Below are 461,837 nucleotides of genomic sequence, written 5' to 3'. Positions count from 1 at the left end.
TGCTGTAAAATTACCCCATACATATAACTTGTAAATAAAAAGCTATTAAAAAATTTTTTTAAAAAAAGAAAGAAAGAAAAGCGTATCCTATCCAAACTTTCATCATAAAGGAACAGAATCACTTTTTACACTCTTCCCCAGAGGTTCAGTTGGGAATTCTCCTCCAACTAGCTTTAAAATAATACATCAAATAGAATTCTGGAGCAGTATAACCAACAAAAGATTGAAGTGAGACATTTTTATAGTCCAGACAAATTTAGGAGATTGGAAGGGAAAATGTGTGGATTAAGTCAGAAGACAACTTAACAATTATTGGTCTCACCAAAAGTCATAATTGAAAAAAAAAAAAAGAGTCTAGGCATCATAAAATAAAGAAAAACTTCAAGATATTTTTAAGAGAGCAAAATAGAAATAATCCACTGGTTACTTTCTCAAAATAATCCCAAAATGAAAACTCCCCAGGAATATGAGAGCCAAATCCCAGACTTTCTAGGAAATGGAGAAAATATTGTGATCAACCAATAAGAATCTATGCAAATATCACAGAACCTCAGTCAGGATCACATAAAATACAGCAGCAGTTGCCATAATAAGATCATAATCTTGGATCATAATGGATCATAAGTCTTGGACTATTATATTTTGGCAGGCAAAGGAGCTAGTATTACAACCAAGAAAAACTTAATCAGCAAAATTGAATATAATCCAAAAGAAGAAAAAAAAAGATATTTAATATAATACTACTAGCTATTTCTGATAAAAAAAAAAAGACCAAAACTTAATAGAAACACAAGATTCAAGAGGATCACAAAAAGGTAAAATTTTAGATGAAAAATCATGAGGAAATCCATATGGTTAAACTGTTTATATTCCCAAATGGGAATGACACTTGTAACCCCAGAGAACTTTATCATTATTAGTGCAGTTAGAACTAGTCTACTTAGACAGAAAACATAGATATGAGTCCATTTTGTTGTGATGATCTTCAAAGAAAAATATAAAACTAAGAAAAAGAGTTGTTCTGAGAGAAGGGAGAAGTTCTGGAAAGAAAGATTGGGGGAAATTATCTTACACAAAATGGGCATACAAGGAAGAGTTTTTATAATAAAGGGAGAAATGAGGGGATGGCAGAGTGGTCAATTCTTAAACCTCACTCTCATTTGCTCTGGTTAAATGAGAAAAGAATATGTGTGTGTGTGTGTGTGTGTGTGTGTGTGTGTGTAATTATACACAAATTATATGTAACATATATAAGACATATACACATATTTATATATTGCTATTTTGCTGATATCTAAATAAAATGAATGAATATTTACAAAAAAACATAAATTGTCCAGATTAGTAGAAGAAATAGAATATTTAAACCTTTTTTTTTTTTTTTCCTGATGCACTTGGAGTTAAGTGACTTGCCCATGGTCACACAGCTAGGAAGTGTTAAGGGTCTGAGACCAGATTTTAACTCAGGTCTTCCTGACTTCAGGGCTGGTTCTCTCTCCCTGCACCACCCTGCTCCTTAAACCTATTTTAGAAAGAAAAAAAGTGAACAAGTTATAAATGAGCTCCCTAGCAAAAATTCTTCAGGGCCTAGCTGATTTAAAAGAGAATTCCACCTAATATTAAGAGAACAATTACTTCAAATACTATGCAATCTGTTTTTTAAAAAACAGGTAAAGAAGGACTAGTACAAATTACTTTTTTGACACAAACATAATTTTTATACTTAAACCAGAGAGAGCAAAAAGAGGGAAAGAAAACCATGAACCAATTTTCCTAACTAACATTAATGTAGAAATTTTAAATAAAATGTTCTTGTTACTATTCAATTATGTCTGATTTTTTATAATCCCTTTTGGAATTTCCTTGGCAAAGATACTGGAATGATTTGTTCTTTCCTTCTCCAGTTCATTTTACAGATGAGAAAACTGAGGCAAATAGGGTTCAGTGATTTGCCCAGAATCACACAGCTAATAAGTGTCTGAAATTAGAAATTAGTGTCTGAATTGAAGAAGATTAATCTTTCTGATTCTAGGCCCAACACTTTATCCATTGTGTCACCAAGTTGCTCAAATAAAATACTAGCAAGATTAGAGCAATACATCACAAAGATCATATGCTATGTAACCAAGTGGGATTTATATCAGGAATGAAGAATTGACTCAATATTAGGAAAACTGTAAAAATAATTAACAAAAACAACATAAATCATATGATTATTTCAAAAGGTGCAGAAGAAAGCTCTTGACAAAAAATAAGTCATTCCCATTGAAAACAGTAGAAAAACATAGGAATAAATGAAGCTTTTCTTAAAATAAATAGCATCTACCTAAAATCAAGAATAAGCATTATTTCTGGTTATGATGCACTAGAATATTCCTATTTTTTAATCACCAAAAGTTATCACCTGAAAACATTTTAAAATATTGTATATATTACTATAAATAAACACATTTCTGACCTCACTAAGAGGTATCAATCCCAAAACTTAGAGAAGTAAAAAAACCAAAAAAAAAATTAAATTAATGTTTATATATAGAGGGCTTGCCCACTATATGACAGTCAAGTAAGTTCCTCCCATGCTATGTGATCACCTGATCACATATAAATTTCTTAGACTAGTGTGTTTTCTTTATTCTTTTCCTCACTGATGTGACCTGTTTGCACACTAGCTAATTAAAAGATTTTATTTCCCCTGAGTTAACTTTCAAAAGATAGATTGATTCACAGGCAGTCTCAGAAAGGTATATGAACAGTCGTGCTATGTTGCTCTTGGACATTAAAAAAGATCCATGAATATTATTGTTAGGTAAGAAATGACCAGCAGAATGATTTCAGAAAAACCTGGAGAGACTTACATGAACTGATGCTGAGTGAAATTAGCAGGACCAGGAGATCATTATATACTTCAAAAACAATACTGTATGATGATCAATTCTGATGGACCTGGCCATCCTCAGCAATGAGATGAACCAAATCATTTCCAATAGAGCAATAATGAATTGAACCAGCTACACCCAGTGAAAGAACTCTGGGAGATGACTAAGAACCATTACATAGAATTCCCAATTCCTATATTTTTGTCCATCTGCATTTTTGATTTCCTTCACAGGCTAATTGTACAATATTTCAAAGTCTGATCTTTTTGTACAGCAAAATAACTGTTAGGACATGTATACTTATATTGTATTTAATTTATACTTTAACAAATTTAACATGTATTGGTCAACCTGCCATGGGGGGAAGATGGGAGGAAGGAGGGGAAAAATTGGAACAAAAGGTTTGGCAATTGTCAATGCTTTAAAATTACCCATGCATATAACTTGTATATAAAAAGCTATTAAAAATAAGTAAATAAATAAAGATAGCCAATCTTTTAGCAAAAAGAAAAAGAAAAAAAAAAGAAAAGTCCATGGATTATACAGTCTCTGTTAGACATCATATGTATCCGGGGAAAATGCAAATGTGAACAGAGAAAAAGAATCACAATGAAAGAGCAATGAAAAGGTTTTGGACCTAGAGGACAGAAGGTAGGAAAAGGGTTAATGAAGTTTATATTTACCTGGAACTGTGCTGTCCAACACTGACAGAACAAGAAACCAAATGTTCCAAGGGGAAACTTGGACCCATTTCTTCAACATGCTCACAGTTTATGTGGTCTGTAAGGATCTAAAGAAAAGGTGTGGATCACTTCAGAAAGGGGAGGAGAATTTTCATGATTATTTAAGAGATTCTACAAGTTCATTGGAATGGAGGGCAGGAGGGCAATTAAATGGAAAAGTCTCAACAACAAAAACAACAATAACAAAAAAAAGGTAACACTGTTAACAATAATTATTTCAAATATGGGTGTTACCTAATGGCGCCTAAGATCAAGTAGTTTTTTGAGGGGTTCTGAGGTCAGTCACACTTGCTCTAAACTCTTATTTAGGAAAACTGTTCCCACCAAAGTAGGGGCTGAACTCTATCTAATTTTACATTTATATATATATATATATATACATATATATATCAAGATAATTCCTTGATATAAAATTCAGTTTATTGGAAACATTTGGTCAATGAAAATAGAACTATTGATAGATGGGCTTTCAGGGGAGAGATTGTTGAAAGAGTTGGCCTTTTCTTAAGATTTCCTTCAGCTTGGGCCTTCCCTCTGTAGCCTGTAGAATTAATAATTTCCTTGTTATTCCTACCTCCTGTGCCACAGTTCAGTACTCCCTTTGATCTGTGCTTGCTTCGAACTCTTGATTCTAAATGTTCAGATGTTTTTCCTCTCCAATTCTTAAATGGCATCTCCCTTTTATACAAATTGCTTAGGGTATCACCTAGTATCTTCCAAAATGACTTTGATTAGTTCAAGGAAGTTTATAAACTCTATTTTCACTCAATTCTAATTGTTTAATTCAATAGAAAAAGTGTTTTCATCTAACTAAAGTACCACAGCCAAATGGTATAGTTTCATGCTCACTTTTATAGTTTTAATAACTAAGATTTTTCATTGCCCAGTTGCTTGCAGGGTAGCTGTTTTAAAAAAGAAAGAAAGGAAGGAAGGAAGGAAGGAAAGAAAAAAGGAAGGAAGGAAGGAAAGAAAGAAGGAAGGAAGGAAGGAAGGAAGGAAGGAAGGAAGGAAGGAAGGAAGGAAGGAAGGAAGGAAGGAAGGAAGGAAGGAAGGAAGGAAGGAAGGAAGGAAGGAGGAAATAGGTTTAGTAAGGCATGAAATGATGCTTAAGTATCTACAACATTTCCTTCTACAATACCTCAGTTACACAGGCTCATCCTGGGTAGTGAACCTAATTTAGTCCCTAGACTTTACTGAATTAAACCCCTAATGTTTTTCTGGCTCCCCCTTTCCATCTTAACCCCTAGGGAAAAATTCTGTTTCCTACTATGTTCAGCCAATGGTAATAATTAAAATAATGCTAATAATATTTCAACAGCAAATAATATTCAAATGCAGGAAAAATAAAAAAAGTAACAGCATAACAATAATAAAATGTATGTTTTTAGTTGAGATAAAGGTTATAATTTTTCAAAAGAAAAAATTACTAAGAAAATAAGGGAAAAATAAACAGTACAAAACAGCCAAGTTGTAGAAACATTTGTCTAGAAATTCTACCTATAATTTACTGTCTAGCCAAAGACTAGCTTGGTTGCTAGAAGGTAAAGGACATATTAGCCTTTTCCTTTTTCCTTGACTGGATTAGATCCTGGGAGCTATTTTTGTTGTTTTTTTTTTTTCACTAAAAAACTGATCTTTAAAAAAATTAAAAAAAAAAAAAAAACTGATCACTCTCCTGAAAATTTCCTATGATGGAGCAGTGCATGTTCTCTGCCTGGTAAGTATGCCAAAAAACACCAGAAAAAAATGAAATTCAGACTACATACAAGGCTTATTATTGTCTGCCCCAGAAATATTTATTGAATTATATTTTTATGGCCATGTGAGGCCTCAAGGATTGAAGATACAAGGTATTATAAATTTTCCAGGTGCTTCTGGGAAGTTTGTAGCTTACTTTGGGCTCCTAAACTTAATTTCATATCAATTTTTGTGTACTGTGAAGCATCAGCTTTCTCAGATACAGTAAGAAAGATGGTTTCCCAGCTCTGACTTTTATGCAAATTATAAGTACCATTTCTGATGTATATTAGTGACATTTCCTTATTTAACAAATATAATCAAGGGATCACCTATCCAGTGGCTCTGTTTAGAGGATAGAGCTTGTCTAAAGCTGGGTTCTTTCCAGTGTCACATGTACCCCTTCTACTGGCACATTTGCCCTGGTTCTTTTCAGTGGACCCTTTAATAAAATACATGAGTGACAAGAGAATTTTGGTTGTGTTCCACATGTTCTTACCTTCCTCACCCCCCATTGGGAAAGCTTTTTCAGGGAACAGTGGCCACTAAGCCAGAAAGAGCTGTCCTGTCAGTAGTTATAAAGAGTTACTCTTGTTATCTTGATTCGTAACATCACTTGCTCTACCATTTAGTGATTTCTCTTCTTTGACTCCCTTAAACATGTACCTTGGAACTTCTCATGAGCAGTGGGGGAGCTTCAAACTTATGCCATGGCTTCATCAATTTGAATCTGAGTTCATGCATCTGCCAGTTTTTTTTTTCTGCTTTATATTTTTCTCTGCTTATAGAAGACCAGTCAGTAAACATACAAATTATTAAGAATTTAACATGTATTAGTTCCTGGGCTAAGTGTTAGGCAGATATAGGATGTTGTGATATGGGAGCTACTTGCCAGTGGCTGCTGGAGGTCTAACTCAGACCTGTAGAATGGCTCTCTTCATGTGAGAGGATGAGGATGAGGATGAGGATGAGGATGAGGATGAGGATGAGGATGAGGATGAGGATGAGGATGAGGATGAGGATGAGGATGAGGATGAGGATGAGGAGATTGAGAAGCAGTTGTATTGTCTGACCTCTCTCCTCTTCCCCTTGCTTCCAATTTATTTCATTCCCAATCCACAAGCAACACCTGTGTCAGTAAAGGCTGCCTTCTGCCTTGCAACTCCTTCAGATATTATGATCCACAGCTGTGGAGGCTCTTGGAGAATTGACCTGCCCCTTCACTTAGGCATGATCCTTAACAATAGGAAGGAAAAAAAATAGTCAGTACCCTTAGGGAACTCCTATTCTAATGAGGAGATAATAATTAAACAATTACATACAAACAAGTTTTATTCAGTTAATTTGAAAATTAATCTTATAGAATAGTTAGAAGGACTGAGAAAGTTCTTTAGAAAGAGGGATTTCATCAGTCAAATGGAAGCCCCAGGGAAGGTAGTAAGTGGAGATGAGGAAGGAGAAAATTTCAGTAATGGAGAAGAGCTACTGAAAAGGTCTGAAGTTGGGCAATATTGGTGTCTTGTGAGAGGAACTACAAGTAGGGTAATGTTGTTGTTCAGTCGTGTCTGACTTTTTGTGACCCTATAGAGAGTACATAAAGAAGACAAGAGTATAAGAAAACTGGAAACATAAGAAAGAGCCAGGTTATAGAGGGTTTTAAAAGCCAGAAATTTATAAGACACTCTATTTAAATACTTATCATAAAAAAATTAGAAAATGATGGTAATGTAAGATCCACTGTCCAGGACATTACAGGCTACATTCTTAATTTTTACCATCACTTTTGTATGACCTCAGAGTCATGGAATTGATGATAAGGTCAGTGTGACTGTCCTTGGGGTCCAATATGACCTCCTTTCTTAATACCTTCTAAAACTGGATCAGAAGAATTTAACTTCTTCATTACTAATGCTGCATTCTCTTTGCTAGTACAGCAAACATAGTAATGGCCATTTAATTCCTCATTATTGCACAAGGTAGTTCTGCTATTATGATGATTGCTTAAAGGAAGTATTCTTGCTTTAAGCTTTCATTCCCTCCAGTGCTTTGGTCCTCTACCTCTCCAAGGAGAATAGAATTGTGCACTGCATTATCTTGAGTTCTGTGATGCTGTTCTGCTTTTCTTCTGACTCATATTCTAGAAGGGCTGAGCTCTGTGACTTATACTAACCCTGAAACTCAGGAGTACCTTTTTAACTTGGACATTGTTGACAATAGTTCTCTGTATTTATAAAGCTCTGATAACATCAGGTGCATGAGAGTCACGTACCAAGCCCTCATTCAACACTGCAGTGTAATTTCTCCCACATTCTTAGGATCCACACTGCTGATCTGTGTCAGTTTCTGCACACTTTGTTCTATCCCAAGGAGGAACTTCTCAGATTTTTCTTCTTTGCATTGTATTAATATTAGAGATAAAATTAGCATAAGGGTTTCTTAATATGCCCCTCTCTAACATCTCAGCTAAAATCTGAATACATTTCTGCCAAGTGGTATCTGTCCTTGTCTCTATAAGGTTATTCACTGTCACTTCAACTTTCTCTCTTAGGTTGTCTGTCAGTTTCATTATTTTGTCTGGCTCAGGGGTTTTCCTGGAATACCCAGGCATATTCTTGCCTGCCCAAACCAAGCCTCTCAGGATAACTCTCCTGGGGCACAGTTCATCTCTAATTTATTTGTGACATTCAATCTCTTTGTAAGAATGTCCCTTTTGATTAAAAGGTCTTCTACCTCTTTAAATAATTCTTCATCCTCAGAAGATAGACAAATCTGAGATTCCTAGAAATGACTCCCTTCTATCAATTCTTCAAGTATATTTCCATAGTTAAATTTCTCAGGCAGGATTAGAAGAACTTCCTGGATTGTTTCACCTACCTTATTATCAATAGCTTTAATAATTTATTTCCAGTTCTTTCATTTTATGCCCAATAGCTTTACAATGTCCTCATTCTTAAAAGTTTGATCTTAATATTAAAAACTATCAGGTTATATCTGCTAGTCACTCTATATTGGGCTTGCCTCTCTTTTCCCTCTACATTATTTCACTTGATGATCTCGTTAGCTCCTATTAATTATTACCTCTATGCCAATGATTCTCATTTCTACATATTCTGTCCTAACCTTTCTACTGATCTCCAATTTTGCATTTCCAACTGCCTTTAGACATCTTGAATTGGATATTCAATAAACATCTTAAAATCAATATGTCCAAAATTGAACTCATTTTTCTCCCTAAACTCTGTCCATTATTTTTAGAGCACCATCATCTTCCTAGACCCCCTAGCTTGAAACTTAGGTGATATATTCAACTCTTCATTAGTACTCCCTTATCTGATTTGTTGCATTAGCATCTCACCTTTATAACATCTCTCAAATATACTTCCTCTTCTCTTCTGATACTGTCATCATCTGATGGATCCTTACAATACACGTCTGATCTAATGAATGGATTGTTGATTGTCTACCTACCTTAACAGACTCCTAACTCCAATCCATTCTCCATTCAGCTGCTAAATTCCTAAAGCAAAACTCTGACTGTGCCATGTCCATACTAAATTCCAAAGGCTTCTATAACCCTCCAGGATCAAATACAAAATCCTCTGGCATACAAAGCCCTTCACAACCTTTTTTTCTTTTCTGTCTTTTTTATCTTTCTTCCATATACTCTGGAATTCAGCAACACTGATCTTTTTGCTGACCTTTATCATAGATTTTTTTTGACCCAGTGATACTGACCTTCTGGATATTCCACAAAGAAGATATTCTCTCTTTTTGCACCAAAAGTTCTCTCTGTCTGTCCCATGCCTAGATCCTTTTTCTCCTGGCTTCTCTGCCTCCCTTGAAGTTCCAATGAAAGTCCATCTTCCACAAGGAAGCATTTTAATGATCTTAACTAGTCCTTATTTGTTTTACCCTGTATATAACTTGTTTGTACATATTTCCTTTTCTTCATTTGTTTCTGCCCCATTAGAATCTTGAGTTCTTTTTAATCCCTAGTGTTTAGCACATGATATGGCACATAGTAGGTGCTTAATAAATGTTTATCAACTGTCTACAATGGTTCTTATAAAATAAAAAGTTAGAATTCTCAATGGACATTCAATTTAAAAAATAAGACTTTGGGATTAAAGGTAAAATTTTAAGATCTGGAAAACTATGGACTGCTCATGAGGCAAAATACATTAAAACAGGACACACACCCACACATATTTTTTGAGAAGCCAGCAGAAACACAGTACCTTGCAAAAATAAGTGACCAGAAACCATATTCCTATGAATGAAGCTCCCACAGGTAGCAAGGGGAGTATCAAGTGTGGCTTTCAAGGAGGCAAATCTGGCATCTCCTCCCTCTATATTTCTCTAAGGGTAACTTTGGTTCCTGCCAAAGAAGTAGGAGGTTGGGGACAGATACTTGGCCATTCTACTTTCCTCAGAGAGAAAGGTTAAGAGGCTAGAATTGTAACTTTAAGATTAAAACTAAACTTCTGATTGCTAGTGGAGTCCCAATTTTTATATCCAAAACTAAATCCCTTTTCCCAGCAGAAGCCAGTTTCACAATGAACAAACACATCAAATAGCAAAGAAACCCATTTATCCATATTGATAGCAAAACAGAAACTAGAGAAAATATAGTTATGAGTCATACCAGGCAATACAGATTGAAGGAGCTCTCCCATTGAGAGCAAGATAACTAAGCTCAATCAACAGTAAGCCTCAAATATTTTTCAAGAGAAAATTTCATATTGTCTTTAGTATAGCAAGCTGGGGATAGGAACATGATAGAGATTGACAGCTCCTCTTATGGTTGACTCTTTCCCAGATTCTTTTTTTTTTCCCCTTCAATGAGGGTGGCCTCTTGCATACTCTCTCTTAAAACTGGAAGCCAGAAGAACCCAAAGATACTGAAGAGACCAGATGTTTTTTCTCCTGCAGTGCCCTGCAGTCAGGAAGAACTACTTTCTGTGATTATATCACCTAAGCAAGAGAACAGAGTATTCACTCCTCTTCTATTTCTCTTTCCCTTATTCCCCCACCTCCCAAATATTTTAATATTTTTTGTAATTTCTTAATTGGATTAAGATGTGGTTTAATGAACTAAATGCTAAGAGTAATCATTGACTGCCAACTTGGAATAAGGTCTCATTTGGAAAGTCCTAGGGTTCTATTTCTTTTCTATTTCTGGCCTTGTGCTATTAAAAACTGTATCATTTATAGTTAAATCATAATATAAGCAAAATTCTTATCAAATGTACAAATGACACAGATGGGAGGGACTGCTAACAACTAGAGTAATGATTTAAATAATATTTTATTGACAACTAATCCAAATAAATGAAGTTTATTAGGTATAAGTTTACAATTTGAGCTAAAAAAAACCAACTTCAAAAGGACAAGATGAGAGAAACTTGTCCAGGGAGAAGTTTGTGAACAGATAGTTTTACTGGAAATTTGGAAAACTCAATGTGAATTAACAGTGTTATAGAACAGTCAAGAAAACTAATTTAATTTTAAATTAAGATTATGAGAAACAGTACTCAGCACTAGAAAAGTGATATTTTTGTTACACTCTGTTCTTGTCAGACCACAATTTGGGTATCTTGTTCTTTTCTGGGTATTATATTTTAAGAAAGGTATTGATAAACTTGAATGTGTCCAGAGGAAGGGAGCCATGATAATGAAGGCAATAAAATCATGCCATATATTCCTATGAATTTATAGGAATATATCAATTAAAAACTTGGGACACAGTCTAGATAAATATTTAAAGTACTATTATATGAAAAGATTAACTAGTCTTAGTATCTGAATTAAAACTCAAGTTTTATGAGGCCTCATTTTTTCTACTTAACTACAATATGTTTCATAAACAATGTGTCCATAAATACAATGTAGAGAAAAAAAAATCAATGTGCAATTGAGTTTAAAACAGAAATTTTCTAAGGAAGCTTATCAATAATTGACTTTATATCAGTTACCTTTTCTAGATCCCTTCATTATCCAGGAAATTGTAATTAATCCACTGCTAAACACTACCAAAAAGAAAAGCAGAGATGCAAACAAGATTTCAGTTATTAAAAAGATGCATTTTCCATCTCATTTTAATTTTATAAAATTACGATCAGTTACACTGAAAAGAAATGCAAATTGAAATGAAGATCACCTTAAGAAGATAGGAAAATATTTCAAATGGAAAGATATTTATAGAAGTTTGGCAAAGTAATAAAAAATACTAATTGACAGTGATTTCTCATTGTCTTTCTTATAGCTCCATAATTAGGGAGCTTTAGGAATGCAGTTAATCTTTAAGGAAATATCCAAGAGTAAAGAGAACTCTAGAGTTGTAAATGTTAATTATTGGCATTGTCTAAGAACATGTTTGTAAGAATGAATAATCTGCAAAACTATTGAAGAAAATAGGAGATTCATGTTTAGTAAGGAAGAAGTACAACATTCTATAGTGATTAGTGATATTGCCTAATAGATCAACTTTTTGCCCCCTGACTCAGATCATTATTCTTATATTTGCCTAATTCTCTATGTGTATCAGAACTATGCAGGATAGACAGTATGAATGACTTCACATAATCACACATATCTACACATTCGATATTTCATAAACAACATATTAATTATATCCTTTTAAATGTGTATGTATAGAAGTTTTACATACTTGAGATACAGATCCAAGTTCAAAGCAATTAAAGCAACTAAACAATTATATTATTTTACAACACTTTGATAAATTAAAGATTAACCTTAAAGGTAATTATATCAAAGAAGATAAAAGAACAAAATATTGATTGCTACTTTAAGAAACATAATGAGTAAGTACTAAATTATTTTATTATACAAATATATATATTATACAAAAAATGTATATTTTTTATTCAAACTATTACATTGAAGATGTATGTTGACATATCTAACTGAATTGGATAATTTTAACAAAAAATTAACAAGAAGGAATATGTAAATACATATAGAAGGATGGAAAAATTAGATGTGAAAGCCCTTTGGCTTTTTTTGAATGAGAATATTAAGGAATACACATACTCCTTAGCATCCTGTATTATTTTGCAAAAAGATCATGGGCCAAATTCTCTCTTATTTTGTATTATAGTTAAACACTATAATTTATTATAGTATTTTAATATTGTTAAATACTATAATATAAATGTATATGCATTTCTGGCATATGTCTCTAACTACAAGCTTGATAATAACTACAGACTGGTGGCAGGGTTTTTTTTTTTTTTTTCAACTTTGTATCTGCTCTGTCACTTACCAAAGGCTTTATATACTGCATGCATGTAATCAATATTTGTTTAATTCAATATAATTCAATAAATTCAATATAATATAATTCAATATAATTTGTTTAAATCAATATAATTCAATATAGTGATTATAAAACTGAATTTATATTTTAATTTAAAAATATTTGCACTGTGAATTTGATGAATATCAACCAATCAACCATCAACATTTTCATGTACAAAGAACAGAAAAAGGATTTATCATTCATGGAATGTTAGGATCTTCCTAACCCAATCCTTGAAAAGAGGTGGACTGGCAAATAGGAAGAGGTCAATGCCCTACTGTGAGACATAGGAGTACTTAGGCTTGAGGAGAAGAAAATTCCCAGATAAACAGGAACTCTTGAGCAAAACACAGGTTTCCTTGTGCCAGGTAAAAAAATTCTGACTATAAACCCTCTGAAATTCCTTCTAACTCTGAGGTTTTTTTTCTCTCCAGTATAACTGCTTTTTAAAGTACAATTCATTTTTAATAAGCAGCATAGCTTTGGAAGTAACATGTATTTGTTATATATTTTTAAAAGGAAGCTGTATATAATAGAGATTATACTTGTGCAATCCTCTTTTCTGTTCCTTGGATATGAAATATATATGATCTTGTTTATTAATGTTTATCAAATTCAGAGTAGTAAAAAATATATATTTTTGAAAACCTACAATTTTTAATACCTAGAACTAGAATATCATTATAGAAATAATGAGGGTGGAGTAGAGTTGATCCTTGGTAGCTGGGAGTGGCACTATCTGGAGAAAGCTTGAATTTTACAATCCAAACTATTAGTTCTTAATTCAACTTTTTGTTATCTTTTTTTATTACAGTCCCACCCTTTGTTGAGGCCTCTGGTTGAATTTCTGCTCAAATTCCTTGCACTGACAAAACCATAATAACCCTATTAAAAAACCTATCTGTACTCCCTTTCCTTGCCATAACTCCATATGGAATGTAGCCTACTATTAGTAGAATAATAAAATCCTTGCCTCTTGATTTGGAGATGGTCCACAAAACCTACACATTTTTTGGAGACATCTCATGAAACCAGTCTGTAATCACAATATATTTCTGGGTTCCAAGACTCCCGTGTCCCTATGGACAATGACAACTATGGAAGGACAATGAGAGACAAGCATGATATAGAAGGAGCACTGGACTTGAGTGTCAAGAAAATTTAGATGCAAATTTTTAGATACTTATTAGCTATGTTACACTAGGTAAATCTCTTAAACTCTCTAGGTCTCCATAAAATGAGGTAGTTGGATTCAGTAGCCTCTTATAACTCTTTTGACTTCAAATTTAAGCTCAATAAGAGACAAAATGCCGTACCAAGAACTCCACTGACTTTGCTGACAAATCCAGGTAAAGATTTTATTTTATGTTCTTGCAAAGAGCAGGTGTCTAAGCCAGCTTTAGAATCAATGTCTTTTTATATCCTATTACCAAAAACACAAGTCCTTCTCCTAATTCCATATTGACTAGTACTACAGAGATTACTGCCTATCTAGATGCTTAATTCCCCCAATATGTGAATCCAGATCCCTGATTATATTTCCCCTTAGTGGTCACTTTATGTGGGCATAGTTCAGTTCCTCCCATGATTCCCAATTGGCTAGATACTACAGAAGTTATAATTTCTATGTAGAGTCTAATTAGCCCATGTGAATCTAAATCCCCAGCCCTGATTACATCTCATAACACGTTTCTTATTCTAGTTTATGGCTTCCCTCCATAAGTTTTGTAACTTTTGATTCTTAAGGTTTCATTTCTTAGGTTTCAGTTTTGTTTTTCTGAATTAATTTAAATTTTGTAACTCTATGGAAACTAAACACTCATCCCATTTTCACAGATCTTATGTCCTTATACTGTAGAAGTAACTATGTAAAGATGTTTAATGAAGTAGGATGTGGGAAATTTCATAAATATTAAGCCAAATATTAAACCTATGGATGCATTTGAACATATGCAGTTTAAAAATGACAATTTATTTTTAAAAATAAAATATTTACCAAAATATCTTTGTCATCTGAATAAGGATTCATTTAGGTACTATACAGCTATAATAATTCATGAGGAATAAAAATGAGATAGTAATTAATTTATTTTATTTATCACTTGGATAGAGATTTTTAATTCATACAACATAAGCCAGTAACTATGCTGAATAATATTTGCTGTGTTTAAAATTTAATCTAATCTAAATACTTGATATCCATTTAATTATAATTTCCCTTTAAACATAGTAATCCAATGATACTTTTCTTTCCTAATTACAACAATATCAGTTGGTAAGTCTATAGGATATCTCATGGGAAAATTATTTATCACAATTGAAAAGACTATTAGGAATCTATATATTTTGAATTCCTTTCCATAGTTTATTTCCCCTTCCTTAAACTTTAAGGAATTTCGAGGAAGAAAAAAATAATAATAAGTAAATACTTGGAACTACTAAACTGTCTACACTTCTGATTTCTAAATTACTTATTACCTTATCTTCTTATGCCTCAGCTTCTCCACTGATTAAAAATAAAATAAAACTGCCTCTTTTAAGAATATTTTTCTTTTTTTTTTTTTTTTTTTTTTTGGCAAAAGATTTAGGACTCATAGAAATATGCTCACAAAAGAGTATAAATTACTTGATGGAAATTTCTTCTTAGTATATCCACTTCTCAAATATTTCACATGTATATTGCTTTTTTTCCTAATCACAATTGGTTAATGTAGTTCTTTTGAACAAATCTCAGAAGTCAGCCTCCCCAGAGATTTAATCATTTTTTGCATGATTGCTTCTTTTAAGAATTTCATTTAACTTAATGAGTTAAAAAGAAATGAATATCATATCAAGTAAGTTAGGCTCACTCTTATCAGATTCTTTTAAGAGTAAAACCATCAGCACTATCACTTACTAACTGCAATGTCTATGCAAATGAAATAAAAATTTATAGTAGGATTTGCCTTAATTTTTGGAAAGGGAATTTTGTACAAATAGGAACAACCAGTATTACTCTAATCATTTACTGCTTATTTTCTGCTTTTAAACTAGTTTTACAATCATTATCAATTATTTTAATATAAATTGACAAAAATTCTCTCCTTCCTTTTATTCATTACATTTTAGAGCTAGAGCTTATCTCCCTTATTAAACTGTCTTCTAAAACTTCCCCAGAAAAGAAATAGATGCAGGGATGATTAATGAGTGGAATCTCTGGGGAGAAAGACTCAATAAAGCTAAAAGGAAAAATAGATAATGTACAAATAGTGCATTTCTTTTTTTGACTCAATGGATAGAGCATTGGCCAAGAGTTGCAAAGCCTTGAATTCAAATCCAGCCTCAGCCATTTAGTTGTTATGTGATCCTAGGCAATTCACTTTAATCTCTTTCTGCTTCAGCTTCCTCTTTTGCAAAATGGGGATAATAATAGCACTCATGTCCAGTGTTGTTGTGAGAAGTAAATGAAAAAAAAAAAATTGTAAAAACTGTTTTGCAAACTGTAAAACATTATATAAATAGTAGCTATTATTTTTTCTTTAAATGGCAGAATACAGATATTCTAAACATGATTTTGATTATTTTTACATTCCTTTCACATGAGCCAGAATATGTACAATGATTAGTTCACAATTTATTAAAATTCCTATTTCAGATAATCCTGTAACTAAAATATAGATTCTTCAAATTCCTCATATTCTTTACAAATAATTTTGAAATAGGACCTAAAATTAATTGTTCAGTAACATGATTCATATGGATTACTGGGAACTCACTTTATTCAATATAAAATAATTTATATCTGAGAAGTAATAAAGAACATGTCAGTAGCTGCAATAATCAGTATTGGTTTAAATTATTTTAAAAATGTGGTCCGAGCAAAATTTTTAAAAAGACAATAGTGCATTCTCTATCCATTTTGTAGAACAATTGAAGATAGCATCATAAATTTCTTCACTGCCCTTGGGAAGAGATATCAAAGGTGTTATTTGCCGGAATGGATTTTGCTGGTGTGTGGTTCAGAAATGGTGAGGGGGTCACCATTTAATAAAAATGCTGAAGAGATCTCTAGAAGCAAAGCAAAGTTTATTATACATTCTCTGGGCATCCCACCCATTGAGCAGACAATTGAAGGGAGGAAACCCCATGGGGGGGGGGGGGGCAGGGTTAACACTTTTAATCCCTAAAGCAAATACTTCCTCCCACCACTGACCCTCATCCTTATAGGCTGAGGATCTTACCTTCTAAACTTGGGAACTACCCAAGAAATTGAACTTGACCAATAAGTACATAGTTGCCCATATTTGACTGAAACAGAAAGACACTGATGTCATGGAAGGGGACTTAAGTATACCCTTGACTCAATGCTTAAAGTCCTTCAGGCCTACTCAAACTCTGAAGCAGATGAAGCCTTACTCGATTTTCACAACTGTCTTCAAAGATCTCACCTCATCTCATTCACTGGCAAGAATTAATAATAATAGTTTGATCCAACTCAAGCAAGACTATCCATTTATGCTTCTGCTTTATAGTTAGTTATTTTAATGTTTTCAAAGTCGATGTTTAATGGAGGCAAGTATTCTCTTAGGATACATAGAATGGTCAATACATTAAAAAACAAACAAGAAAATAGAAAAAAACCCTAATGAAGTCCGTGGTACCTCTCACTCAGTAATGAGGAGGAATCAACCCCAGGAAGAATTCCTATGGTTTTTGGAATGTTTTATAACTTCTGGAAAGGTTGTCGTGTCTCTTATTTCTTCCATCATAAACTGAATACATAAACTAATACTATTCTTGTAACTCAACAATTACTGCTAAAGAGATGTTTATCATAAATCATTTGACCTACAAATGATCAGTTCAAAAAGAAAGTTGAATAAGACCAGGTGAAGTTTTCTTTAAAAAGTCTATGAGATAGAGTGGGTCAGACCTTAGGCCCAAGTTGCAGGCAGTCACATGATCTCTAGGCCTAGAGTTCTCTAGGGCAAGAAAGGTCAGATCCTAGGTCAGCTTCCGAAGTGACAGGAAGTGACCTGACCCACAGGAAGCAGACAACATGGGTGCCCATTGGTCAATGATGGTGACTTCCTTTTAGTCTATCCAATGAAAAGACTTGGGTCTTTTGCTATTTAATCAGTTTTACTATTTCCGGCTTGTCAGATCTGGCACATGTTAGGAGCTGAGATGCTACGTTTGCCATTTATAGGCTATATTTGCCATAGGTAAGGACTAACCATTTTGTCTGGGTTGTGGGACTATGCCTGGGATACAAATTATACAGAACTCTCAATAGAAATGATTGACGGATTTCACAATTTAGGAATGAGAGTGGAATCTGTCTTTTTAAATGTTTTAAACTGATCTGATGCCCTCCTGACAATTAGCATCATAAAGAATTGACATGTCTTAATGACTCCAAAACAAGTCCCCAAAAAGGCAACTCTTATCTCAACTTTCTTTGTCTTTTTCTAGTGGCAGAAAAATCACCTAAAAAATGCAATCCCCCCAGGCTACACTGAAGATAAACTGAATTCTGAGGACAGACTTCAGTGGAAAGTAGAGGAGGTCCAAATTCAGATAACCCAACTGGAGTACTAAAAAGGTAGTTACTTGCAATTGTCTTCAAGATATAATTCTTAGGGATATCTAGAACATTTATTTTGTTCTCTCCTCACTGAATGATCACAGATAATTTGCTCTCTAATTGTTAAGGAGTAAGTAAGTGATCTTATGATATATAACTACCACTTCTAAAGATATGACCTTTTAGTGATACACGCCAGAAACATAGACACTAATCTGGCTTTTCTACCTGTGCACAACTCACTATCTAATTCAACATCATCATCCTGATGACTATACCAGTTTGTCTGAACTAGATCTGACTCACATTCTTTGGTAATTTAGTTTTAATATTATAATGAAATGAGATATTTCTATTGTCTATTCAATAGTCAATAAAAAAGGCATGCCCATAGATTTGATGGAGATGAAAAATACTGGATCAACTTAAAACTTTTAAAAAGATAGCTTCCACTGTCATTCCTAAATTGTCAAAGCCTTCCAAGACTTCCACTGAGATCTCTGTATAGTTCAGATACCAGGAATATGCTTACATCCCAGACTTATTTATGGCAAATATAGTATGTAAATAATAATACATGATAATAATCAATAAAAAATAGTCATAACAGGAAGACACTCACAAAGGATATTAAGGATATCCTAAGTTCTTTCAACTAAGCAAAACCTCCATGCTTGTACATATAGTTAGATTAGAGAACTAATTATAACTAGAGAACTTCCCTAGAGAACAGACTCTTTTTTTTGTCTCTTTCTGTATCTTTGGAACTTAGCACAGTACAGGTGTTTAATGAATGTCTACTGGCTGACTGACCGAGTTATATAGTGTGCTTCAACAGTTATCAAGGATCAGAGCAATTTGCAATAATGTCATGCCTTTATTTTTGTACTGGGATGGCCAGGACAATGTCAAGAATCTTTGGTCTCAGAGTCCTGAGGATGGTTTTTATGGGAACAGAGAATTAGTATATTGCTCTCTACACAACATGTAAAAGAATGAGTAAAATAAATAAATAAATAAATAAATCTGTTAATCATTTAAATAAATGTACTCTATTCAAATTTATTCAATTTATCAAACATTTATTAAATGTCCCCCACTCCATTGTGTGCAGTACTTTTTATCACTGGGGAGTACAATGACTGGTATGAAACAGAATAAGTATAACTATCAGGGAACTTAAAATATAATTTGGAATGGAAATGATATTAAAAATGATTATGATATAAGGAAAAATAAGATAAGTACAAAAGAGAATACCAAGAAAAATAATTGATATTTAAAGAAGGAAAGCTCATTTTCCTCTTGAGTATGTTAGGAAAGTCATTATGAAGTATGTAGTTTCTGAATTGGGTCCTGAATAAACAGAGGTTCTTCAATAGATAGAGGCTATATGTAGGTAAAATATGTCAAACAAATTGGGAAGGGAGAGAGTCAATGTGAACAGGATATAGGAAAGAAGGAATTTAGTTTAAAAAAAACAATAGTTTCAATCAGAATATTTAAAATCTAGAATATAAATCCCTCAAGTCTAGAGGAGTATTTTGTTTTTGTTTTTGTTTTCCTGGTATTTAACATAGTTCCCTGCACACATTAAAAGCTTAATGTTTGTTGAATTTAACTGAATTGTAGAGGGCCTTGAATAATGCAATCAGTATTTTATGTTGTAAACAATATGCTTTAATAACATGCAAATATTTCTGAGTAAAGGAATGGCAATCAGAATGATGTGATTCTGCAACTGTTTGAAGGTATAAGCATCAAATGTTACTGAGAAGTTAAACAGGATTAGTTGTTAACCATCCGACAACCACTGGACTTAGTAGAGTATGCTTTTCTTTTGGTAGGTGGAGCTTCCATAGAAGCTTATTCCCCTTCAGAAGCATGGTTTTTCCTTATTAAGTTTTTTTTTTCCCCTTTCTAAGATTCTTTCTAAATATTTTTCCTTTATACCTCACTCCACTTCCTTTTGTGGGAACATAAGTGTCTATTAAACCACCAAACTCCTGGAAACTTCAGGAAATTCTGCGTGCACTAAGTACCATGGCAGCTAGCAAAAAAAGAAAGTAAAAAGCACATTGCTGCTATTTCCTCATAGCCTGCTTTTCTTTTTAACATGAAAATACTGACCTTAGTTTCATTTGAGGCATGCTGAATGTAACATCAACTTTTTCCATTTTGCTCAAACAGTTCTAAATTTGCTCTGAGCCTTGGTCAGCTTCCATTGAAAAGATAGTCTCCTGTCTCTAAATATAGCATGGTCTTTCCGTCTTCTTCATCTTTCAGTTTCCTATTCCAATTGTCCTTGTACATGCAATTATGGAATATTTTCTTTCCCTTAGTCTCCTTTTTATCAAGCACAATCCAGATCCCTCATCCACAAACCAAGAAAATGTCTATCAGATTTAAGTAACTTTTGAATAGAGTAATTCAGATTCACAGCTTCTTCAATCCCTATGAGAACAACAACATTTGGGACATAGTTAAGAAAAGATGATTTGATGACTGATTAATTTTAATTTCGTGCATGGATTCCTACACAAGTACAGTTCAAAACAAAACTGGTACATCTTACTTGAGGTTGAGCCCTACTGTTCACATCCTGAGGGAAGTCGGATCTCTTACAGTATTTCTATTTTCTTTTAGTCTAGCTACATAAACTGGAACTTTAAGTACTTTCCATATTGAACTTGCCATTCTATAGATGGATCTTTTTAGTCTGAAAGATTCATAGTATTCTGAACGTCTCAGAAAGTAGTAAATAAAAGCATTCTTTAAAAGACTAAAAGTCAGAAACCAGAAAAAGTTATAATATGCTATATAATTTTAACCATCATAATTATTAGTTGCCGTTATTGTTCTTATTTCTCTTAACATTACAAATTCAAAGTTATTAATTGATGACTGAAGTCAGGAGGAAATATAAGATTTGAGGAAGAATCATTTCTATCTTTATGCTTTTTGCTTTCACAATACTTGTATGTTTCTTTTAAAAACATTCTTAAACATCCTGCTAGAGTTCAAAATCCACAGGGGCCTCTACTTCATTAGGTATTGATTTCATTTTTCTTTAGACTTATAAAATTTATTCATAAATACCTTGATCTACTTAGCTGATCTAGGAGCCAATATTCTCTTCTGTTATTAGTAACTTCCCTATAGGTTTATCTACTTAAGCTCAAGGTTTTTAACTGATTTTCTTCCTTTTGAGAAGCTTGATAATTTCACTTTCTGTCTTGAATTTCTCCATAGCTCACTTTCTGACCCCTTCCCCTTTGATGATTGTTTCCCTGAGGGCTGGATCTCAAAGCTGTCTCAGCTTTCTCCCACACGGGGAAATTCATACTTTACAACTTTGGTCTCTGCCACTAATGACTTTTAGGGACTCACTTGGGTGCTAGGCTATTTTCCTCAAGAGCCTTTCCTCAGGCTTTATGGAATGCCATATAGTCACAGATACATGTCCTGCTCACTTCCCTCTGCTCCTCAGTTCTCTGGAAAGAACAGAATCCTGACACACTGCTCTTCCAACAAGGACTTTTGCCTTTTGGTTTTCTAAGAGGATAAGAATGTGGGAAAGAGAAATTAAATTAGAATTTAATTCTGTTTCAAGCCTGTGGGTTGGTTTGTGGCATCTTACCAGAGCATGATGACTGGTAGAGATAGGGATGTTGAAGGAGTCATTAGGAGTTAGTGGTTAACTTTCTTTGCTTCTAGTTTATCTGATTGTTACTTTGTTAGAATTCTTGGCAATAGTGTGAAAATAAATGTTTAACAAGCAGCTCTTCATATACACATTTAACATATATGTATATATATGTACATATATATATATAATTTTAAAGTTTGGTATGCATTATTGACATTTTCTTCATAACTTTTAAAAGTCTAGATAATCAACAAGTCAAGACCTGATTTGTAGCATTTGCCATTTTCTAAGGTGTAAATGCTCACACTGGAAATTTAACAACTGGCTCTTATGAGACATATAAGCTGACCACCACATCAATAGTTCATGGTATCCTAAACCACAAAGGCAGTTAAAATAGTTTTTTCTCTTTCATGTAATTATTATTTTTTAGAAGTTGTAGGGAATGGAAAGAATGTCTTGTTTTTAATCTTGTGGGACCATGACCTCATAGATTATTTCTCATGTTGACATTCTCATGTATATCAAGTTAAAACTTTGTACTTGGGGCAGCTAGGTGACACAGTGGATAGAGCACCATCCCTGAAGTCAAGAGGACCTGAGTTCAAATCTGACCTCAGACACTTAACACTTCCTAGCTGTGTGATGTCAGTTAACCCCAATTGCCTCAGGGGAAAAAAAAAAAAAAACCCAGCACCACATTTTGTACTTGTTCTCTATGCTGCCATTTTAACTCGTGCCAGGTGCATTTAGGTGAGATTGTAAAATCTAAAAGAGTTTTGGCAAAACTTTGGTTATGTATCAACAGATTTAGCACATCTGTTAATTGGCTATTTCAGATGGTGAAAAAAATTGCTGTTTTATAGGCATGACAAAAAAAAGGGGAATTAATTTATTGTTGGGTTGTTTCATCATACCCCATTTGTTGTTTCTTTAACCTAAAAACAGATCTAAAAACTATTCCCTCAAAGGAAGAGAAACATTGGCATTCAGCAATATTAGTTTTTATTTGATTAATGCAAATGGATACAAAGAATTTAAAAGAAATTCTTTTATTTAAATAACCCTGATGTCAGAAACAATAAAGATCTTTGGAGGTTTAAAAAAAAAATCACCAAATCACAAAATCTAAGCATTGCTGACTAATTTGTCAGTGAATAAGAATTGTTTCTACCACATACCACATACAGTCCTATGTTTGCTTGGAAAACCTGTTTACTTTACTTTGGTTAGATTTAATTTCAGTCTTTTCATTGAGCACAGATTTGCTTTTCCAATATCTATACATTTATACTAGTTCTCTCTGGAACAAAACAGAACATAACTCCTCACAAGTTTTTAATTTGAAGACAATTACAAAATTCTCCATAAATTCTTCTTCTGGTTAAATTTCTTCATTTCTTCATATGATAGGATTTTCAGCTCTTTCAACCATCCTTCCAGCTTGCCTTGCTTTGGAGTCTGTTTAGTTTATCAAGATCTTTTCTAAAATGTGGTATCTATAGCTAAACATAATATGTCAGGTGAAGTCTATCCAAATGACTATCATTTCCTTTATTCTGGACATTGTGCATTCTTTAATTACCATAGTAGAGTATTTGGATTTTTGTTCCATATCACTGTTAACTCATATTGAGTTTATAGACCATTAAAACTTGGATTTCATTTTCAAAATTATTGCTATCCAAATATGTTGCTTTCATTCTGTGGTCATTAAGCTGATTATTGAAATCAAATAAAAATGTTAGAATAGGACAAAGATTTCTTCCTATTAAATTTCATCTTATTCATTGTAACCTATCTACTTATATTTTTGTTATCAAATGTATTAGCAATTTCTCCAAGTTCTGTATTGTCTTAAAATTTGAATAGTGAGTCATCTATACCTTCATCTAAGTTCTAAAAATGTTGAAGAGTATAAGATTCCTGAGATGCTTTATTAGAACTCTACCTCCAAGTTGACATTGACTCTATATTATTTATTAAGCCATGCTGACTTTTAGTGACTACTGTTTTCTGTGTGTTCACAGTACATATTCTTGAAAATATGTTCTAGAACTTTATTTTGCTAGGCTTATAAGTCAAACTCAGTGTCTTGTAGTTTGAGACTCTAATCTCTTCCCATTTTTAAAATTGGGACATCTGTTCTTTTTCAGTTCTACAATGCTTTTGTCATTCTGCCCAATTTTTTAAAGATCACTAGCTGTAGTTTAGTAATCAAACTGATTTGCCCTTTGAATATTATTAAATGTAGTTCAATTAGGTATAGTGACTTGAACTAACTGAGAACAAATAGATACTAACCCATGTTATTTTGAGTTTCCACTGTGCTAACAATTTTAATTCTAAGATCTTTTGGCTCATCATCTCAACTCAGGAACCTTGGAATGATATATATCTGAAACAGTCTAAGAAATACAAAGGAAGATATCATACTTATTCATAGCACATGGCTCATGGGATTATAGTTTTAGAGCTGGAGGGACCCTAAAAGTCATTAACTCTACCAAATGAGAAAACTGGAACTGAGAGAGGTTAAGTGACTTGTGTAAAGTCACTCAGCTAACTAGTGCCTAGGATAGTATTTAAATCAATATCTTTCTGACAATATCACAGAATAATGTTTTAATATTTGAAGTACATGAAACCTTCATATTAGAACTGAGTGATCAATAATCTTGAGAAAATCTTCAAATTCCAATATAAGTGTTAAGGTGTGAGAAATGAGGGTTGAGAGATACCATAACAGCAATGGGATCCCCTTGGCCGGGAACAGGGAAAGAATTTGCAAACCCCAATGAATACAGGCTTGAGGTTTATGGCAAGAATGGATTTCTTTTTTGCCTGCTGTTAGGAATTAGCAGAGATGAATTAACAAGCCTTTGATTAATTGAGGAGTTGACCATGCCCTAGGCTGAGATTTCCAATTGAATGAGATTACTTTTCTGGGAGTTTCCCCTATAGAAAGGTAGACCTCCTCTCAGTGTTTGAGGGAGGGTTTGAGACTGTTGAGGACACAGTTTACATCAGGGCCTTTCCAACCCTTTCCCCCAAAGATTAAAGGGGACACAGTTTATATCATAAGTACTTCTTTACTTGAGGTCACTTTTAAAAATATTTTGGAATCTTGCTGCTTATATGGCTGTATGAAATTAACTGAATGAAGATACTCTCATGGGATTATAGCCTTAAAACTGTACTTGAATTATGACTTGAGACTTTATAATAACAGGTAGAGCTGTAGCTAAAAAGTTGCAGGTGTTTGTCTCCTATTTCCCACCACCTCTTAATTAGCATTTAAATATTTCTTTTAAAGATAATGATGGTTTTGAATTATCTTCTCTAGGATATCTGCTTATATAGAAGTTCTCTAGGGAAAGGTAAATTAAGAGTTTGTTATTATTGACTTGAGTTCTTTTGTTTCTGGATTAGATTTCCCCAATTACAAGGTAAGCCTGGACTCCCCCAAACAATGAGAAAAAAGGCCAGCCTGGAGGGATGGGGGCTTTTGGGCTTCTGCATTCAGGCTATTTAATCTGGTGTTTTGCAGTTTATGTTTTGCACTTCTTTCCCGACAAACACCTTGTCAGATGGAAGACACCCTTTCTCACTAGATAATAATAAATCCCTTTATGTTTTTTCTTACTCTGAGTCTCTGATTGTTTTTGTGGACAATACTGTTCCACACATGGCTATTTACCTTCACTTAGTGTCAAGCCAAAACAAGTAAAGATGCACTGTGTTAAATATTGAGAATTCAAATGAAAAAATATAGTCCCTGCTGTAAAGTACCTCAGAGTTTAATGAGAAAGAAAATAGATTTTTAAAAGTGTGCAAAGAAATATAAAGGAAAAATTGGAGGTAATCTCATAGAGATGGCCTTATACAGATCAATGGACTTTAGCTGAGCCTTGAAAGAAGCCAAGATAGTGGGTGGTGGTGAGAAGTGGGAAAAGGTGAAGGGGAAGAGGTTTTTGCTTGTAGTTTTGTCTATTTTTTTCTCCTCACCACCTGCCTAAACTTTCTGCTTCCCTTCATGGTTCTAGAGAACATGACCTTCCTGTTTGCCAATTACATTCATCTCTTGATAATATTCCTTCAGTCTTTTAATGTTAACTCCAAAATAAAATGAAGGTAAAGACTTCTCTAGTCTTCTCTTTTATCCCTTCATTATTCCACTTTTCCTTGAATTCCCTTCTCTGCTTTCTTCAGTAATTCCCAATTAGAATCTCTGCTCATAACCATCCATTTTCCTTGGATCAGACACACTTTGTTTTCCTCAGCTTCTCACAGAAAAAAGGTCAAGGAATTCATGAAATGATATAGCTGCAAAATATTTAGGACTGCCTCTGTTCCAATCAATAACTTCTTAATTGACCTCTATATGGATTTATTGTTCCCCTCATGTGAGGAAACTGTGACTATAGGTAGACAATGGACCTATGTTTTCTCTATGATGTCAGAGTGCATCAAAGTCTCTACCTGAGCAAAGGGACTAAAGGCTTACTCTTTATATAGATGTCTGAGGAAACATGTCTATTTTTCTCTACTTTATAATACATAGTCCTTTCCATCGACATTGTGGTTTATCAGAACAGGTTGAATACTTCTCCTAGTTGTTTTATTTTTATTAGGGATTCAGTCCAATAGCTTTCCCTTTGGAGAAACATATAAAAAACAAGTAAACTTGGAATCTAAAACTGGATTGATCCAAGCTCCCTATCCAGCATTTGAAAGACCCTGTTTTCTTCTCTTCCTGAAACTTTTACTGGTGAGATATGTATTGAGAACAAGGCTGTGAAAGATGTAGGGAGAGGTGGGTTGGGAGGGTTCCTTTGTTTCCTAAAAGATCCAGCATTTAGCACCAACCTGAGATGCTTAATAGATGCTTTTTGACTGAATGACTGAAGAGTTCTGGGAAAAATGTTACATAACATTTTCCCCAATTGTTACCGAAAAGGCAGAAAAAAAGAGCTAGAGGTCAAAGAATTTTGTATTGGGGGTGGGAGAGACCTAATTGGGAAAGGCAATGTTTAAGTTTTCCCAGTAACAAATATTCACAGATTCTAATTTCCTAAATATGGAAAGAAAGTTTCTTTCATCTTATTGTTTTCTATGCAAACCTAGGCCAGAGGACCGCTGAATTGATACCTACAAAGAAAGCATAGAATTTGGGAAGCCAGAGGACTTTAAGAAGGATAATTTTGAGGAAAACTAGATAAAGGAAGAAAAAGGAAAAGTCATCCAGTCAGCATGAGAAAGTAAGGATGATCATTTAATCAAGTTGCCATTAGGCCAACCTGATCATTTTTTTGGGGGGGTAAAAATACATACATGTATGCACATGTATGTTTTTATGTGTATATACATATGTATATTTTGTTGTTGTTAAGGAAAAATCTCCAGCAGACCAATGGAAAGAAGAAAGTCAACATTACCAAATGGTGAGAGCTATACTTTCTGCCATTTCAAATGGTCCCCCCCTTATATTTTCCCTTGTTCTCAGTCTATATTCTTGTGAATTTCATGGACCCTCTATTCATTGTGGCTCCTTTCATCTGATCATAGTCTTATTTAGGTGGATCTTGGAAGCAGTGGGAAAAAGCACTTGTCTAAGAATCTGAAGTCCTGAGTTTGGGTCCCACTTTTGCCACTTCCTAATTATGTGACCTTGGGGCAGTCATAGTCTCCCAGAGCATCAATCTTTGTTTTTGTTTTTGTTTTTTCATCTGACAAATGGTGATAATAATGCTACCATACCTATAAGAATCTGGTGAGATTATATATGTAAAATAATGTGAAAACAATAAATTCTTGCAGAAATATCATGCATTATTCTTAGGTTTCTCCCGTGCCTTCCACAGTTACCCTTCACAAGATTAGGGAATATGTCCTTTCTATTGCTCAAATAGTCTCTTCATTAGCAGGCCAAGTCCAGCTACCTCGAAAAGGCCTTCATTCCCATTCTAATAAGGTGATGTCACCACGGCCTCCATACCAGACTGAATCAGTAAAGGAAGAAGATCCCCATTCCAAGCTTACACTGATGCCCTGTGTCAACCACAATGTCAAAAGCAAGTTCTTTCCCCATCCTGAACAAATGACCACAGCTACATCCTCTTCAAACCTCAAACCTCAGACCAGAGATACATTATCACCGCCAGCTGAGCACCGGGAAATGACTGTGTCATTACCACAACTTGATCACTCTGCCACAGCCAAACCATCATTTCCCAAAACCTTACACAAAACCATACTTTCACCCCTAAAACACGCTCACTACAAAGACAGTACAACTTCTATGTCTTTAACCAACCTCAAATATCGGCGAACTTTTTTTCATGATTCAGACACTTCAGCTGAGCCATCTCGTGCCGAAAAACTTCCAAAGGTTCCACTAACCCCAAATAATCTATGTAATAGTCAACAACATTCTAACCACCAGACTGAGGCCTCCTTAAATCGTGGCCAACGGCTCAAGAATCCATCACATCCTGATGGTCAGAACAATACTAGAATAAATCTGGACTATAAGAAGAGGGCCATACCTGTATCTTCCTCGTATTCCAAATTTGAAACTAAGACGGCAGCTTTACAATTACCGTGCCATAGTCATCCTACTAAAGCTTCAAAGAGCCTAACAGTCTACCAAAAGACTAAGTCTCCCCCTTCACAGTGCCAAAATCACCAGCTCAAAGTTCAACCCTTACCAAGAACAACCTGTAGTCTCAAGACCAGAGTTAAGCCATTGTCAAGTCCTAATCACTGGGCAAGAGATACAATTGTTCCACCACCATGTCCCATGTATGGTTCCACAGCAATGGTCATGCAATGCACAGAATCCAATAACTCAGAAAGGACTAGGGCTGAGCCAACAGACCCTGACCATGTGTCTATCCCTAGCCAGTATAATCAACCTTCCTATATACTTTCATCTGAACCTTCATCTCTTCCTGAATTGTCCCTACAGGATGCTGATTATGAGGTTGAGGAGACATCTACATCTTTATCAAATTCTGAGCAAGATGCTGTATTTTATATTGATCCTGAGCATCAAGTTGAAACTAGACATGATTATAACCCAAAGATGATAGTTTCATCATCAGATTCAGTAAAATCAGTTTTGTTTCCATTATGTTCCAACCAGTGGACTAAAATTGCATCTGACCCTGACCAACTTACTTCAACTTTGCAAGATCCCGATCTCAAATCTGAGAATGCTGTAAACCAAGAAGAATGTGTTGAAATTACACCTCATTTGAATCAAGATTATAGGATCAATTCTTCAAGTGCCTTGAGATACCAAGAAGAGACTTTTATGGAGGCTAATCAGCAAGCCTACCCTTTACCACCTATAAAAGAAAGAGTAAAAGCTAAACTGAAATTAGACCAGCAAGTTGAACTTCAAAAGAGCTGTTATGAACAGGCCAAATATGAATCAAGACGCAAACACTGGGGTGAAATTCCACTGGCCCCAGAACAACAGGACCAGACTTTATCAGCCCAAGGCCATCAGCTGGAGGTTACATCAGACCCTTACCAAGGGACCACAACTCTAATTAGCCACGGATATAAGACTGAGGCTCAATTAGGCCATGACCATTTGTCAGGAGTTAAAATAACCCCCAAAACTATATCTCCTCTAGGTAGACACCATTTAGGAAAAGATCCAGTGGATCTTAAAACTCAAGCTACATCTCTATCAGACTCTGGTTTAGATTACAAATCTTCCTATGCTGAACTCAAAGCTACAGCTACAATAGGTCATCCCCATTCTGAGAAGACTCTAGTAAACTCCAGATTTCCAGTTATACCTGATCAGGGTCGAAAGTACTCATTTAATGAGGATGCAGTTGAATCTTTGCCTAATACCTATTACCACACCAATGCAATACAAAAACTGAAGTCTCCATGGTGTTTCAGATATATCAAACCATATACCGTTGAAGGTGGATCTATTCCTGATAGAATTGTTAACAAGATCGTCCTTTCTATCCCCCATGAGAAAATTAAAAATGACATGCAAAAGATTCTTCTACAGCAGATAAAAAGATTCTCTACTTCTCAGAATGGCCAGAGCTTATCATCAAATTATAATGTTTGTTTACTTTGTGCCTCCTGGATCCCACATGGCTGTTTCCATATTAACGAAATGAAATATCATTGTAGAGCACAATTAGTGGCCACTCCAGTACCTCTTCCTAGTTCTAAGGTGAAGATAGGTATTAAATTTGCTCTTAAAATTCCTAAACAGCCTTCTTCCACATTTTGCCTAACTTTGCCCCATTATGATGTGCCTGGCCCATCAAAGCCATTGCGTCCTTTTCCATCACCTTCCTACTTAACCACTACTCCATTTGAATCACCCATTGATCACTGGAAGGCTTCAGTGGCCCCTTGGCCTGACTACAAATATGGCAAAGATCATTACTTAACTGGGAGACAAGCGCCTAGAAGTCAGCCGACATTCCTAGGGAAAGTGTTTGAACTGAGAAATGCCATCAGAGAAGAAAAGGCAAGATGTTCTGGGGGAGTATTTAAATCTCTATTAGAGAAATTTCAAAGAAAGAGAAGAGCATATTAAAAAGACCATAATTCTCTTCAAAAACGATTGATCCCCTGTATACATTCAAAAATGTGTGTGTGTGTCTCACATGTTATTGTTTATATTCAGCTATTGAGCCTGATTTTTTATGAGTTCAGGATGGATCATAGATCTAAAACTGGAAGGGATTTCAAAGGTCAGCTAGTCTAACCCCTTTTCCTTTTAAGGATGAGGAAATTGAAGTCAATTCCAGTTAAGAGACCTGCCCAACATCATACAGGTATGATGATTGGCATAATTTGAATAGAGTTCCTCAGATTCTAGAGTCACTGTACCATATTGTCTATATTTAAACTATGTCCTATCCCAAGAATTCTATGATATCTCATCCCCTTTTCAACATTTTTTATCCTCTAGACTTACAGATGTAATGATATTTCATAGAATAGGAAGGAAATCTTACTTTTCTTTTTCTACATCTACACCTTAATTTTCAAAAAATACAATGTATATACCATGTGTGTGATTCTCCTTCCTTTTTTATAGTCAATATTCAATTAAATTAACATTTATTAAGCACCTACAATGTACCAGGCATTGATTAGCATCTGGGAATGCAAAGGCAGAAATGAACTAGTCTTGTCTTCAAGGAACTCTTACACTCTACTGAAGGGAACAAATAAGCACACAGATAAATAAATATAAGATATATTTTTAAAAATTTGAGTATTCATAATTAGGGGAATCAGGAAAAGTTTTTTGGGAAAAAATGACAATTGAATAAAACATAGAAGGGATCTGTGGGTTCTGAAAGGCAGAGGTAAGTAAGGTCAGAGAGCTTTGCTGCCATAGGGAAATTATAGTCTGTGCAAATGCATGAAGATAGTAGATGGAATGTCTCATATGAATACAAGCAAGTAGAGTAATTTAGCTGAAATACAGAGTGCATGAAGATAAGTAACATGTAATCTATTTGGACAAAAGTGTTTTGGAGACATATTAGAAGCATAAAATATCAGAAATTTACATTTCATCCTAGAATATAAATAACAGAATTAGCAAGCTAACTCTCTATAGTATGAGTTGAAGAGGAGCAAGACTTTAGGATGGGAGAACAATTAAAAGTTAATGACTAAGTGAGAGACAATGAGAACTTGAAGTAAAATAGTTGTGGTGTAAGTACAGAGAAGGTGAAAGTTTTTAAGTTGTGAACCTGGTGACCAGAAGGATGAAGATTCTTCTAATATAAATAATAAGAGAATTAGAAGGGTTTAGGAATAAAGCTAACAAGTTCTCTGTTAGACACATGTAACTTGAGATATTTATCAGGCAGAGAGGGTGGTACACTAGAGCTCAAGAGAAAGGTCAAGGATATAAGGTTGTTTGCATAAAGCTAACATTTGAACCTATAGGAATAGATGATAGATCATCTAGAGTATATAAAGAGAAGATAAGAATGACATGAATGATAATCCTGAAATGAAATGGAGGATAAGTCTGACAGGAGTGATGAGAACCAGGACATAGCAGTGCCAAGAGATTCCATGATATATAGAAGGATGGATTGATTATGTGTCATAAGCTGCAGAAATCAAAAAAGATGTGAGACAATCTATCGAAATACACAACAAAGATATTGTTAATAATTTCAGAGAAATTAGTTACCATTGAATGATAGAATATAAGGAACTGAGAAGAAAGAAAGTGGAAATAAACGAACAAAGCTTTTTTTTTTAAATTATCAGTCATGAAAAGGGAGAGAAATATAGGACACTATCTTGAGAAGATGGTGGAGTTAAGTAAAAAGACATTTTTTGTGGACAGGAGAATTAAGTGCCAGTAGAGGAAAAGTGATTGCTAGTAATGGATGAATATGACCACCATCCAAACTCCCCAGGAAGGGGGGAGATGGGATCAGGTAATAAAGGGACTGGCTTAAATGAGGAGAGATACCTCTTCCCCTAAGATAGGAATCAAGAAGTAGAGAAAGTAACCGAGATCAATTGATATGCAGAATTGGAGAGAAAAGCGGACTCATGAAGATTAGCCTCAATTTTTCTAAGTTTGAGGTGAGATTCTGTCCTAAATGAGAGATAAAGGGACTGTATCTCTCAAGTGGGGTGGTATAGGTCAACTGATAGAAATATATTCTATTTTTAGCAATATCCATAGGGATTTGAAGGGGATTTGGGAGGATGATTTTCTTCCTTTTTTAAATTTTTATTTTTTTATTATAGCTTTTTATTTACAAGATATATGCATGGGTAATTTTTCAGCACTGACCCTTGCAAAAACCTTCTCCTCCAACTTTTCCCCTCTTTCCCCCCACCTTCTCCCCCAGATGGCAGGTAGACCAATACATGTTAAACATGTTAAAGTATATGTTAAATACAACATATATATATATATATATATACATACACACATCCATACAGTTATTTTGCTGCACAAGAAGAATCAGACTTTGAAATAATGTCAAATTAACCTGTGAAGGAAATCAAAAATGCAGGCAGACAGAAACAGGGGGATTGGAAATGCTATGTAGTGGTTCATACTCATTTCCCAGAGTTCTTTCACTGGGTGTAGCTGGTTCTATTCATTATTGAACAAATGGAAATGATTTGGTTCATCTCATTGTTGAAGAGAGCCACGTTCATTAGAACAGATCATCATATAGTATTGTTGTTGAACTATATAATTATTTCCTGGTCCTCATTTCACTCAGCATCAGTTCATGTAAGTCTCTGAAATTCTCCTCCTAGCCATTTCTTACAGAACAATAATATTCCATAACATTTATATACCACAATTTATTCAGCCATTCTCCCATTGAAGGGCATCCACTCAGTTTCCAGTTTCTAGCCACTATGAAAAGGAATGTCACAAACATTTTGGCATATACAGATCCCTTTCCCTTCTTTATGATCTCTTTGGGATATAAGCCCAGTAGTAACACTGCTGGATCAAAGGGTATGCACAGTTTGATAACTTTTTGAGCACAGTACAACTAGACCACCTTCATTTGATTTTTTTTTTCATTAGTTCTCTTGAAAGTCTTGACTTTTTGTTCTTCCAGATGAATTTTGTTGTTATTTTTTCTAGGTCATTAAAATAGTTTTTTGGGAGTCTGATTGGTATAGCACTAAATAAATAGATTAGTTTAGGTAGTGTTGTCATTTTTATTATATTTGCTCGACCTATCCAAGAGCACTTAATATTTTTCCAATTGGTTAGATTGGACTTTATTTGTGTGGAAAGGTTTTTGTAGTTTTGCTCATATAGTCCCTGACTTTCCCTTGGCAGATACATTCCCAAATATTTTATATCAGCAGTTACTTTAAATGGAATTTCTCTTTGTAACTCTTAAGTGATGGATTTTGTTAGTGATATAAAAAAATGCTGATGACTTATGTGGGTTTATTTTGTATCCTGAAACTTTGCTAAAGGTGTGGATTATTTCTAATAGCTTTTTAGTAGAATCTCTGGGGTTCTCTAAGTATACCATCATATCATCTGCAAAGAGTGATAATTTGGTTTCCTCATTACCTACTCTAATTCCTTTAATCTCTTTCTCCACTTTTATTGCCAAAGCTAGCATTTCTAATACAATATTGAATAGTAATGGTGATAATGGACAATCTTGTTTCACTCCTGAGCTTATTGGGGATGGTTCCAGTTTATCCCCATTATATATGATGCTTACTGGTGGTTTTAAATAGATGCTACTGATTATTTTAAGGAAAAGTCCATTTATTCCTATACTCTCAAGTGTTTTTAATGGGAATGGATGTTGGATTTTATCAAATGCCTTTTCTGCATCTATTGAGATGATTATATGGTTTTTGTTAATTTGGTTATTGATATAGTCAATTATGCTAATAGTTTTCCTAATATTGAACCAGCCCTACATTCCTGGTATAAATCCTACTTGGTCATGGTGTATTATACTGGAGATAATTTTCTGTAATCTCTTTGCTAATATTTTATTTAAGATTTTAGCATCAATAGTCATTAGGGAGATTGGTCTATAATTTTCTTTCTCTGTTTTCAACCTATCTGGTTTAGGTATCAGTAACATGTCTGTGTCATAAAAGGAATTTGATAAGACTCCTTCATTCCTTATTTTTTCAAATAGGTTATATAACATTGGAATTAATTGTTCTTTAAATGTTTGGTAGAATTCACATGTAAATCCATCTGGTCCTGGGGATTTTTTCTTAGGGAGTTGATTAATAGTTTTTTTTTTTAATTTCTCTTTCTAAAATGGGACTGTTTAAGCAATTTACTTCCTCCTCTGTTAATCTGGGAAGCCTATATTTTTGAAGGTAGTCATCCATTTCACTTAGGTTATCAAATTTATTGGCATAAAGTTGGACAAAGTAATTCCTAATTATTGCTCTAATTTCCTCTTCATTGGTGGAAAGTTCTCCATTTTCATTTTTAAGACTAACAACTTGATTTTCCTCTATCCTTTTTCTAATCAGATTTACCAAAGGTTTATCTATTTTATTGGTTTTTTCATAAAACCAACTCTTAGTTTTATTTAATTCAATAGTTTTTTTTTTTTACTTTCAATATTATTAATTTCCCCTTTTAATTTTAGAATTTCAAGTTTAGTATTTGATTGGGGGTTTTTAATTTGCTCTTTTTCTAGCTTTTTAAGTTGTAAGCCCAATTCATGGATCTTCTCTTTATGTTTTCAAGTAAGCCTCTAAAGATATAAAATTTCCACTTATTACAGCTTTGGCTGCATCCCACAAATTTTGGTATATTGTCTCATTGTTGTCATTTTCTTGAATGAAATTATGTGTCTATGATTTGCTGTTTCACCCATTCATTCTTTAGGATGAGATTATTTAGTTTCCAATTACTTTTTGGTCTATTTACCCCTAACTTTTTGTTGAACATAGTTTTTATTGCATTATGATCTGAAAAGAATGCATTTACTATTTCTGTCTTTCTGCATTTAATTTTGAGATCTTTATGTCCTCCTAACATATGCTCAATTTTTGTATAGGTTCCATGAACTGCTGAGAAGAAAGGTACTCCTTTCTGTCTTCATTTAGTTTTCTCCAAAGAGCTATCATACCTAACTTTTCTAATTCTATTTACCTCTTTAACTTCTTTCTTATTTGTTTTGTGGTTTGATTTATCTAATTCTGAGAGTGCAAGGTTGAGATCTCCCACTATTATAATTTTGCTATCTATTTCTTCTTGCAACTCTCTTAACTTCTCCTTTAGGAAGTTAGATGCTACATCACTTGGTGCATATATGTTTAGTATTGATATTGCTTCATTGTCTATGTTACCCTTTAGCAAGACATAGTTTCCTTCCTTATCTCTTTTAATTAGATCAATTTTTGCTTTTGCTTGATCTGAGATAAATTTGGCTACTCCTATTTTTTTGACTTCACCTGAAGCATAATAGATTCTGCTCCAGGGAGTATGTATCTCCTTGTTTTAAATGTGTTTCCTGTAAATAACATATTGTAGGGTTCTGGCTTTTGATCCAGTCTGCTATTCGCTTCTGCTTTATGGGAGAGTTCATCCCATTCATATTTATGGTTAAAATTACTAATTCTATATTTCTTGCCATCTTATTATCCCCAGAATATGCTTTTCTTTTTCTTACTCTCCATTACCCCTCTCCCCAGTATTAAACTTATGGGCACCACTTGCCTCATGCAGCTCTCCTTCTTTAGAATCCTTCCCACCCCCTTTGAGTCCTTTCCCCTTTCTTATACCTGTCCCTTATTACTCTTTTATTTTCCCCTTTTCCTCTCTCATTTTTTAATGACGTGAGAGAAGTTTCTCTGTAAACCAAATATTTTTTTTTTCTTTGAGCCAAATCTGATGAGAGTAAGATTCACACAATCTTCCTCCCCTTCCTAAATTCCCTCAGGTATTATAGGTTTCCTTTGCTTCTTCATGGGATGTAGTTTCCCTCTTTTTATCTCCCCTTTTCCCTTTTTCTGATGCCATCCCCTTTTCACTTCTACTTCCCTTTTTTATAAATTATATCAGTAAAATCAAATTATACACACTCTTTATGTATGACTATAACAGAAATACAGCTCTCAAGATTTCTTTTTATCTTTTTATGCTTCTCTTGAGTCCTGTAATTGCAGGTCAAATTGTTTGTTTAGCTCAATTTTCAATGAGGCTTTAAAAGCCATTAAAGCCTCTTTGTCTTTAAACAGTCAAGTGGCATAGTGGTTAGAGCTGTCAGGCCTAGAGTCAGAGAGATCAGAATTCAAAGCCAGTCTCAGAATATTGATCTAGCTTATTGATATTTGATAAGACCCTTAACCTCTGCCTCAGTTTCTTATCTATAAAATGGGGATAATAATAGTGCCTCCCTCCCAGGGTTTTTTGAAGATAGAGTATTTGTGAATACCAAGGTTTTTTTATTTAGAAACAAATGGAATTCACCTGTTTCATTAAATGTCCATCTTCTTCCCTGGAAGAAAATGCTCAACTTAGCTGGGTAGTTTATTCTTGGCTGCATTACAAGTTCTTTTGCCTTTCAGAATATTAGATTCCAGGCCCTTCGATCCTTTAATGTGGAAGCAGCTAGATACTGAGTGATCCTTATTGTGGCTCCTCGATATTTGAATTTTTTTTCTGGCTGCTTGTAATATTTTTTCCTTTGTCTGATATTTCTGAAATTTAGCCACAATATTTCTTGGAGTTTTTATTTTAGGGTCTCTTTCAGAAGGTGATGAATTCTTTCAATTTTACCTCCTGATTATATTACATCTGGGAAGTTCTCTTTGATGATTTCTTGTAAATAGTGTAGGATCTTTTTTTCATCATAATTTTCAGGAAGTCCAATAATCCTCCGATTCTCCCTCCTAGATCTATTTTCTAGGTATGTTGTTTTTCCAAGTAGATATTTAACATTTTTTTCTATTTTTTCATTTTTTTGATTTTGTTTGACTAATTCTTGATGTCTCAATGAATCATTCATTTCTATTTGTTCAATTCTGATTTTTAATGAGTTATTTTCTTTATTAGCTTTTTTTTTTTTTTTTTTACTTCTTTTTGTATACGTCCAATTGAGTTTTTAAATGAGTTGTTTTGCTCTATGGAATTTTTTTCCATTTCACTAATTTTTTTTAACTGAGTTATTTTCTTTTTCCAATTCACAAATCCTACTTTCCTGGGAGTTCTTTATCTTTTCCAATTCACAAGTCCTATTTTCTTGGGAGTTCTTTATATTTTCCAATTTACATTTCAGGAAGTTGTTTTCTTTTTCCACTTTATCAAAATTTTCTTTTGTTGAGTTATATGTCTTTTCTGTACTCTCTTGGAGAACCTCCTCTTTTCTTTCCCCACTTTTCTTCTAGATCTTTTATAATTTCTTTTAAGATCTTTTATAATTTCTTCCAGGAGAGCCTTGTGTGATGAGGACCAGGTTACATCCCCCATTGGGGTTTTGTCTGGAGACTGTCTGCTGTTATTCTCTTTGGGGTTGAAAACCTGCTCTCTTTTTGTATAGATGCTATCAATGGTTAGCGTTTGCTTGGCTTTTTTACTCATTTTTTAAAAGCCCTTATGGTATACCTTCAGGGCAAGGAGGTTACCAGCTTCCTCTACAGACCAAAGATAGATAGATGGAAAGTAGCTGTCCTGCAAATGGGCTTTAAAGAGCGGCCAAACAGCAGAAGTGTCTCTGTCCTGGGAAGCATGGGCACACTGTGAAAGTTCTACTGCCCAGGGAAGAACCCCACCCCCACCCCCAGCTGTGCAGAATTGTGGCTGCCCTAGGCAGAACCCCTCCCATCTCAACCCTCCCCACCACTGCAGAAGTGTGACTGCTCCAGGCAAAAGCCCCGTGCTGCAAAATGCAACTGCACAGCTGTGCTGTGGTCTGTATTGAGTCACTTCCAGTGCTGGGTGGGTGTAGCCAGATTCTGTTCAATTCTGGCTTTTTTTTTGGAGTACACTCTACTTTTGGCATTTGTGTAATTTCTCTGCTGATCTACTGCTTTGCTACTAAAGCAGAGCAGCCAACCTGTGATAGAGTCCTCCCTGAAAAATCTTCACCTGCAGAGACCACCCCCACCCCTGTCCACTCAGTATGCTAGCCTCTGATTTTACCTCCCTGCCTTCTCTGGCCTGTTCCCACCAATCAGGCAGATTATTTGCAATCTTCCAGATTATCTTTGGCTGGTAATTCACTGTACTCCCAATATTTGTAGATTTTACCAGTCAAGCACTATTTCTGAGGCTGAATTTGGTAATTAGTAGTGAGGGTAGAAGGGGAGCTTAAAATGATGCATGTGTCTTCTCTGTCATCTTGGCTCCACCCCTTGGGAGGTTGATTTTATATGAGTACAGACAATACATGGATTATCACGCTTCACTTCTGACTCTGATCAATCAAGGAAACTGTGAGAAGAAGAAAGATATCCAAAAGAAACTACTGGAAGATGTCAGGAACTGAACCAGTATAGTGATGACCAGGAGAAGAAGAAACTGTCCATATCACAAACTACTGGCTTGAACACTGATCCAACATTGTCTGATGCCAGGATCTAGCTGAAAGGGGTGGAGCAATAATCTATAACTCCTGGGAAGGGTAGCAAGAGAATTTTTTGTCTGGGTTAATGTTATCTGACTGTCCCACCTTCTCTGATCTTTGGAATCCTTGCATCTTCTAGTAAAGACACTTGTTCCCTTTCTGCCTATCAAAATATTCAGTACATTTGTATAATGGGAACCTTTGTCAATGACGGCATAGTGCCATTCTCAACTTTGCTTCCTATATAGAGACTTGTTGAGCCTACTTCTATGCTTGTGTAATGAGAGTCTTGATCTTTGAACATGTTTGAAAAATATGAGGAAAGACTACTGAAGGTATTAGATGGGCTGGGTTCTACTGGTTTAAAGCTATTTATTAGTAAATATCAGTTCTATTAAATTCTCATCAAATATGTAAGCAAAGAAATATCTTGCAGATAAGAGTACAGATCATGAGAACACAATATTCATTAGCTGGCCATGTCCAAAGTATAAGCATAAACAAGACTTTTCTAAAACATATACAACTGCACTATAATAGTGTGTCTAATCTTACTGGAAACAAAGGTCAGAAAGTAGAATAACATTTTTGAATGGTGAGAGAGGTAGTCTAGTCCTAGCCCATTCTTGTAAAGATTTTTGAATCTATCATATCCCAGATTTTGGAGGATATTATATCCTAGAAACCACACTCTCACTACCCCAATGCAATAGGGAATAATATATTATTCAGCATTATGTCTAAGAAAATAGTACTTTACAGATCATAAAAAAGGGAAAAGGATTCACATGTGCAAAAATGTTTATAGCATCCCTTTTTATAGTGGCAAGGAACTGGAAACTGAGTGAATGCCTATCAATTGGAGAATGGCTGAATAAGTTATGGTATATGAATGTCATGGAATATTATTTTTCTATAAGAAATGATCAGCAGGATGATTTCAGAAAGGTCTGAAGAGACTTACATGAACTGATGCTGAGTGAAGTGAGTAGAATCAGAACATTGTACATGGCGAGATTATGTGATGGACAATTCTAATGGATATGGTTCTTTTCAACAGCAAAGTGGTTCAGGCCAGTCCCAATAATCTTGGAGAGAGCCATCTGCATCCAGACAGAGGAGTGTGGGAACTGAGTGGATCACAACATAGTATTTTCACTCTTTTTGTTGTTGTTTGCTTGCTTTCGGTTTTCTTTCTTATTTTTTCCTTTTTTTAATCTGATTTTTCTTATGCAGCATGATAATTGTGGAAATATGTATAGAAGAATTGCACATGTTTAATATATATTACTTTACTTTGCTATCTAGGGGAGAGGGTGAAGGGAAAGGAGGAAGAAAAAAAGTAGAACATAAAGTTTTCCAAGAGTGAATGTTGAAAACTATGCATATGCTTTGAAAATAAAAAAAATATTTCATAAAAATAAAATACAAGCATAAAAAATAAAAATAAAAATTCAAAATGCTTTTTAAAAAAAGAAAAGAAAATAGCACTTTACTTTGTTCTGCCATAGAGTGTTCACATGGGTGGATGGCAGTTACATCAAGCACCTACTATTTTTTGGATCCAAGAGAATGGGGCATCAATACCAGACCTTTCGTAGGACAAATCTTTGCATATTCTTTTTACCTTTGATCTATTATCAGGTGTAAAAGCATCATCCACTATGCATTTTTTACATATTACCTGAAAAAACCTACAACCATGTCACCTTCCCCTCTTTAAGTATAACTTCCAAAAGGTCTAACTATAAAAAAAAAAAAAAACATGGGTGGGTATCTTTTGTGTGTATATTATCCTATACAATATTGGGTGAGGTTAGGGAACAAGTACAGAGTATGAGTTCAGTAAAAATGATAGAGACCCAATAATCAGCTATCTACCAATGCAACTATTCACCTTTTGCCCAAATTCTATTTGCTAGTGTTTGGAGGGGGAAAAAAGACTGACAGCAGTTTCCATCTTCACTTGCTCCTAATAAATGGATGCTGTAACAAACTGCTACTTTCTCTACCCTATTATCTTTCAATTCTCCTTCTTTTTGCCTAAGTCATTTTTATCTTCAACCCAAATTCTATTTTATTTTCTTTTTTTACCCTTTCTCTATACAAATTTGTTTAGTTTCACAACAAAGTTGACACATCATTCTCTAGACATTCATACCAAGCTAAACTTCAATTCCAGGATTATCTCCATTGTAAGTTTGTAATTCTCCCATTTTCATAATGCTAAAAACACTAGAGGAAGATAGATAAAACTGTCCACATTAATGTCCGTTACAAATTAATGTTATTTAATATCAATTGAATCTTCACTGTCTCATGACAATCCAGGTTTTTTTTCCCTTTGATGACTGAAAATTCCCAAAGAGGCTGCTCTGAAGTTTTTTATCTTTCAAATCATCTTTCAAGTATGTAATCAAAGGACCTTTCTTGTTCTTTTACTGCAAAAATCCAGTCTATTCTCTTTGAGTTTATTCTTTCTCTTTACTTATCAAGACTTCTTTATATTACGCCCCATTCTCTCTTCCTTTGCTCCAGTCTCTGAGGAAGGGATTACCCTTATACCATGACTTTCACTGCACTGTTCTCTTGGATCTCCTCCTAAAATTTTTGATTCTAACACTCTTGACAAAAATTTCTTCTGTCTGTAACATGAATTTCATCTCTGCTATCTCTCTGGAGCTTGATCCTTTTTATTATTTCATTTCTTTCTCATCTTCATCTTCTCATTTATTGGCTACTTATCTATTTCATGCATAATCCATTCTCTTCCACTTTTCCTTCAGTTGCTCCTGCCATCATTTTAATCTATTATTCTATATTTTCCTTCCCTATTACAGCCAAATTTCTAAGAAAAGTCATCTAAACTCACAGTTTCCATCTCCTCATCTCCCACTCACTTCTCAGTTCCATGCAACTTGTCTTTCTCCATCATTACTAATGATCTTTTTAACACTTCAGTCTAAAAATTTTTTTCTGAGGTTTCAAACAACTTGAATGCTCAATAGATAGATATTCCCCTTTCTTGGCTTTTATGACACTGCTTTCATATGTTTTTCTGTCTCTATATTTAGTGATCTGATCTACTCCCATGAATCCAATTATCTCTAAGTCAAATAGTTCCATTAGAATCATTCTCCAATTGATAAAGGGTATGAACAGGCAGTTTTCCAATGAAGAAATCAAAACAATTTACAGTCATATGAAAATTTCTCTAAATCATTATTGATTAAAGCAATACAAATTAAAACAAGCTAGAGATAATGTTTTATACCTATCAGATTGGCTAAAATGATTAAATGTGAAAGCAACAAATGTTAGAGGGGATGTGGAAAAAATTGGGGCATTCATTAATTCACTGTGGATGGAATTGTAAACTGATCCAATCTTTTTTTTTCCTCAATAGTATTTTATTTTCCCAAATTCATGTAAAGATAGTTTTCATTCATATTTGTAGGACTTTGTGTTCCACATTTTTCTCCCTTCCTCTCTTACTCCGCCCTTCCCCAAGATAGCAAGTAATCTGATATAGGTTAAACATATGCAATCCTTTAAAATATATTTCCATATTTGTCATGATCCAAACATTTTTTAAAGAAGTCTGAAATTATGGTCAAAGAGTTATCAAGTTACCTATACTCTTTGACTCAGCAAGACCAGTATTAGTTCTCTTTCCAAAGATGATTGGGGGGGAGGGGAAGAATCTATATGTTCTAAAATATTTATAGCTGCTCTCTTTGTGATGGCAAAAAAACTGGAAGTTGTGAGGATATCCATAATTGGGGAGATGTGAACAAATTATGGTATATAAATGTGATAGAAGACTCTTGTGCCAAAAAAAAAAGGATTTCATTGATTATAGAAAAGCTTGCACAAAATAAAGAACAAGAGAATACTGTATACAGTAATAGTAACAGTGTTTTAAGAACAACTTTGAGCAATTGTCATTTTAACTGTTATGAATACCCCAATTAATTACAAAGTATCTATGAAGAAGATGCTATTTGCATCCAGAGAAAGAATTGACAAATAGAAGTATGTTTAGAATCATTATATATTTAAAGGAATAGCATAGGAAGTTGTACATACAGATTTGCAGTTTTATGTCATCTTTTTTCTATTCTACTGTGTTATGGAAATACTCGCATTATTTCTCAAGTTTAGAATAAAATAAATTTAATTTAAAAAAATTTGGAACTATGTCTAACAAATTTACTAAAATATTCATACTCTCTGACTCACGTTTAACACTTATAGCCCTAGACTTCTAAAAACAAATTTAAAGGAAGAGTAAGAAAAGCTTTTAAGTACAGAAATATTTATAACAGCTTTTTGTAGTAGCCTGAAATTGAAATTTACAAAGATGTCCTCCTATTGGAGAATGGCTAATCAAACTGAGGCATATGAATGACATGTAATATAATTATGTTATAAGAAATGATAAAATGTACAAGTTCAGAGAAAACTTGGAAAATTTTTATGAAATGATGCAAAGTGATAAAAAGTAAAAGAATATATATCGATAACATTATAAAGAAAAACAACTTTCTACTCCAATAGCATGCCATGAAATGAGTCCAAAAGAATGAATATGAAATATACCATTCACCTACTGACAGATGATGAACTTATATACAGAGAAAGAGATTTTAAATATGGCTCATAGTCATGTATGGAAGATTTGTTTTTCAGTTTTAAAAAATTAAATTTAAATTTAAAAATATTTTAAAATCCATTCCCCAACCACCTCATTTATTTCTCTCCAAAATCACCTTCCCCTTTCTTCCTTTTACTCTAACCCTACTCCTTGACTTGACCAGAGTAATCTCTCACTGAAACTGAGTTCTATTTCAAACCCAAGATAGTATACCACCCTTTTTGCCTACATCTTTTGAAGCACAAAGTGACACAATAGCACTGTCTATAGAGGGCTCAGTCAATTTATTTAGTTTGAAGCATGGATCTCCATGGCACTGGAAAGAGGAAGAGAGACTGTGGTGTCAGATTGCATTTGTTGCAAGTTTATGTGTTGATTGTTTAATGCAGCTTTGCTCCCATAATGATAGAGGGATAAGTGTGCTAAATAAGCATGAGAATTAGGCATAAGTTCATGAGTTACTCTCTTTTGGATCCCTGATGTCTCAGAAGATGGAGGCAGATGAAGTTGTTTTATTTCTGGTGCATATTTTCCTTTTTAGAGAATTTTGAGAAGTTATGAGTATCATAAAAAATATATAATATTCATCTTGGTTACATGACCTGAAAAACCTTCTGGAATTATTTTAAATGTGATCTCCCTAAAAGTTCTTGTTGGGTTTTGTTGGTTTTATATAGGCGTGCTGATGATTTATGTAGATTTATCCTACATCCTTGAACAATACAGAAGTTACAATATTCCAATTAATTTAGAGTTTGTTAACACCATCATATCATTTCCAGAAAGTGGTATTTTTTGTTTTTTTATATGCTCATTCCCTCAATTTCTTTTTTTGTTTGTTTGTTTTATGTTACAGTTAGTATTCCCAGCACTATGTTAAATAGTAGTAGTTATAATAGGCATATTTATTTTATCCCTGATCATATTGGAAAAATGTTTACTCTTGGAGAAAGAGTATATATTATACCAAGTATAGGTCCATTTATTTCTGATTTCTAAAGATCCTGTTAAAAGATTCTGTTAGACATGGGTGTTGGATTTTGTCAAAAGTCTTTTCAGTATCAATATAATTATGTAATTTTTATTGCTTGTTAGGATGGATAGAGCACTAGTTCTGGAGTCAGGAGAACCTGAGTTCAAATTTAACTTCAGAAATTTACTAGCTCTCTGATCACCTCAGGCAAGTCACTTTATCCTATTTCTTTCTATTCCTTACCTGTTATATGAGCTGGAAAAGGAAATGCAAACCACTCTAGCAGCTTTGCTAAGAAAACTCCAAATGGTGTAATAGAGAGTTGGACATGACTAAAAAACAATTCAATAACAACAAATTAATGCAATTTATTGTTATAATCTTCCTTATGTTAAATCAGCTCTGTATTATTGCTATAAACCCATCCTGGTCAAAAATATATAATCTTTCTACTATGTTTTTGTAGTTTAGTTACTAACATTTTATTTAAATTGTTATGTCAATGTTCCTTTAGCATGGTGTCCCATCATTTTCTTTCCCTACTTTGTCTCTTCCTGAAGTATTTGTGTAGATCACATTTATACTATAGAAAAAAAAAAACTGGAAGAAAGGATACCTTCTTTTCTTACTATTACAAATAGTTATTATAATATTTAAATTGCTACTGGATGCTTAATAGAATTTCTTTGGGAATCTATTTGGATGTAAAGGTTCTTTTTTCTTCCTTTGAGAGTTCCTTCATGGTTTGTTCAATTTCTTTTTCTGAAATTGGACTATTTAAAGTATATTTCTTTTGTTAATCTGGAATATTTTATGTTGGTGTGAGCATTCAATTGTTTCCTCTAAGTCATAATTTTTTCTAGAATGCAAATGGGAAAAATTATTTCTGGTAATTTTCTTTTTTCTCCTTTAATTATGAGTTCTGGCTTTTCATTTTTTAATGAACAATTTGATTTTCCTCTTTTTCTTTTTCCATAAAGTTGGTTATCTGGGACAGCTAGGTGGCACAGTGGATAGGATGTCAGTCCTTGAGTCAAGAAGAGAAATCTGACCTCAAAGATTTATTAGTTTTATAATCCTGGGCAAGACATCCAGCCTTGTTTGCCTCCATTCCCTCATCTGTAATATGAGCTAGAGAAGGAAATGACAAACCACTCTAATATCTTTGCAAGAAACAATGAACTGAGAAAGAGTTAGAAGTGGACACAACTGAAAAATAATTAAACGAGAAAAAGATGTCTATTTCTATGTACTATTTCTTTAGTAACTTAATTAAGTTAATGTAATTAATTAATGGTTTTCTTTTTATGATTTTCACCTCTTTTTTCATTTTTATAATTTCTACTTTGTTATTTACCTGGGAATTTTTTATTTATTCAAATCTTTTTAAATACCATGCTCAATTTTTAAAATTCTTATTTCTCTCTTCTGTTGATGAAAGCACTTAGAGACTGGCACTTCCTACCTTCTCCTCCCAGATTTTCTTTAGTTGGATTGTATATGTTTTGTTATAATTTTTCATTAGTTATTTTCTTTGTGAATTTTTTATTTTTATAATTTATTCTTTTATCAATAGTTTTTATTATGTTACGTTAAGAATCATGAATAGTCTCCAATTACTCTTTGTTAGGATGTTATTTTATTGCATTATAATCAGTTAATGATTTATTTAACAGTTTCTTTTTTCTACATTTTTCAGAAAAATCTTTATTGCCCAATGCATGTACAAGTTTCCTAAAGGTGTTACATGTAAAGAAAGGTATGTAAATTCCTCTCTATAATCATTCAGTAATGGCCAAAAATCTATCATCTCTAATTTTTCTAAAATTATTTTTAGGTCTTTAAATTTGTTCTTCTTTACATTGGTCTAATTCTGACCAAGAAAACTATAATTTCTCCACTACAACCCAACTTTATTCTTTCTCTCTCTCTCATATTAGATTATTTTTTCCTTTAAATAGTATATATGCTAATTTATCATGTACATATATATTTGATATTATTATCAATTTACTACCTATGGTTCTTTTAAGTATAATGTAATTTTATGCTTACCTCTTTTTATCTTATTTCTATGTATTGTAGTTTTATATGAAATCATCATTGCTACTCCTACATTTTTAATTCAGTTGAAGTACAATAGATTTTGCTCTTGCTCCTCATTTTTACATGTTTGTGTTTCAAGTATGTTTCTTGTGAAGATTGTCAAGATTCTACTTTCTAATTCAATTTGCTGTCTTCCATTTTACAGATGAGTTGTTCTTATTCTTGTTCATGGTTATGAATGTTAATTGTTTATTTCTTTCCATTCTGTTCTCTTGTACTTTTTCCTTCTCTTTCATCATATTTCCTCTTTTATAAATAAGAAGAAATTGGTAGAAGAGAGGATATTTCCCTGGCATCTATGATAAGTGAAAGTTGCTATGTTCTTCCTATTTTAATTCTTCTTGCCTGACTTCTCAATCCCAAATTTTTCTTTTTTATTTCTTTCCTTTTAACCCCATCACCAATATTTGAGAGTGTTTTCTTATGACCATTCCCCTTTCTGTCACACTTGAGTTTAATGCATTTCTATACCAACATCTCTGTGCTTGTATGTGTAGAAGAGAGGATAATGGGTTGTATAATTATGTTCAGTCCTTCTTTATCTGCTAACTGCACATAGTAGATAGAGGAGCAGGCCTGGAGTCAGGAAAGCCTGAGTCCAATTCTACCCTCAGTTATACTAGCTTTGTGGCCCTGGGCAACCCTCTCAACTCTAGCAAGCCTTGGTTTTCTTATTTCTAAAATGAGCTGGAGAAGGAAATGTCAAATCACTTCAGTCTTTTGGCAAACAATACCCTTAACGGGGTTCATGAAGAGCTGGACATAATTGAATAACAATTAAAAAATGTATTTTTTGTCTGATTTAGATGGAAGTGAGAGCATGGGATGCCTTTTCATCTTATCCTTTCCTTCATGGCTATGTGCTCTAGCTAATCACTTATGCTATAGTGATTTTCTCTTTTTTATTCCTCTTTTCTTCCCTAGTATAGTTTCCTGTCCCTCTCATTTTTGTCTTTTCCTAAGATCACTAAAATAGGAAAAAATTATCCCCAGACCTTCTGACACTTAAATGCATTAGGGTTCTTAAAAGATGTTATTTCTTATTCTCACGTATTCTCTTTTAATTAGACAGATAATATTCACCTTTATATCTCCTTATTAAGATGTACTATCCTCACACATTCTCTTTAAATTAAATATATGACTGGATTACTTGCTGTCTAAAAGAAGGAGAGGGAAGAAAAGGGAGAAAAAAATTGAAACAAAAGGTTTTGCAAGGGTGAATATCTATGCACATATTTTGAAAATAAAAAGCTAGAAAATTTTTTTAAATGCTATCCATCTCCAGAGAAAGAACCGATGGAGTATGAATTCAGATCAAAGCATACTATTTTTTATTTTCTTTTTTCTTGCCTTTTTATTTTTTGCCTGTGTTCTCTTTCAGAACACAACTAATATGGAAACATGTTTTGCATGACTACACATGTAAAATCTATACCAATTGCTTGTTGTCTTAGGAAGGAGAGAATTCAAAGCTAAAAATTTTTTTAAATTAAAAAAATTATTTTATATATAACTTGAAATATAAAAATCTAAAAATCAATTAATTATATGTTTGCCTTTTTACGTTTCTTTTACTATTTGTATTTTTGTTTCTAAATCTAATCCTTCTAGTATAATCTAATTCTTAATATTTTTTTTTCTGAGGCAATTGGGATTAAGTGAGTTGCTCAGGGTCACACAGCTAGAAAGTATTAAGAGTGTTTGAGATCAGATTTGAACTCAGGTTCTCCTGACTTCGGGATGGTACTCTATCTGCTGTGCCACCTAACTGCCCCTAATTCTTAATCTTTTCATCAAGAATGATTAGAAATTCTCTATTCCATTTCAGTTTTTTTTTTCCTCTGTAGGAGTATAATTAGTGTTATAGCAGTCCATCCAAACATGACTTTTGTGCAGTGTCTTTTAGCATTTAATCTAAGGCTTATTTATTAATTAATTTAAATGTATTGTTACCTATTATCAGAGCTAAAAAAGGTAGAGGTGATTTTCACCCCACCTTTATAATATATTATTTCTCTTAGTGGTTAAAGACAAGGGGGGAGTCTTTTCTTTGATTGTCCTTCCCAAAGACAAAAAAAGGAAACCCATAGTACTGACTATTTATATGAAAATAGAGGCTTATTCTAAAGTGGCAACTGTTACTTATCTCTAATAATTTAGACAACTTGGGCAAACAACTGACAAATGCTGTCACCTTCCTTGGAATGACAGAAAGCTTTTGTTTTCCATCTGGAGACCTGAGAATGAGAAATATAAGGCAATGGGCATGGGGTGGGGGCAGGGAACTCAGGATGAGATGCTTCCATCAGATGATGAAGGTATTAGCATCTAGTTTGGGTCTTTGGTTGCCTATCAGAATAGAGGATCTAGATAATGTGATGGGAAACCAATGTGTCCATACTGGAGTTCATTTTCCTTTGTCACAATGGTACACGATGGTACAGGGCAGTAGGCTGAGGTACCTAGTTCTAAAAGATGGATGTGAGAGCAGTGTATCAAGGTTCCCAGTAAGAATATTCCTTTAAGTATGATGTATGGATCTATGTCTGGTACTTTGACTATAGGCACAAAGCAATATTGGTGGGTTACTAGACTTAGGACCCAGTCTTTCACTAGAGTTAAAGGGTTCTCTTTTCACTAAAAAAAAGACTGGTTTTTTGTTGGATGCGGTGAAAAGTTTCTAGGTGGTTAGGACAGAACTTTTAAAACCTATTGCTGAACAGACAATATATTACTCAATGCTTTGTTGTAGTGTAATCTTATTTATTAATTAAAGATATATTTGGCCGTATCAGTCTTGTATGGTGTTTTTCTATTCACTGTGTTCTTAATGTGTGAGAGTTACAGAGGAAACATCATCTATAGTATCAAAGATTTACTGCTAGAAGAGACTTTAGGGGTCAGTTCCTTAATTTTAATTTGAGAAAACTGAAGCAAAGAGAGAATTAAGTGATTTGCCTTGACTCAGACAGATAATAAGTATCTGAGGGTTACTCAATAATAAATGAAATCAAGTTCTCCTGACTCTTAGTCCAATGGTCTCTATTACAATACCTAACTGCTTTAAATTCAACTTCATACAAATATTAGCTGTACTATTTTATAAGAATTGAATTTCATTTTTCCAATGTAGTTTCATTCTAATATTCACTCAATAGTAAATAATTATGCCTATGAATCTACAGAGTGTGCCTGTGAATCTACAGAGTGCTGGAATTTTTATTACAATTTACTTTGTAAAGTACATATCTATGTAGAGATATTAGTAGACAGAGGAGAACAAAACATCTGATATTAAATTTCTTTAAAGCTTTATAGAAACTATAATAATATCTGTTTTTAATTTTAATACATCCTAAATATTAGTCAATTATTTTAAATGAATGTTGCCTCTGGGTGTATTAACTCTCTGGTTGGCAAGGAAATTAAGGTTTACTAGTCCAAATATTTATAGCATATTTTGATCCTTTATTCCTTAGGAAATAGCTATATGCTGAATACAATATATCTTCTTTATTTTTGGCTTCATTTTTCAATGTCAATGTTGTTTAAATAGGTCAGGTTGAAATAAGATCAAATACATGAAGTATCTTCTCACTTTTATTGTCTTTTCTGTTTTTACCTCAATTAGATTTTTCCTTGCAATTCAGAACTTAAGACACAGAATTTTTTTTAAAGGGAAGGGGGGAACAAAAAGAGAAAAAAATCAGCAAAACTGCTCAATACATTAAAAAAACTAATATTGTTTAATTCACAGGTAGACTACATTCTATATAAAGAAGTTAGGATAGTGTCTTCTCATATCTTTTCCTTAAGGGAAAACTTGTCCTTCATAATTTCAAAAAATAAAGGTTTCATTAATTTGTAGGTGTTTTTTCCAGTTTACATTGTTTTACTCAACATTTATACTATTTTTCTGGTTCTGTTTACATAATTTAAAAAAATAAAGATTTGATTGATTTGTAGGTGTTCTTTCAATTTACATTGTCTTAGTCATCATATATACTGTTTTCCTGGCTCTGTTTATTTCATTTTGCTTCAATTCATCTAGGTAAGTCCATGCTTCTCTATATTTATCATGTTCATCATCATTTGCAGCCTAGTGATAATTCATAATATTCATGTAACACAGTTTATTTAACCATTTCCCAGTTGACAGTAATCTACTGTTTCTAATTCTTGGCTATTGCAGAAAGTGTTCATACAAATATCTTTCTAACTACTACTTAGTGGAATTTTTAAGTCAAAGATTTGGATATATTATAGTCACAATATATATGGATATATTTGCCTAAATCTAAATACTTTCCAGAATGATAATACAAATTATCATTTCCAACAACAATGTATTTGATCTACTTACATTTTGTCATCTTTGCCAATTATCTAGATATGAAGTGAAACCTCAGGGTAACTTTGATTTCTCTTATTGGTCATGCTTTGAAGTATTCTTTCATAAGGTTGCTAATAGGTTGCAATTTTTCCTTTGAGAAGAAAAGAAGAAAACAAGCACTTATTAATAAGCACATACTATGTGCCAGGCATTACATAGTAAGTACTTACAGATTTTATTTCATTTGTTCCTCACAACCTTGGAAGGTAGGTATTATCATCATACCCATTTTATAGTTGAAAAAATGAAGGCAGACAGACATTAAATGATTTGTCCAGGGTCACACAACTAGCAAGTACCTGAGGAAGGATTAAAAATCAAATTTTCTTGCTCTTGGCCCAGCATTCTACCAGTTATATTATCTAAATGCCTGCTGCTTGTTCATATTTTTGTTTTGTTCCACTCTATTAGGGTATATATTTACTATCAAATTCTTATCAGTGATATTTCATAAAAAGATGTTTCCTTCCTTTCCCTTCCCTTCTTATCTAAGATCTGTTGATATGTTGTTACTTTTTTAAGTCAATTCCATGTAATGAATATATATTTTTGGTAACTGATTCATTCCTATTTTGGGTAAAGAACTCACCATTTGAATGGTATATGATATGCTTATATATGATAAAGCTGGAAATGACTACACATGCATAATCTAAATCAAATTAATAGCTTTAACAAGGAGGGGGGGAAGCAAAGATAGGATAATAATTCTTCCTGTTTAGATTTATTTAGTATTTCTCTGTATTCTAACAAAGAGTCAATTTATAGGAGTGCTCTGAAGACTGAGAAATATGTACATTATTTACTGGTGCTATTCAGAAGGATCCATATGTCTTTTAAATAAATCTTGGTTCACTCTTGTTCAGAATTCTCCAATCATTTGTTTAAGATTAACTTTTTGTTTATTAGTTTTTTCCAACTCTGAGAGACTAACATCAAAGTTTCTCCTCCTATTCTTGGATCATTGTCTATGTCAATTTTGGCAATTCAGTTCATTTTCCTTTATTATTTTTATGCTATTCCATTGATATTTGTTTACTGATAATTATTTTTTAAGCAAAATGTTATTTCATTTTTTTTTACCTCTTTTCATATTGTTATTTTTTGTCTGATTATTTTGAATAGTAAATTTTGTTCTAATCCCTAATTCTGATTCTAGGTAGGTTTTTGCTTCTTAGATGTGATTCTTGTAAGCAAAAGATTATGGGCTTTTGTTTTCTTATCCCTTGTCATGCTTTCATCTTATTGGGTTGTTTAATCCATTCCTATTTAAAATTATTAGAATTTGTTTGCATTTTATTTCATTTATGTCTTTAATATCTTCTTAATTAGACTTTTTTGTTTTTCCTTTTCCCCTTTTAAGCTATTACATTGATGCTACAATTAGATTTATTTAATCAAACAATGCAACCCCATTTCCTACTGGCTATCTTTCTCTTTTTGCTCCCCGTCCCTCCCCAGAAATAACAAGTTCTTTCTTCCAGTTTAGGAGTAGACATGAAGACTGCCAATGTCCTTTGAGCATTTTGAAGAGAAAAAAGACATCATTCCCATAACTCCAATATTTATGAAGGCTTCAAATAAATGAAGCTTTTTCTGCATGAGCTGGATTCACATAAAGTAAGTATTTCTTACTAAAACAATAAAGTTCTGGAGTACAACACAGACTACAAGGCTTGGCCTTTGAGGAAAGAATTATGGCAATGGGCTATGGACTGCCTGCACATGATATACCTGCTCTTCTGCGCTGGGCTGCCCCAGCTCCTGCATTTTCTACTGCCCACTTTCCTTTGTCTTTTCCCACAACTCAACAGTCATTATTGGTCTACCTGTTTTTCCTTTCCCCACCATCACTAGGCCACATTTGCTCAACTGGCCTAAAGCCACCTGGAGTATACATCTGTATTCACAGTTACTGGGAACTATGTCTATATCTGCTGCTCCCTGGCCAGCACCCCAAAGTTTGTGTCCTTTCCTGGCAAGACCAAAGGGGTCTAAGTATGTCCCTGCTTCCTGCCCCAGCAGGATCCACTGCTATTCCCTTGTTTCAGTTGTTAGGACTTGAGCTCTTCTTCTCTATTCTGAAACACTTTAAATTATGGACCACTGCCAGAATCTAATTCTACCTCTCCTTCCTTTTCCCCCATGGCAGACCTGTCTGCTTTCTGTAGAGAGGGTTGCAGGATCTGTATTGCCATTTTCTTCCTGTATTCTGAAGGAGTACTGAATGCTACTACTTGTGCAGAATGACTCTGCCCTCCTGTGTTGGGATCTGGTGCTTGCTGTAGAGTTTGGTTGTCCAGGCTGGTCTACTACAATTGAGATCAGAAATTACATCAGGCAACTCCAAAAGATTCTGACTGATCATCACAGGATTTGAATTTCCTTCCTGTCAGTGGTCATCCTCTTTAATAGGGGGAATTCCTCTTCCTTCTAATCAGCCCCTACTAAGGGACCTAAGAACTCCTTATAGCTCATACGCAACAGATAGCCACTAAGACTAGGAATGCATATTTTCAGATTGCCCATTTATACTCAGGGAAAGCCTTGGGGATGCAAAAAAGAGGCAAAAGACAGTCCTTACCCTCAAAGAGTTCATAATTTAAAAGGTAAAATAATATGCAAATATTTATATCATGACCATTTCCCTTCCCCTGCCCTCCTAAACTGCATCCACTCTCTCTTTTATCCCCTTTCTCAATATACCCTCACCATTATACTCCTTCCTCTCCCACTCCCTTATCCCCCCTTCCTCTAGCTTGACTGATCCCCAAGAATCCTGCATGTTCACGCATGAAGAGTGGTAGGCAGGGAGTGAAAGGGAAGAATAAAAAGTCAGTCCATTTGATCAATGTATTCGGGAAAGATGTGCAATATGTAAGATCCATAAACCTTTCACTTTTAGAAAAGGAAAAGGAAAAAATGTCACCAGGACAAGATATTTGTGGTTGGAGACAAATATTCTAAGAACTTTCTGATTACTACAGCTTTGCTCACTGTGAAAACACATCTAATCTCAGAATATTCAGAGGGCAAGATACTTGTGGCAGGAGACTATCTGAGAACATTCGGATTACTACAGGCTTGTTCTTCATGGAAATTCATCTAATCTTAATATTAAGAAAAAAAATATAGTTGTAGTACAAATCATAGTATTTGATAACTATCAGTTGCCTCAAAGTTGGTTTCTTTGTTTTTTTTTTTTAAGATTTTTACTTTCAAAACATATGCACGGATAATTTTTCAATATTGACCCTTGCCTAGTCTTGTGTTTCAGATTTTCCCCTCCTTTCCCCCACCTCCTCCCCTAGATGGCAAGCAATAATATATGTTATATATGTTAAAATATATGTTAAATCCAATATGTATAAACATATTTATACAATTATCTTGCTGCACAAGAAGAATCAAATAAAAAAGGAAAGCAAATGAGAAAGAAAACAAAATGCAAACAAACAACAACAAAAAGAGTAAGAATGTTATGTTGTGATCCACACTCAGTTCCCATAATCCTCTCTCTGGGCATAAATGGCTCTCTTCATCACAAGATCATTGGAACTGTTTCAATCATCTCATTGTTGGAAAGAGTCATATTCATCAGAATTGATCATCATATAATCGATGTTGCCATGTACACTGATCTCCTGGTTCTGTTCATTTCACTCAGCATCAGTTCATGTAAGTCTCTTCAAGCCTCTCTGAAATCATCCTGCTGGTTGTTTCTTACAGAACAATAGTATTCCATAACATTCATATAACATAATTTATTCAGTTATTCTCCAATTGGTAGGCATTCATTCAATTTCCAGTTTCTAGTCACTACAAAAAGGGCTGCCACAAACATTCTTGCACATACAGGTCCCTTTCCCTTCCTTAATATCTCTTTGGGATATAAGCCCAATAGAAACACTGCACAGTTTGATAACTTTTTGAGCATAGTTCCAAATTGCTCTCCAGCCAGAATGGTTGGATCTGTTCACAGTTCTATCTGGGACACAGTTAAGTGTCCCAGTTTTCCCACATCCCCTCCAACATTCATCATTATCTTTTCCTGCTCAGACTTGGTTTCTACAAAAGCTAATATTTTTGAGAAAATTCAGACATCTCATCTTGATCATCCTCTGCGAGAAATAAAACTAAACTGAGGCACAAAATAACAAGAAACTAAATAGACTAATCCCAAAGAATAATCAAGACAAACAAATCACAGAAACAGTCAATAATTTCATTGAAGAGAATTATAACAATGAGACAACACACCAAAATTTATGGGATGATATATCTGTAAAATTTATATCTCTAAATGCTCAAATCATTAAAATAGAGGAAAAGCAAATTGGGCACACAACTAAAAAAAATAAAAAGATCAAATTAGAAATTACCAATTAAACACTAATTTGGAAATCTAGAAAATCAAAGGAGAAATTGATAAAATTGAATGTAAGAAAACCATTGAACCAATAAATAAAATTAGAATTTCTAAATGCTCACATCAATAAAACAGAGAAAAAGCTGATCAATGAATTGGGCATACAAGTAAAAAAGTAAAAAGAACAAATTAGAAATCCCCAATTAAATATTGATTTGGAAATCTAGAAAATCAAAAGAGAAACTGATAAAATTGAATGTTAGAAAACCTTTGAACCAATAAATAAAACGAGGAGTTAGTTTTATGGGAAAAAAAACAATAAATTAGTTAAACTATTAATTTAATTTTTTTTAGAAAAGAAAACCAAATTACCAGTTTAAAAATGTAAACAATGAATTTATTACTAAGGAAGAGAAAATTAAAGCAATTATTAGAAGCTATTTTACCTAAATATATGCCAATGAATGTGACAATCTAAATACAATGAATGTTTACAAAAATATAAATTGACTATGATACCTAAATCCCTATCTTAGAAAAAGAAATTGAGCAAACCATGAGTGAGCTCCCTAATGGCTTATTTGATAACCTGTAACCACCTTCTTCAATTGCAAGTTTTGGTAATGTTACATTTGGTTAAACAGGAATAGGTCCCTAGGAGATAATAAAACTCTGATGGAGCTGGTAGCAGACCAGACCTAACACTCACCAGATCCAATGGCTTTGTTTTTGTAAGGTATGTCCCACTTGAACCATGGAGTCTAATAATAGCATTATACTTTGTCCAATCATCATAAGAGAAGGGAGCTAACGAAGAGAGGATTGTGGATAATAATTCAGAGATTAAATGACACCATACTCTCAAGTAAAGAAGCAAATTTTAAGCTTCTTTGAGTCTCTTATCTATAAATGATGCTGAATTTCTAGAGTTAAAAGACAGAAACACCATGTACCAAAGAATGATACTATTTTTTACATGGGAACAATGAATCCAAATCTTTTTCTCCAACTTGATGGCATTCAGAATGGTCAGCAGTACTTGGAATGGCCCTTCTCGAGCAGTCTGAATCCTGCTAGTCTGCTAAAAGATTTTGATATACATTTTGTCTCCTGGGAATAAATCATGAAGTAATAAGTCCAAAAAACCTGCTCACACATTCCTACCTTGTGGAGTTTGTGTAATCTGGCTTGTAACTCCTGTATGTGGGAAGCAACAGAGGTATCCCCTCTTAGTAATGATGTATATAGTAGGGAAAGGAGTTATACTTGAATAGGGAGGGGTCCAAAAAACATTTCAAAAGGCAATATATGTAGTTCTCTCCTTGTTCTATACAGATAGACTACTGCCAAGAATAGAACATCAGGCTGTTTCAAAGATTCTCAGTACAAAATTTGCTAATCGTGATTTTAAGTTACTTATTCATATATTCAATTTGGCCTGAGCTTTATGAATGATAAGGACTGTAAAATTTTGGAGTCATCCCTGGATAGGAATAAATTTTGAAGGAGAAAGAATCAGTGAAGTGGGGGATACCCTTGTCAGAATTGATGCATGCTGGTGGCCAAAGTAAGGAACAATCTCTCAAGACTATTTTAGCAACAAATGTAGTGGTGGTACAAGAGCCAGGAAAAACCTCTACCCCCTGTGTGAGCTGGTCAACAATAACAAGGAAAATTTAATAATATCTAGACTTAATCACATAGATGAAATGAATTTGTAAAGGTTTAAAAGGTGTGGAAGTAAGAGGGCACCTACCATAAGCTTTGATTATAAACCTGGCAGGTAGGGCAAGAGGCACACATATGGGAGGCTATGTTGCTGACATCTGGGATATTCCCCAAAATTCTGATCCAATCAATAATCCCTTGAGAACATAAATAGCCTGGGGGAGGAATGGTTTATTCTCCCTTGATACCATTAATTTGTTTTGTCTTAAACTTTTGCTTACATTTCTCTACTTCAGTCACCATAGGAAAGAGCTTGTTAGTATCACCAGAAAGTAAAAAGTTAAAAATATATGCAGAGGCTTCCAGGCAGCAAGCTTAACATAGCATTAGCACACTCATTCCCATTTGAGACAGGATCAGTTCCTCCTGCATGGGCAGAACAGTGAGCAATAGCCAGGGTAGAGGGAAATTTCAGGGTAGACAGGCGATCCTTAATGAATTCTGCATTTGCAGTGACTTTGCCAGCAGAGGTCAAAAATTCCCTTTGCAACCAAAGCATTCCAAAAATGTGGCAGACATCAAATGCATATCTTAAATCTATATAAATAGTGACACTTTTTCCCTTGGCTAGGTGATATGTCTGAGTGAGATCCTCCAGCTCAATATCCCAAGAACTAAGATTGGAGGGCATAGAAGCTGTCCAGATCATGTCACAGTCAGAGATGACAGCACTGTTTGTGGGGTGGGTTTCTCATAAAAAAAAAAGACCCATTAGAGTAGAAAACAAAGTCAGAGTTCTCTAAAGATATGTCACAGAGATCATCACAGAGTTTTTCAGCCATGTCCACTCCAGAGGCACAGTCCTACAAAGATTTTTTCCAGGAATGGCAAATCAGGGAGCAATGTTGCAGGATTAAGGATTGTAGAATGTTTTAGGGTAATATTCTCATTTCCTAGCAAAGTCACTTCATATTTAGAGAGTATTTGATCTGAAAAGGACTGTGTCTAGTGATGGAGTCAACTTCATGGGGGCACTGAACTATTAAAGGGGAACCCAGAACCAGATCAGAAACTTTCTCCCCCAGGATGGCAGTGGCAGCCACAGCCTGGAGGCAGGGTAGTGCTCTAGCAGCTACTGCAGCAAACTGAGCAGAATAATAAGCTCCTTGATGCAGGACAGGTTCTAACCTGTAATGGCTGAGTTAGAACTGTAGCAGCTACATGTACAATAAGAATGAAGCATTTACTGTGATCTGGGAGTCCCAATGCAGGTGCTGATAACTGGACCCATTTCAGCTCTATTATAGCTGAGAGATGTTGAGAATCCAGCTGTGAAAGTTCAGGAACAGAATTTTTGATCAGAGACACAAGAGAATTGATAATCTCTTCAAAAGAGGATTGCCTGCAAAATTCTGCTGCTCCTAGGATGGCCTTCAGCTGCCTCTTAGAGGAAGGGGAAGAAAGTTATTGAAAAGCTTGAATGTACTTAGGAGAAAAACAATTAATTCCCAGCAGCTGAAACAAAACCCAAATTTTCTACCTTTGGAAGGTACCACTGTACTTTTGACTTAGAGATTTTGTAATCTCTTTGGTAAAGCTCTAGCAATAGATGGCACCTATCCTAGTAAATCTCTGTATCTGTGGTGCTAGGAGCAGGTTGTCTGCCTATTGAACTACTTTAAAAGTGATGGAGGGCAAGCACTGTTGTAAAATCTGAGAAAATAGGAGGGGGGTTCTCTACATACCTTTGAAATAACCAAGTACATGTCTATTATTGCCAGGTAAAGAAAGAAATGCTGATAATGTGGATGTATAGGTATGAAGAAAATATGTAGAACAGAGGTCTTACCACTATGAAACAAATTGCTCCACAAAAGATTAAAAAGATGATAGTGGCAGGTTGCCTGAGTATGACAAAAAATTAACTGCATGCAGATCTTGAAAAAGACAAAAAAAAAAGTTTGCCATCTGGACCTAGCTTTTTTTGTTTGTTTGTTTGTTTGTTTTTTAAAGAGGGAAACTGGATGTATTATAAGAGAAATGGCAAAGAATAAAATTGCCCATATGTATTAAAGTATATTTAGTTTATCTAGACAAAGGATACTATAAATTAATTTTATTGAAGAGCAGGTAAGAAGCCCCATGTTGGAATATGAAGTGGCCCAAAGGGAGTAAGGAATATCAGAGGGGATTTCAAAAATATTCCATACCATTTTCTGAGTTTTTGGAAATAGAGAATGAATGGAGGGAGTTATGTAGTAGGAACATAGTGCCATTGGGAAAACATCTCATTTTTCTTCTTTCTCCAAGTTTTTCAAAATCTGCATAGGTAAAAATGATTTAGACCTAGTGGGAACTGAATTGGAGGCAACAATCATGTCATTCCAACACTCAATGCAGATGAACTGGTCTTGTTACTCTTATATATGAGACTGAATATTTGTAGGTAAATCAAAGCCTCAAAATACTGACCTCTTAGTTGACACAGTTCCCTTCTCTGACCCCTCTGACACAGAATACTCTTGCTTAAGAATTATCAGAATTCTTGTTGGAGCTTGAACAATGATCTAATAGTTATTCTCACACCTATAGACAAGAAGGGTAGCTAGTTTTGTTAATAAATAAAGCATTTGGCTTGGAATCAGGAAGACTCATCTTCTTGACTTAAAATCCATCCTTAGGCAATTATTTGCTGTGTGACCACAAGCAAGCCTCTGAACTCTTTTTGTCCCAGTTTTCTTGCTTGTCAGATGAGTTGGAGAAGGAAATGGCACACCATTCTGGTATCTTTGCCAGGAAATCTTCACATAGGTAATGAAAAGTCAGTCAGGACTGAAAGGAATAATCAACAACCACAATAGACATAAAATGCACCACTATTTCTGTACATCTCATCTGTTCTTTCATTACTTTTCCCAAAACTCTCAAAGATAAAGAGGATCACACCTGGCAGAGAAATGGAGGCACTAGTCATGTAATTGTTATTTCAGTGTTAAAAGGCCACCCTTGTTCCCAAATATGGAAATAAATTCTTGCAACCAACTTGTTGGTCTGGGACGCCCAAAATCTCAATAAATTCAGCTCTCATCTGAATTGGATTCCTCCTTTGATCTCCCAAATAAATGTGCTAAAAAGAAATGTTATCTCCATAAGTGGAGATATATCAAAAATGCATACATTCTCACTTGAGAAATGTACCTGTATGACCTTTTTGTTTCAGTTACTTTATCTGTAAAATGAGTTGGAGAAGGAAATGGCAAACTCAGTCAATATCTTTGCCATGAAAACCTCAAATGAGTCAAAAAGAATTGGTCATGACTTAAAAAAAAAGATCAACAATAGATACGAAATGTGCTGCTGCATCTATGTATCTTATCTCTCTTTTTCTTTTTTAAAAATTTATATATATGTGTATATATATATATATATATACATATATATATATAAATATATAAAATAGCTTTTTATTAACAAGATATATACATGGGTAATTTTTCAGCATTAACCCTTGCAAAACCTTCTGTTCCAACTTTTCCCCTCCTTCCCCCCAATGCCCTTCCCCAGATGGCAGGTATACCAATACATGTTAAATATGTTAAAGTATATGTTAAATACAATACATGTATCTATATCCATACAATTATTTTGCTGCACAAGAAGAATTGGACTTTGAAATAATGTAAAATTAACCTGAGAAGGAAAACAAAAATGCAAGCAGACAGAAACAGAGGGATTGGAAATGCTATGTAGTAGTTTACACTCAGTTCTCAGAATTCTTTCACTGGGTGTATGTAGCTAGTTTTATTTATTATTGAACAAATGGAACTGATTTGGTTCATCTCATTGTTGAAGATTATCTCTCTTTTTCCTGACTTTTTTTTTCAGAATTCTCAAAGGTAGAGAAGATTAGACTTAGAGGAAAGAGAATTGGAGGGAAGAGTCATGTCATTCCGGTATTCAATGTAAACAGGCTGCTCCCCTAAATATGAGAATGATGATTACCACTTCATAATACAGTTTGAGACCTAGTACATTTAGGCCACATTATTTGTTTTCATTAATTTCCTTGACATTCTTGACATTTTGTAATTCCAGATAAATTTTGTTATTTTTTCTTGATCTATAAAACTTTCTTTCGGTAGTTTTATTAGTATGACACTCAGTAAGTAAATTAATTTAAGGAGAATTGTCATTTTTATTACATTGCTTTGGCCTAGCTGAAAGAAATTTATATTTTTTTTCCAGTCGTTTTGATCTATTTGTGTGAAAAATATTTTGTAATTGTGTTCATACACTTCCTGGGTTTGTCTAGGCAGGTAGACTCCCAAGTACTTTATATTGTTTATAGTTATTTTAAATATGATTTCTCTTTCTATCTCTTGCTGTTGGGCTTTACTGATCATATATAGAAGTACTGATGATTTATGAGGGTGTATTTTATATGATGAAACTTTGCTAAATTTGATAATTATTTCAACTAGGTTTGTAGTTGATTCTCTAGGATTCTTTAAGGAGACCACCATATCATTGGCAAAAGTGATAGCTTTGTTTCCTCATTACTTATTTGAATTCCTTTAATTTATTTTTATTCTCTTATTACTAGAGCTAACATTTCTACTACAACACTGAATAATTGTGGTAATAATTGCTTCACCCCTGATCTTATTGTGAAGGTTTCTACCTTATCCCCATTGTAGATAATAGTTGCTTATGCTTTTATAGTGATACCACTTATTTTTAAAAGGCTCCATTTGTTTCTATGCTCTCATAGGAATTTTTTTCAACACAAATTGGTGTCATATTTTGTCAAAAGCCATTTTTGCATCTATTAAAATAATTGTTATTTTTCGTTATTTGTTATTGTTAGTTTTCCTAATATTAAACTAATTCTGCATTCCTCATATAAAACCTACCTGGTCATACCCTATCATCCTTGTGATATATTGCTGAAGTCTCCAGTATTTTATTTAGTTTTGTTTTGCATCAATATTCATTAGAACAATTGGTCTATGGTTCCCTTTTTCTCTTTTAGTTCTTCCTGAGTTAGATATCAGCACCATATTTGTGTCATAAAAGGAATTTAGGAAGACTCCTTCTACAACTATTTTTCTAAATAGTTCATATAGTATAGGAATTAATTGTTTAAATGCTTGGTAGAATTTAGTTATAAACCCATCCTATTTTGGGGATTTTTTTTCTTAGGGAATTCATTGATGGCTTGTTCAATTTCTTTTTTTAAGGTGGATTTGCTTACGTATTTTGTTCCTTCTGTTAATTTGGGCATTTTTTAAAAAGTAAATATTCACCAATTTTGCTTAGATTTTCAGATTTATTGGCAAATAACTAGCAAAATAGTTCACACTAATTGCTTTAAGTTCCTCTTCATTGGAATTGAATCCATCCTTTTCATTTTTAATCCTGGCAATTTGGTTTTCTTCTTCATTTTTAAAAATCAAATTAATCATTTACTTATCTATTTTATTGGTTCTTCCCCTAATAAAATCAGCTCTTGGCTTTATGTATTAGTTCAATAATTTTCTTCCTTTTAATTTAATTAATCTCACTTTTGGTTTTCAGAATTTCCAATTTGGTGTTTATTTGGGGATTTTAAATTTGCTCTTTAAATTTGTCCAACAGTTTATTGATATAAGAGTTTAGGGATATAAATTTCTCAAGTACTTTGGCTACATTCCATAAAATTTGTCATGTTGTCTCATTTTTTTTATTCTCTTTAATGAAATTACTGATTATTTCTATAATTTGTTCTTTTACCCACTTATTCTTTAGGATTAGATCATTTAATTTACAATTTTTAATGCATCTTTCCACTGCTCTTTATTGTATATAATTTTATTGCATTATAATGTGAAAAAGATCATATTTAATGCATTTATTACTTCTGCCTTTCTACATTTGATGGTGAAGTTTTCAATTTTTGAGTAGGTGTCATGTATAGCTGAGAAAAAGGAATATTGTTTTCTATCCCCATTCAATTTTTTTCCTAAAATCTATCATATTTAATGTTTCTAAAAGTCTATTAACTTCCTTAATGTTCACATTCATTTTGTAGTTAAATTTGTCTAGTTCTGAAAGGGGAAAGTTGAGATCCCCCACTAGTATAGATGTATTGTTTATTTCCTCTGGTAATTCATTTAATTTCTTTAAAAATTTGGATGCTACATCATTTAGTACATATATGTTTTATATTGAAATCACTTCTTTGTCAAATCTATGGTACCTTTTCATAAGATGTAGTTTCCTTTCTTATCTCTTTTAAATCTGTCTAACTTTGCTTTTACTTTTGCCTTAGACCATGATTGCTACCCCTGTTTTATTTATTTATTTTCTTACTTCATTGGGAGCATAATAGGTTCTTCAGTCCTAATTCTATATGTATGTCTCTCTGCTTCAAATGTGTTTCTTGTTAACAATATATTATAAGGTTGATTTTCAATCCACTCTGATATCTGCTTCTATTTTATGGGTGAGTTCATCACATTCACATTCAGAGTTATGATTATTGTGAATTTCTCTCCATCCTATTTTTATTCCTTTTTATCCTTTTCTTTTTCCATTTACCCTGTGTCTTCTCACCAGTGTTTTGCTTCTGATCATCACCTCCCCCAATCTGCTCTCCCTTCTGTCAGAAACCCACTACCCTTTCATTAATCCTCCCCTCCTACTTCTCTATCAGGTAAAATAGTTTTACATAACCAGCTAATTGAATATGTTATTCTCTTATTGAGACGCCCACTGTCCCTGTCCCCACATTTTCCCCTTCATTGTAATAGATCTTTTGTGTCTCTTCATGTGAAACAATTAACCACATTCTTATTCTTTCTTCCTTCTATTGCCAGTGCACTCCTCTTACTCCTTAAAATTTTTTTTTATTAATTTGGATATCATCCCATCAAAGTCAACTCTGTCTATGTATATGCTTCCTAAATGCCCTAATAGTAATACAATTATTTTTCTTAATTTAGTCGTTTATTACTCCCCCATTTCATGTGAAAACAATTTTAACATTCTTTTTTTCAAATTTTGAGTTCTAAATTTTCTCTATCTCCCTTCCCTTCCTACCTCTTTGAAAATGCAAACAATTTGATAAAAGGTATACATGTGTATTCAAGCAAAACACATTTCCATGGAAGTCATGTTGTGGAAAAAAAAACATATTAAAAAAAAAAAACCAAAGAAAAATAAAATAAAGAAAAAATATGCTTCAATCAGCATCCAAATTCCACTAGTTATTTCTCTATACAGACCTTTCATAATAAATCCTTCAGAATTCTCTTGGGTACAGCTAAATTATTCAAGTTAATCTTCATACAAAATTGCTATTATTGTGTATACTGTTTGGCTGGCTCTGCTCATTTCACTTTGCATCAGTTCACGTAAATTTAGTTTTTTTCTGAGATAATCCTGTTCATCATTTCTCATAGCATAATAGTATTCTATCACAATCATATTCAACAACTAATTCAGCCATTCCCCACTTGATGAACATCTTCTCAATTTCCAATTCTTTGCCACCAGTGAAAGAGCTACTATAAATATGTTTGTATATAGAGGTCCTTGACCCTTTTATTTTTTATCTTTTGGAGATACAGACTTAATAGAGGTATTGCTTGGTTAAAGGGTAGACATATTTAACCCTTGGGACATATTTCCAAATTGCTGTCCAGAATCAATATGAAACTCACGAACAGTGTTTTACTTAATTTTCTCACATCCCTTTCATTTTTGTCATTTTTCTAACAGGTGTGGGGTGGTGCCTCAGAGTTGTTTTAATTTGTGTTTCTCTAATGAATAATGATTGGGAACATTTTTCTCATTTATTGATAGTTTAGATTATTTTATCTGAAAATTGCCGGTTCAGATCCTTTTGACCATTTATCAGTTGGGGAATAACTCTTGTTTCTATAAATTCTATATATTTAAGAAATGAGGTCTTTAAAAGAGAAACTTGCTGCAATTTTTTTCACAATAATGATTACTAACTATATATATTTCCTTCCATCTTAATTGCCCTGTTTATGATACTCCATCCCTCCTTTTATCCAGTACATTTTCAAGAATGATTTGCTTTTGACTTTGACCTTCCCAACTTGCCCTGCCTTCTCTTATCTCTCCCCTCCTACCTTCCTGCATGGGAAGGTAGATTTGTACACCCAAGTGTATATGTTATTCCTTTTGAGCCACTTCTGATGAGGACAATATTCATTTACTCCCCCTATACTTTCCCATTTCCCCCTCCACTGTAAAATCTCTCATGCTTCTTTTATCTCAGATAAGCACTGTCCCAAGCTTTTGTTGCCCTGCTGGTACTGCACAGAGTTATAGGTTCTTAGTCATTCACCTGGTGCTAAACCATGGCACAACACCAAAATAGCCAGACCATTCCTTTCTCTGTTGCTCTGCTGGAGCACCAGACCCAGTATGTGCCATGGGTCAGGGCTTTGATTGCTTGCCTACTATGTTCATCCCAATAAATCAATCACTGACCTGTGTTGGAGTTCAGGGCCTCTACTGGCTTTTGCAGGGTTTGGTTTGTTAGTTTTTGCTCAGGCACTGCTGCCCTAACCTGTGTTCTACTTTTGTCCAAATGAGACAGATCTTTTCTACTGATTTTCTAAGTTACCTTGGGCTAGAAAATTGTTTTTATTATTTTTATGGTTGTCTGAGAGAGTTTGGGAGAGTTCAATGTCTTTTTCTGCCATTTATGTGCATGTTCTTTGACTTAAAATGTAGGCTGAAACATGCATTATTTATTAGTTCAATGTGGAAATCTATTTTACTTGAATGCATATTTTTGTAAATGCTTTATTTCTCTAGTTTTTTCTTCAGTAGGTGGGAGGAAGTGGGGAAGGAAAATAAATGTGTCATTGAAAAATAAAAGAAAATGAAAAAAAAGAAGAAAACTTTATAAAAGAAGGTGAAACAATGGATTTTCTTAAAGGATGTTTAGAAAAAGTTGTAAAAATTTTTTAAAAACTAACAAAATATATTTGAAGAGGAAAGAAAAGTAGATTTTACTTATTTACTTAAATGAGAGAAAAAAGTGTAATGATTAGAGAACTAGATGTAAGAAAGTTATTAATAAATTAAGTAAAACTGTTTAACTAGTGAGATCAATGACAAATTGAAGAGGACAGGAATTTGACAATGAGAGGAATAAAGCCTATCAGAATAGAGTTGTCTTAAAGTAGATTAAGAAATTATGAGCATCAGATTTTAGAAAAACCTGTCAAGATTTACATGAACTGATGCAAAATGAAATAAGCAGAAAGAGAAGATTAAATACAGTAACAGAAATACTATATTAAGATCAACTGTAAATAACTTAGCTATTTTCAGCAATATGATAATCTAAGACAATTCTAAAGGACTCACAAATAAAAATGCTATTCACAAGGTAGCTAGTTGGTGTAGTGGATAGCTCACCAGCCCTGAAGTTGGGAGGATCTGAGTTCAAATCTGCCCTCAGACATGTAATACTTCCTGACTGTGTAATCCCGGGCAAGTCACTTAACCCCAATTGTCTCAGGGAGGGGGGAGAAGGGAAGGGGAAATACTGTCCACCTCTAAAAAAAAAACTGAAGTTATCTGAATGCAGATCAAACCATGTTTCTTTTTTATTCTATTTTTCTTTATTTCTGTCTTATCTTTCATAACACAGTTAATATAGAAATGTGTTCTGCATAATTGCCCACATATAATCTATATACTTCTTAATGGGTAGGGAGAGAATTTGAAACCATATTTAAAAAAAAAAGTAAAATTGTTTTTACATGTATTTGGAAATACTTTTTAAAAAAACTTAAAAATATGAAACTCTCAAGAATCAACTAAAAATGTAATTGAAGCAACCTACAAGATCAGCAAAGTTGCTGAATATAAAATAAACCCATACAGATTAAGAGAATTTCTATATATTTACCAGGAAAATCTAGCATGAAGAAATAGAAAAATTCAATTTAAAATAAGTATCATCATCATTTCAGCTGTGACTGACTCTTCATGACCCCATTTAGGTTTTCTTAGCAAAAATACTAGAGTGGTTTGCTATTTCATTATCCATTCATTTTATAGATGAGGAAACTGTTGTAAACAGGGTTGGGTGATTTGTTGAGCATCAAACAGGTAATAAGTATCTGAGGCCAGATTTGCTTAAATCTTCCTAGTGCTTAATTCATGTGGCACTTAACTGCCCCTAAAATAAGTATAGAGAATATAAAATACTTGAAATTCTACCTGTCAAGACACATATCCTGGAACCATAAGAACACAACTACATAGACCTAAATAATTGGAAAAATATTAATTGTTCATAGGGAGACCAACCCAATACCAAAAAATGATACTACATAAATTACTTATGTAGGCAATACCAAGTAAGTTACCAAAGGATTAGTTAATAGAACTAGGGAAAAAAAAATCACAATAGAACAAAAGTTCAAGAATAACAAAGGAATGAAAAAAAGTGGGAAGAAAGGAAATCTAGAAGCACCACATCTCAAACTATTCTTCAAAACTGTAAACATCAAAACACTTTAGTACTAGGTTAAAAAATAGGAATATTTTACATACATGATACACAGATGTAAATAGCCTAATGTTTGATAAACCCAAAGATCCCAGCTTTTGGAACAAGCACTCACTATAAGACAAAAATTTTTGGAAAACTTGAAAATACTATGACAGTAACTAGATATGGACCAATATCTCATAGCACACACCAAGACAAGCTGAAAAGGGGTACATGATTGAAACATAAAGGATGACATCACAAACGAATTACAGGCATTAACTGTCAGATCTGTGGATAGAGGAAGAGGTCAAGACCAAAAAAAATAAAAAAGACAGATAAAAAGACAAGGTAAAAATTGATATTTTTATTGAACAAAATTTAAAATATTCCATAAATAAAATTAATTCATCTAAAACTGGAAGAAAGAGGGATGAAATTGGGGGAAATCTTTGCATAATTTTTTTCTGATAAAGGTTTCATTTCTCAAATATGTATAGAATAGAGCCAAATTTATAAGAATTAAGAACTATTTCCCAAATGATAAATGGCCAAGTGATATGAACATGTAATTTTTATAGGAAGAAATCAAAGCTATGAATAGTCATATGAAAATATACTCTCAATCACTGATAATTAGAGAAATGCAAACTAAAACAACTCTGGCATACCACCTCATCCTTAAGAATTTGCAAAGTCAGCAAAAAAGGAAAATTAAAAAATGCTGAAGGGGCTATGGGGAAAAAATTGGTATATGAACATATTATTTGTGGAGCTATGAATTGGTACAACCATTGTGGAAAATGAGAAACTATTTCAATAAAAATATTTAATTGTTTGTACCTTTTGACCCAGTGATAACCCTATTAGGGTCATTCTCCAAAGACAAATAAATGAAAGATGAAAAGGAGGATGGGGAGTAGCTAAATATATGAGGCTTTTGGATTTCAGCATCTACATTACTGTAATACCAGAGGATACTAATTAGTCCCCACTGGGATCCCCAGGAATCCACCCCAGTTTTCATAGAAGATTTAGTAGGGAAGACCACCAAGGGAAGCCATATCATGCTCAAGTGGAGAAGGAAAGAAATAAACCTTTATTAAATACTTACTATATGCCAGGTATTGAGCTGAGAGTTTTACAAATATCTCATTTAATCCTTACAACAATACTGGAAAGCAGGCACAATTTTACAATTGGGAAAAATGATTTTGAGAGATATCAGGCCACACAATTCGTGGTTATCTGAGATTGGATTTGAATTCCAGTCTTCCTGACTATTAATAATTAGTAATTACAGCTAACATTTCCATAGTACTTTGTACCTAGTATTGTGCTAAGCACTTTGCATTTATTATCTCATTTTGTCGTTATATCCCTGGGAAGTAGGTGCTATTATTATCCCTATTTTACAGATGAAGAAACTAAAATAACAAATGGTAAATGACTTACCCAGATTATACAGTCTTGTAAGTGGCTGAAACCAGATTTCTAAGTCCATGACCATATCATTCCCCTATTCAATACTCTCTAGAGGCTCCTCTAAAATAAAATAGTAACTCCTCTGTTCAGTTTTTAAAGTCCTTCATAACCTAGCATCGTTCTAGTTTTTCATTATCACTGATTATTACTCTCTCTCCTGAATTCCAAAAGCCAGAAACTGGTCTTTGTTCTGGTCCTTACACATCACACTTCATTCATCAATACCACCACCAGCACAAAGGATCTTACCTATAAGAGCCTGGGTTTTGACTAATTTTATCTTGCCTGGTTCATTGAAAGTTCCTACCTCAATTAACAAACATTTATTTAATGCTTGCTATGTATCAGACAATGTGTTAAGTACTGAGGATACAAAAAGAAGTGGGGGAGCCCATATTCTCAAGGAGTTAAGAATCTATAATGGGGTAGACAACATGCAAATATACACAAGGCAAGGTATGTACAGGACAAATAGGAAATAATTAATCAAGGGAAGGCATGAGAATTAAGGTGTATGGAGAAAGGCTTTCAGTAAGAGATGGCATTTTAGTGGGGCTTAAAGGAAGTCAGGAAAACGAATAATCAGATTGGCAAAGGGAAATCATTCCAGGTATAGGACTCAGAGAAAATGTCTGGAAGAAATGAATTATCTCATTTCTGATATAGCCAGAAGACCAGTGTCATTGTATTGAATAGTATATGTACAGAAGTAAGGTATAAGAACACTAGAAAGTAGGAGTGGATTAGGTTACAAAGGACTTTGGATCCAAAGAAAGCATTTTATATTTGATCCTAGAGGTACTATGGAATTTATTGAGTAGGGACATGTTATGATAGAACTTATACATTAGGAAAATCATCTCAGTAGCTAAATGGAGGATAGATCAGAGTAGGGAGAGATGAGACAGACACAACACAGTAGGCTATTGCAAAAATCTAGGACTGAGGTTATAAATGCCTGCACTAGAGCACAGGTGATTTTAGAGATGGGGGGAAATATTCAAAAGATGCTGCAAAAGTAAAATCAATAAGCCTTGGCAACAGATCCAACATAGGAGTGTGGGGTGGAGAGAAAGAAAGTGGGTCCAGGATGATTCCCAGATGGCAAGCTTGAGGGACTGGGGGAATGGTACTGACCTCTATAGTAATAGGAAAGTAAGAGATGGGGATGGTTTTAGGGAAAGATAATTAATTTCTTGTGATGGAGAGAACCATTTACATCTAGAGAGGGGATTTGGGGGACCAAACATACATCACATAGTATTTTCACCTTTTTTGTTATCTGCTGCTTGCTTGGGTTTTTTCCCCTCTCTTTTTTTTTTTTTTTTATTTGATTTTTCTTGTGCAGCATGATAAATGTGGAAATATGTTTAGAAGAATTGCCCATGATTAACCTATATTGGATTACTTGCTGTCTGGGGAGAAGGGAGGTACAGAAAGAGAAAAATATGGAACTCAAGGTTTTGCAAGAGTGAATGTTGAAAATTATCTTTGCATGTATTTTGAAAAAAATTTTTTTAAAGATAATTAGTTTCATGATGGCACCATCCTAGGAAGGGAAAGGAACTCCTGATCTTATGAATTCTTAGATCTGGACTCCAGGAAAACTGCCTCGATAACCATGAATTACTTTGAGATATAGTCTTTATTGATTTCACTCAATCCTTCCATATTTTTTCCCTCATGCAGAGTGTCTAAGGCTTCAAGGTTCCTGTTTCCTAGGATAGTTCCATATACCCCAAAGAAATGATTCAGAAAATGTCTAAAAATTAATGATTTAATAGTCCTACTTACCTGCAAAAGACAATTTTTTTATCAGAAAGGATTTGAGGTAGCAAGAGGATGGAATTGTTGGCAGAATTATGATTTCTAACAATACAACTCAGGTGAAAATACCCAACTGGTGAATGCAGATTTTCCTAGGACAAATGCTGAAGATTCCTTAGCTGACTTGATGTCTAAACTGAGTTCCTGGGTGAAAAGAAAGGAAAAAGCAGCCCCTAAGTAAGGGCATCTAAATGTACAAAGGTATTATAGGTTGGGTAACTGAGTGAGTACTATCTCAGTATAAATTCAGGCTTATGAGCTTTCTTTCAGGGAGAAAAACAACCTTACCAGAAATGACTGGCACATGATGGGGATTAGGAATTGTGCCCAACAAGTCGGTACTGTAGCCCTTACATTCATGATGTTATTTCTCATCACTGTTGTCACTTTGCATTTGGAGATCCAGTGTGGATTGCCCTTAATGTCAATCATACTACTAGAACTACATTTAACTCAGAAAAACTTTAAATTGTTTGTTGTTTTATTTTTCTTTTATTTCCACTAATCTCCCCCTCCAATGTTCTCTATGCCAGAACTATCTATTTCCTGAGGCTGGAGAGTTATTGAGTAATTGTCTAAAGGCAATTTAAGTAGGGGAAAATCCCATGGCAATTTATATCTAGCCATCAAGGGGTAAGATGTGATATGAATAACATTTATTTCATCTAGGCTAGGCTAATTTCTCCTTAAAGGGATGGCAAAATCATCTGTTAGACTTGATTGATCTGAAGGACTAAGGTTCAAACTGTTGATATAGTTTCCTGATCACAAGTCTATGAAAAATCAGTGCTCCTCAGGTTTGACAAGAATCCCCACTGCCATGCAAGTCAACACATCTCTCAGAGTGTTTACTGTCTCATTTACAAATGCAGAGGCATATAAAGCAGCAGTCATCAAAACCCTCTAGGACTGTTTTAAAAAAAAAATAAATCAATAGAACACACCAGACAAGAGAAAATCAGAAACAATTGATCTCAATAACCCACTATTTAACAAAGTAGAAAACATATATTACCTAGGGAAAAACTCCTTATTTGATAAGCAACTGCTCAGAAAACCATAAAGCAATCTGAAAGAAATTAAGCTTAAACTAAGACCTTACATTACACTCCACAATATATTCATATCTATATAAACTGATCCAGAGTGAAATAAGCAAAGTCAAGAAAATATAAACAGTAATATTGCTATTATATAAACAGTAATATAAATAGTAACTACAATAACGTAAATGGAAAGAACGACCACAGCTATAAACACACACACACACACACACACACACACACACAAATAAAAAGTGAATATAATAAAATTATACAGATCAAGCATGATTCAAGTGAATATCTATAAGTATATGCAGAATAAATATGAATAAATACCATATGGATTCTCCATTGAATCAACCAAGCATGCTTGGATTCTATATGTAGGCCTCAAGCTAACTTTCCAGATTATACTCTATTTCCCCACTTTACTTTTTTACTTCATGATTTAGTCAACCTGACTATGTCTCCTATCTTTATACTTTTGCCCTGGTTGTGCCACCATATCTGAAATATTCTGCTTCCTTTTCTCCACTTCTTAAAATCCGTCTCTTACTTCAAGACTCATCTCAAGTGTTATCTTCTAGATGAAGTCTTTCCTGATCTTCCTAATACCACTGTCCTCCCAATATACTACCTTGTATTTAACTACCTTGCAAAATGTATTTGTATTTATCTTCTTGATACTTATTATAAATATGTATATATAGCACATATTATTCATATGCTTCTATAAATGCTTATTATCTTTCATTAAAATGTAAGCACTTTGAAGGTAGAACTGTTTTATTCTTTATATTTGTATCCCTAGCACCCTGCTTAGTGTCTGTCACATGTCACATAGTAGGAACTCACTAAATGCTTGATTAATTTATAGATTGTAAATCAATCCATATATATTTTTTAAATGAATAAAATGTTGGATAGAGAACATAGAGCAAGTTTTAGAACCTTATGAAGAAAAGTGCCAATAGTCTATATATTTTCATTATTAAATAATTTCTATTCTTAGGAGGAAAATTAAATTTCATAGAATCTGAGGAAAAAGTAGATACAATATATGAAAAGAGCTAATATTTGTGGAATACCTGAGCATTCACAATGAGGAAATTCATTGAATTCTGAGTTTTGTGAAATTATAATTACTAAGCTAAGTTATAAAGAAGAGAATGTATTCTCCTTCATTCTTTACAGAGGTAGGGGACCTTTGGGTAAAGCATGGTAGATAATATTGGTCTTAGTTCATATGCTTGCTAGTTTTGCTGAACAATTTTCCCAAGTCTTTTTTATTCTTTTTTATTTTTTTTAAGCAAGGAATAAGTTTCTAGGAGAAGGATTGGGTAATTAAAGTGATATGAAAACAAAAGACCCATAAAAATTTTTTTAAGGAAGGAATTAATTGGAAATATACTAAAATTTTGGTTTTATTCTCTTCTAAATTAAATCCACTATAACCAAAAGGAGAGTGATTTAAGAATTCACAAAGGTAAAACTACAGAAATCAAGAAAGTATCATCAAGTCTATGATATACAGGTCCCTGGCAAGCCACTGAGTTAGTCAGCACACATATATAACAAATCTATTTTGAAAATAGATTGCACCTGAACAGTGACCTCAGTCCAGAATCAAACAGAAGGAAAAAGGTGGACTGGGATTACATTTGGAAAATAATGCAGCACATTTAATGATTCCAAGCTACTCCCTGAAATGAAAATTCTTACTAATGCCAACATTCTCTCTGTAGTGCTATATAGTTGCAAATCACATAACACTAGAATCTCTGAAGAATCAATAGAGAGATATATGAGAAGCATAAAGAGACTGCATCATTACATACAAGATTTAGTCAGCAGGAGGCATGAGAAAGCAAGGCAGGCTGAGCAGCCAGAGTACTAGGAGAGGAATAGGGAGAGGCATGGTTTTCTTTTAGCTCTTTTCTTCTTTCTTAAAGGGAAGGGATTTTTTTTTCAGTCTTACCCCACCAAGAAAGGTTACTCATTCATGTCTCATCTCTCATAGCTTGCCGTCCTCATTTATTCATGATTTATTTCTCGGAACAACAACTGAATCCTGAATGCACTAACCTTGTAAAGTCCAATAATTTTCTCTCCCATTTGCCCTAACTGCTTCAGATTCTAGACCAGCTACTTCTGATCAAACTCTTCTGCTTTCTAATATTATGAATATTCTCTTCATTCTCCCTATTTGCCAGCTTCACATAATGCACACTTGCAGCTAGGCATCTCTGCAAACCTCCAGAGATTTATATTAAGTAAATGTGGCATATAGGTGGAGAAAAATCACACAACCCTTTTGACTGGGTATATTACATATTTATATTACACAATCTCAACTGGACCCCTGCTGCTACTACACAATCACATTACACTTCCCTTATCAACTCAATATCCCATTCTCCACAGGGGCTCTTCCAACCCTTTTTATCTTTTTTTTAAACCTCTGTGGTTGTCTCTTCTTTGATCCTCTCAGCTTAGATCCTTGTGTATGATGGGAGTCAGAGTTTGAGAATATGACTCCACAATTTATGTAAACTACCTTTAATGTAAACTACACAAACAAAACAAAAGAAAAAACTCCAAGTATTCCATGGGAAAACTTGCATATGATCTTGAGCCATATCTGGTACTCTGCCTTCTTTGTTCTATTTCTATATAATATCTTACTTGGCCTAGTTCTAGTTGTAGTTCTAGTTCTGTTCACCTACCACTAAGAGCTAGTCTTAAGAGTAAATTCCAAGGTTCTGATAAAGGCCTCATTTCCAAAATATATAGAGAATTGACTCTAATTTATAAGAAATCAAAGCCATTCTCCAATTGATAAATGGTCAAGGATATGAACAGACAATTCTCAGGCAAAGAAATTGAAACTATTTCTAGCCAAATGAAAAGATGCTCCAAGTCATTATTAATCAGAGAAATACAAATTAAGACAACTCTGAGATACCACTACACACCTCTCAGATTGGCTAGAATGACAGGGAAAGGTAATGCGGAATGTTGGAGGGGATGTGGGAAAACAGGGACACTGATACATTGTTGGTGGAATTGTGAACACATCCAGCCATTCTGGAGAGCAATTTGGAACTATGCTCAAAAAGTTATCAAACTGTGCATGCCCTTTGATCCAGCAATGTTACTACTGGGCTTATACCCCAAAGAGATACTAAAGAAGGGAAAGGGACCTGTATTGCCAAAATGTTTGTGGCAGCCCTGTTTGTAGTGGCTAGAAGTTGGAAAATGAATGGATGCCCATCAATTGGAGAATGGCTGAGTAAATTGTGGTATATGAATGTTATGGAATATTATTGTTCTGTAAGGAATGACCATCAGGATGAATACAGAGAGGACTGGCGAGACTTACATGAACTGATGCTAAGTGAAATGAGCAGAACCAGGAGATCATTATATACCTCAACAACGATACTGTTTGAGGATGTATTTTAATGGAAGTGGATCTCTTCGATAAAGAGAGCTAATTCAGTTTCAATTGATCAAGGATGGACAGAAGCAGCTACACCCAAAGGAAGAACACTGGGAGATGAATATAAACTGCTTGCATTTTTGTTTTTCTTCCCGGGTTATTTCTACCTTCTGAATCCAATTCTCCCTGAGCAACAAGAAAACTGTTTGGTTCTGCACACATATATTGTATCTAGGATATACTGTAACTATTCAACATGTAAAGGACCTCTTGCCATCTGGGGGAGGGGGTGGAGGGAGGGAGGTGAAAAATAGGAACAGAAATGAGTGCAAGGGATAATGCTGTAAAAAATTACCCTGGCATGGGTTCTATCAATAAAAACTTATTTTAAAAAAATAAATAAAAAAAGAATAAATTCCCCCAATCAACTCTAATAATCTATACACACACACACACACACACACACACACACACACACACACACAACACTATGCTAACATGATCTAGTGTGGTTTTCTTTGCTATCTCAGTACTTTTCCATTATGGTGGAACTATTTTTTGGATGGTTTGTTCTAACAACTGGCACAAAATAGTCTGCAATTTTACAAACGATGTAATTTGGATAGTACAGATTCGTGTCCTTACACCTTGACCCATATTTTACAGAAAAAAGGGATCATATTTTGTAAACTCCTTCTCCATTCTTCTTCATCTCCCAGCACTCAGATGCCTTCTGTCATTATTTTATCCTTCATCCCATCTCTCATGAAGAAGTGGCCTTATTCCCTTTCAAGGCTAACCCTTTTACCTGTTCAAGAAATCCAATTCTATCTCATTTCCTCCAACAGATTGTCCCTTGTAATCCCTATTCTATCACTTATTTTTCAATCTCTCACTCTCTACTGGTTCATTACTACCTACAAACATGTCAATATCTTCTCCATCCTGAAAAAATCCTCCCTTAATCCTTTCATCCCTGCTATCACCCTGTATCTCTTTTGCCTTTTGCAGTTAAACTTCTTGAAAAGGCCATCCATAATAGATGCTTCCATTTTTTCTCCTCTCATGCTTTTCTTAACTCCTTGTAATCTGGTTTCTAATCTTATCAGTTCACTGAAATTCCTCTTTCAAAAGTTACCATTGATATCTTAGTTGTCAAATTCAATGGCTTTTTTTCGATCTTCATTTTCCTTAACCTCTTTGCAATCTTTGACACTACTGACAACTCTCCTCTTGATACTCATTTCTCTTTAGATATTTGGAGCACTACTCTCCACTATAGCTCCTTCTTAGTCTCCACTGCTAGATTTTCATTTGTGTTCTTCAGGGTTCTTTCCTGGGTCCTCTTCTCTTCTCCCTTTATACTATTTCATTTAGTAATTCATCAACACCCATGTATTTAATTATCATCTTAATATACATCTCCCATGTATTTAATTATAGCTATCAAATCTACCTATCCTGAACCAAACTCTGAGCTAATCAACCATGCTTCTCCAACTGTCTTTCAGATATCTGAATTGCATGGCCAGTAGACATCTTAAACTAAATGTGTCCAAAACAAAATTCATATTGTTTTGAATGAATCCAGGAGTCATCCTGGATTCTTGGCTATTTCTTACTCTATCAATATTTAGCAGGTTGGAGTTTAAAACTGAAGAATTTAAAATCATTTATTTATTAATTCATATAAAACTAATAGTAAATCCATTACATTAATATAAATAACATTTTGTCAGCTTTGCCAACTCTGATGGTATGACCTGAAATGGTAGTTATTTTAATTTTCATTTCTCAAATTATTAGTGATTTGAAACATTTTTTTCCTATTGCTATTTATACTTTAAATTTCTTCTTAGGGAAATTCCCTATTAGCCATTTATCAACTAGGAAGTGGCTCTTAGTTTTACAAATCTTAATCAGTTTCATATATTTTTTAAAATGAAACTTTGATCAAAGAAACTCATGACAAAGATTTTCTGCTACCTACAATTCTAATTTGAGCTTCACTGATTTCATTTGTGCAAAAACTTCTTCATTTTATGCAGTCAAAATTGTCAATTTTCCTTCCCATGAACCTCTTTAACTATTTGGTCATGAACTCTTCCCTTTCATAGATCAAACCGTTAATATTTTTCTGGCCCTTTTTATTTGTTTATGATATATCAGATGGTTACCAATAGATGAGATTTTAAAGTTTGTGTTTTTTTTTAAATAGGCTACTTTGCTCATGTTTCAGTATAATGTGTACATAATTATTCCATTGATCACCTTAGTTTTTACCTACTTTGTTGTATAGTTTAAAATCTGGCATTAGTAGACCTCTTTCATCCCCACTTTTTTTCTCACTTATTCTTTTAATTTTTTTTGTACTTTCAGATGAATTTTGTCATTTTCTTTTAGCTCTAGAACTTAATCCTTAGGTTTGATTGGTATGATATTGAATAAGTAAATTAATTTATGTAATATTGTCATTTTTATTATTATTAACTTAGGCTACTCATGAACAATTAACTTTTCTCCTATTATTGAGATTTATCTTTGTGTAAAGTTTTTTTATAATTGTGTTCATAGACTTTTTGTGTATTCTTCTTGGAAGGAAGACTCAAGCATTTTAAATGATTTGTAGTTATTTTAAATGCAATTTCTATTTCTATTTCTTCTTGCTGGATTTTGTTGATAATAGAGAAGAAAATGCATATGATGCATGTGCATTTACTTTATATCCTGAGATTCTGCAAAAGTTGTCCATTGTTTCAGTTATTTTTTCAGTTGACTTTCTAGAATTTTCTCATTAAATGATTTTATCATCTCAAAATGAGATAAATTTGTTTCCTCTTTGACTATGTTTATTCTCTCAATTTCAATTCTACCACTATATGAAACAGTAATAATGATAATGGACATCCTCATCATGAGCAAATATTTTATTTCTGTTATATAAAATACTAGCTGCTAGCTGTAGATAGCTAATACTCATTATGTTAAGGATATTATTATAATTATATTATTATAACTTATTATTAGCATAATTTCATATTATTCTTATGCTTTCTATTTTTAAAAATAGGATTGGATGCTGTATCTTGTCAAGTTTTTTCTGTATTTATTGATATAATCATATTATGGTTATAGTTTTCCAAATATTTTGAAAACTGTATTCTTGCTAAAAAATACAGTCTAGTCATAATGTATAATAAATACATAATGTATTTGTGATATGTGGCTGTTCTTCCCTAGCTAAGATTTTATTTTATATCAGTCCTCACTAAGATACTGAACTATAATTTTCTTTCTGTAATTTGACCCTCCCTGGTTTAGTTATCAAGAGTACATTTGCATCATGGAAAGAATGTCAGGAACTCCTCTTGTCTATTTCTTTTCAAATTGTTTATATTATATTGCTACCTAGCCTTAATCACTGAATGGGTACAGTCTCAGTCAAACCGATTCCCTTTGAAGACCTTACTTTAAAAAGATCAATGTGTCCCATTTCATTTAGGGTCATCTCTAGTCACCTTGATTTCTATCTTAGCTCTGGAGGGGAAAGTGAGGCAGGTGACCTTTCCAGCCCTCCTTCACTTAAATCCAATTCACTTGTATGTCATGGCAATACCTCCCTAATGGCATGGTCCTCTCAGAGAATTAAGGACAAACAACAGCATATGTTATATTGGAATTAATTGTTCTTTGAATATTTGACTGAATTCATTGAAAATAAATTTTGATCTGTTTCCTATCCTAATTCCACCTTGAAAATTCACTTATAGTTTGTCCAACTTTTTTCTAAGATTGTTTAAATTCTTTCATTCTTATGTTGATCCAGATAGTTTATGCTTTTAAAAATATTTACCCATTTCTTTTAGCTTTGTTTGACATATAAGTGGGAGAATAAAGTGCCTAATATTCTCAATATTTTCTTTTATTATTCTTTGTTGGTTGTGAATTCACCCTTTTCATTTTTCTACCCTTAACTGTTTTATTTTTTTCCTTTTAAATCAAATTAATTAATGGTTTATTTATTTTGTTCTATATTTTTCATACAAACAGCTCCCAATTTTATTTACAAATTTAATGAGGTTTTTTTCAATCTTATTCATCTCTTCTTTGATTTTCAGGATTTCTAGTTTGGTATTTAATTGCAAGTTTGAAATTTGTAGATTTTAACACTTTGTTTTTTTTTTTTAATTTTTAGTTATATGCTTACATTGTTGATATCTACTTCCTCTCTCTTTTACTGATGAAAATTTCCCATAGGACTACTTTATCTGCATTTCAGAAAATTTGATTGTTTTCTTGTTTCTATCATTATCTTTAATTTTCTTTGATCCAATCATTTTTAGAATCTCATTTAAAATTAATTTTTAATCTTTGCTTTAAAGGCCCCTTATTTTTATTGCATTATGTTTTTATTAAACTGTTATTAAAATGTGTTTAATATTTTAAGTTTCTTCACTTGTTTGAAAGGTTGTTAATGATTTAATCCATGGTCATTTTTTGTGAAGGTTCTATACAAAGCTAGGAACAGGTATACAGTTTTCCACTCTACTCAATAATATCCAAAGATCAATCTCAACTAACTTTTCTAAAATTCTATATAATTTTTTCATATTTTTGGTTAGATTTATTTAGATGTAAGAAGGATAAACTGACATTCCTTACAATAGTTTTGCTGTTTTCTGTGCAATTCATTTACTTATTCCCTTAAAAATTTAGATATTATACTATTTGTTGAATATGTGGTGAGTATTTTTAGTAAGTCATTATTTATGGCATTATTCAGTAAAATGCTGTTTTACTATTTATCTCTCTTAATTAGGTATATTTTTGCTGTTGCTTTGCCTGAGATCATAATTATTATCTCAGTGAAATAAAAGGAGTGAATTTATCACATGTGAGTATGACATCTTTTCACATAATTGGGAAAGTAATTTCTAATAAAAAATAAAAATCAGGTAGTAAGTTCTGGTAATAGTTTTTAGTAGAAGGATTCCTGCTGTTGGAGTCGGAGGACCTAACTTCAAATTATGGTTGTCTTATTACCTACTTGATCTTGGGAAAATTTACTTAACTTCCTTGGGCCTCAGAGCATAAATGGGTTTAAAGGAAGCAGCTACAGGGAATCAATGCAGTTTTAGATTGGGCACAAATATATTGAGAGTACTATTCTTCCTATTGCTGACTGAAAGGTATTAAAAGGCAGGAATGTGAACATAACTAATAATGACTTCTTTGCTTGGCTTTTGTTCTTACTCAGATTCATTTGAATGTCTGTCTGAAAAGGATTTTGGGAGTGAAGCTAGCTTTGTGGCTAGATAAGATAGATAGATAATAGATATAATTATTATAGATAGATGGATGGATGGATAATACATAAATAAATAGATAAATAGATAGATAGATAATAGAAAAGTAGATAATCACAAAATAGATTTTGATGGAATTGTCTTTAGCTCTTGCCTTGTATCCTGCCCTGTGGAAAATTTTTTCAGCAACAATGGAAATTTTGCCAAAGACTGGTTTTGGGGGCTGGAGCAAATGTAACTGATTTTGTTTACCAAAATCTTTGAAACATGTATCATGAGCCAAACCTACTGCACCTGGCTGGGTGCATCTTGTTTTTCTATTCCTTGTGTCTAACTGCCCACTTAAGAACTCATTCAACCCATGACACCTCAACCAGAAATTTGTATAAATATAAGACCCTTAGGCTAACTTACTATTGGTCCTTAAAGACTAAGCACAGCTGACTGTTTGCAAAAAAAAAAAAAAAAAAAAAATCTGACTTTTTTGAGAACTGACTTGCTCTCTGAAATTCTTTTCTCATAAGACCCTGATTGATCCTGAATGAAACTCATCATTTTCTGGGGAATAATTCCCCACAAGAGATTAAAAGAAAATTTCAAAGAAATAATTACTTTCAGAAAAAGATGTTTTGGACAAGAGAGAGCTGAACTAATAAACTTAATCTCAATCAAGGTTACTTTTCTTTGCCCTTAGCAGGTATCTTGAGAATCAATCCCTCAAAGTTTTTTAACTTCTATCATGGACTTTTTCTTTGAATGTCTAACCTCTTCTACTATCACCATCACCACTTAGCAAATCTAATCATTTTCAAGTCTACCTCACCACCTTTCTAATCGGTCCCTTTTTTTCCCACTCATATTCTATTCTTATATACCTGATTGTATCTTATGTAACTTCTTCCCTGTATTATTGCAATCATCTTCCAATTGGTCTTTCTGTATTCAGTCTCTTACTTCTTCAGTACATAAAACTGCAAAATTGACATTCTTAAAAAGCAGCTTTCCCATGTAATTTCTCTACTGAAAAAGTTCAAGGGCTCAAAATGTGCTCTAGGAAAAAAAATGCATACTTTTGGTGGAGGAATAGAGGAGGCAATATTTAACCACTTTCACTGCAAGCTGATCAAGAATCTGCCTTTCTCCACATCTCATCCCTCACACTCCATATTCTAGTGGAGGTGCTGTCCTCTGAACATGACATGCCAACTCCTACCTTTTTGTGTCATTGTATTTCTCCCAGGTTTCTTCAAGACTTAGCTAAATCACTGGCTTTCCTGATTTTCCTCTATACCTCCTCCAACCCACAGCCATAAAAAGTATTACTTTATAATTATTTTATAGTTTTATATATATTAGTTATTCCCTTCTTATTTTTCCTTCATATAATATAAGGGAAGGGATTTTTAAAATATTTTCTTTGCTTAGTAGATAGATGGTACCTAATAAAATATGTATTGAATTGAATAGATTATTATGTTCAAAGTTAACGTTTACAAACTATTTCAAAATTTATTATTAGCACTTTCTGCCACTTTTCTGTTATTCTACAATAGTTACTGCAGAATTGGAAGAGGACTTGGAGTTATTTCTATTTTTCTTCATTTCATAGGGTGCCATAGAATAAAAGATAATGATCAAAATACATTCTTTCAGTAAGAAAAAAGTAATTGTTACTCTCTCAAATTTTTTTTGGAATTATAAAAGGCATTTTCTTAGATGGCATGACATTTTAAGCAAAATTATTGACAGCTTGATATCAACTTGCTTGTACTTTGCCATAGCAGTCACAACTTCCTAATATTTAATATCCTTGTTTTCCTAATTGCTTTTCTCATTCTGTTTCTTATGAAACATTAAATAGCAATGTTGATATTAACTTATAATAAAATATTGCAATAGGGGCTAAAGGAACAGAAGTAATCTATTTTCCTTGCCTACTTCACAGAAATAAGACATTATACAAGATTTATCCATTGAGTAACAAAATATTTCAGCCTCCAGCACTGCAAAAATCAGAACATATGGACTCTTTATTAATTAATGAAACACAGTTGACCATCTTCATCTCCATAAACATTTTTTTCCTAATGGGATAATGCTGTTTACCCCCAAATTCTAATTACTTTAGCACTATAATTCAATTAGTATTATTGGTTCTCTAGGGCTTTAGCTGACATTAATACAAGGTTTTTTAAAAACTATAGTAAATTCCAGTTAATCTTTTTCTGCAGTTGCAGAAAAGATGCAATTACTCTCTGAAGCTAACCTTTGGGTTTATAACATTCTAAAATGGAACAGATCTAAAATGTACTTCTGTTCAAATTTTCATATTCATTATATCTTACCAAATATGAAACTAAAGCCAAATCACATGTATTTTATTACAATTTGTCATATTTCTACATAATATTGAATCAGATGAAAAGTAAAAAGCTTTTCTAGATTTCCATGTATCTTTTTATTATTCTTAAAAGTTCAGTCATATTTATTATAACTTCTTGAGTATAGTTCAAATTAATTTCAGATATTTGCTGAAATTGTTTTGATTAAAATAACAATGTCCCAAATTTGCATTCCAAATTAGTGATAATAAAGTTTTTAAAGCTTTCAGAAATAACATAGAAAATTAAAATTTTGAAAGGCTCCTTATAGTGAACTTTCTAAACTACATCTTAATTTTTAAAGGAAATTGGTTCTCTATTGATTTCAGTGAATCTAATTTGAATCTTATTAGCATCTTTTCTGGTTTTTCTTTGTTTGTTTGTTTTTTTGCCTACAAAAATAACACAATTCCATTAAAGTACAAAACACATATCTCACTGTGGCATAGGAATTATTTGGAACACATGTTCCATATGAAATCCATGTTTCATATGGAATATATGTTTTGGTAGGTCCTGAGGTTTTGAGTATGGATCATGTGAGAAATTATGCAGTTACTTTCCAAAGATCATGTTTAAGAGTTGCTCATCACCCATATGGCTGCAGATTGATAATTTTTTTTCTTGATGAGTAATTATCAAAACACCTATTATATGCTAAATGATGGGGATACAAGTACAAAGAATTAAATAATTTATATTCACAAGGATCTTATATTCTAATGGCACAGACAATTGTGTGTATATAGATGCATATATGACATAAAATAAATGAATATTCCTTTTACTTATAAATTGTATAAATAAAATAAATAATAATAAATAATATAATTATAATATAATACCATTATATAAATAATATACAAAATTCAATAAAAAGGTAGTTTTTGAGCAAGCGTCCTTTTAGTTGTATGATCAAGAAAGGCTTTAATTAGAAATCAGCATTATGCTGTTTCTTTAGAGAGAACAAGCCAAGATACCAATGTGATTAAAAGTAAACTTATTTATTAATTGTTTTAAAAGAAAAGAGAAGCTCTTAGAGGCAGAGGTAAGAAAGGAGTGAACTCTAGACAAAGGAACAGAAATATGTGATGGAATGTTGTGTGAGGGACACTGAAGAATGAGAATCATGTCCAATGAAACTGAAAAGATAAGTTGGGGCTAGTTACAAAGATCTATTAACTAAAGAGTTTACTAGGGGTGATGAAAAGCCACTGGAATTGATTGAATAGGAGCATTACATGGTCAAATCTGTGCTTAAAGATTACTTTGGGATCAGTGTGTAAAATGTGCTCGAGTGGCAAGAGCCTGGAAGTAGAAAAAGTATTGGAAAACTCTTATACTAATCTAGGTTAGTGGTGGTATGCACCTGAACTAATATGATGGCTCTGAGTTGAAAGAAGGACTCAGATGTATTGTGAAGAGATAAATTACAACATTTAGCAACTAAAAAAATATACAGATGAGGGAAAGTCCAAGATAATTCTGTGATTCTCTGATCCTACCCAATTCATGGTTTAATCTGTGAACAATGCTTACAAACACCCAACCCAAAAAGTTTAACCAGTCCTGGGCTTCTTACATATTATTTAAAGGGAGATCTAATATAGAGCCCAAATGTTGACTCTGTCACCAATAATACACTTCTAGAGAAATGGGAACATGGCCAGACATTTTGTAAACTACATGACTATCTTTCATAATCTATTACACTCCAAATCTATTGAGGGATTAGGATATTTTAGGCACTATCCAAAAGAACAACTGTAAAACTAAATCTAACACAATTTCCATGAGAAAGAGAGGGGAAAACATATGGCCATAGAAAAAATTCTTAGTTCAATAAAAAACTTACAAATTCAGTATCAATCGAGAACTGATTTAACAAGAAAAACTGCTCGCTTCCTAAAAATAATGAAATAAATCATAACAGAATTATTTGAAATAATTAGGATACATACAACCAATCTTGGAAAAAAAAGGTAGAACTGTATTATAAAATGATATCTGTCCCAGACTGTTGGAATCTTTACAAAGTAGTAACTTATTAGAGTTGATAGAGACAATAATTATCTAATTTAGCATGGTTCAGTATGATTGATCTGATCTTACAAGGAGATGTTATGGGCCAGGACTTGAAACAAGGTACTAAGTGGAACTGATAGAAACAATGCTTGTGTTCACACCTTTAGAGAGCTCATAGAAGCAAGAAGCTCTCAGGTCCACAGAGCACTCTGGGAGGAAACCCACAAGCCCACTCTCGGAGGTGGAATCAGATTCATTCCAACTTTCACCATGGTACTGGCTGGAGATATTTGGAAGAAAAGAAGCCAAAGCTGGCAGAGGCAAAACATTAGCAATGAAAGCTCTCGGAACCAAGGAAAGAGATAAGAAATAAACATTTGGATTTTATCAGCTGGCTGTATTTGGAGTGATTATTACTCTGAACTGAAACTGAGGCTGCCTCCAGAAAACCTCCCCAAGAAACCTGCTCCCAGAGAGAACCATCACATTATACAAAAGAAGAAGAACACCACACCAGACCATGAAGTAGTCTAAAAGGGATAGAGAAACCATAGAGACATTTCATCCCATAAGGAAGATCTGAGAGGACAAAATTTAATCAAAATAATTTAAAAATTAAAATGTAATATTAAATAAAAAATGAAAAATGTTTCATATCACTAAAGAAAGGAAAACAAAAATAGTTCTAGAGTATCACTTCATATCTACAAAATTAGCAGACATAAAAAAAATGAAATTAATAAATGTTGGATAGCCTGGGAAAACAGGCACACTAAAACACTATTGGGGCTATGAGTTGGTCCACCTATTCTTCATGTCATTTTGGAATTATGTAAGAAAAGCTACTACATTGTTTATACTTTTTAACCTAATGGTCCCAATATTAAGCACGCATCCTAAGATAGTAAATGGCAGAAAAAAAGATCCCAGGTATAACAAAATATTTTTAGTATGGTTTTTTGGTAGGAGAAAAAACTGGAAACAAGAGAGTCCATTGACTCAATAATACCTAGATTAATTATGGCATATTGAGAGTAGGTATGATATAGCTAAAAGTGTACAAGACTTAAATCTTAAAACTTATAATAAGGAAAGGCTGGGTTCATATTTTGCCTTTTATCAGTTATGCGACCATAGGCAAAATCTCAAGTTCCTCAATTGAAAAAGAAGTGTTAGACTTAATGACCGTTTTATGTCCCTTTTATGATACCCTAACACTATCTAAATGTAATGAAATATTTGTATACTGTTAATGAATATGAACCAATATGAAGAACTCAGAATCATGAGGAAAAGTATGCCAACTGATGAAGAAAGTAGAACAAGAAATTAAATATACATTAAGTTTAAAATAATAATTAGTAAATAATGACAATTGAACTCAGATCAAATGAGTTAAATTAATCAACAAGTATGTCTTAAATATCCATTAGATATCAGCCAGACTAATATATAGTGGAAAGAAAGCTGTCTTTGGAGCTAGAAAAAAAACAAATTCAAAATCTCTAATTAAATACCAAACTAGAAATGCTGAAAACCAAAGATGAGATTAATAAAATTTAGAATAAGAAAACTATTGAGCTAATAAATAATACTGGGGACTAGTTTTATGGGGGTGGGGGGGAACCAACAATAGCAAGACAGATAAACCATAGGTTAATTTCATTATTAAAAAGAAAGAAGAAAAACAAATTGCCAGCATCAAATGTATGTTGGTGAAATATTCTAAAAGGATAAAAGGAAAAGGACCTTTGATTATAGATAGATAGAGATACAGACACATATACAATATACATAAATATATGCATACATACATATGTGTCCATATATAAATATATATGTATACATATATACACACACGTTTCAATTCTCAAAAAGATCAAAGAATTACACCCAATGGGTATAAAAAAGCATATACCACTAAAATTGACAATTTAAACAAATAAAAGAATATTTACAAGAGTAAAAACTTCCCAGACTAAAAGAACATTAAATAAAGAATTTAAGTAAACCTTTCTTAGATAAATTTAACAAGCCATAAATGAATTCCCAAAGGGAGAAAAACCCTAGGAGGACAAGATGGATTTATAAATAAACTCTATCAAACACTCAAAGAACATTTACTTTCAATATTCCATTAGGTATTTCCAAAAGGAAAAAAAGAAATATTACCAAATTCCTTGGTATAAATATTGTTTTCATCCTTAAGTCAAAGAAAGAGTCAAAATCATTAAAATAAGAGATAATAAGTCAAATAAAATGTTTGCATAGAGACAACAGAAATATATTCAAAAAGATCATGCCATATGACAAGGTAAGATTTAAGCCAGAAATTCAGGATTATTTTAATATATTAGAAAAATAGCCAATATGAAGGATCACATTAATAAGAAGAAATAAGAAGCATATGAGTATAACAATAAATACAAATATTTTAAACAAATACTATATGAATTTCAGTTAAAAACTTTAGAAAATACAGGAACAAGTGACATTTTCTCAATATGGTTAATAGTAGCTAATTAAAACCAAGCTACAGCATTTTGTGTATAAGCATTAAGCTACAAAGTTTTCCAGTGAGATCAGGAGTAAAGAAAGGATATATTATCATTGCTATTTGATATAGTACCAACAATATTAGTTATAGCTTTGACAAGGAAAAAGAAATTGAGAGAATAAAAATATGCAAAAAGGAAAGCACTTTTTGAAGATGAAATAACATTTTATTTTGGTAAAACTCTAGCTAATTAATTAAGATTAACTGAAAAAATAGCTATAACAAAGGTGAACTATATTTTTAAATCCCCACAAATCTTCAGTATTTCTATTACCAACAAAATTGAGCATGAAGAGACATAAACAGAAATCTATATAAAATGGAAAAAAAGCAACAGAATATATAACATAACAGAGATTCTACCTATCAGTGCTCATACAGGAACTATATGAATAAAGCAACAAAACACTATGCAGAAATAGATGTACCTAAATTACCATTAGAATAATGATTACTCATTGTTAGGATTAGCTAGTTTAAAAAATAGCAATACTACCTAAATTAACACATTAACTAAGTCCCATACCAAAAGATCACTTTTTTCAATAATAAGATAATTTTAAAAATCTGGAGAACAAAAAGATCACAATATTTAATAAATGATTTAGAAAAGTTGTTTTAAAAAGTGAGCCTACAAGAACCAGATTTCAAATTATAATTCAAAGCGGTAACCCTAAAAATGATTTGACACAATTTTTTAAAAAGTTCATGACTGGGACAAATTAAATACACAACATACAGAATCAAAAATTAAACAATACTATCTGATCATCCCAAAGGCCCTAAAATTTCACTCTTCGACAAAGCATTAATGCCACAATTTTCCCACATTATTTTCTTTTCATCTTTTGTCATTTTAGTCAATATGATGGGTGAGAATATGGTACCTCAAAAATTTTTTAAATTTGTATTTCTCTAATTAATAGTGATTTAAAGGATTTTTTCCCTTCTGACTATAGATAGCTATGATTTCTTTCTCTGAAGACTACCTGTTCATATTTTTTGACTGTTACTAATTGGGAATAACTAATATACTCATAAATTAGACTCAGTTTTCAATATATTTAAGAAATGAGACCTTTATCAAAGATACTTGCTATTAAAATTTTCTTCCGTTTTTCTGCTTTCTAATCTTGACTATATTGATTTTCTTTGTTTAAAATCTTTTTAATTTAGCATAACCAAAGTTATGCATTCTACATCCTGTAATGCTTTATATCTCTTTTTTCATCATAATTTCTTCTTTTGTCCATAAAATTGACATGTTCACATAACTTGCTTATGGTATCACTGTTTATGTTTATGCCTATAAAGTACATTTTGACTTTATCTTAGTATATGGTGAGATATATTGGCTTATACATAGTTTCTAACTGCTTTCCACTTTTCCCAGTAGTTTTTGTCAAATAGTGAATTCTTGTCCTAAAAGTTTTGATATTTGAGTTTATCAAAGTCTAGACTGCTATGGTTATTTACTATTCTGGATTGTGTATTTAATCTATTCCATTGATTCATCACTCTATTTGTTAGATAATGTCGAACTGTTTTGATGATTACCATTTTATAATATAGTCAGATATTACTAAACTACACTCCTTTACATTTTTTCCCCTGGAATCACTTGATATTCTTGGACTTTCATTCTTACAGATGAATTTTGTTATATTTCTAGCTGTATAAAAATAAATTTTGGTAGTTTGATTGGTATAGCACTGACAAATTAACTTAGAATTGTCATTTTTATTTTATTGGGTCAGTAAACATATGAGCAATCAATTTTTTTTGCAATTGTTCAAGTATGAGTTTATTTAATTTTATTGAAAGGCAATTGAGGTTAAGTGACTTCCCCAGGGTCATTCAACTAATAAGGACTGTGTCTGAGATTGGACTGGAGCTCTATCCATTGTGCCAACTAGTTGCCACTAGGTGTGACTTTATCTATATAAAATCTCTGTTGTAATTGTGTCCATGTAGCATCTGAGTTTATTTTGGCAGGTAGATTCCCAAGTACTTTATATTGTCTATATTTATTTTAAATGGAATTTCTCTTTCTATCTCTTCCTCCTAGGTTTTGTTGGTAACATAGACATACTGATGATTTCTGTGGGTTTATTTTACATCTTAAAACTAAGTTGAACTTGTTAATTATTTCACATAGTTTTTAAAACTTATTCTCTTAAGTATACTGTTATATCATCTACAAAGAGTGAGGTTTTTTCCTTATTGCCTATTCTAATTCTTCCATTTTTTCTTCTCTTATTGCTATGGTTAATATTTTTAATATAACATTGAATAATAATAGTGATAATGGGCATCCTTTTTCATCTCTGATTGTATTGTGGAGGTTTCTAACTTATCTCATTATAGATAGATAATGCTTGATGATGGTTTCAGATTGATAGTATTTATCATTTTTATGGAAAACTCCATTTATTCCTATGTTTTCTAATGTTTTTAATAGGAATTATTGCTATATTTTCTCAAAAGCTTTTTTCTACCTCTACTGATATAGACACATGCTTTTTGTTTTTTGTTATTGATATGATAGAAGTTTCCCTAATTTTTTTTTTTTATTTTTGCTAAGGCAATTGGGTTAAGTGACTTGCCCAGAGTCACACAGCTAGGAGTGTTAAATGAACTCAAGTCCTCCTGACTTCGGCGCTGGTGCTCTATTCACTGTGCCACCTGGGCGCAAGCAACTAAAAATTGAGTGGATGTCCATAGTTGGGGGATGGCTGAATAAGTTGTGGTATATGAATGTTGAATATGAATATGAATATGAATATTATTGTTCTAAAAGAAAGGATCAGCAAAATGATTTCAGAGAGGACTGGAGAGACTTACATGAACTGATGTTAAGTGAAATGAGAAGATCTAAAAGAATATTGTACACAGTAACAAGATTACATGATGATCAATTCTGATGGAGATGGCTCTTTTCAACAATGGGGTGATTCGGGCCAATCCAGTAAACTTATTATCTGCATCCAGAGAGAAAAGTATGGGGATTCAATGTGGCTCACAATATAGTATTTTCACCTTTTTTGTTGTTCTTTGCTTGCTTTTTGTTTTCTGTATCATTTTTCCTCCTTTTTGGTATGATTTTTCTTGAGTAGTATGATAGATGTAGAAATATGTATAGAAGAATTGTATATGTTTAACATATGTGGGATTATTTGCTGTCTAGGGGAGGGAGGAGAGAAGGGAGGGAGAAAAATCTGGAACACAAGGTTTTGCATAGGTGAATATTGAAAATTATCTTTGCATATATTTTGAAAATAAAAAGCTTATTACTTAAAAATGAATTTGTATACTATAATATTTGGTACATAAATGTCTAGTACTGATGTTACTTCATTATCTATTATACTTGTTTTTTAGCAAAATTTTCCCTGTTTTTCTCTTTTAATTAGATCTATTAGATCTATTTTTGTTTTTGCTTTGTCTGAGATCAAGATTGCTACAACTGTTTTTTTTTTTAATTTCAACTGAAGCATAATAAACTGTTCCATTCCCTTACCTTTACTCTATGTGTGTCTTTCTATTTCAAATGTGTTTCTTATAAACAACATACTGTTGATTTCTAGTTTTAATCCACTAGGTTATGCACTTGCTTTAAGGGTGAGTTCATCTCATTCATATTCCCAGTTTTGCTTACTATTTTTCTCTCTATTCCATATCCCCCATTTATCCCTCCTTATCCCTTTTTTCCCTTTCTCCCTTTCTCCCTCTCTCTCTCTCTCCCTCTCTCCTTCCTTCCCTCCCTATTTCCCTCCCCCTCAATTAATACAACTCTCTGTCTCTCTCTGTCTCTGTCTCTGTCTGTCTCTTTCTCTCCCCGCCCCCCTCCCTGTGTCTCTTTCCTTTCACTCTACTCCTACTCAAAATGTTTTGCTTCTGACCATCACCTCACCCAATCCAACCCTTCTCTCTATCAGCTTTCCCTAGTATTATCTGCCTCTCCTCCTACTTCCCTGTAGCATAAGATAGATTTCTATACCCAATGGAGTATGTCTTATTCCAATTATAGCCAATTACAGTGAGAGGAAGATTTAAGTGTTCCCCAACTTCCCCATTTCCTCCTTAATTCTAAAAAGTTTTCCTTTCATGCCTCTGCTATTTAAGAAAATGAACCTCATTTTACTTCTCCATTTATTTCCCTTTCTCCCAGTCCATCCCTTTTTCTCACCCCTTTGTTTCAAGTGACATTCTATTTTAAATCTATTCTATTTTCTTAACTTTTATCACATTCATATTCAAAATTTCATTAATTATGTGTGTGTGTGTATATATATATATATATATATATATATATATATATATATATATATATATATATATATATATATATAATATTCCATTCCTTTTTTTGTCTCTTTGGTTTCTACTCCTTTTTTATAAATAAAGAAAACAAACATCCCTTTGTTTTCCTTATGACTAATTCATCCCTGATTCTACCTTCACTATCTTCTCTCATCTCCTCCCTTTCGAAACCCTTTTATTTCCCTGTTAAGTCAATTATATGTATATAACAAACATCAACCATTTACTTATATTCTATGTTCTTTTGACTAGGTCAGATGAAACTGAAGTTCCAGGGTCACCCAATTTTCCTCCTTCTTTCTTTAATACAGTACTCATTTTCTCCTGCCTTGCTTTTCTTCCTTTAGAATATTCAGAACATCAAATTTTGGAGAGATTGTCAGAAAATAGGCACACTGCCGCATATCAGCCAAGATGTGAATTAATAGAGCTATTTTTGAAAGTAATTTGGTACTATACCCTCAAAGTTACTAAACTATCTCCTTTGGCCCAACTACACCTCTACTTTGTCTGTATCCCAAAAGGCTTTGAAAAAGAGGAAAGAAACACAGAAGAATAAAAATAGTTATAGCAGCTCTATTTTATAATAGACAAAAACTAAAGAGTATAGAGGTGCTACTTGGGAACGGTTAAACAAAATGTGATGAAATATTAATGTACCATAAGAAATGATGAAATGGACAATTTCAAAGAAAAGCAGGAAGAATTCTGAAATAATAGAGTTTACCAACAGAAGAGAATAATTTATACAGTGATAACAAGTCTGGAGACTTGGAAATGAATTGAAACAGTCCATCTACCTCCTGCTAGACAAGTGATTGCTTTAAAATGCAGAATGAAACATACATTTTTGGACATAGACAATGTGGAAATGTATTTGCTGAACTATGAATATTCATAATAAAGGGTTTCTTTTTGTTTTATTATTAAATGGTAGGGCAATGAAAGGGAGGAATGGATACTAAATGTAAAAGAAAAAAGGAAGGAAGGAAGGCAGGAAGGAAGGAAGAAAGGAAGGAAGGGAGGAAGGGAGGAAGGTAGAGAGGGAGGGAGGGAGGGAGGGAAAGGAAGAGAGGGAGAAAAAGGAAGGAAGGTGAGAGAAGAATTTAAGAAAATATACTCCATTTTACCTCTTCATTTTCCTTTCTTCCACTCCATCCCTTTTTCTCACTCTTTTGTTTCAAGATTCTGCTTTTAATTTTCTTCAGTTTTATCACAGTCACATTCAAAGTTGTATTAATTGTATATTTTTATATTTTATTCTTTCATTATCTCTTTGATTTCTATTCTTTATAAAGAAGAAAGGAAAGAACAGAGAAAGAAGAGGGGGGGTACAAAAGGTCGAGAAAGGGGGAGAAGAATAGAGGAAGATATTCAAAATGGCTTCCACCACCCACCACAAACCTTGTCCCAATCCTTGAAAACACACACACACACATGAATGGCTAGGAAAAATAAAATGTATTTTATGTCTAAAAAACAAAAATGATTATCAGAATATATGAAAATCAATACCAGGATGTTTTTTCTTATTTAACTCAGCACCTGCTGATGCAGTAGGCAGAGTGCTAGGTCCTGGAATCAAGAAGACAAGGAGTCCAGAAGAACTGGGTTCAAATCTGGCCTAAAGAATTTACTAGCTATGTGACACTGGGCATGCCATTTCACCTCTATTTGTCTGTTTCCTCTACTATAAAATGGAGTAAAAGTGGCATTTACCTTACAGAATTGTGAGAATCAAATGAGATATTTGCTTTTTTTAAAAAAAGTACTTAGCACAGTGCCTGGCTCATGATAGTACTATATAAGTCTCATTCCTTTAACTCATTCTTTGACACCCTGATGGCATTAGGTTACTGAAAGAACACATATTATCTTTTTTGTTTGAATAGATCTTTATCTTTGTATAGTTCCCTTTTATGATTATCTTGACTTCTGTTTGTATTTCGGAATTTTTTTCTCAACTCTAGAATTTTCATAAAGAACATATGGAAGTTCTATATTTCCTTAAATATTCATATCTATCCCACCTCTCTCCCATACCCTTCCTTTTCTACTCTAGACATTACATTCAGTTTTCCTGGATGATTATTTTTCGCTATAAGTCCATATTATTAGCCTTTTGGAATACCAAATTCTAAGCCCTGTTGGCAGCTACCAAATTTTCTGGAATTGTGAAATTAATTGAAAATTGATACTCCATTTTATTGTCTTATTTATTATTGATTGAGAATTTTATCCAATCACTATTATCAGTACTTATGGATTAGAGTTAGATTTAATTGTAAATTCATTAGTATTAAGTTTTATAAAAATTTTATTTTCCCATTTTTCTGGGCTACAGTTGGTTTCAATCTACTTGGAAAGGATGAGGAAGGATGATTCTGTGTGGTCATAAAAAGTTCTTCCTGGTCATAAATCTAGCACTGCATTTTTATGTTGTAGGGAACTGCTTAACATGGGACACTTTCTCTCCCTCCTCTGTTTCATGCTGTTTACTTTAAAAAACAACAACAACAGTGTAATAAATACTTCACATCATATTCAAAACTACCCTCCTTTTCTGTGATTCCTTCTAATTTTTCTTTTGTTTTGTGCTTCATATATTTTGTTCTCCCTCCCTCCCCACTTTGTCCTAGAGAAGGCTGTCATTAGACACAAATATTTGTGTATATAAATATATGTATATACATATATGTGTATATATGTATGTGTGTGTGTCTAAACCATACTATATCTACTTCTATTTATCATTTCTTTCTTTAGAGGTAGATTTCATCTTCCTTCATAAGTTCCTTGTAATTGACTTGAATATTTCTAATACTCAAAATGACTTAGTCGTTCAAAGTTGTTCTTAGAGCAATATTACTGTTTTGTATACAGATTCTCAAGGTGTGTGTACCATATTGCCATATTGTGTACAGATTTTGCTCATTTCACTCTTCATTATTTCATGCAGATCTTTCCATGTTTTTATAAAATCTACCAGCTCATCATTTTTTATAGCACAGTAGCAATTCATCAGAATCATCGACTAGAAGTTGTTTAGCCATTCCATAATTGATTGGTATCCCTACACTTTCTAGTTCTTTACCACCACAAAGAGAGCTGTTATCAATATTTTATAACATATATGTTCTTTTCTTCTTTCTTTAATCAGCTTGGGAAACATCTAATAATAAATAGTACTGCTAGATCAGAGTATATACACAGTATTATAACTCTTTAGGCATAATTCCAAATTGCTTTCCAAAATGGTTGGATCAATTCACAGTTCCACTAACAATGAGCAGTTTTTCCATATTGCCCCTCCAGTATTTGTTACTTTCCCCTTTTATCGTTTTAGACAATTTGATAGGCATAAGATTTCTCAAAGTTGTTTTAATTTGCAATTCTCCAATCAATAATGATTTAGGATATTTTTTTCATATGACTATATATGGATTTGTATCTTCATTGAAAAACTGCATGTTCATATCTTTTGACTATCAATTGGGGAATGATTCATTCTTATAAATTTGACAAAGTTCTTTTTATTGTTTTATTTTTTCAGGCTATACATATATATTAACTTTTAAAATATATATTTCTTTTTGAATCATATTGAAAAACAAAAAATCAGAACAAAAGGGGAAAAAAACTGCAGGAGAGAAGAAAATAAAATTGAAAAAGAAGTGAATACAGCATGTGTTGATTTACATTCAATCTCCAAAATTCTCTTTCTGGATGCAGAGTTTATCCAAAGTTTATTGGATTGCCTTGAATATGATTTTGATCCAAAGATCTTTATATATTTGAAATTTATCTGAAAAATTATTTTTAAAATTCCCACACACATCTTCTTTGTCATCATCTTTGTCAAAGGCCTTACTCTTATGTAGTTAGAATTGTATATTGTAGGTACCTCTTCATTTTCCTTTCTTCCACTCCATCCCTTTTTCTCACTCTTTTGTTTCAAGATTCTGCTTTTAATTTTCTTCAGTTTTATCACAGTCACATTCAAAGTTGTATTAATTGTATATTTTTATATTTTATTCTTTCATTATCTCTTTGATTTCTATTCTTTATAAAGAAGGAAGGAAAGAACAGAGAAAGAAGAGAGAGAGAGATGGGGGGGGTACAAAAGGTCGAGAAAGAGGGAGAAGAATAGAGGAAGATATTCAAAATGGCTCCGACCACCCACCACAAACCCTGTCCCAATCCTTGAAAACACACACACACATGAATGGCTAGGAAAAATAAAATGTACTTTATATATCTACAAACATCTATTTTCTGCTTTCCTTCTAATTGGTCTTGTACAAAATTTTTAATTTTGTACAATTTTTTAATTTAATGTAATCAAAATTATTCATTTTACTTCTCACAATATTTTCTCTCTTGTTTATTAATAAATCTGATAAATGATATGTTTCCACTTTCTTTTTATTTTCTTATGATATTGTCCTTTAAATCTAGGTCATGTATCCATTTTGACCTTATATTGGTAAATTGTGTAAGTTAGTGGTCTACAGCCAGTTTTTGCCAGACTGCTTTCTTCCTTTCCCAACTATTTTACTAAATAATGAATTTTAATGCCCACGGCTTAACTCTTTCAAACTATAATCACTTTCTGTTGTGTTTATATATCTGCTTTGATCCAATGATTTACCTTTATATTTCTTTTTTCTTTTTTTGCAAGACAATTAAGGTTTGACTTGCCCAGGGTCACATAGCTAGTGTCAAATGTCTGAGGACAAATTTGAACTCAGGTCCTCCCAACTTCAAGGAAGGTACTCTTATTTACTGTGCCACCTTGCTGCCCCTATTTTTCTAATTCTTATCCATTATCAGATTGTTTTGATAATTTTTGCCTTATAATATAGTTTGAGATTTAGTACTACTAAACCTTCTTCCTTTACATTCCCCTCCCAAATACTTAATTCCTTTAATATTATTGATTTTTTGTTCTTCCAAATGAATTTTAATGTTTTTTCTAGCTCAGTGAAATAATTTTTGCTAATTTAAATGGGATTGCACTGAATACATTGATTATGTCTTCATAAAATTCTGCCAGTCAAATTTACAATAAATTTGTCATATTTATCATATTTGTCATATTTATCATATTGGCTCTGTCTACCCATGAACAATTACTATTTCTCTAATTATTTAAATCTGACTTGATTGGTCTAAAAGTATTTTATCATTATATTCATGTAGGTCCTAGATTTGTTTTGGTAAGTATACTCCCAGATATTTAATACTATCTATAATTATTTTAAATGCAGCATCTCTTCTTGAAGGGTTCTGTTGGTGACACATAAAAATACTAATGATTTGTGTGGGTTTATTTTAAAACTTGTTACTTTGCTAAAAATTATTGACTTTCAACTTTTGAGTTGTATCTTCAGGATCTTCCAAGAATATTATTATTATCATCTACAAAAACAGAAATAGCCTTATTACTTTATTACCAATTGTTATTCCTTCCATTTCTTTTTCTTCTCTTATTGCTATTGCTAGCATTTGTAATATAATATTGAACAATAATGGTGACAATTGGCATCTTTGTCTCACTCCGGATATTCTTGGGGAGGGTTCTAGCTTATCCCCATTACATAAATGTAGGATTTTCTGGAGAATGTTGAACAATTTTGTGTTTTCCCTATTTTCATGGACCTTGGAGATCTCCTCATGTGATTTAGACCAAATGTGAGCCCACCTTTACCTCTGATTATAGGCCAATTAATATATTAGTTTAATTTTCATCACAGAACAGTTTTTAAAATCAATCTTTTCATATCTATAAAAAGGCTGCTCTGGCTGTCAAAGGTATATCCCTAGACACTGAGAAGCATGGACTCTCATTTTATTGTCAATTGCTAGCCTTGCTAATAAATTGTGCCTCAGATTCATTTGTGACAGGATCCTACTTATATATCTTTGGTAACCTAATACTTTTTTCTTCTTTTTCTTTGATCTGGAATCTCTAGAATCTATGATATTCTTATTCTATATAATCTATATATTCTTTAATGTTCCCAAGAGTTTTCATTTTGGGATTTCTTTTATAAGATGACTGGTAGAATCTTTGACCTTTGGTATTGAGCAATCTGAAAATTTTTCATTCATAATTTCTTAAATTATAATAATAAATTTTTTTAGTTTTGGTCATGACTCAAGTAGTCATTTTAAATTATCTTTTGTTTGAATGTTCTCTATCTTAAGTTTCTTATATTATAAGACAACTTATATTTTCTATATTGTTCTGATTTTCTATCTTTGTTTTAATATTTCTTATTCTTTCATACAACGATTAACTTCTGACTGGTATATTCTAATCTTTAGAGAATCTGTTACTTAGGTGAGATTTTGCACTATGCTGTTAATTTTCCTTCTAATTTTTTCATCCTTGTGAAATAGGGATAGATTTAGGTCCCTGATGTATCCTCATGTGGCCTTCAGATAAATTATGAGCAGTGATATGCTGGAGTCAGCTTCTATGAGCTCATAAGAGTCAATTGTTAAGTTTTCAGTATGTGTGAATGACATGATTATTCTCAGCAATACAATATTCCAAAACAATTCTAAAGGACTTAATGATGAAAAATGTGCTATCTATCTCCAGAGAAAGAACTAATGGAGTCTGAATGCAGATTGAAGCATAGTGCTTTTTAAACTTACTTTTTCATAGCATTTTTGGGGTCTGTTTTCTTTTGAAACATGGCCAATATGGAAATATATTTTGCATAATAGCACATGTATAGACAATATTAAATTACCTGCTTTTTCACAAAAGGGAAGGGGATTTTTTTAATGTAATTGGAAAAAATATTTTCAATATGATCACATATAAATCAGAAATCAGTAAACACTAAAATCAAGGCTTGATTTATTATTTTGTTGATTTATATAGACTTACTATGATAGAGAAAATGTTAATAACAGATTAAACTTAAAAATGTACTGTGCCTATACTTTTTTTTCTTTTGATGGGCCAGTTGTTAAACATTTGCCCTTATACCCCCATTTAGTGTTCTCTTCTCTAAAATATAATATTCTCTGTGAGCAGGTTTCTTGGGGAGATTCTGGAGGCAGCCTTAGTTTCAACCCTGAGTAATAATCATCTCAAATGCAGCCAGGAGTTAAAATCCAGTACTTTATTGTCACTTCCAAAATAGCCTGGTTAGTTTTCTTAGAGGCCTATCTCTTCCCTTGGTTCTAAGAGCTCCTGTTGCTAGTCCTTTGCCTCTTCTAGCTTCAACCTCTCTTCTTCTGAATCCCAAGCCTCCAGCCCACACAAAGGTGATATATATGGAATGAATTGACTCCTCCTCCCAGAGTGGGATTGTGGGTTCTCTGTGACTTGTAAATCTCCTTCACTGAATCCTGACTTGTGAATCTCCTGTACTCTCTAGTTGACTTATGGGCTTCTGACATGTGAATCTCCTCGACTTGTGAATCTCCTGACTGAATCCTGACTTGTAAATCTCCCGGAATGTCTATCAATTCCAGTGACTTAGCACCTTGTAAGAATCATAACACCCCCAGACATTATAGTGGTTTTTACAATTCTTTCTCATGCTTGTTGACTTCTGGATTGATAGACAGAATAGAGGAACTTGGTATTTTTATCTTTAGTTTTCTTGATCAGTTTTCTAACTGATGCCATTTTAAACATTTGCTAACTGGCCCAGTTTCTAAAGAAGAAATGCAAGCTATAAAGAGCCTTATGAAATGTACCAAATCACAACTAATGATAAATCATAATTAATCTGAATTTCTATGTCACTTCATATTGGCAAAGATAACAAAAAGGGAAAATCATAATTATTCATGGGGCTAATGAAGAGGGTAAGAGAAAGAAATAAACAATGGAGAAATGGATATAAAATATTTTATAATGCAATTTTTAAACTCTGAAATATATGTGATAATTTAACTCTTAGAAAAATGTTTCCCTACAAACAGCCTTCATCCTGTTTAAATTCTAGAATTATGATCTTAAAGCTGGAGAAGAGCCCAGCTCCTCAAGGTTATAATCCAAAATTATTTCCCACAACACATCAGACAAATGTTCACCAAACTTTGGATTGAAGACCTCTAGTGAGCAAGAATCCACTATACTGATGACCCATTCCATTTTGATTCGCTCTAATTATTAGGAAATTTTCTTTAACATCTAGCTAAACAACTGTCAGGTTCTGTTTTAAGTACTTTCTAGATATTAACTATCATTTAATTCTCATATGTTGGTACTATTACTATTCCTTATGTTTTAGATAATGAAACTAAAAAAAAGACATTGAATGATTTGCCCAGAGTCACATAGCTAGAAAGCGTCTGAGACTAGATTTTGGCAAGGAAGACAATATGTATATATGAGATTATATATATATGTATATATATATATATATATATATACACACACACATGTATGTAAATGAGGTCATTGGCAATTAATAACATATACAGACAGCATTTCAGTTAAATGATAAAAGTTGAAAATGAAATTGAAAAGGTTTAGAAGAAAGTGAGAGGAATGGAAATGGAGTCAGAAAGTATAAACAGCTTTTCAAGAAGTTTGGCTGAGAAAGGAATGAGGGATAAGGATTTAGTAAGGATTTGATAAGGACATGGGAGAAAAGGGAATATTTGAAGGACATGTTTTCAGATAGCCCTTGAAGCAATAAAAAAAGAGATTGCAGATTTATTATAGTTGGTGTGTTAGAGAAGCTTTGAAGGAGAAGAATAAAGGATAAATGTCGAGGGCCTAGCTTTGGGAAGGAGAAGGTCCTCCTCTTCACAAAGGGTAAATAATAAGGGATGATATAAAGAGCTATAAGGGGAGAAGAAGGAGCTCAATTTTCTCAGTAAAATTTCTGGCAAGGACTTCAGTTAGGTGTTTTAAGGGAGGTGGTGCTTTGGGAGATGGGAGGAGAATAAGTTTGGAACAACCATTGGGGAGACTGGGATAGGGAATCAATTAGGAAGGAGTAGGATTACCTTGATGAACTAGTGTACAGTTGAGATAAATCTAGTTAATCTAAACCACTGTAAAATTCTACAATGGAATGATAACTTGTTCCCATGGTAAGTATCATTTCTATTGCAACATTCAAACTCTTTGTTGATCAAAATCTGACACAAAACAGCAATTCTTGTTGCATTCTCTATTCTTTAAAAGATAAATTTATCATTAACATTAATCACAAATTTGGCAAGTGCTCTTTTTCAGTGGGGAAAGCTACAGAAATATACAGATAACTTATTCCCTATTACAAATATACTATATCTTCACACTAGGTTTGTAGTCTGTTTCTCAGACTATTCATTTAATTCCTTCTTCTGTTCAAGTATTCTGCCCTTATATATAGATGACCATATTTCTTCTGTTTCTTCCCCTACTGAGATTTTCCATTGTGTTTCTTTTTTGCTTTCCTAGATTTTTTTATATATAACTTTTGAATAGAGTATACTCTCCTGGAGTAATATTGAAGTTATGAATATCATTTCACCAAATCCGAGAGATCCCTCTGGGATCAAATTACCTTCAAATTGTTATGACCTATTTAGCCACTTCTATTCTACTCTCCCGGGGATTGGAAGAAAGGGGAATATCTGAGATTATAGAAGTCTAATCACTCCCTAATATGGTTGGGAATTTACCATATTCATGATTATAACCAATAAAGATTAAGATTGATGTGAATGGTAAAAGGAACAACACAATCGTTTCCTTCTTTCCAGTATTCTTTTACTTGATTCCCCTTTAAATACTAGGGCAGCCAAGCAGCACAGGGGATAGAACAGGCTTTGAATCAGGAGGAGTTGAATTCAAATCTAACTTCAGAAACTTTCTAGCTATATGACCCTGGTTGAGTTACTTAACCCTGTTTGCCTCAATTTCCTCATCTACAAAATGGGCTGGAGAAGGAAATGGCAAACAACTTCAGGATCTTTGCCAAGAAAACCCCAAATAGGGTCACAAAGAGTTGAATACATCTGAAATGAGTGAACAACAAAAGCCATTTTCTTCCTGTATGTCTAGAACAAGGTGAGCTATATAGCATAATACTACATGGTCAGAACAAAAATAAATGCAGATTAAAAAATGTACATGTTTATAAATGAAATGTTAAAAAGGTCAGTAAAAAGCAAATTGTACCAAAGTAAGGAAACAGTTATAATCATACTTTTTTAAAATTTATGAACCAATACAAGCTTTTCTATAACACAGTAGAATTTTTAAAAAGGTTAATTACATATGAAACTTCAAATATATTATATACCATTTGGTATTCCTTTTAAATATTTAGTAAAGTTGTCATATTAATTTCTTTCCTCCCCCTTATTTTCTCCTCCTCCCACTCTAAAGATGGCTACTATTAGGCACAAATGTGTAGATGTGTGTGTGTATGTGTATATTCATATATATGTATCTTCTTAATACACAATGCTACTCTAACATTCATATATATTTTTACATATGTGTGTATGTATACATGTATATACACATATATATGTAAATATTTCTATTGTATACTTCTTTTTATCAGTTCTTTTTTTAGATAGAGATAGTATCTTCCTTAATAGATTTGTGTTTATAAAGGTCATAATGCCTTAGTTGCTCAAAGTTGTTTTAAAAACAGTATTGCTATTATTGTATACAAAGTTCTCTTGGTTCTGCTCATTTTACTTTTCATAATTTCATATAAATCTATTATAGTAAAAAAACTCACAATTTTTTATAATACAATAGTATTCCACTATAGTCATATACCACATATTGCTCAGCCATTCTCCAACTGACATGCATTCCTGCAATTTCCAGTTCTTTGCCATCACAAATAGAACTTAGAACATATAGGTTCTTTTCTTTTTTCCTTAATTATCTTTCAAAATAGACTTCATGGTAGTATTGCTGAGGAAAAGGGTACAGGAAGTTTAATGCTATTCTGATTAAATCACCAAATTCATCATACTAAATTAGAAAAAAAAAAGTAATAAAATTCATTGGGAAGAACTAAAAAGTCAAGAATATCAAAGGAACTTATGAGAAAAACATGAAAAAGAAGAACATTTAGCAGTATTGAATTTTAAAGTATATTATATACAGAATCAGCTGATATCTAGAAGAAATAGTTATCCTAAGATTTTGGATAAGGGAAGGGTATACTTGTGGATAAATTCCTGATTATTCTCCAGAAAGAATGGATTGTTTCAACTCTACCAACAGTGAATTAGTGTAGTATAAGCCAAGATGCCATGAGAAGCCACTTGGGCCAGGAAAAGATGTTGCCCAGAAAGCTAGTAACTTGAGGGAGACCTTTTGGAGAAATGCAATCTAAATATCACTGATAGTCACTGTTTATTTATTAGCAGAAAAGAAAGGGGGGACCAAGATTGTAGAAGAAAATGTCAGCACACACTTGAATCAAGGCCTTGGTAGTTGGGCACATAACAAAAGGGGAAAAGAAAAAAAAAAAAAACTAACAAACTAAAACAGTATACTCTTCCCTTATATCAGCTGATTCTGTATGTGTGTGTATGTGTATATATATATATATATAGTATATAATTTAAAATCTGATAATGCTAAATGTTCTTTTTCATGTTTTTCTCATAAGTTTCTTTGATATTCTTGACTTTTTGTTCTTCCCAATGAATTCTGTTACTTTTTTTTCTAATTTAATATGATGAATTTGGTGATTTAATCAGAATAGCATTAAATATGTAAATTTGAGGTTGAATTGTTATTTTTATTATATTGATTTTGCCTATTCATTGAAAAATAAGTATTTCTATATTTAAATTTTATTTTATTTGTATAAAAAGTTTTTTTCTTAATAATTTTGTTCATATAGTTTCTAGTTTGTTTTGTTAGGTGTATTCCCAGGTATTTTTATGCTGTGTAGGTATTTTAAGTGGGGAATCTCTTACTATCATTTCTTGCAGGGTTTTGTTTGGGATATATAGAAATGCTGATAATTTATGTGTATTTACTTTATATCCCATTACTTTGCTAAAATTGTTTCAACTAACTTTTTAGTTGTATCTTTGTGATTTTCCAAATATTTTCAAAGACCATAATCTTGGAACATTATATTTCGAAGAGCAAAGGAATTGATATTGTGACCAAGAATAATTTTCCAGAAAAGCGAAGTATAATCCTAAATGAAAAATGAATGAAATATAATGAAGTGAAAGATGTTCAGTTATTTAAAAAAAAGACTTGAATTCAGTGGAAAATTTTATACATAAGATCTAGAAAATGACATATAAAGAAAAAAAGGCTAATTATAAAAGACTCATTAAGGACAAACTGTTAACTTCCTATATATGAAAATATTATTATGATATTTGTAGCAGTAAACAGTCACGTCTTTACTAAAGTAGTTTGAAAGAAAGATTGGGCTTGAGTTGAATACTATGGGGTGATTCTAAATAGTAAAATTGTATAGTAAAAGGTACACAGATGCAATTATCTCAAATAGGATGTGAATGGAAGAACTGACATTCATACTTTCTTGAAGTCAGATGCTCAGTCTTGTCTTCTTTCTGTGTCCCTTTGTTTTGTCTTTCTGTCTCTCTCAGAAGCCCTGTTGGCTGTTTCAAATGATTGATCGGCCAGACTTTCCACTTTAACATAACTATTCAGAGTGCTTGGTTTGATATACCTATTCAAAGTAATTGGTTTGACATACCTATTAAAAGTGGTTGGACTTAGCTATTTAATTTAAACCTCCCACTTTTTTCATCCAAGTTGTTCATATCTCTATGATTGTCATAAAGATTGTCATGCAATATCTTAATGCAGAAAAAACAAAAACTGAATCATAATCAGAAATACAAATAATTAGATCAGTCCATTTGGAATGTTTTTATCATTGATCTCTCCCTATACTTTCTGAGCATTTACCTCCCTTTAATTCTCCTAGCTAATTTTCCCTTTGGCTGAAATAAAACACTGTTCTTAAAATTCTTATGTACTGTTGTGATTATATCAGTCACTGACTAAAAAGGCTTCCATTCCCTACTTGATAACTTATGAATTGCTCAATTTGATATCCAAGTTTCTCTATAATATAATCCCAACCTAACTTCCCAATCCTGTCTTATAAAGTTTATTCTTATTCTTATGTTTTTCACAAATACAGTGTTTTAATCAAACCTGGTAACTCATTGTTCCTCAATAACATCCCACCTTCTTTCCCTTCTGTGCTTTTGTTCAGGTTGTCCCCATATGTAGAAGGGAAATTATAAGAGTTATAAGATATAACCAGGACTTTTTTTTAAGTTAAACAACTCAAATTGTGTCTGTGGTCAGAAAATGAAATATAATTTTTTATTGAATTGGAGGGGGAAAGAGGCTACCTCAATATGCCATCTTGTATTACTTTTGTTTAAGAAATTATTTTTGGTTATCAAACTGTGCACACTCTTTGATCCAGCAGTGTTACTACTGGGCTTATACCCCAAAGAGATACTAAAGAAGGGAAAGGGACCTGTACGTGCCAAAATGTTTGTGGCAACCCTGTTTGTAGTTGCCAGAAACTGGAAACTGAGTGGATGCTCATCAATTGGAGAATGGCTGAATAAATTGTTATATGAATATTATGGAATATCATTGTTCAGTAAGAAATGGCCAACGGGATGATTTCAGAAAGGCCTGGAGAGACTTACACGAGCTGATGCTGACTGAAACGACCAGGGCCAGGAGATCATTATATACTTCAACAACAATACTATATGATGGTCAGTTCTGATGGATGTGGCCCTCTTCAGCAATGAGATGAACCAAATCAGGTCCAATAGAACAGTAATGAACTGAACCAGCTACACCCAGCGAAAGACTTCTGGGAGATGACTAAGAACTATTACATAGAATTCCCAATCCCTCTATTTTTGCCTGCCTGCATTTTTGATTTTCTTCACAGGCTAATTGTACAATATTTCAGAGTATGATTCTTTTTGTACAGCAAAATAATGGTTTGGACATGTATACTTATTTTGTATTTAATTTATACTTTAACATATTTAGCATGTATTGATTATCCTGCCATCTAGGGGTGGGGATGGAGGGAAGGAGGGGAAAAATTGGGATGAAAGATTTGGCAATTATCAATGCTGTAAAATTACCCATGCTATAACTTCTAAATAAAAAGCTATTAAAAATTAAAAAAAAAAAAAGAGAGAGAGAGAGCAGTTGTCTTTATTTTACCATATTGGTTTCACTTCCCATGCATCTTTTTATGCATTCAGTTGGCTATGTTATTATTTTGCAAAATATTTTAAAATTTTCTATATTGTTGAATATATTTTTGTTTAATATTGTATTTTACATATCTCCTTAGTAGATTAAAAATATTTGAAGTCAAATGTTGAGACTAATTTATAGTTTAGTGTCTGTCATTGTGTTTTCAATAAATAAAGCATATATTAACTATTTAATAAATGCATCTTTCCCTTTAAAAAAAAAGAAACTACTTTTGCTATCTAGGTGATAAACTCTGGCTATGCTGCTAAAAGATTCTAAGTGCTGTTAGCACCCTCTAAATTTAGTACGAAAACCCCAGGCATCCCATCTTAGCTATGTTTTTTTTTTTTTCCCTGCCATTCCTACCTATTAAAATCTTTCCTTCAAAACTCTCCTGAAGTGGCTTTTCTGATAATATTCCAGATAAGACTGATTTTTCCTTTCTCATATCCTTGAGGGAGAGTTTTTTGTCCTATATTTTGTTTTTAACATTCCAATTCATATGATAGTTATTTGTAAATACGTCTTATATATGCTACAAAATAGTGAGAACATAGCTAAATTTTAGTTAAATTTCATGTGTTTGGAATCTGTTGGAATCCTTACTAGCTGCTAACTAATTAGAGTTGATCTAATCTTACAAGAAGATTTTGGCCAGAACCTGAAAGAAGGTACTAAGTAGAACTAATTAATACAAGGCTTGTGTTCACACCTTTACTCATTGGAGTTACAAGTATGCCAGCTTCACAAAGTAAACTTTCTAACTTCAAGGGAGTCCACACCTCCCTTAAAGCTCTTTGGGCCAGAGAGCACTATGGGAGAAAACCCATAATCCCATTCTCTCAGAAGATTCACATATAAGGTGAGACAGCCATTCCAGAATACATTTTTTTCCACTTGGCTGGCTGGTGGCAGAGAAGAGCTTTCAGAGGATAAAGCTACGAGTGAGAGTTCAGTGGACAACCAGATTCATCTTCATCTCAGACCACTGTAGTTGGTGGCTGGGCTCCCCAGAAGGAGACAAGAGAGACATTCCATCTCTGTGTTGGTTGGAGGCTGAAGAAAGCAGAGGCAGAGGCTAAAGGACAGAACCTTTGGATTTGGAGATATTCGGAGGGCTCTAAGCCTCTAAGCCCTGTGTTTTGAGAAGAACAAGAACTCCAACATTTGAACTCATAACATTTGGCGCCCAACGTGGGGCCCAAGGACCCTACTTTCACTGAAGAAGTCTCCAGTGACCAGGAACTGAGTGAGTACAACCTTTTTTGGCTGAAATGGGACAGATCCTAGGTAAAGATTTTCCATCCCCCACCCCAACCCCACACACCCCAGCCCCACCCAGGAGTGGTGCTATAGAAAGCCTGCTTAAGCTGATAGAAGATCAAGGGCTACTTGTAACTTGGGGACAGGCAGCTAGACTTCTGGCTACATTAAAACGCACCTCCCCTTGGTTCTTAGAGGAAGAGCAAATCTCTCTAAAAAACTGGGCATTGGTTGGTCAACAGATCTCCGCATATAACAATGAAAACGGTCCTCGTTCAGTTTCCATTGAAGTATTCTTTTTATACAATACGATACAGTTGGCCTTAAAATACCGTACTAGTTCTAGGAGAAAAGGAAAAAAACTCTAGGAATAGCCAAAGGGGAAAGCCTGAGATAAAGGAGGAAGACAAAGAACAGATTAATGGCCATATCCCCACAGGGCAGGGAGACTTAAGTGAGGCTCAAGGGCGGGGTGAATCTGAGGCAGCTTCATCCCCACCTGAGGAGCCGGTAATTGACTCTCCTCCATCAACTCCACCCTCCGGGAAGGAGGGAGGAGGGGTAGTGGGGGGGGCAGTGACAGCACCAGCACCTCCCCCCAGCATCCAGCACCTCCCCCCCAGCATTCAGCCCCTCCCCCCCAGCATCCAGCTGCTCCTATGAGTAGATTGCAAAAGGGACTAATTAAGGCCAGAGAAGAAAGGAAAAATGTATCAGAATTTCAACACCACATTTTTCCTGTAATTCAACAGTTTAATTCTTCAGGTCAAGAAAGTAGAAGATACTCACCTTTTGATATAGAAATCCTCAAAGACCTGAAAAAAGCTTGCACTCTTTATGGGGCTACATCAGCTTATGTTAAGATGCTATTACAAAATTTGTCTTTTGAAATCTTGACCCCTAATGACTGGAAATCTATAGCAAGAATATGCCTAGAACCTGGACAGAACTACTTGTGGCTTTTTGAATATAGTGAGCTCTGTAGGATACAAGCCCAACAAAATAGTCAAAGTGGAGTTCATACTGCAATCACCTGTGACCTACTAACAGGTACAGGTCCTTATGCAGATGTTGCAGCACAAATTAGTTATTCTGTAGCAGCATATCAGCAAATTGCTGATAATTCTATCAAAGCGTGGGCTTCTCTTCACAATAAAGATGACAAGGGTGGGGCCTTCACAAAAATAACACAAGGGCCAAATGAACCCTTCGCTGACTTTGTGGGACGCTTGCAGACAGCTATCACAAGAACAAATGGAGAAAATGCAATAACAGACATTTTGATAAGGCAACTTGCTAAGGAAAATGCTAATGAGGTTTGCAGAAGAATTATACTAGGACTGCGCAAGGATGCTCCTTTAGAGGAGCTCATAAGACGCTGTGCCACAGTGGGCACAGGTGCCTTTTATAGCCAGGCTATGGTGCAGACTTCCCAAAATCCAAACATGAGAAGACAGAGTCCTTCTTGGCAAGGGACTTCCAGAGAGACTCGTAGATGCTTTCAGTGTGGAAAAGTAGGACATCTGAAAGCTCAATGTTGGTATAGAGATAGAATGGGAAAACAAGGTGGGAGAACAAGATCCCAAACCCCATGTCCAAAATGCAACAGAGGCTTCCATTGGGCCTCAGAATGCAGACAGATTCAGGGAAATGGGATGAGGGGCCCAGCCCCAGGGCCCAAGGCAAAAAACACTTGGGGCATGATGGCAGCCAATGGTGCACCCAGAGAATGCCTAGAAGTCCAGTACCTAGACATGACCAATCAGCCAGAAATCCATATGATGGGAGAAGGGGATTACACAGTCAACCAGCCAGAAAGCAACCTGATGGCAGAAGGGAATTACAATTGGGGAGAATAGAGCTGTATGCAGCTGGGACAACTGAGATACCCCCTGGAGAGGTGAAATCTGTTCCTCTCCAGCCTATGGATCCCCTACCTCCAGGCACAGTAAGCTTGACCATTTCACCTCCTTGTATGTACAAAACAGTGTCCATCCACACACTGATGTGGGAAACTGGGGAATGTGTAGATAATATCCCAGTCACTAATACAGGTAGACAATGTGTGACTTATCACCCAGGAGACATAGTAGCATCAGGTTTACTTATACAGAATCCTAATAAGCAGCCTCGTGATAGTCACCCAGGTTCTGACTCCAGACCACAAAATCCAGGAATATACTGGACAGCAGCAGTAACTGCTGACCGACCTATGCTCACTATCTATATAAATGGCCTACCATTGGAAGGATTGGTAGACACAGGTGCGGATCGTACAGTTATTAGAGGTGCCAGTTGGCCCAGTCACTGACCAAAGATTAAAGCAGATACCTATAGGTCTGGAGTAGGAGGATCAATAGCAGCTGAAGTTATTGCTGCCTCTATAAGATGGACTTTTGAAGGCAAAACAGGAGTTTTTACTCCTTTTATAGTTGAAAAAATCCCCATCAATCTGTGGGGAAGAGACGTTTTACAACAATTGGAAATGAGTACTTCGGTTTTTTAAGCAGGGCTGCTGTTGAAGGCCTGCCAACACTTTCACCTGTTCCTATCCAATGGAAAACTGATACACCAGTGTGGATAGAACAGTGGCCCTTAAGTAGCAATAAAATTCAGGCCTTATTAGATATAGTATAGGAGCAGCTTGAACAAGGGCATTTACAACCTTCTCTAAGTCCTTGGAATTCACCAGTGTTCGTTGTAAAAAAGAAATCGGGAAAATGGAGGATGCTCACTGATTTAAGAAAAGTGAACGAACAGATGGAAACTATGGGAACTCTTCAGCCTGGACTTCCATCTCCTACTCAGCTTCCTAGAGAATGGCCTCTTTGGGTTATAGACATCAAGGATTGTTTCTATTCCATTCCTCTGGATAAGGAGGATATGAAGAGATTTGCCTTTTCAGTGCCCAGCATTAACTTAGCTGAGCCTTATAAAAGATATGAATGGACAGTTTTGCCACAGGGTATGAAGAACAGCCCCACTATGTGTCAAATGTATGTTGCTGCTGCTCTTGCTCCAATAAGAAAAGCATTTCCAAAAGTTATGCTATTACATTATATGGATGATATATTGGGATGTGCACCTGAGGAACAAATGCTAGAAGCATGTTTACAAAAAACCATAGAAACACTAAGATACTACAAATTTCATATCGCTACAGAAAAAATTCAAAGGCATGCTCCTTTTCAATATTTAGGATATGAAATATATCCTAAGGCACTTACACTACAAAAACTGTCTTTAAGAACAGAGAGGTTGAACACCCTAAATGATTTCCAAAAATTAATAGGAGATATCCAATGGATGCATCCAGTATTAGGTTTAACTACCAATCAATTGCAACCCCTATATGACATTTTAAGGGGAGACGCTGCTTTAAATTCACCACGCCGGCTTACAAAAGAAGCTCAAGAGGCCTTGAGAGAAGTTGAACTGGCTTTATCCAATGTAGTTGAAAGAGTAACTCAAAAACCCTTGGAAATATCAGTTTTTGCTACGAAAGAAGCACCCACAGCAGTCCTTCATCAAGGAGATAGTGTGATAGAGTGGGTGAACCTCCTAGCACAACCAGAACAAAGCTTTACACCTTACCCAGTGCTTGTGGCTAGGATTCTATTAAAGGCCATTAAGCGAGCAGTATAATTATCTTGGACAAGATCTGACAAGATATACACCTTTTATACAAATGCACAAATTAATGTATGCTGTGAAACCATCCCAGAGTGGCAAATTTTATTGGTCATGGCTCCAAATTTTGCACATGGATCTCCATTAAAGATAACCAGACTACTGCATAATTGGCAATGGATTTTTGAGGAGAAGGTTTCTAAGGTTTCTCTTGAAGGACCAACCATTTTTACAGACGCAGCCAAACATAATATTTGTGCTGTATACTCTCATGATCTAACCGTAAAAAGAGTAGTCAGAACTCCTTTTCAGTCCACTCAGCAGAACGAATTATATGCGATCATGCTAGCTCTCACTTATTACCCAGGCGACATAAATATAATATCTGATTCAGCCTATTCAGTAGGTGTGGTACAAAGAATTGCCACAGCCCAAATAAAATTTGCAGCTTCTAATATATATCAGCTCTTTAAGGAACTTCAAGAGCAAGTGAGAAAGCATCCAGGAAAGATTTATATCCTGCATGTCCACTCACATAGTGGACTTCCAGGTCCTATTTTTGATGTAAATTCAAAGGCAGATAGCCTTTTAACTATGTTGGCCAGTACGCCTTTATTTCAGGAGGCCCAGGAATCTCATTCTAAATACCATCAGGCTGCTCGAGCTTTGCGTTTACAGTTTGGGATTACAAAAGAAGAAGCTAGGAGCATAGTGAAAAGCTGTACAGCTTGCCTTCCCTTCCACGCTCCTACACTGCCTCCAGGGAAGAACCCTTGTGGTTTGAGACCCAATGAAATCTGGCAAATGGATGTGACCCATTATAAATCTTTTGGTCGTCTGTCTTTTATCCACGTTGTGGTAGACACCTTTTCAGGATTCACTTTTGCCATACCAGCAGCAAAAGAGACAGCCCGAGTGGTCACTGAATTCCTCATTCAAGCATTCGCAATTATGGGTGTGCCACAAGCAATAAAAACGGATAATGGACCGGCATATACCTCCAAACATTTTGAACACTTTTGTGCACAGTATAAGATTTTACACACTACTGGCATACCCTTTAATCCTCAAGGTCAAGCAATAGTAGAAAGAAGAAACAGAGACATTAAGACACTCCTCCAAAAACAAAAGAAAGGGGGAGCCACGGGTAACCCTAGAGAACTTCTAAATTTAGTTCTCTATACCATTAATTTTTTAATCTTTGATAAAGATGCACTGGCTCCAGCAGACAGGTTTTATAACCCACCAGAAGAGCAGTGTCCAGTGCGAGCAGCTCCACTATCTTTAGATAATCGCCAGGTGATGTGGAGAGATCCAGAAAGTGGTGAATGGAAGGGACCAGATAGCTAACTGCTTGGGGGAGAGGATTTGCTTGCATCTCTACATGTGGAGAAGGAATCAGATGGGTGCCAACGAGCTGCATTCGCCTTGTCCATCGCAGAGAGATGGAGCAGACCCTTGAAACAAAGGAGAAGACCCAAGAAATATCGGGTGGTTCTGTTGCTGATTGTGCTCACCATTGAAAGAGCATAGCTGACAAAGAGACTGTTAAAAAGACTTTTAAAATCTTCAGGAATCATTGGATTTCCTAACACAAGATGAAACTGTTTTAGTTCTTGAAAAACCAGCGAGAATCATTGGATTCCTTAAGATGAAAAATTGTTGATGAGACTTTTGCAGTACTTCAGGGCTTACAGGAACTATTGGATTCCTGGCACATGAACTAATGGACAATGGATTCCTTATGGACTATTTCTAGGACTTATGGACATGTGTAAATTTTCAGGTTGATTCATGTTGTTACATTACTACTAGCCTGTGTTATATTGCTATGTGCTTATGTAAATTATGTATAATGCCTCCCATATTGATGGATTTATGTATACCATGTATATCTGTTACAAAGTTCTGGCCCATATTGATGGATTTATGTGTACCCCTTTAGAAATCCACTAATCTGATTAGATTTCCTATTTCCTTTGGTGTTTTCATCTAACAAAAGAAAGGGGGAGATGTTGGAATCCTTACTAACTGCTAACTAATTAGAGTTGATCTAATCTTACAAGAAGATTTTGGCCAGAACCTGAAAGAAGGTACTAAGTAGAACTAATTAATACAAGGCTTGTGTTCACACCTTTACTCATTGGAGTTACAAGTATGCTAGCTTCACAAAGTACACTTTCGAACTTCAAGGGAGTCCACACCTCCCTTAAAGCTCTTTGGGCCAGAGAGCACTATGGGAGTAAACCCATAATCCCATTCTCTCAGAAGATTCACATATAAGGTGAGACAGCCATTCCAGAATACATTTTTTTCCACTTGGCTGGCTGGTGGCAGAGAAGAGCTTTCAGAGGATAAAGCTACGAGTGAGAGTTCAGTGGACAACCAGATTCATCTTCATCTCAGACCACTGTAGTTGGTGGCTGGGCTCCCCAGAAGGAGACAAGAGAGACATTCCATCTCTGTGTTGGTTGGAGGCTGAAGAAAGCAGAGGCAGAGGCTGAAGGACAGAACCTTTGGATTTGGAGATATTCGGAGGGCTCTAAGCCTCTAAGCCCTGTGTTTTGAGAAGAACAAGAACTCCAACATTTGAACTCATAACAGGAATCTAATACAGAACATGCTCAATAAATGTTTATAGAAACATAAAGATCCAAAACAACTCTAAAGGACTTATGAAACAACTCTGAAGGATAATGCTATCCATAACTAAAGAAAAAACTGATGGTGTCTGAATACAGATTGAAGCATACTTTTTTTAAAATTTTATTTTTCTTGAGGGTTTCTGGGAAGGGGTGGAATTCTATATTTTCTTTCACAACATAACTATTATGGAAATTTCTTGCATGTCTGCCAATATATAATCTATATTGAATTACTTATATTCTCAATGAGGATGGGGATTTGGGGAAGGAGGAAGGAAAAGAATCTGGAACTTGGAGTTTTAAAAATTAATGTAAAATTTTTTTACTTGTAACTGGAGAGAAGTAAAATACTCAGTAAAAATGTTCATGAATTGAGTTGGATTGAATTGATGATGAGAAAAGGAAATGCAAGAAATTCTCTTTTCTACACATAATAAATGGTGGTGAAGCATAATCTCATTAATTTGGTTCAGTAAAATTGTTTTAAAATCAAAATTCATTTTGGATTTTACTACTATGACAAAGGTACATGATAACTTTATAACAAGGAATAATATTTTAGGCATGAAGAAAATTGTTATATCTTAAAATTCAAGATAACATGAATTATATAGAGAATCATTTTTACAAATAACTATAAATCATCACCACTAAAAAGAAGGCCTATTTTCATAACTGAAACAAGATGTTGGTGTACTATAGGTAAGGTTTGAAAATTACTTCCTCTATATATTTCTGCAAGTTTTCAAACTCCATTTTAACCTGATTTATCATGAAATAAATACTTTTATGTCAGGGAAAGCTTGGTTTCCTGGCTTTAAAACATGTGTGTGTATATGTATGGAATGGCTGACAAATTGTAGAATATTATTATGATAAAATACTATTATGCTATAAGAAGTGATGAGCTCAATGGTCTTAGAAAAACATGCATAGATTTGCATGAAATAATGAAGAGTAAAATGAGCAGAAACCAGAGAAGACTGTATATAGTAACAGCAATATTATTTTAAGAACAACATTAACAGCAAAGTCATTTTGACTATTATAAATATCCATATTAACTAAAAATGACATATAAAGTAAGATGCTCTCTCTATCCAAAGAAGTATATAATAATTTTACATATATACATACATATCTGTGTCTAAAGGTAGCCTTCTCTAGGGCAGGGGAGGAGGGAAGAAAAAAGTTTTTAAGAAAAGAAAGAAAATTACATTATAATTATTATATATTTAAAAGAAAAAACAAATTATATATAAGAAATTTACAATTTTGTGTGTCACTATCTTTTTTATTATATTACATTATGTAAATACTTGTTTTATTCTATAAGTTAAAAATAAAATAAATGGAAAAAAGCAAGTAAAAAGTAAACTTAATCATAGCAGAAAGCAGCCTCTCAGCCCAAGATAATTCATTTTTGCTCATCTTCCACATACCTTACTTAAAGATAAAGTTAAGAATACTAACAAACCAAACCAAAAGAAGTAACATAATGACAATTCCATATCAAGATATTAAGAATGAATCAATTCTTTCTCTAAAAACAACTTTTGATAAGAAAGAAGAGAGAACATCAGAGTGGCCAAAAACAAGGAGTGGGGACCATAAAGTGAACATAAAGCTGATACTTGATCATGGTGATATTTTGTCAATTTTCTCTTTGTCCGGGGAACCAAGTGCAAATAGAAGCAAATGTACAGTGTGAGATATATGTAGAGCAATGTAAGAAAGGGACTCAAATAGATTGATTATGCTTACCAAGAGGCCACAGGATCAGAGATATAAAATTCCAGACCTCTGGGCACTAAGCTAAAGTCTTCGCCGTGGAGCATTGCATGTCCCTAAATCAATCCACAACTTTTGTCTTTGTCATCTGAGATAGAATTTTTACCTGTAGTTGAGTCCAATCTGATTTAGGATTTCATCCTTTAACTTAAGATATCAGATTTCCAAGGTAAACAATCAATTTGTTCACGGCCCTCTCAAAATTCTACACTGATTCTCTTTCCTTTGTGGCTGAATGTAGCAGATGTGTGATAAATCATCCTATTTCTGATTGAAAAAATAAAGAAAAAGAAAAATGTAGTGGGAAAAGAATGTGTACACAGTATTTTCTAAGACTGACCCCTTGGGGAGGAAAATGAATAAATTCAGAGTCATACACAGACAACATATTAGGGACAGGAAAAGATGTGATTTCATTCTTGAAAAGGAAATTAAAACTTTTAACTTTAAAAGAAAACAAAATTTTATTTGAATTGACTGAGCATTTAATTTTGGAAACTATTAAATCTTTCCAAAGTTACAAGAGTTATTTTTATCACTCAGTTTGTTGTTTTTCAAAGGCCAAACTCTGGAGGTCTGAAACAGAGCCAACAAGCTTTTTAACCAAATACAAGCTCTCATTGTCTTTTGCCTATTTTGCTTGCTACAAGGAAAGTGCATGTGCCAGTGCATGTGAAGTAGAGGAGTCGGAACATTCACATGCAGTGTAAGGCACAATTGAAGGTAAATTTATTGCTCGTACTCTTACTCCAAATATGATTTTTGCATTTATTTATGTAAAAGAAGTAAATGAGGTGAAGGAGAAATGGAAAAGAAATAAGAAGACTGGGCTGGAAAATTAGTTATTCCTTTTAAGCCAAAGAGTTTTGTTGGTGATTTGAATATAAAAAAGATTTAATCAAGCAAAGTGAAAAAATTTTAATAAACAATATTTCAGTTCTTTTTGACCAAAATAAGAGAGGAATTTCTTACTTACCATTTTACTTTTATTTTATATTGTCTTGAAGATATTTAACATTTAGTTAATAGTGGATTATTTTATTGGGAGGTATTATTTATTGGCTTTGGGATTTTATTGGTGGAAAGTGCTTTTTAAAATATCACTCTTTTCCATAAGCAATTTTTTAATACAATCCTTCAGTAGATATATATTTACTTATATAAAAGTAAAGGATAGGATCCATCCTGGGTTAGATATTTCACTTGAATTAATTAATCAAAAGTAAACCAAATATAAACAAGTTCATAATCAAGGTGAAAGTATCATATGGATCAGTAGATAAAGACAGATGAAGCCTTAAAGGAAATATCTTATATTGGCTAGTTTGAAGATAGCCAGTTGAAAAGGAAAGGACTCCAAGAAGTGATGATTACAAGACTCTGAAGTGGAAACTTTCTTGAGAGAAGAAATTGTTTTCATTCACCTCTTCCTTCACTATCCAATGACCAAGCTAGCCACACATATAAGACCTTCAAGTTTTCTAGCTTTTTTAAGTTCACAAGGCAATAATCTGGTCAATTCTGCTTATTTCCACAAATATTTATTTGTCTTTTCTCAGGAAAGGAGAGATTCTATTTGCTCTTAGCACATCTCTATTCTCAATTAGATATGGTGCCTCTAGTCTCTCTATTAACACAGTCAAGGATAGAAGTGGGGGAAGATAGAATGACACTCTTCCCCAAGAATAATTATCTTTCAGGGATCTGGAATCTTCATCTCCCGAATTTATAATTCTATAGTTTAAAAAGTTACTAAACAAATATTCTGAGATCCACATGGAAAAAGTACATCATTGTTTGTACTTAAAAATGCAAATGTTTTTCTTGAAGTTTAGTTATGATATTTCTACCTTTCCTAATGTCAACCAGTTATTCTTGCAAACTAATTGGAAGGTGTTGCATTTTCATAATTTTTTTAAATAGGTGATTTGTCCACCACATGTATTGATTTTATGTGGCTCATTCTGTCTCACCAAAAACAGAAAAGGGGAGATGGAATTCTTACTCACCAGCTGATAGATACAAAGTTCTCTCTGTGAAGTGGTATTGTTGCAGCTACAAGATGATCTGGCCATCTGTGGGTAAAATGGCAAGGAAAGTATGTTCCCAACAGCATCCATCCAGCTGCAATAGGTATCTCAGCTACAATCCACCCTGAGGAGTTTGGAGCTTGCACATCTAAAGCAGGTCAGCTACAGCAGGGACTACACTAGCAAAGTGCTTTCAAAAATGAACAAGAAGGTCTATATGTAGTCGCATTGGAGAAAAGTTCCCTGTTTGATCATTGCAGGGAGAGTAGTATGGAGTCATATCCCTACTTTTTGACTCCTTGTAGTCAAATTGTTTGGGGAGTACTCAGTTAAAGACAACAACTCACAGGGAGGAAACCTTTAATAATAGACAAATAAGATGTTAAGTGATTTTACCAAAATAATAAAAGTTTATGTCAGGATTAAAACTTTACTACTATCCCATACTGGCCTTCTATTAATAATAAGTAGATTAACAAAGATACCTTTTATAGGCTAAATAAATATACATCTCCCACATATATATATACATATATATATATATATAATTTTTCTGTCAGCACAAATAAAGAACCAACTACATCACTGAATTATGTTTCTTTCTCTAATGCATAGAATATGTATCTTTTAATATGTATGACATGGGATATAGTATGGCATACTCCAAATTTATTAGAAGTATTAAACCTGTTAAATAATGGTATTTTATAAGGAGACTATTTTTAGAAAGTTCAAAATACTTTCAAAATTTCATCAGTTTTTTAAAACTCCTGAACAATAAAAGTGATGAGTTGGTGTTGAATAAGTTTCTGTTTTTTAAATGTATTAAATTGAAATGATGGTCATTTGTTTACATTTAATATATTGATGATAATGTATTGAATAATCTCTATGGCTTTATTTATATTTATTCAGCCAACCTCACAAATACAAAATATTTTAATATTGAAGTACTCTGCAATAACCATGAGTGAATGTTAACCTGTTTATTGAACCTATGTACTTTTCATTACAAGTTGAAAACAGGTTCAAGAGAATGAGTGATTGGACCAAATACCAAATCAATTAGCCAGACTCACTGAAATTCTGCCTGATTAAGAAGAAAATCAATGACTTAGAGAGCAAGAGTGCTTGCTCTCCTACATCTGGCCTTGTCTCTACGTAGGCTTATCTGTGTTTCCTGATAATTACATCAAAAAGAAACATCAAAGAGAACATGAAAAGAAAATCAAAGGCACTTGGAGTGAGTTCATCCTGAAATTCTGGTATTTAACATGAGAGTGTTGATAAAAATTGGTATAGGAAAAAGAATCTTCCTAAACAAAAATGTTCCCTTCCTGAAAGTATCCAGAAGAGGTAGCAGAGTTAAACTAAAAAAATACTTCAGTAAGTTTTGTTAAGATACATAAATATTTTGTTGAGTTGTCACTTCCTTTCCCCAGTGTGACAGTTAAATTACCATAAAACCAACCATCCATTTAGAATTTGATATTAAATGAAGAGAAATGTATAGCGAGATTCATTACTTCAACAGCCTCTGAAAATTAGCTCACTTATTAATAGGAAAATTATGCCAGTAATAAGTAGTAAAAGTCAAGGGAAAAAAGTTTCATAAATTTAGCTATTTACTTCTACAGTAGTAAAGAATGAAAAGAGATTAAAATGTTGAAAATAATCAATTTACTCCTCTCAGACTTAGATAAATTTAACCACAAAATAGAGAAATAAGAAGTTAAAGAGATGAATAAAAATTTACCAAGACATGGTAGATCTTTGGAAAATGCTTAATGGGAATATAAAAGAATCTATTTTTCACCTGTGCATGACACTTTCACAAAAGTTGTCCATGTATGACAAAAATATCTCATAAGTAAATACAGAAAAGAATGGTGAAATGCATTTTTTCTTGACCACAATTCAATAAAAATTACAATCAGTAAAGATCTTTAAAGCATAGACTAAAAGTTATTTAGAAACTAAATTAATCCTAAAGAATGGGTGGGACAAGGAACAAATCATAGAAACAATAAATTCATTAAAAATATCAACAATGAGATAACAAAATTTGTATGATACAAAGTAGTTTGTAGGAGGAAAAGTTTATGTCCAAATGCTTATGCCAATGAAAGAGAACAGATCAATGGACATCCATCTTAAAAAATTAGAAAACTAACTAATTAAAAATTCCCAATTAAACATCAAATAAAAATCCTAAAAAATCAAAGGAGAAATGAACAGAATTGACAGTTTTAAAACTACTGAATGAAAAAACAAGGAACTGTTTTTGAGAAAACAATAAAATAGATAAGAGTATGATGATTAAGATTCTCAAAAAAAGAAAGAATAAAACCAACTTATCAGTATCAAAAGGGGGGAAGGGAAATCACAAGCAACAAGCATAAAATAAAATTATTAGGAACTATTTTGCCCATTTCTATACCAATAACACTGAAAGTTAAATGAAATAGATGAATATTTACAAAAATAGAAATTGTTGGGCAGGAAACAGAATGTTTAAATAAATCTATCTTAGGAGGAAAAAAACTTTTGAATAAGTCATAAAAGAACTCCCTGAGAAAAAAATACCCATAAACAGATAAATTTACAAGGAAATTGTACCAAACAATTCCAATACTATAGAAAATGACACTAGCAATATAAGAAGATTTCATAAGCTTTTGTGAAAATGATAATATCTATCTAAAATCAAGAGCAAGTATTAACTATAATGGGGATAAGCAAGAAGTCTTCACAATAAGATCAATAGCAAAGTAAAGATATCCAGTATCACAATTACTATCCAATATTGTATTAGAAATGCTAACTATAGAATAAGAAAAGAAAAATACATTGATGGAATAAGCATAGGCAACGAGAAAACAAAATCATCACTTTTTGTAGTTAACAAAATAGCTTACTTAGAGAACTCTAGGAGAGTCAACTAAAAAGCTATGGAAAACAACAATTTCAACCAAGCTGAAGAATGCAAAAAAAAAAACCCCCACAAAAAATCATCAGAATTTCTGTATATTAACCAAAAAACATAGCATACAGAGATGGAAAGAGAAATTCTATTTAAAATGATTACAGAGAGTAAAATACTTAAGAATTCACCTACCAAGATATGCACAGAAACTATGTGAACACAATTATAAAACATTCTTCACACAAATAAAAACATAACTAAAAATTGGAAAAACATTAATTGTTCATAAGTAGATCAAACCATGATGATATTTCCTAAATTGACTTGTTTGGTGCCATACTAATCAAACTACTGGAGAATTACTTTATAGAACTAGGAAAAAAATCACAAAATTATTATAAAGGTCAAGAATCTCAAGGGAATTTGTTTTTAAAAGGGGGGAAAGTGGGACTAGTAAAACTAACTCTCAAACTATACTAAAAAAAACTGTAATAACCCAAACAATTTGGGTATAAGGTAAGAAATAGAGAGGTTATTCAGTGAAAATTATTAGGTACACAAGATGCAGAAAAAAATGAGTACATTGAGGTGCTGTGATAAGCCTAAACCCACTTACTGAAGCAAAACTATTCTGACAAAAATTGTCAGGAAAAGTGTAGCAGAGACCAACACCTCAAACTGTATTCCTAAATAAGCTCAAAATGAGTATATGATTTAGACATAAATGGTAAAGCAAATTACTGAAATATGGAAGAATTACCTTTTAGATCTCTGGATGGTGGAAGAGTTCATGATCAAATAAAAAATAGATTCACAGGAAGTAAAATAGACAAATTTTATTACATAAAATTAAACACTTTTTGTACAAACAATATCAATGTGGTTGAAATTAGAAGAAAAGCAGGAAACTGGGATGGGGAGAGGATCTTTGCTGTAAGTTTTCTGATAAGGTCCTATTTTTCAAACATAGAATGGAGTCAAATTTACAAAGGTAAAAGACCATTTTAGAAAAATGGCCAAAGGATATGAATTGGCAGTTTTCAGAGGAAAAAAAATCAAAGCTATCAATAGCCATACTAAAAATGATCTAAATCTCTAACAAAAAAGGAAAATGATAAATGCTGGAGGACATATGGGGGTGATGGTGGTGGGGGAAGATGCACTTATGTGCTGCTGGTGGAGCTTTGAACTAGTCCAATCATTCTAGAAAGCAATTTGGAACTATGCCTACAGAACTATTCAACTGTGTATATACCCTTTGAGCCATCAGTACTACTATTAATTCTGTACACTGAAGATATTGAAGAAAGAAAAAAAGAATCATATTTACAAAATATTTATAACAATTTTTTGTGGATGTCCAGATACAGAAATAGAAATAGAGACAGAAGTAGCTATATATAGATATAAAGATTAGATAGATTGGGGGAGAAGAGAGGAAAGAGAAAGAGAGAGAGAGAGAGAGAGAGAGAGAGAGAGAGAGAAAGAGAGGTAGATAATGTAATTTCTGTTCCAAAGCCAACTGGAATGGGATTTTCTCATGGCGTATATGAATGCCCTGCACTACATGAAGGGCAGGGTAGAGTTGGTGGAAGGTATGAACTTCAGTTTTGAGCCATTCTCCTACTAGAGACTCTTCTAGTGGGAGTCCCTCTTGGGAACTCTTCAAGACCAGTCTCCCTTTAGAGGGGAGATGTATAGTAATGTATGTGTGTAAGTTAGCATCTATACAGTTTGTGTATGTATGCTTGTTTAGATATACTTACAGGGAAGGATGAATAGATGGATTATCTCAGGAATCTCTTCCACCCAACTTTTGCCAAGGGAAATTTTTATTCTTGCCAGAAAGGGAAGATAAGATGTCATCATAAATAAGAATTTATCAAACACTAGAATGCTATAGTCATTTACCACTGTGTACTGTGTATCTAATCTATTCCACAAATCTACCATTCTATTTCTTAGCCAGTACCAGACTGTTTTGATGATTACTGATTTGTAATATAGTAATATTAATATTCTTTAGGTTTTTATTCAGATGAATTCTGTTGTATTTCAGAGTAAAGACCAAGTTTTTCCTTAATTTGGGAAAGATCAGATATTAACCCTAAATGTTCCTCCTCAAGAGTGTGCCACTTTTCTCAAAGGGCAGAATTTAGAGGGATGGCTGTATTGGGGTTTTGATAAGAGAGAAAAAGTACCCTACTCCTTATGTGAGGAGAAGAGACCACTAGAAAGTTGCAGAGTCCAGTTAATGGTGTGAATTCATAGTGAAAAAATCAAGCAATCATCACTTGAAAGAGATCCTAAAATGAAAACTTTGAAAAATGTGATAGCCAAATTACAGAGCTCCTGGATCAAAAAGAAAATACTTCAAGCAGCAAGAAAGACATCATTCAAATAGTATAGAGTCACATTCAGGATCACACAAGATTTAGCAAGTACTATGTTGGAGGAGATGGCAGAGTTGAAAAATGATGTTCTGAAAGACAAAAGAGTAGATTACAACCAAGAATGATCTGCCCATTAAAACAGCAAAATTCTTGAGGCAAAAACATGGATAATTAATGAAATATAGGATTTTTTAAGCATTTGTGATAAAAAGACCAGGACTGAATAATAACTTTCAAATACAAGATTCAAGAGAAGCATAATAAGGTAAAGATGAAGGAGAAATGATAATATATTCAATAATGTTAAAGTGTGTATATTTCCACATAGAAACATGATACATGTGTTTTCTAAGAACTTTATCATTAAGGCAATTAGGATTCTCTATAGAAAGAGGATACAAGAGTGAATCAACTATGTTGGGATGATATAGGTAAGGGGAAAAAAGAATGGGAGAAAAATTATCTCACATAAAAGACACATGCAAGAAAAAACTTTTGCAATGAAAGGGAAGATGAAGAACACAATGTCTGAACTCCACTCACATCTAAATTGGATCAATAACAGAAAGTATATGTACATAGTCAATTGTTAATAGAAATCTATCTTACCTAACAAGGAAAAAGAAGGGGAAGGGATGAAATGAAAAGGGGAATGACAAAAAAGAGAGCAGATAAAAGAAAACACTGGTTAAAAGTAAAGTAGATTTTAGAGCAGGATAAAAAGCAAGAGAAAACAATAAATGGAAGAAAACAGAATGGAGGAAAATGCAGTTATTTATCATAACTATGAATGTGAATGAGATGAACTCATTCCTAAAACAGAAGCAGATAGAAGAATGGAATATATTATTTACAAGAAACACACTTAAAATATAGAGACACATCCAGAGTTAAAGTAAGGGGCAGGAGCAAAACCTATGTTCTGTATGTTCTGTAATGGCAGAGATAGCAATCATGATCTTAGAGAAAGCTAATGCAAAACCAGACTTAATTGAATGGGACGAGCAGGAAAATAACATCTTACTAAAAGGAAGCACAGGAAGCAATGTCAATACTAAATATATATGTACTAAGTGACATAGCATCCAAATTCCTAAAGAAATTAAATTAATTATAGGAAAAATAGACAGTAAAACTTATTAGTAGGGGACCTCAACTTTCCCCTTTTAGAGCTAGATAGATCTAACCACAAAATAAATTTTAAAAAGTCAAAGAAATGAATAGAATCTTTGAAAGTTAGATGTGATAGATTTCTGGAAAAAATGAATAGGAAGAGAAAACAGTATATCTTTTGCTCACCCATGCATAGCAGCTTCACAAAAATTAACCGTGTGTTTATTAGAGTATAAAAACCATACAACTAAAGGCAAAAAATGTACCTATATCAAATCATATGCAATAAAATTATATTTAACCAAGTCTCTTGAAAGCATATGTTAAAAGGTAACTGGAAATTAAATAATGGAATCCTAAAGAATGAGTGTGCCAAATAACAAACAATAGTAACAACCAATAACTTTGTTAAAGAGAATGCCAATAATAAGACAACATACCAAAATTTGTGGGATGAGGCCAAAGCAGTACTGAGGGAAAAGAATATATCTCAAAATGTATTAAGAAAAGAAAAGAAAAGGTCAATGAACTGGGCATGCAACTAAAAAAATTTTTTTAATAAATTTTAAAATCCCCCAAATAAACACCAAAACCAAAATTCTGAAAATCAGTGGAGAGATTAATAAATTTGAAAGTAAAAGCTTATTAAATTAATAAATGAAACTAGGAGTTGATTTTATGAAAAAATTAGCAAAAGAAAAAAAACACTGATTAATTTGATTTTTTTAAAAAGCAAACCAAATTACCAGTATAAAAAAAATGAAGAGTGAATTCATTATCAAAAAAATTTAAATTAAAGTAATTATTAGGAGACATTTTGCACAATTAAGTGTCAGGAAAACTAACAATCTAAATTAAATAAAAGAATATTTCCAAAAATATAAATCACCCTGGTTAATAAAGAATGAATAGTTTAATAATAAAAATAACAATAAATAAATAATATCTAAATAACCCAAATTTAGAAAAAGAAATTGAAGGGAATTTCAAATTAAGGCAGCCCTGAGATACTACTTCACACATCTAAAATGAAAGGAAAAGATAATGATAAATGTTGGAGGAGATGTGGAAAAACTGAAACTCTAAAGAATTGTTGGTGGAGTTATGATCTGATCCAGCCAGGGTGGAGAGCAATTTGGAACAATGCCCAAAAGGTTATAAAAATGGTATACCCTTTGATCTAGCAGTGTCCTTACTGGGTGTGTATCCCAAAGAGGTCATAAAAAAGGAGAAAGGACCTGTATATGCAAAAATGTTTATGGCAGCTCTTTTTTATAGTGGCAAGAAACTGGAAATTGAATGAATGCCCATCAGTTGGGGAATAGCTGAATAAGTTATGGTATATGAATGTAATGGAATATTATTGTTCCATAAAAAATGATAAGCAGGCTGATTTCAGAAAAGCCTTGGAAAGATTTACATGAACTGATGCTGAGTAAAGTGAGCAGAACCAGGAGATCATTGTACACAGCAACAAGAAGATTATGGGATGATCAATTGTGATGGACTTAAATCTTTTCAACAATGAGGTGATTCAAAGCAATTCCAATAAACTTAGGATGCAAAATAACAGCCTTATCCAGAGAGAAAGAGAGAGAGAGAGACAGAGAGAGAGAGAGAAAGACAGAGACAGAGACAGAGAGAGATCTGTGAAGACCGAACGTGGATTGAAACATAAGTTTCGTCGTTTTTGTTGTTATTGGTTTGTTTTTTTCTTTCTCAGGGTTTTTTTTTTCCCGTTTGGTCTGATTTTTCTTGTATAACATGATGTATATTGAAATATGTTTTTAAAAATTGCACATATTTAACCTACATCAGATTGCTTGCTGAGTAAGCAAGAGGGTAAGGGAGGGAGAAAGAAAAATTTGTAACACAAATATTATAAGAATGATTGTTGAAAACTATCTTTACAAATATTTGGAAAAATAAAATGCTACTGAGGGAAAAAAAAAAAGAAATTGAACAAGCTATCAATGAGCTCCATAGGGAAAAATCCCCAACACCAGATGTACTTATGAGTGATTTCTACCAAATATTCAAGGAAAAATTAATCCCAATACCATGTATTTATAAAGAAATTATGGAAAACATTCAAAGAATGTTAATTCCAATATTACAAACAACTAAGCAGCTCAAAAAATTGAAAAAAAATTTAACAATGGCATTCAGTTCAAATAATTTTATAACAAATAAAATCTTGATATCTAAAAAAGGGAGACTCAAAACAGATAGAAATATAATCAATATTCCTACTTAATACTGATTTAAAATTTTAAATAAAATATTGAAAAGAGGCAACAGCAATTTTAATGAATGAAAGGATGCTTAGCAAAATGAATGAATAAATGGATAGAAAAATAAAGTATCTGGTATTTTGTTATGGCATTGAAAAAATTAATGTAAGTAGCACTTTCACTTTTGTTATATTTGCTCAATTTACCCATGAATATTAATCATTTTGTAATTATTTTTATCTCTGTTCATTTCTGTAAAAATGCTTTGAAACTATTCATATTCATATTCGCATTCTTAAGTTGACACCTCTCAAAAAATATTGTATATATTTGATAGAAACTGTTATGTAGCAATCTTTTTCTGCTTTGATTTTATTGATAATAAATGCTGATATAGACTTATTTTATGTCTTGCAACTCTGTCAAGATTATTGATGGTTTCAAGTAATTTTAAAATTTAAGCATAAATTTAATAAATCCAAACTGGTCCCAGACCATGGTCTTTTTAATGGATTGCTATTCCCTCTTTTTTCATATTTTATTTAGCATTTTTATATTGATATTAACTGTGGATATGTCTAAAGCTTTTCTTTTTCCGTTTTGAGTTTTCTCATTAAACTATCCAGACTATATTTGTCATAGAAGGTAAGATATGATCATCTTAATTTTGTGAATAATTTAATATTGGAATGAATGTTCTTTGAATGTTTGATATAATTTGTACCTTCTCTGCTACCTCATGGGGTTTTTGTCTTATTAGGATTTTTGGTATTTTAGACTATGAAGCCTGATGAAATTGCTTTATCTTTTGTGCATAATTACCATTTTGAAAATATTCAAAAGATCATAAGTATCTAGACCACCATATTGTTGAATGATCCTCATTTACCTTGAATTCTCTGCAGCATTTGAAGCTGTTGATCATATTGTTCTCCTGGATGCTTTACTCTTTCTTGGTTTTTCATAGCATTGCTTTATCCTGATTCTTTTCACATCTATCAACAATCCCTTTTCAGTCTCCTTTCCTGGATCTTTAACCAGAATATGCCCATATCTTTGATATTATTCTCTTTTTCTTCTACGCTACCTCACTTAATGTTCTCATATTCTCCAATGGGTTCTATTATCATCTCTGTATAGATGATTTTCAAATCTACTTATTTAACTCTAATCTCTATCCTTTTCTTCCAATATCTAATCTTGATGACCTACTGGACATCTCAAACTCATCATATCTTTTCCCATAACCTATCCTCCATTCCTAATTTCCCTATACTATCTAGTATATTACCATCCTGCCAGTCACTCAGGCTCTCAATTTTTATGTTATACTCATCACTTGCACTCATCCCACACACTCTATCCATTGTTAAATATTGTCTTTTCTACCTTCACATATCTCCCTCTCAGAGGGATTTATAACCAAGGAAGAATTAGAGAATTATGAAATGCAAAATGGACAACTTTGATTACATTAAATTAAAAAGTTTTTGCACAAACAAATCCAATGTAAACAAAATTAAAAGGAAAGTATAAAGCTGGGGGAAAAGTTTTACAACCGGTGTTTCTGATAAAGATCTCATTTCTAAAATATATAAAGAACTGGGTCAAATTTATAAGAATACAAGTCATTCCCCAATTGAGAAATGGTCAAAGGATATGACAATTTGCAGATGATGAAATTAAAGCCATCTATAGACATATGAGAAAATTCTCTAAATCACTACTGATTAGAGAAATGCAAATAAAAACAACTCTGACTTACCACCTTATACCTCTCAGATTGGCTAAGATGACAAGAAATAATGATATATGTTTGAGGGGATGTGGGAAAACTGGGATACTAATGCATTAAATGGCTGATGGAGTTATGAAATGATCCAATTATTATGAAGAGCAATTTGGAATTATGCTTAAAGGGCTATAAAACTGTGCATACCCTTTGACCTAGCAGTGCCATTACCAGGTCTATATCCCAAGGAAATCATAAAGGAGGGAAAAGATCCCATATGTGCAAAAATGTTTACAGCAGTTCTTTTTGTGGTAGTAAAAAATTGTAAAGTGAATAGATGACCATCAATTGAGGAATGGCTGAATAAATTGTAGTATATGAAGATAATGGAATAGTATTGTTCTGTAAAAAATGATGAACAAACTGATTTTTAGAAAGGCTTGGAAAGATTAACATGAACTGATGCTGAGTGAAACAAGCAGAATCAGGAATACATTGTACACAGTAACAGCAAGATTATGCGACAATCAACCATGAAAAAGTCTCTGAAGTTCAGAAATCCAAGGCAATTCCAATAGACTTTGGACAGAAAATGCCATCTGCATCCGGAAAAAGAATGATGGAGATTGAATGTAAATCAATACATTCTATATTCACTTCTTTTTCCTGATTTTTTTCTCACTCATGGTTTTCCTCTTTTCTTCAGATTTTTCTCTCCCAACATAATTCATAAAGACATGTGTATTTAAAAAGTTTATATACATGTACAACCAGAAAAAATAAAACAATTAATAAAGAATTTTAAAATAATAAATAAATATTTCCCTCTCCTTACCCAGTCTATACATGATTCAGATGTTTATCATGTCATGTCTAGACTACTACTTATCAATTGGTCTTCCTGCATCTTCTCTCGTCACTCCAAACCACCCTAGATTTTCATTTATTTCATACTTTTTAATCAACCTAATTTTTTTTTTGCATTATCCTTTTGGTTCTGGAATTCTATATTAATGTTATTAATGATAAGCAGCATTTTTATAGTCCCTATTATAGCCAGGCACTTTATAAACAGTATCTTACTTGGTTGTCACAATAACCCTGAAAGTTAGGTACTGTTATTATCCTTATTTTGCAGCTGAGGAAAAACTGAAGAAAACTAAGATTAAATACCTTGCTCAAGGTCATACTGCTAATACAAAGGCCAAATTTGAATTGAAGTTTTTCTAACTTCAGGCTCAAAGCTTTTGTTTCCTGTCCCACCTATCTGCCTGAATTCCTTTTGTGTCCATTATGACTTTTCTACCTGTAATATGGTCTATTTTTCCTTTATAAATAAGATATGCTGAAGAAAAAATTCAGCACTCTAAATTTTGGGCACAAGCCTACTATTAGGCTGAAATGAATCCATGTGGAGACAATCCTTGACATAAAAGAAAATCTGTTGAAAAGAGTATCCAGAGTATATGCAAATAGGTAGTCTGAGAGAGACTATGAAAAGAAATCAGTAATAGCACTTTTTTTTTACATAGGTAGCACAGTAGTAACTATTATAGTTAACTAAAAATAACTCATGCATAATACAACTATTTCCTTGGACTTATCTTTCAGAATTGTCATCCAGATGTTTCTTTATTGTTAAGTTTATCAGAGCTTGGGTGCAATGATAATATTGGATGATGATTATGTTTAGATTGGTTTCAAGGATATACACCTGTTCTTGGCATTAATTAATTAATTGATTTATTGGCTGGTTGATTTTAGGTGACTATGCCCTAAGACCATACTATTTTACAATTTAGCTCTCACTTATTCCTTATTTTATCAGAGATAAGCATATTAATTAAGCAAATCTAATTCTAGGCATTTCTGCTTAGATAGAAAATTCCAAAAGGGACAGATTAAATATATCTACATAAACTGTTTCTGAATTGTAATTTATAGGCTTTAGTAATAAAGAGTTCAGATGAAAGTTCAATTAAATTTTTGTTTCATGAAAATGAACAATAATTTTTGGTGCATCCTGAAAAGTCCATTTTTATAAAACTGTTCTTAAATGATACCCTGCAAGGATTTTCTCTTCTACTGGTTAACAAGGACTTTGGTCTAACCTCATATGCATATGGAACGGAAATGCATTTGGAGTGTAGATCACGGTGCAGTGATTCTTGTAGTCTGGGGACTTCCAAGTCTAGAGTACTTGGATGGTTTTCGGTGACCAAGAAATTATATCAAACATCCAGAGATTACTCAGAAGCTATGTCAAAGGAGACAAAGCTTGAGATTTGGCCAATCAAGTATTGGGGACAACTTTTTAAAAATGAAAAGTCACTACTAGTTCATTGTTCTTGCCACAAGAAAAAAAAAAACAGAACCATTGCCATTCACTTAATTAATTATGGCTTGCCATATGCTGGACAGTTAGAAAATACCATGTATAAAGTGCTGGACCTGGAGTCAGGAAGACTCATCTTCTTGAGTTCAAATATAGCCTCAAAAACTTACTATGTGTCTCTGGACAAGTGACTTTGCCTCAGTTTCCTCCTCTGGAAAACAAACTGGAGAAGGACACAGCAAACCATTCTGGTATCTTTGCCTAAAACACTTTAACTGGGGTCAGGAAGAGTTGAACTTAACTAAAAACAATGAACTGACCAATAACATATATACATATGTGTGTGTGTGTATATATATATATGCATATATATATATGTATTTAAAAATGCACACACACACACACACACATAAATTTGTCCTTAACTTTTCTATTTACTACAGCCAAAAGCATATCTACACTTATCATTGCCTTTTATTTGGACTATACTTTTCCAATTTAAATTCTTTAAATTTTTTTCATTCTTTTCCCAATGTCAGATTGTCACAAATTATAAAATTACATTTTTATTAACTGTATTTCATTTTCATAACTTTATATTTCTCTACTTCAAAATCATGTTTCAGATGTGTAGGAACGAGTTTCCTTTTTTCCATTTTTTTCTACATTGTCTCTTTTGCTAATTAGTACTATGTTCTTATGAATCTGCAATCCACTATAAAACTTTGCTAAAGGCAAATCACAGGTGAAACATCTAAGTTTACAGGTATCATTCCATTTTTATCACATAAAACATTTTCCAGCTTGGATTTTTACTTGAGAATTTTCAACTTTATAGTCTATCCTAATTTTCTTTGCTCTTTTAGGGACTTTGTTTCTAAATTTACTAGAAATTACATCTTAACAGTTATTCAGAGAGGTCCAAAAACTACTTACCAAAAAAAAAAAAACTTTTTTCTTAAAAATATTTTATTTACACTTTTCCTGTGAGATATACTTCCCCTCCAGACTATTTTCTAAGAGTTCAAGAAAAGGTTCCCTTTTCTAGTTTAGATATGTGAGAAAAAAAGTTAAAAGGAAAATAACTGCAAGGGTAGGGTCTAGAACACCAGATAAATTGAACTTCAGGAAGCTGCAAAAACTGCTTTAGAGGTTTATCTCTGCTTTTCTGAGAGAAAAAAAAATTCATTTCAATTCGACCAGGAACTGAACACCCTTTTCACTGAACACATTTTATCACATACAAAAGTGAATGATAAAAACAAACATTTCATTGCAAGCAACCATTTATTCATTCGACCAAAAATCTACTTGGTGCCCTCTATTTCAGATCAAAGGATCCTTCTTTTGAAAGAAAGCTTTAATACATGAATTCAATTTGTCTTAGAATTTATAGATTTCATTTCTATTGTGGTTATACATAAAAGCACTGGCTTCATTTTTAATGGGGAAATTCTCCTTACATGCTTTGCTCCCTATTTTGTGGTGCGTCTCAAAGTCTACTAACTAGAACTGAACTGACTCATTTTTTAAAACCTGACTTTAAACCTACTGACAAGCAATAATCTGATCTAAGTCTCAATCTGGGTAAATTTCATAGTTTTTATTTTTTTAATTGTGGTCTCTTATAAGTTTCTATTAACTGCTTTGACTATCACAACAACTCCTGTTTTTCTTATAACCACAAGGAGCTTTTCCATCTGTAAGCATAGGTCAAGAACCACACAGACCAAGTATGGGAAAAATACTAAATATCATTTTATGTCAGAAGGAATTACAAAGTTTGTAGAATTCCCAGAGAAGCGGGGAATAGTTACATTCTTCCTCACTAATAGGTCCAATAGTCCATTTAACGCTAAGGAAAAGAGGTCAGGAAAAGCATTCTTATCATCAGGAAATGAAGTTGAATAAGCTGAAATTGACTTAATTTTAGATTTATGTGACACTTAACAGTCTTAAAACATGGCAGGTGGTGAGTGGGAGGGTTATATATCCATTTCCCACCCAGTTGCTCTCCTGGACTTTATCCTGGTCTGCAGAAAATCATCCTATAGTATCACATATAAGAACTCTGGAACTCATCCCTCCTCAGTATTCTCTGCCTTTGAGGTCCTCTCTGGATCTGATAGAAGAGAGCACAAGATGAACATTAGAGAGCTCTTTCCAAATCCTCTGCTTAAAAAGGTAGCAAAAAAATCATCCTACTATTCTATATTTGGCTGAAGACTTCATCATCCCACCATCACAAGCTGAGACACTCACTCCACCCTTTTCAATTTCTTTTTATATTTTGTCTTCCCCATTACATTGTGATGCCCTTGAAGAAAAAGACTTTTTTGTGCATATGTGTGTTTAAATTTATTTTTAATAAATGCTCAGCCAAAATACTATATCAATTTTTTCTTTTAAAATTTGGTTTCTCTGAAATGATTTTTGGAGGTAATCTCTTAATTTTAATACAATATTATATACAAAATCCCATTTCAAACATCTTGCTGTACAAGAGAAAAATAAGTATCCATTGTACAATTTCAGCGAACAATTAGAAGGGAAGTTGGGAAAAAGCTGACCTTTTTTCCTAGACTTACTTCAATTCTTGAGTAAATGGGTAAACTAGTGTATCACCCAGAGTCTTTTGATCCAAGATGCTTGTAGAATTCATAGTTTTCTATCATATTCACAGCTTGGTCTACCTTCTCTTTCTCCTTTTGCTGGTTCATGCAGGGATACCAGTTTTTAGCTTAACTGTATATGATCCTGTTCCTTCCTCTACTTCTAGCCACTGACATTTCTACCTAGTTCAAATACTTTCTCTACCTTCTTAGTCCCTATACAAATTCTTTTTTTTAAGCTTTATTATTTTCAAAACATGTGCACAGATAGTTTTTAATATTCACCCTTACAAAACCTGGTGTTCCAAATTTTTTCTCCCTGCCTTTCCCAACCCCTTCCCTAGACAGCAAGTAATCTATGTCAAATATGTCCAGTTCTATATATATATATATATATATATATATATATATATATATATATATATACATACACATATATATCCACAATTATCATGCTACACAAAAAAATCAGATCAAAAAGGGAAAAGTGATAAAGAAAACAAAATGCAAGCAAACAACAACAAAAAAAATGAAAATACTATGTTGTGATCCACATCCAGTTCCCACAGTCTTCTCTCTGGGTGCAGATGGCTCTCTCCATCACAAAACCATTGGAACTGGCCTAAATCACCTTATTATTGAAAAAGAGTCACATCCATCAAAATTGATCACTGCATAATCTTCTTGTTGCTGTTATACAAATTTTTAAGATAATAAATAAGTCACTTCTCCAATGACTATGATTCAAAGAAATATACTCAATCTGTTTTCGCTTGAATCTGACTTACTGATTGAACCTAAATAGAAGCTAAATGCCAAGATAACTCCTTTAATAGGAATCATACCACGTAACTCCCATTTACCCATTTCAATAAAAGCCTTAAATTCACACCAGACTGGTTAATTATAAAGAAATCCGATGAGAAACTATTTTAAGTGATTTCTAACAACCCAGAATTGCAAAACTAGTCATGCAGAAATCCATAAGCAAAAGGAAAGGGAACCTTTCCAACAAACCCAACTCTACTGTCACCTGAGAAAATATACTTGTAGCTTTAAAAACTTTATATTCAGAGGCAGTTTTCTCCTCAGAAGCTTCAGGTGATAACCTGGAAAAGTCTATCATAGTACTGACCATGATGGTGCTGAATGTGGCAATACTTAAATTGATTCAAACTAAGTGTTTAAATATTCAGACCAATAGTCATCACAGATCTAAGGGTTTCTAAGTCTCTAATGCTCTGCCCTGAGCCAGCAGAGAAAGAGAGATCATAAAAAAGGAGAATTTAAACCTTGGAAATTGGAGGTCAGCAAAAAAAACCCCTAGAAATCCAGGCAAGATCAAGTAGGGAAGAACCCCTTCATTTCCCCTATTTCCCCTAAGTTCCAAGTACATACAAAACAAAACAAAACAAAACAAAAAAACAGCTCAGGAACTAAAGCTAGAGAGATGAAATCACTGACCAGTATCAAAAACTTTTGCAAATCTAATGTCAGCAGAGACTCAAAGGAAATAATGAATTTTACCAAGGACCATACAAAGTCTAGAATAAATGAGATTTAAAATTAAATTAAAGCTCTTGAGAAAAGAACTGGAAAGAGAATAAGTAGCTTAGAGGAGAAAGAAATAAACTATATCCAAAAAATGGATTTTCTGAAAATTAAAATAGGCCTAACAGAAATGAGGGACCCAATGAGACAGTAAGAAATAGTGGCACAAAAATTAAGATTTTTAAAGAGCAGAAAATATAAAAATAACATGTAGAGAAATAACTTTAAAATCATTGTACTCTCTTAAAACCATATTGAAAATACCAGCACTAGGTCTGTTTCCAATAAAGTTCAAGAAAAAAGATAAAGAATGTATATGCCCTAAAATATTTATGAGTTTTCTTTGTGATGTTATCATCACCCATATCATCAGAAACTGGGAGTTGTAGGGATGCTTGTCAATCAGGGAATGGCTTAACAAGTTGCGGTATATAATTGTGATGAAATACTAATATTCTATAAGAAATGATGAGCTCAATGATTTTAGAAAACCATGGACAGATGTGCATGAAATAACAAAGAGCAAAAAAAGCAGAGCCAAGAGAATGTTACAAAAAGTAATAACATTACAACAACAATATTGTTTTTTGTTTGTCTGTTTTTTTTTTTTTTTATGAGACAATTGGGGTTAAGTGACTTGCTCAGGGTTACACAACTAGGAAGTATTAAGTGTCTGAGGCCAGATTTAAATTCAGATCCTCCTGACTTCAGGGCTGGTGCTCCATCCACTGCACCACCTAGCTGCCCCAAAGTTTTAACAACAACTTTGAGCAATTAAGTCATAATTTATTTATTATTTATTAATAATAATCACCCATATTAACTACAAAAGATATATGAAGGAAGACACTATCTTCATCCAGAAAAAACTGATTAGTAGAAGTATCATTTTACATATATGTGTGTAATAGTTACCATCTCTATAAAAGGGAGGAGAAGAAAGAAAGAAAAAAGGAGAAAAAAACTACATTGTAACATTATTATATATCTAAAGGTAATAGAAATTTCTATATAATAGGTTTTCAGTTTCATTGAAATCACTGTTTTTCTATTCAACTATGTTTATGGAAATATTGTTTTATTTTGTAAATTTGGAATAAGATATTTTTTAAAAATTTTAAAAGGCCCATGTTATAGTTGAAGAAATCACACATGAAAATTACCGAGATCTAGCTGAACCAGAAAATAATGTCAAAAAAATTATTATACACCAATAGATAGTATACACCTCATCAAAGGAACGACAAAGTAAAAATCCTAGGAATATCATACCAAAATACAGAGCTCCCATTTCAAAGAAAAAATATTGCAAATATCCATAAAGAAGTAGTTCAAGTACCAAAGAAATAAAGTCTAGATCACATAAAACCTGGAAGCTGCTTTTTATAAATCAGAATAGCTTTTAGAATATATGTCAAAAGGCCAAATATATATATGCCTAAAATAAGAATAATGTATTCTTTAAAAGAGAATATAATGTATTTTGAAAAATGGGTGGGGAGAAAATGGACTATTAGGGGAAAGAAGACTTTAAAGCATTATTTGATCAAAAAATCAGAGATGAGGTGAAATTATAAAATAAAAGCACAAGAATCCAGGGAAGTCTAGATGAGTATATTTATTTGAAGAAATAAAAGAAATTGCATGATGATATAAGGCTAACATTCTAATAAAAGGAGAAGAAAAAGTGTCCCTTTAGAATCTTAATGTTGGACTTCTGGTACCATGATTGTGGCATGAGAACAGAACTCTCTGGAGTCCTCTCAAATTCTCTACTAAACATCCTTGAAAAATGCCTCTGAGCCATTTTAGAAGCAGGAAACAACTTACCAGCACAGTAAAAAAGGTCTGTCTTACTTGGGGGGCAATCTACTAGGCACACTGCCCTGCCCTCTGTGCCAGCTAGCAGCACCAGGACCAAGCTAGCAGTCTCAGACCACCAGTACAAAAGACTCCCTGCCTCATTGCCCCTGCAGGCCAGCCAATGAGGAGACCTTCCCTCCACACCTCCAGTGCAAACCAGCAGCTAAAGCCTTAAGGCTCAGTAAAAGCTAGCAGCAAGGCCCCAATCCCCAGCAGAAGCCGCTTGGGACAATAAATGGGTAGGGCCTAACTCTCACATAAAAGTACAAAGTCACAAAATAGAAAAATAAGCAAAAAAACAAAAACAACAAAAAACAAAAACTTGACTATAGAAAGTCATTATGGTGACAGGGAGGATTAACGTACAAACTTTGAGGAGTACAACAGTGTCAAAATATCTACATGTGAAACCTCAAAAAAAAAAAAAAAAATTCATCTCTGGCTCAAAAAGAAGTCCTAAGAATTTAGATGCTACACTACTTGGTGCATATATGTTTAATATAGATACTTCTTCATTATTCATTCTACCCTTTAGCAAGATATAGTGCCCTTCCTTATCTCTTTTGATTAGATCAATTTTTGCTTTAGCTTGATCTGAGATCAGGATGGCTATCCCTGCTTTTTTGGCTTCACCTGAAGCATAGTAGGTTTTGCTCCAACCTTTTACCTTTAACCTGCATGTATCACCCCGCTTCAGGTGTGTTTCCTGTAAACAACATATTGTAGGATTCTGGCTTTTAATCCATTCTGCTAACCGCTTCCTCTTTATAGAGGAATTTACCCCGTTCACATTTATGGTTAAAATGACCAATTCTGTATTACTTGCCATCTTGTTAACCCCGGTTTATGCTTTTCTCCCTTCTTACTCCCTTACCCCCCTTCCCAGTATTAAGCTTGTGAGCACCACTTGCTTCTCACAGCCCTCCCTTTTTTAGTATCCCTCCCCCCCCTTAGAATTCCTCCCCCTAATTTACCCCTTTCCCTCCCAGTTACCATATTCCCTTCCACTTAGCTTATTCCTTCCCTTTTCACTTTTCCCTTCTCACTTTTCAATGAGGTGGGAGAAGTTTCACCATAGATTGAATATGTCTAAAATTCTTCTCTTAAAGCCAATTCTGAAAGCAGTAAAATACTCACTATAGTCATCCCTCTCCATTCTTTCTCTCAGATATACTAGGTTTTCTTTGCCTCTTCATGAAATGTAGTACCCCCACTTTCCCTTTTTTCTGGTACAATGACCTTTCCACATCTAGTTTCTAGAACAAGGTATACATGTATTCTTTATACATCTTTATAGCCGAAATATAGTTCCCAAGATTAATCTTTACCTTTTTAGATTTCTCTTGAGTTCTGTGCTTGTAGATCAAATTTTTTGTTAAGTTCTGGCTTTTTCATCAGAAATAGATGAAATTCGCTTATTTCGTTGAATGTCCATCTTCTTCCCTGGAAAAATATGCTCAATCTCGCTGGGTAAGTTATTTTTGGTTGCATACCGAGTTCCTTAGCCTTTCGGAATATCATATTCCAGGCCCTTCGATCCTTTAATGTGGATGCTGCCAGATCCTGGGTGATCCTTATTGTGGCTCCTTGATACTTGAATTGGGTTTTTCTAGCTGCTTACAGTATTTTTTCCTTCATCTGAGGGTTCTGGCATTTGGCCACTATATTCCTTGGTGTTTTGATTTTAGGATCCCTTTCAGTAGGGGATCGATGAATTCTTTCAATGTCTATTTTACCTTCTGTTTCTATGACTTCTGGGCAGTTCTCTTTGATAATTTCCTGGAAAATAGTGTCCACTCTTTTTTTCATCATACTTTTCTGGAAGTCCGATGATTCTCAGGTTGTCTCTCCTGGATCTGTTTTCCAGGTCTGTTGTCTTCCCCAGAAGGTATTTCACATTCTTTTCCATTGTTTGATTTTTTTGGATTTGCTTGACTGATTTTTCTTGTCTCCTCGAGTCATTCAATTCCAATTGTTCGACCCTGATTTTCAGTGAGGTATTTTCTTCACTCACTTTTTTAAGATCTTTTTCTAATTGTCCAATTGAGTTCTTTTGTTCTGTGGAATTTTTTTCCATTTCGCCAATTTTGTTTTCCAGTTCACCAATCCTATTTTTCAAGGATTTGGTTTCTTTATCCACTCTCTCTTTAACTGACTTCTCCAGGCTCTTTTGCCAAGCCTCCCTCTCCTTTTGCAGAGCCTCACTCTGCTTTTGCCAAGTCTCCCTCTCCTTTTGCAAAGCCTCCCTCTCCTTTTCCCATTTTTCTTCTAGCTCCCTTGTGTGAGCCTTTTTAATTTCCTCCATGAGATTCATCTGTGCTGAGGAACATATGATCTCCTTTGGGGATTCACCTGGGGACTGTTTGTTTTTAGTCTCCTCAGGATTTGGAGTCTGCTCTTTATCTGTATAGAAGCTGTCAAGGGTTAAATTCTTTTTCAGCTTCTTGCTCATTCTGTCTAATAATCAAAGACAAACTATCAAAGAAACAGAAGAAAAAAAATCCTTGAATGGAGGCTGCTTTCTTTGGGGGAGGGGCAGGGTATTCGTGAGGCACGGGTCCTACTGTGCTATGGCGCCTGTGCTCTGAGACACTGTGGGGGAGGGGTGGCCAGGTCCCGAGAGACTCCAGCTGTTTGGGGTTGTATTCTTCACCCTCGGTGTTTTTAGTTTCTCTGCTGGGCTGCTGACTTGCTGCCGGAGCAAAGTATCTAATCCTGTAGCAAAGCTCTCCCCTCAGAGACGGCTGCAATCACGCCCCACCCCCTCTCCACTCTACTCGGCTCTGAGCTGCTTTCTGTGCTCTCGCTGCAGCTGCTGCCCGCAGTCTGCTTCCGATTTAAATACTGTCCCCGCCCTCACGCAAAAACAGACCTTTCTTGATGAGTCTCAAGGATGGTTTCTCTTGGTAGGTAATTGTATGTTTTTTTTCAGTCGAGCATTAATTCAGAGGCATTAAATGAAATGGATAGTGAGAGAAAAACACACGGAGCTTACACAGCAGTGTATTTCCTCTCCGCCATCTTGGCCCTATCATAGTCAAATTTCAAAGCTTCCAAGTAATGGAGAAAATATTGTAAGCAGCCAGAAAGAAATAGTGCAAATATCAGAATGACACAGGATTTAGCAGTTTCTTTATTAAAGAGCTAAAGGACTTGAAATGTAATATTTTGAAAGGCAAAAGAATTAAGATTGCAATGAAGAATCTCATACTCAGAAAAAACTGAGCATAATCCTTGGGGAGAGGGAATGAATATTCACATTTTTAATTAAAGGACCAGAGCCGAATAAAATACAAACAAACAAAGAGAAAACAAAAGAGATTCAATAAGGTTAAACTGTTCATATTCCTTCATGGCAAGATAATAATTGTAACTCTTAAGAATTTTAAAAGGGCAATTAGAAGGAGTATACATAGAAAGAATATGGAAGTGTGAAATTATTATGATGGGATGATATTAAAAAAAACAAAATTAAGGGGTGAAAAAGATGATTGCATTGGAAAAAGAGGGAAAGGAGAGAGTTGGAGTAGGGTAAATTATCTCACATAATAGAGTGAAGGAGCTATTAAACTGGAAGGGAAAATGGTGAGGGAGGTAGTAGACAATACTTGAACCTTACTCTCATCAGAATTGGCTCAAAAAGGGAACAACAAAATATAAACACCCAGTTGGATATTGAAGTTTATCTTACTCTAGAAGAAGGTAAAAAGGGATGGAGATAAGAGAACCGGTGGGAGACTGATAGAAAGGAGGACAGATTGGGGAAGTCAGTAGGAAGAATCCCGATAAGATAAGAGAAAAAGAAGGATAAAGAAGGGATAAATAGGATGGAGGGAAATAAATGTTATAAAAATAAATGTGAATGGAATGAATGTACCCATAAAACAGAAGTGTACAGCAGAATGGAATGAAATCAGAATCCTACAAATATGTTGTTTACAAGAAATACATGGGTAGTACAGTACAGAGAGTAAATGAAGTTAAAAAAAAAAATCAGGGGTAATAATCCTCAATTCAGACAAAGCAAAAGCAAAAAATAGATCTAATTAAAAGAGATAAGTAGAGCTGTTCAAAAATAGAATTTGTTGCATTCAAAGATAGTGGATCACTGTTCCTTGGAGATTTTCAAGAAGAGGCTGGATGACCACTTAATGGCTATGTTTTAACAGAAATTCCTTTCATATGAGGTTTCAATTACACAGATGCTGAGATCCCTTCCTACACCCAAATTTCATGAACCTGTAACTTCTCTATAACAGATTTCAGCATTCATCTTAGTTTGAGATTTTATTTCTATCAAATAATTAATTGTCATTCATTTACTTTCTTATGGTTATCTGAGCATGTTTGATTAGATTAACAACTTGTTCTATAACTTGTATCAACTATGAGAGATTTTTTTGATCAAACGTTATTTGCTATATTTTGATAGTTCTCCTGTGGATTGTTTTGGCCTAGGAAGGTAAAAATTTTCTTATTTAATTTTAAAATTAAATTTTAATTTATTACATTTAATATTTAATTCTTATTTGAGCTAGAAAAATTTCACGGTATCATTTATCTCAATTCCATATTACAGAAGAGGAATTTAAAGTTTAGTGAGATTAAGTGATTGAAATTCACAAAAGTATCAAATGTTAGAGCTAGAATTTGAACTCAGGTCCTTTGAAATAAGTCACTATAAGTCACTGCTTTTTCCACTATATTTCCTAATTTAATATTTGAAAACCCTAACACATTTATCATCTTCATGATGTAAGACAAGTAAATAAGTAAGATAGCTGGATTTGGAGTCAGAGGACCCAAATTCAAAATTAGCTCTGACTATACATATGATCTTGGAGATAAATAACTTAACCTTTTTTGGACCTTGATTTCCTCATCTGTATGGAGGTTTATCTGATAGATCAGTTGTCATCTCTAAATTTATGTTTTTAAAATACCATGATCTTTGTCATCATCAAATAATGCTCCTCATTCACATATGTTATTTTAAAGGTTTATTTCTAATTATCATTTTATTATTCAAAACATGTCTTTCAGTGTTTTTTACATGTCTTATAAAGTTTTATCTTATTTTATCTGTTTATTTCCAAGTGGTTCTTTGGTATAGAAAGTTATTGTCTCATATTTGAAGAATTTAGAACATCTTATGTTGTCAGTTTCAAATTATGGATATTTAACATATAAGTGCCTAGAAAAGCAAGCCATATTTATGCCATTGAACATGAAAAATCCATGAAACAAAATGATCTCATCTATCTTAGAAGAAATTAAAACTATCTGGTAAATCTGTTGCTTCACAGCACTACAAATATCTCTTCTCTGTTTCTTAACATCAAATACAACAAAGAAAGAGAAATATTTATAAGGGAAAATGATAAAATACCAGTTGAGCTGGTAAAAAGGTGCTAAAAATATCCCACTAAACTATCCATGATATTGGTGTTTAAAAATAAAGAAGTAAATCTCTAAAATGAGGTCCAAGTTGCAACTAGCATTAATAAAGAGGAAACTGCAGAAGGTAATTTATTTTATAGTGGTTTGAGGCTACACTTAAACAGCATATATCCTCCTTCTCCCTGCTCTGTAATAATAAAAAATGGTCAAAATAAACAATTACCTGGAAAGTAAATGAACATGTAGAAAAAATTGTAGTATTTTAAGTCATAAATGAACTATAAAATTTTCTTTTCCTAGTAATATAATATTAATGCATATGAATGTTGTCAACACAAAGAATAAATAACATTAACACATGGACACAAAAGAAAACAATTTAAATCTTGCTCCTAGATGACCTTTGTTGCATGCATAAAGTATGTGTTCACATGTATATGGCAAGAAGAAATACTTTTGGATGTGACAGGCCAAATCTTTTTGAGAAAATTTTAAAAATACAATTTTGGGATGTTGGTGATGGAAGGGACATCAGAGACAACATACTCCCAAGAACAGCTTTTAAAAATTCCCTTTACAACATACTCTTATAGTCATTCAATCTTTGCCTGAAAACTTATAGTGAAGAAAAACCCATTAACTACCAGAACAGCTCATTCTACTTTCGAATAGATTGAATTGCCAGGAAGTTTCCTTTTATAACAAGCCTCAATCTGCCTCATTTCAATTTCTAATGATTGTTCCTAGTTCTGCCAAGTCTAATCTCTCTTCTACATAACATCCCTTCTAACACTTGAATAAAGTCATCATATATCCCCTAAAATTGTAGTCTGATCTAGGCTAAACATCTACAGTTCCTTCAACTAAAATGGAACAATTAATTTCAAGATTCTTCATTACTCTGTCCTCTTTTCTGGAATCCTTCAGGTTATCATTGTACTTCCAAAATGTGTCACCCTAAATTGAATACAATATTCGAGATGTAGTCTGACTAGAGCATAATACAAACTATTAACTCTCTAGTCCTGGATCTCCTGTCTTTTAGTAAAGCAACCTAAAGCTGCCTTATCTTATTGTGATTCATATACATCTCAAAATCTCCCAAGTTTTCAGGTCTTAATCAGAAGACCTACTATTTAGTCACACTTCCCTCAACTTATACTTTGAAATTCATGGAGTCATAGGATAATATATTCAGATCTTGGAGGGATATTAAAGACAACTTTATATGCTTCTCTTACTATAGATGAGACAAGTATCTGAGGTGAGATTTGAATTCTGGATCTTTCTGACTCTGAATCCTATACTTTCCATCCTAATCCAAGTTTAAGATCTCACACTTATCACTCTGAAATTCCAACTCATTATATTTGGTCAAGAGTTTAAACCATTTTTTGGATTTATAACCATCCATCCATCCACTGTTTAAGCTTTCCCCCAGCTTTGTGTCATATACAAATTGGATCATTGTTAAAAATCTTAAAGCTCACAAAGCAAAGATAGACCTCATGTCAAAATACACAAAACTCAAAAAAACAAACAAAATAGTTTTTATTAAATTTCTTATAACTTAGATATTTGATTTAACAGAATTATTTTGATCTGGCCTGCAGTCTAGAAAGCATACTATGACATGGTAAACAAGTTAATATTCATTCAAAATTTCCACAACAATTTATTAGGGTATTTGACTGGTACCTAATACATATTACTCTTGCCCAACCTATATCTCTTCATCTTATTTACATGAAAATCACAAGAGATTTTGTCAGGTGCTTTATTGAAATCTAGGGAAATACAATCTATTGCATTTTCCTGATTTACCAGTCTAGTCAAATTTCTATTCTGTCTTTATGACCCATAAGTCTGGCATGTGTGAAAATCTCATCATCTTTTTAAGATGTCAAACCCTGAAAATAAATGAACAAAGAGTCATAGAGATTATGCAACTGCTGTTATTTTTTTTAATTACCAAAGAGCACACAGAATTAATTACTCTGAAAAAAACAAAACAAAACAAAAGAGCCAATAGTGGTTATATAAGCAAAAAGTTATCTTTATTCTACTGGAAGAAGAAAACCAGACATGCATGTTGGGTCCTGCTCTAGGAGGACACCCCATGATGCACAGGAAAGCCTCAATACATATAGCAGTGGCTACCCTAGTTATGACAATGAGGAGTGACAGTGATAATGAGACAAATTTGATTCACTGCAGGGCTTTGTGATCAGAACATGGTCCCTGTAGGTGTTTGTCTAACCTGGGATAGTGTGAAACAATTCTATGATTTTGCTGCATCTGAGTTTATTCAGAGGGTGAGCATAAAGGATTGTTGATAAGCCAAGCTCAGGGCAAAGTTAGCTTGCTGGACCTTAGCCCTAGAAAACAAGATGTCTCTTAATAGTAAAGGCATTCATCCCTATTTCTATACTAATATTGTCTTATTAGTAGGATAACAATTTAGAATTCCAGTTCTGTTTTCTTTTTCTCTGTGAGTTTCTTCTCATCCATTTGGATTCAATCATTTGGACATGGGACAAATAATAAACTCCATAAAATGAAATAGGTGAATACTTATACTATTATCTTAAAAAGGAGAGTTTTAAGATTTTATCAACTATTTTCATTTCCTTCCTCATGTCCCCACCAAAGCCACCAAGCAATTGCTTTTCTTTTTAGTTTTTCTCTTTGGCTGAGGAAAATTACATATTTTGTTGGGTTGGCTCTCCTTGAAACATATATCATTCTCATATTGGTTTTACTACTATGCAAGAATGCTTACCATGAAACCATGCAGAAAGGGCATTTCAAACATGGAAAGCACTCATGTTAGGACATACAAAAAAACACACATATTCAAAGCAACTTATATCTCTAAATCAGGGATATGCTGGAACCAGCTCAGACCAGCCTGCTACAGCTAGCTGTATAATTTTTAATTTGAGCATTTATAGCTCAGAAATAAGAAAAGAAATCATGGCTTGCTTTGTTATTTTGCTGATTATTAAAACTTAGAAAATGAAGAAGAATGATAATGATGCAGATTAAATTTAAAAGCATATCATTCATACATTTTTTTTCAAAGAACTAGTTGTGAGTCATTTTCCGTACATTCTTCAAATACTGAAATGCTGTTTCAGGTAATGTCACGGTATAGGACTCTGCTAGGTCCATGATTTCTCTTGAGCATCTTCCCTGCTGGTCTTATTGATACTAAGCTGATCTCGAGTACTTGTTGATACTGTTAAGATTCAACTATTTATTCTTTTCAGAGCCATCTGTTATTGTATTTGCTGTTTTCTAATGGAATGCAATAGAGAGAAAACATAATTCAGGTAGGGAGAGATAGAGGTTCTTTAGGACATAGAACATAGCACAATGTTGTTCTATTCTCTGGTACCTATTTGGGATTCTTGGTCTTAAACAATTAATGATTTGGGGTTAGAAAATTTAACTCTTGTTAAATCTCTGATCTAAAAATCTGTGAATTTACAATTCCAATTCCCATTACAGTAAACCTATCAAAAGATAAAAATTAGGAGCCGAGGATGGTATGGGACAGGGCTACCCATCATAATTGTCATGCAAATAAAGCCACGACAAGGACAACTAGGGAGCAGAAAGCAGATGGAGCCATCAACCTCTGCCCCTGGCCTTTTATGCAGTATTTATTCTGTCTAGCACAAACCTGGCAGACCTACATAATACTTACATCCCAAAGTAGACCCTTTACAATGTTAATTCCATTTACCAAATGCACTTATAACTGTCAGCCTCACAAGGTCACTAAAGACTCAGGGAGCTGTATTTCTTTCCAGATGAGGAAAGCAGGAAACTATTAAGGGATTGCAAAATGAAGACTGAGAATTGTTGGGGTAGTTTTCTGTTAGAATGGGAGCTTTAAGTTTTCATAGGAGATAGTTGAAAAGAGAGACTGAGGGGAATTGGTAGGGATCTCAGTAGGTGAAAATTAGTAGCAATGAGATTGTCAAGGATTTAACAAGCTAAGCCATAAAAAAATTGCCAATAGCCAGTTCAATAGGTGAATTGTGGAATTCATATGAAACTAGAAATCTGTGGCAGGGAAGGGAGAGATCAAGGATGTATTCTTTTCTGTGTCATGTTTGTTATTAATCCAGAAAACAAACAAGACAAAATAGAATCTTACTATTTACTATGTTCACTTCTTTTTTCTGTTTTTTTAATCTCTCCCACAGTTTTTCCCTTCTGTTCTGACTTTCCACTCCCAACATAATTCATAAAACATAAAAACAAATAAACTAAAAACATTAAAAATTAATATTGTGAAATTTGTCCATCTAAGGACCGATAAAAGAAAATCCATTTTTCCAGATATTTTCCTCTGTAGCTATATCATCTTCTCCTTTTTTCCCTACCATAGACTCAATAAGGTCTTTGTGTCATCTTGTGAAAAAAAATTCTTTTTAAGTATGGAAAAATAAAAGCTCTCAGAATCCACTTAATCCTTTATGCATTCTCATACTCAACTCCAATTTTGGCTTTGGAGAATTTTTTACATATCAAAGTTGTAATTTGAGACTTCCAGATCATGTGGACATTTTCTTTGATCTGATTCTCAAACCTCTTCAAAACCAAAAAATTATTTGCCAAAGATATAGCAACTTTAGTAATTTTAATAGTCTAAGGCAATGGGAATCCAAAAGAAGATTAAAAAGAACCTCCATGTACTAACACCTAACTCATATTCATTCACTTTGCCATCATCCACAACGCTCCTGCCATCGATGCTTTACTATGGGACTCAAGAGTTTACAAAAAATATAACCCTACAATCTAGTTCTCCATTACTCTTTCCATTGCCATGGAGATACAAACTCCAAAATGCAGACATTTGTTACAGCCTCAATAACTCCTACTTCAATAGCACTATATGCTAAAAAAGAAAAAAAAAAGATCTCTGCAGGAGAATGGAGGAACAGAGAGAAAGGAATATGGTTCATATCAGAGAACCTTAGGCCCAAACCTTATCTGGGCCTCTAATAATTAATAATAAATAATAAAAACAATAATAATTGCTTCCAAATAAAACCTAACCTAGCCTGGAACTCATGCAAGGATCTTTTATATTATTTTGTTCTCCTGTTGACCAAAAACTGGGTCTTGTGAATAAAGGCAGTCAAAAAATCCAATTAACCTACTAAATTCTTATAAATCTACATGTATTTCCTACTGATCTGGAATGGGCTCCCCTTTTCATGGGTATCTCAGTATTCTTTCTGAGGATCTGTATCCTACACATTTAAGAGAAGAAGAAAAGCAGTCTACAAGAAAAGAGTCAAATTTCTCTCATAAAGGTTTAATATTCAAGATATATTAAAAAGCTAGTAACTATATATATCAGGGCTGAAAAGATCAGCCTCCTTACAATGACATAGTTGGCAGGAGTCTGCCCCCTATAAATCTGGTATCCTTATATTTGATACTTAAAATGATAACTTGTCTTACCTCTATCAGGATGGGGGGGAATTTGGGGAGGGAAGTTGAAACTTCTAAGATCAATTGGAGTCTGGGGGAAATGGAGGGCATGGCCCCAGGGAAGAGATTTTGATATACATGGGGAAGGAAGGTGAACAGAAGAAAGAGTTCAGTGGTGGGCTGTATAACTCGAAGTGATAAGAGAATGAATGACTGGAGGCAGTAGAAATACTGGTTTCTGCCATGGTACAGTATATTCTCTGTCACCTGCAGGAATTGGCAATTTTCTGCTAAAGATTACAATAGAGAAAGGAAATCTGTGAGGGAAACTCTACAAGATGTGGAGAAACTTCTGGGAGGAGAGTCTATAGTGGGTACTTCAGAAGTTTTGATTCTATGAGGAATACAGAGGAAATAAGTAAAGGAGACATAAACCAAAGAATGAGGACCTAGAATAAAAAGAAAGAGAAAGTATATAATGAAGAGATTCAAAGAAAATGTTCTCTGGAAATAAGCATAAAAACTCAAAATTTAAAAAAAATTAATAAGCAGGACTAATTGAGGAGATAAAAAGTTAGATTAGTGAACTGAATATGAATTTTAAAAATTAGAACATTAACAAATAAACACTAAAATCAGCACAAAATAAGATAAATTAAAATTTGGAGGAAAATAAATTGAAACCAGGAAAGGATACAACAGAATAAGAAAATAATAGACTAATATCACTAGTGAATATTAACTCAAAAATTTTAAGCAAAATTGTATCAGACTACAGAGATTTATTTTTTAAAAATCATTCAATATGATTTTTAGGATTTGCTGAACAAATATTTATTCAACATTAAGAAGGCAATTAACTTAATTATTTGTATTCAAAAGAAAACACCCAAAACCACATGACTATCTTAACAGATATAGTAAAATCATCTAAGAAAGTATGACACTTATTTATGAGAAGGAAAACTCTACAAAGTATAGGCATAGGAGGCTATATATATATATATATATATATATATATATATATATTAAAAGCATCTCTCTGAAACCAAAAGCAATTATTATGTGTGATGAAAATACATTAAAATCTTTTCCAATAAATTCAGAAGTAAAACAAGGACTACTCTCCCTACTATTATTTAATTTAATTCTTGAAATGCTATTTTTAGCAATATCAAAAGAAAGAAAAATGATGGCATAAAGATAGAACAGAGAAGATAAAAGTATGCCTGTTAGCTAATGATGTGATAATATACATGGAAAATCCTAGGGAATCAACAAAGATATTAATACAATTAATAGCTTCTGCACAGTTGCAGAATACAAAATAAATCATCAAAAATCAACTGCATTTCTATATAATATTAAAATCATAGAAGCCATAGCAAAAAGAAAAATCAAATTTTAGATAAATATAAAATGCACAAAATATCTGGGAACTGGTCTATCAAAGAACACAAAAAACTAGTTTAGTTTAAATTATAAAGTACTCTTCAATGCAATAAAGAACAACTTAAATAACTAGAGAAATAGTCATGGTTTCTGGTTGGGATTGTATCATTATAATAAAAGTGACAATACTAATAAAGTCAATTTATATTTTTAATGCTATATCAATCAAATTGCCAACGAGATATTTTATAAAACTTGATAAAATAGCAAAATCCTTTTGGAGAAAATCAAAGATCTATGAATACCAAGTGAAACGATTAAAAAAGGTAGAAATGAAAAAGAAAATTATGTTTCCATATTATTGCTCTGTAAGCAATGACCAGCAGGATGATTTCAGAAAGGCCTGGAGAGACTTACATAAACTGATGCTGAGTGCAATGAGCAGGACCAGAAAATCATTATATACTTCAACAATAATACTATATGATGATCAATTCTGATGAACATGGCCCTCTTTAACAATGAGGTGAACCAAATCAGTTTCAATAGAGCAGTAATGAACTGAACCAGCTAAACCCAGGGAAAGAACTCTGGGAGATGACTATGAACCACTACATAGAATTCCCAATCCCATTATTTTTGTCTGCCTTTTTTTCCGCATTTTTTTTTGTTTGTTTTCGCAAATGTTCCGCATTTTTTGTTTCCTTCACAGGCTAATTGTATATTATTTCAAAGTCTGACTCTTTTTATACAGCAAAATAATTGTTTGGACATGTATACATATATTGTATATATCTTAACATATTTAACATGTATTAGTCAACCTGCCATCTGGGGGACGGGTGGAAGGAAGGAGGGAAAAAGTTGGAACAAAAGGATTTGCAATGATCAATGCTGAAAAATTACCTATGCATATATCTTGTAAATAAAAAGCTATAATAAAAAAAGAAATATATATAAAAATATACTTCCAAATATCAAACTATATTATAAAATATCAGTCATCAAATCCATCTAGCAGAGGCTGAAAAACAGAGAAACTGATCAGTGGAACACACAAAACAAGGAGAATCAGAAACAATGGAACTCAATAACCAAGTGTTTGAGAAAATAGTAAACATGAATTATTAGGGGAAAAACTCCCTATCTAATGAAATTTGTTGGGAAAAATTGAAAAGAAGTATGGCAAAAATTAGGCTTAGAACAATATCTTATACTACATAATACATTCAGAGCAAAATGCAATGTTGATATTAAAGATAATACTGCAAAAAAGTTAGAAGAGAAGCAGATTTTACATTTTTCACAACTATGAATAAAAGATATATTATTAACCAAAGCAATTATAAAAGGCAAAATGGATAACTTTAATTACATGAAATGAAAAAATATCTGCACAGATAAAATTATTATATTTACGATAAGAAGAAAAGCAGCCTAGAAGAAAAAAATCAAATTTCTATGATAAGGGCTTAATATTCAAGATATGTTAAAAGGTTAGTACTATAATTAAAAGGTTAGACTATTACCTGTTTCCCAAGAGAAATAATCATTTATCTTTTGCATTAATAAATAATTGTTGTATTGAGAGAGATTTTTCCTCTTTTCTACCTCCTCATTCAGAAATTAACCAGCCTGGGAAATCTTAGACAAAGGCTTACACAGGTCAAGATCTAATCAGACAATAAAAAAAATTCTAAGTTTTGACTAAGGAGAGGATTCCAGCTCATTGTGTTTATTCAGACAGATCTGCAAAAGTATGGATTCTTCCTTTTGTCAGATAGGTGATATGGAAATTGATAAGTCTCTTTGACTAAGACTTGGGTGATCCAAATCATGCAGCTGCAATTCCCTCATTGCAATATAGTCCACCTCCCATTGTATCATTCATTTTCTCATTAATTATAAACCAATCAGAATTGATTGCCATCCTTAGGAACATCAATTTTTCCAAGGGCATATAGAATGTGACCTCACTGAGATGAGGAGTTTTTGGCATTTGAAAGTGTCACTGAACTTTTTTTCTTAGTTATTATTATTAATACAATTATTAAATTACCTAGAAACTATGTCTCTCTAACTTTGTAAATGTCACATGCTCAAAAGGTAAGTTGTTAAAGAATATGAATAAACAATTCTCAATAGAAGAATTACAAAGTATTCACAGTCACATAAAAGAAATATTCCAAATCATTGAAAATAAGAGAAATGTAAATCAACAGAATCTTGAGGTTTCATCTCAGATTCTACAGATCAATAAGGTGATCAGAAAAGTTAAAATACTTGTGGTAAGAAAGCACACTGAGGCATTATTGATAGAGTTGTGAAATGGCATAATCATTTTTAAATGCAATTTGGAATCATGCAAATAAAATGATTAAAATGTCTATATAATGTGATCAAAAGACTTCATTATTCTGCTTCTATCCTAAGGAGACCACTGATAAGAAGAAAGTCCTAATATAAATCAAATTATTATAGCAACATGTCTTGTGAGAGCAAAAAACAAATAAAAAACTGGAAACAAGATTGATATCTAGGAAAAGATGAAGATAAATGTTGGAGGGGATGTGAGAAAATTGGGACACGAAATCATTGTTGGTAGAGTTGTGAACTGGAGAGCAATTTGGAACTATGCCCAAAGGGCTAAAAAAGTGTGCATATCCTTTCATCCAACAGTGTTTCGGCTGGGTCTATCTCCCAAAGAGATCATAAAGGAGAGAAAAGGACCTACATGTACAAAAATGTTTGTGGCAGTCTTTTTCATAGTGACAAGAAACTGGAAAATGAGTGGATGCCCATTAGTTGGAGAATGGCTGAATAAGTTATGGTATATTATTGTTATAAAATATTATTGTTCTGTAAGAAATGACCAGCAGGATGATTTCAGAGATGCCTGAAGAGACTCACATGAACTGATGCTGAGTGAAGTGAGTAGAACCAGAAGATCATTATATATAGCAATAACAGGATTATATGATGATCAATTCTGATGGATGTGGCTCTTCTCAATAATGAATTAATTAAGGCCAATTACAATAGATTTGTGAAGGAGAGAACCATCTGCATCCAGAAAAAGGACTATGGGGACTAGGGGATCACAACTTAATTTTTTTGTTGCTGTTTGCTTGTTTTTTTCTTTCTTCTTTTCTCCTTTTTCATCTGATTTTTCTTGTGCAGTATGATAAATGTGGAAATATACACAAAAGAATTGCATATGTTTAACCTATATTGGATTGCTTGCTATCTAGGGAAGGAGGGTAGAGGGAAGAGAGGGAGAAAAATTTGAGTTTTGCAAGGATGAATGTTGAAAACTATCTTTTCCTGAATTTTGAAAATAACACTATTATTAAAAAAACTTTTTAAAAATAGATGTCTGTTAGTCGGGGAATGGCTAAAGAAACTGTAGTAGATAAATAAATGGAATGGAATATCACTGTGCCTTAAGAAATTATATGTGATGAAAATCTACATGAGAATGAAGTAAACAGAGCCAAAGAAGCAATGATGTGCAAAATGACTATTAATGGTGGGAAAAAACTACTATATACCCAAAAGTCAAAGGTAAATTAAGAAGAAGAGACAAAATAGTGGAGAAAAGGCAGGAACTCACCTGAACTCTCCCAAATTTCCCTCTAAACAACTTTAAAATAACACTTCATGTAGAACCAAGATGACAGAATACATACCATCTGAGATTTCCTGAATTCCCCTCCTTTATAACTTTCAAATACTACATCAAAACGAATGGAGTAGAAGAACCAATAAGAGGACAGAATGAAACAATCGTCGCAAAACAACTTAGAAAGTTGGCAAGAAAAGTATGTATCACTGGGGTGAGAATGAAGTCCAGTCCAGTGCAGAGCAGGGCAGGCACAGCAAGTTAGCATGAGGCTTTGAAGGTGACTGTAGCTAATCAATGATGAGGGCTGCCGGAGTTTTCAGTTCATAGATAATAAAAAAAAAAAGTCAGATCAGCACCCAACTTTAATATCAAGTGAGAAATCAAGAAATGAGTGGGAAAATGAGCAAACCACCAAAAAAAATGATCTGATCATAGAAAGTTATTATGGAGACAGAAAAGATGAAAATACAAACATAGTAGTCAAACAAAGTAAAAACAGTTATATTCAAAGTTTCCAGGAAAAATATGAATTGAATTCCTGAAAGATTTCAAAAAATATTTTAAAAATCAAATAATAGATGGAGAGGAAAAAATGGGAAAAGAAATAATAGTGATACTGGTAGAGGAAGCTCGAAAATACTGAAGAAAATAATGCCTTAAAAACAGAATAGACAAAATGGTAAAAGATACAAAAATCAACTGAAGAATACCTTAAAAAGTAGAGTTAGCTAAATGGGGAAAGCAAATACAAAAGCTCAAAAAAAGAAAATAATTCCTTAAAAATTAGGATTGGGCAAGCAGAAGCTAATGATTCCAAAAGACATTAAGAAACAATAAAATAAAATAAAAAGAATGAAAAAATAGGAAAAAATAATAAAATATCTCATTGGAAAAATAACTGACCTGGAAGGTAGATTCAGAATAGATAATTTAAGAATTATTGAACTACCTGAAAACCATGATAGAAATAAGACCAAATAATTCCAATATCATATTTCAAGAAATTATCAAACAGAGTTACCTTGATATCCTAGAATCAGAAGGTAAAAATAGAAATTGAAAAAAAATCTATCCAACAATTCCTGACAGATCTCAAAATGAAAACTCTCAGGAATATCAGTCAAATTCCAATGCTCACAGATCAAAGAGACATTTACAAGCAGTCAGAAAGAAACAATTCAAATATCATGGATCCATAATTAGGATAACACAAGATTTAGTACCTTCTATGTTAAAGGATTAAAGGGCTCAGAATGCTATATTCCAAATAGCAAAAGAGTTAAGACTGCAACCAAGAATCACCCTACTCAGCAAAACTGAGTATAATTCTTTAGAGGGGAAATAAAATGGATGTTTAACAAAATGGAGGACTTTCAAGCATTCTTGATAAAAAGAACAAAGCTTAATAGAAAATTTGACATTCAAACAGAAGACTCAGGAAAAGCACAAAAAAGGTAAACAGGAAAGAGAAATTATATGGAATTTAGTAAGGTTAAACTTTTACATTCTAACATGGGAAGATGACACTTGTAACTCCTAAGAATTTTATCATAAGTAGAGCAATTAGAAGGAGTGCACATAAAAGGGGCACAGGCAAAAGTTGATTATAATGTGATGATATTCCCCCAGAAAATAAAATTAAGGGGTAAGAAAGATGGATCCAAAGGGGTAAGAAAGATGGATCCAAAGGGGTAAGAAAGAAAGGAGGGGAAAGTGAGAGGTAGAATGGAGTAAATCATCTCACATTAAAGAGTTATAAATGAACTTTTACAATGGAAAGAGAGAGGGAAAAGTGGCAGGAAATGCTTTAAATTTACTCTAATTGGAATCAGAGAGGAAACAATATACATACTCAGTTGGGTATAGAAATCTATATTACTCTACATGAAAGTATGAGGGGAGAGAGAGAAGAAAGAAATGATAAATGGAAGGGAAACTGGGAGAGGAAGTGTTAAGAAGCAAAACACTTTTGAAGAGGAAACAAGGTAAGAGGAGAAAAAAGGATAAACAGGAAGGGAAAAAAAAACAGGATAGAGGGAAATATGCAGTTATCAGTAATAACTGTGAATGTTAATTTGATGAATTCATTCAAAGAACAGAGGTAGATGGCGGAGTAGATAAAAACCACCAATTTCCTACAATATGTTGTTTCCAAGAAATAGACTTGAAGCACAGAGGCTTCAGTAATGGAAAAGGGCTAGAGTAGAATCCATTATGCTTATAAAAAAAGACAAAGTAAAAAAGCAGGGGTTATAATCAAAATTTCAGATAAAGCAAAGCAAAGCCAGATATAATGAAAAGAGATGAGCAAAGAAACTACATTTTGCTAAAAGATGCCATAGACAATGAAGTAATAATATCAATACTAAACATATATGCACCAAATGATCCACCATCTAAATTCAAAGTTAAAGGAATTACTGTAGGAAAAAAAGTGTAAAATTACATTAGAGAAGGACTTCAAATTTCCTGTCTCAGAACCAGATAAATCTAACCAAAAAAAAATAAACAAGAAAGAAATTAAGGAGTAAAATTTTATTTTTTTAACAAGAATAACAGCATTTATATAATTTTATTTTTTCCTTTCATCTATCATCCATATATATGCATTTTCAAACACATACAGTATTTTTTTTTAGGTTTTGGGCTCCAAATTTTATCACTCACTCTCTTCCCTTCCTTTATCCCTCTCTGAGATGATGAGCAATCATAGGTTCTACATGTGCAATCCTATAAAACATTTCTATATAAGTAATTTGTACAAGAAGACAAATAAAAGAAAAAGAGTGAAAGACATAAAGTGAAAAATGGCATGTTTCAGTCTATATTCCAACAATATTAGTTCTTTCTCTGGAGGCAGATACTATGATTCATCATTAGTCTTTTGTCATGGATCATAGTATTTCTGAGAAAAACTAAGTCAGATGAATAGAATTTTTAAAAGTTTGATATGGAAGACCTTTGGAGAAACAGAATGGGAATAAAAAGGGATAGATCTTTCTCTCAGAGGTATATGGCACCCAACAAAAATTGACCATGTATTAGGGCATAAAAAACTCACAACCAAATGCAGAAAAGCAGAAATAACCCTTTTCAGACTGTAATACAATAAAAATTATATTCAATAAAGAGCCATGGAAACTTAAATTAAAAGTTAATTGGAAAATAGTACCATAATAGAAAAAAGATTAAAAATCCTTGTTCCAATTGTTCCACTTACCTTTTCTTATCTACCTTGCCTTGTCTTGCCAAATACATTCATTTTCTTGAGTCTAGCTCTTTAATTTCTAATTTATAATCCTTCTTGATAGTCCTTAATTTCTTAATATGTTCCTTAATGATGCTCTTTTCTTCACCCCAAGAGTAGAATTTAGACCTGTATCTAAGCTTGGAATGAATGAAAAAAGCATTTATTAAGTACTTACAAAGTTCCAAGCAATATGCTGATCTTATGAATAAAAGACATAAAACCTGGAAAAAAGCTAATTGGAAACTAAATAACCATTATGAGGAGGTCAAAGAGTAAATCAAAGAAATAATCAACAATATCATTAATGAAAATAATGAGACCATATACCAAAATTTATGTGTTGCAATCAAAAGCAATACTTGGGAGAATAATTATAAATCTAAATGCTTACATCAATAAAATAGAAAAAAGGCAGATTAACTTATTGCATTCCAACTTAAAAACAAAACTAGAAAAGGAACAAATTTAAAATCTCTTATCAAAAACAAAATTGGGAATCCTGAAAACCAAAGGAGAGACTAATAAAATTGGAAGAAAAACTTTGGACCAATGATAAAAACCATTAAACTAAAGAAAAGGAGGAACTAGTTGATGCAACAGTGATGCAAATCTTTTGAATTAAATACTTTCAAGGAGACTATAGTAATATATTACAATGATCATACACTCTGATCAAGTGGGAATTATACCAGGAATGCAGGACTGGTTCCAAATCAGGAAAACTATTAACATAATTGACCAGTAGCAATAACAAAAACAACAAAAACCATTTGATTATCTTAAAAATTGGAGGGGGGAAAAGCTTTTGAGGAAATATAACATTTAATCCTCTTTGAAAAACACTGGAAAACATAAGAATCAATGGAGCTTTCCTTAAAATGATAACAAATATTTTTCTAAAATCATCAGTAGATATTATCTATAATGGGGATTAAACTAGAAGCCTTCCTAATAAAATCAAGATTGAAGCAAGGATGCCTATCATCACCAATATTATTCAATATTATAGTAGAAATGTTAATTAACTATGGTAATAAAAGAAAAAAGACATTAAGGGAAATTATTTCTCCATTTTAGTGATAATCAATTAAACTAGGATTTAGATTTTTTTCCTCTACATTTCCTCATTCAGAGGACAAGCCCCTATAAGTCAGTCAACTAGTCTCTGAAGGGCATACCTGATAAAAGAGATTGCTCTGATTCTTGGGGTATAAGCTCCTCAATATTGGATAGAACCCTATTCAACCCTATTTCTGTTTAGAGTGTAAAGAATCTAACACAGATGAATTTCTGCCCCAAAGCAATAAACCCGTATTCTTGTATCCCTCCATTAGAGTACAGGGCAACCCAGTTCATGAAGGAGAAAACCAACCAGAATAGTCTAGACAGAGACGAATTCCTTTGTCCAGATTGCTGGAGATGGTTGAGTCTCATCATGATCTAGCCATGTTCTCAGCATGAGGAGCTGAAAACTTTTAGCCTTCCTCTTTAATTGTTGAACAATAAGGGTTGCTTTTTACTTATCAAGACACCCATTTCTAAAATTATAATAAAGCTTCCAGTCTGTCTGTATCTTGGTCTTTCTTTACCAAGACCACTGTCTATCAATTTATTGGTTATTAACTAGCCTAATTAATAACTTTATGATTAATTTCTGAAACTGTCTTTCAGGTTTTTCATTCATCACACATTGAAGGAATTAGAATAGAAAATGAGGAAACAAAAGTATCATCTGCATAAGATATAATTGTATATTTAGAAAACCCTAGAAAATCAATTAAAAAACTAGGTGAAATAAGAATTTCAACCAAGTTGCAGGGTATAAACTAAACCATATAAATAACCAGCATTTACCTATGTTACCAATAAAGTTCAGCATGAAGTTTAAATTTAAAATTTAATCAATCAATCAATTAATTATCTTAATTAATGTTTAAATTTTAAAATAATTGTACTAAGTAGAAAATACTTGGGAGTCTATCAAATCAAACTCAAAAACTACATGAATAGAATTATAAAAGCCTTTTCATATAAATAAAATCATGTAAAAACAATTTAAAAATATTAATTGCTCATGATATATATATATATGTATATATGATAATTCTATTTTAATTTACTTATTCAGTGCCATACCAATCAAATTACCAAAAATGATTTTATAGAGCTAGAAAAAACAACAAAATTCATCTGGAAGAACAAAAGCTCAAGAATATCAAGGGAATCGATGAAAAAGAATGTGAAGGAAGGCAGCATCAGATATCAAACTATATTGTAAAATTGTTATCACCCAAACAATCTGGCACTGGCTTAAAAAAAGAGTGGGGAATCAGGGAAATAGATTACACACACACACACACACACACACACACACACACACACACACACTATACACACTAATAAATGACCATAGTAACAGTGTCTAATAAATCAAAAAATGAAAACTTTTGGGATAAGAACTTACTATATGTTAAATCTGCTGGGAAAACTGGAAAGTGGTTTGGCAGAAATAGGTAGACCAACATATCACAACACATCCCAGGATAAGGTCAAAAAAGATGTGTGATTTAGGCATAAAGGGTGATACCATCAGCAAATTAGAGGAGCATGGAATAGCTTATCTGTTAGACTTATAGATAAGGGAAGAACTCATTACAGGATGTAGGATGGATAATTTTGATTACATTAAATTAAACAAAATGCATGTATCCAAGATTAGAAGGCTAGCAGAAAACTGGAAGAAAATTTTAAAGCCAGTTTCTCTTATAAAAGCCTCATTTTTCTAATATATAGAAAACTGTACCAAATATATAATGTCTTTCCCTAATTGATAAAAAGGTCAAAGAATATAAACAGTTTTCAGAAAAAGAAATTAAAATTAAAAATCACATGTAAAAAGTGCTCTAAATCATTATTGATTAGATAAATGCAAATTAAAATACTTCTGAGATACTACATCATACCTATTAGATTGGCTAATATAACAAAAAAAGGAAAATGATAATTGTTAAAGATAATGTAGAAAAATTGGGACAGTAATTCATTGTTAATAGAATTGTGAAGTAATCCAACCATTCTGGAGAAAATTTGGAATTATGTCCAAAAGGCTTTACAATCATCCATACCATTTGACCCACAAATACCCTAGTAAGTCTGTATCCCAAATGGATCAATGGTAAAGGAAAAGCATCTATGAGTAAAACAAATATCATTTTCAGCTTTCAAATAGAGCAAAGAATTGTTGACAAAGAACTGGAAATGGAGGAGATAACCATCACTTAGGAATGATGAAATACCATTGGGTCATCAGAAGATCATTATATACTTTAACAACAATATTATATGATGATCATTTCTGATGGATGTGGCTCTCTTCAGCAATAAGATGGACCAAATAAGTTCCATTTGTTCCATTTGTAATGAAGAGGACCAGCTACATCCAGGGAAAAAAACTATGGGAAATAAGTGTGAACCACAACATAGCATTTCCAATCCCTCTATTTTTGTCCGCCTGCATTTTTTATTTCCTTCTCAGGTTAATTTTACCTCATTTCAAAGTCTGATTCTTCTTGTGCAGCAAAATAACTACATGGACATGTAGACACATATTGTATTTAACATATACTTTAACATATTTAATATGTATTGGTCTACCTGCCATCTGGGGGAGGGTTGGGGGGAAGGAGAGGAAAAGTTGGAACAGAAGGTTTTTATAAGAGTCAATGCTGAAAAATTATCCATGCATATATCTTCTAAATAAAAAGCTATAATAAAAAAATACTATTGGATCATAAGAAATCACAAGAAGAATGTTATTAGAAAATCTTGAGAAGACTCATATGAATTGATACAAAATGAAATGAGTAAAATGAGGGAAAACACTGTACACAGTAACAGCAATATTGTAGGATGATTAACTGTGAATGGCATAGTTATTCTCAGCAATAACATGATCCAAGTAAATTCTGAGGTCTTAAATGAAAAATTCTATCCCCTTCCAGAGAAAGAACTGATGGAGTCTGAAGGCAAATAGAAGCATACTTTTTACTTTATTTTTCTTGTTTTTTACTTTGTTTTCTTTTGCAATATGGCTATTATGGAAATATATTTTGCATGATTACAAAATGTAATTTATAACAAATTGCTTACTTTCTTAAGAAGGGGAAATCGTATGAAGGAGAAAGTGAATTTTGAACTCAATTTTTTTTAAAAAAAATGAATATTAAAATTATTTTTACATGTATTGAGAAAAATAAAATAAAAAATAAATTAATTTAATAAAATTATAAAAATCAAGCATGTCTCAAATAAAGAGATGAAATGTCCTTGCTTTTTTGTGAGAGGAGTCAACAGGTGTTGTATGTCATGTTTTTCAATTTATTGCTTATGGAGATTTTTTCCTTCTTTCCTTTTTTTGTTTTTAAGAAAATGCCATTTTTTTATGTGGGATAGCTCTTTGGAAGAAGATAGAAATGCTGCGGGAAACTATGATAATATAAAAACAGAAGACATAAACAAAAACTTTAAAAAAGAAGAAAAAATTAAGCTCTTTGTTCTCTCACACTTGCTCCAAACTCCTAGTTGAGGAAATTCTGTATATATACACATACACACATATGTACATATATATGTACATATATATATATATATATAAACACATATGTGTGTGTAAAGTTGAGTTCCATACCTCACCTTAAACTTATGTGTATATCTACTCAACAACTAGTCTCTTTGTGCTTGAGGCAAAATGTAGTTTCTGGAAACATTTGTGTAATGAATAGTAGGCTATATATGAACAATCTATATGGATAATGTCTGTGGCTAACTAGACATTAGAAAGCAAAGTTGAAGGAAAAGCTAACCTTTCTTAAGGCTTCCTTTAACATCTCTTGCCTCCTGCATTCTGAAATGAGTTCTCTATTTTATATATTTATGGTAGGATTTGTTACTGGTCAATTATTTTAGTCACGTTCAATATTTTGTGATCCCATTTGGGAATTTCTTTGCAAAGATATTGTAGTGGTTTGCATTTCCTTCTCTAGCTTATTTTACAAAGGAGAAAACTTTGGTTTTGGAGGTAAATTGGGTTAAATGACTTGCTCAGGATCATACAGCTAGTAGATGCCTGAATCCAAATTTGAATTCACAAAGCTGAGTCTTTTTGATTCCAGGCCCAGTACTCTCTATATACTAGGGACCTAGATGGCTCTACAGTAGACCTTAATCTCTTGCAAAATGTTTGATTCAAGACATTCATCCCCTTAATATACTGTGTTTTAAAAAATACTTAAATGTAAAAATGATTTTCAACATTCAGTTTAAAAAGTTTAAGTTCCAAATTCTTTCTTCTTCTATCTCTAGCCCATCATTGAGAAGATAAGCAAAATGATATAGATTATACATGTGTAACCATGCAAAATCTATTTCCATATTAGTCATATTATAAAAAATAGGCCAAAAAAATTCAAGAAAAAGAAAGTATGCTTCCATCTGTATTTTGACACCATTAGTTCTTTCTTTGGGAATGGATAGCATTTTACAACATAAGTCCTAAAAAGTTGTCTTGGATCACAGTACTGCTAAGAATAGCTAAGTCATTCACAGCTGAGCATCCCACAATATTGTTACTTTGAATATTGTACATTCACTTTGCTCCCTTCATGTAAGACTTTCCAGGTTTTTCTGAGAGTATCCTGTTCATTACTTCTTGTTTTTTCTTTCAATATTTTTATTTCCCCAATTACATGTAAAACAATTTTTTACATTTGTTTCTAAAATTTTGAGTTCCAGATTCTCTCCCTTCCTCCTCATACCCCGCATTGAGAAAGCAAATGTGAAATTATGCAAAACATTTTTATAAAAGTCATGTTGTGAAAGAAAACAGATCTCTCCTCCCCCCCAAAAAAACCTTAAAATAAAGTTTAAAAAAGTATTCTTCAATCTGTATTTAGACACAATCAGTTCATTCCCTGGTATGGATAGCATTTTTCATCCTAAATTCTTCAGAGTAGTCTTGGATCATTATATTGTTGAGAATAGCAAAGTCATTCACAACCAATCATCCCACAACATTGCTCTTATTTTGTAAATAGTACATTTCACTTTGCTTGAATTCATGGAGGACTTTCCAGGTTTTTCTGAGAGCATCCTGTCTGTCATTTTTAATAGAACAATAATATTCCATCATAATCACATACCACAGTTTATTCATTCATTCTCCAACTGATGCAAATCCCCTCAATTTCCAGTTCTTTGCCCCTAGAAAAGAGCAGCTTTAAATATTTTTGTACACCTTGATCCTTTTTCTTTTTGGGATATTTTAACTTTTTAGGATAAAGAAATAGTAATGGTATTGCTAGGTCAAAGGGTATGCATAGTTTTGTAGCCATTTGGATAATTCCAAATTGCTCTACAGAATGATTACGCCAGTTCACAACTCTATCAACAATGCACTAATATCTCAATTTTCCCACACCCCCTCCAACACTTGCCATTTTCCTTTTCTGTTCTATTAGTCAATCTAATAGATATAAGTTAGTATCTTTGGGTTTTTTCATTTACATTTCTCCAATCAATAGTGATTTAGAACACTTTTTTTCAAATGGCTATAGATATGTTTGATTACTTTATCTGAAAACTGACTTCATATCTTTTGCTCATTGATCACTTGAGGAATAGCTCTTTACAAATTTGATTCAATTTTCTACACATTTGAGAAACAAAGTTTTTATCATAGAAACGACTTCAAATTTTTCTACAGTTATGAAATGTTATTTTCCTCTATCCTATTCCCTTCTCCTGCTTATTCTGTTCTCTTTCTCCTTTCACCCTGTCCCTCTTGAAATGTGTTTTCCTTCTGATTACCACCTCCCCCAATCTACCCTCCCTTCTATCACTCTCTCTCCTTCCGTTTCCTTCCTATTTTCTATACCCAGTTGAGTGTGTATGTTAGTCTTTCTTTGAGCCAATTCTGATGAATAAATCTCAAGCATTCCCTGCCATCTACCACAGCTTTCCCTCCATTGTAAAAGCTTTCTTGCGTCTTTTCTACCTCTACATTTCCCTTTCTGCCGCTGCATTCCTCTTTCTCAAAGAACCCTTAATTTTATTTTTCTAGATATCCTTTTCTATTAAATTCATACCTGCACTCTCTGTCTATATATTTTCCTAATTGCCCTGATAATGAGAAATTTCTTATGGGTTCATCTTCCCATATAGTAATATAAATAAATTAAGTTTAAGTTATAATTTCCCTTTCCTATTTAACGTTTTATGCAAGTCTCCAGTCTTTTATTTGAAAGTCAATTTTTTTTATTCAGCTCTGGCCTTTTCATTAAGTATGCTTGAAAGTCCTCTATTTCACCAAATATCCATTTTTCCCCATGAAAAATTATACTTGGTTTTGCTGGGTAGCTGATTTTGTAATCCCAGCTCCTTTGTACTCTATCGTATTCCAAATCCACCCCCCCTCATTTAACCCCCATAAACACACCTGCCCTACTCTGATCCTTTAAAATAGAAACTGCTAAACTTGTGCCATCCTTACTATTGAATTGTTTCTTTCTGGCTACTTGCCATATTTTCTCCTTGACCGGGGAGCTTTGGAATTTGGCTATAATGTTCCTAGAAGTTTTCATTTGGAGATTTCTTTCAGGAAGTGATGGGTAGATTCTTGGAATTTCTGTTTCTACCCTCTGTTTTCAAAATATCAGGGCAGTTTTCCTTGGTAATTTCTTGAAAAAAAACCCATAGGCTCTTTTTCTGATCATGATTTTCAGGTGGTCCATAATTTTCAAATTATCTTTCTTGGATCTATTTTTCCAGGTCTTGTTTATTTCAGTGCGCTATTTCACAATCTTCTATTTTTTTCATTCTTTTGGTTTTGTTTTATTGTTTCTTGATTTCTCATAGTCATTAGCTTCCATTTTACTCGATTCTAATTTTTAAGGAATTATTTTCTTCAGTGAACTTTTATTCCTCCTTTTCTATTTAACCAATTCTACTTTTCAGGGACTTTGTTTCCTCAATGAATTTTTGTGCTTCTTTTACCATTTGGCCTAGTCTGTTTTTTAAGATATAGTTTCTTCAGTAATTTTTGTGCTTCCTTTACTAAATTTCTGACTCTTTTTTCATGATTTTTTGGTATCAGTCCCATTTCTCTTCTCAGTTTTTCCTCAACATCTCTTTCTTGATTTTCAAAATCCTTTTTAAGCTCTTCCATGGTGTAAGACTAATTCATATATTTCTTGGAAGCTTTGGATGTAGGAGTTTTGACTTTATTGTCTTCTGAGTTTGTTTTGATTTTCTTTGTCACCACAGTAACTTTCGTTGGTTAGAATGTTTTTTTGTTCATTTTTCCAGCCATTTCTTGATTTTTAATTCTTTGATAAAGTGGGCCTCTGCTTGTCCCAAGCCTTAGGAGTTTTGTGCAGCTATTTTCAGAGATATTTTTAGGGACATTTAAGTTTTCAGTTCTTCCAAAGTGATATGCCTTAAGAAAAGGTGAATGTACTATTCTTCTAGCCTGTGTCCTGGTCTTTGAGGGACCACAAGCATTCCTTTCCTCTTGTATGAGGGTCCCTGTTCCCCTATAACTGATGGGCTAGTGCTCCTTTTAACCTTGGGACTGCACCCTAGGCCTGTGACCTGCATCCAAATATGAGTAAAATAACAGAGTCCTGTCTCCAAAACCAGCAAAGGGATCTCTATAATTTCCTTTTGACCAGCTGTTAGTTCCCTTATCATCTGTGGGCTGAGAGCTGCTGAAGCAGCCAGTGCTGGGGCTGCTTCAGAGACTCCCAGGGCCTGTAACTAGTTCACCAGGAGGTCCTGGTCTGCTCTGGAACCATATCTGCAGAGGCGTGGCCTGTCCCAGAGTAAGCTGCATGCTCACTCTAACATAATGGACCTTTCCTGCCAACCTTCTAAGTTGTATTTGTATGAAAAATTATTTCATCCCATCCTTTTGTTGGTTCTATTGCTCCCAAATTTGTTTTAGAGCATTATTTAAATGAGTTCAGAGGGGTTTGGGGAAGAGATCTGGCAAGTCCCTGCCTTTTCTCTGCCATTTTGACTCCACCTCCCTATACTCTGTTTTGATTGTTCAATTCAACCACAAAATATATATATATATATACACACACACACATACATACACATAGTCAAGGCATGAGTGCCAAATGAAGAGGTTTCAATTCCACTCTTACATTTCAAATCAAAACCTCTTTGGAAAGCTGAATTCCATGCCCCATGAGCTGCATGTATGTTATCCTAAGCCTCTTTCCTTTGTCCCTTAACAATCAAAAATGTGAATTCCGTTGTTTTTGATGGTGATCTCTGCTACTAGTGATTTTTGTCATTGTGGGGATCTACAGGAACAGCTGTTAAAACCCAGGAACAAAATAAACAAAAAAAGTCAGCTTTCTCCTCCAGATACAGAAACTGAGTAGGGACACAAGCAGTGGGAATGGGACCAGTGATTCTGCCCCAAGTCTATTCTTGTTGCCAGATTTGACATGTTAACTGATAAGCATTTTATTTTCCTTTCAGTAGAGACCTAAAGAAAGCCTTTTTCTGGAGGAACCACACCATACTTCAAAATTAAAAAAAAAAATTAATCTTTACTTCCTCCTTGTGGTGGAAAGGAAAGGAAAGTAGAATTCCATTATCAATCCACCTACATTTTCTAATAAATAATTGCACTATGAGGAAATTTGTCTTTGTGATCAGAAGCTGGAAGGGTGTTAATGGAAAGTGGGGGACAATGGTGGAATCTGAAGGAAGAGATTTTAGAGATATTTACAGGTAGCTTCCCTTTTGAGTTTCTCCAGATTCATCCCACATCACCAAGCATCCACAAGTGTTTTCCATCTCTGAGTATCTCAAGAGGTAGAGAGTGATGGGAAATAAATATTAAGACTTTCTCAAAGCCCAGAACAGTCCTGAATCCCAGATACCACTAGAGTAAATAGAAATGGAGAACTGTTTTCCTGTCTGCAGGATGGAGGCTTTGGAAGGGACAAAACCTGAATTTCACATCTCAGGCAGTGATGATCTGGGCAATGGGAGAGGGGAGAAGTTACACTGAAGATAGAAAAAAGGTAGTAAAATAGATGCTTACTAAACACAGCACAGCCACAAGCCCTATTCAGCCATTGTCCACGCTACAAGAGTTCTTGCACACACATCAGTTAGTTGAGCTCACTACCAGTGCCTTGCTCTGAATGTCAAGATAGCCCTTCCAAAAGGAAGGCTGGCACGCTCGCGTGTGAGTGCCGTGCCCTTGCGCACGGGTGCAGAATGTCCTGCCCTCGGGTTCCTCCTGTGGGGGAAGGGGCCGCGCGACTGGGCTGAATCCTGGCGCGGACGAATCCTCTTCAGGCACGGTGCACCTGATCATGTTGCGTGCGGAGGGATACTTCGTGCAATCTGCAAAACAAGTTCTCTTTTCCCCTCTCCACCTTCTCCTCCTTCCCTTCCCTCCTTATCCAGTTCGGCTCCTGCTTGCATACAGTGCGGCAAGAAGAGGGGCTTGCAATCCCTTGCTAGGATCGTGAGCAGCCGCTTCTGCACAAGCTGCTGCAGCGGCGGCAGCGGCGGCACCAGCAGCAGCACCAACAGCAGCAGCAGAGGATTTTTTTTTCTTTTCCTATTAGACACAGTCGTTTTTGGAGCTGCCTACCAGTGTCATCTCCAGAAGATGAACCTTTTCTTTGCTTTCTACTTGCTGGGATTGTTTGTCAGTAACGGGCAAGGTAGGACCGCGATGTATGTGTAGGGCTGTTGCTTAGTCGGGTTTTTTCATTTACCTGTCCCTTCTCCCTTCAACCCAAGAAAGCCACAAAGCAAAAAGAGAGATAAAGGAACGACAGAAGAAATTAAATGAAAGAGCTAAAGCAGTACCTTTTTTGTGCTCTCTTTTTGTTTACACTAAAAATTAGGACCCCCCTCCTATTCATATGGATAAGAGGAAAATGACCGAACCCGAGAAAGATGAAATAACAGGATGTGATAAACTGCTTCTTCTAAGAAAGCTCCTCTTTCACTGTATTGTCCAAAATGTGGTTATCCTATATGTGTGTATTAATGTTAAATATTTTAAAATGTCCCACAGATATTAGTTTTTCTGAAGTCACAGATATTATGATCATTAAACTTGCTTTTGGGAGGAAATTTCCCTGTTGTTTAAGAAGAAATAGTTCAAGATTCTTTTTCAAGATCTCATTTTCTGAATAAGTTCATTTCTGTTGAAAACTAAATGAAGGTTTTTGGATGCTGTGTAAAGGAAAGCAAAGGAGTAAAACTAGGGATGCATTGCAGCCATTCATTTTCTATTTTTTAAAATGTTAACATGTTAAGCATCTAGAAAAATGTCATAAAATAGATTATGATTAGGGTATTGGTTTTTCTTTTTTGCTTTTGTCTTTTAAATAGTCAACACCAGAACAATTGGCCTTTGAGAGATTCTTGTGACAGCTACATGTATCTGACGTAAAGATTAAATAGGTTTTTATCCCCCTTTTGTTGTTATAGAACTATGTTAATGGTGACTTTTATCAGGAATGAACAGCAATTATCTCAATTGTCCAAACAAGTTTGGACATTTAATTTAGAACACAGGCGCCTAGAGCATGTTTCTTTAAAACCCACAATTACATTCATTTAAACATTTTGCAAATTGGGAATTGTGGTATATTTTTAATGTAACAAAAACATTTTTTTTCACAAGAAAAAAATCAAATTATAAAATGAATAAGAACATCTTAATCTACTGGATTCCAAGCTCTTTTCACCGTACCTATTAATGTACTGTTCATTTCTTTCAACAGGGGGTGGTAGAATACCTTTCTGGGGGTTTGATTTGTTTGTTCTAGGTTTGTTAAGGAAAAATTATTTCTATATCATATATACTCACTAATTTAGATGTTTTTTATCTTTACGTAATCTAGCTTGACATTTTGTGATGTGAAGCTTTGGTGTCCATACCTTTTTCTTCTTCAGATCTGTAGAATCAGGAGCTGAGATAATACAATTGAATAGATTAGAGAGCCAGAACTATGAAGGGAAAAGCTGAGATTGTGGTGGTGTTTATTAAGTGCCTGAGTTGCTCATATTTTTCATTAATAACATTGAATCTGTAACATCCAAATATTAGGATCATTACAAGTAGGTCCATTCGAAGCTGTTGTATGACAGTCATTGCTATGGCAGTGAAGGTGCAGTAGTAGATGTTGTTATGTTCTGCAGAAAAGCTGCAGCATTGGAGAGCTGCTCATTGTATTCAGATATTAATTTGTGATTTAGATAAAATTTTCCTAATATAAGAAGTAGTCACTGAGAAAAAATGTATTCATTCTCCAATAAATAACAAAAAGAGACATCATAGGAAGCAAATTTGTTAAACACGAATATACTTGTGGCTGATTGGATTCAATTGGCACATTTGGGAACTAACACTGCAGATATCAAGCAGCTGAAATTTGGAAATGCAAGAGGAAGCTTGAAGTTTTTAAACAGATAGGTTTAAATACTGTTAATAACTATATATCTTCATACACCTATATATTTCTGCAAATATAGAGGTATATATATATATATATAACTGTTATTTGCATCTGTGAGCACAAATGTGCACATATAGATATAAGCCTATGGTTAAACTAACTTAACAGAGGCCCATTATAAGTTGAAGCACCAAATAACTACAGAAACGATGTGGGATTGAATCATATCTTAATTGATTCCTAACCCACCGTAATGGAGAATTACCTAATCTTACATGCTTGTGTGTTATTCTCTAATTGGGGATATGTTGGCAAGTACCAGTCATAACAGTGGGAAGTATTTTAGAAAACAAGACTGGTGTAACCCATAATTTTATAAATTTTATTGTAAATATGGATAAGGAAAAGCTGTCAGTTAGGAATCTTTGGGTTTGTCTTTAGCATCCCCTTTAGACTAGTTCCTCAACTTGCACTTCCCCTCATGAATTGGTTCCCCAGAGGGCAGCTGCTACTCTCAGGTTATAAAGGAACCCTATAAGTATGCACTCTTAGCACTACAGCCCCGCCAATTTGTCTCCCCTTTATCGTCTGGTAGGAGACGTAATGAATTCATAGCAAAAGCATTTAGTAAGATGGCTCATTTAGAACAGTAGCTACAGAACATTTTCAGAAGCTTAACAGTCCAATTTCCCACAAATAAATTAACAACACCCACCATAAAAGTGGACACAAACTTAAAATACGATGGTAGTGGAGAACAAATATAAGAAATACATGTAGTCAAAGCTGTGGTACTTTGTGGTACTGTAGGGTCTGAATGTTGTTTCTTCATGCAGCCCATCACTCAATTTGCCAGGGCTAGCTTCCTTCCTTCCTTTTAGGGATCATGGTCCTTGAAGCTGCTTTTGGCCTCCACTGACTCTCCTCCATATCTGTGTTTGTCTGGAGAGTATATATCTCTCAATTGTGCTTTGAATTGTCTGGACCTGACTCTTGCTGCTGAATGAAGTATGTCCTCTTGGCCAAGTAGCTCCAGTCTGGTTGCAGCTTGGACTGATTTAAATTGATTACTTCTCCAACTGCTTAACTCTCTAGTTTAGCTATTTTAAATCTCCAAAGCGGGTGCCAATTTTTCAGATTGTCTATGACCATTTCTCCTTTTGATTTAATGAAAGGGACAGAAGAGGGACAAAGAAAAAAGGAGGCAGAAGAAAGGGGGAAAAGAAAAATACCAAGATTGAGAAATTGAGGTTCACACTTGACAAGGGGATAAGGGGCATAAATACCTAATCATTTATGTTTAAATCCTGTGGCTACTTGACTGAAGGAAGGGGAGAGAAAAAAAGGAAGAAGGGATGCACTGTTAAATCCTTATATTTAGAAACATTTAAAAGCTCAGCTTTTTAATTTATGATTCCAACAATATGCTCACAGTTGATATTATGAAACTATTGCTTTGAAAAGTGGGATGCAGTTATACTAGGAGAAAAGAAAATGTTAGAAGTCGAGATGTTTTGAACTACAATACCTGAATAGGAGAAAAATAAAACTTTTTTACTTTCGACTTAAAAGCATATCATTATCATAATGAACTAATAAGACAACTTTTAAAATAACAGGGGAAATGAACAGGGAAATCTTTTTAAGTGGAGGTTTTCCCTAAATAATAGCAGAAAAAATCTATCTACTCTGTAGGACTAATGGATGCTAGCAAGGCCTGTATTTAACTAGAGAAGGAGCTCTATAAAATTTCTATTATTGTTTTTCCATGTATTTAAACTCTTGAGACAGAACTACAAAACATATAACAGTAGCTTGAGACTCATTCATGGCAGGTTTCTATTACTTTTCAAGTTCATACTTCCAAAGTTTCCTTGATTTTTCATTAATTTGTTCCTTTTTTGTTACATCTTTACATTTGAGAATAGGAAAACTTCTACTTGTTATGGCTAACTTGTTTTCAATAACCAATTCCATGTTCCTGCTATCAATCAAAAAAAACATTTTATTAAAGAATCACTGTGTACTAGGAATTGTGTTAAATGATAGGTATACAGTTGGAAAGAATGAAACAATCTTTATTGTAAAGGATCTTAGAGAATGTGCATAAAACTGGAGAAAAGTGTCTGTTATTCTATAGCATTAAAACTGTATGTGTTCAACATATACAGCATATCCCAAAAGTCAGTGCAAACTTAGTGTTTTGAGCTATTAAAGCTTAAAATTACCCAAACTGGGGTTTTAAGCTTAATCTAACAGAATATAACATAATTCACACACACACATATATAACAAGATTCAGAGAGATGTTTTGAAGGAAAGAGAATGATCAAAAAGGCTTGCTGTTTGGGGTGGATGGAATGATAATAACTGACAATAGAAAGTAGTCATATTGGTTCAATTCAGAATCACAAAATCTACAAATTGGAAGGTACTTTTAATGGATAGTTAATTCAATTGTAGCTGAAAGTCACCCTCACTTTTATATGTGACAAATGATCATTAACCTTTGCTTAGAAAACTCAAAGAAGAGGCAACTCATCATCTCTTGAGGAAAATCATTGTATTTTTAGTATGTTCTAATGGTTAAGAAGTTTGTCCATGAAATTAAGTATAAATTTCAATTTGCATCTATTGTTTCTGGTTTTTCCCACCTGGAGTCAAGAAGTCTAAACAAACCCTCTTCCTTAAAGTTTAAGTATTATACCCAAGGTAAGACAACTTCTCCAACTTTAGGTTCAGCAAAGGATCCATTACATCTCCAGCTACCTCTGATTATAACACACGGAACGTCCCTTCATCGTCTTGGTAGCTTTTCCATGAAAGCTCTTCAGCTTTTCAATTTCCTTGTTAATTGTTATGCTCTAAATTAAATACAGTATTCTAGCTGTGGGATGACATACTAAGGGCATAAGAAAGAGTGGTCATTTTTTTTGTTTCTAGGAACTATGTCTACAATCCAAAATTATTTGTTTTGCTCATATCATGTTAATTTAAACTTATAATGTATTACAATTCCCAACTTTGGAAGTATGATGTCTAACAATGTTTCCCATCTAGGACACATAATTTGTGGGGGGTTTTGTGCCCAAATGTAAAGAGTTGACATTTATTCCTTTCTTCTTAGATTTAGCCAATAATCTAAAAATCATTTTGGATTCAGATTTTGTAAACCAGCTTTGTGCAGCCTGTATATCTGATGAGCATGCCATCTATACCTTTATCCAAGTCTTTGATAAAAAATATTGGGTAACATAGGGTTATGTATGATAACAGACACCATTAGAGACTCTGAACCCTTTTCACAATGAACCATTAACAACTTTGAGTTCAGAAATTCTATCAGTTCTGAATCCATCTAATTGCATTATCTAGTCCACATCTCTCCATCTTTTCTGTACGTGATATATACTTTATCAAGAGTTTTTTCTGAAGTTTAGTTTAAATATATTTATAGTATTCCCCTTAGTATAATAACAAAGGAAAGGAAAGTAACAAAGGAAACAAATTTTGCCATGACTTGTTCTTAATGAAGGTTCTTCATAATTACAGCTTACCTTCTAAATGTTCACCAACTATCTCTTTAATAAAAAACTTTTGTTTTCTCTAATAAGTGTAATATACTTTTCAGTGGAAATGAGGGAACAAAAATATTTAGTAAGGTGCTGATAGTTAAAATAAGTAAGAATGTAGTAAAAAAAAAATCACTTTTTTTCTTTCTGAATTAAAGTTGTCTAAATCCTTCTGAACTAGAAGATACGAATATTAAGCTACTGTCCAAAATATTTGAAAAGATTTCCAAGAAAGTGAGAAGTATCATAAGATTAGAGAATTTTCTAAAAAAAAAAAAAGTTTATAAAGTGTAGGACAGTGAACACAATTAGATTTCTGGGAAAATTCTTACATGGAATGTTAAAGAGATAGTTAACAAACATAGAGAAATAGAAGTGGTAATTACATTGATTCATCAAAAATAAGTAGCCTTGATTCCTTTTTTGATAAGGTTATTTAGAAACGATAAGTAAGAGAAAGAAATTGTAGATATAATTTACCTTAATTTTAGCAAGGTTTTTAATAATGCATCCTTTTCTGTTCTTGCCGACAGGATGAAGGGATGTGGAGTAAATTATAATAAAATTAGTTAAATTTGGAATTACTGAATAACTGAACTGAAATGGTAGTTGTTAACTACATTAAGTTTGATCTTTAACTTGGCAGGAAGTCAAATGGAGTGTCCCATGCTGTTTAACATTTTTATCAATGACTCAAATAAAGGGATAGATGGCATATTCATCTACTTTGCAGGTAGCAGAAAACTGGAAAGGATGCCTGACATACTAGATGATAGAATGATGAATCAGAAAAAACCTTGGAAGATGGCTAGCCCAGTAAACTGAATTTAGTAAAGTTATATGAATGTAAAATCTTATATTTGAGTTCAAAAAATTAAGTACAAGATAACTAAGGCATGGTTAGACAAGATTATTTGAAAAAGATCTAAGATAGAGGTTCTCACATTATTTTTTTTTTAATATCATAGACTCCTTAGGCCATTTAATGAAGCCTATGGAGTCTATGATATTAAAAAAAATAATGTGAGAATTTCTTAGAATAATATTTTTAGAATAATTTAAAGAATAGCCAAATTTCAGTTAGAAGTTAACAAGAATAAAGATTTACTTTTTTTCTTATCCAAGTTCACAGACTACTTGAAATCTATGCAATTAACCTAAGAGTTCAATGGACGATAGATTAATAACCCTTTATCTGGGGGTTTTAATGGACTATAATTTCAAAATGATTCAGAAAACAAACAGCTAATGTGATCTTGGGCTGTACTGAGATACATATCTTCCAGGAATAAGGAATAAGAAAGTGTTAGTCCCTCTGTATTATGTCAGAACATAACTGGAGAATTATTTTACATTCATTTCTGGCTGCTACAATTTAAAGAAAGATATTGCTAAGTTAAAAGTACCAGAAGAAAGCAACTAGGATAGAGAAGGACCTTTAGGCCATTTTATACAAAGCCCATTTAAAAGAACTGGGGGATGTTTAGCTTAGGGAAGAGAAGCCAGAGGGGAGAAAGAAGTTTGATAACAGTTTTCAAATACTTGAAGGGAAAATATGGAAAAGAAAATTGATCCATTGATTTTTGCCCCAGAGGGAAGAATCAGGTACAATAAGTGGAAAAATGCCAAAAAGCAAATTTAGATTTGGTTTCAGGAAAGTGATTTGAAGTTAAGTGTCAGGAAATATATTGGAAAATTGGTAAAATAATAATAATAATAATAATAATAATAATAATAATTGGTATCAGAAAAAATACAACTTCCTATTTAAAAGAGAAATGAACTGCAAGCAAGCTGCTGAAAGTGGTCTTCCCTTTAAGATGAGTCTGTAGGGAGAAGCTGGGTGGCCAATTTTGGGGCTTCTTCATTTTAGGGTACGCATAAGACTAGATGGTTGCAGAGATCTCTTCCAACTCTAAAATTATGTGATTTTGTAATTTTGAGTAATGAACATCTGAGTCATGTAGATTTTTTTTTTAAAATACAGTTTATTAAACAAGAATGTTTATGAAGTAACTACTTCAGAGATCCCTGATCCTTTACACCAAAAATCACAATCTTTTCATTCTCACTAAAGCATTCTATAGGTTTCTGGTGTTCATCCTATATACATTTAGTGACATGGATTCTCAAATGGGAAACTTACAACACAACTTCTCTGGGTTGAAAATCAAAACTTTCCCAGCTTGGCTGATCTTCCTTGACATAACTTTTTATCTCTTTGCACAGTTTTGAGAAACCAGGCTCACCTCTGTATGAAATTAAGAATCAAAGGAGGACTTTAGTGGAAGATTGCCTCAAATAATAATAATAATAGCAATAATAAAACTATTAATATATATGGTGCATTTCCTTTTTGGTCTTATTTTTATATTGATATTTTGTTTTAAAATCATCTCTGTTTCTGAATATAATCCTGCTACTATTCCATACACAAAGACCCATTCATTCCTTGTAACCAACATCCTGCAAGATGATTCTGCCTTGATACTCATCTCATCAGTGCCTTCTACCCCTCTGATTAGATCCCTTGACACTACAGGACAGAATACTCTAGGCCCTCTATTTAGGTAGCTTCCTTTTGTGTCTGTCTTCACCAATTAATTTCTCCTACAGAATACCTGTCATATAATCTGTGTTTAATTTTTTAAAGAGAGAAACAAAGTTGTTTAGCAAAAAACAACCAACATATAAAACATGACATGAAACCCATAATCCACAAAATAAAAAGAAGGTGAAGAGGTGCATAATTAGTTTCTTTTTTTGCCTTTTTTTTTCATTTGATGTTATTGCAATCATAATGCATATTCTTTTCTTGGTTCTTATCTTACTTTCTATTATGTGTCTTTATCCTTTTTTCTATATTCATAATTTCTTATTGTGCACTAAAATCCATCACACTTGACACTTTTTTAGCCATTGTCCAATCAATCAACATCTACTTTTTCTTTGTTACCATAAAAGTGCTGTAAATGAATGTATTTACGTATGTATTCCATATAATTTGTTTATATACTATGTGGCAAATGTAGTAAGGGATATTATATGTCTAGTGTAATATATAAAATATAATATATAATACTATGTCATCAATACTATATGTCATGTAGTATTTTATATAATACAAAAACATGTATTATATATAAAATATTGCTATATATTACATAATATATACTACTAAATATTAGATTTATTTTCATTCTAACATTTAATATAGAAATATACTGTATCATACTATATAAAATACATTATACAATATATATTAGATAATAGGGTGCATATTAATTATCATGTATCAAAGATTATAGTATATAATATGACATATACCATAGTATGTAATATGTAAACAATATAACACTTAGTATTATACATAATCCATATGCATATATTCTCATAGAAGCACTTTATGCTAGCATTATATCATTATGTACAGAAAGAAGTGGAGAGGAATTTATTTTCATCTTGGGTACCCGTGGAATCTCCAAGCGAAAGGTTATGACCATTTTATTCATATTTGTTTTTCATAATTTAAAATTGCTTTCCAGAAGTGTTTGATCATTCAATAACTCCATCATGAGTGTACTAATGTATCTGATTTCCCATCTTAATCATCACCTATTACCATCTTTTCTTGTGTTTGCCAATTTGCTGGGTGTGAAATAAAACTTTCACAGTTGTTTTGATTTACAATTCTTTCATTATTAGTGATCTTCATCAGATTTTCATATTGTTCTTAATAATTTGCATTTCTCATTTTGAAAACTTTGTCCCTATTTTTGGCCATTTATTCATAAGGCGCTTTAGATTACATATTTACCTTAATTTCTTATATAGGCTTGGATATTATGACCTTTCTTGGAGTGGCATATTCCTTTTTATCCTAGATGCACTGATTTATTATTATGCAAAAGCTTTCAACTGTAATGTGAACAAAATGATTCTTTTTTAAAACTTTTTCTGATCTTTTAGTTGAGAATTATATCTTTGATCATATCTATAAAAGATATTTAATCTTTTCTTCTAATTTTGGAAGTGGGTGGTAAAACCTTTATTCAGATTGCCTACCTTGAGTTTATTATCTTATATGGTATAAAATGTTTATCATATCCAAATTTCTGCCAAAATACTTTTCATTTTCTCCACTAATTCTTATCAAATAAGAAATTCTTCCTTTAGTAATTTAATTTTTCTTATTTATAAATTTATAGATTATTGAATGTGATTGATTTTTATTATTCTGCCTTTATGTTCTATTTATTTGTTTTTAACCACTATAATTTTAATTATTATTGCTTTATAATATAATTTGAGATGTAAAATGATATTCCTACTTCATTCCGACTTGGGTACATTTTTAAAGATTATACAATTTTTGTTGCTCCAAATAAATTTTATTATAATTTTCCCTAGATTTAGAAATATTCTATTAGAAGTTTTATTGATATATTATTGAATCTATAAATTAATTTCAGCAGCATGGTAATTGCCATTATATTGGCATGTCTCCCTTATGGGCAATGGATAGTCCACCAATTATTTAAATTAGCCTTCAAGTCTTCCATAAGAGAAATTAGAGTCTAGTCCTGCTTCCCCCATTTTTCTTTTTAAAAACAGGCCAGCCAGATCCATACTTGCAGGGACTATGGCTCCCATCCTGAGGGAATTAAATCCAGCTTTGGCTGAACTATTCTGATTATTCACCTTAACTCATGCATCATATTTCATAGAGTCGTCCCAGGGAAGTTGAGACCTACCCAATTTGGGCATCTTCTCATTTGCTTTGTGGTCCTTACTCACTACTTTCACTATATTACTTTTGGAACAGTAGCCAGATTAATTTAATCTTTGCTGTTGCAAAGGGGGATGAGTTTGCTGCCCTATGATTCCATTAACAATCCCTGGAATTGCCCATGTATAAAAACTCCTTTGTGTCTTCATTCTCATATATGTATTGAATCTCCCAATTAGAATATAAATTCCTTGACAATGGTTTTTTTTTTCACTTTTGCTTTTTGTATGTACTTTGCATTTAGTAGACGATTTCTATATTCTTTTTCATTCATTCAAGCACTCTTTCATCATTTCTTCTTCTATTTATATTAGTTCTTTATATTTTATTTATTTATATAGTATTTATGTAGTTGTTAAGTATGTATGTCCATATACTGATTTCTAGGCATTTAATGTATTTTATAGTTACTTTGAATAGGATTTTGATTTCCATATTTTTCTCCTGAAACTTGTTATTGCTTTATGTAAATACTGGTGATTTTTCTGTTTATTTTGAACTCTGCTACTTTACTGAAGCTATTATTTTTCTGGAGCTTTCAGAGTGAAGACTAAACTAAACAGATTTTTCTTTAAAGTTGACAGAGAAAATAATGTACTCAACTTCTTGACATCAGCAAATAAAGATAATTTTATGACTTTAATTTTTTTCTAATTGCTACCAGTAAAATTTTTAAAACCATGTCAAATAACATTGTGGACATGGGAATTCTTGTTTTATTCCATTGTTATGAGGGAAATAGTCCTCACTAGGTTTGACACTATCAATAACCAGAGATCAGGAGGCAAAACCTCAGCTTTAAGCACAGGTTCAGAATTTAAAACAAAAGAGAACAAAATTCGGAATGCTGATTAGAATATTCCCAAACTTATATAGTTTTCAGTTACAATAGAGACAAAAATAATTTTTTATTTTATCCTAGTGGCAAATAGACAGATTCTCATCCAAAACTCAAGCACCTGATAGACCCTGGAGTAACAGTTTGGCATATAGATATAAACTAAAGAGAATTACATTTCAAAGCTAGGCTTGTGAGAGTCACTTTAAGACTACATTTGGAGAGTTTACAATGGACCAATTGAGAGGGGAGATTTACATGCCAAAAGATGACTACATAGCCAAAGCCTGGTTGTGGATACATCAATACACAAAGAGAGAGGAATGGTCTGGAAGTCTAGACCATGAGGGGCAGGTGTTATAAATTCCTTTTTATTTGGTCTCGTTCCTTATCTGAGAGAAAGAAAATTCATGAGAGTCATCAGCTAATTTTAACACCTCATAGGAAAAAGTGGAAGCTCTTAGATTTAAACTTTTTAATCATATTTAAAATGGTAATTTAATCTATTAGTGTTTCTTGATTTTATTTGTTCCCCTTTTCCTTGGTCCCCCAGCTTTTTAGCACAAATAAGTGCTATAATGTGATATCTAGGGGACATAGTGGCTAAGAAGCCATAAGTAGAGGCAACAAGACCTGAGTGTGAATCCTGACTCTGAAACTTATTGGGTGTTAGTTTACCTCCGTTTCTTAATCTGTGAAAAAGGGATACCTCACGGGGTGGTTGTGAGGATCTAGGAAGATAAGAAAAATGTTTTATTATTGTCTTTTATCAAAAAACTCCCTCCCCTATAATCATGAGCTGTTTTTGTTTTTAATGATCAATCATAATAATTGTTTTCCTAATTTTTGGACCATTCTTGTATCCTTGGTATGTATTAAATTTGATCATGGTAAATATATTTTAGATACATTTTGTTGTAATCTTTTCCTGGGATTCTATTTTAAAATGAACATCAATAATCATTGATGATATAAGTCTGTAGTTTTTTTTTTTCCTTTGCTTTATCATCTCTTGGTATAGGTATCAACATTATCCTTGTCTCATTAAAGGAACTTGGAGGGTTTTTTTCCTTTCTAATGCTTGAAAATATTGTGTTATTAATGTTAAGTATTATTTAGAATTTACCAGTAAATTCATCTGCAACTAGATCTTTTCTCTTATTAAGCATTTTTGACTATATAAAATGACCTTTTAAAAACTATATATAGATTTAGCTATATATAGATTTACCTATATATCTATATATAGTCATTTTATAGATAAATCTATCTATATTTCTTTTTAGATAGATATATTTATGTTGTTTAAGATTTCTTCTTCATGTTCCATTAATTTGGATATTATATTTTTTATTAGTAATCTATTTTTTAAAAATCTCATTTGGACATGGTCTGTAATCCCATTTACTGGAAGGCTGAGATTGTCAGTTCTACACTACATTGAGCTAAGCCTGAGATGTCTACGTTAAGTTCAACCTTAATGTAGTAAGCCTTCAGAGGTCACCAGTTGACCTAAAGAGGGGTGCACCAAAAGGTAAAAGCTCCTGTGCTGATCAGTAGTGGAAATGGGTTTGTGAATAGCCCCTGCATTTTTGATCTGGGAGAAATAGGGAGACTTAGTCTTTTAGAAAACAAACCAATAATCCTTTATTTTTTCTAGCATGTAATTTTGCATAGTTCTGATGATTTAATTTCTTCTGTTTTGCTTTGTTTCTGTTTTTGATGATTAAACTTTATATATTGAGTGAAGGCCTAGTCTTTGGAGCATGTCCAAATGCTATACTGAGTTCTAATTTATGTAGAGATTTGGAACTTACTTCCAGGCATCCATAATGGAAGGTCCCATTTACCAATTTCAGAGCATATAGTTATGCTATTATCCTCTCCCTCTTAAATACTCTTTCCCTCTTGTTTTCCCTGCTGTGTTTCTATTGAGTTGAATGTATTACTTTGCCAAGCTCTTTGTTTATGTATGTGTTCCACTTTTTTTGATATTTTAGATAAAAATGAGATTCAAATTGTATCCCATATGTCACCCTTGCCTTCTAGTTTGTATAATCTTCTCTTTATGGTTCCAAATCATATAAGATACTGAATTCTCTCCTCCTCCTCATCTTCCTCCCCCAGGGTATTCCTTTTTATTTCCCTTTCCTTTTTGTTTAAAAAATCATTTAAACATAACAAGAGCACTCCCAGGCCTTCTGACTTTAACTTCCTCTATGACTCTTGAAGACATTAGTATTTCTTCTGCCCAGTAGAATGAAAATACTTTATCTTTATATTGTCTCATCTAATTCTCAAGTAACCGTTTATCCATCTTAACTCTTATGCTTGCATTTCAAAGTTTCTACTAAGCTGTTTTTTTTAATCAGATATTTCTAGAAATCCTCTTTTTCATTAAAGATGGGTTTTTACTGCTTTAAGAATATACTTAGTTTTGATGTGTAAATTATTCTTAATTATAATATTGTTTTGACTTTTGAAGTATTGTATTACGAACTCTCCTTTAAAGTGAAAGCCAAATCTTAGATAAGATTGAATGACTTCTCTGTCTTGATAATGCTTTTTGTCTGATTTTTTTTTCTTTGACCTGGAACCTCTAGATTTTATCTACGGCATCCCTAGGAGTTTTTGTTGTTGTTGTTGTTGTTGTTGTTTTGTTTTGATGGTTCTGCAGGAACTACCTGATTAGTGAATTTTTTCACTTTTTTCACTTTTCTCTCTGATTCCAGTGGTACTAGCTATAATTCTACTTTTGAGTCTTATTTTAAGAAAGAACTATATTTTCTTTTCCAGTTCAAGAGTGCTCATTGAATTTATATCACTTTTTAACCTTTACTTCATTTCTTCTGGAAATTTTCATTAACCTTTTGGCCAAACTGTGTTTTGCTTTGCTACTTTGCTTGTAGATAGATGTTACATAGAATTACTCTCTTATAAGTTTATGACTTGGGCATTTGCTACTTTATAAAGAAATTATTTTCAGTATCTTTTTGTGGTTGTTTATTTGTTCTTAATATCTTACTTCCTGATTTGGAACTTTGTAGGAAGGACAAACTGGTTTGATTTGTGTTGGATTGGATCTTTCTGCTTTTTTCTCCTGATATTGAAGGATGTGTTTTTCAAGAAAGCTATGTACGGCACAGGTCTGAATGTTGTAATCTTGCAGCCTTCCGTGAGAGGTCTGATGTAGGATGCATTTGGGTCACTGCCTTCTCTGTCTGAGCTTTTACAGGCTTCTGACTGTAGTTTGAGTCAGCCGTATCCTTGCCACTGTCAGAGCTCTGGCAAACAGCTGGTGGCCTTAGCCCTGGTAAGATAGTTGGAAGACATTACAAATTCAGAGTGAAAGAACTAACGGCCTCCCCGATCCATGCTTCTGCTTCATGCTCTGGTTACTCAGATGCAGGTCTTATTTATCCCAGATAGATTTGCTGAATCCATGCTCCTGCTCCACAGTAGAAGCAATGAGGGGTGGAGAGGGAAAGGCCCTATGGTCTTATCCCTAATCCTCACTTCTCACCCTATGTACAGCTAGAAGTGTTATTGTTCTAACAATCTGTCAAGGATTCTAAAGTCTCCTGACTTTCAGGATTTCTAATACCCTACACTTCAAGCTATGAATATTAATGATTTAGAATACAAGACTCTTGCACTATGAGTCACGAGTGACCATCATTTTCTAGTCATCTTATAAGAGATATTTTTTTAAATTACATCATAGCCTTTAGAATGGTTTGAATTTGATGGATTGAGTGGCAAGTAGTACCCATATACTGGGTATGTTAAGGGGAAGTTTGCCAGAAAAAATGTTGATGTGAATGGGAAAGTGGGCACTTTGGCTCTGATATACACAAACCCAGAAAACATCTTTAATCTATCAATCTTGAAGTTCAAAAGAGACCCCAAAAGGTTGGGTTTGCAGACCAGTATCGTGAGGTGTCTCAAAAGAATTTGCAGACTTGAACCCATTTCCAAGTCAAGGGGCCAAGTTTATTATAATTGTAATACAGTTGAAGTGGGCTAAGTTCCAAAATAATTTAGCAGAGAACCAGGAGCAAAAAGATAAATTTATAGGACAAAAATTAGAGAAACCAGAGCTTCATGTTACTTATTTGCTAATTTTATGGCTTACAAGTAGATTTGAGGAGTGGTCTATTCATTATTGTCTCAGGAACTTGGTTATCACTGACCAACAGATTGTTTATCTGACAGTCAGCAATGTAATGTTGTAAAACTGTGCCATAGTAATCCTAAGGCCAGGAGACTTTAGAATGATTGTCAGACAGATTTTTTAGAACAATAGCATTCCTAAAGTAAGGGGGTCTCAATATTACTGTTATATTTTCTCTAAAATCTAGGGAAAGAAATGTATAACTATATTATTATATTCCTAAGGCCAGAATACTTCAGGATTACTGCTATATTTCCCTTAGAAACCATACCCCATGTACTCCACCATCAGCACTACCTGGAATCAATTTCATTAAGCAACAGCTATCTGCTAAACACTTTACTAAGTGCTGGGGATACATGTACAATGAAGCTGAGATGATTGACTAGAGCAGTTATTCAATATTAGACAAGTAGAATGCTGAGTTGAAGCAAAAGCTCAGCAAGAATACTTGTGAGTGGGGCATAAAATGCAATTGGTGAACAACACACATGGGCTAATTTACTTACTTCCCAGGACTCCAGGAGTAGTATAGGAAGATGTTTTTATCTTTGATGGAAAACCTCAGAAATCACTTAAAACATCTGCCAGTCAATAGTATCATCATTCTAGCAGTTCATATAGATTACTTATAGTGTATCATGGAAGAAGACTGGAAATATGTGAATGTGCATAAATTTTGAACTTTGGATGAAAAGACCAAAATAAACCAAGTCACCATGACGAAAATTCAAGATACCCTCAATTGTTTACTGATTATCAGGGAAAAGAAAGTAATTCTCAGTATTGGAATTTACACAGTGGCTAGATTCCCATGGCAGAGGAAAACAAGAAAAATGTGATTTTCATCTGCCTAGAAGGATTTTGAGCATATTCTCCAAGGCATTTTGAGGGCATCTTCCAGTTTCCACTGACTGATAGAGAAAGTAATTGCAAACATGAACTACTTGAAAGGGTTGGTCTATCATAAGAAAGGTCCTAGAAAAAAATCTGAGGACAGATTGATGAAAATGTTGAATTAGCTAGAGGAATCAAGATCATATCTGGAACTATGAATAAATAATTGCCAGTTTAGGTTATAAAGCATAGAGGAGATGAAATACAACATTGAATATTTGATGTTTTCAATATAGTTTTCTTTGGTATGTAGGTATGTTGTTGTTTGGACCATAGCACACTAGTGCTATCCTTGAGGTTTTCTTGGCAAAGATAATGGAATGGTTTGTCATTTCTTTCTTCAATAGATTAGGGTAAACAGAAGTTAAATGACTTGGTGGAGAGTGTTTGGGTGATGAGAATCAGAAGTTATTTTTGTCATTGCAATATACTACATTGAATAGATATAACATAACACCTGAATAGAAAGAAAAAATTGATGCAAAATTTGTTGGACAGATCGCGAGTCTGGAAAAACAGCATGATATAATTATGACAGGAGATTCTACCCATCCCCAGGACATCTGTTGATTCTGTTTCTACTAAATGTAGAGAACCTAATAATTTTTTTGATATTTATCCTTAAAGTACAGAAGAAACAAGGAGAAATTCTATTTTGAATCTGATTCTTTGAAAAATGAAAAACAGGTTGTCTTCAGTCTTTTGATAAAGGAGAGAAAAAGACATATCATTACTATCCTCAAATAGGACAGATCTACCTATCCCATGAGACTTTTGTTTATATCTTCTTATAAGTTCACCAAAGGGGATCACTGTGCCTTAATTAGTTTTCTTATGGTATGAAATCATCATCAGAGCCCTCAAATGTCCACTTTCATCCCTTACCTTGCTCATAAGATAGCTAATCTTCTTTTCCTATCATACTGATGATAGACCCAGATGCCAGTTTTTATTCTAGTTCTCATTTGAAGTTCTATATTGGTTAAGATGCAGCCCACTCACACCTACCCTGAACCTTCCCACAGCCCTCCATGTGATATTTATTTTCAGTTCCTGGGAGCTTGTTGGGGTTCCTTATCTCTCAGCCACATAGCAACACCATTGGTATGTGAATATATTAAAAAAAAATTGGGCCTTTCTTTTCTGGAGGAATTAGGGATTATTAAAGGATCTTTAAATTTTTTTTAAAGCAATCCAGTATCCAGCTTATTCTCTTCCTATTTAATTATGTGCCTGACTTGTTCCAGATTCAATTATAGCTAGCATTTATATGATGCTTTAAGATTTGTAAAGTGATTTTCATATGTTATCTTATTTGATCCACACAACAACCTTATGAGGTAGGTGCTCTTACTATCCTTAATTCACAAATGCTAAATCTAAGACTTAGAAAAATTAAGTTACCTTGCCTAGGTCATACAGTTAATCAGTTAAATGTCTAAACTTGATTTGAACTCTGCCATCTGGCTATCAAATTTTGATGCAGAATTCTACAAGTGGTCCATAATTCAAGTAATAGATATTCTTTATCCATTTTGTTTTTTAATATATTAGATAGTCAGAACAAACTCTTTTGAGCAGCTATGATATAATTCCAGGAGAAACTGCTATATTCTGGTGCTTCAAATAATCATCACCATGTCTTCCACAAAACAGGTCATCCCAAGGACTTTATTATCGATAAGGAACGTTGGTTCTGAACTGCATCTCATTAACCACAGCAGCAAAAACCCTTGGCAAAGTAACAATCTCCATGTTTTATACTTTATCCAGTAAGCAAGGGTCATTGAAGAAGATTATCTACTATTATATTTTTCAAAATGATCATGAATAACTTTGACCGACAGCTATCAAACCTTTTAGGAAAATTTTGCTCTATCAAATCAAATGGGTTTTTTTCTTTCATAATCAAGAAACAAAAAGCACAGTGACACCTTGTATTCTCTACTTCTTTCAGTGAACTGCATGATGGTAAAGATGTGGTCCATTGTAGAATATTGCATTCAAAAAGCTGCCTGTTCCCTACTAGTACCCTCATCAAGGATACTCCTGATGCATGTATAGGTGAGTCAAAAGTTTTTGTATAGATGCTAAAGTAGGAATATAGGTCCATAGCTGTTGTAATTCGCTTGGTTCCTTTTTTCAGTAGTGAGTAATAAGATCCAAGATTTTTGTCCTCACCTTTATTTCCTCTTCTTTCAGTTACCTTGTGAATCTCATAATTTTGTCACTTCCAAGATGGGTTCTCTCTGTTAAATCTAGCTGCTTTTCTTATCTTAATTCTCTTTTGTACAATTCTGTTTCCTCTTTAAGCAAAATCTTGACTTTGATGTTAGAAGCAAAATGGAGTGATCTAATGTCCTTGATTATGAAAAGTTTTTTTTTTTTAAGAAAAGAAAAGCTCTTGCAGCTTTTTCCCCTTCCCCCTTATCTTTTTTTCTTCTATTTATTGTCTTCTTTCGAATTTCTTCATTTTGACCTTGGAATGATTTTACTTAATTGTATTGCTGAATATTCTCTATTTACTTTGTCCTCTTTTATGAGGTAGTGCTGCTCAAAATCATCCATGAAATCTTCTTAAGCAAATATAGATATATATTCTAACATTGTTGCATATGGTTGCCATATTTCTCCTCAGTGGGTAGGAAACCGAAATATTTCCTAAGGCACTTTTTGAAGTTTGTTCAGCCTTCTTATGGCAGTTGATTTATATTGGTCAAACTTTTATATATATATAATTATTATTACCAGTGTTGATAAAATTTCTGCTATCCATTATCCATGTTTATTGGTCAGGATTTAATTGTTGCATGCTAGCCATAGCCTTTTCTCTTTATTATTTTTCTACCTTTTAATTAAATCTGACTTTTGCTTTAACAGGTTGGTGGTCTTACTTTACATAAACAACTGGTTTATGAATGGCCACTATATCAATAATAAGTCTTTCCCTCTCTGTAAAAATACAACCAGGTTCATTTTTATGATGTTATTTGGTGCTCACCATTTCCAACACTCCCTTTCTTTTCAGTTCCCCAGTTCTTGAAAGAGATTCATGAGGTAAGGACTTAAGGGGTTTGCACATAATTCTTATTTTAGAGATTTTTAAAATGGTAAGAATCAGAGAAAATGTTCATTCTACCAGCTTGTTGGTCACATGATTCCAGAAATCTATGTCTCTTCAATTCTCTCATTCTATATCATGACATTAATTTCAGCAGGAGAAGATCATTAAATTAGACTGGAGATCATCCCCATGTATGTGGGTCCCTTGGCTTTGGTCTGCATAATCATTTGAAGAGCTCCCTTCTCTTTTGTGATTACCAGCTTCATTCATTGACCTATAAACTTTTGTTGCACGATCCTTAAAAGCTAAGAGCTATTTCTAGTTGCTGAATGTGCTAGGCTATTTCACTTTAAATTGTATAATGCTGACAATCCAACTTCTGCAGGATAGTCAACAACAACTAGAAGATGCTCAACTTGGCACTTTCTTTACCCTCCCTTAACACTTCTTGCAGTATTCAAAGAGCTAATTGCTCTACATTAACAGAACTATTCTTCCTGTTCTATGGAGAGTATTCTCCAAAGAGCATAAAATTTGATCACCTCACCCTCCATATTTACAGCTTCTTCCCCCCACTTTACTCATGATTTGAAACATAGAATCATTTTATTCTAATTGCTGATCACACTGCATATTCATAGTGGTCCTGATTCAGGACACTACTTTCTTTGTTTGGGCTTGATGTTGGAAAAAAAAAAAAAAGAACCACTTGTAGATCATTCAGCAGTTAATAAAAGGAGATTATTTAACTGTAGTATAACAAGGATATCCATAATAATTAGCTTGGGTAAAATGCCTCACCTACTCCTTCCCCCTTATTGCCATATGGAAATATGTCTGGTTAGCAGGACAGGGTATAGTAATTTGATTGAGCTGGGGCATGTACCAACTCTGAATTGTTTTGACTTTATGTCAGTGAGCCTTTATATGTTTTAGGTAGCTGGGAAGATTCACCAAGAGAGGGAAAAGTTTAAGCCTTTGATACTGCATCAATCACATTTCAAAGACAGCATTTTTACCTTTCAAGGGAAAGCTAGCCTAACTTGTATTGCAGAAAAAGAGATGAACTCTGGTTGTTTTTGTCAAAAAAAAATTTCTGCATGTATGGAGATAATAATGTCATGTCATATCTTTGTTTTTAATATGATTAAATGCTTTTATTTGTTTCTTAATGTTGAAGCATCCTTGCATCCCTTTGTTAATACAACTTGGTCATAATGAGTGATGTCTTGGGTAAGTTGTAATCTACTTGATAGGATTTTTAAAAACTAATTTATATTGATTAATGATACTAGCCCATAGTTTTAATTTTTTGCTTCATTTTCCCTTGTTTAAATATTAAAAGTCTACATAAACCCACAAAGGTTATTTATTTCTTTGGTGCTTTTTTTCTCAATTTTTTGAGAATAGTCTTAATTTCTTTTTTAAAAAGTTCTATTAAATTGTCCTGTAGATCTAGCAAAACTGGAAATTTTTCTTTGCTGGTTACATTATTGCTAGTTCTGGTTCCATTTATGATATTGCATTTTTTAAAATCACTATTTTATATTCTGTTGGTTAGATATTTTGTATTTCTGAAAGCAGGATCCATAGGGTTGTTGGGCTATAACCATTCAGGTGAGGTTTTGATAATTTTTTCTCTTAGTTTTGTTTTGAATTTACCTTGTTCATTTGTAATTTGTTAATTTGGGGGGTTTTGGCCCTCGACTTTTTAGTCAGATTCATCAATTTTTATGTCTGTAAAGAATCTTTTTAGTTTTTGTCATCCCTACAATTCTTTTAATTTCCATTTTATTTATCTCTCCTCTGATTTTCAAGATTATGCTTATTTTGTTTAGGTTTGTGTTGGGTTTCTTATTGTTTTAAGTGTATATATAGTTCATTAATCTTCTTTCTATTTTGCTAATGTATGTTTTTAAAGATGTTGTATTTCCTTAGAGAGAACGAATTTAGTTGCATCTCAGAAATTCTAGTATCTTTAGTATTTGTAATTCACATAGTCATTGTTTCCATGATTTCTTCATTAATTTACTTATCATTGAAGATTTAGTGATTAAATCTCCATTTACATCTCTTTTTGTTTGTTCTTCCTCACTAATTAATGTTTTTATTGTATTATGATCCCCCAAAAGAGGAATTTGCCATTTCACAATATCTCTGTTCTGTTCAATTTTTTTAAGTTTCTTGTGGTGCTAAAAAATACATATATTCATCAGTTGTTTCATTCAAAATAAGCCATAAGCCACTTAACTCTGTTTTCTTCAGCAATATGTTCATTTCTATATTTTTCTTTTGTTTATCCTTCCTTGAGATTTTTCTCAGAGAAAAACATAGTTTCTTGCAGTATTGTATTACTTTCTACCTTGTAATTCAGTTAATTTTTGCTTTATGGATTAGGTGCTATGATATTTGATGAATATGTATTTGATACTGATTTGTTGTTTGGCATTTTTTAGCATAATGTATTTTATTTTTCATTTCTGTTTATATTTGCAATATTTCTGCTTGATTTGTCTCATAACATAATTGTAGCGCCTGTTTTTTTGGATTTGTTTAATGCATAGTAAATTTCTTTCTCCCTCTCATTTTTAGTCTGTATGTCTTTATTTTTAGTTATGGTTTTATAAACAATAAATTGTGGTTTTCTTTTCTTATCCAATAAAATCCAATTTTCCTTCATTGTTTTTTACTATTTAATCAGTTTACAATTAGAGTCATGAGAGGTTTACATTTTCTTCTACTTGTTTCTTTGATATTTTTTCTGAATTAGGATTTTTTTTATTCCTCTTTTAAGTTAGTATTTAATCTCTGTGAATAGTTTGATCAAACTAACTTCCCATAGCCTCTATTTCTCTTTTAAACTCACTACTCCCAATTTGTCAACCTTTAACTTGGAGTTTTAATTCACTTATTGGTTCCTTTTCCCCCTTTTATTTAGTTATTTTATTCTTTTTCTCTCTCCTTTCTTCCCTTATTTTATCAGTCCAAGAGAAGATAATGAAGATAGAAAATAATTAGATTCTACCTCATAGTAGACATTTCCCTCCATCACAGATTATGTAGTCTAGTTCTATGCCTGAGCCTTCCACATGATACTTTTTCTTTCTATTTGCCATTTGGTCTTCTCCCTGGGTCTTGTTCTCTTTTTCCTCTTGATGCCATTGCCCCTAGGAAATCTGAGAGATGCTCTAGTTCCTGCTCAAAAAAGTGGACTTTCTGAGCACTAAATCCTTACAGATTAGATCTACCATTAAAGAATATGTTATTAGGATGGGGGGGGCAGCTAGGTGGTGCAGTGGAGAGAGCACTGGTTCAGAAGTCAGAAGGACTTGAGTTCAAATCTGGCCTCAGACACTTAATACTTCCTAGCTGTGTGACCCTAGGCAAGTCACTTAACCCCAATTTCCTCAGGACAAAGAGAGAAAAACCAGTGATGAAGGTCCCCCAAGGCCCTCTATACCCTAGGTGCAGAGCTCAACAAAAAAAGGAGGCAAAAAAGAGCCTTGATGATAGGGCAGCAGGGAATATCAAAACATATCCATAAGAGGATAATAATATAATAATGACTACTTGTAAAGTCACGAAGGGGATGTAAATTGGTCTTAAGCTCCAAAAGTCTTCTTGGAAGAGATCAAAAAAATTTTTTAAAAAAGCATGTAAGAGAGATAAAGAAAAATTGGGAAAATAAATGAGACTTTTGCAATTATGGGGGAAAAAAAATTCAACAGCCTGGAAAGGAAGGGAAACAATTGAAGAACACAATCCTTAAAAAATTGGAATTGACTAAATTGAGGGAAAAGTCTAAAAATGGGGAAAGTAAGATGGAGGGAACTACATAGTAATCATAACTGTGAATGTGAATGGAATGAACTCTCCCATAAAATGAAATCAAATAGCAGAGTGGATTAAAAATTAAACTCCTACAGTATGTTGTATACAAGAAATAAATTTGAAAAAGAGAGACACACAGAGTAAAGGTACAATGTTAGAGCAGAAACTGAAGGAAAAAACAAGGGTAATAATTCCTCATCTTAGACAAAGCAAAAGCAAAAATAGAATTAATTAAAAGTAAGGGAACTATATCTTACTAAAAGGTACCATAGACAACAAAGTAATAATGATACTAATAATGTATGCACCAAGTGATATAGCATCCAGATTTTTAGAGGAGAAATTAAGTGAGTTACAGGAAGAAATATACAGCAAAACTATACTCTCACAACTAGATAACCTAACCACAAAATAAACAAGAAAAAAGTTAAAGAGGTGAAATTGAATTTTAGAAAAGTTAGATATGATATACTTCTGGAGAAAATTGAATGAAAATTTAATGAAATATACCATTTTTCTTAGTATTACATTTCAACTACACAAAACAGATCATGTAAAAGGGCATAAGAACCTCATGCTAGAAAAGCAGAATAATTAAGCACATCCCTCCTACATCATGATGCAATAAAAATCATATATAATAAATGCATGGAAAGATAGATTTAAAAATTAATAAGAAACTAAATAATCTTAAATAATTAGTGGGTCAAACAGCAAATAATAGAAATAATCATTTCAACAAAGATAAGGACAATAATGAAAAAATATACATAAATTTTGGGGATGCAAGCAAAATACTTAGCAAAACTTTTATATTCCTAAAAGTTTACATAAAATAGAGAAAGAGCCAATCAATTAAGTGTGTACATATTTTAAAAATCTAGAATAAAAACAAATTTAAAATCTTCAATTAAATACCAAATTAGACATTCCAAAAACCAGAGATTAATAAAATTGAAAGTTAAAAAATCTATTGAACTAAAGTTTGTTCTATGAAAATAAAACAATAAAATAAATAAAGCTTTGTTTGATTTAAAAAAAGAAAAAATCAAATTACCAGTATCAAAAATGAAAAGGATAAATTCTCCACCAATGAAGAGAAAATTAAAGCAATAATGAAGCGATATTTTGCCCAACTGTATGTTAATAATCTTGACAATCTAAATAAAATTAATCTTTACAAAAATATAAATTGCCCGGGGCAACAGAAGATGAAATAAAATATTTAAATAATCCCCTTTTAGTAAAAGAAATCAAACAAGCCTTTAGTGAACTCCCTAAGAAAATATCTCTAGGGCCAGATAAATTTACAAATGAATTCTACCACCCAATTTTTTAAAAATCCAATACTATGTAAACTGTTTGCAAAAATAAGTGAAGAAGGAGTTCTATCAAATTCATTTTATGACACAAATATGGTGCTGATACTTAAATCAGGAAGAACCGAAATAGAAAAAGAAAATTATAGAACAATCTCCCTAGTGCATATTGATGCAAAATGTTAAATTAAATGTTAGCAAAGAGACTACTGCAGTTTATCATGAGGATAATATACAGTGACCAGGTGGGATTTATGCCAAGAATACAGGGATCATTCAAAATTGGGAAAACTATTAGCATAATTGACCACATGAATAACAAAATTAACAGAAATCATATAATTATCTCAATACATGTGGAAAAATCTCTTGATAAAATATAGCACCTGTTCCTATTAAAAACTCTAGAAGGTATAGGAATAAATGGAGGTTTCTTTAAAATAATAAATAGTATCTATCTAAAACCTTCAGAAAGCATTATTATGTAATGGGGATAAACTAGAAGCCTTCCCGGTAAGATCATAAGTGAAACAAAGATGCCCCACTGTTGTTCAATATTGTAATAGAAATATTAGCTTTAACAATAAGAGAAGAAAAAGAAATTGAAGGAATTAGAAAATGCAATGAAGAAACCAAATTATCACTCTTTGCAAATGATACAATGGTATACTTTGAGAATCCTAGAGAATCAAATCAAAAATACTTGAAATAATTAACTACTTTAGCAAAACTGCAAGGAAGAAAATAAACTTACATAAATTATCAGCATTTCTGTGTATTACCAACAAGTCTCAGCAGCAAAAGAAATTCTATTTAAAATAACTGTAGACAGTAGACAGTATAAAATACTTGGGAATCTACTTGCCAAGAGAAACCCAGGAACTATATAAATATAACTACAAAACACTTTTCACACAGAATTAAATTTAAACAATTGGAAAAATATCATTTGCACATGGATAGGCTGAGCTAATATGATAAGATTGATAATGCTATTTGAATTAACTTACTTAGTGTCATACCAATCAAACTACCAAAAGATTATTTTGTAGATAGAAAAAAAATAACAAAATAAATCTGGAAGACCAAAAGGTCAAGAATATAAAGGGAACCAATGGAAAAAATGTGAAGAAAGTCATACTAGATCTATATTATAGAGCAATAATTACCCAAATTATTTGGTACTAGCTAAGAAATAAAATGATAAATCAATGGAATAGGTAGGGTACATAAAACACAGTATGATTCTCATAATCTACTGTTTGATAAACCTAAAGACTTCATCTTCTGAAATAATCTCTGCATAGACCAACACATTATACTGCATACCAAGGTAAGATCAAAATAGATACATGATTTAGAATAAAAAGTGAAATTATAACAAATTAGGAGAGCAAGAAATAGTTTACCTGTCAGAACTATAGAGAAGGACAAAATTTATGACCAAAGAGGTAGAGAACATTATGAAATGCAAAATGAATCATTTAGGTTACATTAAATTAAAAAGGTTTTGTTTATATAAAACCAATACAACAAAAATTAAAAGCAAAACAGAAAAAATGGGGGGAAATTGATAGCAAGTGTTTCTGATAAAGACCTCATCTCTCAAACGTACAGAGAACTTAGTCAAATTTATAAGCCTACAAATTGTTCCCCAATTCATAAGTGGTCAAAAGATAGGATCAGGCAATGTACAGATGAAGAAATTAAAGCTATCTAAAGTTACATGAAAAACTGCTCTAAGTTACTATTTGATTCGAGAAATGTAAAGTAAAACAATTTTGAAATGCTACCTCACACCTATCAATTTGGCTAATGAGACAGAAAATGAAAATTGATAAACATTGAAAAAGGTGTGGGAAAATCTGTACATTAATACACTGTTGGTGGAATTTTGAACTGATCAAACCATTTTGGAGAATAATTTGGAACTATGTCTCAAGAACACTCAAGCTTTGCTTACCCTTTGTTTTGGCAATATTGAGTTTGTATTCCAAAGAGATCATTAAAAAGAGGAAAGGGCCTACATGTACAAAACTCTGTAACCGCTCTTTTTTGTGGTAGCAAAGAATTGGAAATTGAGGGGATGCCCATCAATTGGGGAATGGCTGAATAAGCTATAGTATAGAGGTGTAATGGAATACTATTTTTCTATAAGAAACAGTGAGCAGGATAATTTCAGAAAAATCAGGAAAGATTTAAATGAACTTATATTGAGTAAAGTGAGCAGAACTAGTTAAATATAGTGTATAGTAAAAGTAGTACTGTGTTATGATTAATTATGATAGACTTAGTTCTCAGGAATATAATGGTATTTTTTTAAGTTTAAAAATTTTCAAAGACTCATGAAGGAATATTCTATCTATAACCAGAGAAAGAGCTATGGAAAATGGAGCATACGTATTTTCACTTTTTTTTTTTTGGTGGCTTTTACAGTTCTATCACAACATGACTAATGCAAATACGTTTACATGATTATACATGTATAACCTATATGAGATTGCTTGCTATCTTGGAGAGGAGGGATGGCAAGGAGGGAGGAAGAAAAATTTAAAACTCAAAATCTTATGAAAAATTAATGTTTAAAATTAAAAAATAAAATTACTTGAAAAAATATAACCATGTTCTCCCCATTATGAGAATATTCTTTTGTGGGACTCACCCTGCCCATTGAGTTTACAACTTTTGTTTCTTATCTTTATCACCTCATCCATCCTTATATAGACTTTCCTTTTATTGTCAATGAACTTGTTTGAGCTATATTACCCATTCCCCCTCTGCCCTCCATCTCCTTTTATCCTCAGCTTCTCAGTCTATAACTTAGTTCCACAAAACCTATTTACACATGGAGTTATGGGTTTAGTTCATGGCGTTTCAAGCCTGTTCTTCCATCATCATCATCAGTAGCTGTTCAGCACCAGTTTACTGGAACCTAAACCAGGGACAAGTTCACAGTTATGTTACTCAAATACAAACCCAGGTCAGGGATTTATGGAGCTCACACCAGAAGATCAGCAACGAGACTTGGTCCCTCGATCAGACTACTTTGGCTATAATAAAAGTTTGCAGGTCCCGATTCTGAGTTGTCCCTGAGATTATTGAATGACATGTCCCTCAAGACCCTGTGAAAGTAGCAAGAGAATTTTACAAGGACACAGAACATAATCCCCAGTAAATAAATGGTCAAAGGATATGAATAGACAGTTTTCAGATGAAGAAATCAAAGCTACCTATATGTATGTGAAGAAGTGCTCTGAATCACTTTTGATTGATTAGAGAAATGTAAATTAAAACAACTCTAAGATATGTGATTGGCCTGCACCTACCCTTTGATCCAACAAAACAGATCATAAAAAAGGAAAAGGGGGGGCAGCTAGGTGGTGCAGTGGGTAGAGCACCAGCCCTGAAGTCAGGAGGACCTGAGTTCAGATGTGACCTCAGACACTTAACACTCCCTAGCTCTGTGGTCTTGGGCAAGTCATTTAATCCCAATTGCCTCGGGGGGAGAGGGGAAAAGGACTCACATGTGCAAAAATATTTACAGTAGCTCTTGAGTGGATGCCCATCAGTAGGGAAATGACCAAATGAGTTGCGGTATATCACAGAGAAAGAAAATTATAGACCAATGTAATTAATGAATATGGATGCAAAATCCTAAATAAAATACTAGATAAAAGATTACAACACTGTATTACAAAAATTATATATTATGACCAAGTAGGATTGATGCCAAGCATGCAGGGATATTTTATACAAGGAAAACTATTAACATAATTGAGAATATCAATAATAAAAATGTAAAAATCATACCAATAGATGTAGAAAAAAATCTTTTGATAAAGTACAGTGTTCTTTTCTTTTAAAAGCACTTAAAATCTTTGTATAAATGAAATTTTTTTCTTAGTGTTAAGTATTTACTTCAAATTATCAGCAAATATTATTTGTAATAAAAATAAGCATAAGTTTTCTCAATAAGACCAAGTATGAAACAAGAATGCTCACTGTCAAGAATAATGAATATTGTATGGAATATCCTGGCAAATGTGAAAAGAGGAAAAAAAAAGGAAATAATCAGAATAAAGAGTGAGATAAATTTTTTTTCTTTTGTAGATATTAAGATGATATGTTCAGATAGTCCCAAAGACACAACTAAAAAATTTGTTCAAACAATTAGTAATGTTATCAAAGTAGTAAAATCACAAAGTAAATCCATATAAATCATCAGCATTTCTACAGATATTACAAATAAAACCCTGAAAGAAGAAATACCCCATTCAAAATAACTCAACAGTGTATAAAATACCAGAATACACCCACCATAACAAACCCAGAAATTATATGAATAAAAGTAAATAAAAAAGCTTTTTATGCAAATAAAATCAAAATTAAATAATTGGATAAATATTAATTCTTCATGGGTAGGTAGGGACAATGAATAAAAATGAGAGTTTTATCTAAGATGATTTATATATGCAACACATCCAATTAAATTACCAAAAAAATAGAAAAAAAAACAATAACAAACCACTTTGATGAACAAAAAAATCAAGAATATCAAAGGAATTAAGGGAAAGATGTATGCTTATGAAATATGTATGCATATATATTTATAAAGGAAGTTTAGCCATACCAAATCTTAAATATATTATATGACTGTAATTATCAAAACTATTTGCTATTGGCCAAGAACTAGAACAATAAATCAGTGGGACAAAGTAGACTTAAAATCTATAGTTAGCTAATAAATATGTAACTGTATTTGACAAATACAAATACTTAAATTTGAGAGATAAGTAATCATTATCTGGTTTAAAAAAAGCTATTGGAAAAACTGGAAAGCAGTCTGGTAGAAATTAGACATGGATCTATATCTTACATTATTGGCCAAGATAAAGTCAAAATGGATATAACCTAGATATCTAGAAAGGTATTACAAGAAAATTTGAAGAACATGAAACATTACTTATCAAATTTATGGATAGGCAAACAATTTATGAATAAAATAGAGATAGAGAACAGTATGAAGTATAAAATGGATAATTTCAGTTACAGTAAATTAAGAAGTTTGTGTATAAATGTAGCCAAGATCAAAAGGAAAGGAGGAAATGGGGGAAGAGGGAATTTATAATCATATTCTCAGATAAAGGTTTCATATCTCAAATATATAAAGAACTTTGTCAAATTTGTAAGAATACCACTCATTCTATAATTGATAAGTGGTAAAAGGATATGAACAGGTAGTTTTCTGATGAAGGACTCTAAATATTTTATGGTCATATGAAAAAATGATCCAAATCATTATTGACTAGAGAAATGAAAATTAAAACAATCTTAAGATATCACTTTACACTTATCAGACTGGCTAAAGTGATTGAATGGGAAAGAGAGAAATGTTGGATGGGTTGTGAAAAAATCGGGGTGCCAATTCACTATTTATGAATTGATCCAATCGTTTTGGAGAGCAATCTGGAATTATGCCCAAAGAGTTATTAATGCAGCAATACCACTACCCAGTCTGTTTCCCAGGATGATTAAGGAAAAAGGAAAAGAATCTATACGTTGTAAATTATTCATAGCACCTCTCTTTGTGGTAGCAAAGAACTAGAAATTGTGAAGCTGCCTGTCAATTGAGGAATGGTGAACAAGTTATAGTATTTTTGAGTGAATAAGTCATTTTTTACTGTTATAAATACCCAGATTAGCTACAAAGGACTTGTAAAAAAAGACACTATCTGCATACTGAAAGAACTGATAAATAGAAATATATACAAAATGATTTTATTTATATATGTGCATATATACACATATTTGTGCCTAATAGTTACCATTTCAGGGAAACAGAAGGGAAGAAAAAGGGGGTGGTGGTGAAAGAAAGTTACATGATCACTTTTCTATGTTTAAAAGAAATAGCAAGTTTTGCATAATAACTTGGTGGTTTCATATTCAATCATCTTTTTTTCTATCTTAGTTATGGAACATTTCATTTTTAAAGTTCAGAATAAAATAAAATTTGGAAAGGAAAAATGTGTGATCTATTACAGCAAAAATGACTAATCTAAATAAAGAGATCAAAGAGAAAAAAATTAAGAATCATGGGGTTACATGAAAAGAATGACCAACAATAAAGCCTGGGCATAATATTTCAAGAAATTATAAAAGGAGACTTCCTAGATCTCTTAGAATCAGAAGGCAGAGTGAGAGAAATCTCAAAATCAAAACACTAGGAAATTATATTCAAAATGCAAAGTTTCCAAGTCACAGAAAAAAAAATTACAGTAAGCAGTTATACATTTACCCTCCAAAAAATCATTCAAGAAGCTTTTATATAATATTCAATTCATTCAATAGCTTTCATGTAAAGGAATGGAGACATTATAGAATATGATATTTCAGAAGGCAAAAGATAAAGGATTATCACCAAGAATAACTTAGTCAGCTGAACTGATATAATGCCTTAAAGCAGGAAAATGGATTTTTATTGAAATAGTACTTTTCTTAGCATTTGGAAGGAAAACGAGCAGAGATGAGTAGAAATTTTGAAACACAAACATAAGGGTCAATAACCTCATAAAAAGTAAACATAAGCAATCAAACATAAGGAATGATGGGGGAGATGCTAAGTTTGTATCCTCAGAATTCTTTTATCCTTAGGAGTCATGTAGCCCAATTAAAGACAAAGCTTGCCAGTAATATTATGTTTTCATAATCTTAAGAAAATATGAGGGGGAAAGTAAGAAAAAAATAGAAAGGAAAAGAAATATGTTAAATAAATAAAATATGATAAAGGAGGAGAGTAAGGGTGGGGTAAAAATATACTTTATAATTACTGTGAGTGTGAATGGGATACATTCACCTATCAAACAGAAGATAACTAATTTCCCATACAACTGCACTTGTTTTGGATATTTTTTACTTCAACAAGTCTTTAGCAAACTTAACTTTGGGAAATTTCTCCCACCTCTCTCCTCTGGAGATTTTGCAGCTCACTACTGCCCTGTACTCTTCCTTTGGTTATTTTCCTCCCATATTTCCCTTAACAATTAGCTCTAACTCCTACACATCACCCCTACCCTGCTCCAGTAGGAAAAATGATCTTTTTTATATACCAAATCCTCAATGCCAAACCTTGCACGATAGCCCATCTTCCTTCAGAGAATATCTCTTTTTATTTATAGGAGTATTCAACAGTGGCCCAAACAAGTCCTTTCCTTCCTTCTTTTCCTCCATTTTTCAATCCCTCTTTTGTTTACTTATCAAAAATAGTGACTTACCTTATTGGTTATACCTCTGTCACTCTGTTGAGATGTGTGTGTGTGTGTATCTTGCCTACATTTCTTTTGTCTAGACTGTCTGAGAAGCAAATTATCTCTTCAGGTCTGATTTTCTTTATTACTGAACATTCTTCTTTTTATTCATTTATAGTTAAGCTCAGATTTGCAGGATAGGATTGCAATTATGCTTCATTGTTCTTTGGGACTCATTATTTCATTCCATCTTGTGTTTTCTGGGAAATAAAGAAGGGTCTAGTCATTCAAATTTCTTTTCTTTTGTGTTTGAAAGTCTTTCTCTTGGTAGCTTGAAGAATTTGTTTTTTCTCAGTGGAATTTCACCATTCTGTTTATTAAGTTTTCAACCTTGGGTTTAATTTTTAGACGTCAACTATGGATTCTTTGAAGTTCTGGGCAATTTTCTTATATTATTTCCTTTATTGTAGTGTTCAGATTTTTTGACTTATGATCTTCTGAGAGACCTATAAAAACTGAGGCTGCTTTACTTATCCATTGATATGTTTTGCTTGAATAGATGGCATATTTTCTTTTAATGTTTGTGGCTTCTCTTCTTAATTGTCCTTCACTTCTCAGTATTTATATTCTCAATCTGCTGTATTTATATTTCCAATCTGTTGCCTTCTCTTTTGTTTCTTTGGTGAAACTTAAACCAGTACAGATTCAAGTTTTTTTAATTCTGTCAATTATTTCTGTGCAGGCCATAAACTTCCCTCACAATTCTGATTTCTCTTTTAAACCACTTGAAAACAATGTAATTGTGATTCTCTATTCTCAAAGTCTATTAAGTCCTCTATCTCATCACGTGTTGAAACATTTTCCTTCATTTTCCAGTATTTATTCATAAATTACTAAATTCATTTCTTAAATCTTTTGTTAATATTTTCTACCTGATTTATCTGCTTATACTCTTTAAGTTTTCATATTTTTGAGCTCTTTGGTGATTTGTCTTTTCCCTCTTATATTCTCTTATTGATAATTTTCTGATGTACCTCTGATGTACTTTCCCTGGAGGCTTTATCTGAAAGTGTCTGAGCCTCCTCCTATGCAGATTCCCATGGCTTACCCAACTTAGATCTCTGTCCCAAGTGACTTTTGAAGAACTGAGCCTACCTGGCTATTACATACTGGGTTTTTTTCTCTGAGCCTCAGCAGTTTGCCACATGGTATATATGGATATAGCATCCTGTTCCATTCCCTCTCTTGTTTAGTTTTCTGGCTTGGTAGAACAAAGCACATATGTGGGCTCATTTCTGTGGTGAGGAGTTTGGATGTCCTCACCTCTGGGAAAAGGATGAGAATGTAGAATTGATCTCTGTTTTAAAAGCAGACACATGTCCTGCCCCTTTAACTTCTTCTTGACTCTCATGCAGAGATTCTTTGCAGTTCATGGTATTGCCATGGTGCTGGCTATTAAATCCACAGCAAATTTCTGCAGTTTGGAACTTAGACCTTCTGACACTGGAAAAAAAAGATTATATTTTGTTGCAAATGCTTGGATTAGGTGTTTAGTGCAACCCTGCTTCTAGAAGAATAGTAATCATTGGATGATAGTGTACTAAATGAGCATTAATTAGGCTTTACTTTAGTTAAATTAGGTTTTATGTTTTGGAATTTTATTAACTTTTGATTTCTTGTTATCCTAGACAGAGAGATTTCAAATTCAAATAGAAATGGATTCCCACAGGTTACATATTCCCTTAAAAAACTACAAATTATCATCTTTGTGTTATTGTATTTTTATTTCTTTTGTTAAGTATCTCCTAATTATATTTTAATCTAGTTCAGATTGCAGGGAATTTTGCAAGTTTAACACCTTTATTGGAGACAGCTGAAGATGCTTTATTTTTGGCACATAATTTATGTTTTGAAGAATTTTGAGACATAAGGATCAAAGAAAATATCTAGTCCTCCATCTTCTTGGTTACATGACCCAAAAGTTTAGTTCGTTATTAAAAAAACATATTTGAAACATTCAGATTCACACAATTAAAATGATGGCCTGGAGTAAAATGCAAGTTGCTTCAATTTAAGTATAAAAAGCAGAGGTCAAAATCATAATTCAGACAAGGCAAGAGCAAAAATGAAATTAATTTAAAAAGATGAATAGCAAAACAACATTTAGCTAAAAAGTATCATAGAGAATGAATTAACCTCAATATTAGACATATATACATTGAAAATATAGCATCAAAATGTTAAATGATTTACAGGGAGAAATAGACAAAAAATTTACAGTGGAAGTGGGAATGGGCTTCCTCACTTTACTCATTTTAGCCCTAAATAAATCCATAAAATCTAATTTAAAAAAAAAAGGTAAAGAATAGAATAGAATCACAGTGACAGCTAGGAAGTATAATAAATAGAAAGCTCAGCCTGGAATCAGAAAGACCTGAGTAGATACTAGCATTGTGATCGTGGGTAAGTTATTTTCTGTTTACCTTATTTTTCTGAATTGTAAAATGGGGATAAAAAAAACTGAACCTCCCTCACAAGGTTTTTCTGAGGATCAAATGAAATAATATTTGTAAAGTGCCTAGAGCATAATACATAATATGCAAATATTTATTCCCTTTTCTTCTCCCTTACAAAAATTAGACATTCATTTGCAAAATGTAACCATTTAATTTACAGCTAAGAATATCTGGGAGCATAAAAACCTCACAAACAAATGTAAAAAAAGCAGAAATTTTATCTTATCTAATACAAACCAATGAAGCTAAAAGTCAACAAATTGGCAAGAATTATGAAGCACCTACTTTATGTGCCAAAAAAAAGTAACAGAGAAAAATATTTCTAGCAAATTTCTCTGATCAAATATTCATTTCTAAGATATAGAGGGAATTAATTCAAATTTATAAGAATGAGAAACAGTGCCTTACCATTGCAAATGGCAAAAGAATATGAACAAGCATTTTTCAGTGGAAGAAATACAAGCTATCTGTAGCCATATGAAAAATAAATGTTCCAAATCACCAATAGAGAAATTCAGATTAAAGCAATTCTGAAGTTCTGCCTCATACCCATCAGATCTGCTTTCACACACATGTAATTTCTTCTCCCTGGGGAGGCTAAAGCCTGTACATTTCTTGAGCTCTGAAGTTCTGAGCTGCAGTAGGACTTAAGCTAGTAGAATTTCACACTGAGTCCAGAACTCATTTGTGTGGACATCAAGTAGCTAAGGAATATCAGATCTGCTTTAGTTAGAACAAAGCAGATCAGAGCTTTTCTATTACAGTTATAGCTCAGGCAGTCTCAAAAAACAATTACACAAAACTGTTAGAAAGATTTAAGAGCTTTGATAAATGCATTATACAGGCACTATTCTAGAGAACTCAAGGTAAAACATGTGACCCACTCTTAAAAATACGATGGAATATGTGTGTGTGTGTGTGTGTATAGAGAGAGAGAGAGAGGAGAGAAAGAGAGAGACACAGAGAGACACAGAGAGATACAGAGAGAGACAGAGAGAGATTGATTTTGGGAGAAATGACTATTATGGATTTTTTTTTGCTTGATTATGCATATAGTACCTAATCTTAAGGGTTATTGTGAAGATCAAATGAGGTAATAAATGTAAAGCATTTAGCACAATGCATTGCACATAGTGAGTGCTTTATAAATGTTAGCTATTTTTATTATCATTATTTGTTACAAGAATTTTGGTTTTTCAAGGAAAAGGAAAAATGGGGGGGGAGTTAGATTGTTTTTATTAAGATGACAATTTTTGGAAAAGTGAAATTCTAAAGAGACATGGAAGTAATTGCAATTTGAAAAAAATCACTCTGGATGTACAGTGAACACACTAACTGAAATTGTACCTAAGTTGAAAACAAGACCAAGTAATAGAACAGAAATATAACAGTGTAGTAATACTGAGTAAAAGTTAGTATCAGGAATGCTAAGCTAGCTGAAAATAACTTGAGGCTGGTGAGGGAAGATAAGGACAAAGAAAAGGATGACTATTGTTGAGCTATATTGAGAGAAAACAGGATATCAAAGAAAAGATAGGACTTTCGCTTGAGAAAAATGGAAAGATTATAACTGAAAATAGAGAAGGCAAAACTGGTCGATATTTTTTCTTTTTTTTCTCAGCAAAGAGTGTAAAAGTTATAAGCCAGTGAACTTATCTTCAGTTTCTGGGAAGATATTTGAAAGACTTATTAGAATAGCTGTTGAACATCTCGAAAGGGAAGCAGTGGTTAAAAGGCAGTCTGTTTTCAAGAATAAGTTTTATCAGCCTAATCCATAGACTTTTTTTGGCGGGGATTACTAAACAAGTAAATGAAGGGAATGTTATAGATTTTAGCAAAGCTTTTCATAATGTATCAAATTATTATTCTTGCAGAGAAAATGAAGAGATATGAATTAGATGACAATACAGTCAGAAGGATTCACAACTGATTGGATAGACATGTTCATAGAGTAGTTGTTTATTCTGGTGTCAATTTGGGACAAATTCTCCATAGTGTAGTATTCCAGGAATCTCAGTTTAATTTCTTCTTTTTAATATTGGGTTGGATACAAGCATTAATGATATGCTTATCAAATTTGCAAGTCACTGTGCTGGAAAGAATAGTTGGTAGGACAGAATGAAGAGAGCATTGATGTCAAACTCAGATTGCACATGTCCTGTAGACCACATATTGATTCAGAAAACCACAAATTAATATTTTATATGTTCTATTGTATTTTTATTCATTTTATTAAACAGTACCCAATTTCATTTTAATCTTGTTCCCAGCACTTAGGAGTTTTGCCTGGTTGTGAATTTTATACTTTTGGGCGAGAATATTGAACTGAATCTAATAAGATGAAATACCATTCTTCCTCTCAAAAAAAAAGCCAGCTTCCTAAGTATACAATGGTGATTTAAATGATTAAAAAGCAATTGTTTTGAAAAGCATCTATGAGATATGTTGAACTGTAAACTTAATTTGATTTAGCAGAGTGGTATATCAGCCTTAAACTAATGCTAAGCTTGGGCTGCATCAAGAAGGGATTACCTTTGAAATTCCTACTGAATTCTGCTCTTGTTAGGCCACATTGGGAGTATTATTTTCAGTTCTGAGCACTATAGTTATTCCTCTTGCACCCATTTATTGTCCTCATTCTATTTCTTCCTTAATTCTCATTTTTCTCAATAGACTTCACTTCCTCCATTTCTTGGGATCTAGGGGTTAGCCTTAGCTCTAGAAATCATGTAGTCAGAATCCTTAATTTTCTGGAAATGAAAGCTGTTACTCCTAATGAAACAATTTGGTCAAGGTAACAATTGTAATAAGTAGCCAAGTCAGGATTCACACAAATCTGACACAAAATCAGTTTAACCTAAATAGTAACTGTGATTAATAAATGTTAAGATGAGTGTTAAGATAGATATAAACTAATCAGTCACTTTAAGAAATTTTGGGGTTAATTCAACATGGAAGGTAAGTTAAGTTATATTTATCTTGCAGAAAAATGTCCAAATATTGAAATACATTTTGCTAATATAAAGTCATTTAAATCATTATTTTAATCATGGCTTAATAATTATATTTTTCAGCTCTTCTACAAGTGACAATTTCACTTAGCAAAGTAGAAATTAGTGTTGGTGAATCCAAATTCTTCACATGTACAGGTATGTATTTGAGTATTCTTTTAAAATTATACTTGATACATTTCAGGCTTAATGTTATTCTTGGAAAAATTGTTAAATATTCATAAATTTAACTTTACAAAAAACGGTATTATCTGTGAGCTTGTTTTTCATAAAATTATATTGTGAGAAATAGCATTTGGTTTAATATATTCTCTGTATTTGTATATATGCCCTGTTATTTTTAAATGCTAGACTGGCCAGGTTATTTATTTTGAAAATAATTCCATTATATAAGTAATGGGTTCATGCTGATGGATTCATTTAAATAATTTCGGTCATCTCAGAAATATTTTAAGCAGGACATATCAGTTAGGATTTTGAAATTTAGAGTGAACTGAGAACCTTTGTATAAGAAAACAATTGAGTTTGTCACATGGGTAGCATGATGATTTAATTAAAATAATAAGCTAGGGATGACTTATTTCTTCCCCCAGTTAGGCGGTATAGTGGATAGTGTTGAGATTTGAATCAGGAAAACCTGAGTTCAGAATTGTGTGTCGCTGGACAAGACACTTTTGTTTGTCTCATTTTTTTAAACTCTAAAATTGAGATAATAATAGCTCTTATCAGATAGGGTTGTTATGTGAATATCAAAGCACTTAGTAGCATTCCAGGTCCATTGTAGGTACTGTGTAAATACTTATTACTTTCAGTCTCCCTTTCCATTGTGACAATAATTGAGATATACTCCAAATCAAACAAAAATTGGGTTAAGCTTGTTGCCTCTCCCAGTTATCTGTAAAACTATAAAGATCACCTTATTTGATCAATTTACCCTAAGCTACAGATTCAAACCAATTTAATGATTATTAGCTTAAATATTTTCAAGGGGCCAGTTTCTCAAGAAACATATGAATTACAGATTGCATTTATATGGTAGGTTTGTTAACTACAAAATTAGTTAAAATCAGTTTTCTGTTTGATGTGGACATTTTTTCTCTCTCTGATAAAAAAGGTTTCTAATAGAAATTTTATAATTTTTTTCAGTAATACCTAATCTCACCAAACTGGCAAAAAAATTCAAAAGAAATGAATAATTTATCTTGGGAGAGCTATAGAAAGAAAGCTATGTTAATACAGTCTTGGTACAATTGTAGAATTGCTTCAATTATGCTGGAAAATAATTTGGAATAATATTAAGAAAGTGACAAAAATTTCCTTTGACTCAAAAATCCAGTAGACATATCCCAAAAGGTAGAAACACCCAATGTATGTCGAAATATTCATCAAAACCCTATAGTGGCAAAGAAGTATAAATATAGCAGATGCCCATTAATATAGGAATATCTACGTAAATAGTGGTTGTAATGTAATGGAATATTATCTTGTTCCAAAGAGCAGTAAATTTGAAGAATTCAGAGAAGTATGGATAGGTTTATATGAAGTAATGCAAAGGTAGGTGAGAAGAATCAGGAAAACAATATACACAATGATTGCAACAGTATAAATGAAAAAAAAGCTATTGAAGGAAATATAAGAAGATAAACTTTCCTCTATTCTTTGAAGAGGTGGGGAGAACTTTGGGTATAGAAATAAATATGTATATGTGTATTAATATATATACCCAGAGATACATAAATAGATAGACACAAACATACTTATATATGTATACATATATTTAATAAGATTCAGTTGATATGTTCAACTACTCCCCCCCTCTTTTTTTGGTATAAAGGAAATCACTCTGGACAGAGAATGAGGGAGGGATTTATTTGGAAATTAAATATAAATAAATATAAATTAGAAATTAAATATAAATATAAATAAAAATTTAATATCCAGAACTTCTGGAATAATTAGAAAGTATTTTGGTGAGAAAAAGTTTTAAACCATCATCTTACAAAATATTGCATAAATGAGTCAATTAACAACTTTAATTGTCTATGATATGCCAGGTTTTGTTCTGTGTCCTGGTGATACAAATACAAAAGTGAAACTGTCCATACCCTCTCAAAGAGCATGTATCACCACTACCATCACCATCATCATCACCATCATCATCATCATCATCACCATCATCATCACCATCACTAACAGGCTAGAGGGATACAGCATGCTTACTGATCAATAAATGTAAGATTTTTTTTTAAACTGGACCTGAAATTTCACTGTTAAAAATATCTCCAGGTGAGTCAACTGTTTCCATCAATGCAGATAGGCACTTGCTTTGCAGTGTCCAGTCTTAGAGAATTACTGAGAAGTTAAGTACTGCCAGAGGCAGGACTTGAACCCAGTTTTTATAGATTGAAAGGCCAGCTTTTTTTTTTACCATGCAACTCTATTTTTCATGTTTTCTTAGTAGCAAAAATAATGTAAAGTATGCTTCAATCTTAATTCTAAATCCATCAGTTCTCTATCTTGATTTCCTAATGAATTTTTAAGAATTATGGTTGCTTATTTGGTTGATCAGCATCATTAAAACTGTCAAAACTGATTATCTTGACAGTATTGCTATAATATATAAATTATTTTCCTGGTTCTTCTCACACTTTACTTTACATCAGGTCATACAAGGTTTCCCATGTTATTCTGAAAATACCCTCATTCAGCATACACTATTATACTTTTCCATCACATTCATGTACACAACTTATCATTATTAGTTTCCAGTTCTTTGTCACCACAAAAAAAGAACTACTATAAGTATTTTTGTATATGTAAATCCTTTTTCTCTTAAGGAGACAAACATTGTTAAATAGATTGTAGAAATAATTTAAATCAGGTTACAGATTAGTTACATTTCTTAGAGATTTTACAGTGGACTAATTGAGAGGGGTGTTTCACATATTACCAAAGTAACCAAGAAAACTCAGTTATATAGGATTGCTGAAAAATAATTAAATTACTTTAGGAAACTTCCCTTTGGCTTCTACCTGAAGAAGGTTAAATAGTTTATCCCATTAATTATTCTATAAATCAAATTTTGGTGAAGTGAGATTAATAAAAATAGAATATAGGCTTCCAGTTAACCAAAAGTTATTGAAGAATGGCCCTGATCTCCAAACAATAAAAAGGAATTAATTAGGACATATCCTTCTTCCAGGCAAAAAGACACCATGAAACATCAAAGCTAAATTAATACAATAATGATCAACAATATTAAATAATTGTCTCCTTGTGACCCACTCCCAATTTCTATTTAATCAGCACATTTCATCTTGAATCCCAGACTCCCCATGTAATCATCTGGTGCCTAGAAATGTTTTCCCTTGGATATTTTGTAATAAGCTTTGTTCTCAGGGCAACTCTGGAGGGGCTCCTCCTATCCGACCTACTGCTCTGGTTCCAAGTCACTTGCAGAGATTCTCTATTTAATGATATTAAATCTGCCAGTAATAAGGCTGTAACACAATTTAATCAAACCATCTAAATTTGGTTTTCCAGTAACTGGTCCATTTAGTGAAAACTAGCTTAAACCTTATGGAGCTAATCCTATTAACAACAGAGCTGTAAAAAGAACATTAAATTAGGAACCCATAATTCATCTGAAAATTAAAAGAATTTCGGTTTTATATAATACTTGCTATATTTTTACTTGAACTTTGTACCTGATATGGACAATGCCATCTACAGGTTGAAGGAAGAATCTTAAAAGGATCTATGAATTATAAAATGAACCCTTTTGTGTCTTAATGTTATTAGAGACTTCAAAACAGGAAAAAAATGATTAAAAAATTTTCTTTACAATTATTGATGCAATTTTACATCTAAAAATCTTTAATCGAAATTTTAGAACTTATTAAAACAAAATCAAAACATTCATATACAATTAGAAACATTTGGAAGTGGATCATATGTGTATGTTTGTGATATGTGCGTGCATGATATCCTAATTCCTAAAAGCTAATTTTGTTGCATTTTCCAAGTGAAATATACTACTTCATTTTAATTTTAGAATTTTTACATTTTTATTTTATCCTCCTTTTAAGGCTATAGATTATTTCTCATATCATTCTGAAAGAATGAGATACTTAAGGATAACAATGCTGAGAATTCATCTATCTATTTGCTTAAGTTGAACATAGATTTAGATGAAAAATAGTAAGATCTTTCAGACTCTCATTATAATAACACAGAGATGTTTTAATGTTAGTATTGTGATGACAAAAATTTCTATAGTTCACCTATACCGATTATGGAAATTTCAATGAAAAGAAAAAAGAGAGAAATGGTTATGACAATATCAAGACTGTCCCTTAAAGTGTACAGACTGACCATGTGATGTCTAACATCACTATAAAAGGGGAATAAACTCCCTTTGCTCTGTAATTCCAGGAAAGAGTCCTAGTTAACAACCATTCATACAACAAAGTTACTCATTATTCACAAGGTATCATAGACAGGTTCAGGAGTAATCAAGTGGGAAAAATTTTCTGTTCAGTGGGGAAATAGAATAATGGGGAAATCAAATCAAGAGGATCGTACCTTTGTCTATACAAGGTTGGCTTTTCAACTTTCCCAAGCATGGACATCCATTTGTAACAGTCCTTAGATCACACCTTTTTGGTGCGGCACATGGCATTTCCCTTGAATAATGGCTATTAGTTTAATAACAATTCAGATAATCATATCTGAAATCAAAACTCAAAACAATATCAAATCACTGTCCCCCAAAAAGTTTTCCTTGAATAGCAAAATTTCACTAATCATAGCTTAAGTTTAAGTTATATTTTTCTCATAATGTTGGAATAATAGTTAAAAGGACATATAAAGACATATAAAATCCTATCTTATCCTTTTTAGTTTAAATCCACCCTAGAGTCAAAATCAATTATTAGAAATTAAGAATAATTTTAAAAAAGAAATTAAGAATAATTGTATTTCAAATATACAGTGAATACATAATTGATTCAGAACCCTCTGAAAAATGCTGCTGTTGTTAAGCCTTCAGACTAACAGCTATCTTTATTGCCCATTAACTGGTAAGACAAAATAAAATCTTTGAATCAAAGGCCTGTTGTTATCAAGTTGACTCAAAGACGTAACTTCAATACATACTATTTATTAACAGGTATAATTTCATAATTCTTATAAACAATGGCAAAACAATGAGACAAAACTTGCTCTTTATTATAAGAAATTTGTAACTTCTTTACAATTTTACAATCTGTTATCAGTTGCTTTTCTCAAGAGTTAATAAGATCTTATGACCCTACCCAAATAGAAAGTTTCCAAGAACTTCACAGTTAAGGATAGCTTAAAAAGTCTGTGGTGCTTTTATCCCCCTGCCAACAATAAATTAATATTATTATCCATTTTAAAGCAAAATGTATTCAATTAAATACTTAACAGTTCTCATACATTGTGACAAAATTCTTTGAGCTCAATTTATAATTTAATAGCATACAGATTTAAAAATGTTACTTTTCTAATGATAAAATTGTTATATCATTTTTCAAATTAACATCATTTTTATTCAATGATTTTTTCAAAAATCACAATATAGTAAAATGTAGGAGTTTAACAGTAAATAACATTTTGGATTTTTAAAGCACAACACAAAAATTTTTTATTAGTCAACAGCAATTCAGTTGAATGCATTTCAAAATCCTTTTATGTAGAAAATCACCATCACTTTGGCATTCTATACCAATTGCATTAAAAATATATGTAGAATAATTACATTTAATAAAAAAAATAACTTGCAAAAATCCACTAAAATGTTTTTATCACCTACAAAATTCTTTAAACCACAATTTGGAAATTTATAGTAAAGATATTACTTATAAATTTGGTCTCTAGTTTACTGTGCCATAAATTTATACAAACCAGAAAAAGATTCCCTTCCTTTTATTCCTTATCTTTATTTCTGTAATTAATAATCTGGTCAGAGTTGTATAGGCAGAGAAAAAATCAAACTTTTCTTTCTTTCCTTTCCCTAAAAATCTACTTTAAAAAGTCAATGAAAGTAAATTGCTCCTTAGTATTACAGATGGTTGGGACAGCTGTTTCAGGTACAAGCTTCATTAGTCTTTCCCACTCTTTATGGGTGACTAGGTGTTCACCTTCAAAGTTCCCTTTGGTAAACTACAGAGAGTATAAAATATTTGAAATTTCCCTTTCTGTATCTTCTTGCTGGATTTTGTTGGTGATGTATAGAAATGCTGATGATTTGTGTAGTTTGGTTTTGTCCCTGCAACTTGACTGAAATCATTGTTTTGTTAGGTTTTTAATTGACTCTCTAGAGTTTTCTAAATAAGCTGTTATATCATTTACAAAAAGTGAGTTTTTCCCTCTTATTGCCTCTGCTTATTTTTTCAACTTCTTGTCCTTTTGTTTTAGGTAACATTTCTAATATAATACTGAATAGTAATGGTGAACATCCTTGCTTCATTCCTATTGTTATTGAAAAAGCTTCTAGCTTATCCTCATTACAAATACTATTTGCTTTTGGTTTTAGATACACCTTATCAGGAAGCAACATTTATTACTGTGCTCCATATTGTTTTGAATAGAAATGGGATTTCTAAAATCTTTTTCTACAACCGTTGAAATATTCATTTTTTGTTAATTTGATTAATTATGTTTATAGTTTACCTAATATTGAACTAGTCATGTATTACTAGTACACATCCAGCCTGGTCATAATATAGGATCTTTGTGATATTTTTCTGTACTTTTTTGTGTCAGTATTCATTAGGAAAATTGATCTATAGTTTTTATTTTCTGTTGGACTATCATTTAGATTTCAAGACCATTTTTGTGTTACAGAAAGAATTTGATATGATTCATTCTTTACTTTTTTTCTATTTATATAGTATTAAATTGATCATTTTTTAAATGTTTGATGGAATTTGTTTGTATACTCTTCTAATCGTGGATGGTTCCCTCCCCCAGAAAATTCATTTATGGTTTGCTGAATTTCTTTTTCTAAGAAAAGATTCTTTAACCATTTTATCTCACTTTCTATTAATCTGAGTGATTTATATTTTAAAATATTTATTTCAATTAGTTTGTCAGTTTAATTGGCATATATTTTCCCTAATTAATGCCTTAACTACATTCCAAAAATTCGGGGATGTTGTCTTAGTGTTTTTATTATCTTTAATGATATTATTGTTTCTATGTTTTGCCTTTGACCCTTTAGGATTCTTTAGGATTAAGTAATTAATTTTAATCTATTCTTCAAAAGGCATTTGCTGAATGAATTTTTATTGCATTATACTCACAAAATGATACATTTAATAATTCTGCTTTTCTGCAATAATATATTGTACATTTTTGTGAAATTGCCCTGCACAACTAAGAAATAGATATATTTTGTTTCTATCCTTATTCATTATTTTCCAGGAGTAACTTTTCTAAAATTTTTGGATTTCGTTCATGTTTTTCTTGTTTATTTTATAGTTAGATTTATCTAGAACTAGGGAGTAAATTGAAATTCTAAATGTAGTATAATTTTACTATTTCCTCCATTTAACTTTTCCTTTAACAATTAAGTTTCTATGCCATTTGGTACATATCTGCTCAGTATTGATGTTAATTTATTTTCTGTGGTACCTTTCAACAAAATGTAGTCTTCCTGTTTCTCTCTTTTAATTAGATTTATTTTTGCTTTTACTGAAGCATAATAGATTCTACTCTAGTTTTTTTATTTTTAACTCTGGATATTTTCCTATTTCAAGTGTGCTTTTTTATTAACAACATATTAATTGGATTCTGATTTCTAATCCATTTTGCTATTCTTTTCTGATTTATAAGTGAGTCCGTCCCATTCACATTCCCAGTTAAGATTGTTGTATATTTCTCTCCAGTCTATTTTCTTACAAGGTTCCTTTCCTTTTTTATGCTATCCCTTTTTTAAGACTACTTTCTGCTTCTGACCATTTCCTCTTTAAATTTACCTTTTCTCTTCAACCTCCCTTCCTTCTTTCTTTTTATCTCTTTTTATTCCAACTTCCCTTTTGGAGAAGATGGATTTCTATATCCAACTGTGTGTGTACATTTGTTTATTTTTGCCTTCTTCAATTAGTTCAGATGAAAGTGGGTTTCAAGTTTTGCCCACTCCTCCCTAAAGTGTATACATTTTTCCTTGTGTACCCTCTGTAAGATAATTTCCCCCATTTCTCTCTTTCCCTTTCTCCCAGTGGTCTCCTCTTCACCAGCCCTTCTATTCTTTTTTTTTAAATCATTCAAACATAATAGAATCACATCCAAGCCATTGTTTAATTAGACTCCCTCCAAGATTCCTGGTTATGATAAAGTTCTGAGCAATTACATTCATCGTCTCTCCATATAAAAATGTACACCATTTAATTTTATTTAATCCCTTACAATTTCTCAGTCATGTTTGTCTTTCTTTGGCTTTCTTTAAAAAAAAAACTTTTTATTTTTTGAAAATACATAAAAAATTAGTTTTCAATATTCACCCTTGTAAAACCTTGTGTTCCATATTTTTCTTCCTCCCTCCCCCCCGACAGCAAATTATCTAATATGCATTAGACATGTATCGTACTTCTACATATATTTCCATATTTATCATGTTTCACAGGAAAAATCAGATCAAAAAGGAAAAAAATGAGAAAATTTTTAAAAAGCAAGGAAACACAACTAAAAAGTGAAAATTCTATGTTGTGATCCACATTCAGTCCCTAGTCCTCTCTCTAGGTTTAGATGGCTCTCTCCATCACAAAGTCCATTGGAACTGGTCTGAATGATCTTGCTGTTGAAAAGAGCCACATCCATCAGAATTGATCATCACATAATCTTGTTGCTGCTCTGTATGGTGTTCTTTTGATTCTGCTCACTTTCTGTGCATTTCTTGAACCCTGGGTTAAATTTTCATTCAGCTGTGATCTTTTCATCAGAAATGTTTAAAAGTCTTTGATTTACCAGAGACAGGACTGTAGGAACAGAGTATGGATCACAACATAGCATTTTTACTTCTTTAGTTGTTGTTTGCTTGAATATTATTTTCTTTCTCATTTTTCCCTCTTTGATCTGATTCTTCCAGTGCAGTAAGATAATAGTATAAATACGTATACCTAAAAAAAGAAAGCGAGAGAGAGAGAGAGAGAAAGAGAGAGAGAGAGAAAGAAGAAAGAAAGAAAGAAAGAAAGAAAGAAAGAAGGAAGGAAGGAAGGAAGGAAGGAAGGAAGGAAGGAAGGAAGGAAGGAAGGAAGGAAGGAAGGAAGGAAGGAAGGAAGGAAGAAAAAAAGGAAGGAAGGAAGGAAGAAAGAAAGAAAGAAAGAAAGAAAGAAAGAAAGTCTTCAATTTAATTAAATGTAAATTTTTCCCCCATAGGGATTGTTCTCAGTTTTGCTGAGTAGGTCATTCTTGGTTGTAATACTAAACCCTTTATGTTATGAAATATCTTATTCCAGGTCTGATCCAGGCTACTGAATCTTGTGTGATCTTAACAGTGGTTCCTGAATTCTTTCTTTCTGGTTCCTTCCATTTTTGTCTCTTTTACTTCTTGAAATTGGCTCTCTAATATTTCTGGGAGTTTTTGTTTTGGGGCTTCTTTCAGGAAGTAACCAGTGGAATTTCTAAATTTCTACTTTTTTCTCTGGTTCTAAGATATCTTAGAATATCTGGACAGTTTTTCTTTATAAATTTTTGAAATATGGTATTTAGTATCATTTTTATTCATGGGTTTTAGGCAGTACAATGATTCTTAAAGTTTTTCCCCTCACTTTATATTTTCCAGATTATTTTTCTTATGATATCTGTCTACATTTTCTTCTATTTTTTAATTTTTTCACTGTTTTATCATTTAGTGATGTCTCATGGAGTCATTCTTTAGCCAGTTTTTATATTCTTTTCTAAGACTTTGTACCTTTTTTTAACACATTTATTTTTCATATCTTTCTTTCATAGCTCTAATATGATTTTTAAAATCATTTTTAGCTTCTCCTTTAACTATTTCTTTAACACTTCTAGGAATTCTTGTTGGGCTTATTCCAATCTGCATTTTTCTTTGCGGCCTTGCTTTTATGTGTTTTTTAAGACATTGTCATCTTCTGTATTTGACTTATTATTTGATGCTTTTTTGTTTAGTCTTAAAACTTCTTGACTTTTTACTTTCTTACTATTGGTCTCAGTTCACTTGGAGAAGCTGGGATAGTACAGCATCTCGGACTGTCCATTTTTGTCTTGCTATTTTCACAGCTCAATCTGTGGTCTTTTAAATATTGAGTGCTTCCAAAGTGTTGTAATATGCAAAAAGATCTGTTCACTGCCTTCCTATTGTGAGCTCTGCAAGTTGGATCTGTTGGCTTGTTTATAATTGAGTTTAATAGACTACTTCTGAATTCAATGACTATCAGCTTATTGGGAAGTCATGCAAATTCATAGTGACTGTTTGCTGGTCTCTTTCCCTGATTATTCCACTGTAGATTAATAAACTGGGTTCACAACCAGAACTGAGTCACTGATCTGCATCTAGGCTCAACCACAGAGCTAAATTTTGGGAATTCATTCCTTTCTCAGTACCCAGCTGTGACCTAGGATGGATAACAGAGATACTGGATGGTACTTGTTCCTATAAAAAGTTCCTGCCAGAGTCCAGAGATGTCTTTCCATTTCAGTTCTTCCTACCTGATAATCTGTCTAGCTCTGTTTTTATATTTGGGAATTGGAATGCTCTCTTTCACTACTGCTCCTGCTGTGCTGCAGGACAACCCTCAGCTTAGTGTCTGCAGACTTCTGTTCTGCTAAAATGCCCTGGGCTAGAAAAAATTACTCATTGTGACTTTTTCTTGGATTTACCAATGAGAATTTGGTCTGATGCAACTTCTAGGTTGCAGAGGTGTGAATTAGAGAAAAATACTTCTCATTATACTATCTTGATTCTGTCTCCCTATGTGTCCTGTCTCAAAAGCAGAAGCCAGAAGAACAGAACAGACTCTCACTTTTCCCAAGTCCTTGACAGCTCTAATGCTCTCAAAGGCACAGTCTCAAGTAATCACTCTCCACCAATGAAAAATGTCTTAGGTAATACATTTAAGCCCCTGGTTACAGGTCTATATTTCAAAGAAATGAAATAGGAAAAAAGACACATATGTTCAAAAATATTTATAGAACCTCTTCTTCTGGTTAGAAAGAATTAGAAACAGAAGAGATACCCATCAATTGGGAGATATGATAGAATGTTGTTGTGTGATAAGAAATGATGAAGAGGATAGTTTCAATGAATGTTGGAAAGATTTATTAAGAATGAAATGAATGGCATCAGGGAAATGATTGATATAATACCATCGTTGTAAAAACAAACATTAAAATATGTTAGAACACTAATCAACAAACACAATAACTAATCATGATTCTGAAGGAATTATCATGAAATATGTTCTCAGCCTCCAAACAAAAAAATTGGTGCACTCAGAGTTCAAATGAAGATTTTAAAATATATATATAGCTATTGGTAAAGTTTGTCTTACATGGCTGTGTATGCAAATTTTGTTTTGCTTTCTCATTGCAGGGAGGGAGATGTAGAAAAGAGAGAAGATAGATTTTTATTGATATGAAAAAATTTTAAGAAAATTGACTACTTCTGATCACTCAGCAGATTTCAAAGGGAGCAGATTTCTTGCTTCCTTTTTTGTTCCTTTTTGGAATTTGCTTCATTGAGAGTACTTTCCCATCTCGTGGTTATTGCAACTAGTCATATATAACACTGAACACCTGTTCTGACTTTAAAAGCTTTATTCTGGACTTTATTTCCTTGGCTGCCTCTTCTGCTTGTATTTCGTTCCTTGAGCATGGGTCATCAAAGAACAGCTCTAAATTGATGTTCCTGCATTGGAGACAAGTTAAGGATTCTTCATTTGGAGCTTACAGGAATCAGCTAGGGTTTTCTGAAAGTATGTCCTTGGAGAAGGTAATATGGAGAAGAAATAAGGGAGAGAGCCCAAGCCATCCACTGTCTGATCAGAAGATAGGAATTTTGAAAAAACTGTCTGGATAGTGTAGATTCAAGAAATGACCCTTCAGTCCCACAAAATGTCTAATGTTTGAAATTTTAACCATCAATTCCCCCATAGAAATAGTAGGAGCTATAGGTTGCTCTTTCCTATCTTAAGTTAATAATGCACATTTTGGAGTCTTATGTGTTTTAAGTCCAGCAGTTATGTGTTAGGAGCTGTTTGAAGAGAGGGCTGATTTCCACCCTTGATGGATAGTGTCATTCTTTCCTAATCCTGTCCCTCTGGAGTGACTTTCTAACCTTAACTCTCCTAATGATCACAGGAAAGAAACAATAGAAAAAAGAAAGTGATACTTTGAATATCTGCTACCATTCATTCCAGAGAGCCCCCAATCAAAATTGTTAACTTTGCCTTGGGGAACCCAGTTCCATTTTTTTTCACTACTCTGGCAATATACAAAATTTGAATCACTAAAATTTTTGTGTTTTTTTGATCTGACAAACCAAAGAATGTCCGTGGTCTCCTTCCCATCATTAAAAAAAAATCTTCCTTTCCCATTGCTCCGCTCCTTCATCTCTGACTTACAGTTTTATCTCTCAAGTCCAACCTCAACAGGAAGGTTATCCTGTGTCTAGCTACCAGCTAATGCCTTTTTATTTTCAATTGACCAAGCAGTACTCTCCCTATCTTATACACACCCAGCTTTTTACAAGTTGCTTTCTCCATCACAATGTCTGATACTTGAGAAGAAAAATTGGATTTTGCCTTGTTTTTTCATAGCACAATGGAAGTATCTAATAAATGCTTGCTGATTGACTGACTTGACTGAGTGCTTATTTTTTGATGTATCAGGCCTTAAGAATATACTTTTACCTGTTTTTCTAAGTTATTCAAATTGTTAGTTGAATAGAAACAAATGTTAATTCTAGTAAATTCATTTTTAAATGCATTTTAAATTTTTCTTTGGAAATTATTCTTTGCAGCAATTGGAGAATTGGAAGATATAGATTGGTACAATCCTCAAGGAGAGAAGATAGTTTCTACACGGAGAGTAGTGGTACAAAAAGAAGGTGCTAGGTCCCGACTAACTATTTATAATGCAAATATAGAGGATGCTGGAATATACCGGTGTCAAGGAACAGATACTAAGGGACAGACTCAAGAAGCTACAGTTGTTTTGGTGATTTACCGTAAGTCATTTTAAAATAAATTTTAATTGATTTTCAATGTAGTACTTTAAAAATCATTTCAGAAGATTTGGGGGACTGGATCATATAGTATTTTCAACTTTTATTGTTGTTTGCTTGCTTCTTTTTCTTTCTCATTTTTTTCTTTTTTGATCTAATGTTTCTTGTGCAGCATAATAAATATGGAAATATCTATAAAAGAATCGCACATGTTTAACATATATTGAATTACTTGCTATATGGGGAGAAGGGAGGAAGAAAAATTCAGAACACAAGGTTTTGCAAGGTTATTTTGCATGTATTTTGAAAATAAAAGGTTATTACTAAAAAAAAAAAACTTAAAAATCATTTCAGTAAAGAAATTTGGATAATTCCACATAGAACATAATTGCATTTTAGTAATAGTAGTATTATCGTAGCAAAGGAAATATAAATCTTTTAGTTTTGATTCTTTTGGTGAAATAGAATTGAAAATCCTTTAATTCATTCAGACCACTGTGCAATATTTGTAATACTTAACATTTATAGTGTTACCAGGGAAAATCTTTCAGAGGCAAAATCATCATTTAGAGAAAGATCACTCTAGAAGTAATTTTGTAATGGATGGTGGCAATGAAATCTTTCTTTAAGATTGGTTGATAGGCCTTTAATGGGGAAATTTAGACAGGTTGATGACATTCTACTAAACTTTTCACAAGAAGATATTTGATATTTTCACTTTTGAAATTTCATTCATCAGAAAAGAAAAAGGCATTTTATACAAAATAATATATTATGTCACTCTTAATGAAATTTTTATTAAAAAAAAACATGCATGTGGGGAAAATTGAGTTTAGAGTCAGAAGACCCCAGATCAAATTTTGACCTTTACCATAAGATCCTAGGCACATTATATCATATCTGTGACCATTTTCTTCACTTACAAAATGAGGTAGTGGGATTAAATGATCTAGTTAATATTTCATCTAGCTCTAAATCATGTAATGCTATGAAAAAGAATGACAGGTTTTGTAAGACTAGCTTAAATTACAAATCTGCTATTACATTAATTTACATGGATTTGTAAATTAATTTGTAAATTTGTAAATCCATCCATAGATTTGAGTGGAAAAATAAAAGATACTACATTTTATCTTTTTGTTGTTTGTTTTTCCTTATTACAGAAAAACTCACTTTCAAAGAAGTGGTATCTCCTCAAGAATTTAAACAAGGAGAGGATGCTGAAGTGGTTTGCCAAGTTAGCAGTTCACCTGCACCCATTGTTAGCTGGTTGTATCATAATGAGGAAGTCACTACTCATCCCAACAGTTAGTATCTTGGTAACTTGCTAAGCTTTAAGTTATAATTGCAGCACAATTAAAAGGCATTTATTTTTCTCTTACTTAACTCCAAAATTTAAGCTTTTGTCATTAAAATCTATAATTAATCTTAAGTAAAATGAAAATATGCTGTGGTATGAATAAGTTATTTTTTAAAGAACTAGCACACTATTTGAAATCAGAAGATCTGAATTAAAGCCTCAACTCTGATACTTACTACTTGATGACTGGACATTCTCATGAACTCTTTCTTCATTTGTAAAATGTGGATGATAACTCTATAATTACTCATCTCACAGAGTTTTGTGAGGATTAGACAGAATAATATAAATACACTTTGAAAGTGTAAGGTATGTGGAAGAAAAAAAATACTATACTTTGTGTTTGAAACATAAAGCCTGATAGATAAAATTTACTAATTAAATTTTTTTAGCTTTTATCTCCTCTATTTAGAGAAAGAACCCAAAGGGTCAGAAATCCATCCTATTTTTGCACATCTTTTTCTCATCAAACTATTTTGTATTACAATTTATATTATTCCCAAGTAGTAGACAAAGTTTTACAATAATAACAAGGTTCAAGTAATAGCTTGATTCATCAACCAGAAAAGGAGTTACTTAAAATTAATTTTCCTAAGCCATTCAGTTTTCTGCTCACCAATTTCCTTGAAAGATTCTACCTTCTACCTAGTCAAAGGTGAACTCATCAGATAGTTATGTTAACTAAATTAGTCAAAAAACATCTTCTTTTTTTTAGTGTGATCATAATACTCACTCATGAGTTGCACCTCCCACTCCCATCTTTTCTGGCCACAGCTCTAATTCCATCTTCAGAGAAAGTAGAATTTCTCTCCTCTTCCCAAAACCCCACTGTACTTTTAAACAATTTCTACACAGAAAATAGTTAAGGCTTCAATAAAGGGAAGAAAAGGACTTCCTAGAAGTTTAATTAAGTACTCATAAAGTTTATCATTCCGGTAAGTCTGAAAGAAATTTCAGACTGGGGAAATATTTTTTCTTAATATTCCTAAAAGATAATGGGAAGGCTTTCTACATGCATGCTATGTAAACTTTATTTTTTATTATATGTGTAACTGATTTCTAGAACCTTAACATGCTATATTAAAGTATTTGTAAGTTCACAAAAATACATCTTGATTGATTTGGAAAGCTCATATGCCTCTAGGGGTAAATAAAATGCCAAATATTAGAAAGCTGTCAATGTGACACTGAGAGTAAAAGGGTCTGTCATGTGGCAATCCAGCTATAAATAACACAGCCTAGTGATTTTTTCTTTCCATTTATAAGTCTGTATGACTAAGATCAATTCACGGATAACTATTAAATGCTGTAAATATGAGAGCATTTGTTCAAATCAACTTCAAGATTTTTATTGAGGGAATTAAAAATGTAAATTAATTTGACATTAGAAATGGAAATAATCATTTATCTATACTATGGGATTTATCATTATGTAGTAGAAGCAATCTCAAAATAGAGCATTTCTTTTATATCTGTTTATGGAAAGGTATAAGATGAATGAATCACTTTAAATTCTGTTTCCTAGCTAAAATATAAAATTTTTTGCATGTTTCAGAGATTAAAAGTTTGCAATTTGAATGGAATAGTACTAATTGTAATTGTATATGAGCATATGACTAGTCTTTTTTATTCAGTTGTGTCATCATTAATATATATTCTTACATATTACACCATTCGTAGTCCTTCCTCTTTTCCCTCCCTTCCTTCTCTTCCTGTGAAATATGGATTTGTAAATATTTTTCCCATAGTTTTTTAATTTTTAATAGCTTTTTATTTTCAAAATACATGCAGTGATAGTTTTCAACATTCACCCTTGCAAAATCTTGTGTCCAAATTTTTCTCTCTCCCTTTCCCCCACTCCCCATAAATATTCTTAAGCAAATGTGCAAAGAATACTAATCTGCAGAATACTACTTAATTGAGAACAATATTAATATATCTGTGTAAGACCATAGGGCAGTTAGTTTCATTTGCATTTTTGTGTCAAATTGTCTTTGTTTCCAAAGTAATATCAGGTCTTTTTGACTCCATCATCAAGTCCTTGACTCCATCTACTGCCCACTTAGATGCCCAAGAATCTCAGTAAGTTTGTTGCTCTTGCTATATATGTGTTTTTAAGAAATACAGTCATGTGAGTCAGCTAGATGGTGCAAGGAATAAAGGACCAGTCCTGAAGTTAGGAGTCCTGAGTTCAAATACAACCTTAGCCATTTAATACATTGTGACCTTAGGCAAGTCACTTAACCCCAATTGCTTCACACACAAAAAGAAAGAAATATAATCATACTCTACATGATACAATTAATTGATTTTTTTTTAAATGAGTAGGAAAAAAATTGCAAGATGCAATACTGAACTTGCAATCAGAAGGCATGGACTTGTGTATGTGGAAAAATTACCTAACACCTTCAAGTCTTCATTTTCTTATCTATAAAATGAATATAGTATGAAATAATATTACTTATTACATGACTCTGAAATACTTTGCAGACCATAACTATTTCAGCACTTGAGTACTTTTAACATTGTGATGGTCTTAGCTATATCTGTGTCTGTGTCTGTGTGTCTGTTTTTCTATTTTTGTGTACTTGTTAAACTATTCTGACTTTGGCCTTTGCACAGGCTGTCTTGCATTTTGAAAGGCCTCCTTGCTTACTTCTCCTTAGTTTCCTTCAAAGCTCACCTCAAGGACATCTTTCTATGGGAGGGTTTTCATGAGCCTTCCTGCTCTGACCCAATTTCTCTTTTCCCCCTTCTCCACTGGCTATGGACTCACCTAGAGTAGGTTCATGTCCATGGAAAGGACAACTTCTAAAGGAGAAAATTAAACTTTTCTGCCATTGTCTGCCTTATAACTTACACATAAATACAAGTACACACACACTCTCTAAGGAAAATGTTATAAATAATTTTTAAGATATGCCTCTTATTTAAGAAGAGAATGACATAATCCCTTTCAGAAAGTTATAAAAGTAAAAAATAAGAATGCTATTTATTTCATCAACCACAAAATAATGTTTAAAATGCAAAAATAATTCATAACCATGTTTTTTTTAACAGATATTTAAAACACAACCAGTGGTGTCAAACTCAAATGGAAAATTGGGCATTAATTCATACATAAGGATTTTTGCAGATCACTCGGTTAACCTGTACATAAGGAATCCTCTTGACCATATATTTGTGGAAGGAAAATGGACAAAGTTCCATTTTCAAAGAACATTTATAGATAAAATGTTAAGGAAGGACGTGGAATGTGCTGAAAAACAATTAGAGAAACTGTCCTTGACTTGTGCTGCGCCCTTGAATGTGCTAAAAAGATTTACTTGCAGAGAGCAGTAAGTGAGGTAACAATGACTGCAGTTCATTGTGGTCTATCCACTTATTTTTATATGATGAATGTTAGAGTTTTGAAGTTTATAACTGTCAGAATTATAAAATCATAATTGTAAAAATCAAATAGCTTTTCGGTGGCTATAAGAAGGTTATATAAGTAGTGTAAAGTTCATATATGACAGAAAAGTTTTCTTTTTTTAGTTTTATTTCATAAGGAATCACCAGGAAGATTTGCTTTGAAGTGTAAAAGGCAGTTAGGAAATCAGCAGGAAAGTAGTTAAGAAGCCAGTTTTGTAAAAATTTTGTAATAATATCATGCCCCTCCCCTGCAAAAAATCCTACATAGCTATTCCCCAGGCTATGAAGAAGCTTTGTGAAGAAATAGAAAAAGGTTTCTATCTGAGAAAACTGACCCTTCAGTAGCTTTGTTGGGAATGTGTTAATTGGAAGAATAACAGTTGCTTTGCTGATTGGTTGGAGAAAGGCAGCAGCAGTTAGACACTCATTGGCTGATGTTAGAATCCTGCTGGTAAGTGAGAGAAAGGAAACCTCTCAGCTACATGTTAGCCCAATATTCTCCCCCCCCCCATACACAATGGTTTGAGAAAGACAAACAGGGGGTAAATAGGTTTCATATCTTTTTTACTGTGATTTGTATCTTGCTGTGAGGAAAGATTTGGATTTGAATGGACAAAGCAACAATTTGCATATCTGAGTGGAAAAACAGTTTTCCCAAAGATGATAGCAGAGAGGACCATATGATATAAAGTGCTCCAGAAGTAACCAGGGAGATCAAGGCCTCCTTGTGGTTATATGTTTGTTTTTAAGAAATATAACTATACTTTATATGATATCATTAATCCTCATATGATGTCACTAGTTGCCTTTTATAAGAACAATGAGTAGAAAAAAATTTACAAGGCATGATGCTCAGAACCAGTTCTTAGTTGCAAAACGTGGGTTTCCAAAATCATATAAATACCTCTCCCTTCTAGGTTTCTGTAAGTGTGCGCCTATTCTCCTCCCTGAATACTGCATTTAGTGGTGGGAAGATGGTTAGCCATATATAAGGATGACTGTGATATTTTGGTTATTTATACTTTTACTTTATTTTGGTGTTTGGTCTTCTGCAATTATGGCTCAATGTTATATTTTGATCAGAATTTTTAAGTGTTTTAAAATTCTTTGGTTTTAAAAATGCTACTATTATATAAATTGTGCACATTTTTTTCATTTTACTCCAAATCAGTTTATACAAGACTTCCCAGGATTCAATGAAATTTTCTTTTGTCAATTCTTATAACAACATAGTATTTCCATTACATTCATTTGCCATAGAGTATTCAATCATTCTCCAATTTATGAGCACTCCTTTAGTTTCTAGTTCTTTGCCACTTCAGAAGGACTGTCGTTTGCTTTTCTTTGTAATCCCAACATTTACCATAATAGCTGGCACATAATAGGTGCTTAATAAATTCTTGTGGTCTAACCAAATTTTAAATATTTTATACATATGAGCCCTTTTTCTCTTTCTTTGATCACCCTATGGTATAAGCCTAATAATATTATCTCTTGTCACAACATTTAGTGATTTTGGGGCCACAGCTATAAAATACATTTTAGAATGACTAAATTAACAAATTATTTTATCAATAGTACATTAGGGTGTTTGTCTTTCCATGGCCCTTCCAACAACGAACATTTCCCATTTTTGTCATCTTTATCAATCCGGTAGGTAAAAGTGGAATCTCTGAGCTGCTTTAATTATATATTTCTCTTATTATTTCTCCCCAGTGCCTATTCTTTCTGACATTTGCCCCAGATATAGCTATCCTGACCCCATATTTTAATTTTGTCAGTATAATTTTGAAGTGGAGAAACTTATAATTAAAGTCTCAAGCCATTCTTTTGGGGCTCCCCTAAGAGGCAAGATTTGATTGTTCCTGAGCCAGGCTGTACATATATGACTGGACACAGGAAAAGAACATAGATCCAGTTTATCAAAATCATTTCCTTTTGGAATTTCACCATTCTTCTGCAAATTGGAAAGCCTATGCAATTCATTCTTATGTAGCTGGTTCTTAATAACATCTCATCCATTTAAAAAGTGACAAAGGGCAACTCTATCTGGAAACTAATTGACTAATTAACTCTTGAACTCAACTTCCTAGACCATGATAATAGGATCAATTGAATTTATGGCTCATTAGTTTTTTCTTTGAAGTTCACATGAAACCTACCCAGTCCCTTGGTTGTGAAGACTCTCTGACTTTCCTTTTTCACTGGAGGAAATCACCTCCTCCTCCCAAAAGTAGCAGTAAAGATATATAGTAATAATATCTTATTTTCTTTCATATTAGTGAGAGTTCCCAAGTTTTTTTCATTTTAAATCCCATTCTCTTTTATCATGACTTCAGCAGAACTGGAACATCTGGGTCAAGGACCAATATAATTAGTGTGTTCCTGAGTGTGACTTGTCAGTACCAAAACTCTTCAAGAGAGATCTTTTTACATGACCATCACTAATTCCAATAGTAGTTCATCAGTCTTCATTTAATAGCCTTACTTAAAAGCCAAAAGCTCAACTTCTAATTCCTGGCTAAATGGGCCATTTATTCTGAAAATCTAACTTCTTCAAGATGATCAACAACATCCAAGAAATGCTAGGCTTGGCTTTTTTTTTTTTTTAACCATTCCTGGCAGATTATTCTGGCACTTGCTGAATTAATTATTTAACACGAACAAGAGCCTGCTTCCCATTCAATTGATAGGCCTGCCTATACATGACCAGAAAGTCCAGAGCTCCTGGGTACCACTCAGTTATATTTGGCTGTCCTTTCATCACCTTGCACACCAGATTTTTAATGTACTTCTCCAAACTCTACCAGGATCTATGCCATGTGGGCATTTCATCTCATCCCAATTACTGACTGTACCAAATAATAACAGGCCAGATTCTGGTAATGTGTTACTTCAAGTTCAATATTGGGACAAAATAAAGCATTCATAGATCAATAACCAAGTAACAAAAATAAGTTTACTTATCTCTAATATAGCAAGAATATGCAGCAAAAATATAATACTTCTTAGCTTTCATAGTTGTGGTCTTCCTGGTCTCCACAGGGGTCACATATCGGGATCTTCATGGTCTTCAGCTATCCCCCAAGGAGCTATCCCAACTTCACATAAGTGGGAACCTTTATACTCTTTGGTAAGCTAGAAGTTTATGTAGCCCATTTGAGACCACTAGGGAGGCACAGTTTGAGCCTTATACCAACTGTAAGTTATTCAAGGCCTTTTTGGTCATATTTTTCTAATCAGCGTTGTATCCTAAGCAGAGAGGACTTTGGTAGATATTTGTCCTATCAAAGTTATGCTCTCAGTTTCTTTTGTTTTCATTTATTGTTATAGCTAGCGTTTCTAATACTTATAAAATAACAGTAGTAGAAAGAGCATTCTTGCTTTATCCCTAATGTAAAGATTGTATCCTAATTTTGTTATAAAGGCATTCATTTATTATTCTTGTAACATACTATGTTGATTCTTGATTTTTAGATAACATCATATTAAGGCATCATCCATTTATTTCTATTTTTTCTAGTAATTTTAATAAAAGTAGATATTGCATTTGATATTTTCCCTAATATTAAATTAACCCTGCATTTGTGATACAAAACTAACCTAGCCATAGTATTTTTGATCTTTATGATATATTGCTGTAGCCTCTTTTTAAATATTTGTTTAAGTTGTTTTTATGTAATTATTCATCAGGGTTATGAGTCTATGGTTTGCTTTCTGATGTGATTCTCCCTGGTTTATGTATCAAGAACATCTTTAAATCAGACAAGGATTTTAGTAGTATTCCTTCTTTTACTATTTTCAGAATTTATATAACATCAGAATTATGTTTTTAATTGATAGAGTCCACTTGTAAATACATCTTATGCTCTGTTTTTTTTTTTTAGGGGAGTTCATTTATACCTTGTTCAATTTCTTTTCAGAGATTAGGTTATTTAAATTCATTCTTTTTCTGTTATTCTAGATGTTTTTTATTTTATAAATATTCATGCATTTTATTTAAGAATTCAGTTTTAATGATGTTTAGTTTAAGCAAAATAGTTCTAATAATTTTCTTTATTTCTTTTTTAACTTGTAGATTCCTTTTTTTCCCCTATTAATTCAACATTAAAAGCTCACTATGTGATTTCTGAAATGTCCTTGTTGGGCTTGGGCAAGGAAAGTGAAGCAGAATACTAATAGATAAGGTTTGGGCCTATCCTCAGAAAACTTACAATCTAGTGTCCTCAGAGCAAAAGCAGACACCCCTCTTATTTGTACATTATTCTGACCTTAGAGGTGTAATTGGTCATTTTCTTTGGATGTTTTTAAAATTAGTTTTTATTAATTTTTTTATTTCTTATATTACCATAGTTAATCCAATTCTTCATCTCCTCCTCCCCCCCCCCCCGAACTATCCTATAAAACAAAGAACATTTTTTTAGAAAGGGGAACAAATCAATACAACTGGTAAATGCATTGAAAAAGTCTGAAAATATGTGCAGTGATTAACATTTATGGATTTTCTGTCTTTATAAATGAATAGGTTGGAAGTGTTTTCTTATGTCTCTTCATTGAAGTCTTGATTAATCTTTACAGTTTTGTTTTAATTGTTTTCAGTGTATTCTTTCCATTACATTGTTGTAGTTACTTTATATTTATTTTTGGCTCTGCTTGCTTCACTCTGCATATAGATCTTTTACCTACAGGGGAAAGTATAGATTGGATAACTTGAAAGTTTTGATTGCATGAGAAATAGAGAAACTAGATAACTATAGGGGTCATAAATAGGAGAATGTAAGTCTGGAGTAGACAGAGAGGATAAATAATAAAAAGAGTAACAAATTCTTTTTCAGAAAAGGGTTCAAAAATTAAAAATAATGAGCAAGACTAATTAAAAAGAAAGAAACAAAAGGGAGAAATCTAAAACTTTCAAGTTATCCATTCTATATTTCTATATGGGTAATTTCTACTACTGCTTTGTAGAGCTTATCCTGTGAATTCCCCTTTTTATTGTGTCTCACTGTTATAATTACTACAGGTATCAGCAAGGACACTGCCTCATGGTAAGTCCTTCACCCATCTCATCCCTTTTTATACATCACCAGTGATCTATACTCTGTTGTTTTTTCCCCCACACTCCATTTGCCTCAATCTTTCTGTGTCCTCATGTTCCCCTGATTTCTGTTGCTCCCAGGAATTCCATCTACACCCTCTCTCTGTCTATGCCATCCTTCATAGGAGAAATGAATGAATTTTTGAAGAAACAAATCCTACAGACCACATTGAATGATAGCTATCTCTCTTCATAAATTATCTCTATTTATTCACAGGTAATCACTTCCTATCACTTGAGCAAAAGTCCCCCTTTTCCCACATCCTTTTTCTTTTTTCCATCTTCTTCCTCATTTACTCACCAGTACCTTCTTTTTTATTGAGACCATAGCCATCACTTTTCCTTCATTACTTAACTCTTAATTTGATACAGGCTCTTTATACATTCCTCTTTTTCCCTCTCCCATCCCTTCTACTGCCCCTCTTTCCTGAATTCTCCCATATTGCAGTGCCATCAAAAAAACCCAAAACATTAACTTAGTTGCAGGTAATGATTGCCAGATCCTCTCCATAGTGCCTCAAGCCTATCTTCTCATTGTTAAATTCACCAAACTTTTGTCTTTGCCCCCTCTCCTCATCTATAGATAGAAAGAATGTCTCCCTGTGGTCACTCTATTTCTGTTGGTGTTCTTGACTGGTAAATGGTTCACCCCTTTTGCATCTTATAGGTTTGATGGATTAACTTTTATTTTGCAGATTTCAATATTTTTTTCCATTCTGCCCATAATTTTTGCTATATGAAGGCTATAAATTCTGCTGTCATAAATTGCATTCAAGCCAGGAACTTGCCAATTTCCAGCATGTTTTAAGTGATGGTGAAGTCTGATCATTAGGGAAATTGATCTATAATTTTCTTTCTCTGTTTTGACCCTTCCTGGTATAGTATCAACATCAATTCTGTATCATATAGGACTTTGGTAAAACTCCTTCTTTCCCTATTTTTCCAAATAGTTTGTATAGTATTGAAAATAATTGCTCTTTAAATGTTTGGTACAATTTGCTTGTAAATCCATCTGACCCTGAACATTTTTTCTTCAGTGACCCTATCCAGTGATGAAACTGCAGACTTTTCCCTGATTTGAGCTCTTTTGTTTTTGTTCAGTAATTTCAATTGTGTTTGACTCTGTGATCCTGTTTGGGATTTTCTTGGCTAAAATATTTGAATGGTTTACCATTTTCTTTTTCATTTTACTTATGAGAACTGAGGCTAGTAGTTAGGTGACTTTCCTGGGGTCGCACAGCTGGTAAGTGTCTAAGGCTGGATTTAAACTCAAGAAGTCTTCCTGATCCAAATCTGTCACTGTATTCACTGTCCCACTTAGCTGCCCATGATTTGAATTCTAGATAGGTTCCAAACAAGAAAATTGTGGGCTCCTCCTTGGACTCATCTTCTTGCAGTATTTATTACTAAGTTGCAGGCTTCAACTCTTGTTTGGGAAATCTAAAATGCTGAATTAAGATCAGAGCCACATCGTGGCTGCTTATTTCTTTCCCTGTTCCGTACGTAGGCTAGACCCTCTAACCTGGTTATCTTGCCCTGGTACACATCTGTTAGCTTTTTTGTGACCAGCTTCTGGTTCAGTGACACAGCCTAGCTCCTAGCTCTGCTCCTAGTTTGAAAACACTATCACAAGAAACACAATCCCATCCTCCTCTGAATGTATGTCTAAGTAAACCTCCTTTGGTTAATTGTTAGACTATAGGAATATTTTTTATTCAAATTTTAGACTACTAGTGAATTAGCATGAATCAGTCCCAGCTGCTCTGGCAGTTACAACTTGTATGTCAAAGTGACATGTGACATAAAGTGATATATATCTCTCTGGCCTTAATTTTTACAAATATAACATAAGGGAGTTGGACTGTGGAATGTAGGGTCCTATTTAGCTCAGTGTCTAATATCCTATAATTTTAAGGATTTTTTCAGAGACTGCAAAATTTCTTGCCCCAGGGAAAAATATAGCAAATATATAAAAAAAAAGTCTTCCTAATGCTAAAGATACGGGAGCTAGACAAACACAGGTCAGGCCCAGCTTCAAGTTTGAATAGTTTTGGCAGTGTGATAAAATTTCCTGATGAGAGACAAAAATGGAGACTACTGGCTTTGACCTTGAAGGAAGATGAAGATGGTAGTATTGTAAGATTGACTATGTACTTAGTGGAGCCCAGCCTGGATTCTTCAGCTGAAATTTTTCAGCTTGAACTGAGCCAGATAATTCTCATGAATAATGTGGAAATGAAAGAGTAGACATATGGGTGGTTCATTATTAATATCTCCTCTACCACCATTTTATATAGTAATAATGACCATGATTTTTCCTTATCCTGTAGAAAATTCCCTTCTTTTGCATATCTTAGAAATTGAATTGATTCCTCTATGCCATTAACATTATAGTGACTATACCAGGAACACCATCTGTTTATCAGTTTTTCTTCTCATTTTGGTTCTCTTAAGTACCATTTATTCTTACATATGTAGCACATTGTGAATATATTTTATGGTTCTGCTTACAATTGATGGATAATAGTTTTATAAAAATCTTGACAGAACTTTTTCATTTTTCACATTTTTATTGTCTTCTCTTCAGATTCATCCATAAATATTCTCAGGATGATCCAAGTTCTCAATAAGATATATTTAAACTCATTTTCCCTACCTTATCTTTTCATTTATTTATGAGGTGATATTGTTTATAATCTTCCCCCAGCTTCCTCCTTAAGATTTTATAGATTAGTTTGTATTCTGCACTGGTTTTGCCCTTGGACAACCATTTCTCTCTACTAGACAAACATATTAAATACTAGCAGTGTTGATTTCAAGAATCTTTTAATTTCTTTGTTGTGGTAATTACTTTCTATCAATTAAATATCCACGGGAAATGATGATTGTCTATGTCAATCATTTCCTTTAATTATTTCCCATTCTTCAACATCAGTAGCTTATTTAAGCAACATGGTAGGTTAAATATATTTGATCAATTTCATGTTATATATTTTTTTCTTATTACTCTTCTGATTAGTGCCTGATTTTCATCTGTATCCTAATAGTCCGTCCTGGGTTTGAATGCATGCAGAACTGATTCAAATTTCTTTAGTTTCTGTTGCTGTTGATCCCTTTCTTTTAATGTATATAATTTTAATGCATGTAGTCAATTTTTTGTAATATTCTTTGAATGCTCATCATATATAGTGGTGCTTGATTTTATTTTTTAAAGAATAAGAGATTTCTCTTAGAACTAAAGACAACAGCATGAAAATTTCATCTTATACCCTGCTCATTGGCAGATGTGGCAAGACATGAAAATTGCCAGTGTTCAGGGGGATTGACATGACCACAATAATTCCCTTTTGCTGTAACTGGGAATTTGTTCATCCATTCTGTGGATAATTAAAATTTATGTAAGCTGACAGAAATATCTTTGAACTTTGACTTGGAGATCCATTTTCCAAGCATATATGTTTATGTGTTTCAGACAGAAATAATTCCCACACCTACTAATTATTTATATATATAAAAGCATCTTTTTGTGGTAATAAATTGCCAGAAACACTGTGACTGCCCATCAATTAAAGAAAGTCTAAATAAATTAAGGCATGGGAATATAGTGGAACATTATTGTACTGAATGGTTTTATGGGAGAAGATTGTGAGAGGAAGAGAGAAGGAGGAAGATTTGTAAATGACAAGGCAATTATGTAGGAGATTAGGAGAAGTTTGGGACCAGTGAAGATCAAAGAATGTATTTGGAAAGTGATATTTAGGATAAAATTGAGGATAATACACAGAAAAAACCTCTCTGTCCAAATACTAGTCTAGATTTAAGAATTTTGCCTTTTCTAATTCTGGGTCCTATGACATAAAAAGGAATAGGATCAAGAAGGATTAGGAAGGTTATACAATGGACAGATTTTAAAATCTTAGGCTAGAGGCAGCTAAATAGTACACTACATGGAGCACTGGCCCCCAGAGTCAGGAGGACCTGAGTTCAAATGTGGCCTCAGACACTTAATACTTACTAGTTGTGTGACTCTGGGCAAGTCACTCAATCCCAACTCCCTTGGGGAAAAAAAATAAAATTTTAGGCTTAATACAAGGAAAAATTTCCTAACAATTAGAATTATCCAAAAGTGGAAATAGCTACTTCAAGAGATAAGCTCAATTTCCCATTTTTGGAAATCTTCAAGGAAAGACTAGGTCACTTGTCAAGTATATTGTAGTTGGAATTCTTTTTGCATATGAGCTAGGATAGGTGGCCACTAAGGTCCTTTCCAGTTCAAAATTCTGTGATTCTCAGAAATTTAAAAAAAAATCAAAGAAATTGGGAAGCATTAACTGATTCAAGTTGAAATAAGAGCAATGAGGGTTATAATATACACAAAGACAGCAGCAATATTAGAGGAAAGAACATTTTTTTAAGTACTTTTATATTTATTTAATGGAATGGTTTGGCCACAAAGATAGATAAGAAAATGTACCTCCCTTTTTGCATTGGAAAATTCGAGGGTTGGGCTTGCATAATTTTGCATGTGCCATCAGTGTTGGTGTATTGTTTGGTTGGTTTTGTTGAACTTAAAAAAAAAAAGTTTTTAGATTCTTAAAAGGGCAAACTGGGTAGAGGAGTGGGAGATATATTTTTAAAATGTGATAGAAGGGGATTATACGACAACACGATGGAGGACTTGACATTTTCTTCAATTCTCACTTAACTATCAAAAATACCTCAAAAGAGGAATTATATGTCAGAAGCATAATAACTGCAGCTGGCTCTACAAGCCAAAGCTTGAAAAGATACCAGTATCATGCATTAGCAGAAAATGCTTATCCTTAATGTATTCACTCTTCAACACTCTTCCTCCTCCAACAGCCCCCATACTCTGGGAAGGCTTAGAACCTGACTCACACCTTATGCTCTAAAAGCAACTCAGCAATTCCCCTGTTGCTGCTCTAGTTGCTACTGCCCACAATTCTGTGACAAGATGCATCACACATCAGCTCTGCTCAGATATTTATGGAGGAAGGGAAGACATAAGAAGAAAAGAGCACTCTGACTGGAGAGACTGTGGCCAACTGGAGGGAACTGAATTGGGTACCAACATGCCTATTGAGTTACATCAGTCCTGCTGGAGAAGAGAGGTATTCTGTCCAGGCTAGTCTGTCACCTCAGATGTAACTTGGAGTAAGGAATAAAGCCAGTGAAAAAGGAATTTCCTAATGTGTGAGGGGGTTGAGACAGTTCTGAGTTCCAGCTGCTAGGGTTATACTGCCATCAAAGGACTGAAAAAGTAAAAAGTGAGCAGTACTGGAATGTAAGTTAAAAAATAAAGTAAATAAGTAAGAAAAAGAAAACATAATCATCAAAGAACACAGGGAGACAAAACTTAGGGTACAAATAGATAAATCGGCAGGGAGATATTTAAACAAAAGGGAAGATGGCTACCAAGACATATAAAAGAATGCAACTATGTAAATAAACATTGTAAGAGAAAGGAAATAGAACAAATGTGGTGAAATAGCAAACCTTTTAGATTCCTTTTTAAAAAATTAACGTGTTGAATTTATTATCTCCTTTTTAACTTTCTTTTTACACTTCCAAATTTACTCCATTCCACCATCCCTTTCCCTGCCCATTGAGTAAGCAAGAAGTATTAATCTATTATACATGTAAAGTTGTCCAAAACAAATTTCTGTGTAAGCCATGTTAAAAAAAGAAGAAAAATAAAGTTAACTATAGTATGTTTCAATCTATATATACTCACATTTCCATCAGTTCCTTCTCTGGAATTGTTTACCATTTTTCATCATGAGGCCTTTGGAATTGTTATGGATCATTGCACTGATTACAATAGTTAAGTTTTTCACAATTGATTAATTACAATATTGTTGTAATCTTCAAAACAATCTGGTACTAGCTAAAAAACAGAGTAGTTGATCACTAAAACAGATTTTGTACACAATATACATAGGGAAGTCACCATAGTGGAGAACAATCTGGAACTATGCCCAAAAGGCTATAAATTTGTGCCCTTTGGCACAAAGTGTAAAAAGATTTAACCTTTGATTCAGCAGCGCCATTACTGGATCTGCATTCCAAAGAAATCATAAAGGAGAGAAAAGAACTCACCTGTACAAAAATGTTTGTAGCAGCTCTTTGTGGCAGCAAAGAATTGGAAAATGAGTAGATGCCCATCAGTTGGGGAAAGGCTGAACAAGTTGTGTTACATGAAGACAATGGAATATTATTGTTTTATAAAAAATGATGAGCAAGCTGATTATAGAAAGGAAAGATTTACATGAATTGATGTTGAGCAAAACAAACAGAATCAGGAATACATTGTACACAACAAAATATGCAATGATCAACTATGAAAGGCTAGGTTCTTTTCAGTGGTTCAGTGATCCAAAGCAATTCCAGCAGACTTTGGATAGAAAATGTCATCTGCATCCAGAAAAAGCACTAAAGAGAATGAATGCAAATCAACACATGCTATGTTCACTTCTTTTTTCTGTTTTTTTTTCCTCTCCCATGGTTCTTCCCTTTTGCTCTGATTTTTCTCTCCCAACATAATTCATAAAACAATGTGTATTAAACATTAATAAACTAAAAATAAAAAAGAAATGATCACAGCTAATGTTAGATAACCTCAAAGATCCCTGATATTGGGATAGGGATTCACTATTTGACACAAACTGCTGGGCAAACTAGAAAGCAATCCAACAGAAGCTAGACCTAGACCAACATGTCATATTGTATTCCAAAATAAGATAAAAATAGTTATGTGATTTAGACATAAAGGGGAATATCATAAACAATTTAAAGGAGCATGAGAAAAAATATTAATAGCTCATAGGTGGGCCTAACTAGTATAATAAAAATCATAAAACTACTTCATCTTGAGGAACAAAATGTCAAGAATATAAGGAAATCAATGAAAAAAAAGTGAGGGAAGGTAACTTAACAGTTCCACATTTTTGTTCCTCCAGATGAACTTTGGCTCTACTTTTTCTAACTCTATAAAATAATTTTTTGTTAGCCTGACTGATATGACATTAAATAAATTAATTAATTTAGGTAGTATTGTCATTTTTATTATATTGGTTAGGCCCACCCATGAGCTATTCTCCAATTGTTTAGATAAGTTTTTATTTGGGTGAAAAAGTGTTTTATGATTGTGTTTATATATATAGTTCCTGTGTGTTTTAGCAGGGCAATTTTCAAGTGTTATATATTATTCTGTTATTATTTTGCATTATCTGCAGTTCTTTTAAACTGAATTTCTCTTTTGATCTTTTTGTTAGTAACATATAAAAATGCTAATGATTTATGTAGGCTTATTTTGTACCTTGCAAAATTACTAAAGTTATTGATTTTTTGACTGATTTTTAAAGTTATTTTTAATTGATTCTCTAGGATTCTCTGAGTATAACATCATATCATCTGCAAAAAATGATTGTTTTGTTTCCACATTGTCTATTTTTATTCCTTCAATTTACTTTTCTTGTCTTATTGCTCTATAGTATTTCTAATCAATATTCAATAATAATAGTAATAATAGATAGCCTTTCTTCACCCTTGATTTTATTGTGAAGGCTTCAGATTATGTTTTCTCTTGATTTTAGATACATACTACTTAATCATTTCAAATTTTAATTAGTCTGTATGTACATATATGTAATATACACATATGTGTGAATATATATATGCACATATACGTGAGTATGTATGGTATATGTATGTTTGCTCTTTCTGGTTTAGGTATCAAAATGACATTTATGTCATAGAATAATTTGATAGGTCTCTTAAATTATTTTTAAGTAGTTAATATATTATTGAAATTTATTATTCTTTAAATGTTTTAGTAGAATTTCTTTACAAATCCAACTGGTCTTGGGATTTTTTTTTTCCAAGAGAGCTTATTTATAGTTTGTTTAATTTGTTTTTCTAAAATGGTTATTTAAGTATTTGATTTCCTCTTCTGTTTATCTGGGCAATTTATATCTCTGTAACCATTCATTTGTTAGATTGTCAGTTTTATTGGTTTATAACAGTTTTATTGGCTTATATATGTCCTAATTGCTTTAATTTCATGTTTATTGGTTGTATATATGTTCTTTTAATTTTTGATATTTATCATTTGGTTTTCTTTTTTAAATCAAATTAACTAATAATTTATCTGTTTTATTGTCATTATTGTTGTTGATATTGCTCATAAAACCAGATTTTTTATTAGTTTGATGAGTATTTTTATTTTCAATTTTATTAATCTTTAATTTTTAGTATTTCTATTTTCATATTTAATTAGAAATTTTTAATTTGTTCTTTTTCTAGTATTCTTTTTAGTTGCATGCCCTATTCACTGATCTTCTCTTTCTGCTTTTTATTGAATTAAGTATATATAAAATATTTGCCCCTAAATACAATATTGGCTGCATCCCACAAATTTAGATATATTTTAATAAAATTATTGATTTGTTTCTGTGATTTTTTTCATTTCTTACTCTTTTGGATTAAGTTAGTTACCACTTGATTTTTATTCTGTGCTTTCTAAAAGTAATTGTTCTTTCCTAATAATTTCTAAAAGGCACATATAATATTTTTGCTTTTCTGCATTTGTTTGTGAAGTTTTTATGTTCTAATAAATGGTCACTTTTGTGAAGGTGCCATATACAGTTGAGAACAAGTTATATTTCTCCCTATTCATATTCAGTATTCTCCAGAGGTCTGTCATATCTAAGTTTTTAAAAATTCTATTCATCTCCTTAATTTATTTTTAATGGTTTGATTTATCAAGATCTGAGAATATTAAATTGAGTTCCCTCCATAGTAGAGTTGTTCGTTTGTTTTTTTCTCTGAAGTAATTAACTTTTCCTCTAAGAATTTGGATGCTATGCCATTTAGTATTTATATGTTTTATATTGATATTATTTGTCTATGGTACTTTTGGCAAAACATAGTTTTCTTGGTTATTTCTTTTAATTAGGTCTATTTTTGCTTTTGCTTTGTCTGAAATTATATTTATGTAGCTATCTCTATGTAAGTGTGTATATATACACATATGCATATATAATACACATATAACACATACATATACATGTGTGTGCATATATACAATATAGACACGCTTCCTTCTTTGAAATAGTTCAGATAAGAGTCGATTTCGAGTATTGTCTGCTTCCTCCTCCCTTGCCCATTTTCCCCTCCAAAGTAAAAACTCCTCTTTGCATGTCACCTTTATGTGTAATAATTTTCTTCATTTTTCCTTTCTTTTACATTTTTTTTTTTGAAAGGCAGCTAGGTTGCTCAGTGGTTAGAGCACTGAGCCTAGCATCAGGAAGACTTATTACTCAGATACTTATTAGCTCTGCGACCCTGGATTCAGCCTCTTTTTGCCTTCATCTACTGGAGAAAGAAATGGCAATCCACTCCAGTGTATTTGCCAAGAAAACCCCATATATACAGTACAGTTCACAAGATCACAAAAACATGACTGAAAAAAAAATAATCACTGTTCTTTTGAGTTATCTCAATTCAGTGGACTCATCCCCAAGCCTTCTTTCTTGATAGACTCTTTCTCTCTAAATTATGGTAAAATTCTTAGGGGTTACATTTATCATTTTCTCATTTGGGAATGTAAACAGTTTAACCTTATTAAATTCCATGTGATTTCTCACTCATATTTATTTTTTATGCTTCACTTAGGTCCCATATTTGAATGTATGTTTTTTGGTCCAGCTCTATGCTTTTTGTATCAGATATGCTTTGCTTTGATGTTCTCTATTTCATTAAATATTTTCCCACTAATTGGATTAGACTCAGTTTTCTGGGTAGATTATTCTTGGTTATAATATGTTCAGAATGATTGTGGAGCATAATTGTTAAAGTGCTATTTAAATGTTAGCATTCCGTTGCTTTCCTTTTTGTTCTTTCTTGGATAGCCAAATTTCATTTTGATACCATTGTGATATATTTGAATTGTGATATATTAATATATAACTGATAAATTATATAGGTTTAGAAAGGTTATCTGCAAACACATAAAATCAAGGATCTAAGTTCTATAAAATTTGTATATTTCCTCCAAGAATGTGGATTAGAAGCCAATTAGGATTTCACTATCTTGGAGACAATCTGGAAGTTATCATCTTCCACAAGTTGTCCATATCCTTTAAGTTCATCATGGTCCACCTCATATGCTGGATGGTCTTTCCTTCTTTTCACCTGACATTATGAGGATACAATTGGAGCACTTTATTGTCTGTCATCTCTTGTCCTTTCCACTTGGACTGACCATTTCTTCCTATGGTACACTTCCCTGGAGTTTATTATTTTTTATCCTTGTTCTTCATTGGTTTTCTATTGATTATAAACTGTAATTTTCTCAAATGCACCCTCTCCATTGTTTTCTATTAATTATAAACTGTAACTTTATCAAATGCACCCTCTCCATTGTTGTGGACATTCATCATTAGTTCTTTTGCTTACTCTTCTATTATGTGTTTTTACTACCATTTACTATACCATAATAATGATAGAATATTGATATTTAAAAAGATGATCTTTGTTTTGGGAAGGAAACTGAGATCATTAAAGATGTTTTTCAGTTTCCTGAAGACTCTTCTATTGCTGCTCAATTCTAAGCCCTTTAATAATTGTATCCAGTACCCAGTGCAATGTTAGCACGCAAGTGAAGAGGCTACATTGTCGATGTACAAAGTGCATTATACAATTCTCTTTTCCACTTTCATTCATTTTTGTTCTCAAATTCTCTTGGGGTGACTTTACTTCATTAAATATTTTGCCAAGCTTCCTTTAAACTAGTTTTACCCGACACTGCAATTCCCCTCTTTATGATATGTTTAGCATTATTGGGGGATATTCAAGGAGGATTAGCATCTCTGGTGTGTTTTCAAGGTTATATATTCACCTTTGGTGTCTCCCTTTCACCCAGTTCCCACCTGTGGCTCCAAGAAACTGCAGCATGTACAGCAGCCATACCCTGATGAAACTGCTTTGGCAGATGAACTAAAGCATACAGAAAATACCCAATAGGCCTCAAACCCACTAATGAGTCAGGGGAATGTTTGCCCCAAGCATTTGAAGACTTCTCCTGACATAATGAGAATGATTTGTTCCATGAGCCATTAAGACTGCTGGAACTGGCTCTATGCAGCACTTATTCAGACATTTTAGATATCAAGGTCATCCACTTTATCCTTAACCATCACTAACTTCATCCTAACTTCTGTCTAGGACTCCAGAAACACAAATGAGACAGATGACTTTGTGCAAATTGGACTCATATAAATCCAATTCATGCACAAGTCAAAACATCACCCCATGAAGTCATTGGTCCTCTTTGAAAATGAAGGACAAAAAAAAAGGATATTTTAAAATCATCTTTCATTATGTAGTTCCATCAGCACTGGGTAGTTGAGATGCACCATAAGTCCTTCTTCTGCAAATAGCTGTCAGGGCTTTGAAGTGCTTTGGATAGTTACTATCAGTGTAAAACTGTCGGAGTCCAGCTCCAGTGAAATATTAAGAGTGTGAATGAGTATTCAAGGCCAGGCAGAAGATATGCTTTGCAGTCTCTATTTATTAATCTGAGTATCAGTGTCGATATATCTTTTAGATTAGTATTACAAAATTATAAGCATCCAGGGTATTTCTGTATCCACCTTAACTGTCAATACCAAGGTGCTTATTAACACAGAATTGTAAATAGCATGATTGTGAAACTATCAGCATCAACAGAATCGTTAACAGTTGGGATATTTATCAATACAGAGCAGAAATTATCATACTAATGTATTTACCTCAAGTATGTCTTTGATTCATTGTAGAGTAAAGAATGCTTTTTTCCTGTCAAACTTATCCTAAATTTACAAAGTATGTCTTTGATTTATTGTATAGTAAAAATGCCTTGTTCCTGTCAAGATTTACTAAGTATGTCTTTGTTTCATTGTGTAGTTAAAATGCTTTGTTGCTGTGCATGCATTCTCCATCAAGATCATCCTGAATTTACCAAGTATATCTTTACAATTGTAAGGGAGATGGTGAGCTGATATAGTTTGAATAGTGCCCTAATGGAGAGCAGGTTTAAAGTAATACCAGGACTTTCTGTTTATGAACTTGTTCAATACTGGCCTTCTACATAAAACTGAGATAAGAATCCTGACTCTATAACCTTTACTTACACTTTGTGAAAGAACCAAAAGATAGAGAGAGAGAGAGAGAGAGAGAGAGAGAGAGAGAGAGAGAGAGAGAGAGAGAGAGAGAGAGGGAGGAAGGATATATTGAGGATGAAGAATAGAATTAGGGTCATAAGGCATGAGAAAATGTGGAATGATAAAAGAGATATGGTCATATTAATGAATTAAGAGATTCATGACACTGCCTTCATAGAGATAGACAAACTATCCTGCTGGAAAATCCAATGGAGTTCTCATTTTTTGTTTAGTTCCTTTTGGACTGCCCCATCATTCCATCAAACTGATCTTGATATTTGCAAGTGTTCAGGCCCAGATGAGTAAAAACTGTGCTAAATACTAAAAGTCAGCTACCAAACTGACAGTCAATTGTTTAATTTGAAAAAGACTATAAATCAAAACTGAAGTGGAGGGAGAGTTGGTGTGTGATTTTTGTTCATAGATGATGCACATTCAGTGCAGCTTCTGAGACTGAGATGCAGCAGAATATGCATCGATTCTCTGCTACTTTTGCTAATAATATTGGCCTGATAATTAACAACACCACAAAAACAGATTCTCTACCAGTCAGTACCACACCATCGATACATGGAACCATCAGTTAAAGCAACTGGAGAGATTTTGAATCCTGTTGGATAAGTTCGCTTGCCTTGGCAGTATATTTTCCAGAGATGCATCACATAGATGATAAACTTGATGTACATATTTCTAGGGCTAGCTTGGTATGTGGGAAACTCTGAAAAAATCTGGGAAAATAAAGGTATTATAGGCTGCCTATCAAACTAAAGGTCTACAGAGCCATTGTGCTGACCCCATTGTGGTATGCCAGGAAACGAACCACTTCCTTTTGAATTATTTTGAGAAGATTTTGAAGATCATCTGACAAGATAAAGTACCACGCACTGAACTGGCACTGAATCAAGCAAGCATTCAAACTCATTACAGAGAGCTTAATTCTTAATAGGCTGGCCATGTTGTTCAAAAGCCAAATGTTTGCCTAAAAGACTATTTTACAGAAAATTCACACAAACTAGCACTCACATTGGGATAAGAAGTGATAAAAGGACACCCTCAAGGTCTCTCTGAAGAACTTTGGTATTAATTGTGAGACACAGGTGTGGGAAAGTGCTATTCTCTGAGTAAAGCAGAATCAAAGTAGTTCAAAAGAAACATGAGATGCACAAATTTAGAAATATCTATGGACTATTTCGTGAGGACTATTTGTACCTGACTTGTGGTAGAGGCTTCTGGGCTTGGATTATTCTTATCAGCCATAGCCAGACACACTCTGCCGTGACCCTGACATCATGATGTCATTTTGGCCCTCTTCAAGTATGAAGAAAAACAACAAACAAATGAGGCGATAGCTTTCATCACTCTTCATGACATTTCATAAATGACCTTATATTCTAAATTGCCATAACCTTTTGTTTTTATCTTTCTATAACTGAGAAGCCCATCAAATGTTTACTAAGGCAGTTCTAAGCTATTCAGACTTCCTTTTGTATAAAATTATCATAATTTTATGTCATTTTTTCTGTATCTTCCCCAGTTTTCATTATCAGTGGAGAACGAATTTTCAAGTTGTTTTAGTTTTATTTCATCTTTTTTATTATCATCATTCTTTTTTCTAATGATGCATTAATTCCTATCTTTGTTCTGACAAGTTAGTGATCTGACTGTACATGCAACTTATTCAGGAATGATTCCCATATCAATAAAGAATCATTTTCTAACTATTAAAATACAATCAGTGACATTTTAGGGTGTTACTTAACACTTCATTATCTACAAAGTGCTAGAGAATGTGAGAAGCATTTAAAACAAATGCAAGTAGAAATTTTTATTTTGAATTGGAAAGGAAAGGGGCCTCCATCTAAACCAGGAGTAAAGAAGCAGAGAATAAGGGAAGATGGCTGAAAGATGTGAGATGAGTTGATAAAAAAGAGCTTTCAGAAAGTGACCTCAATGAAGAAAAGTCCTAAAGTAAGAGGATGAATTATAGGGGTGCTTTGAACTTAAGGAAAGATCTGACTTCCTCCACCATTCAGAAATATGTAAATAGGAGCAAAAAAGGTAGAATGTGATAAAAATCCAGAGTTGGTACTTGACAAGATCCAAATAATTGGTCCAATAATTTTAACAATAGGAAAACAGGACTTATGAATCAAGAGTAGAGGACAGCATAGAACTAAGTTGATTCAATAAGAGATGGAATTAGGGAAAGGAAAATAGTGTGACCAGTGCACTGAGGATGGGAAAGAACCAAATGATAAAGGGAGAGAGGACATATTGAGGATGAAGACTAGAATTAGAGGTCATAAGGCCTGAGAAAATGTGAAATGATAAAAGATTAATAATTATATACATTATTATGAAATTCATAAACATGGCAAAATCAACCATCTTTGTGTAGAGATAGTCATGGGGATTGAATTGTGGTTTGTCCTTTGTTTTTGAAAAGGACCATGACATCTGAGAGGTGATACTCTGACGTGAAAATAAATTGGATTTAAGTGAAGGATGTTGGAAAAGGTCACCTGCCCTACTTTCTCCTTCAGAGAGAGGATTTAGTGTTCAGATACAGATCTAAAAGACCATAGATGGCCCTGGAAGCAGTGAGAGACCTTGGCCTTTTTAAGCTAAGGTCTTTGAAGAATTAGGAAATTAGGCTAATTGAAGGAACATCAGTATATATTTGGAGGTCTCTGAGTGCATAAAGTAGTCAAAGACTGAACTGGGTGTTGAGTTTACTAAAGAAAGAAGGAGAATGCCCTGGGGAATAGAAAGGTAGCTATTATCAGAATCTGGATTGGGTCATAAATTTAGGTAGCATTGACCCCACAAGATGACCATTTACCAAAAATGGTAAAAGGCATTTTGAAGTGGTACTGTGGAGCTAAGTGTTATGATTCTAACGTCCCAACTAGTGAGTCACCGTGTCTGAATAAAAGTGCATGCACTGAAGGTTGTGTTAAGAGGTGCAGCAATATCAGGAGAGAGATGGGTATTTAGGGAGATTTGAGAAAAGTTTAAAGGCCATCCAGAGATCACAGGCTAATCTGAAGTATAATACTGGGGGAGGGGGGGAGTAGAAGAGAAAGTGAGGTGGATACAAACAGGGAGCAACCAATTGGCAATAGGGATGGAATATGAACGTTGATAGTCAAGGATTCAGAATATGTATCATTTTAATGCCTCTGCTGGTATCTACGATAAGAGGTTTAATTGTTAAATAATTATATAAATTACATATTACACAGAACATTGAATAATTCTGATATATCAGTGGGGGGTACCTTGTTACAAAAGATTATTAGGTTTATTTTGTTCTAACAGCAAGTAATAAAGTATTAAAAAATGGTGAACACAATTTTCCTGCATTTTTCTTTCTTCAGTAATTGTAAAATGGTAAAGATTTGGTTCATTGTTGAGTTTCACCTGCTTTTTTTTTTTCTAATATCCTGTATTCTGGATCCATTCTTTAAATGGTTAGGCTTGATATTAGAACAAAATGAGATAGTTCTAGAGTGTTTAAATGGAGATTTATTTAATCAAAATAGGAGAATATTCAAAAAGTGTGGTCACTGAAGCAACACCTCATCTGAGAGAAGCTCCCTTTGCTTGAATTGGCCATCCATAGACAAGCATTCAAGAACTACTGAAGCTCCTTATGGCGATTTTGAATTCTGGTGATTAGGAAGTGATGTCTACAGCCAAGCCTTTAGTTGCCTGAGCCAACCAAGTCTTGTGTATTAACTTAATACATTTTAAGGAAAAACTAATATGATATTCATGGGGCACAGATTGGTTTCTATCATTTTCTAATTGATGATACCTTTGACTCTTGTATAAATTATGGAATGGCGAGAAGATAGTTTGACAACTATTGATGTTCTTTAGTGTTCTTTTTTCAGTTATATTAAAGTCCTGGATTTTTCCCATCCTTTTGAAAAGGGATATACTATTCCCCTCCTTCAAATATTTTGCATCATTGCTGGAGATTGTGGGGACATTCAGGTTCCAAAATACAAGGTATTAGGAGAGCTTGTGTATTTGAAGAAATTGTATCATAAACTTTTCTTTGGCTAGCATTTCATTATTGGCTATAAAAGATTATGTAATTCATGAATTATTAAGATGCAGGTTTACCTGCATAATATGGAAATATTATATATTCTTAATTACAATCTATATAATGTATTTTAGTGATATAGATATATATTAGACTAGAGCTAGCCAGCCTGGCAATTCAGAAATAGGACTAAAATGAGAAACTCATTCTGCTTAACAGTTAATAGGAGAAGGTTTACTTAGCTATAGTAAAAGGATATTCAGAAGCAGGAAAGGATATTCAAGTATGTAGTCTTGCTCTAGCTGAGTGCAGCTCTTCTATTCTGCTGTTATTGACCATACTGCTTTCCTGAGGGAGGAGCTTCAGCCCCTTATGAATTATCTGTTTTTGTAATTGTAGCTGGACAACCATGACATTATATCAACAATCTGAGTCTTAGTCCCTTGAGCCAGTTAATGACAAGGAAAATTTCAGTCTCTTTTAAGGAAAATCTAATATAACCCACATGAGTTGAGACCTTAGTATATTATGCCTACTACAAAGTCCCAAAAGGAAATTTAATAATGTAATCATATGTACTATTGTTGTGTAACTTAAAAATTATGGAGTTACTTAATTCTTTAGTATATGTAAATTTGTTACTTGGAATATTTTACAAAGAAAATTATTCAGCTCTTTTTCTAGTCCCAAAATACTTCTTAAAGGTAATCAAAACATTGATTCGTTTGGTTAGGATGATATATGTAGTCTCTATGTATTGTTATTCTGGATATGATTTTGGTATCTAGATATCAAAGTATAGGGCTGGTAAAAGGGAAAAGGATAATAGTCTTTCCATTTTATACAGAAAGAAAATATGTAATTCATTTTCAGAAAAAGGGGAGGGGCAATATTATTTGGAGCTTATTAAATTACTATTAAACTTTCAATTTTTTGTTGAAGAAAACTATAAAATGAGTCACATGTTAACTCTGTAATTTATAGCATATCAGACTCTACCTTCAATTATTGATGCCATTTCTTCTACTTTTGAACTTTACAGATCGATTTGCTATGTTAGCAAATAATAATCTCCAGATCCTTAATATCAACAAAAGTGATGAAGGGATATACAGATGTGAAGGAAGAGTGGAAGCCAGAGGAGAAATTGATTTTCGAGATATCATAGTTATTGTTAATGGTAAGCCATAAATCAATGTATATATTTAGAATTCATTTTTGTTTTAATTTTAGTTGCTGTTTATTTATCACTTAGAAACAATATGAGTTTTAAGTGATTAAAAGGATTGTACTACAGCTTTACAGGAAAAATAATTAGGCCATCATGGCAAATGAAATGAATCAAGAGATTCATCATGCATTGTTCATTCATAACATATGTTACCTCTCTGGGCCTTGTTCCCTAATTTTAAAATGAGAAAGTGATACTACATGGACTCATGGATCCTTTCCCAAGCTAAAATTCTATTAATATAATAGTTTTTAAAATGTTATATTTTATCATTGTTATCTAATTAGTTATCTCTCTGAAAAAATTAGCTGCATATAGAGATATTTTAAAGGTTAAGTAGATTTACATTTTAAATCTTATTAAGATTCAATTAGGTTATAAAATTTTCTCTGTCACTATTAATAAGTACATATTACAATATTGATGAAAACATAATGATGGAATATGTTGGTTTAAAAGAGACAAACACTATGTATTCACTCATAAAATAGTATTTTTGACTCCCCACTTTCCCACCTGCTCCTCATTTTGATAATAAAATCAAGGGGAGAAATGCATATAAATCTATAGCATTCTTTTCTACTCTTTCTGTACAAACTTGTTTGTTTGTTTGTTCTTGCACAAACTTGTTTGTTTGTTTCCTGCTTTTAACTGGCTATAAATGTTAGAGGATATAATGAGTATTCCATGACTGGCAGCCATATCATTTTATAGCAAACACAGATTAACACAATATATAATAAATTGTCTTGATATTCTAAAATCAGAGAATAAAATAGAAATGGAAAGAATTCACCAATCACTTACTGAAAAATATCCCAAAATTAAAACTCCAGAAATAGTATAGCCAAATTTCAGAACTTCCAGTTCAAGGAGAAAATATTCCAAGCAGCCAAAAAGAAACCATTCAAATAGCATGGAACCATTGTCAGGATAACATAAGATTTAGCAGCTTCTATGTTCAAAGATCAGAAGGCTTGATATATATTATTCTAGAAAGCAAAGGAGCTAGGATTACAACCAAGAATAACCTGTACAGCAAAATTTATTCTAATTCTTCAGAGGAAAAATTATCAAAGGATTTTCATAGCTACTTTCAATTTCTGAAAAATTTACTCTGAATATTCCACTTCTTAATAGTAGCTAAACTTCATAGATATTAAGAGAGGGGAATAATGAAACAGCTGAGAAAATGACCAAGCAAAGGAGAACTCTTACTGTAATGGAGAAATCTTGTGGAATTAGAGAATCCCAGCATAAAATTCCACAAGTAATGAATAATTCTTCAATAACTCCAAGAAAGAATATGAAATGACCAGAAGTCTTTCAAGAATAAATGGTAAAAGGAAGGCCCAGAGAAAAAGTTGAAGGAAAAATTAGAAAAGAGACTGGAAATCTTAAATGAAACAGTGGACACCCTTGTAAATAGAGGAAACATTTCAAAATTCAATAACATAGAACAATATAGAACACTGCAAAAAGAAAACAAAATTTGAATAACAGAAATGAAATGGAAAAGAATACACAGAGAAATAATCTCAGTATCATTGTCTTCCAGAGGGAATGATGAATAAAACAAAACAAAACAAAAAGCTTGAATAGTATATTCCAAGAAGCCATAAAAATTGCCAAGAAATACTATAAGCAGGAGAAGGTGCAAGTTGATAAAATTTACAGGTCACCCATGAGAAATAAGCCAGAATATGTAATGGACTTATATAATGGATTCAGAAATGTGAATTTTAGGGTCTCAAAACACTCAAGCCAAAACAAAAAAAAAATTGTAAATGATAAGACAGTCTATAAGCAACCAGAGCTACGTTCAGAATCGCATAATACTATGCATAAAGGAAAGAGATGATTAGAGTGTTATGCCGAAAACCAAAAGAAATTGCCATGCAACTCAGAATAATTTCACCTAGAAAGTTGATCATGAATCCTATAGGTAACAAAATAGGAATTGTAATAAAGTATGTTTTCCAAAAACTCTTGTTGACCAAACAAACCATAAAGGGTCAAAGATTTCAAAAGAAAAACATAGTAGAAAAAGGAGATTTAAGAAAGAACATGTTTGTATAACTCAAAAGGGCTGTGTTGGTTGTCAGTTGCTTACATTATATAGTGGATTGGAGGGTTGTCATTTAAAGGTTATAGTAAAATGAAAATATAAGTAATAAAACTTTTTAAAAGACAAATACATGTTGATTTTGTTTGGAGGATCTTATCAATGTTCTCCAAAGAATTCTCTCTACCATTTCATTCAGTGTAACAAATCTTGGTTCATAAGTTGCAGTTTTCTACATGATCATTTTTTAAATTATACTCATGAGCACTATAAATCAAGATTACCAAGTATTCCAAGAAATGAGATTTTTTTTTTTGCTGATCCTCCCATCACCTTTTCTCTCTCTTCAAGGAGAAACTTTGAGCCATTCTTTCATTTAGATGCAACTTTTAATTTAATTTATTGTGAAGATATCAGTATTGATTGATGTGGTTAATTTCTTTCAATAATGTTTCAGTGTATTGATCATCGAACAAAGACCTCATATTTAATATAATTGGAGTTAAGCTTATGATTATAGATGGTCTTAAAACTGATTATTCTGTTATTTTCTTCCACTTCTCTACCATCAGTACTGCAATAGCAGGCTGCTGCACAGACCTGAGAGCATTATTTTTGGGGGGGGTTTCCATGCTTAATTTATCACTAGTGGATTGGTGTCAAGTTTTTCTGTGCTTACCTGAGTTGGTCTTCCTCAACCAGGAGCTCAGTCTTACCAACACAATACACCATCAGAGAAACTAAAGGACCTTGTGTTTTGTTGGCATAGTCTTTAAGGACACAAGGTCATCTCCTTAATTACTCTGTCCCCTGCTCTCAAAATTCTTTTTCTTTTGTTCTATCACTGCTCATTGCCAAACCATCTGCTTCTTGAGTTCTAGTCATAAGTAGCTGAACACACTTGGAGCAAATCTCACAAGCTCCTGTCTATAAAAAAATCTACATTATCCAATCTTAACTGGATCTTCAGTGCAGCAAGGCAACTCTTGTATTTTTCCCAATTCCATATCTCAGTCACCCTAGAAGCTTTCTAATTTACACCCTTCTTAAACTTCTCACACTTCCTCTCCCTCCTCTTACTTTGCCAGTAAAATTAGGACCATCAGGAAGTAAATTCTCTCTTCTCCCTTTCTTTTCACCTCAGAATATCTTAACATCTTCTCAAATTTTTTCCCCTTTATCTGTTGCCAAGACCAATCAGTTGACAAATACTCTTGATTTCATCCTTTCATGTCTTTACCACCAAATTGTACCAGCAGTCATCCCTTCTCTTTTGAAATGTCCTCCACTTCCTATTATTTTCTTTCAGATTGTTTTTTAAAAAGCCTTCTTCAGACCCCACTATTCTCCTAAATTATCATTTTGTATCTTTCCTCCTTCCTTAGCCAAACATTTCAAAAAAGCAGTCTACTTCCTTTTTTCTCACTGCTCAGTTTTTACCATGTGGCTTCTGATCATATCATTCAACTGAACTTGCACTATTCAAAGTTACCAATCATCTTGTAAATACCAAACCTTAGAATCTTTTTTCAATCTTCATATTCTTGAACAGTCTCCTGCATTTGACATTGTTGACCACTTCTCTGGAATATTCTTGCCTTTTTTAAGTTTTTGTGACACTGTTCTCTTTCTCATTAGTTCTGCCCATTTACTATTGGTTCTTATTCTCTTTCAGCGGCTCCCTATTAAAGTTCACCAGGTTGTTTTTTTCTTTGCTTTCTACGCTCTCTTTAGTAACTTTATCAATTACTATGAGTTTTAAGTATCATCTCTATCGAGTTGATCAGGTCTCTCCACTTATCTTCAGTCCAATAAATTTTGGATCTAATTGGCAGCTGTTGGACATTTTAGACATCAGAGACATCAGATTAATCATATATCCAAAAGATAATCATATATTATCTTTCCTCCCAAATCCTTCTCTTTTAAATTACCCCTTTTCATCCTTCTATTCTCCAATTTATTTATTGTCTCCAATGTATTTATTATTTATTAGATTCCTCACTCTCCATTGTTCTCTATAACCATTAAGTTGCCAGTTGTAAATGCTTCTGTTTTCACCATTTCCCTTCCATCTGATCTCTTCTCTTCATTCACACAGTTACTACTTCATTTCAAGCTTTTATAACTTCTACATCTAAATTATTAGAATAACCTTTTATTTGGTCTTCCAACCCCAAGTCTCTCCCCACTTACACATTGGTGCCAAAGTATTTTTCTGAAAGTGCAAAGTTTACAATATGATTCCCCAGAGATTCATTCAATACCAGTGGTTTACTATTGTCTCAAAAACAAACCATAAACTACTCTGTTTAACTTTTAAAGCTCTATGCCATCTACCTCCAAAGTATCTTTCTAGCCTCATTGAACCAGTCACTACCTTCCCATGAGTCTTTTCACCACACTCTGTGAGATCCCTCACATATGACTCTTTTCCCATTTCCTTGTCTTTACACCGACACCCCATGCTTAAAATAATCTCTCCTTGTCTTTACCTTATAAAGTCTCTTTCTTCAAGTTGCAGTCAAGAAATTTTATGTGAAGCCTTTCCTAAATTCCCCCAACTGCTAATGTCCTTCCTCCAATGTATTATATTACTTTTTATTTTTATTTAACTTTTTGTTTTGTGTTTGATTTGCTTACATTTGATTTTGTCTTCCTTGTTAGAATATGAGCTCTTTTTTAATAAGGATTGATTCATTCTTTGTGTTATTATCACAATATTAAAGCCTGGCACTTAGTGGGAACTTAATAAATTGCTGATTACTTTCAATTGACTTATTGAAGGTGGTTTTACTATGGGGAGATTAAGCTAATTATATTTTAGGTGGTGAGTATTTATTAAATACCTACTACATCTCTGTGCTGAACACTAGGCTATTGTAATAAACCAGGGATGAAGAGGTGAGGGCCTTGGTAGTGCTATATAGAGATGGAGGCTTATTTGAAAGATGTTGAAAAGATGAAATCTACGAGTCTTGGTAACCAATGAATGAGAGGAGAATGAAATATGGTGAGGAATCAAGGATAATGTAAACCAATGATTTTGGGGATGTTTGGAATAGGGAAAGACTTAAAGGAAGATAATGAGTTCATTTTGGACTATGTTGAGTTTAAGATGTCTACAGTATATCTAGTCTGAGATGTTTAATAATAAGTTGAATAGGGCTGGATAAGTAGATTGAGAATCATAAATATTAAGATTATTAAATTCATGGGAAATCAAGTGAAATAGTTTAAAGGGAAAAGAAAAAAGAGGCTCTGGGACAGAGCACTATGGGACCCCCATGGTTAGTAGGAATGACCTAGATGAAGATCCAGCAAAAGAGCCTGAGAGAAGTGGTAATATTTGTAAGAAAGGAAACAAAGGATAAAGGTCTTGTGAAAACTGAGAGAAAAGAGGTTGGTTGATAGTCTCAAAGGCTGCATAGAGCTAAAGAAGAATAATGGGAACTTTGGAATCAGCAACTTAAGTTGAATAATGAGGTTGGTTGGAAACCAGATTGTATATTTATAAAGAGAATGAGAGGAGAGGAAGTGAAAATACCTATTAAAGTTGTTCTTCCCAAGGAGTTTAGTCACAAAGGAGAGTAGAGATAAGAAATAATAGTTAGCAGAGATGGGTGAACCAAGTGAGGGTTTTTTTTTAAGGATGTGGGAGACATGGGTGTGTTTGTAAACAGTAGGGAAGCAGAAAGATTGAAGATAAATGAGAGGCTATAGATGAATAGAGGGGGCAATCTGCTGGAGAAGACAGGATGAAATGGAATCACTATTTTAAAAGAAAGACAAAGGCAATTTTTTTCATTTGAGACAAGGATAAAAAACATAGTGGCAAAATGCATCAGAATAACAAAGTGAGGAGAAGGGGAGAAAGAGGTTTCAGAAAATGGCCTCACTTTTTAAAAGTAAAATATCAGGCAAGCTCAGAGGGTAAGTGAGAGAAGAAGCCATGGGAAGTTTCAGGAGTGATGAAAGGGTTTTAAAGAATTGCTGTGGTGATTGGGGTAATGAAATAAGTTAGGAAGTTTGTAAAATAATTGCCTAACAGTAGTAAGAGTCCACATATAATATGTATATATATATTTGTGTGTATATATACACATGTGTCTACCTACATTATATAGACATACACAGTATATTTATATTATATACATATATGGAAAAAGAATTAGTCTTGTGTATATATAGAGAAAGCACTTGATATTTATACAAATAATAATCAAAAGTAATTATTTGTAAATGATCTTTGGCAATGTTGGTTTAAAATAATATTTACTCCAGATATAATTTTATTTTCTTTCTTAGTTCCACCAGCAATTACAATGCCACTTATATTCTTCAATGCTACTGCAGATCGACAAGAAGAAATGGTATTATCTTGTAGGGCTACTGGCTCGCCTGAGCCAAATATCAGCTGGTATAGGTAAGTTTTATTTTAAATAGTACATCAGAAAACAAGCATTAAATTGAAACTGTCACCTTTCACTAATGAAACTTATGAAGTCAAAGATTTGGATGTTGTCTTTGAAGTAACTTTTTCTGCTTTACTTAGGTTAATTGGCTAGGCTATTTTTTCTTCAATTTGATTAAGTAATGTCATGCATGAAAAATAATTATATCTGTAATAACCATCAATATAATATAAACACTTGCTTTTGCTAAAGTATACCTTTTCAAGACATTATGGATGGTGATGCAGTTCAAGGAATATGGAGATTTACTAGCCAGAGGTCAACAAAGCGCTTTACATAATCTGTGGAACAGGAATAAAAAATGAGTGTTATGATTTAGTAATATAGCCAAAGATGTACTCCTTCCATTTGGTCCTACGGATTTGTGTGATATCTTTTTCATATGTGACAACCATTATGTCCAAAGGCAATAAATAATCAACTCATTTAAAAATAGCAAATAAACTGGTTAGAACCAGACATTTTTATTGCTGTACCACAAAGTATGAGACTAAATTTTTCAAAAATACTCAGTCATTCAAATACTTTTTAATGAGAATAAAATTTTCTATATTATTAAGAGATAAAATTATTTTAAATATTTTGCTTTTCTTTTTAATGCATGTTTCTCTGTTTTATAATGCATATATTAACATATTATTAAATGTATATAACATAAATAAGTTTGCATATAGTGGCATGCTACTTAAAAATGCTTTTTTATTGATGGGATGTGAATAAAAAGGTTAGATAAAAATGAGTTAGAAAATCTTAGAGAATTATTAAAGAATAGTACTTCTATAGAGAATAGGGATGCAGACCCTGTGATTTCACTGGCATAGAAAATTCCCAGGTGAAGAAACTCAATCAATGCAGGTTATCATCTCTGTGACTTATAGTCTTAAAAAGTTGGTATAGCATTGTCTAGAGTCAGAGAGCTCATGTGTTCTCAGAGAAGAGATTAAAACCCATTTTTTTTTTACCTTTTGATGTTACTTTAAATTTATCCTATTTGCTGATGTATATGTGACTAGCTACACAGATGCTTTTTTCTGAGGAAGACATCATTGATTTCCTTAATTTCTTCTGCATGATTTTTGACTGATAGTGGAAAATGTGAAGAATGTAGGAGTGGAAAAGTGGAAATGGCCCAGTTTTCTATATATTTTTTCTCAGTAAATAAAATAAAATTTACCTTAAAAAATAAGATTCATTTCATTATGTTTGCAAGGACAGCTTATGAATCCTATGCCATACTACTTTTAAACATTTCCATACTATTATATAAATCAGTTCATTAAAGCTATTTAGTAATGGTTTTTTAAAAGAAAGAAAAGATCAGTGGAATAGACTAGGTAAACAAGAATCATAAATAATTCTTTCTCCCAGTAATTATCATCCTTGAGTTAACTGAACACTATACAACATTGTTGGTTAATTCCAGTTCCACTCTTTTCCACTGATAAAGCTTTGTATTTTTAAAACAGAATATACATTATATGGTTTCTATAATTATAGTTTTGCAGATTTTGAAAATTAATATTACCCAGCCCTCTTCCTATTTTTCATTATTTCCCTTTAATTTTGTGACCTTTGATTCTTCCAAATGAATTTTGATTTTTTAATTTATTTTTTCTCTTTTTTTGACATTATTTTTTAAATTTTAAGTTCCAAGTTGTCTCCCTTCGTAAAGTCCCTCTCTATCCACTGAGAAAACAAACAATATGATACCCATTATAGGTGTGAAGTCATGCCAGATATATTTCTGTATTAACCATGCTGCAAAAAAAAAAAAAAAAGACAAGAAAACATTAAATAACATTATACTTTAGTCTGCATCTAGAGTTCATCATTTGAAGGTAGATAGCACTTTTCATCACAAGTCATTTGGAATTAGCCTGAATCCTTTTTACAGTCTATCCTTCTTATAATATTACGATTTGTGTATTGTCTTCTGGTTCTGCACACTTCACTTTGAAACTTGGCAGTTTTCCCAACAATTTTTTGTCAAATAGTGAGTTTTTGTCACAAAAATTTAGCTTCTTGAGTTTATCAGACATTTAGGTACCATGGTCATTTACTTTTATATATTGAGTATTACTTATTACACTGATCAGCCCATTCTGTTTCTTAACCAGTACCAAAATGTTTTCATGATTACTATTTTGCAATGTAGTTTGAAATCCAGTACTGCTAGGTCACCTTTCTTTACCTTTTTTTTTTAATCGAGTCTTTTAATATTTTTGGCCCTTTGATATCCTCCCTATGAATTTTATTATTTTTCTAGCTTTAAAAATAAGCCTTCATGGTTTGATTGGCATGATATTGAATAAATAAGTTAATTTAGGCAGAATTTTTGTTACATTAGCTTTGCCTCTCCCTGAGCAATTAATATTTCTCTGTTTAGATCTTTATTTTCATGAAAACTTTTTAAATTGTGTTCATATAGTGCTTATGGGAATCTTGTCAAAGAGACTCAAATATTTTATATTATCTGCAGTTATTTTAGATGGAATTTCTCCTCTCTTACCAAGTTTTGTTGGTGCCATATAGAAATGCTAATGATTTATAAGGTTTTCTTTAAACCCTGGAACTTTGCTAAAGTTGTTAATTTTTTAATTGATTTTCTTGGTTTCTCGAAGTATACTATCATATCATCTGAAAAGAGTGATAGTTTTGTTTACTTATTGCTTATTTTTATTCTTTCATTTTCTTTTTCTCGTTGGAGTACAATGGTAATTACATAATTTATGTTGTGTTTAATTATTAGTAGGGTCAAATATGCTTTTAGTTTTCCTGATATTGAATCAGTCTTGAATTCCTGATTATAGCATATAATCTTTGTGATATATTACAGTAATCTCCTTGCTAGTGTTTTATTTCTAAAATTTGCATTGATATTCATTATTTAAATTGATCCATTGTATTGTTTCTCTGTTTTTGCTCTTCCTAGGTTAGGTATCAAAACTATATTTGTATCATAAAAGATATTTGATGAGACTTCTTACCTGTTTTTAAAAATCATTATATAATACTAGAATTAATTATTTCTGAAATATTTGGTAGAATTCACTTGTAAGTCCATGTATACCTGGGAATTTTTGCTTAGGATGCTAGTTATAGTTTTTTTTTTCCAAATTGTTTTTCTAATTATTTAAGCATTCTATTTCCTCTTATGTTAATCTTGGCCGTTTATATTTTTATGAATATTCATCTATTTCTCTTAGAGTGTCAGTTTTATTGCCATATAATTGGACACAATATTTTTCTAATAATTGCTTTAGTTTCATCTTCATCTTCTTTCAAAGTTTTCACCCTTTTCATTTTTGATGTTGGTAATTTGGTTTTCCTCTTTTTTGAAATCAAATTAACTAATGGTTTATCTATTTTATTGTGTTTTTTCCATAAAACCCAACTCCTTGATCTATTTATTAATTAGTGCTCTTTTTTTTTTTTACTATTTTCAATTCTATTAATATTGCCTTTGATTTTAAGAATTTCTATTTTAATTTTTAAGTGGGGATTTGTTCATTTGTCTTTTTTCTAGTTTTTTCTTTTTTATTATATATCCAATTCATTGATCTGTCTCTCTCTATTGCTGATGCATTTAGAGATATAGTTTCTTTCTATAAAATAACCTCTTAGTAGCTTGATTAGCATGACTATGCATCTCTATATAAATTCAGATAATATTATTATTATTATTATTATTTTATCTTATCATGGCCTAAAAATAAGTCTAAATAATTCTTCAGTTACTTAAGCCTTCCTTTATTCCTACGAAGTTTTGTAATTGTATTCTCAAATATCTTGAGTGTGTCTTTCAAGGTAGACTTTCACGTAGGTATTTGTTAAATTCAATTGTTATTTGGAATCCTATTTTAATTCTGTTTGTTCCTTTTGGATTTGGTTACTAATATATATTATATTTTATACCATATACTGTACTTTGTTAGTAAAATATGTTGGTGGTGATTTATTTTATTTCTTATATCTTTAATGAAGTTATTATTGGTTTCATTTTTTTTTACTTAGGTCTTTAAGTAAACGATTGTATCTTGCATAAATGACAATGAGATTGCTTCTTTTTTGCCCATTCTTTCAACTTCTTTATATTGTGTAACTATAATAAATAGTATTTCTAGTATTATATTAAATAATAATGCTGACAACACATATCCTAATTTTTTTTTGATGTTACTGGAAAAAAATCTGGCATTTCTTCTGTTTCTTGGATTTAGATTTACTCTTTAATACTTTAATTACTATTATTAAGGAATGATATATGCATTGCTGTTTTTGTAATTTTTGAATATAAATTAAGGTTATTTTATTTAAACCCTTTTCTGTATCTGTTGGTGTAAGCATATGATTTTTTATTCTAATGTGGACCCAAACCTAGACTAAATTCAGCCTAATAGTGTAACAGTCTTTTGAATGTGCTTCTATAGCTTTATTGCTAATATCTTATTTTGGTATTTTGGTTAGTATTCATTAGAGTTTTTATGGTTTTCTTTGCCTTTTTTTAAATCTCCTGTTGTTTGGATCCAGGTATGTTTCAGGGAAAGAAATGCATAAGATTTTTTCATTCCCTATTTTTGGAAATAGATTATGGAATTTTGAAATTAATTTTCTTTCACTGCTTTATAGAATTCACTTGTAAGTCCATCTGGGTCTTTAATCCCTACTTTGGGAATTTCTTGATAACTTTTTTCTGAGATCAGATTATTGAAACTTTTGTTTCTTGTTCCATTAATTTATAAATTTTATATACTTTTTAAAATATTCATTCAAGTAATTTTGGGGGGGGCAAACAAAGTTTCTAGTAATTTCCTTTTTCATTTTTGTAATTAGTTTTTCCTCTTTTACCAAATTATATAGTAGTTTGTTTTATTAGCATTTTAAAGTACTATTTATATTTAACAATTTAGTAACTTTTTTCATATCTTCATTAATATTCAGAATTTCTATTTTGTGTTAATTTGTGCCTTATCATCATTATCTCTTTGATTTTGGGGGAAAGAAAGGCTCTTAATTACATGTCCAATTAATTAAACCTTTTATATGTTACAGAAACATATTTTCCAAAAAGTACTATTTTGGTTGCATCCCAAAAGGTGTGTAATGATGTGTCATTATTACCATCTTTTTAAATATTTTTACAACTTGTTCTTTGAGTTCTATATTGTCAAGGATTATATCACTTAGTCTTCACTTAAAAATTGTTTTTTGCTAATTATAATTTTAATTGCCTTTGGTTGTTTAAAATTGTATTTACCAAAATGGCAGAAAAAAATCAGGAAATTCCCTTAGCTCTCCCCAGTTTCCCTAGGAAACAACATTAAATTGAGCTTCTAAATGGATTCTGGAATAATTAGAACCCACAAAAAGACAGAGTGAAACAATTTTCCAGCTGTAATATAACTTAGAAGAACTTAGGGAAAGTCTGTTTAATTAGGATAAAAGAGGGGAACAGCCCAGTGCAGGTGATGTTCAGGTAAATCACAAGGAGGCACTTAGCCACAGCATAGATCAGGCAACCAAGATCATGGCTTACAAGACTAGTGGTACAGCAGACCAGCTGTAAGGCCTCCAACCTCCATGCAACAAATTGCCAATCCCAGAACACAAGGTACAGCAGGAGCAACTAGGCCAGGCCACCCTAGCACAGTGGGCAAGCCAAGAAATTCTGGACCTAGAAAAAACAATAACAAAATTCATCTGGAAGAAGAGAAGGTCAAGAATGTCAAGGGAATTAATTTTTAAAAATGCAAAGGAAGGTGACCTACCTGAGCCAAACTTAAAACTGTATTATAAAGCAGCAGTCATCAAAACCATTTGTCTAAGAAGTAGAATAGTAGATCAGTGGAATAGGTTAAGTTACTATAGTAATTAATTACTATAATTAACATTAATAACCAATATTAATATAATAGTAAGTAATTACTATAGTAATCTATTGTTGGATAAACCCAAAGACTCTAGCTTCTGTAATAAGAATAAGACAAAAAATGCTGGAGAAATTAGAAAATAGTATAATAGACAATAAACATTGACCAGTATCTCACATTCTGTACCAAGATAAAGTCTAAATGGGTTCATGATTTAGACATAAGCAAATTAGTAAAACAAGGGATAGTCTACTGGTCAGATCTATGGAGAAGGAAGAAATTTATGGCCAAAGAATTATAGAACATTATGAAATGCATTTGCACAAACAAGATCAGTGTAGCCAAGATTAGATTGAAAGCAGCAAGTTGGGAAACAATTTTTACAGCCATTGTTTCTGCAAAAGGTCTCAATTCTGAAATATATAGAAAACTAACTCAAATAAGAATATGAGTCATTCCCCAATTGATAAATAGCCAAAGGATATGAACCGACAATATTCAGATGAAGAAATTAAAGTCATTATACTCATATGAAAAAATGCTCTAAATCGCTATTAATTAGAAAAATGCAAATTAAGACAATTCTGTGATACCACTTCACGCTTCTCAGATTAGCTAAATGACAGGAAAAGACAATAATAAATGTTGGAGGGGATGCAGGGAAATTGGGATACTAATGCATTGTGGATAAAATTATGAAGTGATCCAACCATTCTAGAGAACAATTTGGAACTATGCCCAAAGGGGTATAAAACTGCATACTCTTTGATCCAGCAGTGTTTCTACCGGGTTTATATCCCAAAGAGATCTTTAAAAAGGGAAAACGACTAACTTGTGCAAAAATGTTTGTAGCAGCCCTTTTTGTACTGACAAGGAACTGGAAATTGAGTGGATGCCCATGAGTTGGGGAGTTAGAAATATTATTTTTTTTAAATGATGAACAGATTGATTCTTAAATCAAAAAGCATGGAAAGACTTACATGAACCTATGCTGAGTAAAGTGAGTAAAACCAGAACATTCTACACAGTTAACAGCAAGATTATGTGATGATCAACTATGATAGACTTAGCTCTTCTCAACAATGCAATGATCCACAACAATTCCAATAGACTTAAGATAGAAAATGCCTTTATGTGGCTCTTTTTCACAATGGAGTAACTCAGGTCAGTTCCAATGGTCTTGTGATGAAGGGAATCATCTACACCCAGAGAGAGGACTGTGGAAACGGAGGATGGATTGATCACAACATAGTATTTCCACTTTTTTGTTATTGTTTGCATTTTGTTTCCTTTCTCATTTTTTCCCTTTTTGATCTTATTTTTCTTGTGCAACATAATAATTGAAGAAATATGTATAGAAGAATTGCACATATTTAACATAGATTACTTGCCATCGAGGGGAGAGAGTGAGGGGAAGGGAAGGAGAAAAAATTTTGGAACACAATGTTTTGCAAAGATGAATGTTGAAAACTATCTATGCATATGTTTTGAAAATAAAAAGCTTTTAAAAAGTAAAAAGAAAAAAAAGAAAATGCCATCCACATCCAGAGAGAGAAGTGTGACCATCAATAGTGTTTTCACCTTTTGTTTGTTTGCTTGCTATTTCTTTTTTTGTTGTTTTTTGGTCTGATTTTTCCTGAACAACATGACAAATATGCAAATATATTTATAAGGATTATACATGTTTAATATATATTGGATTGCTTGCTATCTTGAGAAGGAGGAAGATGGAAGAAGCAGCTAAGTGGTGCAGTGGATAGAGTACCAGCCCTGAAGTCAGGAGGACCCAAGTTCAAATCTGACCTCAGATACTTAACACTTCCTAGCTGTGTGACCTTGGGCAAGTCACTTAACCCCAATTCCCTCAGCAAAAAAAAAGGGGGGGTATGAGAAAGGAAGAAAAGGAGGGGAGAAAAGTTTGGAACACAAAATCTTACATAAATGAATTTTGAAGGGCAGCTATGTGGCACAGTGGATAGAGTATCAGGCCAGAATACAGGAGAAGTTGAGTTCAAAGCCAGTCTCTGACACTTAACACTTCTTAGCTGTGTGAACTTGGGCAAGTCATTTAACCCCAATTGCCTCAAAACAAAAACAAAAAAATGAATATTGAAAATTATCTTTACATGTATTTGGAAAAGTAAAATGCTGTTCAGGAAAAAAAAAAAGGATTGGCTAAATGGAAAAGGAGTTACAAAAGCTAACTGAAGAAAATAATTCCTTAAAAGTTAGAATTAAGCAAGTTGAAGCTATTGACTCTATAAGGCACCAATAATCAGTCAAACAAAATTAAAAGAATGGAAAAAAATTTTAAATGTAAAATATCTCATTGGAAAAACAGTTGAAGAGTTATTGGGCTACCTTAAAGCCATGAGTGAAAAAAGAGACTAGATAGCATCTTTCAAAAAATTATCAAGGAAAAATTTCCTGATATCCTAGAATCAGAAAGGAAAATGGAAATTGGAAGAAAAATTGATTGTTTTTAAATTTGAAATTAAAAATTGAAATCTATCGATTATTTTCTGAAGGAGATCCCAAAATGAAAACTCTGAGGAATGTTGTGGCCAAATTCCAGAATTATCAGGCCAAAGAGAAAATGCTGTAATCAGCCAGAAAGAAACAATTTGAATATCAAGGAGCCACAGTCAGGGTTATACAGGATTTAACAGCTTCCATGTTAAAGGACCTGAGGGATTGGAATATGATATTCTGGGAGGCAAAAAAACTTGGATTATAACCAAGAAACAACTACTCAGCAAAATTAAACATAAACTTTCAGGAAAAAAATGGATATTCAATGAAACAGGGAACTTTAAATCTTTCCTGATGAAAGGACCATAACTTAACAGAATATTCCATTTTCAAGTATATGTGCATATCTTGCATATATAAATGTATATACATTATATGTATATGTATTATATAACTAATGTGTAAATATTGAAATTATTTTAATGTCTATGATCTATTTAAATATAATGTAGGATCTCTGCTTATTCCTTTTAACCATGTATATTGTTATTGTTGCCCTGTCTAGGATCATGATTGCTGAACTTGCTTTTTTGAATTCAGTGTAATAAATTTTATCATACAGATTCCTCTCATTTTAATTCTGTGAAAATCTTTATGTTTTGAGGATATTTCTTAAAAACAACCTACAATTGGAATTCCAGTCCATTGTGCTACCCTTTTCTGTTTGGGAAGTCAGTTCATCTAATTTATAGATGATTGTTCACGTTCATGATTGTTAATTATGTTTTCCTTTCATCATATACTCTTGGAATTTTACCTTTTTTGACCTTTCATGCCCTTTTTACAATTTAAAAAAGATATATGTGTGTGTCTGTGTCTGTGTGTGTATACATATGTGATTTGGGGGCAATTAAATGGCACAATTGATTGAGAACTGGCTCTGAAAACAGGAAAACCTGAGTTCAAATCTACCTCAGACACTTAACACTTTCTAACCCTGTGACTCTGGGCAAATCATTTACCCCAATACTGTCACCAAAAATAAAAAAATATAAAGTTTGAAACAAAGGTAATAGGATCAGCAATAGTACTTTATTATTGAAGTGATCTTATTCTACCTCTCTGCCAGTCCTCTCTTCATCAGATCCAGACTCTGACTAGTTCTTATAATTTCTTTCTTTTAGTATATATGTCTTTTAAAAACTTCTGCTGATCTATGAATAAACTGTGTACTTATTTAATCTCTTTAGTTCCTTTTTGAGAGGGTCTCACCTTTTTAAAGTGTCTCGGTGGATTTATTTCTATTTGACTCTTCAAAATTTCACTCTTGAGAAACCATCTCTCCTTAAACTTTGCTGATGAATTTTTAAGCCATAGGATTCTACTCATCTTTTCTCTCAGCTTTTTGAAAATCTGTTTTCTACAAAACTGTAGACTTTCTTTTCCCCTTTTACAATGTCTAAGAAGGAGTGATTGCTTTCTCCTAAAATAGTCAATATTTCTGCCTAAAACCAAGTTAATTTCCATTAATCAGGATTAGGTTCAGAATATCATCTATTATCATTATTTATATAACACCATATTATCTCATTTTATCATTCACAAAACCTCTACTTTACAAATGATGAAATGAAGGCAAAAAAATATTAAGTGACTTGTTCAGAGTTACAGAAGTGACTTGCTCAATCATATAGCTAGTTAAGTCACTGAGACAAAATTTGAACTCTGGTCTCTACCATAAAATGAGCACTTTGTTATGCCAACCAGCTACTTATATAATAGCATTTTATAGTAACATAAATATAAAATTTACAAAAGTATTAAAAATTTCAAAGCATTTAACAGCTATTATTTTATCTGATTATCATTCAAGAAAACCAATAATTCATTAGCTGTTTTTTTCTTAACATGGTAAAAGTTTCATCTGCTTTACCAGATGTCCAAATAATTTGTGAAGCACCCTATATTTATTATTTCCTTCTTCTGCCAGGGTTGTTATGTATTGCTTCAACTCTTCCTCTTTATCTGAAGTCTTATAAAAATTTTCTCACTTTTATATTTATATCACCAGCACCTGGCACAGAACTTGGAATTTAGGAAATAATTAATTATTCTTATTTTTTTCCATCGATTTCCTCCTTTTGTCCAACTTCAGCAAAAAATGGAGCCAAAATGTCCCTTTACTAAAGGAAAATAAATAAATACAAATAAAGTTTAATGTTTGAATTTTTTAGAGAATTATTAGTAATGTAATATTTTCTGGTTATTAAAATATGATTCTGTATTTTAAAGAACATCTTCAAGTATAATCCCTTATCCCAAATGAGCTTGAATTGGACATTTAAGATTAATTTTTGATGGCAGTATGACCATAACTATCAATACTAGTAACTGCAGAATGATAAACATTTATTTCTAGTTCAGAAATTTTTGTGAAGTTTAATAAAATTGTGAAGTAAACTATAAAAAGTTAAATAACCTCTCTCTCTCTCTCTCTCTTTCTCTCTCTCTCTCTCTCTCTCTCTCTCTCTCTCTCTCTCTCTCTCTCTCTCTCTCTCTCTCTCTCTCTCAGAAATGGCAAACTTATTGAAGATACTGAAAAATACACATTGAAAAAAAATAACTCTGAACTAACTGTCAGGAATATTGTAAATAGTGATGGGGGTCCTTATGTCTGTAGAGCCACAAACATAGCAGGAAAAGATGAAAAGCAGTCATTCCTACAAGTCTTTGGTAAGTATTAACTGATTGCCCTATATAACCTGCCTAAATTTAGATGACAATATAACAAATTAATAATGATTTCCAAAAATACATGGAAATGAATTTTATTTCTATAGGTAGATATTAATAGATATTAATCAAAAATGCTATAGTTGGTAGACATTGGTTTTTGATTTATAACTGTAATACCCCTTTCCTAAAGGTAAAAACAATGACCAATTGAGAGTAATTGTGTATATGGATTAATCATAGGAATGGTGGCTTTAAAGAATTTTTTATATGAATAGAACCATCCTGGAATGTCACAAAGTTTTAAAAAATTTTGTCTACTGAAGGATATTTAATTTTCACATTATAATCTTATTGTTTCTTTTCAATACACTAAAATACTACATATGTTGATTTAAATTTGTAGGTGTTATCTATCTGTTTTGTTAAAATATTGCTTAACTAAGCAGAGAGAAGAGAATAAGTAGGCAAGAAGTAGAAGTTTCCTTGGGATTGCTTTGCTAAAACATTTTTTTCAAATAAACTTTAATATTTTTTAAAAATACTTTTTTTGGTAATTAAGTTTGAAATGAGGCAGTATTGCCTCAGAAGTAGAAAATACTGGATTCCAGGCTTGCTTCAAGTGGTCAAACATGCAGTATGGACAAATCATTCAATTTCTCAATGTTCTCAAGCAACTCTCTGCCACTCCGAATTGAAGGAAAGTTACAACTGCATTGGTAGAGGAAACTTCCTTGCCACTGATGAAGTCACAGATCCTAATTTTTTAGAGAGAGTTTAAAATAATACATCTATATATTTGATGATAATCCCTGGGAAATAAGATCCAAGCTACTTGGCTACTTTCAAACTTAGAACTCACTGATTCCTTAGAAACTTTGGAATGATTAGATTCTTGCTTCTTGGGGTGAGTAACCAGATAATTTCCTTGTACCCTAAGTCCCTCTGGAATTCTATTTATTCTTCTATAGAAATAATTCTTTTCATGGTTAAAAAATTTTTTCCACTTCACCATTCCTTATAGTTTAACCAAAATACTACTATTCCTCATAACTATTATTTCTTCTTTAAAGAACTATAAACGGGAAAAGGACTTCTATGCCTATAGTGATATTTATTTAAAAAATAAAAATAAAAATAAAAAACACCATTCACCCCAGCACCACATATGTCTTTAATGGAACATTAAACCAATTCATGTTTATAATAAATAAATATTAATGATGCAGCCACAACTAATACTAAAGCTATTAGAACTAGAAGTAAAAAGAAAAGATGGTTTTGCCAAGTCTTTACATTTGAAATGAATTTTACAAATGTAACAAACATTTCAAAATAATGATGAAATAGGCCTTACTACTGAGAAATAAAGTTTTCCAATAATGATAGATATCTTAATAAACAGTTCTCCTAAATTACATTTTAACACTAAACCTCAAACACCTTTCATGCCTACCCTTCTTCTCTAGTTAAGAAGAAAATACAGAAGATGATTTAATTTTTTTCACCTTTTTCACTAGCCAATTCTCTTTTAGAGGTACTAAAAAGTAGCAAAATGGCTGATTAGAATTTTATGGCTTATTGAAATTGGAATTGCCAAACTCTGAGCAGGAGTTTGGCGGTGAGCAAAATGAACTACGAGCTACATGAACAGGGGAATTGTGCTGCTACTACTATCTAAAGTCTTCAGTCTGCATGATAGACTGAATTATAGTCATCTATCAATTATATTACCGGTTGTATAACTGACACCCCTATTTATAGTGCTTTAAGGACTGGAAAGCACTTTAGAGAAGAGAAAATTCCAAAGGAAAAGACCTCCAAATCATTTATAATTGTCTTTGGAAGACAGTTTTATACCTCTTTTTGAATATGGGAGAGGTTTTTTTTTTTTTTTTTTTTTATTAAGGTACCATTTAATAGTCCTTTTGGAGACATGAATTTTTGACTGCAGAGCTTTGAAACTTCTATTCTAATATGACAAAAATACATCCAGCTTTTCCATTTCACTTACAAAAGCAAGAATGACCTAAGAGTAATCTTATTTGAAGCCTCAAAATCTAAGACATCATATAAATGCAAATCATTAACAGTGTCCTCTAGTTATGACAGTAACAAATTTACTTTAAAATAATGTCAAACTCAAATAGAGATCATACATAAGGATTCCTGAAGCCACATACTGACTTATTTTTAAAATATAATATCTATGCTTTATTATATTTCAATTTTGTTAAATATTTCCCAAGTACTTTATAATCTGGCAATACTAGGGAGATTATAATTGATATCTCCATTTAAAATAGCAAGAAGAACCAAAACATTTTAGACTGCTACTTTCTCTATTGCACATTTACCTGCTATCTTTCCCTTAATGTTTCTGAATTTCCATGAGGCCTTAGAAACAAAAAACTATGGAGATGGCTTTGTCTATATGGCAGAATTTTTATAGTGGTTAAAATAGCATCCGAGTGGTCCCTTTGTTCCACCCTTTAGTCAAAGCAATTAGACCTAGGGAAGTTAGCCAAACTGAGGAGTACTAATGATAAGGGGCAATAGGACTCAGGTGTTGATATGCAAGTTATAGAGCCCTGAGGTGTTTGTGAAAGATCTTAATAGTAAAGGGACTAAGCCATTTGACCACTACAAAGTGAAAGGGAAAAAAAGCAGATTGCAGTTAACCAACTCATTAGGAACTCCCTGTAGTTAATTCTTTCCTGACCTACAAAAAAGAAGTTTGGGTAAATTAGGGAACAACTAAAAAGTAAGTAAAATTTAAAATGGAAAAAATTCTTTGTATTACTTTTGCGAACAATTTAATTGATGTTTGAATAGACTAGGAAGTGAAAGCTGTTAACCAAGGCTGGGAGAACTTAGATTCTTTTCTGGGTCTCATTAGAAAGCATAACCTACTGCAAACTTCCTCCCTGTGTTCTGTATTTCAGACGTATTTGACCTCTGGGTGCCATCGCTTTTGTCACCCTTGCTGACTGTACTCAATTTAAGAGGAAAAAATTGTGAGATGTATTAGAAATTGAAATTTGCACCTAAACTCTAGTATTTTTATGGAAAACTTTATTATGATTTAAAGGTTTTTTTTAATACCTGCTAAAAATATCTTAACAGATTTTTTAGAGGTTTGCTACACTGATTAAGAACAACATCTAGCTCTTTCTTTGTGGAGGTGATAAATGTATCAATGTAGTTTAAAAGGTGATTTTTTTGCCTACTAGAGAATAAACAGAATTGAACTTACTTTGAAATAATATTTGAGTAAATTAGTAGCTAAGTTGCTAAGTTGTAATAAGACTATGAAATTCAAGATGTAAAAGTTTAAGCAATTAGGTGAGTGAGTTTTTTCGGAGATCTTGAAATAAAAAGAGAAACATTATGTTAAAAGGGAACTTATTAGTCATATCCAGAGGCTGGCATTACAAGGAAAAATGGGAAATATAGCATTTTACTAGTGAGAACATTTTGTGATTATTCTTTAGGATATAGAAACTGTAGTAATTGTTTCTATTTGCATGATGTAAATTGCAGCATGAAATTCCCAAGATCCAAAGCAGAAGGCATCTATGTGGAGCCTTTCCTTATTTCTTTTACATGGTTAAAACTTGAGGACAGATGAAAGAATGGGAACTGAGTTATGAAAAAAGGAATTTGATCCTGCTCTTTGGGTGATTTAAAAGGAAAAAGATAAAAGGTTATAGGGACCTGAGAATGTCATCCATATATCTTTGAAAATGAGCTAATTGATAAGAGTGGCCTTTCAGTTTTGAAGTGCTACTAGAAATTTTTGAGATTTTAAATGTTACATTAGTGGTTATACAATCTAGATTTTATTTGGTTGAAATCTGTCCTAAAATTAAATCACAATATGTTCTAAATGTGTTCTATCAGGAAAATTGTGGCAAATCAGAAATTAATGCAAGTTACATTTGTTATTTGGCATTAAGGTAATATGCTAAAATATGTATAAATTGGAAAAAACCTGATTCAGAATCTGGTCTCAGAAATTTATTGGCTGTTTGATCTTAAGCAAGTTACCTTTCATCTGTTTACTTCAGTTTGGTAATCTGTAAAATGGATGAAAATAGGATATGATGTAAAATAGGAATGATGTAATGTTTGTAAAATACTTAACATGGTGCCTAACATAAATTTTGTAAATCATTGTATTAGAAATATTGTTAGAAAATTAAATTCTCTTTTAATCTAGATTCTCTTGGCTTACAGATTTAATTGCTAATATGCATTCTCTTAATACTTTCAAACATGATGTGATTATAATATACACATTAAATGTAATTAAATCAACATATACAAATGAAAGTACATAAAAAACTATTGAATACTACAAGATATTACTTATGAAAATTAGTAAAATGCTAGAATATATTTCCCATTTTTCCTCGTAATGTCAGCCTTTGGACATTACATGAATAATAAGTGCCCTTTTAAAAAATTACTTAATACATCTAAATCATCCAAACTTTTTTTTTTCATTTCAGGACTGAAAGTTTTTGAAGAATTTAGAGCATAAGTAATCCCTTATAAAGATATTGCCAACTGATTTTTAAGATGTGTAAGCCTGGGGCTAATCAAAATGTTAGTGTTTATCTAGATAATAACTATTTGAGATAAGGAAAAATCACTCAATATTTTCCTCTTATGTGAAGTTGTTTTAAAGTTCTAACATTTATTTGACTGTTTTATGTAGAACACAGCTTTTAAATCTATTACTTGACCTTTACAATAGAAAATATGCAGAGAAGAAAAAGTAAAATCACTGAAAAGTAGGCTTCATGGTATAAAATCAGATTAATTTTAAATTATTAAACCTTTTGATGAATCATAAAATAAGTATTGGTACCATTTTGCTAAGAAATATTAAATGTGGTAGACATTTTATCTAAGGCAACAATATCTTTTAAATATAAGACCATCATTATCTTCATAAAATAAATTAAATCTATTAATATTTTATGTTTTCTTGTATTAGGTGAATAAATAACTTCAGGGATTATGTTGAATGTGTTTTAAGTAAAAATGTTTTTGTTAAGTCTAGGATGATTTTACTAAAGTTCATATATATATTTTGTTTTTACAGTACAGCCTCACATAATACAACTTAAAAACGAAACAACATTTGAGAATAGTCAAATAACACTTGTATGTGAGGCAGAAGGAGAACCCATTCCTGAAATCACATGGAAAAGAGCTCAGGATGGAATAACTTTTTCTGAAGGAGACAAGGTAAAAAAAAAATCCTAATTATTTTGTTATAAAATCATGTTTTAATATTTAGAAATTTTATTGAATTTTTTATATTACTACAAAATACTAAAATTGATCACTAAAAGGCACAAATAACTTCCACCCAAAGTACAATAAATTAGCCTTACCATTATTTCAGAGAAATACTAATAACATATTTGCCTTCTCTCTCTTGCTCATTTAAAGGCTTTCACATCTGTTTCTAAACTACCCCTTAAGCCCATTTTACATTGTTCCCGCTAATGCATTTGATGTTCCAACCAAACTGATCTACTTTTTCTTCCCCAAACACATTGCCTTCCAAATCAGGGGTTCTTAATCTGAGATCTGTGAATTTGAATGTTTTAAAGATATTTTTATAATTATATTTCATTATAATACTTTTTTTGTAATTTTATGCACTTTTTTGTCTTTTAAATACATGTAAAGAAGAGATTCATAGGCTTCTCAGACTGCCTAAAATATTCATGGCAAAAATAAAAATATAAATAAAGGTTTAAGAACCCACTGGCTCTGCATTCAGCCTGTGTATAGGTCTCATACCACATAATTAGAATATACTTCTTCCTGACCTTTACCTTTTATAAATCCAAGCTTCCTTCACATCTCAACTAAAGTGCAATCTCTTATACAAGGGCTTTATGTTCTTCAGATTAAGCATTCCTAGTTCTACTTCTCCTATTATGACAAAGTTCAACTAACCTCTCTAGATTTCAGTTTCTTCTTATGTAAAATAAAATGTTGGATTATGTGACACAAATATCCTTTCTATTTCTCCATGTTTGTGAGACTTCAGTAGTCGTAAAACAGGAAAAAAAATTTTAATCTTAATTCAGTAATCTAATATGTTTTTTTCCTAGCTTTGACTTTTAAATAAATTTGCAGTCAAGAAGAGGTACAAGACTGATAGCCAAACTCAGTCTAACGGTTTCTCAACTTTTTTTTTCTAATAGACCCATAACCTAGAGTTATTAGAATGATAGTACTTTTCCCTTTATCAGTGTCACTCCTTCTTACTAGGTTTCAAAAGTACTCCAATACAACTTTCTTGACCAAGTTCTTTAGCAGTCACTTTTCCATAATTTACCTGAGACAAAAAGATGCTACTGTCAACCAAAAAAAAAAAAAATAGCTTGCAAAGTATGCAGTTAAGGAATTATAAAACAAATGTGTCTTATCTTGGGATTGTCCTAATGAAACAAAAGATTAGCATCGGGAAGCTGTGTCAGCTTCTCTCTCCTATCTAATTAGTATTTTGAATTAGCCCCTTGAAATATCCTGCCAGAATAATTTCTTAGGAAAAAGAAGATTCTTTTTATAAGATTTATATGATTCTTCCTATAAATCCACCTCTTATTTTGTCCTGAAATTTCCATGAAGTTTCAGTTTAAAAGTGCACATTCTCTCTCATATTATTAGACTGGTAATATAATTAGTCTGATTAAAAAATTCATACCTGTTTTAGCTTGGCTGCTCACTCCTTTCACTTCTCTATTTTTTCACTTCCAGGATAGTAATCCCAAATCCATGTTAACATATTTTACTTGTAACTAATACCCTCGGAGTTCCCTCATGCTACTCAGGCTTCCACTGGCAAGTTGAATTCCCCTAGGGACAGCTGTTACTACTTTAAGAGTTCTAAGAATAAAATTTTACTTTTAATCATTACTTCACAAGTTCCATCAGGTACTTTCCCTTAATAATTAGCCAACAAACAATTCTTTAGCAAGGCATTTACTGCTCAGATGGCATAGCAAAAGCAGTTTACAAAACACCAGATGAACATTCTTTCACAAATATATCCAAAGTAGAGGAGAAGAGAAAAATGGGTATGAAGTATAGAAAACTCATAGCTCCTGAACTATAAGACCTAAGTAGTTCTTTTTCTCTTTCTGAAAGATACTGATGACATTCATTAAGAAAGTAGCCTCAGCATTAGTCATCCACAAGGCACTGTACAGCTAGCTATCTCTATTCAAATAAGTAGCTCTCCTGGGCTTGCTCTTGTTATTTTGACTCAGTAGGCCAGCATACTTTTGGATTCGGTCTGGCAAGTCATTTGATGTGTTAGTACCTCATCACATTGGTCCAAGTTAGGGACTTGCCTAAAGGTACTGCAAGTAGTAGGAATGCCAGTGTGTAACTTGGTAGGGAGCAAAAGGACCAGTTTTTTAAATAGTATTTTTTTTCAATTACATGTAAAAAATATTTAACATTTGTTCTTAAAAAAATTGTTAACTTCCAAATATTCTTCCTTTTTCCCTAAAATGGTAAGGAATTTGATATAGGTTATATATGTACAATCATTTAAACATTTCCAAATTAATCATGTTGTGAGAGAAGAAAAAGACCAAAAAGTAAAAAAATCATAAAAAATATGCTTAGATACATATTCAGAATCCATCATTTCTTTCCTTGGATATGGATAGCTTTTTTCATCATAAGTCCTTTGGAATAAGTCTTGGATCATTGTATTGCTGAGGAGAGCTGTTATTCATAGTTGATCATCATATGGTCTCCTGGTTCTGCTCACTTCACTTTGCATCAGTTCATGTAAGTCTCATTTCTTAGAGCACAAGAGTATATCCATTTCTTTGAATTCATATACCACAACTTGTTTAGCCATTCTCTAATTGATGTACATATCCTCAATTTTTACCACCACAAAAAAAAGAGTTGCTATAAATATTTGTGTGCACGTAAGTCCTTTTCTCTTTTTATGATCTCTTTGGAATACAGACCTAGTAGTGGTATTGCTGGATCAAAGGGTATGCACAATTTAACTGACCTTTGGTCATAGTTTCAAATTGCTTTCTGGAATGGTTAGATCAATTCATAACTCCAATAGTATGTTAGTATCCCAGTTTTCCCACATCCCCCTCCAACATTTTATTTTCCTTTTCTGTCATATTCTGCCAATCTGATAGGTATAATGTGGTACCTCTGAGTTATTTTGATTTTTCTAATCAGTAGTGGTATGGTGCATTTTTTCATATGACTATAGATAGTTTTGATTTCTTAGTATGAAAATTCCCTGTTCATATTATTTGACCATTTATCAATTAGGGAATGGCTTGTATTCTCATAAATTGGACTCAGTTATATATAAATTTGAAAAATTAGATCTTTATCAGAGATACATGTGATAAAAATTGTTTCCCAGTTTTCTGTTTTCCTTCTAATCTTGATTATATTGGTTTTGTTTGTGCAAAAATTTTCTAATTTAATATAATCAAAATTCTCCATTTTACTTCCTGTAATGATTGCTGTCTCTTGTTTGGTCAAAAAGTCTTCCCTTCTCCAAAGATCTGTTAGGTAAACTATTCCTTGCTCTCCTAATTTGCTTATGGTATCATTCTGCTATTTCTAAATCATGTATCTGTTTTGAGCTTATCTTGGTATATGGTGTAAGATGTTAGTTTCTGTCACACTGTTTAGCAATTTTCTCAGCAGTTTTTGTCAAATAGTGAGTTCTTATCCAGAAACTGGGATCTTTGATGGGTCCATCAAACACTAGATTATTATAGTCATTTATTACTTACAGTGTCTATTTCACGATCTGCACTCATTTCTTTGCCAATATCAAATAGTTCTGATGATTCCTATTTTAAAGAGGTTTGTTATAGCTAGACAACCTTTCTTTACATTTTTTCATTAATTCCCAAGAAATTTTTGACTCTTTTGTTCTTTCAGATGAATTTTGTTATTATTTTTGCTAGTTCTACAAAATATTTTTGGTAGTTTGGTATGGCACTGAATAAGAAAATTAATATAGGTGGAATTGTCATTTTTATTTTATGACTCATGACTACTCATGAGCAATTGGTAATTTCCCCGTTGTTTAGATCTACCTTTGTTTTTGTGAAAAGTATTTTGTAATTGTGTTTATATAGTTCCTGTATTTGTCTTGGTAAGTAGACATCTCAAATATTTTATATTGTCTACAATTATTTTAAATAGAAATTCTCTTTCTATATTTTTCTGCTGGGCTTTATTGGTAATATATAGAAATGCTGATGATTGATGTGGGTTTATTTTGTATTCTGAAATTTTATTAAAATTGTTAATAATTTCAGATAATTTTTAGTTGATTTTCTAGGATTCTTAAAATATACCACCTTTAAAGTGATGATTTTGCTTCCTCATTGCCTTATTCCAATTCTTTTAATTTCCTTTTCTTCTCTTATTATAAAGCTAACATCTTTAGAACAATATTAAACAAGGATGGAGAAAATAAATGTACTTGCTTCACCCCTGATCTTATAGGGAAGTCTTCTGACTTATTTCTATTATAGATAATGCATGAAGATGATTTTAGATAGATAATTTATATCATTTTAAGGAAAGCTTCTTTTATTCCTATGTTCTCTGGTGTTTTTTTTCCCCCTCTGGTGTTTTTAAAAGGAATGGGTGCTATATTTTGTCAAAAGTTATTTTTCTGCATTATTTGAGATAGTCATATGGTTTTTTGTTGTTCTTGTTATTGATATGGTCAATTATGCTGTTTTCCTAATTGTTTTCCTAATATTGAACTAGTCTTGAATTCCTGGTATAAATCCCACTTGATTATAATTACCTTTCTAATAATTTATTTACAATTTTTACATATGTATTTAGTAGGGAAATTGGCTTGTTCTTTTCTTTTTCTATTTGAGTTCTTCCTACTTTAGGCATCAACACTTTCTCTGTAAAAGGAATTTGGTAGGACTCTATTTTACCAAATAGTTTCATTTAGTATTAGAATTGTTCTTCAAATACGTAGTAGAATTTTCTTGTGAAGCCATCTGAATTTTTTTCTTAGGGAATTCATTTTTCGTTTGTTCAATTTCTTTTTCTAAAATTGGATTATTTAAATATTCTGTTTACTCATGTTAATCTAGGCAGTTTATATTTTCAACAATTTCCTTAGGCAGTCAAATTTATTGGCATGTAATGGAGCAAAATATTTCCTAATGATTGCTTTAATTTCCTCTTCATTGATGGTGAATTCTCTTTTTCCTTTTTGATAACAAATAGTTGGTTTTCTTTATATTTTTAAAAAATCAAATTAGCTGATATTTTATCTGTTTTATTTATTATTTCATAAGTTTTCTTTCAATTTTATTAATCTCACTTTTGGTTTTTGAGTTTGGTACTATTTTAATAAGGGATTTTTAATTAGTTCTTTGTGAGGGGTAGCCTGTTCAATATGCTCTTTCTTTCTCTTACATTTTATTGACATAAGAATTTAGATAAATAAATTTTCCCCTAAGTACTTCTTTGGCTGCATTTCATAAATTTTGGTATGTTGTTTCATTGTTGTCATTCTCTTTAATGAAATTGATTGTTTCTATGATTTGTTCTTTGACTTACTTATTCTTTAGGATGAAATTATTTGGTTCTCAATTAATTTTCAATCTATCTTTCCAAAGCTCTTTATTGAATGTAATTTTTATTGTATTATGATCTGAAAAGCATGCATTCAACATGTCTGCCTTTCAGTGTTTGATTTTGAAGTTTTTTGCCCTAATACATGGCCAGCTTTTGGGGGGGTACCATGTGCTGCTAAGAAAAAAGTTATATTCTTTCCTAACCCCCTTTAGTTTTCTCTGGAGATCTATCATATCTAACCTTTCTAAAATTCTGTTATCCTCCTTAATTTTTTTCTTATTTATTTTATGATTAGATTTATCTAGTCCTGAGAGGGGGAAGGTTCTGTCCTACCCCCCCCCCCACTAGTATAGCTTTGTTTCTATTTCCTCCTGTAGCTCACTTTACTTTTCTACTTGGTGCATATATGTTTAGTACTGATATTACTTCAGTGTCTGTGTTACCTTTGAGTAAGATAATTTCCTTCCTTACTCTTTTAATTAGATCTACCTTTGCTTTTGTTTTGTCTGAGATCATGATTGCTACCCTTGTTTTTTTTTTTTAACTAATAGTGAAACAAAATAAATTCTGTTACAGAACCTTAATTTTACTCTGTGTCTCTGTGCTTCACATATGTTTCTTGTAAACAATATATTGTAGGATTCTGGTTTTTAATGCATTATGCTTTGTACTTCTGCTATTTAGGAGAGTTCTGCTTTATAGTAAGTAATTTTCTTAACCATTGTGCTCTTCTAAGAGTGTGGAAAACACTCTTAGAAGCTAGATAAACTAGATAAGTCAGTCTCTTGGAATCTCCTAGATTCTCCTAAGTGGCCCCCATGGTCTTTTTTTTTCACCATCAATCATTGGCTTGGCTGTATGATACTTTAATCTTTTCATCTTCAGTACTGTAGAATAGGGAACGGAATCGTAGCTAAGTATAGGGAGAAACTTCTTCCCTTTGACTTGTGAAGAGCTGCAATCTTAAGACTTTTTGTCACCCAGCAAGGAATGGAAGAATTCTTATTTTGCTTGATGAATTCTTGCTGGTTCAAAAATCTCTTCACTCAGTAAGCCATTTCATACTGTCAGTGGTCATTATTCTCCAGCAACTCTGTCATTTCAAGCAAAGTACAGCAGAGTCTATATGGGATGAATTAGAGAAAATCTCAAAGGAACATCACTAACACTAGGGAAGATCTAGAAAGGCTTCTTGTAGAAAAAAATAATACTCTAGCTGAAACTTGAAAGAATCCACAAAAGCCAAAAAGCAGAAATTGAAGAAGGGTAGAGTATCAGACATAAAGCTCAGCCACTGAAAATGCCCATAGCTGAGCATTGCATATAAGGAACAGCAACATATGTTGCAGTTCATAGCCTATTTATTCCTGACTCACATCTAGCATAAATAAAATCATCACGCAACATCTTGGGGACTTTCCCTATATTCTCTTCATAATGTAAAGATACCAATGGAACATGCATGTTATCCATTAGTTATTCCCCCATCCTAGCCAAATTTTTTATTCACACGTGTTTTGAGGATATACTTTGTCATGTTTCCTGAATAAATTTTCATTTGTCATGTGATAGTCATTTCAAGTCTACCATGTGCCCTCTAATATTTTTTGTATGACCCTAAATTTCAATTTTTTAATTTATTATTTTATTTTCCCCAATTACATACAAAAACAATTTTTAATATTTGCTTTTAATACTGAGTTCCAAATTTTCTCCCTCTTCTCTCCCTCCCATTGAGAAAACAAGCAATTTTTAATAGATTCTACATGTATAGTCATGTAAAACATATTTCCATATTAATAATGATGTGAAATAAAACAGACCAAAAAAACTCAAGAAAAATAAAGTAAGTTTTTTAAAAGTATGTTTCAATCTGTATTCAGAGACCAATAGTTCTTTCTCTGGGTATGGATGGCATTTTTCATCATAAGTCCTTCAGAGTTGCTTTGATCATTATATTGCCAAGAATAGTTAAGTCCCACAGCTGATCATCTTATAGCATTGCTGTTACTTTGTTCACAGGATATTTCACTTTGTATCTGCTCATATCTTAGCATGTTTTTTGAGAGCATCCTGCTCAGCATCTCTTATAGCACAGTAATATTGCATTGAAATAGGAGAGTGCAGTTTGTTCATTCATTTCCCAATTGATGAGCATCCTCCAAATTTCCAACTCCCTTCCACCAGAAAAGAATTGCTATAAATAGTTTTATACATATATGTCCTTTTACCCTTTTTTAAAATCTCTCTTTGGATACAGAGCTAGTAATGGCAACTGCTAGGTCAAAGGGTTTACATGTTTTTATAGCCCTTTGGGCATACTTCCAAATAGCTCTAAAAATGATTGAATCAGTTTACAACTTTACCAATAGTACATTAATGTTTCATTTTATCATGTCCTTTCCACCATTTGTCATTCTCTTTTTCTGTCCTATTAGCCAGTCTAATAAGCAAGAGGTAGTATCTCAGAATTGTTTCAATTTGTATTCCTCCAATCAATAGCAATTTAGAGCACCTTCTCAGATGGCTTTGTATGGCTTTGATTACTTCATTATTCATCAATTGAGGAATGTCTCTTATTTTTATAAATTTGGCTCCATTTTTTATGTATTTGAGATATGAGGCCTTTATCAGAGAAATTTGCTTCTAAGGTTTTTCAGAGTTATAATTACTAAATGTGTTTCCCTCCATTCAGTTACCACCCCCTCCCATTTATTTTGTTCTTTCTTTCCTTTCACACCTTATCCCTCCTCAAGAGTGTTTTACTTCTATCACCTCCCCCAATTTTCCCTCCCTTCTATCAGACCTCCCCCTTCTCTTGTCATCTTCTGTTCCTACTTTTATATAAGGAAAAATAGATTTCTATACCCACCTCAATTTCAATTCTTTGAAGAATTTTATGTTCAATAATTTGCAGCCATACAAAATCACTGGAAGAAAATCAGAATTTAAAAAGATCAGCCTTTGTTTCAGAAAGAAGCATTGGGGTCATTAGAATAAGTTTGCCATTTCCCGAAGGAAATTTAACCTACTCTCAATTCTATGCCCCATTTATTTTCCATTTGTAGTGATAGATGAACTATCTAGGTTGTCCATCCATTTACATATAATAGTTTATAAAATAGACATTCTTTTCTATTTTATTTTTCCCTCGTAAGGCTATAGGTTGTAGTCCAAACTCTTTTGGCAACAGGATGGGATGACACAGTGGAAAAAGGACTGAGCCTAGAGTCAGGAAGACTAATTTTACTCAATTTAAATCTTGCCACAGATATCTGTTAGCTGGATAAGTCATATTATCCTGTTTGCCTCATTTTCTTATCTATAAAATGTGCTAGAGAAAGAAGTATCAAACTACCCCCGCGTCTTTGCCAAGAACACCCCACATAGGTTCACAAAGAGTTAGATATAACTAAAAAATGACTGAACAACAACAAAAACTCTTTTGACGGATTTTTTTAGGGTTTCCAAGGCTTGAATAACCAGAATAATGTCATCCATTAGTAGGGAGCATCTGGAATATTTGACCATCCTATAAGAAATCTTTCTTTAAATTGGACCTTGAAACTAATGCATTGTTGGTGGAGGTGTGAAATGATCCAACCATTCTGGAAAGCAATTTGAAACTATGCCCAAAGGGCTATCGAACTGTGAACACATATTTGACCCAGCAGTGCCACTATTGGGTCCATATCCCAAGGAAATCATAAAAGAGGGAAAAGAATTCACATGTGCAAAAATGTTTGCAGCAATTCTTTTTGTGGTAGCAAAGAATTTGAAAATGAGAAGATACCCATCAATTGGGAAAAGTCTGAATAAGTTATAATATATGAAAGTAATGAAATATTATTCTATTAAAAAATGAGGAACAAGCTAATTTTAGAAAGTCCGGGAAAGATTTAAGTGAACTAATGCTGAGTGAAACAACCAGAACTAGGAATACATTATACACAAGTAACAGCAAGATTGGATGATTATCAACTATGAAAAAGTTGGTTCTTCTCAATGGTTCAGTGATCCAAGGCAATCCCAATAAACTTTGGATAGAAAAATGCCATCTACATCCAGAAGAAAATTTTTTTTTCTCTCTCATGGTTTTGTTCTTTTTTTCTCTCCCAACATGATTCATAAAGAAATGTGTACTTAAAATGTTAATATACATGTATGACCAAGAAAAAAATAAAACAATGAATTTAAAAGAAAAAAAGAAAAAAGAAATAATTTGGACTTTGTACTGTATCTCCTCCATGAACAATTTTGACATACTTCCCTTTGCATTGTACTTCATCTGGTATTATTAGTCAGAAGGCTAATGAAGATAGTTTATTTTCATTGTCATATTTTCCAGTAACTTTTAAATTTTGGTTTATGCATGGAACTTAAAAAGGTGGGTTAAACAACAACATTCAACATAGTTTATGTTGTAATGAAATGAAGCACTTGCAAATCATTTTACAATTAAGGAAAGGAAAGGGACTGGCTAAGAACTGATGCTTTTCCTTCTGACCAACTCTGCCGTATCTGCCATGAAGAACAAGGCCCTCTCCACCAAAAAGAGAGAATCCAATACCAACTGGCTTTGGGACAGAAGTTACACGTATACACACACAGAGAGATGCATATGTAAATGGAAGGTGTTGAAATATGTAAGCAATATGCCAATGGGCTTGAATTTGATTTTGAAAAATTCTAGTAGCACAAGTTGAGGATCAACTGAATCAATTCACTCTGCCCCACTTTAAGTAAAAAATACTCTGCCAGGTGAGAACACCTCTACTGAATTAATCAGTAAATCAGAAGCATCATATTGACTTCTTTTATTTTTGCAAGGCAATTGGAGTTAAGTGACTTGCCCAGGTCACACAGCTAGTGAGTATTAAGTGTCTGCACTGGATTTGAACTCAGGTCCTCCCTCCTCTAGGCCTGTTGCTCTGTCCATTGTGCCATCTAGCTGCTCCCAATCCTGTTGTGTTCAAATAACCTAATTTATCAATATGGCAGGATTGAAGGCCATCAAATGAACTGAAGTTATATAGCATAGGAGTTGCTTGTGTGTTTGCTAAGACTGTCATACTCTCTTGCGTGGTGGTGGTAATCCATTTCAGTTGTGTCCCACTCTTTTTAACCCCATGTGTAGTTTTCTTGTCAGAGATGTTGAAGTAATTTCCCATTTCCTTCTCTGACTCATTTTACAAAAATGAGGATATTAAGGCAAATAGAGTTAAGATCCAGAATCACACAATTAGTAAATGTCCGAGGCCAGATCTGAACTCAAGAAGATGAATGCTTCCAACTTCACACCAGGCGTTCTATTGTACCACCTAGCTTCCCCATGTATCTATTGTTGTTTGGTTGTGTTCAGCCTGTGACCACATGGAGTATAGCATCCCAGGTCCTTCTGTCTTTCACTCTCTCAAGGTTTGTTCAAGTTCATGTTCATTGTTTCCATGATACCATCCATCTCAATCTCGCCATCCCCTTTTCATTTTGCCTTCAATCTTTCCCAACATCAGTGTCTTTTCCCATTTTCTCAACATGTGGCCAAATATTTAAGCGTTTGGCTTAGTATTTGACCTTTCAGTGAAAAATTAATTTCTTTAGTTACTGACTGATTTGATCTCTTTACTATTCAGGGGACTCTCAAAAGTCTTCTCCAGCACCACAATTTGAAACCATTGATTCTGTGGCACTCAGCTTTCCTTATAGTCCAACTCTCATAGCCGTACATTGCAACTAGAAAAATCCTAACTTGGACTATATGGATCTTTGGTGGTAATGTGCTATCTCTGCTTTTTATTTAGGATGCTATCCAGACTTGCCGTATCTTTCCTTCCAAGAAGCAAGCATGTTTTAATTTCATGGCTGCAGTTGTCACAATGCAGTGATCTTTGAGCACAAGAATAATATTTGACACTGCTTCCATTTTTTTTCCTTCTGTTTATCAGGATGCAATGGGAGCAGTTGCCAAGATCTTAGTGGGTTGTTTGTAGAGGGTTGTTTGGATTTGGGGTTTTTTTTTTTGATGTTCACAGCTTTTACATCTTTCTCTTTCACTCTCATCAAGAAGTTTCTTAATTCCTCTTCAGTTTCTGCCATCAGAGTGGGATGAACTGCTTATCTGAGACTGTTGATGTTTCTTATTCTGGCAGCCTTAATTCTGATTTTTGATTCATCCAGTCTATCATTTTGCATGATGTGCTCTGCATATAAGTTAATTAAGGTAATAATATACAGCTTTGTCTTACTTCTTTTCCAACTTTAAACCAATCAATTACTCCATGTTCTGTTCAAACTGTTTCTTGGCTGACATACAGGTTCCTCAGGAGAAAAGATGATCTGGTAATCCTATCTTTTTGAGGATTTCTCACATTTTGTTGTTATCCATCCAATAAAACTTAGTGTAGTCAATGAAGCAAAAGTAGTTTCCTGAAACTTCCTTGCTTTCTCTGGAGTATAGCGAATGTTGGCAATTTGGTCTCTAATTCCTCTACCTCTTCAAAAGCCAGACTATTCTTCCAATAATTCTCAGTTCATATATTTCTGAAGTCTCTCTTACAGAAGCTTAGAATATGAAATAAGTGCAGCTGTTCAGTAATTTGAACATTTTTTGCCATTGCCCATCTTTAGGATTGGAACATAAATTGATTTTTTTCTAATCCAATGACTGCTCTTGAATTTTCCAAACTTGCTAGATTACTGAGTACCACACTTTAATAATATCGTCTTCTGGAATTCCATCACCTCCAGTAACCTTATTGTTAGCAATACTTCCTATGGTCCACTCAACTTCATTCTCCAGAATGTAGTCTTCCATAAAATAGCAAGCCAGTTTGGAACTAGGATTCAAGTGGAAAACCAAGAGACTGTAGTTCCAGCCAAGCCCCTGACAACAATGTGGAAAAGTAACTAAGAAAGACAGGGACAGAGAAAGAGGCACAGAGAGAGGCAGAGAGATGCAAGTAGAGAGATAGAGACAGAGACAGGAGCTGAGCAGGAAAGAATCTATAGCAGAGAAAGAAAAAGTAGGATTGAGCTACAGCAGATTCAGGGACCAAGGAAGGCCATTCACAATAGAAGTAACTCAGACTAAGAAGACATGGGCTGAAGCCGCAATTTGTGCCAAATTTTCAAAAATTTAGGAATGTTTCAAAAATAGCGCTCTGCCCCAGCTCCCTTCTCAATCATTTGTCCTGTATATTTCTATCTAAATTGAAATCCAAAATATTTGTGTGCATTCATATATCTACCAATGATACCTTTTTATTATACACCTCCTCCAAAATTGGCTGTTCCCATTTCTGGAAACTTTGTTTCTTCATATATTGTGATATTTCAAGATTTGCAACCATTCAGCATCATTGGGAGAATATATATTCAAAAAATGGGTTTCATAACCAAAAAAACCACCTTGGATAATTAAAAACACTTTCCATTTTGCCAGATCAATTATAACTTAATGGCTTCTTTTATACAATTTCAAGTGAAACTCACTATTGATTTGAAATAATTGTTCTAGATACTGATATTGATATAATAATTCAGGGAGTTGCCAATTAATATATATGGCATAGTCTAGAAAATTTTCATCCATTTGACTTCATGTATTATGAATTTTATTAATAGATCCTGTATGTTTTGATCTAGAACTAATATGATTAAATTTGGAAAATGACTAAGTTATACACTTGGATTTAAAAAAAATCAATGTGTAGTGTTATGGGAGAAATGTCTTTTCTATGAGTTTTTATAGTGGATAACTGCTGCCAAAATATATTTACTGCAGCATGGAAATTATAACAATAAAAACATAGGTTTTATTATTATGCTCAAAAAAAAAGCATAAGTTCCTACCTTAGAGAAAATAGTATCCCTGAACTATCATTAGGATTCTAACAAAACTTCTTTGTTATAAGCAAAATTTCATCAGCGTGACAGAGAAATAATTCTTTTACACATAGCAGTCTTGTATATTCCTCTTAGGCAATAAAAGTTAAAGAAAAGGAAGATTCATAATAGTTTATTTAAGTTTTATGACATTGGAGGGCATACTAAGAGTTACAATCTCATATAGCCGATAAGGAAACAAACTTCATCGAACAAATTCTATAGGTAAACTAAGTCAGATTATATTTTTAAATGTATTTAGAGAGTTCACAAATACAGTAATTGAGAAGGAAGATTTATATGTTGCCAAATATTCAGGGATAAGTGGAATATTTCATCAGATTTCTTATCTAATGAATTTTTAAGACCTTAAGTAAATTTTCACATCCTGTGGAATTGGTTTCAGCCAGCCCAACAGCCTCTCTCAACTAAGGAACAAAGAGACCTGACTTTCCCTTAACATTAATATTCCATGAGTAACCAAAAATTTCAGGCAACTTTCAGATATGTCATTTGGATAAAAATTTTTTCCCATAAAAAGATGGTTATAAAATAAAAGCAGTTTATATAGAATTCACGAGCAACCTCAGCATTATTAAAATAAGAAAAGAACTTACTGAATGGAGAAACAATTTCACATCAAATAGTTGATACATGTCTAATATTGAAGCTATATAGACAATTGATATGCTAAAGAAGACAAAGTATCCTTTTCCCTGAATAGTCAAAGATTAAAAAGAGGTGTTTTTTATGTAGAAAATTAAAAACCCATATGAAAATGTCAAAAATCCGCTAATAATGAGATTAATGAAAAGTTAAACAATTTTGAATTTTACCTCACATATTAAATTGGCAAATATGTGTTTAAAAGGAATTTTTTTCAGTTAACCCTGATTAAAGAAGCAAATTTAGCAAGTTAAAAGGAGGTGAAATCTCTCTCTTTCTTTCTCTGTGTGTATGTTTATTTTTATTAATTATATCATATGTAGAGAATCATGTTAGGTTAGGAATAGAAAGATAAAAAGTAAAAATCTGTCCTCAAGGATCTTCTGTTTTGGGAAAACAAAACATTGAAGATAGGTAACTATTTACTTCTTTGAGACCATTCCCTTTTCTGTATGATTCAGATACTACTACCTATAATACCATTTCGGAAGGTTTTTCCAAGGATAAATGTGTATGAAATGAAATTTATAAACCCTAAAGCACTTTATAAATGTCAGCTATTATCATCATGGTATATTCTAAAAGTACTGACAGCTCAGGTATCTAAAAATCCCACACTCTTGATTCAGCTGTTCTATTGACAAGTTTATTTGGCTAAGTCCTTCAGTCATCACTGAATTAGTGTTATCAAGGTTATTAGCTCATCCATTCCCTTCCAGAGTTATTAAATGAAAAATCTGTTTGTTCCACCTTAAAGTTCCATTTGGTCAAATTGCGCAATGCAATCTATTTATTTGTAGGACTATAATCCCAAAAGGCAAGAGTTCTAGACACTATCCACTGTACTCAATGGTGACAAATTGAGGGACTATTCAACTATCTTTGGTAGGACACAACTAGTAACTCAGTAGATAAATCCCTAGACCACGAATTACATAAAAACTTGATTTCAAGTCCAATCTCAGATACTTGCTAGCTGTGCAACCTTAGAAAAGTTACTTAATTTCTACTTGTCTCAGTTTCCTCAACTGTAAAATAGAGATAATATTCAGTGAGTCAGTAAACATTTATTAAGTTCCTACTGTGTGCTGGCATTGTGCTAAGTATGGGAGAGAAAAATAAAGGCAAAAGCAGTCTCTGCTCATGAAGAATTTACAATCTAATGAGGGAGACAACAAGCAAATATGTACAGAGAAGGCATATACATGATAAATAGCAAATAATTAACAGTGGGAAGGCACTAAAATTAAGAGGAATTGGAAAAGATAATAGTTGTAAGGCACGTAGCACTATGCCTGACAACATAATAAGCACTTTATGCATGTTAACTCTTATTATTGTTGTAAAAGTTAGTGTTTTAGTTACTACTCAAAGGAAGCCAGGGAAATCAGAAGGAAATAGGAAGCAGCCGGAGAATATGTATTTCATAATAAATAAATGAATAAATGAATGAATATCTTGTTCTTACAGCATTGAAAAGGCCAGTATGACTGAAGAGAAAATAACTTGGAAAGTGTAAAGTATAAGAAGATTAAGAAAGTGCTAAGGTGAAGTGGAAAGGGAGGGCAGGTTATAAGGTATTGGAATTTTGTATTTGATTCTGGAGATGATAGGGAACCACTAGAATTTACTAGGGATGAAGAAGTTATTATCACTTTAGAAAAATCCCTTTGATTACTGAATAGAAGATAGATTGACATGGACAGAGACTTGTGATAGTCAGATTAATCATCATCCTGTTGCAATAATTCTAGCCTTAGGTGATGAGGGCCTGCACAAGAGTAGTAGGAAAATTAGAGGAGTAAGGGGAATTATTCAAGAAATGTTACAAAGGTAAAAATCAATAGGCTTTGAGAATAAATTGGGTATTGGGAATAAGAGATACTGAGGAGCCAAGAATGACACCCAGGTTGCCAGCCCTGGGGGACTGGGAGAACAGTGGTATCTTCAATAGCCATTTGTGGCTTATGGCAAAATTAAAAGGTAGAACTATCTTTGTATGTGGTGGAGTAGCTAGGGGATGCACTGGATAGAGTGCTGGAAGACTCATCTTGCTGAGTTCAAATCTGGCTTCAGACACTTGCTGGGTAACCCTAAGAAAATCACTTAATTCTGTTTGCATCAGTTTCCTCCTCTGTAAAGAGAACTGGAAAAGGAAATGACAAACCACTCCAGTATCTTTGCCAAGAAAACCCCAAATGAGGTCACAAAAAGTTGGATACAGCTGGAAAAGATTGAAAAGAGGTGAGCTGGAGTAAGTCATGGGGAGTAAATTGGAGAACTAGTAAAAATCAGTATGTGTGCTGGAGTCTCTTAGAATGAACATAAGGGGATAGCTGGTTGGTGCAGTGGATAGAGCACCAGCCCTGAAGTCAGGAGGACCTGAGTTTAAATATGACCTCAGACACTTAACACTTACTAGCTGTGTGACCCTGGGCAAGTCACTTAACCACAAGTGTTTCAGTAAAATAAATAAATAAATGCTTAGAATGAAGGCAGGGATTAAGGAGGAGAGAAAGGTTGTCAGTGAGGAAGAAAGAAAAAGGGGGAGCATCCTATCTCCCTGATGAAATACCAAGATTGGGAGCAGAAAAGATTGAAGATGAAGGCAAATCTGTTGCCTGTAGAACAGGAATTTTTTTGATGAGACTCTAGGGAGTCAGAATCTTTGGGATTTGTCAGACAGTGATGTGAGCTGCAAATTGAGTGGGGGTCATTAATCCATATATAAAAATCCCTGCAGGGAACATATTGACTTAGTTTTAAAATGTAATGTTACCTCGTTTTTTCTATATTTTTATGCATTGTGCTAAATATTTCCCAATTGCATTTTAATCTGGTTAAGGCTACATTTATAGGACCATGGGTAATGTGTTTGACACCTCAGGTATCCAGATATATTCAGGTATGAAAATGTTAATCATTAGGAGAAATTTTACCTTTCTCCTCCCTCCCATCATTCATCTCCTTCCTTTTTTTTCCTCCTTCATCTCTTTTCCTCATTTTCTTCCTCCCTTTTTTCCTTCCTGAAAACAAATTGATCCTTGTCTTCCTCTCTTAGAGGCATATATGGTGAAATGTGTTTAGTAGTATGATGGCAAACATTTAACAATAAGCTCTCTGGGGGGAAAAGTGGGTATAGATGGGTATGTGTGTACTCATAATGAATTATTAAGAATTTCTCCATCACTTTTTTAAGTCTAGACAATCAGCAAAACAATGTCAAGCCCTGATTTTTTGCATTTCCTAATTTCTAAGATATATATGCTCACACTGAAAAATAAAGAGTAGATTCAAGATGACTCCTGTGCATCACTGGATCTATACCCTGATTAATAGCTCAGGATTCTGGGCCTCTGTCTTATATCTGATTGCTCTTGCTAGGCAGAATCACAGGGGACAAGTGGAAAATAGACTTTAGCCGCAGTAAATCAGTGAATGGCAGAGACTGTGACCCCACTTATCAATCACAAGAGCATTAGGATTAAAAAACAATTTGCCAAACTGATTATGACCAGGAGAACCTTGCTTAAGGGGAACTTTATAATCATTGTCTTTCAATTGGTGATTTTAAATTTTTTCCCTAGTTTTTTTTAGTTGCATGCCCACTTCATTGAGCTCTTCTTTCTCTATTTTATTCATTTGAGCATTTAGAGATATAAAATTTCCCCTAAAAATTGCTTTTGCTGCACCCTATGTTTTGGTATATTGTCTCATTATTATCATTCTCTTAGATGAAATTATTGTTTCTGTGATTTGTTGACTGGCTCATTTTTTTAAAAATTGGATTATTTTGTTTCCAATTAGTTTTTAGTCTATTTTTCCATGGCCCTTTATTGCGCATAATTTTTATTGCATCATGATCTGAAAAGACTGCATTTAATATTTCTAGCTTTCTACATTTGATTTTGAGGGTTTTATGACCTAATATGTGGTCAATTTTTTTTTGCATAGGTGTCATGTACTGCTTTAAAAAAAATGTATTTCTTTTATCCCCATTCAGTTTGTTCCAAAGGTTTAGCTTTTCTAAAATTTAATTTATCTCCTTAACTTCTTTCTTGTTTATTTTATGGTTAGATTTACCACAAATGTTGAAGTAAGTTGAGGTCCCTCACTAGTATTTTGTATTTCTTCATGTGATATAATTTACTCTCTTCTGCCTCCCTCTTTCTTCTTTTCCCAGTATAATCCTTTTTCCACCTCTTAATTTTCTTATTGATATAAGAAAATATCACAGTCAATTTATATTCATATCCTCTATGTATTTTCTTTCTACGTGCCCTAAAAATTTAATCTTATTGAAAAATATGTTCTTGTTTTTTCTTTCCTTTTTGCCTTTTTATGATTCTCTTGAAGGTTATATTTTTTATTTTAAATTTTATTTTTTATTATAGTTTTTTATATACAAAACATATGCATGGGTATCCTTGCAAAGCCTTCTGTTCCAACTTTTCCCCTCTTTCCCCCCCACCCCTTTCCCTAGATGACAGATAGTCCCATATATGTTAAATACATTAAAGTATATGTTAAATACAATATATGTGTGTGTGTATATATATATATACATATATATATACACACACACATACACACAGTTATCTTGTTGCACAGGAAAGATCAGATTTAGAAAGAAGGTAAAAATAATCTGAGAAGAAAAAAACAAAAATGCAAGCAAACAATCACAAAGAGTAGAAATGTTATGTTGTAGTCCATACTCATTTCTCAGTGTTCTTTCTTTGGGTGTAGCTGGTTCTGTTCATTACAGATCAATTAGATTTGATTTGGATCCTCTCATTGTTGAAGAAAGCCACATCCATCAGAATTGATCATCATGTTGTATTATTGTTGAAGTATATAATGATTTCCTGGTTCTGCTCATTTCACTTAGCATCAGTTCATGTAAGTCTCTCTAAGCCTCTCTGTATTCATCTTGCTAGTCATTTCTTATAGAATAATAATATTCCATAACATTCATATACCACAATTTATTCAGTCATTCTCTTTCAATTTCCAGTTTCTAGCCATTACAAAAAGGGCTGCCACAAACATTCTTGCACATACAGGTCCCTTTCCCTTCTTTAGTATCTCTTTGGGATATAAGCCCAGTAGTAGCATTGCTGGATCAAAGGGTATGCACAGTTTGATAACTTTTTGAGTATAGTTCCAAATTGTTCTCCAGAATGATTGGATCCATTCACAGTTCCATCAACAATGTATCAGTGTCCCAGTTTAGACACATTCTCTCCAACATTCATCATTATCTTTTCCTGTCATTTTAGCCAATCTGAGAGGTATGTAGTGGTATCTCAGAGTTGTCTTAATTTGCATTTCTCTGATCAACAATGATTTGGAACACCTTTTCATACGACTAGAAATAGTTTTAAATTCTTCATCTGAAAATTGTCTGTTCATATTCTTTGAAAGATTATGCTCATTTTTGGTGGATAGTTGATTCTTGGTTGTAATGTAAGCACCTTTTCCTTCTGGAATATATAGAAGCTGCTAAATTCTTTGTAATCTAACAGTGGCTCCTTAATATTTTAATTATTTCCTTCTGGCTGCCTGTAGCAATTTCTCCTTGACCTGATAATTCTGGAATTTGGCTACAATATTACTTTGAATTTTCATTTTGGTATCTCTTTTAGGGAGTTATTATCAGATTCTTTCAGTCACTATTTTACCCTCTGGTTCTAGAATACCAGGATAATTTTCCTTGTTAATTTCTTGAAAGATAATTGTCCACACTTTTTTTGATGATGGCTTTCAGGTAGTCCAATAATTCTTAAACTATATCTCCTGGTTCCATTTTTCCAGGTTAATTCTTTTTCCAGTAAGGTATTTTACATTTTTTTCTATTTTTTCCATTCTTTTAATTTTGTTTTGCTGATTCTTGATGTTGTTAGATGTCATTAGCTTCTGCTTGCCCAGTCCTCATTTTGAAAGATTATTTTCTTCAGTTAGCTTTTTTACCTCCTTTTCCATTTGGCCAATTCTGCTTGTAAAGGAACTTTTTTTTTTGTTCAGTGGATTTTTTTCCCAATTTGGCCATTTTTTTTTTTTCTGAGACAATTTTAGTTAAGTGACTTGCCCAGGGTCACACAGCTAGGAAGTGTTAAGTGTCTGAGGCAGATTTGAACTCAGGTCCTCCTGACTTGAGTGCTCTATCCACTGCGCCACCTAGCTGCTGCAATCATTGTCTCTTCTGATGTAAAGGTGAGGGACTTTGATTTGATGAACTTATCTCCACCCCACATAAAGTGTCAAAAATGCCATATTCTTATACCTTTGTCAAGTGAGAACAAGCAGTCATAAAAGGTTGTAGAAAAAGTCTTAGACTTCATAGAGTCAGCCTTAAGCATAATAATGTCACATAACAAAGCTGTGTGGATTGGTTGAAAGATTTCCAATGTAACCTGTGAGATTTGAATAAAACCAGAATGAATCACATATTATCCCCATTGTCTACTACTGAAGAGTTCCTGATCTTTTCAATATGTTTATCTTATATTCCACTACCCATTCTTTCCAAATGAGCAATAGTCCAAGGAACTATAAGTAAGCAAACATGACTTTCCTCAGTCCTTTTTCTATCTGAACCTCAGCAAAAACAAAAACAAGAAAATAGTGATAATGATAAAAAGGATAATATTTGTTGATATTTATATAGTGTTTTTATGTTTCCGAAGTATTTTATATACCTTAGATCTTTGAAACTTGACAATCAGTCAGTTAATATTTTATTGCCTACAAGTAAAGAATTTGATGAGACAGGTTAAGGAACTGATGGATGAGATTATGGCAGTATGACATGAAGCTAAAATAAAAATGTAGAAAACTATAATTTTAGTTGACAACTTTACTTAGGAATTTATTATGAGTTTTTGAGTATAACAATTATAAAATAGCCAATTTCTCTGAACCAGTGGGGATAAAGGTGCCTATAATATTTATCCACATTGCTATTATGAGAATCCTTTGAAAAATGGATATGAAAGTAGTTTGAAAACTTTTGAAAAGCAATGCCTATATATAAATTATTACTACTTCTTTTAAGAGTCCAAATCTTTTTATGAACCATTTACTTTGAACACTTCATATCAAGAAAGAATATTATGCTCAATTTTTGAAATGCTACCTCAACTCTATAATGGAAAAAAATCTCAATATACTATGGAAGAGTATAAATTCTCAAACTGCTTTTTCTTTATGAACTGACAGAAGATGGTTAAATAAAGTGCTTCAAGGACATAGAAAATATATGCTTAATACAGTCATCCAGAGCTATAGGAATCATGACTGTGGCTTATATCAGTAAATAGTTGGTAATTCAGATCAATAGTTTGTAATGATCAATCAATAAGCACAAGCATTTAAATGCCAGCTTTGTGCATGTCCTGCTGTAGGCACTGGAGATTCAAATAAAAAGAATGAAATAATTCCTCCTTCCCAGGAGTTTACATTCCATTAGATTGTGAACTCCTTAAGAACAGGGACTGTTTTTTGCTTTTGTGGCCAGCATTTAGCACAGTACCTGGCACATGATAGGCACCTAAGAAAAGTCTGCCAACTGGCTAAAGAAAGAGACAATAAGTACATTTATAAGTATAAGCAGAATAAATATAAAGCAAAGAAATATAAAGTAGTTAAATACAATGTAACATAGAGAACAAGCAATTGCAAGATCATGAAAAACGTCAGTCAGAAAAGAATGCTTAAATTGAACTGGGAGAGATTTCTGTAATGAAGAGGTCAGAAAGTAATGCATTCCAGGAAAAATAGAACGGGCAGTGCCAAAAGTACAGGAATGGGAGATTTAAGCCATATGTGAACAACAGAGAAAAAGATACTGTTAGACATCACAGCAGCGTGTGGGAGGGGGGCAGTGTTACAATAAGGCTGGAAAGATAGGTTGTGTTCCTGTTATTAAAGGTTTTAAAAACTAAATAAAGAAGTTTATATTTTATCTTAAAAGCACTGGGAAAGTACTGGAGTTTATTACATAGAAGAACCAAATGATCAGATCTACATTTAAGTAAATCAACATGCTGAAAAGCTTGAGGCAAGAACAATTAGGAGGATGTTTGAAGTAATATAGGCTAGAATTGAGAGTCTGAGCTCTTTGCTTTATATTTATTCTGTTTATACACATAAATGTATTTATTGTCTCTTTCGAGCGCCAGTTGAATGGTTTGCAAGTCATGTTCGCAAAACACAAGGTAATTACATCACTCACCTAATCATTAAATCACAGTTCCCTTTTGCCTCTAGGATTAAATTTAAATGATATTTTTGACTTTTAAAGTCCTTCATAATTTTTGCCTTTCCTACCTCCCTACACTTTTCACTGTGTTCCTTCTCCACAATCCTTAAATCCACTGAACTACTTGTTCCTCATAGCCATTTTCCTCCTCAGGCCATTTTCACTGGTGATCTCCCATGTTTGAAATTCTCTTTCTCTTCAGCTTCATCTTGGTTTCCTGCTTTCTTCCAAATCTCTGCTAACATCTCACTAGAAGTCCTTCCCAGTCCAACCCTTCCCCCCGACTTGTGCTTACGTCTTTCTTTTAAGATTATCTTCACTTTACTTGTATATATCTTGTTTGTACCTTTTGATTGTGAACTCCTTGAGATCAGAGACTGTATTTATTTTTCTTTCTTCACCTAGCAAGCTATCTGATCCATATTAGGAGTTTAATAAATGCTTTTTGACTTGACTTGGTAGCAATTTGAGTAAAAGAAGGGAAGGGAAGCTTTGATGGCTTCTAAAACAAAGACAAGGAAGTTTTGAAGGAGGATAGATTTTGAAGAAAGATAATGAGCTCTGCTTTTGGACATATCATGTTTGAGAATTCTCAAGGACGTCCAGTTTGGAATATAGAAAAAGCAGATGATGATGGGAGAATAAATCTTGAGAAGGACTAGATATATAAATTTGTAGTCATATATGTAGCAGTGGTAATCAAATCCATTGAAGCTAATGAAGAGAAAAAATAAATACTGAACCTTGGGGAAACACCCACAATTAAGGAGTGATATAAAGAATTATCTATGAAAAGAGATTGAAAAGGTATTTCAGGTAAGTAGAAAGAGAACCAGGAGAGAATAACATGAAAAGTGAGAGAAGAGAAAGTACCTAGATAGTAGTGAGCGCAACATAAATGAATTCTGAGAAAAGACTATCAAATTTGTCAATTAGAAAGTCAATGATAATATTGGAGAAGTTTCAGTGAAGTGAGAAGTCCATGAGAGTCCATGAAGATAGTTAATGGTGACAGATTTTTCTAAGAATTTTGCTGAGAAAAGGAGAAGAAATGTTAGGCGGGCAATTGAGAGAATGGTAGCATATGGTAAAAGTTTTTAAAAGATCAGAGAAACAACAACAACAACAAAGATTGGAGAAATCCAAGTATTTTTTAGGATAGCAAGGAGATAAAAAGGAGATAGGCAAGAGTTGAAGATTAGAGAGATGGGCAGTGAGATTTAGGGTGAATCTTCTGGAGAAACTAGGAACCAGAATTCTGCATTAGCAAGGATAAAAGTCTGTTGTTTGTTTTCCCTCTGATGAATGGGAGTTAGAGAAACTTGACATAAGTCATGTTTCTCAAGTAAAAGTCATTTTTACTACAATATTGTAGTAAATTATGTAAGTTACATCAAGATACAATTATGTAAGTTACATAAAGATACAATTATCATTTTGAACAAATCCAAACAAAAAAAATCTAGATTCAGTTAAGAAACATTTATCAATTATTTGTTTCCACCCTGAAACACCCATCAAAATTTCTCTCTGATTTGTGATATTCTTCAATTTCTTCTTCAGATCATGAGCCAATTAAGCAATTCTTTGGTTAGTATTTCTGATACTATTTCTTCTGAGCTATAGAGCATCAACATAAATCATTTTCTCAATTAGCTATATTAGAAACAAAGGAAAACACCATTTCTAAGCAGCGTGGTCAGCCTGAGATTTTTAAGATGACTGCTCTGGGCAATTCTTTCTTTCCCTGGAAATTTTGACCTGTGATTTTTTTCTAATTCCTTAATCAATAAAAAAATCTTTAAGTAAATGTATTTTTAAATATATTTCTAACTACCCTAATGCTTCTATTTCTCTCTCTCTCTCTCTCTCTCTCTCTCTTTCTCTTGTTTCCCCTCTCCTCTATGGTTCAGGACTTCCTTATTTAGTTATTTATAGAACTAGTGAAAATAATTTTCAACATAGTACAAAAATTTTAATCATTCTTTTCTTTTGAATGATCCTTCATGCAAAGGAATGAGAAATTTTCATTGCCAGGCAAACTATTTTATATTGGAAGTACTTTTATTAATCATCCATGTTCTCTAAATTGTTTCATCACAGAATAAGAAAATTAGTTAAAAAAAACAGAATGAACTATGACTCATTATGTAACCATTTCAGAAACAGTAATAAATGAGTCTAGAGAAGTAAAAGAACAATTTGATAAAGAGAGAGAAAATAAATTACCCGTAAGGTAAATCCTGTAAAGTGAAGATAGGATGGGGAAATAGTAGGAGAGAAGATGTTGAGGTTAGAGGTGGGAAGAACAAATAAAACAAACGAATAAAAAAATTGCATACTCATTCAAGATAATCCCTTCCTCCTTTTCTTGCCCCCAAAAAAGCTTTGAGCCAGCAGCCAGGGAAATAGACAATAAGGGGCCTTCAGCAGCCACAATATAACTATGTCTGGCCTATCCTCTGTCCTTTCTTTCACTATGTATTGTCTATTTGCTAGTGAAATAGTGAAGTTTATGAAAGTGTGAACTTGGAAGAAGCCCTTCAATAGCCACCTCAAAATCATTGCAGCTTTCATCTGCCTCCCTTCTTTCCAAACCACACCAGGTCCTCAATAGCTGCAATTGAGTGGATAGAAAAATGAAGTTTAAAGCTAATAACTCCAGGAAGAGGCCTCATGAAGCCAAAGTTTCCTCTAGTTCACTTTGTCACATAGTGGAGGATGACATTCTTCATTCCAGAAAGGATTTAGACATGCTTCTTTTTTATGATCAAATATCAGAATTGTATTTTTACCTTTGGTAAAAAGTTTAAAAAAAAAAGACTATGTCTGATAAATGAACATATTCAGAATATTTTATTTAACATTCTTCTTTTCTGTTTTTTAATGAAGTTTTTTTTTATTTTCAAAACATATGCAAGGATAATTTTTTCAACATTGACCCTTGAAAAACCCTGTGTTCTAATTTTTCTCCCCCTTCTCCCCACTCCCTCCCCTAGATGGCATGTAATCTAATATATGTTAAACATGGTAAAAAATATATGTTAAATCCAAAATAGCCATACCTATTTATATAATTATTTTGCTGCACAAAAAAAGGTCAGATCAAAAAATAAAAAAAATGACAAAGAAAATAAAATGCAAGCAAACTACAACAAAAAGAGTGAAATGCTATGTTGTGATCTACATCCAATTCCCACAGTCCTCTCTCTGGGATGAGTCTGAATCACAGTATGGCTATTTATTCCTGCTGGGCACTGTATGTGTCCTCTTGGATATGACACTAATTGGAAAAGATCTAGGAGTATATTGAGGGCAACTAGGTGGCTCAGTGTATGGAACACTAAGCCTTGAGTCAGGAAGGCTTTCATTCAAATCCAGGCATATATAGGTGATAGTCATCTGATCCTGGGCAAGTCACTTAACCCTTGTTTACCTCAGTTTCCTCATCTGTAAAATGGGTATAATAATGACTCCTATTTCCAGTGCATGTTTTGAGGCTCAAAAAGTTTTTATCTAAGTAGATTATTATCTAACTAATTAGATTTGTAAAGTACTTAGCTATATCAATGTTTTTTTTTATTTTAATGAATTTTTGCACTTTCTGTGTAATCTATAACTCTAAATAAAGTTTGTTCTGTATCCAATAACCTTGAGTATTCATATGAATCCTGGAGGTTCTTTCAACCATATCTGTGAAACATAAACATTAGGGATCTCCTGAGATTATCCATAGTAAAGTCTAGGCATGAGCATAGTGGGCAAAAAAAAGTGATTTTTTAAAAAAATCTATTCATATCATTCCAGAGTATGAAGTGTTATCTTTTGAATTATATTTGTGGCTTTTTCTTTATGTTTTTGTTTTATGTTACCGTGTGTGTGTGTGTGTGTGTGTGTGTGTGTGTGTGTTTATGTTTTCTAGAGGTTCTTACTGACTAATGACCTTTAGACACAGAATTCAGCATTTAATTATATCTCAAAGTCACTGACAAGCATATTTTTGCCAATGCCTTCTGAGTCCTTCTCTGTTCTCTGAATTGTGTCTCCATCAGAAATCACAGAACCGTGGCACCCTGACAGCTGTGACAACTCAAACATTTCAGCATATCTTTAAAATATCATTATTACTCTATACTATATTCTCAAACTCTTGTCCTAAGAGTTATAGCCTATATTTCTTTTTTGGATTTTCAATCTACTGTATGTATAGGTATTTTTTTTTCTTTCCTGAATTCTTAACTCCATCTTCCTTCTCTGTACTTGCTTTTTCTCTTTGAACAATTAAGACATATTAGAGTAAATTCTCTATGCAAATTATTGTTAATGAATAAGGAGTTTTATGTTTATCCTTGAATTCAAATTTCCCCAAATTAATTAAAGTAACTTTTTTAATGCAGTGTGTTCAATACATTTTAAGGAAAGACCTCTTTCTTTGAAAGATAGTTATTGAGAAAAGTATTCCCTAACAAGTTATAGGCAAGGTTAAAGGATCATAGAATTTAGAAATAGAATGGACCTTGGAAGTGAATGTAGTTCAACCCTAGTCTCATTTTGTAGAAGATAAAATATAAAACCTAGACAGGTTTTTATACATGTCTACATGTATAAATTCATGTTTATACTCATACAAGAAACTGTAAGTATCAAAAAGTAGAACCAAGATTAACTTGGATCCTCTTCAAAATGTACAGAGTGGGCCATGTTAAGGAATGCAAAAACTAGTTATGAGATCTAATAAATGATCTGAAACCTACAGACATTTTTGAATAGAAATAAGTTTCAATAAATTGAAACTGGCATTCTCATAGGAAAGAAAGTCTTTGAGTATGCTTAGGAAGGATGAAACCAGCATAGAATTCTCTGAGTGAGGAAACTCTAGGGAGAGTAAATGACAGAATGATTTTCGATAATCAGAATCTGAAAACAACTGGTCTTTCAGAACAACAATGGGAACAGAGGGATCATAGCTACAGCCTAATTATCTTGGGTCTTCAAAAAGATCTGAGATGGATATTGTCTATTTTATTCAGTTAATAAATTGTGCCATCTCTGGATAGATTGTGAAAAAAAGGAGACAGAAGTATAGAACTTACAAAGTTTCAAAGGGTAAACGTCAGTGTATAATCTAGATTTCAAATAGGACAGAAATCAAACCAAGTCAGTACAATCCATCCAAAAGTGAGTAGGAGCAGAGAATAATCTAGCATAGAGTACCAATCCAGAAACTGAAGTTGAAGATGTAGCTAACCAGAGGAAAACATGAGACACAATGAAGAAATACTATAAAGTAAGACAAATCCAAAAGGTAAAGAGTAATTTAACAACATGTACAGATAAGATCTTAAAGAAAGAAAATGGCATTAATTACAAGAATTGATGAGGGTAAAATGAAAAAAAAAGCTGAAAAAAATGAATTTAGATGCCTGAAGAAAAAAATGGAAGCTTAATAAATACTTTAAAATAGAATGTGAAAATCTTTTGTAATGAACTACCTGAAAATTTAATATAGCAAATAAAATTTAACAATTCCATGAACCAACAAAAAATAGTAGAACAAAGTCAAACTATTGAATAAATAGAAAAATAACTGACCTGAAAAACTGATTCAGAAAAGTAAATTTAAGAATCATCAGACTTCTTGAAAACCATGATTATACAAAAAAAAACTGATTACCCTATATTGATGAAATCATAAGAATATATTACTTAGAATGATTGGAATCAGAGAGTAATTTGAGAATAGAAAGAATGTACTAATTATCTTCTGAAAGAAACCCCAAATTAGAACTATTTAATCATGTATTAGCTAAAATTCACAGCTTTCAGGTCAAAGTAAAAGTATTGCAAGCGGGCAGGAAGAAAGAATTAGATTTTCTTTAAAAACCATATATACATAAGACAATGCTACAATTACCATAGATGAAAGGAAATTTTAGAATATGATATTCTTAAAAGACAAAAGAGCAAGCAAAAATAGCTTGCCCTGAAAAACTAACTATGACCCAAAAGGGAAAAATTGGCTTTTAATAAATATTAAAATATTCTAGTCAAAAGGCAAAGAGCTAAGTAGAATTTTGAAACTCCAACTTAGAAAATAAGAGAAATAAATTACATTGGAGCAATTACAAGTTGTTACATAATGATGAAATATTTAACTTGCTAATAGGAAGAAAAGAAACATTACATTTAGTATCCTACTATCTTTAAAGATCACAAATGGAATTAAAAAGTCAAACACAGAATTTAGATATTGTTTAACTATATTTTCATGATATAAAAGAGAGGAAAAAGGAAAAGAAATACACTAAGGAAAAAGTGAGAACTTACTATTACTCATACTTAGGATGAGTGAATAGCAAATAGCCATATAAATAGGGTTAGGAAGAGCTCTGTATCACATAATCCTCACCATTAATCTGAATTAGACAAAAGAAAGTTGAACACATATTAACACACACACACATGTAAAAAGAGAGAGAGAGACAGTTTGCTGTATGAATACATTAAAACTCAACAGAAAAATTGATAGAGACAAAGAAAAGATGGGATTAAGAGGGAGAGCAAAACTGAGGAGAGAATCATCACCAAAAAGATCAAACTTCAACTCCAAAGAGTAAATTATAAAAACAAGATTAAAATAAGAGAAAAAAGGGTAAAAAAAATAGTGATCTGAATTAGGTGAAGAAAAATAGGGAATAAATATGACTTTTAGTTTCAGTTAAGTTGTCATTCTGCATCAGTAGGGAAAGTTATTGTACTAGAATTCCCTCATACTGATGAAATAAAATTTTAGTAACTTCTATGTTACAACCATGGAGCTCAAATTATTGTTAAATTGCTTTTACCTTTTCACAGAGGTAAAACTAAATAGATAATAATTCGTTCTACATTTGAATATTTTAAAAGTTATATCAATTCTCAAGAGTTAAGATAGAGAAATAATAGCTATTCATGTTATTTGTTGCAAATGTTTATTGTAATGATGTTATAAAAATGCATTGGTCAAATTTTATTTTCTTTAAATTCATTAGATTATTAAATGATTTTGTGCTGAATGCCATAAGTTCATTCATAATTAAATATAGCAAGCATAATACCTTTTTTTTTCCTGAACTTATGTAAACAGAGCCCAGATGGCCATATTGAAGTCAAAGGGCAACATGGAAGATCGTTACTGCACATTAAAGATGTGAAGTTGTCAGATTCAGGGAGATATGACTGTGAAGCTGCAAGTAGAATTGGTGGGCACCAAAAAAGCATGTACCTTGATATTGAATGTAAGTTATTCATATTTTGTATCTTTTTTAAAAATACAGATTATATTTAGAAATAGACAAAGTTTGAGTGAAAAGTCAAAATAATAATTTAATAGTGTAGCATAGTAAAGGAAAAATATTCTTTCAGATTTAATAAGCAGATATATAATGGACACATTTTGATATTTAAAATGTTACATATTTTAGAAACTTTTCCCTTTCCCTAGGTTTTTTCATTGACAAATGGTTTGAAAATACTGTGTAACTTTAATTGTAGATCTTGAATTGAATTGGAATCGGTTTACATTTTAGTTTTTACTATTTAACAATTCCTCTATTTTAAAATTTGAGGTTTTTTCCCTAATCCTCTTAATCATACATTCTAATTGATTGGAACCCTTTTCAATAATACTATTACTTGTGTTAAATATTTTAAATTTATTTGGGAAATATGATGGAAATGTTAATACAAAGAAAAAAGCCACTTATTTTTATTTATCAACTATATTTTGAGATTTTAATACTCAGTTTGCTTAAGTACTAAGTAATGTTACCCAAAAAAATATAATGAAATAGATATCTGTAATCTGGAAAAGGAGTAACTGGGAAGTATTCTGAACATTTATAGCATATGTAAAGGAACTTAAACATAATGTGAGATTTTAGAAATAGCTAAGAGGGAGTAAAAAGTTTGGCAGACATAAGAATGATTATCAATCTTTATTTGATAGAAAGATAAATGAATATGTAATAATAGTAAATGTTAAAATATGTGATTCTAGACTTTTAAGCCTGTGTAGTCTGCTCAGAATTTTCGGCATTATTTTGTTATTTAGAAGAACCCAATTTTGTTGATGACAAGGCATAAAAGTTTTTTATTCAATAGTTTTAAATTAGGTTTCCTCTTGTGATATATTCAAACACTGTTAAACACGTTAAAGCACTGGTGGAAGTAGGACAAAAGAATTTAATTTGCTTGGTATGTTTGTATCTTAACATTATTTTTTCAGATTTTTTTTTTTACTCTAAGGGGAAATGGATTGGCACTCCCCACATGGTACATGCTTAGTGATAGACTTGCAAAGAACAAATCCATGTAGCACACACTGAGTTGAACCTGTACAATGAGCACTTCTGATGACTGATGTACTCTAGCCTCTCGCTTTCAGAAGTGGCCATAACTCAATTTCTGCTCTATGGGCAAATTCCATCAGAAGATGAGTCATTGGAAGTGGCTTGGGTATAAGTTCAGCTTATTATTCCAAACCATTGCCCCTCCTCACCTTTTACACTGACTTAAAAGGTGCTTTCTATTCATTTCAGAAAATATAGCTATATAAATATGAAACTGAAACAAGCTTAACCTAATTTTAAATGTTCAATTTTCCATTTATTTTTATACTTTCACATCCCAAATTGGAATATATTAATGGTATTATAATATGTAATAATTAACAAAAGTCAAGAATAGTTATTAACATAAAATTAGTGCTTAATTCATTAACATAGTTTAAAAAGTTTGATAAAGATAACAATATATATAATATATACGTCTTGATTTAATGTGTTGTTTGGAATTGGGATTGTAAATTTCAAAAATATTGGAAAATTGCTCATTATTTTATAAAATGAATTATGTGATGATGAGATTTGTAAAACTTATGGGGAGAATATGGACTGAAACAGAAGAAAGAAAAAAATGTAGAATTTTGGCACATTTTAAATTTCCTTCTATTAATTTGACAGTGAAATAGTAGATTTGATTTAAATCACATTTAAAATATTGATTTAAATTACACAAATAATTTAGAAGGAAATAAGGTCTTTCTAAACTCTTTATTCATTAAAAAAAAATGTGAAAAATACATATTTTCCCTTAAATCTTTCAGTGTCCAGTACTATAATGGAAGGATGAAGGCCAATCTTGTGACAGATTAGGTCATAATATTTATTATCATAACCATATAAACCACAAGGCCATAACAACTGGAAGAAGATAGACCAAGAAAGGATACAGTTATAATAGTCCTAGTTGTGCCATGAACCAGATGTAATGCTTAATCTCTTTGGACCTCAGTGAACCTGAGGCCCTGCTGCTGGGGCCCATAGGGGCTAAGGTTCTGTTCTACTTTTTTTTCTACTACAGTAGCACAAACATGCAATCTAATTCAGTCCTAGAGGAACCTGAATGTAATAAGTTAGACTCCCTATTCTCAAAATTATTAGAGTATTAAATCTTCTACCTCATAATTCCTGAGACAAATTCAATTATAATAAATTAGATGATGGCTCATACCAAGAAAATCCCCCAAAGGGGAAGAGTAGTGGGAAAAAAATACACAGTATAAAATATTAATCAGGTAGAAGCCAAGTAATTTGTTCTTACACACAAAAGGAATGCTTTTCCTTTCCTTCATTAATAGAAGAGGATGCAGTAAACTTTAACTAGGATTATTGGGAGGATGATAGTAAACTTTATCAGAACATAAAGTCAGATCAACAAGCATTTATTAAGTCTCTGTGTTCCAGGCTTATTAGTTAAACACTGATGATACAAAGAAAAACCAAAACAGTTCCTACCTTAAAGGACTCCCGTTCTTATTAATGAGAGATAACATGCAAACAACTATGTGTAAACAAGATAGATGGGTAAACATAATTTATATGTGCTTCATATCTATTCATATCCATCTCTTCATGACCCATTTGGTGTTTTCTTGGCAAAAATACTAGAGTGGTTTGCCTTTTTCATCTTCAATTAATTTTTTTAAATAGATGAATATACTGAAGCAAATAGGGTTAAGTCACTCGCCCAGAGTCATACAATTAGTAAGTGTCTGGGGCTGGGTTTGAGCTCATCTCCCTGACTCTAGGTCTACTGTACCAGCTACCTGCCTACATGTGTGCATATACACATACAGATACAGAAACCAATATCTACACACACATAAATATATAATATATATACACAAACATGTTTACATATATACACTATATACACCCCCACATACATACATATATATATATATATACACCCTCATATATTTTAGTTCTTAGGATCTAATCTTGTTCCTTTGGCAAAATTAAATTTACTACTCTACTACAATTCAAAACATTTACATCTTTATCATATTGTGTTTTTGTCCTAATTGTCCTATATGCTATCTTTAGATCATCTAGAAAGAATGAAATACTTTGCCTAATTCTATACATAAATATATAGCTATTATAGATATGATTTAATATGATATATAATATTACATAATATAAAACGTTATGTATAATTTAGTAGACACAAATTTAGAATAGTAAAATTTAAAACAGTAAAATTTTTCATACTTGCATCCTATTAGAGTAACTCAGAGAGCTTGAATATTACAACAGAATTCATCATATAAAAACTTCTACACTTCCCCTACCCTTGTTATAGAAGTTTGCTACATGGACATGGTTACCAAAACTGACCTGACATATAACAGGATAAAGCTTCTTTAAATCTATTTGATTCCAGGTAAGAGTCATAGTTAACCTTTATTTTGGAATGACCAATCATATAAAAAAGTTCCACATTGTGCACAGAGAAAAATCAATCAGAAGGAAAATATTCTGTTGAGAAAGGAGACAGCACAATGGGGAAACTGAACTGAATCATAACACTTACAATATCATCCTCTCAACTTTTCCAGGCATAGATCTATACCAGTGCTCAGATTGTACTCCCTTCAAACAGCACCTGGTATTTACCTTAAATGATGGGTTACTGACTCACTGACAATTCAGTCATATTTGAAATCAAAACTCAGAATACTATCAAATTAGGGCCACACGTGATTTTACTTCAGATGATTGAATTAGGTATAATTATATTTTTTATGTTCTATAATAAAACAGTTAACAATAAAAACATAAAAGCTTTTTATTACTCATCCTTTCTAATATGTCTATGTTAGTGCAGAAATCTGTCATTAGAAAACAAGAAAAATGAAAATCATAAATCTGGGATGTGTTGATATTAAGTTGGCTCAAAGATGTAACTTCAATATATACTATTCCAGGTATACAAATATTTTTCATACACAATGATGATGTATCAAGCAAAAAAATCACTTTTTATAAAATAAATTTGTAAACCCTCTATTTCAGCTGTAGATCTTCATTTCTTATTAATCTCATAATTTTAGAACTCTATAATATTCTCCCAGCAACTTCTCACAGAATTTATAATATTTATAACCTCAAACAAGACTAAAGATCTAGGAGAATAAAAATCTGGCAAGTCCACAAAGAACTTCTCAAATATTTACCAAATATGTAGTATTTTCCCAAACTCTAAGTAATTGCATAATCATTAGCATTCATTTTATATAAATTATACACTATTAATTACATGATATTTTTAAAAACCATGATAGCAAGTCTCTACCACAAAAGGAGTTGATTTTCCAACAATAGAATTGTAAGACTCTCTGGATATCAATTTCCAATTAACACATTTCTTATAAAATTCCCATGGATTCCACTATAATCTCCATGAAGATACATCTCAGCTTTATTTGTCCAGCTCTGAAATTTCTCTTAATCTCATGTTTCATCTTCAGATGTCTATTAGACATTTCCAGTTGTTATGTTTCAGGATATTTTCACCTTAACATGTCCAAAACTAAAATCATTTTTCCTCCCCTCTTCCTTATTGCTCTACTATCATGGAGTCATCTCTTCTTTAGGTTTTCTTATATATCCCTTTCTCTCTTCTGAAACTTTCACTACTCCTTTACAGACCCTCATTATCTCATACCTGGACTATTTCAGTAGCCAGATTGATCTCTGCCTCCAATCCATCCTCTACTCAGCTATCAAGTTACTCTTTGTACAATGCAATTCTGACCATGTCCTTCAATTTAATCACCTCCAGTATCTCTATACTGCCTCCAGGACTGAATATAAAATCCTGTGTTTGGCTTTTAAAGCCCTCTCTCTAACCTTATGTCTTTCTATAGTTCTTAGAGCTTTTTTTTCCTCTTCCAGATATATATGTCTCCTTAATGTCCTTCACACAAAATTCTCCATATCCTTACTACTCCAGGCACTTTCATTAGCTGTCACCTATACCTGGAACTCTCTTCTCTCCCTTTTCATCTTTGCTTACTAACTTTGAAAATAAAGGCACAAGAAGTGATAGAAATAGATTTTTGAAATAGATTTGGGAGAGTATAGTGGTTGACAACATGGAACAACCATGAGATAAACATCCATCACAGGTTACAAAGGTTTGCCATTTATTTCCTGAAATAGCCTCATAGACTTAATTAACCATAACTAAAGTGCAAGGCAGAGTCAGGTAAGTAAGCAACTTGCTTTTAGAGGGACATGATCTTTTATAGCTCAGAGGAAGGAGGAGGAAATAAAGGCAGGATTTAGGGAGTGACAAATGTGTATAATGAGATGTTGAGACAGATGCTTACAAGGCAGTCTGGGAAAACAGAGTTCCCATCATGGTTCATAAGAGGAGCAGGATAGGCTCATTTTTAGTAATTCCTGATAATAAGCTGGTTTAGAATTCCCATCAGCTTTAAATCAATCATTTAAAATCCTGTCTTCTTCAAGAAGCCATTCTCAGTCTGCCCTAATACTTGTGCTATCCCTCTCTTTGTTTACCTCCAGTTTGGCATGTATATTTATTTGTACTTAGCTGTTTGCATGTTGTCTCCATTATTAAGCTACCAGCTCCCTGAGAGCTTTCTTTGTGTTCCTAGATCTTAGTCAGTGACTGTGACATAATGGGAACTTAATAAATGCTAGATTTTCCCACAATTGTACAACTTTCACAATTCCTAATCTTAGTCATCTTTTCAAATTCTCTGCATGAAGCAAAAACTCAAGAGTTGTTTTTGATTAGTATTCTAACTCTTATAGGTTTGCAATAATTTCAAATGTGTGTTAATCTTTTTAAATTCTTCTTTTGAGAACTATTTGTTTCATATCTTATGACCATTTATTCATTGGGGAATTGTTCTTGGACTTGTGTTAAGTCTCCATATAACTTGAGTATTAGACACTATATGAGATGCAAGTTCCGCTCCCCCCCCGGGGCATTTTCTTTTCCTATCCTATCACTGATGTGTTTATCACAAAAGATTTTCAGTGTCATATAATGAAGATCATTTTATCTTTTTTGATTTTCTCTTTTCTGAGTTTAGTTAGAAACTTACTACATCTTTAAAATTCATGATATGCAGGCAGACATTATTTTTGTATGCTATAAGCTGTTGGTCTAAACTTAATACCTGGAAACTGCTTTCTAGTTTTCCCAAATTCTTGTCTAGCAGAAAGTTCTTCCTTTTAAGTAATTTATCTTCTCAGGTTGATGGGGTTCTTAGCAGCTAGGTGGTATTGTAAACAATCTGGCAGCTAAACTATTCCCTGAAGCAAGAGGAAGAAGTGCTGTTACCGTTATCTCTTTAAGTGGATTTTGATTAGGCCTTTTGTTATCCTAAGTAGGCCTATATTGCAGTAGACCCTGATTGAATTCCTTGCTCAATTCCTAGCATTGACAAACCCTATAGTTTCTGTATCCAAATTATGTTATGATGTCAATGTCTGAAGTTATTTCTCTCATAAAAGAATCTATCTGTACCTTCCTTCATTGCTAACCAGTCAATGCGTAATCTCCCATTTCTTCGCGGGGTCATTAGGGACTGCCTGGTTTATAGTCCCACTTAACATTGCTTGCCTTATGGTATCTTTCCCCAGTTAACTGTGAGTTAATTATTCTCATCTCTCTCCTTGTTAATTTTTAAAACTCTCTTTTGGAACTTAGCATCAATAGCATGATAATAAAACCTCTCCCCAACATTTGCTGGACCATACAGGAGAGCCTGAAACCCAGTATATTTTTAGGGTTCATATTCTTATCAAGATTTATCAGTGAGTTATCAAGTATATTTCCTATTCTTACTTAGTTGAGCTGTTCTCCTGATTTTTTAATTTTTTTTTTACTTTTTAACAAGTATTAGATACTTTTGAAGATACTGATTTATAATACAATTTTGTTGTGGAAATGTTATTCCATCTTTAATTTTATCTCTCTTATTCTTTCCTTTGATATTCTTTTTTTTTTTTTTACTTTTTTTTTTAATACTTTATCTAACCCTATAAGGTATCCTCTTTGTAGGTTAAATGGCACTGTACTAAATCTGTGAATTAATTTAAGTAGCATCATCAGTTTTTAATGCATTAATGTGATCAAATTATGAGCAATGAATATGCATCTATTATTTAATTCAATCTTTACTTCTTTAAACAGTTTAGATATTTAGATAAATCTTGAATGTGCTTTATTACTCATTAGGTTTACTCCCAGATATTTTATGCATTTTTATAGTTTATTTTCCCTTCTTATTGCTTTTTCCTGGAGTTTGTTAAACATACATACATATATACATGCATGCATGCATACATACAGTCAATTTGTCTTGCATACTGCTACTTTACTGAAGCTATTAATTATATGAATGTCTCTGCTGGTACTTCTTGTTTTTTTATGAATAATCAAATAGGGATAATTTTGTCTCTTCTTTGTCTATGTTTATGCCTTTAATTTCTTTCTTTGTATTATTGCTCTCATTAGCATTTCTAGAAACCAAATAGCTATGAGGAGAGGGAGAGATATTATATTATGTTATGTCAGTATGAAATAGATTTCCCAAACAGCAAAAACTATATTCTTCTACCAAGGCAAGGAAATAGTAATCCAGAGCCACCCCTTAGCATAAGGATGCTAGAGCATCCAAAAGGAGAATACAGGGAAAACAAGGTTAAATACATTTCAAGCTGGGGCTAGTCTCAGGTGTGATACAGCCTGGAGACATAATTAAGTAAACTATTTTGCATAACAACTAAAAGTCCATAAAGCAGGTTAGTGTAGGCTTCCCAGTAATGACTTCTGGTCCTAAAGGTGCTCTTTTCTTTTTTAAATTTTTTTCAGTCTTAAAGATGCTCTTTTCTTTTTTTAATTGGTTCTTAAAAAGTCTCTTTGAAGTGGTTTTTGATCACTTTCAAGATATTTGCAGACCTGAGATACAGCAAGGTCAGTTTCTATGTAGCAAGGTAAAAGCTTCTATCATTTGTCAATTGCAAATAATTCTGGATTTTTTATCAAAATGAAGACTTAATGACAATATTTGGAATAACAAGTTAGTCAAAGAACTCTTAAAAATACCTAGAAATAGTTTAACAATTAAATGAAAAAGAATGAGAGTGATGAAAAAATATTCCAAGACTTCTATGATGAAGCTAAAACATTTTCAGAGGAAAATATTGTATTTTTGAATATATAGATAAATAAAATAGAAAAAAAGAAAATATCATGAACTGTTTTCAATTAAAATATAAAATTATAATGCTGGAGAAACTGAGGCAAGATAGAAATTAGAGTTTTTAATATTTTATTTGGGTTTCTGAGATGGAGAAATAGTCTGGAGGCAGAACAGAATCCATTCTGCCTCCAGGGCTGAATTGGATTTTCATCTCAAAGAATCCAGCATTAAATTTGAGATTCCAGTGATTTTTATATGTGGCTCTAAGATCAGGAGACAAAGGCAAAGGGTGGAGTCCAAGCATTGATGAGCCAGGGAATCATCCATTTGGTTTTGACAGGTTGGGGGTAGGACCATAAATTCTGATAAACTGAGAGTGAAAAGGGTAGTCACTAGACATAGAAAGTCTGAAATCTAGAGATGTGTAAGCATATCTCTTAGTAACTCATCTGCAATTTATGGCTTTATGGAATGCTGATGGTCAGGGCTTCTAGCCCTAATTTCTCAGTCCTTATGGTCAGGAAGGGGAGGGTTGAGGCAGAACAGTTCAGGGAAACTGAGGCAGGACAATAAAAGGAAACTATGGCACAACAAAATAAACATTCTAAATAAACATAAATGAGATCATCTTAACTTTTCTTTTAAATAGTATTTTTTTCCTTACATATAAAGACAATTTTAACAATTTTTTGTATAAAATTTTTGAGGTCCAAATTTTTTCCCTTCCTTTTCCTTCCTCCTTCCCTAAAATGAAATATATTATATGTGTGTAAATATGGAAAACATATTCCCATATTAGATTTGTAAAATAAAAACAAAATGAAAGAAAAAAAATTATTTTAAATAAAGTGAAAATAGTTTGATTCAATCTCCATCTAGATTAAAATTAGTTCTCTCTCTGGATATGAATAGTATTTTCCATCATGGATCTTTGAAATTGTCTTAGATCATTGTATTGCTGAGAAGAGCCAAATCAGTTATGGTTGATCAATCAGTATTGCTAATACTGTGTACAATATTCTCCTGTTCCACTCATTTCACTTTTTATCTGTACCTGTAAGTCTTTCCAGGTTTTTCTGAAGACCTCCTGTTCATCATACTCTATATAGCACAATAGTATTCTTTTGTATTTACATTTTACATGTGTTTACATGTACTTACATGTAATACATTTATAACATGTAAATACATTTACATGTATTTACAACTTGTTTGGCCATTTCCCAATTAAAGGTCATCTCCTCAATTTCCAATTCTTTGACATCACAAAAAAAAAAAAAAGAGCTGCTATAAATATTTTTATGCTGTAAGTCCTTTCCCCTTTTTATGATCTTTTTGAGATGTGGACCCTGTAGTGCTATTGTTAGAACGAAGGGTATGCAACTTTGATTGCCCTTTGGGCATAGTTCTAAATTGCTCTCCAGAATGGTTGATTTAGTTCACAACTTCATCAACAATAACTTAGTGTACCAATCTTCCCACATTCTCATTAGTATTCATTAAATGTCTTTTCTACATGTATTAGCCAATCTGATAAGTGATAGTAATTCAGTTATTTCATTCAATTTATTTGATAATTCTCCAATTGATTAATGACTTCTTCTATTTTTTTGATTTACTTCTCCATATATTTAAGAAATAAAACCTTTATCAGAGAATGTGTTGTAAAGATTGTTTTGCAGCTTTCTGTTTTTCTTCTAATGTTGGTTGCATTGATTTTGTTGGTACAAATCCTTTTTAATTTAGTATAATCAAAATTATCCATTTTACATACTATAATGCTTTTTTCTTGTTTGGTTGTAAATTCTTCCCTTGTCCATAGATCTAACAGGTATACTATTCCTTATTACCCTGATTTGCTTAGATATCATCTTTTATATCTAAGTCATGTACGCATTTTGACCTTATCTTGGTATACAGTATAAAATGTTAATCTATACCCAGTTTCTGCCATACTGTTTCCGTTTTTTCCCAGGAATGAAATAGTTGGTTATTATCCCAAAACTGGAATCTTTGGATTTATCAAATACTAGATTACTGTAGTCATTTATTACTGTGCCTTATATGTCTAATCTATTCCACTGATCCACTATTGTATATGTCTTAGCCAGTATCAGATAGTTTTGATGATTACCATTTTATACAGTTTAGAGTGAGATTTGGTATCACTAAGCTATCTTTCTTTGAAGTTTTTGTTTTTCTTATCTCTATAAACTAATCTTGTTGGCTTGATTGTTATGGCACCGAATAAGTAAATTAATTTAGGTAGAATTGTCATTTTTCTTATATTAACTTGATCTACCCATGAGCAACTGATATTTTTCCAGTTGTTTTATCTGAAATTTTATTTGTGTGTTAAGTGTATTATAATTGTGTTCATATAATTCTTGGGTTTGTCCTGGCAAGTAGATTCCCAAATATTTTACATTGTCTACAGTTATTTTAAGTCAGTTTTTTCATTCAGTCTTTTGCTTTGTTGTTGATGATTTATGTGACTTTATTTTGTACTCTGAAACTTTGCCTAAGTGGTTAATTATTTCAAGTAGTTTTTTTTTTTTAAGTTAATTCTCTAGTAATCTCTAAAGTATAATTCTCATATCATCTGGAAAGCATCATAGTTTTGTTTCCTCATTGCCTAGTCTGAATCTTTTAATTTCTTTTTCTTATTGCTAAAGCTAACGTTTCTAGTAAAACTTTGAATAATAGTGGTAATAATGGACATCTTTTTTCCACCTCTAATTTTATTGGGAAGGCTTCTAGCTTATCCTCTTTACACATAAGCTTGCTGATGGCATTAGATAGATACTACTTATCATTTTAGGGAAAGTTCCATTTATTCCTATGATCTCTAATAGGAATTTTTTTATTGTAAGTTGTATTTTATTTTTCATGTGTAAAGATAGTTTTCAACATTCATTTTTTACAAGATTTTGAGTTCCAAATTTTTCTCCCTCCTTTTTTCCTCTTCCCTCCAGCTGTCTAATATAAATTATACATATGCAAGCATGTAAACATATTTCTACATTATCATGTTGTGAAAGAAGAAACAGAAAAAGGAAAAAAGTCACACATTTTAAAAAGTGTAAATAGTTATGTTTCAGTCTGTTTTCAAACTACATAATGTCTTTTCCTGCATGTACATAGCATTTTCCATCATGAGTCTTTTGGAATTGTCTTAGATTATTGTATTGCTGAGAAGAGATAAGTCTATCATAGTTGATTATCACATAATATTTCTGTTATTATGAATGTAGAATCCTGATATGTTCACTTCACTCAGCATCAATTTTTATGTCTTTCCATGTTTTTCTTTTTTTTTTAAATTTTTATTTAATAATTACTTTATATTGACAGAATCCATGCCAGGATAATTTTTTTACAACATTATCCCTTGCACTCATTTCTGTTCCGATTTTTCCCCTTCCTCCCTCCACCCCCTCCCCTAGATGGCAAGCAGTCCTATATATGTTGGATATGTTGCAGTATATCCTAGATACAATATATGTTTGCAGAACCGAACAGTTCTCTTGTTGCACAGGGAGAATTTTTCCATGTTTTTCTAAAAGCTTCCTATTTGTCAAATTTTTTGATTTCTTTTATTTTCAAAATACAAAGACTGTTTTTAACATTCACCCTACAAAAACTTGTGTTCCAAATTTTTCTCCCTCCCTTCCCTCTCTCTTCCCTAGACAGTAAGTAATCCAATATAGGTTAAACATGTGCAATTCTTATAAACATTTTCACAATTATCATGCTGCGTAAGAAAAAATCAGATCAAAAAGGAAAAAAATGAAAGAAAAAAAAGCAAACAAACAACAAAAAAAGGTGAAAATATCATGTTGTGATCCACACTCAGTTCCCACAATATCCTCTCTTTGGGTGTAGATGGCTCTTTCTACCACAAGATCATTGGAACTGGCCTGAATCACCTCACTGTTGAAAAGAGTCACATGCTTCAGAATTGATTATCATATAATCTTGTTATTACCATATACAATGATCTCCTGGTTCTGCTCATTTCACTCAGCATCAGTTCATATAAGTCTCTCCAGGCCTCTCTGAAATCATCCTGATTGTTTTTTATATAACAGTAATATTTCATTACATTCATATACCACAACTTGTTTAGCCATTCCCCAATTGAAGTAAATTCCTTCAGTTTCCAATACTTTGCCACCTTAAAAAAAAGAGCTGCTATAAATATTTTTGTATATGTAAGTGCTTTTCCCTTTTTTGTGATTTCTTGAGGATACAGACTTAGTAGTAATACTAGGTTAGGGGGTATTTAGAGTTTGATTACCCTTTGAGCAGAATTCCAAATTGCTCTCCAGAGTGGCTGGATCAGTTCAGAACTCCACTTACAATGCATTAGAGTCCCACTTTTCCTACTTCCTTCCAGCATCCATCATTTTCTTTTTTTGTCATATTAGCCAATCTGATAGGTGGGAGGTGGCACCTCAGAGTTGTTTTAATTTGCATTTCTCCAGTCAATAATGATTTAGAGCATTTTTTCTTATGACTATAAATAGCTTTGATTTCTTCATCTAAATACTGCCTATTAATATCCTTTGATCATTTATCAATTGGGAAATGACTTATATTCTTATAAATTGAAATAGATTATCTTTATACTTGAGAAGTGAGTCCTTTATCAAAGATACTTGCTGTAAAGATTGTTTCCCAGCTTTCTGCTTTCCTTCTAATGTTGCTTGTATTGGTGGTGTTTATGCAAAACATTTTTAACTTAAAGTAATCAAAAATATCCATTTTACATTTCATAATGTTCTCTAGCTTTTGTTTTGTCACAAATTCTTCCATTCTCCCTAGATCTGATGGATAAACTATTCCCGCTTGAACAAATGTGCTTATATCTAAATCATATGCCCATTTTAAGCTTATCCTGTCTCCTAAGACATCCAGATCCATCTTCCATTGCTCTGATCTTAGGTCCCATAAGGTTCTGGAGGAAGAGTGATACTTGTGTCTTTGTCCAGCCTTGTGTTACTTAAAAATCCAAATCAAGACAACATTTTCATGATGTCATTGGACCGCTTTCAGAATAAAGGGCAAAAAATAACAATAATATGTATGTGGTATGAGATGTTGGAATCTACCTAGTTTCTGCCATGCTGTTTTCCAATTTTCCCAGCAGTTTTTGTAGAATATGAGTTCTTATTTCAGAACCAGCCAGTCTTTGGGTTTATCAAACAGTAGATTACTATCATCACTTTCTACCATATCTTGTGTACCTAATCAATTTCACTGATCAACTCTTCTTGTTTTAGCCAGTTCCAAATAGTTTTAATGATATTATGATTTTAGATTTGCTATTGCTAAGCCAGGTGAATGCTATAAATCATTAAAGTACAATTAATTTATACACCACAAAAATTCTTATAATTTGAAATAGAAAAGTCAACCAAGTTGTAGGCTCCATATCTCATAACCAGATATGTTTTTAAAAATAAATATAATCCTAATTCTTATACTGGGGAAGATAAAGCAAAAAAAAATGTTGTAGGCCATTTGGGTTAGGGACTGGATTTGTGACTTCATTTGTCTAGGGAATTCTCAGATAAGGGAAATGTGATTGGTTCCTTCTACATATAGTCTTTGAGATTTGCTCAAGATACTGAAAAATTAACTGATATACCCATGACCCAGCCAGACTTGAACTGGCATCTTCCTGGCTGTAATTCTCTATCTCCTGTGCCACATTCTTCTCATATGTCAATATTACTAATAAATCTTAATGCAGGATTTTAAAACAAAATTCTAGTTTTCTAAAAATGTTACAATAATTCCAAAGATTTATTCGGTATGAACAAGCACAGTTTATTCAGGGATGTAAGTATAGTTCAACGTTAGGAAAATGTTTGGCATAATTATAGTTTTTTTTAGATTAGGCCTTGGATGGTGTGGAGGCAACTAGATGGCTAAGTGGGTAGGGGTCTGGGCCAGGAATCAAGAAGATCTAAATTTAAATCTGACCTTTTCTATATCCTTACTGTGTGACTCTAAGTAAACAGTTTAAACTCAGTTTATCTTAATCCACTGGAGAAGGAAATGGCATATTTTTGCCAAGAAAACCCAGTGGACAGTATGGTTCATGGGTCATGGGTCCGTGAAAAGTGGGATACAACTAAACAAATGAAGAATAACAAAACAAATCTGATGCTAGGAAACCTCCTTTTACAATGCCAATCAGTGATTATTCTATAGTAGTTTATATTCTTAAAAAGCTAACTTGACACACTGAGAGATTAAATTACTTAACCCAACTCTTAACCAAATAAGGGATAGAGATATTCACTAAGAAAAAAAAAGAAAAAAGAAAACAAATAATATCATTTATGTAGAATTGAAAAGCTTTTGTGTGTGCATAAATACACACACAAAAAAATCGCTGCAAGTAGGATAAAAATCACTGCAAGTAGGAGGGGGGGAAATCTTTTTACCCAATATCTCTAACAGGAACCTGATACGCAAGTTATATGGAGAATTATCACAAAATTTTAGGACTAAGGATCACTCTATAATGGATAAGTAACCCAAAGGATATGCAAAAATAGTTCTCAGGAGAATTACAAACTAGCTACAGCACATGCAGCACTGCTCCAAACACTTAATTAAAATGTAAATCCTCACAACTTTTTAGTTTTACCTTACATCTCAGCAAATTGTTAAAAGTGACAAAAAATGGAATAGTCAGTGTTGGAGAGCAATAACAAGACAGGCATAATGATGAATTGTTAATGAATCTCTGAATTGGTCCAACAGTTCTAAAAACAGCGTGAAATTACTCAAAAAGCCCACTGCTTGGCATATATCCCAAAAGATCAGAAATTAAAAGGAAAATAAAACATCATCTTATATGTCAAAATACAGCACAAATTTGTGCTTGGAAAAAAATCAGAAACAAAGTAACCATCTTTTGAGAAAAATGCTAAAGATTGAAGTACATTGAATATATGACATAATACCACACCAAAAAAATGATGAATACGAAGAATTCAGAGAAGCATCAGGAGAGTTATATGAATTGAATATGCAAGTAAACAACATACAAGACCTCAGCAATATAAGTGAAAGAACAAAAGAATGAAACTTAAATTTGTGTATTTAAAGACCAATATTAGCCCTGAGAAGAGTTAATAAAAAGACACTTTCTTCCCCTTTTTGCAAAAGTAGGAGATTATGAGTTTGCAAGAAACAAATAATCTCTTCAGTTTGGGTTTGGATTTTTTTTTTAAATCTTTCAAATTCTTCTTTATTCTTAAATGTCCATCTTTTGTCCTGTATGGTTAAGCTCATGTTTGCAGGATGGGTCACCCTAGACTACATCCTGAGCTCTATTGTTCTTTAGAACTGTTTTTATTTCCTTCTCCCTTTTCTAGGAGAGGCAGAATAATCTTGGTTTATTCAAATATCTTTTTCCTTGGCTTGTAGAACTTATTTCTGAATTGAATTGTTTAAACATTTAATCACTATGTATCTTGGAGTTTTCAGCATTGGATTTTTTTTTAAGTGATTTGTAAATTCTTTCAATTTGAATTTCATTTTCTGAATTCAGAAATTCTAGCAGTTCTATTATTACCTTTATTATGGTGTTAAGGGCTTTTGGGAGACCTATAATCCTTAATTGCCTCTGTATATTTTATCTTTGTGATCAGTATTTTTGCTTGCATTGTGAGTAATTTTTTTTCCTTTTAAAATTTATTTATTAATTTTTAACTTTCTTTTCTTTTTGCGTTTTGAATTCTCTCCCTCTTTCTCACCATTCCCACCCACCCACTTAGAAGGCAAGCACAATTATGTCAATTATACACATGAATCATGCAATAAAACATATTTCCACATTAGTCATTTTGCAAAAAAAAAAAAAGAAAGAAAGAAAGAAAGCCAGAAAATTTGACTTCAGTTTGTACTCAGAGTTCATCAATTCTGTCTTTGGAAGTGGATAGCATTTGATCCTCATGAGTCCTTTGGACTTATTTTGGATAATTGTATTGATCAGAATAGCCTAATCTCACAGTTAACTGTCATTACATTTCTGTTACTATGCACAATGATCTCCTGGTACTTCTCACTTCACTTTGCATCAGTTCACATATGCCTTGCCATATTTTTTTGTGTGTGTTTTGTTTTATTTTTTAACCATCTCCCTCATCATTTCTTCTAGCACAATAGTACTCCATCACAATCATATACCACAGCTTGTGCAGCCATTCTTTAATTTATGGGTATCTCCTCAATTTCCAATTCTTTGCCACCACAAAAAGAGTTGCCATTAATATTTTGTATGTATATATTTCCTTTTTCTTTGATCTTCTTGGGGCACAAATCTATTAATGGTATTGATGCACATCAATTTTTTTTTGCTTTTTGCTTTTTTTCTTCCAGACATTCCTTTTCCTCTAGGTATTTGTTTTCCTAATATGGTATTCTCTCTCTCTCTCTCTCTTTCTCTCTCTCTCTCTCTCTCTCTCTCTCTCTCTCTTTTTGAGTCTTGCCATTACAAATTCACATTTTTCTCTTTTGTTTTTGTGGTAGGACATAAATTCTCCTCTCATAATTCTCATTTCTCTTTTAGACTACTCAGAGACAGTGTGTGTGTGGTTCATATTCTCTTCAAATTGTACACTTTTTTCCCCTCATCAAGTGTTAGATCATTTTCCTTTATTTTCTAGTAATTATACATGTCTGAACTCATTTAGAGTTCATTTAGCTGTGCTGTTCTTCATACTGTCTTTCTTGTTGATTTAATCCGTTTATGTTCAAGATTTTTGAGTTTTCTTCTTCCTCAAATTTTTGGTACTTGAAGTCTTTTTACATTTGGTCTCACTCTCTCCTATTTTCCTTATCACACCTTTTGGACTCTGTTGTCATGTTTTCCTTGGGGGCTTGATCTCCAAACATCTTTCACAATGGATCTCCCACTGCATCTAGGACTATTTCTGGTTATCTTGCTCCAGATGGCTCTGGAGGAAAAAAGGAGACAGGTGACCTTGCCCAGTCCTCCCTCCCTTAAATCCAGTTTATTTGCATGTCATGGCATCTCCTCCCTTATGTCAGAACTCTTTTGGAGAACAGAAAACAAACAATATCTTCTGCAATGGGTAATTCACAACTAACCAACCCAGATCTCTGACTCAGTTGAGCTTTAGATGATCAGAACTGGCCCCATTTGAGTACTCTGCTCCTTTTCTTAGCTATAGTGGAGTCCTACACAACCCTGAGATCTGTAATACCTTGCCCTGCGGCCTGTTCCCAATATAAACTTTTCTGAGATTATAGTGTTCCCTTATTCACAAGCATTTACATTACCAGGAAAATATGGACAATAATTAGACTAACTTTTGCTCCTACTAATTTTTTGGTATTATTGATCATATTATAGATTTTTGTAAAAGTAATAATGTGGCCTAATCTGTTCCTTCTACCAAATTATGAGCCCACAGGAATAACAGAATCAGAGTTGGAGCAGTCTTCTATTCCATCCTATATCTAAATTAAAATCCTATGATTTTATACTATACCTGAACAAACCTTTTCCTGAAAACTAGAGTGAGAGGGACCTCAATATTCCCATTCCATTCTTAATTGGAAGTTTTTTCTTTCAAATCTGTTTTTTCTTTTGGTAATTTCTACTTATTTCCTCTGTTTGCAGAATAAAGAAAGAATAAGTTCAGTCTATTACTAATTGTACCAAATTCTGTGATACTTCAGGGGTCTCTAATAAAATTTATAGCAGCACTAAATCAAATCTAATCACTGATATAACTAGAAAAACAATATAAAAAAGCAGCTGCTTGGACTTTGACATGGAGCTAGAAGGGCAAACTATTTAACTTTCACATTAGAGCCCTTGCATTATTGTCACATCATAATCTCCTTGAGTCTTCTCTCCTCCAAGTTAGACATCATTAATTCCTTTAATTAATCATTCCCTTTGGCATGATCTCAGCCATCACATTTATCAACATAATTGTTGGTCTAAAGCGCCCATCTAAGATTTGTTTTCATGTGTTCATTCTTTTTATTGGTATTATTAGATTTTACTGAAGAGGTTTCAGGACTTGTTGCAATTCACATAATATGATGTTAAGCCGTAGTGTTAGGAGATACTTTCAGAAGAGATTGTTCAATCAAGGTCAGAGGAAGAAGAAATGAATAGTGGACACTAGGAACTCCCTGCTGAGAGTAGTGAGAAGATAACCAGTTTCCATTCTTGTGACAAATAAGAGTATAAGCCATTCTGCCAGAAGGAATCAAGAAAGCAAGACTGAATTGTAATGTTCTGAGCAAGAAATTAAAGACCTTTGAGTCCAAGTTGACATTTTTATTACTTTTTCCAGTTGATGATAGAGAGTTTTGAAGTGAAAGACAAATTTGGAATGTGATCACTGATTAAGAAGGTAGTTCTGAGAAAAAAATTTATATTTCTAGATGATGGATTAAGATATAGGTACAATGGACTTTTTAAAAAAAAGAATGGAGTCCCATTTATTAGGGCTACAATATCTTCCTTACAAATCTAATTTTTAAAAAGGGAAAGGGAAATGGTAGGAAGACAATCGTGTGTAGGAGAATGAAGGGACAAAGGAAGGAAACTTATTAAAATGCTCACTACTATACTAAATGCTAGGAGTTTTTATATATAATATATGTATAATATATATTACAGTTACTAACCCTACACATATATGTAATAAGATATGTAATGACAATATAAATAATATTACATGATATAATAGATATATGTGTGAAATAATGGAATAATATATATAATACATAATCATATATAATAATATGTAATGAAAGATAATTGTAATGTAGAAAAAAGAAAAGGAGTTGAGACCCATCCCCTCCAAGTAATTCACAGAAGAAAAATAGAAGGAGCCAGCAAAACAGCAAATAAAACAGACTAAAAAGAAGCATGATTTCATAATCTCAAAAAGTAAATTAGAGATCCTCATTTTCCCCCAGTTAATGGGAGAGAATCTTTGACAGAACAAATCTCTAGAAAGGTGGATCTTCCTGAAGAGAAGTAGAAGATCATGAATCCCAGTCTGCTTTCTAGCACTTGGGCCGTTTTGTTTGTTTTTTTCATAACTCCCTGGCACATTGTGTCAACAGGAGGAGTTAGTGTATCCTTGTTCTTTGCTGCTAATTTAATGACTCTCCAATGCTGTCCCTCAGCAATTTATTTTCCTTTGAGGTTCAATCTATCCATAATATCACTCGACTGTGATCCTGAGATCTATGTCTCCCCTCTTTTCTCAGGAAGTTCAGTATCTAGCTCAAAGTCATATTTCTACAATTTAAACATTGTTCTTACATCTAGGAAATTCAATTTACTATTTGATATCATCCTTGCTTTTGAATTCATAAACTTTTTCAATTTTTGGAATTTTCATTTCTTTCTCCAGCTCAAAGGATCATCAGACCCTTTATTAGTATCCTAGCTCCAGAATCCATAACTGAATTTCTGCTGTCTCACCATAATCTCTGTTTGCCTTCCTAAACCTATTCTTTTTTTTTTTTTCCTTAGGCAATTGGGGTTAGATGACTTGCCCAGGGTTGCATAGCCAGGAAGTGTTAAATGCCTGAGATCAAATTTGAAATCGGGTCTCCTGACTTCAGGGCTAGTGATCAATCCATAGCACCACCTAGCTGCCCCCAAAAAACCTCTTTTTACCCTTCAGTCTGGCTCTTAATCACTCTAACATCTGCCTGATTTCCCAGGCCATCATCCTTATTTTGGTTTATTTTCCTCCCTTTAAAATCTTGACTCAGTAGTTAACCAATTCAATTGTACATGATCCTTCATCCTTAAATCCTTTGTCCCCTTGCTTTCTTACTTTTGATGCCCTTAGCAAATCCAGACACTGAATTATTCCCATCACTTTTCCTCTCTGTTCTTACTCATTCATGGCTGAACACCCTTGGAGAAGCCAATCAACCACAATTGCAGATTTATTTTTATTTATTTATTTTTTACAAATTTATTATCCAATCTCAATTTGATTCTTGTTATTTGAGGTTATTCTTTTTACTCTTCTCTGTCCCATTCTCTTTAAGATCTATTTCAAACCTCTTTTTTACTCTTGCTCCTCCCACTCAGTAGAGAAATTGTGAAATACCACTGTTTTTAAAAACTTGAATCCTGTTTGTTTCCCATCTCAACACTATATATCACCTTAATACCAGCTCTCAATCTCCTGCTTTTTTCCAGTCTCTTAAGATGTCTTTTTAAAAATATCAATCCCTTTCCACCTCTATTTGTGTCTTTAATTCCATTAGCTCAAGTCTCTTCCAGATCTTGTACCCTTTAGTCATTCCCATTTACAAGATAATTTTTAATGTCTCCCTACCTACTCCTTCCCTGTTCTTCTTTGAAGAAAAAGAAAAAAAACAAAACAAAACCTTCACACAGGCTATTATCTTTTCATACTGTGGTTCAATATCTTTTCTCCTTTGCATAGTCCAAATCATAGAAATAAACTGCTAATACCTGTTATCTTTACTTTTTCAGATCCTATTGAGAACAATCTCATACAGACTTTTTACTGTTTTGATATATTTGGGTCTATTAAATTATGAGAAGGTAGAAAATAAAGATATAAGTTTTGCGATAAGGGTCAGTAAAACATATATATGAAAAAGAAACAGATAAGAAGATACAATGAAATAGGGATAAGAATTATAGATAGAGTAGATAGAAATATCATTAATTTATGAATACAATTTAAAGTCATGTCAAATAAAAGCAAATGTTTTGCTGAATCACCAGTTTTTGTCAAATGATCCTTTATTAGAAACTCAAAACAGAATGTGAAGTGTGTGACATTACCATGACCCACAAAAGGGTTTGCAAATTTGTTTAATTGATATTCTTTAAGGTTAAAATATCTTTAATCAATATTTTTGTAATCTATAGTATATCATATTTTTAGGTAAATTAATACATCAAGAAATATTTATTCAAAGAGTCCAGCTAGAACATTTGTTACAATAATAATAATCCAACTCTAACATTTGTTACAATAGCCACTATTTTTTAATTAATGCTTTTCAATTTTCAAAAGATATACATGGATAATTTTTCAACATTAACCCTTGCAAAACCTTGTGTTCCACTTTCCCCTCCTTCTTCCCCACCCCCTGCCCTAGATAGCAAGTAGTCCAATATGTGTTAAACGTGGTAAAAATATGTTAAATCCAATATATGCATATATTTACATAATTATCTTAGTACACAAAAAAATCAAATTAAAAAGAAAAAAATGAGAAAGAAAATAAAATGCAAGCAAACAACAAAAAGAGTGAAAATGCTATGTTGTGGTCCACACTCGGTTTCCACAGTCCTCTCTTTCGGTGCAGATGGCTCTCTTCATCCCAAGACCATTGGAATTGGCCTGAATCATCTCATTGTTGTAAAGAGTCACATCCATCAGAATTGATCATCATATAATCTTGTTATTTCCATGTACAATGATCTTCTAGTTCTGCTCATTTCACTTAGCATCAGTTCATGTAAGTCTCTCCAGGCCTCTCTGAAATCATCCTGCTGATCAAATAACCAATATTTCAAGAGTCTAGCTAAACATTTGTTACAATAACCACTATTTTAATATTTGTACTAGCATCAATGGACATTTTTATTTGTGCCCAGATAAAAAAAATTGCCTTGAAGTTTAAATATCTATTTGTTTTTGAAAGGCAGAGTATAAGCTAATTTTATTTTTTTCAGATGCTCCCAAGTTTGTATCAAACCAAACAATCTATTATTCTTGGGAAGGAAATCCCATCAACATAAGTTGTGATGTGAAAGCTAATCCTCCAGCATCGATCCTTTGGAGTAGAGAAAAATCATTTTTGCCTTCCAAAAATGCCACAAATTTAAAGACTTACAGTGCAGGAAGAAAGATGATTTTAGAGGTAAGTGTTTACCATTTAAATGGATTATTTTGTGTGTGTTCTAAAATCAATTTTATGATATGCCTCATTATTATTAATATGCAATTGTATATGATTATAAATCAAATGTATGTATTAAATTATAACACTAATATAAATAATTATAATGTAATTATTTTGTTTTAATATAAATAATAAATTATAATATTTCATAAATATAGACAGTAAAGTTACTGCTTATTTTAGTCATTTCTTTCTTTCTTTTTTTTTTTTGGATAGTTTTTTGGATGTGATTTCATTAGTATAAAGAAGAAACTTCCTGTACAAATATATTTTGCCATGTATTCTGCAAATTCTGGTCTTAGCCACTGCTTAGGATTTCCGGCCAACATTTGTAAGAATTTGAACTGAACCCAGATCTTCCTTACTCCAAAAACTGTTCTTTATCTAATACTCCATGCTGCCATTTTGGCATCTCCCAAAATGGGCGACTGGCTTTTACTGGAAAACCTTCAGCTAGGAGGAACACACTGTTTCCCAGGACAGCTTATCTCAGTTTTAGATAATCACTTATTAGAAAGTTTTTCATCATATCAAATCTGAAATCATCTCTTTGCAACTCATTCCTCGTGGTTCTGTCGTCCAGAGCCTAGCAGAGTTGATGTTTCTAGAATGGACATGTCAAATTACTACCCTAGGGCACCACTCACCATCCTGGTGAATTCTCAAACCAAAATACCTTAACTACCACTTAGTTATGTGCTGATTTCTTGCCATTAGAATTTAAATTCTTTGAAGTCAAAGACTATTTCTCTTTTATATTTGTAGCTTTAGCCATTAGTACTATGCTTGACACATGGTAAGAACTTTAAATTTCTTCATTCTATCAGTCGTTCATTCTTATTACTGTCAACAACCTCTAGCTATCATATTCCCCCAGTCTTCTCCAGGCTGAACATCCTGGTTGTTTCACAATTTTTCATATGTAGGAGACTTCTAGATGGTACAATGGAGAGAGCACTGGACTTGGAGTTGAGAAGACAACTTCAAATTCTACTTCAGGTGCTTACTAGCTGTGTTACTCTGGTCAGGTCATTTAATTTCTGTCTGTCTCACTTTCTTGATCTGTAAAATGGAAATAATAATAGCAACTACCTCCCAGGGCTATAAGAATCCAGTAAAATAATATTACAAGGAGCCAGTGTAATTTGTAAGATCTTTACAAATCTTAAAGCATTATATAAAGGCTATATGTCCTGGTTTCCTAGTCCTGAATTCACCTCTAAATATTTAATTTATCAGTGTCCTTCCTAAAATTTAATGTCCAGAATAAGCATAATATTCTAAAAAGGAGGCTAACAAAGGTTTTTAATATGTTTATATGTGTGTGTAGATATGTATACATACATATGTATATGTATGTATTGATTATGTTTAGAAGAATATTGGATTACTGCTATACATGGAAAGGAGTGGAAGAAGGGAGGGAGAAAAATTTGGAACACAAGATTTTGCAAAGGTGAATGTTGAAAACTATCTTTACATGTATTTGGAAAAATAAAAAGCTATTATCAAGTTTTAAAATGTGTATATATGTGTGTACACGCATATACGTATATATGTTTGTGTCTGTATATGTGCATATGTGTAAAAATGTGTGTGTATATACATATATGCAATCTTATTAGATTTGTCCCAATTTGATTTCTAATTTTTTGAGATTTATTGAATAACTGACTCTGTTATTATGATATTCCAAAACATTTCTTTTCCTGTGAGATGCTACTACCTTAGCTGCATCCCTTTCTAATGAAATTCCTAAGAAATTTCCATGATCATGGTATATATGTGACCTTTATAACCAATCTCCTTTTTCCTTTCCTGTGCTATTAAATATGCAAATCTAAACAGACAGATATTCTTACATCTCCCCATTCTGAAAAACCCTAACTTGATCCATCCATCCTTACTTTCATCCCACATCTTTCCTTCTTATTTGGACCAAACTCTTTGAGAAGGCAATCAGTTAGCTTCTCCTTTCCCCTGATTTTCTTCTCAGATATCTGCTTTTTAGCATCTGATTTCATCATTCAACTGAAGCTACTGACTTCAGAGTTACCAGTGATCTCTAATTGCCAAATCAAATGTCCTTTTTTCAATCCTCATCTTTCTTGAGTTCTCGGCAGCCTTTGACAATTTTCCCAGATACTCACTTTTATTAGTTTGCATTACACTACTCTCTCCTAGTTCTCTTCCTACCTTTTTGACCATTTTCAATCACATTTGCTGAGTCTTATCCAGGTAGTTCTCAGTCTTGGTGGGTCTCCTCCACCCACTGGAATTCTCTTCTCTCCTGAGAAATCTCTGAGCAATCGCATTAGATCTTATGATTATCATCTTTCTGCTGATAACTTTCATATCTACTACTCTAGCCCTAACCTCCAGACTCACATATCTAACTATTATTGGACATTTCAAAGTGAATGTCCTGTAGAAAACTTAAACTCATTATCATTACCCCCAAAACTTTTTCAATTTCTGTATTACTGTTGAGAATACCATTATTTTTCCAGTCACCCAGGATCACAACTTCAGAGACATATTTGACTTTTCTCTATATGTAATCTCATTCTATGTCCATTAAATTAGCTATTCCTAACATTTCTACTTTCATAACATCTCATATACCTCTTTTCAACTTACAAGTTACCATCCCACTGAGGGTCCCTATCACCTCACAACAGAATTAGTACAATGGCCTTTTTGTATCACATCTCTCCCCGTTTCCAACCCATCTTCTACCTGGCTCTTCAATTGATCTTCCCAAAATATAGGTCTGACTTTTATCCTATCAGAGCTCTCTTCAGTAAAGTCCAATAGTTGCTATTTCCTCCAGGATAAAAATCTTATCTTTGACTTGTAAAGTCCATCATATTCTGGTCCTACTGTAAACCTAATTTCTTCCACAAATTCTGTGATAAGGTAAGACTGGCCTTTAATCTCTGTACCATTTCTCACAAATACTCCATTTCCTAATTCTGAGCATTTTTTGTCTTCCCCTTTGCCTGAGATATTTTTCCCTTTTCATCTCTGCTTTCTAGTTTCCCAAGCTTCCTTCAAGTCTCTGCTAAAATTTGTCAATTTTCCACATTGGTTGGTTATCTTCAATTTTATGTTGTTCATATATAATTGTTTTCATGTTGTCTCCCCCATTAAACTACAAGCTCTTTAAAATTAGGGACTCATTGTCCTAATGCTGGGCTTATAGTAGTAACCTAATAACTGCTTGTTGACTGACTGGCTGGCTAATAGACATGGCTAAACAAGAACTAACCTTCTCCCCATAAAACTATGACCTTCATTTGCATTTTTCCTTAGCCATAATTCAGAGGGTTTGACATGCTCTTCTTGTTCATGAAAATAGACTTTTGGCAATATGCTCAAGTAAAAGACTGAATATTACTTCAATTACCATTCACATCCAAAAAAAAAAAAAAAGCAAAAGTAAGAGTAATAACTAAAAAGAGGAGAAAAAAAGGAATTTCTGTAAGCTAAAACTCACAGAAAAATTGTTTTAAAACCTTCAGTATCATATCATTATCTCTACATTATCCTATCTATATACTAGCCCCTATCCTACCCTGAGTACCTCCCTCTGCATTATGGGTTATCATTATCAAATGTGGACCTAGAAAAAGTGGATGACTAAGAATAACAGTGGATAATGAAGTCACCCACCAAAATTTTCACCAATCACCCTAGCAAAGATTTCCCATACTTTTGTCCTTTATTCCTTCATGCTTGCCTCCTCCCACCCTCTAATCCAGGCTTTTCTATGGAATGTGGCAACCAAGTACCTCAACATCATCATAATGTAGCAGTCTCCCAGTGGTAGCATTTCAATTCAAATCATCCATCAATCAAATGGTGGTAGATCAAAAGCTATAACCCCACATTAAAAAAATAGCTGAGAGAAAAAAGAAATAGGGTAAAATAGAGAAAAGTTTAGCATCAGCAGTACCTTAGAAACAAATGTAGTGCAAATAAAAGAACTGAAAAGTAAGATAATGAATGGAATAGAAAATTTAGAATAGAAAGGAATCTGTTGAAAAGAATAAGAATTTTTTAATTTTTTAATTTTTTTTTTTTTTTTTGCTGAGGCAGTTAGGGTTAAGGGACTTGCCCAGGGTCATACAGCTAGTAAGTATTAAGTGTCTGAGGTTGGATTTGAACTCAGGTTCTACCGACTTCCGGGCCAGCATTCTATCCACTGCATCATCTAGCTGCCCCAAGCATAAGAAATTCTTAAAAATCATAGTGAATGGCTGGTACTATTAGAGAATGCTTTGAAGGTTTGCAAGATGCTTTATGTCTATTATTTCAGTTGATTCTTACAATAACCCTATAAAGTAGGTGCTTTTATTATATTCTGACAGAAGAATAAGCTGAATTTTAACCTGTCTCACCTAACTAATAAGTTTGTGAGGAAGCATTTGAATTCAGGTTGTCATACTCCAAGCCCAGTGCTCAATCCAGTATCAGCAAGCTATCTTCAAAACACCAGGGGAAATAAAACTCAAAAAAAAAAAAAAAAAAAGGCAATGACAAAACAAAACAGTACAAAAACAATTACTGTGATCTTTAATTGGAAGAATATGAGATATCTTTTGTCAAAAAATTGACCCAGAAAACAGAGTTCAGAGATATAATCTAAGAATTACTAGACTCTCAAAAGATTGGGGTGGGGGGGAGAATAAAAATAAATACCATGTGTATAGAAATTTTAATTGCCAAAGATTTATTGACACCACCGGGCAACGGGGCAAAGTGGAAAATAGAGTTCATAGGTCTTTACTAGACAGAGAATCAATGTGATAGCCAAATTTCTATTATAAGTGAAGAACAAGAAACAAACAAAAATAGGTAACAAAGATCACTAATCAAAATTGAATTAGAATTATGTATCAGTGATTAGATAAGAAAGAAAAGATTAGATTATGATGTTCCAAAAGGCAAAAAAGAAATAACTTGTTCAAGAAAATAATTGATCTTATAATGGAAGCCTGGAGTGGGGAAAATAAATTTTAACAGAACATTTCTATTTTTTTAAAATGGAGCCAAAAAGAGCCTTTGATAGGCAAGTTCAGAAGACAAAATACATTTTAAAATAATGTTCAGGTTCTTAATTTCTGAAAGGAATGAAGCTGTTATTGTCCCTTCAGAGTCCCTTATCTTTAAGTGTCACTTAGGGAACAAAGAGAAGTTGTAGGAGTGAGTATTTTTTTTTTTAAAAGTGAAGCTGAAAAACATAGGGAGGAAGCATAGTTTTTATTATTCATTGCAATTAGGGCAAAATATGAGAAAAGATTATTCAAATATATTGGTGTTGGTGGGGAGAATAGGTATAGCATAAGCTTTTCTTCTATCTAGGCCAAGAAAGGGAAGGCTTTTAAAAATTAATATAGTAAGAGAGAAAACTGTATTGCTTCAAACAGTATTTTATAATAGCAAATGCTGAATGTTGATTTCACTCTTTATCTTTTGTTTTTTCTTCTTATAAAAGGAGGGGAAGAGGAGAGAATAAATAGTTATAACAGAATTTGATGGATGGAGTTTAATGTATTCTACCATGACTAGATCCTTCCTTTGTCTCTTTTCCTTATGTTCCTGCCTCCTTTAGTCTTCTCTGGTGTCATTTAAGATATGTCATGATAAATAACAGCATGATAAAACAGCATTTGTTGATCTGTCCATATTATTGACAAATTAATAAATAGCATAATGTATGTGTGCATACATCTAAGTAATACAGATGTGTGGGTGCATACATGTGTATAAACATATGTGTGTGCACACACATAATTTAAATGGTAGATCTTCTCACTCCCTCTAGATTAAGCAAACTGTTTCAATTGCAAATAATTTTGCTTTTCTGGAACACTGAGGAATCATAAAATCATGGATAGATAAAATCTTGGAGGTCATTGAATCCAACCTCCCCCCAATTTTACAGATGAGTAAACTTAGAGAGATTAATGTTTGCCCAGATCATCCAACTATTAATGTCATGTCAGGTCTTGAATCTAGTTCTTTATGACTCCCTCTATTGGCTATATCATGTTTTTTCTTCTTTCTTCTCTCCCATCTTCTATGTATGTATGTATACCTACATTTTCTAATTCATTGCTTTAAAATATATTCAAACAACAAAAAACAATTTTTGGCTATAATATCAGTATAATAATAATATCATATACTTATATGTGTTATATAGTGTTTTGTACTTTATATAAGTACCTAATATAAACTAATAATATAAATACCAGGTAAGATGCAGTGTATTTGTTTTGTAGATGAAGAAATTGGAAATATTTATCTAAGAGAAGGTTTGAACTGGAGATATACCTCATAAAAATAAGTTTATTGTTCTACCTTCTTTCCCCCCATTTATTCTCTCTCTCTCCATTCACCCTGTTACTCCTCAAAAATGTTTTGCTACTCCCTCCCCCAATATGTTCTCTCTTTTCTCACATTCCCCCTTTCCCAAATTATTCCCCTCCTATTTTTCTGGATATTTCTATATCCATATTGAATGTGTATGTTATTTCCTCTTTGAGCCAGTTCTGATGAGAGTAAAGTTCACTCCCTTCCCCACTGTTCCCCCTCTTCTCCTCCACTAAACAAGTTTTTTCTTGCCTCATTTTTTATGGCAGATAATTTATACCATTCCATTTCTCCCAGTGCATTCTTCTCTCCCCACTTAATTTCATCTTTTTAAAAAATATTATCCCCCATATTCAAATCACCCCTGTGCCCTCTTGTTTATATATATTCCTTCTAACTGCCATAATAATCAGAAACTTCTAATGAATTATAAGTATCATCCTCCCATATAGGAATGTAAACAGATAAACCTTATTAAGTCCTTTATGTTATCACTTTCTTGATTACCTGAATCCTGTACTTGAAAATCGTATTTTCCATTCAGTTCTGGTGTTTTTATAATGAATGCTTGAAAATCCTCTATTTCATTGACCTTTTCCTCTGAAGGATTATACTCAGCTTTGCTGGGTAGGTGATTCTTGGTTATAACCTAGCTCCTTTACTCTTTGGAAGGTCATATTCCACACCTTCTGAAACTTAAATGCAGATGTCGTGTTAGCCTGACTGTGAGTCCACTATACTTGAACTGTTTGTTTCTGGATGCTTGCAGTATTTTCTCCTTGGCCTGAGAGATCTGAAATTTAACTATAATATTCCTGGGAGTTTTCATTTTGGGATCTCTTTCGTTCTTTCTTTTAGTTTACCTTCTGGTTCTAGAATATCAGAACATTCTTTGATAATTTCTTGAAAGATGATGTCCCAGCTCTTTTTTTTTTTTTTTTTTTGATCATGACTTTCAGATATTCCATTAACTTTTAAACTCTCTTTCCTGGATTTGTTTTCCACACCAGTAGTTCACATTGTCTTTTTTTCCTTTCTTTCTTTCTTTTTTTTTTTTTTTTTTGGTGTTGCTTTATTGTATCTTAATTTCTCATAGAAAGTCATTAGCTTCAATTTGCTCAATTCTAATTTTCAAGGAATCATTTTCCTCTCAATGAGCTTTTTTACCTCCTTTCCCATTTGGCCAATTTTGCTTTTTAAGGTATTCCTCTCCTCGTTAGTTTTTTGTATTTTTTTGTACCATTCTCTATTCTTTACCTAATAATTCCTCTATTACTTAATTTTCAAAATCCCTTTTGAGCTCTTCCGTGGCCTGAACTCAATTCTAATTTTCCTTGGAGACTCTGGATGTAGAAGCTTTGACTTTGTTATCTTCTTCTGAATATGTGTTTGTTTTTTATTACAACTTTTTTTTTAATTGAGGCAAGTGGAGTTAAGTGACTTGCCTAGGGTCACACAGCTAGGAAGTATTAAGTGTCTGAGGCCAGATTTGAACTTAGGTCCTTCTGGCTTAAGGGCTGGTCCACTGTGCCATCTAGTTGCCCCTTTCACTAATATCTTTTTTTTTAGATTTTTATTTTCAAAACATATGCTTGGAAAATTTTTCAACATTGATCCTTCCAAAACCTTGTGTTCCATATTTCTCCCTCTCTTCCCCCAACTCCCTCCCCTAGATAACATAATCCAATATATGTTAAACATGTTAAAATATATGTATACATCTTTATTCAATGATTATGCTTGCACAAGAAAAATTAAATCAAAAAGGAAAAAATGAGAAAAAATGCAAGCACACAACAAAGAGCGAAAATGCTATGTTGTGATCCACATTCAGTTCCCACAGTCCTTTCTCTGGATGTAGATGGCTCTCTTCATCACAAGATCATTGGAACTGGTCTGAATCATCTCATTGTTGAAAAGAACCACCTCTATCAAAATTGATCATAGTACAATCTTGTTGTTGCTGTATATAATAATCCTGGTTCTGCTCATTTCACTCGGCATCATTTTATGTAACACTCTCCAGGCCTCTCTGAAATCATCCTGCTGATCGTTTCTTATAGAACAATAATTGAATGTGTGTTTTGATCTTCCTTGTCATCATAGTAATTTTCTATGGTCAGAAATTTTTGTCTGCTCATTTTCTTAACCTATTACTCAGCTTTTAACTCTTTGATAAAGTAGGGCTCTGTTTCCAGATGCAATGTCCCAAGCTGTTTTCAGCTTCTAAGTACCTAATTACAAGCCCTCATTTTTGCCCTGGAACTGTCCCCGCCCCACTGTGCATTCTAAAGCAACAGTTCTGCTTTGCCAACGCTTGGGCCAGGGCTGTGCTCACATATCCTGTGCTGGGATTGCCCGGTAGGCTCTCACTGGTTCCACAGACCTTTTCTGATGACCTTCCAAGTCTTCTTTGGCGTCTCTGGGCTGAGAGATCTGGAAACCACCAGTGATGAGATTGTTTCAGAGATCCCAGAACTGATCCTACTGTACTGGCCTGGGTCAGATTGGGACCCGACCACTGGCGCTTCCTGCACTGGGACTGCATCCTGGTTCCACAGCCCTTTTCTGCTGACTTGCTAAAGTGTCATCTCCTAGAAAATGTTCCACTATGGCTTTTTGGGTGTTCTGATGATCTAAAAATTGTTTAGTCATTATTTAAAGGAATTTGGAGTGGTTTGGGGAAGTAGCTGGACCAGTTCCTGCCTTTGCTCCAACATCTTGGCTCTTCCTCCTGTTCTAATGAATCAATCAATAAAAGAGCCAGTTTCCAAAAGAAGGCTTTCAACATCTTATTTAGTGTTCTTGATTTCATCGTGAAGTAAAATGGGCCTAGGCCATGTTTTATAACAAATGAAAAGTTCTTTTAAAAGTAGTTTAGAATTAAGTAAACTTGTTGCATTAAAAGACAAATGTGAATAGAATATTATTTGCCATTTTAGGTAGACTTTTTCCATTTTAGCATGGGAATTAAGAAATAGTACCATCTCCTACTTTAATATATGTAAAATTCCTCCGTTTGGGGAGCTATGTGTCTGTGTATCTTTTGTTATTTTAATGAAAAAGGAAAAGTAGTGACAGCACCTGTTAGGAAGTTATTCCAGTAGTTCAGTCAGTGGAAAATTAATAACTGCTTCATTCATAAATAGGATTGGAATGGAATAGAAATGAGAAGCATTTGTTGAAGTAAAATTGACAGAATTTTATAATTTGGAAGTCAGAAGGGAGAGAAAGAAAAGAATCAAAGATAATCTCAAGTTCTCAAACTTGGAAATGGATATATATAGCCAAAAATATGACAAGTCTCTTTTGTCAAGGTGGTTATAAATTCAAAAATATAATTAATTTGGTCATGGACCTGTTGATTTTGAAATGCCAGTAATAATATACAGGTAGAAATGACTTATAGGTGATTACAGAAGTGTGCTTGGAATTCAGAAGAAATGTTGGAGAAAAATAGATCAATTCTTTCAATAATTATATTGTTATACCTTCTTAATATTCCAAATTCTGATTAAATTTTGCCAACTATATGATTGCTGTTTCATGTCAGTTTTGCAAACAGTTTACAAATCTTGAATGCAATTTGCCCAATTGGATCTTAAATAAGAAGAGGTTTCAAATGGAGACAGCCCTAGTATTAGATAAATTATAGCAATCAATTCATATGGAAATTTTTTAAAATGTTGTTAAATATTGTTAATATAATTCTTGAATAGCATATCTATTTTGAAATTTCTCTACAAAATTGATATTTATTAACATTGGCCTTATAAACATATCTCTAAACTATTAAATTGTTATCAGCCTTTTCATCTAAATCTCTAGTGAGCTAATCCTCTATAGTCCAGTTTCTTAAATTATGATGGACAACTCCATATGGGGATTTCATAACTGTAGGGGTCATGAGGTTATGATTTATTATCAATAAATGTTTGATTTCTAAAATTATTTTATATACCTATATACCTGGGTCACATAAAAATTTCTCAGGTAAAAAAGGGTCATGAATGAGAAAAGTTTAAGAAGCTCTAATCTACAGCAGTAGTTATCAGATTTTTGTTCTCGGTATACTTTTATACTATCAAAAATTATTGAGGATATGTCCAAAGAGTTTTTGTTTTTGTGAGTTATATTTATAGATATTTGTCATATTAGAAATTTAAAACTAACTTTGAATTTGTAAACTCTCTGAAAAGTTTTGAAAGCTCTTCAGGGTTTTCTGGGCCACACTTTGAGAACCATTGCTCTAAAGTACATTATTTCTGGGTAGATAATAAATAAATCTGTGTAATAATAAACTATGTTATAAAGTTGTATCATGATACCTAACAACCATATAATAAATCAGAATGACCTTTATGATATATTTGTAAAGCATTTATTTCTTGATACTTGTACTTTCAAAAAAATTTTAAAAGTACAAGTAATTATAGTAAAAATATGTTCAAATAATTAGTACTAGTATTCTTTCAATTTACTTTATCATAGTGACTGTTTTAAACACAAAATATTTGCTAAACAATAATAATAATCATTAAAAAGTAGGAATGATTAAAATACCACATCACTCAAAAACTCGAGTGTCCCTCTTTCACCAATGTGTAGCACATTTATAGAAATCCAGCAGAAAGGTACATGAAAGACAAAAGAAAGAAAGCTACCTTTCTATAAGGTACCATAGTTCTTATATAATCTTTTCATAATTTATCATTAACATATTTTAAAACAGTCACATGCAAATGAGCTGATGGACCTCAGTGTTCTACAACCATCATTATTTTAGTTATTATTCTGCCTTCAAAGAAGGGCTCTCAGATCATCTGAAGAATGGTTCTCAATCTGGTTCTCAGAATAATCTTTGTCTTTCCTCGAAATTTTCTCCGAAAGACTGTTTCTAAGTTGATTTTATCAGTTCTCTTTACACAAATGTTCCTTTTCTACCCCTCTTAGCAACCAAGCTGTTCACATATGAAAGGGGCCAAGCCTTACATAAGAAATCATGCTGCCAGCCTCAAGGATTTGGAAATGCTAATGATTGACTAACTATAATAATTAATAGACAGTTAGGTGGCCCAGAATATAAGTGCCAGATTTGGAGACTGGAAGACCTGAGTTCAAATGTTGCCTCAGACACTTACTGAACTATGTGATTCCACACAAGTTAATGAACCTTTCTAAGTCTTTCTCCTCTACAAGTAGAAATATTCATTATAACTAACTCACAGTTTTTGAGATAATATATATAAGGAGATTAAATGAGATAAGATCTATAAGTACTTCTCAAATTCAAAGTGCTATATAAAGGCTAACTTATCTTTTCATTAATTTGTCACTGCATTTCCTTACTTTTAAAATAAGTTATTTATTTTAGCATTCTGTCATCTGTCATAAGAACCTTGAAAAATTTTATTGAACACTTTCCTACTTTGTTATTTTTAGAATTGAAATAATTTAGAACAATTTAGAATTGAACAAAAATTTCAACATACTTGAACCATTTTTGTGTCATTTACAACAAATGTTAGCCATTTGAAGCCCACAATTTGATGATCTGCTAATTAATAGCTATCTCAAATATCATTAACATAGATTCTTTTTTCTTTTTAAAATTAACATAAACTTTGAAACTGATCTTTTAGTTAATATTATCTCTTTATTAGTCACATATTTATGTTTTTTTCTTTAAACTAGAGTTGAAGTTAACAGGATTCTGATGCAAACACACTTTCTTAATGATAGCTATGGAAATTGAAAATTAAACCCATTTCTACTGGCAATTATTTCCCTTGAAATGATCCTTCAAAATTGTGTGTTTTGAGACTAAAATTTGAGCACTAAGGCATAACAGCCTATAAGGTTAATTATGCATTTCAAATTAATTTTGAATGTATTTCAAATAATTTTAACCACTTCTTTATCTACAGTAGGAATAAAATCATAGAAATTAACCTCAAATTCAATTTAAAAAACTGGTCTTAAATATCAAGAAGGTCATAAAATCAATCAATAAGCATTTATTAAGATCATAAATTTTGAACTGTAAGAGACCTCACAAACTGTCTTATCCAACTGAGGCCTAGAAATAATTTGCCTGAGGTCACACAGGTCTTAAAAGGCAAAGTCAGGATTTGAATTGAGGAACAAGATTAGTGCTCTTTCCTCTGTGACAGAGGTTTTAAGGACTGCTAAACACTCCAATGACTCCTGTTTATGTTATACTAAGAAACTTTCCAGGGAGAGTTTTTAAAATGAAATAGTTTTTCTTCCCAATCCTGTGGTTTAGAGTTAATATAATAAAAAAGTAGGGTTAATTAAAATCTTGTTGAATTCTTCCTAAATTTTTATCAAGTCTCTTATAAAGGTAGTAAATATAGAGTAAAAATTTAAAAATAACTATCATATAACACATTAAGTTATATTCCATAGATCAGTTATATCCTCAAAGGCTTACTGGTATATTCTTGATGTTGTAGAATAATTTATGATTTTTTTCTATATAATTGAGGACAACAAATAATGTCACAAGCATTTGTTTCAGTAAGATAGATAAGCTTCAGCTGCCCTGTTTATTCATGATCTTATCTAGATATCCACTAATACAATATATGGTCCAATTCCCTACCTATACTCCAAGACTCACATACATGCATATATATACACACACACTTGTGTACATATAAGCATTTATATATACATGAGAGAGAATTATATATGGATATATGTGCATATGTGGATATATACATGTATGTGTGTAAATTTATACAGGCAAGAGGCAACTAATGATGCAGTGTATAGAATCAGGAATCAGGAAGAACTGAATTCAAATAAAGTCTCAGGAACTAGCTATGCAATTTGAGCAAATAATGTATGCTTTCTCCACTTCCTCATATGTGAAATGGATATAATAAATATCAAATATCTCCCAGAGTTGTTATTGTAATGCCAGAGAAACTGAGGCAAGATAGAAATTAGAGAGTTTTTAATATTTTATTTAGGTTTCTGAGAGGGAGAGATTTTCTGGAGGCAGAGCACAATCCATTCTGCCTCCGTGGCTGAATTCCATGCTGACGAATCCAGCAGCAAATGTGAGATTCTAATGATTTTTATATGTGGCTCCAAGATCATGGGAGACAAAAGCAAGGGGTGGCATCCGAGCATTGGTGAGCTTGGGAATTTCCAGGCAGGGACCATCAATTCAATTCTGATAGGTTGGGGGTAGGACCATAAATTCTGATAATTTGGGAGGATTTAGGAGCCAGGATGTCTGAACTCTCCCTTATCTGAAATTAAATATTTACAGTTTATGATGCTAGGGTAGCCAACCTTAAATTATATCAGTCTTAATGGTCAGGAAGGGGGAATTGAGGCAGAACAATTCAAGGAAAGTGAGGTAAAACAATGAGGGAAACTGAGACAGGACAATAAAAGGAAACTGTGGCACAATATTATGAGAATCAAATGAGATAATATTTGCAAAAAGCTGTCTGACACAGTGCCTGATGTGTATATTAATGATATTTTAATTCCTTTTCTCTTCTCCATGTGTTCACCTCATCCCCCTGTTATTTTTAGTTGGAGAGCACAGAGCTCTTTCAGCTAAGGAAATGGCTATTAGTCCAGGAACAGAAGAAACTTCTTCTTTTTGATTCTTTTAAAGCCTCAATTCTGGGATTGTTTGTCATCTCCAGGCAAGAGATGAGAGAAGTTTTGCATAGATATACAACCTAGAGGATTTGTAGACAATAATAGTAAAAGCAGTTTACCTGGGCAGGTTCACTATCTTACTTAAGGACCTGGGGTATATAATTCTATAGTTCAGGCTTAGAGAATAGTCCTTATTATCACTGAAATTGAGGAAAAGCTTTTATTTAACCTGATTTTCTATAAAATTATCTGCAAATTCCCAGTTTCTTATAGGGCCTTATTCCAAAAAGGTAAATTTTCTCTCTGTGGCTCATTGCCTCCACCTATAATTACTCTAGAAAATTTTCTAATATACTTAAAGAATCTAGTTGATAGCTAAGATATTATAGTAAGTGATGTTGTAATACTATATATTAATTATATTACATATTTACATATATTACATGTAATATACATTGTAATATAATGTATAATATACAATGTATTCTATATTAAGCTGTATTATAGCCAAATACCGGGGGAAGAAAGTATCTCTAGCTCCTCTACAGCTAAAAGCTAACAACAGTAACAGCTAACATATATATATAGAGAGAGAGAGAGAGAGAGAGAGAGAGAGAGCGAGAGAGCGCGCGCACTTACTGTGTGCCAGGCACTGTACCAAGGACTTCACAATTGTTATCTCGTCTGATCCTCACAACAACCCTGGGATATTACAGATCCTCAAAGTGCTAAGGAATGTGAGCCTTAATGCCAGATATGGTACTTTTAATAATGGGCCCACCCTCTCCTGACTTCTCCACTAAACTGACCCCATTATTATACCCACTTTATCTCATATCTTCATTTATTCCTTTCTACTTGCTCTTTTCCTGTTTCCTATTCCCATGTATCCTCCATACTTAATAAACCTTCACTTGATCCTACCATCCCCATTCGCTATCATTATAGATAAGTCTTGTATCTAGCTGTTTACATGTTATTTTTCCATTAGGATATAATCTTCTTGAGGGCAAAGACTGGTTTGTTTTATTTTTTGCCTTTCTTTGCATCCCCAGCACTTATCCGATGTCTGACACATAGTTAACAAATCTTTCATTTTTTTTTTAATGGTGGATCTATTTCTTTCAGAAAGGACCTGAAATTTGAGATTGATATCAGAATAAGACTGACATACTGGTAAATTTTACCTTTTCCACAGGGCTACACATAATCTCTGACAGATATTTAATGTTTCCCTGTGGTTTAGAATTCCCCTGGAAGCTAAATATTATTAGAGCTACTGAGCAAGCAGTTCCATTTCCTTGTCCAAATATATGCACTGGATTTTCTCTCCAAGGATCCTTTTTTCAATAATTAAAATCTTGGAAACATCTAAGCTTGTCTTAACATGTCTGCTTCTTCCATGTGCTTCTGGAGGAAATGACTCAGCGCTACATCTGCTATTATTTTTTTAAGCTAGAGAAATCCATTATCATATTTCTAGTATTCAACCTGTGCTCAAAAAATAAAAAAGCAGAGGTGGCCAGCAACTTGATGTCCAGAAATTCTCCCCTTAGGGCTTCTGGACAAATGCAACTCATCTTGTTCTTCAACTACAAATCACCCTTAACTGCTCCCTGAGGAAAGAAACTACTTAAGAGCAGACTGTCTCCTTCCCAATCCATAAACTCCAAATCCACAAATCCATAATCCACATAACTGTGCTTCAGTTTCTCTCCCCAAAGGGGAAAGGAAATAAGAGAGACAGAGGAAGAGAGAGGGAGAGGAAAGAAGAGAGCTAAAGTGAGAGAAAGAGGGAGTGAGTTGTTTGTTCAGTCTATGAAGGAGAGACTGCTTTTTAGGTTGGCCAAATTCCATTTTGCCAATAGACAGGAAGCAATGTCTCTCTCCTCTCTAAAACTCAAACATTCTCACTTGTGGAAGGTTTTAAAATATATTTTTGTTGTTGTTTTTTGTTGTTTTTTTTCCCTAGGCAGTTGGAATTAAATGACTTGTCTTTAAATGTTTCCAAGCAGTTTCCTTCCCAGGAATTTCCTCATATTAAAGTGGATTATCCTTCTTAGAAAAATTTTATTCTCAATATTCTGTTATTAGTTATTCCCACCAAGCTTATGGATGACTACAAGGAAGAACTGCTGATTGACTTTAAAATATTACTTATTAGATATGGATAGAACATGCTTTCAAATTCTCTTCTCTCTCTCTCTCTCTCTCTCTCTCTCTCTCTCTCTCTCTCTCTCTGTCTCTGTCTCTTTCTCTTTCTTTCTCGCCTTCCCTCCCTCTTTCTCCCTCTTTTCCTCCTCTTCCCCCTTTCCCTTCTTTTTCCTCTCTCCCCCCCTTCCCCTCTCCTATCTTCTTCCTCACTCCTTTTTGGCCTTTCTCCTTCTACCCCTCTGCTCTTCTCCTTTTCCTTCTCTATCCCTCTCTTCCTATTTCCTTTTCCCCCCTCCCTCTCCATTTCCCTCTCCTCCTTCTCTCTCTCCCCCTTTTCCTTTCTCTTCCCCTCTCCCCTTTTCCTTCTCCTTCTCTCCCTTTCCCTTCCCTTCTACTTTCCCTCCCTCTCCCTCTCTCACTGTCTCTGTCTCTGTCTCTCTGTCTCTCTCTCTCCCTTTCTCTCTGTCCCTCTCTCTCTATCTGTTTCTGACTGTCTCTCTCTCTGTCTTTCTCTCTGTCTCTCTCTGTCTGTCTGTCTCTCTCATTAAGATTGCACCTACATCTGACAATGACTTTGGACGGTATAATTGCACTGCCACAAATCGAATTGGAACAAGATTTCAGGAATATATTCTTGCTTTGGCTGGTAAGTACAATGTTTATATTAATTTTATACAATGCTATACATTTCCAAATAAATAATTTTAAAGATTATTTTTGTCTATTTGTAATAATGCAATTATTCTTATTTTTAAGTTTTTCATATGTTAAGACCAGATCTTATGACACAAATACTTTAAATATACAGAAAATTTAATAGATTTTTTAAATAATTATTTAATAGTTATAATAAATATTTAATATTTTAAATGATGTACTAAATTCTGTAAATACTTAACACTTTTTAATCTTTATAAATCTTATTTTTATTGTATAGATATTTCAGTTGTTTTTAAAAACAACTGTTTCATTTACAAAAGTTTAGTTGATTTTTTTAAAGAAATATGTGCAAGTTTTGTCTTTAACTTTTGAAAAACCAAAAACTAAAATATATGTATGAAAATTCATTATTATCAGATGTCTAGATATTTATAAATATAAATTTATTAAGTCTCTGAATATTTCTGTTAGCTTCTTTAAAATCTCTCAGACTTTTCTTTAATATTTGGCAGTAATTATTGCAAGAAAATCAAACAGAACAATGTTTTAAAATTTGAAATTCAGATACAGGTACCCCTGATCCTATTACCTCCTGTATTCTTCATGACCTTCATTCACTATATCTTAAGCACATTCATTTTCCCCAACCATGCCACAGATTTCCTAAACCAAAAACTGATAAAATCTACTGTTAATGAAAATTAAGTTTTCTTCTCTGAATTCCGTCCAAAAAAAGACATACATTATTAATCATATGACATCACAGTAGTGAGAATGGACATTTACTTAAGCATTTTTTTTTTTTTTGGAGAGGGTGTGTGAGGCAGTGAGGGTTAAATGACTTACCCAGGATCACATAATTAGTAAGGGTTCAGTGTCTTAGACTGGATTTGAACTCAGATTCTCCTATCTCCAGGGCTAGTGCTCTATCCATTGCAGAATCTAGCCGCCCTAATTTAAGAATTCAAGGCAAATAATATAAACAATAAAGGTATCTAGCATCCATTTCCAAAATTGCTGTCACTTCTAGTGTTTCTATTGTAAACATTAGTCAACTTTAAATTAAATATTTTAGAGATTATCAGTCTTGTTCTTGCACAAATCTTATAAAGGGGTAACATTTACAAATGGTCCCACCAGATCACCTTCCTTGAGCTAGTAGGTTGGACAGCCTTCATCAAAAGTTAGACATACTGAAACGGCTCACTGTTTTATTATCTGTTATGTTACTAAAGCATAGAATGTGAACTACACTGTCCAATCAGCTCACTCAGCCCATTGACATGAAGACAAGCCACAGAATAAATTCACTAAAATCCCTTGCTTTTCAGCTGTATCTCTGCTACTTAGACTTGCATCTTCAAGATTCTCCAGATTCTACCACCATTTTTTCCTGTCTCTACCATCTCAATTTTCAAAATCTCCTGTGCTTAGAGCTGTATCTATATTGGAGTCTTGTAAATAATTTTAGTGCCCCCTTGCAATAAATATGGATTTCTCTGTGTTTCAAAGCATTGTTAGGAACAAGATATTTCCCAACAATAGGAGAAGTCCTATTCTATAACTGTGGAGCTAATTCTAAGAGTCGGAAGAGTAATCATAATCTACTGCCCATTTCTGACATTTAATTAGCAGCTAATTCAATCCAATTTTTTATTCTCTCTTATTTGATTCTAAGTTCTAAATTGTTTTACTTTTCTCACAGCACTCCCCCATCCATTGAGAAGATAAGAAATACAAAATCCATTACATTATGTCATGCAAAACAAATTTTTCTATTAGCCATGTCCTTTAAAAAAAAAAAAAAGAAAGAGAAAGAAAAAACTTTGAGTCCATCAGTTCTTTATCTGAATGTGGATAGCATTTTCCATCATAAGTCTTTTGAAACTTTGATGAGTCCTAGGACATTGTGTTGATCACAATTACCAAGTCTTTCAAAGTTGATTATTTTTACAATATTGCAGTTTCTGTGTAAATTGTTCTGTTTATGTTCACTTCCCAGTTTTTTTTTTCTGAAACCATCCTCTTCATCATTTCAGTACAATACTGTTGAATTGTTCATATGTATTAGGATGTATTCCTCCATTCTTCAGTTGATGAACACTTCTTCATATGTTGTTCTTATTCAGTTTTTCAATCATGTCTGACTTTTCATGACCCCATATGGGGTTTTATTGGCAAAGATGCTAGAGTGTTTTGCCATTTCCTTCTCTGGCTCATTTTAAAAATAAACTGAAGTAAACAGGGTTAAGTGACTTACCCAGAGTCACACAGCTAGTAAATGTCTGAAGCCAGATTTGAACTCAGAAAGATGAGTCTTTTTGACTCTGGGCTCTATCCACTTTCCTAACTGCCCTCCTTTAATTTACCTATTTTTTATTCTTTACTTTCCCTTAACCTCTTTCCTTTTTTTCTTTATTGAATGAAATATGTTCCTATGTCCAGCTTGTTGTGTGTGTATTCTTCCATGTTTTGACAAATTTAGATGATAATGAGGTTCAAGTATTCCCACTCCATCTCCCACTTCCTCTTCCCTCTTGTATAAACTTCTATTTGAATACTTCATTTCTGTGAGGTTTTCATATATGTTAATTTTTATGTATATTATACATATGTTAAATATATTATATGTCACACATATATAATTTAAAATGTGTACACACACACACACATAAGAATACAGTTTGATCTTGTTTAGTCTCTTTTGAGTGCTTGCTAAAATTACCTTTTAAGTTTCTCTTGTCTTTTATCTTTGTATGTCAGATTTTCTATTCAGTTCTAGTCTTTTCATCAGGAAAGCTTAGAAATCCTCTCTTTCATTAAATATTTTCCAGCATATTAAAATTCAGTTTTTTTGAGTAAATTTCTCTTGGTTGTAAGCCTATATTATTTTTCTCTGAAATATCATACTTAAAGCTCATCTTTCTGGTGAATGCAAAACTATGTGTGACCTTGACTGTGGCTTTTTAGTACTTTATTGTCTTTGTTTACATTTTTTTTCTTTAACCTGAATTTTGAATATAATGTTCCTGGGAATGTTTAGTTTAGAGTTTCTTTTAGGAAGTGACTGATGGATTTTTTCAATTTCTATTTTGCCTTCTGGGTCTATGGAGAAAATTCTTTGATGATTTTTTTTGAAATATGAAGACTAGGTTATTTTGTTGTTGCTCATGGCTTCAAGTAGTCCAATGATGTTTCATGTCGGCAACAACTTCTGCTTGATCATATTTTAATATTTCTTGAAGTCATTACCTTCAATTTGGCCAATTCTGATTATTAGTATGGTATTTTCTTTGGTTAGATTTTGTTCTTTTTATTTCAAGTTGTTATTTCCCTTTTTGTATCTTTCTTCCATAGCTCTAATTTCTTTTCCTATATGTTCCTCTACCACGTTTATTATTAAAGTCATTTTTAGCTCTTCTCCTAATTCTTGTGTTAATTCTTCTAAGAATTCTGTTTGGACATAAATACAAACTATAATTTTTTTGAGACTTTACTCATAGATGTCTACATGTCTTTCTCTTCTTAGTTTGTGTCTTGGGCTTCTCTGTCACCATAATATCTCTGGTGGAATTCTTTTATTTGTTCATTTTTCAAGCCTATTTTTTTTTACTCTGGATATATGTTTGCACCAGGCTCTGTACTCTTTGCAGCAGGGATTATCTATCCCAAATTTTGGTCCTCTTACTTCCTTTTACTTCTTTCATAGTTCAGGTTTTATTCTTTTGAGCTCAGTGCTCCAAATTTATATGATTCAGGGTGAAATCTGCTCACTGTCCTCCTGAGCTATGCATGTTCCTAATCCATGTTTGGGTCTGAACAAGACCCCTTTGCCTTGTTCTTGTTTCAGTAGACTACTGCTGAACTTAGTCTATATTTGCTTAATGGGAGGATCTGCAGGTTCGTTCATACTTCCCTTTGGTCTAAGACTCCTGCTTATTCCGTTGTAGACTTTAGCCTGGTATAGAGTCTGGACCTAAGACTCTTCTCCTGTTTATAGAGTCACACAGCTCTGTTTGCTTCCAAACTTAATCCTTGTTTACTATACAGCTAAGATCTGTTAGCAGCCACTTCTCTCTGCTTTCCCTAGATATAGACTTCCACCTCCCCCCAATCCTATTCCTCAGTCCTACCTAGAACTGGATTGGAAACAAACCTGCCAGACAGCATTCATTTCTGTACTCTGAGTTAGTTCAGGGATCCCTTTGGGTTTACTTCTTGTATCAAATCTCTTTCAGTATTTGAATACTAGAATGCTCAATATGCTACATTCTTCTGGCAACACCCAATTCCTAGTGTCTACAGACCTCTCTCTTTCTCTTTCCCTAAGCCAAATTGAACTGGAAAAATGATATATTATGATTTTTCTTGGATTCCTCAGTTAGAATTCAATTTGGTATGTTTTCTAGATCTTTGAATGTGCTTCTTCCTGCTATTCTGCCATCTTGACCCCATCCTGCCAAGGGCTCTTTCAAATACAGAATACAGAAGCAGAAATATTTGAGTGATACATTGTAGTGTGTTATATATACTTGATAGTGCCATTGTATATACTAAAAGGCATCAATAGTGATGGGAATTATGTAAACATGAAAAGTCATTCAATTTCCATCTAAGGAATATTCTCTTCACAAGATTCAATTCCAGGTCTATGATATCAAGGACTATAAAATTAATAAGTAAGAGTGCTTGAAAAAGGATGCTCCAGGGTAGTGGATGTTTATTTAATATTCTTAGGATTTCAGCATAAATCATTTTTGTTTAAAACATTCTTTAGCACCCATAGTGTATCTACAACTTCATCAATTCGGTTGCTTCTATGTTTCATGTTGCAAACCTTATCTTATTATCCTGTGAGATCCTTTTCTTCCATTAAATCAGGATTTCTCTAAAAGAAAAAATTCACCTGTAAGTCCAGGTTTGGAAAGCAAGAAAATCATATGTTAATAATTATAGTAAAATAAATATTGTTTTAGGTTGTAGGAGACTTGTAGGCTTTTATTTTTCAATTACTTTTCTAATTAGTCAATCAAACAGTAAACATATTAAGTACTTACAATATACTAGGCATTGTGCTAAGTATTGGGTATATAAGAAGAAACAAAAGCAGTCCCTGTTCTCAAGAAGCTAATGTCACAATTCTTGGACTTCAATTTTCTCCTCTAAAAGATGAAAAAATAAGAATCAGAATAGATAAAACAAAAATTATCCAAGGGTCCACTGATTCAGTACTGCTGTGAATCAATAATAACTGCAGTTTTATTATGCTCAGAGTTCAAGCTTCACTGAGAGCTTATGTCTGTCAATGAGCCAAGAGCATCAGTTTTAGCAACTTTATATGAAATGTGAATATATAAGCGGATGGAAACACTAGAAACTTGGCCAAAGTAGAAGAGAGGAAGATGAGGGTATACACATCAGGAAACAAGTAACAGAAAGGAAAGATAAGGACATCTACATTGGGAAGGTCAGGAAAGCTTGGTCAAAGCTATAGGTCAAGATGGTCAGTATTGGAGCATAAGTTAAATGTCCTAAACTTAATTTTTTTCAGACCAGCAGGATGTGTAACCTGCTTGCTTGAAGCCATGTCAAGAAGCTCAAGATAAAGTCGAGGACTGGGACATAGTTTTTCTTGGCTTAGTGGTGACAAGAAGCCTGAGCCAGAAATTCTCATGTTCTGTAGATTATCTTGAGAGTCCTTTTCACATACAAATTTCTGAGTCTATAATTACATTGCATTCAACATTCATGTGGAAATTTGTAAAATGTATAACAAAATTCTATTTCTATACCAAAATCCTATTTTATTTTTGGATGTGTTCATCTCCAAGATTTGAATGATTATATGCTGCTTTATTGCCAGCCTCCTCGGGTGAAGAGAAGAGCTTCTTGCGCCTTCCATCCCCTCCTTAGAACAGTGTGCACCCTTTAGGGAAGGTAGAAAGACCAGGTGGCTTCCACCTGCCCAAAGGACTTCTCCCAGAACAAGGATTATACTGCTTCCTTTTGCTCCCTCACTGCCAACTCCCCCAGCTGAGAAGATGACCTGAACATTCCTCTGACCATACTCCTTGGGCCTTCCATCTCCTGCTGGTTGTAGCATGTCCTCCTGAGGGAAAGCCCCGAAGGACAAGCTTCCATCTGCCCCAGAGCAGTGACTTCCATCTTTACCGGCACAAGGTTACTTCTGTTACTACCAGTCTGATCTCCCAGGGCAAGGAGCAGCAACCTACCCTTTGACCTCAGACCTTCCATCTGCTGCTTTCCAGTACCAGGAAAAGAACATTTGCTGTGCAGTTTTGACTTCCATCTCTTATTGCATCCTTTTCCTGCCCTTTTAGGGAAAAATAATGAAACAGGACTTGCCATCAGACAATCTGACTATGAACCTTTCATCTCATATACAACTAATATTCATTCTGATCTCCAACCTCTTTTTGGATAAGAGGCATTCTCCGCACATTGATGAACATTCTCACACTTGACCATTCCCTTCCCCTCTAGATCATCATCCAAAACAAATTCCCTACCTTTCACCATCTAATTTCTTATTCCCATCCAATGATCCTTCCCACTGCAAAGTTTCAAGCAAACCCCACTTAACCTTTCCACTGTGCCTTCTGGAATATCCATTCATTGTCCCTAAGATTCATCCTAAATCCTTTCTTCTCCCCCTCCTTCCATTATTACTGATAGTCTCCCCAGATGACACAGGCTCCATAGCCACACTTTTCCAGTACTAACTACACCTTCATTCATTCCCCTTGGCTCACTGGTAGAGGGATTCCTTCCTCTCCGTTGTCATTTCCAGTTTTTCCCTCATCTTCATCACTCAGCAACATCTCTTCCATGTTCAGTGAGTGATACAAAGTTCATAATTTTTCTGTCCTCTCCATTTCCTATCTTCAGTATACATATTGACTCCCCCTTAAACTCCCCAACCACTCAATTCCTTAATCTCTCCATCTCCCATGAGCTATTCCTCCATCCCACCTTAGCCACACACATAAATGGTCATACTTTTGTTCTTGCCATTACCCACAAATATAACCACCTCCACATTAAGAATTGCACAGTTCCATTATTGTACCATAACTTATTGACTTTTCACCTCTTCCTCTGCCTTCTTTACAAAATTCTATTTTTCATCCATACCACAGCCTCTAATATCTTGGCCTTCCAATTTTAATCACAGGTCAGCAACTTGCTCAAGCCACCTCCTCTCCTCTTTTCCCAATCTTAGTGAAGTAATTCAACTCTATACTGTCCCTCTCTCTTGATTTTCTAGCCCTCTTTTCATATTGCCATTTATACTCTCCCAAGCATCAGCCTTGGATAAGCTCACCATTTGTTGCCTTTATTCCTAAATTATGTTGCTGGACTAAAATGGAGAAAATTATACAATGATTCTTTCTCAGTCCACTACAAGTTTGTTATCTAATTTCAACTGGATCCTTATTGCTAATGAGTAATCCTTCTCTTATTTACCATATCAACTTACTATCCCAGTCACTGGGATATATAACAGTTCTCCCAGATATTTCCTTCTCTTCTCAAAACTGCCGTGGCTCCCCTTCTCCCCATCCTCTTAGTTGAGAACCTTACATTATATTTTACCAAAAAAAAAAAGAAGAAGAAGAACATTCACCATCAATTCTTTCTTCTTACAACTTTCTCATCTGTTATCAAGGGAAACTTTCACCCCAATCTCATATAATGAGTCAGCTTTGCTCTTTACTAAGGCTAACCCATCTACCTACTTAACTGATCCCATTCCATCCTGTCACCTCTAACAAATTGCCCCCTTTATTATCTTCCTCTATCATCTATTTTTAGTTTCTCCACCTCTACTGTCATGTCTCCGTACCTCCCTATGTCACCATCCCCATAACCAGTCTGTTTCCACTTTTCCCACAGCTTTCAAAAATTCTCATTCCTTTTTCCTGACACTGCCGCCATTCTAGTGCAGACCCTGACTCCCAACCAACTTCATTCAGTCCATTCTCCATTGAGCCACCAAAGTGATTTACTTAAAGAGCAGGTCTGGCCATATTACACACCTTCTCACTTGATTTCCTTTCACAACTTATCCCCCCTACCAATCCAGCATTTTTATTATTATTATTATTATAACTTTTTATTTACAGGCTATATATATCGCTTCTCGGCCTTTTGGCTAAGATCAAGTGTAGTATTTACAGGCTATATGCATGGGTAATTTTTCAGCATTGACCCTTGCAAAAATTTCTGTTCCAACTTTTCCCTTCCTTCCCTCTACTCCCTCCCCTCGATGGCAGGTAGTCCAATACATGTTAAATATGTTAAAGTATATGTTAAATATAATATATATGTACATATTTATATAGTTATCTTGTTGCACAAGAAAAATCAGATTTAGAAAGAAGGTAAAAATAACCTGGGAAGAAAAACAAAAATGTAAGCAAATAATAATAGAAAGAATATAAATACAATATTGTAGTCCACACTGATTCACAGTGTTCTTTCACTGGGTGTAGCTGGTTCTGTTCATTATTGCTCAGTTGGAACTGATTTGGATTCTCTCATTGTTGAAGAGGGCCATGTCCATCAGAATTGATCCTTATATAGTATTGTTGTTGAAGTATATAATGATCTCCTCTGCTCATTTCACTCAGCATCAGTTCACGTAAGTCTCTCCAAGGTCCTCTGTATTCATCCTGCAGGTCATTTCTTACAGAACAATATACCATAACATTCATATATCACAATTTACCCAACCATTCTCCAATTGATGGGCATCCATTCATTTCCTACTACACTATACTACAAAGAGATCTGCCACAAACATTTTTGCACATACAGGTCCCTTTCCCTTCTTTAATATCTCTTTGGGATATAATCCCAATAGAAATACTGCTGGATCAAAGGGTATGCACAGTTTGATAACTTTTTGAGCATAGTTCCAAATTGTTCTCCAGAATGGTTGGATTCATTCACAACTCCACCAACAATGCATCAGTGTCCCAGTTTTTCCGCATCCCCTCCAATATTCGTCATTATCTTTTCCTGTCATCCTAGCCAATCTGACAGGTGTGTAGTGGTATCTCAGAGTTGTCTTAATTTGCATTTCTCTGATTAATAATGAGTTGGAACACCTTTTTATGTGAGTAGAAATAGTTTTAAATTCTTCATCTGAATATTTTCTGTTCATGTCCTTTGACCATTTATCAATTGGAGAATGGTTTGATTTCTTATAAATTAGAGTCAGTTCTCCATATATTTTGGAAATGAGGCTTTTATCAGAACCTTTAACATAAAAATGTTTTCCCAGTTTTTTGCTTCCCTTCTAATCTTGTCTGTATTAGTTTTGTTTGTGTAAAAGCTTTTTAAGTTGATATAATCAAAATTTTCTATTTTGTGATCAATGATGATCTCTAGTTCTTCTTTGGTCACAAATTCCTTCCTCTTTCACAGGTCTGAGAGATAAACTATCCTATGTTCTTCTAATTTATTTATAATCTCATTCTTTATGCCTAAATCATGAACCTATTTTGATCTTATCTTGGTGTACGGTATTAAGTGTGCAACCCAGTCTTTTTATACTTTAGTCCTCACCACACACTCTTCAATCCAGTCTCCTTGCTGTTCTGTGAACAAGACAGTCTTTCTTATGGCTCTGGACATTTTCTCTGACTTGTCCCTCATGCTTCCCAACTCTGCCCTCTAACTTCCCTGGATTCCTTAGCTAAAATTCCATGTTTTTATGAGAAACCTTTCCTAATTCTCCTTTTTTACATGTTGTCTCCCCTATTAAATTGTGAATTCCCTGAGGACTGGGACTATCTCTTGCCTCTTTTTTATTCCCAGCTGTTAGCACAATGCCTGGTACAGAGTAGACATTTAATAAATGTCAAAGGAAAACAAAACAAAGGAAAAAATAATCACAAATTTTTTTAATTTTTTATTCTTTCCAGCAAAGTCATCTCAAAAAGAAATTCCAAAAATGTAAAGTTATAATGCTCTTTAAAATTCAAATCCACCTATTGAACTCAATTTCATTGAAAGAAAATATAATAATTTCTAAAGATGTTCTGCATTAAGTGAAAGAAACATGTATACATGTTCATATACACACTTGCATTTTTTTCTTTCAGACAAGGAAGTTTGCTTTGCTTGTCTATACATGTTTGTGACTGGGATTTAGTTTTTTATTCATTCTAAATTGGATGGGAGGAGATAAAAATGGGAGGGGGGAAGGACATTTCTGCTGATTGAAAAAAATTGTTTTAAAAAACATCTGAATCTAATATATAAAAGATTTTGAAGAAAAAATGACAACTTTGGAATTTTAATATGTGCAGATTATTATAAAATTGACTAGATTTATTGTTTCTATTTTGATAATTTTTATTGAAATAGATATAGACAGTTACTTCTTAATCTTCACAAATTCATTGGACACAGAAGAATATAATTTTTAAAATGTGACCCCAGATTTTTCTTTTTGAGGATTTAGATTTCATGTAAGAAATAAAATAATGAATATTTCCATTTGTAGTATATTAATAAATCTTTTTTAAAATAAGTGTATTCAAGTCAGGCCATCTCAACTGAATTTTTATTATAAATGAGTATCAAGTAGATGAAACTATCTTTTGAATTTCCTATTTTGATTTTCTGAAGAATGATAACTTATGTTTTATAGATGCCATGCAAATTAGTCTGAATAAAAAATTTGAATTTTAAAATTGTACTACTGTTCCAAATGTGTTCAGTAACCATGCCCTCACCCAAAAAATTGAATTAGTGAAAACATCATCTCATTTAAAAAATGACATTGGAAACCCAAATTAATAAAATGAAATTTGGTTTTGCATTGATTTAATGCTATTTTATTAACAGAGGTAAGGGATGACTTTCCCACTTTTGATTTCTCATTACTCAAAAAGAATATCAAGCTAACTATATACTTTTAAAGTTCATATCTGTTAAACTACCTGAATAAGAATTTTCTATTATTTATATTATTAAATATACTGTATGTTTTAGTATTGGTTTTTCTCAATTTATTTTTTATGTTTCCATTGTTTTTATTTTCTTATAGATGTGCCTTCCAGTCCCTATGAAGTAAAAATTATAGAGTTGTCACAAACTATTGCCAAAGTTTCTTTTAACAAACCAGACTCTCATGGTGGTGTACCTATTCATCACTATCAATTGGATGTAAAAGAAGTGACTTCAGAAACATGGAAAGTGTTTCGTTCCCATGGAATTTCAAGTGAGTCAACAAATTTGGAATCCTGTTTATCAATTCAAAGTCAGTTCTTATTTTTGTTTCATCTGTTACATTTTGCATTTCAGAGGAATGGGAATAAAAGTTTCATTGCCCTAAATTGAGTGAATAAAACTTTGGAAAAAAAATTACAGGAAGTTTAAAGGAAATTACTTGATTTATAGTAACAATGTTTATAGAGGATGCTTCTTAAATTTAAAAAAAAATCATAAAACACCCAAATCAGGAAAATTATATAATTTTAATCATAAAGATTATTAAACCCAGGTTTGTTTTGAGGCAAGTATTTGAAGCATTAACACTGATTACACTGGACACTCCATTGCCTGAAGAACAAGTATGTCACATATTACCCCTTCCCCAAGGTTCTCTGGTAATTTTAATGGGATTGAGGATGAATTTTCTAAGCTCTCTGAGGAGTGTAGTGGGTAGTCTCCATGCCCCATTTACATTTAGCTACTAACAGATAGGCTCTTACAAGGAGATATTGATTTCAAAGGTACAGACAGTTTTTACTTTATGTAAATGAACCATTCTGCCAACCTCTACAAAAAGTGATTTTTCCATAGTGTGATCTCTGGGTATTCATTCTTTTCCTTTCCCTTCAAGGCAAGCATTTTTTTAGAAGTTGAACTTTTTTCTTTGTTTGTTTTTTGGTGGATGGAAGACTCTGGAGTGCTAAACCAAGAGCTAGGAGCAGAGAAAAAGAAAGAAAGAATGCACAGTATTGTTCAGTAAAGTTAACATATGTGGGGTTTTATAGAATATGGTTTTCTTTCAGAATTCTTTATGTAAAGTCACATTTGCATCATGCAAATTTACCCAGTTAGAACTGTCTGTATAATCAGAAACATACATATTTATTCCATAACATGTGGGACCTATCCCTCTTGCTTCCCTATCACCTCAGTCCTTCTATATCATTCGGGTTGGTTTTCTTCTTCATGAACTGGATCCTTTAAACTCCCATGGAAGGGTACAAGGGCGTGAGCTCATTGTTTTGGGGCAGAAATTTGTCTAGATTAGATTCTGTTTATACTCTAAACAGAAGTAAAGTCTCTTGGGTGGATGGGGTCCTGTCCAAGATCAAAAGGGTTTTTTCGTAGGATTGTAAGATTTAGACAATCTTATCTATCAGACTTGTCCTTCAGAGACTGTTAATTGACCTAAAGGGGCTGGTTCCTGGATGAGGAAATAAGAAAAAAGGCCTGGATACCAGTTTAATAATTGGTTATTTATATAATAGAAAAGTAATCACTTTTCTCATTTCCTTCTTTGATTCTTTCAAATATATTTTGAATATATATTTGGCATATATAATCTTAAAATTTTCACCAAAAATAAAATTTACTCTATCTATTCATTTCATTATCCATTTTTGTTATTTTTTTTTTAGCTATTCATTCTCCCTTCAGGAGGATGAGATCTTGCTATGGATAAGAAAATGACCTTTAATACCAGAATGAATTAATTTTAAAGTTTCCAGAATAACTTCAATTGTAGCAAAATGTTCTAGGATGAGATATACAAGTACATTGAGTAACCAATTTACAAACAGTACATATCAAATAGGTTGCTGATAATAAATACAACATTTTCAATTGCTATGTACAAATGAATGACTCTGAGTAAAAGTAGCTATCTCTTTAAAGCAATATAAGATAAATCACAAGCTATTCTTTTATAATAACTAATTGTTCAGAAATTCTTTTCATTAAATCCAAACAGATAACAGCTTATAATATTAACTTCACTAAGTGAATTTTATCCTAATTTTGCAAATCTGTACATCATTCCTTAATTATTGTGAGATATTAAAGACCTTTATCTTATATTGAACTATAGGAAGATGTCAAGACTAACTATCCACTTACTTCATTGTTGAAAATACAGAAAGGACTAAAATTCCAACACTTGTGTCTTATTATACTAGCTTAGATATGCTTAAGTATTAGCCTATGAGATAAAGATTAATATTATATTCATACTGACTACCTGACATGATTAAAGAAAATTGCCATAAAAGAAGAATAGTAAGGGGAAAATATTCCTTTATCTTGATGTCAATTCCAGGCTAGAGTTTATTTATAGATAATCAATTGCAGTAATTGAGGCTTACAAGGATACCTTCCATTCAAGAGGAAATCCATACTGGGGAAATCAAGTCAGATTAATTGTACCTAAGCCCATGCCAAAAGTCGTTTTCCCAGCCTTTCCCATCAGAAATCCACCTGCAGTTCATTTGGATAAGTATACCTGGAAGCAGGCTCAATTACAATCCCATTTGATCTTAAACAGCAAGTCCCAGTAATCATAGTTTTGGGTAGATTCATTTATTAAGGATCACATGTCACCGAGAGCAAATAATAATGTCCCAAGGGTTAGAATAATTATAAGTAGTCAAGTATATGGAACCAAGAAAGCCCATGTCTTGTAGGGGAAAATGAATTAAATAACCTTAGCCTTCCTGAAGTTAGCCTTCCAATCTTTATTTCCAAGACATGTATCCACTGGCCTCAGATCTCTGATGTTACTTTCTTTAAACTACTAGCATTTTTCCTGAAGCACTCATTTAAATTTGGCCCAAGATTACAACAAAACTAAGAATGAAGCTGAAAAGGAATATTCAGAATCCTAAAAGATTTCACTTCAAATAGCAAAGTGTATCATAGTAGGACTAGATAGTTTTCACTAATACTCTCAAGTTGTTGCAATAAATTAACTAGCAAGAAAAATTAATTAGGCCTTCTAAAAAAAAACACAGAAAATATTTTTACTAACATTCCTTTCTACTAGTATTTCTCTTTCTGAAAAACACCTTAAAATTATCCTGATGTAAAAAGATGATAATCATTAGACTTTCATTAAGTAACATAGTAGGAAACCTTTAAACTAACATATCTATCTCTTATTCAACCCTTAAAGAAAAAAAAATTTAAATTAGAGTTTGTTAAGATTAATTTGGTTAAAATTTAATTTCGGTACAGATCATTCTAGATATAACTTCAGAATCCATAATATTTTTATGCTATAAATTCCTAATTACCACAAATATTTTCCTAATTACCACCCTCTTCTCATCAAAAATTACTCTCAGTGGGGAAGGAGATTTAGTTTTCTAAGTGAAGCAATGCCAAAAATATACTCAATTAAATTGGCCTTATCATAATAACCCTTAATAACTTAATGAATGATCTCATAATTTTCCTAAGTGATGGCTAAATAATTTTAGATGAAATTTCCTTTTTACTCTCGGCAAGTACTTCAGAATATTAATAGCATGCAAACATTTTCTTTTTCTTTTAACAGTTTAGCTCATAATGTAGCAACATCTAAATTCAAAAATGAGTTGTAATCCTAATAATATCATAAACAGTATTATGAATTTGAAATATATAACAAAATCTATTTCTATTAAAGCTATCTCAGTTCAGTTAAATCATCTCTAAATTACCTTATGCCAGGAAATCATTCTGAACTTACAGAAACTGATTAATGAACCTTCTAATTACATAGAGTAAGTACTTTCACCTGTCTTTTAGGTGTAAGTCTTATATAGCATTTATAACATGTCACCAGCAGAGTTGAAACAAACATAATTATGTCAAACTTCTTAAAGACAGAAGAAAAAATATTTTTCAGCATTGTAATCTGAATAAAATACTCTTTACACTGAAAGCATATTGTAACAATTTCCTTATTGAAAAAAAATCTATTTTTCTAACTATTGGTATTACCAAGTTTGATGATAATAAACGTAACTTTACATTAACAATACTAAGAAATATACATAAAGTTTTATCAATTTGAATTCACACCTGTTATTATTAGGTAACTTAAAATGTGTTTATGAATTATAAGTGATTGATGTTAAAATTCTTCAGTCTAAGAGTCCAATGAAGGACTGGTTTTTGGCCTAGGCAAAAAAGATCTAAGGATTTTGATTTAACGCTGGTAGGATGTGATCTCTTTTCCCCAGTTAAAAGTCTGAGTTTTCACAAAAGGGGTATTAAATCATTTTTAATTTGAACAATATGAGGAAATATTTAGTGTCCTATAGTAACCAGTATTTTTATAATGTCCTATATTTATAGTGTTTGATACATAATATAAGTTTCCTGTAGAATATCCTGAAAGATGGATGGAGAGAACAAATCAGATACTTATTTAATCTTACTGTGGGAGATTAAAGCCAGAGTTGAAAAATCATTCTTAAGACAGTGAGATACAATGGTTAGAGACTTAATAAATAAATATATAAATTGTGTATATGTGTGTGTGAGTGTGTGTGTATACACACACATACATATGCATATATATATAAGAATAAGCATATTTTCCTTTGTAATTTCTAGTTCTTAACTAAAATAAAATCACTGTACCTTTATCTGAGCATGGGTCCAGAGCTTGAAGTCTTAAAATATTGATACCCTGCACAGTTGCTAATCTGCCACAATAGCAAGCATTCAGCATTACTTTAAAGTATTAGCAGGTTTAGTAAGATTTTAGGACTCTGCCTTTCAAGATGAGGACACTTCAAAAGGTTCTTAGCTATGCCTACTTCACAGGAACCTATTATTACTATCTTCTATATTTCTAAGGAGGTTTTTAAGAAAATAAGACTATTTACATTAGTCTTTTACCAATTAAATCCATAGCCCACAAGAATAAAAGACAAGTTCACTTTTCTAACAATATTTCTAATACAATAAAGTTTCAAATTAATTTAGCCATTATCTTTATACATAGTACAAATCACGTAATTGTGATAATTTGGCTTAAAAACCACACAGATAACAAGTTTTCCAATAGCATATGATAATAATAATAAATAGCTAATTTTCTTTAAAATGAGACCAGAATAAATTCAATTACACCTGGATCTATTTACCAAATGGTATCATATAGAATGTCAATATATAATTTCAATTATTCTATATTATATTTTACACAAGAACTATTTATTCTTATTTTATATTATGAGATTCACTTTTTCTAGCTAATCTATTATAAAACATTTCAAAAGTGATTTTAATAAACCCAATTTATCATATTTGGAACACCTTGCTAATTAAATTTTTTCTAACCTTCTATAACTTTCTGTATTGGCTTACAGATACTACACATAGTATTGTTAAATTACAACCCTACTTTCACAAGCTATAGAGTTAATTTCAACCCAGGGCATTCTGTTCATTAATTTGCTATCCTAATTATCATCAATCTGCTCAATTAGCTATATCGGCCATTCTTTAGGAGATCTAGAGAGCTACTGTACTACCTCTTCCTTGTCCAGGAAAAAGTTTGTGGGACAAATACTTTTTTAAACCATTAAGATGTTTTAACTGATTGCAAAGACTTTTAGGAGACATGCAGTGTCTCATTATATTCCAGATGAAAACACAAGAGTGGGGTTCTATCTATTCCCAATCCAATTAACAGTAGAGTTCTTTTATGTTACCTACAGAAATTAACTCAAAGCAGTTTTCTAAATTAAAAATACTCTTGTCTTTCTTCTGCTTACTTACTCTTCACTTTTTAGAATCTGCAGAGAGTTAATACTTAATAATTTATAACATAATTTAGAACATAAATTGCTGAAATTCTAAAGTGATTGCATTTAAGGCCTTTAAAAGACTATTTATGCAGTTTTAAACCCATTGGTCAGATTGGGGTGGACAATTTGTAGGAAATAAAATACTGTTAAAATAGAAAATTCTAAAATTTGACTATAAGATTTTGTCCCTAATAGTTCATGGGTGGATTTGGGGGATAAATTATATTAGCTGGTGATTCTCTGAGGTAAAAGAAAATTCATTTCCACACTCAGCTTCAGTTAGTCATTTAGCACTTATTATATTTCTATCAATGGAACTTGTAAAATCAGTGAAGGAAAGTAGGGGTAAGAGAAACTGGAGAAAATCTGGCAGCTTGGGGTCTGAAAAAAAAGAAAATCTATCCTAGAGCTCCATAGCCCTTACCACTTCCCTCTTCCTCTATTATTTCTAATTAGAGAACCCTTAAAGCCATTTCCTTTTTGATTTCTAGGTTTCCTTTTTCTCTTAAAATAGTTTTGAATAATGGGACCTTTCCTTCCATGGTAGAAACATTTTTGAAATGCCCAGAGTTGTTCAGATATCATTTTCAACACAGCTTGTACAACAATCTTTCTAATGACCTGTATAGAAACTCCTAAAAGAATGGTTTGGCCTAAAACAGGCTTCACACTCTGGTCCCTTTGCTTTCCTTCAGAGATTTAAAAAGCAATTCCCTCTAACTACACAACAGTCATTTCATGCTAACCTGAGCAGTTCTTGTGGAAATACTTTCATGTCTCAGGAAGGGACTAATTAATAAAAAGGGTACAAATGATGCGAACATCTCTCAAAATAGAGGAGTCTAGTCTCCCATAAAATTTAACATTTTTGCACAGCCAATTATAAAAATGAATAGGATCCTCATCTTCTTGTACTAACTATCTCCTAAAACCTATTCCAGTTTGCTGGGGAAGCTCAAATAACCAAAGCCTCAAATAAAAACCGTCTGGCCTGCTACATTCTGTTGTAATTATCAGGATTATTAGAATCCCATTGTGGATCTAATAAAGACCAATTGAGGATTCCCCCTTTTGTGGGGACTAAAAAAGCTGCCTCCATAATTGGTCCTTCATTTGGGTTGAGCAAAGTCATTATTAAATCAATTATGTTTTTTTTAATTATTAAAAATGAAAAGGTAAAATAAGCATCAGGAGTGGTTTTGGAAGAGCAATAGATTTGGGAGAACATAATTGTAAAAGAATTTCATATAAAAGTTCACAACATGGAGCAACTGATGAGGTACGAGAATTGGGGTGGGAGATCCTGTCTGGTCGGAGCTGCAGGTCCTATGTGAAAGAATTCACAAACCCAAAATCTGTGGCAAAAGGAATTTTATTTCCCCTAAGAAGACAGCTTGCTAGGAAGTCAGCCTTCTTAGCGGGGAGGGAATATATCTTCCAACAGTATTAGGATGTCTGCAAAGATTAGTTGTTCAGAGTTGTCTTTCATTAGCCGTCTGAGGCTGGGGGCTTCAATTCAATTCAAAATTGAATGAGATTACTTAATCAGGCATTTCCCTCATGGACAGAAATGTGTGCTTTTCCCAGGATTTGAGAGTCCTCCCCAAAAGGAACACAGTTTACATCCGGGCCTGCCCCAAAGGTTAAGGGAGACACAATTTACATCACAACCATGACAAGACATCTATCACAAGTTACTAAGGTTTTGCTATTTTATTATGTGAATAGCACACAGGAATTAGTAAGGAAAGGGATTTTAACACTTATCAGGGGAAAAGACAAGTTTCCTAGTGAAACTCACAATTAATCAAGAGGAAAAAGCTATTCAAGATACTAAGAAGTGGTATAATGCTGGAGAAACTGAGGCAAGATAGAGATTAGAGAGTTTTTAATATTTTATTTGGGTTTCTGAGAGGTAGAGATCTTCTGGGGAGCAGAATAGAATCCATTATTCCCCCCAGGAATTTCATCTCAAAGAATTCAGCATCGAATGTGAGATTCCAATGATTTTTATATGGCTCCAAATGATCAGGGGAGTCAAAGGCAAGGGGTTCAGTCTGAATACTGGTGAGCGCAGGAATTTCCAGGCAGGGACCATAAATTCGGTTCTGACAGGTTGAGAGTAGGACTGTAAATTCTTGATAACTCTTAGGAGGACTTAGAAGCCAGGATGTCTGAACTCCCTCTTATCTGAGATTAAAACATTTATAATTTATGACCCTAGAGTAGCCAACCCTAAGTGATATCAGTCCTAATAATCAGGAAGGGGAGAGTGTGGCAAACAGGGGGATTGAGGCAGAACAATTCAAGGAACTGAGATAGAACAATTTAGGGAAACTGAGGCAGGAAACTAAAAGGAAGCTGTGGCACAACCGTGGGAGTATGCCATTGATTGGCGGGCTAAATCCAGAGAAGTTTAGCAGAGTTACCCCAAAAGGGGGTTAAAAGGGGAAACGGGATTATACCATTGACTGGTGGGCTAACCCCTAAAAGGGCTTTAGTACCCTAAAAGAGTTAGCTATTACAAGAAAAAAGATACCATGAGGCAGGAGTACCCATGATGAGCTAGCTCACAATTACCCAGAAAGATCTACTCTATGAACAGATCTTTTATAGGGGAAATATAATCTGGGAGGGTAAAAGTTTGACCTCATAATTTGGCTTTCTGATTAGATAAGTAAAAGTGGGGTTTCTAGAGACCTACTTAAGAACAAAAGACTCACTTAAAACTGAGATCATTATCTCTGCTATTCTCAGTTTGTCTTCTGGGGAGTGTCATAATCCTATCAGTGCTTCAGGCTTTCTCTGCTCAGACCAATCTGGCTATCCAGGACTTCATCAAAATGATCACTACTCCTGAATTTTCTTCATACCTGGGGACATCATTTCTCCAGGTGAAGAGATCAGAGGGAGAAAGATTTGTCATCTACAGATTTTTTCCTTCAATATTTTCTCTGACTTATATAAAGGAATCCCTTTAGCTGTGCTACTCTTACTAGTTCCCATAATTTATAAGAATTCATAAACTGATCTAAGAATTTCCCTTAGAAATTAACTGGATTAACAGAACCAATCTGTTTTAAAATAGATTCTGTGGGAGGCAGTCCTGAGATCTTATCTCAGCACATACCCTCCCACTCCATGTCACCCTCCCAAAAAGTCTTGATTTTTATTTCAAGAAAGGGCCCCAAAGAAAAAAATCCTCAGATTCTACTTTAAATTTATGTGCTTTTATAAGTTCTTCTCTGTTAGTCACTTTATTTTGACCACAATTAAAAGATAGAAAAGACTTTTTTAAAGTTTTTCTTTACTTTTGATATTTAAACTTTAAGTATAGATAACACAACAAAAGAAATGCCTTCGGATAATACACATTTATAAAAAAGAATGATAAAGAAACTGAAAAATGTATGCTTCAATCTGCACTCAATTCATTCATTTTCTGTTTGGAGGTAGATAGTATTTTTCAGTTTGGATCCTTTGGAATTGTGTTGGATCATACTCTTGATCAGATTTAGATCAGCTAAGTCTTTCTTAATTGGTTATCATTTACAATATTGCTTTTACTGTGTATAGTGTTCTAGTTCTGTTTACTTCACTTCATAATATTCCCCATTGTTCAGCCATTTGCAAAATTAATGTACATCCCTTCAGTTTCCAATTTTTCCATCACAGAAAGAATTGCTATAAATATTTCTACATATGGGTCTTTTTTTTTTCTCATTGATTTCTTTGGGATACAGACTTAATGGTGCTATTGCAAGGTTTTTGTTGCCTTTTGGGTGTTGTTCCAAATTGTTCTCCATAATGGTTGGACCAGTTCATAACTTCACTAACAATGCACATCTCCTCCAGCATTTATCATTTTCCTTTTCTATCATGTTAATCAGTGGTGTCTCAGAGCATGAGTTTTTTGGGTTGTTATTTTTTTTTTTGGTTGGTTGGTTTTTTGCAGTTCTCTAATCAATACTAATTTAGAGCATTTTTTCATGTAAGTATTGATAGCTTTATTTTATCTTTTGAGAATTGCCTGTTTAGGTCCTTTGACCATTTATCAACTTGGGAATGACTCTTTATTTTTACCAGTTTGGCTCAGTTCCCTATATATTTGAAAAATAAAGCTTTCATAAAAGAAATTTGCTGTAAATTTTCCCCACTTGCTACTTTCCTTCTAATTGTGACTACATTGTACAAACCTTTTTTAATTTCATATAATTAAAATGAACCATTTTACCTTCTATGATCCTTTCTATCTCATTAGTCATAAATTCTTTTCTCATCCATAAATTTGACAGGAACATTTTTCCATGCTCCCCTAATTTACTTATGATGCCAGCCTTTATATCTAAGTCATTTATCCATTTTGCCATTATTTTGATATATGGTATGAGATATTGGCATATGCCTGTTTTCTGCCAAAGAGCTTCACATTTTTCTTAGCTTTTTTTGGCAAATAGTGAGTTCTTGCCCCAAAAGCTTGAATCTGAGTTTCTCAGTTACCATCATGATTTACTCCTGCATATTATATCCCTATGTTATTCCACTGATCCGCATTTCTTTAGCCAGTACAAATTGTTTTGATGATCACCAATATTGTTAGTTAATCTGGTACTGTTAAGTCATCCTCCTTCACATTATTTTTCATGATTCTTTTGATTTTCTTGACTTTTTTCTTCCAGATGAATTTTATTATTTTTTTCTAGCTCTATAAATAATTCTTTGATAGTTTGATTGGTATAGTACTGAATAAAGTAAATTCACTTAGAATTGTTATTTTTATTATATTGATTTGACTTACCCATGAGCAATTAACATTACTCCATTGTTTAGATCTATCTTTATTCATGTGGAAATCATTTTATAATTGTGTTTATATAGTCCCTGGATTTGTCTTGGCAGGTAAATTGTCAAGTGCTTTATATTGTCTGCTATTATTTCAAATGGAATTTCTCTTTCTATATCTTCCTGCTGTGTTTGGTTAGTAATACACAAAAATGCTGATGACTTGTGTGGGTTTGTTTTATATCCTGAACTTTGCTAAAGTTGTTAATTATTTCAATTCAATTCAATTAGGTTTTTTTTAGTTATTCTTTAGGGTTCCCTAAGCATACTGATCATATCATAGACAAAAGTGATAGTTTTGTACATCAGTATTTCAAACAATCCCAAGAACTACACATCCCAAAGTCAAAAATAAATCTGATAAAATTATAACAATCAAAAAGAACTCAGAATGAAGAGATGTGTGACACTACGCACAACCTACCTCTTTGCAGAAGTAAAAGGACCATAGGTGTTATATATAGTATATTTTTGGGGGACTCCTTTTTCAATATATTGATCAGTTTTGTTGATTTTTTTGTGTGGGAGGGACAGGGAAAAACTTTTTTAGGATAACTATGGTAATATATAAAATAGAAAAGTTAAATAAAATCTTTTAAAAATATAATTATTGAAAAGATCAGAAAGTAATCTGGCAGAAATTAGGTGTAGACATAAATTTGAAATACAAAGGAGATATAAAGCAAAACTGTTAACTGAGGAAAAAAATCTTTTGCTTCCAACATCTCTGAGAAGGGTCTGATAACCAAGATATAAAGTACAGTCTCAGAAATATATAAAATCAAAAATTATGTCAAAGGATGTAAACAGATAGTTATCAAATGAAGAAATCCAAGTTTTCAAGAGTCATTTAAAAAATGTTCCAAGTCACTAATATTTTCTTTGTCAAAAATCAGAGAATAGTTTTATTTTCTGTGCAAAAAGTAATTTACATATAAATTAAATTTTTAAAAAATGTTTGGTAGATTTTATTAGTTAATCCATTCAAGCCTTAAGTTCCTCCTCCTCCCTACCCTCATTACTGCCATGGAAGTTTATGGATTATTCAATTAAATATTCTAAGTTATTTTTTAAAAAATTTCTCTGCTTATTGTTTGTTAATTTTGGTATCTTATATTTTATAGATATATTTGTAACTATTCTGTTTTCTGTTTTGATGTTATAATAGGAAAAATAGTTTAAAATAAGTTATTTTATTTTCTTTTCATCTATTAAAAAGTCTTCTTTCTAAATTTTGGAAATTGGTTTTCTCTTTATTCTAAATAACTAACATATTGCTTCTTTCCCCCTAAACGCAGTATTTAATTTTATTTCCAATTAAATGGTTGTTTTTATCTTTAATAGTCACTTTGATTTTCTGAATTTCTATTTTTTAATTCATTTTTTAATTTGTTAGTTTTTACACCATACCCTATTCATTAACATTCATTTAAAAAGGGATTAGAACACCACCAATAATGTATAATTTCAGTCATTTGATTTTGCTTTTTTGCCTTTCTTCTCTTCACCCAGGCTAAATAAGAGTTATTAATTCTTACCCTTTATTAAATTTTTTACTTAATCCTTCCTTTAGGATCAGTCCTGGTTGAAGTTGGTATGTCTTGTAATCATTCTCTTACCAAGTCTACCCTCTAATTCTTCCCTCATCTCTACTTATTCTTACTTATCTCCCAGTTGAATTAAATTGAATTAAATGTATTTACACATCAAACTTTTTGTATTTTCAATTTTGTTATTATCTTACCCTTTCTTATTAAGTACATTGAATTTATGGCCTTTACTTTCTTGACAATTCTTCCTCAAAAGAGAATGTCAAAGTCAGTTTCCAGTTGCTGTCTCATCCTGTCAATGTGTCTGATATTTTTACTTTATCTAATAGATTAGTTAGTTAACAAAGTCTTCTGAGTTCTGACACTGCTATGAATTATGTTGCAGTATTTCAATTTTGACCTTTCTTTTCAACATCTTCCTTATACTGTCCTTGTTTTTATTCTCTGGATCCACTCATAAAATCAGGAAATAATTATGTAGTTCTAGTTCAAAAAAATCATAATATTTATTAAACATTTTATGTTCTATTTTTTCAAGAAGTGGTAAAATAAAATTGTGTTTAGCAAACTAATAATTTAAAAATAATCATTAAATGTTTATTCAGCATATAAAGTAAGAAATAATGAAGTAATAACTATATGTAATTAATATGTATCAAAAACAATAAAATGGGCATGTTAATTAGCAACAGCACTGTCAGGCATTTTTGCATTTACGATTATAATGGGTTTATAACAAGTGAGAAAAGGATTATGGGAAAGAAAAAAAATTCAAAACTTCTAAAGTAGCCTCTATATAGATTGTTCTTTCATTTCATGTCCAACTCTTTGGAGTTTTCTTGGCAAAAATACTGGAGGAGTTTGCCATTTCCTTTTCCAGTACATTTTACAGATGAGGAAAGTGAGAAAAATAGAGTTAAGTGACTTGTTTAGGCTCATATAGTTTTAACTTAGGAAGATTCATCTTCCTAAATCCAGGCTCAGTACTCTAACATATTTTTACTTCTTTGTGTTTCCATTGCTTAGCATAGTGGCTGGCAAAAAATGACTGCTTAATAAATGCTTATTGATTAATTGACTATTAATTAATCATAAAAAGATTATAACCAAAATCACCATTTACCATAACTACTGACTTTCTGAGTTCTGGAAACACAGGCCCACCACTTATTTTTCTCAGGACATCAATAAAATTATTTTCTCAAGAATTCTCTTTATGTTTCTTGGCAACACAAAAGTTGAATTCAATTCTTTTAGGCAGTAAGTTCTATTAGTTCTTGTATATAATAATTTTGGTGACATATCTTGATGTGTTGATATTTTGTCATTTTTGCTTTCCTTTATGTTCTAATAATTCAAGGTAGTTTTCATTTATGATTTCTTAAAATATGATATTCCAGTTTATTTGAGGGTTTTTGTTTTGTTTTGCTAAGGTTTTCTGGGAGTCTGATGAGTCTTAAATTATCTTTCTTCATCCTATTTATTAGGTCACTTGTTTGTGATAGCAGGTATTTTATATATTATGATTTTTCCAGGTTTTTTTTTTTTACTTTTCATATTTTTACATTGAATCATTAAGTTCTACTTGTTCTATTCCAATTTTTTTTTAGATTTTTCTATTTTGACATATTAGATATATTAGATATCTATTTAGATAGTTTTCTGCTTTCTGTTCTGAATTATTTATTTTCCTTTCCAAGCACTCTTAATTTCACTCTTTATCACATTTCATTTCTTTCTTCATTTCATAATTCCATTCCAAAGTCGATGCTTTCAGTGCATTCTCTTTTCTGGTATTCTGTGTTCTTATTACAGAGTTACTTTCCTCTTGTGGGTTTTTCTTCTCAGGTTCTCAAACCATATTGTTTTTTATTGGCTTTAGGAGCATCCTTATATTTCCACTGGATCTTGGTGCTAGTTACAGATGCTGTTCTTTCCTTTACATTTCAGTAGGATGGCGAGGCCCAATTTCTGTCCCTACTGTCATCCTGCTATAGTTCTAGATAGGAGAACTGGATCCTGTTCTCCTTTCTTGACTTCTTATGTAGCTCTGGCTGAAGATGAGGAGCTAGAGCTAGGTATGAGACCAAGCCTGTGCTCTACCTCAGTCCCTGCCTTTATCTTCTTTTATGATTATCCACATGGGTACAGGGATTTATTACAGGTGAAAGATCATAGTCACATTAACCCTCTGCCTTTCTATCACTTTGTGCATCAACTAGGACTTGGCTTTGTCTCCTGATTTAGCTGCAACAGGACCTAACATTTCACTAGTCTCTTACTTCATCTTCCAGAGATTGTACTGACTTAAAGTCAAGTACTGATTTCTCCTCCTGTGCACTGACCTTGCCCCAGGTCCATCTCTATCTCCTGGTGCTGTCACCTGTCCAATAGATTACCGGTTTTAACTTGTCCTATGATTTGGCCCCAACTAACCCTAACCAGACCATTTTTGGTTTTAGGCCCTGATTTACAGGAAATAATGTTGACTTCAGCCTTTCCCAGAGAGCCCCTGAATAGAAAAATCTCAGGCTTATAGTCATCTTCTGCAATTTTTTTTGAATATTTGTTTCATGTGAATCTTTTTTTTTTCCCTATGCTTTTCTCAGTAAAATTAGGCTTTAGTTGGAGCCTTTCTCATTAACATCTTTGAATGAAATCTAGAATTTCTCTATTGGTACATTTGCATGGAAAATATTTTAAAGGAATTTTTTAATAAAAAATTATTACTGTATTCATAGGGGGCTTTTAAAGTATTAATTTTTTTGTTTTGTTTTTATATGTCCTTCATTTCAGTTGAAAGTTCCTTGGCGCCTCTTAACCTTTGAAAACAACTGTGCCCACGTTACTAGGCTGGAGAGGTTTTAACAGTTTGAGGATATGCCTCTTTCTCCCATTTCATCCTAAAATTCTCATTTTTTCCTCTCTTTTCCTAGTAACTTACAAAAAAAACAATCTGAATATTGTGAAGAAATTGTAATTCTTTTATACCTTCCTTCAGCCTTCCATTTGTATTAAGTCTCTCTCTCTCTCTCTCACTCACTCTCTCTCTCTCACTTTCTTTCTCTTTCTTTTTCTCCCCTCAGCAACGGTTGTTTTAAGCAATTTAGAACCAAATACAACCTATGAAATCAAGGTTGCAGCTGTAAATGGAAAAGGTCAAGGGGACTACAGTAAAACTGAAATCTTTCAAACATTACCAGTCCGTAAGTAATAACTTTTTAAACTAATACAAGACTTTGAAAGTATTATAACAATATGTTTGTTACTCCCTTTGCATGCAAAATCATAAATTAACTCAAGGTAAATTGGGAAGTATATAATCTATTCAGAATTCTAGAAGCTTCTTTGTGCTACACTAATGCAAAGAAATGCATTAAAACACAAATTTCTCAAGGGACAAATTTTCTAATAAAGAAGGGTTATTATTTATTTATATCTTAATTAATGAGATCATAGTTTTTCTATTTTCTGTCTACTATAATGTTCAATATTCTATTACTTTAATTTAGTGTGGCTATTGCTTTTATTCTATAAACTATAAGTTATAAGAGAAAATAGTACCATTAAATTAATCTACATCTTTAATGGTGATGATATGAGAATAATAACTGAGATAGGCTCATTCACATAACTTCCCCTCTTGGGCTCTTGTAAAGACAATTAAATTTTCTAGAATTTAGGAAAAAGGAAGCTCAGTGACAAAAATAATGATATAAAAGTTATCTATAATCCTACTTTCATACATGACATTTCTAGAATTATGAAATTTACTAGATGGAATTTAAAACATTTAAAAAGAAATGGAAGTACTATGCCCCATATTTCTCATTATAGCTAATTTCTCCACTTATTCAGGCTGATTTCCATATATGCACTAGAAATAAACTTATTCTCACTTCCTGGTTCAATGAATAAAACATTGAGTTGACCTAGAGCCGAAAAGATCTGAATTCAAAACAAAATCAGACACTTATCAAATCTGTAAACTGGGCAAGTGATTTAACTTCTATGCCCCTAAGTTTCCTCAACTGTAAAATGGGGACATTTAAAGAACCTGTGAGGAACAAATTAGTTTTTTGAATTTTTTAAAAGTTCTTATGGTAATACATGGCTCATAATAGGTGCTTAATAAATGTTTGTTCCTCAAACCCAACAGTCTTTGATCTTTTTTTTTTTTTACAAATATTTTGATAACTGTATTTCAGTGAAATTAATTTCCTTTATAATCTTATGTAATTTTATGCATTTAAAGATATTCTATATAGGGTCCATAGCCTTCATCAGACTTCCCAAGGTTTGATGATTATTACAGAAAAAGATAAAGACCCTTTGCTTTAACAAGCCTTTGGGGACCTCCCCACTTAGTTCTACATTTCCCAAGTCTATTTTCTCACAGCCAGCTGAAATCATATATTTTTCATAAATTCTCCCCCCGACTCATGATGAATTAGTTCTCTGAACACAACCATTCATCAAAATGACTACACAATTTAGCACTTGCCTTACATTTGCTAATTTTTTTTCTTTTCCCATATTCTTACTCTTGGTTCCTTTTATGACATATTTTATATAAGCCTGGTTAGTTGTTTATTTGTTTTCCGTTAAAAACCAGAAAACTTGTAGATGCAGATGAATATTCAAACAGTCATTTTAGAAAGCTCTGCTTTTATTCCAAAGATGTTTAGGTCTTTTTCAAAATTTCTTTTTGGAATTGTCTTCGTCAGTGCCCATTGTTTTGATATACTTTAAATGGCAAATATTCTTTGTTGAAGAAAGTTTCATTTTTAGGGAAAAGAACTCATGTAGGCAGATCACTAGTATGGTCAGTAGAGGAATCATGAAGAACAGAGTTTAAATCCATTCTCAGACATTTACTAGTGGTGACCTTGAGCAAGTTACAGTAAATATTTAGTTTCCTCATTTGTGATATGGATTATTGTGGACCTAAAATGAGCTAATTTTTGTAAATCATCTTGCAAATCTTAAAGCACTACATAAATGCTATCTACTACTATTTCAACTCTAAGAAGCAATTATAGTGAAAAAGTGCTTCAGGTAAATTCTACAATATACTATCAAAAATTTTATAGCTATAATGTAATAAAGAATGTTTTTTTAATTTAGTTTGTAAGTTGATTATTAAGGCACCTCCAAAATAATAATTCCAAAATCCATGTATAATATTCCAGAGAAACTTTTTTGAAGAAGATTTTTTTTAATCATTAACAGAGAAGATATGACACAATGGAAAGAGTGGTGAATTTCTTTTTTTTTTCATAATTATAACTTTTTATTGACAGAACCCATGCCTGGGTAATTTTTTACAACATTATCTCTTGCACTCACTTCTGTTCTGACTTTTCCCCTCCCTCCCTCCATCCCTTCCCCCAGATGGCAAGCAGTCCTATACATGTTAAATATGTCACAGTATATCCTAGATACAACATATGTGTGCAGAACTGAACAATTCTCTTGTTGCACATGGAGAATTGGATTCAGAAACTAAAAATAACCCGGGAAGAAAAACAAAAATGCAAACAGTTTACATTCATTTCCCAGTGTTCTTTCTTTGGGTGTAGCTGCTTCTATCCATCATTGATCAATCGAAACTGAGTTAGATCTCTTTGTCGAAGAAATCCACTTCCATCAGAATATATCCTCATATAGTATCGTTGTTGAAGTATATAATAATCTCCTGGTTCTGCTCATTTCAGTTAGCATCAGTTCATGTAAGTCTCTCCAAGCCTCTCTGTATTCATCCTGCTGGTCATTTCTTACAGAACAATAATATCCCATAACACTCATATACCACAATTTACCCAACCATTCTCCAATTGATGGGCATCCATTCATTTTCCAGCTTCTAGCCACTACAAACAGGGCTGCCAGAAACATTTTGGCACATACAGGTCCCTTTCCCTTCTTTAAAATCTCTTTGGGATATAAGCCTAGAAGTAACACTGCTGGATCAAAGGGGATGCATAGTTGGATAACTTTTTGAGCATAGTTCCAGATTGTTCTCCAGAATGGCTGGATGTATTCACAATTCCACCAACAATGTATCAGTGTCCCTGTTTTCCCGCATCCCCTCCAACATTCCACATTATCTTTCCCTATCATTCTAGCCAATCTGACAGGTATGTAGTGGTATCTCAGAGTTGTCTTAATTTGCATTTCTCTGATTAATAATGACTTGGAACATCTTTTCATACAGCTAGAAATAGTTTCAATTTCTTCATCTGAGAATTGTCTGTTCATATCCTTTGAACATTTATCAATTGGAGAATGGCTTGCTTTCTTATAAATTAGAGTCAGTTCTCTGTATATTTTGGAAATGAGGCCTTTATCAGAACCTTTAACGTAAAAATGTTTTCCCAGTTTATTGCTTCCCTTCTAATCTTGTCTGTATTAGTTTTGTTTGTACAAAAACTTTTCAATTTGATATAATCAAAATTTTCTATTTTGTGATCAATAATGATCTCTAGTGAAATGCAAATTAAGACAACTCTGAGATACCACTACACACCTGTCAGATTGGCTAAGATGACAGGAAAAAATAATGATGAATGTTGGAGGGGATGCGGGAAAACTGGGACACTGATGCATTGTTGGTGGAGTTGTGAACGAATCCAGCCATTCTGGAGAGCAATCGGGAATTATGCCCAAAAAGTTATCAAATTGTGCATACCTTTTGATCCAGCAGTGTTTCTATTGGGCTTATATCCCAAAGAAATACTAAAGAAGGAAAAGGGACCTGTATGTGCCAAAATGTTTGTAGCAGCCCTATTTGTAGTGGCTAGAAACTGGAAAATGAATGGATGCCCATCAATTGGAGAATGGCTGGGTAAATTGTGGTATATGAATGTTATGGAATATTATTGTTCTGTAAGAAATGACCAGCAGGATGAATACAGAGAGGACTGGTGAGACTTACATGAACTGATGCTAAGTGAAATGAGCAGAACCAGGAGATCATTATACACTTCGACAACGATATTGTATGAGGACATATTTTGATGGAAGTGGATTTCTTTGACAAAGAGACCTAACTGAGTTTCGATTGATAAATGACAGACAGAAGCAGCTACACCCAAAGAAAGAACACTGGGAAACAAATGTGAACTATCTGCATTTTTGTTTTTCTTCCCGGGTTATTTATACCTTCTGAATCCAATTCTCCCTGTGCAACAAGAGAACTGTTCGGTTCTGCAAACATATATTGTATCTAGGATATACTGCAACATATCTAACATATATAGGACTGCTTGCCATCTAGGGGAGGGGGTGGAGGGAGGGAAGGGGAAAATCGGAACAGAAACGAGTGCAAGGGATAATGTTGTAAAAAAAATTACCATGGCATGGATTCTGTCAATATAAAGTAATTATTAAATAAAAATTTAAAAAAAATAATGATCTCTAGTTCTTCTTTGGTCATAAATTCCTTCCTCTTCCACAGGTCTGAGAGGTAAACTCTTCCAATTTATTTATGCTCTTCCAATTTATTTATAATCTCATTCTTTATGCTGAGATCATAAACCCATTTTGACCTTATCTTGGTGTACAGTGTTAAGTGTGGGTCAATGCCTAGTTTCTGCCATACTAATTTCCAATTTTCCCAGAAATTTTTGTCAAATAGTGAGTTCTTATCCCAAAAACTGGGGTCTTTGGGTTTGTCAAACACTAGATTATTAAAGTTATTGGCTGTTTTGTCCTTTGAACCTAACCTATTCCATTGATCAACTAGTCTATTTCTTAACCAATACCAAATGGTTTTTGGTAACCGTTGCTTTATAATATAATTTTAGATCTGATACAGCTAGGCCAGAGTGGTGAATTTCTTGATTCAGAACTCACCTTCTCTGTCTGTTTAACACACACACACACTCTCTCTCTCTCTTTCTCTGTTTCTCTCTCTCCCTCTCTCTTTTTCTCTTTCCCTCCCTCCCTCCCTCTCTCTCTCTCTATATATATATAGATAGATATAGATATAGATATTACATATTTCACATATATATTTCATATCTCTATTACAGTAGATTAATGCTCAATTTACTCATCTGTAAAATGAGAATAATGATACTTATCCTATCTCTTCCACAGAGATGTATAAGGAAAGCACTTTGTAAACCTTAAAGAACTTTATGAATTGTTATTAATTAATTTAAAAGTTAGTCCCACCTAGAATAATACTTTGTAAAAGGTATGTGCTTTGTCAATCAGTATTTGACATTAATACCATGCACCCTCTGAGCTAACTCTCCCTCGCCCCTCACTGTATTAAACTAACACTCACTGGTAGGATCCCCAGGGTAACAATTACCCCATGAGCTTTAACTCAAAGCAAAAGCATTTATTGAGATGGCATTATCAGAGCAATAACTACAAAACATTCAGTTCCAAAAACCTGGGGAATAATTTCTTTTTTCCCCCAAGGAGTAATTTTTTTGCCAAAATCTATTTTGCCAAATCTATTTTTAAAGAAGTAGTTTTCTTCAATATATATGTATATATATTTTTCCATTTTACCAAATGTATTTTTAAGTAATTGTTTATCTTCAGTCACTTTCTGTGTTTCTGTTTCCAAACTCTCCTGCAAAACTTTAATTCCCTTTCCCCATTTTTCTTCTAACTCTTTTAAGTTCTTTTTTAAATTCTTCCAAGAGAGCTTTTTGAGTTGGAGATCAGTTCATATCTCCCTTTAAGGCTTCATCTGAAGCATTTTGCCTTTGGTGTCCTCAGGGTTTGCAGTCACTTCTCCCTATCTCCATAACAGATACCTTACAGTCAGAACGCTTTTTGCTTTTTTGTTCATTTTTAAAAGTTGATGTCTGCTCCTAGGGCATTGGGGAGATTGTCCCAAGCTTCCTCTAAAGGGTGACAGGTGCTTCACTTTACGCTGAGGCTGCTACTGTTCCAGGCTTCCTCCCTGAGCTGGCTGGGCCTGGCCAAGTCTTGCTTTTTATTCTGGGGTCCAGGAGCTCACTATTTGCCTTCTGTAGTTGTGTTGGAGGTCTCACAGCCAGTCTGCTGATCCACTGGCTTCTGAACCAGGACAGAGTAGCCAACCTGCTGTATTCTGGCTAAGAGCCTCCCTCACGATTCCCCATGTGGGAACTCTCCACCTTGGGCCTCCCCACTCCTGCACCGTGCTGCATACCCCCCTGCCCAATTGAGATAGACGTTCCTTGAAGTTTTTCCAAGATGTCTTCTGCTGGAGATTTCTTTCTGTCACTCCCAAATATGTTCAGAGACTTGTTCTAGTGTTGGGGGGAGGAAAGCCAGGAAGAGTTTGGGCAAAGTGCTGTCTACTCTCCACCATCTTGGCCCCAACCTAATATGGGGTATAATCTCCCACAAATATAATAGTGTCAGTGGGAAGAGAGAACACACAATTAGAAGCAGAAAATTAGAGAATACAAATGGTCAAGGCAGCTCATATCTGCATGTCCTTCACATATTCAGAGTGAGACAGCTAGCTGATGAGCAGGACTTCTGAAAAACAGATTTTCCTCAGTGTTCTCTCTTCCCACTGACACTGTTATATTTGTGGGAGATTATACCCCATATTGGGGTGGGGCTAAGATGGTGGAGAGTAGACAGCACTTTGCCCAAACTCTGATCTAAATATCAAATAAGAACAAATTACTGTCTGTCAAGAAAAATAATAATAAACTCATTCACTTTCACTTATTTTTAGATTTGTTCTAATAGGAAGCCATTTTCTTCTTTTACCATGGACAGATTTTCCAAAGTTTCCATTGATTGTATTGCTCACTCATTCTAAAATGTTTCCCTTGGTCCTGCAATATTGCCAAATTGGAATCAGATTAGGGTCAAGCGTTAAGGTAAATATATAACTAGGTGTCTGCACTGTAAAATAAAGTATTCACATAATCTTTGTATCAAAAATGCCTAAAACACAAGGTTCCTCAAGTAAATACAACCCAGTATCATAGCACCAATTCCACATTTGCAAGTATGTTAGCCATTATAATACAGGGAGGAGTTTTAAACTCTAAAAGCTTTGGAACACCATATATATCAAAAGGAATTTAATTCATAGAAAAAGAATTAAAGAACATTATATATTATTTATATTAATTATAGTATTCCCAAAGTTGGATAGTAAATATTCTACAATATCACTTTCTTCAAATGTTGCTCCTTGGATTGGCAAATTCCTGCTTTCTTTTCTATTCACTGGCCTCAGTCACAGCTCTGTTGCCTCTGATAGTGTTTTTAGTATTTCTCTCATGTATATTTTGATAGCCATTGGAAGATCCATTGCCTTTTACTCTAAGGTAAGGTTTAGGAGTTATTTTTCCTATACTACCTAGGGTTAAAGCTCTATCTCATTGAGAATTTATGGCTCTGAATAACAGTCCAAGCTTTCCTTTTATTTAAATGAGAACATGATTCTTGTGTTCAAGATATTCACAGCACAAAAGGCACTGTTTTAATTTTGTTGGCTTAATTCGTTGAAGGATGATCAGGAAGAAGGTCTTAGATTCACCTAACCAAAATTGTATACCCTCTATCCTTGAAGCTTTTCCCTTGGAACTCTTATCTCCACTGATCCAATCACACAAAAGTCCTATCACAAAATTTAAACAGCCTGGTTGAAAAAAAAGATTAGTTTTAGAATCCAAATATCTGATGATGAATTCTGGTTCTACTTTTAATTCCTTTGCAATTTTAGGAAAGTCACTTAGTTGCTTGAGTCCACAGCTTCCTTATCTGTAAAATGAAAAATTGGACTAAATGATCTCTCACAACATCTATAAATTCAGAGAGCCCCAACATTCTTTCCATTCTGACACCAGACATGGGTACTCTCTGCCTAAAGGAATATCTATCCTTCCAGGCCACAAAACAGCATTAATATCCCCCATTTACTCTTGTTAAATTTGTGGGTGCTATTATTCAAATCACCCCTTAGATTAAACTTAAATTGTCCAAGACTATCAACTATTTTTATCAGTTATCAGTCAGGTGTCAAGTGGAAGAAGTGTTATAAGCAGTTATTAAATCCTTCAAGATCCTACTATTTTCTTCAACCATTTTGGGGGAATGAGGAGGAAAGGAATATTCCATCTGAGGCAACATAAGTAAATATTATAATCTAATGTTTTACAAAGTAGTCAATGTTTTCTATCCTTTTTTTTTTAACCTCTTCTATTGCCTTCTGTCTTCCCTTCCTTTTCTGTGATCCTTCTTCCCGTTTGTGTTTTCCCCTTTTCCCTCCCTCTTTCTTTAGAGGAATTCCTTCTCCTAATTTTGCCACACACATTCAGCTCAGTCAGATGGCCACCGGTGACATTTTAGACTCCAGAATAGACTATGGAGATATTATGTTATTAGTAATTCTTTCAAAGAAAATTCTTTTCAAAAATATAGTTATGTAAGTGCACCTAAGACTTAATAAACATTGAGGTTCTATACATCTACTTTTAACTCATCACTGTAAGCATGTAGTAAATAAAGTTTAAAATAAAGCTTAATTTAGAGGAGATTTAACTTTCATGAATCTTTTAAAATTTGTCATATTGTCCATGGTTTTTATTGTCCAAATCTTTATTCCTCACCATTTGTATATATAATCAAAAATATTTAGAGTACATAAATAACATGTATTCTTTTATACCATAAATTAAAATATTTTGCATTTAATTACATCTAAAAATTAAGTTGAGATTATCACTTGATATTACTTCCTTTTGGTTTTAATTCATTTTTTCTGATAAAACTTTTATTGGTTCTACAATTCTTTTTCTATTCAGTCATTGTTACATAAATATTGTTGACAGTTCAAATAGTGGATCATTAGCTATGAATAAGCTAAATATACATGATAAATTAGGCTTTTAAAATGAATTATAGTTCCTATCTCAAAGAAATCCTATTATTGTGAATTGAATACTTATAAAATGAGCAAGACACTAACTTTAGAATTGCTGCTAAATTGCATGAACTCTGAAGTATGTAATTCTTTTTTAAGTTTCTTTAGGTTTCTCTTTCAAATTTTTTTAACCACTCTAAAATTTATAAGAAATTATTTTTAGGAAACTTATAAAAGTACTTTCATCTAAAATATTTACAATAATATGCCATCTTAAATTTATATTTTAATTTAAACTTCTCTGAAGACTATATAATTCCTGTTATAATTCATTTTTGTTTCCAAATGGATTCATTAACCATTTTACAAACATTTAAAAATAATCTTTATTACCATATTACTTATAGATGTAGTGGGGGGAAAAGGGAAGTTTTTTAGGACAACCCTGATCAATTGATTTCCCCTTAGCTCACATGAGGAAATTGCCAACGGTAAGGGTCAGATAACAAAGAGGAAAGTGCTAAGACTTTAAAGAAAAAAGAAGTGATTAGATTTGTCTACCCCTTTATAATATGTGAAGTTCTTCAGTAAAAAGTGAGGACGCAATTGAGATGCTAATCATCTAGTTTCCTGAAGTAGGGGTGAGGAGGGGCAACTACCCCCCAGTTCATCAATTTTGACACACCCCATTCAGATCCCCACTTCTAAGACTAGCTTAAAACATTTCAGGAACATTTGGCTTTAATAGTCAGAGGACACAATTATCTCAAAGTAAAGTCATTTCTTGAAATGTCAGCGTAAGATTATAAACCACAAAATATTTCCCCCATAATTTTGGTACTCTTTCCCAATTACATGGGCATCCCTGGGAAGAACGGACATAATAGATAAAGACACACTCAAGAATATGCTGGAGGTAGCTCCAACTGGCTCCTGAGAGCCAATTGTTAAATTTTCAGTGTGAACACAATTGGCAAATGCCAATTAGGGCTAATTTTGTTGTTTTGTTGATTTCTAGATTTAAGAAAGTCATGAAGAAAAATGCTAATAACACAGATTAAATTTAAATGTATCTATGTACATTGGGAGAGTTTTTAAACTATATCTGTTACCAAGTACCATGATAAATTCTTGGAATAAAAAAAGTCCTTGTCCTTAAGAAGTTTGATTCTAACAGGTAGATAACACATAAAGAGAAGTGATGTCCAGACAGGGGCACTTGGGCCCAGAAAATTAGAGAAGTGGTAAGAGGGAAACCAGAAAACCAAAGGAGAATAATTTGACACAGTCTATCCAGGGACAATGACAGCAAAAATGTAATCATATTCCAGAACTCTAGAACTGGGGAATTGGGAGGTAGGGGTGGATAATGTTTGAAACGAGGCAAGAGCAAAATAATTAGCAAGATTGTAGAGAAGATGGCCAGAGAGTTGGGAATGAAGTAAGTGTGAGGTTTTTATTGAAATAGTAGCTCTGGAGACTCAGTTACCAATCAGGAGAGTGAGGACAACAAGGCAGAAGTTTCTCCAAAAGGCAGTTAGTCAGGCTATAAGAAAAATAACCAGAAATTCAGGAATGAAGTGAAACATGTCTGGAGCATTCCCTGAAAGTATTTCAAGAGTCTCTTGCTAATAAGAACTTTAGAGACTATTAAGCCCAATCCCTTTATTTTATAGAAGAAGCACTAATTCACAAAGAAGTTAAATGGCTTGCCCAATAAAATTTCTAAAGTGAAATTTGAACTCATTTCTTCCTGATGCTGAATGGTAAATAAGATGACTCCCACTTTTATTCCTATCAAAGGATATTTTGAGGCCCTAATATCCTTTCTCTTCTTACGATGTGCTCATGCTGTTTCCTTGCAGCACAGTCAGACAAGTCATTCATTTGGGTCCCATGGACAAATTCTTCCTTGTAGCTAGCACAATTCCAAGGCTAATGCTGTTATTCACCCAGCTCCTCCATCTTATGCCTTCGATCACTGGGCCTACCTGGTAAGAAAGGAAATGTTTGCTGTTAGGCAGATAGGCTTACTCAGGTAAGCCAATGGGGAAGTGGAGAAAAGGAAATTCCCCTGCTTCTCTTGCACCTTTTCCTTCTTTTCCCCCTCTTCTACCTCTACATCGTCTTTTCTTCCTCCTGAGTGAAAAAAATGTTTTCTCTCAAGGATTGAGTTCTTCCTCCCTGGATGACTTTCTTCTCTCTTTCAAGTGATCCTTCAGAGTGTGCGTCTTGCTTTTTGAATTGATATAGTTGATCCTTTAGCCAGTTAATGACTAACTTCCCATTTAAAGAAATTTCTTCGTATTTCTAAAGACCTAACAAAATATAAACATTTCTTTGCAATTCATTTAATTCATTGTCAAGTAAGCTAGAGGGAAATAATTCTTTTATAGCTTGGCTGTAAATTTAAACATTGTTCAATACATTTGTCCATCTTTATTCTGGACAGGTCTCTTATGAGTTGGGGAATATCAAATATAATCCTATCAAGTGCCTTCCCCGCCCCCCCAAAAAAAGTCTTGCTTTAAAGAGTTTCAACAAAGTCCATATGACACAGTTCTTGGACTTCATTTCCCATCTATCTGCTTTCCTGAGCTTAATTATTTGCAGAAACTCATTCTACAAGATAAAATTAGCTCTGGAAACCAGTCCTCACACACACCTTACAAACTTTGGGACCCTCCTGCTCTGTTTGGAGAGAGTTAAATGTGGACATTGGAGGCTTCCTTCCTGGATTCTACACCATATAAGGAGGTCTCTCTGGAAATTCACCTTATCATTTCTTTCCCAGTTGCTTCATAATGTATAGAAATTCCTCATTCTGCAAGATAAAAATCAATTCTGAAACTTACCTCTTAAGATCATTATCCTCCCTGGATACAGGACTTCATCATGCTCTATGCCAGATAATGTATCCTTACCCCTTCTTTTTAACATGTCATCTTATTCCCATTAGATTGTGAATTTCTTTGCCTTTCCTTGTATATCCAGCACTTAGCACAGTGACTAGCACATATTAGACACTTAATAAATATTTATTAATCCTGCCACCAACTCTTGGACAATCTGAAAATTAACAAATTTCCATAAGGGCCTAAGATCATACTAGTAGATACAAAAAAGTTTGCCTAAAGACAATTTTTTTTAAAAAAAAAAGGAAATTGAACTTCAGAGGGAGAGTCCAGTCCAAGCAAACCTCTCAAAAGAGAGAGAGAGACAGCATTGGAGTTGACTATGAGTCTTCCCCTCATCTTCAGATGAGAAGCCAAACTGTCTTAAGTGAAAATGCCTCTGGGTCCCTGAAACATAGGGGACCTGAAATGTCACCAATTGTTATTTTCAAAACTAGGATATCACATACAGAGAAGAGATTCCAGTTGGACAGTCCTTCTAGTAGAAATCTATAAACGTATAAAGAGTCCTAAATATATCCAGGAGTACTTTCATAATGAAGCACTTCCCTACACAATCACAAGTTTGTCCCCAAAGAAGTTGCTCCTCCTAGGTTCAAAATACTTTTGCTCACAAAGCCTCATTGGTGCATCTACCTTTAATTGTCAACTTGACACAGCTCAAAGCAAGGTCATTTGCTAGGATAGCATTTTAAGAATAATAGCTACAAAACATTCCCCCTATAAGCCTACATTATACATTCACACAAGTATCTATATATAATATCAGTGGGAAGAGTGGATACGTACACATATGGTAGAGAGGCACATGCTTAAGGGATACATTTGGCCAAGATGATTCACATTTCTGGTACTGCAAGCTCTTGTTATTTCCCTATTCACAGTGTCCTCATGTTGCTCTGAACCCCTTCCCCACACTGCAAATTATCCTTGGGCCTACTCCACACCAGGTTGTTTATTTGTGACACTACAGAGAATGTTTTGATTATCAGAGGATTTGGCCAATCAGAAGAAAAACTTCACACCTAGTAAATAGATAACAAAATGTAGATGCCATTGTGCACTTCATTTAAGGCTTTAAAGCCTTGTTATCTCTGTTATTTGCCTGTTACTTTATGTAATTTCATCAGGTGGACTAAAGGGAAATCCATTAATCTGGGGGCTCATAATCAGATCTCTCCTACAGACTTTTAATTGGTAAGTCTTTACTGTGTAGTAGAAAGAGTACAGAATTGGGATTTAATAAACCTAGGTTCTAGACCTGGTTTTTACAGATTCCAGGAGTATAATTCAGCCTCTTTGGGCCCCAGTTTTTCATCTATAATTGGATTAAATTAGTTCATTCAGTAAGTATGTGAGGTGTGAAAGATGATCTCCAAGCTGTCTAACATTTAACAAGCCCTCTTTTTACATTCTAAGATTCTATTTTCATAGCTCAATCGGCTTTTCTCTTTTTAAAAACTAAATTGGTCTAACATTTTTAAAAATTCAACCATTAATATCAGAAAAAAATGTGTTAATAAGATTTAAGATCTCCTATTTGCTTCATCCTAATGGATATGCAATCCATGTATCACATTGCTTCATTATGCATATCTCTTTTACATTATTCTGAACAAGCCAGAAACTTCTGCTCACAATGTATAATATTTTAAATCTTTATAATGCATTGCTTTTTTAGAAGATTGGAAGAATCAAAGCCAGAGGGGTGGTACAGCATGTCTGAACATCAATTAAATGATATAGCAAGCATCTACCTAGGTTTTCAAGTATCCTGAGTGTCCTATGAATACAAAATTCTTAAAAGATCTATTTTGCTTGAAATAGCTTCATAAATGTCATTTTTGCAATACAATTTCCATATGTGATAAATAGCACCAAAGGCTAATGTTTTAATTAAATTGGAAAAATGTTGAATTGTTATAAAATAAGATGCTACAAAATACCTTCAAGATTTTTTTGTCAAATGAAATCTGTTATGAATAGACAACTGATTACTAGATAATTATCTTTTATAACATTATAATCATGCTAGTTATATAACTGGCAAAGTGGATAGAATTCATACTCGGAGACTCAGCCTTCAACTCCTGTCCCAGATAACTTCTAGTGATAATAGTCCTCCCTGAGTCTCAATTTCGTCATCTATAAAATAAAAATGATAATAACATCTATTCACAGGGTTATTATGAAGTTCAGATGAGATCATGTATGTAAAACAGGATAAAAATTGCAAATCTTAAATCAGTAGGTAAATGTGCTGTGAACAAGCTTGTGCTCACAACGATCATAAAGCTAGTATTTGAAGAAACCTGACTTGTCCAAGATCACAAAAGCAATAAGCATCAGTAGTATGGTTTGAACATAGATCCTCTAAATCTAGAAATAGCACTCTTTCCATTATATGATATTGTTATTATTATTGTTATTACACATATAATTTTTTAACATGTTTGAATTTGAATTTGCCTTTAAAAAGGATTCTTGTCAATATTAACATATTATATTTACATTACATCTTACAGTTTTGAAAGTTATTTCATTCTCTACAATCCTGTTAGATCAGCAGGGTAACTGTTCTTTTCCAGATGAAAAAACTGAAGCTTAGAAATGTTAGAAAATCTGCTCAAGGTCATATGGCCTAATTAGTGGCAGAATTCAGACTAACATTGTTCTTCAATTCCTGGTCCAGACCTTTACCATAATAAAATTAATAATACCCAAACTTCTGGAAATTATTCAAAACATTACCAAGAGAAATTATTATCAATTATCATTAAGAAACAAGTATCACCAGATAAATTTCAACTGTGCTATGTTTCATTCTATCATAATAAAATTAACAAACATTACCAAGAGAAACTAATATTAATTATCATTAAGAAAATAAATTTCAAACATGCTATATTTTATGTTTAGGTGAACCAAGTCCTCCATCAATCCATGGACAGCCTAGCAATGGAAAGAGTTTTAAACTTAGCATAATGAAACAAGATGACGGAGGGGCACCCATTTTGGAATATATTGTGAAATATAGAAGTGTAAGTACTCAATTCATTATATTCAGTGTCTCTTTTAAAATTTTTACTGAGATTCGTTAAATCTAAGTCAACACACTTTTGAATTTTGAACATTTTCCAAGTTTAGAAACAATAAAAAATTATATGAATTCAAATGTAAATTTTTCTAACTGAAATTTATTATTCTAGGTTTTTGAAAACTGTAAGAATCTGTCTAGACAATGTCTAAACACATTACTGAAATGATAATTTAGCGTTATATGCTGGGCATTTAATCATTTCTACACATCAGTGTTGAGAAGTAGATACAAAGAGGTACTTCACACATTCTATCAATTAAAGATTCATTTTGGCTTTACAGACTCCTTTTTTTAAAATAAAGAAGACCCTTGGAAAGTTAAACTAAATGATTTATTCACACCTCATTAGAAACAACTTAAAGCAAATAATCACTGAGCTGATATATCAGCTACACTTGAATGGATGTTTGGCAGAGTTTGGAGGGCAGGAAAAGGAAGGGAAAGTTTGGAACTTGAAAAATAGTCAGAGTTTTTGATAAGATGAAAGCACTGGGCATTTCAGAAGCAGGAGAGATACTTAAAGGGAAATTCGAAAGTAAGAAAATAGTTGTCAGATTTTACACATAGAGTGAATACATGCAAATCCCAAAAGGCTGTGGTTACAGTTGGCTTGAATGCTTTTCACAGAAGTGAAAACTTTTAAACTTTAATTTGTTCATCCAAACTTAACTAATAAATACTAAATGAGTCAGTTTATTCAGTGACTTTCCATATATTCCATAATCAAACAATTCACCATATGAAAAATTTTTATACTCTAGACAAACTAGTTTGTGTGTTAATGTTGGGGGAAGGGTTTTAGTACCTCTGTAAAAATGTCCTAATTTTCTCTGGTCTTACAATCCAATTTACATTCACTTTCCTATAAGTTCTTTCACAAAGCTGATGATTTTTTTTTTTTGATCTAATCAAGACAGAAAATCCAGAGGTTCCAGTAAATTCACACAAAGGTTCCCAGAGACATAGATACTTCCTTGGGGTACCAGTGTTACTTTGACAAACCAGATTATGCCCATTTCAATAAATTAGACAATTTTTAACTAGAACACTGTCTTTCAGACAAATGTGTCTAATAATAAGTATTAGTTCAGAGTTGTAAAAATCACAGCATACAAATCAAAAGGGTGGTTGATCTAATAATACAAATGCTTCTCACTCTAGGTATCTTCCTTCAAATCAGTAGTACTTTTCTACAGTGATTTCCTAAAGTCACAAAGCAAGAAACTATAAGCATAACATAAAACAATATGACAAAATTAAAATATGAAGCATAAGTAAAAACTTATTGCTTGTCAAGTAATATTAAACCAGTTAAATAAATCTCCAAATCAGACATATAGAAAAAAGTTTCATTCATTTATCAGTTTTGGTAACACACTAGTTGCATTCAGAAATCAATGTAGAGCAGTTATCCCTTTTGCTGTCATAGCTACAAAAGTGTATTGCCAACAGGTACCATTCAAAGCACACTTCAGCCGTGCTCAAATAATAATTTCCCCAGTTAATTTATGAATCCCAATGTAAATCCACATTTCAAATCACTCAATTTTAAACCTTGTTACATGATTCTAGTTATTTCTCTACATCCACAAGAATTTTTTTGAGATTTGTGAAATCCAACTTAGAAAACATGAATAATCTCATTATTCCAACTTCCTGAAAATGTAGTTGTCTTAAGTGTAGTTCACAGCTTTACAAGCTTGTAGTCTTTCTAAGCAACTAGTTGTTGCAGTGGATAGAGTACCAGGCCTGAAGTCAGAAAGACTCATCTTCCTAAATTCAAATTTGGCCTCAAACGCTTACTAGCTAGTGACTCTATCCAAGTCAATTTACACTATTTGATTCATCTGAAAAGTGAGCTAGAGAAGGAATGTCAAACATTTCTAGTATTTTCACCAAAAAAAAAAAATTGTGTTACAAAGTATCAGACAACTGAAAAACAACTAAATAGCAACAACAATAATTTTATTTCCTTATCTCGATAAATTAAAAAAACTTCCTGAAATTCTGTTTTTTTCTTTCTGGCCTATCCTGGAAATTCTGATGGTTGGAAAAGATGATAATCTTGTGATGTCCCTATTTGGGTAAAAAAAATCACTAGTTCAAATTCCTTCTGTTTAGGAATCAAATCTGAGGTACTTTTAAAATTGTCTACATTTAAGAATACTTTTGTAAACCTCTCAATGCCTTTAATTGATCTTCAAATCTGTATTGTTTCAGTGTAAATTATCATTAATTTATTTTTTAAATTCCCCCCTCTTTCTTTTCTTTTGCCAACTCCAATTAATAAATAGTTAACCTAGCATATCACAGAATTGAACATTTCTTTACTGATTCAATATTATTTCTTTATCATGATTCAATATCATACTTTATTTCTCTGATCAGAATTGAATCTGCAAGATTTAGAAATAGTTTCCCATTTTGCCAAGTAAACCGTTCTTCAAAACAAAACAAGAGTTCCAAGATTTGATTTGAGAGGAAAAATTTGAGAGAATTAAGGAAAATTTGAATATGAACAATCTTCAGCTTTATACTGGTAAATCTTAACATGTCTGCCAACTATATATCTTTTTTCTCCTTCTCAGTTCAACTTCTTTTAAAAGTATTCTACAACTGGTGCTGCTGCTTCCTATTTTTCTCATTCTTCTAAATTTTCTATACTCTGGTTTCCAACTTCATCATTCAACAAAAACTCTTCTCTCCAAAGTTTTCAATGATCTATTTTAAAAAATAATTTTTACATTTATTATTTTTGCCTACTTGCCTCCCTCCCCAGTGAACAATTTAAAAAAAATAATAAAACCCTCACAACAAACAGGTATAATTCAGAGAAATCTACATCTCAACCTGCATTTAAGATTTATCATTTCTATGAGAAGAGGTAGATGCTATGTTTCATCTTCAACTCTTTAAATTTGACCTTATATCTTATGTCATAAGTCATATGTCCATTTGGAGATCATCATAGTATATGTGAGATGTAGGTCTGTACTACATTTCTGCCAAAATGTTTTCCAGTTTTCCTAGTAGTTTTTGTCACAGTCCTTATTCAAGTAACTGGGGTTTTGGGGTTTTCAAATACTAGGATAGAATATCCATTTGCCTTTGTATGATGTGTCCCTATTCTGTTCCACTGATCAACATTTTTTTAAATCATTTTCATCATTTCACCAGTTACTGTTTCATAGTATATTTTGAGATAAAGTCCCTTCCCACCTTTTAAATCGCTATACTTGAAATTTATGACCTTTTGTTATTCCAAAAAATTTTTCTTTTTTTCTAAATCCTTAAAATAAGTTTTTGATAGTTTAATTGGTATGGCACGGAATTTAAGTAGTATTGTAATTATTTATTATTTTTATTGCCTTGGATTAACCATGAGCAATGAATATTTCTCCAGTTAGTATATTTTATAATTGGATACATATACTTCCTATTGTCCATCTTGGTAGATACACTCCCAAATATTTATTTTTAACTTCTATAATTATTTTTAATGGATTTTCTCTTTCTAGATCTTCCTGCTGGGTTTTGTTGGTATCACACGGGGATGCTGATGACTTATGTAGATTTATTTTGTATGTTGACACTTTGGTGAAGTTTCTAATTGTTTCATTTAATTTTTATTGACCCTTTTCTCCTAAATGATTATCATATCATCTGAAAAAAATTAATAATTTTACTTCTTCTTTGCCTATACTTATTTCTTCAATTTCTCTTTCTAGTCTTATTCCTATAACTAGGAATATATAACATGTTAAATTGTAGAGATGTTAATGAGAATCTTTGCTTTATGTTTGATTTTATTGCAAAGTCTATAACCTTTTCCATTATCTATTTTATTTGGTTTTAGATATTATTTCCAATAGTAAGGATTCTTTTATAACTCATTTTTCTAGGTTATTAATAAAATAGGTATTATATTTGTCAAAAGTCTTTTCCATATCCACTAATATAATTGTGGTATTTATTATTTACATTTTAATAATTTAATTATATTTATAATATCCATTATGTTGAACTAGTTCTGCCTTCTTGATATAACTCTAACCTGGTCAGAGAGTATAATCTTTCCAATATGTTATATTCTATTTGATTTTTTTTCATTGCTGTTAAGGATATTGATAGTTTCATTTTCTGCTTTATCTTTCCTTAGCTTAGGTATCAAGGTCAAATTTATATGAGAAAAAGAGATTGGATGTCTTTTTTTTTGTTATTACATATAGTAATAGTTTATACAGTTTTATAATATTATAATTAATTTGTTCTTCAAATGATAGAATTTATTTGTAAGTCCTGATCGTAATTATTTAGGAGTTTATAACTTTTTAAGTTTCTTTTTTTATATATGTAGTTATTTAAATGGTTTATTTCTTCTGTTAATTTGGTTATTTGATATTTCTGTAAGTATATATTTCTCCTAAGTTATCAGTTTTGTTAGTATATAGTTAAACAACATATTTCTGATACTTTACTTCCTCTTCAATGATAATGAATTCTTTTTCATTTTTGATGTGAACTGTTTGGTATTTTTTTTTTTAAGCTTAGTTTAGTTAACTTCATTTAATTAGTTTTTTTGAATAGTTCCCAGTTTTATTTTAACACTTAATTCTTAAAAAGAATAAAATGAGATATTTATAAAGCACTTCAAGTACTATGTGAATGCTAGCTTTTATTAGCATTTATAAATTCACTGGGTTTTTTTGTTTGTTTTTGTTGTCATTAATTTCTTAAGTATTCAGAACTTCTACTTTGTTGTTTGGTTAAAAGGATTTGAATTTGTGCTTGTTCAGTTTTTTTTTTTTTTAATTTGTGTATCTAAGCCATTGATTTCTCTTTCATTTTTTCATGAAAGTTTTTAGAAATATAAATATTTTACCAGGAACTGTTTTAGCTGTATCTCCCAAAGTTTTGCATGTTATAATTTTTCTTTGATTAAATTTTCTTTTGTTTCCATAGTTTCTTCTTTGACTCTCACCATTTCTTTAGAATTATGTAATTTAGTCTCAGTTGTATTTAAATTCTCGTTTCAAGGGCCCTTTATTTAATATAATTTTATTTCAGTCTTATTAGTTCTGTTTTACTACATTTTTGATGTTTTTTTTTAAGTGACTCACAAAATAAGAGGTATATAATTCCTTTCTATTTCAATTTAGTAATCACCAGAGATCTGTCATCTACAATTTTTCTAAAGTTATATTTAGGCATGCTTAACTTCTATCTTCTTTTATCTTGGATTAGATTTATTTAGGTCTGGAAGGGTTTGAAGTGCACTGCTATTGTAGATTTATTATTTATCGCTCCAATTTGATCAGTTTTTCTATAAATATTCAGATAGTATGATATTTGTTCTTACATATTAAATTTTATATTCATTTATTAGTTCTAGCACCTTTAAACTCAGTATTTCTAAATTTTCTACTTTAACAACCTCTTCTCAGTCCCCATCCTTTTTGTCCACTTTGCAGCACTTAACACTGTGGAACACTTTCTCATGAATTTTCTCTGCAGTCTTGGTTTTTATGACTCTCTACTCTTTTAGTTCTCATTTTTCTCCATTTCTTTTAAGAATGTATTCCTTTAAGATATGAACAGTTAGGCTACTAGAAAGATTAAAAGAACTTTGTTTGAGAGAAACTGCTAAAATCAGCATATAAAAGAATACAGTTTTCAGTTAAGTTGGGAGAAGTATAGTTCCCAGAAGGGGCAGACATTTACATAAATAAAAAGGGTATATATCACATTATAAAAGTTGCGAAGTGATGTACTTTTATATATGAGAGTAACTTGATGAATGAGAGAGAGAAAAGAAAATCTTTTTTGTATTAAAATGAATTTTTACATTCAAGCATAAAGAAACAGGAACTTGGCCTTCAGCCTAGGCTGAACCTGAAATGAAAAAACCAGGGAAGGAATTCCAGTTCAAAAGGGAGTCTGTAATTCATTGGTGCTAAACTTGTGGAACCTCCCAGCATCTGGGATAAGAACTTGTAAAGCTCAGACCATGAAGGGAATGAGCAGAAACTACACCGTGAAACATCACTTTGGGGCACTGAAAATTTGCTGCTTCCAGCCTGAGCTGTCCCTGATATTCTGGATTAACACAAAACATAGTACCCCAAAAATGCAGCAGGAAGACCCAAAAGAATGGAAGCTTAGCATAGATATTGTCTCACATACATGAAGTACCTAAAGCCTAGCCATAACAAAGTACAAAGATAAGGAATAAGGTGGGAAAATGAGAACAAGGAAAAAAAAAATCCCACCATAAAGAGTTATTGTGAGAGAAGTTCAAGACACAAACCAAGAAAAGAATGACTCCAGAACAGTTTTAAATATAAGCAAAAACTTCAAAGAAAAAATGTAGCTTGGACATACATCCAGTTCAGTTTTCTGAAAGAAATAAAGCAATAATAAAAGAGCTAAAAATGACATTTTTAGGGACAGCCTGATAGCACAGTGGATACAGTGCCCATTGTAGAATGAGGAAGACTCTTCCTGAGTCTGAATCTAGCCTCAGACATTTATTTGCTGTGTGTCCCTAGGCAAATCACAAATCACTCAATTCTGTTTGCCTCAGTATACACTCCTAAAATTAGAATTGATCAAATCGAAGCTATGAGAGTCTATGAGACAATAAGAAATGTTAAAACAAAGTCAGAAGATGGGGTGGAGGATAGAGGAGAAGAAAATGGACGATATCTCATAGCAAAAACAACTGACCTGAAAAACAGACAAGATAATTTAATAATCACTGGACTACCTAAAATCCATGACTAAAACCAAAAGCCTAGGCATCATAATTTTGAAACAAATTACAAAATCTTCCAGATTCCTTAAAAGAGGAGAGCAAGATAGAAATGGAAAAAAGCCACCAGTTGCTTCCTAAAAGAACACTCAAAATGGAAACTCCTAGGAATGTTATAGCCAAAATCCAGAACTTCCTAGTCAAAAGAAGAAATACCTTCAAGTTGCCAGAAAGAAAGAATTCAAGTATCAAGGAGCCACAGCCAAAATTATATAAGATTTAATAGCTACCAAGAGACAATATTACAGAAAGCAAAAAAACCTAGACTAATATGCAAAAATAACTTATTCTGAATATAAATTTTCTGGGGGGGAGAGGGGGGTAAAAGTAGGAAATAGAAATTTTAATGAAGTAAAAGACTTGCAAGTATTCCCGATGAATTCAGAGTTCAATAGAAACAGAAGTTGAAAAGTATAAAAAGATAAACATGAATGATCATTCATAAGGGATTGCACAAGGATAAATTGCTTAAATTCTTATCTGGGGAGATATATAGCCTCTCATATTGTCACCAGGGATCCATGAAAGAGTATAATTAAGAGGTGAGCAGGTAATAATGTTATATTTTTATTACCTTAAAAGGAGAATGGAAAGGGAGAAGGAAAAGAATATACTGAGAAGATGGAAAAGGAATGGAAAAATGGGGAAATTCTCTTATAATTGAGGTGGAGAAACAGGTCTATACAAAGAGTAGAAATAGGGGTCAGGTGACTTTTAAAGCTCACTCTCATCTAAACTAATCAAAGGAGGGAAAAACACAGAGTTAGATTAAAAAAAAAAATACATTTTGCCCTACAGGAAAGCAGGAAATGAAACATATTGGAAGAATAATAGGGAGCATTTATCAAGGGAAGGAATATTCCAAAGGAAAACAAACTCAAATAGGACTGGAAAACAGAGAGAAGAGAAAGTTCTAAATGGGTATTTTAGACATAGAGATAATAATAATAATAATAATAATAATAATAATTGAGCATAGAACAAATTACCTATTAGATCCATAGTTAGGGGAAGAGTTTATGAGCAAACAAGAAGTTCTTAGGTACAATGAAGAAGTAAAATAGACAATTTTGATTACACAAAATTTAAGTTTTTTGCACAAATAAAATCAATGTAGCTAAAATTAGATGAGAAGCAAGCAAAAAACTTAGAGGAAAAAAATCTTTGTACCAAATTTCTTTGATAAAGGCCTCATTTCTATAATGTATTTGAAAATAATTCAAATCTATAAAAATAAGAGCCATTTTTCCGAGAAAGAAATCCAAGATATCAATAGTCATATTTTTAAATGCTTTAAATCACTAAGAATTAAGAGAAATGCAAATTAAAATCACTTTGAGATATCACCTAACATTCATCAGATTAATCAAGTTGAGAACAAAGGAAAATGACAAATTTTGGAGGGAACTATAGGAAAATAAGTACATTGGCAAACTAAACTGGTAGAATTGTAAACCAGTTCTGCCTTTCTAGAAAGCAATTTGGAAGTATTCCCATAAAGATATTATAACATATCCTTTACTCATGTGTACCAAAAAAATATAAATACAAATTAGCTCTTTTGTGGTGGCAAAGAATTGGACATTTATCAGTTTGGTAATAACTAAACAATGTATGTTACATCAATGTGATGAAATACTCTCATGCTACAAAAATAATGAAGATCGTTTCAAAGATACATGAAAGACTTGTATGAATTGATGCAAAATGAAGGGAGCAGAACTAGGAAAATATTGCTTATAGAGTAACAATATTAGGGACAAACAACTTGGAAATACTGAAGATCCCTAATCAGCACAATGACCAGTGTGTGTGTGTGTGTGTGTGTGTGTGTGTGTGTCTGTGTGTCTGTGTGTCTGTGTGTCTGTGTCTCTACAGGACTCATGATGAAACATTCTACCCTTATCCAGATAGAGAACTCAATATGTTATGCCACAGTTCTCTTTAACTGTCCTGCCTCAGTTTCCCTGCACTAGTTTCCCTTGTCTCAGTTTCTTTAACTGTTCTGTCTCAATCCCTTTAATTGTAAATCCCCCTCTGACCCAGTAAGATTGAGGATTATTTGCTCTAAGGTTATAAATTAGCAAGATAAACAAGAGAGTAGACCTCCTGACTCTTTTGTGTCCTCAAGAATTTACAATATCCGTCTAAAATATTCCAAAATACCTCACTGATATCTTTACTTCTTTGTATTCAGACATCCTGTCTCTGGGGTTTTAGAATTGGTGGCCTCTCCCATCCTGATAAGAGTTTTCCCTCACTTCTTACCCCTTCCTTTGTTTAGAGAAAAGGTATTTAAGAAGTTGGGGTTCCTCCATTCATTGCTGGAGGCTGGCAGCTGGCGGCTGGATGCTGGATGCTGGATTCTTTGGGATGACAGTCTCCTCCAGCCCTGGGACCAACATGGATTCCTTGGTCCCAGTATATCTTTATCTCTGTCTGACTGGATAATTTGAGACGAGAGTCCTATCCAGTCAATCTTACTCTCCCACTAATAAAATATTAAAAACTCTCTAATCTCTCTCCTGCCTCAGTTTCTCCGGCATTACAAATACAGATTGAGGCATATATTTTTATACATGGATAATGCTAGAATTTGTTTTGCTTATTAACTATGTTTGGGATTTTTTGCCTGGAGATAGAGGGATATGGAGAATCAAGAGGAAGAAAATTCAGACTTGAAAATAAAATAAAATTGAATTTAAAAAAAGAGACTTAGCAAGTCGTAGAAAACCCAAATCTGACAGAATTATGTAACAATAGCAGCTAGAAAGTTAGATAGCAGAAAGATTTCCGCTACTGGTGCATTACTTGTAGTTGTTGAGACATGATTCATCAAAGCAGTGTTAAGAGCCCACCCTAAGTGGGGTATGGGTGGTCTGGGATGGAGGGACAATTTTCCTTTCCAGTTTTCTCCAACAGAAGCCTGCCTCTATGATCCTCTCTCTGATCTTCATTCGTCTTTCTGAGTTTCCCTTCAGTCTGAAAACTAGTCCAGGCATCCTTATCCTTTTAAAAAACACACCACAAAAACAAACAAAAAATCTACTCTCACTAGCTCCTACTATCTTTACTGGCTGCCATCCTAGATTTCTCTTAACTTTCTTAGAAAAAATTCTTTGAAAAAGCTATCTATAATAGTGCTTCTACTTATTATATTCTCACTCTCTGCTAAATACTCTAAAGTCTGGCTTCTGTCTTTATCCTTGTGCTAAAACTGCTCTCTCCAATGAGCTCTTTTTTTTTTTTCTCGTGAAGACTGTTGGGATTAGGTGACTTACCCAGAATCACACAGCTATTAAGTGTCTAAATTCAAATTTGAACTCGGGTCCTCTTAATTTTAGGGTCAGTTCTTTGTCCACTGCATCCTCTCCCTCTACTGATCCCTTAATTGACAAATCTCTAAATTGCCTTTTAGCATTATCTATACTGTGAAAGAGTTTGAGGTCTCCCATTGGAGCCTGTTTCTCTGCTGCCCTCTATGGTGTGTAAGGAATAAGCAGAAAAGGAAAATCTAGGCTTTGCAATCGTTTGCTCTTGGAGTAAGTGACCAACCTTCAGTGAGTAAGTGAACAATCCATCTGAATCACCATTCTACCAAACAAGCATCAAAAAAACTCTCAGAGTTCCTCAAGCCTATTTTGTATCCAAGTGATTAGGAAGTATTGCCAATATCCCAAATCTCTAATTAATTCCCTAATATAATTAAGTCCTGAAGATTGTTCTAATGCTGTTTTTAAGGATAAACTAATCTGACATCCTTGGGATCAAGGAGACAGTATTGCTGTCACTACCAGGTTTCTATAGATGTATTCTCACCCTTCCTAACAGATACCAACAGAGTGATCAGCAGCGTTGATTACTGCATTTAGAGTTGACAATTAAGATTAGTGGAAGAATCCGTTTCAGTAGAGTGATAAAGACAGAGGCTAGAATGCAGGGTGTTTAACAGAGAGTGAAAATAAAGATAAGTAGAAGCACTGATTCTACTAATAAAGAGAAGTAGAAGCTTTTTCAAGGAATTTTTCTAAGAAGAATTAAAATGGCAGCCAGTAGAGCTAGTAAGATCTAATGAGGGTTATTGTTGTTGTTGTTAGGATAAGGATGTTTGGGCTAGTTTGTAGGAAGTAGGGAAAGAACAAAGAGAGAGTGAGTGAAGATGAGAGGAAGGATCAAAGTGGCAAGCTTTTGCTGGCCAAGATTGAAGATGTGGACTTTCTTCTTGCTTCCTCATTGTCCTACTTTCCCAGCCACCTGGGCCAATGGCTTCTTATACTGTTTTGATGAAATAGGTCTTATTAACTAGTCTTGCTAACAAGATGGAAAACTGTCATACCTCACTATTTGCTATGTTACTGTGTCCTATAGCCTTGTGATCAGGTACCATCAATCTTGGTGATACACCAACAGACACATACCTCCACCCCAACACTATGATCAGATATACTAATATCACCTTTATTACTTTCAGAACTTTTCTATGTGTCCTGTACTTAAACTGTATTATTTGTGCTGTCTCCTTCAAATTGATTGTGAATTCCTTGAGAGGAGGGACCATCTTGCATTTTCTCTTTGTATTCTCAGGGCTTAGCACAGTGATCAGCCATGGAGCATGTGGCTAATAAATGCTGTTTCATTCTTGGGATCAAGAATAAATATTGAGGGGTTGGACTTGGTGACAAAGGGTACCTCTTCGTGTTATGAAGGAAGAGATAGCAGAGGATAACATCAAGAGAAATGTGAGATGAGGAAAGGGAGAGAAGAGGGAGTCCATTGAAACAGCCTCAATTTTCTTGGCAAAATATGAGGTGAGGTCTTTACAGTGAAGTATTTTAAGAAAAAGGAAAAGGTGTGGGACAGCTGCTATGGTGTGATAATCAATCAGAGAGGGCCTTAGAGTTGTGTCAGATTCTTCAAGACCCTGTGGCCTATCCTGTCTTGGTGTTTTCTTCTTGGTGCATGTCAAAGACTTTGGAGTGGTTTGCCATTTCCTTCTCCAATGGATTAAGGCAGTGGTTCTCAAAGTATGGTCTTGTGAATCCTGGGGATCTCTGAAACCCTTTTAGAGGGTCTACAAATTCAAAAATAGTTTTTATTTCTAATATGGGTAAATGTCTATAAATATAATCCAGATAAACAAAAACACTTTGGAGAGATCAGTAATTTTTAATAGGATAAAGATACTGAAAATAAAAGTTTGAGAACCACTGGATTAAGGCAAATAAAGGCTATGTTTTGCCAGGGTTATACAGTTAGTAAGTGTCTGAGGCCAGATTTAAATTCAGATTTTCCTTACTTCCTGACCAAGTTTAGCACTCTATCCACTGTATATATTCATGATTTGTAAGCTCATCTAGGAAGCATATAGTGGACCTACTTAGTCAATAACAGTTTGCATTTTCTCCATTTCTACTTAGCAGCACACAAGGAAGAAAAAAGCAGATAGCTGATAAGAGTAATCCACGAATGAATTTCAGATAATGTTAACTAGCATTGCTACTTAGCTCTAAAAATTAAAATATTAATTATTGAATCGTTATTATTCCATTCTAGGTAATTAGCTCCATACACATTGTCTTTGAAATTTTTTGTGATTTTCAGAGACAAAAACTCAAGAGTATTTATGGGATGGTGAATCTCATTATTCATAAATTCCCTGTGGGAAAATATAAATGGTTTCCGTCACTTTCACATGATGATGATCATTTTCTTAGTATAGGAGTACTAGTATCTGTACAAAGGATGTTCACATTGGTGCACATGTGAAATAGTTGACTGAATCTTTACAAATATTTGTTTATATCTGTCAGTCCAGTGGTCTCCAAATAGTTTCTGAGGGTTCAGGGACCTTTTTTGTTCTTCTTCCAGTTCTTTTCAGTTAAATATCTATAAGTTAAAAGTTTAATCAGAAATTAATTTAATTAGAATTTAAATTCATAGGATTAGCAATAGCAACATTGTTGTTTACAGATTTGTTAGCAAATACTAGAATATGGCCAACTGAGAATTCAGTACCTACATATTGCTGATATTTTGTGATCTACATACTTGACAGAAGTTCTGTAGAATCTGTCATTTAATAACTTCTAATATAAGCTTCTTCTAGCAGGTCCAGGACTTTTATCAGTCTTTTTTCATGTACTTCCAGGATCATTCCAAAGAAAATGGCATTATCTAAGTACACAAACAATTCTATGTAATTCACATCCCTACTTTCTCCATTAACTTTTAAAAAGTACAAGATGTCCCAAGATGTTTTGGGAGCCTCTAAAATTGAGACATTTTAAGCTGGTAAAAATTTAGCTGAGTAAATGAATGTTTCATGCTTTTTCTTTTTCTCTGCCATAAGAATTTGATACTATTCATACAGAAATCAGTATTAGGAACTACTTGCTATCTAGCAGATAATCCAGTAAATCTTGAGCTCCTGGCTATTTTAATTACTTTGTGCCAGTTCTGGTAGCCTACACACATTCATCTTTCCTCATTTTTTTCTACTCCCATTGTACACAATAAGTATATGCTACTTGGATGATACCATTGCCTAGAAGATCTTTCAGATGATTTCTGAAGTCCTCTAACATATATAGCAGAATCTTCCTAGGCTGCTCTTGAAAAAATGATATAGATTCTGCAAATTATTCCTTGGGTGCCTCCCATGATGCAGTGTTACAATGAGAAGATACTTGTCTTCATGCTGAACTTTTCCTTAATCCCTCCATTTAAAAAAAATGATATGTCACCAAAGTCAGAATTCTTATGATCTAATTCCAAGTCATAGAGCCACTGCTCTTGGTTTATTCTTTGCAAATACTTACTCTTCATCTTCCTATAAGCTTTTACTTAGGCTGTATAAATAGCTAAAGTATATGTATATTGAATCTCAGTCTTACTGCTTACAGTATCCAACTAATAATTAAAATAGGTAGAAGTTGATTCTTGCAGTGATATTCCAGAGGTAGTTACTGGATCTGAATATATCAGACCCATGATGTTCACTTTCCTGCTGACTCCCCATATTAAAGCATCTCAACTTCTTTCTGGAGTATGGGAAAAGACAGTTTTGTCTCCCACTACTCAGTTCTGAGTCACAGGTCTAAATCAGAATGAGGAAGAGGCATACATCTGAGATGGCATTTTGGGGTGAAAAGTAGTTGTGGGCACCGACCTGTGCATTGAGCAAGGAGCAAGTCCAGAAGCAAGAAGCAACAGCGTGGCTTGAACCCCAAGAACCAAGCAGAGTCTCACTTCCAGCATCTAGCCTAATCTGAAATCTGTAGAGAAATAACCGGGGTAGGAATCCAAGACCAGAGGGAAGTCTATAGTTTTGTTGTTCTGAAATCAGCAAAATTTTCCAGCCAGCTAATAGTGACTAATAGCAGGTTTAGTTCCAAACCAAATCAGGCTTGCGGCACTTAGATCAGAAGATATCAATCATATTTCACTTTACCCTTGGTATATTGGGAATACCAAAAGCTTTCAGGAAGCCCGTCTGTTCTGTCTTGAATGTCTAGAATAACATAACACTGTAGTCTAAGAAAGCAGTCACAGCATCAGACCAGATCTTCCTTCCAGAAGTGCTTAGAGGTCAGTCCTAATATAAAGACCAGAATCAGAAAGTTGACTAGAAGAATGAACAACAACAACAAAAAAGAATCCCATCACAATAATCTATTGTGTCTACATAGTTGCTCAGGACAGACAATTTAAATGAAATAGAAAAATACCTCCAAAAATATAGCTTGCCCAAACTAACAGAGGAAGAAGTAAATATCCTAAATAGTCCCATCTCAGAAAAAGAAATAGAACAAACTATCAATCAACTCCCTAAGAAAAAATCCCCAGGACCAGATGGATTTACATGTGAATTCTACCAAACATTTAAAGAACAATTAACTCCAATGCTAAATAAACTATTTGAAAAAATAGGGATTGAAGGAGTCCTACCAAACTCCTTTTATGACACAGACATGGTACTGATACCTAAACCAGGTAGACTGAAAACAGAGAAAGAAAATTATAGGCCAATCTCCCTAATGAATATTGATGCTAAAATCTTAAATAAAATATTAGCAAAAAGATTACAGAAAATCATCCCCAGGATAATACACTATGACCAAGTAGGATTTATACCAGGAATGCAGGGCTGGTTCAATATTAGGAAAACTATTAGCATAATTGACTATATCAATAACCAAACAAACAAAAACCATATGATCATCTCAATAGATGCAGAAAAAGCATTTGATAAAATTCAACATCCATTCCTAATAAAAACACTTGAGAGCATAGGAATAAATGGACTTTTCCTTAAAATAGTCAGGAGCATATATTTAAAACCGTCAGTAAGCATCATATGCAATGGGGAAAAACTGGAACCTTTCCCAGTAAGATCTGGAGTGAAGCAAGGTTGCCCACTATCACCATTATTATTTAATATCGTATTAGAAACACTAGCCTCGGCAATAAGAGTCGAGAAAGATATTAAAGGAATTAGAGTAGGCAATGAGGAAACCAAACTATCACTCTTTGCAGATGATATGATGGTATACCTAGAGAACCCCAGAGATTCTATTAAAAAGCTATTAGAAATAATTCATAGTTGCTCAGTACACAAATCCAGAAGAGAATGATTCCAAAACATCTATAAGCTGTGCCTCAAAGAAAATGCAACTTGTATTGTTGTCTTTCAAAGAAAGTTCTTTAAAAAGATAAAACAAAAAACTTTTAAAGTGTTAGAAATTATATTTTCTATGAATGAAATGATATTACTACAAAAAATGGAAAATAAATAAGAGCTATGGAAGAAAGACTTGGAAAGAGAAGTAACAATTTGGCACAAGAGATAAAAAATATTGCCCAAGCCAAAAACTCCCTGAAAATTAAAATGGATCTAATAAAAGCAAATGACATCATTAGATAACAAGAAATACTAAAACAAAGTCAAAAGACTGAAAAAAGAAGGAAATATAAAATATCTCATAGAAAAAGCAACCGGCCTAGAAAACAGATTGAAGAAAAAAATTTAAGAATCAATGGATTACTTGAAATCCATGACCAAATAAAAGAGTACTTTTATTTCTCAGAATAAGAGAAACTGCCTAGATCTCTAAGAATTCATGAAATGGAATGAAAATGGAACATGAAAATGGAAAAAGATTCAGTGATCATTTCCTGAAAGAAATCCTCAAATGAAAATTCTCACAATCCAGAGCTCCCAGGTCATAGGAAAAAATACTACAAGCATCAGAAGGAAATAATTCAGTACAGAAGAATCATAGTAGGATCATACAGAATTTAGCTGCCACTATTGTAAAAGAGTGGAGAGCTTATTCCAGAAAATAAAGATTTAAGCTTATAATAAGAATAATTTATCCAGAAAAGCTGAGTATAATCATAGTGCAGGTGAAGAAAGAGGAAGAAGGAAGGACCTTTAATAAAATAGAAGATAATCCTGATGAAAAAACTGGAACTGTATAGAAAGTTTGAAGTTAAAACCTGTAATGAAGAGAAATACAGGCATATAAATATGAATGAATAACAAGGTACTAAACAAAGATAAACTGCTTTCATTATAGAATGATATTTGTGATCTCTCTAACACTATCATCAGAGGTAAAAAAGGGAGACTAGTAAAAGAAGACCTGGGACAATAGAAAGAGGGAAGAGGAGGAATACACTATTTGAAGAAAGTAAACAAAGATGGGGGGTAATTATCTCATGTATTCTTAATTGGGACTCTTAAGTAGAAATATATCCAAATAGGAAGTAAAGGGAGGTGGCAGGGAGCATATGACCTTTATCTTATCTGAACTGGATGACTGGCTGAAGGAAGAATAGATAGATAGATAGATAGATAGATAGATAGATAGATAGATAGATAGATAATGGATGGATATGAATATATGCATAAATATACACATACATATATATGTATACACACATGCTTACATGAATTCAGTACAGAAGTGCATTTAATTCAAGGAAATAAGAGGGAAAGTAGATTAAGGAAGAGGTTAATCCTAAACAAAACAAACTAAGATGTACCAAAAAAATTCAAAGAATTGAAATCTGAAGAAGCAATTGGAGAATAGATCAAATATTACTATGCTATGATAAATGATGAAGATGATTTCAGAAAAAGACAAGAAGCCATATATGAATTGATATAGAATGCAGTGAACAGAATTAGAACAATTTGTACCGTTACAACATCATTATAAAGAAAAACAATTTTGAAAGACTTAGAAACTCTGATCCATGTAATCACCAACCAGAATTTCAGAGCAATAATGATGAAGCATGCTACTCACCTCCTGTTGGAAAAATGAAAATTCGCTGTGAAAAATGAGATAGCTATATATGTGTGTGTGCATACACACACACACGCACATATATGTAAATATATGTATATCTTTTTGACATGGTTAATGTGCATTGTTTTGTTTGACTAAAAATGTTTGTAAAGGGGTTTTTATTTTTCTTTTATTCTCAGTGGGAGGTATGGGGGTATCAAAATTTTACTGATTAAAAAAATAAAAATTAATTTTTAAAAAATAAAATAGCTTGAATTTTATTTGATGAAATAATTTTAAAATAAAATTATTAAGTACAACAGTCACTTGAGATCTACTATTCAGCATAGTACTGCACTATGTATTTTCTGCATAGGATCTTTAAGATCTTGAAGGGGTGGGAAAAGAAAGAAATAAACATGACAGAGTAGTGTGTTCCAGGTTTTGTACTAAGGATTTATAATTATAATTTCATTTGATCCTCACAACAACCTTGTGAGAGTAGGTGCTGTTATTATCCTCCTTTCATAGTTGAGCAACTTGAAATAGAAAGAGGTTAAACTGCAAACCCAGTGATATGTTTATCTACTGTACCTCCTATCTGGATTACAATGAATAAGGTCAAACAATGTTTATAGGGTCAAGAATTGTCTTGATTCCTGGTCCCAGAAGTTATCCTTTAAGGTGGCAGCTTCCACCAACTCAATTCATCATTCACTTCTCAGTGCATCACTACATTTGAATATTCTTCTGAATGATGGTAACAGCAAAAGTTATTCCCCTTCATCTGTACTCTGCTAAAGATGCTCTTACCTTAGACTCCTATGATCCAGAGGATCTTCATCCATGTGAAACAAATTTGTCCATGGTTCTATTTCTCTATTTTCTCTATGTCAGTATGATCTATTGCTCATACATGAAAAGATGTTTGGGCATTAGTAGAAGCGAATTTTTCCAATTTGGACATCCAATTCATTCTCAATATTCTCATTCTTTTTAGTTATTACCCACAAATCAACTATTTCCTGTTTCCTACAGTATTCGTTAGTTGTATGATATTGAATAGTTACTATTTCCTCACAGACTTTTCTTTCTTTATCTGTCTGATCTTGTCTGCCATCAAGCTACTAGTATATGGAGTAATGGAGTAAGTTATCCACTTGTATCAGAAGTTGAGGGGATTTTTCTCCTTTCTACTGAATGGTATAGCTAAATTTGGATGGTTTAGCAAACTCTTTCTCAGTACCTTACCCACTCCCATAATGCTCTAGATTTTGTAAATATTCCTGACACATGATTTTAGCAACTGATGATTTCATTCCTTTATACAATTCTCAGTTACTATCTTTTCTTCAAAAGCACAAGCTATCCTGACTGTTTAGAACCTGCCACAACTACCTTTCAAAGTGACCTATTTTAATGGCACCATAACTTCTGAATGGTAGTGAGCAAAATATCTATTTAATCTCTAGTCTCTCTTCACTCATCAAAATCCCAACGGCAAGACTGGAGGAAGGAATACAGAAAGCATAGAGAGAGCGCTGAAAAATACAAGTTACCTTCTTTTTGTCCTAGTGGCTGTCATACTGCCCCTGAGCACAGTTGGGTCAGGAAAGTTTCCAGTGTCTTCTCTCTGATCTAGGGAGAATCCTAGAAGTCTCATTTTCCATGGTTAGTTTCTAATTTTGATGTTTCTTCTTATATAGAAAACATTTTAGATCTCCACAGAGATGAAAAAAGTGATATCATAGGCACAGACTACATATTTACTTATTCATCTAGCCTCTCTTTACCCAGTGTGAATGAAGAGTAGTGATGAAATTAATGTGTGTGAATGATACCCAAGTACTTTTTATAGCAAGTTGCAGTAGTAATAAAATCATGAACGATTCATTTGATCATCATATCAGGGGTGGGGGAGAAGGACCTTGCTATAGATTTACTTCAGATCTGTTATTTCTTTGGTAAAGGAAACTTCCTATCAGGAAATTCCCTATGGTCATAGAAAGTAGCCTGGGTTACTGAAAGTTTAAGTTACTTGCCAAAAGTCGTATAGCCATTATGTGTCAGAGATGAAATTTGAAGCTAGATATTCTTGACTATCTCCAGAATTACTACTCCCATTTTACATATGAGAAAAATGAAGATCAGAGAGGTTAAATGACTTACCCATGTTCATACACCTACTTTTAGAAGCAGTAATTGATCATACATCTTCCTGGCTTCACATCTTGCCCTCTAATAATTATTCCATACTTTTTCTTTTGTTCACATGTGTGCAACAGTTACATTAGTAAAAAGAAGAAAGAAATTCAAATTGTCCTAAGTGTTTCTGTGCATTGTTTTCCACTAGATCTCAACAGAAAATTTCAGTCTGAAAAAGAGATACCTCAAATGTATCATGAATGAATCCTCATAGTATATTGCCCCCTAAAACCATCTACCATTTTGTCACACTTGCTGCCTCTCCCAACCCTCAAATCTAATTACCTCATGTTCAAGGCATTCTATGGGACCATTCTCTTAAAAGTACAGCTGATAAGTCCCCACCAGACCTTCACTTTCAATAGTCAACCAGGGAACCTCAAAACAAAGGTACTGCTTGAAATGACAATACAAGAAGAATAATAACAAAACTTTCTTCTCACAAACCTATGGTATACTATTCCACAAATACACATGTAGGGCAGCAGAGCTTTAATACATTTACTTCAGAAAGTATAATCTTAAACACACAAACTTATTCTAGAAGCATAATCCTATCTCCTTTTATACCATCTCAGTCTCTGGGGAAGGAAAGAGTATTAGGTTTAAAAACTGGTTCCCTTAGAACATAACTCCAAACACTTCTTAAGGTTTCCATGCTGCCTGGCTGGCTGCACAATTCCCACCTGCATTTCTAGCTCCAGGGTCATCATGGCTCAGACTTCCAGGTCCTATAGAGATCACTTCTGGCACAAAACAGAAACTGAGGAGGACAAACAACACAGAACAGAAATAAACGCCACCAGATCTGTTTCTCAGCTGAGGTAAAACAGAGGTAATAGGGGAAAGCAAATGTCTCCTCTTTTACCATTTCAGTTCATGGCATTCACACTGGGCAGAGAAGAAAGGAATTGCAGCTAAAAGAACATAGCTGAAAAGATGGCAGAAAGAGCAAATGACTCAATCTTACCACTGTTAAATTCAGGCAATCTAGGAGGCCACCCCCACACATAAGGAAGGAAATGTAGCAGGCTCCCTATTGAACCAAACTGTCCATGTTCAAAAAAAAAACAGTCTGGGCTACTACACAAAGCAGTGGGAAGAATGGACACAACACCTACAGCCAAGGAAACTCAGACCTCCAGCCCTTCAGGATACTGATATCTTTTCTCTGATGTCTTCCTCTGTCCCCTCTAGATACGGTGCATCTTCTGAGCAGGTTGTTCAGTTAATTTCCATAGACCTGCCCCTTAACTTGACTCTGCAGCCAGGTGTCATGGGAATGGTCTCCACTGTCTTCCACTAGTGAGTTTGCTCTTCTGTTTCCATATAGAGGAGGAGAAGAGGAGAGAGAAATTCTTCCTTCCCTCCATTGGAAGAGGTACAAGGGAAAAATCAAAGAATGATTGCCTTCTATGAATTAGGTTCTTCCTCCGTAACAAACATCCTTCTCAGGACTTGCTCATGCTTCTGTTGGCTACCAGGAGCTAAACTGATCCTTTAGCCAACCAATAGATTATGTAAATAATGTGCTTTCCTTATAGAGACTACCTGACCCCGCAAGTCAATCAATTCAGTTTCTTCAAATGCCAGAATATCTCATGTATGAGCCAGGTCTTAAAAACATAGAAAAAAATATGAGAAATGATGGCTCTCCACAAACCTGCATTTAAGGAAGACTCCCAGGACAGCTAGATTTCATTCATTTCTAGGCAGTATCCTGGACTATTTCTTTCATACCTTACATTAGGTATTTATTTTTTCCCTTACACATACATATTTTCAGTTTCCTTTTGTGTTATTTCATTAGAATATAAACTTCTTGAGAACAGGTGTTATCTTTATTTCTGGTATATTTCCATTTCTTATTAGCCCAATGCCTAGCTCAAAGTAAGTACTTAATAAATGTTCATTGACTTGTTAACTATCAAATACAAGTTTTTGTCACAATTAGCAAATAAAAACTTATTGGGGAAAACACATTTAGAACAAATAACACATGCACTAACAGGCACTTATGGAACAATGAGATAGATTTAGAATCCAAACAAAAACCTTTCTAATATTAGTGACCATCATATCAAAATAGCTTAGAAAGATTAACACTATATCATCAGAAAGGACGCAGATAGATGATAGATGATCTTAGAGTATATGCTAAGTAAGCATAAGTGGTATAGCAAGCAACAGCTCGAAGGCACAGTGGATGAATTCAAATCCAGCCTCAGACATTTGACAGTTACCAGCTGTGTGACCTGAGGAAATCACTTAACCCCAATTGTCTTGCAAACCCCTCCAAAATGAATACAATAAAATAAGTAGTATAGCAAATGGGCTTATAGTCAGAAAACTCTCATTTCAAATCTGGTCTCAGACATTTACTAGCTAAACATCCCTGAACAAGTCACTTTGCCTGAAGTTTCCTCATGTGCAAAATGGAAATAAATAATACCTCCTAGGATTATTTTCAGGATCAAATGACATCGTAAAGCACTTAGCATTGTGCCTAACATATAGTGAGACTTATTTAAATGTTAGCTATCCTTATCATCATTGTTATAAAAATATTTACAAAAATACTTTTTGAACAAGTAGACATAGCTTTTTAAAGTAATGGTATAGGCTGACAATAAGTGCATAATGCTGGATTTTACAAATGCAATAAATAGGGGTTTATCCCCTAATAGAGAGTATAAAAAGGCTAAGATCCAAGGGGGAAATCAAAAGATTCTCCATGGAGGAAAAGTACATGAACTCACAAAATAATATACTGAAAAATACTTGTCAAATAAATGTTTGGGTCATTTGAATTTGTGTAAAGAAAGTTAAGTATAAGTGTACGATCAGATCACTGACATCAGAAATTAGAAAAAAAAAATTTTCTTTTAAGAATAATTAAGAAAAAAAAGGTTAAAACTATGCAACATATTATAGATTGCAAAAATTGAACACATATTGAATCAAGACATCATTGAGTGATCAGAATTATACAGGAGAAGTTAGGTTCTGAGAGGAAAATTCCTCCTTCTCTACACTGAATTATTCTTGAAACAGGACAAGGGAAAAATCAAAGGTTAATTGTCTCTCTAGTTGGATTCTTCATGACTCCTTTCTCAGAGCTTGTTCATACCCTTTTAGGCCACCAGAGGCATATCTGATTCTTCAGCCAGCCAGTAGTTTGCATAAAATAATGAACTTTCTTTCTGCAATGAAAATCTGACCCTACATTTTCAATAAATTTATAATCAAGGAACTCCACACCTCTTAAAGGAATAAAGAAGTATACATGGCATAATTAATAATGCTAGATTTGAATCAGAAAGATCTTAATTCAGATTCTTAATAGCTTATCTTCAGATTCCTTAATAGCTTATAATTATAAATTAGCAAATATATAAATTTGTTGTTCAGTTGGTTTTCAGTTGTGTGATCCCATTTAAGGTTTTCTTGATAAAAATATTAATGTAGTTTGCCATTTCCTTATTCATTTTTCAGATAAAGAAACTGAGGCAAATAGAAGTTGTGTAGACAGTTTCTCAGATAAAGATTTCATATCTCAAATATATAAAGAACTTTATCAAATCTATGAAAATATGAGTCATTCCCTAATTGATTCACCTAAAGTGATGAAAGAATATGAACAAGCAGTTTTCTAATGAAGAAATCAAAACAATTTATAATTATGAGAAAAAAAATCCCCCAAATCACTATTGATTAGAGAAAAATTAAAATAATATTGAGATGTTATTTTACATTTATCAAACTGGCTTAAAGGAAGGGAAATGTGACAAATATTGGAGGGCATGTGAAAAAATTGGGACACTAATCAATTGTCACTGAAATTGTTAAACAATCTGACCATTTTGGAGAGCAATCTGGAGTTTTTTCCAAAGAATTAATTAAACTGCTTTTACAGCCTTTGAGCTAGCAATACCACTACTAGGTCTTTTTCCAAAGATGATTAGAGCAAAAGGACAAGAACCTATTTGTTTCAACAAATTTATAGCATCTTTTTGTGGTGACAAAGAACTGGAAATTACAGGGATGCCCATCAATTGGGGAATGGCTGAACAAGTTATTGTATGGAATACTGTTGTGATGGAATATTGTTGTGCTATAAGAAATGATGATCTCAGTGATCCTAAAGGGAAAAAAAAAGATTTGCACAAAATAATGAAGAGCAAAATAAACAGAATCTAGAGAACATTGTATATAGTAACAGCAATATTATTTTAAGAATGACCTTGAGTGAATCAGTCATTTTGACTATTATAAACACCCAAATTAATTATAAAGACATGGGAAGGAAGACATTATCTGCATCTAGAAAAAGAACTGATAAATAGAAGTATATATAAATAATTTTATATATATATTTGTAATTTGTAATGGTAACCATCTCTAGGCAAAGGGGAAAGGGGGAAGAAAAAAGAGAAAAATTAACATGATAACATATTTAAAAAGAATATATATTTAAATGGGAATTTTACACATTTAATATACATTTATTTATATATTTAAACAAAATAGCAAATTATATAAAATAGGTTTGCAGTTTTATATGCATGCATCTTTTTTATTGTCCTATGTTATAGAAATGCTTCTTTTATTCCAAAAGTTTAAAATGAAATAAATTTTGCAAAAAGAAACTGAGGGAAAGAGGGTTATGTTACTTGTCCAGAATGACATATCAGTAAGCATCTGAGGCTGGATTCCCCCCTGACATGGCACTTCATTCCCTGAACCACTTAGCTACCCAAATTATAAATACAGGCCTCAAATTATTCTTAAGAATTTCACAAATAAGGGCAGTGAGATGGCACAGTAGATAGAGTACTAGTCCTGAAGTTAGGAGGGCCTGAGTTCAAATTCAGTCTCAGACACATAGTACTTCTTAGCTGTGACCCTGTGCAAATCATTTAACCCCAGTTGCTTCAGCCAAAAAAAAAAAAAATTCCACAAATAAACTTTACTGAAATGAGAGCATTATCATATTTTTTAAACTGTTGATCAAATTGCTGATATAACATTAATTCTTAAGAAATTTAAAATTTTTTTGATAGATTTCACTATAACAAATACTCAGAATGAAAATTTTCCCAACATAGAGGCCTTGTGTACATCAAAAACATGTGGGAAAACTATCATTCCTGATATCAAGTCTTCTCCTGGAGTTATCCCAAAGATGCTTTTTCAATGACCCTAACAAAGACGACTTTATATTCTAAGACATTAAATTACATAAAGCCATCATCTTATCCATACCTTTACAAAATTCTAATAGTAGGATGATAGGACCATTTCACTCAGTGTTATTGAACATTATGAAAAGGCAAATTAAGAAATTTTTTAATTCAAATAAAAAATTAATGATGAAATTGACAGCTCCCTCCTCCCCCTCCCTCCCAAAAAAAAAGCCAAAACATCATTCATTTCCTGAGGAAGTACAGGAAATGGAAAATTAAAAAGCAAAGAAATTCTAAACCAGGTTGCTCCAATCTGGAAGTCAAACTGAACTAATGGATGAAGGAAATACTTATAATAAATACTTTTATCTTCTGTAGAAAAGGCACATAAGGCTTTCAAGAAGAAAGTTAAAGCTAAGTATCAACATGGAGTAGCATTCTAAATTCAAAGCTGAAGACAAAGAAAACTTATAGCACTGAATACCTACATAATAACATGCTTAATGTATAGTTTTGGCATGGTTAATTTGAACAACAATCTAAGATAGGTAAAAAAAAAAAAAAAAACATTCAGTGTTAATATATCACAGGACTCATCAACCTAAAATCATTATGAGGAGATTAACAATCTTATCAAAGAGTACAAGAAGGCTGACCTAAGATAGTGGAATAGAGAAATCTTTACAGTTAAGCAGTTCCAACATTTCTTTCCAACAACTAAAAAAATGTCTCAAACTGAATTCTGGAGTGGCAGAGCCAATGAAAGGTCAGTGTAAGACATTTTGCCAGCCCAAGAGAACTTAGGAGAGCCAAAGCAGAGGTCTATGGCACTTAGGTGAGAATTGCCCTACAATACACATGAAACCAGGTTCCTTGGAGGCTGTGATTCAGCAGCAGCAGCTTCATGACCTCTTAACTCAGAGACTGGACAACCGGTCAGAAAGAGATGGCAGATTAGTCCTGTGCTAGCATTGGATGCAAAATAAGGCCCTTTTGGGCAATTCCATTGTCTATATCCATTTTCAGATCTCAGTTCTTTCTTTCTTTTTTTAATTTTAGCTTTTTTATTGACAGAGCCCATGCCTGGGTAATTTTTTTACAACATTATCCCTTGCACTCACTTCTGTTCCAACTTTTCACCTCCCTCCCTCCGCCCCCTCCTCTAGATGGCAGGCAGTCTCATACATGTTAAACATGGTAAAGTATATCCTAGATTCAACATATGTGTGCAGATCTGTACAGTTCTCTTGTTGCACAAGAAGAATTAGAATCAGAAGGTAAAAATAACCCGGGAAGAAAAACAAAAATGCAAGTAGTCCATATTCATTTCCCAGTGTTCCTTCTCTGGGTGTAGCTGCTTCTGTCCATCATTTATCAATTGGAACTGAATTAGATCTTCTCTTTGTCGAAGAAATCCACTTCTATCAGAATACATCCTCATACAGTATCGTTGTTGAAGTGTATAATGATCTCCTGGTTCTGCTCATTTCACTTAGCATCAGTTCATGTAAATCCCCCCAAATCTCTCTGTATTCATCCTACTGGTCATTTCTTACAGAACAATAATATTCCATAACATTCATATACCACAATTCTCCAATTGATGAGCATCCATTCAATTTCCAGTTTCTAGCCACTACAAAGAAGACTGCCACAAACATTTTGGCACATACAGGTCCCTTTCCCTTCTTTAGTATCTCTTTGGGGTATAAGCCCAGTAGTAGCAGTGCTGGATCAAAAAGTGTGCACAGTTTGATAACTTTTTGGGTATAATTCCAAATTTCTCTCCAGAATGGTTGGATTCGTTCACAACTCCACCAACAATGCATCAGTGTCCCAGTTTTCCCGCATCCCCTCCAACATTCATCATTATTTTTTCCTGTCATCTTAGCCAATCTGACAGGTGTGTTGTAGTATCTCAGAGTTGTCTTAATTTGCATTACTCTGATCAATAATGATTTGGAACACCTTTTCATATAAGTAGAAATAGTTTCAATTTCATCATCTGAAAATTGTCTGTTCATATCCTTTGACCATTTATCAATTGAAGAATGGCTTGATTTCTTATAAATTAGAGTCAATTCTCTATATATTTGGAAATGAGGCCTTTATCAGAACCTTTAACTGTAAAAATGTTTTCTGTTTATTGCTTCCCTTCTAATCTTGTTTGCATTAGTTTCATTTTTACAAAGGCTTTTTAATTTGATATAATCAAAATTTTCTATTTTGTGATCACTAATGATCTCTAGCTCTTCTTTAGTCACAAATTTGTTCCTCCGCCACAAGTCTGAGAGGTAGACTATCCTATGTTCTTCTAATTTATTTATAATCTCATTCTTTATGCCTAAATAATGGATCCGTTTTGATCTTATCTTGGTGTGCAGTGTTAAGTGTGGATCCATGCCTAATTTCTACCATACTAATTTCCAGTTTTCCCAGCAAATTTTTTCAAATAGTGAATTCTTATCCCAAAAGATGGAATCTTTGGGTTTGTCAAACACTAGATTGCTATAGTTTTTGACTATTTTGGCCTGTGAACCTAACCTATTCCACTGATCAACTAATCTATTTCGTAGCCAATACCAAGTGGTTTTGGTAACCACTGCTTTATAATATAATTTTAGATCCAGATCTCAGTTCTAAGCCATAGAGGAGTGCTTGCAATTTAAAGGAAGTAGGAATTCCTTCTTGGGGAAGGGCTAGAATAAAGACTAGAAGAATAGTGACCAATCATCTTCCCAGATGACATCACCTTGGAAGCATTGGAAACTTCCAAACCCCAAGAACTACCTCCAAAAAAAAAGCAGCACAAGTAAGCCCGAAGCTTGGGACAGTATGAATTTCCCCACCTCAAGTTAAGCAGAGTCCAAATTTAAAATAAGGTTCAAAGTCAAGAAATGGACTGAGACAAAATGTTTGTGGTAGCCCTTTTTGTAGTGGCCAGAAACTGGAAATTGAGTGGAAGATCACTCATCAACTGGAAGATGGTAGGGTAAATTGTGGTATATGAATGTTATGGAATATTATTGTTCTCTAAGAAATGACCAGCAAGATGAATACAGAGAGGCTTGGAGAGACTTAGATGAACTGATGCTAAGTGAAATGAGCAGAACCAGGAGATCATTATATACCTCAACAACAATACTGTTTGAGGATGTATTCTGATGAAAGTGGTTCTCTTCGACAAAGAAAAGATCCAATTCAGTTCCAATTGATCAATGATGGACAGAACAAGCTACACTCAGAGAAGAAACACTAGGAAATGATTGTGGACTACTTGCATTTTTGTTTTTCTTCCCAGGTTATTTTTACTTTTTTGAATCTGATTTTTCTTGTGCAACAAGAGAACTGTATGAATGTGTACACATATATTATATCTAAGATATACTGTAACATGTTTAACATGTATGAGACTTCCTGCCATCTAAGGGAAGGGATGGAGGGAGGGAAGGGAAAAGTCGGAACAGAAATGTGTGCAAGGGTCAATACTGTAAAATTACCCATGCATATGTTCTGTCAATAAAAAGCTATAATTTTAAAAAAAGGGCTGAGAAAATGAGCAAACAACAACCAAAAATAAAACAAACCTGATCATAAAAAGCTATTGTAATGACAGGAAAGTTCAAGCCACAACTCAGAAGAAAACAACAATGTCAAAAATAACTACAAATAAAGCCTCAAAGAAAAATTGTGAACTTAATAAAAGCCCAGTGAAAAATTTCCTGGAAGAGCATCAAAATCATTTTCAAAATCAAATAAGCATAGTCCAGGAAAAACAGAAGAGGAATGAAAGCAAAGCAAGAAAATTATTTAAAAAAAAAAAAACAATTAAATTTGGTTAGAGGCACCAAAAATACTGAGGAAAATAACATCTTTAAGGAAAAAAAACAGAATTGTCCTAAGAGTAAAAGGAATATAAAATCTCATTGAAGAAAATAGCTCCTTAAAAATTAGAATTGAGCAGGTGAGAACTAATGACACCATGAGACAATTAGAAATAATAAAACAAAGTCAAAAAATGAATAGAAAATAATATGGAATATCTCATTAGAAAAGCAACTGACCTGGAAAATAGATCTAGGAGAGATAATTTAAGAATTATTGGACTAAATAAAAACTATGATCAACAAAGAGAAGATACCATATTTCAAGAAGTTATCAAGGAAAACTCTCCCAATATCTTTGAATCAAAAGGTAAAATAAAAATTGAAAGAATCCACCAATCATCTCTTGAAGGAGATACCAAAATGAAAACTCACAGCCAAATTACCAGGAAGCTCTGTAAAATTCAAAGAAAAGATACTACAAGCAGCCAAGAAGAAAATATTAAGATGCCATATATATCACAAAGGATTTAATACCTATCACATTAGAGAAAGAGAGGGCTTAGAAAATAATATTCTGGGAAACAAAGGATTACAACCAAAAATGACCAATCAATAACCAACCAACCAACAACCAGAAAAATTGAATATAAGTATTAGGGGGGAAAATAAACATTTAATGAAAGCAAAACCTTTCAAGAATTTCTGATGAAAAGACCAGAGATGATTAGAAAATTTGACTTTCAGATACATGACTCAAAATACTAAGTATTCAAGTATGCAGAAATAATTATGAAAAAAATTATAAGAGCCTCAAAAAGGTTAAGTTGTTTACACTTCTATACAGGAAGATGACATATGTAACTTCTAAGAACTTTATCAATAGTAGAGCAATTAAAAGGCTTCTATATGGGGGCACAGGTGTGAGTTGATTATGTTGAAATTATCTCAAAAATATGAAAGGAAAAGAAAAAGGGATGTATTAGGAGAAGGGGAAAGGGAGAAAAATGGGAGAAATTATCTCACATATAAAAAGGGCACAAGGAAAAGTTTACAATGAAGGGGGGAATAAAAGGGCAAAATTTGAACCTTATTCTCATCTGAACTCATTCAAAGAGGTAAGAACATATACACACATTTAGTTAGGTATAGAAATCTATATTACCAAAGAGGGAAGTAAGAGGGTAAGGGTGTGAGAGAGGTATGGTGATGAGAGAGAAAAGACTAAAGAAAGTGATGCTATTATTATCATTCATTAATTTCAGTCATTTCCAAATCTTTGTGATCCCTGTTGGGATTTTCTTGAGAAAATAGCTTACTGTTTCTTCTATTCATCTCCTTAATCTCTTTCTTATTTTTTTATGATTTGTTACTGTTTTTTCCAGCTTATTTTACAGATGAAGAATTGAGGCAAATAGGGTTAAGTGACTAGTAAATATGAAGTAAGATTGGGAACTAACTTGGGAAGATAAGCCTTCCTGACTTCAGGCCCCGCACTCTATCCACTATCTGCCTAGTAGTCAAAAGTAAAACAGACTTTTGAGAATAGGTAAAAAGAGAGATAAAAGGATAAACAGAAGGAAAAAACTAGAATGGAGGAAGATAAGCTGTTAGCAATCATAACAAATGATATTACATCCAAAATCCTAAAAGAAAAATTAAATGAGTTATAGAAATAGTAAAGGTTCCTCAAATTTCCCCTCAGAGGTAGATAAATCTAACTACCAAAGAAGAAAAGGTTAAGGAGATGAATAGAATTTTTTAAAAGTTAAGTATAAATGACTTCTGGAGATAAATGAATGTGAATAGAAAAGAGTATGCATTTTTCTCATTTATGCATGTCACTTTCACAAAAGTTGACCATGTATTAGGACAGGAAAACCTCACAAATAAATGCAGAAAAGCAGACATATTAAGTGAACCATTGCCAGACATAATGCAATAAAAACCATAATCAATGAATCTTGAAAACATAAATTAAAAATCAACTGGAAAATAATTAATCCAATTCTAAAGAATGAATGGTTCAAATAATGACAACAGTGAGACAATGTACTAAAATTTGTGGGAAGTAGTAAAGTAGTACTCGGGGAAATTTTTATTTTTTAAAACACATCAATGAAAGACAGACAGAGAAGAACAAATCAATGAATTAGGCATGCAACTAAGACAACTTAGAAAAAAATTAAATTAAAAATCCCCAATTAAATACCAAAATGAGGACCTGTAAATCAAAGGAAATATTAATAAAAATTGGAAGCAAGAAAGCCATTGAACTAATAAATAAAATTAGCATCTGATTTTATGAAAAATAAAATAAATAATCCCTTGGCTAATTTTCTTAAAAAAAAAAAAAAAAAAAAAGCAAGAAGGAAACCAGATTACCAGTGTCAAAAAGGAAAAAAAAATCCATGCAACACCCACTAACACTTGATGAAATTGGTGCAATTTTTAGCTCCTATTTGGCCCAACTATATGCCTGTAAAACTGATCATATAAATCAAACTAATATTCACAAAAAATGCCCAGACTAATGGAAAAGGAAATAGAATACATAAATAACCCTGATTTAGAAAAAAAAATTAAATAAACTACATATGAACTAAGAAAATCCCAAGAAACAGCTGGATTTGCATGTGAATTCTACCAAACATTTAAGGAACAATTAATTTTAATACTACATAAGTTATTGAAACAACACTTAAAAGGACTCCAACCAAATTCCTTTTATGACAGAAATATCTTTTTTCTCTAATTTTTATTCATTTTAAACTTCAATAACAAGAAAAAATGAACATGTACATAGTTCAACATAAGAAGAGGTTTCAAAATAAAACCATAAATTTCCATTTTACAGTGTTTACTCCTTTTTTTAAACTATGTAATAAATAACACATATAATTTTCAAGCTATCCTGCTTTTCTATGGTTCCTTCTGATTTTTCTTTTCGTCTCGGCTGTGTACTTTTTTCCTCCCTTTCTTCTTCCCTACTCCGCTTTTGAGAAGGCATAAATACACACACACACACACACACACACACACACACACACACACTCATAAACTATGCTATACATGTTTCTATTCGTTCTTTCTTTGAATATGGATAGCATCTTCTCTATAGGTCTTTTATACTTGATTTGGAATTAGTTGATCTTTAAATATTTGGTAGAATTAACTTGTAAATCCATCTAATCCTGATACTTTTTTTTCTTAGAAAGTTTGTTAATGGCCTATTCATTTTCTTTTTTTCTAAAACAGAATTATTCTATTTCCTTTTCTATTAATCTAAGCAGTTTATATACTTGTAAATTTCTTCCATTTCATTTAAATTGTTGAATTTATTGGCACATAATTGAGCAAAATAAAGCTTTATAATTACTTTGACTTCATCTGCATTATTGGTATAGTCACCCTTTTCATTTTTAATGCTAGTGATTTGACTTTCTTCTTTCTTTTTAAAAATCATATTAATGATGCATTATCTATTTTATTTTTTCCATAAAACCAGTTCCTGGGTTTTTTAATTAATTCATTGGTCCTCTTACACACTCAATTTTATTCATCTAACCTTTTATTTTTAAAATTTCCAATTTGATGTTTAATTTTGATTATTTTCTATTTTTAAAAAATCACATACCCAGTTCATTGATCTGTTCTTTCTGCTGGATCCTCTAGGCTTTGACATGTTGCCTTATTATTGTTATTCTCTTAATAAAATAATTGTTTCTATGATTTTTCTTTGAGATTAGATTATTTAGTCTCCAATTAGTTTTTAATCTATGTTTTCATTGTCCCTTATTGAATATAATTATATTGAGATCTAAAAGGATGCATTTATTATTTGTTTTTCTGTACTTAACTATCAAGTTTTTATGTTCTACTATATCTTCGGTTTTTATAAAGGTGCCATGTACCACCAAGAAAAAGTATATTCTTTCTATTCCCACTAATATGGTTTTGATACTTAAATCAGGAAGAACAAAAACAGAGGAAGAAAACTATAGACCAATTTCCCTAATGAAGTGAATGCAACAATTTTATTTTTTTTTTTTTTGAGGCAATTGGGGTTAAGTGACTTGCCCAGGGTCACACAGCTAGACAATGTCTGAGACCAGATTTGAACTCAGGTCCTCCTGACTTCAGGGCTGGTGCTCTATCCACTGCGCCACCTAGCTGCCCCAAATGCAACAATTTTAAATAAAATACTAGCTAGGAATAAATGGACTTTTCCTTAAAATAATCAGGAGCATATATTTAAAACCGTTAGTTAGCATCATATGCAATGGGAAAAAACTGGAACCTTTCCCAGTAAGATCTGGAGTGAAGCAAGGTTGCCCATTATCACCATTATTATTCAATATTGTATTAGAAACACTAGCCTCTGCAATAAGAGTCAAGAAAGAGATTAAAGGAATTAGAGCAGGCAATGAGGAAACCAAACTATCACTCTTTGCAAATGATATGATGGTATACCTAGAGAACCCCAGAGATTCTACTAAAAAGCTATTAGAAATAATTCATAACTTTAGCAAAGTAGCAGGATACAAAATAAATCCCTATAAGTCCTCATCATTTTTATACATCACCAACAAAATCCAACAGCAAGAGATACAAAGAGAAATTCCATTCAAAATAACTGTCAACAGCATAAAATATTTGGGAATCTATCTACCAAAGGAAAGTCAGGAATTATATGAGCAAAATTACAAAAAACTTTCCACACAAATAAAGTCAGATTTAAATAATTGGAAAAATATTAAGTGCTCTTGGATAGACCGAGCAAATATAATAAAGATGACAATACTCCCTAAACTAATCTATTTATTTAATGCCATACCAATCAGACTTCCAAGAAAATATTTTAATGATCTAGAAAAAATAATAACAAAATTCATATGGAACAATAAAAGGTCAAGAATTTCAAGGGAATTAATGAAAAAAAAAATCAAATGAAGGTGGCCTAGCTGTACCTGATCTAAAACTATATTATAAATCAGCAGTCACCAAAACCATTTGGTATTGGCTAAGAAATAGATTAATGGATCAGTGGAAAAGGTTAGGTTCACAAAACAATCTAGTGTTTGACAAACCCAAAGATCCTAACTTTTAGGAAAAGAATTCATTATTTGATAAAAACTGCTGGGATAACTGGAAATTAATATGGCAGAAATTAGGCAAGGACCCACACTTAACACCATATACCAAGATAAGATCAAAAGGGGTCCATGACCTAGGCATAAAGAACGAGATCATAAATAAATTACAGGAACATAGGATAGTTTATCTCTCAGACCTGTGAAGGAGGAACAAATTTGTGACCAAAGAAGAACTAAAGACCATTACTGATCACAAAATAGAAAATTTTGATTATATCAAATTAAAAAGCTTTTGTAAAAATGAAACTAATGCAAACAAGATTAGAAGGGAAGCAATAAACAGAAAACATTTTTACAGTTAAAGGTTCTGATAAAGGCCTCATTTCCAAATATATAGAGAATTGACTCTAATTTATAAGAAATCAAGCCATTCTTCAATTGATAAATGGTCAAAGGATATGAACAATTTTCAGATGATGAAATTGAAACTATTTCTACTTATATGAAAAAGTGTTCCAAATCATTATTGATCAGAGTAATGCAAATTAAGACAACTCTGAGATACCACTACACACCTGTCAGATTGGCTAAGATGACAGGAAAAAATAATGATGAATGTTGGAGGGGATGCAGGAAAACTGGGACACTGATGCATTGTTGGTGGAATTGTGAATGGATCCAACCATTCTGGAGAACAATCTGGAATTATGCCCAAAAAGTTATCAAACTGTGCACACTTTTTGATCCAGCAATGTTTCTATTGGGCTTATACCCCAAAGAGATACTAAAAAAGGGAAAGGGACCTGTATGTGCCAAAATGTTTGTGGCAGCCCTGTTTAAAGTGGCTAGAAACTGGAAATTGAATGGATGCCCATCAATTGGAGAATGGCTGGGTAAATTGTGGTATATGAATGTTATGGAATATTATTGTTCTCTAAGAAATGACCAGCAGGATGAATACAGAGAGGCTTGGAGAGACTTACATGAACTGATGCTGAGTGAAATGAGCAGAAGCAGGAGATCATTATATGCTTCAACAACGATACTGTATAGGGATGTATTCTGATGGAAGTGGATTTCTTTGACAAAGAGAGCTAATTCAGTTTCAGTTGATCAATGATGAACAGAAGCAGCTACACCCAAAGAAAGAACACTGGGAAACGAATGTAAACTATTTGCATTTTTGTTTTTCTTCCCGGGTTATTTTTACCTTCTGATTCTAATTCTTCTTGTACGACAAGAAAACTGTTCGGTTGTGCACACATATATTGTATCTAGGATATACTGCAACATATTTAATATATATAGGACTACTTGCCATCTAGGGGAAGGGATGGAGGGAGGGAGGGGGAAAAATCAGAACAGAAGTGAGTACAAGGGATAATGTTGTAAAAAATTACCCTGGCATGGGTTCTGTCAATAAAAAGTTATTATAAAAAAAAAGAAGAAGAAGAAAAAGAAAAAAGAAAAACCTAGATGCTAATTTAATAATTAATTATAAATATAATAGTAAAACAATAAAAAATAAAATAAAATACTAGCAAGGAGATTATTAACAGGATATCACAAAAATCATTCACTATGAACAGGTATTTATAGTAAGAATCCAGCTGATTCAATTTTAAGAAAGTTAACAAAGACAACAAAAATCATAATTACCTCAAAAGATACAGAAAAAGCTTTTGACAAAATACAACATCTTTTCCTATTGAAAATAATAAAAAGTTTAAGAATCAATGCAGCCTTTCTTAAAATGATAAGCAGTATCTATAGAGCAAACACTATCTATGATACAGATTAGCTGGAAGCCTTCCCAATAGGAACAGCCCAAAACAAGAATGTCCATTATTTCCACTATTATTCAAAATTGTACTAGAAATGTTAGCTATAACAAAAAGAGAAAGAAAGGAAATGGAAGGAATAAGCATAGAAAATGAAGAAACAAAACTGTCATTCTTTGCAGATAAGCATGGTATACTAAGAATCTTAGAGAATTAATTTTAAAATAACTAGATGAAATAATTAAGAACTTTAGCAAAGTTGCAAGATATAAAATAAACTCACATTACAAACACATCAAAATTTAAATATATTACCCCTTAAAAAGCCAGCTGGAAGAAATAGAGAAATTCTATTTGAAATAACTGCAGACAATATAAAATGCTTGAGAATCTACTTGCAAAGACAAATCTTGGAACTATGTTAACACAATTACAAAAAAATTTTTCATGCAAATAAAGGTAGACCTAAACAACTGGAAAAATTTTAATTGCTCATGGGTGGGCGAAACCAATAGAATATAAATGACAGTTTTATCTAGTTTAATTTACTTACTCAGTTCCATATCAATCATACCATTAAAGAATTATTTTATGAAGATAGAAAAATAATAACAAAATTCATCTAGAAGAACAAATAGTCAAGACTATCAAGGAAATCAATGAAATATGATGGAAAATGGAAGGCAGAAGCAATGGCTTCAAGAGTTCTCTGCTCTCAGTCAGGTGGTTGGGCAGCTGGTCAGAAAGAGATCACAAAATACAAACTCAAAAGCCAATAAAGATGAAACAGTAGTTTCAAAGAAAAATGTGAGTTGGTCACAGGCTATAAAGGAATTCCTGGAAAGGCTCCAAAAGGATTTTTAAAATCAAATAAGAGAGATAGAGGGGAAAAGGGAGGAGAGAGAATAAGAGTAGTGTAAGAAAATCATGAAAAAAAGCCAACAGTTTGATAAAGGAGGCACAAAAAATACTGAAGAAAACAACACTTTATCAAACAGAATAGTTCAAATAATAAAAGAAGTGTAAAAATCCACTGAAAAGAAAAAACTCCTTAAAAAGCAGAATTCGCCAGATAGAAAAGAAGATGCACTGAAGACAATAATTCCTTTAAAATGTAGAATCTAATGACTCCATGAGCCATTAAAAAAATAAAATAAAATAAAAACAATATCAAAAGAATGAAGAAATAGAAGAAAATACCAAAGCTTCCATTGGAAAAACAACTGAATCTGAAAATTGATTGAAGAGAGATCTTAATTTGAGAATTACAGGACAACCTGAAAGTCAAAAAGAACCTCATAGTTCAGGAAGTTATCAAGGAAAATTGCCTTGCCATCTTAGAATGAATAAAATAGAAATTAAGAGAATACACCAATCACCTCCTGAAAGAGATCTGAAGATGAAAACTCCCAGGAATATTATAGCCAAATTCCAGAGCTCCCCAGTCAATGGAAAACAAATTGTAAGTGTCCAGAAAGAAACAATTCAAATATTGTAGAGAGATAATCAGGATAACACAGAATTTAACTCCTTCTGCATTAAAGATCCAGGTTTGGAATATTATATTTTGGAGGACAAAGAAGCTAGCATTATAAACAAGGATCACCTACTCAGAAAAACTGAGTATAATCTTTCAGGGGAAAAAATTTTATATTCAATTAAATAGAAGACTTTCAAGCATTCTGGATAAAAAGACCAGAACGGAATAGAAAATTTGACTTTCAAATACAAGTCTCGAGAGAAGCATAAAAAGGTAAATAGGAAAGAAATGGTAAAGTATTCAACAAAGTTAGATTGTTTATATTCCTACAGGAGAAGATGAAACTTATAAATCCTAAGAACTTCATCATTATTAGGGCAATTAGAAGGAGATCATGGATATAAGTTGAATTTGATGGGATGATATACAAAAAAAATAAAATTAAGTAGTAAGAAAAAGAGATGCACAGGGGGAAGGGAAAAGTAGAATAGGGTAAATTATCTCACATAAAAGAAGCACTAAAGAGCTTTTATAGTGGAAAAGGAAATGGAAGGAAGTCATGGCCGACATTGCTTGAACCTTAATTTTTATCTAAAAGAGGGAAACAAAGTTTATTATAATTGTAATGGCATTTCCAAAAGAAATTAGCAGAGAAACAGAAAAAAGGAGACACATTTTTCTAGCTTTTTATTATAGATATGCTAATTCTATGGCTCATAGGTAGGAGAGAGGAGTGGTTGACAGAATTTGGTTCTTGCTGACAATATTACCAGTCAGCAGTGAACTGAGGAGTGGTCTCCGGAATCAGGCATATTGTCAGAACAATAGCATTCCTAGGTTGGAGGTGGGGGCAAAGCCAGAGGACTTTGGAATCAGATAGATTGCTAGAACAGAATCCCCGAGGTCAGGGGACCCCAAAACTCCCTCTATATTTCCCTAGAAGTTTTATACCATATCATTTTCCTCTCTCAAGCAATCATCCCCAAATTAATTTGGGACAAAGGGATGGAGGTCTAATCTTCTGGAGCTGCTTCAGGCTGACAAGAGCTGGCCCTGCCCAGTGGGTTCCAGACTGAGGAGGGGAGGCAAGATGGCAGCAGTAGCATTTAGTGGGGTGCTGAGTATCAGAATCAGTTAGCCAATGGTTTTCAGGGTGAACAAATAGTTGGAAGTTCATAGCTTGGTGCCTGGAGGCAACAAATCTCAAAAGCAGGTTATAATGCAAGGGCCAAATATAAGCAAAAAGAATTAAAAGTAGAGTTAATAGGGACAAGAGCCAGGAACCCCACCTAGAGGAAGTCTGGGAGGGTGAGAGGGGGAAAATGAGGCTACCATGAATGCCTCTCTTCCAGACAGCTTTTCCTAGGATAAATACCAAAGAATGTTTTCTCCCAAATCCCCACTCTTTGTCTCCAGACACAGGGCAGTGTCTGAAGGAGCGGCAACATACACAGTGAAAGGAGCACTCAGATGACCTAGGGTGCAAGCACCATAATGTTTAAAAAGGTGTTAAGCATTGGGTAGAGAGGATGACATGCAGAGTGGAGATAATAATTAATCTTAAATGGGTTTGATCTCCTTTAGCAAAAACCTCTAAACCTTTTCAGTATTACAAGGGAAGGCTTTTACCCAATTAGTAAGGTGACAACAAAAACCAAAAAAGCAGTTTGAAGCCCCTGAGAGGGGATATATGTAGAAAATGTGTTTGCCAGTTCTTTCCTAAGTATGTACCCTTCCTCCAGAGAGGCTTCAGGATGGGGGGTTTAGCAGCCCTTTCACAAACTGGGCATATGTGTGACAGATGTTTAATTGTTTCTCCTAGCTTGTGACCAGTGAAAATAGAGTTCACAAGGAAGCTTCAAGGAAGGTGATGTAGAAGCATTATGAGTGAGTTTACCAGAATAATTTTGGAATGGATATCCTACAATTATTTTCTTTCTGGCAAGACAAAGGATAGTTTAAGTTATTCTCCTGGGGGTAGCTAGAACAAACGGGGTGGCATTTAGGGTGGGGATAGTGAGTGACATTTGGGAATGAGGCTTTTGCACATAATGCATCAAGTCACATCTGTGGGCTGCCTTGAGGATGCTGAGGGCCCATCCAACAATCCTGGATGCCCCCACTGCCCATGGAGCTCCCTAGCCTGATTAAAGACTAAGGAATTATCTCCCCACTGGCGGGGTCCACAGAGTTGGAGAGGAAAAAATAATCTTAAGTGGCTCAGCCACCTTTTGAATTATTTGGTAAGTGAAGGCTGGGCCCTCATCACTTGCAAAGAGCTGGACAGGCCAAACAGACGTTTCCCTGGGCTTGTCTCAGGGATTAGAAGCTGGCCTGAGGGTGTTTGAAACCACCCAGAAAGAGAAAGGCTGTGTCTCCTTTCTTCCCCAAAGAGATACATGAAGGGTGTAGGAGTCAGGAAGCTGGGGAATTAAAGGTACCATGGTCAAAAACAAATGGGCACAGGTGTCTGAATCTGCATATTTAATGAGAGCTTTTTGCCTTTCTTTATATATAATCCCATGATTATGCAAAATATGAAAAGCATATTGAAGTCAGTATATATGTTCACTCTCATTCCTTTTCCCAATTCTAAAACTCTGTGAGGGTAAAAATGCTCTGAACTGGTGGGGGGTTAGAAACTCCAGTGGTTGGCCTAAGGTGAGTTTGAAGGCTTCCTCAATTAGAAGGGCTGTGGCAGCCACTGCTCTAAGGCAGGAGGGCTACTCCCAAAACACCAAGTTTCTTTAAGAAGTAAGCAAGATGTCTGGGCCCCAATCAAGACTCCTAGGGCAGCTTTAGGGAGAGCTAAGAAGTGAGCAAGAGATTAGTTTAGCTTTCAGGATCTTAATAAACTGATAAGACTGTGTGGGCCTTATAAACAAAGAAACTTCATAATCCTGTCTGGGAGAAAGGGAAGTTAAGGGTTTGTAAACTGCAGTCAGAGAAACCTCTGGGATGGGGCAGCAGATCAAAATGCCATCTAACCCATACTGTCCCTGTGCATTGGTGAGGGGGTTGCATTCCCCTGGATTTGTCCCTTCAAAAGCAAAAATAAATTGTGAATCTGTATGCAAAGGAAAGCATCTTTAAGATCTAAGACAGAAAACAATTTTGTCCCCTGAAAGACTTGCTCTGATTATAGAAATTTGCTTTAAGAGAAAAAAGCAGGAACATGATTATAACAGCATCAAAACAAGTACTTCAGACCTCAGCCTGAGAACATATTTATAACAGTGTTGGAATCCTTACTAACTGCTAACTAATTAGAGTTGATCTAATCTTACAAGAAGATTTTGGCCAGAACCTGAAACAAGGTACTAAGTAGAACTAATTAATACAAGGCTTGTGTTCACACCTTTACTCATTGGAGTTACAAGTATGCCAGCTTCACAAAGTAAACTTTCTAACTTCAAGGGAGTCCACACCTCCCTTAAAGCTCTTTGGGCCAGAGAGCACTATGGGAGAAAACCCATAATCCCATTCTCTCAGAAGATTCACATATAAGGCGAGACAGCCATTCCAGAATACATTTTTTTCCATTTGGCTGGCTGGTGGCAGAGAAGAGCTTTCAGAGGATAAAGCTACGAGTGAGAGTTCAGTGGACAACCAGATTCATCTTCATCTCAGACCACTGTAGTTGGTGGCTGGGCTCCCCAGAAGGAGACAAGAGAGACATTCCATCTCTGTGTTGGTTGGAGGCTGAAGAAAGCAGAGGCAGAGGCTGAAGGACAGAACCTTTGGAATTGGAGATATTCGGAGGGCTCTAAGCTTCTAAACCGGCTGTGTTTTGAGATGAACAAGAACTCCAACATTTGAACTCATAACATAACAGGATAAGACTCCACCTCAGACTCAGGAATAATCAGGTGAGAAACAAAGAAACAGAACTGGGAAACTGAGTCTGAGGCAGAGGCTAAGGTTGTATCCTCCCAGTTTTTTGCCCAGATAAGTCATCCACTTAGACATTTCAGGAAGGCATTCTCTGAGTAACTTATGGAATTTTTTTTTTCTCAAATGGTGGGCTACTGACTTAATGATCAGGCAATCAAATTTAGAACTCAAAAGTTGTTACAGTCTCAAGAGATTTTTTTCTCTAATAGCAAATTCTACCAATCGCAGCTTAAAGCTATTTATATTTTAAAAGTTTACCAAGACTTAAACCCATAGGAGATCTTGTTAATCTTGTTTTATATTTTTAAAGTTATCCTGGTGCAAAGAATTTATCATTAAACAAGCATATAGATTCTTTATAAACACATTCCTTGTTTAGAAACTATAAATCCTAAACAGGCTCATTTTTCAGGACTGATGACCTTGCTTACCCTGATAGTTTCAAGAAAACTGGCAAGCTTACAAACTAAGGGGTTTGACAGAGACCCCAAGGAAGGGGCTAAGCTTGCTGCTTTATACCTCCCCCACTCTGTAAAAGGGGAAAGGAATCCATAACTCATACTTGGAACTAAACTGATAAGGCTTAACATGATGAAAATAACTCCAAGTAACTTAGTTAACAATTTTAGAATTTTCCTAAATAATAGCTATAATTTCTATTCCCTTAAATGTTTCCCTTTTGTTTTAGGGAGAAAACAAGACAATCCTTAAAATTGAGAGAGAACATATTTTTAAAGTGATTTAACTTTAGTTAATGAGAAATCCCTAGATTCTAATAAAATGTTCTAGACAAACTGAATTGCAATTTGGTTATTTTCCAATTCACACAAATCATTTCTCTGTTGGGAGCCAGGAAAAGGGCTAAGGTACCTTTACTGACAAGGCCCTCAGAAGTCTGATTCTAGATAACTAGAGTTTTTAAAGTAGTGGCAAACTGCTTTTCTGTTTTCCTAAAAAGTTCCAAAACTCTCTTAACACTATCAGTTCAAATTGATCCCTTTAGTGAGCTTTACTTTAAAATTACTTTTACTATCATATCTTAAACAAATTCCCAAATTATTTTTGCACACATAAAAATCATTTTTCTATTGGTCACAAAAACCCACATAGTTATCAAATATGAAGCAATTATATCCAGTAAAGCTGTTAACATTTGTATAATATGTTTTATGCTAAGCACTTTTTGCAATCATATGATCTTCACAACAATTATTTCTCTTGACAAATCAGAAAACTGGGCAGAGATAAAGTAATTTGCTATAAATTACATAGCTAATACATATCCATAATTGAGACAGAGAACAGTGGTCTTATCAAATCCAGAGGCTGACTGGCTTTCTGAGTGCTGCCAAGGGTATCCAAATTCTTCCCAGGCAGTTCCTGGACAGAATTTGTTGAAAGTTGGGGTGACTGGTGCCAAGATATCTCTTTGATGGTAGTTCTAGGTGCCAGAGCTCAGGAAATGCTGACTACTGGGCCTGTGAGGGATAGAAAATCCTTTCCAAAAATGAGTACTCAGAGACTTCTCGAAGTAAAAAGCAGAAAAGTTGTTTTATTTAATAAATTCTCATGAGAATGAGCAATTCCACCATGAGGAGGGAAAAAGAGAAAGCTCACAATAGAAGGGCTAAAGAAAGGGATAAGATATACAGTTTTTATAGGTTTTAGTTACAAAGGATTACATCATGGGTTGGGGAACATTAAGAGATAGGTGCTCCTCCCTCCCCTTAATTGGATGTTATTTGTGCCAAAAACAGTAGATTCCCTAGTTCCAGGAGGAACCATACATCAGGCAACTAGTTGTCTAAGCATTGATAACTTGAACAGCGATAAATGTCATCATTCTATGTTAAATACATATATCTAAAAATCTAAGTACATATTGGCTACTACTCAACATACTTATGCAGGTCACAGAGACCTAGAGAAACTAAAATATAAAAGAGGAATTTAAACATTCTTGGAAGTTCTTTACTTTATCTCTACTTCACTCCACACAGCTGGAAGTTCTTCACTTTATCGCTGCTCCACTCCACACAGGCCTTAGCACCATTGCCCCAAAACTGGGTTGGGGAGGTATTTAGGCAAGGTCATGTGGGGTCCCCCTGATTTTGTTTCCCCTATTTCTACAGTGAGACAGAATTTGAGTTTTAATCTGATCCAAGATGAGAGGGGTTAGCAAACAGAAGGACTTGGAGTATATTAATCTTGTTAGCAATCCCCACAGCAGAGATACAAGCATAGCTACTCTAGGGAGCAGAGTGAGGGTCCCTTAATACTTTCTGGGGTGCTTTCCCAAAAAAGCAGAAGGGAACTCTGGACAAAATAGGAATCAAGGAAAGGTTAGCAAAAAGTTGCTCTTTACATATTTTGTTTTTTTCCTTTTCTTTTCTTTCAGAATGGAGTAAATTCCTGGAATTATCCCCAGTGTTTCAGAAATTTTTCCTTGCAATCTCAAAATGATTATTTGCCAAACTTCTTAATCATTGCTTTCAAAATTTTAAGAATTTGCTAAGATGTTTTGCTCTCAAAACTTTTGAGAATCTGTAAAGATGTTATTTAAATTTTAATTAGCTTACTTTTTTTTGTGTAGCCCCTAGCTTGACCAGAGCTGAAATTCTCAGAAAAAAAGTTAGGCTTTTTAAGAAATTTTCCCAGCATTTTAACTACAGCATCGAGTTGTTAGGGGGTGAAGAATTTGGAGGGGGTGGTGGGTTTTTTTTTTGGAGGGGGGTGCTGGTTGCATCTTAAATCTTTCCAGGTAACAAAATCTAGCTCATAGAACAAACATGATGCAGACATTCTGCCCAGAGACACCGTCATAGACAAAAATAACATTAAAGAGGACTGTCCCATCTTTCCCAAAAGCCATAAAATTTCCTTGCCAAAAGCTATCCTATGCACTTGTTTTCTCTGATGTGCCAGAGAAAGTAAAAGGGTGGCAAAGGTTCTCTAGGAACTTTGCCAAAAATTGCAAAAATTTCCCAGTCTGGATGTCCCCAGTCAAGGAAATTTTGCTCAATATGGAGCACATGACAATCCAGTCAAGCCTTCTCCCAATGGCTTGGGGAATCATGCTATAGGATTGTGGGAGAAAAATGGGGGGGGGGGGTGAAGGGGAGAGAAGGCTTACCTTGACAAGGAGGGAATCAAGCCAGAGGAGGCCAGACTCTCTTTGTATTGGGCCATCAAATGTTGAGGTTGGGAAAGGAACCCCAAAAGTTTGGGGTCACAGACCAGTGTCATGAGGTATCTCAAAAGAATTTGCAAGTCTGGACTCATTTCAAGTCAAGGGGCAAATTTTATTGTAATTTTAATGCCATTACAAAGCAGGCTGAATTTCCAAAAGAAATTAGCAAAGAAATAGAATCAAGGAGATATATTTATCCAGCTTTCTATCATTGACATGTTAATTTTATGACTCTTAGGTAGGAGAGAGGAGTGATCATGTCAGAAATTTGGTTCTCCTAAAATAAGATTGCTCAATCAGCAATGAATTGAGGAGTGGTCCTCGAAATCAAGCAGATTATCAGAACAATAGCATTCCTAGATTGAGCATGAAGAAGCAAAGCCAGAGAACTTTGGAATCAAAAGGATTGCCAGAACAAATCCCGCCAAGGTCAGGGGATCCCAAAACCACCTCTACATTTCCCTGGAACTTATACCATATCAAGGGGAAATAATAGGATGTAAGGAAATACACAATAGTCATAACTAAAAAAAAATTTTACAGGAAGTTTCTCTAATAAAGGCCTTCTTTTTCAAATATATAGAGAATTGAATCAAATTTATAAGAATACAAGTCATTTCCCAATTGATAAGTGGTCAAAGGATATCAACAGGCAGTGTTTAGAGGAAATAATCTAAGTTATCCATAGTCATATGAAAAAATGTTCTAAATCACTAATAACTAAAGAAATACTAATTAAAGTAACTCCCATATAATCCCTCATACTTTTATGACAGAAAAAGAAAATGATAAATGTTGGAGGGAATAGATCATTTACAATTAGTTGTACATAATCATTTACCACTCTATATATCCTTGAGAAAATAAAGTTTAGTGGTTGAGATTAAATAGTGAGTGAATATATATGTATATGTATAGTCAATTAACAATCATATCTCTAATTGTATAATTAGCCACTGGTATCTTTGGATAGAAACATTAGCTGACTAAGGAATACTTTCTCCTATTTTCTGGACATACAATGAATCAAACATTACTGGAGCAACAATCTCTTCTCACTGAAGCCAACTTCCATTTCAGTCATTTTTTTCCCTCCAATTTCCCCCTCTCTTTTGGTAAGGCTTTCTGTCTCAGAAACCCCACTCTCACTTCTTAGTCCTCAAAATTGGAGAACATAAGTGAATCAAATTCAGCTTGCAATAACAGACTTGCTAATATCCAGAAGGAATAGACTGAAGCCATGTGCAATCCATTCTCTGCTGTGTAGTTTATAGAACTAGAAATAAAATACAAATTACAGTTGGTCATGACCCCATATAACATCTATTCACAAAGCTGGAGAGGCTAGTTATCCACCAGTTATATTCTAGGAAACCAAACCACCAAAAAACTTCCTTATTTGCACTGTTTGCTAATAAATACACGACAGAAATTACACATAGGGAAATTCACAATTCTGAATACACTGCAGATTTTTCTGTGTGAAGGAAAACAAATAAAATTGGAGTACAGATTATAATGAAAAAACAAATTTTAACAGATATATGTTAACAAAAGAACCTATAGAGGGGAAATGGAATTAAAAAGTGAGAAACCTTGCTATTCTTTCCCAGAATAGTAGAGATAAATAATTTAGCTCACCTATTTTTTCCACAAAGATATTTTCTTACTACCTTAGTTAATACCACATGATGCGAGCTTTGACAGAAACAATCATAGGTAGTTTCTGTCTTTCTGATCACTGTTATTGTTTTCATTTTCTTTTCAGTTGCAGGCCATGATGACAGTCAGGACCATTGCTACAATGCTATGAACTTGTTAGACTTTGCCCTGCTAATGCTCCTAGTTGTACTTTCTATTCCAGAGCCCCTTAAGCTTCCCACATGTTGTGTATGTGGTGATCTGTAATCCCATACAGTTCAATCCCAAATCATACAATATTCCTTCCATCTTTTTTAGGTTAGAGTGATGCTGCTCTTTAAGCCATGGGACTACTAATTATAAAATCATAGGATCTTAGGACTAAATTTAAAGGAACTTTGGAGACTATCAAGTCCAAGCCTTACATTTGTCAAGTGAGAAAAATAATGCACAGACAGATGAATGAGTTACCCATGATCACACAGCTAATACGCATCTATGGCAGAAATTGAACAGGTATTCTTGACTCCAGATCCAATGTTCTAACCATTACACCAACAATACTCAACTTCATATCAGGACCCCTTTGCACTCTTAAAAATTGATGGTTCCCCCAAAGAACTTTTATTTATGTGGGTCACTGTAAAGGGCTAAAACTATGAAAAGGTGTACTTGAATCAGACAGTGGAGCACTTAAGGCTAATTACCTATTCATTATGAGACAATGACTATTAGCATATGTTTGGATAAATGGCTCCTCTCACAGTTGATCCTGGCTTAATGTTTGATGTTAAGATAATTGTAGGCAAGGATTAGAAGGTGGAGTGAGAGAGGCAAGAACTCTCTTGGCCACAGGATGAGGAGAAAGGTGGAGATTCTGGAGAAGAGATCTTTGGCAAAACTCCTGGCAGTTTGCCTGCTTTTCCCCCCTAAAGCCCAAGGACTTTTATGTATCCTGACTCTGGCTGATCCTGAGGCCTCCAGAGAGCTAGTCCGGACTTAACAGGTCACATCTATTAAAATTTACCTTATTACAAATCAGAGCATTTTAGTATTGTTACATTAAATAGTTTTGACCTGGTGAATCTCATGAAAGTATCTGAAGGACTCTTGGCGGGGGTGGAGGGTGGGGGTGGGGAGAGGCCACACTTTGACAGCTGATGCCTACAATATAATATAGACTTACAGGGTCCATGTACTGGTCAGTCTTTGGAAATTTACTCTGCTTGTAGATCTGCCTACAAAGAAGGCTAAATCTGAATAGCATAATTGTGAGTATTTACATACTTATAGATTGAAAGTAAAGAATAATTATTTCAGGGCAAGCATTGCTAAAGTCAGATTTGGCTAAATCAACTTTTAAAAACATCTGTGGAGGTCTTTGACATATGAAAATTTTTCACTCTATGAATAGACAATTTAAAGATGTTTTAAAGACAAATTCTCAGAAGAAATAAATATTTTCACATCACAATCATGATCTTTGTGTGTGTTATATATGTGTACATATATAACATATCTATGCTCCAAATAATTTAAAATTAATAGAAAAATCAGTCTCATATTTTTTTATAATAAATCCCAAATCCTGAAATCACCTCAAGAATGATTGCTATTTATTTAATCCAAAGGATTAATTAAAAACTACATTTCTCGTAAATCTTAAAAATTATTTTTAATGGCCAATAACATCTTTCAAAAACTAAGAAAGCTATTGTATATAATTTTTTTAAAACTCTGCATTAGTAAAGACATACTGAATCCATACTGCCTAAAAGCTAACTGTGCTTATTTTGTGCTAGGGACACACACACATACACACACACACACACACACACACACACGCACACACGCACACACGCACACACTTTTTGCCAAAGCTTTTTTCTGCTTTTCCTTTTGCCATCATCCCCCTTCCATTCCCTCCCTTCTTGATAGTCCCACACAGGCATGGTGTTGGGCTAGTTTGGGGGGGTAGGGGAAGGAGTTGTTATGTTTTTTTGATAGGCTCTTTGGTCACAGGAAGATTTAAAAAGGGCCTAGCTTGGAATACCAAGAAGCTGTATCTAAGTGGTTGCTGCCCTCTAGGGGATATTTTTCTAATATGAATGACAATAAACTGTGCTTGTTTCAAAAGCAGGAGGAATAGTGTTTTGTTTTAAGTGTGTTTTCTTTCAAATGATTTCTTTGAATCTATTATTAATCAAAGTGAATTTTATTGTCCTTATGATCCCTAAATTCTTTTCATTGCATTTTACTGTCAAGCCTAAAATTACTAGATTGGTCTAGTTTAGATCTGGCCCAGAACCTGGACCATCAGTTCAAACATCATCATGATGTTTTTATCGGGAATTATTTTGACATATGAGGAGAATGTTCTGAAGATATTGTATGCTGAAGAACATAACCCATGTTTCTATACTGGCCCCCAGGGAATGGGGCTCAGATGTATAAAATGTGACATTATTCCAGAAAAAGTTAAATGAAATGAACATCTGATGATATACAAAATAAAATGTGAAAAAGATTTAAGTGAAAATATTGGTTAAATAAGATACCTTGTCTTAGAAAATAATCAATTCTTAAGATTGACGAAGAAAGAACCATAATTATATTGTGAGCATTTGTCTCTATCTAGAAAAAAGATATTAATATACTCTAACCTTTCGACTCCAGTATTTTTGCCAAGACACCCAATGGACATTATGTTTCACTGTCATGAAGAATCAGACACGACTGAATGACAAACAAGCTTTACTCTAAACATACTACTCCATTACAGATCTTCATATCACACATGCATTGCTTTAATATATAAAGATGCATTTGCTTCTCTTAGGAAAATATTGAAAAAAGTGAAAAAGGATACAAATGTATATTCTTTTATAAAACATATAATCTTCACAAAATCATTTTTAAATATGTCCCAACATTTGAAAAAAATTATTAGCTATTGGATATTCAAAATGCATTTTTTTTCCTTCCTTTTAACAGAAAGATAAGGAAGACCAGTGGCTTGAGAAAAAAGTTCAGGGTAACAAAGATCACATAGTTTTGGAACATTTACAGTGGACCATGGGTTATGAAGTACAAATTACAGCTGCAAATAGACTTGGATACTCTGAACCAACAGTATATGAATTTAGCATGCCACCAAAACCCAATATAATTAAAGGTAAGTATAAATAATTATTAAAGCTAGAAACATAGATTACATTGAGGTCATGTGCCTTTTCGTTACACTTAGTGATTCTTAATTATAAAACTATTTAATTATTTGTTTTCCATCAATTAATTATATAAAATACTTTATTCATTATCTTTAAAGTGGTATTTTCTAACTATATAGAATTATGAAATTAAAGGGGAATCTAGACAAATCACTTAAGTGACACTTTAAAGCTCTACTTATATGCTGAAATAACTTACTTATCTTTCATGAAGAAAAACTTATATATTATATTATTTGTATTATATCATATTATTAGAATATAAGGTTATTCTAAATCTATATTAATCTTAATATTTAAAAATCAGATTTTTAAAATCAGAAGAAAAGTAGATTTTAACCAAACGAGATAGATGCTACTTCAACAAAACTAGAGCTAATATTGATTACATGAAACCAAAGGATTTCTGCATAGACAAAATTAATGTACCTAGGGTAAGAAGAAAATGGTAAAATAGGGTAAAAAATCTTTTCCAAATTTCTTTGGAAGGTTTAGTATATAAAATTTATAAACAACCTGCATATATATTAAAAAGTGATTAATACATCCATGATCAAAAGATCTATAAGAACTATACTCCATGCCTGGCTTTATATCCAGCAGAAACTGTCAATAAGAAAAAAGTCTTCATATATACTAAAATATTTATAGCAGCAGTTTTATGTGACAGCAAAGATATTAGAAGCAAAGTAGATTTCCTTCTATTGTGAAATGGCTAAATAAATTGTTATACTCAGATTTAGTTGAATATTAAAATTCTGTAAGAATTTAATCTGTAAGATTATGTCTGTAAGAAATCATATATATATATATATATATATATATACAGATATATACAGAGAAGCATGGGAAGATTTACATGAAATTGATGCAAAGTAAAATAAGCAGAGCTTAGATAACAATGTACACAATAATTAAAACAATATAAATAAAAAACCCAGCAACCACACATAAAAAGCACAAGTGAATATTATAAAAGGTAAAGATGGAATATGACTTGAATGGCTATGAGAAAACACGGAGGAGGGAGTGGAAAGATTCTGAGAGTAATTATGGTGATGTAGTATAGTTATTATGCTGATGTAAATAAATCAAACTCATCTAATTGACATATGGGTATACATGTATATGAGTATATTTTCCTTTTTATGTGTACTTTAAAATATTTGTCTAAAACCAAAAGTTAACATTATATCCAATGGAGAAACACTTGAAACTTTCTTTAAAATTACAATAGTAAAGCAAGGATTTCTCCTTATCCTTATTGTTATTAACATAATTCTAAAAATGTTAGCAATAGCCATAAAATAATAGAAATAAATAAAAGGTGTTAAGATAGGCAAGGAGAAGATAAAACTATCCCTGTTAGCTTCTGAGATAATGCTTTATTTTTTAAATCCTAGAGGATCAGTAAAGAAATTAATTGTTTCAGTAAGTTTTCAGGATACAAAAAATCAACAGCATTTTGACCTATATTGGCAAGTCAACCAGGGATCTAGAAGGTGTTGTGAAAGAATAAGTGGTAAATCCTAGTGATCTTCCATCTTAATGAAAGGATTATAGCTTGTGACTCCCAGGCCTTGGCAAGATGAAATCAGAATAAGTTAGTTTTCTCAACTTTTACCTATGTTTCCACAAATAAATGATTTGATTTTATGTCATATAAACATTTTGTTGTTCTTTTTCTTTTGTTTTTTATTCTAATTTAATTTAATTTTGACATTTTTAAGAATGGATAAAGTTGGAGCCTATAGATGACACAGTCATTAGAGCCCTGAAGTTAGTAGGGCCCAAGTTCAAATCTGGCCTCAGACACTTAAACTTACTAGCTGGGTGACCCTGGGCAAGTCACCCCCAAGTGCCCAACCCCCAAAAATAGATTAGATAAACATGCAAAGGTTGTAGGTTTTAAAGAGTATATCTCAATGACTTAAAAATATTTCAACAAATATAAGAAAGTCATGTGATTCAAGAATCATTCAAACCCACAATGAAACACTATCAGTTACATCAAAAGCATCAATGAAAGGATGATCCAAACCTAAAAACAACAATTGGAAAAAAAAATTACTAACTCAAGAGATATTTTTGCTTCTAGATGGTCTGAAAATCACCATTGAGGGAATGATGAACAGGGAAAAATATTCTGAAAAACAGAATATCTTGCTTGGTAGAATGGAAAAGAGGCTTTACAGTCTTATTCCACTTGTATAATTGTGGGTTACTTTTTTAAAACTCATTGTGTTTCAGTTTTCTTCCATGGTAAAAAAAATAAATAAATAAAGGTTAAACTGGATGACCACTGAGTTCTTTAGATCTATGATCTATAATTTAAAAATGTATCAAAATCTTGTAAAAATGATAAATATGGAAATGTTTTACATAACTGCACATGTATTACCTATATTTGATTATTTACTATCTGAGGGACAGGGAAAGCTAGGAAGAGAAGGAAAGATAGAATATGGAATTCAAAAATTTAAGTAAAAATAGTTTTAAAAGAATGGAATACATGAATGAGTAAAATAAGGAAGAAAAAAAATTTTTTTTAAATCTTGTGAGTTCAATGCCAAAACTTATAAAAACAGGTGATAATAGCAAAAATAATGATAATAATAAAATAAAAAGGGATAATTTTACACATTAAATGTTTTTAGATAGCTAAAAGTTGTTAAATTTTTAATATGTAAATAAATTTATTTTGCTTTGTTGCAGTTGATTCACACACCATGTTATTTTTTAAATTTGGTTTTTCCTATGTGTTTTTTCTTCTTAGTAGAATGTGAGTTCCCTGGAGGCAGGAATTTTTTTCTTTTTTATCTCTGTATACCTCTGTATCTCTGTATATCTCACTCCACCTAGTTTAGAACACTGCATATAGTATGCCCTTAATAAATTCTGAATAAATAAATTAATGGGTTAATTGAGTGACTTGCAGATATTTATTTTGGAAAAGAGAAGAATATAAGAGTTGTCTGTAGATGTTTGAAAGAATGTCACATAAACAATCTATATAGTTCCAACCACTAGATCTATAAATGAGTAGGAGGAAAAAAGAATAGAAGTTAAAGTAGAAGTTAGAGTAAAACAAATTTAAGCTTCTTATCAAGATGAGAAAAAAATTTAACAACTATCCAAAAAAACCCAGAGATTTTAGCTTGCAAAATGATGGGCTTCCTATCATAATATGACCAAGAAAGAGCTGGATGATCACTTAATAGATACATCATAGAAAGGATTTCTGAAGTAGGAAGGCAATTGAATTAAAGGACCTTTAAGATCCCTTCCAACATTATGATTCTATGTCCATTCTTCTTATATCCGGTCTCTCTTCCATGAAATATTCAAAGTCTATAGTGGAGCTGAACTCAGAGTACATATAAATTCCACAATTAATCTACATTACCCTAGGCCACATCCTGCATTTGTACTTGTCTCCTCATCTAGAGCATGGATAGATTCCTTAAGGACAAGGACTGAATACATACACATGCCTAGGAAAAGGCTCATAGGCTTTGATTTTATAGACACACATTACTTATGTGTGTTTATGTGGTCTGCTTATGGTATATATATATATATTGACTGGAGAAGCAAATGGCAAACCACTCTACTATCTTTGCCAAGAAAACCTTGTAGACAGCATTAGCATATGATCACAGAGTTGGGAGGTAACTGATATATACTTGATGATAATAACAACAAATGTATATCTTGACATGAATTTGATTTGATTCCTTTTTTTTTGTCTCTTGATACCAAACTTTAGCAATTCCTCCTATAATTGACCTCTGAATGACTATTACAATAACCATACTAAGCTCAAAAACCAACTCACTATTCTTTCCAGCATGGTGTCCAAAGCTGTAGACCAACCAGCTCTAGACCAACTCACTATTTTTTCCAGCATGGTGTCCAAAGACAGTTTTGCTTCCCTTATTCATTTTCAACAGGCTGCAGACATCTTCCCACTCACTTTTTAAGTATGACTTCTAATTCAAGATGCTACAAAGAAAGTTGATGTGTTACATACTACGTCGTTTAAATTCTTTGACTAAGTTTTTATAATTTGATCAAGCCCTATGTATCAAATCTAATTTCCCTCTATTCCTTGCTTCATTTAGACCAGTATTTTTACTGTCCTCCAAATCAATTCTCATCTTCATGCTCTCTGCATATAGACCAACGAATTGGGTATGGCATTTTTTAAAATTAAAGAAATAACAAATAAAAACTACCCAATTAAATATTAAACTGGAAATCCTAAAAAATTAAAGAAAGATTAATAAAAATTGAATATAAGGGGAAAAAAATTAATAAAAATTGAATGTAAAAAAATTGAAAATAGAATATCTAAATAAACCTATTTTAGAAAAAGACATTGAAAAGCCATAAATTAGAATCCTAAGGAAAAAAGCATCAAGCCCAGATGGATTTATAAACTAATCCTACCAAACATTTAAATATCAATTAATTCTAATATTAAATAAATTATTTGGAATATAGGCAAACAACAAGCCCTCCCAAACTCCTTTTATAATATATAGTGCTGATACATAAAGCAAAAAGCAAAAACAGAGAAAGAAAATTTTAGATCAATTTCATTAATATATATGGATGTAAAAATCCTAAATAAAATACTAGTTAGGAGTCTTGTAGAGGGCCACAGTGGGGGAACTCTGGGTGAGGTATAATACCCATCAGCCCAGGGTGACTAGTTCAGCTCCCCATCTCCCCTAAGGGCTCTCAGCCTTCCTGAGAAGTCAGGGGATGGAGACAATCTGTGTTGTGATTGAAGCAGAGTGATACCAGGTGACAAAGTGTCACCTACATACAAAAGCAAGTTGTTTATGTGGTCCTGCAGGTTAACACATATGCAGTGCTGCTTTGGTTATATAAAGGTATTAGGGTATATAAGGCTGAGAGATTTTGGAATAAACAGACTCCATGTTTTGAACATCCACATGAGCCTCCCCTAATCACTCCTCCATTAAGACCAAGAACTTGGGCTGGTATCGAGGTCCTTCAGAGAGCTAATCTGGACAAACACAGTCTCAATAATATATCACAAAGATTCTACATTGTGTCCATGTAAAATGTATACCAGGAATGCCAGGATCGTTTAACATAAGGAAAACTAGGAATATAATTGATTATATTAATAATACAAGTAACAAAAATCACGATTATCTCAATAAATGCAGAAAAAGTTTTTGACAAAATGCAACATTCATTCCTATTTTAAAAAAAAACACTTGAAAGCATAGGCATAAAAGAATTTTCCTTTAAAATAATATGAAGCATCTACCTAAAACCATTAGCAAACATTATTTTTAATAGGGATAAGTTAGAAGCCTTTCCCAGTAAGAAAAGCAGTTAAACAATGATACCCATTGTGGTGTTCTTGTTCTTTTTTATAATATAATCGTTCTCCGGGAGCAGGTTTCTTGGGGAGGTTTTCTGGAGGCAGCCTTAGTTTCAGTTCAGAGTAATAATCACCTCAAATACAGCCACCTGATAAAATCCAAACATTTATTCCTTATCTCTTTCCTTGGGCCCGGTTAGCTTTCTTAGAGGCCTGTCTCTCTGCTTGGTTCCAAGAGTTCTTGCAGCTTGTTCTTTGCCTCTGCTTTCTTCAGCCTCCAGCCAACACAAAGGTGGAAGATGGAATGAATCTGGTTCTACCTCCGAGAGTGGGCTTCTTCTGAATTGACTGATGCTCTCCTCTCAATCTTTTCAACTTAACTAACTTCCTGAAGCTCTAAGAGCTTCTTTATATATGATCTCCCAAAAGTTGACTCCTCCTCTGAGAGAGTGGGATTGTGGGTTTCTGAATCTCATACTGAATACTGACTTGTGAATCTCCCAAAAGTGTGAACTCCAATGAGTACTTAAATACATTAGTGAGCTAGAGAATTTGCTAAGTACCATGCTATTAGTAATTAGAGAATTAGAGAGAGTAATTAGAGAGTAATTAGAGAAGAAAAATAAACTGAAGGAATCAGAATAGGCAATGAGATAATAAAATTATCTCTTTTTTTTGCAAATAATTGATGATATACTTGGAAAATCCTAGAGATACAAATAAAAAGCTAATTGAAAAAATTAATAATTTTAGCTAAAAAGCACAATAAACGCACATAAATTATCAACAGTTCTATATAAACCAACAAAACTTTGCACATTTCCCCATTTAAAATAACTATAGATAGCATGAAATACCTAAGGAGTATACTTGCCGAAACAAATACAAGAATTATATGAATGTAATTATAAAACATTTTTATACAAATAAAGTCAGATTTAAGTCAGTGGAATTATGTTGTTTGTGGATAGGCAGGGCCGATATAATAAAAAGGACAATTTTATCAAAACTAATCTATTTATTAAGTGCCATCCCAATTCAACTACCAACAAATAACTTTGTTGAGCTTAAAAAAAAACAAAATTCATTTGGAAGAACAAAATTTTGATCAAGAATATCAAAGAAATTAATCAAAAAATGTAAAAAAAAGGATAGCAGTATCAGGTCTTAAACAATATTATAAGGCAGTAAATATCAAAACTATTTGGCACAGACTCAGAAATAGAAAGGTAGATCAATGGAACAGAGTAGATGTATAATACCTAGTAGTAAATTATTTTAGTATTATTATGTTTGGCATGTGTATATATGTATACTACATACATATACATATATAATATGTACATATTATACATATACATACTTGTGTATCAAATGGTGGCCTTCTATAGTACATGGTTGTAAGGGAGGGAGAAACAGGAATTTAAAATGTGATCAAATAAATACATTTTACAAAAAAAAAAAAAAGAAAGAAAAGAAAAGAATGATACACTTCAAAGTCTCCATTCCCCCAAGTCAGGAAAGAGGACTGAGAGCAATTCAAGGTCTTTCTGCCCCTCAAATCCTTCCCTTCTCCCTATCCTCCTCTCACACCTGACCTCTCCCTCCTTTACCCCAAAGTTCCTTCTTTTGTCTTGCCCGAGGATGCTGGGCATTCCTGAATGGGACTTGTGAAAGGGGGCAGGGAATAATAGCACAACTCCTTTTTCTCTTACTAATTTTCTAAAATGTAATATTTTGTTTATTTTAAAGACACACTTTTTAATGGCTTTGGACTTGGTGCAATCATTGGCATAGGAGTTGCTGCACTTCTACTAATTTTTGTGGTAACTGATGTTAGTTGCTTCTTTATCCGACAATGTGGATTGCTGATGTGCATTACTAGAAGAATTTGTGGAAAGAAAAGTGGTGCCAACAGCAAAAGTAAAGATCTAGAAGATGGGAAGGCTGCATATTTGTGAGTATCATTTGTGAGATTTATTTTAAGAACATCTTAATCTCAGATTCTAACCTGTTATTTATTTCAAGCAATTTCTGAGCACATAAAAACAAAAACTATTTTGGGGGGGCTGAGGCAATTGGGGTTAAGTGACTTGCCAGAATCATACATCTAGGAATTGTTAAGTGTCTGAGGTCACCTTTGAACTCAGGTCTTCTTGATTTCAGGGCAGTACTCTATCTACTGCACCACCTAGTTGCCCCAACAAAAATTATTTTGTATGAACTGAATTGTCAATTTTTCTAGAAAGACTGTTATATCTAATGCTATTTTCTTCCCTTTTATACTTATATTTCTATAAATTAATGTAATTTCACAGAATCAAAAAAATTATTTAATAATAGAATTTAAGAACTAACTTCAGTCACTGTCTAGTCCAACCCATATCCCAAAGGAATCTGCCCTATGCTATATATTATTAGTAACTCAGATTTTACCTGAACACTTCTAGAGAGGGGGAATGCATTATTTCTTGAGGGGAGGCCATTCAATTTTTGAGCAACTCTAAAAGTTAGTAAGTTTTTCCTAATTTCAGGAAACTTTTTTACACAGGTTGTACTTTCTGGGGCCAAACAGAATAAGTCTGTTTCCTTCTCTATGTGCCAGGCTTTCATATTTAAGATAACTAGAATGTCTCCCTAATTCTTCTTTTCTCTAAATTAATATCTCCAATCACTTCACATAATTCTCATATGACAAAAACTCCAGGGCCTTCACTATCTTGATTTCTTTCCTCTGTACACTGTCCAGATTATCAATTGATTCATATTGAGCTTATATTCTACTCAAGACTCTCAATCTTTTTCAGCAAAACTGCTAATTAACCATGCCTTCTTCATCTTGATATTTTTAAGTTGATTTTTTATTCCCACGAATAAGAATTTACATGTATACCTCAGTTTCATTTTATCAGATTCATCTCAGTGCTTTTGGCATTTTTTTGTATATTCATACTGTCATTCAGTATATTATCATCCAATACATTATTATTGTTATCTTTCAAGCTTAGTGTAATCTGTAAATTTTATAAGCATGCTATTTATACTTTTGGCCAAATCTATGTTCAAAATATTAACCAATATCCAAACTATGTTGACATTGAATCATTAATAAAATTAATATGAAATACTTTGTGAAAAGTTTTCCTACAATCTAGGTAGACTACCTATTGAATTTCTTTACTCTGCAAAATTAGTAATTCTATCTCCAAAAAAAGAAAATAAAGTTACTATTATATCCTATTCTTATGAAACCACATTGATTCCTTATTATCACTGCTTCCCTTTCTACATGTTTTTGTTGTTTTGTTGTTTCAGTCATGTCTGATTCTTAATGACAAAACACAACAAATCAAACCTTAACTAAAAAAAAAAAATTAATATCCAATAATAAAGAGGTATTTGAAACATTCTTAGAAAAAAAAAAAGACCTGAAGACATTATTTGCTTTTTCAAAACCCAAGATAAAAGAAATACAGGAAAGGTAAATAAATATATCAGCCAAGGATAGCAAGAACAACAGAGTGACAGCAGAGACTTCTTTCTAAGGACAGAGTGGTGTAGGCAGAAATTAGGAGAAGGTAAAAGAACAGAATAAGGATCACTCTGAATAGAACTTGATAGGACCCACCCTGTGGGCAAATCAGTGAGGAAGTTTTTTGCTTTTGTTTAGTTTTTGTGGCACCATACTGCAAAATGGAAAGCTGCATGAAATGGAGAAAGGGAACAGAGGAATAGATGGGAGTGAGTGATATACCCAGGTCAAATCAAGAGCACTTGAGAGGCAAGCGACCCCTGTGCTCTCTGGGAAGAGAAGAGACTGAAAGGAAATGAATGAAAAAGAGTGGGGAAAGGACTTTAAAAGTTTGAAAAGACTACTTGTTCTACTTCAGGAATAGATGAGTTAGAACTCAAGGGCAGTTGTCGCCTAGGAGAGTAGAGGAACAAAGATCCAGGGTGGGGGATTTTTATGCAAATGTAAAAAGAAGGGAACCAGAAGGAAAATGGGCTATACATAATTAGGAAAGTGGGAAAGGAGAGGATTGCCATGATAAAGTATCTTTTATGTCACCTGCAGAAATTAGCATTGTTCTGAGAATGAAGTACAAGGGAAAAACGGGAATTCATAGGGCAAGCTCTATAAGGCAGTAGCAGAAACTTCCTAGAAGTAAAAGTCCTGTAACAGATACCTCAAAAGTATTGATTTTTATGAAGAATCCAGAGAATTGAGGACTAGATAATTATAAAATTCCTGAACTAGAGAATACATATCTAGACCAAAAAAAAAAAAAAAAAAGAGGTTGGATAATAAAGAAAATAGGAGAAATCTTTGGAAATGAAATATAAAAAAATAATGAATAAAATTAGTTGAAGAAAAGAAAAAGAAGCAGAAATCCATGTGATTAACTGAGAATGAGAAATGGGAGAAAAAAGAAGGCAAGAATTAAATTTAAAAATTAAAGCAGGAAAGAAAAAGGAATTAATAGGTAAAACTCTAAAAAGCAAGACATACCAAATGGGAGGGGTGATAAAGAAAAGAGAACCATTGATAACTGGACCATCTTTAAAAAGATCAGTTCCAGGAACTTGAGGAAAATAGTCCTGTGTTTATAACAGAATACTGAGAGAAATTATAGCTTGGAAAAATATTATAAACAATTGGAGAAAAATATAAGCATAACTCTCATAACTTTAAATGTGAATGACAATCCAATTAAATGAAAAAGTGACAAATTTAATAAGATAAAATTGAATGAAAATTAAGGGACAGAAAAAAATTTACTATACAACAGGTGAATTAAAAAAAACAGAGGTAACCAAGCTATATGACAAAGAAAATTAGCATTCAAAAAATAAAAAGGAATAAACAAGCAAACTACATTATAATGAAAGGAACCATAGTCAACAAACCAAATCAGTGATAAACTTATACATTGTAAATGCCTTCACATTCAAATGCTTAAAGGAAAAAATAACAGAGCTAAAAGAAGGCATAAATAGTAGCATAATTGTGACAGAAGACTTCAGTATTCCTCTCTCCATTTAAAACAAATCTAATAGAAATCTAAACAAAAAGGAATATATGAAACTGAACAGATTCTGAAGAAACTAGAGTTAAAAGATTTGTGGCATCTTAATGAGATTATAAAAGTATATATTTGTGTGTATGTATGTATGTATATATCTCTATATATCTATATCTATATCTGTATTTGTGTGACTGCGATGGACATTTAAAAAAATAGACTATCTCAGTGAGTCATGGAATTTTTCAAAAATTGGCCATAAATTAGAACATAGAGATGTTGCAAGCAAATGTAAAAAGGCAGAAATAATAAATACATATTTATTTTATATTATGAGAGGATTAACATCCTGAATATGATTTTTTAAAATTAGAAGGCCAACAAATAAACAAACCCTAAAATAAGCAAACATGAAATTTTTAAAATTAAAGGGGAAAAAATATTAGAAAACAAAAAACCCAGAGGTATGATAATTAAAACTAAAAACTGGTTCTTTGAGAAAACTAATAAAATAGATAAAAATTTAGTTAATCTTATTAAAAAGCATGTAACAAAAAATGAAATCAGTTAAGTAATAAATGAACAAGGCAGATCACAATAAAACTAGAGGAACAAGAAAGACTATTCGGAACATATATAAGCATAGATATATGCTAACACAAAAGAAATTAATCCCATCAAAATAATTAAATTATTCAAATTATCAGAAGGTCAATTAGAAATTTTAAATAACTCAGTCTCAGAAAAGAAAATATATCTAGCTATAAAGAAGTTACCAAAGTGGGGAAGAGGAAGGAAGCTGGGTCTTGATTCACAGAATTCTATCAAACTTTTAAAAGAACAGTTAGAATCAATACTTTACAAATTATTCTCAAACCCTACCAGCATCATTTTGTGAGACAAATACAATCTCAATGCCTAAACCAGGATAACAAAATATAAAAGGAAGGTAAAGGACAATATAATTAATGAATATTGATTCAAAAATTTTTAACAAAATCCTATCATACACACTACAATGTTTTATCCAAGAAATATTTATTATGATCAAGTGGGATTTATACCAAGGAGGCAAAGGTGGTTAGCATCATGAAAATGATTTACATAATCAATCATATTGAAAAGTAGAACATCCAAAAACACATGATAATCTCAACAAATTCACAAAAACCTTTGTCAAAATATAGTATTTTCTTATAAAAATCCTGTGAATTAGAAGCATAGAAGATCTTTTTTAAAAAAATCTTAACACGTGGCTCTCTTCAGCAATGAGATGATTCAAACTAGTTCCAATTGTTCAATAATGAAGAGAATCAGCTACACCCAGAGAGAGAACTATGGGAAATGAGTGTGGACCACAACATAGCATTTCCATTCTTTCTGTTATTGTTTGCTTGTATTTTTGTTTTCCTTCTCAGGTTTTTTTCTTTCTTTCTAGATCTGATTTTTCTTGTGCAGCGAGATAACATGTATATTGTATTTAACATGAACTTTAACTCCCCTGCCATCTAGGGGAGGGAGTGTGGGGAAGGAGGGGAAAAGTTGGAACAGAAGGTTTTGCAAAGATCAATGTTGAAAAATTACCCGTGCTTTTGTTTTGTAAATAAAAAGCTATAATAACAAAAAGGTAAAAAAAAATCATGACACTTATCTACCTAAAATTAAAATATCATATGCAATGAGAATGCCTTAGAACCTTTTCCAATAAATTCAGGAGTGAGGCAAAGATACTCACTCTAACCCCTGTTATTTAATATGGTTCTAAAAATGCTAACAACAGCAAAAATAGAAGATAAGGAAATTAAAAACATAGAGACAGGGGAAGAAGAGATATAAACTATTCCAGTTTGTTGATGATATGTTGATATACTTGTAAAATCCTAAAGAATCAGGAAAGATACTAATTGATACAATTAATTGCTTTAATATAGTTGTAAGCTACAAAATAAAGTCTAAAAAACAACAAAAATTCAAGAAGCCATACTAGAAAAGGAAATATCTTTCCAAATAATTACAAATGCATAAAACATCTTAAGATGGACAAACCAAAACACATAAAAGATGTGTATAAATGATAACATGCAGCTTACAGAAATCAAGAATGATTTAAATAGCTGAAGGAATATTTAGGGCATATGTCTAGGCCATGCCAATATAATAAAAATTACGAGGCTTCATAATCACTTTTGGAAGTTATTATAATGACATATTAATCAAATTACTGAGGAGATTCTTAATAGAACTTGATAAAAATAATAAAATTCATTTGGACAAACAAAAGAGCTATATTCCCAAGGGAAATGATGAAAAGAAATAGGGATGAAGAGGAGTAGTCCTTTCAGACATCTAACTGTATCATAAAGTAGCAGTCATTAAAACTATATGATTTTAGTTTAAAAAAATAGAGATCATTCAATGGAACAGATTAAACAAAGGAGAATCAGAAATAGTGGAACTCAATAACCTAGTGTTGGATAAAGTAGAAAACAAATTATTAGGGGAAAAAATTTCCTTTTCCAATTGAGGAAAAAAAAAACATTGTGATAACTGCAAAGTAGTCTGGAAGAAATTAGGCTTGGATCAGTACCATTACATAATCAGTACTTTGCATAATAAAAACAATTTTATAACTCCTATATTTACCTCATCAAGTGTCCTTCCATATAGATGCAACTTACTTTTGTCTGCAAGTTTAATTAAAGTAAGAATCTTATTTTTAATATAATCCATTTCCATTAGGATGTGTCTCCTTGTTTGTTTGTCACTGGAGAAGAATTTCATAATTAGAATCCCAAGTTGATAATATTTATAGGTAGTTTAAAATCTGTCTTACTCTTTGCACTTTCTAGCCTCTTTATGCTGCCATCACCACCGTAGAAATAAAAGGGAGCTTCAGAGAATTGATGATTACTTTGCATATATCTTTATTTTATGTGTCATCATGGCCAAATAATTCACTTAATGGCAAGTACAGTAATGAGCTTCTTTATGTCTTTAGCTAGGCTGATATTCAGAAAATTGTTAGTCTATTTCTAGTATCTAAAAATTTCTTATTTTGCTCTACTAGCATGACTTTTGAGAGCCCAGAATCATTGCCACACCATGATGAGGCCTTAGAGGGTCACTTTGTGGAGCATATATACAAAATATGATTTAATGTTAAAGATGGTGACTGTTCCATGAAGAATATGAAATGGCTACTATTTTCCTTGGTTGGTTTAACCTGAATCTCTTAATGCCACCTAAGACTACTTTAGTCATTTTAGCAACTATAGCATGTAGAGATACCTTGAGTTTTCTAATAGAAAGTTCTATTAGAAAACTCAGCATAATCTATTAGAAAAAACAGTGATCTAGAAGTTAGGGAATCTGGGCACTAATTTCCACATTGTTAGTGAGTCTCTGGGCAAATCACTTCACTTCGTGGACCTTTGATTCCTCATCAGTAAATGAAAGAACTGAATCAGAAGAGCTTTTTAGCCCTCAGATGCTATAATCTGCTTTTTCTTTATAAGATATATAACTCTTATTATCCAGAAAGCTGCAGTAGGGAAAAAAAAAAACTTTTGAATATTTTGTTTGTTGCAACTAGTTTTCTAATAAATTACATTTTTTTTAGTAACTTTATTTCTCTCTCCTCTCTGTATTGAGCCAAAAATCTATTGGGAACTTAAGAAACAAATTCTTGAAGGTTCTCCAAATCAGGAAATATTGTTTTTTGGATTTAGTTGTGTCACAAAATGAATGACATTTTGATTACATTATTCAGGTTAAGAATTTTTTCCCATACTTTTTTAGGAAAGACGGATCAAAAGAGCCAATAGTGGAAATGAGAACAGAGGATGAAAGAATTACCAGTCATGAAGATGGAAGCCCAATAAATGAGCCAAATGAAACCACTCCACTCACAGAACCCGAGTATGTAGCCTAGAATTTAAATTTTTATTTGAATAAACATTACTGAGATCCTTAATATGTTTTAAAGATTTTTATACAAGTAAAATTAAAATTTTCAAAATTGTTTTAAAAGTATTATAGTTATGAACTTCAAAGGCCCATTGAATTTTGAGAAGCATAACAATTTACTTCTGAACAATGCCTAGCTAGAAATCACTTATCAACATATATTGCTGAATTCTAATTCAGATTTTTTAAGTTATCAACTAGGAGCAGAATTTTGCTCACAGACACTAATTTTATGTCATAAAAAAAAACACTTGAAAAATATAATTGGCCTTCTCAAATGTGAGTTTTTGGGGTTTTTTGGTAAAACATCCATTTGAATATTCTAAATCTGAAATCAATATATTCTGAATTCATAATCACAGAATTTAAGTAGTCAAGAAAATTGAAAGTCTGTAAAGAAAAATAAGAAAAAATTTTAGTGTACCATATCAATATTAGGGACAAATGTAACAATATTTGGTAAATGAGATAATTGGGCCTCTCATTCTTTTTCAAGGTCTCCTCCACCACTCAGCCCAGGCTCACAAGAGTTTTCCTCTTATGACATTTTAAGTTGTCTCCTCTCCCATGCAAATGGGGAGGGATATTCTCATTATAACTGTGACACAGCCCCAGGGTTCCAGAAGCTTCTGTTTGCCTATGAATATCCCCTAAGTAATTATAGAAAGCCTAGATATATCATTTGAATTAGTCAGTCAAAAATGTAAAAGTATGAATAAGTCTTTGTCAATTTCAGAGGATTCTAGTGCTTTTGACTATTGAATGAAGTCAGATAATGCTGCAAAAGCAACATTTTGATGTGCCAAAAAAAAAAAAAATACAGGCACAACACATCTCTATGATTGTCTATAAAAAGAACAGTTAGTCTTAGGATAAATTCAAAAAATCAAAGTCAGTCAAGTATTGAATCAAAAACAAAATTATGGGATTGGGTGGGAGGAAGGGGTAAGAGACAAAACTAGTATAACACAAAACATCCAGCCAATACACAAGATAAACAGACAGGAGGAAGCAACTTTAGAGAGAATTACCTCTGAAGATGGAGAAAAATACAAGCTTTGGACTAAAGTCCTAAAGGACCTTTGGAATATAGAAGGCAGAACTTAATGTAAGCTTTAAGAGGAAACTACAAAAGGAGACACGGATTTCCAGCAAGCACAAGTTATGTTACTATTTTGCCACAGGTGTTCTGTACGTAGCATTATCATTTTACTTTAAATTAGTGTTCACTCTTCTCAGGGACTCATAATATATTTGTGAAAGAATATGCTCCACATTTTGGAGGATTTTGCATAGCGTTATTAGTAAATCCATTTCCTAATGGAATTACCTAATTATTATTGATTAGAAAAATATTAGTTTCTAGTTCCAGAGAGAGAAATCCCAGAATTAGACCTGGAACACTGAGCAAAAAAGTAGTTGTGTGTCTGTGGATCCAGCTTCTGTGAGTCCATATTTGAGAAAGTAGCCCTCAAAGTACTAGTACAGTAGGGCAGGAGCTTATCTAGGATAATTTTAGAGTCATCTATATCAAGGATCCACTAGGGACATTCATCCAGAGTGCTCATTTATGAATATTCTAGTTTTCAAGTATCCATTAGGAAAAAAATACTTTTTCTCCTTTTTTTAAAACTATAATTAGACAGTCATCTCCCATGATTTTCCTTACAATTCAGACCACTTCCTTTTAGATAATTTTTACTTGTTAGAATGGTTAAGTAGTAATAATTTTTACATTCCTATACTATATTATTTTATATTAAAAATTACCTAACTATTTAGCCACAGATAGTTCAATACCTAACCTTTTTTTACTTTTCTTTCTTTTAAGCAAATCTAAACTGCTTGCCTTATTGTGCTGAGTTCCTTTTCCTTAATAGTTAGTATTATGACCAATGAAATAACATCTAATTGGTATTGAACTTTCATTTTAGTATTAAAATTTTTAGTATTTGTAAAATTAATAACCTACCTAATCTCATTAGTCAATGATTAACAAATCCCTAGCAGGTTTTTCTGTCTCCATTAAAGTGAATCTGAAATCCTGGCTGTCATTCTTCTGACTTCAAGGTCTGACTGCAGGGTTCCATCTTGAGCCTTTGTCTCTTCTTTCTCTTGATGACCTTATCAGCTCCCAAAGATTCAGTTGTCATCTGTATGTCTGCTTACCCACTTCTAACTTTTCAGCTGATTTCTGAAATCACAACTCCAACTGCTTACTAGACACTCAATTTGGATTAGTTGTAGACATTTTAAATTCAATATGTCCAAAAAAAACACTCATTATCTTTCCTCCTAAACTCTGATCCTCTCCTAAATTCTCTATTGCTATCAAGGGCACCAACATTTTCCTTGTCCCCCAGTTTTGACTTCCTAGCTGTCATGCTCAACTTCTCTCAATCTTCCACCCTCCCCATCCAATCTGTTGATAATGTCTATCAATTTTACTTTTGCAGCATACCTCAAATAAGCCTCCTTCTTTCCTCCAACACTACCATTACTCTGCTGCAGGCCATCATGCTTCTACTATTCTGTTGGTTAGTCTGCCTTTCACAAATCTCTTTCCACTCTAATCCATCCTACACTTAATCACTGAAATGATTTTCCTAAAGTACAGGTCCAGCCTTGTCATTCCCCTCTTCAATAAACTCCAGTGGCTCTTTATCACCTCCAGAAATAAATATAAATCCTTTGTTGATATCCAGAGCACCTTATGCCTTACCTTTACCCCCTCCCAATCCTTTTTTTTTCCACTGTTTACTTCTCAATCCAGTGACTGTGGTTCCTTGTTATTCCACAAATAAAATGTGCCATTTCTTAACTCTAGAACTTTTCTTTGACTGTTTCCACTTGCCTAGAATGATCTCCTTTCTCATCTCTGCCTTCTGGTTTCCTTCAAGTCCAGTCTAAAATCCAGTCTTCTAAAGGAAGTCCTTCCCAACCTCACTAAGTTCTTAATTCTCTGTTCATTATTTCTATTTATCCTATATGTAACTTATCTGCTTGCTGGCTCCCTTATTAGATTGTGAGCTTCTTGAGGTCAGAAACTGTCTTTTACTTGTATCTCCACTGCTTAGTCCAATGCCTGGCACATAATAGGCATTTAATAAATGCTCACTAAGTTGAAGAGGGAAAGCATTCTGGTATTGGGGGACAGCCATTGAAATAACTGCAGACACTTGGAGGGTGAGACTGTGTATGAGTATACTGACACTGATCCAAAATATCACTGTTGGAGAAACAAACAAACAAACAAAAATGGAGGTCAGTAAAGAGATGGGAGCAGAATAGTTTATTTAAGAATTATCAGCAGAGAAATGATAATTAAATCCATGAGAGCTAATGAGATCATCAAGTGAAATAATATAGAAAGAAAATAAAATGGTCCAGAACAGTGTTCTATGGAAACCCATGGTTATTGGGTGTGATCTAAATAAGGATGCAGCAAAGGAAACTGAAAAGGGGCAATGTAATATGTGAGAAAAGAACCAGGAGCAGTGTCCAAAAAAACCTAGGGAAGAGGTCATGGTGATCAACAAGGTCAAAAGCTATGAAGAAGTCAAGAAGAATGAAGATTGAGAAAAGGCCACTAGATTTGGCAATTAAGATACTGGTAACTTTGGGGAGGGCAATTTTGGCAGAATAATGATGTTAAGGAATTAAGAAAAGAATAAGGTCAGAGGACAGAGCCACTTGTATGGTAAATTGCCTTCTCAAAGAGTTCATCCACAAAGAGCAAAATAGATATAGGATAATAATTAACTAGGATCTGGCTCCCCTGGCTTCCTTCAAGTGCCAGTGAAAATGTAGTCTTTTATAATAAGCCTTTCCCAATTCTCCTTAATGTTAAGCACCTTCTGTCTTTTGATTATCTTCGATATATCTTGCATATATCTTGTTTGTACGTAGTTATTTGCATGTTGTCTCCTCCACTAAATTGTGAGCTCCTTGAGAGAGGAGATTGTCTTTTGTTTTTCTTGATAATCCCAGGATTTAGCACAGTGTCTAGCACCTGGCACATATTAGATGCTTAATAAATATTTATTGACTGACTGATGTAATAAGCATTTAGTAAGTCCTTATAGATAGTCAATTTTTAATGTCAGTTTAAAATTTTTGGATCAAATTTGATGCTATTTCTTACTAAAATACAATACTAAAGACAAATGAAGAGAGTTTAAACTTTATTCTAATCCACATTTACGTAAAATATTCTTGTTTTTCATAAAAAGCAAGTGGTCATCAGTCATCATCATAACATGCTATCTTAAAGAATTGTAGCTTTCCAACGAAAGCTTGGTTGACCCAAGCACTTTATGAAACAAGAACAAACTGATTATACTACTTTTTAAAGAGTTGTTTCCTTTCTTATTTCTATCCAGAAAACTGCCGTTAAAAGAAGAAAATGAAAAAGAAGTTTTAAACCCAGAAATTATAGAAGCAAAAATTTCCATCGATACAACTCAGTCAAAAGAAGATAGCAAAGCGTAATAGGAAGAGTGCCACAGCAAAAACAACAAATGCAAACTGCAATGACCCTATAACCAAAACTATACAGCTTACCTTAATTTCTTGGCCAACTTTTTTATCAATACCCTATAGAAATGATCAAACTATTCTGGTCCACGTTACCCTTCTCTTTGTGTTTATCTTGCCACTGTGTGTATTCTTGCCTGACAATGATTCTGAGATATTCTGATCAATCCAGTGAAGTAGTGTAATTTATTACAAAGTGAAATTTTTTTAAGAAAATACATTATTAAAATGTAATTCTAACCAGAAACTATATTCCAAATAGGAAAAAAATCATAACTTCAAGTTAAACTAATAAGAAAAAAAAGTACTGTGTTTTCTTGAATCTGGTCTTTTTTTAAAAAAGTACATTAAGTCACCTTTAAAAGAAAAGTGAAGAGGCCATTTCATTATAGTAAGAAATATGGCATACCTATGGTCTAGAGGGATATTCCAATTATTGGCAATAATAACTGACAAGACTTGAGATTTCTTTATAACTACAGTGCATATCCATGATTGATCTTTCTTAGAGTGAAAAACTAATCAGCATGTGATATAGATCAAAATGGTTATATTTTGATGAAAGATATTATTGCCATATTTGAAAGTATGGCTTAGAAAATCCCTCATGTTATCTATTATGTAGACATATGCCATATCCATTATGAAGAAATCATGTTTAAATTAAAACCCTAGAAATCAAAATGAAAATATATTTATGGTTTGGGCCTCAAACAAGCTTAAATGGAAACATTCAGTTTGTTACCTTACCTTAATATATACATATATATTGTGTATATATGTATATATTTAGGTTATTTTCATTTTATTTTATTTTTAGTGATTTTATCAGATCAAGGAGCCATGATTTTCAAATATATCAAATGACATTGCCTGTATTTTTTAATGGATGTATCCTTAATCTTTGCCATACATATTTTAAGATTGTATTTTACCAACCTTAAATGTCTGTTCATGAATGATTTGAGGTTAAAAGAAATATAAAAAATACATTTGACTAAAATCCAAAAAAAATTTTAATGGGTAAATATTTTTATGTTTCTTTCTTTATATTTGTATCTTCACACATTAACACAGTGCTGGCACAGAGTAGGCACTTAGTAAATGCCTGTTGATTGGTTGATTAATATGTAGTATAAGTCAAAATATCTTTCCAGTAAGGATTTTATTATGAATATTAATTTTATTCATTCTATGTATAATAGCCTAGAGATATAATTTCCTGATCAACTGTCTTTTCTTTTGTAAGTCCTAATATATACAATCTAGATGATATGCTAATGTCACTTGTTTGGAATAGTATTATTTTAAAACCTAATCCAGAATAAATTACAAACTATGCAAAGTTCACAAAGGAAAAAAAAAAGCAACCATTGATTATTAAATTTGGCCTTTATACAAGGCAAATTAACTATGTATATCTCTAAATAGAAAATACCCATAAAAAGATATGTGTATATATATATAATGCTACATGTGTGTGTTTACACACATACACACACATACAATACGCATACACACAACTACATGTATATGTATATATCTATTCCATTGGCAGCAAGTTTTAAAATATTCCTATTCCCAAAGTAGCAAAATTCTCTTCAGCATTTCAAGTGATGTTTTGTTAACTCTAATTTTGAAATGGTAGAAAGCATCTTCCTCATCTTTGACTACTTAAAGAAATTATCTAAAAGAGCACTGGGTGAATTTTAACACCTGTCAAGAATGGCTGCTCTGGAACTTTGTTCTTAAAGTAATGGATAAATAAAAATATTATGCTCCAGCTTTAGTTTCAAATTAATGCCTGAAACATCAAGTCAAGCAAAAACAACTATTTTTTTAAACTATTCCACTACTGTTTTGGATCTTAGCGAGACAGAAGTCATTCTTAAGTCAGTGAGTTGCTAGTTAGCTATAACTACAAAATAGAAATTGGAGCTATAGAATATCATTCCTTCATATCTGCTATGAAATTTTCTCAAGACATACTATTGTTATTACTATAAAACAGCTGTAGATTATATCCCTATCACAAATATATTGAACCATCCTTACAGACTTGACTGCATAACTAATTTTCTGATTAACAACTTGCTAAATTAATTTGTTATAATGGCAGTCAAAATAGTTGGAATAGTTTTTGGAGATTGATTTAGGCTCTAAATTGGCAAATTAATGACAGGGAAGGAATTAGAAAAGCTGGAATGTCTAAATGTCATGCAAATCATTGTAAAACCTGTGAGTTTTTCTGGGCTGGAGAATTTGGCTTGAGCATTTTTGCTCCTTTTTTTTTTTTTTTTTCTGGAAAGGGGCAAAGTTGAATCTTTCCTAAGCCTTGTCTTTCTTCCCTTGAATGGAGAGGGGAAAGAGGAATGTAAGTGTTATATTTCTTTCAGTCCTCTATCCCCAGCTCATTTCTTCTCTGGAGATTTAAGCAGAAATACCTTATTATAAGGATTAGCTTGTTTTTAGCCTAAGACCAAATATAATGGCATTCAAAAAAGAGTGGTCCCTTTCTATGCTATTTTATGTAGTTAATATTAAATGAAAATTTATTAATACAGACAGTAGCCCAGAGTCTATTGTTAGTCAAATTTAGATAAAGGTTTGGTTCTTTGCCAGGATTAATTTTTTTTTTCCTAGTAATCTCTAGCTATTTTCAATCTCCTTATCTCAACATGGACTGATTATACAGTACAAATTTTATGGCCAAACTCACTTTTTTTTTTTACTTATGAAGCAAAATCAAGATACAGGAAACATGTAAAAAATGAAAGAAGATATAAAATAGTATCTGGTAATGGACAAGCACAGGAAGAAGATGGGAGAAAAGTAGATCTTTTGGAACTCCACTCAGCCCTTGAAGAATCAATTAAAATCCACTACAAAAAGCCTGAAGGAGTCTGAAGGAGAGAATGTCTTCCTACCTCAGTCAATTAAGTCCTAGGTGGAGCACAGAATACCATCTTAACACTATTGGTACTTGCTTGGCTCATGCAGGACTTCTTCTCAATCTGTGTATCTTTTTCAGAATTCCCAAATGTGACTCAAAATAGATCTTACCTTACGAATAGTAATTCATAGTCAAAATTACTTCCAGGGCTGAGAGTAAATGCTTGTCCTTCTGAAACCACAAATCCCAAAATGCGAGTTGGCTCTCTACCCATTTTTATACTGTACTTCTGCTGTATTCTGAGAGAGAGACAGAGAAAGATTTATGTGTTGTATTAACAGTAATTTTTTTTTCTCACTTCCTTGGGCTATACATGAAAGGTCAGTCTATGGAATTTTTTTTTTCTGTTTCATCCATAGTTCAGCTTCTTACCGCGCATAATAGATGACAATCTGAGATGAATAGTATCTGGGGCTAAACACAGGCATTTCCAGGTGTAATCTGTTCTTTTCCTAAGTGGTTTATGCCTTTTGTCCTTAGAATCAATGCCATGTAAGATCAAGACAAAATTTTGACTGATTTTTACATGCAATAGAATTGTCAAATATGTCTTCAAGTATAAAAGTTTCCTAATAAGAGATGGCTTATAGTAATTTGTAAGATAAACATAGAACTGAAATAACATTTTTTCTCAATTTCCTTTTCTTATTCTAGACAATTATACAGATAGTTGTATAAATATTACTTTTACTGTCTGAGAATAATAGTATTCATGTGAATTTTCAGAAGAGTTGACTGAATATAACTGACAGAACTGATAAAATAATCTGAATTATATGCTTTTTAAACCAGAATCTCATTTCAAATATTGGCAGTTTTGATAATTTAAATGAAAATGGGCAGTGACAATCACATTCAATAAGAGGTTAAAGGAAAGAGTAACATCATAGAATGACACAGTCTTGGAAGGGTACTTAGAGAACATTAAGTCCAACCCCTTCATTTTACAGATGAAGAAACTAAGGCATGGAGTTTAAGTGACTTGCCCAGGGGGCATACAGCTAGTAAATAGGGCAAAATTTAAACCCAATTCTTTTTTTACTCCAAATCTAGCACTATCTCTTCTATTCCATGCTGCCTTTCTCAATTTTCATTTACACTGGCATGAATGAATTTGTTATATTATTGAAATTATTTGCAAATGAATTTTATGGATCCTATGAGACACATGCATATATTTGACATATGTGTGTATACATATATATCATGAATTAGATCAGAAATATTACTGTTCTATTGATTCTAATGTTTATTGTTGATAAGTTAATTCATTTAATCTTTGTAACTTTAACAAAGTAAAAAGTACATTAAAATTGATATAGCAAATTCTATGTGATATTATTTTCTGAATTGAATATTATATTTAATTCAACAATCATTAATAAATACCTGTAATGTTTATAAGGCATTGTGGTAGATTCTGGGGACAAAAGGGAGATAAAAATTTAAAAAGTGTCTGCCCTCAAGAGACTTAGTTGAAAGAATTAATTTTTAAAATTCCTTTTGCAAGTGTCTTTTATTCATAAATAAATTATTTAAGTATCATATACTGAATTTTAAAACTTAAGTCTTGCTTGTATTTTCTGTTTCTCTAAAAGTACTAATGTGTATTTGTGCTTTTGATTGATATGAAATTATTTTATTAAAGAAAAAAACACTTTCAGTTTTCCCACAAATTTTGTTTAAAATGTTTTCAACCTTTATTGATAGATTTTTGCCAAAAGATTTGACACTTTAATAATGTGTACAAATTTATTTTGACTGGAATTTTAATTCTTAGTTTTCAAAATACATAAACTTTCATGAAGTCTAAAAAAACAATTGAAATATACAGGGTGATTATAAAGTCCTAGTGCAACTTTAAACTTTGATAAGTTTGATATATATATGATAGAAACATGTTACATAAAAGCTGACATATCAGTGTTCTAAAGAAATACATTCTGATTTTAACCTTTATAATTACTACCATCATTTATAAAACATTTCTCAGAAGTTTTAAGTAGCTGCACAGTAATTTCATGAATAAATTTATGAAAAAAATGGAAATTAACAATAATAAAACATAAAAATTTAATGTCATTTACAATGTGCTTTTATCATTTACATATCCAATGTGTTTAAAGATGTATAAAGATTTTATAGCCACCCTTTTTTGAACTTTCCACTGAGATTAACCTTTTTTGTTTGTTTGTTTTTTAAGTATATCTATGTACTGGTTTCCTTCAGAATCTGTTGACACTAAATTTTACCAATTCTGAGAAATAAATAGCCTCAACATTGTGACTAAAATTTATTCTTCAAAAATTTTAAATTGGTAGAAAAAAAAGGCATTTTATAATTTAATTTGGGCCTTTTTTCCCCCATTTCAATTTAAAATACAATTTAGGACCACAAACCTGTTTTTGGTGTTATTGATGGTGATGGGAATAAAAAAGATCAGATTGAATCACACTCCATGGAGCTATGCCAGTGTATTTCCCCATCCTAACCCCTACACTAAAAAGTCACACATCTTGAATAATTAATTGATTTTTATCTTTTTGTTTCAAATAATTGGAGTCTATCACTGACTTTAAATCACAGGCTAAAAGTGATAAATTTTACTTACACTATTAGCTTTTTGTAAAATGCATTTTGCTTTTTAACTTGGAAATATTAAAATGTTAATTTCAAATTCTTCTTACAGACTGTTCTACAAATTCAAACTGCTAATCTTAAATACAATAAAAACAAAACACTGGATGAGGTAAAGAAATTTTTCAACAAACATATCCTAACATTATCTTTAAAAACAAAAGTTTTGTATATATTGAGGTGGTGTTTTTTTTTTTTAAATTCCTGCCCAGTTTCCCTCACTAAAAGTTATTTTTAGAGAAATTTTGTAAGCATATACTATTGACCTAAAATCTAACATTTGTTAAGCTTAAAATAATGGCAGGAACAATTTCAATTATAACAGTTTATTATATCAGAAATATTTCAAACAAAACTAAGATACATAAGTTGTTACAATATTCCCAAGTGAAATTAGGCCATTTAACGATACATTTATTAGTATATTTCATATTATTAGAAACAAATACCAAAAATATTATTGTAGTAATTTATTTGCCCCTGAAACTAAAAATCATGATTTCATATAAAGTAAAAAATAATGCTTGGTTTTTATTTTTTATAAATATTGGTGCATTCTGTACTATAATATTCAAATTTTTAAAAATTATTTTAAGATAATCCATCATTTAGTATATCATTTGGCCAACAAGTTTAATAAAATACATAGAACCTTCTGTTTTGATAATGTTTGGAGAAATTGCAATATTTCTGCCACACAATATACATTTTAAAAAATTTCAACATGATCATTTAAATTAAGGAAAGATCAATGTTTATATTTAAAGAATCTTTCAAACTCTAATATGAGTTCGTATGATTAAGAACTAAAAATATGCAAACTGATGTATATGTGAATATTATTTTTAAAGAAAATTTTAAAAGGAAGAAATACTGAACTAAATCCAGAGGAGGAAAAAACATTTAGATTTTGAACCCAGATTGAAGAACAGGAGAGTTAACATTACATTAGAGACACCTCAGTGATTCTATTTTGTTTAACCCTTAGTTTCAACCTTGCTACATTTGCAAATGACCTGTCCTTAGGACAGAATAACTATTAATCAAGGTTATATGCCTGTGTAGGGTAAAACTGGTTCAAAAGTTTTGGAGAAGAAACTTTCTCATTGGTCTTTAAGTAGGCAAACCTGAAATCAAAAATATGTTGGAGAGATATACCTTCCAAATATGTCTATCTTCCAAAATATGTCCTCCTTCCACCCCAAGGTATGGAACCAGAAGTGTTCTCTTTTGAAGAAAAAGAAAATCTCTCAAACTTTTGAGCCAACTCTATCCCCTCATAAGAATAATGCTGAATAACAGTTCTATCAATTAGAATAGTCTTATGCAAATGTACAGGATTGAACTCCAGGTTATGATCATAAATAAGCTAATGTAGAGAGAATCACATAATATAAAAGACACTGTGTTTAAAACATCATGAATCTTTGGTTTCTGATCCTTGAAAGAATGTTGTGGTTCATGGTGTAGAGTTCGCCTTTAAATCTTGCTATGAACATGTAAACTATTAGAAATAAAGACACTTGAAACACTTGATATGTGTTTTCCATTGTGTGTACAGTACATGTTAAATACATGTCATATTTCAATAGAATTTACTTTACATGTATACTTGGATTGTATACTACTCAAATTCTGTGTTGAGAAGTAAGATAAGTTAGCTTTTTGTTTTAAAATACTATGTCCCTCTGAAATGCTGTAAATGTATATTTAAACTAAACTGTAAAAATTATACTGAGAATGTTGAGGTTTTGTATTTATGAAATACATTGAAATTATGCTTACAGTATATCAAAATTATTTGTCACTCTTCACCATTTGTAAATTAATAGTAAAGATCTCTTACTTTAATAAAGTGTTGCATTTATATTAATTTTGGAAAGTGTTAACTCTGCCATGAATGGACTTATGACTTGATAACTTTATTTTATTTAGAAAAATCTGAAATGTTTTCCATTATATTAATAATCACAGAATTTCAAAGTTGGAAATGACCCAGAAGTTATCTATTATATCTCTAAACCAAAACATTAATCTTCTCTAAGGCATATTTTGAAAAATAATTTCCTGTGACATTTTGTGAATCAGATTAAATATCAATGTCAAACTCTTGGGAGTTATATACATTATATGTAGAAAAAAATGAGGGTTAAATACAGAATAACTCTTGAGTGATCAATCAAAAATATCTGCTAAACACATACCTGAGTTTATCTCTCCAGTGACTATACAGGTCAAATCATTAAGGAGTTTTGTGAATTTAGATAACAAAAACAATTTTTTTTTTAGAACAAACTTACCTGGGTAAATATGACTCTCTCATCACCAAATGCTAGATCTACAATGAACACACATAGCAAAAAGCAAATAAATTCATTTTTCCAAGTCAAGAGCAAAACAAATCAGAGTAAATATACATAGGAGTAGATATACCAGATCAGGGCTTCTTAAACTTTTTCCACCCATGACTTCTCTCCTATTCTCCCCTCTCCCAAGTCCTCTCACCTCACAGGCATGGGAAATTGACTAAGTCTCCATCAATGAAGAAAGATCTGGTGCCCTTTGATCCAAGAAGACAAAGGAAATGAGTAAATGTGACTGATTTTTTTTTAAAGGGAATAATTTTATAAGATTCTATAAAGAAGTCATAAAATATCTCCTTGTAAAATAAATATTTAATGGACTACTTCCCTAATTTCTTACTGAAACTAGTGGACTGGTTACCTAGAGGGGAGCTGATTACTTTTCCCTTAGGGTGGTATGGTTAGGGCTCATCTTATATGAAAACCTGTTTGAGGAGGTAGGATTGCATTTCTATATTGTTTATGCCTACCTGGAATAAATACTATGAAGAGAGTCCCGTGTGCAAGGAATACCTATGGGGAAAAGACAACTCATTGCTACTTCATTAGAAGAAAGGAAGGAGAGAAGGAAGGGAGAGGGTAAGAGAGAGATAGCAAGGAAACAAAGGAAGAGGGAAGGAAGGATAAAAGGAGGGAAGGAGAGAAGGAAAGGCAGGAAACAGGGAAGGAAAGATAATTAAATGTGGTATGTGGATGCTATTTTGTTTTACTATGGATTACTATGGATTGTTTTAATATGGATTATGTCTATCCACATGAGTCTGTCTAAAGGTAGCTAAAAGGGAGGCAAGAATAATGACCCTAAAATCTCTTTTACCCAACTCTTCCCCAAGAAAAGAGGATGTTGAGACCAGAGTATGGTCTCTTTGCTCTTTTCAAAGAGAAGAAATATTGAGCTAGAATTATAACTATCTGTTCCCTTAAAAATTATTTGTCTAGGAGACATAATTTTTAGGTTCAAACTTAATTCCTGCTATTTTTCCATTAATTTGTTTATTTTAACACACATTGCTTTATAAATCATGTTGGAAGAAAAAAATCAGGACAAAAGGGAAAAACCATGGAAAGGAGAAAAAAATAGAAAAAAAAAAGAAGTGAACATAGGATATTCATTTATATTGTCTCCTTAGTTCTTTTTCTGGATGCAGATGGCATTTTCTATTCATAGTTTATTGGGATAGCCTTGGGTCACTGAACGGCTGAGAAAAACCACATCTTTCATAGTTGATCATGCAAATTCTTGTTCTGTGTGCAATGTATTCCAGGTTTTACTTGTTTCACTCAGCATCAGCTTGTGTAAATCTTTCCAGGACTCTCTAAAATTAGATTGTTCAATTTTTACAGACCAATAATAGTCACAGTCTTCATATACTATAATTTATTTAGACCTTTCCCAATTGATGGGTATCTTCTCATTTTCCATTTCTTTGCCACCACAAAAATAGCTGCTGTAAACATTTTTGCACATATAAGTCCTTTCCCCTCTTTTATGATTTCTTTGGGATACAGACCCAGTAACGACATGGCTAGGTCAAAGGTTATGCACTTTGATATCCCTTTGGTCATATTTCCAAGTGGTTGGATCATATTTCACCAACAATGCATTAGTGTCCCAGTTTTCCCACATCCCCTATAACATCATTATCTTTTCTTGTCATCTTAGCCAATCTGAGTGGTGTAAGGTGGTATCTCAGTTATTTTAATTTGCATTTCTCTAATCAATAATGATTTAGAGCATTTTTTCATATGATTATAAATGGCTTTAATTTCAACTTCTGAAAATTGTTCATATTCTTTGACAATTTATCATTTGGGGAATGACTTGTATTCTTATAAATTTGACATAATTCCTTATATATTTTAGAAATAAGACCTTTTATCAGAAATACTGGCTGTAAAGATTTTTTCCCAGCTTTGTATTTCCCCTTTTAATCTTGTATGTTGATTTTGTTTGTGCAAAAACTTTTTAGTTCAATGTAATCAAAGTTGTCCATTTTATCTTTCATAATCTTCTCTAGTTCTTTTTGGATCATAATTTCCTTCTTTCTCCAAAAATCTGATAGGTAAATTATTGCTTGTTCTCTAATTTGTTTGTTATCATCCTTTATGCTCAAATCATGTATCCATTTTACCTTATTTTGGTATGGGGTGTGAGATATAGGTCTATGTCGAGTTTCTAACATATTATTTTCCAGTTTTCCCAATAATTTTTGTCAAATAGTGAGCTCTTATTCCAGAAGCTGGAATTTGGGGATTTATCAAGTACAAAATTTCAATAGGCCTTGATTATGTCATATGTATCTAAACTATTTCACTGATCCCCCATTCTATTTCTTAGCCAATACCAAATGGTTTTGATCACTGATACTTTATAATACAGTTTTAGGTTGGTACTGCTAAGCCACCAGACTGTATTTTTTAAAATTAATTCCCTTGATATTTTTGATCTTTTGTTCTTCCAGATGAATTAATTTTTTTTTAGTTCTATAAAATAGTTTTGGCAGTTTGATTGGTATAGCCCTAAATAAGTAGTCCAATTTAGGCAGAATTGTTATTTTTATTATATTAGCTCAGATTTCCGATGAATAATTGCTATTTTTCCAATTGTTTAGATCTGACTTTATTTGTATGAGGAGTGTTTTGTCATTGTGGTCATATAATCCTTGGATTTGTCTTGGCATGTAGACCCCCAAGTATGTTATTTTGTCTACCATAATTTTAAATGAATTTTTTTTCTTTTTTGTCATTAATATATAGAAATGCTGATGATTTGTGTGGGTTTGTTTTATATACTGCAACTTTGCTAAAGCTGTGAATTGTTTCTAATAGTTTTTGGATGGTTTAATAGGATTCTCTAAGTATATCATCTGCAAAGAGTGATAGTTTTATTTCCTCTTTGCCTATTCTAATTGTTTCAATTTCTTTTTCTTTCCTTATTGCTAAAGCTATCATTTCTAGTACAATGTTGAATAATAGTGGCAATAATGGGCATCCTTGTTTCACCCCTAATCTTATTGGGAATGCATCCAGCTTTTCTTCATTGCAAATAATGCTTGTAGGGAGCAGCTAGATGACATAATGGATAGAGTGCCGGCCCTGAAGTCAGGAGGATCTAGTTCAAATCTGGCCTCAGACATTTAATACTTTCTAGCTGTGTGGCCTTGGGCAAATCACTTAACCCCAATTGCCTCAGCAACCCCCTCCAAAAAAATTAATGCTTGCTATAGATTTTAGATAGTGCTTATTATTTTAAGGAAAGTTCCCTTTATCCCTATATTCTCTAATGTTTTTAATAGGAATAGGTGCTGTATTTTGTCAAAACCTTTTTCTGCATCTATTGAAATATAATTTCTATTGGTTTTGTTATTCATATGGTCAATTATAATAACAGTTTTCCTGATATTAAACCAGCTCCAAATTCTTGGTATAAATTCTACTGGTCATAATGTATTATTCTTCTGATAAGTTGCTGTAATCTCTTTACTAACATTTTGTTTAAAATTTTTGCATCAATATTCACTAAGGAGATTGGTCTGTAATTTTTTTTCTCTGTTTTGGCTCTTCCAGATTTAGATATCAGAACTATATTTGTATCATAGAAGGAATTTGGTAGTACTCTTTCTTTACCTGTTTTTCCAAATAGATTACATATTATTGGAATTAATTGTTCTTTAAATGTTTGATAGAATTCATTTGTGAATCCATCTGGCTCTGGAGATTTTTTCTTAGACAGCTCATTCATGTCTTGTTCAATTTCTTTTTCTAAAATTTTATTTCCTCTTCTGTTAACCTACACAATTTATATTTTTGAAAATATTCATCCATTTCAGTTAGATTGTCCGACTTGCAATTGAGCAAAAACAGTTCCTAATTATTGCTTTAATTTCTTTTTCATTGGTGGTGTTCATCCCCTTTCATTTTTCTAATTTGGTATTTAATTAGGGGTTTTTAATCTGTTCTTTTTCTACCTTTTTTTAGCTGTGTAACTAATTCATTGATCTCATTTCATTCATGTAGCTATTTAGAAATATAAAATTTCCCTTAAGAACTGTTTTGGCTGCAACCCATAGATTTTGGTATGCTGTCTCATTATTGTCATTCTCTTGAATGAAATTATGGATTGTTTCTGTGATTTGTTGTTTAACCCACTGATTCTTTAGAATTAGATTATTTAATTCCCTATTGATTTTTACTCTATCTTTCCCTAGCCCTTTAGTGAATGTAATTTTTATTGCATTGTGGTCTGAAAAGGAAGCATTTACTATTTCTGACTTTCTGCATTTGATTGTAAGGTTTTTATGCTCTAATATATGGTCAGTTTTTGTGTAAGTGCCACATGTTGCCAAAAAAAAAAAAGAAAAGATGTATTCCTTTCTGTTCCTATTCAATTTTCTCCAGAGATATATCATATCTAGGTTTTCTAGAATCCTATTAATCTCCCTCGTTTAATTTCTTATTTATTTTGTGGTTAAATTTGTTTGATTCTGAGAAGGTTGAGGTTCCCCACCAGAATGGTTTTGCTATCTCTTCCTGTAACTGGCTTAAAATCTTCTCTAGGAATTTGCCTTCTCTGCCACTTGATGCATACACATTTAGTGTCATTAGTACTTCATTATTTATGGGACCCTTTATCAAGATGTTCTTTCCTTCCTTATGTCTTTTAATAAGATCTATTTTTACTTTTGCTTTATCTGAAATTAGAATTGTGGCCCCTGCTTTTTACTTCAGCTGAAGCATAATAAAAATTCTATTCCAGCTTTTTACCTTTACCTTCTGTGTCAAATGTGTTTCTTGTAAACAATATATTGTAGAATTCTGTTTTTCAATCCACTCTATTTGCTTCCATTTTATGGGAAAGTTCATCCCATTCACATTCACAGTTATAATTACCAGTTCTGTATTTCCCTCTATCCTATTTTCTCCCCTGTATATACTTTTGTTCTCTCTTTCCACTTTATCCTCAATCTAAGTTATATTTCACATTTTCTTCCATTTTTCTCATTTGCTGTCTCACAGAGTCATTATCTTCTATTTGCCCTGTCCTAGTTTTTAATATGTGATTTTCTTCAAGTAGCCTTTGTATGTCTTTTTCCATTTGATTAATTCTACTTCGGAACTTGTTATTTTCTTCAATTTTCTTTACTTACTTTTCCAAGTTGTTGACTCTCATTCATGCCTCTCATTTCTTTTATCATTTTTTTCTTCTACCTCTCTTATTTTCTTCTTAAAGTCTTTTATGAACACTTCCAAGAAGCCTCTTTGGGCTTGAGACCAATTTATGTCACTCTTTGAGATTTTGTGGACATTCTGTCCTCATCTGAGTTTGTGTTTTGGTCTGCCCTATCACCAGAGTAGTTTTCTATGGCCAAGGTTATTTTCTGTTTCTCGGTTGTTTTCTTTCCTTTTCTTTTGATATTTCTCCTTTTTTAATTTTTGAGGTCATACTTCTACTGGGGGTATGAAGGGCTCTTGTCCCCAAGCTGCCTGTGCAGCTCTGAGCCTTGGCTTTGAGCACAGCACCATCTTGTGTTTGCAAAGAGTAGCTTTGCCTGCTCTGTCCAGGAAACAGCCTGGTTTCTTAGTTTGCCTTTTGAGCTGGAACTGGAGGCTGTCCCCCTACTGTGCTTCTCTCCTGAGTCAGGACTGAGGGTCTGGGTGGCTGATTGGCTGGGATTAAGATCCTCTCACAGGCTTTCCCAGATTCCATCTGAGCTGGCCTGAACATTTTTTTCAGCCTGGTGAGACTGAGCTTTCTTGAAGTATTTTCAGTATATCTTAAGCTAGAAAGGGGTTTCATTCCTTCATACTCTGCTCAGAAGCTTGGTTTCATGTGGTTTTTGATGGAATCTGGGAGAGCTCCAGTAGCTTCCTGACTTTATTCCTATCTTGGCTCTATCCCCGGCATCTTTAATCTGACAGCTATTTTTTGATGACAAAAGATGACCCCAAATTGACTCCCTTACCACCAAATGCCAGATCTACAATGAGCATACATGACAAATAGCAAATAAATTCATTTTTCCAAGTCAATAACAAAATAAATCAGAGGAAATATACATACGAGAATATATACTAAATCCAGAGCTTCTTAAAATTTTTCTATTCATGACTTCTCCCTCACTCCCTTCTCTCATGAGTCTTTTCACAGTCATGGGAAATTGAGTAATTACCTCTACCACTCTCTACCACTGAAGAAAGAATCCTGTGTCCTTTAAGCCAAAGGGTGGAAGGAAAAAAGCAAAGGAGGGAAAGAGAAATGGAAGGGGAAAAAAGGAAGAATGGAAGAAAATATTTATTTAAGTGCCTACTATGTGCCAGGAGCCATGCTAAATCTTGGGATATAAATACAAGCAAAAAGAAAAATGTCCATAAACAAGGAGCTTACATTCTCCTGGGAGAATACAACACACAAAAATAAGCTGAAAATAAGTGATAGAAGAGTGAATAAAATGGCGAGGAAAAGGCTAGAATAAGCCAGAAACTGAGAGGCACAGTTGTGAAACTCTAAGACATTCAAGAGCAAGATCAGAAAGGGAATGGAGGTAGGCCAGCCTGAGTCTTTCTACAAAATGGAGGCTCCAGGGGGAACTTGCCGTTGGGAAAAAGGGATTAGACTTTTGGAGTAATATTCCATGTGAGTTCCTGATGGGGAAGTCAGATACTGTTCTGACTTGGGGGGAGACCATGGGGTAAATGCTTCAGAAACTCCTAGAAGGGGAGAAATTCTTCTTGAACTCTCAGAGAAGCTCTCCCCTGAGAAAGACCCACCCCAGGGATTCAAGAGAAGTAGTTTCATTATGTTATACCCTCCACTCTTCAATAGAGTTGAAGATTAGTCCAGGGACATTCTTTCAAGTGGAAATTTTCTATTCAACTGGAAGATTTCAGTCTGATTTCAATTCAAACTGCTCCTAGCTCCCAGCCAAGATAAATATAGGTTTTTGCTCACTCAATTCTTTGCAGAGGGCCAAAAGCAAGAATCATACCAGGCCAAGGGACCTCTCCTTGGCATAGCTGCCTGCAAGGACTCCTTGCCCACTGAGAAGACACTTTTCTCAGTGTTAACCCCTTTTTATCTCTCTGCCACAATTTCTCTTCTAGACCTTTACTTCTCTGTCAGGACCTTGCCACTGACTTCCTCAGTACCAATAAACTTATTTTTGCCAGTCCAACTTTTCGGGTTTGTAAATTTTTTTACCAAGGACCTGCGCCGACCAGAAGGGGTTCCTACAACTCTCTGCCATGCGCCAAACGTCATCATTCCTAAGTAGCTGTTCCAGAACAAGAAGACCCCAGACACTGAGGAAAGTTTAAGGACTAAACTTTTAAGAGAAGGGAAATGGTTTTGAAATCTAGAGAAAGGAACAGAACTGGGAGGGAAAGATTAGAACTGAATAGATTTTAGAATCATCAGTATTAGAATGATAATGAAACTCATGGGAGCTAATGAGATAATATGAAAGACAAGGGCCTATCAGAGTCTTATGTGTGAGTGGGATATGATGGGAGTATTAGATACTCACATTTAGTGGACATGACCTGGATCTTCATCCAATAAAGAATACTAAGCAGGAGAGATCAAACAGTTATGAGCAGAACCATGAGAGAACGAAAATAAATAGCAATGAAAAGGAAAAGAGCAAAAAAACAATAGTATTAAAAGAAAGCAAAATCTCCATTCAGGCAAATTCTATTGATCTTGGAAATAGAGTGCATAGAAACAAATTAAGGATAAAAGATGTCTCAGAAATGAATGTGACAAGTTAAAAAACACAAATTCCTTAATGCAAGAAAACTACCAGGAACTTCTGGACTCTGGAAAAAAACCCAAATAAACCTATGCTGTATACTCTAAGAAACAAGTGGTTAAGTATAATTCCAATAAAAAATTAACAAACTCTCCAAACCACCAGGAGAAAGATCTTCTAATATAAAGGAAAATAAATTTTTAAAAATATAAAACTGTTTTGCATCTGAGACTGAAGAAGGAAATGGAATACTGTGTTAATAAACATCAAAGACATTCAAAATGCCAGGCAAAATAACATATCCTGAAAAATCTAAATCTAATCATTCCTGAAAAAAAGATGGCCATTTAATAAAAAGGAGGTATTCAAAGCATTTCTAAAAAGAAAACCAGAGCTAAACAAATTATTTGCTTCTCACCACCCCAAAGAAATACAAGATAACAAATAGAGCAACCAAGGACAACAACTAAATAACAAAGTATTGAGGTTTCTTTCTGAAGGTATGTTAGGAGACAAAGATGAAAGAAGGTAAACAGAAGTAATAATGAAGAAAAAACTCTTTTCAGGACTTATGGACTAAATTTCATAATTTAGTACCTAAGTACTAAACTAAATACAGTACCTAACTACAGATGAATCTCTGGCTTTTCTGAACTAAATTATGGAATGGGAGGGCACATAAAATGGAGAGAGGAATAACATAGAGAATATGTAAAATGTATTCTAATCAAGTCAAAGGTTAACAGAGAAGAAGAAATAATTCATGCAATAGATAAGACAGGACCCACAAGAGCACAGATAAGCAGCAGGTGAGGTGAAGAGAAATTGAAACAGGAAAGGGATTAAGATTCCCTTCCTAAAAAACAACAACAAACAAAAATCAAACCCAACAATATTAGAACAAATGGAAGAAAAGAGAAGCCTAACTCTCATAACTTAAATATGGATTAAACAATCCAATAAAACTAAAAAGAGTGACAAATAGGATAAAAATCCCAAAATGAGAGAGTTATAAAAAAAATCTACAAAACAAATATATGCACAAAACATTTAGTAAAGTTGTGGGAATAGTGTTGGTTTTTTTCTGTGCTTACCTTTGATTTCTTTCAATATTGAACCTTGCATCCCTGGAATTAAGCCCTCTTGGTCATAATGAATAATATTTTGGATTACTATGGTATGTTAGGATTTTGTTTTAACATTTTTGAGTCAATTTTTATTAGTGATAATGGCTTATAGTTTTCCTTCTGTGTTTAATCTTTCCATAGTTTATTTGGATTATATTTGTCACATGAAAGGATTGTTAGGGCACTTTCTTTCTCAATTTCTGAAAATATTTTGGGAAGTGTGAGTATTAACTGCTCTTTAAAAGTTTGATGAATTCTCTGGAGAATCCATATGTAAACTATATATCAATATAATTGGCTTGCTTCATAACCTATGTATTTCATTTTATTGTTTGCCACAAAGGGAGAATATTCATCAGTTCAAAGTTTTTCTATAGCTATACTTATTTAGTAAATACCCTAAAAGCTAATTAACTGTGGCTAACATTAAATAGGGAGTGCACAAGTTGGGAGTTATTAAGCAGTAGTTCTAGTAGCTTAACTCTTTATCAGCTTTTAAGCTATCCCTAGAACTGTGAGAAGTAATCAAGTCCTTCAGGAACCTGGAAAGTAGCTCCTTTAGAGATGCTATTTATACAAACGTTTATTTTACCCTATTAAAAGTAATCTCCTTGTTGAGTTTGTTTTCTTCTTTGCATTTTCTGTGGCACATCTGGCATATCGTAAATACTTAATGCTTGCCTGATTGATTTATTAATTTAAATAATAACCTAGACAATAGACATTTAAGTATATGCAAAGTGGATACATGTTTTGGCAGGAAAACACTAGGAGGCCTCATATGGAAAGTGGCATTTGATGAACCTAAGAATTCTAAAAAGCAGAGGTTAGGAAGGGAATTGATTTAGGGTACAACTGGCATAATTATTGGGAACTGTCCTGTATGAGAAACATTATAAAGGTCAGTTTGGCTGAAGTATTTAGTGTAGGTGAAGAGGAGTCCTGAACCTGGAAAAGTAGATTAGAGACAGATTGTAAAAGACTTCAAGTCAGGAAATCAGAGTAACCCATCCTGAGCAAGTCACTTTAACCTTTCAGGCAGTTTCT

General features: G+C 32.9%; 2 protein-coding genes and 1 pseudogene across 3 annotated transcripts; all 3 read left to right on the top strand.

Annotated features, from left to right (window-relative positions):
- Positions 1–26,424: 26,424 nt before the first annotated feature.
- LOC127557894 (uncharacterized) lies at positions 26,425–30,497 on the top strand. Of its 2 annotated transcripts, none has more exons than XM_051991181.1 (4): positions 26,425–26,663; positions 27,020–27,153; positions 27,286–27,336; positions 27,820–30,497. In XM_051991181.1, exons 3-4 carry the CDS (start codon positions 27,306–27,308, stop codon positions 30,474–30,476), a joined length of 2,688 nt encoding a protein of 895 aa, XP_051847141.1. In that variant the 5' UTR covers positions 26,425–26,663; positions 27,020–27,153; positions 27,286–27,305; the 3' UTR covers positions 30,477–30,497. The 2 variants fall into 2 exon arrangements, with proteins under 2 accessions (XP_051847141.1, XP_051847140.1); XM_051991180.1 differs by having other exon boundaries at positions 27,817–30,497.
- A 135,382-nt stretch (positions 30,498–165,879) lies between these two features.
- NCAM2 (neural cell adhesion molecule 2) lies at positions 165,880–451,425 on the top strand. The gene is made up of 18 exons (XM_051984853.1): positions 165,880–166,288; positions 203,356–203,430; positions 216,302–216,508; positions 217,669–217,812; positions 243,698–243,835; positions 250,260–250,377; positions 261,341–261,501; positions 266,615–266,760; positions 296,088–296,238; positions 318,289–318,476; positions 335,250–335,346; positions 346,444–346,617; positions 361,668–361,787; positions 376,258–376,379; positions 424,836–425,016; positions 432,189–432,393; positions 439,259–439,378; positions 443,809–451,425. The coding sequence occupies exons 1-18, from the start codon at positions 166,234–166,236 to the stop codon at positions 443,915–443,917; spliced, it is 2,511 nt and encodes an 836-aa protein (XP_051840813.1). The 5' UTR covers positions 165,880–166,233; the 3' UTR covers positions 443,918–451,425.
- LOC127558580 (uncharacterized) lies at positions 343,517–343,621 on the top strand (annotated as a pseudogene).
- Positions 451,426–461,837: the final 10,412 nt, after the last annotated feature.

The sequence above is a fragment of the Antechinus flavipes genome, chromosome 3 (genome assembly GCF_016432865.1).
Source record: "Antechinus flavipes isolate AdamAnt ecotype Samford, QLD, Australia chromosome 3, AdamAnt_v2, whole genome shotgun sequence".
Classification (NCBI taxonomy): domain Eukaryota; kingdom Metazoa; phylum Chordata; class Mammalia; order Dasyuromorphia; family Dasyuridae; genus Antechinus; species Antechinus flavipes.
Note: the sequence above shows the minus strand (reverse complement) of the source record. Positions and strands in the feature narration are given on the sequence as shown.

What these genes read in the sequence shown, in the direction of transcription:
- LOC127557894 (XM_051991180.1), top strand. Translation starts at nt 27,306, where the DNA reads ATGGAAAGAAGAAAGTCAACATTACCAAATG. An exon ending in AAAGTCAACATTACCAAATG is followed by an intron (nt 27,337 to 27,816) that starts GTGAGAGCTATA and finishes TCTCTTCATTAG; the next exon opens with CAGGCCAAGTCCAGCTACCT.
- NCAM2 (XM_051984853.1), top strand. Translation starts at nt 166,234, where the DNA reads ATGAACCTTTTCTTTGCTTTCTACTTGCTGGGATTGTTTGTCAGTAAC. An exon ending in AGTTGTTTTGGTGATTTACC is followed by an intron (nt 216,509 to 217,668) that starts GTAAGTCATTTT and finishes TCCTTATTACAG; the next exon opens with AAAAACTCACTTTCAAAGAA. An exon ending in AGTCACTACTCATCCCAACA is followed by an intron (nt 217,813 to 243,697) that starts GTTAGTATCTTG and finishes TGAACTTTACAG; the next exon opens with ATCGATTTGCTATGTTAGCA.